Source organism: Ochotona princeps, chromosome 1 (genome assembly GCF_030435755.1).
Source record: "Ochotona princeps isolate mOchPri1 chromosome 1, mOchPri1.hap1, whole genome shotgun sequence".
Lineage (NCBI taxonomy): Eukaryota > Metazoa > Chordata > Mammalia > Lagomorpha > Ochotonidae > Ochotona > Ochotona princeps.
The window spans coordinates 111,802,240-112,213,143 of NC_080832.1; the positions used below are offsets into that span (position 1 = coordinate 111,802,240).

Genomic DNA, 410,904 nt, shown 5'->3' on the forward strand with positions numbered 1-410,904 from the left:
AGACAAGGGTTTAGCCACTAAACTGTCATGCAGAGCTCACAGGCCTATTTGTTTACAAATTACTTGCACATAACATCTGTCAGTCACAGACACAGCACCAAGTTAGTGGAAACTAGAACTTAAAAATACCTGCATTTTGACCTAAGAAAATTTGAACTCCATGCATAGTTCATTCATGAACTTTTTCCATCAACTCAACTCCCCTCCCACGGCCAACAACCTCTTTTCTCCCCTTGCTTCTGTGAAAGCAGAAGGCCCCTTCGTGCGACCCCAGGCTGACCCCGGCTTGAGGGGGGCGGCGGCAGCCCCTCAGGCGGCCAGGACGGGTGAGGCGGGGCAGCCAGCGTTGAGCCGGATTAGCTGCGGTGCTGGCCAGACCCACGGCCATAGCCGCGGTGCCCCAGGCGACGGCACGATGCCCCTGCAGGACGACGCCCTCCGGGAGGTGTGGGCCTCGGACAGGTGGGACCCCCACTCTCCAGCCTTCCTTCCCCGCCCCTCCTCCAGGAATAACCCAGGGCGCGGGGTTGGAAGGACGAGCGGGGAAAGAGACAGGTCACTTCTCCATTTTTAGTGGGCACGAGGAGGAAGGTCCCAGTCCTGAGGCTGAGCGGCGCCCCAAGCAGGTTTGTCACTCCCTCGGGAGAGGCAGAACAAGGTCCCCCCCGCTACGCCCCTCAATCCCTCAGGGCGCCGGGGAAGGGGAGGGATGCTGGGTGGGGGCGCACGCGCCGGGAGTCCGGGAATTGTGTGACTCGAGGTGTTTTTTGTTTGTTCCCGGTGGGTGGCGGGCATGGAGGAGGCGATGTTTACAGGCATGAGGCTCCGTGGAAGGAGTTGGGGCTCTGGGGCCAGGACAACCGAGGAATGGGAGTCCTGTTTGTGCAACGGAAGAGGGGGCTGTAGGCGCCCTCCGGATAATCTGCGGTTATTTCTGGCGGCTCAAGGGATTAGAGGGTGGCGGGCAGCCCTCGGAGCCCCCCTTCCTCCTTGACCGCCATCCTGCAGCGACCCGCAGCTGGGCACAAGTTGAAGAAGAGGAGCGAGGCTCCTAGATCCCCCGGCGCCCAGGGATCCAAGCCTCGGAGAGCTGGAGGTGGGCGGGGAGGGGGTAGGAACGCGAAGGAGGGAGGGGTAGGGGGGAGCACAGGGTATGGGACCCCCGGGGAGAACCCGAGCACTCCTGGGGAGCAGAGGGAGGAACCCAGCGAGCGCTGCATCCTGGGCTGTCTCTACCACCCCCACACCGGCCCTGGGGACCCCACCTGAACCCCTCCTCCATGCACGCCTCGACTCAGCGGGGCGGAGTGGGCATCCGCGGGAGAAACCCGCTCCCGACCCCGAGCAGCCCAGCGGGCCCCAGCGGAGCATCTACACTAAGTTCCTCCGAGACCCCGAGGCCAAGAAGCGGGACCCCCGGGAAACCTTCCTGGTAGCCCGCGCTCCAGGTGCCAAAGACGGTGAGAGGCTGAGAGCGGGCTGGCAAGCCACGCAGAGAGGCATTGGAGCCGGGGCAAAAGGAAGGACCAAGTTTAGGAACTTGGTGTAGTCGCTCGGCGCCTTCTCCATTTCACAGATGGGGAAGCTGAAGCATGGAAAGTTAGAGGCAGGCAGGAGAAGCCAAGTGGGTGCAGTGAGACGGGGCAGGTGGCAGATGGAGGGGTTCCTCCCCAATGTTCCAGCAAGGTGCCAGTACTCCCTTCTTGCCCCCCACCCAGGGCAGGCTCCTTCCCCAGGTACTCCCACTTAGCAGCAATCTGGAGGACCTGGGCTTCCTGAAAAGGAGGGTGGCCACCCAAACCCTGTCCTTTATTATGAAGGGTTTCTATCTACAGCAGAGGAGGAGCAGGAGGAAGAGGAGGAGGAGGAGGAAGAAGATAACGGGGATGCTGATGAGGAGGAACCTCCCAAGAGGACCAGGGAGAAGACTTCTGCGGCTCCCAAGGAGAGGAAAGCCAAGGCCCAGGGTAGCTGTGCTGGGTGTGGGGTGCACAGTGGGGAGCCACAGGCAGCCAGCACAGCCCCTGTCCTTGCGGGTGCACAGGCAGAGACCCCCTGAGGTAACCCAGGGCCAGGAGCAAGGGGATATCTTCATTCTGAAATATGGAGAGACAGAGACAAAGAGATGAGGCGACACCTTCCACCCACTGCCTCAGATGCCAGCAGCAACCCGGACTGGGCCAGGTCACAGCAGTAACCTAGACCTGCATCCGGGTTTCCCCTAGAGCTGGCAGGAAGCCAAGGACTTGGGCCACCATCTGACACCCCCCCCAAAGCCAGCTTAGCACCCCCAGGTACCCCCAGTCATTCTGCTTGGAGTTTACACGAGCCTCTGGGGAACCTGGGCCTGGGGTGGAGTACACAGTGCCATCTCCACAGCAGGTCCTTGTGTGGGAGACAGGAGGCCCGGCGTCCATTCATTCTCCTTCACCCATTGGGTAGCAGCTGGTTCAGCTCCTGGCTGGTCCAGAGCTTTGATCAGGCCTTAGGTGGTCCTGGGAATCAGAGGGTAAGCCACCATAGGTTCCTTCTTGGTCCCTCCCCGCCCCCTCTGCCCTGTCCAGGAGACCTGAAAAGCCCTGAGCTGGTGACCAAAAAGAAACCCCTTCGTGCTAAGAAGAAGGAAGCCTCAGCCGGGGAGGGGACGAGAATGAGAAAGGCCAAGAAGAAAGGTGAGCTGGACCTGAGGGAAGCAGGACCTTGGGGATGCGATGGGGACAGTGGCCTGTCACACCTACATCTGCAGGGTCCGGGGAGGCTGTCAAGGACCCCCCAGCCAGCCCGGCATCCATGAAGAAGAGCCCTGTGGCCTTGTTTCTGGTCGGCGAGAGTGGCTCCACCAACAGAGCTGGGAAGAAGCAAGGTGGGTGCTGGGGTGCCTGTAGGGGAACCCCCTCTCCGGGCTGCCTGGGTCTCACATAAGTAAGTAGATGTGTGACGCCCCCAGCGTGGGAGTAGGTGACCTGTAGGTGACCCCTCGTGGGCATGCAGAAGGACCACAGCCCTGGTTCTCCCTCCATGCCCAGATATGCCCAAGAGCCCAGAAGAGGAGAAGGAGGAAGACAGCGAGAACGAGGAGGCTGCAGCCGTGGCAACCAAAAACAGCAATCAGAAGGGTAGAGCCAAAGGGAAAGGCAAAAAGGTGAGGGCCGTGGGGCCAGGGCCTGTGTGCCCCGGGGGCTGGCGGAGGGGCCTGAGGTCCTGGGAGTGGGACTGTCCTCTGTGACAGGCTGTGAGGACAAACCACCAGCCTTGGGAGATTAGGGGAGGCGTTTGTGGGGTCACCAACTAGAGCTGGCCACCTCGGTAGGTGTCTGAGGACTCCCCTGTGTGGGTAACCACCAGACACAGCCACAGATGCCCCTGTCACCCCATGACACACACCCAGAGAGGTCCCTACCAATGCATGGAAAGTGGAGCATGCAGGCCAAGGCACAGGTGTACACACCTTTGGGCACGTTATGCTACTGTCCTGAGCTCCCCACTCAATGCCCCCCCCGCCAGCAACCAAGGGGTTCAGCTCTGATTGTCGGAACCCTCCAGGCTTTACCTGGAGCTCACTGGGCATCCCCTAAGTATCAGAAGAGGTTGTTGGATCTTGGAAACTGTGGGTCCTGCCCATAGGAGCAGGGGCGAGCAGGAGAAAGAGGCTACCACGGGGCAGGATCAGGGTCTCCACTCTGGGGGTTGGCTGGTCTGTACAGGAGCAGTACTGACTCACAGTAACTGAGTTCACCAGGTGCTAATGTATGTATAAACAGAAAGTCCAGTTGACAATCCCCCCACCCCAGGGAAGGGATGGAGGGGGTTGTAGCTGCAGGGCCGCCTGCAGACCCACAGGCCTTCAGCTGCCCAGCTGCTGCAGCTTTGGGATCAGTTCTAGCTTTCCTCAGGTCACATTCCAAGCATAGCTGTGTGTTTCCCAAGTTTCTTCTGGAGCAGCCTGGGCTGGAGAAGAGATGGTCCCGCCTGCCCCCAGGGCCAAGAGCCCGGCTGTCCACACCGGCCTCCCCTCTCTCACGCGCACCCCAGGGCTGCCCGTGGTTCATAAATAGCATCTGACTTTGAAAGGCCAGGCCCGGGCTGCAGGGCATGCTGGCCCCTGTGGGGAGAGCTGGGCTGAGAGCCCAAGGGGCGTTACCAGGGCAGCCAGTGGTGTTACTGAGCTGTCTGTATGAGCAAAAGGAAGAGTACTTATTCATTCATCTACTCGCTATGCCTGGCCACATAACAAAGCACCCTGAAGCTTAGGGTCTGCCCACAGCAAACAGTTCATCTCTGCACCTTTTTTTTTTTTTTTTTTTTTGAGATTTATTTTTATTTCAACAGCAGAGTTACCAGAGAGAGGGAGAAATAGAATCTTCCATCTGCTGGTTCACGCCCCAAACAGCCTCAACAGTCAGGGCTGAGCAGGATCGGATGTGGGATGCCAGCCCAGCATCACAGGCTACAGCTTACCCATCTCTGCTACCACCCCAGCCCCCATTTGGACCTCTGGGAGCAGCTGAGCAGGGTAGTTCTGGCTCAAGTTGTTCATGTGAGGTCAGCAAGGCTGCTGTGGTCATCTTGGGAATGACCGGAAATGGAGGGACTGTCACTGCCCCAGCTGCTGACTGCAGGCCTTGGTTGCTTCCCACCATTGGGCATGGCAGCCAGTGGCTTCGGGACCTGGGACACAGAGCCAGGCAGGAGCTGCGGCGCCCATTATGATGCAGCCTTGAAGTGCCAGGCCTGATACGGTATGAAAAGGGACCTCACCAGAGCCCACAGACTGGGACTGGGTGGAGAAACCTCCAGAAGCAGAAATGATCAGGGAGGCTGGCCCCCACAGTCCTTGGGTGCTTGCTGTATGCTAAGATTCAGAGTTAGGCCGGTTCTGTCGTATAGCTCGTTAAGCCTCTACCTGTGATGCTGATATCCCATACAGATGTTGGTTCCAGTCCCCATCAAGCTCCCTGTTAATGCTCCTGGGAAAGCAGGGATGAAGTAAGAAACCCTGAAGAAGCTCCTGTCTCCTGGCTTAAGGCTGGCCCAGCTCCTGTTATTGCAACTTTTGGGGGAATGAACCAGTGCTGTGGCATATCAGGCTAATCCTCTGCCTACAATGCCAGCATCCCCTATGGGCACTAGTTAATATCCTGGCTGCTCCACTTCCAGTCCAGTTCCCCCGGTGACGGCATAGGAAAGCAGTGAGGATGACTCAAGGCCTTGGGCCCCTGCACCCACATGGGAGACTTGGAAGGAGCTCTTGGCTCCTGGCTTCAGACTAGCCCAACTCTGGCTGTTGTTGCCATTTGAGGAGTAAACCAGAAGATGGAAGATCTCTCTCTTTCTCTCTCTCTGTTTCTGTATCTGAAACTCTACCTTTCAAATCAAAATAAAACTTAAACAAAATCAGAATCATAGACATAAGCAAAACTTTTGTGGGCTTGCTGTATGCTGGGAGCACAGTGGTGTCCCCAGAGAGGAAAGGCCTTGGCTCTGACACGCTGGACAGCACTAAGCCCAGCTCTGCCTTGTGCCACCTGTGTGAGCTTAGGCCAGCCACTTTACTCCTCTGGGCCTTAACTGCCTCTCTTGAACAGTGGGAAAAAATCGTATTGCCGGGCCTGGAAAAGAATGAAATTTGGAAAGTACTTAGAGCCATGGGCAACATCAGTAGAGTTTTCAGGAATGTTGGTGACAATCTGAAACTCAGGGAGGCCTGTCCCAGGCTGCCAGCCTTACCATACCTATCTCTGAGAGGAACAAAACTGAGTCACGGTGTGGTTAAGATGGAAATAGGACAGGTGGTGGCAGGACCAGATTTGGAACCCAGACTGGCTCCAGAGCTTGGGCCTTTGCCCGTGAGCTGAAGAACAGAACAAAGCTCGCATGAGCCCCAGAAGGGGCCTGCTGGGCTGCTGGGAGAGGTGGGGGGCAGAGGGGATCCCTGCACATAGAAGGTGGTGAGTGTTCCTGCCCTACCTGTGTCCCGGCACCACGACCTGCTGGGGCGGGGAAGCTAGTGCTCCAGGCTGACGCACCCCTTGCTCTACGCAGAAGGAGGAGAGGCCCGTGTCTCCCCCCGTGGAGGTGGACGACCCTCAGGAGTTTGTGCTACGCCCCGCACCCCAGGGCCGGACAGTGCGCTGCCGGCTGACCAGGGACAAGAAGGGCATGGATCGGGGCATGTACCCCTCCTACTTTCTGCACCTGGACACGGAGAAGAAGGTAGGCAGAGAGGCGGCTGGGGAAGTGCACCTGCTCCCCCAACAGCTGAAGGAGGCCACTCTACCCTTCACCCCATTTTCTCATGCTGTCTTTCTTACCTGCCTGCCCTTCTCTCCAGGTGTTCCTCTTGGCTGGCAGGAAACGGAAACGGAGCAAGACCGCCAACTACCTCATCTCCAGCGACCCCACCAATCTGTCTCGAGGAGGGGAGAATTTCATCGGGAAGCTGAGGTGGGGCCAGGCTAGGGGGGTAGAAGTGAGGGGTCAGCAAAAGGGCCAGCACCTCGGGGAGGCCCACGTGGCTGGCCCAGGAACCTCGCCTACAACTGGGCATAAGCTCCATCCATGAGGGAGGAGTTCACACCTGTCTGGTTCATGGTCGACTGCCTAGTGTCTGGCACACAGTAGGTCCTCAAGAAGCCCTCAGCACAGCTGTCATCCAGTCATCCTGGCAGAGGTGCAGGGGGGAGGTGCCCGAGCCACGTCCTTCTGTTATTCATGCAAGTGACAGCGCCTGCTTGTGTCAGGCAGAGTTCCAAGCCTGCAATAGCTGGAGCTGGGCCAGACTGAAACCTGGAGCCTGGAACTCCATCCTGGGTTCCCACATAGCTGCAGGGGCCTGAGCACTTGGGCCACCTTCCATTGCTTCCCAGGGTGCACATTAGCAGGGAGCTGGATCAGAAGTGGAGTACTGGACTCCAGCCAGCACTCGGATATGGCATGTAGGTGACCTAACTACTGTGGCATATCACCCACCCCAACTTGCAAATATGAATTCACTTAATCCTTTTACCACTCAAATGAGAGAAAAGTTGTTGTTGTACCCATTTAATAGATGGTGAAGTCAAGGCTCCATGAGTTTGGGTTACTCACTGAAAGTCACACAGCTACTAGGAGCCGGGACTGGGATTTGAATGCTGTCCCTTAGTGGGATGTTCACTGCTCGGGTCTCACCCTTGACACAGAAGCTCGCAGCCTGCTTGGCCCCTAGTCCCACTCCCCTTGCTTGCAGGTCAAACCTCCTGGGGAATCGCTTTACCGTCTTTGACAATGGGCGGAACCCGCAGCGTGGAGGCAGCAGTGCAGACGTAGCGAGCCTTCGGCAGGAGCTGGCAGCCGTCATCTACGTGAGACCTTATCCTGCTCCTCCTGGCCCCAGCTATGCTGTCCCCTGCCCGCCTGCACAGCAGCCCTCCCCCTAACACGCCTCTCCTTTCCAGGAAACTAACGTGCTGGGATTCCGTGGTCCCCGACGCATGACAGTGATCATTCCAGGCATGAGTATGGACAACGAGAGGGTCCCTATCCGGCCCCGAAACGTGAGCCCCACCCCTGAGGGTCCTGTGCCCTGTGTGGCCCACTGCAGGGAGGCAGGGGATGAGGGCTGCACTCCCCAAAGAGAGACAACAGTGCCCTCAACCCCTACATATACATGCACACATCCCTGCACACTTACCCTCTACATACTACACACACATACACACACCCCACCCAGCACATCCCTGTACCACAGTGCCTTCCGGCTCCTGGTGGAACAGCCTGAATTTTTGTCACTGAATTTGCTCAAATAGCTGCAATAGGATTTTTGGTTTTCACACGCTTGAATCAAGTCAACCATTCATACATTCATTGAACACACATGTACTGAGCATTAAGCATTACTTCCAGGCACCTGAAACCCATCAGTGGACACAACAAGACAGTCCCTGTGGGGGCTGGGGAGATGCAGAGCAGGCGAGAAGGGGTCCGTGCTCACAGTGGGTGTACGAGAAGGGAGATGGGGAAGATGCAATGGAATCTTGATGGAGAGGTAGTGAGCCTGCAGGGACCTGGCGGGGGGTGGGGGGTGGCGGGGATAGCCAATGCAAAGACAGAGGTTAGGCCGGTGGGCTTGAGGAGCAAGGTGTGGCTGCAGGGAGGCGAGGTCAGAAGGAAGCCAGGGGTAGATAGGGCCATCTGCCCAGCTATTTTTTTACTCCCTGAGAGATGGGAAACCACAATAGAATCTTGAGCAAGGGAATGGCATGAAGGATTTTTAAAGGCAAATGTTGTGTGTGTGTCAAGTGCAGAGGTAGACAGGGTGTGGCCACACTGTGCGTGGCTGTGGCCACACTGTGCGTGGCTGTGGTCATAGCCATGCACACCCCCTGTCATGTCACTCTGCTCCCAGACACGGCAGGTGGAGTGGGCCTGCGAGTTCTGAGAGGTAATGACTTTGCACGCCCTGTGCTCATAGGAGACTGATGTCACTTTACTCATTTAAAATGAAAAATAATACGCCTGTCAGCTGATCACACATCCTTCCCACTGGAAAGTCACACCGCCATCAGAGGCCAGGCTGACCTGGAAGGTTCGCCCTGCCTGTAGGTCCCTCATTTGCTCTTTCCATGCCTGGAAAAGCACACACAAGTCCTCTGAAACCAGCATCACCTGCCCAGCTGGGCGTGACAAAAAGCGCCCAATGCCATTTTGGGTTTTGCCATCAGCCAACGGCGACTTCCTATCACGCTCATTTATGATGCAAGGACTCTGCACCAGGGGCTGAGAGCAACACCATGGTCATCACAGTAATAGCAGGACCCGCTTGACATAACACTGCATGCGCCATGAACTTAGGGAAACCCCACAATGCCCCATGCGGAGAAACTGAGGCACAGCTGCATGGATAAAAATCTCCTTCTGTCCATGTCAGTGCAGTGGGAGAGGTGGGAAGATCCAGGCTCCCACAAGCGCAAAGCTGAGACATCCCAACCAGCTGTGGGACCCCGAAGTCCTGCGGGAGGTGACCATGAGAGACTTCATTCTCAGCCGTCAGTGAGAGTTGGGAACAGGACAGCCCCTACTTCCCACCTCCCCACAGACCCCTGAAGCTCTCCTTCAGGCACATTTTCACCATCGCTTACCTGCCCACCTACCCAAGATCAACCATGAGCGCCTTGGGGCTCCCAGGAGGCCTGGAGCATCCCCATGACAAGGGCCAGCCTGTGGCCACCCCCCAGGGTCTCCTGGGTGCCTATGGTGCCATGGGCTGAATAGACAAATGCTGAACACCAAGTATTATTCCAGCACCCACAGGATATACATAGACAGAGCAGAAATCTGCTATCTTTTAAAATTCCTTTAAAGGTGTATTTAGTTGGGGTGGGAGAGAGGAGCACGATGGCTCAACTGGTTAATTCTCCCTTCGTAAGCATTGGGATTCCATGTGGGTGCCAGTTCCTATCCCGCCTCATCCACTTCCCATCCAGCTCCCTGCTTATGACCTGGGAAAGCAGTGGAATATGGCCCAAAAGCTCCGAACCCTGCACCCAGGTGGGAGACCAAAGAAGCTCCTGGCTTCAGATTGGCTCAGCTCTGGCCATTGTGGCCACTTGGGGAGTGAACCAGCCAACAAAAAATCTTTCTATCTCTTCTTCTCTCTGTAAGTCTGAGTTTCCATAAAAATAAATAAATCTTAAAAGAGAAAGTGAGAAAGAGAGAGAGAGAATCTTCCACCAGGTGGTTTATTTCCCACGCATCCCATATGCCTGCATCACCTGGGTCTGGATCAGACTAAAGCTAGAACTCAAAACCCCACCCAGATCTCCCAAGTGGGTTGCATCCTCTACTGCCTTCCAGGTACAGTAACAGGGAGCCCAGTCGAAGGCAGAGTGGTTGGGACTGAAGTGTTGCTCTGACATGGGATGCTGGTGTCACAAGCAGCAGCTTACCCTGCTCCATCACAAGGCCTACCCCAAAGACCTGACCTCTTGAGGCTGGCATTGTAGAGGAGGGAACAGGTAGCAGAGTAACTGCTCAGCAAGGGGAACAGTGAGTGCCTGCAGTGGTCAAATGTCCCTTGCCTATTTTCCTCCCCTCCACCTTGGTGTCCTGCAGACCAAGCCCCCAGCTCACAGATGTGTGTGTTGCCAGCCTGCCACCCAGGTTCGTGCTTCATGGGTGTCCAGACCCAGGTTGCATACACCTGCCAGGGCCCAGGTGCACAGGTGCACAGGCCTGGTCTATAGGCAGTCCTGAGCCACCCCGGCTGCCTCTGACTGTCCTCTCCCTATCTCCCCGCCTCCGGATGGGGGGACCCCAGGCCAGTGATGGGCTGTTGGTGCGCTGGCAGAACAAGACGTTGGAGAGCCTCATTGAGCTACACAACAAGCCACCCGTGTGGAATGAAGACAGCGGCTCCTACACACTCAACTTCCAAGGCCGCGTCACGCAGGCCTCCGTCAAGAACTTCCAGATCGTCCATGCGGATGACCGTGAGCACCCAAGGGCCCAGCTTGGGCTGCTCCTCTGCCCCACCCCAGGACACCACCCCTAGCTCAGGCCTTCCCCAATGTTTCCACCATCCCCTCTTTCTCTTTCATGAACCTGACCCTAACCTCAAAGTCACTTTCTTCTTCTTTTTTAAAGATTTATTCAATTTTATTGGGAAGTCAGATTTACAGAGAGGAGAGACAGAAAGATGCCCCATCCACTGGCTCACTCACGAAGTGGCCATAATGGCCAGAGCTGAGCCGATGTAAAGTCAGGAGCTTCCTCCAGGTCTCCCACGTGAGTGCAGGATCCTAAGGCTTTGGACCATTCTCCACTGCCCCCCCAGGACACAAGCAGGGAGCCGAAAGGGAAGCGGAGCAGCCAGGACACGAACCAGTGCCCACATAAGATCCTGGCACATGCAAGGTGAAGACCTTAGCCACCAGGTTACCGTGCTGGGCCTAGGGTCAGTTTCTCCTCTCTGGCTGTGACACCGTTCCCAGGAGCCTCAGCTGTCCATCCCAAAGTGGGTGTCCTGGCACCCATGACACCTGCTTGCTGACTTGGCCAGACCATGGAGTGCATCCTGGAGCATTCTGGGTGAGATGGTGCTCAAGGGTAATAGAGACGGTACAGAGGTGACCTGTACTCTCAGCTCCTCCAGGCAGCTGGCCCTTGGAATATAACCTGCAGACACACAGTGCTTCGCAGCTGCCAGGCACTGTTCTCATTCAGTGTGTTAAACCTGTCCCACAAGTCTGTAGCGGATTACTATTACCATCCCTATTCTACAGCTTAAAAAACAAAACAAAACAAAACATGGAGGGCACAGAGAGACTGAGTAAACTGCTCAAAATCACACAGCTAATCAAAGGGAGAGCTGGGATTAAAATCCTGGTTGTCTGGCCTAGTGCTCAGGCTCTTAAAGCTACTCCTTGAAATGATTGTCAGGGGGCCTGGTGTGGTGGCCTAGCAGTTGAAGTCCTTACCTTGAATGCCTGGGATCCCATATGGGCGGCAGTTCTAATCCCGGCGGCCCCATTTCCCATCCAGCTCCCTGTTTGTGGCCTGGAAAAGCAGTCAAGGATGGCCCAAAGCCTTGGGACCCTGCACCCGTGTGGGAGACCCAGAAGAAGCTCCTGGCTCCATATAGGCACAGATCCAGCCATTGCGGCTACTTGGGGACAGAACAGATGGAAGATCTTCCTCTCTGTAGATCTGAGCTTACAATAAAAATAAAATAAACCTTAAAAAGAAAGATGATTATCAGGGCTAGTGCTATGGTGTTGTGCTATGGGTTAAGCTGCTTCCAGTCCGTGCCTGTTCCACTTCCCATCCAGTTCTCTGCTTAGCTCCTGGCTTTGACCTGGCCACTGGAGCCATTCGGGAATGAATGGTGGTGGAAAAGATACCTCTCCCCTCCTCTCTGTAACTCTGGATTTCAAATCTTTTTATTTATTATTTATTCATTTGAAAAGCAGAGTTACAGACAGACAGATCTCCCAGCCATTGGTTCACTCCCCATAAGGCTGCAGTGACCAGAGTTTGACTATTCTGAAACCAGGAGCCAGGAGTCTCTTCTGGATTTCCCACATGAGTGCAGGGACCTAAGCATTTGGACCATCCTCCATTGCTTTTCCCAAGCTACTAGTCAGGAGCTAGATCAGAAGCGGAGCAGCCGAAACTTGATATGGGATATCCATATGGAATACCAGCGTCATGGGAGGCAACTTTTTCCACCGTGCCACAATGCTGGTCACAAATAAACATAATTGTAGCAGAGAAGGGTTTTTTTTTTTTGAAAGAGTTGTTTATTTTTATTCGTAAGGTGGATATACAGAGAGGAGAAGAGACAGAGAGGAAGATCTTCTGTCCAATGATTCACTCCCCAAGTGGCCGCAACAGCTGGAGCTGAGCCAATCTGAAGCCAGGAGCCAGGAGCTCTTCCAGATCTCTCACGCGGGTGCAGGGTCCCAAGGCTTTGGGCCATCCTCAACTGTTTTTCCAGGCCACAAGCAGGGAGCTGGATGGGAAACAGGGCCGCCGGGATTAGAACCAGCGTCCATATGAGATCCCGGGCATGCAAGGCAAGGATTTTTAACTACTACGCTATCGTTCCGGGCCTCAGAGAGGGTTTTTTTAAAGATCTATTTATTTGAGCCTGACACGGTATCCTAGTGGCTAAATCTTCGTCTCACATGGGTTGGTATCCCATATGGGCACCGGTTCATGTTCCAGCTGCCCCACGTCCCATCCAGCTCCCTGCTTGTGGCCTGAGAAAGCAGTGGAGGACATCCCAAAGCCTTGGAACCCTGTACCTGCAAAGGAGACCCAGAGGAGGCGCATGGCTCCTTGCTCTGAACTGGCTCCGCTCCTCCTGCTGCAGCCACTTGGGGCATGAGCCAGTGGATGAAAGATCCTTCTGTCTCTCCTTCTCTCTGTAAATCTGACTTTCTAATAAAAAATAAATCTTAAAAAAAAAAAGATTTCTTTATTTCAGGATTGGCATTGTGGGTGCAGCAAGTAAGGCCATTGCCTGCCACGCCAGCATCCTATATGGTTACCAGTTCGTGTCTGGGCTGCAGCATTTCTGATGCAGCTCCCTGCTAGTGGCCTGAGAAAAAGCAGCAGAAGGTGCCCCAAGTCTTTGGGCCCCTGTTATGGATGTGGGAGACCTGGATGAAACTCCTAGCTTTAGCCCAGACCACTGCTGGCTGTTGCAATCATCTGGAGAGTGAACCAGGAAATGGAAGATCTCTCTGTCCTTCCACTCTCCTCAGAACTGATTTTCAAATAACAGCTTTTTTTTTTTTTTAAAAAAAAGATTAATCTGAAAGAAGATGAAGGAATGAGAGAGACCTTCCATGGCCCAAATACTACAAACACCTGAGCTGGGCCAGGCAGCCAAGAGTGAGAGAAGCTCTCCGGCTAGCCTCTGCTGCCCTGCCAGCTGCCTTGGCAGGGAGCTGGATCCAAACCTGAACTCCAGCATGGGAAAAGAGGAACCCCAAGCTGCAGCTTAACCCACTGCACCCATGGCAGGGAATCATTTGAGGGCTAACTCCATCTTTACCCAAATAAGGTCAAAGGACGACCCTGAAGGAGTTCGGGAAACAAGGTGTACAGAGAATGCAATTAAGCAAAAGCGTCCCTGTTGTAATCTAGGACAAGAGGGTCCCCACTAGGGTGAAGGGTTAGGTCTCTGGCTTCATACATAGCGTTGGGTCCATGCAATGCCATCCACACTTCCCCTGAGGAATGGGCCCCTGCTGTCCTCTGTCCTGGAGTCCAGGGTTTGGGGATGCCCTATGATCAGTAGTTTGGGGGTGTTATATGGTCAGCAGCTTGCCATGGGGGGTGCAGGGGAGAGGTGTGGAGTTTGGGACTTGGAACCTGGATCAGAGACAGGATAGGAGTGGACCACTTGCTGAAGTCAGGAAGGGGGCAGTGGGGAGAAGGGCTAGTAAGTTGTGTCCAAGATCTCCAGTGTGAAGAAAACTAGACAGGGTCCTAAAGTGCTTCATGCTTGAGGCATGGCCCTGGGCACGAGTTGTAAGATTTTGTCCCTGCCCTGGGGGCTTATAGTCTGAGGAGCTGTAAAGCTATAGATGGGGGTGCTGTGTAAGATAAGGGGGGGTGAGTACAGAGATGGTGGTTGAAGGTTAAGGCTCAAATGCAAGGTTAGAAGCTCTCCCCGCCCCCTAATACTGAGGGTGCTGCCTGCCAGGGTCGGCATATGAGGGGGGGGTCTCAGTCGCTCCCCATTTGACTTCCACAGCTGACTACATCGTGCTACAGTTCGGCCGCGTGGCGGAAGACGCCTTCACTCTCGACTACCGGTACCCACTGTGCGCCCTGCAGGCCTTCGCCATTGCTCTCTCCAGCTTCGACGGGAAGCTGGCCTGCGAGTGACCCCTGCCGCCCCGCGCGCCACCCCACCCCCCACTGGCCCGCCAGCCGCCAGCGAGAGCGAGGGATCCGGCTCAAGGGAAGTCCCATAGGGCCCCTCCAACTGCAGCCTCGATGGGAGACCCCCCTCCTCTGTTAGGGGGCTGAGCCCTCCCTGCCGCCTGGCGACCTCCGATCCTCGCCCCAGCCTGGCACAACCCCCGGCAGGAGGGACTCGGGCGGTCTCCCCGGACAGAGACGAAGAACATCTGGAGTGGCCACAGCACATCTGGCCGCAGAGTCCGCCTGCGCCGCGCCCCAGTCACTTCCTGTCGGGAGCAGTAGTCGGTGTTGTCTTAACCCGCCTCCCCCTCCGCACCCTTACTCCTGGACAACACGAGGCCGAGGAGTCGGGACCGGGTGGTGGGAGGGGAGCCTGGGTGACCGGGCTAGGGCAAGACGCCCGTGTCCCCCAATAAAGCCGTGCTCCCGGCTGAGAGCAATGAGGGGTTCCTGAGGGCGCGGGCGCGCCGAGATCCCGGGGCGGCTCCGCGCCACCTTCCCGCCCAGGCCCCGGGCGCGCCCGTCGCGGGTCCTACCGAGCCTTCGGCGGGCTCTCGGCGTCCGGCCGCGCCTGCTCCCCTGTCCCCCGCCCCTTCGCGGCTGGGGCCCCCAAGAAGCCGGGCTGAGAGGGAGGGCCCCGGAGGTCCGGGAAGAGAGAGAAAGACAGAAATTCGAGAAACAAGCCTCTCGGGGAGAACCAGACAAACCGGGTCCGGGCAGGCCGGGCGCAGCCGTCAAGGGCGGAGCCGGGCTTGGGAGCCCCGGGAGTTGGGGGGGGCGGGCGGGCGAGCGAGAGGGGGCGCTCCGCCTGGGCAGCTCGGGACGTGGCGGGGGGTTGGGGGCAGGCAAGCCCTGAGGCGGCCCGTGCACTAGGGTTCCGCCGGGGTGCTCGTGACGCGGCACCCACGGCCCCCGCACCGCAAGCAATCCGGCCCGCCAGGCGGGAGCTCCGCCCTGGACCCCGCCCCAGGCCGGAGCCCCGAGTGTCCGCACAGTGCTGCAGTGTGGTAGGGGCCCGGGGCGCCGAGGCTAGGCGGGGTCCATGGCTGTGTCGGGAGGCAAGGAGGGGGTGTCCCGGCCGGGCCCGGTCCGCCTGGAGCCCGGGGTCCGGCGGTCGCGGGAGTGGGCAGACCCCGAGCGGCTCCGCCTTCCCGGTCAAGGCCCGGCCCCCGCGCGCGCGCGCCCCGCCTCCTCTCCCGCAACCCCCACCCCCCGCCCCGGCTCCTCAACACAAACTTTCCGTCCCGCTCGCTCCCTCCTCCGCGCCCGGCGCCTCCCGCTCCAGCCCGGCTCATTCCGCACATTCCGGCCAGCCCCCTCCCCACGACCCCCCTTCCCCGGCCCCCCTCTCTCAGTCCCTCTCGGGCCCGGCGGAGCGGCCCGGCCGGAGCGCCCCCCCGAGCTCGGACCAGGTAAGCCCGGCGGACGCCGGCAGGAGGCCCTGTTCGCGAGAGGGAGTTGGTTGGTTGGTCTGGATGGGGGGCTCTCGAGAGGGGCTGGATCCCCGAGCTATTGTCCAGCCAGAACGCGAGCCCCAGATGTGGGTGCCGGGAAGTTTGGGAGGCAAAGGGGGAGACGAACTCTCAGGGAAGCCCCGCCTCCCCACCGTCCGTCTCCCCCTCCACCGCCTCACCCCACCCCTCCGCCCCGCGCCCGGGACGAGTGGATCGGGGGAGGTTAGGGAAGCCAGACGATCGTGTCCCCCCCCAGTGCCATGCCCCGGCGCCACCGTGCCGCGCCAGGGGTGCGGGCTGTGGGGGCACACGGCTGGCCGGGGCCTGCCAGCCGGGAGCTCGCATCCGGGGCGCCCAGTCCCGGTCTCCGCCGCCCTTTGGACTCCTGGAACCCGCCGGGCCCCAGCTCCACGCAGGCCTCGGGCCCGGCTGCCGGCGCCCAGGCCGGTGCCTGCGCGCTGTGTCCCGCTGCGGCGCTGGGTGGCTGGGAGGGTGCCTAAAAGTAAAGTTGCGTGCCCTGGGTGTGTGCCCCTCCGAGAGTCAGGAGCTTGGGTTTCCCCCTGCCTGTGCCGCTTGCCTCCGAGTGGGGGTTCCAGGGCACCTAGTTCCGGGAGAGGGCTGCTTTGGGGTTTTGGTCGCCCCACGACGTCCTCAGGGTCGCGATTGGACTTCAGCGAGTTAGAAGGAGGCTCAACTCCCAGGCCCGCTCCAGACCCCTCCATTGTCTGCCCTACCCTCTATTCCTGCCTGGGAGGGAGAATTGGGGACTGGGTTGCCTCTGTTTCCCAGCCAGGCCCCAAGGGCAGTGTCATGGAGACCCCACTCTGCCCCCTCTGCCGGGGAGGGGCCGAGGCAGGAACAGGTCTGGACGAAGCGGGGTGGGGGACAGGCAGCCTTTGGGGAGGGTGTTTCAGGGGCTGCTGCCTTGCTTCCGTGTCTCACCTTGCTCTCCAGGTAAAGGCAGAACCGTGTCAGGCCTGGACTTGCAGCCCAGGAGGCAGGGGCTGAGGGTGGGGGCTGGACACGGCGCAAAGGGGCTGGTGCCTGTAAGCAGGGCCTGCTGCGGCCGGCTCTGGGAACACATGTTCCACCTCGGTGCTAGGCCGGATGCTGGGGGCAGCCTGGGGCAAAGAGGGACAGTTCTGCTGTCCATGAGGTGGGGGTGGCGGGAAGGGAATTACATGTCTGTCCCTTCCAAACTCCTGCAGCCTCTTGCTCTAAGACGCCCCTCCCCTAGACCTACTCCCCCTACCAAAAAAAAAAAAAAAGAAGCAAGGTTGTAGTTTCCTATTCTTCTGGGTCCCTGCCCCGCTCTGCCAGGGAGGCAGCAGGTATCTCCTTCAGGAATAGGTTTTCTGGTCAGTGTGACTTCAGGATGGATGTCCCTCCTCAGGGAGGGGCCAGGATCCACAAGAAGTCTCCGGTTCCCGGCTTTCCTCCACTCAACCTAGGGAGGGCACCGTAATTAATGCTAATGAGTGCATTTGGGCTGGGGAATGGCTGAGTGGATTGGTCAGTGGTTGGTTGGCAGGAGGGAGCTGCATTTGTGTGTGTGTGTGTGTGTGTGTGTGTGTGTGTGTGTAGTCCTGTGCCTCCACCCCCTTGCCTTGGGGTTTGCAGACCCTGACGCTGGGACAGGGAGGGAGAACTCTGGAGCAGAGAAGGGCAGGGAATTAGGGTTGTGTTCCTATCTGGTCCTCTGACAAGCTGGGCCATCTTAGAGTCTCCCTGCTTAGAGTACATGACTTCTCAGGCCCCGGGTCTCTGAGTGCCTCCCAGAGATTCTATCTCTGAAGCCAGTGAGTTCTGGAGAGGTGAGTGGGTGGTGGATCCGGGGGTGACCCAGGGAAGGAGGCAGGCGTCACTGAAGACAGGCTAAAGCAGATGAATGTGGCGGAAGAGGCTGCCGAAGGCAGGTGTCAAAGGATGGGGAGGCCTGGGGCCGCTGGGGGAACATGGCTGTTCACGTGGCAAGAGGACCCAGGGGTGGCTCTTGTGCAGTGGCCACTTGGTCTGTGTCTCTGTCCTCCTGCCAGCCTCTCCTGGGACACCCCCACACCAGGGGCTCTGTGTGGTAGGTGAGTGGAGGTCCAAGCTGTCAGGCTCCCCAGCTCAGGGCTCTGGAAGGGAGGAGCAGAGGGGTCAGTGCTTGGCGAGCAAAGAGAAACGGGGAGCTGATGGTCCCAGGCCCCAGAGAGCCGGGAGCCCTCATGGCATGAGTGCTGCAGCTTCCTAGGAGGGAGCGGGAAGGTGCTCCTGTGACAGCAGAAAATAGTGGGTCCCTGGGGTGGCCTTGAGAAGCCCAGGCCTCCCAGGGGGCTTCTGGGCAACAGCAGCTTCCCCAGCCAGAGCTGGGGGAGGGGTTGTGGGTCACATGGTGCTCCCCCCGCCCTCGGCTTTGCCCGCCCCTCCTGCCAGCTGAGGTCGTTGTCCAGAGCTGCCTGCAGCCCACTCCCGGCAGGTGGTAGAGGAGAGCGGACTCTACCTCCCTCTGTAGCTGGGAAGGCATCCCCAGAGCCCGGGCCTTGGGGTTTCCTAGAGTGCTGATTGTTTCCTGTGCTCCCTGCCAGAGCCGAGAGGACAGGAAGCGATAGAGGCAAATGGGAGCGTGGGGGGGATCATGGAGCTGGGGGTGGAGGAAGGGTGTGGGGACACCAGGGAAGGCCAAGGATGGGGTGCTGCTAAGGAGGGGGTGCTGCTGAGACGGGGCGTGAGTCGCTGTGACACACAGCGCGTGCCACCAGCGTTGCGGTGTGCTGCTGCACACGTGTGTCTCCTGGTGACACAGGATGTGTCCGTTGGTATAAACAGTTCCACCGCTGTGTGCTGATGTATATGTGTGTGTGTGTGTGTGTGTGTGTGTGTGTGTGTGTATTTTGAGCCTGTGGTGTATGTGACCTGTGTGTGTAACGAGTTCATGACAGGTCCGTGTCTGTGACAAGTGAAATGACAAGATCCGCTCACCATGGCACGACATGCAGGCGGGCCGTGTCCCCGGACACAGGGACACGTGTGCAAATCACAGCAGCTGTGTGTTAGGAAGCCACCCGATGTGTGGGGCAGGCCCAAGACGGCTCCTTGGGTGGTCACTGTCTGAGCGTGGTGTGTGGGTACCAGACAGGGCAGCTGTGCCAGACAGGGCCTGGGCGCCAGTGCACGTGACGACATGGAATACTCTAGAAAAGGTAACCGTGAAGACTGGGAGAATGATTAATGCCACTGAATTGTGCCCGTAAAAATGGCTAACATGGTCCATCTTTGGAAAAAGAGCAGAGTGCAATTTCCAGATGTGGTTGTGAGGGTGTGACTGTGAGCCGGAGAGGAACGGCACCAGCCAACTGCCCTTTGTAGGGGCGCAGCCTCTTAGGGTGACAGCTCCTGGGGTTACCAGGGGCAAGGCGGGATGATTGAGATCTGGGAAACCTGCAGCTGACTCTCCCCCCACTTCCTTAGCCTGTTCTTCATTGGCTACCTGACACTCCCCCGCTCCCTGGAAGGAGGAGCAGGTGAGGGGTGTCCCAGGAGGAAATGAGGTGGAGGGTCTGGGAGCTGGGCCCCTTCTCTACATCAGACATGGGAACTCTGAGCAGGAAAGGAAGCCCTGAGGAGCCATCCTACCCCATGTGGTGGGAGAGGAGGGCCCCCTAGTCTTGATTCCCAAATTAGAAGCACATTAATAAACCGGGAAGGGTGGGAGGGGGAGGAGAAGGAGGAGACAGCCCCCACTCCCTCCTCCTGGCATCTGCAAATTGCTTCCTCCTGGAAGATTCAAGCCCCCACTGCAGGGAGCAGAGTCCTTCACAGCCTGGTGGGGTGTGGCCCACTTGGCACGGTCCCTCTGGGGTCCTCAGGCTGGAAGGGGGGATGGCAAACCCCCTCTCCTCCCCTCCCCTACCCCAGCCGCGTCCCAGGCAGAGCCCCAGCCACTTGTAGGGTGGGAGCCTCTGGCAGCTGGAGAACAGCTGGCCTGTGGTGGGGGCGGGGTGGGGTGGGGAGCCTTATTCTGCTGCCCTCCCATCCCCAGTCCCCCTGGTCTGGGGGGGAGGTTAGTGCGGCCTGACCTGGGCAAGCAGGGGCACTCAGCAGGGGTGGGGGGACTGCTGATTTGGCCAATCTTCTCTGAGTGAGGACATCAAGCACATTCAGGGAGAGCCCTTGGATACCGGAGTTCCCAGAGCTGCTGCCTGCTAGACCCAGGGCCTGGGCTTCCACGGGGAGGAGCCCACCCAGTCCCGGGCCCCCCAGCAGGGCAGCGCTCCTGTGGAGCCCAGCGCTCACACCGCCTGGCCCTCCTCCCCCACCTGAAGAGGCCTGGAGGCCTGGTGCAGGGTGATGGGGGTAGGGGTCCAGGCCTCAGCAGCTGCCCTGGCTCTGGCCTCCTCCCTGGAGCTGTCTGGCCAGTTCTTCCGGCAGATCTGGCCCCGGGGCTGGGGAGTGGGCAGCAGCATGCCCCTTATCTCCCGGAAGGCCCCAAAGCCTGCTCACCCGGCCTCCTAACCCCCATCCCATCCCTGCCCCCATCCTGAGGCACCTTGTGAGCCCCAAAGGGCCCAGCCAGGGGATGGGGAAAGCAGGTGGGGCTGGTCAGATGGAGGTGCAGGACGAGAGTCCACCAGGAGAGTGGGTTTGCAGGGGGTCAGGGGGCCTGGCTGTGAGGTATAGAGCAAGGGGCCTGGGGGACAGGGGGACAGGTGTGCTGACTCCTGCCTTAGCTATGCCCGCCGCCCCGCAAACCTTGCCACTCCCTCTGCCTGGGTCTCTCCTGGCCTCCGGCTTCCTGGCCACCCCTCCTTGGCTGGGGCCTGTCCTGTCTGAGTTTATTGGCCTTTCTCTTCTGTCCCTGTGGCCCTGCTCAGAGCTCTGGGGCTCTGGGTCTCATGAGGGCAGTCATTGTTCTCTTCCCCAGTCCAGCGTGGCATCCCAGACTGTCTGTGATCAGGGTCCCTCTATCCTGCTCTGCCTCTGCCTCTGGCCCTGGCACAGCCCACCTCCCCAGCCTCTGAGTGACTCTCCCACCAGCCTTGGCTCGGTGGTCTTGCTTTTCCACTTCACACACGCTCCCCTGCCGTCCCAGGCCAGCCTTCTTTCTCTCGGCCTGCTCTGTGGCCACTGGCTGCACCACTCCTTCCTCCCAGCTAGGTGAGGCTCAGAAATCTGGCCCTCTCAACCTGCCCGGCTGCCTTCCTGCCCCCTCCCCAAACCCTCCTGCCTGCTCACTGTGAGCCCCACACTTGTCAGGGAGCCCGTACCCACCCTACCTGGGGCTGCATCTAGCGAGGGTGGGGGCAACCTTGCCCTCATCCCCAGCAGAGCTGACCCTTCTTTTCTGCCCAGGCTGTGTGGAGGTTTCACACAGGGACCCTGGGCCTGCTATCTGCCTGCCTCTGCCCACCTGTGTGCCTTGCATGAGGGTGCAAACCACACACACACACACATTTGCACATGTGTACACCCATACACAGCTGTGGATTGGGGGTGCCACCTGCCTGCCACATCAGTGGGCACCACTGTTCTAGACAGTGGGTCTGGCGTGTGCCGAGGAGCCAGCAAGAGGCATGGTGGTCCCGCTGGTCTCCCTGACCTGACCCATGGGCCGCCCCCGCCTCCCCTCCCCCCCAGCAGCTGCCAGCGGTCCCAGCCAGGGGCCGCCCGCCCTGCCCCCCCTCTCCGTCCCAGCTCCCAAGTGCAGCAGCGTTCGCCATATTTGGCCACAGTGCTCCCGCGGGGGGCGGGGCGGGGCTGACATCACCCGGAGGGGGGTTGCTGCTACGGGGGAGGCAGGCAAGTTGTCATTCACAGTCCTGGGCTGCCAGGCCCCCCCAGGCGCTGGGCCCCAGCTGGAGGAGAGTGGTCTTAGCCCATCACAGCCCCTCTTTCTTTTCCTCCCCTTCTGACAGCCCCTTGGCAGTATCCCACGGGTACCTGGCGAGCCTTTATCCCCACAACATTGCCCAGTGCCCGAGTTCCCCGCCAGACTGAATACGGGCCATGGGAGAGACTCCGCAGGGGTCTCAGAGGGAGGGCCCTGGTGTGCTGTGGTGCAGGGGTCTGGACGCCCTACAGACCCTGTAGTTGCCCTCACAGCCAGGCCTTCATCCATCCCAGCTCCTTCCAACCCCCACCCCCACTTGCCTTGTCCCTCTTGGGTCACAGACTGAAGCCAAACTCCCTAGGTCCAGAATTCATCTCTAGTCCTGCACACTGTGTGTCCTTGGCAAGCTCTTTCCCCACTGTGTTTGTAAAGTGGAAATAGCGTTTGCCCATGGGGTTACCGCGAGGATAAAATGAGGTAGTACAGCAGAGGCTCTGAACCGGCCGTGGGGCAAGTATTAGTAGTGGGGATGCGAAATCTGACCCCACACCTGAGATTAGGCCCTCCTAGTACCCTTTCCTGTCCCTAAGGCCCTCCCAAGGAAGCTGGCATCCCCGAGGAAGGAACCTACCCCTACCCATCCAACAGGACTCCCTGCAGGTCTGACAGTCCCCGCCTGTCCACTCTGCACCTCTCCCACTAGTTTCAGGGTCTAGCCATCCCCCCGGGTCCTGATGGACACTGAGAATGGGGCTGGGGGTGTTGCTGTAGGGGGCGCTGGGGTGAGTGTGTTGGGGGCACAGGCTGAATGTGGATGTGGGCTGGATTAGTAACCCCTGCCTGGCCTGGCAGGGACAGGGAACTCAAGTTTACAGAGCCAGGCCCATCCACTGTGTGGACCAAGGTAGGGGTAGCCATTCGGGCGGTTTATAGGCTACTCCTACTGCTGTGGGGCCTGGAGGTGCTGGCACCAAAAGTGGGGTGGAGGAGCTGGTGGGTTGAGTGAGAAGCTATTGACCAGGCACTTTTTCTCAGCTGCTGCATCGCCAGCCAGCCAGCCAGCCAGCCAAGTCTCCCTTCTTGCAGGAACTCCTGAGTCCACTCTGCCCAGTCAGGGTTCTCCACAATGGCTTATCCAGGGGAAGGTGAAGCCACGCCTGGCTCTTGAGACTGGGGCAGTTTCCTACTGGGGACCCGGCAGCAGGAAGGAGGGGTTGAGCACTCCTGGGGGAGCCCCTACCATTGCTGCTGCTTCTTTTCTGGCTCCTCTGGGCGTCCCTCGATTTGCTCCCTGATGGCATGGAGAAGAACAAACCAGCATGAGATGCTAGGCTCTGTTATCCCTGCCATTGGTCACGTCTGGTCCTGTACCAGGCACTGTGGCTGCGGTCATTTAAATCTTAGCCCTCATGACCTCAAGGAGACAGACCCTTTCATTTTTTTTTTTAAAAGATTTATTCATTTTTATTGGAAAGCCGGATATACAGAGAGGAGGAGAGACAGAGAGGAAGATCTTCCGTCCGATGATTCACTCCCCAAGTGAGCCGCAACGGGCTGGTGCGCGCTGATCCGAAGCCAGGAACCTGGAACTTCCTCCAGGTCTCCCACGCGGGTGCAGGATCCCAAAGCTTTGGGCCATCTTCGACTGCTTTCCCAGGCCACAAGCAGGGAGCTGGATGGGAAGTGGAGCTGCCGGGATTAGAACCGGCGCCCATATGGGATCCCGGGGCTTCCAAGGCAAGGACTTTAGCCGCTAGGCCACGCCACCGGGCCCAGACCCTTTCATTTTTCAGAGAGCTGAAGAAACTTGTCCAAGGTCACACTGCTCTGAATAAACCACGCCCTATTTTCCCTCCATCTCAACCTGGAGCACCTGCCCCTGGGATGGGCATGGGGTGGGAGAATAACTAGAATCAGGGGGGACCCCCAGGCTCTTAACATCCTCTGTGTCACCCCTCATAGGCTCAGGCAGCCCAGTGGGCTCAGGCCCAGAGCCCGAAGCAACCAGCACAATAGCGTCCAACAGCTGGAACGCCAGCAGCAGCCCCGGCGAGGCCCGGGAGGATGGGCCCGAGGGCCTGGACAAGGGCCTGGACAACGATGCCGAGGGCGTGTGGAGCCCGGACATCGAGCAGAGCTTCCAGGAGGCCCTGGCCATCTACCCGCCCTGCGGCCGCCGCAAGATCATCCTGTCGGACGAGGGCAAGATGTATGGTGCGTGCGCGGGAGGCACGCGGGGGACACTGCACTGGCCTCCCCGCCCCTCCCCCTGCTCTCCAGCCCCTCACCCAACCGGTTTGGTGAAGACCTGGAGGCCCGCCAGCCCGCCACGGGGCGAGTCTGGGCGTGTGAGCCTGTATGTCCGGATCCTCCTCGTAAACAAGGCTGCCCCCCACCCCCATCCAGCGCAGCCTGCACCCCCACCCGTGCCCGCCTGCTCCTTCCCGTGCTGGCCTGAGTGACTCAGTGGGCCCAGGAAACTGGGTCAGTCAGTCCAGTCTGCTCCAAGCCTGGAAGAGGGTCCCTGCCCTGGGGGGAAGGAGGGGAGGGAGGATGACCGGGGCAAGGCTTAGCAGGTCACACAGTCACTCTCTGAGCAGGGTGCCCCTCAGAGGGTGGGCAGATTTGCACTTTGGACATGACTTGACCTTGAGGCTGGTTCCTGCTATCCTGCACCCCAGGTCTTCCCAGTAGTGCCAGGCTGATGGAGGCCCACCCTGCCAGCAGCCAGAACCTCAGCCGGTGTGGAGACCCCAGGGGCTGGCTCTTAGCATTAGAGCCCACTTGGGGTGGGGGATAGGGGCAGGCAGATGTTTAGGAGGGCAGGGGAAGCTGCCCCCCTCAACTGCTGTGCCAATGGCTGGGGCAGCCCCATGGGATATTTTTAGACAGGGTGGAGGGAGGGGGAGAGGGGCCCAGCGGGGCAGGGGCCGCAGGGGGGTCGGGGGAGGAGGAGTAACTGGGCTGGTTCTGTCACAGGAGAGGAATTTGGGGAATGTGGCTGTTCTGGGGAGACCATGGAGTTGGGGGACAAGGAGCCTGAATTGAGGGTAGAGGTGGACAGAAACCCAGCTACATGTTTGCATGCCCCAGCACCTGCAGAGCCAGGTCCTCAGGCACGGGTCAGCTGGACCTGTGCAGCAGACCGGAGCCCCTGGCCCCAGGCTCCCAGGGCGGCAGAGACACGTAATTGGTGACGGTGACATGGGGTGACAGGCAAGGTCATGGTGACACATCTTGACACAGACTGTCAGTGTAGGAGGCAAGCTGGAGGCCATCCACGCCTTTCTTCCAGGGTCTCCTTGCATAGCAGGAGCCCCGTCCATGTCTCTCATGGGTGTGCAGGGGGCAGGGAATGTTTTGCTGGTCCTTGGCGGCCCCAGTGTCCTGAGACCTGCAGCCCCAGTCTGTCTGCAGGGTGGCCTGTCAAGTGTCCTGCCCTTCTTTTCCCCTCTTCTGTGTACCCCTCGGTCCCTGACTCTCCTGCCGCTTTCTCCCACCCTGCTTGCAGGGTTTCCTGCAAGGAGGGGCGTGTCTCTAGCCCCAGTTCCTCCCTTTGCCCACTTTTTGTGTTTTTTTCTCTCCTCCCACAATCTAGGTCGAAATGAGCTGATCGCACGCTACATCAAACTGAGGACAGGGAAGACTCGGACGAGAAAGCAGGTAGGGAAACAGTTTGTGTTGAAGCCCCTCTGCCCTCACAGCCATTTCAGCCACCGTGCTGTCCCACTGCCCTCCTCAGAGCTGCCAGGGACCCAGATCCTCTGCCCAGGGAGCCTGGCCCAGGTGGTTTACTGGTTAACCAGCAAGATGGAGAACTAGTACAGAGGAGGGAGGCCTGGCTGAGCAGCAGGGCACAGTCCAGCAAGATACAAGAGTCTAAGCCAGGGAAGGCTGGGAAGGCTTCCCAGCGGAGGTGTCTTTAAGAAGTTGGGAGTCTGCCAGGCTGAGGGAAGGGAGCAGATCCACCTTTGAGGTCATTATCCTCATGTTGCACAGAAGGAAATCACGACCCAGGGAAGTTAGTTACCTCAAAGCTACTTGGCTGGCAGGTGGTGCCCCAGGACCCAACCCATGGGGCAGGAAAGAGCCAGGACTGCAGAGGTGAGTGGACGGGCTGAGGTGTGGAGGCCCTGCTGCAAGAGCCCTAGGGGACAAGTTGCCCTGCTCCGGGCAGCAGGAGCAGCAGGAGGGTGCCCCCCATCAGAAGGGTACTATACAGGGAGTGGAGGTGTTAGGCAGGGAACTAAGAGGGCCAGGTGAAGGTGAAAGTGAGCTGGGCACACTAGGCGATGACAGTTTGCCATCCTGGAAAGTGTGGTGATAGAAACCTAGAGGGGCACTGGTGGGTGGCAGGCAGGAGGAAGGCTGGGCGAGGGAACAGAGGTCAGTGCTGACCCTCCGCCCTCCCCACCTCTCTGTGTGACTGTGCACTGGGCAGGTGTGACCTGCTCACGCCCCTACCTCATGTCCCCTCCCTTGCCCAGCCTGGGCTTCGTCTTCAAGACCCCGTCTCCCCACCTCTGAGCTTCAGGCAGCAGGGAGAGAAACATCAGGGGGTGGCCCCACCAGGCCACCTGTCCCCTCGGGTCTGGTGGCCAGGAACAATGGTCCAGAGAGTGGTCCAGGAACACTGGTCCACGGGTTCCATGCCGTAAGAAACCCATGCCTAGTGTTTTTGTAATGCACATTTTTCATGAACTTCTTGGAAGATCCCACGTGAACTGCAGCCTAGCCTTGGTTCCATGGCCTTTTGGTGAGTCAATGAGACCAAGAGGCTGGCTAGGAACCGCTGCTGTGACTGCTGTTCCAGAGGCGAGCTCTCCCTGGTCACAGAGACTTGCTTGTCAAAGTAATCATTAAGCTTTGTCACTTTCAACTAAGGCCTGGGGCGAGGCCATCCTCTTCTTGTTTTCAGATTTATTTTTGTTTATTTGTGAGGCAGAATAGAGAAAGAGAGATATTCCATCCACTGGTTCATTTCCCAAATGACCACATGGCTGGGACTAGGCCAGGCTGAAGCCAGGAGTCAGAAACTCCATCCAGATCTCCTACGTGGGTGGCAGGAGCCCAAGCCCTTGGGCTGTCCACTGCTTTCCCAGGTACATGAGCAGGAAGCTGGATGAGAAGTGATGCAGAGGTTGGATCGGCTGCCAGCCAGCCACAGTGCCAGCCCTTCACTAGGCTCCTAATTCCACGTGCAGCATTGTGCAGGCATCCCAGACGACAAGGTTTTCCAGGCCGGCTGTCAGCAAGTTTAGAATGTGAAAAACCACTAATTTTGACTGTTTCGCTGGGATGGGGCTCTCCTAGCTGTTCTTTCCTCACATCCTGGATTTTATATTTAATACTCCTTCTATGTACTCTGTACTATGGCTGCGAGGAGTCACCATGTATTATACAGAGCAACTGACAGCATATGTTTGGTTTGGTTTTTAAAGACTGATCAATTAATTTGAAAGGCAGAATTAAAGAGAGAAAGAGAGAGAACTTTCATATTGGTTCACCCCAAATAGCCACAATGGCCAGAGCTGAACCTGGCCTGAACCTGGGAGCCAGGTCTCCCATGTGGGTGCAGGGTTCCAAGGACGTAGGCTATCTGCCACTGTTTTCTAGGTCATTAGCAGGGAACTGGATGGGAAGTGGAGCAGCTAGGACCCCAAAAGGTAACCATATAAGATGCTGGCAAGTAGGTAGTAGCTTTACCCACTATATCAAAGCACCAACTTCTGGGGTAGTTTTTATTTTACTTTTGCAAAGGAAGACAGTGTGAATTATTTCCAGACCCCTGCAGCACTTTGTAACAAGTACGTGTCTCCATACTGACAAAGCAGCTGGCAGATCCCTTGGGAGCTAAAACCCCGCCGACTTCAAGTGTCTGACACATGCTGCTGGCATGGCTGGGTGGTGAAGCCGCAGGGGGCTCTGAGCCAAGGCCACCTGGCTCCGAATCCGAGTTCTAGCACGGGCTGTGTAACATGCCTGCCTTGCCTTCCCTCACCATGCTTCAGTTCTGTCGCCTGTAAGTCAGGGATAGTGGATGTGTCCATACCATGTGCGTGATGTTGGCTATAAAGAGCATTTGAACCCATCTGTGTGACGTGGAGCACAGAGGCATGTGTGCTTAGAAGCCTCTGTGATGTCACTGTGTGATATCATCAGTCATTTTGCAGCACCTTCCTACACTCTAACCAAAGGGCCTCAGGGCTGCCCAGCCTCACACAACATTGGCTTCCAAGCTGTGATGGAGAAGAAAAAGAGAGTGTTCTTTGTGGGCTGTAGTCGAGAGGATCTGGGGATTCTGGAAACTGCTGGGGAAGCAGGGACCCATAAGGCTCTGAGATGTACTGGGCAGAGCCCCCACAGCAAGGGTCTGTGTGCCAGCCAGTGCCCCAAGCCAGGGGCATGCCCATATGGAGTGGGCTTAGTCCAGGTGTGCCAGGAGATGGTTGCAAGGAGAGTGCCTCTTGGGTCCAGATGTGTCCCTGTCCCTGTTATGTGCATCTGTAGAGAGGAGGGTCCACACGTGTGTCAGGGAGACGCCGTTTGCTACGCAGTAGCAGTAGGAACAGGCCTGCTTATCTAGGCCAGTGACTGTTGAATGGAACTTGGCCAGTGGCGCACAGAGGAGAGCTTGGCCAGCAGGCGCATGTTGCCCGTGACTGGCTGGTTAGAGTCCACATCCCTGAAGTTGCCAGTCAGAAGAGGTGGCCCTGTCTTCCCAAGGGGGCAGGAAGCGGGTGGAAAGACTCCTGTCCTTGGGCCAGGGCCAGCTCTGTGCCCGGGCATGCAGTTTGGCTGGCAGAGCTCAGGTCGGCTTTCAGCTCTTGGAGCGCCCTCCTGGCCAGGTGCTGTGCGCAGCAGAGGGCTGGGGTGCGCCGTTCCCGCAGCCCCCACGCGTGCCTCCTCACTGTCTGTGTTTTCCTCTTTGGCGGGGCGTGGGCCGGCCCCTAGGTGTCCAGCCACATACAGGTTCTAGCTCGGAAGAAGGTGCGCGAATACCAGGTTGGCATCAAGGTATGTTGGGCACGTGCCCGGGGCGTCCAGCCCCGCCTCGGGCCCTTCCCCACAGCACCTCTGCTGTTGTCTGCAGGCTGGGCCGCTCTGGGCCCCCACTCTGCCTCCTCTGCGACTGGAGCTCTTTCCTGGCCTCTCCTACCATTCTCTCTGCTCTCTCTCTCTCTCCTCTCTCTCTGCAGGTCTCTAGCCACCTGCAGGTTCTAGCCAGGCGGAAATCTCGAGAGATTCAGTCCAAGCTGAAGGTAGGGGGTGGGGAGGCTCCTGTCACCGGGTCCAGCCCCTCTCTGGCCCCAGGCCTGGGGCTGAGATGCCGTCAGAGGGACAGTGCAAGCAGCAGCAGGAACCAGGGGACTGCCAGCCTAGTAGTAGAAGGATGTCTGAGCGCCCCCCAAAGGCCCACCTCTGCTTGTCTACACTTTCTTTTTTCTTTTCCTCCTGAACGCTGCTTGCCAACTGCACGGGGACTTCTAGCAGGCAGGGCGAGGGGCTTCTGGGTGCTGGCCAGTGGGCTGTGAGCAGGTTGTGGGGCACATGATGTGACAAGCCCGTGTGTCTGTGTCTGCTGTGGCAGATGAGGATGTGACGGCCCTGACCTCTCGCCATATCCCTTGTTGGGGCATAGCGCCCGTTCCCCTACTCCCCAAGCATGGGACCGGAGGACAGAGGCGGCCCCCCCGAGCGCCCCAGGGTAGCCCACCATCCAGGGCAGCACCCCAGAGCAGGCAGCCCCTGGGGGCTGGTCCACAGCTGCCTCTAAGCTTGCTCAGGTTCCCTAGGTGGGCGTGCCTCGAGCCTGTGGGAGTGGTGGCAGGAGGCCGGAAGCCGTGTCCCCCGCCCCACTGACGAATCCTCCTCCCTCTCTTTTCACAGGCCATGAACCTGGTGAGTAGTACTTCCCGCCCCGGAGGGAGGGCGAGGAGAGGGCCTCTGTGTCACACAGGGTTGTGAAATCAGCTTTCACGGTTTGCAAGCACCTTTTTAATTTTATTGGTTTATTTTAAAACTTTAAGATTTATTTGAAAGGCAGAGTGACAGGAGAGGGAGGGTGAGACCTTCCATCTGCTGGTTTACTCCCCAAGTGCCTTCAGTAAGCCAGGGCTGGACCAGGCTGGAGCCAGGGGTCAGGCACTCTAGGCCCACCACAAGGGTGGCAGGAATCCAAGTTCTTTAGCCCTCGGCCTCGCCTCCCAGCAGGTTAGCAGGGAGCCAGCTGGATCTGAAGGGGGAAAGCAGGGACTCAAACCGGCACCCCAATATGGAATGCCAGCATCCCAAGGTGCAGCTCAACCTGTTGAGAATGCAGCCTGCACCTGCCCCTATATATAATATATGTAAATGAAAGGAACTCAGCAGTTCCCAGAGCTGTGTGCACTCCAGATCCCGAGGGGCTCACAGCACAGGTGTGGGCCCCGGGCCTCGGCTTCTCTGATGCCAGCTGAGCCATTAGATCCACCCTGACCCAGAACAAAGAGTGTGGGAGATCTGCTTAGGGTTAATCCTGTGCACACTGGGTTCTGCTGCGAGCGGGTAATGTCCAGTCTGGGGCCCCCGGAGCCCTGGCCTCATGTCACCCTTCTTCTCCAGGACCAGGTCTCCAAGGACAAAGCCCTCCAGAGCATGGCGTCCATGTCCTCTGCCCAGATTGTCTCCGCCAGTGTCCTGCAGAACAAGTTCAGCCCCCCCTCCCCTCTGCCCCAGGCCGTCTTCTCCACTTCCTCACGGGTACAGGGGCCTGACTGCAGCCATGGTGGTGGAGGCGTTGGGGTGGGAGGTCACTGTGGTGGGGGTGTGCCCTACGGCGTCCCTGCACACTGAGGGCCCTGGCTTGTCCCACCCTTGCAGTTCTGGAGCAGCCCCCCTCTCCTGGGACAGCAGCCTGGACCCTCTCAGGAGTAAGTATGGTGCTCATTCTTCCTCCCCTCCTCAGCCAGGTTCTGGCATCTGCTGAGCCAGGCTGATATTCTGAGGCAAAGCAGGGGAGAGCAGGGAGGAGGGGAGCCGGGAGGAGTGTGGGTGTCTCACTCAGTGCCTCAGGTAATGTTATAGGCAGGCCGGGATGCTGGGTTTTTCTTCAGTTCCAAGACGAGGCCCAGGCCCAGTGACCTGAAGGAGTGGGACGGGGGTGGTATACACATGCCATTTGCACATCACCTGTGAGACACAGCAGCCTTTTCTGGAGGTGGAACTGTGCAGGCAGCTGCTGGTATGGGGTGGGGGGACCGTGCACCACGGGTCCCGGATGATGGAGAAGGAGCGCCCTCTGACCTTGCTCTGCCCCTGTCTGCAGCATCAAGCCCTTTGCACAGCCAGCCTACCCCATCCAGCCACCCCTGCCGCCAACACTCAGCAGTAAGTGTCCTGGTCAGGGGAGAGGGGTAGTGGGCAGCTGTGTGTGTGTGTGTGTGTGTGTGTGTGTGTGTGAACAGGGGTGGGGGTAGGACTAGCCTGGAACCACCTCTAACCTTGCACCATGTGGCTTCCAGAACCCTGCATGGCGCACGCGCCACTATGGGTGTAGCACATTCATAGCTCTGTGAGTCAGAAATGGCCTTGCCGTAGGAAGTGCCCTGAAACCTTAACAGGCCTCTCTGAGTGGTGGGATTCTGGGAATCATTGTTTTCCTTTTTTGCTTCCTTCCTTTGTGTTCCTATTAATCTGTGTCACAGGTGGCTCAACAGGCCAATCTTCCCCCTCAAGCACTAGATTCCATATAAACACCAGTTCATATCCTAGCTGCTTCACTTCCCATCCAGCCCCCTGCTTGTGGCCTGGGAAAACAGTAGAGAATGGCCCAAAGCCTTGGGACCCTGCACCCGTGTGGGAGACCCGGAAGAAGCTCCTGCTTGGCTTCAGATCAGTTCAGCTGTGGCCACTGCAGCCACTTAGCAAGTGGACCAGTGAATGGAAGATCTCTCTCCTTCTCTCTGTAAATATGCCTTGCTGATAAATAAATCACATACATATATATTTTTAAGGTTTTTTTTTTTTTTAAACTGGAAAGGCAGATATACTGAGAGAAGGAGATACAGAAAGATCTTCCATCCACTGGTTCACTCGCCAGCTGGCCATAATAGTCAGAGCTGTCCTGATCCGGAGCCAGGAGCTTCTTCCAGGTCTCCCACGTGGGTGCAGGGTCCCAAGGCTTTGGGCCATCCTTGACTGATTTCCCAGGCCACAAGCAGGGAGCTGATTGGAAGTAGAGCAGCCGGGATACAAACTGCCATCCACATGGGATCCTGCTTGATGTAAGGTGAGGATTTAGCCACTAGACTACTGCGCTGGGCCCTAAATCATATATATTATATATGCTATATATATATGAAAGGCAGAACAACAGAGAGGTCTTCCATCCACTGATCACTTGCCAAATTCCAGTGACAGCCAGGCCTAGGCTAAGCTGAACAAGGAACGGTGTGGGTGGCAGGAATCTAAGTACTTGAGTCATCCTCTGCTGCTTCCCAGGCACATTAACAGGAAGCCAAATCAGAAGCACAGATAACTGGGGCTAGAACTGGCAACTCCTGTATGGGTTGTGAGTGTCCCAGCCAGCCACTTAACCTTCTGTACCACATTGTTCAACCTGGGAAAATGTCCTTGAAGATTACCATTGGGACCAGCGCTGGCAGTTGTGCAGGTTGTTCACTGTGCAAGCACAGCTGGAGGGGACTCAAAAGTGAACCCAAGTCCCTACACAATGTGCACTAGGGCTGGGATGGAGTAGGGCAGGACCAGAGCCTGCGCATATACACACCAGGCTCCATCTCCCTGCCAGGCTACGAGCCCCTGGCCCCACTGCCCCCAGCCGCTGCCTCTGTGCCCGTGTGGCAGGACCGCACCATCGCCTCCTCCCGGCTGCGGCTCCTCGAATACTCGGCCTTCATGGAGGTGCAGCAAGACCCTGACACGGTAACGTGTTTGGTGAGGGTGGGGGTGAGGCTTTGTGCCACTGCAGCTTAGGGCCACTGGGTGGGGGTCTGGCCTGCTCCCCTGACCCCATCTGGGTCCCCCTCCCCACAGTACAGCAAACACCTGTTTGTGCACATCGGCCAGACCAACCCCGCCTTCTCAGACCCGCCCCTGGAGGCCGTGGATGTGCGACAGATTTATGACAAGTTCCCCGAGAAGAAGGGAGGCCTGAAGGAGCTCTATGAAAAAGGGCCCCCCAATGCCTTCTTCCTCGTCAAATTCTGGGTAAGCCACCCACCACCAGCCCTTTCGCCAGGCCGCCTTCTCACAACAGCCCAGGCTGGGGACCTTGGGTAGGGTGTGCAGGTGCTGGGGTGGGGACCTCACAGGCCCTCCTCGCCCACAGGCCGACCTCAACAGCACCATCCAGGAAGGCCCTGGCGCCTTTTACGGGGTCAGCTCCCAGTACAGCTCTGCTGACAGCATGACCATCAGCGTCTCCACCAAGGTGTGCTCCTTCGGCAAGCAGGTGGTGGAGAAGGTGGAGGTGAGTGGGGGCCGCCAGGGTGATGTGGCAGGGCCAGGAGGAGTGGGCGAGTTCCAGGCTTAAAGGGCGGCTCCTCTGCGGCTGTCTGCAGACCGAGTACGCCAGACTGGAGAACGGGCGCTTCGTGTACCGCATCCACCGGTCGCCCATGTGCGAGTACATGATCAACTTCATCCACAAGCTCAAGCACCTGCCAGAGAAGTATATGATGAACAGCGTCCTGGAGAACTTCACCATCCTGCAGGTGCGGCAGGCGGGCAGCGGGGCTGGGGGCGGGTTTCCGGGAGAAACCAGACTGGAACACGGAGAGAACGAGGGTCTGGCCAGCCACTGCCCCCTAGCCCTGTTCCACCTGACTGTGACTCTTCCTGCCTGCCTTCCAGGTGGTCACAAGCCGGGACTCCCAGGAGACCCTGCTGGTCATTGCTTTTGTCTTCGAAGTCTCCACCAGCGAGCACGGGGCCCAGCACCACGTCTACAAGCTTGTTAAAGACTAGGGTTCCCTCAGGGCCCATCACAAGGATGCAGGACTGGCACCCCTGGGGGGTCCAGGATCGAGGATTCATCCATCCACCCATGGAGCCTCAGGCCCAGGATGCAGGCGACCTCCCCACCCAAGCCCAGCACACACACTCCCTGCCACTGTTCTGCGCTTTAAAGTGGAAGAGGAGGGAGGCTCTGCCATGGGCAGCAGGCCCACTCCCACACAGCTCTGCTCAACCTCAAATGACTACAGAGGGCTGGGGATGAAGGACCCCTTCTGGGCTCCTGCAGGATTGACTATTGGCCACCCTAGGAGTGTGCAGTGGGAAGGAGTGGCAAGGTGGGTTCAGGATGAGGGGGCCCCCCCTTTCCTGTCCCCCTCAGGGTGCTGTCCTCAGAACCTGCAGCAAGCTGGGCCCATTAAGGCCCCAGGGAGAGCGACAGAGCCCTGGCTTACACTACCTCCCTGTGGCAGGGTGTGGTGCCTCACCGAGGGCCTGGAGAGCACCTCTGTGTGGTAGAGGGGCTCCACAACAGCTCCTTGTTGGGTGCCCCCAAGAGCCACTGTGCAGGGACAGGCCCCAGCCTGTAGTGACATGCAAGCAGTTGATACCCTTCTCTGCCAGACTTGGGGTTGCTGAACCCTGGAAGGTCCTGCTCCCTCCTGGCCTTACCCACCAGTTTCCCAGCCCTTGCCACCAGCCACCTCTGGATATTTATCTCATATGAAGTACTGTGCCCCGCCCAACCTCCCTCAAGACCCTCACAGTTTGCATACCGCTCAGGCCACTTCCAAGCCCCACCTAGGTTTTGTAATGTATATTATATATATTTTTATGTATTTTTTAAGTCAGGCTGTGATGGGTTATGTCACAAATGCGACTCTAGGTTAGGGCACTGGTCCTGAAGACCCAGCTCCTGCTCCAAAAATTAAAGTTATTTCTCAATGGGTCAGTCACATGACCAGCTACGTGCCACATTTTTGGTTAGCTCGAGATGGGCATGAGACCCTCAGGTCCTGACGTCACTCCCACTGTGCTCACTTCTTGCCCAGGGAAACCCTGCAGACCTGGCCAGCTCCTACCCTCCTGCTGCTCAGTTTGAGCTCTGGGCCCCTCTACTACAAGACTGGTATAGGGCAAACTGCTGTGGCAGTCTGGGAAAGACCGACCTCTCCCTGTTAAGGGGCTGCAGCTGCCCTATCCTTTGCCATGCCAGCCCAACCAGCAGGTTGGTAGGATTAAATGCACTCCTCATTCACTGTGAAGGCCAAGCTTCAAGTTCTATTAATTTGGGGAGTCCTGGAGAACCACTCAGATGGCATGCCCAGCGCATCCCAGACCGAAATGCAAGGTCGGAGATAAGCAGTGCCCAGACAGCTCGAGTGTAAACACCACTGCACACCTACTGGGGAGGAGTGCAACCAGACTCTCCCTGAAGAGTCAGGTACGCTTGTAGAATAGTTACCCAATCCATTGCTTAGCTTAAACCCAGGCTACCGTCTAAAAACTAAAGTTGAGATGTGTCAACATTTAAAAAGCACAGCCAGGCACTTTCTGCGCACAGACTGACACCAGCCATCAATGTGAGGACCCCAGCCTCTCTGAGGCACTTTTGGACCCTGCTTGCCCACCCACTCCAGGGGCTGGTCACTCGCAGGCAGGTCAGACACACACAGGTTTATTGCACAGCCTAATACAGGCGCTGAGGCTTGCCCATGGTGCTCTTTATGTACAAGGCCCGCACATTCTGCCAGTTCTTCTTGAGCAACGACACCAGGAAGTTGACAGCCAGGTGGATGTTGTACACAAGCTCATCGTCGGTCATCTTCACATGGCCAACAGCCACAGCCAGACACAGCACCTGGGGAAGGCAGATGACCAGCTCGCACCATGGGCACCCCGGCCCTCCCTCAGGGACCAGGCTATCCAGAACTCATTTCCCAGTCAAACTGTAAGTGTGCACCTTACCTTCTTCATCTGGAACTTGATGGTGGACTTGACCTCGTCGACTTTGGCCACCATGTTCTCATTGTGTGTCAGCAAGGAGGGGAACTTGCCTGCTTTGTTGAGGCCCGGGCCCAGGATCCGAGGAATCTGTTTGATCAGGGACTCCGATGCCAGGAAGGCGTCATACTTCTTGGCTGGTGATGAGAAGCCCCTGGGTGCTCAGGTCTCATGCAGAGGCCAACTCCCTCCAGGCCTCACCGGGACCCACATTCTCGCCCCCCACCCAGCTCTGCCTGATGCTAAGCTCCCACCTCAGTGATCCTGACATCTGGCCCATACCCACGTGCAGTGCAATGGACACTGCAGTCCACATAGGATAGAGCCTGCATGCTCACATCCCTGGTCATCTCACAACCTAGGACACCAGGCCCTAGATGTCAAATGCCACACAGGTGAACCAACTCAGGAAGCACCTAACCCACAGCTCCCCAGCAGCTGGCCACGCAGCGTATCCACAGGAAAACCCCACAGTGCGAGGCCGAAATCCCTCCTCAAAGGCCAGTGGGTCCCTGCCTGGGAACTCCACCGCAGCACTCACCCAGCTTCTTGACGAGTTTCTTGTTTTTGTTGAGCTTCTTGAGCGCCTCGATGTCCATGTGGGGGATGTCCACAGCCTTGGCCTCATCGCAGTGCTGCTGGTCGCCCAGGACACACACCGAGAACTTGGGGCGCGGAGTGGACTTGAGCCTGTGGTTGCCAGGTTTGGGGGACACACACACACGCGTCAGGTGTCCTGCTGCCCCCCGTTGGCGCAGGCAGGTCAGGGAGGGTCTGGGAGTCTTACCCAGAGCGTCCAGTGTCACGAACAGCCAAGCCCGGCTTCCCAGGCTCGGCCGGCGGGCTCGGCCAAGGCCTCCCCACGCCTCCCCTCATGTTTTACGACCCAGGGTGGGGGTCCGTCCAGCCAGGCCCGCCCGGGGCACGTCTGGACTCCCCTGGCGCAGCAGCAGCCCGCGCGTGCCGGGCCTCGGCTCATGGGGGGCAGGGTGGGGTGCAAGCGGTGCCAACCTGACGGTGCCCGAGAAACGCTTGTCCTTCTGGGGGTCGTAGTTCTTGAGGCTGATCTGCAGCTCCACCGTCTCCAGGAACCTCGGGGAGGGAGGACAGGCGAGGTGAGCGGCCAGGGGAGCGCAGGCCCGCGGACGCCCGGCCCGCTCCGGCCCCGTCCCCCGCCGCGCCCACCGCCCCGCGCCGGCCCTGCCCGCCTTACTTGCGGCGCTTGCGCTGGTTCCCGTGCAGGACCTCCCGCACCGCCTCGTACAGGGTGTCGCGAGAAACTTTGCTGCTGTGAGGACACAAGTCGGAGCGCGCTCAGGACCCGGGGCGCCGCCACCCCAAACCCCCGGCTGACTCGGGCCCAGAGCGGCCTCACGGCAAAGGGCGGCTCGAGGACCCCGCTCGACTCCGCCCGGCCCCAACAGTGCACCGGGAGAAGCCAGATGGACGCGGATACAAACATACAGCTCTCCATACCTCATGACTGTTCGCCTCGCGATAACCGGAAGAGAAGGACTCCTGGCCGGCGCATGCGCTCAAGTAGCACTGCGGCTCTCGCGAGAAGTGCGTGTGACGCGACCGGCTGGTTGCCCGGGGCCGGGCGGGTCGTGCCGCCCGGCGCTGTAGTGCCGCCCGCGGCCAGCGGGGGCGCCGCCGGGCTCGCGCGAGGACCCCAAGGGACCTGCAGGTGTCCTAGCCGGGACGCGGCCAGTCTGGCACTAGGCAAGGGGCTGCGTCCGGGGCCTGGGCCTCAGGCGTGCCCCGCGCCGGCCACAGCACCCTGATGGCCGCCCACAGCGTGCATGCTTGCACCCCGATGTCTGCACACGTGTGTCCTCCGTACCAGCTGCTTGCTCTAGCAGGTACCCTCACCACCTGCAGGGCGGCAGAGCTGGGCAGCTGAAAAACGATGGGGCCGAGCCCTGTCACAGCCAGTAAAGCTCCCCTACTCCCGGCAACCTGCAGTACCGGCATCCCATATGGACACGGGTTTATGTCCTGGCTGCTCAGCTTCCTCTCAGATCCTTGTTCGTGGCCTGGGAAAGGGGCAGAGGACAGCCCAAGGCCATGGGACTCTGCACCCGCGTGGGAGACCTGGAAGAAGCTCCTGGCTCCTGATGGGTGCAGCTCCGGCCTTTACTGTCTTTCAATTCGATGCATTTTTTTTTTTCGCAAATGGGTACATATTTTTCAACTATATAGAAGATAAGCATAATCTCCCCTCTCCCCTGCCTAGCAGGCCCCCTTCCTCTCAGCCTCAAGTGCCCTTCAGGTCCCTCCCATGTCATGTGCCCAAACCCTCTCCAACTCCAGAATCTCCCAAATTTAAGTTCCCCCATTTCCACCCCACCCCTCACCGACTGTCATAACACACTGGATGAATTGCAGACAATTCGACAACTATCCCCTCCTCTGAGAAAGTTGCCCCTGTCGCTAAGCAGGGATTGGGGGTGCAATAAACACTGAGTTCATGGTAGGGCAGGCACAGCTTCTAATAGGACACTGAGGAATATCCTCCTTTTTCTTAAGTACCATTTGATAAATTATTCAAGTCATGTACAGAGCACAGGTCAGAGAAATGACACGTGGCCTCTCCAGCCTGGGTCGGCTTCAGGCACACCTAGGCCTGTGCGAGGGTTTCTGTCCCCGCAGCCTGAGAAGCAGTGAGGAGTGGGCAGGGCCAGCAGCCCTTGCACGGAGGGTTCATCCAGCTCCTTGGTGAGCAGGCCCTGGCCCTGCTCTCTCACTCCCCAGGAGCCTCAAGTGGGGAGGCAGCCGGTCCCTGGGATGGCCAGGCTCAGCCTTCATCCCGAGCAGAGGGGTGCCAGCAGTCACGTCCTCCGCGAGACGGCGAGGGTGCTCAGGGGGCCAGATGTCTCAGGGCAGCCTGCAGGGACTTCTTCAGGAAGGTGGTGTTGGATTCCAGGGCCGGGGCCAGGCGCATCTTCTGGGTCTCTGTGATCTGGGAAGAAGGAAGAGGCAGGTCAGAACTCCTGCCACACACACCCCTGCCCCTGATCTGTCCACCTGCTTGGGGGCAGAGGAAGCCAGGGTGCCAGGGCCAGGAGAGGGGGAAGAGGAGGCAACAGGTCACCTCACCTCCTCACCTCTCAGGGAGCCCACGCTGGCCATGGACCAGGAGTCCTCATGGCTAAGAGCTGACACCAGTCAGCAGGTGCTCGCGGCTCGCCCACCGCCCTCCCCACACACATAGCACACTCTCACATCACCTCGCAAACCGCCCATTCTACATGGCTGTGCTGCACTGAGCTGCCTCCTGACACAGATGGGACTCCTTTTGCATGCAGCTGTGCGCAAGTCCCTCCCCCACTGAAGGCCCGAGATGCACTATTGCTTTCTAAGGTCTGCAGAGTCCAGAACCCCTGTGCAACACATGCATGTTCCAGTGTCGATGTTTGTGGATGCAATGCATCATCTAGGTCTGTGACGTCACCATCCCCACTCCAAGAAAAAAGGGGCATGAATGGGGCAAGCATGGGTTTCACTGGCTACGAAGCCACTCCCTACATCAGGGTGGTGGGGTTCAATCTCAGCTCCACTTCCAACTCCAGCTGCCTGCTGATGTGCACCCGGGGGGGCAGCAGCTCACAGTTCAACTACTTGGGTCCCTGCAGCTTACAAGGGAGACCCAGGATGAGCTCCAAACTCCAGGCTTCGGCCCAATCCTGCCTCTAACTGTGGTGGATGTGTGAGGGAGGGAGAGTGAGCCAGCATGTGGAGGATCTCTGCCTGCTTCTGAAATAAATGTTGAAAGAAACGTTTAAAAGACATAAAGGGCAAAAAGCCTATATCCAAAAACACCTGCCTTCAAGGTCAAGTCCCAAACAAAACAGGAACCTACGACCTACAGAGCCCTCTGTAAATTGTTGCTAGCTCCAGCTGGGTAGCCCTGGGCAAGTGTTTTTTGTTTTGTTTTGTTTTAAGATTTAATTATTTTTATTGGAAAGCCAGATTTGTAGATAGAAGGAAAAACAGAAAGAAAGATCTTGTATCTGCTGGTTCACTCCTCAGGTGGTCGCAATGACTGGAACTGAGCCGACCTGATTGGAAGCCCAGAGCCAGGAGCTTCCTCTGGGTCTCTCATGTGGGTGCAGGGTCCCAAAGCCTTGGATCGACCACCCTCTGCTGCTGCATGGAAAGTGCAGCAGCTGGGACCAAGAAACTGGTGCCCACATGGGATGCCAGTGCTTACAGGTTAAGGATTAGCCAGTTGAACTACTGTGTCAGCCCCAGCAAGTAGCTTTAACATCTCTGAATCTCAACCTCCTAAGCCATGGAGAGAATAATAGTGTCTCTCCTGGGACTGACACACAGAACAAATGAGTAAGTCAGCATATGTGAGGGCCTCAACCCCGCTTGAGAGCCAGCAGGAGCCATGGAAGCATTAGTGGCAAGTGTTCAGGTAGTCCAACCTCTTCCCCTACCCCATCCACGCTTGCCATTTCAGACCCTGCCCCACCGACTACCCTCAGACCTCTCATGTCCACAGCTCTACTCCCTGCAGTGTCCCTGCCACCATCTCTGGCTCTTGGCTGCCACTGGCCCTTTCAAGTGTCAAGAAGCCATCCCAACTCCCACCCACAAAGAGGAGGACGCCTCTGTTTGCCAGGACACCCCCTGTGTACACCTCCCACTAGGCTTTTAGACACCACAGGTGTCTGCTCATCATCTGTGTCCATCTGAGTGGCCAGCACTGGGCGACAGGGTCACTCAAAGGGCAGTGGCCTGCTCTATGGTCTCTGTCACTATGGTCTCACACACAGCACATGGCTCAGAGAGGTGAACTCGGAAGCGAGCCCAGTCCCCAGGCCTGGGTTTGAACGTGTGGTTTTCCAGGTGAAGAACTAAGGGCTTTGTCCCCGACAGAAGTCCCCTCGTGGCCAGTCCAGGGCAGCCCCTGCCCCACTCACGCTGGCCTGGTACTTGGTCAGCACGGTCAGCACAAGCTTGGCGTAGGCCATGGAGGCAGTGGCCACCAGCCCCTCTTTACAGAGCTTCTCCATCAAGACATCGAACTTCTCGGGGGTCAGCTCCACCTGCAACATCGGAAGACGAGAAGGGCCTGAGTTCTTCATCCTGCCAGCCCCAGGACTAGATTCCCAACACACCACTTCCAAGCTAGGCCTCAGTTTCCAAATCTGTAAAGTGGAGCTCAGATAAAACTTGACCCTGCAGACTGGAGAAATGAGATAAATCAAATAAAACCTGACATGCAGGTCTGGCATGATATAGCTTAGCTATATCCTCTTCTTACATCCACCGGGATCCCATATGGCACTGGTTCATCTCCTGGTTACTCCACTTCCCATCCAGCTCCTTGCTTGTGGCCTGGGAAAACAGTTGAGGATGGCCCAAAGCCTTGGGACCCTGTACCCGTGTGGGAGACCTAGAAGAAGCTCCTGGCTCTTGGCTTCAGATCAGCTCAGCTCTGGCCAGTGTGGCTACTTGGGGAGTGAACCAGCAGACAGAAGGTCTTCCTCTCTTTCCTGTCTGTAAAATCCACAGGCAGTGAGGGGTGACGCTGGATGGCCCTGGCAGTGAGAGGTGACACTGGGTGGGTCCTGGCAGTGAGAGGTGGCACTGGGTGGGCCCTGGAGTCAGCTCTAAGCTACCGGCCTGGCAAATCCCGAGGACGCCCCACCACCATTGAGGTGCTCAGACACCCAGGAGCCCCTGGCCCTCCGTGGCCCCACCTGCTCACCTGTTGCTCTAAGAGTGACTGCAGCACCAAGAATGTCTCCTCCTTCCAGGGCAGATCCAAGATGTGCCTGCAGACCAAAGGCCGGGGAAGTGAAGCCTGAGCCTGGTGGGCGTCCACTACTCTGGCCCCCAACAGATGGGGTTTTTGGGGAGCCCACTGCTGCCCTGCAGCAGCAGTCCCCTACTGCTGGAGGCAAGTGGCCTCTGCTGCAGAGCCTGAGCGTGGCCTAGGAAGATGGCAACCTCAAGAAGCCCAGGGGCTGGCAAATAAGGATTTGATAATGAGAGGTACAAAGTCTCCTAAAGATGACCAGGAAGTGAGGTTGTGTTGTGAGGAGACCCAGGAGAGGAGCATGGGGGCAGGGGAGTCTTCCCTGGAGGAGCCTGTCCCAGTGTCACCTCGCTGGAAACGCCAGGGTGTCACAGTGCTGATGCTGGCTTCCTGGGTGGGCTTGGGTTTGAAGACTAAGAATCCAAAGCCCAGAGCAGGTGCTGGATAAGCAGGGGACAGTACGATTCAGGGGCTGTTCCCAGCTCATACGCCCCATGTTGTTTTCCACGTCTGTGTTCAATAGAATCATCCTGTTTCACGTATCTGTGTCTTTACCCAATTTCAACACTTAACACTAATTTAATATCAATTTTCCGGCACTGACTAGACGCCAAGAAGTGTGCATGCATTCCACATATTAGCACACTGAATCTCTAAAAGGATCCAAAAAGTGAGGCTCCTTTTCATTCCCTATGTGAGGACTGAGGCATGGGGAAAGACAGTGAGCTGTGTGAGCTCACTACACAGCTGGCAAGGCTGGGATGCGAAAGTGCATCTGTCCACTACCCCAGTCAAATGATGACAGCAAAAGTTGGGGTAAATGGAGGCTCTAAGGCTCATGTGTCAGCCAATGGACATTTCATGGGTTCCCTCATCCTTCAATCGGCGAGATTGGCAGCGTTTCAAAACTAGATAAACCATTTGGGCAGAACCCTCAGAGCATACACCACACTGGAACCTGGGCCCATATGGATGGCCGTTCCCCATCCCCGGGTACTGGGGCAATTGGGAGGCTGGGTGTGGTTTCTCCTCTTGTCTCTCCCCTTCCCCAGATACAGAAAGAAGAAATAGAAAAATTGAAAACAATGATCACACACACTTTTCCCTAACCCTTGATCCTTCCCACCCTGATCAACAATGTAAACATCATCAAAAGCAAAAGTTAAAAATTAAAACAGGAAAAAAAGTGCATCTGTCCAACTGCAGGGTGGTCAACAGCCGTGCCATTCACAGCCCCATAGCAGCGTCTACCAGCCCGCGCACGCCGCTGAGGCAGACAGCACTGGACCTGAAAGGTGCATGTACCAGGCCCCGTGCAGTGGCCTAGTGGCCAAAGTCCTCGCCTTGAAAGCCCCGGGATCCCATATGGGCGCCGGTTCTAATCCCGGCAGCTCCACTTCCCATCCAGCTCCCTGCTTGTGGCCTGGGAAGGCAGTCGAAGATGGCCCAAAGCCTTGGGACACTGCGCCCGCGTGGGAGACCTGGAAGAGGTTCCTGGTTCCCGGCATCGGATTGGCGCGCACCGGCCGTTGCGGCTCACTTGGGGAGTGAATCATCGGACGGAAGATCTTCCTCTCTGTCTCTCCTCCTCTGTGTATATCTGGCTGTAATAAAATGAATAAATCTTTAAAAAAAAAAAAAAGGTGCATGTACCGGCAACACCTGGACCACAGGTGGAATGCACAACCAGGAAACCGTGAGGGATGCACGGCTGTGCCAAAGCCTGGTGCCCAGCCCCAAACCCAGAATGTCGAATGAAAATGGAGGTTACGCTCGCACTCACTCCAGCATTAGCACCCGCGTGGCTGGCTCCAGGGACTTGTCCTTCGTGAGACAACACAGCAATTCTGTTTGAGGTAGACCTGGTGGATGGAGGAGGGCAGAGGGGAGAAGGCTGGAGGAAGAGACGGCAGGAGAAAATGGGGCAGGGGGACAGAATGGAGGGGCAGGACCAGGAAAGTCACGGGCATCTTCCCTCACTGAATTCCTCCCAGGGCCAACCCAGGGTGAAAGCTGCTAGGAGCAGAGAGGGAAGAGCCAGCAGACCAGGTACTGGGCCTAGAACTACCTGTGCCTGAGGCCTGGAGCATGGGGCCCAGGAGAGCTCTGCAGAAAGGGTAGGTGTACTTGGCACAGAAGGCAGTCAGGGCAGCTGTGAGCAGGCGGGAGGCCGAGGAGGTCAGGGCCAAGGTCTGCAGCCAACAGGCAAGAGAAAGGGCTCAGGGTTTCTCTGTAGGCCTCACCACTTGGACCCAGCCGGCGGGAGAGACACGTGCCACCCGCCCCTAGCTCCCGGGGGCGAAAAGCAGCTTGGTCAGCTTCCGAGAAAAGTCGGGCACCAGGTGGGCAGTGGTGCAGCAGGGTATCCTTTCTCTCCCACAGACCACCCAGACACCCCTTGCTTCCTGGCACTCCCTCCGGAGGGCCCAGACCCACCCCCCTCCCCAGGGTCCCTGACACACCGAGTGCCTGGCCTACCTACCCTCCCCAGAAAGAGGCTCCGGATCAGCACGGCTGCATTGCTGAGGCTAAGATCTGGTGACAGGGCCAGCAGCCAGGTGCAGAGCCGCAGGACGGCCGTGTCCGAGAGCTCGGGGAGCTGTAGCTGGGCACACAGCAGCTCCATCTGCAACAGCGGGAGGAAGGTGTGGGAGCACCGTGTCTGTCCCTGGCACACCGGGCAACAGAAAGGGGCCAGGCGAGGGTGCCCTACTGAGAGAGGGCAAAGGCTGAGCTAGCTGCCCTGGCAGAAGGGCCTGAGCCCAAAAGGAACCACCCTGAACCCCTGTCCCCAAATCTTCCATGAAGTCAGGAAACATCCATGGGAATAGGCAGGGAAGCATGGTGTTAAGTTCAGGCTGGCCTGCCCTCCTGGACTCACCTGGCAGGGGCTGCATTCGTGCAGCAGCTGTAGCTCCACTGGGGGGGCGTCTTCTAGCCCCTCCAACCCCTGGGGAGGAAAATCTCATGTCAGGGTGGGCAGAGCCTGGGTGGCAAGTCACTGGGGCCACCCCTTCTGTTAGTAAAGGCAGTGGTTGAGCTCCCGGAAGGTGACACGTGGCGAGAGACACATGCTGCATAAAGAAGTTGTGCCAACAGGGCCACCCCTGCGACAGCATTCTCATGGCATCAGACGCAGCCCAGGGGCTGGGTGAAGCTGAGTGTGGTCCACATGGGATGGTCATACCATGACGCCCTTGCCTGACGATAGCCCTCCAACCCTGCCTCTGCCCAGGCCAGTCCCTGCCTCACAGTGGCAGGTCTCTGCAGGCACAGCTGAGGCCTGGGCAGGAGCAGAAGGAAGCAAACAATGAGCAGGGCAGGGCCAGTCACCTTCCCAAGGGTCTTGAGCAGCTGTTGCAGCCTGGGAAGCTGGTCCTGTGGAGGAGAGCCCAGTCAATGCCAAGCCCCTATCCTAGCGTGATGCCCTAGGCCTGGCTCCCTTCCCTGCCACCCTCCGCCCTTCGGTGGGAGCCAGTGGGCAAAGACGACTCAAAAGAGCAAGACTGTGAAGCCTGTGTCTGAAAACGTGACCAAGAATCCCAAATAGGCAAGGCCGACTGGACGTGTCTCCTGTGCGCCCAACCGTTATGGGGAGGAGCGAGGCCTGGGGATGGCAGGGCAGGCAGGGGCCGGCATCATTTCCTCCACCCCTATAGGATGGGGCAGTGGGGCCAGTTCCAGAACCTCTCCCTCATCTGGATGTGGGTCTTAACGGCCCCTTTCCTCACCCCCTCCTTGTGTGTGGAGCAGCAACTGGATGCCCTCCACCCCTAGCACCTGCCTCGGCTCCACAGACCACTCAGCCCACTGGGAAACAGCTACCCCAGTTTTGAGGGGTCCCTCCGAGCCCAGTCTCCGTCCCCTCACCACCACCACCCAGGAGTACCTGGATAGCTTTGGGTAACTCTAAGCTCTCTGCAGGGCCCTGGGCGGCCTCCAGTCTCCGGCCAGCCTCATTGCTCTCAACACCCACGACATGGTCATCCTCAACGGACACCGTGGCTCCTTCATCTGCCAGGGATTCTGGTGATGTCCGTTCAGAACCTCCTTTCTCCTCCTCCTGAACCATCACCTCTTCCTCGTCTTCCCATTCTGAACAACGGAACCTTTTCGGGGTCCTCTCCCCATCAGCTGTGGAAGGCTCTCCCTCGGGTTCCTTCCTGCGTATCCCACGTGGCCTCTGGGAACCCGCGTCCTCTTCCACTTCTCCCTGCTCAGGGTCTGGTACCCGGGGCGACTTCAGCCCCCGGCCACCTTGCCCCAGCCGCCTGCACAGACCTCGGAGCTGTTGCTGGCATCTTTCAGACAGTGGGCAGGCTGCCTGGAGCGGGGGCCCGGCATCCCTCCGCAGCAGTTCCCCCAGGGCCCCGAGCCAGGCATCAGACTCCGAGCCCGAAGCTTGCCCAACTATCTTCAGCACCGAGAGAAGTCCGCTTTCAGGCAGCGCTGGTCTCATGGCCATCAGCAGGCACAGCAGGTTCCTCTGGCATAATTGGGGCAACCGCAGCAACAGTGGTTTCCTGGGGAGCAGTTGGAGAGTAAGCAGTGAGAAGCCAAGGGTGGGGATCACCAAGACTGGCAGGCAGCGCTGGCTGACTCTCCTGACGACAGCTTCAGTGTTAATCAAGAGGCCTGAGCATCCATTACCCACCCAGCCCTCACCTTGCTGACACGTTTCAGCTGCTCCTTTGCCACTTTCTGTGTATTGTCCTCAACTACACTAGTCATGGGAACGTGGTCAAGCAGCATTTCTGTTCGTGGGAGCAGCTGGTTCCCACCAGAGGTATTGGGGGAGGGAAAAAAAACCCCTCAAGGAACCAGCATTGTGGTACACAGCAAGCTGTGCTTCAGCCTGCAATGCTGGCATCCCATATGGGTGCCGGTTCATGTCCTGGCTGCTCCACTCTGGATCCAGCTCCCTGTTAACAGCCTGGGAAAGCAGCAGCAGATGGCCCAAGAACTCAGGCCCTGACACCTGTGTAGGAGAGCTAGAAGCTCTGGACTCTTGGCTTTGGCCTGGCCCAGTCAGTCCTGGCCACTGCAGCTGCTTGGGGAGTGAACCAGAGGATGGAAGATCCCTCCGTGTCTCTCTTTCTCCATTTGGAATTTTGCTCATGTGGGAGAGCTGATGAAGCTCCTGGCCTATGGGTCTGGCTACGTGGGGAGTGACCCAGTGGCTGAAAGATCTGTCTTTCCCTCTCTATAAGTGACTTTAAATAAGGAGCCAGTGCATGGCTCAACCAGCTAATCCTCTACCTACAGGCACCGACACTCCATATGGACACTGGTTCAGGTCCCAGCTGCTCCACTTCCCATCCAGCTCCCTTGCTTGTGACCTGGGAAAGCAACACAAGATGGTCCAAGTCCTTGGGACTCTGCACTCACAAGGGAGACCAGAGAGAAGCTCCTGGTTTTAGGTTGGTGCAGGTGCAACTCCATAGCCATTGCAGCCATTTGGGAAGTGAACTAGTGGGTGGAAGCTCTTTCTGTCTCTCCTCTCTGTAAATCTGCCTTCCCAATAAAAATAAATACATCTCAAAATAAGTAAGTAAATCATTTAAAAAAAATCAGTATTATCCAGAAAACTGGAAGTTAGATTCCATCCTGTTAAGGAAAGTGATCTTGCCTTAAAGCGATTATGTTTCAAAGGGGATTGGTTGGAGCCACCCTGCATAGCTGCTGATTCCACTGAACTGTCTGAACCATTTCTGTGCATTTTACCATGAACAAACGCTAACCTGTAGATGTGCCGCCTTTTTAGAGAAGGAAACACATGATCCATCGATCTGCCACCTCCAGAAACCCCGTGTTCCCTCCCGCGGCTGCTGGGTGTCCTTCATGCCCACTCCTGGCCCCTCCAGACCCCTCCTCACCCCCTTCAGGCCCCTCCTCACCCCTCCAGACCTCTCCTCACCCTCCTGGCCCCTCCTCACCCCTCCAGGCACCTCCTCGACCGTCCTCGTCCCCTCCAAGCCCTCCTATCCCCGCGGCTCTCAGAAGGCGCCACACTCCCCGCCTCCCGAGGCCGTGAGGCACTTACACTTCCAGGCGGCCGTCAGGCCCCTGCACCACCGGCTCTTCCCGGCACAGAGCCTCGAGAAAGCGGCCCCAGCAGAGGGGCTCCCGGCCGCGCCTGCCCAGCGCCCGCAGCACCCCGAGGCCGCGCCGCGCCCCCTCGGGCCCCGCCTGCAGCGCCTGCAGCAAAAGACGCTCGGGACCCTCCAGGTGCTCCCAGGGTGCCGACTCCGCGCCCTCAGCCCGAGGGGCCTCCATCCCGAAAACCTCTCTGCTTTGGGGGGCCTCAAGGACTCCCCATCTAGCTCCCTTCTTGTGATCTGGGAGAGCAGTAGTTTGGGGTGGTGCACGCCTCAGCGCCCGGTTCCCTCCTCAGCCCGCCACTGCCGGCTACCGGGAAAGGATGAGTGGCAGCAGGGGGGCGGGGCCTGAGCGGGAGGCGGGGCGCGAGGGTAGGCCGGAAAAGGCGGAGTCAAGGACCGTCCCGGCCAAAGGGTGAGGCGGGGCTAGGACGGAGGGCGTGTCGGGGGCGGGGCCAGGCAGCAGAGCTGGAAGTGGGCGGGGCTTCGTAGAGGCGGATTCCCGGTCTGATCCTAAGCGTGTTTCTCCCTCACTTCCTGAAGTACTAAACCCAATGGCTTTCACGGGTCATCACTGTATTTCAATTGTAGCTAACGCCCAGGTTGCCTGGAGATTGTAGGCTTTGTGATAAAACTTGACCACGATTTACCAGCCTGCTCAACTTTCTGCAGGCCAACATTTCGGTTTCCATTTCCTCAGAAATATTAGTAGATGTACTGATATCCCTGAGAATGGGGTTGTAGTGAAGCTCAATGACATTGACACGGTCAAAGCTATTTAATTAAAATGGAGGGGGAGGGTTCTGGGTTGTGGTGTAGTAGCTTAAGCCACTGCCTGCAATGCTGGCATCCCCATTGTTAGATTCGACGCTTGCCAACATGTTAGATTCGCCGACCACCAGGGAAAGAATAACTCAGCCAAATACATGAAAGGAATTTAGATGGCCTTTATTTCAGGGAAATAAAGGGGTTCCCTTCCCCATGCAGCAGAAAGACAGATGTGAAGGAGTGAGCTGCAGGGAAGAAGAGTGTGGAAGAGACGCGGGAGGGCTTTTTAAACTCTCCTTGACATGGAAGCCAAAACAGGGGTCGCCTCGGCCCTTATTGGTGGGGGATATGGGTCTGTGCCCCTCATTGGTGCAGCGATGGTCTCACCGCCTGAGGGGCCTGCCAGAATTCTGCCATCCGGGTCTGGTTGGAGGCACACTCCATCCTTCTCTGGTTACTGTGGTAGCCTTCACCCATATGGAAGCTGGTTCAGGTCCCTATTGCTCCATTTCCGGTCCAGCTCCCTGCTAATGGCGGGGGGTGGGGGACAGAAAAAAGATGGTCCAAGTGTTCAGGCCCTTGCCGCTTACGTAGGATGGAGGATGAAGCTGTTGACCCCTTGCTTCCCCTCTGAGCCATCTAGAGAGTGAACCAGCAGATAGAAGATTCTCTCTCGTTCTACAACTCTTGACTTCCCAAATAAATCTTTTTAAAAAGTTTTGAGAGAAAGGCCCAGCTTAGTAGCCTAGTGGCTAAGTCCTTGCCTTGCACCCGCCGGGATCCCGTATGGGTGCTAGCTCGTGTCCTGGCTGCTTCACTTCCCAACTAGCTCCCAGGGAAAACAGTGGAGGACGGCCAAAAGCTTTGGGACCCTGCGCCTGTGTGGGAGACCCAGAGGAGGCTCATGGCTCCTTGCTCTGGATTGGCTCAGCTCCTACAGTGGCAGCCACTTGGGGAATGAGCCAGTGGATGGAAGATCCCTTTGTCTCTCCATCTCTCTGCAAATCTGATTCCACTTCCCATCTAGCTCCCTGCTTGTGGTCTGGGAGAACAGTAGAGGACAGCCCAGAGCTTTTATTTTTTTTTATTTTTTTTTTAATTTTTTTTATGTCTATGATATATCAAGCTTTTTTTTTTAAATTATTTATTGTTTAACTTCAGTAATTACATTGTATTATGTGACACAATTACATAGATACTTGGGTTCTCCCCACCCCTCCCCAAACCCTCCCACCATGGTGGATTCCTCAGAGCTTTTATTTTTATTGCAAGGTCAGATATACAGAGAAAAGGAGACAGAGAGCAAGATCTTGCGTCTGCTGCTTCACTCTGCAAGCAGCCGCAATAGCCAATACTGAGCCAATCCAAAGTCAGGAGCCAGGAGCTTCTTCCGGATCTCCCACGCAGGTACAGGGTCCTAAGACTTTGGGCCATCCTCAACTGCTTTTCCAGGCCACAGGCAGGGAACTGGATGGAAAGCAGGGCTGCCGGGATTAGAACCAGTGCCCGTATGGGATTCTGGCACGTTCAAGGTGAGGACTTTAGCTACAAGGCTACTGCACCGGGTCCCCCAAATAAAATAAATCTTAAAAACCAAAAATGTTTTGAGAGAACACCCCCCTATCCAATGGTTCAACCCCTATACCTCCTGCAACGCCTGGGAACTCAAACTAGTGGGTGGCAGGAACCCAATTTCTTGGGCCAATTCCTACTGTCTCCCAGGGTCTGTCCTGGTAGTCAGATCAAGCCCACGTTACAGCGCCTCTAATGCAGGTACCAGAAGCTAACAGACCCTAGTTTCCCCCCAGGATCCCTGTCTCTCTTCCTCGCTGAAAAGTTTCCTTGCCCTGGTTTCGAGCTTAGAGAGCTCCAGCCAGCCCTGCAGGGTCCTTGGCCTCGGGGCACTCGAGGGCCGTTGTGCCCCACAGAGATGATGTTGTGCCGGTTTCTGAAATCCCCAGATAATCATCAAGTCTGAAGCCGGTGCTAAGGCATAAAAGTGGTTTATTCAAACTAACCTAGGTCTCCCAGCCACCTCCCCCAGCCCAGCATGGCCGGGCGGGGGAGGGGAGCCGCTGCAGGATCCGCAGCAAGTCCGCAAGCCCCAGAGAGCCCAAGCTCCCCAGTTTTTATACATTTCAGGCTATTAATTATACAGTCATGATCTAGCAGGCTTCTATTGGTGGGTTTGAAACTAGCAACTTTCTAAAAGTACAAATCGATGAGCTATAGGGCGGTGGATCTTATCAAACACCAGGTACCTCCTTCCTGAGGAGTGGTCTGCCTACGTGACCTGCCAGGTGTCCTGCTGGGTGTCAGGCCTAGAATCCACACAGCCCCCAGCCAAGCCATCAAGGCGAGATCACAAAGGGCAGAAAACTTCCAGGCTCTTCAATGACATCGTGTGATGTGGGTCTGGTCTTGAGGATTCTTCCAGGGACCCCAGGTCCTGAGTGAACTGGCCACCACCCAGCTAACGGAAGCCTACTTTGCCATCACCAAAAGATGCGGCATGGCTGACCAATCCCAGGCAGGCCAGGGACATGGTGGACCAATCAGCATCTTTGTACAAAAGGGGACCCTTAGCAGTCAAGGCCCTGGCAAGAACACTTCCTTACTGGGGGCCTCCCACCTGCCCCGGGTCCCCAGCTGGGTCTCTGCAGCAGGGCGCAGGGGTGGAGGACCCGTACTCCTGCTCCCCATTCAGCACCCCCCAAAGAAAAATCTATGGCTTAACACTCCTTCCCCCAGAGGGTACAAGCTGATATTGACTGTGGCAGAATTTTGCTGAGGCCAACAGGAGTCCTGAGCCCCAAAAAGTCCTGGTCAGGGCATAGTCCATGCAGAACACATCATCGCCTGACGGGCTCCCTCAGAATCCCAGCACCTGGGATGAGAGAGGGGAAGTAGTGAATGTCCATCAGCTTCAACCCCAGTCACCCCAGGAGCAGGGAAACCCAGGGCGCACATATAAGAGGGCAGTTTGGGGCTGATGTGATGGCATAGCATGCTAAGCCTCCACCTGCAGCAGCAGCATCCCATATAGGCTCCACTTCAAGTCCCGACTGCTCCACTTCTGATGTAGCTCCCTGCTAATGGCCTGGAAAAACCATGGAGGATGGCCCAAGTGGGAGACCCAGAAAAGGCTCCTGGCTTTGGACCAGCTCAGCTCCTGCTGTTGCGGCCAGCTGGGGAGTGAACCAGTGGATGAAATCTCTCTCTCTCTGTGTCTCTTCTTTTCACTGTGTAACTTTGACTTTCAAATTAAAAATATATATATTTAAGAAAAAAAGGCAGCTACAAGTGGCATAAAGGTGCTTCAGTCTCCCCACTCAGTGCTGACACAGGCATCATAACAGGGTCCACATTGATCACAGCATTTATTAGATGCCGTGACCAGTGGCCTCCTGTGTCCCTTATCCCTGCTGTGCTCCCCGCTCCTGGAGGTCAGCTGCATACTCGCGGGCCAGGTGGGGGGGAGGGCAAGGCCTGGGTCTTAGCAGGATGCTGGTGCCGGTAGATGCAATTGAAGAACCTAGATGTTTTCTGCTTTTATGATTCTGCCTTACTTGCTTGGCTGGGGGCTGTGTGAACTCCAGGCCTGACAGTCTACGTGACACCCAGCAGGACACCTGGCAGGTCACGTAGGCAGACCACTCCTCAGAAAGGAGGTACCTGGTGTTTGATAAGATTCACCGCCCTATAGCTCATCGATTTGTACTTTTCGAAAGTTGCTAGTTTCAAATCCACCAATAGAAGCCTGCTAAATCATGACTGTATAATTAATAGCCTAAAATGTATAAGAATGCTGGGCTGTTCAACTGGGGGGCTCTGGCTCTCTCTCTCTTTTTGCCCTCCCTGCGGATCCTGCAGCAGCCTGGGCTGCGGCTGCCCCTCCCCCGCCCGGCCCTGTTGGGCTGGGGGAGGTGGCTGGGAGACCTAGGCTAACCTGAATAAACCACCTTTATGCTTTACCACTGACTTCAGACTTGATGATTTTCTGGGGATATCAAAATCAGGCACACCACAATCACATTTGAGGGCAGGGGCTACCATCCACGTGAAGAACCAGCATTAGATTCAGCTAGGTGAGGCCAGAAGAGAAGGCCACCCCCCTTACAGATGTGTCACTCCAGAAACGAGCAGCGCTTGAGTTTGGGCAGGTTGTGCACAGTACAAGTGCACTGTATCTAGTGTAGAGGCTACATTGATCTCCACCACCCTCCAGCAGATGGCAGTAAAGTGCCTTAAGGAAACCCGTAGCTCACGCAGGTCCACCTGGACAGCCGTGACCCAAGCACCCTCCTTTCCTCCTTGTAACTCATTTGTAAAAATCTATCTTTCCAATTTTTTAATTGGAAAGTCAGATTTACAGAGAGAAGGAGAAACAGAGAGAAAGATCTTCCACCCACTGGTGATCTACTCCCAAAATAGGCACAATGGCCAGAGCTGAATCTGAAGCCAGGAGCCAGGAGCTTCTTCCAGGTCCCCCACGCATGTGCAGGGCCCTAAGGCTTTGGGCCGTCCTCTACCGCTTTCCCAGGCCACAAGCAGGGAGCTGGATGGGAAGTGGAGCAGCTGGGACATGAACCAGCACCTGAATAGTATCCTGGCATATGCAAGGCAAGGATTTTAGACACTAGGCTATCGTGCCAGACCCTATCTTTTCATTTCATTTGAAAGGCAGAAAGATATGACAAGAGAGAAACAGAATGCACACAACTGCCAGGATTTGTGCCAGGCCAAAGACAGACACCAGACATTTCATCCAGGCCGGCATGTAGGTGGCATGGACCCGATGCCTCCGAGGCTGCACCTTAGCAGGAAGCTGGAATTGCAGGTGGAGCCAGGACACAAACCCAGGGGCTCCAGCCTTGGATGCATGTGTCCCAGAAGGCGTCGTAAACACTGTACCACCAGGGAGGCGGGTAGTGGATCACCTGAAAATGTGGCTTCATAACCAAGTCAGAGCAATGCTCTCTGTTCTGAGGGATGGCCTCGTGGCTGGGTTGTGGCGGGCTAAAGAACTGGTGCAGTGGGGTCAGTGTGATGGCTCAATTGGCTAATCTTCAGCCCGCAAGCACAGGCATCCCATATGGGCACCAGTTCATGTCCCGGCTGTCCCACTTCCCTTCCAGCTCCCTGCTTGTGGCCTGGGAAAGCAGTTGAAGACAGCCCAAAGCCTTGGGACCCTGAACCCGTGTGGGAGACCTGGGAGAAGCTCTTGGTCCCTAACTTCGGATCAGATCAGCTCCAGCTGTTGCAGCCATATGGGGAATGTAGCAGAGGATGGAACATCTTTCTCTCTGCGTCTCCTCTGCGTAAATCTGCCTTTCCAATCAAAAGAATTTAAAAAGATAAAAGAATCTGCTGAAAGTTTCCCACTCCAAGGGCTGGACCCCAGACACTTTAGCTACAGGAGGGGTTGGTGAATAACTTGGGTCTGGCTTCTGTAAGATCATCTTTCTTCTTGGAGAATGAGCAGGAGGAAAGGGTGGCAAACACGTGAAACGTCTTTTTGAGGCGTCTCCGTTCCTGCAGGCAGCTGAGGCATTCCCACAACCGCCGTGGTCAATCGGGCTCCCACTGAACATCCAAGCCTGGCAATCCCTCTGGACACCCTCCCCTGCCACCCTTGAACCAAGCCTGGGACCAGGACCTCTTCTGTCCAGAGAGCCCGCAGAGCCCCACACTTGGCCCACCCTCACAAGACAGCGCCATCGGGATGGTGGAATAAGAAAAGGAATTTTGGTTCATTCCAGAGTTTTGATCTTCAACCCTCCCCGAGAGAGTAAAACCTTCGCAGCCCACCCCTCATCTTGAGGGGCTGCCTTTCGACCCCCTTCTCAGTAATCCTGTGTTTGCAAAGATCATCAAAGCGAATGGTGCTTACAGTACAGCCTCAGAAAGTGCATGGAAAATTGAGTTAAACAAAGTCGATATTGGAATAAAACAAGCAAACACATAAAAAAACAAACTCTATGTTAATGCCAAAAAACTGAAATCCATGTATCTGAGGAGTCTTCAGAAAGCTCATGGAACAGGCACCTTACAAAACAGCTCTGGAATCCAGGAACTGAGGGACCCCAGGTTGGAGCTAAAGTGGGCGAGGGGCTCCTCTCACTCCCCACCTCCGCCACCAGCCAGCCTCACCCACCTTGAATCTCCTGTGGGCCTCCTGGCTCAGCCAGGACTCGTGGGGGCTGATGCAACTGAACAAACAGCGCTGGGAACAGACTGCATAGTAAGGTGAGTGGCAGGTGGAGGAACAGTCACAAGGCCACCCAAGGTCATGTCGTTTCCTGCCTGCCAGCCCCTGAAACTGCTTTGCTGGCCTCCAGCCCGAAGGCCTCTGATTCTGCCGTCAGAACGCGGGCTGCCCTGGCGGGGGCACGGGTACAACTGAGCAGAATGCCAAGGACCTGCTCCACCGGGAGTTTGTGCCACCCACACTATGTCCATGCAGGCGCCACACATCACATCTTGGCTGTCTCTGCAGACAGGTGGGGTCAGGTACCCTCACTACCACCCTAAATGCTGTCTGGGGGCTACTGAGCCCTCCCCCGCACACCTCCCCCAAGCAGAAAGAGCTTTGCAGAGCTCCGTGCAGCGTGCCATCCTTTGCTCCCCAGCCCCATGCCCGGCTGCCTGCTGCACCTCAAGGTCCGGGCTTGGAAGTGGAACCTTGACCGGCTGGTCAAGGTCTATCCCCGGGTAGGACCCTTGGGAGAGGCTGTGACCTTTGCCAGCAGCCGTAGGGGAAATGGATCTGTTCATTCCGCTGTGGGGCATCCAAGGAGTGACTAAGGAGTGGAGGTTGCAGTCTTCCCTCAGGGAACTCAGATTCTAGTAGAACTATGAGTCGCTGGCATTTAGCTGGGAGCTGGATCCAAAGTGGAGCAATTGGGCCTCCAAATGGCTTTCATGTGGGGGAATGCAGGCACAACAGGGGGCAGTCTAATATGCTTTGCCACAACACCAGCCCCAAATAGATGATTTTTTATATACTTGTGTTGGGTTCAACAAACCACATTATTTTTTTTTAAAGATTTATTCATTTTGTTACAGCCAGATATACACAGAGGAGGAGAGACAGAGAAGAAGATCTTCTGTCCGATGATTCACTCCCCAAGTGAGCTGCAACAGGCCGGTGCGCGCCGATCCGAAGCCAGGAACCTGGAACCTCTTCCAGGTCTCCCACGCGGGCGCAGTGTCCCAATGCATTGGGCCGTCCTCGACTGCTTTCCCAGGCCACAAGCAGGGAGCTGGATGGGAAGTGGAGCTGCCGGGATTAGAACCGGCACCCATATGGGATCCCGGTGCGTTCAAGGCGAGGACTTTAGCCGCTAGGCCACGCCGCCGGGCCCGTACAAACCACATTATTAAAGTTAATTTCATCTGGCTGTAATAAAAATGAATAAATCTTTAAAAAAAAAAAAAGTTAATTTCAGGGGGCGGGTGCTGTGACACCACAGATGATGTAACTCTGGCGTCCTGGAACAGAGTGCTAATGGAGTCCTGGTTGCTCCACTGCTGATCCATCTCCCCACTAACGCACCTCGGAAAGCAGCAGCAGAGAGTCCGATACTTGGACCCACACCAACAATGTGGGAAACTTGGGTGGAATTTCTGGCTCTTGGCTTCTGCTTGGCTCAGCCCTGACCATCTTGGTCATATGGGGAGTGAGGCAGCAGATGGAAGATCTGTCTGTCCTCTCTGTAAATTTGCCTTTCCAATCAAAATAAATAAATCTTAAAACAACAATGAGAGCTTTATCTTGCTTATTTGAACGGCAAAGTGAATGAGAAAGAGGGAGAAAGAGGTCTTCCATCTACTGGTTCACTTCCCAAATGACCTCAAGTGGCGAAGGAGGGGGGGGTCAAGCTAAAGTCTGAAGTTCCATTTGGGTCCCCCATGTGGGTGCAGGACCTGAAGCCCCTGGGCCACTTTCTTCTGCTCTCCTGAGCAGACCAGCATGGAACTGGATCCCAAGTGAGCAGTTGGGATGCAGGTGCCGCCAGATGAAACTTTTTTTTAAGGGTCTAGCCCTGTACAGTCACACAGGCTTCCCAGATTCTGCAGCCAGTTCTGCCTGGCACCACTCTACTTCTTGCAGTGAGCACTTGGACAAGCCTTTAACCTTTCTGTGCCTCCAGTTTCCTTGTTTGTGAGGACAATGACAGTGCCTACCCCGTGGGGCTACATCACACTTAGATGAGGCATGACACGGGGAGGGCCTGGCGCACAGCAGGCCTGCAATTAACATGAGCTGGTGTGGTCATTGCTGTGCTCATCACTGTCTCTATCCAGTGGCTCTGAAGTGTCAGCGTGGGAGGTGGGGGCAGTGGGGCAGAGGTGACCCTGGCAGGTGCTTATCAGAGTCTGTTATGTGTCCAAGTCTGGGCAGGGCTCTCGGGCAGGTATGACGAACTCTGCTCTTGGCATGCCCTGCCCTGTTCACGTGGCATCCACATGGGAGCTAGCTGGGGCAGCAGGGTCAGGGAGGAGGCTGCATCCCAGTCCACGGCGAAGGTCTGCTGTGGAATGGTCATGCCCCTTCTCCGGCGGCAAGGCACTGGCAGAGAGGCAGACAGGGGAAGGAAAAGGCTGGTGATGAATGTCTGCTCTTGGTCTCAGTCTTCCTGCCAAAGATGCCGGTTGGTTCTCATGGGAACCACTGCCCAGTGGTTCTGCAGGACACCTGCCTATAGAGTTCACCCCTGGGTGAGGGAGCACAGTGCCTTAAACCAAGAAGCCAGGACTGTGCCAGGTCAACAGTGAACAAGGCACTCTTCTTGGGATGTTAAATTTCAGGAGATGTCAAAAAGCTAAGGAATGCAAGAGAAATAATATCGTGGGACAGTATTTCAAAGGACCAGAGCTCAGGCAGGGAAAAACAAAACAAAGCAAAACAAAACATGGCGTAGCCTCCCCCCGTGGCTTATGGCATCCTGTATGGGCACCAGTTCAAATCCTGGCTGTTACATTTGGAATCCAGTTCCCTGTTACTGGCCTAGGAAGGCACTGGAGGATGGCCCCTGCACCCATGTGGGAGACCCAGAAGAAGCGCCTGTTTTCAGATTAGCCTAGTTTCAGATGTTCGGCCATGTGGGGGAGTAAACTAGAGGATAGATCTCTTTCTGGCTCTCTTCTCTCTGTAACTCTGGCTTTCAAATAAAGAGAAAATCTTGGCAGAAAAAAAAAAAAAAAAAAAGGGATTCAACCCACATGATTGCCCCTGTGCAGCATGGGTCATAGCCAAGCAGGAGCAGCCAGGCAGGGATGGGCCGTGGCGATGCTCGGGGGTGACAGGCAGGGCACGGGGCCTCCCCCAGGTAGGGAAAGCTGCTGAGATGGTGTTCAACATGAGTACAATTAGAGTTCCTAATAATTGCTTAGAAGGACAATAATTGTTATTTTTAGTGCCATTGTTGAGGGATTGGATTGCCAAATAGCTATTTGTGACAACAGACCACCATGTTATTTGGGGGCATTTATTAGATGAAATTAAAAAGCGCGAATGACCCTGCAGCAGAACGTCAACCGTTCCTGTCCATCTGCGCATGTCCATCTGAGTGCATGCGTGGTCTCAAGATGAAACCTGGGGCCTGGGGGGATCTCAGCGAGGAAGTACTGTTTATCCAGGACACAGAACGGCAGCGGAAAAGGCAGGGCTCCCAGCTAGGCAGGAGAGCACCAAACAAAACTTTAAAAAAAAAATCTACTCTTTACATTTTTAAGTGATTTGTCTATTTTTATTGAAAAGCAGTTACACAGAGGAGAGACAGAAAGATCTTCTATCTGCAGGTTCACACCCCAGATGGCTGCAATGGTCAGAGCTGGGCTGATTTGAAGCCAGGAGCCAGGAGCCTCATTAGTGTCTCCCACGTGTGGGGGCATCCGCTACGTTCCCTGGCAGTTAGCAGGGAGCTGGATCAGAAGTGGAGCAGTTGGAACACCAACCGGCGCCCATATGGGATGTTGGTGCCAAAAGTGGAGGGTTAGTCTGATTTGCTACAATGTTGGCCCCTTCAAAAACCTTTTTGTTTTTTAAAAATTAAGTGTTAATGTGTGCAATATATTTCAGTTGCTTTGATCAATTAACACTAATAATTAAGTCTAGAAAAAACTGAATTTGTTTCTCGAATACTTTTGTTGCAGGAACACATACTATCATGGTCAATGAAAGACAAAGCCCGGTACAATAGCTTAGGGGCTAAATTCCTCTCCTTGAACGCGCCAGGATCCCATATGGGCGCCGGTTCTAATCCCGGCAGCCTCACTTCCCATCCAGCTCCCTGCTTGTGGCCTGGGAAAGCATTCGAAGATGGCCCAAAGCCTTGGGACCCTGAACCCATATGGAAGACCGGGAGGAAGTTCCTGGTTCCTGGCTTCGGATAAGCGCAGCACCAGCCTTGTGCTCACTTGGGGAGTGAATCATCGGACGGAAGATCTTCCTCTCTGTCTCTCCTCCTCTCTGTATATCTGCCTTTCCAATAAAAATAAATAAAATCTTTTTTAAAAAAACACAAAAATATTAGGACAAAATAGAAGAGAGAATTATGTAAAACAATAAGCATCTGTTCAGTTTTTGAAACATGGAATTAAAATATGAGGTTACTGTAGAGCAAGGAAATTTTGAAATCTGAATAGTTTTTAATTTTTCTTTTTTTTTTAGATTTTAAAGACAAGAATCACATTTTCGCATTTTAACACTTGGCTGGTTAAATTGGAATTTGATACAGTGAGTTTTTAAAAACAGGACAACGATTTGATAGTTGATATTAACCGAAATATAAGCAAGGTCAATAATTTTGAAGTAAATGGAATGAGGAGGATCCTCGCAGGTTATCGGCATGAGCAGCTGGAGCGCAGCCAGGCCGGGGTGTGCTGGGAGAGCAGCTCTGGGCTTTTCCTACTTTTATGATTTACTTATGGGGCCAGCGTCCATAGGGCCAGAGCACATAGAGCTGCCACCTGCAGTGCCAGCATCCCAACTACTGACTCAAGCTCTGGCTGTTCTACATCCAATCCAGCTCCCTGCTAATGTGCCTTGGAAAGAAGCAGAAGATGGCTTCAATCCTTGGGTCCCTGCATCGTGTGGGAGACCCACAAGGTGCTCCTGGCTCCAGACCAGCCCAGCTCAGGTAGTTTCTGCCATCTGGGCAGTGAACCAGTGAATGGATGATTTCTCTTTCCTCTCCTCTCAGTAATTCTGCCTTTTTTTTTTTTTTTAAGATTTACTTATTTTAATTGGAAAGACAGGTTCATAGAGAGGAGAGAAAGATTTTCCATCCACTGGTTCACTCTCCAAATGGTCGCAACGACTGGAGCTGAACCAGTCTGAAGCCAGAAGCCAGGAGCCAGGAGCCACAATCTTCTTCCAGGTCTCCAATGTGGGTGCAGGATCCCAAGATTTTGGGCTATCCTCAACTGCTTTTGCAAGCCATAAATATGGAGCTGGATGGACAGTGGAATAGCTGGGACATGAGCTAGCACTCATAAGGGATCCCACTGTCTGCAAGGAGAGGATTAGCAAATTGAGCCATTATTCTAGGCCCTGTAACTCTGTTTTTCAAACAAAAATAACATAACTCCTTAAAAAATAAACAGAGAGGGCCCAGTGTGGTAGCCTAATGGCTAAAGTTCTCGTCTTGCATCCACCAAGATCACTTATGGGTGCTGCTTTGTAACCTGGCTGCTCCACTTCCCATCCAGCTCCCTGCTTGTGGCCTGGGAAAGCAGTCAAGGACAGCCCAAAGCCTTGGGCCCCTGCACCCGCTTGGAAGACCTGGAAAAGCTCCTGGCTCCTGGCTTCAGACTGGCGCAGCTCCAGCTGTTGTGGCCAGTTGGGGAGTGAATCAAAGGGAAGTGTTCCATCTGCTGAATTACCCACCAAGGTGGCCGCAACAGCCAGGGCTGAGCCCAGAGCTTCCATCCTCCACAGCTTCCCCAGGCCATCAGCAGGGAGCCGGATTGCAAGTGCAGCAGCCGGGACATGAATCTGCACCTGCCACGGCACTGGCAGCTCTTCCTCCTGTGTTTTCTTAGAGGCAGTTTGCACAGTTGTTCCCTGGACATGTGGCTCTGGCAGGACCCATCAGAGTTGGGTTTCCAAGGTTGCCTTCATAATGTCCTTGTTGCTGTTGTCTCCACTCAAGTACCTCTCAGCATTCCCTGGCAACTTTCAGGAAATGTCAGATGCCTTCACTGGATCCTCAAAACAAATCTGAAAAGTCAAGAGTCATTTTTCCTGTTTTTAAGATCTGAGATTCCAACAGACCAACTGGCGTGAGACTCAGGCCAAGAGCCAGGCTCCTACCCAGGCGCCCTGGCCCAGACCTGCCTGTTTGGGTGGAGGCTGCAGGGATTGGGGGACCTGTGGGGTTGTGGGGTGGGGCTGGAGCAGCCAGAGGTCATGGGAAATCCAGGCAGCAGAGGGAATGGGGGAGGGAGAGTGGAGGGAGGCTGGCGAGGTGGGCCTCTGAGTGGGGAGACCGTGGGACCCAGGAGGGGCCAGGCGGGGCCTGCCTGATGAGTCCGCAGTGGGGCTTTACGTGCTCCTGGCCTTGAACCCTGCTCAGGAAGCAGCAGGAGGAAGCTGAGTAAACATCCTGATTTCTCCGCCTTGCTCTTATTACCTGGTGCACTTGCTCACTCCACCCAGGGACCCTGGCGCCACAGCCTGTCCTCCTTTCCCCAAGCTTGCCTTCTCTCTGCCAGCGCTCAGGAATGGCCATCCGGGCATTTATGGACTCCTGACCCAGGACAGCGAGCTGCCTGAGGTTCCTGGGCAGAGAAGGCTTTGTGGGGTGGAAGAAGCACAGCTCTAGACTGCAGAAAGGGTAGAGTCTCTCTAGAGCCTTCCCACATTGGGGTGGGGGCAAGGAAGCCTCTCCTCCCAGACACACCCTACATTCTTAGAGATGAGAGTTCCACAACCAGGCTGAACTCCCCAAGAATTGTTTTCCACCTTCTTGGAGACTCTGATGCAGACCTGCATGGTGGAAAGAAGTGAGGACTGGGGTCTATCCTAGCGGGGCACCCCAGCCCTGCCATCCCACCTGCTCAAGGAGTGGAGGGGGGCGCACAGGGAGGCGGGGCTCCCAGTTGGGCTCCAGAGGGAGGCAGGACCACTGGGACTTCCTGGGGTTCAACCCAGGCTCCAGGGACGTGGCAGACCCTAAAGGCAGATTTAGGCAGATTAAGGGGGTCTCAGGGGTCTGGGAAGAGAGGTGACGATTTAGGAAACGATCATGAAGGGACCTAGCACTGAGAACTTGAGAGACTGGGAGTTCTAGGCTGGACCTGTCACTTGTGCTTACTGCGAGGGGTAGGGGGTCTCACTGAGGGCCAGATGGGGGTCCTGTTGCCCATTGCAGAGCTGCGGGGACCTCACTTGAAGCTGGTGTGGCCTGGAGATGGCAGTGGGAGACAGGCTGGGAGATGGGGAGAGGGCACGGGGGTGAAGGAGGAGGGCACGCATCCCGGGATCCACTCCAAGCTGGCCATATGCTGGACAGAACCAGGAGGTGTTGGGGATGGAGAATAGTACCAGGCTGTGCTGCCTGGTCTGTGCTAATCCACGGAAGTGTTTTCTTGCTCTTCTGGTTGCAAGAAATTCCAAGCGTCACCATGCGGAGTGGCCAGGAGGGGGCGTGCCTGAGGCTCTGGGAATGAGGACTGTGCACCTTGGACAGCCCACAGTCCTGCCAATCAGAGCCTCCCTCCATGGTGGTGTAGCTGCCGTGTACATGCAGGGCAGGCAGGGCACATGGGCCTGGGCTGGATTCTAGTCATACCCATTTCCAACCCGCCCCCAGAGACCAATGAAAATGCTTGTGTAGCAGCACCCGACCGGGAGTGACCCTAAGTCACCCTCCCCGCAGGGTTCACCCATGGTGTCCCCAAGTGGATGCTACAGTCCTCCACAACCTAAAAACCTGTTGCTTTTCGCCGTTGACCTCCGGGGAAGCCGATTGTCTGATAGGGCTGCTTTGAGGATGAGATGAGGTCATGGCTGAAGCCTGCCTGGCACCGCGCCCGGCACGTAGCTGCGCGGGAGCGGCCAGCGGGGGAAGCACAATGGGCTGGGTGCCCGGACACCAGACAGGAGCTGGGACAGGATATTTCCAGGCTCTGGGCTCAGGAGAGGCATCTGGGGCTGGGGGTGCGGAGGCAGGAAGGGTGATCGTGACCTAGAAGAGCCTTCCAGCTCCAGTGGCTTCTGAGAGAAGTCTGTTCTCTCTCTTTACAGACTGCTCTGCCCCGCTTGTATTTTTTACACAACACGTGTATCTATTTTCCTGTTCTTGAACATTTTTGTTATTGTCAATTTTTGTTTTTGCTGTAAAGGGACTTCAAAAATGTGTGTGTAGGGGGGAGGTCTGTCATGGCGGTACAGTGTGTTAAATCATGACACAATGCTGGCATCACATACCAGTCGCTGGTTCATGTTCCTGGTTCTTCCACTTCCAATCCAGCTCCCTGTTGAGGGTCTGGGGGAGCAGTGGGGGATGGCATGAGTGTTTAGTCCTCTGTATTCATGTTGGTGAGCTGGATGGAGATCCAGGATCCTGGCTTCTGCCTGGCTTGATCTTGGCTATTACGGCCAATTGGGGCATGCACGTACAAATGCAAGATCTCTCTTTCTCTACAACTCTGTCAAATAAATAAATACATATATAAATAAAAATAATAAATAGTTTCTGGGAGATGAACTTAAAAGATAAACTTACTCGGTTCATTTTTTTTAAACCCAAGTACAATATTTTCATAATATGAATTTTTCCTGAACTTTTTGAAGACCACCCCCCCAATAATACACAGATATTTAGCATTTTAAAATAAGATGTATTTATTTTTATTGGAAAGGCAGATTTACAGAGTGGAGAAACACAGAGAAAGTTTTTTCATCTGCTAGTTCACTCCCCAACTGGCTGCAATAGCAGGAGCCAGGCAGATCTGAAACCAGCAGCCAGGAGCTTCCTCTGGGTCTTCCACATGAGTGCAGGGCCTCGAGGCTTTGGGCCATCTTCCACTGCTTTCCCAGGGTGCTGGGTGGGAAGTGGAGCAGCTGGGACATGAACTGGCACCCATTTGGGATGCTGGCACTTGTAGGAGCAGGATTAGCCAGCTGAGCCATCATGCTGGCTCCCATCCTAGTGTCTTAATCACTGTGCCAAATTTCTACCCTCTAGGAATTTCTTTAAAATAGTTTCCTGGAGCAGGTATGTGGTACAGAGGTTAAGTTGCTACTTGGAACACCCATATCCTGTAACACAATCCCCCACAAGTATCTAGTTTGAGACCTGGCTACTGCTTGTCTAGCCAGCTTCCTGCTAACGCACACTGTGTGAAACAACCAGTGACGTCTCCGATGACTGAGTTGCCGCTACCTGCTTTGGAAATCCAGGTGAACTTCCTGGCTCCCGGCCTCAGTCTGGCTATGAGGAATGAACTAGCAGATGAAGGCGGATTTCTCAATCCTTCCCTCCCTTTCTCTCTCAAGTGACTCTTTGAAACAAATAAATCTTTAAGACAATATTTACTTGAAAGAGTTACGGAGGGAGATTTTCCATCTGTTGATTCATCCCCCAGGTGGCTGCAATGGCTGCAGTTGCACTAGGCTGAAGCCAGGAGCTTCAGCTGGGTCTCTCATTTGGGCACTAGGAGCCCAAGCACTTGGACCATCTTCTGCTGCTTTTTCCAGGGCATTAGCAGGGAGTTGGATCAGAAGTGGAGCAGCCGAGGATGCTGGCATAATAGGCAGCAGTTTTACCTGCGAAGCCATAATGTTGTCCTTCATAAAAGAATATTTGTACAATCATCGTATCTCTCAAAGTCTTAACTTAGCCCAGGGTTAATATGAAAGCTCAAAGTCTGGTATGGGACTCAAGGCAACTTTTAGCTGTTAGCTTGTAAAAGTCCAAGTCACATACTTCCAAGACATGAAGGCAGGAGTGGTACAGGGTATATACTGCAAGGTAGAAAAGATTAACCAGACAACTATTAAAAAAAAAAAAGTGGGGCCAGAGTTGTGATACTGCGGGTTAAGCTGCCTGCTCATCATGCCAACATCCTATATGGTAGCAACATTTTGAGTCCCATTTGCTGTGCTTCTGATTTAGCCCCCCTGTTGATGTCTCTGGGATAACAGTGAAAGATGGCTGGTATGCTTGGGCCCCATCATCCACGAGGGTGATTAGGACGGAGTTCCTGGCTGCTGTCTTTGGGACTGGTCCAGCCTGACCCTCTGAAATGTGAAAACCTGTAACTGCAAAACCAATGTCACAGGGATGAAGTCAAGGCGACTGCCGGCAGGTGCTACACCTGGGCCTGTGTTAACCCCAGCCGTGGCCGGGATGGGTCGGGCTGATCACAGGGAGAGGGGTTCTGGCTTCAAAGAAACAATTCAGGCCTCCAGTGCCTCTGGGGCTGTGCTGAGCGGGTAGCTTGGAGGCCTTTCCACCACTGTCTTGCTGATGAGCTCAAGGCTGCCTTCTCTCTGCCCTGATCTTTTCACTATCTTGAGCTGCAGAGACAGCTCAGAGCATGCCTGTCAATTCATTCCCCAAATGCCAAGTCAGGAACCATTTTTAAGAGCTTTTACAGGGGCCAGCATTGTGCTTCAACAGACTAATTCTCCATCTGCATGTGCTAGTATCCCATATGGGCATTGCTTTGTGTCCTAGCTGCCCCACTTCCCATCCAGCTCCCTGCTTGTGGCTGGGAAAGCAGTAGAGGACAACCCAAAGCCTTGGGACCCTGCACTTCCATGGGAGACCTGGAAGAGGCTCCGGTTCCTGAGCAGTTCGGTTCTGGCCACTGTGGCCATTTGGGGAGTGAAACGGCAGATGGAAGATCTTTCAGTCTTCCCTTCTCTCTGTCAATCTGCCTGTCCATTAAAAATACTTAAAAAAAAAAAATCCAAAAAAATTTTTCATAAAGGCTGTGTGTGTGGGGGGGGGGGGGATCAGATAGCCTCCATCTGTTGGTTTACTCTGAAATGCCACCACAGCCTGGGCAGGGGCCAGGAGCCTGGCATTCCATCTGGGTCTTCCATGTGGGTGTCAGGGACCCAAATCCTGGAGCCATGAGCTGCTGCCTCCTGGGACGCACATTAGCAAGAACATGGCATTGGAAGGAGAGGAAAACCTTATTCTGCCCTCGAGTTTTTAGGAAGGCACTCTCCTACCACACTGTGTGCCACATGCTTTTCTCACCCCTTTTCTTGCCAGGCAGTGAATTTTTACAATCCTTCCATTCTGCTCTGTTTCGCTTCTGGTTCTTACCAATCACATCCTTGCTGGAGCTTCCTGCTTTGGTCCCTTGAGATTTCTTCCACCAAACACAGCTCATCTTCCCACAATTATCGGGCATGAATGGCCACAGAAAAGCCAGCTTCTTCCACAGTGTAACAAGGGTGCCTGGAATTCTTCTCCCAGGAGAATCCTCACACTGTGGGAGACCTCCTCACCAATGGCCTTACTGAGCGTGCTTCTGCCACATCCTGGTTGGCTGGTTGGTCTGGGCTTCCTCTAGCCTGCAGCCTCTCCAAACCCTCCAGGCCTTCTCGGGCAAGCCAGAGCCAAAGGCTTCTCACACCCACAGTTAGTTATGCTCATGGCCCTACTACTGGGTTTTTCCCTATAGTTTTCCTTTTTTTTTTTTTTTTTAATGTCATGGCTATAACTAACTCCATAAAAGATTTATCTAGCTCAAGTCCAAGACTAGACATCTCGTGAGCAGCTGGCAACAGTAGAGAGCCAGGGAGAAGTCAGGTTTTTTTGTTTGTTTGTTTGTTTGTTTGTTTAAGATTTATTTTTATTGCAAAGTCAGATATACAGAGAGGAGGACAGAGAGAGAGGAAGATCTTTCATCTGCTGACTCACTCCTGAAGTGACTGCAATGGATGGAGCTGAACCAATCCGAAGCCTGGAGCCAGGATCCTCTTCCAGGTCTCCCACATGGATGCAGGGTCCCAAGGCTTTGGGCCATCCTCAACTGCCTTCCCAGGCCACAAGCAGAGAGCTGGATGGGAATCAGGCCGCTGGGATTAGAACCGGCACCCATATGGGATCCTGGTGTGTTCAAGGACTTTAGCCGCACGGGGCTGGCCCAAAATCAGGGCTTTTGTAATGACACTCTCCAGAAACTCTGTTCTGAGGGCACCTCTCCCCAGCCTAAGCACTCCCAGCATGCCCACATCCTACGTGCCATGTGAATGGAATTGCTAGGTGACATTTCCACCCTCCTGGTGCCACTAACTTGTGACTTGAGGATTTAGACATCTGCATGAGTTCAGGGGTCGGGGCAGCAGGGTGCCTCATTTATAGGGCCCTGTACCCGCTCCCAGCCAGTGCCACAGAACCACACCCAGCCCTCCCCTCCACCCAAAGTTCTCTCTGATGAGCAGATTGTATCTTCTACTAGACAAAAAGGGACCTAGGAGGCACGGGAAGGACCAGTAGCACCCACTGCTGGAACTGACCCTCCCTAGCCAGCACCCCAGAGTCTCCTTTGCCCGCCCATGCTGTCCCCTCTGTGCCCTGGATATGGACGAGTGGGAAGGGGTCTAGCCAGCCCCCAGTAAGAAACATGCAAAGTGATATGATGTTATGTATAACATGTTATGTTTTGAATGTTATATGTTGTGTATAAACTAAAATTGAAGTATAGGTGAGGTGGTCACAGAAGGTGGCTGGGAACCCGCATTTACTTTTAACATATTGGTTACTCATTACTATGTCAATTAATTCCATAATGATGTAAATTTTTGCTGATGGTATGTTGGAGCTTTCAATTGACTGGGATGATACTCTGCTGGCTCTGTCATCAGACCAGAGAGGGTATACCTAAGAAGCCGTTGAACTTGACGGGACAATAAGATGCTGGACTCTATGTTTGGTATACGCTTGCAATGGGGAAATCTCAACTGAACTTGAATTGTGGTTATGCAACAAGGTGGAGGAATCCACCATGGTGGGAGGGTTTGGGGAGGGGTGGGGAGAACCCAAGTATCTATGTAACTGTGTCACATAATACAATGTAATTACTGAAGTTAAATAATAAATAATTAAAAAAAAAAAAAGAAACATGCAAAGAACTTGAGTCAGTTTCGAGTCAGTTCTTAAATATTTAATCCCATTTATTTAAAGTTTCGTCAGTCTGTGTACACTATTTATATTAAAAACACAGGAAGCCGGGGTTCCTAACAAAAATATACATTTCCATTTTGGAGACTTCAGACACTGAAAAGGGCTGTATCCTCAGCACCAGAGCTGGGCTGGCAGGGGTGGGCAAGCAGGGACGGGGGTGTGGTGGGCAAGGGGGTCAGGCACAGCAGCCCTGCCCCTCAACCCAAATCCCTGCTTGGCTGGGCACAAGGGAGAGTGAAGAAACCTGCCGGCGAAGAGCCAAACAGGAGCCGGGAGGCCTGGGTTCCAAGCCTACTCACCTACCTGTCCTTGCCGGGCCCTTGCCTGTGCAGGCTTGCTGGGCGCTCTGCCCTGAGGCTCAGACACCGCCCTCTGAGCTGGGCTTTGGCCCTTCTTCTCAGGTGAGTGCCCTTCCATCTGGGAGAAGGCTGGGCGGGGCCAGAGGAATGTGCCCTGGCCTGGCAAGGTTCCCTGGTCACCAGGGACTGGGCAGGGAGAGTTGCAAGTGACCAGAGGAGGTGGGGGAGAGCAGCATGGCCGGGGCCAGTGTATCCTGGGCGGCTCCAGCTGTGAGCAGGGGCTGGCTGGCTCAGCAGGGCGATCTTGCCCACCCAGCTCTGGGAACAGGTCACAGCTCTGCCTGTCCACCTGCAAGCCCTCCCTCTGGGCACCTACCTGCCAGAGGGAAGGGTAGAGGCTGGGTGTGGAACCTGGGGGTGCAGTGTTCAGTGCCGTGTTGTGCTGTGTGCAGGGAGTGGAACTCCATGGGGTGCATGGGAGGGGGGACGAGGGGAGAACAGGAGCTTCCACTGAGCTGGCCAGAGAAAGGGAGTGGTCACATGGGCTGCGGTCCTATGGGCAGCTGCCCACAGGCGTGTGGATGTGGCTGCTGACGGAGGACCTCCCCAAGCCCTCCCTGGGGGGGTCAGAGCTAGTGTGCTTTGCCTCCAAACCCCAATTTCCATCTCCTTCCTCTTCAAGGAAGAGGGGGCCCCATCTGGAGGGAACCCTGCTTCTGTGCAGGCTAGGGGTGCTCCCCAGCGGCCAGCGCGGGGGGGGGGGTGGGGACCATCAGCCACATTGGCCTGGAAGAATGGTGTGAAGAACGGAAGGGGGTGTGTGTGTGTGAGAGAGACTGGGGGTGCTGCTGGCGGGGGGGTGGGGGTGGGCAACCTTGGTCTATGGGGGGGTCAGTTTGGGGAGATACCTGGCTCAGCCCAGACCCCATGTTCTCCCACCCCTGCCACTGTCCTCTGCAGCAGGGACCTCCTGCATACTCTGGGTCACTGCAGTGGTGCGGTCAGGCCAGGTCATGGCTGGCTTCCCTGGGAAGTCAGATCCTATAGCTTAGTGTTTCTTTGGATGGCTCAAGGCTTTTGTCTGAAGACAGGAGTCAGTGAGGAGCCTAGGCCTATGGGGTCCTGGGAGGGGCAGAGCGCAGACCCCACTCCTCCTGCTTTTGGGGAAGGGTCCAGTTCTGTGCTGGTGAAATAATACAAATGGTCTTGGTGGGGGAAGAGAAAGAGGACAATATGGGGGTGGAGACGATGGGCGTCTGGGCGGGGTGAGGGTGGGAGAGAAGCCAGGAAGGAAGTGGGACCCTACAGAAAGGCATTTAAAAAAAAAAAAAAGAGCAGGAACATGAGCCAAGACAGAGGGAGTGAGGAAGAGAGAGACCACAGGGGTCGGGAGCAGAGCTAGGAGAGCTGGGGAAGCTGGGACATGGAGGTGAGAGCCGCGTGCTGGCGGCTGGACCACGGGGTGGGCGGCCCCGAGGGGCAGCCTCTCAGTACATGTCCTTGTAGATCTCCTGGAGCAGGGGGTGCAGCGAGGTCTCAGTCTCGGTCTTCTTAATGCGCTGCATCATCTGTGCGTGCTCGGTGACCAGCTGCCGCAAGTCCGCCATCTTTTGCAGCAGCTTGGGGAAGAGGTACTGGGCATCGGGGTGGTTGGCCTGCAGGTGGAACTCCAGGGCACGCAGGATGGTGTCCTGGATGGCTTCTACCTGCGGCACGTTCATGAGGCCTGGCCGGTCTGTGGGGACACGAGGTAATGGTGCGGGGTCTCAGAAGGACAGACAGAAGACTTCCATTACTGCAGCCTGAGGGATGGTGGGCTTCCTTGCTCGGGGCCAGACCCAACCCGTCCTGCTTGAGCCACTCCACTGGGCGTTCTAGACCCCATCCCCAGCATCCTTCCTTCGTGGCTTGCCTGTCGCCCTTCTTTCCTGTTAGCTAATACAGCATCGTGGTTCTGAAACTTGGTGCCTGCATTCAAGTTCTGTTCTAAGATTTCTAGTGGGGCCATGGATGGGTCACATGGCCCCTTTGGGCTTCAGCCTCCCACTGTGTGAGCTGGGGACAGTAGGAGCTTCTTCTGTATGGGTCTCTCGTGAGGACTGAAGGAGTTACTATGAGAAAGAACTGGCACGTGCAAACTCCTGGCTACTGTGAGCACACATACTATGGTTCATTACTGCGCTGGAATTCCAAAAATGCAGGCAACCTCCATGAACCCAGTGGCGTCTGATGGAGTTGCTCCTGTATGCAGCCCGTGCTGTGCTCAGCTCCAGGCTGCTCCGCTGTTGTGTGGGATCCCCCCACCCCAGGTCCACCTCTGACTCACCTCCGCACAGAATGATGGCAGCGATGAACAGGGCCAGGTCGCTGTCATCAAGTTCCAGGGCATTGAACTTGACAGCAAACTCAAACTTGGGCTCAATGATATCACTGAACGGCTTGCGGAGGCTGCGCAGGAACTCCCGGGTGACAAAACCACTGCCGTTGGCCACCAGCAGCCCGTCTTTGTTCACGATTGAGGCCAGCATGGCGAAGATGGCCTCGTGCACACCGTACTTCAGAAGGGTCACCTGGTCGTTGAGGAAGAGGTTGCTGAAGTTGGGGATGCTCTTGGCGAATTCCGTGAGCTCCCGCACCGTCTCCACTGTGGTGCACTGACAGCGGTAGAAGACGTGTACGCTGATCTCCTTGTAGGGTGGGAGGGCGTTCACCAGCTGCTTCCACACCAGGCCCTTCTCCGCCTGCCACAACGTCTCGATGTCGTGGATCACAAAGGGCTGAAAACCAGGCCCTGTTAAAGGCCAGGCCTTGGGCCACCCCCACACCCCCCTGCTGGAACCACAGAGCTAGAGGCGGGCAGAGACCGGAGGCAGCAGGTCCCGGAGCTCGTGGGTGCTGCCAGGACGGGCCCTGACACTCACCGCCGTGTGGCTGGCCTTGCCAGTGAGGATGCCGCGGGCCTTCTTTTTGGTCATGTTGAAGTTTTTTAGGTAGGCATTGTAGATGTGCTTAGAGAAGGCCTTCAGGTCTGCCACCTGCGGGCTGTGCTGGTGGCCCTCGACTGCTGTCAGTCCGGCCACCAGCTTCCTCTTCTCAGCTTCTGGCATCCGACCAAAGCGGATGGCTGTGTGGGAAGGAAGGAGTCACTGAGGAGCCCAGGCAGGGACCCACACCTCTCAGCTCCTGTTGCTGGGCAGGTGCATGGGACAGAGATGGAGACATCTTCCAGTCAGCCTGGTGGGAGGGGAAGCTCTGCCTGTCTCATCTGCAGGGCCTCACACATGGGGTCCCCACTCTCCGAGTGGCTGGGCTCTGTGGTGTGGCAGCTCCCTGGTACTGCACCTCTGGGCAGGACAAGAGAGCTAATACTCTCACACATGTACAGAGTAATGTGCATCCTCAGAGTGAACACTCACACACCAGTCACTGGTAATCCCACAGAACGCCAGCCTGGCTGTCAGAGAAGGTGGAAGGATTCAGCCAGCCCCGAGGCTCCTACCTAAGGAGCAGGCTAGAGTAGATGGAACAGGTGGAGGACTCACAGCCACTTCCCAACAGCGGCAGTGAGCTGCCCGAGGACATGGCTGAATAAGTAAGTGGCCTCCTCTGACCTTGGGGACCCCAGGACCCCCTGCCTGGCTTCAAACCGCTGCTGCATGTGGTCACTTACTGGCTCCTGTGGGGGCCGATGGCATCCTTGGCCATGACTTTTTGCACCAGCAGGTTATCCAAGACAGACAGGAGATTGCAGCATTGGGGTTCCCAACTCACTTGTGCTGGGGGTTCAGCTATTGGTTTCTCTCTAACACAAAGTGGCTAAGCCTCAGTAAAGGAGTTGTGAGAACTGGGCCCAGGCCTGTGGCCCATGGTGAAGGCTGGTGGCCTGGGGTGACAGGCGTTAGCCTATCTAATCGGCAGTGTCTTCAGTATTGCCTTATTAGGTCCCAGGCATGGGTCTCCATGCACTCGCTTTTCTGGGGGCTCCCTGAAGACTGGTGGCAGGGCATGTATGACACTGGCAACCCCCAGCTCTCACCGTTGTGCGACATGCCCAGTGCCAGGCACTTCTGGAAGCGGCAGTGCTGGCACTTGTTGCGGTTCTTCTTCTGGATCTTGCAGCTCCGATCACACTTCTCATACTCCAGCTTCATGCGGATCGTCCGGCGGAAGAAGCCCTGAGTGACCGAGGACAGTGAGGAGGCCCCGAGGAGGCCGACGATGCACAAGGCCCTGCTCTGCCCCACCCCCAAGAAGTCACGGGGAGGGCTTGGCAGCGTGGCCTAGTGGCTAAGGTCCTCGCCTTGATCCCATATGGCCGCTGGTTCTAATCCCGGCAGCTCCACTTCCTCTCTATCTTTCCTCCTCTCAGTATATCTGACTTTGTAATAAAAATAAAATAAATCTTTAAAAAAAAAAAAAAGAAGTCATGGGGAAACCACTTTGCACGGGAGAGGGAGAAACCAAGCAAATGACTTGAAAACTTATGGATGAAAGTATACCTATTTATTTTAAATGTCCAAAGAGGTCCTAAAGCTTTCTTATTAGGTAGCAGAAAGCTGCAACTTTTAGTTGGTGCTTTAATAAAACAATTTGTGAAATTTTGATGGGTGTTCACTGGATAAACAGATGCGGCATTTCCTTGTTCTCTAAGGGCCCTTGGAGCTTGAGACACAGGAGACCCTGGCCGACAAGCAGGATGGGCTCCGCACTCTAACCCTTTCTGTCCTGCCTGCCTTCTGGAGTCTGGCCTCCAGGGGGTGTCAGCGGCTCACAAGGCTCACAAGTGCCTGGGCTGGCAGCAGGTGCCCAGAGGGAAACCCTTCTTCTCTAGCAGACGAACGCACACATGCAGGAATCCTGCTGAGCCTGCAGTCTGTGTCAGGTCAACCCGGCCGCGTGCCCACTGCCCCTAAGGCAGGGCCACGCCCTCATCTGTACCTTGCAGCCCTCGCACGCGTGGACGCCGTAGTGGAAGCCTGACGCCTTGTCTCCGCACACCCGGCACTCCATGTTGAGGCTGCCGCATGAGGCACCATCACAGCCCATCTGCAGCTGGTCCAGCAGCACAGGTGGCGAGGAGCTCTGGGATAGGTCTGTGGGCACACAGGGAGTAGGGAGGCATCACACTCCACAGCCAGGCCTGGGGTGAGGGCCTGGAGCCGCTTGGAGCCACATGGTCTCTAGAGTCAACTTCCCTGACAACCCCCAGTCTTTTCACCAGTCCCCAGTTTCTCTGGGGAAGATGGGGCCAATACCTGCAAGCTGCTGACCCTGAGCACAACACATGGCAGCTCAATCAGAATCTTCCTGTCCTGAACTCGCCACCAGTGAGGAAGAGGTGTGGGGGAGACTGTGTTGTACCAGGATGTGGGAGTGTGTGCACGAGATGCGGGTGAGATGCCTGCATCTCACACTATGGTGCCCTGGTTTGATGCTCACCTTTGGCTTGTTTTTTGTTTGTTTGTTTTTGAAAAAGCTAGAGAGAGAAAGAGAGACAGAGAGAGATATCAATTCTCTGTCCACTGGCTCACTCTCCAGGAGGCTGCAATGGCTAGAATAGGGCCAGGATGGAGACAGGAGCTTCTTCTGGGTCTCCCAAATGGTTGGGCAAGTGTTGCAGAGGAGTCCCAGCTGGGGAGCGGCTGCAGAGGGATGGGAGGAAACAGGTGCAGGCAGCAAGGGGCCCAGAGTTCTTGTCCCAGGGCTGAACAGACTGTAGGCTTCTAAAGCCCAGGTCGGGAAGTGGGAGGCAGGAGTTCTGTGATGGTGGCAGGGCAATGGGGCAAGTGAACCCCTTGCCTATTTGAGAACAGCAGTCCACAAATACACTTGACACAGAAAGAGGCAGGAAAGGGGTAGCGCGTTTTGGTGGGGCTCGAGTGTGCTCGTCCTAACGGTGGGGTTTTCAGTTCCCTGCTTATGACCTGGGAAAGCAGTAGAGAATGGCTCAAGTTCTTGGGTCCCTGAACCCACACGGGAGACCTGGAGGAAGCTCCTGGCTCCTGGTTTTAGATGGGGCTCAGCTGTGGCTGAGTGAACTAGCAGATGAAAGATCTCTCTTTGTAAATCTACTTTTCAAATAATAAATCAATCTTAACAAAATGATGGCAGAACAATCTGCCCCGCCATGACCTCTGGCTCAGAGGTGGGGGCGCATGGCTGTCCTGATGAGTGGCAGGCTGGGGCTCCAAGACCACTGTTCACACCAGGAATCACGGCCTCAGCGCCTGGCGGCCTTGTCCTTGGAGATCATCTGCTGGCACACACAGCTGCTCTCCCTCAGCCCAATACAGTCCTCTCGCCACACCCCCACCTTCCCCTTTCCACCCCTCTGGAAAGGCACCTGCTCAACACACCGGTTCACTGGGTGAGCCAGTGAGGCTTTGGGCTCCACCCCTCAAGCCACACCCTGCCTATTCTGCCCACTTGCCCACACCTCCGAAAGGCCTATCTGTTGGGAGAAGAAAGAAAAGCCAGAATGTATCAGCCCCATTCCTGACTGAGTGCTAAGTGTGCATGCCATTTTGCCATCACCTTGGAAATCAGCAATTACCAACACTTGAAGGAAATTGAGGCTTGCTGATGTTAAGGACAGCTCTCTGCCCTTCAGGTCACCCAGCACGTGGGTGGGATGTGGGCTGAGTTCCGACAGAGGCTCTGTGTCTGTCCCTTCTCTGTGGTGCACCCACTGCATACCAGGCACACCACACCACTCATCTCACGGAACCTTCCCAACAGCCCTTGATGCAGCTCTTGCCTCCTCCTTTATAGGCGAGAAAACAGGCTCTTCTGAGTTGAGGGACTTGCTGACAGCCCTGTGATGGCTTTACATCAGCCCAGCTGGGCCTCGGCGCCCGGCCTGCCTGTGGCTCTGAAGGTCTATTTTCAGGCATGACTGACATCTCAATCAGCAGACTTTGAGGACAGCAGATGGCCTTCTACAACATGAGTGGCCCCGTTCAACAGTTGAAGGTCTTCTGGAAATAGACCGGGTCCTCTGGCCCCGCCCCTGGAAGAGAGCATCCTGATCCCACATGCCTTTTCCAGCCCTCTGTGTGTTTGCAGAATTTGGACTTGCCACCTCCACACCTGGGGGTCAATTTCTTCTTCTTTCTTTCCTTCCTTATTTATTTGAAAGACAGAGCAACAGAGATGGAGAGACAGAGACACAGAGAGGGAGATCTCCTGAGAGAGATCTTTCATCTGCTGATTCATTCTCCAAATGGCCGCAATAGCCAGCTCTGGACCAAGATGAAGCCAGGAGCCAGGAACTCCAGCCTGCTCACCCATACCTGTGGAAGAGGCCCAAATACTTGGTTATCATTGCCTGCCTTCCAAGGCACCTTGGCAGGAAGCTGAATCAGAAGCAGAGCAGCCAGGATTCAAACGCTACGGGTTTCTCAGGAGAACCCTGTCTGACCAGTGACAGAGCTAAAACTCTACCTAGAATCATGCAGCTCCTGGAGCTGAGCTCTAATCCCCACATCTTTGACACTCTCTCTCTCTCTCTCTCTCTCTCTCTCTCTCTCTCTCTCTCTCTCTCTCACACACACACACACACATATTACTACCAGTCAATAATGTTATCATGATAAACAACTGTGGAGGACACAGGGTCATATCCAAATGTTTGGACCCAAAGTAAATATTGGTCCCTTTACCCAGAGGGTCAAGTATCAGTTTCGCCATCTTTGATTACAAGTTCTGCAAATAGCCACTACTGACCTAACTCACGTGTTTATGTGTGGCTGAGAGCTCCCCTGTATATCTAGTCTCCATTGCTGGAGGGTCGCTGCTGTTACAGCAGTGAGGGCAGCCAAGATGGGCTGGCCAGTCTATTTCCTTTGCTGGAAGAGTCCACAGGCAAACAGGCCACTCTTCAGTTTCTGAACTCAGTGTAAATTCTGCAGGGATCTGGTGCAGGGGAGCCAAGCAACCTCCTCGCTTCTGCTGTTCTGTGAGTGTGGGTTCCTCAGCCTTGTCCACCATGGACCAGACAGTCCCTGGTTCCATGCTTGATCCAGCCTCGATACTCATCAGGCACTGGATGAGTAACAGGAGATGCTAAGATTGGGGGAGGGACCCTTGTCTTCCTCCTTGTGGGGTGGGACTCTGAGCAAGAGAGTTTCTGTAATCTCACCTTCCTTCTGGCTGAGTGCTAACTGTGATGCCTGCCCTGCCTTCCTCCTGAGGGAGACTGGGGGGCCAAGGAGAGGTGCTTGGCAGGCGTTGAGCTGGGGGTACTGAGGCACAACCAGTGCAGAGCCACAGAAAGGTCAGAGGTGAGCACACTCAGCAGCCTTCCTGCTGGTTTAAGACTTCTGAAAGGAGAAGAGACTCTGGAGGCCAAAGTCACAGACCCAGGGGACAGAAATCACAGGTGCTGAGACCTGAATGGGTCAGATGTCCTAGCTGGCCCTTGAGAGCCCCAGGACACAGCCTGAAGGGAATGAGACTCAGGGCTGAAGGCAGATGGCAGATGGCAGGCCCCTGGCACACAGTGGCAGACCTGGGCTCCTGGCCCGGTCCATCGGATCTTCAAAGCCCTTTTCTCCTGCCCCAACACAGGACAAGGCTCTGTCTCCAGGGCCTCTCCCTCTGCTAGCTCCCCAACTTAAAAGAAATAAAATGAAATGAAATAAAATATATTTGAACTTTTCGAGGAGAAGCAGAAGAAGTGTGTTCTGCATCATGAAAATAGTGCAGGATTGCTGAGAACATGTAAGGAGTGCAGGAATGGATGACCAATCCTTCTCTCGGGCCCCTGATTCCTGCACTTGGTCCTGTTGTATATATACTTCTGGGTCTTTGCTGGCATAGAATTTTCCAGCAATGGGATCCTCAATTTGTCAGGAAGTTGCTTCCCTGGGAGTATATATGAATCCATTTTATCCTTTAACATTAAAAAAAAAAAAAGAATTCAATCTGGGTCTATTTGTTTCATGTGGCATGTACCACACCAGGGTAAGTGGCCACCCATAACACGCCCAGTTGCTCCACTTCCCATCCAGCTCCCTGCTAAGGTGCCTGGGAAAGCAGTAGAAGACAGCCCAAGTGCTTGGGCCTTTGTACTCACTTGGGAGACAAATGAAGTTAGAGGCTCCTCCTAGCTTCAACCTGATCCAACCCTGGCCATTGTGCTTCTTTAGCGAAAGACTTTCTCTGTAACTTTATCTTTCAAAAATAAATAAGTAAATAAGTGAAATAAATCTTCAAAAACAAAACAAAACAAAACAAAAAGCAAAGAGCAAGCAGATTCTGGGCTTGAGCCTAGGCAATCTGAGGCAGGATGTAGGAGTCCCGAGCTGCAGCTGTGTCCTAACACCGCCGCCTTCTCCTTTTTAATGACCACAGGCTATTTACACGGCTGCGCTCCATGCACAGATGGTGCTTCCCAGCTCCCACGAGCAGCACTTCAGTGTCTGCAGCCACAGAGATTCCTGTGCGTGCTGAGCAAGTGTTTACACAGAACACATTCCTGCAGGCAGAACCACAATGACCTGTGCTCCCCTGTACCCCACGCCGTCCTTCCACCCTCAGCAGCCGCTGGAGGGCCACATCTCTCTCCTATGGCCAACACCCACCACGCGGCTGCTTTCCATTAACCTGACAGGCCAGGTGACACTTCTCTTGCAATGCCTTCTTTAATCATGAGGGAGACTGAAAAATGCCTGTGGTTTTCTGCTACTTGCCCTGCTGTAAAATTACCTGGCCTCTAAAATATATATAAATATATATATATATACTTTGGAGGCCAGGTTAAAAAACTTATTTATTTATTTATTTCTTAATTTATTTTATTGGAAAGGCAGATTTACACAGAGTAGAGACATAAAGATCTTCCATCTGTTGATTCACAAATGGTCACAATGGCCAGAGCTGAGCAAATCCAAAGTCAGGAGCCAGGAGCCTCTTCTGGGTCTTCCATGTGGGTGGGTACAGGTCTCAAAGCTTTGGGCCACAAGCAGGGAGCTGGATCAGAAGTGGAGCATCCAGGACATAAGCTGGCACACCCACATGGAATACTGTATTTGGAGGTGCAGGATTAGCCAGTTGAGCTATTGCACCAGACCCCCTGGACACTTTTAACTTCTGTTAGTTGGCTGGTCTTGTAGAACGATGGACCCTTTTATATACTAAGGCTGGAACACATGGTGATTGGATCAAGTGGCCTTTTCCTTCTTTAATTGCTGAACAGAGCAGGCTTTCTACCATGACTCTGTTCATTGATAAATGAAATCTATAAGACATTGTATCATTAAGTGGCACTACTCCCCACAGTCCCCTCAAGTGGTAAACCTCACCAGCACAGCTGCCCGAGGTGCCACTGCCACGCCTGCCTCTGCTCCCGGGCACTGCACTTTGGTCTGCAGTTGAATGGCAGTAGCACTGGGGTGTGGAGCAAAGCCCAGAATAGAACGTTACTCTGTGGGTCACTTCTGTCTGCCCAGGCCCAGGCCCAGGTGTGGGGACATGGTGGTGGGGCAGGTGGTGAGCTCACAAACCTGTGGCCTTTTACCCCCATTTCCCTCCTTCTTAAGGGCGTCCTTGTAACACCTCTGACTTGTTCTCAATCTCCAGTATCTTTCCTCTCTCTAGCCCTCTTTTCTTTTCTCAAATTCAGACAGACCGTAAACAGCTACTCCTGGCTAGCTGGCCATTGTTTCTTTCTTAACCAGGGGAGATTTCACCTGCCCCTTTTGCCTTCTGCAGACAACAGGAGATCCAGGGATCACCCCCAAGGGGCAGGCCTGCTCCTTGGCTTGAAATGGCTTTCACCTTTGAGCTCAGCAGTGAGCTTGGGGCACCTCCCCTGCAGCATATTCTCATGACCTTGAGACTCCTTGGAAGGAAGGGAGCGACGGTCCATTGGCCCAGCGGCTCTTAGGGGAGGAGGGCCTGGCACACAAAGGGAGCAGCTGGAGCCAGGGGCAAAGCAGTAGATATAACATGAGGATGATGAAGATGATGGCACAACAAGATTGGCTGTGTACACTGCTGCCCATCACAGTTACATGAAGGTGAATCAATGGAGAGATGATAGAAGTTGGAAACTGGCTGCACAGGAGTGCTAAGAATTGTAGTCACTCATCCTCATTGCTTAGCACTCCTGCCTAAACCCCTCACAGCTCCACCTTGGTGGAACTGTGCATTTCCACCAGTGACCACAGTCACAAGCACAGTCACCCTTCTGGTGCATGGTTGGTGAGGGTGGTCCCAGAAGCCCATGGTAGCAGTGGTGGGAATGACATCACCGATGATGGCAACACACATGCTGAGCACATGCTCATTTAATTCTCACAAAATCCCGGGTCTGCATCGCCTGCCATGCTTGGTACAACATGCCCAAGTCCCTGCAGCTGCAGACAGCAGAGCAGGCTGCCAGTTCAGGCTTCACCCCATAACCACTCTGTCCCACCATGCTCCACAGAATGCTACTTGCAGCAGGGCCTGTGTCCCCATGCTGCCTGGAGGCCCCTGCTAACCTCCACTCACCTGCATAGCTGCTGGAAGGAAGCACCTGCTCTGGTCCCCCACTGAGCTCTTGGGCTCCTTCTGTCTCTGCCACTTCCTCTTTCTCCTCCTTTTCCCGAACCTCAGGTGTCTCCTCTGGGGGCTGCTCCATGGCTGATCTCCCCTGGTCGCCACACCTGCAGGCCGGGTCATAGTTCTGGCATCATCTGGGTCTGAATGCAGATGGACCTCTACAGGGCAATTCCCGTCAGCCTGCACAAGGGAAGACAAGAGGGGGTTGAGCCAGAGTGCCAAGGGAGAGGCGGTATGTGTGTGCGCAAGTGTGTGAGCACACTAGCACACGTGTTACAAAGTGCTCAAGGGCTGCCACATGCTGTGTTCTGCCTTGCCCCTTCCTCGGTCTCGGTGCTACCCCATGGCCTCTACTCCTTGCACTGTGAGTCACTTGCCCTCTCAGCATTTTTGGTTCTTGTGGCGGGTTTGTAGGGTTTAGTGTGGTCTCCATTAACCAGAGAGGGTGAAATGACCACAATGCTGCCTTGCCCTGCCCGTGCCACTGCACCACTGCATTCTGCCCTCAGGAACTCCTGAGTCTCCAAGAGCCACAGTGACATGAGGGCTCTTCCCAACTCTGCAGCCTTGCCAAAGGTCCTGGGACGCCTCGCACCGTCCAGTTGCCAGCCCATGCCCACCAGCACTTGGGCCCAACAACCATTGCTCTCCTGAGCTAGCCAGCATTTTTTTCTTTTAAATTTCACTATTTTTTTAATTGGAAAGACAGATCAGATTTATGGAGAAGAGAGACAAGAGAACGATCTGCTGGTTCACTCCCCAAAAAGCCACAATGGCGGGAGCTGAGCTGAGCTCAAGCCAGGAGCTTCTTCTGGGTCTCCCACATGGGTGCAGGGTCCCAAAGCTTTGGGCCTTCCTCTATTGCCTTCCTAGGCCACAAGCAGGGAGCTGGATGGGAAATGGAGCAGCTGGGACATGAACTGGGGAGGATATGGGATCCTGGCATTTGCAAGGTGAGGATTTGGCCTCAGTTAGCTTTCTTTTTTATTTTTTATTTTTATTGCAAAGTCAGATATAAAGAGAGGAGGAGAGACAGAGAGGAAGATCTTCTATCCAGTGATTCACTCCCTAAGTGACCACAATGGCTGGTGCTGTGCCGATCTGAAGCCAGTCTCCCACACGGGTGCAGGGTCCCAAGGCTTTGGGCTGTCTTCGACTACTTTCCCACGCCACAAGCAGGGAGCTGGATGGGAAATGGAGCTGCTGGGATTAGAACTAGCACCCATATGGGATCCCGGCGTGTTCAAGGCGAGGACTTCAGCTTCTAGGCCACTGTGTTGAGCCCCTCAGCTAGCTTTCTTAAAGGGGGCAGGTTCCATCATCCTTCCCGTGCTTTGTTGTGGAAAGCAGACCTGCAGTCATGCTAGCCTGGCTCATATGGATGGCAGACCTGCAACTAGCATTCCCAGGCACAGCCAGCAGGTGACAGAATATGGCTCTGCCTGGGGTCTTTTCAAGGTGGACTCCTGAATGTTCTGATCACCCAGGAAGAAATAAAATATTGTCCACAAACATCACAGCCTAGGGTGGTACCATCACAAATCACTGTGTGAGACTCCTTCCAGGCAAACAATGGAGAGGACCCTGAAGTTGTGCAGAACTCGTGGAGGAAACAGAAGAAAAGATGTATTTTAGGGAAACTTAACATTTTTGATTTTACAGCTAGCGTTGTGGTATAGTGCGTTAGGCTGTCACTGAAGACACCAGCATCCCATAATAGAGTGCTGATTTAAGTACCAGTTACTCTGTTGGAGTTTCCTGCTAATGTACTAGGGGAAAGCAACACAAGATGGCCCCAGTAGCTGGGCTCCTGACACCCACGTAGGAGGCCTTACCTAATTGAGGCTCTTGGCTTTGGTCTGCCCTAGCCTTGGCTATTGCAGCCATTTGAGGACTGAAGCACATGGAGAATCTGCTTGTGTCACTATGCCTTTTAAATAAAATAAATAACCTTAAAAAAATATAAATGTTAGGGAGTGGCTAAATCCTTGCCTTGTGTGCGCTGGGATCCCATATGGGTGTTGGTTCACATTCCAGCTGCTTCACTTCCCATCCAGCTTCCTGCTTGTGGCCCAGGAAGGTAGTAGAGGATGGCCTAAACCCTTGGGACCCTCACCTGTGTGGGAGACCTGGAGGAAGCTCCTGGCTTTGGATCATCTCTGCTCCGGCCATTGAGGCTATTTTGGGAGTAAACCAGTGGACAGAAGATCTTTTCTTAAGAGATTTATTTATTTATTTATTTATTTTAAAGTCAGACATACAGAGAGGAGGCGAATCAGAGAGGAAGATCTTCCATCCGTTAATACACTCCCCAAGTGGCTGCAATGGCTATAGCTGCGCCGATCTGAAGCCAGGAGACTGGAGCTCTTTTGGGTCTCCCACATGGGTGCAGGGTCCAAGGTTTTGGGCTGTTCTTGGTTGCTTTCCTAGGTCACAAGCAGGGAGCTAGATGGGAAACAGGGCCACTGAGATTAGAACCGGTGCCAATATGGGATCCCAGCACATGCAAGGTGAGGACTTTAGCCGCTAGGCTATCATGCCGGGCCCCGGACAGAAGATATTTTTCTTTCTGCTTCTCCTTTCTGTGGATCTGCCTTTTACATTTTGGTTTACTCACTTGAAATGCTCCGCTTCTCTCTCTCACACACATACACACACATATACCTGCACATACATATATACCGCTTGTCCACTGGTTCACTTTCCAAATGCCCACAATAGCCAGAGCCCAGCCAGGCCAAGGCAGGAGCCTGGAACTCAATCTAAGTCTCCCATGTGTATGTTACGACTCAGGTACTTGAGCCATTACATAATGCTGCCCAGGGTATGCATTAGCAGGGAGCCAGAATAAGGAGTAGAGACAAGACTTGAACCCAAGCACTCTGATATGGGATGAAGGCATTCTAGGTGGTATCTTAACTGCCTCACTTTAGGCAGGTTCAAGGATCTGTGGAGCCCTTCTCTTGGATATCCTCACACACAGCTATCCAAACAGATCCCCCATCTATTTTTTCCCAAGCCCATCCTTCTTTCTCTGTTAATCACTACCTTGGGGGGCCAGTGTGCTGGCTCAACAGGCTAATCCTCTGCCTGGCAGCGCCACCATCCCATAGAGGTGCCAGTATGTGTCCTGGCTGTTCCAATTCCCATCCAGCTCCCTTTTTATGACCTGTGAAACCAGCAGACTATGGCCCAAGTCATCCTGGTTTGGAAGAAGCTTTAGGTTCCTGGTTCCGGGTTCCTGGCTTCGGCTGGACTCAGCTGTGGCCATTGTAGCCATTTGGGGAGTGTAGCAGTGGATGGAAGACCTCTCTCTCTGTAAATCTGCCTTTTCAGTTTTTTAAAAAATCACTACTTTAGTAGTGAGTCACACACTCATCCATCACTTATCAAAGTCTGAACATGAATGTCACCAGGATTCCTTCCCCTACATCAGGTCTGCCAACTTGGCTACACAGTGGAATCGCAGCAGAATTTTCAAAACTATGCACAAAGGACCCATCCCTAAATATTTCAGCAGTTTGGGAAACACTTGAACATTGGAATTTTTTACTGTTTTTAAATTCCCCTGGTGATTGTCATACGCAGCTAAGCTTGCATGCTCCACAGCAAAGCAACTTCCAACCAGTGATAAATCATTCCTTCTTGATGCCTCTTGGCTCCATGCTCTCCTGACACAAGGCCTTCTCTGGCGTGTGGATGTACACAATAAACTCCAGTTGGCTCCCTAAATGCCGTCGGGGAATTCAGTCCTAGGGTTTGGAAGCTGGAGAGCTGGGCGCTAGCAGTTCTGGGAGGAATTCCTGTTGCTGTGGCCACCACAGTTCACTAGGGGAGACAGCAACACACCAGGGGAGCAGAAAGCAAGAGGCATATGACAAGGAAGTGGCCAGAAGCACTGGGACAGCTGGGGCGTCACAACCAAAGGAAATGGAGGCACCAAACATTTCAAAGGCCACAGAGGTTCATGGTGACAAAGTGACCCATAGCCGCTGGACTTGGTGACCATGAGATCAACAATGACACTGGTAGATAGGCGTTGGTCATGTGGCTGAGCAGCAAACCTGGGCTCAGAAGGATAAGGACAGCCAGAAAGCTGGGAGAGTGAACGGAAATCAATCTGGGGACAAATGTGTCAGGGAAAGGAATGTACAAGAGGATACTAGCTTGAAAAAGCAGTGAAATCAGGAAACTTTATGAACAGAGGAGATTCAAGTAGGCTGTGGATTAAGGAGAGGTCAGCAGACAAAAGCTAATCTAAAGAGCATTAAGAGGAGGTGGGCCTTTGGTGTGGTGGTTAAGATTCTGCTAGGGATGTCTGTACCCTTTATCAGTTCCTGATTCCAGTCTGGGCTCCACTTGCAGTCCTGCTAGTGCATCCAGGTTAGCAGCAGGTGATGATGGCCTGAGCACTTGAGTCTCTGACACAAACACGGGAGACCAGCAATGAATCCAAACTCCTGGCTTCAACCTGGTTTAGCCTTGCCTGTTGAGGGCCTATGGGGAGCAAATGAGCAAGAGAAAATGAAGGAAAGATTGATTCAAGGGGTCAGGGCAGGATGAGAAAAGAAACGGTTCAACGACAAAGGGAGAATAAAACATAAACTAACTGATGTGGTGGTACTGTGGAGTGCTGAAGTTCATAAGGGACACTCTCAATCCCTAACTAACGAAGTAAGAGGAAGGCTCATCTACTGAAAGTAAACAATGGGGTTTGAGAACAGCAGAGTTGTATGCAAATATTTGGCACATGGTATAGATTAGCTGGGTGGGAATAAAAAGAATCCTAGTAAAGCTATAATAATTAAAACAATGTGGTACTGGTATAAGAACAAATAACCAACAAGATAAAACAGTGCATAAATGTACACAACTTCAATACATTGTCAAGACAGCACTTGAAATCCAAAAGATGAATTTTTAAATAAACGGTATAGGGGCAACTAACGAGTCACTTGAGAAAACCGAGGTGGATCCTTGCCTCATGTTATTATCACAACAAAATCCAAATGAATCAAAGGTTTCAAAATTAAAACAGAATATGTACACTACAAGAAATCATGTGACTATATATTATGGTGTTAAGGTAGGGAAGAGTTAAGCATAGAGCTAAGCCCATAAAATCTTTATGTTAGCAGATTATGAGTAAAGAGATTACTAAATTTGTTGACATAAAAATATAATCTCTTGTCTTCTGTCTGGAACCACCATCCTTCACTAATTTGCTAAAATGACAGACACAAAGAGAGGCCCTTGGAATTGTTCCTCTGGCCACATAAATGTCATTCTACAAGAAAGGGGACATTATAGACATCAAGGGAATGCCCCTCACATTACCATGGCAAAACTGAAAGAGACTACATCAGCCAGTGTGTTGCTGGCCTTGGTATAAACCCACAGGTTCAAGGCAAGAATCTTGCCAAGAGAATTAACGTGTGAATGGAGCATATTAAGCATTCTAAGAGCCGTGACGGCTTCCTGAAATGTGTGAAGGGAAATAACCAAAGAGGGAAACCACAGAAAAAGGGCCCTAGGCTTAAGTGCAACGTTAGTCGGCTCCACCTGGAGGACTCTATGGAAGGGCGTGGGCAGTTGGAGACCTATGGTCACTGCGTCTGAGACCTGAAGACCCCTGGCCTCTGCGAGAAACACATTTCCCTCTACATGGTGACAATAATTATAAGGGGTAAAAAGGAAAATAAACTGAGAAAAATATTTGTAATTCACATCAGACATGGTGCTAATTCCCCCTAAAAGAATTCATACAAAACAATAAGTACAAGATCAACAATCTAAGTTGAAAAGATAGCTCACAGAAAAGGTCTACATTCAGATTGTGAATGTACAAAACGATGTGTTAGATTACTCATAACAGGAAAAACGCAAACTGGAACAACACTGAGCTATCTTTTTTACAATCACATGAGAACAGATGCTGAGACGCTGTTGCCGAGCACGTGGGAGACGGTCTCACCCATCTCTGCTAGGAGGTATATCGGCAAGGCCTCCCATGAGGGGAGTGTGGCTCACCGTCTCAGCTGTATGGCACACACTCTGAGTGGGAACACTGCTGATTTATTGCATCCTGTGGCAATGAGGAGTCTTCAGAAAGTTCAGGAAAAATGCATATTATGAAAAAAAAAGACACAACAAACTGGATTTCAAAAATTTTTCTTCTGCAAGTATGCTTATATGCTTCCTTGCACAAAGTATCAGCACAAGAGTTCCATTACAGAGTTATTTCACTAGGAAGACACGGGGACTCATTAAATAACTGATGACACAGAAACATGAAATTCTATGCTGCAAGCAAGAACAAAGCGGTTTGAAGTAGTTGTGCAGACGGAGATGATGGGCGGTGAGGACACACTGCTGAGTGACGAGAAGGTTCGGTGGGAGGGAGGACCCAGCTAAGCTGCTACTCCACAGCTGTATTTCCTCCCCGGTGTAGGAGTCGGTTCCTGACCGCTATATAAGGAGCCTGGGACCTATCAGAACCTGCAGGAGTCATAATGGGGGAAAGAAATTTCACAGCACATTTTGTGCCTCTTAAATTCGAATCTATAGGGATGTTCCCTCTTCTAAAAACAATATGAACTGCAATAAGATAAGGCAAACGTATAAACAGTAATGTGGAAGATAAGATGGGATCATCAGGGGCTGGTGCTGTGGTGTAGAGGTAAAGCTGCCACCTGTAATGCTGGCATCCCATATATGGGCAACTACTTCACATCCTGGCTGTTCCACTTCCCACCCAGCTCCCTACTAACGGCCAGGAAAATGGTGGAGGAAGGCCACTACCAAGTGCTTGGGTCCCTACTATTCATGCGAGAGACCCAGAAGAAGCTCCTAGTTCCTGACCTTAGACCCGTCCAGCTCCATTTCAGACCAGTGCAGCTCTGGCAGTGCAGCTATCTGGGGAGTGAACCAATGGGTAGATCTCTCTGCTTCTCTCTCTGTAATTCTGCCTTCCAAATAATTTTTGTTTTTAAAGAGGGAGTAGTCAACATTCAATTGCTCAAGTCCTCTGTTTTTTTAGAAGTTGGTTAGAGATACTCGTTAATTTCAAATTAAAGTTCAGTCATATACACATAGAAGGAAAAAATAAAAAGTAACCACTAAGATCCTGAGGATAGACCGCGTAAGTTCCGAATCTTCCCACTGGAGTGAGAAAACAGACGAGATCACGTATGGTGCCAACCTTCAGACAGAGGCTCCCAGTCAGGAGGCGGCCATGGACACAGAACCAAGTGCAAGGTGGGGCCCAGACTCGGATCCGGGAACAGGAAGAGATCAGGAGTAGAAAAGTTGGACTGTTCCCAACAGCCTGTTAACAGTGTGGTACCGGTGTTCCTTATGTAAGATGTGAACAGCAAGGGAAGCTGGGCAAAGGGCATATGGACTCGGCAACTGTAGTTTCTCTAACTTTCAACACTGAACTCTTGATTAAATAAAGTTGGAGCTTAAAAATCTAGCTCTAATTAAATGGAAAGACACACTTTTTGTTTTGAATCTTGGCCCATCTATAAAAAATTAGCCTAATCTTTAAGTGTGTGGCAAAAAAAGGACATAAACTGTGCTCAATGTAGTAAGACAAAAGCTAATGTGGCATTCCTTGCCTGAGTTGTGGAGTCAAACAACAATGAACTCACTTGAATTGTGTTGTCACAGTCCTAAAGGTATTGGCCTGATCTGGCCTGGCTCTTAGAAGACTACAGTTCAAAGTCAATGCAAAGTGACTTACAAATGCTTCTTATGGTTTGTCTCTAAATGTGCGTTGGAATGTGACTGACTCAGTGCTGAGATACTAAACCAGAAATTTATATCCAAATAATAATGTTGCTTCTTTATATTCTTTTGAAGATTTTTCTTATTAAGTAAAAAACAAACAAAAAACAATGATTCCTCTGGAGTGCAGACAAGCGATACGAATAACAAATAAATCTCATAATGTCTCATAATGTCAATTTCACTTAAAAAAAAATCTAGTTCTAGGCTAGAGAATGTTGAAAATCAGGCAGCTGCTGTGGTCCCTGGGGGCCCATAGGGCAGCTGGCACCTCCCCCCTCCACCTTCAAGCCACCCTCGGCTGTCCCTCCCAAGTCACTTCACTCCCTTGCAGCTGGCGACAGGGATCTGCAACTCTGGTGAGCAGAAGTCACTTCCTCAAGGACCCATGTGTGACCACTCGGGTGAGTGTTAAACTGGGAAGTCACCTGACAGAGCCAGGGGAAACATTCAGGGCTGCCAGCCATTAGGGCAGCTCTCTGAAAGGGTGATGGTTGGGGGTCATTCCCACTTGTCTCCCCAGTTTCATTCTTTTCTTTGTTCCTCAGTGACCAGCCACAGGCCTGGCTAACCAGAGTGTCCAAGTTCTCCTGCAGCTGTGGTGCTCATGTGACATAATTCTGACCAACAATGTTATCAAAAGAAATCTGTTGAGAAGAGCTTCTGAAAAAGTGGCTGTTTCCTAAAAAATGAGACAAACTTCTGCCCTTTGCCCTTCCTGTTTGGGACAGGATGGTTGTGCCTGGAGACGCAGCAGCTCATTTTTTGAGCATGAAGAAGGCAGGTGAAGGGGTGAGAGAGGCAGGAAGGAGTCTGGCCGTTAGACCTTGTAGAGCCGCGACCCTGGCCCTGGAACACACACCTGTAGACCCCTTGTGAGGTGAGAGACATTCAGCTCCTGCTTCCTAAGGCCCTGACTGCCAGATATCTGCAGCATGCAACTGCCCACAGCCTAAATGGAAACAAGAGCGAGCAAACCTAAACGAGAGTGGGGCTGGTGGGGTGGGGTTTGGCAACAATGCTGGAAGGCAGCCATGGGTGGTCACCAAGAACACTGGTGACTGCTGGGGCATGAGGAAGTGTTACAAAACATTAGCTACTCTCCCTGTAACCAGCACCAGGAACAGCCATTCTCGACACTCCAGCTCATGTAGGGTCGGGAGAGACCCTCAACCAGGCCCATGGCTGCAGGCAGGGGGCACAGGAGAACAGTGGCACTGATTGATCAGGGGGGTGAGTGTGATGAAGATGATGAGTGTACATTCTGGAATGGAACCTGGGCAGCCTGGGTGTCAGTAGACACAAGGGGACACAGCCCACCAGGCTGTGGCGATGAGAGAGGGGGGGCATGAAGATTAGGGATCTCTCACAGAGCAGGTAACAACAGAAGAGAATCAGAGTTCCGCCTGGCTTTCACACAGCCTCACGCCCTCTGACCTCTGGGGTACCCTGAAGAGCGTGGGGGTCTGCCTCCTGCAGGGACAGGGAGGGCAGAGCTGACTGAGCTTCCACTGCTTGGCAGGCACAGCGAGGTGAGGGCACACAGGCTCTTATGTCTCACAGCCGCCCATAAGGCAAGCCCTCCGGATCCCCTGAAGAGTGACAAAAAGCCATGACTGACAGGGTCTCGCAGAGATCCACCAGAGATTGAGGCGACAGAAGACAGTGGTGGCTCAGCTGTGACAGGGCTCAGGCATGTGCACGAGGCTGTGCTGCTTTCTGGTCCCTGTGCCCCAACTCATGCTAGCAGGTTCTGTCACCAGAGCCAGGACAATCCTTCTGAGTCTTGGGGTACATAGGGTTGCCTCTGGGGGTCAGCTGTAGCAGCTCTGGCCTTTGGATTTGGGAGCAGGGTCTCTAGTTCCCAGGCTGACATTTCTTCCCAGCCCCAGAGTTGTCTCTTTCCGTGTTCCCTCTCCCATCCCTGCCACAAACTCCATTTTCTTCCTTTCTGTAGTTCTTGCACTACAAACAGCAGAGAGTGGCACTAGGGCAAAGTTGTACGTGAGCAGGAAACCCCAGGGTTTGCTCCCACTCCTAGTGTTGGCTGTCTGCCTTTTACCGCCCGTCCCAGCACTCCGCCAGCACTGCACCTGCTGCCCAGTAGCTGTGCCCCACTTCAGGAGCTGAAGCAGAACCTCAGATAAGACAAAGGGCCCTGCAGCCAAAAAAGGGGGGTGGCATGGGTCCAGCAAGGGAGCCCCTCAGCCAACAGTCTCTAGCAAAAGATTTCTGGCAGAGGAACTCCCCAGGCTACTCCCATTTTGGCAAGCATGGATATGTATACACACACACACACACAGCACTCCTGTTTCAATGCCCACTCTTTTAACCTCAAAAGGAAACAGTCCACTTGGGAGCTTAGCCATAGAGAGGGGCAGACTATCCATTTCCCACTAGGCTGGTAAACTCTGTGGGTAGAGGTAGGTAAGACTTAACCCAAATAACCTGGAGCCCTACACATACCTGGTTGGGCATGTGAGTAGCAACGACTCTTGGGGTCCAGGCCCTCTCTGCTAGGAGTGAGGGCTCCCTCTCAGGGCAGTTCCCGGAGCCCCACTGGCAGCTGGTATGGTCTATGACCACACACCTGTTTTCTCCCAGGGATGAGGGGAGAGTCAGTGTGAAGGGTGCTGAGGGGTCCCTCCAGGGTCTCCACCCACCACAAGGCTCACCTGGCAGGCCTTCTCCTTTCTCTAGGGCCTAACTTGGGTCACCATTTCCATGCCTGGTCCCGTGTATTGTTCATATGGTAGATGCTCACAACAGTCTTAAGAGTCAGAGACTATTATCATCTTTGTTCAGCACCGAGAGGGCAATGGACTGGCGCAAGGTCACCCAGCAAGTGAAGGAGAATTCTGAGTTTTGGCAGATTGGCCCAGGCTCTGCCACTGTGTGATGCACCTCACATGTAGCACTGGGCCAGAAGCTGGTGTGTCCCAGTTCCAGTGGAGGACCAGAGTGTCAAAGCTGTTCTCAGCCTCAATCTGAAGCCACTACCCTGAGTTTTGTGAATGGTTGCCAGCCCCAGCTGTTTCTATCAAGAACCACCCCCGTGCCTGCCTCAGCCCCATCAAAGCCCTTCTGGGTACTCCTACCAGCAAATGATCTTTGGGTGCCCCACCCTCTCACTTGGACTTCTCCAGACCCCAGGTTACCGTGTTACTCCTTGAACATAGACACTAACCCCAGCCTCAGCCTGGAACGCTCCCTCCCCCAGCTCAGATCCGTCTTCCTTTAAGAGTTACTTGCACCTCCTCTTTCAGAAAGCTCTCCTGGACTCACCCCATTCTGTTCCTTGTCACTGCCGAGTGCCTCCAGATGCAACTGCTGCTCTGAACGGCACTGACTGTTAACTGGCCAAGCTTCACCACGTCATCATTTCCAAGGACTGCCTTCTATCCGCTAAGGCAGGTCTCCAGCACCTGGCATAGTGCCCACCATTTAGTGGGCACTTAACACACACTTGTCGAATGAATAAATACACCCAAAACATTAACCCCGGTCACATGGTTTTCAGTTGTATCACTGGTCTGTTTTATTGTCACCAGCCCGTCTTATCAGTTTTCATGCAATGCTGTCATTGAGAGGCAACATTCTATGGAAGTCTATTCCACTTGTGTATCAGGCCTGGGTACAAACACTGGCTCTGACTCTCCCTCTCTGTGACTTGGAGAAAGAAGATCATAACCTTTCAAAGGTTCTTAGCCTCAACTGGGCTGTCATCACCTCATCCACGTGGCTGTGAGGGAGAGCCATGTAGTGTCTGCACTAGGTATGCGGTGAGGGCCCCACAAACAAGGACCACAGCTGCTGCCAGGATCCCCACGGCTGGCTCATCTTAAAGGGCTCTGATGTTTCAGTTCTCTAAATGTGTAATCTGCAGGGACCCTAGAGACCGCAGCAGACCACATTTCTCCACTTCTTACCATACTGTCAACTCTGAGAAGTCTGGCAAAGGGCATCCTACTCCGTTGGAGAGAAGAGCCAAGCCTCCCCACATTTCTTGCCCTGCCAAGCAGTTGACCTAGCCACTGTTCCCTCATTTTGCTGCTGCAGGAGGCAGCGGGGTCAGCAGCATCTAGATAAAGGGCAAGAGGATGCCCCATGACGCTGCCAAGAGCTTTTGGAATTAGTAGAGAGGGAGGCTATGGAAAAAGGGTTATGTGGATTTTCCCAACCTCTCCCGTCAATCATTAAACCAGGCACTGACCTAGTGCCCTGGTTTTCCAGGCCACCAACTCCTCGGTGTCTTCTGCTTCCCATTTGCCAATCCAGGTCACCCCACCACTCTTCAGGACACACGGAAGCCAGGCTGGATTCACCTCAGTGTGTTCCCTGAGGTCCACATTCAGCAGTAGCCTGGGATTGGTTCATTCAGGGACAGCTAGAACCAGAGAAAGGGTGCCAGGAGGCACCCCTGCATCCACAAGTCTACCAGTTATCCCAAGAGTTGCCCCTGAGTACTGGGAAGGCAGCGAACCAAGATAAAAGGAAGCTGCTACGTGGAGCCACAGAACATCCTGCTAAGGACACCAGAGAGGCTGGGGTCCCTCACCAGCTAGGGAAAGCTGCTGCAGCCAGGGGACCCCGGCCTGGTGGGTGGCCCATAGCCTGTGCCTGGGAGACTCTGCTCTCACATCAGTTCTCTGCTCTGATGGCCAGTGCGCCAGCTGAGAAGATACCAAAAAGGTATCTTTACAAGGCTTTACAAGCCAAGAGGAACTTGATGATGTGAAGACACACGTATACACATATATGCATACATGCACATGCCCAGAGAGATGTGGCCCAGCATGTTAATGGCACTTTACTCTGAGGGACAGAGTCGCGTGTGATTCTCTTTCTTAATGACATCTTCCTGGGTTCTCTCTGATGTGGGCTGCTTTTATGTTTAGGGAGCAAAGAGGAACAAAAAAACCCAAGTAACAGACAGCAAGATGCTGGTAAGGCCCCAGAGGCAAGTTGTGCAGCAGGGAAGGTTAAGTTGCCCCTTTGCAATGTGAGCATCTCACTGCTGGAGTGCTCCTTTGTTTCTGATCCTGCTCCCTGCTAACACTGTCAGGAAGGCAGTGACAGTGACTTGTGTGCTCCCCTGTCACCCACAGAGGAGACCACATGAAGCTCCTGGCTTCGGTCTTGCCTAGCCTTGGCTGTGATGCTGTTTGGGAAGTGACCAGTGGATCAAAGATCTGTCACTTCCTTTCTCTGCTGCTTTGCCTTCCAAATAGATGTAGATAAATCTTCCAAATTGTTCTTTAAAAAAGGAGTAGTTCTCCCCCACCTATGCCTACATGAAGCTGAGGACACGGCGCTATTCAGAAAGGGTTTCAAACTGAGGCCAGGCTGGTGCTGCCAGCAGGCAGAGGGACACAGCAGGGGACTTTTCCAGATGCCTTCTCCTCCCAAGACACCAGGGTCCATGGCATCTGACGATGCCACTGCCCCTATACTCTCCTGGCCCCTGCCAGCTGCTTTCATTCATTCACTCAACAAATATTAGCTAAGCACCTACCATGATGTGCCAGGCCACATTAGTCAGAGGTGATACAAATCAAACAGTAACTGTAAACAATGCCTGTGGCTCTGAAGGACAAAAGCCAGGCACAGGCACGGTGGGGGCACACTGGTGCTGGCAGCCATGGGGAGGGTTCCTGAAGATGTGGCCTTTGGCTGAGAGCAGGCTGGACAGAGCTTCAGGGTAATGGGGAACAGCTCACAGTGGGAGAACATAGGCAGTGGGGTAGGGGCAGAGAAAGGCTGTGCAGATGGCGGCTGGCCTGGCTGAGGCTGGAGGTCACTTGGGTTTGAGCAGGAAGGGAAGTGTGTCAGTGTTTGTCCCAGGAGCAGGGTGCCTAGGAAGGCCATGAGAGGAGGGGTGAGATCAGAGCTGCATCTTAATGTTTCGTTAAGTGTTTAGTTACTTTTTATTTATTTGAAAGAGAGAGAATATCAATCTTCTACCCACTAGTCGATTTCCCAGGGTTGGGCCAAGCTGAAGCCAGGAGCCCAGAATCCCATGTGGGTTTCCCATGTGTATGGCAGGGACCCAAGCACTTGAGCCATCATCCTCTGTCTCTCAGGATGTGTTAGCCAGAAGCTAGAGCAGAAGCAGAGCAGCCAAGACTTGCACTGGGACTTGGATTTGAGATGCAGGTGTCGTTAGTTGGACGCTTAACCTGCTGGGACACAACACTCACCCCACAGCTGTACCTCCAAAAGCTCCTTTCAGTTGTTTAGTTGTTGAGAAGGACTCACTGTAGATGACTCTAGCATTCCTGGCAGGGGAGCTGGCAGAGGGGACAGGGCCACCTCCTGGGGCCCTAGAAGGTCTGGGTATTCCCGGAATATCCGGGCAGAGGAGCAGAAGGACAGGGTTCTGATGCAGAGAAGTGGGCTTCTCCCAAGGCGCTACATGCGTCCTGACAGGAGAGGAATCCAAGGCTCCTTCCTGTGCCCAGAGCTGCTCTGGTCTTGTGATTTCTCTCTCTCTCTCTCTCTCTCTCTCTCTCTCTCTCTCTCTCTCTCTCTTTGTCACACACACACATACACACACACACACAGAGGGAGCAGACATGGCACTGGCAGCACTTGGCACAATATCAACCAACACACAGCTACATGTTAGGGCCAGGCAACTCCATCCCAGCCCCCAGACCTCTGACCCAGCTCTTATGACTAGCATGACCCACTGGGGGCCAGGGGTTCTGGGGTCACGAGAGGATGGACTAAACACCACCATTCAAACCCTTTTCTTTTCAAATGGTAAGTCTGGGACTGGGACAGCCCCTTTAAGCACATCAGCTCATTTAATCCACATGCTGGGCAACTGCAATGGTGTGCTTTATTTTACTATCACACGGACCTACTGAAGGCAGTTCCAGCTCCTCCTGGCCCCTTGGCCAGTGGTAGGGAGAAGGGCGGTGTCACCCAGTGGGTGGGCAGATTAAGGAGAGGGACAGGAACGCTGCCGCACCAGGAGAAAGGGGACCTACTGCAGAGGGACACCCGGGAGGGGCTCAGAGGGGCAGAGTGGCTTCCAGAGGAGGAAAAGCCCGCTGCTAACATGCAACAAGTCAGTGTTGTCCAGGATACAGCTGCTTTCCAAGTTCAAGGCGCACCTAAAATGATCAAGGTCTTTCACCCGTCCCCCCCTATACAAAATCGTATGGAGCTGTCCATTGCTGCGCTATCTGCTACACTCCAAAGTCAGAAATGACACAGCGCCCCAATAACTAACAAATAGGTAAGTAAATTAGGACACACCCATAAAATGGAGTATAAACTCAACAGAATATGCAATAACGTGGTTAAGTGAAAACAGTAGTAAGTCATTTTTATGAGTCCTAAGACTGAGAGGACGTCTCCCGGTATGAATACGGTAGCAGGTGACATTTTTGTGTCTCTGTACTCCTCAAATCGTCCGGAAGGAGCAGGTATCATTCTCCCCTTCCCTGATGCCTGTTTGGTGCAGTGCAGGCAGATGCTGCCTCCTCCATACCTTGTCTCCCCTCCAACCTCACTGGCTGTTCCTTCCCTAAGTGTTCTGCTGGTCTCAGGCAGTGCTGTCTTCCAGCCTCTAAGGGTCTTTCATTCTCTGTCTCCCCTTACTGGCTCTTGGCTTCCAACGCCTTCCCTATGCTGATGACCCCCAAATGTACTTCCCCACATCTCCACAAGGATGGCCAATGCTACCACAAACTAAACACCTCCCAACCTCCTCCCACCCATGTCCTTCCTCATTTCAGTGAAAACAAAACAAAAGCAAACCCAAACGCCCTCTACCTGGTCAAGATAAAATGTCAGTTAGCAAGTCCTTCTGGGGATTCTGTCTTTAACAGCATCCAGGACCTGATGGTCTCTAACACCTTTGCTGCTATAACCTTGGCCTGGGCTAGGATCACCCCCTCCTCACATAACTGGGATTACTGCAATGCCCTCTTAACCACCTCTCTGCTGCCACCTCACTCCTGACTTCCCCCTACACAGCAGATTCCATCCCTCCTAGGCTCCTATCCCTCCAAGGGCTTTATACCTTGGAACAAAGACCCTGCCTCCACCAGCCAATCAGGCCTTTCAGAGCTGAGGCCCCCATACCCCACCCAGCAGGCCGAGTGCACAGCCTCCTCACCAATCCTGAATACAGCAGGCAGACCTGTCCTGGGGTTTTGGCAGCTGCTCAAATTCTTCCTCAGCTCACTGCCTCATCTCCTTGGGCCTTTCCTTATAAGTGACCATAGAGGGGCTTCCCTGACCACCAGCCGAGCCCACAACTGGGAGACTCCAGCCCCAGGCCCTGCTTCAATTTGCTGCACAGCTCTTATGATTGTCTGTCATGCAAGGGGCTCATGTTTACCCATTTGCTTAGTGCTTGTCTCTTCCTAACAGACTGTAAACCCCAATGGGCGAGATTTTCATCTATCACACTCAACACTAATCCTCAAGTCTTAGAGAGCTGACAGGCAAATTATAGTTGTTCAATAAATATTTACTTGGATAAACGAATAATTTTCTTGTAATTGAAAGAAAAATGTCCCTTCACCACCCAGCTGGAAGCAGCCCTGTTGAGATCATTCCTCCACAGGCTTTAGTTTTTCAGGGATCTGACCCTGCCCTCCAGAACATTCCAGGGGGAGCTCATCAGATAGAAATGCTGTGACGAGGAAAGCCTGGAGTCCAGAGATGGCTGGCTGAGGGAGCCCAGCTGTGGTCTGACCAGGTTTTTTCTCCCACCTCCTGCGAATCCAGGCAATACTTTTCTGGAGTGTGGGTGGCTCCACTTCCTCCCCTCCCCATCTAGCCTCTAAAATCTCAGTGAACAGACCCCAAGAGCAGTGCTCTGTGGAGGGAGGCCTGTGTGAGTCACAGTGCTCGGCAGTGACCCAGGGTAGGGAGGGGAGGCAGGTCCCTGTAAGCCATACACTCCCGGGGAGAAATGTACACAGGGAGAGGTGGCTGGCGGCGGTGCCAAGTCCTGAGGAGGAAGAAATTGACTGTGCCAGGGGCCTTCAGGGAGAGGTCAAGGTCAAAGAGAGCTTGGCCACGTGGGATCATTTTGAACGTGAAGCAGCCAATATTCCTTAAGAATCCAGTCAAAACTAAATGAAGGAACGGGTTGACTTTTTAACTAAATACTGAGGTACAGGTATAGGGGGTATCCCAGGTAAAGAAAATGTGGACTCTTGGACCCAGGGAGGAGGGGGCAAGGAGATGAGGGTGCAGCCTACAGCCAGATGCACAGAAAACCTGCTGTGGCCGCTCTCCAGTGGAGCCAGCCCAGCTTCAGCTGGTGTCAGTGTGTCTTCATTATTTTAAGCTCCTTCAGTGATTCACTTGGTTTTCACCAGTGGTTTAGCAGACCTGGCAACTGGAAATGACAGGAACACGCTGTCATTAGTCTAAGCACCTGCCACTGTGCTCCAACAGACCAGACTAAAACTCACTGTGGAGTCGCTCCCACTAAAGCACCAAGTCACCAAACCGAAACCCAACTTCTCTGATCTTCTGAGGAGAGATAACACAAATTTTCCCAAACGGGTCCTTTCAGTAGGGACTGATGATGAGATCTCTGAGCTTTAACTTGCAGATCTGGCATTAGCCAATCAGTTATTTTTCTATTGTTCTGGCTCCCCGTCCCTGTCATACAAGGAAAGTACCTGTAAAATGATTGATCTTCTTTGTGTTCTGCTCCTACTTTTTTTTTTTTCAGTCTTTTCTTGCTAAGTCCAACCTCTTCCGGCCAGCCCATCAGAACACCTTTTCGATTTTGCCAAGTCAAGTATTAGCTCACAGATAAAGCCAGTTAAGATCCTGAAGTGAATGTTGGGGTTATAGTATTTTTCGGCTAGCAGCTACTTTTACCATGCCCACTTGACAGGCGCATGAGGATGAGTCCACAGGGGCTGTGAGTCCATCCACCATTGGGGCAGGAGCTCGGAATGCCTCCAATGCCTTCTGCCCTCCACCCTAACTCTTCTCATGCTGTGAAGTCCCATCAAACCCGACTGGAGTCTGCCTCTCACTGACTGCACTCCAGGCCTTGTTCCGCCTAGCCTCTGGTCACCCACCCTAGAGATACATTCTCCAGGTGAAACCTCCAGGCTCTGCAGTATGTGGCAACTGTTTGGCTTATCACACCCTCTAAAAGTGTGGTTCCTAAAACTCCCCACAGCCAAGGAGCAGCTGTTGTCCTGAAGTGTCAGGTGTGTCTGTGGTCAGTGAGCATCCTGGGGGACCAATCATTTTGCCTGACGCTCAAACCAGGCCTCTCTGGTGCAATGGCTCAATTCGGCTGATCCTCCACTTTTAAGAGCCAGCATCTCATATGGGAACTGGTTTGTATCCTGGTGGCTTTACTTCCAGTCCATCTCCCTGTTTGTGGCCTGGGAAAGCAATGGAAGTGACCCACATCCTTGGGACCCTGTACCCATCTGGGAGACCTGGAGGAAGCTCCTGGCTTTGGGTCAGCTCAGCTCTGGAAGTTGTGGCCTTTTGGGGAGTAAACCAGCAGATGGATGGTCTCTCTCACGCTCTGTTTCTCCTTCTCTCTATAAATCTGCCTTTCCAATACAATTAAATAAATAAATCTTCCATATTTATAAAAAACCAAACAGATCTCTTGGCCTGCCCTGTGCCTTTGAAGGACATGGTGCCTCTCACACTCTCCCTAGTGTGACCCGCTGTTTCTGATCTGTCAGTAGAGCCCTAGTGCTCTCCAAGCTCCCTGACTCTGTTCGCCAAAGCACAATCCCTCACTCCATGCAGTCGCTAAGTTCGAGCAGCATGACTTCCACCTGTTCTCCTGGGTCCATGAGGGGTGCTCCTCCAGATGCATGGCTCACGTAGCTCAACCAATCTGCTGTTCAATGCTTAGCCATCCCCCCTCTATCCAGACACGAGAAGAGAGCAAAAGCATTAGTGGGGGACAAGATGACAAGCACACCCCAAACCTGTCTTACCAGGGCTTACCACAGAAGGGCAAACGGGAGCAGCCTTACCACCTACTACCTTCTGACTTTCTGATATGCAATCTTCCAGTCTGTCAGATGGGACTATAATCCACCCACTGTCCTTAATGAGGCAGCCAGTCTCGGATGAGACATAAATGGGAAAGACATCAAGATCACATTACTCATACACCAAAATATTATGTCTTTGGAATGACTGTTACTATTTCTTTCACTGCCTATCTGATTTTTCTAAATTTCCTATAATGAACATATGCTGGGTTTAGTAAGTACTTTTTGGAAAATGCTTTTTATACAGGGCCCGGTGCTGTAGCCTAGTGGCTAAATCCTCTCTCTCTATCTGCAGAGATCCCATATGGGTGCCGGTTCACATTCTGAATGCTCTACTTCTCATCCAGCTCCCTGCTTGTGGCCTGGGAAAGCAGTAGAGGATGGCCCAAAGTCTTGGGATCCTGTACCTATGTGGGAGACATGGAAGAGGCTCCTGGCTTCAGATTAGCTCAGCTCCAGCCATTTCAGCCACTTAAGGAGTGAACCAGTAGAGGCAAGATCTTTCTCTCTGTATATATGCTTTTCCAATTAAAAAAATATATATTTTTTTTTTCTTTTTTTTTTTTTAAAGATTTTATTATTATTGGAAAGCCGGATATACAGAGAGGAGGAGAGACAGAGAGGAAGATCTTCCATCCGATGTTTCACTCCCCAAGTGAGCCGCAACGGGCCGGTACGCGCCGATCCAATGCCAGGAACCAGGAACCTCTTTCGGGTCTCCCACACGGGTGCAGGGTCCCAATGCATTGGGCTGTCCTCAACTGCTTTCCCAGGCCACAAGCAGGGAGCTGGATGGGAAGTGGAGCTGCCGGGATTAGAACCGGCGCCCATATGGGATCCCGGGGCGTTCAAGGCGAGGACTTTAGCCGCTAGGCCACGCCGCCGGGCCTATATATATATTTTTAAAAGCAAGATACAAATAATTTAGTGAACAGCAAGATGAAGCAACAAAAAAATAAAGCAGTCGGTCACCGGCAGTGATGTTCTTGCCTGTACATGCCATGATTTCTCTGCAGGCCCCGAGGGCAGCAGGTGGCACAGATGTGGTAAAACGGCAGCAGAGTTGGGACAAAACTGCATGTGGCCAGCTGCATATCTGCCACATGACCATCTTTTTAAAGATGACAGCATGGGGATGGACATGCTCTTTAAAGTATATGTATTATCTACAACAGCCAGAAACCAGGAACTCAATCCGAGTTTCTCAAGCGGGAGGCCAGGACACAAATGCTTGAACCAACAGGTACTGTCAGCAGGGTGGGGAGGGGGCATCTAAACTAACACTTAAATGTTGCATGGGATGCCTACTTCCACTTCAGATTGCCTGGTTCAACTCCCCACTCCTCTATTTCTTGCCTTTTTTTCCCTAATAAAGACGTCTGGGTCTTCTCTAAATGAAGCAGCATAGGTAACGAAGCAATGGTCTCCTGGCACTGAAGTGCAAGGACATCTTAACAATACTGGAGAAGGCTGAGGCTCCCAGGAGAGGAAGGGGGGAGCTAGCATGACAGGGCAATAAAGCAACAGGCTTCAAACCTCAAGGAGCTCAGGAGGTGCTTTTTAAACATCGAAGTACCCAGGGACTCAGGGTGTTGTTCCCTGCCCTTCCATGTGGTTCTGACAGCAGCTCTGGATTTTATGTCCGCCTGCTAGCCTATAAGCATGCTCAGTGCAAAAGCTTGTCAGGGACTGCAGCTCACGGCTCAGGTCTCCTCCCAGCAGGAAGGGTGACTTGGTAGTGACACTCAGGGAAGTCAGAGAGTGCTCAAGGCCTCACACGTCAGGTCATGCTAGGCTCCTAACCAGTCTGGATCCCAGTCCCACCTAGCAGGAGACACAAGGGGCCCCCTGAAAGAATCAAGGAAAGCACTGCCACCCGTTCAGCCAAGCGCTGCCCCCAGTGGTGATCAGGAGTATGTCCGTAACCATGGCTGCGCTCCCTGGCAGCCAAAGCCCTGGGGATTCTAAGAGGCAGGGCCTGAGGTGCAGGAGAAGAGTTCCCCCCAGAGAGCACAGCCTGCTCCTCCACAGGCCCCGTTCCTGGAGGTGTCAGGGCGCACTGTGCTTGAGAAGCAGCTGGAATTTGGACATGCTAAGTTTCCTGGTCTGTCAGTTTTAAGCGGCACACAATGTGGTCTTGGCCAAGAGCACTGTCTCTTGACAGTTGGAGCCTCTGTTTCCCCACCAACAGCTGCTCTGCAGGGTGGCCTCAGGAGCAGGCACTTACCAAATCCTTGGGGACTACATGCTCTGGGGACAGAAGCTCACTGAGAAGGTGGCAGGTTGAGAGGCCAGCAGGGGCCACCAGCACAGAAGGCCAGCAGAAGCAACTCTGGCATGCTCAGAGCCTCAGCCTCAGCCTCAGCCTCGAGAACCTTCACCCAATTCCTGGTGCGTCTGGGTAGTGTCTCCCCACCCACAGTGACCAGCTTGGCAAGCCTCAATACACCTTTCCCCTGTCTATGCTTCCTGTTTCCCTCCCCCAACCCAGGAAACTTTCTTCCTCTGTCAGGACTGCCTTGGGCTTCACGGGCCAAGGAGGAGATCCCAGGTACTGACCCTAACTTAGGCCTGGGCTGGGTCTGGAGCGAGCAGCCTGCAGGCACCTGTCTGGGCAGGCAGAGGCTGGAACAGCATCAGCAACATACCTTTGTAGCACAAGCATGAAAGCCCTGATTGTACAGGTGGCTGGGGAGAAACCGCCAGCCTGCCTACCGACAACCTTGCTACCAGCTTCCCGTGGGATAGTCTGCCACCGGCACACAGGAACCTGGGCCTGGGGGAGGCTGCACCTCTGCCTGCCCTCTTAGCCATCAGAGCCTGCAAGGGCTGCTGTTCCGTTTGGTTCTGTGCACCCGTACTTGGTGACTGGGGACCCCGTGTTGGAGTCTAGCCACCCCAAGGAAGGCAGTTGGCTAAAGAGCAGAGCAGCCGTGGGACAACTGTTTCACTTCCTGAGAGTCTATTTCCCTACTTGTACCATGTCACGCAGCTCAGCGAGAGGAAGTGAGTGGCTTCCAGTCAGGGGAGAGCCACCCGGGGAGCTGGCTCCCAAGCCCTGGTGCGCTGGCTCCCAAGCTTGTATGACCACACAGGATGTTTCTCAACAGTGGCTGCAGCTTGACAGAGAAATGGAGGTCTTGCTTTTGAAAGATGTTGATGGTGATTCCCCAAAGATGGTGAGGATTTCCTTTTGAAGTTATCTGCCTTAAAACAGAAGCAGGTTCCACAGATGCCCACTGAATGGGTGAGGAAAACCAGGAGGTCACCATCGGGTCTCCTGACGCAAGCACCAGGCGGCACGCAGCACCTACACGGGTTCCCACTGAAAGTGCTGACCCAACACTCACTAAAAGGAAACGTTCCCCCAGACCACACGGCCTGCGGGCAGCCGGGGACAGTGTCCAGCCAATATTGCAAAGAGTCAGCAACTGCAGAAGCTTGAAGTTCACTGCACTGCTAACTGAACTTTCCTCTAACATGAAATTTAATCCCAAGAACAACTTTCCAAGATAAATATTTATAGTAGTACCCTTAAATCAGTAAATAATTACTTGGCATTCATGCTATGTTAATGCTCTCTTCAACATTTTCAACTTATCAAACGGCTGTGTCAGGAAATGCACAATGTTGTCACAATATATTACTGGTCCTGGTCCATAATCATAAAAACATTTAATATTATATATTTTTAACAGAAAAACCTCTGAATTTTTTTATCACAAATCATTTACTTTATAGTTATGATCACTCCTTATTTTAAAAGTCATAATCAAAGAATTATGAAAGAGAATAATTTATGATTTTGGAAATTCCTAGGAATTTCTAGCCCTTACTTCCAGAGCCTGAGCGCTGGGAACTGTCAGGAATCTGACAGCACCAGAGTCTCTGCCGTGAGGATAAACTGCATGGAAGAAGAAATGGTTCATGGAGCCGACGAAGGCGCTACTGGGGCACAAGCTCTGACCTGGACCCACCAGGGCCGAGATGCCCACAGCAGTAAGACATGGTTGCTATGCAGACAACCATGAGATGGAGGCCCCAGGAAGGCTGCAGAGGAGGCAAGCTTCCCACGGGGAGCAGCAGGGCTGCCTCTGCTATCAGCGGGGCCATGAGGCTTGGGCATGCACTCCCGGGCGAGGCCAAGGAGACCAAGACCTGACAGCTGTGAACACAGAGCACAGCTGGGAATGGCAAGTTGTCTGCTCTGGCTGGGGCACTTGGTTCTCTGAAGGGCAGATAAAGGGCCAAGGCAAGGCTGACCTTGAATTCCTAGCCGCTAAGGAGGAGGGACTGAATTCCGAGGGGTGACCTAACAAGTGGAGGCCATTGTGGGCTTCTGGAGGGATAGAAAGTGAGTTTGAAATCTATCCTTTCACCCTTCAACACCTAGGTTCTCTTCACCCTGAACTTAGCACACCCTGCTTCCTCTTCCCTTTGTTACACCTGCGACACCTCATGCCTTCCTAGCTTTACTTAGGCCTATCTCATCCCTCAAACCTCACTTTAAGTAGCATTTTCTCAGGTAAAGTCCTCCTGTAGTGCACTGCTGAAGTCCCTGTATTTCCCTTCCCACACTTCTTAGTATCAGTTTACTTAACTTGCTTATTTTGGACACATGCTATTTATCTACTTGGAGCATCCAACCTGCATTACTCTACAGGATATGTGCATGGCCCTGGATGATCTGGGGGGCCAGTACCCCAGAGGTCTCCCCAGAGCCCCACCCTGGGAATCCCACCGCTGAGAGGCAGCTTCTTCCTCTGACCTCCGTCACCATTGTCACTGAGTTTTGACTGCTGTGCATCAGCGTCTCATGGCAAGACCAACAGCCCATATGAGCAGGTGCTGGGTGCTGCCTACTGCCCTCGGGGCCCTCACAGTGCTGGTGCTGAACGATCAGATCAGGGTGGTGGCAGAAAGATGGAGGGTCTGGACAGTGGTTTTCCTCTCTATACTCCTGCCCATGCCACTCTCCTGCCTAACTGCCCTCCCTTTTTCATTCATACCCGTTTTTTAAAAATTATAAGTAATTTTGTTTATTATATATATAAAACATGTTTATATATATATATTTTAAGAGACAAACAAAGATCCCCTTTGCTGGTTTACTCCCTAGATGGCCACAATAGTTAGCATTAGGCTAGGCTGAAGCCAGGAGCAGAGAACCCAATCCAGGACTCCCACAGTGGGTGGCAGGGACCCTGCTAGTTGAGCCGTTACCTGATGCCTGCTAAGATCTGTTATCAGCAGGCAGCTGGAGTCAGGAGCCAGAGGCAGGAACTGAACCCATGCACTTTGATATGGGGACACAGGCAGCTACACACCCCCCAGATGCAGATGTTGCCTGGCATGCTCTGATGGTTGTGCCCACCTTGAGCCCACTCCCCAAACTGTCTGATTTTCTCAGAGGCCTGACTCTATTTTTGTCTTCATCAAGTGAGCACCACCTCTCACTTCCTCATTATTCACACAGTATTGTGAACCACAAGACAGTTCTTCTGGTCTGTCTTCCTCACAAAACTCTTAAGGATCACACCAGAAAACAGCTGAGAAGGGATTTCGTAAGCCACAGCTCACTTAACCAGGCATTTTAATGTGTAGTTACAGGAGAGTCATTGGTGAGACTACACACACCCCATGTACGACAGGAAGGCTGGTATGAAGAGTGTGTCGGACCTGTGTGTGGTGATGTGAAAGGATTCCTGAGACACACTTTCAAATGAAGAAGTGAGGTGTCAAAGTGAGGGCAGGGACACGAAGGGGGCGAGGGACCTCTGCACAGGAGGGACTGCTTGCCTTCCCCCACAGCCCTGCGGGCAGGGCTGGATGTCCCAAGCACAGTCTAGGCCCACATGCTGCTTTCCTATTAACATTTTAACAAGGACAACAAATATGAGATGACAGGTTGATCTTGAGATGTCACTACAGTACTTTCCTATTGCCTGGAGCTTACTCTTGGAGGGATAAAGACAGTGAGCCAGTGGAGACCAGGACTCCAGACCTTGAAAGCAGGCAGAAGGCCTGTGGCAGGCAAAGCACAAGGCAAAGCGGAGAGACACAAACAGCTTGTGAGCTCACCCAGAGATTACAGGGGGGCCCTCATAAGAAACAGCACTGACAGCAGCCAAGAACTGGGAGCTCAGAGTCTGGGTCTGAAGTGGGACAAGGGATGCAAGGCCACCTGTGGGTCACTGCTGCTCACCACGTTGCTTGGCCTGGGAGGGGTCTGGATCATCCATCTCTTGACAAATACACGAACTGGGGAGCTGGGGGGTGGGTCTGGTGCTGTGGCATGGCACATTAAGTCACCGACTGCAGTGCCAGCATCCTACATACAGGGGCAATGGTTCTGGTCCAGTTTTTCCACTTCTGATCTGGCTCCCTGCTAATGTGCCTAAAAAAGCAGTGGAAGATGGCCTAAGTGCTTGGGCCCCCGACCCACGTGGGAGATGGAGAGGAAGATTCTGGCTCTAGCTTTGGCCTGGCCACTGCAGCCATTTATAGAGTGAACTAGTGGATGGAAGATCTCTCGCCATCTCTCCTTCTCTCTCTGTAACTGCTTTCAAACAGATAAATATTAACCAACAACAACAACAACAACAAAAAAAAAAAAAAAAAAAAAAAAGGAAAGAAGGCCCCTGAGCACATCATGTCTCTCATAAATAAAGAATAAAGGAGAGCCCTAGTTTCCACTCTTCCCCATCTCCAGTCTATACTCAGATGATCTAACTTACAAACCTGATCAAACCTACTGCTCCGGTTTAGAATTCTTCAAATTCTCCAGAATTATCAGAACACCACCCAAAATACTGATGGTACAAGGCTTATTTTGATTCAGGCTCTGCCTTTCCCTCTAGCCTTCTATCTCTCAACATTTCCCAGAGGCAGCCCAGGCCTCACCAAGCCCTATCGGCCTCATTTGGCCAGGTCCACTTTGCCCCGGAGGGAGTTTCTCTGTTAGAAGGGAAGCCTTCTGTGCTCAGTGGGGTTCAAGTGGGTGAGGTGGGCTTTTTTTCAGCTCCCTTGCTGTAAGATGGAGCCAACCCCCCTTGTCTATGAGGCTGGCAAGAGGGCATGCCACAACGAGATCTGTCACGAATGACATTCACCACTCCAATATTAATACTTTTAAAAGTATATTTTAAAATGAGTCTCTCCTCCTGCTTGAAACAGCTCCAAACAACCCTTGGGAAGCTCCCGTTCCCCTATTTCAGGATCCCACCGTGGCCCTGGGCAACCTCGCTTCAGGGTCACAGGGCCCTCGCCAAGCCCTGCAGGGCCCTCCTCCGCTTGCTCCTCCAGCACCTCCCTTGAGCCTCCCTTGCTCCTCCCTGCCCTGTTTTGTCTTCAGCCGGCTTCCCAGCTCATTGCTGAGAATCATACACTGATTTATCACACACAGTGGGCATATCCTCTGTGTCCTGGGCCTCTCTCCTGCTGACGTCCCTTACAAGAGGCCTCCAGACGTACCCCAAACACACTCAATAATCTTTGAGCCAGGCCAGGGCCACCCTGACCCCCACGTCAGCACATACTGTTTGTGTCTGCTGAGCAAATCACCACATGCTTCTTTCCTCTCCTGTGATTCCACTTGCCACTCTCCATGGCACACCATCCCTGGGTCACGGCAGCTGACCTCAGTGCCATTGGGTTCTCTCTTATCCTGATTTTACAGCTGGCCCGGTCCAGCTGTACCTGCCCCTTGACAATCTCTTACTTGTGTCTAGCCTCACCACTCTTGACAACCTGGACATGATCTTTCACACCCCTGCCAAAAAAAACCATCTCCTAATTGTGGCAACTGAGAGAGAGAAATTTCACTCTCTAAGAGCCAGCCCAGGTCAAAGTCAGGAGCCAGGAACTCCATTTAGGTCTCCCATGCGAGCGGCTGGGGCCCACTTGGGCCATCTTTCGCTGCTTTCCCAGGTACATTGCCAGAAAGCTAGATCAGAAGTGGAGTAGCCAGGGCTCAAACCAACACCTACATGCAGACAGTGGCATAACTGACTGTGCCACAGTGTCCCACCCCTGCCCAATTCTTAATCCCTGCAACAGCTTGTCAAGGCAAGACTTATCAGGATCAAAATTTGAGAGGCGACAGATAAGGACATGGAAGACAGGAGGGTAACTTTCCCAGGTCACGGTCCATGCTCTGTGAAATTCACTGTGTCAGAATACAACTTGTTTGTTCCTTTTGCTGTTTTTAATTTACTAGCAGCTGGTGTGGCCTGTATTCCCAGCATCTCATATAAGTGCTGGTTTAAAAACCAGCTGTTTCTCTTCTGAGCCGGCCCCCTGATAACGTGCCTGGTGAGGCAGTGAAAGCCCAAATACTTGGACCCCAGCCACCCACACAGGGCCTGGATGGAGTTCCTTGCTCCTGGCTTTGGTCTGGCCCAGCATGTGGCAACGGTGGCCATTTGGGGAGTGAATCAGCAGATGAAAGATCTCTCTCTCTGATGTTCTGCTGGTCAAATAAATGCAGAGAGAGAAAAACACAGAGAAAGAGCTTCTATTCACTGGCTCCGTCCCCAGGTCCCATGACAGCCCTAAGGGCTGAAGCCAGGAGGCAGGAGCTCAATTCAGATCTCCCACATGGTGACCTATGGATGACAGATAGAAGACTATCTTCTGCTGCTGCTTTTCCAAGGGCATTAGCAGGAAGCTGGATTGGAAGCAGAGCAATGAGTACTTGAACCAGCACTGCAAATGTGATGCTGTTATCAGACGTGGAGGCTTAACCTGCTATGCTACAAAGCTGGGCTTTGGGATACAATCTTGTTATAAATAATAATAGAGCCTGACAACACAATAAAATAGATTATAAAAAAAAAATAATAATAGAGCCTGGTTGTGGTGGCCTAGAGGCTAAAGTCCTCACCTTGCACACACCAGGATCCTATATGGGTGCTGGTTCTAATCCCAGCAGCCCTGTTTCCCATCCAGCTCCCTGCTTGTGGCCTGGGAGAGCAGTTGAGGACGGCCCAAAGTCTTGGGACCCTGTACCTGTGTGGGAGGCCTGGAGGAAGTTCCTAGCTCCTGGCTCCAGATAGGCACAGCACCGGCTGTTGAGCTCACTTGGGGAGTGAATCATTGGATGGAAGATCTTCCTCTCTGTCTCTCCTCCTCTCTGTATATCTGACTTTGTAATAAAAAAAAAAAAATAAATCTTTAAAAAAAAAAGGAAAAAAGAAGTGAACAGCTAGGACTTGAATCAACATCCATTTGAGATGTTAGCATCACAGGTAGCAGCTTAATCTATTATACCACAATGCTGGCCCCCAAGATGATGATGATAATGATGATTTTAAAGATTTGTTTATTTTTACTGCAAAGTCAGATATACAGAGAGGAGGAAAGACAGGAAGATGTTCCGTCTCTTGATTCACTCCCCAAGTAACCACAATGGCCAGAGCTGCGCTGATTCAAAGCCAGGAGCCTGGAGCCTCTTCCGGGTCTCCCATGTGGGTGCAGGGTCCCAAGGCTTTGGGCCATCCTCGACTGCTTTCTCAGGCCATTAGCAGGGAGCTGGATGGGAAGTGGAGCTGCCGGGATTAGAACTGGCGCCCATAAGGATCCCGGCCCGTTCAGGGCGAGGACTTAAGCCGCTAGGCCACGCCGCCGGGCCCTAAAGATTTACTTTTAATGGAAAGATAGATATACGGAGAAGAAAAGACAGTGAGAAAGATCTTCCGTCCACTGGTTCACTCCCCAAGTGGCTGCTATGGCCAGAGCCAAGACAATCCTAAGCCAGGAACCAGGACATTCTTCTGGGTCTCCCATGTGATGCAGAATCCAACACTTTGGGCCATTCTCTTCTGCTTTCCCAAGTCAAAAGTAGAGAGCTGGATGTGATGTGGAGTAGCCGGAATACAAACTGGTGCTCATGTGGCATTCCAGTGTATGCAAGAAGAGGATATAGCCACTAGGCTATCATGCTGGGCCCCTGACTGTCCACTTCTAATCCAGCTCCATGCTAATTTTCCTGGGAAAGCAGCAGAAGAAGGCCCAAGTGCCTGGGCCCCTGCCACTGATGTGAGAAACCTCACTGACTTCAGCCTGGCTTGGCCTGGTTGCTGTAGCCATCTGGGGAATGAACCAACAGACAGAAGATCCCTCAAGTGGTTTTGATAGTTCAACAGTTATGAATTGCTGCCAGTCTTGCCATTCCAAGCACGAATGAACCAACAGACAGAAGATCCCTGTCCCTCCAAGCTCCTGTAACTCTGCTTTTCAAATAAATAAAACATTCTTTTTTTCTTACAGTTTTTTTTAAGATTTGAAAGGCAGATTTTTTCCCCATTTTTTATTATATTCTTTACAATCTTTACATAGTTAATTAGGGCATAAAGGTTCAAGGGCTACAGGAAAGTGGGTAAGACTATCATTTCCACACATTTTTTTTTTCTATATCTGGGGTAAAGCGGAAGGTAAAGGGAGAAGCCCCACCCAGTCTCCCACTCATCCCAGGTCCCCGATGTGGGGCATGCTCCGAAGGTCCTGCTCAAGTGGTTTTGATAGTTCAACAGTTATGAATTGTTGCCAGTCTTGCCATTCCAAACACGAAGAAATCGCTGCAGAACACACTGGTTGACATAGTCCATCTTAGAGTCTCCGTTTGTGAAAGGCAGATTTTATAGAAAAAGGAACAGAGATACAGGAGGCTTGACTACAGTTGGAGCAGCTGGGACATTAACCAGTGCCCATATGCTGATGCCATAGGATGGAGGCACCAGTCTGCTGTGCCACTGTGCTGGCCCCACACAAAATATCTTAAAAAAAATACACTGTTTGGAGTGGCTCATATCCCACAGCAGAGGGCTTGGTCCAAGGACTAGCTCCTGTTTCTAATCCAGCTTCCTCTGATGCTCACCCTGGGACGCAGCAGATAATGACCACATACATGGATCCCTGTCACCCACTGGGAGACTTGAACGGTGCGGTGTTCCAGGCTTTGGCCAGGCTGACCCTGAGCTTTGGGGAGCTGAATGAGCAGCTAAGAAATCAATTTGTCTATCAGCTTTCCTGTTAAAAATTAAAATTCCTTTAAAAAATAATAAAATAATTCTTTGAACTCCAAGAAGGAATATCAATGTCTAATATGCAATACATTTTATGGTGACTAGAAGTTGTGCTTTTTATGCACCAAAAACTCCTGATTCACTGATATGGGTAAAACATTCAACTCATTTTGCATGAACTGGAGAAGCATTTTACTGCCGTTAGAGTTTCATTTTACAGTGAGTGCAGGTGCTGCCAGATGCTGCCAGGTGCCTGGGAGGAGCATCTCTCTCAGTGACGACCCCGCTGCCGGAGCAAAGCCTGCTGGCACAGCTGAGGTGTGTCCAGGAACAGGATGTTCCCTTGCTGCTGGCCTCCGCCTTACTGACCTAGAACTTGCCTCTTCAAACACGTGGCTCCCATCCCAAAGGTTCCCACTAAGCCGTTGTCTGTTTATGCTTCTCTCTCTCTCTTTTAAGATTTATTTATCTGAAAGGCAGAGTGACAGGGTGAGGAGCAGGGGGAGGGAACAGAAAAACGTAAATGTTCTATCTGCTGGTTCACTCACCCCAAATGGCCCTGTGGCTGGGCCAGGGTTGAAGCCAGGAGCCAGGAACTCGAATAATTGAGTCTGCTGCTTCCCAGGAGGATCAGCAGAGAGTAGCATGAGAGGTGAAGTAGCTGGAACCTGAACTGGTACTCAAACATGGGAGGCTAATATCCCAACTAGCAGATTAACCCCACACTGCACCACAGTGGCCGTCCCAGCCTTCCTCGAGGTTTTAGTGGCTGTTGCAGAGGCCAGAATAAGAGGAACAAACACAAAACCCAACAATCATAACAATTCAGAAAAAGAGGGCAAAGGACACAGCAGAACTAAACAGCAGAGGTCATTTGTGCGACCTGTTTTCTGGAACAGTCCAGATGGCCTCTATGGTCTCCACTGGTCCCCTCTTCCTCTTCCTCTTCTGTCCTCTCTGTCCTTGTTTACTACCTGTGCTCCATCTCTGGAAGGGTGGGCAACTAGACTGCTCCCCACGGCCAGTGGAAAGTAGGTGCTAAGTGAATGCTGAATAAAATGTGGTGGACCTTGCTTCTCACCCACTAGCAACTTCTCCCTCCTTTCAGTGACAAAATCCCAGTTCCATTTCCGTTGGCACTGTGCCTTGCTAAGACTTTTCGGTCTCCCTGGAAACTAAGGGCGGTCAAGGAGGGCAAGTGGAAGCTGTGCAGTAGGACCAGCAGAGGAGCTCCTTAGGAGGTAGCATGTGTCCTTCTTGCCTCCTCTTCCCCACTTCTTCCTGCTTTCCTCCTAGAAACCTGATGTGATGACAGGCACTCCAGCAGCCATCCTAGATTATCATGCAACCTTAGGAAGCCCTGCACAAGGTTAGCACAGGAGAGGGACTCTCCTTGGAGCGTCTCTCCTCAATTTCTGTTATATGACAAACAGTAAACTTCTCCTGGTTCAAGGTGTTGCTATTTCTGGTCTAGCTGTCAAATGTAATTTGTAACTGATTAATAAATGAGCCAATCACACACAGTTTTCCTATATTACTCATCACTGATCTGCAATTCACAAGGCCAATCACTACCTATAACCTCTGGTCCTTGTTAAGTTCCGGGAATTTTCCATTCACTCACTGTTCCTTGGGAGGGCAGGTGGGGGGCGGGTAGAGGAACAGATGGACAAAGAGAGGATGAGAAGATGGTAAGCGACAGAAGCAGCACGGGTTAGGAGGGAATGAGGACCAGGGAAGAGTGGGGCTGGGGGGATAGGTCCAGCGCTAGAACAAAGGAAAGGGGAGGACGGTGGTGGGGCGGGGACCATGGGGGACAGCAGTGCCAGGAGTACTGCGCCAGCTGGCTGCTGGTGGAGAGGACCATGGGCCAGGTGCTCTGTGCCTGTTCTGACCCACCTGGGCTACTACCAGGCCGTGTCCCAGCTGAGCTAACTGTGGCTCTGATAACTAACTTTCCCCAGTCACAGAAGGCGACGGAGACTCAAGACTTCCCTGAAATCTGCTTAAAAGAGAGGTTAGACAGCATCCTTTGTTTCTCCCTCCTTCCAGCCTAAGTGTGACAGCTGGAACCACAGCAACCAGACGAGGAGGCTAGCAGCACCCCCTCATTCCCCCACCCTCCAAAAAGAAAAACCAGCTGAGAAGCAAATCAGGAAGAGCGTGGCTGCTCCACAAGTTGCTTGGGATAGTAGACTGCCTCGCTCTCCTGGAAACCCTAGTAAGGAATCCACCTGTAACGGCTTCAGAAACCAGCTGGCTCCATTTTTCTTAAGTCTTCAGAGGTAGAGTCCAAGATTGACGTCCAGAGCCCCCAGTTCAACAATCACTTGGAGAAACACCCTCCTAGAAAAATCAAGTCGGGGCCAGCATTGTGGGGCTACACTGAGTTAAGCCACCACTTGGGACGCTGGTACTCCCCCTGGAGTGCCTGTTTAAGTCCTAGCTGCTTCTCTTCTGATCTCTTCTGTATCTGGCAGAGAGCAGACAATGACCCAAGTGTTTGGGTTCTGGGACACTCAGCTAGAGTTCCTGGATCCTTCAACCTGGTCCAGCCCCGGCCAGTACAGACAGCTGGGGAGTGAACCAGAGAATGGAAGATATGATCTCTCTCCCTCCCTTTCTCTGTTTCCCCTTTTCTTTTGGACACTCTGCTTTTTGAATAAATGTTAAAGATTTATTTATTTTTATTGTGAAGGCAGATACACAAAGAGGAGGAGAGACTGAGAGGAAGATCTTCCATTCGGTGGCTCACTCCCCAAGTGGCCGCAACGGCCTGGAGCTGAGCCAATCCAAAGTCAGGTGCCAGGAGCTGCTTCTGAGCCTCCCACGTCGGTGCAGGGTCCCAGGGTTTTGGGCTGTCCTTGACTACTTTCCCAGGCCACAAGCAGGGAGCTGGATGGGAAGCGGGGCTGCCAGGATTAGAACCAGCATTCCTATGGGATCCTGGCATGTTCAAGGTGAGGACTTTAGCCATTAGGCTATTGCACCAGGCCCTTTTCGAATAATAATAATAATAAAAAAAGTCATACCTGGAAAGGCAAGGAGACTTATTTGAGAGGGCGGAGGACAATCCTTGATACCTCAAAAGCAGCAATTGCTGGTGACTTGTGGGAGACTCAAGAGACCAAAGTTCATGTGCTATTATTAAGAGAATAATGAAAGAGACGTTCATAACCATCCATCCCGAGACAGCACATTGGCAGCAGAGCGGCGGGGGGGGGGGGGGGGAGGATGGGAGGGGCAGAGTTTCAATCTCTCAGAAGCAGATAAAAGGTGGTTGTAGCAATTCCAGAGCAGTCTATAATAGTGCTGCAAGTCATCCATGGAAAGCAAACCAACAGTCCAAACCCCAGGAAAAGAATGCTGCTTTTGAGCAAAAGCCTTAGGGTTATCAAAGGGGTGGATTTGTGCACAGCAATACCACGTGAAATTGCTGTCTCGCACTGTTGCTTGTGGTTTCCTGTGTACTAGAATTCTCCCCAACCTGACGGCAAGCTCTCTTCTGTAAGGGAAGGAAGGAACCGTGTCACTACTATAGCAGTACCTTTCTGAGCAGCAGCCAGCACAGTGCTGAACTGAGCGCCCAGAAGGGTATCACATGTGTTGGCCGAAGCACGCCCTTGCCTACCTACCAGAGTTCCAGCCACAGAGACAAGAGTCTCTCGATGAGGTCACCACTTCCCACTCTCAGGAGACTGCTGGCTGAAGGACACTCTCTGGGGCTCCTTCAAGGTTCAACTCCCTTTTCTTCCAAGTACCTCCTATCATCTAGCATCCCAGGGGTCCAGAGAATTCACAGTGATCTGCGCAGCTGCCCTTGGGGCATACCCAGCCCTGCCCTTTTTGGTTGCTTCAATCTCAGAGGGCAGAAAATGTACCTGGCTTGAATGCTGACAGCAGTGTTGGACATGGGTCCTGGTCATCAGGGCACTGATCTTGGAGGTTCCCCAGCTCCTGGAGCCACCTACTCTAAAGCCATGGCCCTTTTGGAAGCCTGGCCTTATCCTGAATTATTGTCGAAAAGATTCCTAGGGCCCACTAAGGATAATAATTAGTTTGGATTCCCTTCCTTCTGCTGGCAGGCAGAAAAGCTGAGGCTGGGGATGGAATGTGGGGTATGCATTCTCAAGGCCGGAAACCGCTTTAATTTGCAAGATTGAGAGGCTTTTTCTGGCTGCCAGCTTGCTTGAAGTCTCTGGCACTGGCAGCTAGACTCGGAATTGTTACCTTGTGTCCAAGCCACACTGATTCACACTTGCATCAGTCTAGCACGGAATCTTGCCAAAAAAGACAAAAAACAAAAACCAAAAAAAAACACCTCCCTGCTGTGTCTCTCTGCATGTGTGTCCTACAGCACTTTTAGCCTTGTCTCTATCCAACCAGAGTTCTAATACAATTCAACTCAACCCGTGACAAACGACAAGGAGCATGCCAGGAGTTCCCGGCACCAAGAGAAACGAGCACCTGCTCTCAAGGGGCTCCAGGTCTGCCAAGGAAAGGAGACAACATAAACAACAGTGGCTCACAGAGTGATAACGGCCAAAGAACCAAGGATGCTCTCTCCGGAGGGACCAAGGACAGAAGCCATGGGGAGATGGGCACTGAAGCGAAGGAGCAGGTATGAGCAAGGGCCCAGGGATCCGGGGGGTGTGGCCTGCTGGAGACAGACAGCCTAGAGGACGCTTTCTCTAGGCCAGATGCTGCCATTCTTCAGATGTGAAAACTGAGTTATACAGAAGGTGAAGTGTGCAACATACCCCAAATTATGAAAGAATGGGTTCCAAATCAACAGCTGGACTCTAAAACCTTAGATTTTATGTGTTATGGTATGTGGCATGCAAACAGATAAATTTCCTGAAGTGTAAAGTCGAAGCACCAAGTTTATGTACTAGAGATGGATGGGTTGTATCCTAAAGGGCTTTATCCATCATGCTAAGGATTTGAACTTGAACTTTCAGCGTAGAGTTAACTGAAATTAATGTGTAAGAGCTTCCCTTTTCCCACCAGTCACACAAAAGCACCAGATAAATGATATCCTTGGCCACACAGCCAGACCTGAAACAGAGAAATTCCCCATGTATCAGAAATGACAAGAAGAATTGAAACATGAATAGTGAGTGGAACTAACACCATAACAAAGTGTGGGCTTCCGTTCCCACATATGATGTGGTTTAATGCCTGACGGTGCCTTTGAGTCCCATTATCAAAACGAGAGCACCTCAAAGAGCTGCCCAGTATGCAAAAGCAATGAGAAGCTGGCCATATCGCCAAGGCTGTGTGCATGGAAGGGTAGGGGTAGGCGGTCCCTGTTTCTGAAATGACTAGGCTAATTCTACCTATGGATTCAGCGAATCTGAATTTACACTACCAGAGCAGTGAAGGTTGCCAAACTGAGAAACGAACATGAACCCTGAATTAGCGCCCCTGGCACACCTATGGCCCCCGAGATGCAAACGAATCACTGTGTGGGCACACTTATACAGTCCAAGACACAAGACTCAGCCAAGAAAAAGAATCTCTCCTGACGGGGCGCTCACAATCCATGCAAACCACACAAGGAAAGAAATCACAAGAGGGAGAATCAAGATGGCAGAATAGGGTAAAGACACGTTTAAACGGACAGGAAAACATTTAATCAGGATGAAGCAGAGAGGACATATTTCAGGAATTAGGAAAGGACAGAACAACAGCAGAGGGGTACCTGCAGACTGACAGACACAGGAAAGCAGCGGGCACAGTGGTGTGGTGTTGCAGTGGCTGATACTCCAGCACAGCAATCTGGACTCCACCAGCAGCCTCAACTCTACCAGCAACCAGGTGGGAAGGGACTTTTACTGGGAGCTTGGCAGGTGAACCCAAAGAACTGTCCGTCCTGCTGGTCCGTTTGATTTGACCAGGAGCAGAGACAGAGCAGCAGATCTCAGACAGGCAGTGCGAGAACAGGGTGGATTGCATAGCCCAGTCAGCCCCCTAGAGCTGAATTGGGTGCCATTTTGCGTAAGGGGGAAAGGGCAAGGGAAAGGACTGAGCATGCGCTGAGCTGGGAGTGAGCTCATTTCTGACTCAGTGAACTGCAACAACGTGGCATTCTACAGGTTTCACCCAAGACAGGTATAGGTAGCCCTCAGATCTGATGGCCAGCAGATCAAGAACTGTAGTGGTGGTAGTCAGGCGCCATTTTGTGCACTGTGGCAATAGTTTTGGGGCCGCAGGGGACAACAGTGAACTGCGCATGTGCTGAGCTCGGGAGAACTTGTTGAGCTCCATGATCCCGTGGGAAAATAATACCGACTGTGGCATCCTACTGGTCAAAATAGGTCCGTGTGGCACCCAGACCTAACATCAAACAGGTTCTGAAAAGATCACCGCCACCAACAACCTAGCTATACAGGACAACCTGGTGTCTCTCTAATCCTGGGACCTGCTCCAACCGGAAGTGGGAGAAAGGTTGCAGAGACAATGGTGCAGTCTCAGCACGGTATCACAGGAGGAGGGGCTGTGGAGACCATGGTGGAAATCTAACATAAGAACCCAGACGTGGAACTCGCTGGATGTTGTGGCACAAGTGGCTTCAAACAAAAACTTGTGTACCAACCGCAATAAGTAAAATCACATTGTAGACCTGTGGGTGACACAGCTTAGAAACCTGCCCCAAAGACAAGACTCTGCTAACCAGAAGTGCAATGATCAAGATCAAAAGAAGAGACAAAGGCACAATGAATATTACTGAAAACTCCCTTGCAAAGGAGCAAAACCCTATGCCAACCTCGGAGTTAACTGAGAAAGACATCAAGAACATGGGGCATACAGAATCCATAAGACTCATTTTAAAGATTCTGATCAACAATGAGAAGCTCATGCAAGTGTTCAAAGAATTTAAGAAAGCAATAAAGCAAATCAAGGCTGGTATATCAGAAATTAAGAACACAGTAGAGCAAATTAAAAGTACAGTGGAGAGTCTCCAAAGTAGAATGAAGCAAGCAGAAGAAAGAATATCAGCATTGGAAGGTATTTCCTGTCATCAGGGGGAAGCAAACAAAAAGCTGGAAGCAGAGCTGGATCAGGCCAAAGTATTCAAGAATTGAAAGACACTATCAAGAGGCCAAATATAAGAGTTATGGGAGTCCCAGAAAGTGCAGAAAGAGAAGTTGAGTTTGCAAATGTATTTAATGAAATAATAAAGGAAAATTTCCCTAATCTAGAAGAAGAATTGGGAAACAAGATCCAGGAGGGGCACAGAACTCTCAACAGGCTTGATCAAAAGCGCTCTTCACCACGACACATGATCATCAAGCTCTCTTCAATTGAACATAAGGAAAAGATCCTGAATTGTGCACGTGAAAAAAATCAATTGACATATAAAGGAATGACAATTAAACTCACAGGAGACCTCTCACAGGAAACTTTACAGGCAAGAAGAGAATGGAGTGACATAGTCCAGATTCTGAAAGAAAAAAATTGTCGGCCCAGCAAAGCTTTCTTTTGTCTTTGAAAATGAAATAAAATTCTTCCACAGTAAAGCAAAGCTAAAAGAATATGCCTCTTCCAAACCTGCCCTACAAATGATACTTCAAGATGTTCTCTTGGCAGAGAAAAGGAACAGCGCCCACCAAAACCAAAGGCAAATGGAAAGAACATCCCAGTAAAATGACAACAGAAGACTAAACTAATGAACAACCCATTCCTAAAATGACAGGACCAAAGTAACACCCATGTATATTAAACTCTGAATGTAAATGGCTTAAGCTCAATCAAACGTCATAGATTAGTAGACTGGATTAAAAAACAAAACCCATCTGTTTATTGTCTGGATGAGACACACTTCAACTAAGATCAGCGGAAACTATATCGCATGGGTTTTGTTGTTTTCTGTTGGTTTCATCTCTTCAAAACACTTTCTTCTGATTAAATCATTCAATGACTCATGGATCATGCAGTGGCATCATTTTCTTCAAGAAGGTTCTTGATTTTCATTTCTTCAGCTATACATTAGTCATTTAATAGCATGTTATTTAACTTCTTGGTGTTATTAATTTCTTTTTTCTCCCTGATGTTGATTTTGTTTTGTGGCTCTTCATTTAAGGGGATGTATAGTAGCTGTGTAATGGAGACTGTCAATACTAGTAACATGTCATTTAACTTCATGACATTGTAAATTTCTATTTTTCTTTCTATTGTTGATTTTATATCATGACTTTTCAGTTAAGGGGATGTATAGTAGCTGTGAAATAGAAACTAACATTCAGATGTGAGGATGCAGTGTGGTATGCATCTCTATTTCCAGACAAAGATGGACTTACAATGAAACTGTTTACTATATCTTGACAATAGGATTCTGGACTCTCTGCCATTGTCCATGCCCGCAATGACGGACATATGACTGCGTATGAAGAACTATATGTTAATAATGATAAAGAGGAACTGGGGGGGAGGGAACTGGGGAGGGGGATAAGGGAATATGGAACTGTATCATAAAATGATAGCAATAATAATAAAATGTTAAATAAAAAAAAAAGAAACCACAAGAGGGACCAACACCAGGTAGAGATACAGTATCCCTGGAATCTGAAGAAATAAGGCGACTTTACAGAAGCTATAGAGTAAGAAAACTAAGATCATTAAAGGGATACAGCTTCACAGCAGAACAGACACAGACCAGTGGGTGACCGAAGGGCCAACACATGTCCAGGAGGTATTCCAGAGGTCGGAGCAGAGAAATGAGAAAGAGTGAGAACAGCTGAGGAGTTTCCAGAATTTAATGAGAGCTAAGAGATGAACACTAGGTGAAGGACAAGAAACCTTCTGTAAATCTAAGCTCAACCAAATTATTCTAAAATAAAGTTTCTTGAGAACATATCTTCAAGCAGAAACAGAACATCAAATCCTGAGCAAGAAAACCAAAAACCAACCCACACTCACTTCTGAACAGTCCTGAACAGAGGAATACACACAGAGCTATGCTAACTGACCGTAATCAAGGCGAATACAGGTGTTTATTGCATTATTTTCACATTCTAAATTTGAGGTAAAAAGATGAGGGAAAAGATCAGAAGATACATATGAGAAAGATATAGAAAATAAAGATGAGGCTAAAGTCCTGGCCCTGATTGTGCCAGGATCCTGTATGAGCGCTGGTTTGTGTCCCAGCTGCTCCACTTCCCTTCCAGCTCCCTTACTGGGAAAGCAGTAAAGGATAGTCCAAAGCCTTAGGACCTTCCCACCCATGTGGGAGACCCAGAGGATTCTCCTTGCCCCTGGCTTTGAATCAGCTCAGCTCCTGCTGTTGTAGCCACTTGGGGAGTGAATCATTGGGCGGAAAAATCTTTCTCTCTGTCCTTCCTCTCTGTAAATCTGACTGCTTGATAAAAATAAATAAAAGTTTAAACTATATATGATAAGAGGCACTTCTTTTTATCTACTGAGTTTCATTTTCTTTGAAAAGTAGAAAGATACAGAGGGGAAGAGATCTTCTATCTACTGGCACACTCTTCAAATGGTAATGGGCTAAGGCTGGGAGCCAGGAATTCAATCCAGGTCTCCAAATGAGTGACAGGGACCAAGGTAGTTGAGCTATCACCTGCTGCCTACCAGGGACTGGAAGCAGAGAAGCCGGGACTCAAACCCAGGCATTTCAATATGTGATGCAGGCATTCCAATCTGACTTATCCAATGTGTCAAACACCTGTCCTTGTCTAGCATCTCTGAGCCCTGTTTCTGCTGTGTGATGTAACAGGTGGTGATAGCAGTGCTTCTGGCGACTGTAGCACCTTGGGGCTCCTGTACAGGGTGGGAAGGTTCTTTGGAGTAGGAACTTGGCGTCTGTGCAGCCATAGAAGAAGGAGCAGCAGAGGTCAGCAGCCAGAGAGGCTGACGGCTCCCTACCAGTAAGCTGACCACTCCCTCTGGTTGAACTCCAAGGTTCAAGGCAAGGAAGCAGTTACTCAGTGCCCAATCCTAACCTCATGGAACACACTGTGGAGTTAAGGATCATCATAACACAAGTAAAGTTATTACAAAGCCCTCAAGAGGATACCAAGAGCTATTCAAACAATGTAGAGTATGCCTGTGCAGGTCAGGACCACATGGAAGAAGAAAACATGGGCCATGTTCTTCCACCAGTCTCAAAAATTCCTGGGGGATTATGATCATCAAAGGTGTGTGCCCAACACCTTAGGAGTCGATGCACTTAGCACGCTCCATGGTGGCAGCTGATCATCTACAATAATGACCTGTAACAGTTTATTAAGTGCTTACAAATAGTCAGGCACGTACTTAGTGTTTTATAGGCAGGTTTTCATTGAAGTTTCCCAATTACAAGGTGTTGGTATGGTTTGAATGTTGTGTCCTCCCCAAAGTTCGGGTTGCTTAGTGGCAGGTGTTTAGTCTAGCAGTTAGGACACCTGCGTTCTACACACCAGAGTACTGAGTCTGATTCCTGGCATTAGCTGCTGATACTAGTTCCCTGTTAGTGCATATCTTGACAGGCAGCTCTGATGGATGACTCAGGTAACTGGGTTCCTGCCATCTAAGTGGGAGCCCTGAATTGACTTCCTAGCTCCTGGTTTCGGCCTCGGCTCAGCCCAGCCACCATAGGCATTTGTGAAATGAACTAGTAGATGGGAACTCTCTCAATTTCTCTCTTGCTCTCTCTTTCATACTGCCTCCCATCTTTATCCCTGCCTTGCAAATAAATACATCATTAAATCTCCTAAAAAAGAACAAACAGGAGTAGATGTTTGGCACAGCAGGTAGGACGCCACTTGTGATGCCCACCTTCCCCAGATGGCCTGGCTGGGGTTGAAGTTTCCCTGTCCCCAGCCAACTTCCCACTAATGTGCATCCTGGGAAGCAGATGCTGGCTGAAGTAGTTGGGTTCCTGTCACCCGAGCTGGAGATGCGGATGAACTTCTGGGCTCCTGGCTTTCATACAGTCCAGTCCTGGCTGTTATGGGCATTTGGGTAGTAAACCACATGACTGGACGTCTGTTTCCTTTCCTTTTCAATAAAATAAAATTAAATTTAGAAGGGGGATACTATGGCTTGGTGAGAGCTCCAGCAGGATGGCAGAGGAACAGGCTGCACTTGGGTGAGAGTTCCGAATCTCATCCGAGCTTGGAATCCTCCACCTATGGTGGAGTGACCCTTGGGTGGCCACGCCAGACATATAAGATCTCACCATGATCCATCAGGCCCTTTTCCACACTATGAAACTGAAGCTTATAAAGGTTATTAACTCTGTCAAAGGCCCTTGGTTAATGAGTGACAGAATCATGATTCAAATGGGACCCACCCCCAAGGATCACACACGGCCTTGCACGTCTCCTGACCTAGGTGTCAGACGGAGGATCAAGGGAGGACTCCACATAATCACTGTGCAAACTGGAAACGCTGTCCTGGCATGGAGACGACAGTGAGCACAGGCCCAGACACACCCGCAGAGCAGGGAGGAGCCCTGCGGGGGACCTTGTTCCTGATGAGGCCACGCTCCTGGGTTCTGAGGATTAGGATGTGGACAGACCACCCAACCCACCACGGGCAGTACAATCACAAAAGTGAGTGGGTGGGAGGGCCAACCTGTGCATGGCACAGACAGTAGCTAAGGTTGTCGGGACAGCTCATGGAAACTGCGAGAATGCTGCATTACGGAACACAAAGGAGACTGCAGGCAAGAAGGGAGCGGGTGCTCTGAGCACTCTGGAAAGTTGGGGGACACCGGGTCCTAGAATTCAGCAGGGGCTGGGACAGGAATCTGGGTATTTGGTGTCTGTAAGAGGAGATGGTCACAGTTATAGGAAGGGACACGCATTTTGAGGGAGAGAGGGAGGGAGGGAGGTAGGGAAACGACAGAAGCCTGGGGACCGGAAAGAGGACCCAGGGCAGCCAAGGCGGAGTCAGAGAGGAAGAGAAAAACAAATACATTTAACCACTTGGAGGCCAGGGGCCACTCTGCCTATTTCCAGGGTCTAGTGAGCAACTAGAGCTAGAGGAGGAGTTTGGTGAGCACTAAGGCAAGTGTTGGCATGACTCGGCACAGGCTGCAGCAAACTCCAACAGGGAACAGGACAGGGAAAACCACAAGAGCTGCAGGAGAGGCTGCCGGACCAGCTGCTGATAGAGAAGGGAGGCCAGGCTTCTCAGCGCCCCCACCACAAGGTGCACGGCTCAGCCTTTAACTCCCAAGGGAACGTGCCACAGCTTGATCTAGAGAGCAAACACACGTCACCACGTACGTCTGGAGAGAACGGCTGTGAAACCCACACATGCCGTGTGACCTGGGGAGACCTTTGCTACATCCCTGGCAGGCTCTCTGAGGGCTCCGTGTCATGGGCGTGGAGCAGGCTGCCCCAGACAGGAAGTGTGTGGAGAGGAGCAGGGACTACAGCCAATCGGTGACTCAGCCAGCGTCTACCAGCCATATGGGTGCCCACTGCCTCCTGAGGCCGACTAGGGCAGTTGCATCAGACTTCCTGGAAGCAGTTCTCCATTTCTATTTTTGAAGACACAGAGCTTCCAGACTGACATCTCTCCTGATGACTCCAAAAGGCATTTCAGTCAGCAGCAAGAACCAAAATCTTATACAAACTTTCCTGACCCACCTCGACTCCCTCCCCGACATGCCCACACCACCAGTGTGGCGAAGAGAACATGGTGCTCACAGCCTTTCTCAGGGCCACAGGAAATGATACATCATCAGTCAGGGGCCAGAAGGCTAAAGCTCCCAGACACCACCTACTGCCAAATAGTCAGGCTTTCCATGTCCCAAAGACAGAGCCTGAATGTTGAATCTTCCCAAACTCACGAGTTAACAGGCAGCATTACAACTCAAAAGCTCACAGGGCTTTTTTTTATAAATCAAAGGGAGTAGGGCACCAAGTACTCTTAACACTGGCAGAACCTTCTGGAATTCGGAAAAATTTATCAATATCCTTACATTGTTACCCATTCAAAAGTATATATTTACACACACTTTAGAAACAGAATAGTTGGGGCCAGCATGTGATGTGGTTAAGTCTCTGCCAGCGACACTGATATCCCATATGGGCAATGGTTTGAGTCCTGGCTGTTTCATTTCTGACCTAGCTCCTTACTGGTGCTCCTGAGAAGGCAGCAAAAGATGGCTAAGGTGCTTGGATTCCTGCACCCATGTGGGAGACCTGGAAAAAAAATCTCTCTGGGTTCTTGACTTTGGCTTGGCCAGCCCTGGCCACTGTGGCCATTTGGGGAGTGAACCAGCAGAGAGAGCTGTCTGTCTCTTCTTCTCTTTCTGTAATTCTGATTTTCAAATAAATAAATACTTTTTAAGAAAAAAAGATCCATTTATTTTTGTTGGAAAGCCAGATATACAGAGAGGAGATATAGAGAGGAAGATCTTCCGTCCAATAATTCGCTCCCCAAATGGCCGCAACAGCCAGAGTTGAGCCAATCCAAAGCCAGGAGCCAGGAGCTTCTTCTGGGTTTCCCATGTGGGTGTAGGGTCCCAAGGCCCTGGGCCGTCCTCAACTGCTTTTCCCGGCCATAAGCACAGAGCTGGAAGGGAAGTGGGGCCACAGGGACATGAACCCACGCCCATATGTGATTCCAGTGAGGTCAAAGCAAGGACTTCAGCCACTAGGCTACTGTGGCAGGCCCGATACTTTTTTTTTTAAGATTTATTTTATTTTTATTGAAAAAGCCAGATGTAAGAGAGGAAGATCTTATGTTCGATGATTCACTCCCCAAAAGAATGCAATGACCGGTGCTGTGCCGATCCGATGCCAGGAGTCAGGAACTTCCTTATAGGTCTCCCATACAGGTGCAGGGTCCCAAAGCTTTGGGCCGTCCTTGACTGCTTTTCCAAGCCACAAGCAGGGAGCTGGATGGGAGGCAGGGCTGCCGGGATTAGAACCGGCGACCATATGGGATCCCGGGGCATGCAAGGCAAGCACTTTAACCACTATGCTATTGCGCCAGGCCCGATACTTTTTTAAAAGAAAAAAGAGACCACTTTTCGGCCTTTTGGCTAAGATCAAGTAGAGAGAGAGAGAGAGAGGGAGGAACTGAATACTGACAAGCACCTGGAATGACACCAGACAATGGTGGAGATGACACTATCATGAGGCTGCTCTCAAACAGCTTCCTTCTAGGGACTAACCAACAAATGAACAGACAATACCAAGTGCGGGAAGCATTAAATACATCAGTAACAGCAAAAGATGAAATATAACTTAAACTCCACCAGTGGGAATGGCTGAACAAGATCAGATACATTCAGAATGCTGCTCTGCTGGTTCTGCTGTGGTGGTGCAGTGGGTTAAGTAGTGGTAGGGATGCCTGTATCCTGCACCAGAGGGCCTGAGGTTGAACCCACGTCCACCACCAGATCTGCTGAGTCCCTGACACACACATGGAAGACTCAGATGGAGTTTTTGGCTCCTGGCTTTGGCCCAGCCCAGCCGTGGCTGTTGAGGGCATTAGGGAACTTAAACCAGTAAATGGAATCTCTCTCCCTCTGTCTCTCTCTTTCTGGTGATTCTCTGAGAGCTCTAGGTAATTTTTGTTTTCTTCTTTTTTGTAAAGATTTATTTTTATTGGAAAGACAAATTTACAGAGAAGAGAGACACAGAGAAATAATCAATCCAGAGCCTCTTTTGGATCTCCTACGTGGGTACAGGGTTCCAAAGACTTGAACCATCCTCTGCTGTTTTCCTAGTTCATAAGCAGAGAGCTAGATGAGAAATGGGGCAGCCAGACATACACCGGCACTCATAGGGGATGCAGGTAGAGAATTAGTTCGCTAAGCCCCTGAGATGGCCCCTTATTTTCTTCCTTTTTTGGTTCTATACTCCCCAGGCATTCTAAAATGTAAGTTAGTTGAACTGATTAGAGAAACTATCCAGGAGCCACTATTGCAGTGCAGTGGTCCAGCTGCTGCCTACAACATCAGCAAGCCTTCTGAGCACCAGTTCATGTCCTGGCTGCTTCACTTCCAGTCTGGTGCCCTGCCAATGTGCCTGAGAAAGCGGCGGAAATTGGCCTAGTGCTTGGGCCCTGCAACCCATGTGGGAAACTGAATGCAGTTCTGAGCTGCTGGCTTTGGTTTGGCCTAAACAGGGTCACTGTGGCCATTAGGAGTGTGAGCTAGCAGAAGTGGTAATTCGTCTCCCTTACTCTCTATAATCTGCCCTCCGAACAAATATAATTCTTGTCTCTCTCTCTCATATGTAACTACCCACATTTTAAAAATATACATGCACTTGGGGCTGGCACTGTGGCGTAGTAGGTAAAGCTGCCACCTGCAACACCAATATCTCATATGAACACCAGTTCATGTCCCAGTTGCTCCACTTCTGATACAGTTACATGCCAATGGCTTGAAGAAGGCAGAAGGCCCCAAGTATTTGGGCTCCTGACACCAATACCAATGAAGCTCCTGGCTCCATATATTTTTTCCCCCAGATTTGTTTGAAAATCATATAGAGGGAGGGAAGGAAAGAGAGAGAGAAAGAGGGAGAGAGAAAAACCTTCCATCCACTGGTTCATTCCCCAGATGACTACAATGGCCAGCGCTGGGCCAAGCCAAAGGCCACAAGACAAGAGCTTCATCCAGGTCTCCTACGTAGGTGTCAGGGTACTCAACACTTCAAACCTATTATGCTTTTCTCACGCTGTGAGCAAGGAGCTGTATCAGCTGGGAGACAAACTGGCACCCACATGGGATGGCAGCATTACAAGTAGTGACTTTACACATTATGTCATAACACAAGCCCACAAGTGTACCTAAGACACAGGACCAGACAAATTCAGTTGTTGGGGTTTGCACTGTGGTATGGCAGGCTAAGTCATCACTTTGGCCTGGCTATGGCCTGGCTGTTGCAGCCATTTGGGGAATGCATAGTAAATGAAGGATTCCTCCTTTCCCTTTGAGTCCCATTGCTATGCTTACTTATGCAACTAGGGTTGTCATATTCTTCACACCAAAGGTACCAACCAGACAGAAAAGTAAAGGAATTTCACATTCCAGATAAATAAGACCAAGTGGGTTCTAGGGCAGTGGAGACATTTCCTCATGGAGGTCTCTACCCATGGACCTCTCTCTGTTTTGACTCCTTCGCATAATGCCAGCAGATAAATAGCATCTCCATAGCTTCCTGTTCAAAGACCTCTGATGGTGCCCACTCCCCTCTGACGAACCCCAGCTTCTCCACCAAGCATGCCACATTATCTACAATGATGGTTGCCCCTCACTCCCTGGGCCTCCTCTGCCCAACCCATCCTCACTCTAACTTGCTGCTGAGGTCAGCCTTCTAAAACATTGCTAATAACTCCTCCTGGTATTCATGTCCTTGTGGGATCCCTTCCTAACTCACAGAAACCACAAGATAATAAATGCTGATTGAAGCCACCAAGTCTGGGGTGACTTGTTTTGCAGCAATAGATAACTAATACTCTTGATTTCTCCAGTCACATCGAACTGCTGCTCCTTCACTCACACTTGCCCTTTCCACATCTCAACCTGCTCAAACCCTGCCCAGCCTGCAAGGTCCACTCAGATGTCCATGTGCACCATGAGACTTGTCTTTCTTATTTAGATTTTTTTCTTTACTTGAAAGGCAGAATGACAGCATAAGAAAGAGAAATATCTTCCATCAGCTAATACACTCTCCCAGTGCTCTCACAGGGTTGGGCCAGCAAGAAGCCAAGGACCAGAAACACCATTTGGGTTTCACGTGTAGCTAACAGGAACTCAAGTACTTGGATCAGCATTTGCTGCCTTCCAGGTGCATTAGTGCGAAACTGGAAAGGAAGCAGAGTGGTCAGGAACTGAGTCACTGGATGCAGAAGTCCCATGTGGCTCTGCGGGGCAAGATGGCCGCGCAGAGAGCGGCGGCGGAGGTGAGCGAGCACTAAGCCGCCGCGCCTCCCCGCCGGCGCTCCCTCGGGGGCCCCCCCGCGGGCCTGGTCAGCCAGTACCCCACGGCTTTCCGTGGGTCTCGGGGATTTGCGGGTAGCGCCCGCGCCCTGGCTGGCAGCCCTGCTCGTGGCCGCCCGGCCTTGGAACCTCCGGGAGCGAAGGCTGCGGCGTGCGCTCGGAGCGAGGCGCGAGGCCGGGCGGGCTGCTGGTGTTCCCACGGGGACGCCCCTGAGCGCTCCATGCCTGCGGGCGCGGGGACGCGTGGCCTCCCCCAGGCCCGCCGCCTGTGCTGGCTGCTCTGCGCCGTCACTTTCAAGTTCTGCCAAGCCGAGGCTTCTGTGTCCGAGGACAAGCTGTCAGTGAGCGCCTCCAATTTGCCGTGCTGGCTGGTGGAAGAGTTTGTGGTGGCCGAAGAGTGCAGCGCATGTTCTACCTTCCAGACTAAAACCATCCCTGAGTGTGGTTCCACGGGGCACGTGGAGAAGATCACGTGCAGTCCATCTGCAAGGAATGAGTTCAAAAGCTGCAGCTCCGCTGTGATGGAACAGCGCTTGTTCTGGAAGTTCGAAGGGGCCGTCTTGGGTGTGGCCTTGGTCTTTGCCTGCCTTGTCATCCTCCGTCAGCGACAGCTGGACAGAAAGGCTCTGGAGAAGGTGCGGAAGCAGATCGAGTCCATCTGACGACGCTGCATCTGCTCACACTCGGACTCAGACGAGGCGCAGCGGACTCATCTGTGCCCTCGGGTCTGGGGGGCCTTGTGGTGATGCCCCCACCCCCATTTTCCTTTTCTAGATCATTAATGGGCAGAATAAAAAGAGTGTAAAATAAACAAACAAAAAAAAAGTCCCATGTGGTGGCTGAACTGCGGCGCCACACCACCACCTGGCCTACTATGAGTCTGAAGAACTGATCCATTGGTCTCCTCTGGAAGCCTTCCCTTCCTTTTCAGTGTCTCTGTGACCACATCTATCTTCCCATAGACCTGTCAAGCAGCTTGTTTAACAGCATGTCAAACAACAAGGTTATTCAATTCACTGCAGCCAAAGACAGAGATCACACTCATCAACAAATAGGGGACACCTATACAACAAATGAGGTAAAAAAAAAAAAAAAAAAGAATGAGAAAGTTGTGAAAAGGAGAGAAGAAGAATGAGGTGTCTGGTATGCAGAGATAGCCAAGTTACAATAAGTAAAGGGCAGCCCTGTGGGTATGGTTGATAGCCATTTGCTTGAATTCTAACAAAGCAGTAATGGTGAACAAACCCATGTAGGTACATGCTCACAAGGGAAAGTGCTCACAAGGGCTGCCTCCAAGAGGGGATAACTGGGAGGTGAGAGGACAGGCAGGCAAGGAGATGAAATCCTGTCTGGATTTTGTAGCCATATGGGTACCATTTCAAGTCTCAGCTGCTCCACTCCTGATCTAGCTTCTTGTTAATGCATCTCAAAAAGCAGTGGAAGATGACCCGAGTACTTAGGCTCCTACATCCGTGCGCAAGAACTGGAACAAGCTTCTGGCTCTGGGCTTACGCTTGGCCAAGCACTGACTGTGTGTCCATTTGGGAAATGATCCTTTCTCTGCTAATTCTGCATTTTAAATAAATAAAAAATAAAACTAAAAAAAAAAAACTATTTACATTGGGAGATGACATGATGTTACGCACAAAATATCCTGCAGAAATCCACTAAAAACCATGAAAAATTATAAAAATCATGAATAAAACTGCATAAGATTAAAATATAAACACCAATTGCATTTGTACATAATATAAGATTAAAATATAAACACCAATTGCATTTGTACATTTGAACCAAGAAGCCCAAAAGTCCAAAGTGTGTTTAATAAAAGGTCTAGAGTCAGAGTACAGGGACACTGTGTGTGAAATGACAGAGTTAATCACTACAGCAAAAGGCTGGAAATAATATTCATCAGAGCCATTGAGGAAAAAAAATCACGCACTAAAAAAATTTTCTGGAGATCTCAAAAGATTCGCCTTCAGCAATTTAGGACCTGAAGAAGTCAGAGAAGGCAAACACCCAGTGACACGTTCCAACTCAAAGAGCACAGAAAACACTTCACATCTTTCAGAGAGGGGAAATTACTATCAAAGGATCTAGAATCTGACTGTGTTTTATTTATTTAACCATGGCACAGTGACCTCGAATTTCTAAGAATTCTATACCAACCAAGCTATCAACCCAGAGTGAGGGGGGCATGGGAACTCTTGCACAGTACTAGTGGGAATGTATAATCATGTCGCCACTACGGAAAATAGCACAGCACTTCCTCAAAAAAAAATTAAAACTAGAGCTATCATATGATCCAGTAATTCTACTTTTGGGCATATACTCAAAAGAACTGAAAGCAGGGATATGAACAGATTATTTGTAAACCCATATTGATATAAGCAGCAGCTTTAACGTTGAAACAATGTTAAACAATGTTTCAATGTTATCTACTGATGTGTGAAGGAATAAACAAAATGTGATATACACATACAAGACATATTATTCTTCCTTAAAAAGGAAATTTGGAGGGCCTGGAGCAGTGGCCTAGCGGCCTAAGTCCTCGCCTTGAGCACGCCGGGATCCCATATGGGCGCTGGTTCTAATGCTGGCAGCTCCACTTCCCATCCAGCTCCCTGCTTGTGGCCTGGAAAAGCAGTTGAGGACGGCCCTTGGGACCCTGCATCCACGTGGGAGACCTGGAGGAAGTTCCTGGATCCTGGATTTGGATGAGTTCAGCTCTGGCCATTGCAGTCACTTGGGGAGTGAATCATTGGACGGAAGATCTTCCTCTCTGTCTCTCCTCCTCTCTGTATATCTGACTTTGCAATAAAAATAAAAATTAAAAAAAAGGAAATGGGGGGGGCCCTAATTGTGGCACAGCAAGTTAAGATACCACTTGCAATGGCAGCATCTCATATCAGAGTACTGGTTAGAGTGACAGCTGCTCTGGTTCTTACATGGCTCCCTGTTAATGAAGCCGACAAGGCAGCAGAAGTTGGCTCAAGTGCCTGAGTGCCAGCTACTCACCTGGGAGACACAAATGGAGTTCCTGGCTCCTGGTTTTAGCCTGGCCCAACTCTGACTGCTGTGGTCATTTGGGAAGTTAACCAGAAGGTAGATGTACCTCTTTCTTCTCCCTCTCCCTTCGTGCCTCCTTTACCCTCTCTTTCTGATGCTTTACCTTCATGAACAGATACATTTTTAAAAAGGAAATTCTGACACACGCTACAACATGGATAAACCTGGAAACATCAAGTGAAATGAGTCAGTCACAAAAAGACGAGTACTGTAAAATTTCATCTGTATGCAGTGCTCAAAGGAATCAAGTCCGAGGGACAAACAATGGTGGCTGGCAGGGACTGGAGGAAGGGGGAATGGAAGGGATTATCTAGCAGGTGCAGTTTCATTTTGATAATTATGAGAAAGGTTCTGAAGATGGGAACCAGTGACACGTGGCTGCACAACACTGTGTAAATAATGCCACTGAAGTGGATTTCAATGAGTGGACATTTTGTCTGGTAGTTACATGCCGGTTAGGACATCTGTGTATTGTACTGGAATCCTTGGGTTTGATATCTGCCTCCAGTTTCTGACTCCAGGCTCAAATTAGGTTCTGGCCACTGATGCGGGAGACGTGGATTGAGCTCCAGGCTCCAGGCCTCAGCTCAGCTCTGGCCCATTCACTGCAGGTATTTGGAGAGTGAACCCGTGGATGGGAACTATGTTTATCTCTCCGTCTTCCAAATAAAACAATAAATAAAAAAATTCAAAGCCTAAAATGGCAAATTGTATATTATATACATATCTTTTTTTATATATATTATATATATCTTACTATGATTAAAACTAAACAGCCAATCAACTTTAAAAAGAAAAACGAATCATTAAGAAAATGAAGACATGATGCAGCCACTTTAGAAAACAGTTTGGGGTGAGTACACCAAGGGGTGAAGTCTCCGTGACTGGGCAGGTCTGAGGCCCACCTGCCGCCCTCTTTGGGTGGTGAATGGGATTGGGGAGGGGTGTGACCTTGGGCCTGGGGGTTTAACTTCCAGCAGCCTCCCGGCTGTGGGTGGGTCTCAGGACGGGGCGTCTCATGCCTGGATCCCAGACGCCAGCCATCACGTGCACATGGTGAGCTGTCCCTGGGCGGCCAGTGTGCCATTTGGTGCCACGCTCCACCTGCTGGCCGCCCGGCCTGGACCTCTGGAGTTTTGGTTCTTTGAATCGCTGCTTAGGTAGCTACAGGTTGAACCTACTGTGCTTCTGGGATGTGAATCAATCCTAAAGATTCCCAATGACAGTAACTCTTCCTTTGAAGAACTTGTAATCACTGAACAATGCTGAGCACCGAACACCAGTCCATGCAAAAGCTATGGCTCAGGGCTTGTCCAGCAGAATAATATCCTGTTACCTGACATGATGATGGATCAGGAGAAGGGTCACATTATGCAGGGCCATTACATTAACCAGCACTCGAGAACCATACCCAGGGGTAGATTCTGTGGAGGATTTGTGGGCCAAACCCTGCAGAAATTCTAGCCCCACTGGTTAGCTCAAGAGTTCGGGTGGTGATGGACTAAGCTAGGTGTGACCAAGGAGCCTGCCATCAATCACAGGTAAAGGAACCAACAACAGTCTGGACTGGTCAAGGCAGCAGAACGCAAATGTGCATCCTGAATAGGGTGTGGGGTGGGCCGGGCTGCAACGTTCACCAGCTCATACAAGGCCAAATGGAAGCCCAGACTTTGCCAGAACCTGGCCTAAACCCAATGGCATATGTGAGAACTGAGTCTGGGAGTGGATTAAGTGGAGGAACTTGGGAAACTCCTCTTGCAAGGCATAGCTCCCGCTGGTGAATATATGGTGCAGATCTGGGGGTCGAACAAGCTGGGCATAGTAGCTCCAACGGCTGGCCAATGTGTGAATTGGTAATGGAACAGGGTGGACGGGGCAGGACTGAGCAAATCTTAGTCCACAAGTGAAACTAGAGACCAGGATGGAGCACAGGTCATGCTGAGCTAGGCTCTTGCACCTACTGGTCTGTGGGAGCCAGGAACACTAAGCCATAGTGTCTAAGGCGGAGATCAGGACAGGTGAGGAGCTGAGCCAAGCTGAGTCAGAGCAACCACTGGCAGGCGCGTGATCTACGGCTGGGAACAGGCCCAGTTGGGGAGCTAAGGGGACAACCCTAGCTGGGTTGAGGTTCCCACCAAGGGGTGTGAGCGCTGGAATGGGGCCTGCGTTCTGATCAGGATACAGTTGTAGTCTCCCTTGGCACAAGTGTGGACTGGGATTGGATGCACTGAGCCGGGCCAGACTCCAAAACCGTCTGGTGTCCTGTAGGACCAGGGGAGATGTGGGATGGACTAGGCAAGGTCTCAACCCCTATAGAGCCATGTGTGAGCTGTATGTGGGTATGGACGAGCTGTGGCTGGGCTGAAACATCCAATAGCAAGGACCAGTTTGGGTTGAAGGCCAGTCAGGAAAAGCCTCTGTTCTTGCTAGGACAGGAGGTGAACTGAGTAGGGCTGGCTCATGAACCCCCTGGTATAAGCAAAATCTGGCATTGGGAGAGGTTCTGATGGAGGAGCCTGGGCAACTCCTCTGGCAGGACACAGACCCGACAGGTAAGTGCAAGAAACATGATAGGAAACAGTCCAGAACAGGCCATGGAAAGTTACCCACTGGCATACATTTGGCATGGGTCAGGAGCAGACCAGGCTGAATCAGTTCAAGTCATCCACTGGCAAATCCGAGCACCAGAACAGTATGGATCGAGCCAGGTTCGGTCGTAACAAAAACCAGTGCACAATATGGAATGCCAAGGTGAGGATGCCTATACCAGATGTGACCGCAGCGCCCAACCAGCACGCACGAGAACTAGCAATGGAGGGGGCGGAGCCGGCAGGAGAATAAGGGGTGGTTCCCCTACTGGACAGCTACTCCCACTGGAGAGCATGAGCTGGGATGGGGACAGACCAGACTAAGCAGGGCTACAACACCTGTGCGCCTCATGTGGACTAGATTAGGGGAAAGCCAGGCTGAGCTGATTATTCCTATTGGTGCAAACAAAATTAGAGTGGGCGAGGGTTGTTTGGGCTTAGCCACAGCATCAGCTGGCAGAAGCTGGCACTGGGGTCTAATTCTGTCAAGTCAAACCACAGAACTACCTGGAGAGTGCATAATCTGGGAGTGGGAGAGGCCTGGGAGGGAAATAGTGGGCTCCTCCCTCTTGGGTTACCACTCCCACAGGAGGGCATGAAAACTAGGACAGGGGCTGGGGTGGCTAGACAGTGAGGCACCCAACAGCATCTGTGTGGGTTGCATAGTGGAGCTGGTTAGATGGAACAAAGCTTCAATACCCATCGACATGTACAAGAACTGAATGGGGTGTGGGACGGACTGGACTACTGCTACACATACTGGCAAACCAGGGTAGGGGGTGGGCCTGGTGGGGGTTATTGTGGGTCGCTCCAAATAGGCTGCAGCTCCCACTAGTTTATGTGAGGGCCGAGTGTGTGCTGGGCAGAACCAGGCTGGACTGCAACACCCATTGGTTCCAGTGGAAGTTTGGGGCTGAAAACAGAACCGACCCAGCAGTTGCAACCACCAGCTGATCAGGGTGATGGACTGTGCCGGGCCCTGTACTTGCTAGTACATACAAGAATCTGGTCTGAGAACAACTCAAAGTTTCTTTGGAGATCTCCCCAATCGAAATGCTGGACTCAGAACCTTAACCAAGAAAAGACAGAAGACAGAACAGGTCAATCAACCATCTCAGCTATATGTTGGCAGCAAAATACTGGGCAAGCGCAGATTCTATGATGGACTATGTCAATCAGTGGATTCTTCAAAGACCTCATCGTGCTTGGAGTGGTGAGACTGGTAGCAATTCATAACCGGTGAACCATCAAAACCACTTAAGCAAGAACCTCGGAACATGCCCTACATCCAGGACCTGGGGTGGGTGGGAAACTGGGTGGGCCTTCTCCCTTAATATCCCCCTTTAAACATGAAGGAAACAATATGAAAATAATAGTCTTATGCACTTTCCTATAGCCCTTGAACCTTTTTACCCTAATTAACTATGTAAAGATTGTCAAAAATATAGTAAAAAAAGGAAAAAAATATATCAAAAATTAAAAATAAGAATGACCAAAAAAAAAAAAAGAAAAGAAAAGAAAACAGTTTGGTAGTTCCTCAGAATGTTCAATCGCGAGTTCTCATATGACCCAGCCACTTCACTGCACCTGTTCCCAAGAGAACTTCAAGGATATATCCACCCAAAAGCCTCTACACAAATGTACCTAGCAAGCAACTAGAAATTGATGAATGGATAAGCACAGTATGATCCACACATCCAACAGATTACTGAACCAAAAAAGGAACACAAAGAAATCTTGAAAACATTACGTTAAGTGAGAAAAGCCAGACAAAGAGCCACACACTACATGTTCACATTTACATGAAACCTCCAGGACAGGGAAAGCCATGGCAAGGACTGGATGAAGAAGGTTGGCCATGGGATTGCCTGCTAAAGGGTATGGGGTTTGTTTGGGGCCTTATGCAAATGTTCTCTAGGACAGGGGTGATAGCAATATGATACATGAGTATAATATAAATCACTGTGTATGACTTGTTTTTTAAACATTTGAGGGCAGTGGCGAGAGCATGTTGGGTTGCACATGGCGCAGGGAGCCATCATGGGGAAGGTGCTGGCTGTCTGGTTGCTGCCCGTGTCAGCGCCAGCACTGTGGGGCTGCCTTCACTGCCGGGCTTCCCTTGTGTGCTGGGGCCAGCCCAGGCCCAGGCGTTAAGCAGCTAGCCTGCCAGCGCCGACATGGGGGTCTGCCCAACCCCGACACTTTCGAGGAGTGCAAGGAGCTGTTTCCCATTCAGATGGAAGGGGTCAAGCTCACGGGTCCACAAGGGTTTGTAACCACTTCCAGGTCAACAACACAGTCACCCTCAGCACAATCGGGGAGTCTAACTACCACTCTGGGGTCAGGTACGTGGGGACGGAGGCATTCCCTGTGCTGGTGAGGGACATGGACAACAGTGGCAGCCTCAACACCCAGGTCATCCATCAGCTGGGCCCCAGGCTCAGGTCCAAGGTAGCCATCCAGACCCAGCAGTCGAAATTTGTGAACTGGGCCTGGTGGGGCATGGCCTAGCAGCTAAAGTCCTCGCCCTGAACACGCCAGGATCCCATATGGGCACCGGTTCTAATCCCGGCAGCTCTACTTCCCATCCAGCTCCCTGCTGTGGCCTGGGAAAGCAGTCAAGGACAGCCCAAAGCCTTGGGATCCTGCACCCTCATGGGAGACCTGGAGGAGGTTCCCGGCTCCTGGCTTCGGATCGGCGCAGCACTGGCCATTGCAGTCATTTGGGGAATGAATCATTGGACGGAAAATCTTCCTCTCTGTCTCTCCTCCTCTCTGTATGTCCGCCTTTCCAATGAAAATAAATAAATCTTTAAAAAAAAAAAAAAGAAATTTGTGAACTGGCAGGTAGACGGGGAATACCAGGGATCTGACTTCATCACAGCCATGACCTTGGATAACCTTGATATGTTGGTGGACTCAGGAATCCTCATGGCCAACTACCTGTAGAGCATCATGCTGAGCCTGGCCCTGGGCAAAGAACTGGTCTACCACCGGCAGCCTGGGGAAGAGGGCATCAGCATGTCCCCAGCTGGTAAATACACACTGAACTGGTTGGTGACGGTCACACTGGGCCAGGCAGGCAGGCACACAACATACTACTACAAAGCCAGCGAGCAGGTTCTGGTGGGTATGGAGTTTGAGGCCAGCACATGGCTGCAGGACACCAGTGTTTCCTTCAGGTACCAGCTGGATCTGTCCAAGGTCAATCTGCTCTTCCAAGGCTTCATAGACAACAACTGGCACGTGAGCACCACGCTGGAGAAGAAGCTTCTGCCGCTGCCCCTGACACTGGCCCTTGGTGCCTCCCTGAACTACTGCAAGAACAAGTTCCAATGGGGCTTTAGCCTCACCATTGGCTGAGGGCCCAGGACCCTGCTTCTGCCCCCTCCCTTCCCGCCCTCCTGGGGTCGGGGGCAGAGGCAAGGAGGGGGCCCATGACCCCAGGCCAGCAGCTGAAGAGGGGACTTTGTGACTGGGAGCTGTGTCAGGGGTCTGAGCATGGGGCAATGTGCCCAGTGGGCCTGGGGTCCCAGAGGGGATTCCGGAGGCGAGTGCTGGAGGAACAGGCGGCCTGGCCACCATCTGAGAGAGCAGCATGCTAGCTACCACAGTGTCCCTTGAAGATCCTGGCTGGGCCACCCCAGGAGGCAGCAAGAGGAGCTTTTCCCGTCCCTCATGAGTCCTCTCTGCCCATCCTCCTGGCTATCCCTCGGTATAAGTCATGTTTATAAATTATGGAAGAATCGGGACATTTTACAGAAAAACAAATCAAAAACCATACATGGGGAAAAAGATGTATTTGAGAAGCAGAACAGAAAACAGAGAGAGAGTGAGAGAGAGATAAAAAGAGAGCTCTTTCCAACCACTGATCCACTCCTCAAAGTGCTGCCAACAGTCAGGTTCGGGTCAGGCCAGGCTAAGGCCAAGGGCCAGGCACTTTATCCAGGTCTACCACATGGATGACAGGGGCCCAAGCACTTGGATCATCCTCTGTTGCTTTTCCAGACCACTGGCAGGGAACAGGATCGGGAGAGGAGCATCAGGGACTCAACCTGGAGCTCCAGTATAGGATGCCAACATCGCAATTGACAGCTTAATCCACTGTGCCACGATGCCAGTCCTCTGAAGTGCCCAGTTTAAAACGGTGGCTTTTATGTTACGTGAAGTACATCTCAACTTTCAAATGATACAAAATCACATAGACTATAAAACAGTTCACTTTCTGCCAGTGGCTCAGTGACGCAGAAGCTTGTCCCTGCCTATGTTCTCACAAGGCTGCCTGTTTGTCACCCGCCCTTCATCTCCCCCAGAGGACTTCCAGTCTTTGACCCTTGGGCGAGGCCTGGCCACTGCCTGCCTGGCCCTGCTTTTCCTGGCGGGTTCTACGCCACATACTCAGACCCATCTGAGAGCAGCTGGAGGCCGAGCCACCAGCCCCACCAGTCACCCCAGCTGAGCTGCCCAATGACCAGGGCTGCGGTTTACAGACCTGTGTCAACTGAGGGATACAGTTTCACACGGGAACTTAAATATAGCTCAGGAGTGGAGGATGGTAGAGGAGTGGTGCATGCTGTGAGGGAGCCTACAGGAAGTGATCCTCCCCACAGCTTAGGGGGTCTCTGCAAGGGCTCCTGAGTTCTGGGATCACCAGAGAACAGGCACGATCCAGGCAGGCCGGCCCCACAGGAACATCACCCGATGGGAATCAGCCTGCTTTTAGGCATTAATTCCTGGCCCAATCTGTGTGCTGGCTGAAGTGGACCAGAAAAACCTGACATGCCAGCTCTCACTCTGGAAGAGGCTCCCACGGGCCTTCTCCTGGCCTGCTGCTGCTAGGGACCCCTTTAAAGCTATAAGAAGTGAAGGAGAGGCCTGGCTTTGCTCCCCACAGAATACCCAAGCTTCAGTTGTCTCCCATGCTCCAAGCTGCTTTTCCGGGATGGAATCTGAGCTATGGATCTGAAGGTGCACAGGACAGCTTTCCAAGTGCACCCCACTGTGCTCTCAGGCCCTCACCCGCTACCCAGGGAGGCCCCAAGGAGCCAGGCAGCAGTGGTCACACAGGTGTCAGCAGGTACAATGGACGCACAAGCCAATGAGATAAAGGACATAGAACATCCCTGAGAGGACCCCAGAGAGAGCAGGCTCACAGAACATTCTAAAATAACTTTAAAAGCACCCCCATAGAAGGAACAAGGCCATTCGGTGGAAACTGAGTGTCAGCTCCACAGTCTACAGATGTTTCCCCAACTCCTATAATCCAGGCCCTGGGGCATCTGATTAACAGTGATATCCTTCACTGTTTGTTACTGGCAGGCTAAACAGCTGAAGGCAGCAAGCCCTCCTCTAACCCAGGCCCCACCCTCTCCTGAGCTCATCGCCAAAGGCCAGAGTCTCAGCAAAGTGCAGGAGGAGGAATGGGGCCAGGGGCTACTGACATTCCTCAGGCTGGCCAAATCACCACACCATTCCCCTCCCAAGGCCCAGGGAGGGACTGACCCTTCCATTACAAACAGTAGTCACTGGGACTTCTCCTGTAGGTTCTCAAAGCACATCATTGCACTAAGGTGAATACTCACTCAAACCAGCACTCAGATGCAAAGATGGAGGCAAGTCCTGAAAGTTGCAGCAGTACTGAGGGTCCACAGATTCACTAATACAGCAGTCAGCATTCAACAAATACCTCCCCGTGCCTCCAGCTCATTTAATCCAGGGAAGTGCAGGGATATCCCTAGAGTGATAAACTGGCTTGCTCAAGGCTATTGAGCTAGAAACTGGCAGGGCCAGAATTTAGTTCTACACAATCAAGCTCTCAGCCTAAAAAAGTTCTAATTCTGGGGCAGGCATCTGCCACAGGGGCTAAGACTCGCCTCGAGACACCCACAGGCCCATATCGGGATCCCTGGGATCCTGTCCTACCTCTGCTTCCAATACTAGCTTACTGTCCCTGTGTCTCAAGAGAGGCAGTGATGGATCCGGCACACGCACAGGAGACCTGGACTGAGACCTGGCTACTGCAGTCATTTAGGGAATGAACCAGCAAAAGGCAGGTCAATCTCTCCCCCTCTAAAACAAATATCACAAAACAACCACTCCCCTATCCCTCCATTCCTTCCTCCCTCCCTCCCTCGCACTCTCCCAAGCCCCTGCTTACTACCACTAAAAAGATAATGTGCTTACTGTCAGAGACCATGGTGAGTTGCAACCACAGAGTACCATATAGCCCTTCCTCCGCTCCAGGGGGAGTTGCATTCCCTCCCCAGAACCCAAAGACATGAGCAGCATGGCTGTCCCTTATTCCTGCTCCCGTACGCGCTGCCAGCTTCTGCCAACTGAAGCTCCAGGATCCTCTGGTGGTACAGTTAGCCGGACGAAGGGCCAGTAAGGAAGACAGGTGGGCACAGTCCCCAGGGACCAGCCAAGGTCATTGCTGAACCACCTCTGCCTACCTCTTCTGATTCCCAAAGCTACCCCTGCCCTCAGGCCAGGAAATGGAACAGAAGTAAGAGAGGCCCCTCTAAAAATACCCCAGGCATGGTCAGACACAAAGCTCCACAGGTACCAAGAGTCCTGACTGTTGCTCTGCTCTGCCCGTGAGTCCATGGATACACACCTGCACATGTTCACAAGCCCCTGGAAATTCCAAGCTAGGCTGCCATTGTCAGGAGGAGCAGTCACTGAAGTGAGAGGGACAGGGACTCAACAGGGTTTAAACTTTAGACCTGCCACCTGCTAACCTAGTGTGGTTGGTGGTGAGCTGAGTGGCCTCTGATTGTAGACCTCCTCTATAAAATGGCAATACCAAGGCCCACACCTAGCAGGCTAGAGGGAGGGGAGACAGGAACTGCTTCTGACTGTAGACCTGCTCTATCAGTGGCCTAAGGCCTGGCCTGAAGGAGCAGCAGAGCACAGCTAGTCTGCCAGATGTGCACATCTGGCAGGCTTCTCCTCCTCCTTTACCTTCACCAGGCTGAAAGCTGCTGATTAATCCCTTACAGCAGAGAATGTTCTCTCTCTCTCTCTCTCTCTCTCTTTTTTCCTCTTACAAATCCCTCCCTCCCTATATGCCTAGCTGCCATTTGGTTGGCCAGTTCCTGGCAGTTCTAGGAGCTACTTGCTGTCTGGGAGCAAAGCCAGGGAGCCATGAAGCATGACTATTCTCAGGGCCTCCTCTGCCCACTGGCCTGGAAGGAATGGCCCCAGAGGCCTGCCAAAGGGTGCTTCTGTCCAGTCACCAGCCAGACACTCAGCTGCTTTCTGCAGTCACTACCAGTCTGGCCAGCCTAGCAGGTGTGTTCCAAACTGAAACAACTGGATGCAGCCAGTCATCCCTTCCTTGGAGGCCCTGCTCCACTGTGATCAAAGACCTTAACTGGGCCTTAACTGCTTGCTTTCAACCACAGCTCTGCTACTTACTAGCACTTCTAACCAGTCAGAGCCCCAGTATTCTTGTCTGTCAATGCAATACAATTCCTACCTCCTGGGACCACAGTGTGGATTAAACAAAGCGATGGACTAACACAGAGCATGCAACACTGGGAGCCACTCTACGCAGATACTTGCTGGGTATCTGCTAGCTCTGTGACAGAAAGGGCAAAGCCCAGAATACAAGTGATAGCAGCATAATCACTGTGCAAGGCCACTCAGGCTGGCACCTGACTGTGGGAGATCACCCCTGGATCTCTGCCTGCTACCTGGTGGGTGTGACTCACAGTTTACTTGCCCATGACCTGAGGTGCAGTTTCCAGCCCTGCCTGTGGAACATGACCTCTGACATGACTGGAGGGTCTAGGGGAATAGACATGCCTCCTAGTGCATTACCGTGCCACTGTTGGGTAGGGGGACTGTTGGGAGATGCCCTCCAGCACTCCCCTTCCCTAGCCTTTATAAGCTTGTAACTTGTGCACAACAAAAGGAGATTCTCCCACCAGATCATCCCTGGTGGTTCTTGCCTCATTCCTCAGTGGCCTTGGGGCCTGCAGGCAAGAAAAACTCAAGACCTGACAAGTGCTTGATGAGCACCTCTGTGCGGAGCAGGTGAAGAAGCTCTCAAGGGCCAGTTCCTAGGGAGATGGTCTTTGACCATGTCTAATGAACTCCAGCAAGACCAAAGATGTGACTATGGGCTATAGGTCTCTATAAAAAGGAGAAAGCAAGGTGGGAGGAGTCAGACTTCAGTCCACAGAGCAAGCAACATAGAGTAGGAGCTTCAGGCATGCTGCAACCAGCTTCAGAAAGGTGCTCTCCTGGATTACATGCTCACAGTGGGAGTACTGTGGTATAGTATGTATGTACAGTATGGTAAGCCACTGCCACTGCCTGCACTGTCAGCATCCTACACAGTTCCAGAAGTTTCACTTCCATTCCAGCTCTTGGTTATTTTGCCTGGAAAAGCAGCAGAAGATGGTCCAAGTACTTGGACCTCTGCACCCACATGGGAGACCTGGAAGCAGCTCCTGGCTCCTGGACTCAGCCTGGCCCAGCCCTGGCTGTTGTAGCCATTTGAAGAGTGAACCTACAGATGGAAGAGCTCTCTCTTTTTCTCTTTTTTTCCTCTCTATCTCATTCTGTTTCTCCTTCATTCTCTGTAACTCTGCCTTTCAAATAAATATTTCTTAAAAAAAATAATAACTGCTTCTAGGCCTTTTGGCTAAGATCAAGTGTAAAAAAATAATGGTCCAGTGCCAGTGTTATGGCACAGACAGTTAAGCTGCCACATACAACACTGGCCTCATGAGCAGCAGGTTGAGACTCAGCTGCTTCACTTTTGAGTTAGCTGCCTGCTAATGTGCCTGGGAAGGCAGCAGCAGATGATCTAAGTACCTGGGCTCTTGCCACTGACATGGGAGACTTGGAAGTAGTTCCTGGCTCCCAGTTTCAGCTTTACCTGGCCATTTCTAGATAGTGAACCAACAAATGAAAGATCTCTCGCCCCCTCTGTAGCTGCCACCCAAGTAAACTTAAAAAAAAAAAAAAGGAAGGGAAGGAGAAAGGAAAAGAAAAAGAAAGGAAAGGAAAGAAGAGATGGTCTTGGCAGTGAGGAGAAGGCAAGGCTACCATAGGCTTGCAAAGGACAGAGACAGGTTTTGGGTTAGATGCAGACAGGCCTACAGGGTCAGGGAATGGGCCACAAAACATGGACAAGAAAGGAAAATACTAAGTCACGTGTTACACATCCACAGCAGTGTCAAGCGAAAAAAAAATCACAGGGATTACATACTGCAACAGAAATAAACAGGGTGCAAGAACTGATAATAACCAGAAACAAAAATGCTACAATGTTGATTATATGCATTCTGTACCGTGAAAGTTTACTTCCCTAGTAATTTGGGAGATAGAAATTATTAGCTAACTTGTTCATGAACAAAGATTGTTTTACTTATCAAGGACAAGACAGCCAGTTTTGATCCCACTATTTAAAGCAGGTGCTAGGCAGTTGCCCAGGAACATACAGCATCAGGGATATAGACACAGAGGGTTTAATTATCCGTTCCAAAGGAAACCGTAGGGTTTACCACGGACTACTGAGGTTTGAAAAAGGTTCAAGAATACTACAGCTGTATGATCTCTACCCAGGGATGGTGATTTTTCTTTTTATAATTTTTCAACTGATTTCATTTATTTGAAGGGCATAGAGATAGAAAGAAAAGCCCTCCATTTGCTGGTTTATCCATCAAATGCTTGCAACAGTTGGGGCTGGACAAGCTAAATCTCCCATGTGGGTGGGAAGGCTTTGATATCGCCTGCTGCCTTCCAGAAAGTGCATCAGTAGGAAGCTGGAGTAAGAGCAGATCCATCACTCAACCCCAGGCACTATGACATGGGGTGGTTCTCCTAACTGGAACCTTTAAGATTATGCCAATTATGATCATGCCAACCTACTTTTTTTCCTTTTAATTTTTACAAATGTATTTGTATGTGGGACCACCCAGAACTGTGGCATAGGAAGTAAGGCTGCTAGCTGCAACGCCAGTATCTCACATGGCTGCTGGTTCAGTCCAGGCTGCTTCACTTCTGATCTAGCTCACTGCTAGCGCACCTGGGAAAGCAGCAAAGGATGACCCAAGGGCTTGGGCCTCTGCATCCATGTGGGAGACTCATAAGAAGTTCCTGGCTCATGGCTATGGCCTGGCCCAGTCCCAATCACTGCAGCTATTTAGGGAGTGAACTGGTGGATGGAAGATTCTCTGTAATTCTGACTTTCAAATCTATCAACATATGGCTTATTTTATTTATTCAGAGACAGGAGGCTACCTGCCACTTCCGATGGCTTGGACTGACAATGTCTCCCTGTTGTGAGGTGGCAGATGAGGGACACAGAGAAGTCAAGAAGGCTGCTGAGGATGGGGGCAGGCAGCAGGAAGGGGCCAAACACCAAGGGCAGGAAAAGGTTTCCTGGATTTCAGGGCCAACTCGTCTCCCACTTCATGTCCCCACCCACCGCCTTTGTCCAGCCTCACTGGCCACCTCCTCACACACACACCAGCTGGCTCTACCTCAGGGCCTTCGTACTGCCACTCCCAGTCTTACAAGAGTTCAACCTAGGACTTTTCAGATTTACAAGCATTTGAAAGCAACACACACGGAGGAGACACAGGCCCCGGGGTGTTGGATTTGGTTTTGTTTGTGCATGATGATGCTGGGCACCAGTCATAAGCACACTCTGGAACAACTAACGTTTGACAGTGTGCTGTGTGGCTATGCCATGAGGTCTGCAGGTCAGAGGGACTATGAGCATTTTCTTGTTTTCTTTTTTTTTAACTAATCTTGGGCCCAGCACAATAGCTCCCAATTGGCTAATCCTCTCCTCACAAACGCCAGATCCTACATTGGCACCAGTTCATGTCCCGGCACCCCACTTCCCATCCTGCTCCCTGCTTGTGGCCTGGGAAATCAGTGGAGGATTGCCCAAAGCCTTGGGACCCTGCACTCATGTTGGAGACCAGGAAGAAACTCCTGGCTCTTGGCTTCAGACTGGCTCGGCTTCAGACTGGCTCGGCTCCAGCCGTTACAGCCATTTGGGGAGTGAACTAGCAGATGGAAGATCTTTCCAGTTACTAGAAAGGCAGATTTACAGAGAGGAAGAGAGACAGAAAGATCCTCCAGGACTCCCATGTGGGTGCAGGATCCCAGGAACTTGGCCCATTCCCCGCTGCTTTTCCAGGCTACAAGCAGGGAGCTAGACTGGAAATAAAGCAGTTCGGACACTAATTGGCATCCATAGGGGATGCCAGTGATACAAGTAGAAAATTAGCTTGCAGTGCCACCGTGCCAAACCCAACTATGGGCATTTTCAATCTTTGATGCTTTCAACTTGCAATGAGCTCATCAGGATAAAATGTCATCGTAGGGGCCCAGGGCATCTGTTTGCTTTTCTTGCACCCGCATGGGTCTTCTCACAGTGCTCAGCCTTCTCTTGCAGCTTACTACCTCCTTAGGGAGGCCTTCCTGGGCCCAAACCCATTTCCTGCCTATTTCACTACTTAGTATTCATTGATCATCATCCAATGTGCTGCTGACTTCATTCTGCCTCCACCCCCTCCCTCCTCCTCCCAGCCACCACTAGGGGAATTTTTTTTCTTTGTTTTGCCCTCCTCCCCTGTGCCTAGGAACAGTGCCCAGCATCTAGGAGGTACTCAATAAATACCTGCTGAAGCAATGAAAGGAAAGAGAGCAGAGAGGAAAACGGAATCTGACTGTAACTCACCCTGGCCTGGAAGAAATCCTTCATTGCTAACCTGATTAAATGTTGTGGGGCGGGGGTGGGCGGGGAGTGCGTAAGTGTGGATCAGCTAGCTTCTGAACCCTTCTTTTCTGCTCCCAGGAATTCCCTCAAGGGTTTCCCCCAAAGTGCATAATCTCTCAAAGATTAGACAATAGCTGAGGCTGGGTATATAGTCTCCAAGTTCCATGAAAGGAATGCCTTACAATAAGAGACATCAGTGGCAAGTACTGTGGCACCACAGGTTAAGTCTGACACTAGCAGCTCACAAGGGAGAGTCGTTCAAGTCTAAGTTGCTCTACTTTCAAACCAGCTTCCTGCTAACGCTCCAGAGAAGGCAGCAGACAATGGCCCAGGGACTTGGGTCCCTGCCACCCATGTGTGAAACCAGGACAGAGTTCCTGGCTCAGAATCAGTTTCAGCCTGGCTGAGAATCAGTTGTTGTGGCCACTTGGGGAATAAAATCAGCCAATAGATTTCCCCACGTCTCTCCTTCCCTCTATGTAACGCTACCTTTCAAATAAATAACGGGGGCTGGTGCCAGGAGGTAACAGGCTAACCGTTGACCTGTGGTGCAGGCATCCTATATATCTGTTCCACTTCTGATCCAGCTCTCTGATTATGGCTGGGAAAGTAGCAGAGGATGGCTCAAGACCTCAGGCCCCTGCACCTACCTGGGAGACCCACAGGAAGTTCCGGGTTCCTGCCTTCAGATTGGCTCAGCTCCAGCAACAATGGTTATTTTGGAAGCAAACCAGTGGATGGAAGATCTCTCTCTGTTTCTGCCTCTCTCTCTGTAACACTGCCTTTCAAATACAAACAAATCTTTCAAAAATAATAGATAAAACAGGAACAGGTTAAGTCACTACCTGTAGTCTCTATGAGTGCCAGTTCAGGCCTTGGTTGCTCCATTTTCTAATTCAGCTCTCTGACAAAGCACATGAGAAAACAGCAAAGGGTTGCACAAATACTTGGGACTCTCCCACCCATCAGGGCACTATAATGGAGTACCCAAATCTGGTTTGGCCTAGCACAGCCACAGCTGTCACAGCCATTTGGGGAGTTAGTCACTGGATGTAAAATATCTGTCTCACTGGCATGGCGGTAGCCTGGTGGTGAAGGCCTCACCTTGCAGTGCCAGGATCCCCTGTGGGTGCTGGTTCATGTCCCAGCGGCCCCACTTCCCATTTAGCCCCATGCTTGTGGCCTGGGAAAGCAGTAGCAGTGGCCCAAAGCCTTGTGACACTGCACCCATGTGGGAAACCCAGAGGAAGCTCCTAGCTCTTGATTTTGGATCAGCTCAGCTCTTGCTGTTGCAGCCACTTGGGGAGTGAATCAGCAAACAGGAGATCTTCCTCTTGGTCTCTGTTCCTCTCTGTATATCTGACTTTCCAATAAAAATGTCTCAAAAAAAAAAAAAAACTGTTACTCTCTTTAGGATAAATAAATCTGGAGGCAGGTAAGCCCAGTACTGTTTGCTGTTACACTATAACAAATCCTTACAAGCTTAGTTGCTTAAAGTAAAATATATTTACCCTGTTTTAGCTCTAGGAGCCAGAGATTGGAAATCAGCTTTGCAAGGCCAGAGTCAGCACACAAGCAAGGGCCACTCTTCCTCCCTAGACTAGAAGCACCTCTAGCAGGGCAACCCTTGCATTCTTTGGCCTCTGCTCCATCTTCAAAGCAGGTGGGACAGCCATGCTGCCTCCTTCTGCACCAAGTTGCTCTCTGTCTACCCCAAAAGAACACTTGTAACTACATTTAGGTACCACCAGAATAAGCAAATGATCTCCCAAGCAAAGACCCTTACTTAATCACTTGTACAGAGCACATTTTGTCAGCTAAGAACATTCTCAGGTTCCATGAGCTAGGTCACCACCAAGGCAGTAAACTCCAGGAGTCTGGAATAAGCACCGTTTAGCCCCCCTGGTCCACATGAGGTAAGCGTCTCACCCAGAGCCTCAGCAGTGTGCCCCAGGCCTGCGGATTGTTGAAGCTGCTTGTTACTTAAGCAGGTGATAAAGAATTCATTTTATGGAACCAAACACTCTGGCCTTTGAAGTGAAGGGTGGTTTTCCTCTTCTCCGGCCTGAACCTCAGAAATGCTGAAGAACATTCCAGAAAGTGTGCTGAGGGAGCAATAAAGAAGTGAACAAACTCTGGATCAGGGAAGCAGAAGCACTTTCTCTCACCAGTGCTGCCTGGGGACTCAGAGAGGAAGGCTGTTGTGATAAGAGTACCATGACCGCCCAGGATGCTGAACCTGGGCAGGGGCTGGCTAATGGTGACCTGCATACTGAGTGTGCCCCACCCGCCACTCACCTCTGGGAACCACAGCCTGAAAAAATGTAATCTCTGCAGGAGGGGACTTCACAGGTTGGATGCCCCTGTGCTGTGTAGGCATCGTACGGTTTCTTAGTTGGAATGCCTTACTGTTGTGAACACTTCGCTCCCCTCAAGGCCCTCAAAGGCCCAGTGAGGTCCCCGGGGAGGGTAAACCTCTACTGGAAGAACCCTAAGCTTATCTTCTAGTCTCCCTGGTATGATGCTCATCAGTATTCCTGACAGTCAGGACACATGGATGGCTGTGAGTCCTGGGCCACCTCCACCAATGTCTGCAGATATTCCTGGATTTTATCGTTGGGGGGTAGGGGAAGAAAAGGGGAACCTGCTACTGGCATCTAGCAGGCAGAAGCTAGGAAGCTGCAAAATACAATGCAAAAGGGCCCAGCGGCGTGGCCTAGCGGCTAAAGTCCTCGCCTTGAACGCACCGGGATCCCATATGGGCGCCGGTTCTAATCCCGGCAGCTCCACTTCCCATCCAGCTCCCTGCTTGTGGCCTGGGAAAGCAGTCGAGGATGGCCCAAAGCTTTGGGACCCTGCACCCGCGTGGGAGACCTGGAAGAGGTTCCTGGTTCCCGGCATTGGATCGGCGCGCACCGCCCCGTTGCGGCTCACTTGGGGAGTGAATCATCGGACAGAAGATCTTCCTCTCTGTCTCTCCTCTCTGTATATCTGACTTTGTAATAAAATAAAATAAATCTTAAAAAAAAATACAATGCAAAAGAAACACACACACACACACACACACGCCATCTCACCAAGGACACCTGCACTGTTGGACCAGCAGTCAGCACTAGAAGAAACCTACCTGGAGGCAGAGAAAGCCAAGCAGCAGCTGGGATCATAGAAACATTTTAGAAAATTAAGGGGACTGGAGAAAAACACACTTCACTGGCTTGTCTCGAAAGGAGAATGACATGCAGAGTTCCAGGTTCTGCGGGTCCAGGAGGTGGTCTGCTCAGTGAACAACGCCAGTCAGGACAGCAAGGTGGCTTGCCCTTCTGGTGCAGTGCTAGGCAAGCAACTCTGGGTCACACCTCTTGGAGGGGCAAGTGCCAATAAGGTTCCAAGGGTTATGGCAGATCCCCAACAAGCAGTGGAGACACAAGCATCCCGACCTGTTTTTCGATACCTCGGAGAATGAAGTGCTCCGAAAAGGAGCTGAGATACAAGGTGGCTCTCCTGTAACAGCCGGGAGCCTTCCCTTCTGTGTCCTGCTCCTTGAGATAACTATGTCCCTGGGAATGGCGGAGAACAAGGCAACTGTTTTTGGAGGGTTGCTGCTGTAACGCCAAGGCGGGGGACAAGCCAGGCAGTCTGCAGTGGGCTGCTCTGTACCTCCTGGAGCGCCGGAGCTGCTGAACACACACTTGGCCCCCTGCTCCCTCACCTAAACACTGCACAGTCTATTTGTACTCACTCCTTGCGTGGTCCTCCTGTTGATCTGAACTGGCCCTGAGACAAAAGGAATACCAGTAACAGGATGTCTCTCCCCAGGCTAGCTCGGGAGCAACCTTGCCATGTCTATCTAGATTAACAGTCCACTCACTGTCAGAGGACACTTCTTGGAACCCAGCTGTCCTCCTGAGAGAAGCTCAAGACATGCACAGGCCATAAGAGGAATCATTTAAGTCAAGTACCAGCCACACAAATGAGCCCACAGAGATGTCCAACTCAGCTGCCCCAGCTACCCTCTAACCCAAGCAAGAACCATCCGACCACACACAGTCAATCCACAGAGCCATGAAAAATAGCATTTGGTGGCAATTTCACTTAAGAATGTTGTAGGAGTTGGTGTTACAGCACAGCCAGTTAATGCCAGCATCCCAATGAGTACAGATTCAAGTCCTGGTTGCTCCACTTCTGATCCAGCTCCCTGCTAATGCACCTTGGAAAGCAGTACAAGATTGCCAACATGCTTGGACCCCCACAAGCACAAGAGAGAACTCAGTGGAGCTCCTGACTCCTATCCTCGGCCTGGCCCAGCCCCAGCCATGGCAGCTATTTGGGGAGTGATCAGAGGATGGAGGATCCCTCCCTCTCTCATTCCCCCACCCTGCTCCCCACAAATAAATCAATCTTAAAAATAAAATGTTAAATAGCCATAATAGTCTACAATGGTTATTAAACTACTTCTCCACCCCCCTTTTTTTTAAAGATTTATCATTTTATCTGTTTGAAGGACAGAGTTACAGAGAGTGAGACAGAGTGAGGTCTCCTATTTGCTGGCTTCTCAAAAGGCTGCAATAAACAGGGCTGGGCCAGACTTAAGCCAGGAACCGGGAGCTTCCTCAGGTCTCTTATGATGCCAGCAGGGGCACAGGCATTTTGGGCCATCCTCTGCTTCTTTCTCAGGTGCATTAGCAGGGAGCTGGATGGGAAATGGTCCAGCAGGGACTTGAACCAGCACCCATACAGGATGCCAGTGCCACAGGCAGTGGCTTTGCCCACAATGCCATGACACAAGCCCAATACTTCTTTCTTTCTCAAACACATACCTCTGTGGGGCAAGATTTTTTTCACATCTTTCATACAAAACAATAAAGCACAAAAGATTGAATACAGAAAGAACTAGAAGATTTTAGCTTTTTTGTTTTTATTAAACCAGATGTAAACAGGTAGAAATATAAAAACACATCTCTCCTTCAATAACTTTTTGTTTTTAAAAAGTTATTTTTACTATGATAATTTACAGTAACATGTAATGGGCTTATTTTTAGCATATGTGCTGCCAACCTAACCCTAACAGGCCATTCCCAGGGACACAGTTATCCCAAGCAGCAGAACACAGGCTTATTAAACATATTAATAAACTGTTATCATTTTGTTGTTGTTGTTAAAGATTTATTTATTTTACTTGAAAGGCAGCTCAGATTTTTTTTTTGAAGATTTTATTATTATTGGAAAGCCGGATATACAGAGAGGAGGAGAGACAGAGAGGAAGATCTTCCATCCGATGTTTCACTGCCCAAGTGAGCCGCAACGGGCCGGTGCGCGCCGATCCAATGCCGGGAACCAGGAACCTCTTCCAGGTCTCCCACACGGGTGCAGGGTCCCAATGCATTGGGCTGTCCTCAACTGCTTTCCCAGGCCACAAGCAGGGAGCTGGATGGGAAGTAGAGCTGCCGGGATTAGAACCGGCGCCCATATGGGATCCCGGTGCGTTCAAGGCGAGGACTTTAGCCGCTAGGCCACGCCGCTGGGCCCAAGGCAGCTCAGATTTACGGAGAGAAAGAGTGACAGAAAGAAAGATCTTCCATCTGCTGGTTCACACCCCAAATAGCTGTAATGGCCGAAGCTGAACTGATCTGAAGCCTGGAGCCAGGAGTTTCTTACGGGTCTCCCATGTGGGTGCAGGGTCCCAAGGCTTTGGGCCATCCTCTGCTGCTTTCCCAGGCCACAAGCAGGGAGCTGGATGGGAAGCGGAGCCGCCGGAATTAGAACTGGCACTCATATGGGATCCTGGCACTTGCAAGGTGAGGATTTACCATTGAATCATTGTGTTGGGCCCAACTGATTTCATTACTACACTGGCAAACAGAACCACTTAGGATTCTCAGTGACACTTAATAATGTAAAGGACTCTTGCGACCAGCAAATTTGAAAATCATTCAAACTTTCACAATATTCAAGCATAGAATTTTTACAGTATTTTTTTTATTTCATTTTATGACACAGTTTCATAGGCTCTGGGATTCCCCCAACCCCTCTCCATGCCCTCCCCTCATACACTATTTTTAAGTTGATTTCAAAATAAACCCTCTTTCCTTTCCATTTTTTTCTTTTTTTTTCAGGGATAGAGCCAGCCCTCAGTGGTGACCTATTCTAAACGCACAGCCTGCACAGCACCAGGCTTACTGAACCTGTTACCCTCTAACATTTAAAAAATATTCCCTTGACCCGGCGGTGTGGCCTAGTGGCTAAAGTCCTCGCCTTGAACACACCGGGATCCTTATGGGCGCCGGTTCTAGTCCTGGTAGCTCCACTTGCCATCTAGCTCCCTGCTTGTGGCCTGGGAAAGCAGTCAAGGACGGCCCAAAGCCTTGGGACTCTACACCCGTGTGAGAGACCTGGAAGAGGTTCCTGGCTCCTGGCTTCGGTTCGGCATAGCATCAGCCGTTGCGCTCACTTGGGGAGTGAATCATCGGATGGAAGATCTTCCTCTCTGTCTCTCCTCCTCTCTGTATATCTGCCTTTCCAATAAAAATAAATAAATCTTTAAAAAATATATTCTCTCTATATATACATCTTCTCCTGACACCCTCCCCCACTAGGTCCCCCATCCCTGGAGGGACAAGGCAACCAAGGACTCTGTCTATAACATCTGAAACTGCCCCTGACCCACAGAAGTGCCTCCAGTTAAGACTAAGTTGGGGACAACATTTTTTTTTTAATTTCTTTAAAAGACAGACAAAGATAGACAGATAAAACTGAATCCACTGGTTTACCCCCAGACACACACTAAGGCCAGGACTGGGCCAGGAGCTTCAATCCGGGTTTCTCGTGTGGATGGTGACTGTCCAACCAGGTAAGTCATTGCTGCCACCTGGGGGGGAGCCGGCAGGAGCAGGAAGGTGGAGTCAGGAGCCAGCTCAGGGCCACACCCAGGCGCTCCACAGAGGGAGGCAGTGGTGCTATTCATTCCGGGGACAGACGCCTGCCCCAATCACAGCTTGTTGAGATTAATATCGAAAAACACAATAAAGCTTCTGCCAGAGGAAACTGAAAAAGCAAACGAGCTCAAAGCTCTGGGATGAACTAACCAACTGACCCTGGACAAGCACAGCTGTAGCCGCGGTGGCCAGCTGCAGCGGAAGCAAACGACAAAGCAAATCAACTCGGCTCAGTGGCTCTCCCCTGCTCAGAGGGGAGCTTCCATCTCATCCCTTCTTGGGGAACTTTGGGGAGCCTCCCAAACCGCCCCTTCCTTCCTCCCTTGGTGGAGGTTTAAAGCCAATGGAGGGTCTGCCACTGACCTTCCCGCAAGATCCACAAACAGCCTGACCCCTGAAGACCAGAAGACTCAGGGGCTTGCCCTCCCATGTTTGGCAACAGGAAAACCTGCAGGGCCTTTCAAGGCAGAGAAAGGGAAGTGGAGCCCACAGAAGCTCCTAGAATCACTGAACCTCAGACAGGAGGCCCACGTGTTTCCCTTGGCCCCAAGCAGGGACCTGCCATAAACCAGCCTCCCAAATGGACAGCACAAGAAGCACAGAACTCCTGATCCCGGTGGTGCTCCCTCTGAAGGTATGATAAACTTTGCCACGCATCCTGAGAACACTGGAGCAGCAAAGGGAGCCGTGGCATCATTTACAGTCTGTGCAGAACCTACTACCCCAGCACAGATGGAGGGAACACTGCGTGTTACGCTCGGCTCTCGTCTAGGCCAGCACACCGTGGACCCAGGAACGCAGAGATTGGTTTAACAAAAACAAAAAATTAGGGGGCCAGTGTGGCACCAGCATCACATATGGGTGCCCATTTGTGACCTGGTTGCTCTACTTTCCACCTAACTCCCTGCTTGTGGCCTGGGAAAGCAATAAAGGGTAATAATGGTTCAAGTCCTTGTGACCCTGAACCCATGTGTGAGACCCAGAAGAGACTCCTGGCTCCTAGCTTCTGATTAGCTCAGCTCTGGCTGTTAACAGCCTTTTAGGGAGTGAACCAGTAGATGGAAGATCTTTGTCTCTGTCTCTCCTTCTCTCTGTAAAATCTGCCTTTCAGTTAAAAAAAAGTTCCTAAAAAAAATTATTATTTATTTGTTTGAAAGAGTTACAGAGGTAGATCTTTTATCTGCTGATTCACTCCCCAAATGGCTACCACAGCCAAGGCTGGGCCAGGCCAAAGCCAGGAGCCCAAAATTCCATCCACCATCCACTGCCTTCCCAGGAGCAGGGAGATGCTTAGAAGTAGAGCAGCCAGGACTTTAACACAAAGAGATCACATGAGATGCCGGCACAGCAAGTGGTGGCTTAACGCTCTGTAACACAACTCTGGCAGCCCTGAGACTGTGGGGTTTTTTATTTATCATCGTTTTCCAAGTGCCTGGCACCTTGCTGGCATCCATACTATCTGTACTCCCGTCTACGGCCATACCACCCTGAACGCGCCCAATCTCATCTATACTCCCAAGGAAAGAGAATGATGGAGATTAACTTTGTGGTCTGGCATCCTAGGCACTGATATGTACAGGAAATAACATTCGCTTATTCACTCAACAAACATTTATTCAATATTTCCTTTGTCTGGGAACAACAGGAAACAAAATAAGTCCCTGCCCTTATAGTTTATGTTTTAGTGTACGCAAAAGTGAAAAATCATGCTTCTAAGGGAAAAAAAAATGTTGTAGCATCTACAGATGTTCAATAACTGAGAAATACCGATCACGTGTGACAGGTGTCATTGGCTATGACAGGCAGCTGGGGTCATAGACGCAGCTTGAGTCAATATTAACATCCCCAATGTGGACCAGGCACCTGAGCGGTCAGAGGCCTCCATGGAGGAAGGAAACAGCATTACCTCTTTGGCACATCTATCTTCATCTGTTGGTGAGCAGAAGCCACTGTGTGAATACTATACACATACCCAAAACGCCAAGCCACACTGCAGGAGAGAGAGAGAAAAAAAAAAAAAGCCTCATTAGTTGAACAGCACCAGGGTCAAATGAGCGGCACTGGAGAGTTATCATTAAACACCAGGGCTCCAAGAGTGCTCCCTAGGCCATCTGGCTCCTCAGCTGTCCCTCTCACGTCTGCAGCTTAAAATGCTGTTCTTCTGAGCCTGAGTCAGCAAACCTCCCCAGCCCTGGAAGTTGCCTGCTCATTTCCAGGCAAGTAGACACTGGCTTCGCTGGCTTTACCAGGGTGGAGCAGAGGGAGCTGCTGCCCAACACTCCACCATGGGTGGCAGATCATGAATACAAGACGCCCTGAGTCATGCCTGATTCCTTGAGCAAAGCCCCGTGAAGACAAGGCGTGGAGTCACACCCCAGTCCCCAGCCTGCTGAGCTCTGAATGCCAGGAACCATCTGCCAAGGAAAGAAGCTCCACGTGTCCGAAACCTGGGGCAAGAGCCCACGCTCTTCCTGCCCTCCCCTGGCATCCTGGCATTTTGCTGCAAGTCGCACCTCCCCCTGGCTCCAGAGGCCGAGGGAAAAAAAAAAATGCTCAGGACGTCAAATCACCTCCAAGAAGCAGTCGTTGGGCAATCTGGGACAACATGGCACAGACAGGGCACTGTGCGCCAGGCTTCTGACATAATACAAGCAACAGCCAGATGAGACAAAGTCCAGAAGGAGGTAGGATGGAAGCAGAGGATGGGGCTGTGGAGCAGCTCCTGGCATTTCCAGACCCTACCAAAGGAGGAGCAGGGCACATAGCCCGGCCACCCAGCCTGCAAGGAGCACCCAAGGGTGCAGAGGGGAACATGGTGACACTGCAGCAGAAACCTGCGGAAGCGACAATTCTAATTCCTCCCAAGAGGAGCCATGCTGTCCTAGGACACGCCAGGGTGCCCAGCCCTGAGGACAGCTTACCCAACAGGCAGGACAGCCGCGCTGTGTCCACAGCAGGTGCCTCCCAGACCAGGCAACATTGGGTGCCCTCTCAGCCAGTGGGTGCTTCAGGCAGGGAGCTAAGGGAACACATGGGTGTGGAGCTGCAGGGCTGAATGGGCTGGGGCATATGGAAGCGAGCAGTGGTGGAGAGGTGAGGAGAAAAGCAGGCAACCTAAGGTGCAGTCAGTTTATCATGCAACTGAAAGGTCACGCTGCCTGCAGAGTGCTGTCAGGGCCTGTCTGGCCATGGGTTAGAGACACAGAGGCTAGGTGACCCGGGTCTGCAGACAGCAATCAACAGGAACCTGTGTCAGAGATCAGCTTGCCTGCCTGCTCAGCAGATCAGCAGGTGGCAGAGGGGACGAACTGCAAGAAGCCACTCGGCAGGGATGCTGACGCCCCAGGTAGACCAGGAGCTTGCCCCCTTCTCAAGCCCTCTCACGCTGCCTGCCCCGGCAGATGTTACTAACCAGGTAAGCAAAGAGCAAGCTGTCAGATACAGCTCTTGTTGGAAACCAGAGACTGAATTAAATGGCTGCCAAACTCCACCTCAAAATTGAAAAATAAAGGGGTGGGGGAGTCATGAAAACCTGGAGGAATGTTTTTCATAAGAACAGGGGATGCTCTATCCCAACTCCCCCCTCCCGACTCCCATACTCCTCATGAAGGCTGCAGAAGAGGGGGTCAGAGTCAGGAGAGGGGCACTTGGGCCATCCTGACCCTAATGTTTTCACTGGAAAGGGTCAGCACACATCAGGATTATAAAACTCCACTCTGGTCAAGTTGGTCCCGCTGGCTCTCTACCACAGCTCCTGAGGGCTGCTCATCCTGGCTCCAATTCTGGCTCCGAAAGAGGAGACCCAGAGCCAGGTGGCACTAAGGGCTTTCACATCCACTCATGAGAGTGGGTCATCCCTTCCAGAATCCTCCAAGATCTGATGGGGCCAGGAACAGAGGTTCCGTTAGCTCCTGACGAGATCTCTGTTAAGGAAAGCATCCAAGAAGGATTTTTCTCCCTGGGAAAAAGCATCCCACGAAGGGGGTGGGCTTGCTGGTCCCAGGGAAGATGGTCTGTGTGGCAAGAAGCAAGAGAACTCAAGTTCCCCGACAAGGTCTGACTCATGCAACCCCCACACAACCTGCCCAGGCACGTATCAAGCTGATATCTCACACTACGCATGGACAAAAGGATCAACCCCCGAGTACATCTCCCTTCTTGGGTCTACAGCAAATGAAGCTCCCAGACAGCTCAAGGAGGAAGAAGAGATTGCCAGAGACCCTGACCGGGGACCCACACCAGAGGCATTATTTCTAGACATCAAAGACAAGGTGAGCGTCAACCAGCGGCTGGTCCAAGCCACCGATAACGAAAGGGCCAGAAGCCTGCCAGCAACCTTAGTTCAAAACTCAAACAGGAAAAGGTCTCCTGGAATCTGGACAGAGGAAAAAGCTTGACGACCACAGGAATCCCCTGGCACTCCAGCTTCTGGAAGGACAGGAGTCGTGCTGGGGTCTCAAGAGGTTTTTGCAGGCATTCCACAACAACCCAGAAGCAGAAAGACCCAGAATCCTGTTTTCCTGGAAGGGGAAGGGAGTTGGATGAGGCCTCCGGCTACCCCTGGCGCACACCCAACTGTGCTCAGTCTCTCCCCAAGGGTTCCTGGAAGTCAACAGAACCATAAAGGGGAGGCCTTAAAGCAGCGATGAGAAAAAAAAAAAAAATGACCTGCAAATTGGACAGCATCTCTGATGCAACACCCCAGTGACAACACACACACACACACACAACTGGAATTTACCCCAGACAGGCAGCCCCTTCATTCACAGCCAGGCAGGGCAGGGCAGGTGAATGCCAAGGGGACCCACTCGGCCTGAGCTTCTACGGGAAGCCGGGACAAGGAATCAAGAAGGAAAAGGGAGGTGGATGACCAGGACACAGCGGGGACGACGGACTACGGGGACGTCAAGACAAGGAGGCCAAGGCAGGGTTCCAGGAGGGAGCCAGGGGCAGGCAACACCCCTGAGAAAGGGGACGGAGGTTCCGGAAATACTGTGTCAGGCAGCAAGGACAGCTGAGGGGACACGGGTGGGAAAGACGGTCAAGGGGGCCAGGACGGGGCGAGGTGGAGGGGATGAAGGCAGGAGAGCAGGATAACCAGGGAGGCAGCGGCTAAGCCCTCGGGGACCACCAGCAGACAACAGCACACTGGACCCGCAGACCCCACACAGGGATGAAAGGAGAGGACACAGTCAAAGGAAAGAGGACAGGAAAGGACCCCAGGCCGGAGACGGGGCCACCAGGCCCCCCAGGAGAGGGACAGAGGAGTCCGGTGGAAGGAGGCCGGGATTCGGGGCCACACGGCTATGGGGGAGGGCGAGAAGGGGTGCAAGAGCAGCGGGGCGCGCCCACCCGCCAGCCAGCAGGGCCACGGACGAGAGCCAGAGCACCGGGAACCCCCAAAAGGGGTGCATCACGCGCGGACCCCACTAGCGCCCCGGGACTCGGTTCCCCGCTCCCGGGCCTGGCGCCCCCGGTCCTGCCGTCCCCCTAACCCCATCCTCGGCTGTCCTGCCCGCTCCCTCCCACCGACTCCCCCGAGCCGGACTGACCCGTCCCGGGCGCCTCCCGCGCCAGTGCAGCCGTCCCGCAGGCTCCGCAGAATCCTCCGGCTCCTGCCAAAACTTTTCCCATTAATCCCCGAGCTCCGCGGCGACCGCGGCGTCACACGCTCCGAAGCCCCGCCCCCACTCCGGGAGACGTCAGCGCGCAGCTCGGCCCTCCGCCCCCATCCCCGCCGCCTGGCCCGCCCCCTTCCGCCCGGTCGCGGCCAATCACCGCGCCCGCTGGAGACTGCCCTGATGGCGCCACTCCGCCCACTGCACGCTGCCGGGCAAAGCAACGCCCCTCCTCCTCCTCCTCCTCGCCGACGGCGCCCTCTGGCGCAAGCAGCTGGGGCTGCGGAGGAATCTGACAACGCCAGGGAGCAAGTCCATCAAGTCCATCAAGTCCAGCGGGTATCTGAAAAGGCTGGAAGGGGAATTAAAGGTCATCTGGTACAAACTCCCCATCTTTCCGAGGAAGAAGTAGGCCCAGAAAAGGTACGTGACTAGCGGTGAGAAGCAACGCGGAGTCTAGGAGCTGGTCTCCAAACGCGACAGGAGTGCTCCGTCCAGGGCAAAAAAACCCTATACTTTTCGAAGTAAGAGATTTCTTCCTTTGGAAGGCTGCTGCAGTTGGAGACTTAGTAGGGTCCAGGACCTCCCATCCATCTTACCATGTGCTTTTCTAGTGCACTTGTCCTCCTAAATGGGGGACTACTTCTCTAATGTTATTGAAAATCTCGATTCTTTTTTTTTTAGGTTTATTTATTTTTATTGCAAAGTCAGATATACAGAGAGGAGAGACAGAGAGGAAGATCTTCCATCCGATGATTCAGTCCTCAAGTGAGCGCAATGGCTGGTGCTGCCCCGATCTGAAGCCGGGAACTTGGAACCTCTTCCGTGTCTCCCACGCGGGTGCAGGGTCCCAATGCATTGGACCGTCCTCGACTGCTTTCCCAGGCCACAAGCAGGGAGCTGGATGGGAAGTGGAGCTGCCGGGATTAGAACCGGCGCCCAAATGGGATCCCAGGGCATTCAAGGCGAGGACCTTAGCCGCTAGGCCACACCGCCAAGCCCCTGTTCTCGATTCTTAACTCAGGTCCTGCAGGGGATCTGCTACCACAACCCTCAGATACACGATTAAAAGGCATCATTCTGGCTTTGTCATCCAGGGACCAGCCAAACTTGACTCTCAGGTTACCTGTGACCCTCCGATCAACCTCACTGCTCCTCTCCCGGGCACTCCTTGTGCCACACCCTCACATGGCTGCAAGATGGAATTAGGAGAGCTCTCCCACCCACCCCTGCACTCACGCACCTTCTTTCTGACATGAATGTGTGTCACCTTTGCAATTTAGGTGCTGACCTTCTTGATCTCTTCAGGAGCAGTCCGAGCCCCTCCTAGGAATTTTCCTCTCCTGTATTTCTGCTGCTGAGTTCCTGCTGGGCCAGGCTCCTGATGCACCACTAATCTAGAGATGGAACTAAAGGCCCAGTTTTCGGCACAGTGGTCAAGACACAGCTTGAGCTGCCCACTTCCCATACGGGAGGGCCAGAGGTTGAGTCTGGTCTCAGCTTCCTGGGAATGCGCACTCAGGGCAGCAAGGGCGATGGCTGAAGCTACCCAGGTGGGAGACTTCCCTGGAGTTCTGGGCTTCTGATTTTGACTCCCCCCACCCCCCAGCGTTGGCGGTTGAGGGCCTTTGGAGAGTTGACTTTTGGTCTTTTTTAAATCTCTCTACCTTTCAAATAAAATTAAATAAGAATTTAAAGAGGGACGCTGCCGTTGTGTCATAGCATGCTAAGCCTCCAGCTACAATGACAGCATCCTATATAGCACCAGTTCAAGACTCAGGCTGCTCCATTTCCATTCCAGCTCCCTGCTCATGTGTCTGGGAAAGCACTGGACGGTGTCCCAAATCCACAGGCTCCTGTACTCAGGAGGGAGACCCACAAGAAGCTCCTGTCCCTGCTTCAGACTGGCCCAGCTCCTACTGCTGTGAGCCAGCAGATGAAGATCCTCCTCCTCCCTCTGTCGCTCTGCCTTTCAAAAAATAAAAAATAAATCTTAAAAAAAAAAAAAAAACTCAAAAATGAAACTCAAATTCAGTCCTTCCTGAGAACTGCCACACCTCTTCCCATACAGAACGTTACTGAGTTCAAAGACGTTGTGCTCTGGGCTCCCGGGGCACGTGGAGAATGGCAAACAGTTTATAAACTGAGCTCCAGATGTTCTTTAAAGTCCTTTCCGCATCCGCCCCTGAGGTTTTCTACCTGGCTCTCCACCCAGGAGGGCCTGGCCTTCACCCAGATGACCAGCTCTCTTCCCGCCACTTGCCTTGCCATTCTTTCTTCTCTTCCAACTACTCAACAGGAAACACAACTCGTCTGGTATTCCAGGGTAAAAGAGATATCTTAACTATAGTTCTTTGTTGCTTGGGTTCCTGCCAACACCCAGGCTCTGAAATTTTGTCATCTTGTGTCCAAAAGAGACTGGTTTGTGGCGCTAGCGTGGTGGTGGGGCTGCCATCTGTAATAGCAGCATCCCATATGGGCACCTGTTCAAGTCCCAGCTGCTCTGCTTCTGATTCAGCTCCCTGCTAATGGCCTGGGAAAAGCAGTGGAAGATGTCCCAAGTGCTTGGGTTCCTGTACCCATGAGGGAGACCTGGAAGAACCTCCTGGATCCTGGCCCGATTCTGGCCCAGCCCTGGCCATCAGAGACCATTTGGTGAGTTCACCAGCAGATACACGATTCTCTCTCTCACTGTTGCTCTCTGCAACTCTGTCATTCAAATAAATAAAACTTAAAAATGTAAAATAAATAATAAAATGGAAGTTAAGTTTATTTTGGTGCAGAAACAGTTGAAATACATGCATATGAAGGGGTCTTCAAAAACTTTGTGTGGGACCAGTATGGTGGTATAGCAAGCTAATCCTCTGTGGCAGCGCATCCCACTGGTTTGTGTTCCAGCTGTTCCACTTCTGATCCAGCTCTCTGCTTATGGCCTCGGAAAGCAGCAGAGGATGGCCCAGTCCTTGGGACCCTACACCCCGTGGGAAACACAGAAGAAATTCCTGTCTCCTGGTTTTAGATCAGCTCATCTCCAGCTGTTGCGGCCATCTGGGGAGTGAACCAGCAGATGGATAGAATCTTTCCCTCTGCCTCTCCTCTCTGTAAATCTGCCTTTCAGGCAAAAATCAATAAATGTTTATCTATAATACATAGTCTGAAAAACTATAAGAATTTCTCATCAAAATAAACTTGTATTTTAATTCTAATTTTCCATGAACTTTAAACATTTTTAATTTTATTTGAAAGTCACAGTTACAGAGAGAAAAGGAAAGACAGAGAGATATCTTGCATCCCCTGGCTCACTCCCCTCACGATCATAACGGTGAGGGCAGGGCCAGGCCAAAGCCAGGAACCAGGAGTTTCTTCCAGGTCTCCCACGTGGGTGGCAGGGATCCAAACACTTGGGCCATCTTCTGCTGCCTTTCCCAGGCCCTTAGCAGGCAGCAGGGTGTGAAACAGAGCAGCTGAGACTTGAACCAGCGCCCTTATGGGATACGTGTAGGATACTACGCCACAACACTGGCCCTTTCCTGTGAACGCTGAAGTACCTTCACATGTTTAGATGTTTAGATCTCGTAGTTCCACTTGGGTAGCCTGTCCTGAGGAAATAATATTAAATAGAGAAAAAAACTTCATGCACAAAAATACCCCTTACATTATTATTTGAAAAATAAAATCTGAAGAAAATTGAATTTCTAACAACAAAGAAATCTAGGTATGTTATACTGTATCCTGGCAGAATATTACACAGTCATTAAAGATACTAAAATGAGTTGGTAAGAAAGTGGGAAAATGTTATGAGGTGATATGAAGTGGGAAAAGATGGAATATGACAGTAGGAATAGAGTAAAATCACGGTCTGGAAAACCAAAAGTTAGCCGGGAAAATCCTAGAATAAAATGCAATGAAATGCTACCAGTCATTGTCTTTAGCTTGTGTGGGTCTGTGAATTATTGTCTCTCTGCGTTTGTTTCACCTCCATAATAAAAACATGGTTCATTTGATTTTAGGACCCCAAAAGGAAACTTTTCTTCATATTGAGCCAAAAAAAAAAGTGTACCCTCTGCTGTTATCACCCAGTAATCTCTCCTTGGAGGTAAACTGAGGCACATTGCGTTCTACACATGAGCCCTTCTGATGTTGGTCCCCTTCCCCTGTGCTGGCTCTATCAGGTGGTACCATCGCCTTATGAAGACGATGAGGCTGTCTCTCCCCACAGGCCTCAGAAAGCAGCTCCTCATGGGCATCCGTGCTGCCCCAGGCTGGCCCTGTGTTCCGTCAGAGCTTCTGAGTTCCTTTCCACTGTCAGCACTCCCGCTTCTGAGGAGACGAAGACATTGGGCGTTTCTTCCAGCCTCCCTTGCAGTGGGGGTGTCACCGCAAGATGAAGGCCTGGTGGGTCAGATGCATACGAAGCTGGGAACGTGAAGAACTGGCAGCCAGCATGAGGGGAGCGGCGGTGGGAGCTCCACCTCCTTCCCAGCACCTTGCCTCCCCTCCGTCCCACCCCCTGTGATACTCACATGGTAACCGCGGTGACAGCAGCATCTGGGTCCAGAGGTGGCAACCGGGGTGTCCTCCCCAGACCTGCTGTGTGGTCTGATTTGGAGTATTCTTCCTGATTTCCCAGCCTGCCTTCTGACTTCCTTCTGCTCTTGATCTTTCAAGGAGCTCCTCTGGATTCTTTCATTTTTTTAAATAATTACATATTTTTATCGGAAAGTCAGATATAACAGAGAGGAGGAGAGACAGAGAGAAAGATCTTCCATCCGATGATTCACTCCCCAAGTGAGTGCAACGGCTGGAGCTGAGCCAATCCAAAGCCAAGAGCCAGGAGCTTTTTCCAGGTCTCCCTTGCAGGTGCAGGGTCCCAAGGCTTTGGGCCATCCTCCACTGCTTTTCCAGGCCACAAGCAGTAAGCTGGATGGGAAGTGGGGCTGCTGGGATTAAAACGCCTATATGGGATCCTGGCCCGTGCAAGGTGAGGACTTTAGCTGCTAGGCTATCGCACTAGGCCCTAGATTCTACTAAAAGATTTATTTATTTTCTGCTTTAATAGGCCCATGATTGTTGCTTCAGTCATAAAACCAGATAAGAAGAGCTTCCCTGAATCTCCCTTTTCAGCAGATTTGCCCCCCAACTCCCCGGGCAGCCAGGTGGAAAAAGTTGGTCCTTGCCAAGTCTCTGCAATCCTTTCCAAACCAGCCAGGGAGCCCATTTCCCCAGCCGTGCCCTTGTGTCCAGCTGCTCTGTCCCTGGATGACTGTGGCATGAGAAGCTGCACCCAGGTTTGTCGCCCTGCCATGTCCATGGTATGAAGAGGGTGGGAACGTGACCCCAGTGTTTGGATGTGGAGTGTCTGAGAGGTGATGGGATTGGCTTGTTAGGGTGGAGCCACCTGGATGGCATTCTTGGGGCTTTGCAAAGACACCACGTATGCAGAGACAAACGAGGCGTTCCCTGCCTTCCTGCCTTGTGAGGATCTGTGCCAAGGTTGGCCTTGCCAGCAAGGACACCATCATCCAAGGCCAAACCAGTGGGAGCCCCCTTAGCCATGGGTTGGACTAAGAGCCTTCAGAACTGTGAGGTAAAATCAACTTCTCTTTATCAAGTGAAGTTGCCTCAGACAGTCCATAACAGTCATGAAGAGCTGCCGAGTACACTGGATCTGTGGACCTTCTCCATGGCCATTTCAGAGTCAGGCCGGGAGGTGGGAGCCTGCTTAGTCTCCTACAATCAGCCTCCCTCTCACTGCAGAGAGGTCACATTGAACAGGCACTTCCTGCACCAAGGTAGGCACCTGCCATTGAGTTGTATGACATCCCTGCCCTACAGCCCATGTCCCCATTCCTGTTCACATACCAGCTGCAGAGTAAGAGAAAGACTGATGGATGATTTGGGGACCACAAAGGCTGTGGTTCCCATTGGTCCCCAGAGTTTAGGGATATCTCTAAGGACTTCATAGGTAGGACACAACTTTCCTTTGTCCAGACTGTTGGAAAGGGCAAAAGAATTATTTTCTAATCTTGGAAACAAAATATTAGAAAATGCCTTCTTCAGAGCCAGCAAGTTTGTGGTTCAGCAAGTTAAGCCACTGCCTACAATGTGGGCAACCCGTGTGAGTGCTGGCTTGACACCTGGCTGCCCCACTTTCAATTCTGCTTGTAATCCCTGGGGGAAGCAGTGGAAAAGTATTTGGGGCCCACATGGGAGATCAGTTAGAGTTCCAAGCTCCTGACTTCAACTTGTCCCAGCCCTGGCTATTGCTACTATTTTGGGGAGTAAACCAGTAGATGGAAGCTCTCTCTCTCTCAGTAACTTTGTCTTTCATACAATAAAATAAATCAAAGTATCTTGGGCTTTATCCTGCCAGCATGCCCCAAGGCCACCAAGGGATGAAATGATAGTGTGTTTTGGCCACAAGAACCACCAGAGGGCCCAGTGTGGTGGTCTTGTGGTTAAAGTCCTCGCCTTGAATGCACCGGGGCACTGATTCTAATCCCGGCAGTCCTGCTTCCCATCCAACTCCCTGCTTGTGGCCTGGGAAAGCAGTCAAGGATGGCCCAAAATCTTGAGACTCTGCACACATGTGGGAGAACCGGAGGAAGTTTCTGGCTCCTGGCTTTAGATTGGTTCAGTTCCAGCTGTTGCAGTCACTTGGGGAGTAAATCATCAGATGGAAGATCTTTCTCTCTGTCTCTCCTCCTCTTTGTATATTTCACTTTGCAATTAAAATAAAATAATTGTTAAAAAAAAAAAAGAACCACCAGAACAATCTAGTGGGGGATCTCTGTTCGTTGTGCACAAATTACAAGCTTATAAAGGCTAAAAAAGGAAAGAACTGGGAGGTGTCTGCCAGCAGTCCCCCCACCCAAAATGACACTGTTGTTGACTAGAAGGTACGTCGATTCCAGTCATATCAGAGGCCACCTTCTGTATGCAAGGCTAAAAGCTATGTCTCAGGCCATGCCCACCAGGTAGCAGGCAGAGATCCAGGGGTGATCTCCCACAAAAAAAGAAAAGATACATCTTTTAACCCTTAGTAATATCTCCCAGAGCTGACAGCATCTCACGCTTATCCTAGAGTGGATCACAACCAGGCACTTGAAAGGATGATCTTCATTTAATTGTATCACACCTCAACTGTCAACTGTCTACGTCCCACAATAGGCAAGTCAAAAACCTGGAATGATCCCCATATACAGCTGAGGAAACTGAGGGTCCAGGGTTGACTTACCACCTAAAGTCAAGACTCTTCCTAGCTATTGAGCATCTCTACAATCAGGTCCCATGGGACTTTTTTATACATACATTCTTATAGTAGTCTTTAAGATAAGCTCCTCACCTTTCCTGAAGCAATATATAAAACCTATGCCATCTGGGCCTGGCACAATGGCTCGATTGGTTGGTTTTCTCCCTTCAAGTGCCAGGATCCTATATGGGTGGCTGCTACCCACATGGCTGGAGATCCTGAGTTAACTTCATACTAACAGAGACCCTAGAAGATAGCAATAGTTCAAATAGTTGGGTCCCTGTCATGCTTGTGGGAGACATGGATTGCATGTCAGCTTCCACAGTAGCCCGGCCCAGGCATTGTGAGCACTTGGATAGTGACTCAGTATCTATCTCCTTATTAAAAAAAAATTAGAGGAGGTTTAGATAAAAATGAAAAACACATAAATAGTTTTGCTCAGCAATCAGAAATTTTATATTGTATGCGCATCTCCATTCCACTTTCCTCTCAATCTCATCTCATTGTCACACACTTTTTAATGTCTGAGCCTTCTTGATCACCATCTATGCAATCATATACATTGCAATTATAAATTTTTCTCAGTTTCATGTAACTATAAAACTCTAGATGGGAAATTTTCTTCTGGTTTGAGTAATCATTAAAATTATTACTAATGTGGGACACTGGCATCACGGTACAGTTAAGCTATTTGTGTCAATGGCATCTTAGTGTCAGAATGACAGTTCAAGCCCTAACTCCCCCCACTTCTGATCCAGCTTCCTGCTAATGCACCTGGGAAAGCGGCAGATAATGGCCCAAGTGCTGGGCACCTGACACCCATGTGGGAGACCTGGATGAAGTTTTGGATTCTTGGCTTTAGCCTGGCCCAGACCTGGCTGTTGTGGCTGTTTGGAAAGTGAGCAAGCAGATGGAAAACCTTCTCCCTCCTTCTCTGATGCTCTATCTTTCAAATAAGTAAACATTTTTAAAAAAGATTTATTAATGAGCCCCATGTGGTAGCTCAGTGGCTAAAGCCTTACCTTACACACACTGGGATCCCATAAGGGTGCACATTCATGTTTCAACTGCTCTACTTCCCATCCAGCTCCCTGCTTGTGACCTGGGAAAGCAGTAGAGGATGGCCCAAAGTCTTGGGACCCTGTACTCATATGGGAGATGTGGAAGAAGCTCCTGACTCCTGGCTTTGGATTGGCTCAGCTCTGGCCGTTGCAGCCACTTGGGGGAGTAAACCTGCAGACAGAAGAACGTTTTCTCTGTATCTCTTTCTCTGTCATTCTACATTTTCAATAAAATAAATCCTAAAAAAATGGATGTACTTATTTTAAATAAACCAATTGATGGAAGTTTTCTTTTTCTCTCTGTATAAATTCTGCTTTTCAAATGAAAATAAATTTTAAAAATTCAAAATAAACATTTGTCAAATGAGTGGAGCAGAATTTGAGTCTTAAATATTTCATTACTTTTCTGCAATGTGACATTCAGCCACTCACATATATATTTATTGCTGACTTCTAAGAACAAGACTACTGAGTTAGGCACTAGGGCAAAGTTGAACACATGTCCCTGCCCTTAAGGGATGAAAATGTTTAGTTCTGGATAATGTTACAAGAAGTGAGGTGGAAAGTCAGGCAGCATGAGACCAGGTGGATGTGAAAGGGAACTGTGAGATCTACAAGGCGACGCTCAGAAGACCCTGCTAGGCAAGTTTGTCATGAACCTCGTCTGCCATATACAGGAGTGTGAACGTTAATGAACAAAGCTCCAGGATACCACGAAAGAATTGGAAATTAGAAACAGCCAAGGACACATCTACACTTGAGAAGTTCTAGCCAGGTAGTAAGCGGGAAAGGGGTAGGCGGAGACCGGTTATAATTGTTTAGTTGGGAGGTGACAAGAGGCAGAATAAGACAGCAGCCATGGGACAATGACCACTAAGTGGTGATTTTGAGAATAATCAGGAAAATAAAATAATTAGACATAGGGCAAGATGGAGGTATCAAAGATTAACGCTGAAGTAGCAGAGACAAAGGCTTAAGGTGTGGCACTAGGCATGGGATTGAGAAAAGAGGCACGGGTGTGAGTAGGAAGGTGGAGATGCTACTTGATCTGATGATTAGTTGTGAATGAGGCAGGTGAGCAAGGGGAAGTAAATCTTTTCAGATTCCCCCTGAACAGCAAGGTCCATGAGTCTGAAAGCAAGTTGAGCTTCAATTTGTTCATGTATACAATGACAACAGTGACAGGCAGCCTTTAGAGCTGTCATGAGAATTAAATACACAGGCCAAGTGTAGGACAGAGTCAATCAACGGCTGATACTAACACGGGTGCCAAGTACCTAATCTTCATACAATGATGATCTCCAATTTCCTCATGTGAAAACTTAGCACAGACACATGAATAAACTTTGCTAAAATCAATCACTTAGTGAGCAGCAGAGCTGGGTTCAACACCTGCACAATCTAGCTCAGAGCCTTCATTAAAAAAAAAAGTTCTGCTTATGTGTTTGTTTGAAAGGCAGAGTTACAGAGAGAAAGAGAGTTCCATCTGCTGGTTCATTTCCTAAATGTTTGCAGTAGCCCAGGCTGGGGCCAAGTTGGAACCAGGAATTCCACCTGAGTCGCCAATGTGGTTGCAGGGGCCCGAGCAGTTGCGCCATCTTCTGTTGCTTTCCCAGGCACATCACCAGGGAACTGGATTGGAAGCAGAGCACCCAGGACCAGAACTAGCGCTCTGATATGGGATGCTGGTATCTCAGGCAGAGGATTCACCCACAACGCCACAATGCCAATCCTCCAAGTCTTCATTTCTACCCATTCACTACACCTGGTTTTCTTTGGACTCTTAAGGAGAAAATATCAGGCAAGATAAATGGACTCAAGTCAGTAATTCATTCCCAGAGCAGTTTTTATTTGGAAACGTCCCTCCACACTTAGTGGTGGCCCAGGAGGGCATTTGTCCTCTGGCTTGCTTGTTCACTCTCTTTCCCAGCCCAGGTCCTCGGGTCCATGGGGCTACAAGCACAGGGCCAAATTCCCAAGTATCAATAGCCTGGATCACTTCTGTAGCCTAGGGCTTGGGGCTGGTGTGCAAGATGAGCTAGGCTCCAGCCGACATTGTCATAATGTTGGTTGGCAGGTCTAGGTCCCTGGGACCAAGACCCCAGCTCCGTCTCCTTCCCGGTATCGGTGTCACCCACAGGCCTGCTGTGGCCACGTCTTGGTGGGCAGGAGGACACTGGGACAAAGAAGGGACTGAGAGAAGCTAGTTTTCTGGAGTGGGATCCAGTTTGTGTTCTGTGGCAGCAGCAGCAGCAGTGGCGGTGGGGATGGGAGACTCCCCGCCCCCGTTGAGGGACTTCTGCTGCTCACTTCTGCTGGGGGAAGGTGTCCTGTGCCCTTGGGATCCCCAGCGGCTCAGGCGCTTTAGGGAGGAGTCACGACGGGCGAGCAGGGAGGGCTGGAAGCCCGTGAAGGAGCTGCTGGTGACGGGCCGCTTATCTGGCGGAGAGAAGGCAGGCGCATGAGGGCACTTGTGAGGGGCCTCAGTCCCCAGGGACGGGTGGACCTCCAGACCTTCTTAGCTGGGCCTGGAGATCTGCAGGTGCCCTGCTCCCCTACTTTCCCCCTCCCGACTCCAGAGGGCGCTCCAGAGCTAATCCCGTCTCACCTCCAGGTTCGATGGGATGCATGAGCCGGTTCATCTGGACATTCCAGTGTTTCACGTTCGTGCTGGCCTGGCGCAACTTTCTCTGGGCAGCCTGTGGGGCAAGGCCAGCCGGGATGGGGATGGGGGAGGAGTGGGTCAGAAGCACCATCCGCAGCAGGCATCTTGATCTTTTCAGGTTCACAGGTGCCCTTGGCCAGGGCTACTGGTAACTCCCCTCAGAACAACCCATGTTATGTTCACAAATATGTACGTGGACAGAGCCTGCCCACTTTCAGGGAACGTATGGACACGCTGTGCGGATGCATTGTCTTATCTAATTCACAAAGCAGAAATAAACAGCAAGCAAGTTCACCAGAGGTTTCTGTGACTCGCCCAGGAACCATGGCAGCACACCATCCTGTCCTCCTTCACAGCGCCACAGAGCGAAGCTGGGGTTGGGCAGTGGAGGCTGTGTGTGTGGGGTGGATATTGAGGGAGGAGCATTTCCTTTTATGGATGCCTTTCTGAGTTTGCTCTACAACGATTGTGTAAGTCAAAGCAAAATGCAGTAGTTAACGAGAACAAAACACCAAAACTTCACCTTAAAAAAAGAACTCCATTTTTATGGAGATTCAGGCTCCAAGGAGTCTGGGAGTTAAAATAGAGATAACAAAATTGAAGCTTGGGAGAGTAGCAGGTAAGAAAATAATTGCCCAGATTAATAACTGTGTTCACCACAAGCAGCAGCAACTATGTGCTAACTACCAAATGTCACCTTGTTGACCCCTGACTGCAATGTTCATACCAACTTCCCTCCCCAGAGCAGACACTTGAAACTCGGGGAGGTTAAGCAATTTGCTGGAGGTCCCACAGCCAGGGGAGAGGACCTGCTTGCCGGCCTGCAGGCTCAGCTCCGCACTCACCTCCACGTCCTCGTCAGCCCTCTGCCGGTTCTGCCGCACCTCCTCCAGCTGCTGCTGGGCCTGCTGCAGGGAGAGGCTCTGCAGCGCCATCTCCTGCTGCAGCTCCTGCTTCTCCTGCTGCGCGCGCTCGATGTAGCGCTCCTGCTCCTCCTTCAGCTGCATGAGCTCCTTCAGCTTCTCCTCCTCCTCCTCCAGCAGCCTGGGTGGATGGGTGGGGAGGTAGTCACGGGTGGTCAGCAGGCAGGGTGCTTAGGCAGGGGGGTGGTGGCTGGAAGTACCAGGTGGGAGTCCCTCAGGCCTACCTGGTCTGGGCGAGGCGCACCGCCTCCTCGTCCCGCCGGGCTTTCACCTCCAGCTGCAGGGCCTCCTGCAGTCTTTGCTGCATCTCCTCCAGCTCTCGGATGCGCTGCCTTTGGCGGGCAGCTTCCTCCTTCTTCAGCTCCATCTCAGCCTGCATGGAGGCCCGGGCCTGCAGGAGGATGGCAGAGAGCTTAGGCAGGTGGCCTCCAGCCCCTGGGGGTTCCCGGGTTCTCCGCACTGGGCAACCTGAGGGAGAGAGCCTAGGGAATTACTTTATGTGGGATTTCCTGATCTCACCCCCTTTCTCAGGGTTTCCTAGGTCAGCTAATGCCAGTGAATAGATGCCACGTGGGGGCAAAGGGGCCCAAGTCATTACCTTCTTAGCACTAGCTTTAATAATATGAATACACATTCTAGCTAAATGATGTATTACAATACTATGCTAAACTAATATTATAGGTACCTCCTCCCAAGCCCCCATCTTAATAATTATTATTATATATGCATATATAATTAGGGCTTGTGCTTGGGAGGTTACTGTAATTATTACCACTGAGATTTATTGAACATAAGTGTCTCCTCATTTAATCCGCCTTCCTCTATGAACAAAGCTGTGTTAGCACCAACATTTTACTGCTGGGTAAATAAAGCACAAAGACCTCAGGAATTGCCTGAGGTCGCTGAGCTCCTAAAAGAGCTCAGATTGAATCCTCGCATCTCTGACTCTGAACCCAGCTCTCCTCAGTGGTCCATGGAGCTGCCAGGGCACTGCTAGCGGGCCTTCACGTGCAACCTGCCTACCGCCACCCTATGGTCCCTCAACTGCTTTCACTGTGAGCACAGCTCAAGTCTAGTCCAACCCTGGGTCAAGCTAATCCGCAATCAGCCACTCTTTCTCTCCAAGCCCAGGGCTCCCAACAGACTCCACTTGATGCCCACCTGTTTACCGCCCCGCCCCACACATTCTCTATTGGCTCCTTCCCTACTTCCTTAGCCACAGGTCCCACTCCTCCAGACACCCAAATCCCTCTTTCTCACCCTCCCTTTCCAAACCCTAGGCTCCTCCCCGCCGGGGAGCGGGGTGGCCGGACCTGCTCCGCCTCCCGCAGTTGCCCTTCCAGCGTCAGCTGCAGCTCGCGGTGCTGGCTGCGGCGCCGCTCCTCCTCCTCCTGCAGCAGCCGCTCCGCCTGCCGCTGTGCCTCCTGCAGCAGCTCCAGTTCCTGCAGCTTCCGCTCCTTCTCCTCCTGCAGCTGCTGCAGACGCAACAGCTCCTCCTCCTTGGCCACCCGGCGTCGCTCCCGCTGCTCCCGCTGCTCCCGTCGCTTCTGCTTCAGGTCCTTGTGCAGCGACGTCTTTCCTTCGGCCTGCAGCCGGATCGCAGTCTGGATGGCTGCGGGGTGAGGGCAGGTCATCAGCTGGCACCCAGCCCCTCACCGTGCACCTGGGGCCTTGGGGAGTTGGCTGGGTCCAGGCTGCTCCTCCAGCACTCACCGGCCGTCCATTCCTGGCGCTGGCGTGTGTCCGAGGCACTCATCTCATACGTGCGGGTGGCTGTCTTCACGCAGAACATGCAACGCTTCCCGTCGCGGTCCGCGAGCACCTGGGCAAGAGGACAGGCTGGCTTCACTGAACGCCCTGGGGTGTCCCAGCTCAAGCCCTGGCCCACCCTGGCTTATCATCTCCCCTGGGGGGCTTGCCCCCCTCGACATAGATGGTTAGTTTAGGGAGTACTTCTGCCTCCCGGCCAGTGGCTCCTCTCCGTCCCTCTCTCCCCACTCCCCCACCCCGGGTCTGCAGTCTTGCTATCTATACAGCCTTGCTTGTTGAGAAAGCAGATGCCTTCATTCTATGGATATTTTGGTAACATTTGTTCTTCTTTGAGGTTTTCATATGGTGGAAGATACCCCAAGGTGGGGGAGGGGAATCTGCGTATTAGGTAAAAATTAGGCATCATTGCCTTTATTTATTTATTTATTTATTCATTCATTCATTCATTCATTCACCAAAATAAGCTTGTCTTTGAATTCTATCTTCATAGGGTTTTTGAAGTTCCCTCCTAATAGTTACCATGCATTGAGCTTCCTACGTCCTAGAATGGGTCCTAGTGTTTTCTAGCATTAGTATTCGCTCATCCTAGACCCCTGGTCCAGCCCACACACCTGATGGTGGTGAGGCTGTGCTGTCTGCTTGCACTCATGCTGTCTGCAGCACTACCTGGTTCCTGACATGACAATGATGACCAACCTACCATGGCTGTTCACAGTTGTGTGAAATGTGAGCGTTGGCCAGGCTGGGAGACATTCAGATCTCCCACAGCCTGCTGGGGAGAATATTCTCTGATGAAGCTGTTGAGGAAGTCTGGTAGTTCCCCAGAGAGCTGGGACCTCCCCTTGCCCAACCCCCAGGAGCCAGCGATTCCACATCGGGTGTGACTGATACATGCTACAACATCGATGAAGTCTGACAACCTGATGCTGTGTGAAAGACGCCAGACCCCAAAGGGTAAATGTTGTTTGAGTAGACTCACCTGAAATACCTGGAATTTGTAGACAAATTCTGAGAGAGTAGAGGTTAAGTAGGGGCTGGGGACCAGGGAATGAGGAGTTAATGGGTGCAGTGCTTCTGCTCTGAGGATGACACATGTGTAAACAGGCAGTGGGGATGTTTGCACAATAGCATGAATGTACGAATTGCCTTGAGACTGTACAGTTCAAGTGGCAAATTTTTCATATTCTATATATAAAACCGCTGTTTCAAATAGGATTGTTTTAAGCCTCTAAAATAATAATGAGCAGGGCCAAGGGAGTGGGGAGGCAAAGGAGAGGAGTTTGGAAGAAGATAAGGATAAAGGACAACGATCTTTGTAAAAGGATGTTTAGAAGGATTTGACATGCAGTGTGGACCTGAGCCATCTCCTCTTCAGCAGAGATCTCTGTCTTCAACACAAGTCACGTGATTCACTAGTGCTTTGGTAGTTGATTTGTGCTTTGGCCACCCCCTTTTTTTTTAAGTGTTTGGCATGGATAAGAATGGCCTTGGGGTCCCTGGCTGGATTTCACTGTTTCACCCTAGTTCTGCCCCCTTTCTTCACCCCCAGCTTCAATTCTCACCTCCACGCAGCAGTGTGCGTCCAAGGGGATGCTCCCCCTCTTCTCTTTGCACTCTTCAGTCCCAAAGTAGCAGAGGCAGCTGGGTTGCAACAGGAACCAGCGCTCGGCCCAGTTCCTTCTTAGGTGCCCTCGCTTCCACAGGTAGCCCTGCCAGCCAGTGTTGAGTCAGAGACTTTCTGGGGCCCCCATGGCCTCTTCACCCACAGCCCCACCACCCCAGTGGCTTTCCCCTGGGTCTGTGCTGGTCTCACCTGCTTCAGGACATCCTGGATGAGTTCCTGGTAGACTTCGTGGATGGCCATGCTTAGGGTGTCCCGACCCACACCCCGCAGGCAGCGGCCTGAGTTGAAGAGCTCCAGAAACTGCCAGACACTGAGCCCTCCTGTGGTCTGGGCCGCCTGGGCCTCCTGGGCCAGCAGTTCGTCCAGCTCCCCCAAGCCCACCTCCAGGCTCATGCTACTGAGCACCTTTTTCAGCAGGTACTCCACCTATAGGGGGAGAATGGAGGAAGAAGGCCTGGTGACCACAGCAGGCAGTGTGGACAGCGTTGCGCTGACATGCGGGAAGTATTCCTAGGGTCTGGACAGAGGGAACCAGGACAGGTGTGTGGCAGTGGGCCAGATGACCAACTCTCTGTGGGGAGCAGTCTGACAGATTTAGTAGGGAATCCAGGACCCCCACCCCCCAATTCTGGTATCCTCTCCCCCTCCCTGTCCACCTTTTCCTCCTTTCTGCCGCCTTAAGGACAAGGGTGAAGGCGGGAGCTTGCAGTGTGTGGGGGGGTAGACAGAGGCAGTACATCATAGGAAATATCAGGGGTGCACAAGGGCCCTGCTCTCCCATACCCTTGGTGGGCAGATGACAAGACCAAGGTCCTGTGGCTGAAGAGACTTGCTCTACATCCCCCCACAAGTTGGGAGCAGTTAGAGTTCCAACCCCAAGCTCTAGTCCCCGGACCTGGGGAATCCTTCCCCTTGTGAGAAAGCAAGAGGACTGGGGGTTGGGGTAAGCAAAGTCGGGACAGGAAGCCTGTTACAGAAGAACAGGAAGTGGTGGTTGGGGTACATCCTGCTGAAGCTCATTCTCTCTGCATGTTGCTGGCAAGAGCAAGTGGCCCTGCAGCCTCCGGGAGGCCACCTTGCCCTGACTGGCAGGGATCTGAAAAGGGTGGCCATCCCCTGGCTTTCTGGGACTTTAAGACAATCACCACAGGGAGGTGGGTGGGGGCCTGCTGGGTTTCCGATGGGGAATTTGTAGAGGGCACCAGATCCTGTCCCACCCCCATGAGGTGTTTTATCAGTGACTCTCAGCCTGCCCACAAGCAGAAGCAAAAAAAGGACATAAATTTCAGTGCAGTTGGACACGCCAGGACCTCTTGTCCACACAGAGGCCCCTCCCACAAACACCTGCTCTGAAGACCTAAGATCAGTTTGGCATCTGCCCAACCACTACGAGGACGAAAGGGTCAGGAGAAAGTCTGAACAGGCAGGGGAGGCAAGGCTGGAAGCATTTGTCCAGGTCTCTTCTCTTGGGATGCTACCTCTCACCCCAAGCCGAGTCTACCCTGGTTCTGCTGAAGAGAGACGGAGAAGGGACACAGGGAGCTGGGGCCAGACTTGGCTGCCCACCTGGAACAATCAGAGAGCTGCTCCTGTTCCAGGAAGGTCTCCTTCTTGTACAAAGCACCCCTTCCGGATGGCTTCTAGGAAGTGCCACCCCTGCCCTGCTGGATCTTGTGTATCTCATTTAAAACACCAGGTAATGATCCAGGCATGTGTGCCTCTGTGTCAACGGAAATTTTCAGGGTCTGGCGTGGTAGCCTAGTGACTAAAGTCCTCGCCTTGCATGTGCTGGGATCCCATATGGGTGCTTGTTCTAATCCTGGAGGCTCTACTTCCCATCCAGCTCCCTGCTTGTGGCCTGGGAAAGCAGTAGAGGACAGCCCAAAGCCTTGGGACCCTGCACCCGTGTGAGAGACCCGGATGAAGCTCCTGGCTCCTGGCTTTGGTTCAGCTCAGCTCTGGCTGTTGCGGCCGCTTGGGGAGTGAATCAGCGGACAGAAGATCTTCTTCTCTGTATCTCCTCCTCTCTTTATACCTGACTTTGCAATAAAAATAAATAAATCTTAAAATTTTTTCTTCAGGTTGCTTTGCTCCCATGAGGGCTAGCAGAACCCTGACTGAAGTGTGACTTCAGCTCTCCTAGAGGGCACAGTCACTCTGATTTGGTCAGTTCAATTATGTATGCATGTGCAGACACCTGGGTGGGATGAACAGGTGTCAGCATAGACAGGTTCCTTCATCATTTCTGAGACAGGACCCCTACAGACTCAGTCCCCAGGACTGCCATCCTCACCTCATCAGGAACCATGATCAGAGGGTACTTGTCCTCAGACAGGAAGTTGAACAGGCACCAGAGGCGGAAGGCATCCTGATTGGAGAGTATGCTGTTCCCGTTGCTGTCCACTTGGTAGTTCTTCTTGGCCGTCAGGGTCCAGCACAACTCATCAAAGTGCTCCTTGACGAAAGCTCCCTCCTCCACCTGCCACCAGATCCACATGTCAGCCAGCTGCCCTATCCTTGTTCTGTCACCCAACTAGACCCCAGCCCAGGCCACCTGGCCGAACCCAGAGTGCTGCTTTGAAGACTCTCTGGACCAATTAGCAGGTGATTAGCTGGTTCCAAATACCTCCCCAATATACCCAAACCCACCAAGTCCCTCAGCATAGGGAAAAAAGTGGGGGAAACACAAGGAGAATGGACAGCCAAACAGGACCTGGGAAGAAGCTGACAGGTGGGATGGTGGGGAGACAGGGGTGGGGTGCAGACAGGAACAGGGCATGGGCAGGATGGAGGCTAGCACAGGAATGAAGGACATCAAGCGTGAGTTGGGACAAGGAGGGGGCCGAGATGTAAAGAATAGGGTGGGAGAGTAGGGGAGGACAAAGTGGGCAGAAATGGAAATCTGTCGGAGGAAAAGTTGCAGTGGCAAGGTATCAGGGTGATGGTTGGCTCAAGGAAGACGGGAGAGGCTGGAGGTACCCCCAGCTGGCTCCTACCTTGTCCAGGATGTACTTGTTGAGGTAGGGCATGTAGCCCTGGCTGGACACAGGGCCGTCATCATCATCCCGGAAGTGTTCCTCCAGAGCCACGGGGTCATGGGGGATGTGCAGGACAGTGTACAGGTTGTGGGACAGCACCTGAGACAGAGCAGCCATTTGCCTTCCTGTATCACAAGCAAAGCCAGGCCAGAGGACAGATACTCCGACATCCCTGCCTGTCCTTACCCCCAGCCTGGCTGAAGTCTCTGCAACCCTGATCAGTTCAGTGAGTAAAATCCACACAATTGCCATGTGCCAAGCACAGACAAAAGCTATTCAGTTAGCCTCTATAACAAGTATTCATAGCTCATTTACACAGGATAAGCCACCAGAGGCCTTGAAATATTTCTTATCCAAGGTCACAGCTGGCAGAACTTGGATTTGCATCCAGGCAGCCACAGACTTAGCCATCCTATTAGGTCTGCAGACAAGGACACTGCCCAAAACTCCAGGATACTGCTATGGCGCAGCACGCTAAACCTCCATCCTATATGGGCATTGGTCCAGGTCCTGGGTGCTCCACTCCCGTGATCCAGCTCTCTGCTAATGTGCCTGGGTAAGCAGCAGAATTTGGCTTGAGTGTTTGGATGCCTCGACCCATGTGGGAGACCAAGATGAAACTCCAGGCTCCTGGCTTCAGCCTGATCCAACCCTGACCATTTCAGCCATTTGGGGTGTGAGCCAGCAGATGAAAGATCTTTCTCTGTATTATTATTATTATTATTATTATTATTATTATTCTTTTTTTGAGAGCTTGGGATTCACCTCCGCGAGCTTTCTAAGACTAAGAGCTCTCCATGCTGCTGGACTGTCTGCAGAAATGTAATTACCACCCCAGGACAGAAGTCCCAAACCCAGCTGTTTTCATCTGACTCAGTGTTTAGGCTACAGTGTGCCTACACCCAGGCATGTCCACTCTGGAAGAGCCCCTCTAAAAGATAGGAAAGAGCTTAAAGAAGGTTCAGGAACAATGGCCCATGGGAAGTGGAGGCCAGGGCTGAGATAGGATCATGGTCATGACCTTGTGCAGAAAAGAGCAGTCTGTTGAACAGATGCATGATATTAGAACAAAGGGGGTGAAGCTTTCAACAAGACCATGTGGTTCAAAAACATATACCTCAGGTGGCCTTGGAGTCATTCTGTGAGGGCAGCATGAATGATTAGGGATGTACTAGCCACTCCACGAGGGACTTTCAGTAATTCCCTTCTGGTCTCTGCCTTGATACACAGATGTTTCCATTTCTACTTTTCAGTTGAAGAGGCAGTGCTTTGGAGAATCTACCAGTAAATGGCAGAGCTGCCATTGGGAGCAGGTGCATCTGGCTCCAGAGGCTAGCTGGCTGGCTCCTGCTCATAGCAGCGGCTTAAGCCTCTCTCTCCCCAACTGGCCCATGAACCCTGGAGACAAGATCCATCTCCATGACACCTCTGTCCTCTTCTATCTCCCAGCCCGAATGCCATCCCTCAGTACTGGATGCCAGGGCTTCCAGTACCACCAGCAGTTCAACTGGCCCTGTCTCAGAGATGTGTGTGTGTGTGTGTGTGTGTGTACACAGCAGTGTTATCCAGGGTGCCTGGTTCTCCTTGGTCAAACAGGAAGGTGGGGAGCCTGGCCCTGGGGCCAGTGTTTCTGTTTTCCCTCTGGGTAGCCATCGCTGGAATTTGGCTATGTGAGTCAATAAGTACCCTTTTCCTTATGCCAACTGAGTCTGTGTTTCATTACTGGTATCCAGAAAAGTCTGGGCTCCTACTCTAAGGGGTTGCTACTGGCTCAATTCCTAGCTCCAATTGACTCAGCAGGATTCTAATGCCAGACATCCATTGCCACCGCTGAAGCGACAAGTGTTATCCCAAGAGCTTTATTTATTCCCATCTGCCTCCTAGCGTCTTCAAATTATGCACATCCTTTTCTCCCTGCAAACCTCTTCCAGATATCCTTAAGGAAAATCCACGCACTGCCCCAGCTGTGTGACTACACCCCAGAGTAAGGAGGGACCATGACCTTTACTACTGAGTTGTAGGATCTTGGATAAATCCCTTCACCTTTCTGAACTTCAGTTTTATTGTCAATAAAATGGGCTAAGAGCTGACGGGGGAATAGCTGGGAGGATGGTGTGAGATGACATGTTCGACCTGCTGGACTCGTGTGTACAGAGCAATGGTTAGTCTCTTCCCTGGATGGAGAAGAATGGTTTTAACCCAGCAAATCAACTCAGATGCCAGAGACAGAGGGTATAAGGCACTGAGGAGGTTGTGGGTGAGGACTGGGGGGATCTGATGTCCCACTGGCATGGTGTGAATTGGGGGTCTTTATGGAGAGTGAGCATTTACCAAAAATAAAATTGAATATGACCTTTGTTACAGCATCCAACCTACAGGTGCCCAAGGGAACAGTTACATGTCCAAAAACATTCACTGATATACTGCTTATAGTAAGAATTACAGGGTCTGGCACTGGGGTGCGGTGGATCAAACTGTTGCTTGCAATGTCGGTATCCTGTATCAAAGTACTGGTTCAAGTCCCGGCTGCTCTGCTTCTATTTCAGCTCCCTACCAATGTGCTTAGGAAAACAGTGGGTAATGACCCAAGGACTTGGCCCTTGACACCTATGTGCGAGATCTAGATGGAGTTTTATGCTCCTGTCTTCAACCTGGTCCAGCCCTAACAAATGCAGCCATTTGGGGGAGTGAATCAGAGGATGGAAGACCTTACTCTCATGTTTCTCCCTCTCTCTGTCATTTTGCCTTTCAAACAAATAACATATAATCTTAGGAAAAAAAATAGATGGGCCTGCTATAATAGACTGCCTTATGGGCACTAGGATCTTATATTGGTGCTGATTTGTGTCCTGGCTGCTCTGGTTACCGTCTGGCTCTTTGCTTATGGCCTGAGAGTGCAGTGGAAGATGGCCCAAAGCCCTGGGGCCCTGCACCTGTCTAGAAAACCCAGGGGAGGCTCCTGGCTTCAGAGCAGCTCAGTCCAGTCTTTGCTGCCACTTGGGGAGTAAGCCAGCAGATAGAGGATCTTTATCTTTGCCTCTCTTTCTCTCTGTAGGTCTTTCTTTCCAATAAAGATAAATACATCTTGGAAAAAAATAGAAAAGGAAGCAGGCTCTGTGGCACAGTAGGCAAAGCTTCCACCTGCGGTTCTGGTACCCCATAAGGGCACTGGTTTGAGTCTTGGCTGTTCCACTTCCAATCCAGCTCCCTGCTTATTGCCTGGGGAAATAGCAGACGATGGCCCAAGTTCTTGGATCCCTGAACCCATGTGGGAGACCCAGAGGAAGCTCCTGTCTCCTGGTTTTGGGTCAGCTCAGCTCCAGCCATTATGGTCATTGGTCATCTGGGGAGTGAACCATCAGATGGAAGTTCTCTCCTTCTCTCTGTAAATCTGCCTTCCCAATAAAGATAAATAAATCTTAAAAACAATAAAACAACATAGAATTGCAAACAACCCAAGGCTCCATCAATAGTGGGTGGGCAGGCCCAACTCAGTAGCCTAGTGGCTAAATGCCTCACCTTGCATCTGCAGGGATCCCATATGGATACCAATTTGTGTTCGCTGTTCCACTTCCCATTCAGCTCCGTTTGTGGCCTGGGAAGGCAGCAGAGGATGGCCCAAAGTCTTGGGACCCTGCACCCACATGGGAGACCCAGAAGAAGCTCCTGGTTCCTGACTGCAGATATGCGAAGCCCCAGCCATTGTGGCTGCTTGGGGAGTGAATCAGCAAACAGAGATTTCTCTCTGTCTCTCCTTTCTCTGTAAATCTGACTATCCGATAAAAATACATACATCTTTAAAAAAAAATAGTGGCTGGGCATACCATGACAAGTACCCTTATGTAAGGTTGGACTTCTGGCAATTGTGTACTCATCAGGTGACTTAATTCAGGACTGGCACTGTAGTGCAGCGGGTTAAGTTGCTGCCTCTAACACTGGCACCTCTTGGGTTCTGGTGTGAATTGTGTATGTTCCACTTCCCATCCAGTTCCCAACTAACATGCCTGGGAAGGAAGCAGAAGATGGTCCAAGTGTCTGGACCCCTGTATCCACCTGGGAACCTAAATGAAGCTACTGACTTCTGCTTTCAGCCTAGCCCATCCCTGGCCATTGCAGCCAGTTGGGGAGTGAACCAGCAGACAGAAGTTTTTTTCTTTCTCTCTTTTCCCCCTCCACTCTCCACCCCCACCCCATTCTCTCTGTAACACTTTCAAATAAAATCAATAAATATTTAAAAAAAATTCTCCCAAGACCTTAATTTTGTCTGTCAGGACGATAATCAGGCCTTCTTCAAAGGACATGTTGAGTCAAGAGCTTACTAGCAAAGTGCTCAGATGTGAACTACCTGTACTATTTATAATTGCATGTGTAAACAAGGAAAGGTAAGCATGCTCTATCCGCATGTGAAAAAAGCAAGAATGAATATAGAATGAATGTTTGTGACCTACATATGTGTGCAAAAATTAGCCTGAGGCATATGAAACTGACTAGTAGGTCTAAACGATCAAATATCAGAAATTCCATTTGGTTTAACCTACCCTGTTTATTTGTCCATAAAAAAGAATCCAGAAGACTCAGCAACTGTTCCCAGTGATTATCTCCCCACACTCTAGGGAGAGCCATAGAGCTCAGGGGATAACTGTGATCTTTTTTTTTTTTTTTTTTTAAAGATTTTATTGTAATTGGAAAGCCGGACATACAGAGAGGAGGAGAGACAGAGAGGAAGATCTTCCATCCGATGTTTCACTCCCCAAGTGGCCGCAACTGGCCGGTACGCGCCGATCCGATGCAGGGAACCAGGAACCTCTTCCAGGTCTCCCACGCGGGTGCAGGGTCCCAAAGCCTTGGGCCGTCCTCAACTGCCTTCCCAGGCCACAAGCCAGGAGCTGGATGGGAAGTGGAGCTGCCGGGACTAGAACCGGCGCCCATACGGGATCCCGGGGCGCGTTCAAGGCGAGGACTTTAGCCGCTAGGCCACGCCGCCGGGCCCATAACTGTGATCTTAACACCTTCCCTCCCTACTCTGAATTTTTTTGTTAAAGGTAGACAAGAGGGAGAGAGCTGCATCTATTTTCTGGGATTCACTCTCCCAAGTGCCTGCAACAGCTGGAGGGACTCAAATTGGATCCTAGATCTCCCTGGCAGGTGGCAGGAATCCAGCTACTTGACCCATCACCACGGCTTCAAGGGTCTGCTCTGTCGGGAAGCTAGAGTCAGTAGACAGGGCCAGAGGCTGAGCTCAGGTATTCTGATGTGGGATGCAGGCTTCCTAACCAGTATCTTTTTTATTAAAAAAAGGAAAGAAAAGAAAAGAAAAGAAACAAAATTACAGAGAGAAGGAGAGAGGTTTTTCCATCTGCTGGTTCATTCCCAAAATGGCTGCAATGGCTGGAGCTGAGCAGATCTGAAGCTAGGATCCCGGACTTTCCTCTAGCCCCCTACATGGGTACAGGATCCCAAGGCTTTGGACCATTTTCCACTGCCTTTCCAGGCCATAAGCAGGGAGCAGGATAAGAACTGGAGCAGCCAGCATACAAACAAACCCCCATTTGGGAAACTGGTGCTGTAAGCGGAAACTTAGCTTGCTATACCACCGTACTGATCCTGGTAATCAGCATCTTAATCACCAGGCCAAATACCCGCCTCTGCGGACCCGGCGCTAAAGTCCTCGCCTTGCATGTGCCGGGAACTTGTATGGGTTCCGGTTCTAATCTCGGTAGCACTGCTTCCCATCCAGCTGCCTGCTTGTGGCCTGGGACAGCAGTTGAGGACGGACCCTGCACCTGTGTGGGAGACTCAGAAGAGGCTCCAGGCTCCTGGTTTTAGATTGGCTCAGTTCTGGCCGTTGCGGCTGCTTGAGTAATGAATCAGTGGATGGAAGATCTTCCTCTCTGTCTCTCCTCTTCTCTATATATCTAACTTTCCAATAAAAATTAAAAAACAAAATCTTTTAAAAAACACCCACCTCTTAATTTTTAAACACAAAACATGGTCTACTTTTGTAACAAACATCATCACCTTTCACAATATATTTTTTTATAGTTTGACTTTTTAATAACCAGGAGTATATATTGCTTTCATGGAAAAAAAATTAATAAATAGAGATTTTTTAAAAAACGGCACCAAAGATGCCGTTTACTGCTAGTAATAATTTGTCCTGTGATGAAGTTGTTCTGTAAACACATTCCTTTGCTGTTCCCTGTTTGAGTGAGCAGTTCTGGGTGTTCGGTATTCCGTGAATGTGGAAGGACTCAAATCCAACCCTGGCTCTAGGAATCTGTGTAAGACCTCCCACCGGCAGGACGTGCCTCACTCCCCAAGTCTAACCGAAACCCTCCCGTGGTTTCCCTTCAACTTCAGAGTGAGAGCGCAGGCCCCTGCAGAGGCCTCTGGGCCCCTGTGACCTTGCCTGCTCACCCATGGCTCACAGCCCTCCAGGGCTTGGCTTCCCTGACACTCATCCTGCCCCAGGGCTTCAGCACGTACTGCCCCGCTAGCCTGGAACATTCCTCTCCAGGTCACTCTCCCATTTTTATTTAGATGTCACCTTTGGTGGAGAGCTTCCTGACCATATCAAATCAATCTACAACCCAATCCTCTATTAACCCCTACACTCATTTTCTCTTCCTCTTCTCTCTTTCTCTCTCATTTATTTGAAAGGCAGAATTATGGAGAGAGGGAGAGAGAGACAAAGATCTTCCATTGACAGGCTCACTCCTCAAATGGCACCAACAGCCAGAACAGAACTGATCTGAAGCCAGGAGCTTCTTATAGGTCTCCCATATGGGGACAGGGGCCCAAGCACTTGAGCCATCTTCAGCTGCTTCCCAAAGCCATAAGCAGGGGGCTGGATCAGAAATAGAGCAACCAGGACAGGAACCTTTTAGGCCACAGTACTGGCCCCAAACTCTTACACTTTTTATCCCTGCTTCTGCATTCTTTCTCTCAAGCTGTATCTTTGGTATATATGTGTTCTGTTTATCATCCAGGGGTACCACAGGCAGTGATAGGTGCGTGTTTCGCTCTCTGCTGTATCACTGAAAGAAAGGGATGCTCTGTACATATCTGTCAAATGAACTTGAATGCTTCATGGAAAGACAAACAGAAAGGACATAACAAAGAGAAAAACACCAAAGTCAGACAGACATGGGCTGAATCTCTCGGAACGCATGAGCCTCCTTAGGTCTCAGTTTTCTCTATCTGTATACAGATTCTGCAGGAGTCTGTGCAGCCGCTTTGGTTATGTGAGCCGTGCTGCTCCTGGCTCACCTGCCCATGCCCTGTTTTTCTCACCTGTACCCTTTAGGACTGGATTCTGGAGAGTCCAGGTCCCCTGTGAGCCATCAGGTGTGGGGGCCAGACCCAGGGCTAGGGGTCTCTGCCAGAGAAGCTAGGCAGACCTCAGCCAGTGGCGTTTCCTGTGCCTGGGTGTGGGTAGGGCAATGGGGTGGAGCCAGGGGGTCAGGCTAGAAAGGAAATGGCAGGGGTGGAGCGGTGAACAGGAGCTCACTTGCAGATCTCAATCAAGCCCCAGCCCGGGAGGCAAGGGCTCTCATGATTGTCTGCTCACGGGTGAGGAGATGAAGGCTGGGAGAGTTCAAGTGTCTTGCCCAAGATCTGCTGGCAAGGCCCTGCTTGGGTCTCTGAGCCACGCGGGCTATGGCTGAGCGTCAGTCACCTGGGGAGCTGCTGAAACTGAAATCTGCCTGACCCGCCCTGAGCTACTGACTCACAGTTTCCGGTGCCAACACTGCTCACCAGCTGTGGGTTGGGCTCCCACCTCGAGGCAGTCCCCCATTTGTGGGTGGGCAGCCTTTGACCTTTGAGAAACTCTGCATATTCACCTTTTCCTCTGGGGTGTGTGTGGGGCGGAGGGCTGGTGCCCTCTAAGAACTCCAGTGTGAGGGGGCTGGCGCGGTGGCACAGTGCGTTAAGGGCCAGTTGCAACTCAAATATTCCATATAAGAACACCACCAGGTTGTTCTGTTTCTGACCCAGCTCCCTGCTAATGCGCTTGGGAAGGCAGCAGAAGATGGTCCAAGAGCTTGGGTCCCTGCACCGAGTGGGGGATCTGGAGGAAATTCCTGATTCCTGGCTTTGACCTGGCTCATTCCTGGCCTTTGTAGCAATTTGGGAAGTGAATCTACAGATGGATGATCTCGTCTCTCCAGCTTAGCTTTGAAACATAAATCCTTAAAATTAAAAATATATATATATTTTAAATGCAAATGTACACAGAGACATATCTCCATCCGTCGGTTCGCTCCCCAAATAGGCACAAGAGCAGGAGCTGGGCCAGTTTGAAGCCAAGAATCTGGAGTTTCTAACAGTTTCACATGCGGGTGCAGGAACTCAACAGTTTGAGCCATTCTCCGTTGCTTTTCCAGGCACATTAGCAGGGAGCTGGGTCAGAAGTGGAGTAGCCAGGCCTTGAACTGCTCCCCCAGGATCAGGCACCTCAGGTAGCAGCATAACCTATTATACCATGGTGCTGGTCCTCTTCAAATCAATCTTTAAAAATAAAACAGGGACACGCATTGTGGTGTAGTGGGTTAGTCTGCTGTCTGCAATGATGGCATTTCCAGGAAGTGCTAGTTTGAGTTCTGGCTGCTCCACTTGTGATCCAGCTCCCTGCTAATGTGCCTGGGAAACCAGCAGAAGGCCACATGGTAATCTCTGCTTGTCATGGTGTAGACTAGGATGGAGTTCCAGGTTCTTGGTTTCAGCCTGGCCTAGCCCCTGCCATTACAGCCATTAGGGAGTGAACTAGCAGATGGAGGACCTCTCTCTCTCTCTTATTCCCCCTCTCTTTGTGTAACTCTGCCTTTCAAAGAAATGAAATAAATCTTTAAAAACAAAATGTGGGATAAATGTGTGGGAGTTGGTTTCAGGTATGTGCTGATAAGTGACCAAGAAGTGGTTCTGTTAGTTTCCAGTCTTCATGCTCTGGAACCCCCATCTGACAAAGGGGTAAATGCAGAGACAACGGGTGTTGAGAATCCAAAAACAGCAAGCAATGACTTTAGAAACAGTGAATAATTTTCTTCTGCTCAATGAACTCTGTGTGCATGTGTGTTTAAAGATGTTAATTATCTGAAAGGCAAATTCAGCACCATGGTGTAGTAGGCTAAGCTTCTACCTGTACTGCTGGCATCCTATCTGGGTGTTCTTTCATGTTCCAGCTGCTTCACTTCTGATACAGCTCGCTGCTTGTGGTCTGGAAAGCAACAGAGAAAGGCTCAAAGCCTTGGGCATCTGGACCCACATGGGAGAAACAGTAGAGGTTCCTGGCTCCTGCCTTTGGATTGGCTCAGCTTTGGCCATTGCAGCTACTTGGGGATTGCACCAGTAGATGGAAAACCTTTCTCTCTTTGTCTCTCCTCTCTGTAATTCTGCCTTTCCAATAAAAAGAAATAAGCCTTAACCAAAGGGGAAGAAAAACAAAGAGAAGCAACTTCATTTATTACTTCCGCTAACAAAATGAGGACTTTGGGCGGAGCACGATAGCCTAGCGGCTACAGTCCTTGCATAGAGCACACCTGTGGGTGCTGGTTTTAATCCCAGCGACCCTGCTTCCCATCCAGCTCACTGCTTGTGGCCTGGGATGGCTCAAAGCCTTGGGACCCTGCACCCACATGGAAGACCTGGAAGAGCTTCTGGTTCCTTGTTTCAGATTGGCGCAGCTCCAGCCATTGTGGCCTTTTGAGAAGTAAATCATCAGACAGAAGATCTTTCTTTCTGTCTCTCCTCCTCTCTGTATATAGTTGACTTTGCAATAAGAATAAATAAGTCTGGACCCGGCACAATAGAGTAATGGTAAAGGTCCTCGCCTTGAATGTGCCGGGATCCCATATGGGCGCCGGTTCTAATCCTGGCAGCTCCACTTCCCATCTGGCTCCCTGCTTGTGGTCTGGGAGAGCAGTCGAGGATGGACCAAAGCCTTGGGACCCTGCACCTATGTGGAAGACCCAGAAAGAAGTTTCTGGCTCCTGGCTTCGGATCGGCGCAGCACCAGCCGTTGTGGTCACTTGGGGAGTGAATTATCGGACAGAAGATCGTACTCTCTGTCTCTCCTCCTTTTTGTACATCTGCCTTTCCAATAAAATAAATAAATCTTAAAAAAAAGAATAAATAAATCTTTTTAAAAGTGAGGATTTTCAACCTAACTCGCCTTTCAAATAAAAATAAAAGAAACACGAAGTGACAGTGAAAGGAAAGACAGAGATCTTCCATCTACTAGTTCACTCTTCAAATGACTGCAAAAGCTGGGGCTGGGCCAGGCCAAATCCAGGAGCCTGGAACTCCCTCTGTGTCATGCGCGTAGATGGCATGGACACAAGTACTTGAACCATCTTCCACTGCATTCCCAGGCACATTAGCAGGGAGCTGGATTGGAAACAGCTTGAAGTCTGAATTGCAGCATGCCAGCATTACAGACAGTGACTTAACCTGCCACAGCGCCAGTCACAGACTAGGGTCTTTGCATGACCTTATCCTTTTAAAAGACACAAAGTGGGTCCTGTGGAGTGGCCTAGTGGCTAAAGTCCTCACCTTGAACGTGCCCGCCGGGATCCCATATGGGCACCAGTTCTAATGCCGGCAGCTCCACTTCCCATCCAGCTCCATGCTTGTGGCCTGGGAGAGCAGTCGAGGACGGCCCAAAGTCTTGGGACCCTGCACCCATGTGGGAGGCCTGGAGGAGGTTCCTGGATCCTGGCTTTGGATTGGCATAGCACCAGCTGTTGGAGTCACTTGGGGAGTGAATCATTGGACGGAAGATCTTTCTCTCTGTCTCTCCTCCTCTCTGTATATCTGACTTTCCAATAAAATTTTAAAAATAAATAAATAAAAAATAAAAGACAGAAACCCTTGTAAGAGTTACAAATACAGGGTCTGGTCTTAAGTAGTAGTTAAGCTGCACTTTGTGCTGTTGGCATTTCTTATGGGAGCCAGTTTGAATCCAGCACCCTGCTAATTTTCCTGAAAGCAGCAAAAGGGAGTTCAAGTGCTTGGACCTCTGCCACCCATATGGGAGATCTGGATGAAGTTCCTGGCTCCTGGCTTCAGTCTGGCACAGCTATGGCTGTAATGGCCATTTGGGGAGTGAACCAGCATGTGAAAGACCTCTTTGTCTCTTCCCCCATCACCCTCTGTAACTCTTCATTCCAAATAAACAAAATCTTACACAGTAGCTTTGGGTATAGTTTCATGGGTACCAAAGTACAACTATGGGGGAACTTCAAAAAAGTTTGTGGAAAATGTGTATCGTGAGAAAATTGTTTATGGATTTCAATTTTTTTGCATTAAAATAAATTTAGCTTTTAATTCCATTTTTCATGAATTGAGTAACCTCAAACTATCATGACGCATGGTACAAATTTTATTTTACTTTATTTTTAAAAAAGATTTTTATTTTATTTTTATTGGAAAGGCAGATACACAGAGAGGAGGAGAGACAGAGAGGAAGATCTTCCATCCAATCATTCACTCCCCAAGTGACGCCAGTGGCTGGTGCTGTGCCAATCCGAAGCCAGGAGCCAGGAACTTCCTCCAGGCCTCCCACGCAGATGCTGAGCCCCAAGGCTTTGGGCCGTCCTCTGCTGCTTTCCCAGGCCACAAGCATGGAGCTGGATGGGAAGCAGGGTCGCTGGGATTAGAACCGGCGCCCATATGGAATCCTGGCACATTCAAGGTGAGGACTTTAGCTGCTAGGCCACCACACCGGGCCCTATTTTATTTTATTTTTTAAAGATTTATTTATTTTTATTGAAAGGCATATTTACATAGAGAAGAAACAGAGAAAGATCTTCCACCTGCTGCTTCATTCTCCAAGTGACCAAAACAGCTTAACCTGAGCCAATCTGAAGCCAGAAGCCAGGAGCTTCCTCTGGATATCCCACATGGGTGCAGGGTCCCAAAGTGTTGTCCATCCTTTATTGCTTTTCTATGCCATAAGCAGTGAGCTGGATGGGAAATGGAGCAGAAGGGACATAAACTGGCATCCATCAGGGATCCCAGCAAGTGTAAGGCAAGGCCTTAGCTCTTAGGCTGTTGCACCCGGCCCCTAGAACTTTTATTTATTTATTTTTTTTAAAGAGCTATTTATTTTTATTGAAAAGTCAGATATACAGAGAGGAGGAGAGACAGAGAAGAAGATCTTCCATCCGATGATTCACTCCCCAAGAGAGTGCAACAGCAGGTGCTGCGCCAATCTGGAGCCAGGATTCAGGGACTTCCTCCAGGTCTCCCACATGGGTGCAGGGTCCCAAGACTTTGGGCCGTCCTCAATTGCTCTCCCAGGCCACAAGCATGGAGCTGGATGGGAAGTGACACTGCCGGGATTAGAACCAGCGCCCATATGCGATCCAGGCGTGCTCAATGTGAGGACTTTAGCCACTAGGCCATCGCGCCGGGCCTGAAATTTTATTTTTAAAAAAGATTTTCTTTAGGGGCCAGCACAGTGGTTCAAGTAGCTAATCCTTTATCTTGGAGCACCTGTAGCCTATATGGGTGTTGGTTCCAGTCCTGGCTACTCCACTTCTGATCTAGCTCCCTGATATGGACTGGGAAAGCAAGGGAGGATAGTCCAAGTCCTCAGATCCCTGCACCCACATGGGAGGCCCAGAAGAAGCTCCTGGTTCCTGGTTTTGGATCAGCTTTGCTCCAACCATGCAGCCATATTGGGCATGAACCTATTGGGTGGGATATCTCTGTCCGTTTGTAAATCTTCCTTTCAAATAAAAAACAAATAATAATAATAATAATAAAGAGTTCCTTCCTTCCTTCTAAAAGCCAGAGATCCAAGAACTCAATCTAGGTCTCCAACATGGGTGACAAGAACTGGTCATTGGGACAGCATTGTGGCATCAGGTTTAACAGGCATTTGCAACAATGGCAATCTGTACCAGGGTGCCAGCTTAAGTCCTGGTTGCTCCCACTTCTGATCCAGGTCCCTGCTAATGTGTCTGGGAAAGCAGCGGAGGATGACTGGAAGGGTTGGATATAGGTATCAATGCAAAGACCGGCCCAGGAGAGGGGAAGGGAGGGGGTGCTTTATTCAGATTTTAACCTATTTTAGTAGGCTGACTGGATGGCTGGTTCAACTCTCCTATTTTATAGATGGGAAACTGGACATGAAAGGCTGCGCAGGCTTTCGACACTAGCTAGTGGGCTCTGTCCTGGGGCTGTTTCTAACAGTCCTCCACTAAGAAGGCTGTCCCCTCTCTCCAGAGCTGGCAGAGCTGGAAGCTCAGGGAGTCTGAGTGGGAGATGCCTCCAGGCTCCAGGACTGCCTTGAGTGAGGCCCTGTTCCCCTCCCCTACCTCCCCACAGTGCCTGCCAGTCAAGGGTAAAGAGGAAATCTGCTCACTCTGGCCCAGCTGCCCCAGCGGGAGGCGAGGGTGGAGCTGTCAGGTGACCCTCCACACTCCCTGAGGGAGAAGGTGTGGCCTGAGGAAACCCATCATTGCCTAGGGTGCCTCCCATTGCAGTTCTGCCGGGACCAGGCTCTAAACCTCACTTTAGAGCTGGTTTCATGGATCTGACTCACTCTGGGCCCTTGGCTTCTGCGAAGTTCTAAGCCCTAGTCTTTCCCAGGCACTAGGGCCATTCCTATGATCTGGCTTCACTGTCTTCTCCCAGTTGATGAAGGATCTGGCTTCCTGCTGAAGTCCCCTTCCTCTCCCCTCCCAGGGCCAACATTCCCAATTTCTTCCTCCTCCCTTGGGCCTCATTGTGGCCTCTTTATCAGCAACTCAGGGGAGAGATGGCACTTGTCATGCGCAGATGCAGCTTGCCCTGCACTGGGACGGGTCTCCTGCCTGGTCCCCACTGCAGCCCTCAAGGCTGGGGCAATTTCAGTTAGCACAGGATGACCTCCCGCATCTTCTTGCTCATCCCTGAGGCTGCCAGCGAGGAGAGGTGGGGTGAGTCCTGCTGGTCCAGCTCTTCTCTGCTCTTTCCTCATCAGGCTGAGCACTTCCCTATTACATTCCGGCCTTTCCGGCAACTCCACCCCCCACCACCATCACTACTTTCTCCCATTTCAGTGTCTACCAGGAACAGCTGCTGGTGGGGGTGGGGGGAGGAACGATCTTCCTCCTGCCTTCTCTCCTATGATGCAGACCACATGGTCCTCAGAGTGGACAATTTATCTTTAGCCGCTAGGCCACGCTGCCAGGCCCATGGACAATTTATCTGAAGTGGGGAACTCTAGCATCCATCCAGGCACATGGCGGGCAGTAGGCTTAACCTGAGCTATGAAGTGATATGAAGTCAGTTGCACTGTGCAAGCTCTCCATGGAATCTTCCGGAGAAGTAACCTGGACAGGCAGAGAGAGACTGAGGGAGGATCTGTCCAGTTAGAATCCAAGACAGATGCTAAACCTGGGAGGCCTTACTGCTTACAGTACTACGAAAGGAAGAATCACCTGAGGGCTGCCCTTCCCTGTGTGAGGGGTTTCAGAAGCCACAGGTGATGGAGAGCAGCAAAATGCAACCTTGGAAACAACAGGCCATGAAGGGTGGGACTGTCCTAGCCATGTTGGAAGTGGGCATTTAACCAAGTGGTTAGAATGTCTGCCTCCTGTATTGGACCTGACTGGTTCGCCCCGATTCCAGTTTCCTGCCTAATGCAGACCCTGGAAGGCAACAGAGATAGCTCAAGTTCATTGGGAACATATGGATTAAGTTCCTGGCTCTCAGCTTCATCCCAGTTCAGCCCAGTCACTGTGGACATCTGATGATGGAAGCAGGGGAAAGTTTAAAAACAAAAACAAACAAACAAAAAAATATATATATTCTCTGAAATAAGTAATTACAAAGGGGGCCAGGTGTGGTAACCTAGTGGCTAAAGTCCTTTTTTTTGCACTGGGATCCCATATGAGTGCCAGTTCTTTCCCTGGCTGCTTCAGTTCCCATTCAGCTCCCTGCTTGTGACTTGGGTAAGCTTTAGAGGACGGCTCATACCCTTGCAGCCCTGTGTGGAAGACCTGGAGGAAGCTCCTGGCTTCTGGCTTTGGATCAGCTCAGCTCTGGCCCTTGTGGCCACTTGAGCAGTGAACCAGCAGATGGAAGATCTTTCTCTGTATCTCTCCCTCTCTCTATAAATCTGATTTTCCAATAAAAATGAATAAATATTAAAAAAATTTTTTAAATGTATTTGTACTAAAGGGGTGCGGTGGAGAGTGGAGGTGAACCAGAGTTTCTGCAGGGACAGACTGTGAATGATTTGTTTCCTTCCATGAGTCCTGAGGACGCAACTACACGATCTGCAATAGAAGATTTTAAGGGTGTGCCGGTTGGGATCTCAGGTGATCAAAGGTGGTAGTGGGAGTTTCTTCCTGGGAGAGTAGAAAATCACTTCTTAGAAGCTTTCAAAACTAGCTAAAGGGATAGCCTGTGGGTATGATCACTGTGGAACATTCAAGTTCAGGGAGGTGGGAATGTCTATTATTCTGCATCCATCTCTCAGGTTTCTAGGCACCTCCTACCTTACTAAGAGTGAAGCAGGGGGTTGGCACTGTGGCTTTCTGGGTTAATCCTCCACCTCCAAGTGCCAGGATCCCATGTGGATGCTGGTTCTTATCCCAGCTGCCCCACTTCCCATCTGGCTCCCTGCTTGTGGCCTGGAAAAGCAGCAGAGGATGGCCCAAAGCCTTGGGACTCTGCATTTGTGTGGGAGACCCAGAGGAGGTTTCTGGCTCCTGGCTTTGGATCAGCTCAGCTCCAGGTGTGGTAACCATTGGGGAGTGAACCAGCAGATGGAATATTTATCTGTCCTTCCTCCTCTCTGGAAATCTGCTTACCAATAAAAAAATAATAATAAATTTTTTTTTCTAAAGAGTGAAGCAGGTGGGCACCTGGTACAACCTTTAAGATACCTTTTGAGACACCTGCACCCTACACTGGAGTGCCTGGGTGCAAGTTCGGGCTCCTCTGCTTCTGACTTGGCTTTCTGCTGAGTGTGCACCCTAGGAGGCAGCAGGGGACGGCTCAAGCAGTTGGGTCCCTGCTGCCCATATGGCAGAGCTAGGTCAAGTGTGTTAATTCCTGACTTTGGTCTGGCCCAGCCCTGGTTGGCTGTGGGCATTTGGGAAGTGAACCAGCAGACAGGAGATTTCTCTCTGCCTCTGTGTCCTTCTGCTTTTCAAATAAGTACTTTTAAAAGAAGAAGTAAGAAGATGGAAGCTTTTCTGAGATGACATTCTCCCTTGGGAGAAGGGGGCAGGTGAGGGGGCTGGGGGTGGGGAGAGGCTAGGGCTTGCCTGATGTCTGGTATATAGCTTCAAGTGGGAAACTCAATGATTTACTCGCAGAGTGAATTAAATAAACCTCTATGACCTAGAGAGCTGAGGCCCACCCTGCTTCTTTCCCACAGCGTTTCCTGGTTCTGGCTACCGAGGACTTTTTTCTCTGTAGCACTAACCTGGGAGGGGTGGGCGGCACTAGTCTAGGACTAAAGGAAGAGGGAAAACAATTTAGGCTTCGGTAATTATCTAGCCTGAGTGATGGGTTTTAGGGACGATCAATGATGGGATCCAGCCAGGTTTTGGTTTATGTGCACACACACACACACACACACACACACACACACCGGCCTGAGGTCTCATGACCCATGTTAACAGTTTGCTCTGTGTGTGTGTGTGTGTGTGTGTGTGTGTGTGTGTACACACCGGGATGGTGAGCTGGGCAGCAGTCTACTGGGGTCCCCAGCCTTGTCCCCACTGGGAAGCAGAGCTCAGCAACCAGCCTGGGAGTGCGGCAGCATGCTGTGTCCCTCTCTCGGCTCTGGAGGAAGTTAACTGACAAGTACTAGCTCAGTGTCTTCTGACGCAGGAGGAAGCTGCAAGCAGCAGCAGGGTGCGTGCCCAAGCACGACTCCGGGGAGCTGTGTGTGCTCATCACTCCAAACCTGAGACGTGGCCTGGCTCATGGCCAGCAGAACCCCATGATGCCACCACCACCTCCACCAACCAGAGGGCAAAGGGAGGTGGGCAGGCGCTCTGTGGCACTTCACCAACCTCACCAGCCCCATGGTGGGTAGCAGCATCCACCCGGCCGGCTGGCCATGGTGGCCCGTTACTCGGCAGCAGTGCTCGGCCCCAGGGGCCAGGGCTAGGGGACAGCTGGGTGCCTCCGGGGCATCCCCGGGCGCACCCAGCTGGATGGCGGCGCACATCTGTTGGCCTCCCCCGGCCCCAGCGCTCCTCACCTTCAGCTGGGACTTGGAAACCTTGCCGCTCTTCTCCACGTCCAGCGCAGTGAAGGCGTACCAGATGGACTTCAGCAGCTCCTTGCGCAGGGCCATGGCTGAGGCGCCCGCCCGGCCCAGGGGCGGCTCTAACACTGAGATCCGGTTTCAGGAAATGCAAACGGCTGCCGAGACCGCAGAGGGGCCGTGGTGCGGAGCGAGAGCTCCACCTGCCTGCTTGCTCCGGCCTGCTGCTCAGTAGCCCCACTCCCTGCTGGCGGCCCAGGGACCAACTTCTTGATGGCTAGAGCCCTGGCTCAGCGTTGGGCTGGATCTCTGGGCTTGGGAGGTCCTTTCACAAGTCTCCTTAGCCCCGGAGCTCGCTGGAGCTGTCCTGGTTCCCCGAAGGTCGTCTGCTGAAGGACAAAGGAAGCCCATCCTGACTTGGGAGCCAGGCAGCCTGGGGTTCCGGTCTCAGATCCACACTTACCAGGTGGGAAGCCGTGGGCTGCTTCACTTGCAGAAACTCCCTCTTGGTAAGATGGGAAGGATCCCAGACTCACAAGGCCCTATGGGTGTCGGAACAGCTGGGAGGCACATCCTAGGCTCTGTACAAAGCACTTCTTCTAGAGCCACTTAACACCACTGTGGGGTGGGGCTCCACCCAAGAGGAAGAAAACAAAGGCAATGCCACGAGGCTGGGGGAGGAACACAGCCGGGCACCTCTCCAGGTCAGGCGGACTCGGCATTTCATTCGCTGGCTCCATCCCCTGGGCATCGGCCTTAAAAGGCATGCAGAGTCCTGCCCACTCTGGGCCCAGACGACATGCAGATTGTGAGGCACTTGTGGTTGAGCCTTGTGTGCGGGTCCGATCCCAGGGGTCCTGGCAGTAGGCAGCTAGACCTTCAGGTCCAGCACCCATAGGGTGGTAGTAACACTGAGGATAATGATCATGGGTGCCCCGGACACCTATTTGGGCCAATTCTGAGACACATGTCCCCCCTCCCACCCTAGTTTTCAGGGTGCTGGTGTAAGAGTAGCTGGAACTTCTCAGGTAACCCAGGAGGGGATGTCTGGGTCAGGGCGTTGAGGGTGCATTTCCAGGACGCAGGAAAGAGCTTGGGGTACAGTCATCATAGTGGGGAGAGAAAGAGATGTCTCTAATCCTTGTGAAGTCCCTGCTCAGCCAGGACCAAACCTAGAGTCTCTTTCCATCCCATGCCTTTCCCACATCCCTTCCTCTGGCTCCTCTGGCCTTACTACTTGCTTTGTAGTGGGTCTGACTGTGGCTTTGGAATCCACAGCACAGCCCTAAAAGCTGGGCTGGCACCCCAGAGTGGGCTAACAGAGCCAGGTTTTGGGCACCAGTAGCCTCACATTCTGCCCTTCTCCCACCAGAGCTCTGCCCTCTGGGAACAGTGGCACGAATGCGTCTGCAAGGTGCGACTCTGGGAAGCACAATTCCCCCAGCCCAATCACCCTGAGGACTAAGACGCAGTCTGGAGCCACCTGCTCAGCTGTGGGCAGGAAGTCACAGGGGCTCAGCAGGGTTTATTGCACAGCAGACCTTCCTCCCCACTGTGCCCCAGCAGACCAGCCGCTATGGAGGTGTGGAGGCTGAGTGGGGCTTGCGCCAGGGAAACAGGACCGACAGTCTCGCTTGACGGAGGAACCAGGTGGAAACTTGGGAACTTTTATTAAATACTCATTCACCAATTTGCTGCTGCCACCACCACCCACAGCAGGAGAAACAAATTATCAAAATGGAATTAAAAAAAATAAACCAAAACAAATGAAACCCAAGCGCCAGCCAGTCTATATATATACAGGACTGTTCTTCTGCCTCTCTGGGCTGGGGGCAGTTGAGGGTGGTGTGGGCTGGGCACCTTTTCTCCAGCCACAGGCCCCTGAGGAATTAATTCTGACTGTGGTGGCAGGGAGTCCCTGGTGCAGAGCGGCCAGGTATCTTGGGTTGGCCTCCAGCCTCTGGGGAGGTGGTTATTGCTGGGGGGGGGGGGGGGGGCGCTGAGCAGGGCTGGGCCAGGCCTGTTCTGTCCCAACTCAGCTAAAGAGCCAGCTGATCTCTCCCCTGCTGGGCCGGGATCAGTAAGGATAGAGGGCCAGCCCACCGCTGCCCACTCTCCACCTGAGAACAAAGGTGAACTGAAGGCAGGAAGTGGGTCCTCTGTAAGGGAAGGCTCCCCTCAGTGTCTGATGATGACCCACTCCCCATCTGAGACAGGCTCCATCCCCTTCAGGTAGGCTGTTTTCCTGCTGCCTTTTTGCCTCAGAAACCTATGTGCGGCCACCTCCCATGGGCTAGCCGCAGCCAGGACCCCTGGTGGCAGGCGTGCCTGTGCAGCGTGGCACCTCCTCTGATGAGGTGCGGTTCCCAGGCCTCGGGCTCAGCAGCCACTCTCCGACACTTCCGTCTCCAAAGTCACGGTCCCTTGCTGCATGGCAGCAGTGGCTACGCTGATGGCCTCCTCTAAGGTCTGCTGCTCTTCCAGCTGCCGAGAAGGAGGAAAAGAAGCAGGAGAATGAGACCTTGGCTGCTAGGTTCTAGTGTTAAGTTGTATGTGGTCTGTTTAGTTGAATCTCTTCCATCTACCCAGGCTGATCTGTCACACCCTGAGTGCTTACAAGAGGCCCCAGTAAACAGGAAGTTCACAGAAAAACATCTTAGGTTAGGCATGGCCAGGGAGTCATGATAGGGTCCGGGGATGTCCTGCTCACAGGACAACAACTGGCTGGCGAGGACCGCAGGATCCTCTACTTCTGTCTTTGTACTTCTTAGAATCTGGGGCCTGAACCACAGGTGGACTGGATTCAAGGCTGGAAAAAGACTCACAGTCTGCCTCGGCCAAGAAAGACTGACACGTGAGGATGTACACCAAATGGATTTGCCCTCCAGAAAGGGTTCTTCTTCAGCCACATGCCCTTGCCCATCTGATTCCAACCCCACTCCTTTCCTTCCCTTCTCTGGCGGTGGGATGCCTTCCTATACTACCCACCTGCACTGCAATGTGGGTGCCATTGGCTGTGGCCAATAGTGCCACCTGCTGATGATGAAGGGATGCTACACTTGAGTCCTCAGCTACCACAGCTCCAGAAGTGATGATTGTGACCTGAAACAGAGCAGGTGTTGTGGCATAACAGGTAAAACCACTATCTGACTCCAGCATCCCATATGGGCAGCAGTTCAACTCCTGGCTGTGCCACTTCTGGTCCAGCACAGGAAGATGGCCCCAAGTGTTTGGGCCCCTGCCCCTCATGTGAAAGACTTGGAGGAAGCTCCTGGCTTCAGTCTGGCTCAGCCTCAATTGTTATGACCACTTGGGGGAGTGAATCAACAGAAGGAGGATCTGTGTCTCTAACTCTTTAAAATAAATAAATAAATCTTTTTTTAAAAAAAAAAAACCCTGTAAACTAGAAAGAATATTTAAAAACAAAATGAGATCTTCCCACCCAGCTGTAGGATTCTCTCTTCCCTCCCACTCCAAATAATAAACTCCTTCAAGTAAGGTAGCCTGGATAGCTGGGAACAATCCAGAAGGGAGTTAAAACCATTATGGGTCAGACGAATCAGCTTGGAGATGAGAACTAAGGAAGTTGGAATTTTCCCACTTTACAGCCCAGCTTCATTTTGGGATTTTGAATCAAATAAGGCAAAGCTGTAAAAACAAAACCAACCCAGAGATAATTTAATGGCCTCATTTGAAAATAGACCCTGAAATCCATGGAAAAGTGGTTTGTCTGTGGTCCTAGCAAACTAGGGTTATACTGGGATCTGGAAACTATCTCTTGTCACTTCTCGGCCTTTGGCTAAGATCAAGTGTAGAAACTGTCTCCTGCCTTAAAGTGCCTCTGAAGATAAGGGCAGCTAAGGCCCAGTGGAGCACTGGGAGGAAGATCCTTCTCAGTGCAGAGTCTGAGCCTTCCTAAGAGGTGCAGTGGGGTTCACCTATATTTTCTTGCCCAGCCCACAGAAAGGAATGACAAGCAAATAGGAAACACCGAGCAAACCGCCTGGTCATACGGGCTGCGTCTGCGTGCCATCAGCGCTGACCATGGTGACCGTATGCGTGCCAGACGTGGCCAGGTCGTCGTCATGACTGGGGATGGCGAGGGTGGTGCTGCCGTGCTGGGTCACCATGCTGATGGCACTCCCCAGGGCCTGCAGGTCCTCTGGGGAGATGCTGACCTGCCGACAGATGGGAGCATGTGGGCTGGGAGTGCCAGTGGAGGATGTGTCTATTCTCCTAGATGAGGCTGGCTTATCAGTAAGCTAGCTTAGTGTTATGTCACAGAGGGCAAACAAACACAACAGACCCAAGGTTACCCAGAGAGGTTACACTAGTGGAATTCTACCGACCACTTCTATTTGTTTCTGGGCCCTGTTGTGTGCAATTCAATTCCTCCTCCTGACAGCTCCAGAAGGCACTGGTGTACTTGACAGAGTACTGCCTAGGGTCAAGCTATACCAGTAACTCTGGTGGGAACCAAGACCTCACCCCATGTTCTGGCCCCTCTTCCAACATGCCTGCCTAGAGAAGGGCATCTACAGGTTTCATTGGGAGGATCGAGGCCTATCAGCCTCTGAGTAAAGAGGGAAGCTACTAACTGCTCCAGAGTTGCACACTCTGAGCTGGAAGCAGCAGGAGGGGCTGTGCTATAAGCTTTGGCCTGTCATCCCTGGCCTTTTAAGGTTTATAAAGTCAAAACAGGAAAGGTAGAGCTGTTGGAACTCCAGAACTCCCCACAGAAAATGGGGGTACTCCATCCCTATCCCCTCAGGGCCTGTACCTGCTGGGTACCATCCTGAGTGATGAGAGCCACTTGGGCAGCCCCATCTTCCTCAGTCACCATGGCCACCTGGGTTGGGATGTCATCACCCTCTTCTTTCACCTCCGAAACATAGGTGATGCGGGGTCGTTTGGGTGGTGGGCTCTCTTCAGCTGCAGAGGCGGCTGGGAAGAGGACAACCCAAGTTGACACCTGTCAGGGGGTGCCACTGGGAAGGTGTGGCTTGTCCCCACTCTCACCCCTTGCCTGCTTCCCTTACCCTCCAGCTGCTGCTGTTCGTAGAGGGCCTGCTCGCTCTCCTCTGTGGCTTCCAGCTCGCCGTGCGCACTGCGCTTGTGCATGGCCAGGGTGGAGGTCTGCCGGTAGGTCTTGCCACAGGTGCTACAGGTGTAGGGCTTGCAATGCGTGTGCACCACATGGTGCTTATACAGGCTTGAGTACTCGGTGAAGCGCTTCCCGCAGCCTGGCACGGTGCAAACGTATGGCTTCTCCCCTGGGGACACTGGGCTGTGAGGGGGGTGGGAACTGGGGCTGGCAAAGGGAAAACTAAGGGGAAAGGGGCAGGGAACAGGGTTGGTGAAGGGAGGAGAGCCAGAGGGAAGGGGAGGAACTGGGCCTTAAGGCTCTGAATGAAGATGGAGGGGACAGGGCTGGGGGGAGGGGACAAGGCTGGGATGAGGGAGGGGCTCATGGGGTTTATCAGGGTGTGGTTGGGAGAGCTGAGTGTGAACAGAAGAGGCAGGAACCAGGAAGGATGCCTGCAGTGTCAGCGATGTTGGGAGACAGGGGCCACACATGGGCCAGCTGGGGGACATGACATTGGGGACAGGACATGTAGCAGTCACAGGGACGGTGGATGACATGGGGAGCTCAAAGTGACATTCCCCATCATTCCTGATCCTGGCTCCTTTTCAAGAACTCAGCTGGATGCAGAAAAGGAGGCACTGCTCACTGCAAGGAAATGTGGTTCTGGGGATCCCCAAGCCCACACTGGCCTGGAACGGTTGGCAGGGAAAGGCTTTAGGCTGGGAGGTGAGACTGCCTCCCATCAGTAGCCTGCAGCAGATGGGGCCAGGGGCCTTGGAGGGGTGGTCCTTGCACGCTGGCTGGCCCACCTGTATGGATGCGCACGTGATTCTTGTAGTTGGTGGCACTGGTGAAGCCACGGCCACAGTGGGGTTCAGGGCAGGTGTAGGGCCGCTCGCCCGTATGGGTGCGCACATGGACCTTGCGGATGTTGGATGTGGTAAAGGAGCGGCCGCAGCCCTCAAAAGGGCACCGGAATGGGCGTTCACCTGTGCAGATCAGGGCTGTGAGGGTGGCTCAGGAAGTGGGGGGCCCTGCCAGAGCATAGATGCAATGGCTCCGGGTCCAGGTGGGAAGGGCAAGTTGAGCTCCCTTTCAAAGGGAGTGCTGGGGTCAGGGCCCAGCCTACCGGTGTGGGTGCGGACATGCTTCTGCAGGTCTCCTGAGGTCTTGAAGGCCTTGCTGCACAGCTCCTCTGGGCACTTGTAAGGTTTCTCTCCAGTGTGGGTGCGAACGTGGCTCTTCAGCCCATAGCCTGTGAGCGTATGGTGGAGAGGAGTGAGGAAAGCGTCCCATTCTCCCTGGCTACCTCATCTGGAGGTTTCCATGTGGAGGTGTACCTCTGCTGGCTCAGCAAGCCCTGGTTTACTGCTAGCCCAATCCTGCCGGGGCATGTAAAAAATGCTGGACAAAGCCATTCTGCCCTCCTTCCCTCTCCAGGGGAAGCTGGAGCCATTTCAGAATGCAACCATGAGAAGGAATCTCACTACTTGGTCCTCGTTTTACAGAGGGTAAAACAAGGCCCAGGGAGACGCCATGGCCCGTCTCACACCACGTGGCTGGTCAGTGAGGATCCAGAGCCCAGGTGTCTCCAGCTAACCTCCCAGGCCACTTGAGCTGGTCAGGACCATGCTGCCTCCAATCCCTGTAACTGCTAAAGAGAGCAGTCTTGTGTTGAGTTCCCTTCAGGTAGGTCCCAAGGCTGACCCAGAACCCCCGGCCCTCAACTGTAAGCCATCTACCTTCAGTTTCCACCCTGGAAGCTTACCTGTGGCAAAAGCCTTTCCACAGCTGGGGAAGTCACACCTATATGGGCGGTCACCTGTATGAGCTCGCTCATGCACCTGTGAGGACAAGCAACCACACAATTCAGAGGGACCAGGACGTGGCCTAGGCTGATTCTCGCCCCTCCTACATGTCGACATGTGTAAATTTTGGTACATTCACCTCTCCCTTCAGCAGACAATGAGCAGCCTGAGGGTCAGGGACCAGTTCCAATCAGAGTTGGAGGGAAGACAGGTAAATCTGTACCGGCACCCCTACCTTTAAGTGATGTGCAGTGGTGTAGAGACGCCCACAGCCCTTGTAGCCGCAGCGGAACGCTCGGTCTCCGGTCTGCTGCCCTTTGCCATTATGGGGAGCCTGGCTGTCCTGCAGAACCTAAGGAACAAGTCTTGGAGTCCCTATATGTACCCTCCCCAATAAACGGTGGGGAGGAGTAGGACATAGGAGTTAGTTGGCAGCTTGAGACCCAGTAAACAGGGTGAAGCCTGACAGTGGCCTCCGGGGCTGAAGGACATATCCAAGTAAAGAACAGATGCAGTGGAGAAACGGGTGGCGTGAGGTGCCACCACCCATCTGTGATGCAGAGGGTGGCTGTTACAGGGGCTGTGGTAGCAAGGTATCTGCAAGACAACTAGGTAAGAGGGACAGGGGGTTGTCTGAATGCATACATTTGAGTTAGGCTAACAAAACCTCTCTTTTAATCCCAGCCACCTAGGAGGCCCTGGTGGTTGATACCTTCCACTTCCTTCTTTTGGGAAACTTGTGCTTAGAAGGAACATTAACCTCGCTGTGGGGATGAGGTCACCAGGTTTACCTAGTAGAAAATAAGGCCCAGAGAGAAGTGACCATGACCCAAAGCATTCCAGGAAGGGGACAGAAATCTCAAGGTCAGTTAACATCTTTTTAAAGAGAAATGGGACCTAGGGCCTTTTAATATGAATCCCAGTCTGAAGTTTACACACACACAAATACTGAGACAGACATCTCCCATCTCTTAGACTAAGAACCCTGCCCAGGATGGTCTGAGATGGCTGTCTCTTGCAGCGTCCCCAGGAGTCGAGATGATAGGGGAAGACTCGTCAGTTAGCAGGGCACTCTCTGGCCTAGCAGTTCGGATGCCACAGCTCTTATCAGAGTGTTCAAGCTCCTGACTTCAGCTTCCTGTGCATGTGCACCCTGGAAGGCTGTACTGATGACTTCAGGATTTAGGTCCTTGCCACCCATGTGGGAGACCTAGGTCAAGTTCCTGGCTCTTGGCTTCGGCCTGGCTGTTGTGACACATTTAAGGAGTGAACCAGCAAACAGAAATCTTTCTCAGTTTGTCTCCATCCCTGCCTTTCAAATAAAATGAAAATACAAGTAAGTAAATGAATAAAGCTAAAGTCTCTTCCCATCAGCAACTTGTCTCCCATCTGGTCTGTGAAAAACACCAAAGGGGTCTAAAGCGCCATGCTTCATTTGGAAAAGACAAGGATTTCCTCCTCCACACAGCTGTTCCACGCTTCAGGTGACAGCTTCAGGGTACTCTATCACATGCACGCCAAGGCCCTGCAGCCCAGTCTGGCCAGGGGGCACCGGACTCAGGAAGCTCAGAGAGGCCCATACTCCTGACTCCCCTATGCAGGACTGGAGTTCCAGGGGACAGCACTTAAGACTGGCCAACACAGAACAGCCAGGACCTTTCTGGCCTCATGTCCAAGGATGCCAGGTGCTGCATTTCATATGCCCTCACAAATGCCCACTGAGACTAATCTCCCAAGGGACCAAATGAGTCAAGGAGAAGAAAAAATACAAGGGCATCTGACTTTAGTGCACTGGGAAGCTGATAAATATCACAGACGAGAGCTTTCCCAAAGAGTGCAGAGGATGATGACAGTGAAGTCAAGTCCAACTTCCCACCACATGGATGTCACTTTCTGATAGGGCCTTCTCTCTGCAGACAGCAGAAATAAAGCTGAGTGTAAGTGGCTGTCAGCGGCCCTGGCTAGGCTGTGATGAACGTTCTGGAGGATGACATGTGAGTGCTGAGTTGGGGGGAGCCAGGATGAAGTGGCAGGGGTGTAGCCTAGGTTGTGTCCAAGACCAGGGCTGCCCTTGTCCTAGCAGGGGGCAGGTGCAAGGGATGGGCAGCGTCAGGCCGTGTGTGCTCACTTTACTGGCATACTGCTCCAGGGCTACCACTGTGTCTGCGCTGAAGCCCTCCTCGTCCTCTGCGGCCAGGTCCTCCAAGCCCACCTCTGTCTGCACAGCAAGGATGGTGCTGTTGGACGCCACAGCCACGGGGTGGTGGATGTAGGCGGTGGAACCGTCTTCCAGCTGGACGGCCTCCAGGGCGCTGGGGTCATAGCCCTCTGTGGGGAACACAAGGTTAGCCCCAAGGCTGCACACAGGGAAGAGATACAGAGGGACACTGGCTTTCAGTTCATAAGAGGTACAGATGCCAAGTGGGGCTTCAGTACCCAGTCTCTCTTGGCCCCTAACTTGCTGAGCTGCTCAAGCCCTCCCCCTGCAGCCACCTCTCTAAAGGAGAGGAGGAGCTCTCCTATGGATCATGGAGTGGGAACTCAAAAAGCTCCTTGAGGGCCTAACGGCAGACCATTATCATCTTGGCCTACATGACCACAGCAGTGTCCTGACCAGTTGTCCTTTCCCACTTCTAGTTTCTTCCAGGCAGCAGAGCAGACAGACACGGATGTGATGATGTCATCTAAGTGCCTTTCTACTACTTCCCACTCTTTCCTTTATCCTGACACTCAAGCATGAGTGCTATGGCCTTGCCATTCTCTCCTGGCTGCACCTTATGCCTCTATCCTCATGCCAGCACTCCAGCTCCCAGGAGTTCTCTGAATGTGTGAACTTCCCTGGCCCCCAGCTCCAGGCCTGCCTGCGCTGACCCTTCAGTCTGCAGAACTGAGCCCTCCCTGGCACTCTGCTTCCCCTAGCCAAGTCCACTTCCATTTCCTTAGATGCCTTCCCTGAGCCTCATCCCCTTTCGCAAAGGCCATGTCACAGGGCATGGCCATTCCACTTCTCTTTTCCTCACCAGACTCTGAAAACAGCCTGAATTAGTTCCCTCTTGTGTGCTCCACCCTGAGTTTACTGTGCCTGGCACACAGCAGTTACTCCAGCAGCCACCTACAGCAGGAATAAACTGCTCTTTTTCAGTCTCTTAGGAGCTTTATTCTTAAATATTAGGAAGGTCTTGAGGGTCCATTTAAAGCTCTAAGGGTCTTTAGTTGTGATGAAATCATATCTCATGCTGTTGAGGCTCATGGCTCAGTCATGTGCTGGCAAAAACTGGAACTCCTGTGGTCTACACCAGCAAAGGGAGGTGAGGCTGCTAATCCAGGTAAACACACATGTGCTTTGGAGACCACAGCTCCATCACCTACAGCCCCGTCATCTACAGCCCAGCCCCCGTGGCGTGCCGCTCCATGCCTCAGCCTCTGCCGCTTGTGCCTCCTTTCCCTGGCTGGCAGGCGTGAGAACCATGAGCCCACCTTTGGGTGTGCGGTGTATGTAGGCCATGCTGCCATCCTCCAGCTGCACAGGCTGCCCATCCTCAAAGGAGAGACATTCTGGAATGAGAACAATGCCTGCCTTTCTCTGGATCTCAGGGCTTGCAGACGGTCCCTTAGGGGCCTGCTGGATCTCTCTCCCAGGGCAGGGTTTCAGGATGGCCCTCACCTTTCTGTACCGTCACTTGATGGATGTAAGCTGTGGTCCCATCCTCGAGCTGGATCACCTGCCCTTCAAGCAGCTTCTCTCCTGTGGAGGTGGAAAGGGAGAGAACAGGGCCAGGCACAGAGGAGCTCTAAGAGCTGTCAGCTTGTTTGCAGCAGAGGCCTCTGTGAGTCTCAGAGCTTTGGGCTATAGGGTTAGGTCTGGGTAACATTCTCTGTGCTCCTTCACAGCCTGCCTCCTCAAGGCCCTGAGGGTGAAAACACTGCACCAAGTAGGAACCTTACATCTCCTAATAGATTTCCCTCTTGTCATTCCTAAGAGAAACAACCTGGGGCAGGTACTGTGGCGTACCAAGTTAACCCTCCTCCTTCCAGAGTGTGAGCATTCTATATGGATTCTGGTTTGAGTCCCAGCTACTCCTCTGCCAATCCAGCTCACTGTTTATTGCCTAGGAAAACAGCAGAAGATGGCCCAAGTCCTTGGACCTCTGAGCCCACATGATAGACCCAGAAGAAGCTCCTGGCTTTAGACCAGCCTAATGCCGGCTGTTGTGGCTATATGCAGAGTAAACTAGAGGATGAAACAGCACTCTATCTCTCCTTCTCCATAATTCTGCCTTTCAAACAAAAAGAAATATAATTTTTAAAGAGCTCATTCATTTATTATTGTTGCTAGCAAAGTGAGGATTCCAATCTAACAAGGAAATTGCTGAGATTGAAGCAAATGGAGAAAAAGGATGCCCTGAAAAACTTGAAAGGACTCAATGAGCCTCGATTAAGTGACAGCTTGAATTAACAAGATCAAAATGCACTTTCTCGTCCTTCCCAGAGGAGAACAGGCCAAGACCCAGAGCCTCTAAAAGGCAGAGTCCAGCACTGGGCTAATAGCGATGGGCTTGGGAAGCAGGCCACACCTTCTCTGAGTTCTAGCTCTACCTCATATTAACTGTGATCTGGGCTACCTCTTTGTGCCTCAGTTTCCTTTCCTTAAAACGGCGATCGTGGGCTGGCACTGTGGTACAGTAGGTTAAGCTACTGCTTGCAATGCTAACATCCTCTTTGAGCACCAATTCAAGCACCAGCCCAATCCAGCTCCCAGCTGATGTGCTTCGGAGAGCAGAATATGTTCATGTACCTGGACCCCTGCTACCCATGTGGGAGACCTGGTTAGAGCTCCTGGACGTTGGATCAGGTTTGGTCTAGCCCTGGTCATTGCAACCATTTGGGGAGTGAATTAGCAGATGGAAAAATCTTTTTTTCTGTCTCTCCCTCTGTCATTCTGCTTTTCAAATAAATAATCTTTAAAAATAAATAAAAACAGGGCTTAAAAATTGTTCCTTCCTCATAGAGCAACTGTGAGGGTTAAAATGAGTTAAGGAATACAAAACATCAGGAATGGTGTCACATACATGTTCAACCCTCAATAAACCTTGGTTTTTATCGTAAGTCCAATCTGCATTTTAAAGAAATGGAAAGTAAAGCTATGTGAGTGAGACTATTCTGCAGGTCTATGTCCACCTAGTTCTTGCTAAGCAATGTTTTCTCTGTTGACCACTGATACACTCATTTCAATTTTTTAACAAAGGACTGACTCACGTAAGACAGTGCAACAAGCAGTGCAAAAATTATCAAGATTCCAGATTTCCTTAGATTCCCCATTCATCTTTTTTTTTTTTTAATGGAAAGTCAGATATACAGAGAGGCGGAGAGACAGAGAGGAAGATCTTTCTTCCACTGACTCACTTCCCAAGTGGCCATACTGGCTGGAGCTGTGCCAATCTAAAGCCAGGAGCTTCTTCTGGGTCTCCCACGCGGGTACAGGGTCCTAAGGCTCTGGGCCATCCTCAACTGTTTTTCCAGGCCACAAGCAGGAAGCTGGATGGAAAGCGGGGCTGCTGGGATAAGAACCAGCACCCATATGGGATCCTGGCGTGTGCAAGGCGAGAACTTAAACTGCTAGGCTACCACGCTGAGCCCATCCCCATTTATCTTACAGGAAAATACTTGTGAAAGGTCTATACATTAGATTTGGGCAGTCCCTCCTGCACAGGTGTGCAAGTCAGAGGGAGAATGAAGGAAGGAAGGGAGGCTGAGTAATGTTTGTTCCTTTCTTTACAAGTTTCAGACTTAGGAACATGAACCGTGTGAGCTGGGAATAACGATCAAGCAGATGCTTCTGCTCCAGCTCCCTTCAGAGAACTCCACAGGCTCGTCCCCAGATACTTCTTAAGCAACAGATCTCCAACTCAGCCAAGGCAGGTGGGCGGAAAGGTAAGAAGTAGGCAAGACAGCTGAGATGGGGGAAGAGGACCTGCTGCCTGCCCTCTCATCAAGACAGCAATAGCGGAATCCAGTGCTGTAGCTTAGCTTGTCTTGCATGCACTGGGATCCCATATGAGTACTAGTTCATATCCCGGCTACTCCACTTCCCTTCCAGTTCCCTGCTTGTGGCCTGGGAAAGCAGTAGAGGACGGCCCAAAGCCTTGGGACCCTGCACCCATGTGGGAGACCAGGAGGAAGCTCCTGGCTTCTGGCTTCGCATCTGCTCAGCTCCAAATTGTGGCCACTTGGAGAGTGAACCAGCAGATGGAAAATCTGTCTTTCCTTCTCTCTGTAAATCTTTCCAATAAAAATAAATAAACCTTGGGCCCATTGCAGTAGACTACCAGCTAAAGTCTTCGTCTTGCACACACCAGTTTCCCACATGGGCACTGGTTTGTACCCAGTGGCCCCACTTCCCATGCAGCTTCCTGTTTGTGGCTTGGGAAAGCAGTGGAGGATGGTCCAAAGCCTTGGGACTCTGCACCTCTGTGGAAGAGCCAGAAGAAGCTCCTGGCTCCTGGCTTTTGATGGGCTCAGCTCTGTCCATTGTGGCCAAATGGGGAGTGAATCAGTAGATGATCTTCCTCTGTGTCTCTCTTCCTCTCTGTGTATCTGCCTTTCCAACAACAAAAAAAGTAAATCTTAAAAAAAAAAAAACTTGTCTTCAAAAAGAGAGAGCAAGCAACAGTCAACCCTCATTTTCTCACTTTGTCTATTACAGCAGGACCACCAGAACTGGGGACTCTGAATGCTCCAGTGGAGCTCCTGTCAGCACTGTGAGTTTTGCTTAAGGCAGGAACCAAATGTTGAGAAGGGTTGTTTGAGAAAAAATTTGTATTTGCATATTTATTTATTTGAAAGAGTTTACAAAGAGAGATGGAGAGACAGAGAGAGAAAGAGAGATCCTCCATCATTTGCAGGCTCATTCCCCTAATGGCCACAATAGTCAGGCTTGGGCCAGGCTGACACTGAGAGCTAGGAGCTTCTTCCTGAGCAGCCATTTGGGTGCTGGAGCCAAAGCACTTTGGCCATCTTCTGCTACCTTCTCAGGCAATTAGTAAGCAGCTGCATCAGAAGTGGAGCAGCTGGGACATGAACTGGTACCCACATGAATGCTGGAGCTGCAGGAGGCAACTTTATGATAGTCCCTGAGAAAAAAAAATTTAAAGATTTATTTTTATTGCAAAGACAGATATACAGAGAGGAGGAGAGACAGAGAGGAAGATCTTCCGTCCGATGATTCACTCCCCAAGTGAGCCGCAACGGCTGAAGCTGAGCTAATCCGAAGTCAGGAACCAGGATCTCTTCTGGCTTTCCCACAGAGGTGCAGGGTCCCAAGTCTTTGGGCCATCCTCGACTGCTTTCCAGGCCACAAGCAGGGAGCTGGATGGGAAGTAGGACTGCAGGGATTAGAATTGGCGCCCATATGGGATCCCAGGTATACAAGGTGAGGGCCTGAACTACTATGTTATCGCGCAGGGCCTGAGAAAAAAAAATTTAACCTGTAATTTTCTCTAACAATTGGACTACAATTGGAGAACAGCTGATGGATGAGGGCCTTGAACCCATTACAACAGGGTGATTATATGTTTCCACTGGCCTGGAACAGCCCCAGGCACATTCATTAATAGCATACTCTTCCACTTTGCAAAGCATGGGGTTTAAATGACATGTTTCATGCTCAACTTAATTAGAAAATAAATCTCGTAAAATGTTAGGGCTGCTTGCTGGCTAAGCAGGATGTTAGCTGCCTGTTGACAGAGACAAGCAGCTCTATCAGTGTCAGAGGCGGTCAGCACTGATATAGTGGGTAAGATGGCTGCTTGTGTTGCTGGCATCCTCTGTGGGCAAGAACCAGCTGCTCTACTTTTGATCCAGCTTATTGCTAATGCTCTTTGGAAATCAGTGGAGAATGGCCCACATACTTGTCCCCCCGCATCCATGTGGGAGATCAAGATCAACATTCTGCCTCCTGGCTTCAGCCTGGCCTAGCCCCAGCTATCGTAGCCATCTGAGGAGTAAACCAAGGCTGGAAGAGCTCTCTCTCTCTGTGTATCTCTCTCTATATATAACTCTACCTTTCAAATAAAGAAAAATGTATCTTAAAAAGGGCCAGAGGAGGGGCCCAGCACAGTAGCTTAGTGACTAAAGTCCTCACTTTGCATACGCTGGGATCTCAGCTGCTTCATTTCCCATCCAGCTCCCTGCTTGTGGCCTGGGAAAGCCGTAGAGGATGGGACAAAGCCTTAGGATCTTGCATCCGCATGGAAGACCTGGAAGAAGCTCCTGGCTCCCGGCTTTGGATTGGCTCAGCTCTGGCCATTGTGGCCACTTGTGGAGTGAACCAGCAGGCGGAAGATCTTTCTCTGTCTCTCCTCTCTCTGTAAATCTAACTTTCCAAAAAAAACAAATCTTAAAAAAAATGTGTCAGAGGAGTTCATTGGTCTGTCAGCTCATCAATGGGAAAACTGTGTGTGCACACACACGTGTGTGTATGCAAGCACATGCAACATCATGGAGGATGCAGAAAACAGAGCAGGCAGGAGTGACGAGAGAATGATACAAACGGAGAGGCAGCCCAGCTAAAGGCAGCTATGTAAGAAGTTGCCTTGGGCTCAGCAGCGTGGCCTAGTGACTAAGGTCCTCGCCTTGATCCCATATGGCCGCTGGTTCTAATCCCGGCAGCTCCACTTCCTCTCTATCTCTCCTCCTCTCAGTACATCTGACTTTGTAATAAAAATAAAATAAATCTTTAAAAAAAAAAAAAAAAAGAAGTTGCCTTGTACCTAGACAAATGTTACACTACTGGGAGAAAAGTGCCAACAGCTGGCTGGCATTCTGGGCCTGGCTCATGCCAACTCTTAACTGTACCAATGTGCCAGTAGAGTTGCCTAGTCGTTAACATTAAATCTGTAAGGCAGAGGTGAGCAGACTGCTGCCACCTACTTGCTGGGGTCCTTGGGCCAAGGTGGAGGCCACTGAGGGATTTTAATATGGGCAGTTGCCCACAGGCCTCTCCAGAGCCAGGGCTGGGGTCAGGCCAGGTACTGGGTCTAGAGTGTTATCATCTGTGGGCCTGGGCTAGGCTGCTATGCCTGCTGATGCATGAGAGCCAGGGCTGGGGGCGGGCTGGGTAGGGGGTGCCTAGAGGGCCTTCCTGGGCTAAGCTGAGGCATCCACTGGCATGCATGTGAGCTGGGGGTGGTGGTGGGCTAGGCCAGAAGCCTAAAGAGCTGGCATGTCTGGGTTCCCTGGGCCAGGCTGCAGCACTTGCTGTGGGGAGAAGCCCACCAATGGCTTTTGGTATCAGCAAGGAATACTTCCTTTCATCTTATGCTAGCCTTGACACATCAAGATCTCAGACCTCAGGGACCAGAATCTGTGGGTCTGTGTTCTGGCTCTGACACACAAGTTGCATGATTAGACCATCTATGTTGCTGATTCACATGCAAAGAAGTTAGAGTAATGACGACAATCTGGGGGACATAGCCATTGGCACTGAAGAGAAGTTCTCTGGCTCATGAGAGGAACCCATTAGATAAGATAGTAATAGTTTCAAACTTGCGATGGGTAAAACCTATGTCCCTAGCCAGCAAGAAGATTTGATGAACCTGCACCTTTCAGTAACCCCTAGAGAAACAGCTGAAAATCTCTGAGGGGGAAATGAAATGGAACAGGCGGGTAGCTCGCTTAGGGTCATGAGCTGAAAGCCATACTTCCCTGCTCTCTGTAAGCACCACCTGCCTAACGATCAATGACTCCTCTTCCAGGATGTACCTCCCCTTATCAAGGTTCTAGGACCATATCATGAAGCCACTCCTCTTCCAAAGATCGTACGATCTTCTAAATAAATCTTAAACAACAACAAAACCAGAAAAACACAGAAGCAGGGGAACAGACAGACCCCAACACAAGAAGGAATGATCAGTTGTGATCAGCTGTTTTTCATTCATTTATTCAACCATGAATTCTTCACGAAGGACTGAAGCATGGGAACTACAGGGGCCAAAGCAGGGGTTAAGCAGTCCTACCCAGGGTGCCTAACTTCTTCCACTCTAGCAGATTGTTCCAGAAGGACAAGATCTGTCTCGGCAAGACTTCACACAGAGGGCTTCAGGCTTCAAAAGTCTTCTAGAGTAGTTCTATTCTTAAGAGAATGAAACCTTGAGAACCGAGACACAGCAAACAGCTCGTGACAAGAAGCCTTTTCAGAAGGCACCCCTCCCCACAGTCACATGGGAGACAGATTCAGACTGCCTGTTTAGTTGCCATCAGGAAACAGGCAATTACAACTGAAATAAATAAATGACTCCTCTGTAAACTTAGGAATGGAGATTTATCTTGGAGGGGGATGTTTCAATTACAGCATGTTCATGAGGATAAGGATGTTCACTGAATCCAAAGAAAGGACAAGCAAAGAGCAGAAGGAATGTGGTTGGCCTAACGGTGGAGCCGTCAGTTAGGAAGCTCACTTCCTACAGTGGAGTGCCTAGGTTAGCAACTTGGTCTTGCTGGCACCGTGGCTCAACAGGCTAATCCTCTATCTGTAAGTAAGAGCATCCCAACCAAATGAGCACTGGTTTGTGTCCTTTGGGAAGGCAGCATTTTCTTAATTTTTTAATAAAGACATTTTATTGGAAAGTCAGACATACAGAGAGGAGGAAAGAGAGAGGAAGATCTTCCGTCGACTGACTCACTCCCCAAGTGGCCGCAACCACCGGCACTGAGTAGATCTGAAGCCAGGAGCTTCCTCCAGGTTTCCCATTCAGGTGCAGGGTCCCAAGGCTTTGGGCCATCCTCGACTGCTTTCCCAGGCCATAAGCAGGGATCTGCAAGGGAAGTGGGGCCACTGGACACGAACCGGCACCCATATGGGATCCTGGTGCGTGCAAGGTGAGGATTTTTAGCTGCTAGGCTATCGTGCCAGGCCCAGCATTTACTTAATCTTTATTGGAAAGGCAGATTTACAAAGAGAAGAAAAGACAGAGAGAAAGATCTTCTATTTGCTGATTCACTCCCCAGTGGCTGCAATGGCCAGAGCTGAGCTGATCTGAAGCCAGGAACCAGGAGCTTCCTCTGGGTCTCCTACATGAGTGCAGGATCCCAAAGCTTTGGACTATCCTCAGCTTCTTTACCAGGCCACAAGCAAGCAGCTGGATGGGAAGCAGAGCAGCTGGAACAAGAACTGGTGCCCATATGGGATGTGGCCTTTGTAGGTGAAAGATTAGTCAGCTGAGTCAATGTGCCAGCCCCCCAAATAAATACATTTTAAAAAAAGAAAGAAAAAGGAAAGAAAAGAAAAAAAGAAATTTGGCTCTGGTTCTTGATTCCAGCTTTGTGCTAATGAAAAATCTGAGCGGCAACAAGAGAGATGGCTCAAATGATGGGAGTGATGTCATCTACGTGGAAAACCTGCATTGGGTTCCTGGCTCGTGGCTTCGGTTTAGTCTAGTCTCAGCTGCTGCTGGGGAAATGAACCAGCATTTGGGAGTGTGCATCCTCTCCTATATATTTTTGTCTATATCTCAAATACACACTTTTTTTTTTATTAAAGAGAGGAATGAGGTAGTGTTTGCCCAGTGCTGTTCAGGGAAGTCATAGCTGACATGCCTGAAATGGCAGGGAAGAAAGCAGGAGTGTCCTGCTTGCGGGTCTTGCCCTCAACAGTCCTCTCCTGACTGCACATCTAGCACACTCTTAATCTCCTGAGAATGTGAATAGCATTATCAGACCAAATATGGTAAACTCAGGGAAATCTGAATTTCAGATAAATGACAAACTTCTTACTGTAGTTTGAGCATCTTTGTATCTGCAGATCTGAAATTCAAAGTTCCAAAATCCAAAACATACTCATCCTCAAAAGTTTCAGATTCTGAACTATTTCGGATATCAGATTTTGATTAGTTATAAAGGATTTTCAACTTGTAAGTCTATGTAAATATCCCAAACTTTCTCTCCAAAAAATTTCAAATTGGAAATACCTCCAGTTGTGAGCTTATTGAAAAAGGCTACTTGGGCCTGGCACAATAGCATAATGGTTAAGGTTCTCGCCTTGAATGTGCTGGGATCCCAAATAGGTGCTGGCTCTAGTCCCGGCAGCTCCACTTCCCATCCAGCTCCCTGCTTGTGGCCTGGCAAAGCAGTTGAGGATGGCCCAAGGCCTTGGGACCCTGCACCCATGTGGGGGACCTGGAAAGAAGTTCCTGGCTCCTGGCTTCGGATTAGCTAAGCTCCAGCCGTTGCGGCCACTTGGGGAGTGAATCATTGGATGGAAGATCTTCTTCTCTGTCTCCTCTTCCTCTCAGTACATCTGCCTTTCCAATAAAAATCAATCAATAAATCTTCAAAAAAAAAAAAAGAAAAAGGCTACTCAACCTGTATCCAGTATTATTGCTTTAGTGCTTTGTTTTTTGTTATTGTTTTTTAGTATTTAATACCATTTTAAATATTATTTTATTTATTTGAAAGACAGATTTTTATGTGTCTGCCTCATGCAATGTTTGGAACATAATCTATGGCACAAAAATATCTGCTGTTATTTGTAAATCCAAACTGACAGTGTGTCCTCTATTCCTGGCAAGTCCCGTATTAGAAATGAAGCTCATAGTAGAAAGGTGCTCGGGCGCCCCCTGGGAGCCCAGAAGAGCATCTTGTGCATAGCACATGCTTTGCAAATAGTCTGTGTGCTTCCACTTCTTGAAGTAAGATGATGACCTGCTTGTAGAAAAGCACTGAGAAACTGGACAGGAAATATGTGGAAAACAGGAAGTCACAACCACTGTGTTCATCCATTCCAGAAATATTTACGAACTGCTCACTACATGTCAGGAACTCTGCCCAGGCAAGGTCCTGGGTCCTCCAGCTGGGGCAGTCTGGCTTCCAGGGCTGTCTTTTCATCAAGTCCCACCTGAGACACTCACAAGGAGCAAGCCGCGGCAGTGGGCAGGGTGACAGCGAGATGTCTAGAAAGGGATGCCGTTTCCCAGAGGCTACGGGGCAAAGCTGGAGGCCGAGGGCTCTGGAGCACTCACCTTTGATGGCCTGCTGGATGTAGGCTGTCGTCCCATCACTGAGGGTCACCGTCTGCATCCCCAGGCTCTCCATGGCAAACTGCTGCTCGTGCGCTTAGACATGAAGTGGGCTTCTGGCCAGCACTGAGAGCCACAGTGGAGGTCAGAGCTTTTCTTCCGGGTCACAAATCTGAGAAAATGACAATGTCATGTTATGAGTTGTGCAGCGTTCTCTTGCAAGGTTGCACATGGATGGAGCTAATGAGACTGTGGAGAAGAAGAAAAGGAGACCAGTTCTTCAAAGTAGAGAAAATGATGTTGGTTTTTTGGAAAGGGTTCAAAATGTGAGTTCAAAGGTTGGGCGCAGACAGGAAGCATATCAGTCCAATTGCTGTAAAGGAAAAGCTGACTGATCAAAAGCCACTCTGAAAATGGTTCCCCCTGGGAAAGGCAGGCAGCCAACCCCAAACCACTGCTGGTTCTCTATGCCTGCTCCAATATCCCTCTGTGCTCAGACCCATCTGTCCAGTGGCCCTGCTGCCTATCCTCAGGGCACATCCCACAGCTGTCCCAAGTGGCAAGTGTCCCCAACAGAACTCACAGTGTCCCCTAAGCCCCAGAACTAGTCTCTTCTCCAGTACCCTATCCTGAGGTTGGCACCTCCTTCCACTCATAATTCAGGGGGGTCCTCCCGGAGTCCTTGTCTTCCTTCAGAGGCCTGGGTGTCCATTTTGGGCAAGCATCACATCACAACTATTCTAAGAGCCTCCTAACTTAGGTCTTCAGATAAGCCTTTGCCTGTTTTCAATCCATTTTGTACACATTGTCAGGGTGACTCTAAAAACAAACAGGACACATCTTAACACACCCACTTTCCCAATTACAGTTCTCCACTAGCTTCCTGCTACCCTGAGGATCTAGCTAACTGGAAGGCGTGGGTGCCGCCTCTTCCCAGCACTCACAGCCCTAGGCTCACCTGCTTCAGTACCTATCTCGATCATTTTCACCTTCACTGCCTACACAAGGTTCTGAGTCCTAGTCTGTTCTCTGGCTCCCAGTGGTGTCTGTGGTGGTGGTACTGTGGGCCCACCACAGATCCTTCCAGAAAGAATCAGTGGTGCATTTGTGTGAGGCAGGAGCTCTGCTCTGGCTGGCCCAGCTAGCAGAACTTCCTCTGCATCCCAGCTGTAGACCCCTCTCTGTCCACTCTACACTGTGACACCTGCAGGAGGCTTACCTGGCCTGCCTAGATGAGCACTGTGACCGGTTACCGGCTGACATCCTGCTGCCCACTGGGTTTTCACATCAGAGCACTGGAAAGGGATGTCTGTGCATCACCATGCAGCCTCTCCTGCTTGAAGCCAGGAGTGATCAGTTGGGTTTTGGTGGCCCCAAGGGTTGATCAAGATCAATTGTCTTAGCATAATTACAGCCTGTCTCTGACACACTGGTTGCAATGCTCCCCCCCCCACCCCCCGTGTGGTATCTCATTTAGATTTATTCATTCATTCCATGCATAAACTTTTAACGAACGAGCTAAACTCCAAGGAGGCAATATTACTGGTAGTCAACACCATTGCGGGGTAACCATGTGCTAGGCACAGTGCAGACATGAACTCACTCATTCTCACAACAATCCCATACTTGGTACTATTTTGTTTAAAGGTTTAAAGGTATTGAGTCCCAGTAAGTAACCTGTTTAAGGCTGCACTATAAATGGGAGAGGAAATATGAACCTAGGTCATAGGATCCAAAATGTTCTAAGTATTCCACTATGTTGCCAAATACACAAGTGCTTGAAGCTGGTTGTTCATGAGCCATGAAGCCACCCAAAATTATTTTTGTGGCATGTGAGTCTACACATTTTTCTGCAGGGAAGTCTGAGGTTATCATCAGAGTCTGACAAGGATAAGGCTAAAGCATCACTGCTCAAAGTGGAAATGCTAATATTTAATCCACTTTCTCAGATCCATTAGGATTCTCATTGAGACCCTAACCTTAGCCAGATTCCCAAAAGCCTCTACAAGGTCCTTATCTTATAAAAGCTCTGGTTCTGGCCTCTATTGGTCTGTTCCATGACTTTCAATTTTCACTTTTTTAAATAAAAGATATATTTATTTTTATTTGAAAAATTCACAGAGAAGGAGAGACAGAGACATCTTCGATTCACTAACCCATTCCCCAAATGACAGCAAGAGCCAGAGCTGGGCCGGTCTGAAGCCAGGAATCTGGAGCTTCTTCTGGGTCTCCCGTGTGGATGTAGGGGCCCAAGGACCTGGGCCATCCTCTGCTGCTTTACCAGGTGCATCAGCAGGGAGCTGGATCAGAATTGGAGCAGCTAGGACTTGAACCAGCAACCATGTGGGAGGCTGGCACAGCAAGTGAAAGCTTAGCCTACTATACCATAACATTGGCTCCAACTTTTGCTTTTTAAAAAGATTTATTTTAAAGGCAAAACTATAGAGGGAGGGAAACAGTGAGGAGGAGAGAGAAGGAGAGGGTGGAGAGAGAGGGAGGAGAGAGGAAGAGAGAGAGAGAGAGAGAGAGAGAGAGAGAGATTTTCCATTGCTGGTTCACTCTTCAAATGACTACAACAGCCAGGGCTGGGCCAGGCCAAAGTCAGGAGCTAGGAGTTTCATCTGTGTCTTCCATGTAGGTGCAGGGGCCCAAGCAGTTGAGCCTCCTTTGCTGCTCCCATGTTAGTAGAGAGCTAGATCAGGAGTTGAGTGGCCAGGATAGGAACCAGCACCCAGATGGCATGCCAGCATGGCAGGTAGAGGTTTAACTGGTTATGCCACAATGCCAGTACCAACATTAAATCCTTTAATCAGGAAGAAAGAGATCCTTCCAGTAACTTATTTTAGTGTAATAGCATTGTGTCAGAAATAAGGGCATACACGGCAGATTCAGTCTAAAACCGAAGCACATTACGGGGTTGAAAAGGTCTTGCAGGGTGGCCTCAAGTCTTTACAGCGGGGCCCTGCAGCTCCTGCGGCTTTGGGATTCTGAGGCAGTTAGCGGTGCGGTTAATAGCACAGGTTCCGGAGTGGGCATCTGGTACTGCAATGCTTGGGTTGAAGTCTCAGCTCTACTTCAGATTTCATCTTCTTGCTATTGTGCACCCTGGGTGATAACTCCAGTACTTGGATCCCTGTCACTCATGTGGAGGACCTCGATTAAGCTCTGGGCTCCTGGCCCAGCCCCAGCAGCTGCAGGCACGGGGGGTGGGGGATGAAAGAAGGTGAATCAGCAAGTGGAAGATCTCTGCCTCTGTCTACCTTTCAAATGAACAAATATATATACATATGGAAAGGAGCACAGGCACGGGCTCTGGATTCGGCCAGCCTGGGTTCCAATGCAGGTTCTCCCTTCTAGAAATCATGTAGATCTGGGCAAATTAATGAACCTTTCTGAGCTTCAGGTGCCACATCTCACCAATGGGGACAATAGTGGCACCTGTTTCACAGGTAGCTATAGGGGTGTGAAGTGTATGAAGCCACCTGTCAGCATGTAGCACTGCCATTCAAGGCGCTGACACACAGAAATACTAGCTTTACCCACGTGGGAGACCTGGAAGAAGTTCCTGGCTCCTGGCTTCGGATTGGCACAGCTCCGGCCATTGCTGTCACTGGGGGAGTTGTCGGGTGGAGAATCTTCCTCTCTGTCTCTCCTCTTCTTTGTATGTCTGACTTTGCAATAAAAATAAATAAGTCTCTAAAAAAAATACTGGCTTTGAGGAGGAGGGGAGGTGAAGGGAAGCTTAAGGCAATGCTTTTGAAGTAATGCGTATTTCTAGAATGTAGCAAGTGGTGACAACAGCTGCAGGTGTGCAACACTGGCTTCTAATCCTGATTGTCTCCTATGTCTGCCCTCTCACCCAGACGCCCCAGAGAGCTCTTTCACTGCTTAGAAGGACTTCACTGATACAGACATACCTCTTGTTATGTGTTGTCACTGCTGAAAGCGCTTTGCCTATATTAATTTAAAAATTTTTTATTTGAAAGGCAGACTGATGAAACGAGGGAGAAACCAAGGGAGTGATCTTTCACCACTGGTTCATCCCTCAAATGCCTGCAATAGCCAGGGCCAGGGCCAGGATGAACCCAGGAGCTCAAAACTCTATCCAGGTGGGTGGCAGGAACTCAAGTCCCAGAGCAACTACCTGCTGCTTTCCTGGGAATCTGAGTAGGCAGCTGGGTCGCAAACAGAGGAAGCTGGAACATGAACCAGCACTCTGATGGAGGATGTGAGCCTTCCAAGTGGGAGTATAACCCGCTATACTTCAATGCCTGTCCCTACATTAACTCTTCTGATCTTAAAAATAGTCCTACAAAGATACGGGTACATTATTTCCATTTTACAAGATGCAGTGACTAAAGCTTGGAAGTATAATCTGCCCAAGGCCACTAAGGGCTGACTAGGGAGTTCAAAGGCAGGCTAGCTGAAGCCAGATTCTGCACTTCTCAGTGTTTGGTACACTGCTTCCTTTGGCCAATCCACCGTGACCAGCACACACTGTCAGCACGGAAAACACTTGGACATGGGTTGTTTAGCTTCCATCTCAACCACTGAAACTTAAACCGAGCCTTTCTTAGCCTGCCTGCAATGGCAAGAGGGAAGGGTTGGTAGCCGCACTTAACAAAATAACCCTTCTTAGATTCAAAGAAAACAAACCTCTACCCCTTTACAAGTTCTCCTGTCCAGGCTAAATAATCCCAACTCATCCACTTTTCCTCCCTAAGCCCCATAACGCTAGCCTTTCAAGTGGCTCACTGTTGCTCTCTAACCTTGCCCGATTCCTGGGTGGACTCCCAGCAGAGCTGGACTGCGGTGGGTGAGGAGAGTGCCTCTGTGGTGCCAGGCATGTCCCAGGGCCCTGCCATTCTTCAGTCGGGATGTGAATCTCTGTGTAGTAGGAGGCCTCATAAGGCCTGTAAAACCATTTAGTCTGGCCCTGTGAAGGCAACTGCAGGTGGGACTGATTCAAATCTTGTATGGCCCATGAATGATGTTATAAATATATAGCCAAATGGCCCTTGGCAGGAAGAAAGATTCCCCACCCCTGCTTTAAGCGATGGTTTATTCTGAATCCTCCCGTACTGGCATCGCGCTAACAGGAGTGACATAGGCAGAGTGAGAGACTCTTCGTGGTGCTTCAGGATGGCTGTTACCTGGGGAGTTCCTGCTTGCACTTGACATTTCAAACCTCTGACTCTGGTGGGCCCTGAGGCAGGGCAATGTGGGTGGCTGGGGGTGGGGGTATGGCTGCTTTTCTCTTTGTCCTCCAAGAGCATATGGTTTACCAGCACTGTAATGACCTGAGCTGAGGACAGGGGAGACAGACTGAGAAAACAGAAGAGTGGTAACAGAAAGGCCAGGAATCGAAACGGAGCACTCTGTACCTTCTCGGGAACCAGCAGCAAGTCTTGTTCTACCAAATGCACATCTCAATGAACTTGGCGTCAGAAGACATCAGTGAGTTTCAGCTACTATGCTAATGTAAAACATGAATTAGAAATTACGAAGAAGAGGTGACATTTGGAAAAACGTCTTGGATACTTGGGACTTTCGGGTCACCTTGCACTGACACTGCCTTTCTAAAGCGAATGAGGGATGTGAAAGAAGGAAACCCAAGGGTAGCTATGGCATTTGTTTTTCTCCACTTTGTCATGGTTGAGGTCTAATCTGATCCACACCAGGCTGGGCTGGGCCAACCACAGGCACCTGCTTGCTACCATGACCAGCTTCTGCCAACCAGAACTCCCCAGAGGATGGGAACAAGGCTTTCTGTATGCTACCTCAGCCAGCCCAGAGGGCAACTGCATTGAGTAACCCAGAAAATGAAAAAAAAACAAAACATTTGCTTGGAAAGACAAGAATGATCAATCTTGACTAGGAAAAAAAATATGACTTAATTTTCACTCAGAAAATTCCTCATTTGCAAACATGGAAAACTTCTCATAGATGACAAAGACACATTAGGTTGGGTGGAGTGAAGGTTGATGGAGACCAGCGGCTGGCCAATTAGACCCAGATTTGGAAAAAAACTGCAGCAAAATGATTCAATATTTGTTATTATCCAAAAAAGACTTCGGCGCACACCAAAACTCCCCTAGCACAATGAGCTTATTTCTGTGGTTTCCTAAACACTGGAGAGAAAACAGGAAATCAGTAACAGAAAGCTGCATTAACGGAGTGAGCAACTCCAAACACCACCTAAACATCTCTGCAACAGACACACTGAAGTTAAATGCCTGATCACTTTAGCATGGTTCCTATTTGCCTACTGCAATTTTTACAGATTTGAATTAGTCACAAAAAGAGAGTCATCAAAGTAAATTATTTCCAATTCCAAAAGGCAATGAAAATACAGACCTTTTATTATTACAGACTGGAAAGCATTTAAACTAAAATAACTTCCCTCTCTGTCACTCTGCATTTCAAATGAATCACTAACTCCAGGGGCCAGGCACTGTGGTAAAGCACAGTAGGTTGCCATTTACCAGGCTCACGTGTCATGCTGAAGGGCAGGTCTGAATCTCAGCTCCTTTGCTTGTGATGTGGTTTCCTGTTGAAGTTTGACAGGAGGCAGTGCATGATGGTTTAAGTGCTTGGGCTCGTGTCACCCACATGGGAGACCCAGATGGAGTTTCAGGCTCCTGACTTGGGCCTGGCCCTGTCCTGCCTGTTGTGGCTATTTGGGCAGTGAGCCAATGGATGGAATATCTCTTTTCTCTCTGTTGTTCTCCCTTCCAAGTAGATGAATGTAAACAGTTTTTTAAGTCACAGAAAAAAAAATTTTTTTTAAAGATTTATTTATTTTTATTACAAAGTCATACAGAGGAGGAGAGACAGAGAGGAAGATCTTCCATCTGATGATTCACTCCCCAAGTGACCGCAATGGCCTGGTGCTGCACCGATCTGAAGCTGGGAACCAGGAGCCTCTTCTGGGTCTCCCACATGGTGCAGGGTCCCAAGGCTTTGGGCCGTCCTCAATTGCTTTCCCAGGTCACAAGCAGGGAACTGGATGGGAAGTGGGGCTGCCGGGATATGAACCAGCGCCCATATGGGATCCTGGCACGTTCAAGGTGAGGACTTTAGCCACTAGGCCATGCCGCTGGGCCCACAGAAAAAAAAAAAAATTTAACAACAACATCAAAACTACCAAATTTTCAGCCTTATTGTTAAGTGAACTTTAATATCCTAGTTTGTAAATATGTAACATGGCACTTGATGTTAGCCAAAGGCTGGAAAGCAATGCAACACGGCAACTACAGCTGGTTGTCAAGCCCACTTTTTGAAGTTTACATCAAGATAGAAATAAGCACATACGACAAAGCTGTACCCAGACTGGTTTCTGGAATTCAGCTTCAGGTCACTGGTGTGAGAAGGGCTGTTTGAAAATGAAACATTCCACTGGCAACAGGGAGGACTACGTTTAGCATATCTGCCTGGTATTCAAAAAGCCATCCTGGGACAAAAGGTTAGTCTTTACATTTTAATTTTGAAAAGATTAAAGTTCTGTTTCATCAGTTCATTAAAATGGAACAATATGCAGCTCCTCATTAGGAAGTGAATGTTGCTTTGGACCTTTGAAGCAGAAGGAAATTAAGTAGAACAATTTGATTAAGAAAATTTCAGGGGATGGCAATCAGACAAAGCTTCAGCCGGCAGTGCTGGCGTTCTATGTGGGTGCTGGCTCTTCTACTTCTAATCCAACCCCTTGATTACGTGCCTGGAAAAGCAGTGAAGATGACCCAAGTGCTTAGGCTGCTGCCACCCAATTCGGGGATATCCAGCTGGCATTCCAGACTCGGCCTTTGGCCTGGCTCATCTCTGAGTTGTAGCCTTTGGGGGGGTGGAGGTGAGGCAGTGGTTGCAAAGCCTGTTTCTCCCTCTGTCACACTACATTTCAAATAAATAAATATATATATATTTGTGTCAAGGTTTACTCTCATTAGTAGTTAAAGGACAGGAAAGAATAACAATGACAATTTACCTATTAAATCACCAAAAACCAAAGTAAAAATGTAAAATCCAATTGTCGGGCCTGATGCAATAGCGTAGTGGTTAAAATCCTTGCCTTGCATGCACCAGGATCCCATATGGTCGCCGGTTTTTATCCCAGTGGCCCCAATTCTCACCCAGCTCCCTGCTTGTGGCCTGGGAAAACAGTCAAGGATGGCCCAAAGCTTTGGGACCCTGCACCTGTGTGGGAGACCCTGAAGTAGCTCCTGGCTTTGGATTGGCTCAGCTCCAGCCGCTGCGGCCGCTTGGAAGTGAATCATCAGACGAAAGATCTTCCTCTCTGTATATCTGACTTTCCAATAACAATAAATAAATCTTTAAAACAAAAATCCAATTGTCAATGTTGGCAAGGCTGGGACACTGACACAGATTGTCATGATCCAACTTAACAGCTGGTAACAGATACATCACTAAAGATCCACAAATGACAAATAAGCACTTTGAGAACATGTTCTGGAGATGGCATTGCATGCTGTGGGTAAACCCCTGCTTGAGATGCCAGCTTCCCTTAATAGAGTGCCTGGACTCAAGTCCTACCTCTGCTTCCGATGCAACTTCCTGTCAATGACCAGGATGCGGCTCCAGGCTACTGGCTTTGGTCTGGCCCAGAACTGGCGAACGCATCTATCTGTGGAGTTAATCAGTAGACAGAAGCCAGCTGCTTTGTCTTTCTCCCCTTTTTCCCTCATCTGCCTTTCAAACAGAGGAAGAAATAAAAAAGCCAATAAACCTCTGAGATGAGATACCACTACACAGAATACAGAGAAATCCAGTACACAGATGACACCAAAGCCAGCAAGGGTATATACGTGATGGCAAGAACTCATGTTCATGGCTGATGGGGAGGCCAAGTGGTACAGCCACTCAGGAAGACAGCCTGACAGATCCTTACGAGGTTTAACATGCTTCCATCATAACATAACAGCAATAAGGTGCCTTGGTATTTATTCCAATGATTTGAAAAGTTAAAAAAAAACTGTGGAACAACCATACAACTGAATACTACTAAGTGATTTAAAAATAAATGCACTCTCAAGCCACAGAAAAACAAGGAGAAATCTTAAATGTATATTGCTGAGTGAAAAGAGCCAATCTGAAAAGGCTACATATATAGGATTTCAATTATATGGCACTCTGAACAGTCATCACATGCAATAAAAAGATAGGTGGCTGCCACAAGTTCAGGGTGAGGGAGGGAAGGATGAACAGGTACAGCACAGGGAACCTCGAGGACAATAAAACTCCTTGGTACAATACTGTAATGGTGGATACAAGACATCATGCACTTGGGAAGACCCACAAAACATCTAGGACAAAGTAAGGCCTAATGTGAACCATGGGCCTTAGTTAATAATCATGTGTACTGGTTGATTCCTTTCACAAATGCACCTCATCAATGCGAGATGTTACCAAAACAGGCAACTGGTGGGAAAAAGAGTATGTGACAACTTTCTTGTTCTTTTTTCTGTAAGCTTAAAGCCTTTTTATAAACACTTTATTGATGAATACTTTTTTAAAAATCCAACAACTAAAACTGGCATATGTGTATCGCTGACAGTACTGGAGGTTATCTCAGGTTCTTCTAGGAACAACCTATCAGTATTTTTTTAAAGATTTATTTATTTTTACTGAAAAGTAAGATATAGACAGGAGGAGAAACAGAGGAAGATCTTCTGTCCAATGATTCACTCCCCAAGCAGCTGCACTGGTTGGAGCTGAGCCAATCCAAAGCCAGGAGCCAGGAGCTTCTTCTGAGTCTCCCATGCAGGTACAGGGTCCTAAAGCTTTGGGCCATTCTTGACTGCTTTCCCAAGCCATAAGCAGGGAGCTGGATGGGAACTGGGGCTGCCAAGATTAGAACTGCCACCCTATGGGACCCCGACGTATGCAAGGTGAGGACTTTAGCCGCCAGGCTACCGTACCAAATGATTTAAGATTTCAGAACTGATAACCCTGTCTTCATAATTCACAAAATGCAAGAGCTACATGCAAAGTGAAGCTTGTTTAAAAATTTCAGACAATCATGACAACTATATGGGTTAATGAATGGGTGTGGTTAACAAACTAACGAATGATAACAGAAAAACAGACATGAGGTTGAGGATTCATCTAGTTCCAACTTGCAGAAACCTCAATTTCAAATGAGACTGTCAGACAGTGAACAACTATGCTAAAAGAGGTATAATTTTTAAAGTGTGAAATCCCTGAAATAAAAACACACCATCGCTGAGGGTTTCCTCTACTTTTAGGCTTTTCTTCTATTCTTTTCACAGCCTTCCTATTATTACCTTCACTTCAAGGCTGTACAAAGAAAAACATTTAACTTCTCCTGCTCCATTTCAAGTTGATGTAGATACTGAGGTGGGGGAACTTCTCTCTATATATATAGGTTTTCTTGCTTTTTCTTATAACCATGAGACAGAGTTATACTTTCAGATATCTACATCTATATCAAGATTTATTTACTTGTCTGAGAGGTAGAGTTACAGACAGGAGACAGAGAGAAAAGTACTCCATTTGCCGATTTACTCCCCAAATGACTACTATGGCAAGGGCTGGACTGAGCCGAAGCCAAGCACCAAGAGCTTCATCCAGGTCTTCCCTAGGAGTGCAGGGCTCCAAGTAGCTGGGCAATCATCTGCTGCCTTCCCAGGGGCATTAGCATGGAGCTGGACTGTAAATGGAGCCGCTGGGACTTGAACTGGCACCCACAGGGAATAGCAATGCTGCAGACAGTGGCTTAACCTGCAATATCACAATGCCGGCCCTTGATATGTTTTCAAATACTACATTCTTCAAACATGGGGAAAGGAGTTTAAACCTATTAGTTTTTGAAGATTTATTTGAAAGGCAAGAGTGACGGATCTTCCATCTACTGAGTTATCCCCAGATGGCGACAACAGTCAGGGCTGGGTCAGGCGGAAGCCAGGAAAGTAGCCTGGAACTCCATCCAGGTCTTCCCACATGGATGGTGGGATCCAACACCTGGGCTACCTTCCGCTGCCTTCCCAGGGGCATTAGTAGGGAGCTGGATGGGAACCAGAGGAGCCAGGATTTGAGACTGCACTCTAATGTGGGATGCCAACAACATAAGCAACATGTCTTACTATCTTGAGATTTACGTATTTGAAAGTCAGAGTTACAGATACATATGTTTGTGTGTGTATATATATATATATGTATGTGTATATATATATATATATATATATAGAGAGAGAGAGAGAGAGAGAGAGAGAGAGAGAGATCTCCCATCCATTAGCTCACTCTCCAGATGGCCACAAACGACAAAGTGAGAAGTTTCACCTGGGTCTCCCACATGGGGACAAGGGACCAAGCACTTGGGCCATCCTCTGTTGCCCTCTTAAGCATATTAGCAGGGAGACGGATCAGAAGTGGTGCACCCAGGTTGTGAAGCAGCATCCATATGGGATGCTGGCCTCAAGGTGGCACCTCTACCCTTTATGCCATAATGCCAGCCCCACAGAATCTTAAACTGCTGTGCTATAGCCCCAGATGGTCATCTTTGATATGGAGTATCTAGAGCCAACACATGGCTGCGACTCCAGACTCCGGCTGCTCATTGAGTGGACCCCAGAAAGTGTCAAGCATTGCCAAAGTAATCGAATTCCCCACTCTCAGCCCTGGCTGCTCTGAGAACCTGAGGGGGTGAACCAACACATGGAACTACTCTCTGTGTCTCTGTCTCTCAAATCAACAAGTAACTGACATAAATGCATTTTATTCTGGCACAGAATGTCACAGAGGGACCCTGTGATTCAGTATCCTATGCTAATCTTCAGGAAGTTTGCTACATTCACAAGTAAAGTGATTTTCATATTTTGGGGAAACACACACATTCCTACCATATTGGTTGGAATATACATGATGATAATCTCTACGGAGTATAGTTTTGGCAATGTTAGTCAAAACTGCAAACATATATACTTATGTGACCTGGCAATTTCATATCTATCTTCAGGGGAAACACGTGTGAAAAATAGCACATGTCCAAGTTTCACGGCAACCCTGCAAGTTAAAATAGTAAAAATTAACAGCAGCATGAATGCCTGTCAACATGAGACTTCCATAGATGGAGACAGAAATAAATGAAGCTCCTTAAATATTAACATGGAAAGAGCGCCAAAATATGCAGAAAAGAAACAAGGTAAAGGGGTCTAACACTGTGGTGTAGTGAGTAAAACTGCTGCCTATCATGCTGGCATCTCATATGGGTGCTGGCTAAAGTTCTGGTTGCTCTCCTCCTGATCCAGATCCCTTCTGATGTGCCCTGGAAAGCAGTGGAAGATGGATAGAGTGCCTGCACCCACATGCAAAATCTAGAAGCTTCTGGTGTCACACCAGCCCAGCTCCGGCCATTGTGGCCACGTGGGGAGTAAACCAGCGGATGAAGATCTCTTTCCCTTTTTCTCTCTGTAACTTTTTCAAGTAAATAAATAAATCCTTTTTTTAAAAAGCAAGATACGAAACAGTAACTTTGGTATGCTGCCACTGGCATAAAAAACTATGAAAGGGTAGTCAACAAGTTACTGCCCAAAGTTATTGAGTGACTAAGAACGGGAAACTTTCCAATGGCTATCTTTACTATTAAAAATAATAAAGAATTAACCCCTTTGAGACTGTATTGCCTATGTAAAATAAAATAGTTAACAAAAAACAAAGTCTTCAAAAACATGCTTTGCCCTGCCTTTGTTGGCTACAGGAACATCCACAATTCTCCACTCATGAGGCATGAATAGTCCATGTTCCAGATGTATAGCAAAACTGTGCCTGAACACTTAGCTTTACAAGTCATGGATGCCACTCTGAAACGGTCTAGGGAAAGCTGCTCAAGGTGCCCATGGGACAACAGTGAGTCACAACAGGGCCTTCAGCCACTCCCTCTGACACTGTGTCTTCAGTCTGGTTAGGAGTGTGGGTGGTCCAGGTAGGCGCTACTTTCTTCCTCACTGTTCCATGAGCCCTCAGACAGTAGCTGCTAGGCTGACAGGATGACCTCAGAAGGAACCCTTGTCTCGGAGACTCCAGCCACACCCCCAACATCAAATCTTAAGGGTTGCTGTACAATCTCAACGAGTCCCCAGTGCCTTTGTCCTTATCTCCAGTTGTTTCCAGTGTCCAGGGGTCTCCAGTGGTAGCACACACCTTAAAGTAGCAGGGTCTTTAGACAAACAAACCAGTTATGCAGTGAGACATGGTAGCAAGCCAACAAGTTGTATCAGGGCTTCTCAGAGATGGACGGTTCACTGAAGGACAGGCTCTGAACCCGGGGTTAAACCAGAGGTGTCAGAAGAGGGCTCCAACTCCCGGGCGGGGACAGTCCAACTTGCTTTCATACTCTGAATGACCTTTCTACTAGTACAGATCTTTCTGTTCCTAAACCGAAAGTGGGTCCTGTACTTCTACCAGGAAAACCACTGGTTACACAGGATTTGAGACCCTCACGCTTCTATACCTTGAATGGTAACTGCCAGAGCCAGAAGCATGTCTGTCAGTAGCTTTAGGACACAGCATCAGAAGCAGGTCAAGGCCATTAGCTAAAGTTAACAGCAGCAATGGTGCTTGAATTTATATTCCCCCACCCCCACCTCGCGCACCCACTGCAGTAAGAACAAAATTTCCTCATTCCATTAAGTGGCAGATACAGATTACGTACCTACTTTAAACTAATTTGGTGGATGACTGAACAATTAGGATGAGCTGTATCGTGTATTCTCTTGTTTATCTGGCCAAACAGATTTTCCTCACAAGTAGCTCCCTTCATCCTCAGATTGAGTTATCTATAGTACAAAAATCAAATGAAAAATTCCAGAAATGGACAATTTGTACTTCTAAATGGCTACTATTCTGTAGCATGATGAACTCTGTCCTGCTCTCCAGGAGGTGGGAGGCGAATCACCTGTGTCCAGTGTCTTCACGATGTATTTGATATTTGGCTGCTGGTTAAGGAATAGCCCTGGTGGTTATCAGACTGGATTGCCTTGTATTCAAGCAACCGTTCTATATAGTTCTTATTAATGGCCTAAAAGTACTACAGCACTGATACGTCAAAAAATCATAAAGTGCTTCCTTTAAATTAAAAGTGGAAAAATTGTACATGTCCAAGTGGAAGTTTTTAATAAAGATTAAACAAACAAACAAAACCTGCATGTTGAGATTGCTAAGGCTTGCAGTAAGAATGAATCTTAAACCCATCACATTGTAAAGGAAAAAGAAAGATGTGATAGATTTGCTGGCCATCCCAAACTGCAGAAGTCTGACCAGAGTGTAGTAAGTACTTAGCTAAATTGTAAACAGATTTATGCCTGTGATTGCAAAAACAGGAAAACATGCTGTATTTATAGGGTTTGGGGCATCCACAGGGGACACTGGAACATAGCCTCAAAGACAAGAGGTGGCTGTGTACAGACAGACATCTCAATGGCATAAAGTTAAACACAGGCAAAGGACAGTTTCCAAACACAGTTAAACGATTATGCTGCCACTGCATATGTTTTGCTTAGCACTTGATCCTTGCAGGGGAAAACAACATTCATTTTCTGTTATACTGATTCTAATTTAAGTTCCTAGGGAGCAAGCATTTTGGCTTAATTAGCACCTAACTGAAAAAAAAAAAAAGATGTGCCTTCAACTACCAAATAATTAATACCATTAGGTCTACATAGTTACCAGAGCGCCTCATTTAAAAAAAAATTATTCATTTTTTTGAAAGACAGTTACAGAAAGAGAGACAGAGACCTTCTGACCACTGGCTCACTCCCAAACAGCATTAATGGACAGAGCTGGGCCAGGCCAAAGGCAGGAGCTTTATCTGCGTCTCCCACGTGGGTGACAGGGGCCCAAATACTCGAGTTGCTTTCCCAGCAGTATCAGCGGGGATTTGGATACGAAGTGGTGCACCCAGGATATGAACATATGGGACGTCAATGTCACAGGCAGCTTAATCTACAACATCATCACATCGGCCACTTAAGCTTAAACTTGAATCCTGATCCATTTCCACTTGAGGTGAATTACAGCTCATTGAAACCTAAAAAAACCAGATTTGAAACCCTTCATTGATTACAGAACTATGGACTCCTTAAAAGAAGCTCCCAGCAAGGGGTAAGTGTGGAGTCAGGGACTGAAGAGGGACGAGGAACCAAGGTTCACACCCCATGCCTTCCCGGTTGTGGCACAACACTCTCTTCCTCAACTGGGCTCTCTCCCTCACCGGCAATACCATCTTACCTCACCTGACATCCTAGTTCACTGCCTCCTCTCACCCTCAGGTCAAGAACAGGCTGCCTGGCTCATGTTACACCAGACCGGCAGGCTCCTCCTCAATCCTTTGGCTTTCTCTGCACTGAGTAACCAGCAACTCCAGGAGTCTTTCCCTGGGGCCTCCCTCAGGGCTTAACTTCACATTCTCCATCCTCAGATCCTCTCGTGTGCAGCACAGGCCCCCAGCACACAGCAGGCACTTGCTGGGTAGTTCAGGAAGAAAGGAAGGAATGTCATCACCAACATCCCACGTATAGTTTAGCAGTTTCCCAAACGCCCTCAGTTACAGACACCTTATTTACTCTTTAGTCCTTAATCCACCAAGTCTCACAACCACAGGAGCTGAGCAGACAGCTTCCTTCTAGACTAAAGCAGTCATTTTACAGGCAGAGACAGAGGTCAGGCACTATGGGAAAAGTCCCAAAGGACCACACAGCAGCCCAGTGGCAAAGCAGAGCCTGATACCTAATCTGTTGGTGTTTTTCTAGTTCCTGACATTGTCTAAGGTCCAGCAGACTTGTACACATCCGATTGTTTAAATCCAACACAGTGACTTTTAACTCCTAAAATCACAACTCAAACTTGGCATGTTCAGAAGTGAATTCTTCCTCACTTCTTTACAAGTCTGCACCTTTTCTCCCCCACTTCAGTCAATGGCAATTTCATCCTTACTACACTCAGGCCAAAAATGTGGGAGCCATCTTCAACCCTTTTTTTTTTTTTTTTTTGCTGCTGTTGTTCTAGATTTCCAACAGACACAAAGGAGACCAAATAGCATAATGAACTTTTGAACCCATTTACTTGACTTCCAACATTTGCCCGGTTGGTTTCCGATCTCTGCTAGGTCCACTGATTTTCTCTAGCTGTTTTCTTGAGGACAGGTCTAAACAAGACAGACCTTGAACCTGCTACCACTTTATTCTAGCAACTGTGCTAACCCATCTCTCTAGCCCTCAGTCTTTACAGATATATGGTTTAAGAAGCACTTACACCCATTCGTCCCAACCAGGACAATGACCAACAGAGGAGTGTCAAAATCCCAGGCTGTCTAAATCAAGGGATTCGTTCATTATCATGCATGGGGAAGGCTTTGTAGAGAGGGCTCCTGGTCTCTATAAAATGAACATGAACGTGAACTGTTTTTCATCTGATGCAGGATTTTGGAGCAGGTTACTTGGATCTGGTAAGTATTCACTGATTGCCACTGATGATATGATTAAAACGGATGAGATATAAAGAAAAACCAGCTTCTGCTCTCGAGAACTCACAGGAATGAAACGGGGAGGGGGAGGAGATGAGGGGGAGGAAAGAGAACTCAACTAAAATCCAAGGCAGAGTATGTTCTGTGCCTTAAAAAATCTCCTTTTTCAAAGCTACCCACAGAATCAGTAGATCCTAGGCTGTATCTCCTCCTTTAGTTTCATCTTCTGCTATATTTATTGATGTATAACCAATAAGTAAATGATAGGACACCTGGGAATTTGGTGACCCACAGAAAACACTTCTGGGTGTGGATCCTTAATAGCACACTTTTTTTTTTTTAACTACTCATTGGTTTAGTCTTTAAAGGGGCGGGGAGGGGGCGGCTGGAAAGTCCTCACTGGGTCTGCTAAGCAATGGGGCTAATGCAACAGGAGCTGACAAAGCACTCTACTCTGAAGGCATGAACAACAAGCAGTTTCAGAAACAGGCCAGGATAGTGGGAGTGTATCCAGGAGATATGGCTAGATCACTTCTCATTGCTACCTAAAGGATTGCAATCTTGATAATCTATAATTAGAAGCCACCAGAAGTGTTCAGAGTGCAGTTCTTCAGACAAACCAAGGGCCAATGAGATTTGGCGGACATGGTGTGTGTGAAGGAAGGAGGGTTGAGAGTAGCAAGGCAGATGATGGGGCCGTGGCATCAGATGTACAGGAGAGTGGAGTGAGAGGGGCAGAGTTGGCAAGGGAGGGAGATGCACATGATGATCAATGTGATCAATGCGTTATCAAGATTGTGGGGGGGAGGGCTGGTTAGGGAGGCAGGAGGGAGAAGGCATCATGAGAACGACAGGGAGGGGAAGGTCTGACTATTTTAACTGCAGTTTGAAACAGTGGGCACTGATGAATCTGAGGGAAGATGCCATGAGATGGACAGCTCTTACCTCCCAGGCTACTGGGCAGGGGTGTGAAGAGGAAGGACCTTAGAACGTGAGGGTGCCTGGGTCATGAGCAATGTTTTTGTCTTGGGACAGAAGGGGCTTCCCATCACGAGGTCACCTGATGAAGGTCTCATCACGTGAAGGTTTCAGGTGACAGGATGTGGCTAAGGAAGGTCGGAGGGAGGAGGGGACAGAACACCGACAATGAAAACAGGAATGGATCACAGGAAGACAGACTACTGGGCTGCAGGCGTCAGAGTGTAGGAACACATGTGTTCCTGGAGGTAACGGGACCAGAGGATCGGGGAGAGGGTCCGTGAGGTAGGAGACACGGCAGGGTGGCGGCATCATGGGAGGCAGGCTGGGAATGCCAATGACTCACACAGGAGAAAGTTATCTGAGCAAAACATCAAGAGAGGCAATAAGGTTGGTCAGGCTCAGGACAAGCCTACCCAAATATAGCACTTTGAGAAAATGACAACAAGCAGGAAGGTGATTCTCATCTCTTCCACCCTTTCCCCTGAAGCAGCCCCTAACCAGCAAGCCTTAAGGCTGGGGAGAGGTGTCTAAGACACAGGTCACAGAGACGCTGAACAGGCTCCGCTAGGTTGCCCCCAGTTTATAACCCTAAGACCACACCCTGTTATCCTCCACAAACAGCCATTCTTCAAATCTAGCATAAAACCACACAGGTTTCAGATTCTTTGGGCCTTCCCAAAAGAAGGGTCACACGTGATAGAATATTCTGTAAATCTGGTTTTCTCTTTTTTATCTGTGTTTTGTTATAGGGAGCCCAGCCACAAGCCTTTATTTTCCCTCTCCTATAAGGAGGAAGAGTCTGAGGGATCAAGAGTCATGAATAAAAGGATGAGAAAGTCCCGAAGGCACGGGCCAAAGGGTAATGGAAACTGGAGGTCATGAGATGAGGTGATGTTCTGATTAGGAAACACTAAAAAACGAGGCTGAGATTGACAATATTGGGGAGATTAGAGGTTGGGAAAGGCAATGGAGTTAAGTGGGTGTTTTGAAGCTGTGGGTTCAAATTCCAACTGTGATATACCGCTATCTTGACTTCCAGGCTCATTTACTTAAACTCTCATACCAGTCCCTGAGAAAAAATAATGTGGTAAATATAATAGTAACTTCCTCTTGGGCTGAGAGGTAAACTTAACATATATATGAAAAGTTTGGAATACAGTAGGTGCTCACTAGATCAATCATCATTAAGGAATTGTTGGGGTAAAGAAACAGAAAAGTAGTGGGCCATAGCAGAGTTAAGACTAGGATGTGGATGTCAAGAGGCTGGGCAAGAGAACCTAAGGCACTGTTGACTTCCCAGCACCCGGGACAGGGTAAGTCAAGACCCTGGGGGAATTTCTCTTTATCGAAACTGCTGTTGCAGCTTCAAGTCCTGCAGCTGAAGGGCTGGGGTCAGCCTGGAACCCAGACTTCTTATCACATAATGCTCCCAGCTGAACCATTTTCCAACTCTGCCTTACAGAGGTGTCAACTGACAGGGCGTGGTTGAGGGAAATGGCCTATCAAGAGCACAGGAGGTCACAGGAAAAACATCCACGAAGCCAACTCAGGTAAATTCTCTGTAGAGGAAGCTTCCAGGGAAGCGTTCAAAGCCGATCTACAACATTACCTGGACTGAGAACAGCAGGATTTCACAGCTGGAAGGGAACTCTTGGGATTGCCTAACCCAAACTCATCACAAAGTTAATGAGGAACTGGGACTGTGTGTGTGTGGAAGGGACTTTTTTAGGTTCCCAAAGCACAAGAGTAGCAGAGCTGGGACTTGAACCCCGGGAAGAATCACTCAACCCAGACGTCTCCGATACGTTCTCAGTATTCATCTTCATAGCTTCCTCAGCACTACTGGGTAGCTTGTTAAGTCACGTGCTGATTGACACTGGAGGGCTGAGGACACACAGAAGATGCCAGCAAGAATGACTTCAGGATGAGGGAGACCGGGAAATGAGGACCATGGGGTTATATGGGGCAAAGATACTTAGGGTAACCCCAAAGATAAATGGGCAGGAAACTATCCCAGCTGTTCTAAGGGACATCACCAAGTTTTTGAGAGTGTTTTGGGGGAGAGGGGGGTCACTGAGGAGGAGTGTGTGAATCACTGGATTACACCTGAGGGTCACTGGGTTGATGGATCCCAGAAGTATTGAGCGAATTTCCGGGTGGGCGGTCAGTGAGTGAGATTTAAGGTCCTGGGGTCAATGGGTGGCCAGGTGGGGGACACAGCAGGTGGAGGCTGGCGCAGCCGCGGGGTGGGGTTTGGTAGTCCTGGGGGAGGAGTCGCAAGGCAGAATGGAGGGGCAGGGACCCTGGGTGGGGGAGGGGTCAGGCCACCGTCCAGCGGCCCAGTTGCCCAGCTGGGGCCGGAGGAGGGTGGGCAAGACGGTCTCGGGACCTTCCCAGGGCCCTGCGCCCGCCCGGCCTCCCGCCTCGGGCACGGCGGACCCCCTTTTCCCGCAGCCACCAACCTGACAGCCCCCGAGGGCGACTCCGCCGACAGACCGCCATGCACCGGGCCCCGCCACCAGCGCCGGCCCCGCAACCCGCCTGCGCCATAGCCCGCCCGCCCGCGCGCAGCTTGCCTCGCGCGGTATCCAGGTTCCAGGGCCGCCGCACTTTTTCCTCTCCTCTCGGCGCGCCTCTATCGGGCCCCGGAACCCGTCTAGAAAGTAACAGGGCACGCTCCACCCCGCGCCGCTCCCCCCACCCTCACCCCCGTGGCCGCGGCGGATGTCCACTTATCCTGGTTCCGGGGCCCCTGGAGCCCCGGCCACCCGGCTCTGCACCGGACCCCTCGGAGTCCCGTCCCGCCCCCGGAGGGCTGACGCACGGCCCTCGAGGCCGGCGTCATGACGTCACCACGCCCGGGTCAAGGCCTGTGGGCGCGGCTCGGGCCCGGCCCGTCGCTATGGCAATGCGGAGTCGCTACGTGTCCCTGCCACACGGGGCCTGCGGCGGCGGCGAGGTCCGCTCCCCGCGCTCCTGGAGCGCTCCCCGCCGCGCGTCTGCGCTTCAGCAGCAGGGCAGGTTGTGAGGGACGCGGTCCCCGTCGGTGCCACGGTCCGCGCCAGGGCTGCCGACGCTCCTCCGGGCTCTGAGCTGTGACTCCAGGCTTCCTTCCTCCTGACGGCGCGCCCTCGGCACCCACTGCACCCCACCGTGCACCTTGCTACTGGTCTTGGAGCCCTGAAGGAAGCAATTGCAGGTATTCTTGCAGAGCTACTTCTTGGAAAAGACGATGAGGAGCCTCGCCTCATGGAGCGCACCCTGACTCCTCTGGGGTCTGTCTCTCGTCACCCTCACCCCCCCACCCTGTCAGTCCCCTCTCGTTTCTGGTCCCCCATCCAGTTACTCCCCGGTGTAGGCTGACTGGGGTGACCAGGTCCCAACGCTTTTACTCTATTCCCCTACTCTCTCATGCCACCCCCTACCAACACGGAGCAGCCGCGACTTCGGGGACATAAGGAACCTGAGGGAAAATGAAAAGGGATTTTTTTTTTTTAAATTGTTAAATGAAGAAAGTTAGACGAAGAACCAGTAACAACCGTTTCTTAGAGGAATGGGTGCCTGGAGGGATGAGGTGAGAAACTCCCCTCTCCCCGCCCCCCCCCCGCACCCCCCATCCTTTCAAACTACTAACGGTGCTTTTGCATTCTTGGCTCGCCACAATTTGATTCTTACAAAACCTTGCACATCCCCTTGGGTCCGGCGTTTCCAGAAAGGGGACTGGGACCCGAGTTCCCAGGCTGTCAGTTTCGGGGACAGTGACCCTTGTTGGCCCATTTATGGGTCATTCCGTTTTATATATCTTTGCATAGAAACCCCTGAGCCTGACCACTGTGGTGCTCTCCTGTTCTTTTGTAGGGGTTTGTCAAGTTAGATGTTGAGAACATAAGTAACCCGTCTTGTAGCATGACTCGTTGGTTAGACGTGAGGTAAGGTGACATTTTGGCTCATAGCAGCCCCTCAGGTTGTGTAAATACATTCTCTGCACAGGGACTGAAAGGAAGACGTTTCTCAGGATGTGCCCTTTGTTATGTGAGTGTACATTAGGGACTAGAACAATAGATACATATGAGTTGGTCCCCTCCAATCTTACCCCAAACTATCTTTTGTCATAGTTTAAAAAAGAAAAAAAAAAAAATACTTAAATTTCCTGCAAATCCGAATCCCTAATCTGTTGGATGATCACCTTTTGCATTAAACATTCAGTAAAAATTCTAGAGAAAACATTGTCTGTGTAAAATAATTCTTTTTTTAAAAAAAGTTATTAAAAAAATTATTTGGGGGCCTGCCGCGGTAGCTCAGCAACTAAAGTCCTCTCCTTGCATGTGCTGAGATCCCATATGGGTGCCAATTTGTGTCCTGGCTACTCCACTTCCTATCCAGCTCCCTGCTTGTAGCCTGGGAAAGCAGCAGAGGATGGTCCAAAGCCTTGGGACTCTGCACGTGCATGGGAGACTTGAAAGAGACTCCTGGCTCCTGGCTTCGGATCTGCTCAGCTCCAGCCGTTGCGGCCACTTGGGGAGTGAATCATTGGATGGAAGATCTTCCTCTTTGTCTCTCCTCCTCTCTGTATATCTGACTTTCCAATAAAATAAAATAAATCTTTAAAAAATATCACTGGGAAATAAATCAGTTTCTTACAAAATAGGTTACTAAAAATTAGTCAAGAATAAGATTATGTAGTTCTAATATTATCATAATAGATGCTAAAACAAGATGGCGCTATTTCTTACGTATTTTGAATAATATGTCACCTAATCTATGATTTTGAGGAGAAGGCATGTTATCACTATGGTAAATGTGTGTACCTACTTGCACACCAAACTCTGATCTTTAACTTTAGGGAACAATTAGAATCATCTCTAGACTTCAAAAATAACTCCAATAATTTTGTTTGGTTCTAAACTTTTTGGGTTCAATGGCTAACAAATAATTTTATTTGTAGATTAAATGCATGGAAGATGATAAATAACTTTTTAAAAGACTTATTTGTTTTTATTGGAAAGACTTACAGAGAGGAGAGATTGAGAGAAAGGTCTTCCATCTGTTGATTCACTCCCCAAGTGTCTTTAACAGCCAGAGCTGAGCTGATCTGAACCCAGGAGCTTCCACTTGGTCTCCCATGTGGGTGCACGGTCCTAAGGCCTTGGGCTGTTTTCCCAGGCCACAAGCAGGGAGCTGGATGGGAAGTGGAGCAGCTGGAACATGAATCAGTGCCCAGATGGGATCCTAACACGTTCAAGGCACGGACTTTCACCACTAGGCTATCACGCTGGGCCCGGTAAACAATTTTTACGTTGAAATAAGAGGACTGATTGATAGTAATATTGTATGTGAAAGAAGAATACAAGCCCTCCCTCCCATTCCCTAGATTTTTTTCACCCGTGGCCCATAGCTCAGATGCGAGAAAGACTGGTGAAAAGGGGTGCAGACTATGCAGCCCTGAATGTGCTGCCAGCTCTCAGGTTGGCTTTAGGAAACATTGCACAGGGAAGATGAAGATCTGGAAATTTACCTCCTTGAAACTCCCCTCAGGTTGATTTCATTATGAGGGTGGATCCCTCGCAAAATTTTCGTATCCTTCTGAAAGAATTCCTCAGACATTCTTCATCTATCCTCACTTCAGAGAAAACAGACAGCCTGTCCTCCTCCAGTGGCTATGACTGTTCATTGTTCTAGAACACCAGTGCAGGTGTCTGAGGCAGTAAAGAGGAAGACAAACTTGATGTTCTGAAACTAGAGGAGGGTCAAGAAGGGTAATCAGATGCTATAAAAAAAAAAAAAGGTGCTAGCAGGCTTCAAAAGTAAGAGATAAGGAAATGGGAATGCTGATTGCTCCATTTGAGCAGCCAATGATAGGGCTCATCAAGTGCATTATGGTTTTTTTAAAGATTAATTTATTTTTATTATAAAGTCAGATACACAGAGAGGAGGAGAGACAGAGAGGAAGATCTGTCTGATGATTCACACCCCAAGTGACCGCAATGGCCAGTGCTGCACCAATCCGATGCTCCAAAGCCAGGAACCTCCTCCAGATCTCCCGTGCAGGTGCAGGGTCCCAAAACTTTGCACCATCCTCAACTGCTTTCCCAGGCCACAAGCAGGGAGCTGGATGGGAAGTGGAGCTGCTGGGGTTAGAACCGGCGCCCATAAGGGATCCCAGCAAATTCAAGGCAAGGCCTTTAGCCTCTAGGCCACCGTGCTGGGCCTGCATTATATGTTAATAAAAATTTTAAATAATAATCAGAAAGATTTCTAAAAAGATGGTTAAGAGTCCAAAAGAGAATGGATTCCAGTTTAGGGTGCTCAATGGTTTTATCAGTATCCGTAAAGATAGTCACATGTTTTGTCACATACAGTTAAATTCACAGGAAGTTAATGTGCTCAACACAAGTCCAGTCAACCACCAAGTGAACTGGATTCTCTCTTGTGTTAGGAAATTTGTGTGGGATACTCAGTTATAATTAGAAAGTTACATGAGGTGTTGTGGGGCTTGAGCATGGTTATTGTTGTTAAGCTATAATAGCAGATGCTTACCACCTGGGATATAAAAGGAAACTCGGCAAGTGTGGGATGAATGTGTTTCTCTTCGGTATAGAGGTTAAAGGAAAGTTCAAAATTCTGGTGAGCCAACACAATGTATTTTTTGGCCAGGTAGATTTTTTTTCCTCTTGTTCCTCAAGTCATATTCCTAAATAACCCAATCAATAGATATATAATCCTTTATCATGCATTTATTAAATCTGAGCCAAAGAATAATAATTATTCATTTATGAAAGAGATTGGTGATTACATGCCAAGGCTGAGTTAACTGTATTTCAGAGTTTTGGTGGCCACAAGTGTACTGTATGAAAAGATCAACATCAGATGATCCTTAGTGCTGGGACTGTGCTAGAACTGCAACCTTTTTAAAGATATATTTATTTGAAAGGCAGAATTACAGAGGTGGAGAGATGGAGATTTTCCCATCTGCTGGTTCACTCCCTAAATGGTTGCAACAGCTGGAGCTCGGCTGGTCTGAAGCCAGGAGCTTCTTCCATGTCTCCCACACAGGTGAGGGACCCAAGAACTTGGGCCACTTCTGCACGCTCACAGGTAGCAGGATTGAACTGTAGCAGGTGGGACTTGAACCTGTGCCTATATAGGATGCTGGTGCCGTGCACTGGGACATTTTAACTAGGGAGGTATACAAGTTGCCTGTGACCTGGGCCAGTTCTTTTTTTGGACTGTACTGTGGCGAGGAGGAACAATTCTCTAGACTTCCCATCAGCAGATAATTCTTGATCCTGCTTTTAAAGATAAGAGATAAGCCTTTCCAAATCCTTGAATCATTAGGAAAAAAATGGATTGGCAAAAAATGGAGGTGAAACTAACCAGATACCACGTCTCCTCCAGGGTTTTTCCAGCTGTAAGATAAACTGCTGAGATAGAAGAAGAGATACCAGGCCGAGGAGTTTCATTTAGTATTTTAATAATAATAATAATAATAAAAAGACAATACAAAACCCAAACATTTCTTTTTACAAGTTCAGATACATACTTTTCCCCAAGTGCAAAATACTCTATGAAGCTGCATCATTTGCTGTTTATCATTGATTGTGTAGGAGGTGTTTACTATATTGGCAGAAGTAGAAGGCAGATATATAAATACAAGATTTTGAAATTTCTTCTGCATTAAGAAAAAAAAAGTGCCTCCCACATCATGATGATTATTCTCTGAAACATCAGCTCAACTTACACAGAAGAATAAAGGTTTCAGTTTATCCAAACTGCTACAGTCTGTGTTCTTTAGATAAGCTGATAACAACTGGGGAGTTCTAGTCCCTCTAATCATATCTCTTCTTAATTCCTAGTTCAAATAATGGCCCAACGAACAGGGCAGGCTACCTTTGAGACAGGTCACATTTAAAGATACGCTTATGTTGTTTGCTTCACTTTGCTTTTACCATGCTTACAACAGAAACTAGGCAAGCTAACATCTTCTGCCTTAAGGTCAGTCACGGTTTGCCTCTGTCCTCCGTTTGAAGCTGTCTTATTGAAAGTAGCAAGTCCAAAAGTCTGAGTGCTCCACAACATCTCCTGACATTTTGAGATAGGACCTCCTTCCTGCTCCATTCTACCATGTGTAAAAGGGTTTCACAAGAGCCAAAGATGAGGACTGTGTTACTGAACTGTGAATCACAGATCCGAGTCTCTTCCGTCTCAAAGGGACCACCTCCTGGGCGCCACCAGGGCAGTCACTGCTCCAAGTCAAGCCTGTGGGGATTTCTACACTTGGGCTGGGCAGTTTACATCCAGGCTCCGATCCATTTTTCTTTCTTTCTTTCTTTTTTTCTTTGTTTTCCCTCTGAGAGTTCTTAGGTTAAGGAAACAGGCCTAGCCTAATCATATAGAGAAAGGGGGACAGCAAAGTAAAGAGGAACAGCCATGGTGTTGAGGAGATGAGTGTCTTCCTGGCAAGCATCACTTGGCGCTTGGAGCCTTCATGAGAACAGCTTCCCATTCCCTGACGCACATTGGAGCAGGTTTTGTATTGAGATGAATAACTCCTAGTACCTTGGCCCTACCAACACCCCATCCTGCAGAGACGCCTCTGGGTGAGTTCATAAATGTTGCTATTTCTACCATCTTCCTCTTTCGCTCCATTAGTTCAAAACAAAACAAAATAACAACAACAACAAAAACCAATAGCTCCTTGCTGTCTGCTCTGTGAAGGCCTTGAGAGTCCCTGAGTGTCCACTCCTCATTCAGTCTACCTCACCCCTCATTTGATGCCCCAGGGCGTCTTCCTCCGCAGGTTTCAGCAGTAGCTTTGCTTGGGTCCTTAACTTGGAAAACCTAGATCAGACTTGGTGGGCAACAGGAGGCTTGTAGCTGCCCACCAAGAAGCCTAGTGGTCTGTACTTTCCCAGACTGTGCAGCTCCTCTGGAATAAATGACTGGAGGGAAGTATATGTATGTGTATGTATGGCATCCCAGGAAAGGAAGGGATCAAGCCAGACCCTGATAGTATACACTGAGAAGCAGTTTGGGCTTTCCACGAGGGTTACAACATGGCAGGGGTAAAGGAATCAGAAAATAATCCTGACTTCCAGTGGAGAATTAGGATGGCCAAAGGCAATTAAAGAAGCTTTCATGGCCCTGCTTGGTGAAGTTGTTTTGGGTCCTTCCAGTGGCCCTCTGACACAGAGCAAGTCAGACAGCCAGAAACTCCAAGGGCCACAGGACTGGCTAGCGGGTGTCAGGGGATCCAACCGTGTCATTGTTACTCCCAGCTAAAGCAGTTTTGGTGGGCATGAGGCTCCTTTAACTAGTTGAGTCTTCCAGGGGAGCAGTAACAGGGCAGTCACCTGGAGATGGACCTGAGGAGTCTAATGGCAGCCTCTGACGAGGACTAAAGCTTTGGGGAAGCCAGAAGGAACAAATGGAAAACAATTTTACAAACAGCAGCTGGACTAAGGATAGCATGTGAGGTCTGGTCTTGGGGCATAGACTCAATTCTTCTTCCTTTTGCAAAAACAGTAGTCGAGGAAGCTAGGCTTGAAGTCAGCTCTGAGAAGGAAGTGGCCAGGGTCAGGCCAGTACCTGGGGCCTTGGCCAGCTTTCTGCCTGGGTAACTGTCCTGTCCTTGCCTCCCACAGCCTCGTCTCTGCTTCAGGAATGGAGTCAACCCATCCCTGGATGGTGGGTCCTGGTCCTCTTCCACATGCAGAAAAACAGGATGAAGGCAAGGCAGGAAAGAGGTGAGGGTATTCCCCATCTGAGACAGAGAATCAATGACCCATTCCATTGGCCTCACCAACCAAAAGGTCCATGCTGAATCCTTGGAAAGGCAGAGCAATGGCAGCATTAGTTGAGCAAACACAGGGTCCTCTCCTACGGTTCCAGCAGGTGGCCAGAACCCCCAACCTACACATCAGATAGCTTGGAGTTCTAGCCCTGTGTTCCCCTAGCCGAGGGCCCTGGAAGTCTGGGTGGCCACTAGCGGAATATGGACAGACAGATGCTCCAGCACTCAAGGTTCATGAGATTCAAAACTAGTGTTCTTCCACTCCATACAGTTCTTCACTCCTGGGCAGCTATAAATAGGGTTGTTCTAATTGAAAGGAAGAAACAAAACAAAAACACCAGAAACAAAACAAAACAAAAACAACTCCTCCCTCTAGACAACATAGACTCAAAATGATTGCACTTATTCGATGTGGACAGGATGAGCAGGAGGCTTGCCAGGTGTGAGTACACACTCCTCCGGCAGCCCACAACCCGAGGCCAGAGGTAGGCGGCTCCAGGCTGGCTGCAGAGCAGTGTCAGGGTGTGTGTGGGGATACTCTTTGGGGGAGTCCACAAGCCACCTGGGCTACAAGGGGAATAAGATAACTGTGAGGCAAGGCCCAGCTGGTTTCAGGTCAACAGCCATCACGCCTACTACATTTAGCAAAGAGAGAAGGCCTCCCTCAGGGAGCACGTGGCTGGGGCAGAGGGAATAGCTGGGGCACGGAAGAGCAGAAAAGGGATTCATGTTTAAGACTGGCTTCCAGTTGTTCTGTAGTCTAGTCCTTCAAATAATCCATTTCCTTTTCTCTCTATTTCTGTTTTCTAACCGCCCCCCTCCCCGTCCCGGCCTGTGGTATCTGTCCTGCAGAGCTGTTACAGTTTTTCTCTTGGGGAGCCACAGTAGTGCATTCAAGCATGGTGATGCCTACTGTGCTTCCTCATTTGGCTGGTGTCCATGAGCCCAGCCATAGGGGCCACTGGATAATCCTTATGGATTAGACCTTAGCCAGAGACATGGGGAGGGGAAAGAAAAGAAGGGAGCTGCATGGTCAAGAAAGCCAGCCATGTCGGTGGTCCAGGGCACACCCTGTACCCCGGAGGACTGCTATTAGCATTAAGCTTGTTAAGTCGAAGACTTCTTTGGCACGACCCTAGGTTGTTAGAGTAACCCTAGGGTGCACAATCCGAGGACATTCTGGCTCCCAACTAGCAAGGCACAACCCTGTAATGGCGGACACCCCTGCTTTTCCCTCCTTATAGCCCGCTGGGCTCACAGTCTTCATGGGCCCCTAGCAAGCTGCTGGACCCAGGGTTGGTGACCTGTACTGTTCCTTCCCCCTGCTGGGGAATAAAGCCAGCACTGAATAGCTTTTCCAAGGAGTGTGTAGGAAAAAACGAGAACAGCAAGTAAGGAATGAGAGAGAAAGGAAAGGAAGAAGAGTGCCTGGTCTGTGTAGGGATTGTGTGTGTGTGTATGTGTGTGTGTGTGTGTGTGTGTTTTCCTCCAAAGAGAAGAGAGGACAGGATTCCGTGTGTGGAGTGGGAGCTTCCAGCTCTTGAGGGCTGAGGAGTCTGGGGGCTTCAAAACCTGGGTCTCTGGATTTAGGGGCACTATTTGTAAGGCCTGAGGAAGCTGGAGACTTTGGAGCGGAGCAGCTTGATGAAGGATTTTGGCAGCATCTCCTTGTGTTTCTCTGTATACTTGAAGTAGTTCTGGGGGTGGGCCAGCACCTCAAAGAAGGCCTTGATGAGCTTCTTGTCCTGCAGAGGGATGGCAGGCAGCACCCTCAGCCTCGGCGGCCGTGTTGGGCAAGAGGGACACAGGCCACTGTGGGCAGCCCCTCTTGCTATCTAACGGGCACCTCACACTGAAAGTCCCGAGTGAACTCTGCATCCCCTTCCCCATCATCGGCTCCTTCTCTAGCATTCCACAGTCCTGTCATTGTAGCCCCACCTTGCTGCACAGACCACCCACCCCCACCTCTGAAGCCACCCTTGACCCCTCTCTCTCTCTCAACTCTACCTTTAAACAGCAGTCAGATCCTGAGCACTTCTGACCATCTGTGCAGCTTCCATCTCGCTCCAGGCCACTACCATCTCTCCCTTAGGCTACTGGATGGCCTCCCAACTGGTCACCCGGTGTCCTCTCAGACACTGTTCTCCCCACAGGCAGCAAGTGGGGCTTTCAGACACGTCTCTGGTCCCTTGCCTGGCCCCTCTTACTGTGTTCTCCCCATCCCACCCTCCTGGATCCTCCCCTACTCCGCACCCAGCACCCTGCCTCAGTCTGCCGAGCCGCACTGGCTTCTGGGAAGTTCTTGGACACAGCAGACGCTTCTCTCACGCAGCGATGCTCCTTGTACCGTTTACTGAGTAACTGACAGCTCGTGCAGGTCTCCTCCCGTCTGAGGCCTTTCCTGACTGTCCTGCCTTTGGGAGCGTCATGATGTGTGGAAAGTCTGTCGGGTGCTAGGACTGTCACTAGAACTCAGATCTCCTGGTCCCTGGGCTGGTGGCCTTTCTACTGCATCCATGGATTTCTAGAATGACAGGTGGCAGGCACTTCTAGCCCATCACCATACTTGAATCAGAATGGCTGTACTACTCCATGCATTAGAGTTTCATGGTACATTTGATTTGAAATAAAGGTATGGTTGAAATTGTCTTCTTTGAAGCCTACAAGTTCTAGGAGGTTGTTTTTGTCATGGCTTTTATTTTGATGATAATACAGACACTGCTAGTGAAGATAGAACCTTTTTTTTTTCCCCAGTCATGACTTACAAAGGACAATTGTATATTTAGGACTGTGAGTATACATTCTTAAGTAGAATTAGGCTCCACAGACCCACAGTGTCCAGTCCATTCTTTAATAGAGGAAATATTTCTTTTGCTTAAAGACATCTACCCAAGAGTGGTTCCGGAGAGAGCTTCTCCATGGGGGCTTGGGAAGGCAGGAGGGGAGGAAGAGACTGGGGCTCAGACATCTTTCTAGACTTCGTTTTCCACCCCGTATCTCTTAGCGGAAGCGGTAAGGGAGCATTTCGTCTAATCTTCCCTTCCCCACATTTCCGCAAAGGTATGCTATTTCCTGAGTGCTGCTGCAGTCGGATAGATGGGTTGGGCTCAGATCCCAGCTTCCCCACCCCTGGACAGAGTACTGAACTCTGTGTGCCTCAGTATTCCCCTGTCGTAAGCCAGGAGCAGTGAAGGCATCTCCCTCACTGGGCACACTGCCTGCCCACGTTAGGTGCTGTCATTACTGATGCTAATATTCACTTGCCTTTAAAATCTCCTGGTGGTTTTCAGAAGCATAGAGCCGGCCATCTCGCACAATGTCTTCTACCAGCTGCTCATAGTCCTCTGGAAAGACCCAGGTGTGTGGGGGTGGGGTGGGGGTGACCAGAGGAGGAGGCAGCATTGAGACAGGCAGGGACTTGCTCCCAAGAGCCAAGAACCCGCCCTTTCGCACCCGCCTCCCTGGCTCTGCTGCCCTCTGCTCACCATCATAGGTCACATAGGGGATCTGGAAGCCACGAGCGCTGTTGGCCTCGCTTGTCTTAAAGTTGATCCAGAGCTTCCTGGAGCGGGCCGTGAAGGCGATGGGGCGCTCATAGGTCTGGCACGTCTCATAAGTGGTAATGGAGGATGGGGAAGCTGGCAAAGCAAGCAGTCAGTGGGACAGTGGGACAGTCAGTGGGACAGCAGTGGAGGCTCTCCACACCCTCCTGGGCGGGAGGGCTGTGGAACAGGGCGGGAAAGGACTCACTGACAGAGGCTCCACACACACACCCCCCCACCCATCCTCTCCCATGGCCCCTGCTCCACAGCTCCTCCCTCTCATGGTCTGCAACATTTGGCCATCGAAATGAATGGAGTGGCAAAAATGCTAGGCTTAGGAAAGTTACACACCTACTAGGGTCACTGGAGTACTAGCCCCAGTGCTGGCCTGAACCACTCGCCACCACCATTCTCCATTCTCCTCCGTCACCTTCTCTCTTCCTGGGGGGCTTTCAACGGGTCCCTGACTTCAACGTCCCGATTCTCCCCTGTCCCTCCCACCCAGTTTTGGACTGCCCTCCCCTAGCCCAGTTCTGCAGCCACCCACAGTTCTTTCTCATGACGAGGACGTCCCCACACTCGTCCTCGGATGGCAGGAAGATCTCAGGTACCACGATAAGGATCTTGCGCTTGGGTGGGGGGTTGATGTTCCAGATGCACTCCACGCCGGCTGGGTAGTTGCCCGGGTAGTTTGGGGACTCGATATAGCCGGTGAACTCACCTAGCTCCCCACCACACTGACGATCTGCGACCAGCAGCCGTCGGGGCGGGGCGGGGGTTGCAGAACAAGAAAGAGAGGTCAGCAGGGGCAGTGGGGCTGAAGAGTTCTCAAGTGGAGGGCAGGCACCTGCAGACCGCCTCCATGCCACTTCATCCCCCCCCACCCCGCCCCTGGGCTGGGTTCTCCTTCCTGCCTTCCCTGCTCTTTGCTAACTCTTCTCCTCACTCCCCTTCCTCCCCACCCTCCCCGTTAGCTGTCCCCAGCCTCACAGCTGCCTTTGAGACTGCATAGGTTGGGGAGAGGCAGAGGGTGGGACTTTCTCCTCATACCTGCTCCCTGTTGCTTTACCGCTGCCTCCCATTTGTCCTCCCGGCTCCCCCAACACACCCTCCCTGGCCTCTCTGTCCCGCTCCCCCCTTTCCACAGTCTGGCCTGGCACATACTTTTGCACTGAGTCACACTGGTAGAGCCATCAAAGTCAGTGCTCGTGTTTCCCGGGCAGCGGGTGCAGAAGTTCTGACGGAAGTCAGGCTGATAGGAGCCCATGGCGCAGCGGATGCAGCGGTGGATGCTGGTGTTGTAGTAGTGCCCCGGGGAGCACTGGACTGCAGGCAAGGGGGGGACGAGGCAGGAGTCAGGTTGGCAAGCAGAGTTTCTCTTGGGGGTCCCTACCTTTTCCCAGTCATGTCAGAACTTAAATTCAAAGTGGAAAAACAGACTTAACAGAGTGGCTGGCTGCAGTGCCAATCCTTGTCTTCCAGGCGCTGAGCATCATGCCATCTTAAACAGAAACTCCTATGGGGAACATAGGGTACTGTGCCCACATTTCATCAAGGCAGAATTAATGGACCTCCAGGCAGACTTTGGTTCTTGATTCTCAGGCCTGGGACTAGTTGGGGAAACCAGGATGGGTCAACCAGACAACTGCTGGGCCCTTCTCAGTTTGGAGATAATGGTGGGACAACATGGCCAGGTCTATCCTCGGGGTCCAAGGAGATGGTTTTTTTTCTTTTTTTTTTTTTTTTTGGTAGGGGAGCAGCCAGGGTGGAGTGAATAGCCCCCTCACCTTTCGTATCACAGTCCTGGAAGGACATGGCCCCCTCATGCTTGGTGGTGAGTCCCCCGCCACACGGGAAACACAGGGTCCGTCCCGCTTCGGGCTGGTAGGTGCCACGTGGGCATGGCTGGCAGGGCTTAAACCCATCTGTAGAGTGTTGGCCAGGTGGACACTGACCTGCAATGAACCAAGGGTCCAACTCTGATGGGGGTGGTCCTGAGTTACACACACACACACACACACACACACACCCGCCATGGGGTCACCCAGTTCCAGGGGACAGAGGCATACAAACAGGATGTTCACGAGGAGAGTGGCCTGAGGCCTGGGCCTGCCATTCCGGAGATCCCGTGCCCATGGCGTCACAATGCCCACCCTACCCCAATTTGTATTGTTTGTTCCCCTGGCACCTGCACATGTGGTGACGTTGGTGGCTCCGAGAGGCCCTTGGGCATCACTTCCAGGGCAAAGGTCGCAGGAGAGCTGCCCTTCTCTCTCCTGGAAGGTGCCCGCTGGGCATGGCACACACTGCTCCGTCTGGCCGTGGTAATAGGTTCCCTGCGGGCAGCTGACTGAGGGAGAGTCGGCCGTGCTAGCCACCCACCCCCTCTTTCCCCCACCACCCAGCTTCTTACCACCCAGGCCAGGGAACAAATGGAATCCCACTTGGCAAGTTGGGGTGTGGGGGGTTGGGGCACAAAGCTGTGTGCCAGAGAGTTGCTGGCTCCAGTGGGTAGCTCTAGATTTCACCCTGGGAAGGGAGGGTGGTGGATAAGAGGGTCATGGCTGCCCCACGAGAGGTGCAACTGAGGCCATTAAGAGGTCCCAAGCTGGGCCTTACCCGTGCCCTCCCAGCCCCCGTCAAGCTCCCTTACCACACTTGGTCCCAGAACGGTGCTGCCCAGGCCTGCAGGCCTCCACGGGCTCTGCTCGTTCCCCAGGTGCTGGGCCCGGCTTGTGGGCCAGTTCATAATCGAGGCCCGCCAGGCGCAGCAGGAAGCGGTCCTGGTTGATGGACTTTCTGAGCATCTTCAAAGACCCTTTCAGTCGCCGTTCCATCCGCTGCCGGAGGCAGGGCAGCCCACAGGCAGCTGGTGGTGGGTGGTGGTAAGAGTCAGGGAACGGAGAGAGAGAGTGATGTGAGCGGAGGGCAGGGAAGTGAAGCTGGAAGCTCGGAGGGGCCAGGTAAGAGGGACCCAGCTTTTGGGAGTGGCATCAGGCAGAGTCTGCCCCTAATAGATAGGCTGCGTCCCTTTCTTCTGCTGCTGAGACCTCAGGCCCCCCAGGTGTCTTCCCCTCCTAAGGCTTCCCCAGGTGTCTTCCCCTCCTAAGGCTCCCCCAGCAGTACCCCACTCCTACCTGTGGTTTCTTCAGCTCTGATCTCTGCCTCTAGTTCCAGGGTGAGCCGGGTGACCTCCTTGCCCGGAGGGGTCCGGGCTCGGCGACCCTTGCCCTTCCGAGAGGAGGAGTCACACTTGAGGTGGATGAAGGTAACTTGGCAGTCGGAGCAGGGGGCACCACCTGAAAGAGGCGTTGTCAGCCCCAAAAGCATCTCAGGGGACAGAGAGAGTTCTCCCCGCTCCCCCTCCCTCCCAGCTCTCACGTCACTCCCTAACCCAGGCAGATCACGCCAGGTCCCTGACTGCAAGTATCTCGCAGTGCCCTTTTTAGCCTGGGACCCTACTGAGCTGACAGAGGAGATCCTGGGAAGCACCTTGAGCCCCACACCCCTAACTACTTTGACCTTGCTGGTCTGCAGGGTTAAGCAATGGAGCCAAGGGGTGGGGAGGGTTTGGTGGCCCCTTGGCTATTAGAGTGGGGTTCCTGGTCCAGACCTGGCCCTGGCATTTTGCCAGCCTCCTCCGTCTTGCCCTTGTTGCGCAGGTGCAGGCGGCATTTGGCGTCCTTGATCTTGAAGGAGGCACGCTGTTTAACTGACAGCACTGCAGTCTCTAAGAGGGATGGCAGAAGCTCAGCACAGGCTGGGGATCCCGTGAGGAAGAAGCTGGGCAGTAAAAGCCAGAGACAGAGAGGCTCGGCCAGGAGAGCGACATGACAAGAACCAAGGGGAGCAGAGGGAGCCAGACAGCAGGGCTGGGGAATTACAGAGCAAACATGGGATGCAGGCAGACAGTGAGGCTGGGGGTGGGGTGGAGGACACGCACGAAGAGGAGCATCCAGGGGCCCATTCAAGAGAACTGGGTGGCACCAAAGCCTCACCATGACAGTGGTTGGAGCTGGTGCTGTTCCCGGTGTGGCCAGCTCGTGCCGGAGCAGCCCTGGGGCTGGGAGTGCCGCAGCTTACGGTGAAGCCGTTCTCAGACTCTGGGAGAAGAGACCCATCACTGCTCTGACCTGCTTGCCTAATCTCCTCTCCCCGCCTTCACCCCAGCAGCTGGGTGAAGGAACCCTAAGGGAGCTACCAGAATAGCCAGTCTTTCTGTCCTTCTCCTCCTTCCCCCCTAAGTCCTCCAGTCCCCTCTCCCCATGTACCTGGCAAAAACCGGGCCCGGGAGGGGCAGGTCAGGGCACAGGTGTCCTTCTTGCCAGAGCGGTTGCAGCTGAGCATGGCTTTTGATGCCCCGGGATTGCCCTGACACTTCACTGGCTCTAGGAAGGGGAAGAGAGGCCTGAGGAGAGGGTGCCTTCCTCCCCTTCCATCTCCCTCAATTGGCTCATTTGCAGAAAGAGAATCAGATACACCAAGAACTCATGTTGTATCCATGGAGTTGGATGAAGGAATTAAACTTGCAATGGCTACTTTTCCCCAGCCCCTTACTCCCCTCTGAAACTGCAGTGCCGGATTCGGCCAGCAGAGGGCACTGCCCACCTGTGCAGTCCTTGCCGTTCCAGTGCAGTCGGCCGTGGCCTGCAGGGCAGGTACACTGGTAGCTGCCAGGTGTGTTGATACAGCCAAAGCGGCAACCTCCTCGGTTGATGCTGCATTCATCCACGTCTAGAGGGAAGGAAGACAGAGACACACATGGTGGGAGCACAGCGGGAGCCGGGGATGAGCAGTGAGCAAAGCACCCTGAGTTACAAACTGTGGAGATTCACTGTACAACATTGTGCCTATACTTTATCATACCTTAGTGTACGCTGTAAAATTGGTCAAGAGGGCAGATCTCATGTTTAATATAATTAACAACAACAAGCTTTAAAAACAACCACTGGCCTCATCCCCTCATCTCCGTCCCCAAAGGAACAGGTTGATCAGCCTCTGAAAGCCTTCCATACCTCCCCACCAGACGGGCTGTCATTTGGGAGTTGAGGATGGGTGGGACCTGGGAACAGAAATTCTGGAGGCAGGGTGCTATTCCCTGTGCTCCTATCACCCGGGTGGCCTTCAGAAACTGTCCTGAGCCTTTGCATTTCATCCCAGCAACTGTAGACCCGGCACACACACACGCAGGGTGAGGCTTGCTGGCTTACCCCCACAGTGAGTGACCCCATACAGCAGGTAGCCACGATGGCAGAGACACTGGAAGCTTCCCGGCGTGTTGACACAGATGTGGTCGCAGGTCCGATCGAAGGAACACTCGTCTATATCTACAAGAACAAGGATTCGAGCCACTGAGTCTGTGTTAGGGGCATGTGTCCTTGCTCAGGTGAAGAGCTCTCTGCCTGCCTCCCTGCTCCCCTTGAATCGGAAGAGCCCTAGGGTCAGCGGTTGAGCAACACGTTCACTCCACTTGGAGTCCTTGAAGTCAGTAACTGCAGGATGTGCTGCCTGTGGATCTAGGCTACTACATGCGGTTTAGATAGACCGTGAGCTGCCAAGGATGGGAACTGGCCAAGCCATGTGTGCTCCAGCGTGGAGCTGGCCCTTGCCAAGAGGAAGCGGCACCGTTTGCTAATTCACAGCACGACGCTGTCCAGAGAGTTCTCTACACTGTTGATTGACTTTCTCAGACTCCAGCCCTCTGTCCTCCTCGATGGTGTCCAGACCCAGGCCCACTTACCCTGGCAGTTTCTCTCATTGATGAGGAGCTTATACCCCTTCTTGCAGCTGCATTCAAAGCTGCCCACCGTGTTGCGGCAAATGTGGTCACAGCCTCCATTGTTTAGGCGGCACTCATCAATGTCTGGGGAAGCGAGACAAGCAAAATGAATGAGAGTATGGAAGGCTGGAAAGAAACAAGAGGAGATACAACGCAGTGCCCTGCTCCCACTCCCCCCCAACACAGGGAAAACCAAGGAGGGTTCGCTCCTGGTGACTCCTCTCTCACTGTCCTGAATCTGTTTGCTGAGACAGATGGGGACCAGAATCAGGCCCTAAGGGAATGGTCTGGACCACGAAGCAGGTGGACATATGACCTGCAGGCTGTCCGTGCCCTGCACTCTCCAGCTGGTGGTCATTCCTAAAGAAGCCCTTCCCTGTGCCTTGCCCTGCCTGTACAGGCAGGACAAGAGCCCTGAGCCGGGCACAGGAGAGGTCGGGAGTCCAAAGGGACTCGCTGGGGACAGGGCAGCCCTTCAGGGAGGAGCTGGGAAAGAGGCCAGACAAGGGAGGACCTTGAGGAGAACCAGCGAGGCTGGGTAGCTGATGGGGGAGGGCTGGGGGCCGGCAGGGGCCTGGGCGGGGGAGAGGTCTGGAGAGGCTCAGACCTGAGGCAGCTTTCAGCACTGGTAGGGGAAGGGGAAGGAGTGGGGGGCGGGTGAGCAGCTTCCTTCCTGAGGTCAAGTTCCCTGAGCTGGTGGCAGACAGGACCCAGGCTCCTCACCCCTGCTAGGAGAAGGGGGCAGGAAGGGCAGCCTTCCACTTCACTCTCAGCGTACCTGTCAACAGTCCTTCCCAGCAGGAAGCCTCTAGCTCCCCGGGGGGCGGGGTGGGGGGTGGGAGTGCCGAGGGGGTTGCTGACCTGCCACCCTAGCCCTCCCCTACTCCCTTCCCCTGGCAGCTGCCAGGCCAAAACACACAAAGAAGGAGCCCAGTCCTCCTCCCCAGTCCTCGCCCCTTGTGGCCAGGGGACACAGACCTGATGAATCAGTATTTTCAGTGTGGCGAGACCCCTCCCTCTTGCCTCCTCCCTCTTCCCCCCTCCCAGGCCTAATTAAAGGAGTTGGGGGGAAGTAGAATGGGGCACTGTGGGAGATGATACCATAATAACAGCCAACACCGTGTTTACCATTCGCCACACTCTGTTCCGAGTGCTTCCTGCACACTGACTCATCTAATCCTCACCATAACATACCTGGGAGGCGAGCACTGTGGGGAAACTGAGGCACGGAAACCACTCCAGCAACTCATGCAGGATCGCAAACATCAGTGCTCCTCCCCAGCCCCGCCCCTCTGAGCCCTGGCTCTGGTCCCTCAGCCACCTGGGAAGGGCTGTGGAATGAGGGCCACGAAGGTACTAAGCCACGCCTGTGACCTCTGGCACAGTCAGGGCTCAGAAGGCCTTTCAGAACCAGGGATACACGTGAATGGCATGTTTGTTAGGGACCCGTAGGGGAGTGGGGATGGGAACAGGGTAGGGGCAGGGGCCACCGAGGAGCTGGCTGGATTTTGGTGCCCCTGGAACTGCGATGGGCAAGGTAGAACAGAAACAACTCTCAGCCAAGTCCTGGGTTCTTTACAGAAAGGGTGGCGAGGAGCTGTCCCATGACAGGTGCCATGCTAGCTTGGGGCCCAGCCTTAGGAAGGCCCCTCCGTGCTTGGCGCCTCTCCAAGCATCCCCCGCCCCCCACTTTCTTACCTTTGCAAGTTTTCCTGTCTGGCTGTAGCATGAAGCCCACCGGGCAGCTGCAGTGGACCCCGGTCGCCGCATCGTGGCACTTACTGTCGCAGCCCCCGTTGTTGACAGCACAGGTCTCTGTTCAGGAGGGAGGTGGAGGATGGTAACCAGGTGACCAGCCTCCAGGAATTCCCCAACTGTTGGCTGGAGGCCTGGCTGGAGAGTCGTGGAGACCACAGGAGCCTAAGGGAAGGCCCTGCTACCACCCTGAGCTTCAGGAGGAGCACGAAGCGGCTCCCAGCCCCCTTCCTCCCACCACTCCCAGCCCCCATCCCTCACAAATGCAGCCAAGCAGTCCACATCCCTGCCCCCTGCTTGATTGAAACAAGGTGGACAGCAGTGAGGCAGGTACAAGCCAGAGCTGTCAGGCAGGAATGTGCCGACGGGTGGAGGGGTGAGGGAGCAGGGAGGGGTGGGAGCGAAGCGAGGGGGGTTTCTAGCCACCAGGGAACAAGAAGGACCAGCTAGGAATTGCCTCTTCTTGCCGGGCTCCTCGTGGGAGTAGGCACTGTGGGTGAGGTGGGAGGAGAGTGCCCGCAGAGGGACGCTTTCCGTCATTTCCCTTCTCCCCTGCCCAGCTGTCTTAGGACTGACCCCAGTTCCAGACTGACAGCACACATCAGGGTCACCTCCCTCCAGCTCCTCCCAAACCTTCCTCCCCGATTGGGGGGGAGGGGACGGATAAGTTGGCTGTGTTGTTTGACTTTCTCAATGGGGGAGATATGTAGGTGAGGGTATGGGAGTAAAAGGAAAGAAAAATGCAGAGGAGAAAGGGAAAGGTGTGGAAGGCAAAGTGCTCTCCCTCTTGGCTGCTAAGTTTTCCAAGAGATCAGAGCAGAGGCAGCACAGCTGTATCCTCTCTGAATTCAGAGCAGAAACAACAACAACAACAACATTCTAGAGGGCAGCTCGGGAGAGTCTGGGGAGTACAAGACCCTGACACTGCAGATTGTATGGGGCAGGGTTTGGGGGCAGCCAGAACACGCCCACAGGAGAGAGAGAGGCCCCCATAGTGATTCTCAGAAATGGATATTGAATGGGAAAAGCACTGGACAATACTGTCAATTTCTGGAATTTTGTCACCGTCAAAATCAGTATTGATTCCCAGCCATGCCCGGGTTCCTCAAATGCCCAGGTTTGGGAAGAGCCACAGTGGGATCTCCTTGGTGTCATTCCCACCATAGTCTTCCCCCAAATCCCCCCAAGATCTTGAAGGGAACCTTGAGTTCAGGCTCTATTTCTGACTCCAACCCCCCATCCCCTCTACTACCACCACCAAGAATACTGTTAACACAAGAAGAGATTAAGTCCTGGACTCAAAGGGGAACAGAGATCTTGGGCCAGGTCTGGTTACCTCAGAAAGATCTAGGCCTGGCAGCAGCAGAGCTGGCATGCTGTCACCCCCAGCTGGCGCAGGGAATAGCATGGATGCCTGCCCCTGCAGGACAGCATATTCCAAAGCAGGGCAGGACAGGGCACAGCCCCACCCCTCGCTCTCCAGGCTGCGCAATTAGAACCGCAAGTTCACTGTGTGCTGGACACTTAGTAGTCGCGCCGCACACTCTGTTGGAATCGTCATGCAACCTGAAGGGAGCTCTGTCATTCTCCTCTTTCAGAATAATTGGAGACTCACAGAGGAAAGTAGCTTGCTTGCCTGAGGTCTTTCACGGCTGAGCCAGGATTCAGACTCAACTGTGCCCTAATTCAAATGCCGCCCGTGCTCTTAGAATGGTGAGGGATGCTGGCACCGTCAACTAACGTGGGGAAGAGCCCGAGGAAGGCCTCCCAAGGAAGGGATGGCACCTGACAAGATTGCACTCCTGTCTCAGTTGCACTGTGGGCGTCGACGGTATGGTGGAGCCGGCTGGGTCTTTTTGAACTGAATAAAAAGGGAGTGGGTAGAGAGGGGCAGGGGGCTGGGAGGGGGTTGCTGTTAGAAAGTAGGTGTGGGAAGGAAGGGGCAGGAGAGAAAGGGAGCGAAGGGGACAGAGGGAGACAAGGTCCACACGAAGACTCCCAGGCCAGCTCTTTGGGATTAGGTTTCCTGTCACCCAGTGGGCCCAGTGCCCAGGCTGCCAGGAGAGCCCTGCTGCCAGGCTGGTGGGCATGCGGTTAGTGGGAGCCCCAGCAGGTTAGCCCTTCCCCTAGCAAGCCAGTGAGAGTAAGCGGAGAGAGCAGACATATTTACCATTAGAAACGGCCTGAGTGGGGATGTGCTGCTCTAGCCTCCTTTCCCCTGTTTGACATTGTAAAAAAGGCTGTTTAGATGCCAGGCGGGAGCCACTGTGGCCCACTGGGTCCCAGACCCCTCCCCACCCCTCCCCTGCCCTGTAAGCCCACACCATTAAATGTCCCTCAGCACCCCCCCCCAAGGAGCCCTGGGGCCCTTTAACAGAGTCATTGCTCTCAACCTCATCACGCCTGGCCTCCTCCCAGCAGCCCGCCAAGGGACTGAGAAACTGACTCTCAGAGAGGGGCCATCATGGGCCCGATACCACACAGCAAGCTAGGAGGCAACCTCAGGTCTCATGAACAGCTCCATCCCGAATCCCACATTCATTCTTTCGGCTAAACTGCACTCTCCATCTCCCCCATCAACTCCAGAGGCAATGATGACTCGCCAGGTCTGGTGAGAAAAGAGAGCTCTGGGGCCAGGTGAGGTAGGCCCTGCTGGAGAAGAGGAGGAGAAACTGCAAAAAACACAGCTTCCCTTGCCCTCCTCCGCTCCAGGCAGCCGGAGCCCAGCTGGTGGACTGAATCTTGGTCTAGGGAAGAACTCAAGCAGAATGGGGGTGGCTCTCAAAGGCAGCTGCGTCGGGGTCTGTGTGAACAGAAGGGCACCACAGTGGGGTCAGGCCCTCATGTCCATGGGCCCTGTGCACTGTCCTCATTCATGTATTTTTTTTTCCCCTGGGGTGGGGAGTGTTGTCATTTATGGTTTCTTTGGGGGAAGTCCGGGGTGGGGGGCAGGGGGAAAGGGTATGGCAGGATAGAAAACCAGATGAATTAGATGCTCAAGGACCAATGAAAGGAGCTGAAAGAAAGCAGCCTGGAGAAGGCAAGGGGGTCTAGACACGCCCTGAGGTCTCTGGAGGCTGAATTTGAAATGTCAGCAGGTGGGACTTTCGTTGAAGAAGCACCTGGGAACTGGTTGAATCTCCAGCAGATGCCTGGAGGGGCCCCCTAGGAGAGTCTCATCTGCTCCCCTGGTCCCGGGTCTGTAGTGAGGGGTTTGGGCAGGCCTCTGGTGGCGGAAGAAAGGAGGGTCTGGTCCGCCTGTCTTTGCTATCCATGACCTCACCCACACAGACTGGTCACACATTTCCCAGCCCTGACGGATATGTCTGCCCTTAAACACCCAGGCCCAGATCAAACCTGCCTCCTGCCATTCCCTGGCAAAACTCTTCCTTTTCATTGCCCACCACTCCACGGGGGTCACCTTGGCTTGTTACCTTGTTAGCACTAATGACTGAAAGACTTGGGGAACAAGGGGTTTCAGAAATGAAGGGTTCCTGAAGTCATGTGAGATGAGGCCTAGGAAGAGGGGTTCAGGTACTGAGAGGGCCCCAAAGCAGCGTCGGGGCGGGGAGGGGAGAGGGATGGAAACCTGGAGTCAGGGAAGAAGTGAGAAGGTGACAAATGGAGCTGAGAGGGTATAGCACTGAGATCTGAAAGGGGGAAGAAATGGGCAAAGTGAGGGGGCTTTGCAGGTGAGGGAGGGGGCAGGGTGAGAGCCACAGAGGATGCCCGGAGTCAGGAAACCCCTCTCTGTGTTCAGGCCTGGCTGCTCCAGGAACAAACACTGGACTGCCGGCCTCAGTCCCGAGGGGGGCAATGGCCTGGGACAGCTCCGTCTTGGCACACTGGTTGGCAAGGAAGCTGTATTCTGCCAGTGCTCCACCGCCTACCCTGTATAACCTCCACTGACCAGCACCTTGGCTTGTTAGCTTTAGTGTGGCCGCACTGTATCCTGGGGGTAAAAAGAGGACAGCAAAGTTCTCGGTGCAGGTAACGCATCCAGTGAGTTAGGGAGAGGGTCAGGTGAGCCCCAAGATGTCCCTCACTGGACCTGTCAGTGTCCGGGTCTTTTAATTCCCTCACCCATTCACAAGATGATCTATTCCTGGGCCTCTGTGCTCCCATACTCCCCCTGGTTCCCAAGGGTCCCCCCATCCACCACCACATGGGCAGATGGAGTTCTTCCCGGCCTCACCCACCAATGCACGTCTTCCCGTCCGTATGGAGCACAAACTTGACGTGGCAGCCACACCGGGGACCCTGCTCTGTGTCATCGCATGTGTGCTGGCAGCCACCGTTGCCATAGTTGCACGTCACTGCGCAGAGCGGACAGGAGGCCCGTCAGTGCTCCCCAGTGTAGAGACTGGTGCTCCTCCCATCCCCACTTTTCCTCCCAGCCCTGTCTTGTTGCTGCTGAAGCCCCACCCCTCCTCTCTGTCCCCTTCCTCGCTCCCCCTCCCAGCCATGCCAGTGAGCTCACATTTGCAATCCCGTTGATTCTTGGTGAGCTCGAAGCCTGGACGGCATTCACAGGCAATACCCCCCTTGGGGGTTTCGCGGCAGATGTGGGCACAGCCATGATTCTTGTTCATGCAGTTCATTCCTTCTAAAAAGGAAAAAAGAGGGAGTGGCCTGTCTCCCTCAGAGTGGTGGTGGGGGGGTGGGGGTAGAAGAAGAGGTGGAAGGGGAATCAGGGGCCTAGGAAATTGGGAGAATTTCTGAGGTTACAACGCCGGGAGGGAATGAACTCTTCCCCCTCCTTCCATGTGACAGGACTCCTGTCTTGACCACAGAGCTGGGTGCTGTCCAGCAGAGCCGAGAGCCAGCCTGAATGACATAACAGGCACAGACAGCCATACCAGAAAAATGTACATGATTGCACTGTCCTTCAGATACCCAGACTTGGGGTGTAGCAGTTGTTGGACACCGGGCAGTGAAAGACCCAGGCCAGAAGATGTGCTCTCCTCCCACAGTCAAATTGGGAAGGAGAGAAATAGCAATCAGGTATGTGATGGGAGTAGGGTCTGACTGGTATCATCTCTCTGTGATTTTATTCCACAAGCATGTACTATGCTCCTACTGTGTACACAGCAGTGTTAAGCGCTGGGGAATCCAAAGATGAATCAAATACAGTCCCTGCCCTCAGAGTCGGGGAGCATGGGGGAGTCACAGAGGATACAGACCACACTTCCTGCCTGACACCCAATCCAGTACAGGAAGGAAAGCATTGTGAGATCCAGCCCTCTTAGACAAGCTGTGGCTTGGAAAGGCTCAGACACCTGCAGTTTGAAACAACAGCTTGTACATTCCTTCGTAACCTCATTCCCCAAACTGACCCCAGCCCCACCATCAGTTTTCCAGGTTTTAACTCTATTTCAGAGTATCTGTCCAGGGAGCAATGATGATGTGACTGAGTTGAGACACAAGAAGACGTTCATGGAATTGAGAAAGGAGCTGAGACTTTAGGGGGATGTTGAGGGGAAGGTGGGAACAGAAGCCTGGGGTGGATGGGGAACAGGTACAGGGGACTGCCCAGGTCATGGGCTGACCTTCTGGCCGCTGGATGCAGGTATGCTGGTTGTCGCTGAGGAAGAAGCCTTCCCGGCAGTGGCACTCATAGCTGCCCATCATGTTGACGCAGCTCTGCTGGCAGCCGCCATTCCCCTCAGCACACTCGTCCACGTCTGTGCAGGACAGGAGATGTGTGGGGCCATGGTGTAGGATGTGTCCTGGGACTCAGCATCCAGAGCTGAGGACAGTCTTAAGGAATCCAGCCCCCTACCTCAGCCCAGACACTTCTCCCCCTGACCCTCACCTTCCCTCCAAAAACGACACACCCGGGGCACTAAGTGAGCAAGGAAGTTGAACTTGGCTCACGGAGGTAAAGACTTGCCTCTCTTTCCTTCATCTGTGGAGGCTGGGTCCTCCCAGGCCACAGATCATTAACGGATGAGAGCAACAGTGATGAGGACGAAGGTGGGGGGCAGACTGGTCAGGGAGATGTGACTCAGGGAGCTGCTGGTTGTGACAAGCAGCCAGGGGATCAAGGAACCTGGAAGTGGATCTCCATTCCACAAGAGTCTATGGCTGCAGTGTTGAGATTGGAGGGGGCATGCTGGGGGAAGGCAATGGGACCTTAATTTCTTGTGGGGCAGGGACCATTTCTATGGACAGGCCACTGCCCTGTCCTTCCCCCCACCTCCCCCATGCCTGGGCTTGCTGCCATATTCCCCAGTCTTTCTCCTATTTTGGTTTAACAAAACACAGTCTGGCAGCTTGGCGGGGAAGGATGGAGGGGGGAACAGAACTGCCAGGCCACACCCTCAACATGAGGGGGGAGAGTAGGCTCTCACCCCAAAATCATTATCCCCAGATCCCAGAGCCAAGCGTCAATGCTTGACTCCATCTCTGTGCCAGCTACTGACCTCCCAAGTCCATAGCCCTGCTTGGTTTGCCTTGGCCCACAAGGCGTCAGGGAGTTTGGCTGCCAAATGGAGCAGCTAGAATCTGGCTTCCCCAGGGCCTCATCAGCCTCTTTCCTCCAGTCCTTTCTGCAGAGACCCTGAAATCTTCTCTTTCCCTTTTGGCCAAGAACAGGGAGACCTGGATCCAACTGGCTCTTACCTGTGAGGCGCAGCTGTTTAGAAAAGCTAAGGAGGTATACTTTTCTCTGCTTTGTTCCTGTGTCTGCTCCATCTCTTGCTAATACCCTGGGTTTCCCCAGTACCATCCTCCTGCTTTCGCTGCGTTCCTCATTCCATCCTTCTATTTGTGCCCTTCAGTTCTAACCAGTTTTTTTTTTTTTTCTTCCCTCCATTTCTCGGTGCGGACGCAGAAACCCAGCTGGTTGGTAATGGCGATGCTTCCCTGAATTTGCAGCCTCACCCTCCTCTGAGACAATGGTCTTCCCACGTGTTGAGCGCCTACTCTGTGCTGGGGATTGGACAGGGCTCTTTAAGCAAGTTTTCTGAGTGGCTTATTACTACTACCTTCTCAGAGATGAGGAAGCTGAGATTTTCAGAGATGAGCTGATTTGCTCAGGGCCCCACTACTAGTTAGTAAGCAGCAGGAGCGGTGTCTGTCCAGAGGCCAAGTCATCTTCGCACTGTGCTTCCTCCACTGTGACCGAGCTCACTGTTCTCATCTCCTGGCCTTCAGCCTGGGAGCACTCCCTAGCAGCATCAACTCTGATGTTTTCTTCATCCTTAGAGCCCAGTCCCAAAGGGGAGACTGACCTTGCCGCCTTAGGGAATGCATCTCTTTGAAGTTACTTTGCCCCTGCGTGCCTGAGAGATGGGAAATGCTATCCCACCCCACCTCCAATTCTCTTCTTCATCGCTTACCCAAACAGTTGTGTCCGTCGTGTGCCAGGTGGAATCCATCATAGCAGGTGCATCGGTAATTACCAGGGATGTTGACACAGTCATGCACACAGCCTGCATTGTCCTCTCGCTCACACTCATCCACATCTGTGGACAAAGAGAAGCTGGGACAGCTGAGCCCACCTCTGTGCCCTGCACTGTCCAACCCAGGGCTCAGGCTTGTAGTCATTATTATTATTTAATATAGCCTTTCTTGTGTGTGTGTGTGTGTGTGTTCACATGGTTACATCATAGCCTATAAACCATTTTACATTCTGTGAATTTCCATCTAAGCCTTCCAAGTCATAAACATTTTCTCACATCTCCATCCAGTCTTTCTAATTACTATTGTATATGCTGAGAGAATATTCCATTGTGCTGTACATATTATAACTTGCTAATCCTCTTTTCTCTATTGTTAGGCATTTAGGTTTCTTTCATTTAATTTAATATCAAAAATAATGCATTTGAGAGCATCTTTACCCAAATATTATTCTGTTCCTTTCAATTTCTTTTGAATAAGTTCACAAGAATAAAAGTCCTGGGTCTAGAGGTGTAAAATACCTTTTAAGTATCCTTAAATTAAATGAAAAGATTCCTTAAATTCAATTAGCTCCTCAGGAGCTCCTCATCCACAGATTCAACCAACCACAATCCCAAATATTCAGAGAAAAAAATTGCAGCTGTACTGGATTTCTTGCCACTATTTTCTGGCATTTAGTTTGTATTAGGTGTTTTGGGTAATCTAGAGATGAAGTAAAGCATACAGAAGAATGTAAATGTGTTGTGTGCAAATATCACACAGGTTTAGCTAAGAGATTTGGACATCTGTGAAGTCTATTACCCTTTGAGTGGAGGCGTGGGTGACCTGGCACCAATCCCTTGTAGATGCTGAGGGACAAGAGTATTTTCCAGTCTGTGCCATTAAGAGTTAATGAGTCTGTCTTGCCTACTACTGAAACCTCCTCAGCACTTAAGTTCATAAATTTAAAATAGTATCTAGAGGCTACTTTAATTGGCATTGCTTTAATTATGAGGGGAAGATGTGTTTGTTTACAGTAGGAATTCCCCTGAGGTACATTTTCTGTTCTCAGGATGAGGATGTAAACCACCCTAGGTCCCATGACTGGGATGCTCCCAACCCAGCTGGGTGGAGGGGCTGTGAACTAGCCCAAGCAGAGAGCCTCAGCCAACCTGTAGGGCCGCTTTGTGCACATTAGGAAACAGTACCTCTGGGTACCCTCAGGCCTCGGCGTCGTGGGCAGTGTAACCAGCTGAGGTCTCTGACACTGGTGTCCTCTCTCTCTCCCATGGGCCCCTCTTGCGTGGGCACCCTCCCAGCCTCACCTTTGCAGTGTTTGCCATCCCCCGTGTAGCCGGACTTGCAGATGCACTTGTATGAGCGTGGGGTGTTTTGACAGATGGCATCGATGTGGCAGTTGTCAGTCCCCTCCACACACTCATCCACATCTGTCAGGGGCAGAGCAGGGTGGGGGAAACATGTGAGACTTTCTGTTGGGGGGCTCCCCTCTTCTCTTAAACGGAGGCAGGCGCCTCTCCAGAGACCGATGCCTTTCTGCACAGACTCTGTAATCTCAGGAATTTAGAAGGGGCCTCCTCCCCCGAAAGCCATCCTCTGAAAAGCTTAATCCACAATGATAGCTAACTTCTCCTTGATTTAAAAACAAACAAACAAACAAACAACAACAAAAACCACTTTAACTGAGTAATATACTTAACCTGATTAGAAATAATCAACCTAGTGTGAATTGGTTTACCACCTTTCTTGACGAGCAGGCTTGGAGGAAGGGAAAGGCACTGGAAAGGTGGCCTGTGGATGAAGATAGCAAAGGAGGCATGTTAAGTAGCAGCCTCTAAGAGAGATGGGATTTGAAGCCAAGATAGCCTGAATTCCAGGTGTCATCTGTGGGCTGCAGAACTGTCAGTTTGTTAAAAATACATGCTGTCAGCCCTTATCCTAGGCCTGTTGAATCCAGATCCTTCAGGTGCTTGCTATGTATTTACTAAATCAATGCATAAATCTGTAACTTCTCTAAAGGCACCCTGGAGCTCTGGCTTGAAACCTGTCCTCTGTTTTCATACTTTTTGGTGGGCAGGGGGTAGGAGGGCAGGTCTAAAGTTTTCTGTGCTGAGAACTGAATTATAGAAGAGTGCCACTCAAAGGCTTTGCCCCAAACCTTCCAGGTTTCGATTCAGCTCTGCATTTGACTGTTTGCACCACTCCCCAGACCCATTGCTGACAGCTACACTTTCTTCCTCATTCAGACCCTGCAGCCAGGGTGCACACCCGTCCTTCTCTCACCATGGGAAGGCCTCCCAAAGTGAAAGAATGGAGAAGTGGGGAATGGAAGACTAGTTCCTAAGTGAGGCCATGAGGGACTTCATAGATGGTTAAGAGGCTGTGTGGAGAATCAGCTGATCCAATTGATGGAAAGAAAATGGTACAAAGAAATGTAATATTGTGGTACAATCATAAGCACAAATTCCAGATTCAGTTCTACAACTCTCTTTGGAGGCCGTCTTTATGTTCTGTCTCCTCCCCTTTAAAATGGGCCCAGTACAGGAGTCTAGTGGCTAGAGTCCTCACCTTGCATGTGCTGGGATCCCATATGGGTGCCGGTTCGTATCCTAGCTTCTCCACTTCCCATTCACCTCCCTTCTTGTGGCCTGGGAAAGCAGTCGAGGACAGCCCAAAGCCTTTGAGACCCTGTACTTATGTGGGGGACCCAGAAGAATCTCCTGGCTCCTGGCTTTGGATCAGCTCAGCTCTGGTCGCTGCAGCCACTTGCAGAGTGAACCAGTACATGGAAAATCTTCCTCTCTGTCTCTCCGCTGTAAAATTTAACTTTCTAATAAAAATAAATAAATCTTTAAAAAAATTTAGATGGGGGTGGTTGGGAGCTGGCACCATGGCATAATCAGCTAATCCTCTGGCTGTGGCAATAGCATTCCCATATGCATGTTGCTCCACTTCCAATCCTGTTCCCTGATTATGGCCTGGGAAAGCAGGAAAAAGTGGCTCAATTCCTTGGGCTCCTGCACCCACATGGGAGACCATGTGGAAAGAAGCTCTTGGCTCCTGGCTTTGGATCAGCACAGCTCTGGCCATTGCAGCCATTTGGGGAGTCAATCATGAAATCGTTATATGGGGAGTGAATTGGCAGATGGAACATTCTCTCTCTCTCTCTTTCTGTAACTCGGCCTTTCAAATAAATAAATCTTAAAAAAAAAAAAAAAAAAAAAAAAAGAATAGGCCTGGCACGGTAGCCTAGCGGCTAGAGTCCTCACCTTGCACGCACTGGGATCCCATATGGGTACCAGTTCTAATCCCAGTGGCTCCATTTCCCATCCAGCTCCCTGCTTGTGACCTGGGAAAGCAGTTGAGGATGGCCCAAAGCCTTGGGACCCTGCACCCGTGTGGGAGACCCAGAAGAAGCTCCGGGCTCCTGGCTTCGGATCGGCTCAGCTCTGGCTGTTGTGGCCACTTAGGGAGTGAATCAACGGCTGGAAGATCTTCCTTTCTGTCTCTCTTCCTCTCTGTATATCTGACTTTTCAAAAAAAAATAAATACATAAATCTTTAAAAAGTAATAATAAAATAAAATGAGGGTGGTAATATCTCCTCACGAGAGGCTGCAAATAATTTGAGATAATTTGTGTAATGTACCTAATGAAGTGTCTGGTAACAGGAGGTTCCCAGTGTAGAAAGCTTGACACAACAGGTATGAAATCAAAGATGCTCTAGGGTGGTGATAATATGGTAGCCACCAGCCACACAAAGCTACTTACTCTAGACTTCAGTTCCCTTGTTGTATTACCAGTCATAGGCCAAATGCTCAATAGGCACATGTGACTTAGTGGTTCCTACCACAGTGGACAGCACGACATGGACAATTCCAACATCACAGAGAGATTTACCGGAGAGCACAGGGTTTTGAAGAAGGGATGCCCCTAGTCCTGGAGTGGAGTTATGACAATGCGTAGAAGCCCTTCTCTGGGGCCATCTTGGAGGTGTGTACCTCTCTGTGAAACAGGCTGCCTGGGCTCCTGGGCTTCCCAATGCCTCCATTCAGTGGTCAGCACTGATACAGATCGCTGCAAACCCAGGTATCCTGGCAGAGCCCATGGGAGCAGTGGCCAGGCTTTCCCTGGCCTTTCCCATCTCCCTGCTCGATCTTTATCCACCTCCAGCAAAAAGACTCCTCTCAAGAGGACATTCTCTCCCCCACTCCACCCTCCACACCTTCTACAATACCTGCCTGGTATACTCCCTTCCACACTGGAGATGCATTCCTCTCTTCTCTTTCATACTGCTTGACTTTCTAAATCTTTGCAAAAGCTCTTTCTGGTAAACCTCATCTCTAGTGAATTTGTGTTGCTCAGGGACTCAGTTTGCTTGAGACAGAGAGATCTTCCATGTGCTGGTTTGCTCTTCAAATGCCTGCAGCCTTTCAAAGCTGGGCCAGACCCAGCCCAGCAGCCCAACACTCCTTCTGAGTCTCCCACATGGTGGCAAAGACCCAAGTGCTTGGGTTATCTTTTATTACCTTCCAGGGTGCACGGTTCCCTGCTAAGTCTTTAAAACCAGGTCATGTATCATGTTCTACTCTCCTTCCTTGCTGAAGAAGAAACCCTTCAACTACCTGGTTGGAGTTTTGTTTGTTTGTTTGTTTGTTTGTTTTAGAAATAAAAACATTCAGAATCACATACAGGTTGCCTTTAAGTTCAGTTTACTACATAGTGAGCATTTGGGGGTTATAGTTTCCATTACATGTTGAATGGAGATTACAATATTGCAAGAAAAGAAGAATCTTAAATTAACCGGGTACTTTTTAGCACACTGAATTGAAATATACACATGGAAGCTTCAGACTTGTGGGAAATGGCCTTCACATACCATACAGACACTCCTCAAGGCTACCCCATCACCCACATGTGCTACCTGAAACACTAAGCTATATCACAGAGAATAGTTCCCCTATCATACAGCAGAACTGATAGGTCATCAAGCTGATACACATAGATTAAGCCAAGGAGTGGACAGTATTTTTGAAGTTGTATTGTCATTAAAGGGTATAGCATTTCTGGACATGTGGTGGCACAGGAGGCACTGGAGGGAGACACATCCCTGAAGGTAGCAGCTAACAGCTGCCCTCCACAGTTCTTTGCGAAGGCTCTGGACATCCCACCGCAGGTACTGACTGGAACAAAAGTTGAAGTTAGGGAGAGTGGTGGCTGCAGAGACAGGACAGAGCAACAGAGACCTCGAAGTCTCCCCATCTCCTGGCTCAAAGATGCAGGTCTATAACGGCAGCAGCTTTCCCCTGTACCACATGACATTCCAGTGCCTGGTGGAACACTCCTGAGAAACTTCTCAATGGAGGGAGGGAGAGGGAAGTAGACTGGCAGAGATGAATTAGAGGGTAGACCAGAAAGGACGGATCATTAGAATCCTGAAAGCCCTAAGATTACCTACCGAGGATGGGGAAGTACACCCCAAAAGAGAAGCAGCAAGAACCCACCCCCACCCCTACCCCCTACAAGGAAACATTTGCCCTCCTTCACAGTTTGTGACTAGGTCAAGCCCAGAGATAACAGAAGGAGATAAGCCAGGCTGTGGACTGTGGACAGACTGTCCATGCCTCAGGCAGGGCCACCCTACCTTTACTTTAGCACAGTAATTGCCATTCACAGCGGTCAAGGGCACATTTGGTGGGCCGGAGCAAAAGGTCAGACACAGCCTGCCTGGAGTCCCAAGGCACTCACCCACCTGTGATCCCTGTCTGTGCCTGCCAGGCTGGCCCAGGATATTTGGTGTTCTCTGCCTCACTCCACCCTTCCTCTCCCATCACTGACAGTCCCATTTAGGTATCACTGGGAGGAAGCTACCTGTGACTGCTCCAGCACCTGACTGCCCTGTAATGTCTCTCACACATTGCCTTGATTCACTGCTGAAGCTTTGGTTTATATGTATTACCTACTGAAGCTTTATGTTCTATGAGGCCATGGCTTTGGAATCTTTAAAACTCAGGCAGCAGCTGAAACAGACTTGATATTCATTCAGCCATTCAGCAAATAGTTATTGAGCAGCTACAACATGGGAAGTACTGTGCTAAGTGCTGGGGATTCAAGAGTCAAGCAAGGCAGACTAATACTACATTCAAGGCAGTTAGTACCTACGTGGTGAACAGTGGATAGTGGGAGGGTGAACGAAGGAGTGGATGGTGGGAACATCCTTTCCTCTGTGTTAGCTCATGGGGAAAGTTGATTTCTTTGCTCCCCTGTGATCCCATCAGTTTTGGGTGGAGGAAAGTCCCAGGAATTTTAATCTTTAAAGAAACTCAAAGAAGTCTAAACCTTTTTAAAAAAAAAAAAAACCCAACCAAACAAACAACAACAACAACAAAAACATAATTTGGCGAGTGCTGTGGACGGAACAGATTGGGGCAAACAGATCCTAGGATCTCAGGATATTCAGATGCTGCCTGGGGGCACTACAGGCATCTCTTTCAGACACCTCTTGCTAGCACCTGGTGACAGGACACCAGAGGTCCCCCGACCCCAGACCAGCATTTCCTTGTGGTTCCTAATTGGGTTACTCATTCATTCTTTTTTTTTTCTGAAGATTTTAAAAAAGTGTTTTATTGCAAAGTCAGATATACAGAAAGGAAGATCTTCCATCCGTTGACTCATTCCTCAAGCAGCCACAATGGCCAGAGCTGTGTCGATTTGAAGCCAGGAGCCAGGAGCCTCTTCCAGATCTCCCATGTGGGTACAGGGTCCCAAGGCTTTGGGCCATCCTCTACTGCTTTCCCAGGCCACAAGCAGGGAGCTGGATGGGAAGCAGGGCTGCCAGGATTAGAACTGGTGTCCGTATGGGATCCTGATGCATTCAAGCCGAGACTTTAGCTGCTAGGCTACCGTGCCGGGCCTCAGGTTCCTAATTCTTAATGCCCATGTCTAAGTAACATCTGAAACACAGCCAACCAGGCTTTAGCTATGACATCCTAACCCACAGCATATACACGCACACTCACACATGCACATATCTGCTCTAACTAGACCAGAGCACAGCCTGGATCCCTGCTACAGGTGTCCCAGGCTGTCACCCCAGTTTGGGGCTGGCTGTGGCTCTGTGACCCCAGCCAGGACCAGGGTGCATCTTCAGCCTGGACAAAGCATAATTGGAGGATGGGAGGTGGATGAGAGAGACCCTAGGCAGAATCTGGGAAAATGACCACTTCTCGACCCCAAAGAGAAAAGAATTTTTTTTTCTTTTTTCTTTTTGCTAAAGAGTACCCTTCCCTTCTCCCACAATCTTGGCCTTTCCAACTGAGCAGCCGGGAAAGCAGTGGTGAGTGGCAATGTGCTGGTCCTGAGACCCTACCACCTGTTGAGTTTCTCCTTGAAGTCCTACCTTGTCCCCAATGCATCTCCTTGCTCATTTTGATTTTCTCCTTTTTGGTGTGGATAGGACTAACAGCCTTGAGCAGATGACAGGGAAAAGCTAATGAGCTGGGGGGAGAATAACACTGAATAGAGGGTGAAGGATGGGAGGCAGGTGGGCTGAAACAGATTCTGGTTTCATGATTAGGAATTTCTTCAATTTGTTGAAAAAATAACAGCACTGTCAGCTGTGTGTAATTCCACTAAGCCTGCGGAGTTGGTTTCCCATATAGATGATCTCAGTTCGTCCTCTAATGGTTCTGTCTCTTGCAAAGCAGATGAGGAAACTGAAAGCGTGTAAGGGCATCTTGGGGAAAGAATAAATGGTGTGAAGCTGGGACCCCAGGCTTTCGGAGTCCCCATGCAGCACTCTGTCAGCACCCACTGTCTTCTAGAGGTACTAAGGGATCAATTCAGTACTGACCAGGCCATAGTCACCGGTCAGTTCTGTGCTGAGTGTGAGGCAAGCACCTGGTGCCTTAACCATGGAGTGGCCTGGCCCCAAAACGTGGAGACAGGCCAATACCCTGAGGCTTTGGGCATGGGGTACTGGCAGCAGCTGAGACAAAGCTGAGGGGTCGCAGGGAGGGTGAGAACAAGAGTAGCTATAGGAAGTGGTGGGCAGCGCAGCAGTGGGCAGGTGTTGCCCCGCCTTGGATTCACTACACTGAGGCCAAGCAGCTGGTTAGAAACAAAAACAAACCCGAGGGATACAGGTTCCTGCTGTTAACAGCCTCAGACTGCCAGAGGAAAACTCCAAATAAATATAATTAGAAACCTGTAAAAATGTCCTCTTGGTAAACCTGCTCCCCAGGGTCTCCCCTTTAAGCACTCCCTGGCTCTGCTTCTCCAAGTCCTCCCCGGCCATGCCCACGGAGCCTGATAACTCACCTTCACCTAGGACCCTCGGACCTGTCTCCTTGTCTCCTTCTCTCAGATCTTTCTGCCCAGTCCAGCAGTTCCTGACCAGGTTTTTCCTCAGCTCACAACTGTCCATGATCAGACCTTCAGAGGCCCCTGGCATAGGCTCTGAAAACCTAACCCCACAGCTCTCTAGGGTCACAGGGACAGAGGCAGCCAGAGGCAAGAACAAGGGCCACTGCACCCCACTGCGGCTGGCTGGGGGGAGTGTCATCATCCCACCTGCATGGCTGAATCACAGTGTCCACTCGTGACTACCAAGTGATCTGAGGAGCACAGAAGTCTACACCAGGGCAGGACACAGAAGGCTGTTCTTGGAGCTGGAGACACCTGGTGTAGGGTCAAGGTCTCAGAGTCCAACCCCAACGTGGGCATTTCAGTTGTGTGTCCCGACTTTGTTGGAGATCTCTCTCTCTCTCTCTCTCTCTCTCTCCCTCCCTCCCAGGACTATGTTAAGGAGCAAACACCACCATCAAGGACAGACCCATCAGGTGCTTGGGGTCCTAACTAGGAGAGTGACCAAGGCTCAGGCAGGTGGAAATGGAACAGGGCCCAGGAAGAAGGGGCCCAGACATCGAGGTGAGCAGCCTGGAGAGGCTTCGGTTGCAGTCTAGCCTGGCCACAGTGGCTTCTGCCTTCAGCAGGTAGGATTTTTGGTGAGATGTGCAGAATCTGGGCACAGCAAAAGAACCCTCCTGATGTTTTTTTTTTTTTACAAGTGAGGAAGACAGTTTCAATGTTTCCCTCCAAGACCCCAGTCCTAATTAGGCTCTGTATTTACCTAAATGCACTGGCACAAGCCCCCACTTCCCTGTGCCAGTGTGGGGCAGTGTGGGGCAGTGTGGGCAGGGCAGGAGAAGAGTGGACAGTCTGGTGACAGGAGCCCATGCTCCCTGTTCACCTAGGTGGATAGTTCCCTTCTTCCCCCACCAGACATTCCTGGGTTGGCTGTTGGCTTCATTTCTTTCCCTAAGGCTCAGCAGTCATCCTAACTTGAGACTCCTGAATAAACTGTCCCCACGTGTGGGCCTCTTGCGGGCGCTGCCAGCCTCAGAGCAGCTCCGATGCTGTTTCCAGCCTGGACAGGGACTCTTTCTTAGAAGTGGTCATGTGCTAGGAGTACGAGAGGTCCAAGGAGGCCCACACCGTCACGTGCAGGGCACCAGAGCTGGGGGGGCAGGCACCAGGATGGGGGTGGGTTCAGGCAGCAAGCTCTTCCACCTCCATAAGTCTCCAGAGGCTCTGAAGCCATTTGTTCCCTTCCCCAACCCCCTGCTGAAGACTCTGCACCAAGCCATTCCACTTCTTCAGTTTTCCAACAAAAACAAACTCCCCCCAATTGCCCCCCATTTCCCTTTCCCTCTGACTGGGAGCAAGTCCCGGGCACACACCCCACCTTCCCAGCCACACGTGCACACAGGCTCACATGCACACTCGGGGCGGAAAACACACCTCCGCTCACTCCCTAACTCAATACGGGACTGGCCCCTTTCACAACAGGTCTCAGCCACACGCAGCTCACATCGCCAACTGGTTCTCGTGCTCTCAGATTGCCCTGGGGTTGCAGATGAGTTTCTTCTGTCTCTGCCTCAGCGGCTTCTAGCCCTTCTCTCACTCCACCCTGAAAACAGGGAACCGTTTCTGTGCTCGCCTCGCCCCAGGCTCCCCCCTCTCCCCCAACCCTCCAAAAACATCACCAGGAGGAGAAGTCAAAGGGATTCCTAGGAATTTGTAACAGTCCAGCCCCGATTCTCCACCTTTCTGGAAAAATGGGAGGAGGGGGGAGGTTTGGAGGGAATGATGAAAGGTCAGGCTCCTAAAGCAGGGCAGGGGTGGGGGGCTGTCCGTCCTCTCCCGCCTATGTGGCCTGGATGGGACACAGGCAGTAGACGGCTGCCCACTGACACGGATTATGGTTTTCATTTCATATTTTGGAGGGAGGGGCTAGGAGGAACAGTCCCCTCACTGTAAGAGCCGGCCACAGGAGCCAAGGGGGAGCGGGAGGAAAGGAAACAGGCACATTAAAGAGGAAGAGAGGGGTGGGTGGGAGGAAAAGAAAGAGACACATACGCCCCGACAGAGACCAGAGAGACGTGCACCAAGACAGAGAGACACTGTTTGCTGCCAGTGGAACCGCTCAGTCCCGGGGATGGCGTTACTTGGAAACTAAATACACGACTTTATCAGAATGCTGTCCTCCTCTCCAAGAAAAAACTAAAGGGCCCGGCGGGCTACTCTCAGAGCCCACCTGGGGGACAAGGTTCCCTGGAGGCTGGGACACCTTTTCAATCCACTGTAACCTGAGCCCGATTTGAGGATTAGGTCTTTTTAACCATTGTTGCCCACCCCACCTCCCCCATAAAAGCAAACGAAATTAATACTTTCAAGTTACCAATTATCTGGGTTATCCAGTCTGTCTACTTTAAAACACACAGACAAGCACTTGAAAAACACAACCATGTACTCTTCTGCTCACTCTCTCCCAGCCACTCATCCACACAAACTTCTCACAGGCAAGAAAACATCAGCACCCAGCCCTAGCCACCAAGTGGCAGTGGACTCAGATGCTCAACTAGTGTCCCCTGTGGGTGAGCATGGTGAGCCACGCACACACACACACACACACACACACTCCCTCTCCTCCACACTTAGGGCTCAATCTCTGGCGTGCACCCCTCCAGTCCACTTGACTTCAGATTTCCTGTTGTGTGTGATGACTTAGTGAAAAGGGACAGGGAGCCACGTAACCCCAGAGGCACAGTAACTCCCCGAACTCCCCGCAAGAGTTACTGCCATGGGTAGTTGTAGTTTTCAAAGACCTGCTACAACTTTAAGACCATGGAGCATTAAAAAGCGTGTTCCAGCACCAGGGAGACAAGGGGACCTCCGCAGTGCCCACAGCACTCCAAGGGTCAGCACCTGACGTTCCTGCAGCATCCGCCTGTCAGTTTGGGATCCAAACACAGTCTTATAATCCAGCAAACCTGCTGTTAGGCAACCTCTGGCAGATGGGGTTTACAGATTTCCTGAACAGCGAGGTCAGCAAGAGGCTTCCGTCGTAAGTAAGCCGAGCCTGACTCACAAATGAAAAGGAAGGAAGGAAGATGCCGTGCTAACCGTAGTCCAGTCAGTCTGAGCAAGTGTGGCCCGTGAACGTGATAAGCAGGGGACAGAACTACCAGTTGTCGAGTTCCTGGAGGTAAGGGGCCTTCCAGGGTAGACAGCATTTCGCCCAGCACCCTCTCTCCCACCGCCCCCAAGCAGGGCTGTCTACTGGAAGAAGCTTGGAAGGGTTCTGATCTCCTGTCCCTCAAGGTACAACTCTTAGACTTGATGGCACCTGTCCCTTTTAGGGGTTCTCCGTCTACTGGAACCCCCTTGCTTCTCCCTTTGCCCCCTGCACCCCTCCTGAGGCTCCCCAGGCCACTAGACGCTGGCTCCGACTTGAAAGAGGCTCTTATCTTGTCTCTAGATGACTGCATGAAATCTGTTCCTTCCTTCAGACTAAACTCCCTGGCTAATTCTATGTTATGAGTTAAGTCAGCACGCACTACAAAAGCCAGCTTTGTTTATGAAAACACAAGCAAATCCACAGCGGAGGAGAGGGGCTGCTCCCAGGCTGGGGGCAGCAGTTAGGGTGTGGGGGGGTTGTCTGCAACTAGGACTGGAGTTGGGGTTGGGTGGGCAGGGTGTGGGGGTGGGTCTTCCCCTTGACAGCCAAGGGTCTCTCCACTTTCCGTGGTGTTGAAAGAACAGGTTGGAGGGGGAAGAGGGTGAGATGGAAGAAGAGGTGGTGTTTTTGTGGGAGGATGGCAGCCCCTTGCTTTTAACAGAGGGGGAGCGCACCCAGGACCGCCTACAAACCAAGCACCCAGACTCTTGGTCGCACCGACCCGACTGCCAGACATCCGGGGTTCCCCAACTCCCAAGTTCAACTTTCCTCCCAGCCTAGACACCTCCTCTGGCCCCAGCTCTTGCTGGCTTCAAGAGCCCTTGGGACAATAGGCAGAATCTTATCCTCCTGGGCAAAACTTGGCCAGAAACAGTTTTTCTTTTTTGTCCATATAAATCTCTTGTCAGTGAGGACACCCTGGGGGCGGGGGAAGGGGAGTAGCAAGAGGTCAAGGGGGAGGGGAGGCTGTCCCAAGAGCAGTGCGCAGCACACCAGCCCGGTTTCTGCCAGGCAGCACAGCCTTGGGACTGGCCAGGCGAGATGGGGAGGGGTGAGGGGGTCAGAGACCAGGGCGGGAGAAGGCCTTTAGGTCTCTAATTCCTTGAGGGATCTGCCAGAGCTCCCCAGTCTGGAATTTTACTTTTGTTATTTTAATGCAGTTCTGACCTGGATTTAAATGGAATTGGAAACCCCGGGCCTTAATAAATAAATATTATGATAAGAAATGAAAGCCATGCAAGACCAAGGAGCTCTTTCCCCACCCCCTGCCCCCCATCAAAGAGGCAGAAACGCAATTCTCTTGAGAGCTTCCAGTCACAGAATTTTTCTTCTCTCCCGCAGCCCCTACCATCGTGTGACAGAGGAGTTGGTTTTTTCCTATTTTTATTGAACACTTCTCTACCGATAACATAGCACTTTTGGAATCTCTCTTTGGCGTGCGGGTTGGGAATGGGGAAAAGAAATACATGATGTGGCCAAAGTTTTCATTCCCTTGGTCCCTCCAGGCCATAAACTTCTTAGCCTCTGGGGGACAAGGAGTCTTTGGAAGATGCTGGGGGTGGCGATGACGTCTGGCAGAACTGCGAGGCGCGCGGTCACGTCTGCTCATTTCTCCCACCCCGCCACCGCCCCGCTACCCCCCACCCTCCCTCACCGCAAACTTCTCATCCCTGCCGCGCTTTGCTCCTCCAGCGTTACGCCCTGGCGCAGCGCGCAGGGGTCAGGCATCCAGCCGGAGTCCGAGTCCTCAGCGCCGGCCCCTGACAGCAGCTCACGTCCTAGCACCTGCCCTGCCCCTCGGAGATTGCGTCCAGACCCTTGGGCCCAGCAAGTAGGGACAGCCCCGTGGCCGCACGCCCCTCTTTCCTTACCTTGCGCAACTTTGCTGTGCTGGGCGGCGCGGACGTGGACCAGTAGGACTAGCAGGCAGAGCCCGGGCAGGAGCCCCGAGCCCATGGCTTGAACTGCGGGCGGCCGGTCGGCCGGGGCCGCGCAGCCGAGGGGGAGGGCGGAAGCCGCCTGGGTACCCCCGCGAAGCGAAGAGGAGGATGGGAGGGGCGCCCCGCCGGGGTCGGGGGGCTGCAGGCGCAGAGCGCAGACCGTGGAGCCCCGGGCTGGAGGTTCCGATGCTGCTGTCTCCTCCTGGCCGACGTCGGGGAGAGTGAGGCGGGGAGCACGATAAGGCGAGGGGCGCCCGGCGCGGATGCCGGCGGGGAACCCCCGCCCTCTCTCAGCCCAGCTCTGCCCGCGGCGGCGGCGGGGCTGCCCGGTACAATCCCACCCAATTCTCAGCTTCGCCGGGAGAGAGCTGCCGCCGGAGAGCGCGCCGAGCCGGAGCGAGGGACCTGAGAAAGGGGAGGGGAAAGGCAGCGCCAGAAACACGCCCTTTCTGCCTCTCTTTCTTCCTCGCTCTCTTTCTCCGTCTCTCAGGCTCCGTCTCTTTTTCTTCGCCTTTCTCCTCCTCCTCCTCTTTCTCCTCCTCTCCTCGCTCCTTTTCGTTTTCTTTCTCCTCCCCCTCCTCCTCCTCCTGCTGCTCCGCCACCACCTCCTTTTCCGTGCCTTTTTTTCTTTCAAATGGGGCCTCGGCCCGGCGGCCGCTCCCCCTGCGCGCCCGGGCGCGGCGGCCCCCTCCCCAGGCTGCCGGGCCGCTGCCTGCAGGAATTTACAATCCAGCGCTGGGGGAGCGGGCCCGGTCTCCATGGAGACGGCTTCCCCGGGAGCAGGGAGGTCAGGCGCAGACCGCGCACAATCAATGGATCAATGCAAGCCCCGCTAGGCTCCAGACCAAACAGCACCGGGCTCCAGTTCGTCCTGTCTCCCAGTCGAAACAAGTAGAGGAGCCAGGGCGCACCCCTGCGCTCGCACGCGACCAGAACCGAGAGGCACGGGTTTGCACGCACACCTCCGTCGGGAGACAAAGAGGGCGCTAGGTGTCCGGGTGACTGGGCGAGACTTGGACGCACGGGCACTCGGGACGCCGTGAAACGCGAGGGCCCTTAAAACGCACAGAGCAGCGGAGTAGTGGCCTCCCGGCTGCTACCCCTGCCATGCCCCCGCCTCCCCCCCAGCCCCAATCCCCACTCCTGTGAAGTCTGCGTTTACTTTGAAAACTCAGAAAGTAGCCTTCTCCGTGCTGTAGAACTGCAGATGCCTTGTAGTTAAGATCTTGGAGGTACGCCCACTGGGGCTACTCTGCCCTTACTGACATGGGCTCACAGGCAGGCCTTCTCGTGTTCAGCGTGGGCTGCTGCTGACCCAACAGGGCTACGCCTGTGTGTGCAAGACACAAAGACAGGCAGGCACACTCCTCTGAACTTGCCCTCGCAGCTTCCAGGAGTGTTACTGACAACCGTCTCAGCCCCCAACTTTAGAGAGGAAAAAATGGTGCCCACCCAGCAGCAACCCACTTCTGCTCCCCACCCCCACCTCTACCCAAACCACGGGTGTCTTTGCCTTGCACTGTGGGGAGAGCAGGCAGTCGTCCTGAGAGAGGTGAGGACTTCTGGGAGTGGGAGCTGCAGTCAGACCATGCCCAGAGCAGTGTTGTGGAACAACGGGACCTTCAAGCCACCCCAACCTCCACCCCCACCCCCTGACCAGCCTAGCCAGGCCCTCAGGAGTCCCAGGAGGAAAGGGCAATGGCCAAGACCTCCTTGAAGAGGAGTGGATTCTCAGACCCCCTGACACTGTCCATTCACATCCACTGGGTGGGGGATGGGCCTTTCCCCCAGCCTCCTCTCCACTCCTGGGCTCCCCAGGGACTCTGGCATTGGGTTTCTGGTCCAGACTCTGTCCTGGGAGGGAAGCACGGATCATTGGGTCTCTGCTTCCTCATTTAGCAAACAACAAGGTGGATTCCCCACTGTGGAGCAGAGGGAGCGCAGCACCCTTAGGAAGCCCAGGGAGCAGGTGTGGGCCTCCTCGACCCCCTGCACAACCACTCCGCTGTGGGAGAGGTGACTGTGGGGCCGCAGCACCAAGATCCAGGGAGCGTGGAGGCCCCAGGAGGGTGGGTAAGACAGTCTCTGGGGTCCTTTCCAGTGCTAAGACGACCCCCTCACTCCTTCATTCCACTGGCGAAGCCCTTCCCTCACAGCCGCTTTGCCTGCTGCCACCAATTACACTGAGGGTTGGAGGACAAGTGCAAACTTGCCATCCTCTTTTCCCAAACAAGAAAGTGGCTTAAGGAAAAAGAGAAAGAGGGCTGGAGGTTGCCAGACAGTGCCTATGATCTACATGGGGGCACAGGGAGAGAGCTGAGTGAGAAGCACCCCTCAACCGCTCCCGCCCCAGTGGGGACGGGAGCCTGTGCCCTTCCTGGCTGTGCTGTCCTTCTGTCTTCTTTAGACACTAATGTGAACTGCTCTGGGAGGGAAGGAGTTCTGACCCATCCTCTAACTCACGGTCTAGGTAGGCTGCTTTGGGGGTTTCTGGGACCTTCACTCCAGTTCAGTGTGACTTCCTGGTCCTCCGAGTGTGGACATTAGCCAGTACACTTGAATATCTTTAGCTCTAGCTTGCTTTGTCATCAGCTTTCTAGTTCTCCTCTGATCTTTCCTTGGCTCCTGCCCTGTCTGCTTTCAACCCTCCCCCAGCCTTTAGAGGCATCCATAGGAGTAGAAGCAGGACTTGTATCATAGAGGCATGGGAGGGGGGCACTGTAAACTGGGGTGCTGTTCGCACTGCCCTCTCCCCATCCATTTCTGTAGAACTCCCAGTGGAATAGTCACTCAGGCAGATGACAAGTGAGGAATAATGAGAAGGCCCTGCAGATGGCGCCGTCCCATGGTCAGCAGGGGCAGGATGGCCCGGGTTCCCTGGGACTCCCATCTTCACCTCTGGCGGCTCTATGTTGCCATAGGGCTTCACTTTGTGCTCCATGGGTGCTCGTGACATTTCATTTCGTTCTATTCTACTTGTGGTACACGGGGAATAATCCCCTTTTGGTGACATGACTTGGTTCCATGTCAGAGTGCCAGGTCAATTACTGGCACTTCCACTTCCGATCCAGCTTTCTTGCTAACGTGTGAGGGGAGGCTATAGCAAGATGATGGCTCTGCTAGTACAGCTCTGACTTCCGTAGGCATTTAGGGCATGAACCAGTAGTCAGAATCAATCCTTCTCTGTGTCTCTCTGTCTGTCTCTCTCTCTGTCTGTCTCCCTGTTCAGATCCTTCTGAGGGATGCCCTGCCGGGGGCCTGATCACATTCCAGGGCCTCCCTGCTTTGCCCAAGCTCCTCCCACGAGCCTTTGCTTCCCCATATGTTAAGTGCGGTGACCCTGTCTTGACAGGCTGTCTGCTTTAAAGGAGAGAGCAATGAAGTGGAACTAGACTGCCTCAGGTCAATGTTGGGCCTTCCCATTTCCCACACATCTACCTGTTCTTGGTGAGCTATTTCTCCTTTCCAAGTCTCAGTTTCCTTATCTGCAAACTGGGTATGGTTATAAAAATCACAAAGGTGAGACACATGCCAGCGTCTAATTGCATGAGCTGTTGAGTTAAGCTGCAGTTAAAATACCGGCTATCAGCTTGGTTTCTTTTTTTTTTTTTTTTAAAGATTTTATTATTATTGGAAAGCCAGATATACAGAGAGGAGGAGAGACAGAGAGGAAGATCTTCCATCCAATGTTTCACTCCCCAAGTGAGCCGCAACGGGCCGGTGCGCGCTGATCCGATGCCGGGAACCAGGAACCTCTTCCAGGTCTCCCACGCGGGTGCAGGGTCCCAATGCATTGGGCCGTCCTCGACTGCTTTCCCAGGCCACAAGCAGGGAGCTGGATGGGAAGTGGAGCTGCCGGGATTAGAACCGGCGCCCATATGGGATCCCGGGGCGTTCAAGGCAAGGACTTTAGCCGCTAGGCCACGCCGCCGGGCCCAGCTTGGTTTCTTTCTACATGTGTGGGTTTGTGTTTTTTTTTTTTTTTAAAAGATTTATTTATTTATTTAAAAGTCAGAGAGAGAGAGAGAGAGAGAGAGAGAGAGAGAAAGAGATGTTCCCAGGCCCCAAGTGGCTGCAAAATGGTCAGGGCTGAGTCAGGTGGGAGTCAGGAGCCAGGAGCTTTATCCTGCCCTTCCGCATGGTGGCAGGGGCTTGAGACTTGGAGCCTCTTCTGCTAGTTTTCCTAAGCCATTAGCAGGGAGCTGGATTGAAAGCAGAGCAGCCAGGACACAAATCAGAAATGGTATCTCAGGTAATGGCTTTTTCCACTTCACCACAGTGCTGGCCCTTACCTGTGTGACTTCTGGCCAGTTACTCAAAACTTAGTAAGTTTCATTTTCTTGTCTGTCACAGGGTGTAAGAACCCTGTAGGGTTAGGAGATAACGTATGGAAAACATCTGTCATATAATAGGCATTCAGTATATGGAAGTTGCTGTACATTCTATGTTTTCTCAGAAGGCAAAAACAAAAAACAAAACAAACAACAACAAACCAAAACCACTACAATGTGTAACTGTCAAATAGGAGCACCTGGAGCAACAGCCCCAGCCATGTCCAGGCTGTGATGCTGCTGGGTGCCAGCACAGCCAAATGTGTTCACTTCTCACCACCCCCAGCAAGCTCCTGTCCATCACACATTCCCACCAAGAATGTTCCAAAAATTCCATGCATACCAGCACACTGCCCTCCTCAGCAGCACTTTCATGTTATGAAGAGTTAGAAGGAAAGTCACCTGCTAGGTTACTAGTTCTGGATTCTCTTCTCCACTTTTTGCACCTTCCCCTCACTGTAAGAAGATGCCACAGACCCTCAGAGACACAAAGCATGGTGGCCACCATTTACCAAGTACTTTCTTATGTGCCAGGGACTACACCTGGCACTCCACCACAGACCTACCAGGTAGGAATGGTTCTTCCCATATTATTGATGGGAAAGCTGAGAAGTCCTTCCAGTCCTACTTTTGTTTTCCTCATGATTTCAGCAGCCATCAATCCTTTCATCCAGTGGCAAGCCTGCTAATTGTCTCTTACCACCCCTACCCTGTCCTGTATCCTCCTAGGGGGTTCCAAATAAACAGACCCTGCGGTCTTGGAGCCAGCATCCCACATGGGCACTGGTTCATATTCTGGCTGCTCAGCTTCCTGTCCAGCTATCTGCTAATGGCTTGGAAAGGTAGCAGAAGATGGCCCAAGGGTGCTTGGGTTTCTGCACCCAAATGGGAGACCCAGAGGAAGCTTGTGGCTCCTAGCTCTGGTCTGGCCAGCTCTGGCCTGGCCAGCCCTGGCCATTATAGGTATCTGGAGAATAAATCAATGGTTGGAAAATATCTCTCTGTCTCTGTCTCTCCCTTTCTCCCTGGAACTCTGACTTTCAAAACAAACAGATTAATCTTGTAAAAAGTATGATCCTCACCAGAGGTTTCAGGATGCCAGTGTCTGGGTATAGATCCCTTAGCATCGCCAGGCATATCCCCTCAAAGACCAGGAGTGCTAGCAGGTGAGCCGCAAATGCAAAACAGCATGTCGGAATGCAGGGTGTCAGAATGACATGGAAGGGCCCAGATGTAAAATGCCTTGGACAGGTTGGTAGATCACAGAACAGGAGACATCCAAAGGGGGCCTCCTGGACAAGGAGGATGGGTCTCAGCTGAATCTTAGTGACTGAAATAGAGGCCTGTGGGTAAGAGGAAAGAATTAGCAAAATGGCACACAAGAAAAAGGAGGGAGAGAAGGAGAGGAAGGAGCTCTCCCCAACCTGCTGAGCAGGGTGACCCTGGCAGGTTCTCGTCCCACACTCCTTCAGGATGGCCCAGAGGCACAGCATTGCAAGTAATGCTCTCTCCAATTTGGCTCCAGCCCTGGGATTCTAGCAGTGACTTGCTCCAGGGGCCTAGATCTTGCCATCAGAGAGAGGTCCAGCCATGGGTATGAGGAGGAAGCAACCCAAGCTGTCTACTCCTGCTCCGGCCTCTCCTCCGTGCACTTTGGCTATCACCGGAGCTCCCTGGATCTAGGTGTCTTCCCACTCTCTCTACCCTGCTCACTCCCCACCCATGAGTCCCTTTGACACCTATTCCCTCTCCATCTGCTCCCCAGCTGCTTCCATGAAGATAACAAACATTTTCAGCCTTCCAGTCAGCATCCACATCCACGGGTGCTTCCAGACCCCTGCACATCACAAGGCAAGTCTCCGACCTGCCTGAGCCTGCACTCTGTCCCCTCTTGCACGCCAACCCCCAGACTGTTTAGCTCACTCATCAGTGCCCTCAACTCCTGTCTTGTTCAACTTTCCGTCTGCTTCTTCCTTCCCCCTCCACTCTGGGGAGAAGGACCCTTCTTCCCAGCCAAGCATCCCATTGCCTCCTGTGCCCACAGGAAGCTCACTCTGTCAGTCATCCTCTCCCTAGCCTGATACTCTCACCTTGGCTCCTCCTCTCTGCTCTCTTCCTCTTTTAATGAAACAGCAGCATCCCGGAACAGTATCAGCAAGCTTTTCCAGACCGTGACGCCTCTTGTCCTGCCAGGCCCCCAAACCTGTGGGAGGAGTGCACCTGCTATCCATCTTCATGTCAGTGCTTCGCTTTCACCCCTTGTCCTGGTACAATCTGGCCCGGCCCCCTCGACACCTTGCATATCTCCATGTCCGGGGCTGGGGCTGCCTGCCAGTGTGCCAGTCCTTAACTAACCTGGTCTCTCTGTGTCCTCCAGAACTACTCAATATTTTTCTTCCCCTTCTTGGAGCCCTTTTTTTTCTTGGCTCTCCTGATGGCTGTTTTAACTCCACGAGCCCTTTAACTACTGAAGTATTTGGCCTTCTAGCCCTGGTATCTTTTCTTTTTTCTTTTCTTCTTTCTTTCTTTCTTTCCTTTAGATTTATTTTTTGAAAAAGTTACAGAGAGGGAGGGAAGGAGGTGGAAGACAGAGAGAGAGATAGAGAGAGAAAGAAAGAAAGAAAGAAAGAAAGAGATCTTTCATACACTGGTTCACTCCTCAAATGGCTACAATGATTGGGAGTTGAGCCAATCTAAAGTAAAGAATCAAGAGCTTCTTCCAGAACCCCCACGTGGGTGCAGGGGTCCGTACTCTTGAGCCATCCTCTGCTGCTTTACCAAGCACATTATCAGGGAGCTGGATTGGAAATGCAGCAGCCAGGACTTGAACTGGCATCTATATGGGATGCTGGTGTCACAGGCAGCAGCTTAACCCGTTACACCACAGCACTGGCTCTGGAGATATTTTTGCTTCTCACACTTTGTGACCTCTCTAGGGGCTCTTACCAGGGAAAAACAAGGGAAGTGGAAAGATTAATTAGCTTTATGGCCCAATTGCCCTAAGTTTAAATCCAGTGGGTGGAATGTCAGTGGGTGGGTGACCTTGGGTAAGTTTCTCCACATCTCCCAAGCTTCACTTTTCTTGTCTGCAAAAAAGAGAGCTAAAATTCCAACCTTGGGGTGGTTGGAGTGTGATGAACAATAACTTGACGTTAAGTCCAGCATCACTTAGGTGGTCAGCACACAGTGTGACCACCAATATGCTGATGACTTTCAAAATCTGTATCTCTAATCCCATCTCTCTTCTAGCTCTAATTCTGTGCGTCCAATGTGCAAATCTCAATCTCTTGCTCCCCTACCCTCTTTTTATCTAGTTCCACCTATGTTCAGGTGCTTCCAATGACGGTTTTCAAAACCTCAAGTTAAACCTATTCCCAATGTCCCCAATGTAACACTTGTCTTACACACACACACACCCCTGTTCTCTTCCTGTAATCTCCATCTTTTGAAAACAGTGTTTATTTATTTTCATCTACTTGAAAGGCAGAGCAACAAAGACAGAGAGATCTTCTACCAACTGTTTTAGGCCCCAAATGCCTGTAACAATCAGGGCTGGGCCACACAGAAGCCAGGAGCCGGGGACTCCACCCAGGTCTTCCACGTAGGTGGTAGGAGCCCAACCCTTGTGAACATCATCTCCACCTTGATGTTAATAGTGCCATAATCCACACAGTGGCCCCAGCTGGGTTCCTGAGTCCTTTAGGTCACCAGACCCTGAGGCTGAAACTTGTGGAACCTCCCTCAGATCAACCCCTCTTCTCTATCCTCATTGCTGCAGCCCTAACAGCAGACACGTGTCTCCCAGGGACTAAGCTCTAACTCCTTGGTCTGAAGCATGTGACCCTCTTTGCCAGCCCTGGGTCTTCCTCTCCAACAACTTTTCAAGTTTTTCTTCTGACGTCAGCATCACTGTACTTGAACTGTGTCATGCCTGGCACACAACATGTGCTTGTCAGCTGGAAAAGCAACCAGCACATTTTAAGATCCAACATAAATGATAGTTTGTGAAGGTGTTTTACTGCCCTGGCAGATTCAAAGCTCCGTGGTTCTTGAAACCTACCTCAAATGATGCCCCTGTGTATGTATACTGTGATGGTCTAGTGTGCCTTCCAGTAGCCAAACCTCTATTTACAAGAGGGAGAGACATTGCCTATCCTCTGGTTCACTCTCTAAGCAACCAGCACAGCCAGGCTTTGGTTAAGCCCAGAACCAGGAGCTGGTACCTCAATCCAGGTCTTCCACACGGGAGGCAGGGATCCAACTGCTTGAGCCAGCACTTGCCGCCTCCTGAGATTTACACAGTCAGGAAGCTGGAATTGTGAGCCAGAGCTGAGTATCATGTGCAGGCGTATTACCTGGAGTCTCAGCCACTAGGCCAGGTGGCTGCCTCTATTGAGCCCTGGAGGACAAGCAGCACCTGAGCCACCACAGTATCCCCAGCCCCAAGCGGAATCCAGGGATACAGCTGAACCCAGCAAATGTTGTGTGGCTGGAAGACTAAAGCAAAGGGGAGCACATGGTTACCCTAGGAGTGGAACATTTCCTATCCTTGTCTTCCTAACTCCCAGGATGCTGCTTCCAGTTGCCTAAAGGATGAATGGCAACCAAGGGAATTGAACGGGAGGGCAATCTGGAAGCCAAGGGCCACGGAGACACCTCGCACTGAAGCAAGATCATGGAGACGCAGAGACCCTGGTGGGGATGCTGGCCACAGACAGAGCCGGAACCTTCCAAGTCAGAGTCTGGGAGCTCCCCTACAGGTCTGGAGATACGGATGAAGGCAGCCTGGACTAAAGCAGCTAGAGGCAAAGACTGGGCAAAAAGGAACCTGTGGGGTTGTGGGCATTTGCCTCGTCTGGATTCTGGGGAGGCAGACCCAGCAGGCAGAATGCTGTTGACTGGGGCGGCCCTTCAAAGTCCATGGCTGGAGAGTCACGCCTTTGAGGCAAACTTGCCGTTCTTCATCCCCCAGTGCAACTGTGCCCATGAAAGAAGGGGACAGGACCAAGCTTCCACCAGTGAAAGCATCAATTATCAGTTGAAGCCTTAACCCACATGGTGTTTAAAAAAGCTTTTTTAAAAGTTTGTTTTTTTTCTTTTTGAAAAGAAAAGAGAGATTATTTACTGTCTGCTGGTTCACGTCCCAGGTGGCTATAATAGCTGGAAAATGGGACCAGGCCAAAGTGAGGGGCCAAGGACCTTATCGAGGTTTTCCAAAGGGTGGCAGGGGCCCAAGCACTTGTGCTGTCATTGGCTGCGTTCCAGCTGCATTCATGGGGAGCCTGAATGGAATCTGAGCAGCTGGAACTCAAACCAGCACGCCAGTGTGAGATGTGGGCTTCCCAAGAGGCAGCCTGACCTGCCCTGTCACAGTGGCTGCCCCACATGTGTTTCACACGTGATGGGGGAGCGAGGAACACTCATGTTGAACTTCCCAATTTTGCTGAGCAGATGTGGCTTCTCTCCCCCAGCTCTGAGTTCTTCCCCAGACCCCCCACTGCATTCCCTTCCCAAAGGGAAAGGTGAAGAGGCAGGGGAGGAGCCCTGCCTCCACCAGTCCCAGTGCTATTGGGATCCAGAGTGAAAAGGGGTGGAGACACTAGGGCAAAGTTCAAGGTATTCATGAACCAGCTCCCAGTAGACCAGAAAGTGCATTACTTAAAAACAAAGCTCAACCACTCAATAGCTTCAATTATGTTTTCAAGAAGGGCTTCCATTGGCCGGAAGCTTCTAGAAGAAACTAAATCCGGCAGCATGGAAAGGGGGTTGTAGGAGTATTTGCCAGCTGTGCGCTGGTGCTGAGCATCAATATCCTCACAAAACTTTGCCTCCATGGTTTGGCAAGAGCCACTCCGTTCTCCATGCCAGCTCCCATCCTCTGAGTTCACTAAGGGGCACCAAAGACAGGCTGAGACTTCTTGGTGCCCTGCTCTTGTTCTGCAAAACCCAGGGCCCTGACCCCGACTTCACGACCTCAACTCATCCCTCCCCCAGCCCACGGGCTACTGAGGAGGAGAGTAAGTTGTTCTAGGGTTGGTCTGCTTCAGCCCTGCCTCCTGGTCCAGCGTTGTTGGGGTGGATTGAACAATTCAGTCACTTCTCTGGGTAGACCTGGAATGTAATGCCTCCCTTGACCAGTAGGTGCCGCCATCTAACATACCATCCTTGCAGAACCGCCTCCCCCCCAACACACACCCCAAGTCCTGAGATCAATCCTCTTTAAGATCCTGCTCCAAGGAACCCCAGGGCCTCAAACAGATTCCCAAATATATTTTTTTATAGAAATGAGTATCACCCCCACGGGAGAAGTTAAGCTGTGGGATTAATTGTATGAACGCTTCTTTATAAAATTCAAAGTTGAGTGTTGGACAGTTATTGCATGTTTACTGTGTGTCTAAGGCTTTAAAAGATTGTGAGGATTCCAGGATACCATCTTTCCTCCAGCCGGGTTGACAAATTGGGCATGATGGAGATTAGCATCAGGGTAATCAAAACTGAAGACAAAACATGGTGAATGTCCTAGTAACAGAGGCACCAACATCAAATTCTCATGAGGGCACCAACTGGAGGATCAATTCCTGCTGGAAGCATGGGCTCAGTGGAGAAGAGGGAGTAAAGCTCTTCTCAAAGAGTACAAAGGGATTCCCCAATGGGGTGGAGAGTGCAAGGGCTGTCCAGGTGAGGCAGGCAGGCGAGCCAGGAGTTGACGGGGAGAACATCTTCAGGGAGCATGGTTCAATCAGAGGCAAATATTGCAGGGGAGTGGGGAGGATGATCTGGGACAGGTGGGATGGGGTCTGTTTCCCGTCAGGTGCATGGGCTTAGCAACCCTAGCAACTTGAAAGCAACCTAAGCAATGTATCCAGCTCAAAGCCTCCTTGGGTTTGGCTTTATGCACTGCTGCAGGATTTCTTTGATGCGTTGATTTATAGTAAGTTTATTTTGTTGTGGGCCCAGGGAGAGAATGCAGAAAGAAGAGGACACCAGAAAGAAGTGAACAGAGGAGGAAAAAGCGGGGCAGTGGGAGACAGCAAGGCACAGAGTGAGGCAGCGAGGCAGGCCCTGCTCTGGCAGAGGGCTCCAGGCAGGGGCCAAGCTCGAGGAGTTGCTGGGGCTTTTCCAGCCAGCGGCCTCTGGCTCCCAGCCCTAACCGACCACAGAAGGACAATGCAGGGCGGGTTTGTTAGGTGATGTGTTTTCTGCTGGTCTTGTTTGTTTGTTTTCTGTTTTCTGGCAGTGGACATGTCTAGCCAGAGGAGAAGGAGGGGGAAAGACAGAGGTATAGCCAGCAATGACAATGGTACCCTGGCTGGGCTCTAGGCCCATGCGGTCCCTCCACTGAGGCGGCAGGGCGGGTGGTGGAGGGGAGGGAGGGTTGGGGACATTGCAACTGGACTCTGCTTTGCCCTGAGGGAGGGACCTCTGCGTGGGTGCCTTGGAGCCAGGTGGCCTGTCCAGGCCTGGAGATGATTTGCCATGTGTTTTGTCCCTGTCTTTCCCTGACTCTGGCACGAAAGAATTAGTCCTCGAGGTCTGGGCTCCTTGCCTGTGTAGTCAGGATGTCGTGCTGGGCTGGGGAGCCCTAGGGGTGGCAAGAGCGAGCAGCGGCTTCCAGTTGGGCTGGCAGAGGATGGGGGGAAACCGGGGGAAGTCCACGCTAGCCTGGCTGCTCTTTGACGGTGAGCCTGACTTTGCCACTGCTGCCCTGTGGCAGCCTCTGGAAGCCAACCTAAACGAGCACTATTAAAGTTAATGAAACACAATGATTCCTCCCTTTGCTCAGTTACAACTCTTTATGAGGTTGCTCCCTTTCACAGAAGATATTCATTTGGGCAGTCAGGGCTTGGCCTCTTTGTCCCTCTAATTTTTATTGGCTCATTAACAAGATCAGATGCTCTGAGCTGACCAGGAATATCTGGTATCCAGGCCCGAGCAAGCGTCGTTGGGTGGAGTGTCAGTAACATAATGGTTAAAGTCTTCACCTTGCAACCTTTGGGATCCTGTGTCCTGGTGGCCCCGCTTCCCATCCAGCTCCCTGACTGTATCCTGGAAAAGCAGTCAAGGACAGCCCAAGGCCTTAGGACCCTGTACCCACTTGGGAGACCTAGAAGAAGCTCCTGGCTCCTGGCTTCGGTTCAGCTCAACTTTGGCTGTTGCAGCCACTCAGGGAGTGAATCAGGCTCCAAATGTGCCTCCCAATAGCCGCGGTGGCCTTTCCTCCCTTGGTTGTTTCCCACCTCCTAGCCCTGTTTTGTAAGAAGGTGCAACAGACAGGGAAGTCAGAAGTTGGGCGATGCTTTTCCAGTTCCTTTAGAAGGTGTCCTTAACACAGCTTCCCCTAGGAAGAGCTTCAGTTCCTGTAGGTCAAGGGCTTCGCTCCCCATTATAACAGAAATATATGGAAAACTGATGGCATTTGTTGGCGTGAATCAGTTTACATTCCTTCAGTTTTTTTTTTTAAATTATTATTTGAAAGGTGGCAGAGGACGGCTCCCATCTTCCAGTTTATTCTCAATGCCTGCAACAGCCTGGGCTTAGGATTGGAGCTGGGAGAGGGGAAGGCATTCCAGGTCTCCCCGTGAGAGTGGTAATTATCCAAGCCATCAGTGCTGCCTCACCTGGTCTGCACTGGCAGGAAGCTGGATTGGGAGCCGGACTCAGACACCCCAAAGTGAGACCTGGGTATCCTGATGGATGGCTTTTATATTTACTTTTAAAGATACTGCTTCTTTTCCCCCCTCAAAGACCTGCTTCTGTCACATAAGCTTCAAGAAGATTTCTTAAGCTGTATGCTAGCTTTTGTCCTCAGCATTCATTTTCCAGAGAGAGGAATATTCTGTAGCTTCCTTCAAAATTTCATCCACACGCCCCTACCCAAAAGGTCAAAAATCGAGCACAGGGGCCAGAACCTCCCACTGTCACCTGCCTGGCTAACCCTGCTCTGCAAGAGGCCCCTCCTCCTCCTTGGAGTCTCTCCTCCACAGGCTTCCCATGGTTGCCACAGCTCAGTTGTGTTTCTCCTTAAGCTTACAGTCAGCCTCAAGTTGGGGGAGGGCAAAGGAGAGCCCTTTAACTCCAGGATGATTTGCATGCCAAGGCTGGAAATGATGGGTTTACGTGCTGCTGTAAATACCCGTAAACCACTGTAAGTGCAGGGTATCACGTGCCTTCAGTGCCCCGGAGCCTCGGCAGCCCCAGACAGGCCCCATATGCAGGAGTCAGGGAGGAGGAGAGTAGCTGTCCCAAAGGGGCTGAAGTGTCTGCACACTTGGAGCAAACCGGTCTCTGTAACCCCTCAGCCTCCTCCTCAGAGCAGGTGGCCTCCTCACAGTGACACCTCACAAGGCTCCTCCCCGGCTCAGCCAGGCACACTGTGCCTTTGGGCTATGACACTGTGTGCAGAAGGCCCTGGGGAGAACAAGGCTAGGGTGCTTGTGGAAGATGAGTTGGGCTTGTGCCCTGGATCAAGAAAAATAGGCCTGAGATCTGGGGAGAGAGCCTTGGGTGGGGCCGAGGCAGTCACTGCATGAAGTTTGGGTGACTTTGCAGATAATCTCCCTATGCCACTTGTGGGGTCCCGTATGTCCCTCCGGTGACAGGCCAAGTTATCTCAGAGCCTCAGCACGTACGTGGTTGCTGTCTGTGGGTGTTGGTTCTGTGCGCTGGAAGCATCTCTGGCCTCTCCCAGCACCTCCCTCCCCAGACATTGTCAGCTGTCTCCTGAAGAAGGGAAGCCACATTGTACTCCTTCCAGCTCTGTTGCAGATGTTTTCCATGATAATCTGTCAGATCATGTGACTTTCCTGGTTAATGCTACTGTGTTATCCCATTGCTTCTGAATAGGGGCCCTGATTTCCCTTCCCCCAACCCTGACATGGCCTTTGAGACCTACCCCCTCCATGTGGTAGCCCTGTTTTGTATCCTCTGCTCTCATTCACTGTCACCCTCGGGCCACACTGGCTGACTTGACATCCTGGACAGACAAACAGCCCAGGAAGGCAGGGTGGAAGACAGCGATGGGGGCAGATGTGGATGAGGTCTGCTCTGGAGGCCTGAATTTCCTTGAAATTTACCCAGGAGCCTTGTCATAGGAACTTATGACAGCTTGCCAATATTAGATTTAGTAAATGATTGACCCTTTTATTTTTCATGTTGTGCTTGCCAGAATGGAAACTCCGTGAGAGCAGGGAACCTTGTCTGGCTTGCTCACTCTTCGATCACATCCTCTCCTGCTCTGCCTGCACCACGGTAAGGAGTCCCTCTGCCGTTGATCTAGGCAGCAAGTGAATATGGGTGACTGGAAATTGCAGGGAGGAGAGGGATTCTCCCAGAAGGTCAAGGGAAGGTTTCCTGGGCACATGAAGTGTGGGTAGGAAGGACAGCAGAGCAGGTTTAGGGGATATCAGAAGCAAAGGCCCAAAAAGAAACCATCGTGGCCAGAATGTACCGTGACAATCTCAAGAAACTTAGCCTGGGGTGGAAGGACAGAGCTGGCATGAATGTGGTTTTCAGCCTAAGTGGATTCAGATTGTGAAGTACTTGAATCCATGGAATATTGAGAAGTAGGGTGGGAAATTGGGTGAGTTGGAGACTTGGAGGGTTTTGATTGCAGAGCCTGAAGTTTGCCTTGACTTAATCACCTCTGATGCTTTAGGGTTGTATGAATTCTGACCTAGCCAGAGAACCCTAGAACCCACACAGAAGAGGCCTGATGTTTGCTTCCACCTTCCTTCGCTGTTTTTCCTCTCAAGATTAATTTAATTGAGGGCCCAGCACTAAAGTCCTCGCCTTGAATGCGACAGGATCCCATATGGGCGCTGGTTCTAGTCCCGGCAGCTCCACTCCCCATCCAGCTCCCTGCTTGTTACCTGGAAAGCAGTTGAGGATGGCCAAAAGCCTGGGGACCCTGCACCCATGTGGGAGATCCAGAGGAAGTTCCTGGCTCCAGGCTTCGGATCAGTGCAGCACCGGTCGTTGTGGTCACTTGGGGAGTGAATCATCGGACGGAACATCTTCCTCTCTATCTCTCCTCCTCTCTGTATATTTGACTTTGAAAAAAAAAGATTTATTTCTTTGAAAGGCAGGGTTAAAGAGAGAGGGAGAGAGCTTCCATCCACTGGTTGACTCCCCAAATGGCCACAACGGCTAGGCCAGACCAAAGTCAGGACTGAGGAACTCCATCTGTGTTTCCCATGTGGGAGGCAGGACCCAAGGACTCTGGTCATTTTCTGTTCCCTCCCTAAGCACATTAAAAGGGAACTAGGTAGAAAGTGGAACAACCAGGACTTGAACCAGTGTTCATGTGGGATGCTAGCATTGTAAGTGTCATAACCGACTGTTCCACCACAATAGCGTCTCTCATTCCCCTTCTTAGTAACAAAACAACAACAAGAACAAGAATAAACCCCTATTTTAAGATTTATTTAATTTTTATTGGAAAGTCAGATATACAGAGAGGAGAGACAGAGATGAAGATCTTCCATCCATTGATTCATCTCCCAAGTGGCCACAATGGCCAGAGTTGAGCTGATCCAAAGCCAGGAGCTTCTTCTGGGTCTCTCACGAGGGTGCAGGGTCCCCAGGCTTTGGGTTGTCCTTGAATTGACTGCTTTCCCAGGTCACAAGCAGGGAGCTGGATAGGAAACAAGGCTGCTGTGATTAGAACCGGTGCCCAGCGCATACAAGAGGAGGGTTTTAGACACTAGGTTATCATGCCGGGCCCAACAATGAACCTCTTTTCAAAAACATATTTGAGTGATACAGCTAGAAAGAGCTCTCACTTACTGGTTTACTACCTAAGTTGTTGCAACAGCTGGTGCTGGGCCAGGGCTGATGCCAAGAGCTTGAAACTGAACACAATCTCCCACATGAGTGACAGAAACCCAACTATTTGAACCCATCCATTGTCCTTTCCTAGGGTCTGTATTAACAGGAAGCTGGACTCAGGAACAGGGCCAGGGCTTGAACCCACATGTTTGGATATGTATGGGACAGGCATCTTTACCAGAGTCTTAACTGCTAGGCCAAATGCCTGTCCCTTCCCTCTCTCTCTTGCTGTGTGGCCTTGCTCAAGGCGATGGGCTGCAATGGACCTCTGTGTTCCTTTGGAAAACAGAGCTAACAATACCTGCCCCGTTCACAGGAGAAATGAGGTCATGTTTGCGCAGCATTGCGAGGCTCACTGGAGACAATGAGTATATTCTTCCTAACAGTAACAATAATAATCATTACTGCAAATCCAACCAGTAAATACAGCTCCTACAAGCTGGAGCTGGGCCCCTCAGTAGATAGCAATTGAAGCTTTTTTTTTTTAATCTCGATATGGGGGGTATTTTCTGGCTCCATTTGATCTCTGGATTTTCTGGCTCCATTTGATCTCTGGGGTTTGTGGAGTTGTTATCGATAGGGGAGGGAGAGAGGCCTGCAGCAGTCTTTGATTTCAATTAGAGTTGTACTTATTGTATCCCTAGCTCTTTTTTTTTTTTTTTCCTTTTGGTGAATCTTAGAAATTTCTCATACTCCTTCCATTGCAAGAGGAAAGGGTTCCTGAGACTGCTATTATCCACAGCCAGCCAGTGTCCCATCTACTCACAAATATACTGATCTGGCTACTAAAGAAACTGGCTGGGTTTTTAGGCACTGGCCACAAGCTATCCTGTAAAGCGAGCACCTGAGCCTTTTCCCTCGCCATTCCACTTAGCAGGCTGTTGGTTCGTAAGCTCTTCCCAGAGTCTGTGGATTCTTAGATACTTTTTGTGTAGTCGGGATGTGTTTGTGTGAACCTGGAAATGTGCCTGCAGGAAGCAGAGTAATACTTTATACGAAGGCATTGTTGAAGTTCGGGTCAAGCTGTCAGAACAGGTCTCCTGTACCAATCAATACACAGAACAACTATTGAAACAAATAAAAGAATAAGCCAAATATGTCATGAGAAAACAAGAGCGATGCATCAGCATCAGATTCCACATGTTGGATTCCTGGAAGACAGTATCTAACTACAAGGGAAAAATACTGGAGGAAACCACAGGTCAAATGGGTGAAAGGAGGAGACTACTGTAAGAGGAAGAGTGGTTTGGGGGGCTCCAAGCCCAAGACAGTAGACTCAAGAAACCCAGAGGAGATTCCGGGGGTGTCCCTGAACACCTGTGTTCAGTCAGCAATGGTGGATTTGCTTCAGTGTGCAGGGGCTAAAGAGGTGGGCAATAATCAAAGTAGCATGTGACACTGAGCAAGGTCTCATCCAGGAGGAAAGCTTCCAGAAGCTCTGCAATTTCTCTACCACTCTTAATATCCAGAGACAGAGCAGGACTTGTGACACACTGGATGTCCACATCTCAGAGTGCCTGAGATCAAGAGCCATCTCCACCTCTGCTTCTGATCTAGTTTCCTGCTAATGGGCCTAGGAAGCAACAGATGATGGCTCAAATCCTGGGTCCTGCCACTCATAGGAGAGAACTGGGTAGAGTTCCTGGCTTTTTGCTTCAGCCTGACCTAACTGTGTACATTTGAGAGTGTGAAGGTGGGGCGGGTGGGGATGGGGCGAATGCGGAAGACTTTTCTGTCTTTGTCTCTCTTGCTCTGCCCTTCAAATTAAAAAAAAAAAAAAAAAAGCAAAACAAGAGGCAGGCTACAGTGAACAGAAAGCTAGCAAATAAAGATGAGCAAAACACTGCAGATCACCAAAAATTAAACAAAACAAAACAAAACAAAAACACACCATAGGGAGACGTGCTAAACCAAAACTGTCCAACAGAAATTTCTGTGATGGTGGAAATGTTCTATATTTAAGCTGTTAAGTATGAAGCCACATACCACATGTGACTATTGAGCACTTGAAATATGGCTGTTCCAATACAGGAATTGAATTTTAGTTTAATTGAATTAGTTTACATTTAAGTAGCAAGCTGCTATTGTATTAGCTTGTGCATCTGTAAAGCTAACATATGGAAGAGTTCACGCCCAAAGAACTAAAAATATTTTATTATCTTTATAATATATTTTATAGAACAAATACCAACAAGACCTAGTTTAGCTGGAGTGTGGTTCTTATCTTTAAGAGATGTAAAACAGGGGGTGGATATTGCAGCACAGTGGTTAAAGCCCACATGCCATATCAAAGTGCTTGGCTACAGTCCCTGTTACCTGGCTTTCCATCTAGCTTCCTGCTTATCCACCTGGGAAGCTACCAATGGCTCTCCCATATTTGGGTTCCTGCCACCGCCATGCAATTCCTGCCTCCTGGCTTTAGTCTAGCCCAGCCCTGAATATCATGGGTATCTGAGAGGAATGAACTAGTAGATTAAAGATCTTTTTCTTTGTCACCTTACCTTTCAAATAAATAAATATTTAAAAGATATTTAAAAGTGCATATCAAAAAGGAGATCCAAAGTAAATCTGTTAAATTCCATCAGAGATCTTAGAAATTTAAAAGTGGTTATTGAAATTTGATGATCTGAGATGGATGTGATGATTAAGTTTAGGAAGGATGAGCTGAGGAATTGTCTTTAAACATAGTAGAAAACAGGGCCCGGTGCAGTGGCCTAGCAGCTAAAGTGGTGAATGTGCCGGAATCCCATATGGACGTAAATTCTAATCCCGGCAGCCCTACTTCTCATCCAGTTCCCTGCTTGTGACCTGGGAAAGCAGTCAAGGACGGCCCAAAGCCTTGGGACCCTGCACCTGCATGGGAGATCCAGAAGAAACTCCTGGCTCCTGCTTTGGATCGGCTCAGCTCTGACCATTGCGGCCGCTTGGGGAGTGAACCATTGAGTGAAAGATCTTCATCTCTGTCTTTCCTCCATTCTGTATATCTGCCTTTCCAATAAAAATAAATAAATTAAAAAAAAAAACAGTAGAAAACAATGAATAAGCCCTGAGGGTGGAAGTGTAGTACAGTGGGTTCAAGCATTGCTTGCAATGTTGACTGGCTCCCTGTTAATGAACCTGGGAAGGCTGTGGAAAAAGGCCCAAGCACTTGGGTCTCTGCTATTCATGTGGAAGACTGGGTAGTTCTGGCTTCAGTCAGGCACAGTTCTGACTGCTTTGGTCATTTGGGGAGTGAACCAGCAGATGAACCTCTTTTGTTTCTGCTTTACTCCCTTTCTATTTTTATCTCCCCCTCCCTGCTACTCTTTCAAATACATAAATCTTTGAAAAGTAAAAAAGAAAAGGTGAAGACTCTGAAAGAAAAAATTAACAGCTGACTATGGGACAGGTATTACAGTAGAAGGAACCTTCAGAACAGAAGAGAGGAAATAAAGAAGTAGCCAAAGAGAATTCCCTAATGTTGAAGGAAGAAATTAATCATGAGACTAGACATCCCATGGAGAAAATCCCACATGATGGTAAAATTTCTGAACAGAGATGGGGGAGGAAGGAACCTAGACTGTTCCAAAGAGGGAAGAACAGATCACCAGGAAGAGAATATTAAACTGGTGTTGGACAGGATGTGAAAAGACAACAGCACATTGCCTCCAAAATTCTAAAGGAAGTGAAATATTCAAGTAGGAGGAAAAAATTAAAAGATGCTTTTACAAGGAGAAAGTTAACTAGCCTCATATTCTTTCGAGGATTCCTAGAGGAGGTGTATCAGTTAAAAGGAAAACAGTGACTCGAAGATATGAGATGCTGAAACTATGGCAGACAGAGAAACTAGTAAAATTTGTATTGCAGCTTAAACAGTTGAGTTATAATGTAAACATTTTATAAACAACAATTTGGAGCCATTATCTACTCAGATGATCTCAGCTTTGGAAGTCAAAGTGAGGAGGAGGGGGGAGTTAAGGCAGAGAAAGTTCCTGATTGGCTCTAGATGTTAGTAAGTTAAGGGATATAGGATTGAGATTTAAGAGTAACCAACAGTAAATGGGAAATCAACTTCCATATTAATAGTGTGAGCTAAGAACAGGAGAATCAAGATGGCAGAATAGGGTAAAGACACGTTTAAACGGACAGGAAAACATTTAATCAGGATGAAGCAGAGAGGACATATTTCAGGAATTAGGAAAGGACAGAACAACAGCAGAGGGGTACCTGCAGACTGACAGACACAGGAAAGCAGCGGAAACAACACTGTGATGTTGCAGTGACTGATACTCCGGCGACATTCGGCTAATGATGATCTGAACTCCATCAGCAGCCGGAACTCCACCAGCAACCAGGTGGGAAGGGACTTTCACTGGGAGCTTGGGAGGTGAACCCAGACAAAGAACTGTCTGTCCTACTGGTCCGTTTGATTTGACCAGGAGCAGAGACAGAACAGCAGATCCCAGATGGACACTGCGAGAACAGGGTGGATTGCATAGCCCAGTTAGCCCCCTAGAGCTGAATTGGGTGCCATTTTGCATAAGGAGGCAAAGGCAAGGGAAGGGACTGAGCATACTCTGAGCTGGGAGTGAGCTCATTTTTGACTCGGTGAACTGCATCAATGTGGCATTCTACAGGTTCCACCCAAAGACAAGTCTGGGTAGCCCTCAGCCCTGATGGCCAGCAGATCAAGAACTCTAGTAGTAGTATGTCAGGTGCCATTTTTGTACACTGTGGCAAAAGCTTTAGGACTGCAGGGGACAACACTGAACTGTGCATGTGCTCAGCACGTGAGAACTCACTGAGTTCCATGGATTGCACTGGTCCTGCGGGAAAATAATACCGACTGTGGCATTGTACGGGTCAAAATAGGTCTGTGTGGCACTCAGACCTAACATCCAACAGGTTCTAGCAAGATCAGCACCACCAACAACCTAATTATATAGGACAACCGGTGTCTCTCTAATCCTGGGACCTGCTCCAACCGGAAGTGGGAGAAAGGTTGCAGAGACAACCAGCGCAGCCTCAGCATGGCATCACAGGAGGTGGAGAGTGGTGAGCCAAGACCTGGGGCTGTGGAGACCATGGTGGAAATCTAATATAAGAACCCAGACCTGGAACTCACTGAAGGTTGTGGCACAAGTGGCTGCAAGCAAAAAGTCGTGTACCAACTGCAATAAGTAAAATCGCATTGTAGACCTGTGGGTGACAAGCTTAGAAACCTGCCCCAAGGAGAAGACTCTGCTAACCAGAAGTACAATGACCAAGAGCAAAAGAAGAGACAAAGGCACAATGAATATTACTGAAAACTCCCCTGCAAAGGAGCAAAACCCTATGCCAACCTCAGAGTTCACTGAGGAAGACATCGAGGAAATGGGGAACACAGAATCCATAAGACTCATTTTAATGATTCTGATCAAAAAATGAGAAGCTCATGCAAGTGTTCAAAGAATTTAAGGAAGCAACAAAGCAAATCAAGGCTGATACATCAGAAATTAAGAACACAGTAGAGCAAATTAAAAGTACAGTGGAGAGTCTCCAAAGTAGAATGAAGCAAGCAGAAGAAAGAATCTCAGCATTGGAAGGTATTTCCTGTCATCAGGGGGAAGCAAACAAAAAGCTGGAAGCAGAGCTGGATCAGGCCAAAGAAAGTATTCAAGAATTGAAAGACACTATTAAGAGGCCAAATATAAGAGTTATGGGAGTCCCAGAAGGTGCAGAAAGAGAAGTTAAGTTTGCAAATGTATTTAATGAGATAATAAAGGAAAATTTCCCTAATCTAGAGAAAGAATTGGGAAACAAGATCCAGGAGGGGCACAGAACTCCCAATAGGCTTGATCAAAAGCAATCTTCACCACGACATATGATCATCAAGCTCTCTTCAATTGAACATAAGGAAAAGATCCTGAAATGTGCACGTGAAAAAAATCAATTGACATATAAAGGAATGACAATTAAACTCACAGGAGACCTCTCACAGGAAACTCTACAGGCAAGAAGAGAATGGAATGACATAGTCCAGATTCTAAAAGAAAAAAATTGTCAGCCTAGGATAACATATCCAGCAAAGTTTTCTTTTGTCTTTGAAAATGAAATAAAATTCTTCCACAGTCAAGAAAAGTTAAAAGAATTTGCCTCTTCCAAACCTGCCCTACAAATGATACTTCAAGATGTTCTCTCTCTTTTTTTTAAAGATTTATTCATTTTATTACAGCCAGATATACACAGAGGAGGAGAGACAGAGAGGAAAATCTTCCGTCCGATGATTCACTCCCCAAGTGAGCCGCAATGGGCCGGTGCGCGCCAATCTGATGATGGGAACCTGGAACCTCTTCTGGGTCTCCCACGCGGGTGCAGGGGCCCAGTGCGTTGGGCCATGCTCAACTGCTTTCCCAGGCCACAAGCAGGGAGCTGGATGGGAAGTGGAGCTGCCGGGATGAGAACCGGCGCCCATATGGGATCCTGGTGCGTTCAAGGCGAGGACTTAGGCTGCTAGGCCACGCTGCTGGGCCCTCAAGATGTTCTCTTGACAGAGAAGAGGAATAGCACCAAACAAAACCAAAGGCAAATGGGAAGAACATCCCAGTAAAATGACAACAGAAGACTAAACCAATGAACAACCCATTCCTAAAATGACAGGACCAAAGTAACACCCATACATGTTAAACTCTGAATGTAAATGGTTTAAGCTCAATCAAACGTCATAGATTAATAGACTGGATTAAAAAACAAATCCCATCTGTTTATTGTCTGGATGAGACACACTTCACCAACAAAGATCAGTGGAAACTATATCACACGGCTTTTGTTGTTTTCTGTTGGTTTCATCTCTTCAAAACACTTTCTTCTGATTAAATCATTCAATGACTCATAGATCATGCAGTGGCATCATTTTCTTCAAGAAGGTTCTTGATTTTCATTTCTTCAGCTACAAGTTAGTCATTTAGTAGCATGTTATTTAACTTCTTGGTGTTATTAATTTCTTTTTTCTCCCTGATGTTGATTTTGTTTTGTGGCTCTTCATTTAAGGGGATGTATAGTAGCTGTGTAATGGAGACTGCCGTATCTAGTAACATGTCATTTAACTTCAGGGTGTTGTTAATTTTTATTTTTCTTTCTATTGTTGATTTTGTATCATGACTTTTCATTTAAGGAGATGTACAGTAGCTGTGAAATGGAGACTAACATATCTAGATATGAAGATGCAGTGTACTATGTATTTCTACTTCCAGACAAAGATGGACTTAAAATGAAACTGTTTACTATATCGTGACAATAGGATGTTGGAATCTCTGCCATTGTCCATGCCCGCAATGATGGACATATGACTGTGTATGAAGAACTATATTTTAGTAATGATATAGAGGAACTAGGTGTGGGGGGGAGAGGTTTGGGGAGGGGATAAGGTAATATGGAATTGTATTATAAAATGATAATAATAATAAAATGTAAAAAAAATAGTGTGAGCTAAGAATAGAAGGGAGGCAAGTAAAGAGAACTTAATCTAGCAAAAAGCAGGAAGAGAAGGGCAGGCATTTGGGTCACATGTCACCCGGGACACCATATTGCTTGGGTTCAAGCCCCAATTTGGGTTCCCAGTTCCAACTTCTTGGTATGGTAGACTCGGAGGCAGAAGCCCAAGGCAAAGTAGTTGGGTCCTCAGCACTCATGGCCTAGGGCTTGCCAGGGTCTCTGACACCTGGCTTTGGCCTGCCCCAGCCCCAGATGTGGGCATTTGGAGAATGAATAAGAGGACTAATGATTTGTGTGATAAATGTGTGTATTTTTCTCAGCCTTTCATATGAAATAGATGATTTAAAAATATTTAAAAAGCAGACAAAGAAAATGATGAAGAGGAAGCATAAGATGAAATGACAGGCTAACTCTGAAAGTACCATTAATAACTCACAAGAAAAGAGAAAATTCCCCAATTAAATAGCTTTATGCTGTGTACACAGATGTACTGAAGTTAAATAACAAGAACATCTTGAACATGAACAGATGAGAAAATAACCAAGCAAATGATAACAAAAATAAAGCAAGTCTAAAAGGAATCCAAGGGTACAAAACATTTGAAAAAAAAAAAAAAGATGACGTGGGAGAGGAGAATGAGGAGAAAGAGGAAGAAAAAATTGTTACATATTGGTAAATATTACAATATTCTAAATATATATAAGTTAGGTGCATAACCATCCATCTTTAGTATGAAGAAAGCAAACTCAGAAAGGAAGGCAAGGGACCTGGATGCAGAGTATTAAACCACTTTGTGATGCTCGCATCCCATATCAGAGTGTTGGTTGGAGTCCTGGATGCTCCGTTTCCTATCTAGCATTCCTGCTGATGCGTCTGAAAAGCAGTGGGTGATGAACCAAACAGTTGGGCCCCTGCCACCCATGTAGGCAATGGAGTTTGTGGCTCCTGCCTTTGGGGAATAAATCAGTAGATGAGAGATCTCTGTCTGACTCCTGCTCTGCCTTTCAAACAAATATAAATCTTTAAAAGAAAAAAGGAAGAAACCTAGGAGAAATGAGCAGCTCTCTGGCCACGGAGGAAAGCTTTATCAGGTCTATCTCAGAAATGAACAGGCCAAGGAGACCAAAGTGCACAGACATAGAAGATGTGGATGACATAATTAACAAGTCCTAACATATGTGATTTAAAAATTGGAAATGTATATTTTCCACACACATACACACATGATTATCACTCACAAAAAGAAATTCCCAATCAATTTTCAAAAAAGATATTCTATTTGGAGGGACTAACCTCAAAATTGTGGAGTAGGCTTGGCATTGTGCATTCTCCTGGAAATGGAAACTCACTCCAGGGGATTCCTAGGGGCTCAAAGCCTGACTCAGCTTTGGCTCCTCTATGCCACAGTCTCGCCTGTGCCTGTGAGTACACATCTCATGCCTGGATGCCACCTTTGTGGTCCCATGGGCCAGACAGGCAACACACTGTGAACCTCTGCTTCCAGGGCTGAAGTCTAAGACAGCTCCTCTGCTTAGTTTCCAAAGCTCTCTTAGCCTGAGCCCAGCCCGCCTTGCCTTTCTTACTTCTCTTTGTCTCCCAACATGTGAACACCACAGACTCTTGGTACACGCACCACCTCTTGGATACTCCCAGGTTGGCAGCAGGCTCTCATGCCTCAAGACATGATGCGTACCCCATTACTTAGCTCATGACTTGTTACTCATCCACCAGGGTTAGTCTCACTGCCTCAGCCTGATTGTACTTCTCAGAGAACCATGAACCCATGTGGCCCAACTTAGGTGCTCAGGGAGGAAGTTTTGCTAGAACAGAGTCATGTGCACTTATCTTCCATGGCTATTTTCCCTTTAGCAGAGTAGGTATAGGCAGAGCCTGTGACCTGCAAAGCCTAAACTGTATTGTGCAGGGAATTTTCTTCCTCTTCTTCTTGTCACCAAGCTGAGGGCTGAAGGGGAGCACCTCTCACCTGCATGGAAACTGAGAGAATGCTTTTTGTGGCTGTAGAAGGCCCTTGTGGGAAGAGAGGAGATTGTGTTAGCAGATGATTGCCACCTAGCAAAAGTAATGATAGACGTGATTTTTTTATAAAAAGATTTATTTCTTTTTATTGGAAAGTCAGATATATAGACGGAGGAGAGAATCTTCTGCTGATTAACTCCCAGTGGCCCCAACGACCAGAGCTGAGCTGATTCGAAGCCAGAAGCCTGGAGCTTCTTTCAGGTCTCCCACGCAGGTACAGGGTCCCAAGGCTTTGGGCTGTCCTAGACTGCTTTCCCAGACCACAAGCAGAGAGCTGGATGGGAAGCAGGGCCACCAGGATACAAACTGGCACCCATATGGTATCCTGGTGTATGCAAGGTGAGAACTTTAGGCACTAGGCTACCACACCGAGCCCAGCAGAACTGATTTCTAAAGGCAGGATTTGAAACCAAGCTTAGATGAGTTTGACTTCCAGCTCAACCACTATCTGGCAGGATGACTTTGGTTGGATTTCTTGCCCTTCCTCAACCTTAGTTTTATTCTCTATAAATGGTAGATAAAACAAACAAACAAACAAACAAACAAACAACCTACCTCTGGGGAAGTTCACAGTCAAGCAAGATGATACACAGAAAATATTTAAGATATAGAAAATCTCATAAATGGTCATTCTTTTTTGTCCCCCAAATATTTATTTTTACTTGAAAGAGTTTCAGAGATAGAGATAGAGAGAGAGAGATTTTCTATCTGCTGGCTCACTCCTCAAATGACCACAATGGCCAGAGTTGAGCCCATCTAAAGGCAGGAGTCAGAGCTTCTTCTGCTTCTCCCATGTGGGTGCTGGGGCCCAAGTCTTTGGGCCATTTTCCACTGTTTTCCCAGGCCACAAGCAGGGAGCTGGTTGGGAAGTGGTGCAGCTGGGACATGAACTGGTGCCCAGGTAGGATACTAGTATTGGAGGTGGAGGAATAGCTTATTATACCACCTTACTACACCAGCCTCAATGGTTTTTCTTTAAAAAAAAATGCACAATCAGTAATTGCAAAAACATGGAAGCAACCAAAATGCCCATCAACAGAGGATTGGATAAGAAAGCTATGGTTCATCTACTCCTTGGAATACTACTCAGCTATTAAAAAAAACAAAATGCAGTTCTTTGTGGCCAAATGGGCCAAACTGGAAACCATAATGCTAAGGGAAATGAGCCAATCCCAAAAGGTTAAATACCACATGTTTGCCTTAATTTAAGATGATATGATGTTATGTATAACATGTTATGTTTTGAATGTTATATGTTGTGTATAAACTAAAATTGAAGTATAGGTGAGGTGGTCACAGAAGGTGGCTGGGAACTCGCATTTATCTTTAACATATTGGTTACTCATTACTATGTCAATTAATTCCATAATGATGTAAATTTTTGCTGATGGTATGTTGGAGCTTTCAATTGACTGGGATGATACTCTGCTGGCTCTGTCTTCAGACCAGAGAGGGTATACCTAAGAAGCCGTTGAACTTGACTGGACAATAAGATGCTGGACTCTATGTTTGGTATACGCTTGCAATGGGGGAATCTCAACTGAACTTGAGCTGTGGTTATGCAACAAGGTGGAGGAATCCACCATGGTGGGAGGGTTTGGGGAGGGGTGGGGAGAACCCAAGTACCTATGTAACTGTGTCACATAATACAATGTAATTAATGAAGTTAAATAATAAATAATTAAAAAAAATTGCTTGAAAAAGAGAGAGAGAGATCTTCCACCTAGAGGTTTACTTGTCAAGTGACTTTGACAGCCAGGGCTGTGGCCAGACCAAAGTCAGGAATCAGGAATCCATTCTTGTTCTTTCTGTGTGACTGAGCCATCATCTGCTACCTCCCAGAATGCATATCAGCAGGAAGCTGTATCAGAAGCAGAACAACTGGGACTTGAACAAGAGGTCTAGGCGTCCTAACTGCTGCACAGAACACCCACCCTTGGTCCCTTGGTCATTCTTTTAAACTGAATACTGGATTTGTTCCAGGGTTGATTTTCAGTGGTTACAGAGGCCCTCAAGAAGTACCTACAAGCTGTAAGATTTTTTGTTTGAGTGGTCCTCCACAGACATGACCACCGCTCCACTTCTTTTTCCAACAGCCACTTCCATAGTCTCTCAGACTCTGCACTAGTTTTTGTCCTGCCTCAACTGTTCTGGAGTCCTGGCCTCCCTCTTGCATGTCAGGATCACTGTGTGGGGTTTCTTGTGAATCAGACATTTTCCACCTAAGGATCTGTTTCCATAGGTTGTCCAGTGAATGTTGGAGTGTTGGTCACTCAGTCTGATATGAGCTGACAGGAATAGGCTGAGCAGGCCTAGCCAGCTCTTCACTGAGTGAGCACATAAATCCCACCCACCCTGGTCACTCAAGGATGGCCTCCCCTGTTCCAGCCACCCCTACCCTAGATTGCTTGGCTGCTTGGTATCCCAGGAATGGAAATTGCTGCCACCCGAGGGGCATTCCTTTAAGACGATTCTTATCTTCATGAGCTCTCCTGTTAAAATGCAGGTAATTCCTGGAAGGAGGTCACCTGTGTCTAGATTCTTCTATTGAGTCATAGCCTCAATTCCCCAGGTTGCTAAAGCTTCAGATAAGATTGAATATATGAAAAGAATTTCAACACTGTAAAGAGGAATGATGTAAGCAAAAAATTATTCTTACAATTACAGATGTTAACAGTTGTCTGATCCATTCATTTATTGCAAATGGCTTTTGAAATAGGCCCAAAGGAGTGAATCAATATTAATCGAATCCCAGACTACAAACTAAGTCATAATATGGATTTAAAGTGCCAGAGATAGGAACTTCCCCTCTCAACACACCCTGCAGTGGCTACAAACATAGCCACTAGCTAAATTCTAAGCCAGAAATGTTTTCTTTTTTTTCCTGAAATACTAATTTATTTGAGAGACAGGGAGAAAGCTCCCATCATATCATTATCTAACATGCCTGCAGCAACTGAGGCTGGACCGGAGCAGAAGCTGGGTACATGGGACTCTGTCCAGGTCTTGGCCATGAGTTGCAGGGACCCAACTACTTGAACCATCACTGCTGCCTCCCAGAGTCCGTATTAGCAAGAAGCCAGAGTCTGGAGCCAAAGGACCAAAATGGAACCCAAGCATTTCCTTGTGGGATGCAGACGACTTCAATGGCAACTGCTAGGTTAAGTGCCCACCCCTAGACTAGTTATGACTGCTGGAGTCTTGGCTTGAAGCCTGTGGATGTGACTGACTTGTGGATGCCCAGGGACATAGAACCAGGTAGAGTGTTTTGGTCTGTCACCTGCTGTAACAGGACAACACAGATGAGGTCATTAATGAAGAGCAGAATTCTCACAGTTATTGTAGTTCTTGGAGGTGCGGGGCAGGTTCTAACATCTTGCCCGGGGTGGAAAGTCATGCCCCAGATGGAGAGAAAAGTGGTCTTTCTACGTGGACCCTCTCCAATGCTAACCACCCACCATGCCTTATGATAAGGCCTAAGTAACTCCTCCACAGGGGCACCTCCTAATCACCTAATCCCCTCCTAATACAGCCATCATGGAGTTTTGGAGGGCACATTCAAACATGGGCAGTCCATTGTAAAAACCTTTCATTGTACACAGGAGGAAATAGAGACCTAGAGGGAAACAGCCACAGCAAGGGCTGCCAAAATGGAAAAGGAAACATGGGATAGAGTAGTTGGGGGAGCAGAGCCCAGGAGGGGCTAGAAGGCAGCCTGAAGCCAGGGCTATGTTAGGGGAACCAGCGCCTTGAGCACTGGAGCCTCTTTGTTGGGGGAGTGCCCCGAGCACAGGCAGGCAGAAGGGGCAGTTGATGGGTCCTCCCTGGCAGGCCGCTCCCCCTTCCTTGCCCAGTGGAGCCACTGCTTTCCTGGGGCTCCCTGCTCAAGGAGGCCTCCTCCCATCCCCAGCCTCTGGGCCCATGCAGAGAAAGTCCAAAACAATGTTTCTAAACTGAAAACATTTCTGTCTTTCTCCATGGAACAATGGCCATTAACAGGCATGGAACTGGAGCAGAAATGGAACGTGAACCCCCGGGGGCCTAGGAGCTTGGAGGGTCTTGGAGGAGGGTGGGCAGGGAAGGGGGGTGACAGAAGGCATCGTCCCCTGCCATCATGCCTGTACCTCCTGCCCCCGTGAGACCCTCCAGGAGCAGGCATTAGACCTTCCCACTGGGAGCCCCACACTCTCAGGGGGCTCTCCAGGACACCCACCCCACACCAAGACCAGGAGCTGCAGCAAGTCCCCACCAGCACCCCAAAGAGGCCATCCTCTTTTGAGAAGCTCCTCCTACTACAAGCCTCCCTGGAAGGAGTGAGCATGGCCCATGGGCTACCCGGAGGCCAGTGACTGACCCCCTGGCTCTCTCCCCATGGGAACCCCCAGCCCTGGCTCCTTCTGGAGGTAGCCAAGACAGCTAGCCCCCACAGCCCTGTCAAGAGCGGGAGATGACGCATTTTCCGGCAGCCACAAGCCACTTTTGACGGGTCCGCCCCATTTGGGAGCAACTGAAGCCTCATCCCACCCAGCCCAGCTTTTGTCTGCACCACATATTTGTCTTGTTTGGAAGATTTTTGTGGGTTTTCCCTGTCTTTCTCCAGTGCTGTCTTCCCCCAGGGGCTGGGGGCTGTGGTGGAGCTGAGGGATGGGGGTGGGAGGCACTCTGGGGCCCCAAGGCCTTGGCATTGCAGCTCATTTGGAGTAGGGGGAGAAGTCCCCAGTGGGCACCCCAGGCCACACACTGGACCTCACCTCTTCTCTCTGGGTGTGTGCCCCTCTGGTCCCTCGCAGAGCCTGTTGCCCCTCTCCATCTTCTCCTGTCAGCCTCCTCAGCTCTTGCTCCAACATCCCTTCGCACTGCTCTGTCCTCTGTTCCTCCACTGACATGGCACCTGGTCATTCCCTATCTGTTGGCCTTGGCCCACACTTCTCCCCTGCCTAGGAGAATTGTCCCCTGTCTCTCCATGTGTCTGAATTCTGCAGCAGCTCTCAGGCTTGTTCACAGCTCGCCTCCTCTTTGAAGCCCTTTAGACCACCCTAGTCAGGACCCCCTGCTCCTTAATCCCCTAGGAGTATGTGTTTGCTACCGCTTCTGCAATTCCAAATACTCCCTAGGGTCCATATCGTCTGCCCAGCAAGATGGAAGGCAGAGGCTGTGTCTTGTATCTTTTCATTCCTCTTCCATCGCTCCCTTTACAAAGTGCTTGATCAATCAACAGTGGTTGATCTGGGGTCTCTTGGCCTCGATTTCCAACATATTAGGAGAATCTCGATGTTGCAAGGGACCTATAGACTTGAATTTCTGCAAAGGATGCCTGGCTCCAGCTCCCAGCTCTCTAGCAGTAAGTAGGGCTCTGACTGCTTCCCGAGGCAATCCTTTCCTTCTGAGAGCTCTGACACAGGAAAGTTCACCTCAGTGGGTCCCATGGGCTTGGGCAGCTGGAGGAGTAAGAGTGACCAGGCAGGCCCCAGCTTTGTGAAGATTCTTGGCATGCTTGGGTCTTGCAGGCAGCCAGCATGTGCCCTCTGACCACCACCAGACCATCAGCTTGGCCCACAGGGTGGCCAAGGAAGGGCCTAGGAGGAATTGGGCGAGCAGCTACGGCTGCTCCTACAAAAGTGGAAATGAAGCCAAAAAAGACAGCCAGGAAGGACAGCTCCTCGGACCAGAAAAAGGGAAAAGAGGAGCAAAAGGGAAACGGGCTGGGGTGGCTGCCTAGGAGACTAAAGATTTGTCTGCGAAAAAACAGAGAAGCAAAAGGAGGCACCCAGAAACCAAGTCTGGGTAGCAGCAAACATCTTCACAGCAGCTCCCTTCTCCTACACCCCAGAATGTGCAAGAGTGCAGTGTTTTGTAAAGGAAAGTTTTTCAGTAGCTCTAGAAACATTTTTTTTTTTTTTTAAAAAAACAGGAGACAATCCCACTTCATCCCATTTTGAAAGTGTAAATGATTTTTTTAAAAGATGTGAAATCACATGTTGCTTATTTTGGCTTTTTGGTACAGCCAGAAAACAGAGGGGTGTGGAGTTCTGGGAGGCTTTGTATGCTCTCAGCATTCCTTAGGTGGAGAGCGGTTTTTGTATCCTGCAACACAATGCACACTGAATGGCAGTCTGGAGTTGCAATTGTGCATTTAATGTGTCCTGAACATTTTCAATGACTTTCACTCTGGTGTTGACATTGAGTAGAATTGTACCCTACGGAAAGCCACTTCCCCGCTGTTCTATCAGAATGGGGCTTACTCCCTGGCATCTCTGGTTCTAGTAGTCCAGGATTTCTAAAAATTTAGTGAAAGTGTGCTGTGCAAGATTGACATTTTGGGTATGTAGTATGTGTAATATTGCATAGTGAATTTATGTATGGTATGTAGTACATATGATGTTGCATTGTGAATTGTATGTATGTATGGGTATGTAGTATGTATGATATTGCGCTGTGAATTGTAGGAATTTATGCAATAGTTGATCAAGACTCAAAGGTACTGTTATATCCTCTTCAGGAGTTGTCTCCAAATTTAGAGCTGTAAACTTGCTAGGACAACTATTTTTTTAAATATTTGTTTTTATTATACTATTTATGTATCTGAGGTGAAGGGGGATATTGAGGGAGAATCCCCACCCAGTCTCCCACCCGCCCAAAGTCCCGGATGTGGGGCATGCTCTGAGATACTTGCTCCAGTGGTCTTAATAGTCCTCCAGTTATGGATCGCTGCCAGTCACATCACTCCCAGCTCGATTAGGTCATTGAAGAATCCACTGATTGTCACAGTCCATCACAGAGTCTTCATTTGCCCAGTATTTCGCTGCCCAACGTTTAGCTGAGGTGGTTGATTGACCTGTTCCGTCCTCCGTCCTCTGCTAGCCAGGGCTCTGAGTCCAGCAGTTCGATTGCGGAGATCACCAAAGAAACTTTGAGGTATTCCCAGATCAGATTCCCGCATGTTCCAGCAAGCACCGGGCCCGGCACAGTCCATCGCCACAATCAGTTGGTGGTTGCAATCGCTGGGCTGGCTCCGCTCTCAGTCCCGACTTGCATTGGAACCAAGGGTATTGCAGTCCAGCCTGGTTCTGCCCAGCACGCGCTCGACTCTTTCATCAACCAGTGGGGGCTGCAGCCCAGTCGGGGCGACCCACAATAACCCCACCAGGCCCGCCCCCCACCCTGGCCTGCCAGTATGCATAGCAGACTAGTCCAGTCTGTCCTGCTTCCCATTTGGCTCCAGTACCTGTCAATGGGCATTGAAGCTTAGTTCCCTCCAACCAACTCAACTATCCAGCCCTCACGGATGTTGCTGAGTGCCTCTCCTTCTAGCCACCCCAGCCCCCGTCCTAGTTTTCATGCCCTCCTGTGGGAGTAGTGACCCAAGAAGGAGAACCCCACCACTTCCCTCTTGGGTCTCTCTCAGCCCCGGTTTATGATCCCTTTGGGTGGTTCTGTGATTTGACTTGACAGAATTAGCCCCCAGTGCCAACTTCTGCCAGCTGTCTACGGTTAAGCCCAAACAACCTTCACCCACTCCAATTTATGCTAGAACCGGAAGGAATAATCAGCCCAACTTGGCTTTTGCCTGATCTAGTCCACATGCGGCGCTCAGGTGTTGCAGCCCTGCCCAGTCTGGTCTGTCCCCATCCCAGCCCACATTATCCAGTGAGAGTAGCTGTCCGGCGAGGGGACCAGCCCCTCCAACCCCCGCTGGCTCTGCCCTCTCCCTTCCTGGTTCTCACACGTGTTGGTTGGGTGCTGCATTCAAATCCAGTACAGGCAATCTCACCCTGGCATTCCATATCATGCACTAGTTTTTGTCGCGACCAAACCTGGCCCGACCCACACTCTCCTCTGGTGTTCGGGTTTGCCGGTGGATGACATGAATTGATTCAGCCTGGTCTGCCCCTGACCCATGCTAAATGTATGCCAGTGGGAAACTTTCCATGGCCCATTCTGAGCTGTTTCCTATCATACTTCTTGCACTTATTTTGCGCATACCAGGGGGTCCATGAGCCAGCCCTTCTCAGTTCACCTTCTGTCCTAGCAGGAACAGTGGCTTTTCATGGCTGGCTTTCACCCCACTCTGGTTCCCATTGCTGGATGTCTCAGCCCAGCCATGGCTCTAGGACAACTATTTTTTAAGGTTAATTTATTTTCACTTGAAAGGCAGATTTTACAGAGCAAGAAGGAGAAAACAGAGAAATCTTCCATCTACAGGTTCACTCCCCAAAGGACTGCAACAGCTAGAGCTGAGCTGATCTGAAGCCGGGTACCACAAGCTGCTTCTGGGTTTCCCCTGTGAGTGCAGGGACCCAAGGACTTTGGACCATCCTCTATTGCTTTCCCAGGTCATAAGCAGGGAGCTGGATGGGAAGTGGAGCAGCTGGGACAAGAACCAATGCCCATAAACCAAAGCTGGTGCCACCGAACACAGGATTAGTGTGCTGTGCCACTGAGCTGGCCCTGAAATAACTGAGAAAGAAAGACAATCAGTGGCTTTTTGATTTTCATTAGATCAATTAAGAATTGATTGAAATGTCTGGATACCAATAAAGCCTTAATTTTTGAGAGAGAAGAGTTCACCTTTATGTTGAGCTAAAACCTTCACCTCTTTTTTTTTTTAAGATATATTTATTTTTATTGGAAAGGCAGATATACAGAGAAGGAGAGACAGAGAGGAAGATCTTCCATCCAATGGTTCACTACCCAAGCAGCCGCAATGGCTAGAGCTGAGCCAATCCAAAGCCAGGAGCCTGTTCTGGGTCTCCCATGTGGGCTTCCCTCTACTGCTTTCCCAGGCCACAAGCAGGGAGCTGAATGGGAAGTGGAGCACACCGGGATTAGAACCGGTTCCCTTATAGGATCTTGGTGTGTTCGAAGCGAGGACCTTAACCACTACGCTATCGTGCTGGGCCCAAACCTTCGCCTCTTGACTACCTCCCACCCTCCTCCCTGCTAGGCCATAGGAACCTCTTACAGACCCCTCCCATCCTTTATATGTTGGCAGCTGGGATCCTGCACCTCTACAGTCCTCCAGCCCTACCCAGCGGTGCCCCAAGGTACCCCAGAGCTGTGGACTTCAGGTGTCCTGTGTCTGCTCCCATGCCAGGTCTCTGGCCCAAACTTCTGCATCTCTTTCCTGTTTTCAGCTTCGTGCTAATGCAGGTCCTGGAAAGCTGTAGGTGATAGCTCAAGTGGCTAAGACCCTAGCACCTGACTTCAGCATCTGGGGAATGAGCTGGAGGGTGGGAGATCTCTCTGTTTGTCTCCTACTGTTTCTGTCCCTCACCAATAAACACATTTAAAAAAGGAAAAAGGTTAAGGGCCCAGTGCAGTAGTCTAGTGGCTAACTCCTTGCCATAGGGGTACCGGTTTGTGTTCCAACTGCTCCACTCTCCATCCAGTTCCCTGCTTGCGGCCTAGGAAAGCAGTGGAGGATGGCTCAAGGCCTTGGGACACTGCACCCATGTGGGAGACCTGGAAGAAGCTCCTTGCTCTTGGCTTTGGATCAGCTCAGCTCTGGCCGTTGTGACCACTTGGGGAGTGACTCAGCAGACAGATCTTTCTATGTCTCCTTCTCTCTCTAAATCAGCCTTTCCAATTTAAAAAAAAATTAAAAAGGAAAAAAACATAAGGGAAGTTTAGGACCCCCACATGGTCCCAGCAGCTGCTTTGTCTGTTTTCCATTTGCCCAGGATTGTCCTTCCCTCCCACATGGTGGAATCGGAGAACTAATTCTGTGTGTTCATGTCAGACTGACTCTCCACATACCTCAAAGGCTGACTCTCTTAGGTCACTTACGTGACTTTCAATAGGGTTCATCTCCAGAGGGAATACCAAACATTTTAAGCCAGAGGGGTGACTCATGGTGGCAACTCAGGACGGCGAAGTATTTTGGGACAAGTGAGTCTTATGGTGCTTAACCTACACCAGGCAGGTCAGCTTCTAGCCCCAAGTGTATCTGCATCAGGACTGGGTATTTCCCAAGGGGTTGCCCCCTCCAGACCCCAGTTCTCCTAACCTTGCCAGTAGTTGAGACTTTACATTTTTCTGTCTTGCGTCCATGGTTTGTGGCAAATGAAAGATTCTTTGAAGGAAGTGGCAGGGCTCTTTGAAGTGTTCTAATTGAGGAGCTTGGTTATCTTTTTTTTTTTAATTTATTTATTTTTATTATATTTTTGACAGTCTTTACATAGTTAATTACAGTAAAAAGGTTCAGGAGCTATAGGGAAGTGGGTAAGACTATTATGTCCATATTGTTTCCTTCTTGTATCTGAGGTAAAGGGGGATATCGAGGGAGAAGCTCCACCCAGTTTCCCACCCACCCCAAGTCCCTGATGGGGCATGCTCTGAGATACTTGCTCAAGTGGTTTTATAGGTTCATCAGTTATGAATCGCTGCCAGTTTCGCCACTCCCAGCATGATGAGGTCATTGAAGAATCCACTGGTTGACATAGTCCATCACAGAGTCTTCATTTGCCCAGTATTTCGCTGCCAACATATAGCTGAGGTGGTTGTTTTTCTTGTTTTTCTTCTGTCTTTTCTTGGCTAGGGTTCTGAGTCCAGCAGTTCGATTGGGGGGATCTCCAAAGAAACTTTGAGGTATTCCCAGACCAGATTCTTGTGTGTTCCAGCAAGCACAGGGCCCAGCACAGGAGGCACTCAGTTATCTTGATTGTGGTGGTATTGACACACGTGGATGAATTTATTGAAGCTCATCAGGACTATTGGCTTCAAATGGTTGCATCTAGTTGCATGTGAATTATTCTGTGATGAAGTGTGTGTGTGTTTTAAGTTTTCATATCCCCTATAATCTAAAGTCACATTTGGCTGATATCTGCATTTCACATGCATTTGTGAATGACTGGTTTACTGAGTTAAGCTATACCTGGAGATATAGCTTAGAGCCATCTTAGGTTGGGCACCTAATGCTGGCTTGACATGGCTCTTCAAACAGCTGGACCGATATAGGTTCATAGTCTCGCCCTTTCTTTCCTTTCTTTCCTTTCTTTTCTTTCTTTTCTTTCTTTCTTTCTTTCTTTCTTTCTTTCTTTCTTTCTTTCTTTCTTTCTTTCTTTCTTTCCTTCCTTCCTTCCTTCCTTCCTTCCTTCCTTCCTTCCTTCCTTCCTTTCTTCCTCCTTCTTTCTTTCCTTCTTTCTTTCCTTTTTAGATTTATTTTATTTTTATTTGAAAGGCAGAATTAAAGAAAGACAAGGGCAGGTAGAGAGGTTTTCCATCTGCTAGTTCACTCTCCCAAATAGTTGCAACAGGGCCCCAAGCTCTTGGGGCCATCTTCTGCTGCTTTTCCAGACCATAAGGCCATAAACAGGGAGTTGGATTAGAAATGGAGCAGCTGGGATTCAAACTAGCATCCACATGGGATGCCAGCACCACAGGTAGAGGTTGAGCTTGCTGTGCCACCATGCCAACCCCATAGAGCTTCCCTCTCTAATCTGTCTTCTACCTGATCCTATACAATGGCTTACACCCAAATCCCAGGAGTTGCACACATGTATCTTGCAAGGTTGCTTTCATACAATTATCACCACCACTGGTGCTGCTGTGATACTGCTTCATGCCCAGTTTTGCCAACCACTCACCTTCAGAACTGAGAGCTTCTTGCTAACCTCCTGAGTGTTGAGGTACTATTACTCAAGGTTGATTCACCAGCCTGTGTTGTGCTGAGGTTCTCGGGCACCCTGTTCAAGAAGTGATGCGGTCGTGGTGCTGCCTTGATTTTGCCACCTCCCTCCCTTGGGCCAAGGTCCTAAACACACTGCTTGAGTGGAAGCTTGAGGTATCAGGGCCCCAGGATGCTGGGCCCTGCTCTTCTACACAAACTTCTTAGTTTATCCTGAGCTTTGGAGTGTGTCCGTGAAAGAGAAGGTAATGGATAGCGGAGTGGGGTGATTGTCACCTGCTTCTCTATTTCCTGTCCTATGCGAATGGTTCTGGAGTAAGCACATCTGTCTTGTCTCCCCCACCACCAGCCTGTCATGGAGGATGGAGACTAAATTCTATCCATCACTTCCTAGTAGTGAGACTGGTACATGGATGGTGTTTGGGAAACACTTACAGGTTGAATGAATGAATCTGATTTTATTAGAACCACAAGGAGAGGTAGGTATTTAGCACAGCAGTTAAGACACTGCTTGGGATGCCAATATCCTATGAGGGAGTATGTGGGTTCAAGTCCCAGCCCTGTTGCAGATTCTAGCTTCCTGCTAATGCACACTCAGGTAAGGAGCAGGTTTGTTTACCATTTGGGAGACCTGCATTGAATTCTTGTCTCTTGGTTTCAGCTTGGTCCAGTCCTGGCTATAAGTGGGCATTTAGAGAATAAACCATTGGACAGGAGAGCTCCTCTGCATGTCTCTTATTTTAAACAGATAAATAGATAAAGAAAACAACCCCTCCCCCAAACCTTAAGGAAGGTGTCCATACTCATCAAACAGAACCAAGTGGGGCTGAGGGTGTGGCATCAGCAAAGGACTTACATGAAGCTAGTGGATTGCTATTTGGTGCAGCCCTGTTGGAGAGCCATTTGGCAATAGGTAGAAGGTGCTGTCCAAGGCTTTACTCTAAAGAATGTTCACGATCAGTGTTGTCTATAGTGACAAAGAACTGGAAGCCACCCCTATGGACCCATATTGCATTCAGTCCAAAGCCAATCACAGAGTCCCTCATGGTGCTGGATGGGTCTCAGAAACCTTCAGTAGCTCAGAAAAGAAGGCAGCAGATGCAGAACAATGCTATGCATGGTAGATATACAGTAAAACACAAAGAAGCACAGGGAGTGATACAAATGCATGAGCAATAGTTCCTTAGCAGACAGAGCAGAGAGATTTGACTGAGTCAGGTACACTGGGGGCAGTGCTCTTTCCTGGTTGGGTAGTGTGGGTACCTGGTATCTGTGATGTAATTCTTTAACAAAAAAATCTATTGTTTGGGCCCAGTGTGGTGGCCCAGTGGCTAAAGTGCTTGCCTTGAATGCGTTGGAATCCCATATGTATGCTGGTTTATATCCCGGTGGCCCCACTCTCCATCCAGCTCCCTGCTTGTGGCCTAGGAAAGCAGTCGAGGATGAGCAAAGCCTTGGGACCCTGCATCTGCATGGGAGACCCAGAAGAAGCTCCTGGCTCCTGGCTTTGGATTGGTTCAGATCTGGCTGTTGTAGCCACTTGGGTAGTAAATCAACGGACAGAAGAACTTCCTCTCTGTATCTCCTCCTTTCTGCATATCTGATTTTCCAATAAAAATGATCTTTAAAAATCTATTTTAAAAAAGATTTATTCTTATTGGAAAGACTGAGTTAAAGAAAGAGAAGGAGAAACAGAGAAATCTTCCATCCACTGGTTCTCTCTCCAAATAGTCACAACATTTGAAGCTGAGCTGATCTGAAGCCTTAGGAACCTATAGCCTCTCCGGGGTCTCCCACACTGGTGCAGTGTCCCGAGGCTTTGGGCCATCCTATGCTGCTTTCCCAGACCACAAGCAGGGAGTTGGATGGGAAGTGGAGCAGCCAGGACATGAACTGGAGCCCATGTGCAATGTGGTATTTGGAGGTGGAGGATTAGCTAGTTGAGCCAACGTGCTGGCCCTGTGATGTAATCCTTTATTGTGTGGCCATCATTACCATTGTTCAACAAGGCCTTGAGTGTCCTTCCCCTCCCACGTGCATCATGAGAGCATACTGCTCAGTTTCCTCTGGTTGGGAAGTGAGCCCATCTGGTGACCAGTTCTGTTTCGTGAGCTGTAAACTAGAGCATGAAGTCATGTGTTTGAGTCTTTGGTCCCATATCTGAGCACCAGGGTTCAAGTCCCACCTCCAACTCCCAATTCCAGCTTCCAGCCAATACAGAGTCTGGGAAATAGTGGTGATGGCTCACGTCATTGTGGATTCCTGCCACCTACATGGAAGACCTGGATTTAGTTCCTGGCTTCGGCTCAAACTTGTCCTGGCCAAGCAGGCATTGAAGGAGTGAAGCAGAAGATGAAAGCTTGCTCTGTTTGTCTGTCTCTCTCTACCCCTGAAAAAACAATTGCATTTTTGAGACCATTCAGATTTCTCTCTTGCTACATTTCAGGTGGCAGCTGCCCAGCTTCCTAGCTTGGTCCCTGAGTACCAAGAACATATAGCAGGATGAGCAAGTAGCAGGAAAGAAATGTGTTAAGTCATCAAGCTGTTGGCGTTGCTTGTTTCTGCCATACATTCTAGACTATTCTGACCCATGTATTCCTTTCAGCGCAGCTAAAATATTTCAGTTTAGCATCTGGTGAAGAAACATGCCCATGCCTTTCTGAAAACTTCTAAGCAATGATAAGGGGAGGGGCCTGGAAGAGCTGAAGGGCCTGCAAAGCTTTACCTCCATGCCTATTTCCTTAAAAAAAAAAGTCATGGTAAGAGCCCATTTCTTAGCTTCCTTTGCCCCTTGGGTAGTAATATCAGGAATGAATTCAGGAAGGACTTCTGGTTGGGTGTCCCTGGCATTTGATGATGTCTCACTTAGGAGCTGGCTGAGCGGCCCTGTGCGCTCCCCTGGCCAGGCCTCAGCCGCAGAAAGCCCAGCAATCCCCAGGCATTAGACACCTGTGGGGCAGACTTGGTTTTGGCACATGCCTTAGACTTCTAAGTCTTCCACCTCCCTTAAGCTACAGCAACACCAGTCAGAGCAGATAGACAAGATCAGAGCAGACAGGATGTGAGGAAGTTCTCGCCTTAGGTGTCTGGCAAAAATGAGCACCTGGGAACCTAGAAGCATGGAGCTGCCACACAACTCTGTCACACAGCTGGGAATTGTGGAATGGTGGTGGGGTGGGGGTAGGGGGTAGGGAAGTTGATACTTCAAAGGCCAGCTTCCTGCCTTCTGGCTTCCAGGAGACATATTCCTGGATTACCTGGCCTGCAGGGGAGAGGAGGAGGAGCTGCAGGTAATACAGGGATTTCTATGGTACTTTTCTCCCTAAAGGTTCAAAAGATTTCCCCTTCTCTGATCTCCTGGGTACCCACATCCCTCCCTCCCCCCAAAAAAGGAAAGGCACATCTTAATCCAAATGAGGAAAAAGGGTGTCCAGAGAGGGCAAGCAACTGGTCTAATGTCACACAACAGGATGGGGATGTGATTTCGGTGAGACAAGAAAGGGCTATTACCTCCAAACCCCAACTGCCGCACCCTACGCACCCTCTACCCCTTGCTGTGGTACTGGCTGGACCCTAGTGCGTGGGCCGCAGCCCAGACTCTCAGTGGCCCCGGAGAAGACTAACCTGGGCTCTGAGTGTCCCCTCAGTCTCTCCTGGGGCCTGAGCTGAGAGGAGGAGGAGGCGGAACTGGGAGAGGCCAAGGTTGGCCGCCCTCCCGCAGAGTGGTGACGACAGGCTGGCCACAAGCCCCAAAGGCCCACCACGGCGAGGTCAGGCCAAGGAGGCTGCCAGCTCACCGGAGCTGAAGAGGGTCCAGATAACGCAACTGGGGTAGCCTCTGTGGGTGGAAATGACATTTCTGAGCTTAAAATAGCTCCATCTCCGGAGCCCCGGAGCCTCAGAGCCTCAGCGCAGCTATTAATTCCCGGGCTCCCGGGGGGCTGCGTGCCCATCACGCTGTTTGCACAAGTTGTGTCAGATCTCAGGCAGCTTTCCTGCCGCCCTCTCGCCCAACCTCCCCTCAGTTGTCCTGCGCGACTTCAACAAGGAGGTAGTTTATTTCTGGTAGTGGGCCTGGGATTGGAGCTGACCGCAAACATATTTTGTCCCCTCCCCTTACAAGTGACATGGCTGAAGTCAACAGCAAACTCTTGAGGGTTTTCTTTGTAACCTGCTGTCTCCGCCGTGAAAGGTGATGTGTATGCACACAGATGGCAAAAAGAGAAGCCTTCTCTATGCATCCAGGTATCTGTCAAGTTGATGATTAGGCCATCAATTAGTCCCCCAGTTAGGCATTTGAGGGCTTTACTGTGGGCCAGGCACTGGGTGGCACTGGGCACACAGGGCACACAAAGATGGTGCCAACTGATAAGATAGTGGCTACCACCCTCTGGCCTGCTGTTGAGCAACGTCTCCTGTTCCAGAAGGGTAGCTGGCAATAGTTCCACCCACCTCCTGGACCCTGCTCACCTGCACCAAGTGCCCTTGGCCTTGTTCCCTGCTGAGACTGCTCTAGAAGAAAAGAGAGATGGATTCAAGAAGGCACCTAAAGAAGAAATGGGCTGCCTGGAGCAAACAAGGATGAAGGAGAACTGGATGACTGTTGCACAGTATCCAGCCTGTGGGTAGGGAGAGAGGCAAAGCCCCTGGGAGGGAATAGGGACTGTGTGTGCCTGGCAGTCATGGTGGCTTGGACGCACAAGGGTCTCTTGTCTCCTGCCAACGCTGGCAGCTCCAGGGTGAGAGCAGCAGTCGTATAGTCACCGAGGCCCTGCTGTACTTCGGCTCTGTCATCCTCAACTTCTCCTGATGACCCAAAGCAGCTCCTGGAGTTCCCGCTTGTCACCCTTGACCTCCAGGAAGAGAGAAAAGAAGGATTGAAAAGGCAAAGTGGCATGTAGGTCCTGCTCACTTTTGAAGGAACTCCTCTTAGAAATCACCCACTGGGCCCAGCGCGGTGGCCTAGCAGCTAAAGTCCTCATCTTGCATGTGCCAGGATCCCATATGGGTGCCGGTTTGTGTCCCGGTGGCCCAAATTCCCATCCAGCTCCCTGCCTGTGGCCTTGGGACAGCAGTTGAGGATGGCCCAAAGCCTTGGGACCCTGCACCCATGTGGGAGACCTGGAAGAAGCTCCTGGAAGCTCCTGGCTTCAGATCGGCTCAGCTCTGGCCTGATGCGGCTACTTGGGGAGTGAATCAGCAGATGGAAGATCTTCCTCTCTGTCTCTTCTCCTCTCTGTATATCTGACTTCCCAGTAAAATAAATAAATCTTAAAAAAAAATAGAAGTCACCTGCTATCTATTTGCTTCTTGCGTATCCTGTCGTCTTATCGTGGGCCAAAACTTAGTTACCAGATTACACCAGGCTGCAAGGGAGAATGTGGAAATGCAGTTCAGGGTTTGGCTGCTAATGGATAAGAGAAGGACTGAGAAAAGGCAGCTCCCCCTCCTCAAGGCTCCTGACTGGATAGAATTAGAAGGGAAGGAAAGGGTCTGTGTGAGGGTCCAAGCAGAATTTGCACTGTGGATGAGCCATTCTATTTGAAATGGGAGTGGGACCCACATGGAGCACGGGTGAATATAATAGACTATACAGTCAACGGCAGAGAAACGAGAGCTAATACCAGGACTCTGCTCCTGAGCCTGGAGGGAGGTAGTGCAAGAGCAGTTTGCAGTTTGCAAGAGAGAAAATTGACAGATCATCCTTTGTGATCACTCAGGATGGATTCATCTGGCCTTGTCCCATCTCCCATGTCAGCCTGTTGGGTCCCTGCAGAGGAGCAGACATGGCAGCTCCTACCCTAGGGAGCTCCCAAGGGCACCTGATAGACCAGAAAGCTCGGTTCTGCTCTACTTACCCCAATGGGCCCTGCCTGCACCTTGCTCTCATCTAGACCGAGCTTAGGAAATCTGGAAGCTGAGGAATGAAGGGCTGATCTGTGCAGAGGCAGCTGGGCTGTGGTAGAGTTTTCCTTTTGCTGTGCTCCTTCCAGCGGGTTGTTTATCAGGGGTTCTCTCTCATGGACAAGTTGGCCCTGCCATCAGCACAAAGTCCTGTCTGGGGACACCTTTGAAGGTTATGACTGGTGTGTTGTGGGACTAGGTAGAAGCCAGGCTTGGCACCAGAAAGCTCCTCCCAACAAAGAGTGAGCTGACCCCAAATGCAAATGATGTTAAAAGCACAAACATCAGCCTCTGCTAATTTGATCACTAGACCTGCAGCACATCGCAATAATCCCAGTTTCACCCAGAGCCACACGGTGTGGACCGGTGTGGACCGATATGTTAGAGGGCACTGGGCAGACTAGCAGTCATCTCCCAGTGCTGCCGCTGTACCACCTGTTGGCTGGCAGGTGCAGTGAAGGAATGGTTACTCTCATTCATTGCTGGCAGGGGCACAAAGGGTGAGCCTAGGAACACTTCAACGCACCAAGCCCAACTTGTAGGCCCACGTGGATGTAGGATAGATGCTTTTAATCACATCTTTGCTTCTAGTCACAATGAAACTCAAGGGAAGCCTGGTGGAAAGTGTGCAGTAGGAGAGTTCATGTGAAAGTAGCCAGCACCAAGGCTGCCCAGCAGCTTGGCTGGTGGAGCTGCCACCAAGGGCACAGGGATGGTTTATGGTGGTGGTGGCCATTTTATGGTACATGGGCCTGGCACGGTGACCTAGCAGCTAAAGTCCTCGCCTTGAATGTGCCAGGATCCCATATGGGCACTGGTTCTAATCCCCGCAGCTCCACTTCCCATCCAGCTCCCTGCTTGTGGCCTGGGAAAGTAGTCGAGGATGGCCCAAGGCCTTGGGACCCTGCATCCGTGTGGGAGACCAGGAAAAAGTTCCTGGATCCTGGCTTCAGATCGGCACAGCACCAGTCATTGTGGTCCCTTGGGGAGTGAATCATTGGACAGAAGATCTTCCTCTCTCCTCCTCTCTGTATATCTGACTTTGTGATAAAAATTTAAAAAAATAATAAATCTTAAAAAAAAGACCATCCAAAATTCAGCCGACTATAACACAGAAAGCTATACATAGTATGTCAATAATGACTTTGTTGCAAAGATTGCCTTTCCAATTCCTAGGAGCTTCAAAACATGCAGAAAAAAACGTCCGGTCAGATTCCCCTTAGGCACACAGGCACGCATGAGGCAGTCTCAGCTATTATTGGGACGGGCCTTGGGGAAAATGTGGAGGCTAGGGATGGCCGCATTGCAAGAAACAGAGTGGGCTCCAATGGAGACTGGTGCGTCTGCAGGACACCTCGCCAGAAGTGATTCCTGAGTGAGTTTCCTGCGCCTGCGCACCCTGGGTGCTGAGTCATGGCCAGGCCGGCGCCTGCGGGCAAGCTGCAGCTGCACCTCCCTGGGCGCCAAAGCCATCACCTCGAGGAAAGCAGACGGCTGGCGCCTGCCCAGAGCAGCAGAGTGGGGCTTTTCCTGCGGGAGGCAGTGGCTACTGAAAGGCTCATTGTCAACCCCCCCACCTCCGTAAAGGCCTGCAGCATGACAGCGAGGCAGCGGTTGGGGTGGGAGACCCCGGCTGGGCGCCTAGGGTTGTGCCTCCTATCTTTGCGCCTGTCACATTCACCTGGGCTCTATGCTCAAGGTTTCCACAGGGCTCCCAGGTCACCACTGCTTGCATGCAACCTTGGGGAATTGGCAGTACGGTTTGGCCTCTCTAGAGAGTCTCAGGTCAGCCCTGTCCAGGTTAGAGGCCCCCTTTCTGGGGGCCTGGCACCAGCAAGGTCCTCTGGAAACATTTGCATGGTATATAGCAAAGATTTACAAGGGCACACAACCTTTCCCAGGGATGTGCGTGGGAGCCCCACCTCTGCAGCTGCGTGCTATCTACCTCTGGAGCCTAATGCATTATACTGGCTCCTGCCAGCCACTGCCTGTCCAGCACACAGCCTGCCCCGGCAGGGTGCAGGAGGGGGTGTCAGCCCTTCATGACACACATGTGCGACCCTCTTCCCAGGGCAAAACCACACAGGACCCAGTGCCAGTGGGTATATCTTTCTCCAACCCTGGCTGTTGATAGGGCAGAGCTTGAAAGAGGGCACTTCTGGCCCAGCAGTTTCTGTGTGTCCCTCACCTGGTAAAATGGTCTCTGATACCTTGGGATTTCTACCAAGAAAGCCACGTGGAAGCATGGCACGAACCCTGGGCCTCTCAAGTTTGTGGCAGGAGGACAGGCAGAGGTGTGACAGACCTTGTAGCTTTAGAGGAAGAAAACACAAGTGCCAAGATTAAGCACTGGGAAACCTCTCTCCTCTCCATGGTCCTGGGCCATTCGCCAGGAGGCAGGAAAATGCTTCCAGAAAGCCCCACATCCATGACGATCACAGGAGAACCAGGTCATAAACCAGAGGCTTATAACTCCCCCCCATGGCTGGAGCTACAAGAGCTGGGCAGTGTGGCCAGGGAAAGGCAGGGGACTTGGAGTCGACCCTGCCTCTATGCTGTGCCTCCGTTTCCTCATGTGTCACCTGGGGGTAATAATCTCATCCCCACAACGTTGGGCCAAGGCCTGAATAGTTCATTGAGCGGTGTCATATAGTGGATCTCAGTCAAGGGCTGCGATGGCTCAGATACCTTCACACAGTGGTTCCTGTGACCCTGCTCATAGCAGTCAGCAGGTAGAAACCTCCCAAACGCCCCTCAGCAGGTGCGGCATCCCTTGCCATGGAATATTATTCAGCCAGGAAAAAGGAACAGCATTCTCATCCAATCTACAATCCAAGGTGAACCCAGAAAAACATGTTATCAAATAGCAGAAATAGTACATGGAGATGGGCGAGGGGTAGGCTAGAGGTCATCAAGAGTGGGGAAAAAAAAGATTTATTTGTTTATTTTTTGTTGGAAAGTCAGATATACAGAGAGGAGAAGAGACAGAGAAGAAGATCTTTTGTCCAATGATTCACTCCCCAAATAGTCACATTGGGCCAAAGTTGAGCAGATACACAGAGAGGAGGAGAGACAGAGATCTTCCATCCACTGATTAACTCCCCAGGTGGCCACAGCGGCCAGTGCTGCTTTGATCTGAAGCCAGGAGTCAGGAGCTTCTGGTTCTCCCATGTGGGTGCAGGATCCCAAGGCTTTGGGCTGTCCTTGACTGTTTTCCCAGGCCACAAGCAGGGAGCTGGATGGGATTAGAACCAGTTCCCATATGGGATCCTGGAGCATTCAAGGCAAGGACTTTAACTGCTATGCTATTGTGCCAGGCCCTAAACCATTTTTTTAAATATATTTTTAAATTTTTATTTGGAAGGCAGATTTTTACAGAGCACAGAGATGAGAAGGTCTCCCATCCACTGGTTCATTCCCTAAATGGTTGCAGTGACCAGAGCTGAGCTAATCTGAAGCCAGGAGCCAGGAGCCAGGAGCCTCTTTTGGTTTTCCCACATAAGTGCAGGGTCCCAAGCACTTGGACCATCCTCTGCTGCTTTGAAAGAACACAAGCAGAAAGCTGGATTGGAAGTACAGCAGCCAATCACTTCCTGGCCTTTTGGCTCAGATCAAGGGTGAAGGTAGAGCAGCCAGGACACAAACTAACGCTCATACATGATACTGGAACCATAAGGGTGGAGGATGAGCGTGCAACACCAGCACGCCAGCCCCAAGAAAGTGCACATTTTAGCCAGCACTTTTGTGAAAGCTCCCAAGTGGAAACAGTCTTCTACTAGGACATCAGAATACCGTCTGGGACACAACGTAGTGCTGAAAACTGATGAACAGCTACACACAATCGTCAGAGTGAATGTCACAAGCTTCAAGCTGAGTGGAAGAAACAGGACACAAAAGGAGGACATTCTGTACCATTTCTTCCACACGAAGATCCAAAAGGACAAAGCCCACATGTGTTGCTAGCAGTTTGGACAAGGGCTACCCTTGGCCAGGGGCTGTTTGAAAGGCACAGTAGAAGGGGTTGGCAGTCGTGGCTCTGCTGCCTAATCCAGATATGTTCCTTGGATGCTTTTACTCTGGAAAGTTCTCTGGGCTGTTTTGTCCTGATGGATGTTCTTTTATATATAGTTGTATGTGTATATACATACTTCAGCCTGCTTCAGCAAGATGTTTCTGCTTTTTCCTTTTCCAGTTCTGGCTCCCCGGTCCTGAGCAAAGGGAACCGTGAGCTGGAAGGTTCAAGCCATAGAAGGCTGATTTATACGCATTTCACCTGGTGCCAAGCCAGAGGGGCTACAAAACAAGACTCATAATTCTCTGCTCGACTTTCCGACCGCCCCCTCCCCCAGGCCTCAGCGAGCTGTAACCAATTAGTCTTTGAACTCTAAATGGCAGACTTTGTACAGCTTCCATGGGGCGGGCAAGGGGGCAGGGCGTGAGGGGGAGTGGGGTGCACTCACACCAGAAGATGCCCTCATCCGCAGGCTCATGCCCCCAACTCCTCACTGCCCCACCCCACCACTACCACACAAGAATTCCACCATGGCCCTGGGCCTGCATCAGGTGGCCCCTTGGTAGTGGACCCCCAGGGCTGTCACCGACCCCCGTCAGAGAAGGGCTACCCTTGGCAGTCCCTTAGAGTGCAGGAACCAAGGATGTAAGGCCTCCCGGACATCAGGAGCCCACATGCCCAGGCATCTTACTGGAGGATGCTGTGAACAGAGTGGATCCAAACCCCTCACATGGCCTGGGCTGACCTGAGGTGGCTCCATGACTCTGAAGGCCAACCAGCCCTGCGGTTTGGTTTTCGGGGAAGGGGGATCGTTTTATTTTTTGCTTGGTGACAAACTGCTAAATAATAGATCTGGCTGGGCTGGGCTTTGGTTGCTTCCCCCACCACTTGACCAACGTGTTGGCTGATTGACTCAATCAGCAGGTTATTTTGGCCCTGTGGGGACCCAGGGATTGGTTTTGTGCTTCCCAGAGGCCTTTCCCTGGCTCCTGGGTGTTTGGGCCTCCCCTAGTGCGTTGTTTGTTTACTTGCCTGCCTGGGGCCTGAGGACTGAAGTAGGCAGGTGAGGCGTTTGCAGACTCTTTTTGTTGTTGTTGTTGTTGTTTTGGTTTTTTTTTTGGCAGAAGCCAGGCACATGGCACTGGGGAAGCAGACCCCTGCTCAGGCAGAGCTGCAGCCGAAGCAGCATAGCAGTGGCCATAGCTCCTTCCTCTTCTTTGTTTCCAAAAATGCTGCCCTCAGTCTCCCTCTTGACTCTTCGTCTTTCTTCCCGCAGCAGCCAGCCTTCCAGTCAGCCAGCTGCTTTCAGAAGGATGCCTGAAGGTTTGCAAAGCTGTTTCATGACCTCACGACACTGGACACTCAGCAACTGGGGCTTACCCAAGGTCACAGACTCCTCAAGGTAATGGTGTCTTTGCCATCCTGGTCCTGACCTTGCTTTTGCAGGCCAGACTAGGGGCTGCCCATTTACCATCCCAAATCCAGACAACCTAGGGAGTTCCCAGCTTCACTTGGAGCCCTGGATATGCAGGCAGAAACTCTGGACAAACTTCTTAAAGGGGTAGCAAGGAGGGGTCCTTTATAATATCCCTCAGTTCCTGGAATTCAGATGTCATAGCTGGAGCTGGCAGAGCTCTCTTGCACAGTGAAGTGGCTTTGAGCATAGAAGCTGCTGGGAGGCAGTACAGCAGAAATAGAGATGACTGGGGAGATACCATAGAGGCCCAGACTACTTTGACGTGAGAAAGAACTTCTAGTTGAAGCCACTGCTGTATTGTTTTCTGTTGTTTGCAGTTGAGTCTCTCCAAAGTCAGGGATCTCATTTCTGGGGTACACAGCCTCCTCCCTTCATTCTCACTCACCTGACATGCACAGCTGCTCCTAGCCCCCCATTTCCTTAGTTACACCTGATGGGCCTGGGTTGAAATGGCCCTCCCAGGAAGCTATCTTTCTGTGCCCCCTTGAACCTGCTGAGAGTTCTAGATAAGAAAAGCTGACACACAGCATGCTTGTTTTCTCTCTTTCTCTTAAAAAATGTATTTATTTTACTTGAAGGCCAGGGTTACAGAGAGAAGAGGGAGGGAGGGAGGGAGGGAGGGAGAGAGGGAGGAAGGGAGAGAGAGAAACAGAGAGAGAGAGACAGAGACAGAGAAACAGAGAGAATGATCTTTCATCCACTGGTTCACTTCCTAAATGGCCACAATGGCAGGAGCTGGGTTGGTCTGAAGCCAGGAGCCAGGAGCTTTTTCCAGTTCTCTCACGTGGGTGCAGGGACCCAAGTACTTGAGGGATTCTCAACTGTTTTCCTAGGCCATCAGCATGGAGCTGCATGGTAGGTGGAGCAGCTGGGACTTGAACTGGAACCCATATGGGATGCTGGCACCAGCATGCCAGCACCATGGCATGCTTTCTTCTATAGCCAAGCAAGCCTTGATGGGAAGAATGCACGAGAACTCCAAGTACTCAGTAGATGCATAGATCAGACTCGTCTTAGTAAACATACAATCAGACCTCCACACACTCCCAGAGGGTGGGACAGAGAATATATCACCTGGGGCCTCTACCTACCCACCCGCTTCATTTTCCAAAGCACAGCAGGCAGTGGTAGGCTTCATTTTGTTGTTCTTCATATTACATGACTTTGTAAAAGAATTTGAGCACACACCACTTACAGAGACACATTTATTGACTTAGGAATCCAGGCACATTCCTGTCTGTCTAGATGTGTGGGACTATAAGTAACTGATAGCTTGGCAGTGATGGACAGATCTCCAATGACTGGACTGGTTGCTAAAAAGCAAGTCAGGAGGTAGGCGTACTGAGATTCATCAACTCAAAGATATGATTAAGGGCTAGGCTTTTTCTAATTTTTTCTTTATTTCCATATTTTAAAAGTAAAAAGCAGGGTGGACTCCAATATGGACACATGTTTGAGTCCTGGCTACTTCGCTCCTGAACTAGCTCCCTGCTAATGTGTCTAGGGAAGCAGTAGAGGATGGCCTAAGGCCTTGAGCTCCTGCACCTGCATGAGAGACCTAGAAGTTGTTCCAGGTTCCTGGCTTCAGACAAGCTCAGCTTCAGCCGTTGCAGCTATATGGAAAGTGAACCAGCAGATGGAGGACTTTTTTTCCTCTCTCTTTGTCTTTCCTTCTCTCTACTTGTATGAATCTGCCTTTCATATAAAAATAAATCTTTTTAAAAAGTGAAAGGCAGGGAGATGGAGACAGACCAAGATCTTCTACCTGCTGGTTCACTCCCTCAAATGCCTGCTAAAACCAGAGCTGGGCAGGACCAAAGCGAGGAGCCTGTAACCCTAGCTGGGTGTCCCATGCAGGTGGTGAAGCTCCACATAATCAATCCCTCATTGACTACATCCAGGGTATATTTTAGCAGGAAATGGAGCCAACACTGGAACTCAGTCACTCTACGATGGGTGGTCTTCCCAAGTGGTGGTGTTGCCACTCTGCCAAATGTCTACCCCTCGCAGCTTTCTGAAGCTCCTACAGTCTTAGTGAGGTGACTTCTGTCCTCAAGTTTGTCCCTTCAAAGTTGCATGTGAATATCTTATCTGCCTTTCAACAGGGACATGGAGACAGGGATGGTTCCAGCCACCCATGCAGTGGAACCTGATCCTGTCTGTCTGTCTTTCTTTTTAACTATCATTATTATTTTTAAGATTCATATATTTGAAGGGAAGAATGATAGGGAGAAAGGGGGAGACAGATATGTTAGGAAGTTGGATGGAAATTCAGAGTAGATGGGCCTGAAACCAGGCACTGTGCTATATGATGATATGACCCCAAGCAGCAGCTTAGCCAACTGTGCTGTAACACCTGTCCCTAGCTCTCTTCCAAGAGCAAAACATCTTCCAGCATCCTGAGATCAGCACACAGTCCCTGCAGGTGAGTGCAAGAACTAAGGCTGGGAGGAGCCCAGACCAGGCCAGGTCACTGTTCATAATACCCACTGGCAGATCTAAAATTCAGGACACCAGGACTGGGGCAGTGGTGGCTAGAGAGAATGGCACCTGCCAGCATGTGTGTGGGCTGGATAGTGGTGCTGTTTGGGTTGAACTAGGCTTCAATGCCCATTGACATGTATGAGAGCTGAATGGGATGTGGAACAGACTGGAAAAGTCTGCTGTACTTACTGGCAAGCATGGGAACCAGGGCAGAGGGTGGGCCTGGTGGGGGTTATTGTGGGTCGCTCTGACTAGGCTGTTCCAGCTAGCTCCCACTGGTTTGTGTGAGGACCGAGTGTGTAGTGGGCAGGATCAGGCTGGAGTGCAGCACTGGCTCATTTGGAAGACAGGGCTGAAAACAGAACTGACCCAGCAATTGCAACCACCAGCATATGCATAAGCTGATTGGCGTGATGGACTGTGCTGGGCCCCTGTACTGGCATGCACACACAAGAATCAGGTCTAGAATCACCTCAGATGAAGTTTCTTGGGGGATCCCTCCAACTGAACTGCCGGACTCAGAACCCCAACCATGAAGAGAAGTGCAGGTTCCATGGTCTGACCATGGAGTGCAAGTGTCAACGGAGCAATGGACAGCATATCCAGGTGCACATGGAGGATATGGCAGTCCATTGGAACCTGCAGAGGACACCTGGTGCCATAACAAAGGATGGAGGACAGAACAAATCAGTCAACTACCCCAGCCATGTGTTGGTAGTGAAAATCTGAGCAAGTGGAGACTCTACAGTGAAATATGTCAGCCAGTGGATTCTGGAGAGATTTCATCATGCTTGGAATGGCGAGATTGGCAGTAATTCATAACTGTTGAACTATCAAAACCACTTGAGCAGGACCCTCGCTGCATGCCTCACGTCGGGGACCTGGAATGGGTGGAAGGCTAGGTGGGGCTTCTCCCTTTATCTCTCCCCTTATTCCAGATACAGAAAAAAAAAATAATGTGAAAACAATGGTCTTACCCACTTTCCTGTAGCCCTTAACCCTTTGTGCTCTAATCAACTATGTAAAGATTATTTTTAAAAAAATTACAAAGAGAGAGAGAGAACACCTCTGGGGAAAAAAAAATAAAAGAACCAGGACAGGCCAGGTTGAGCCACAATACCAGCCAGTTCACATTAGGGCCAGGACTTGGGGCAGTCCAGGCTGGGCTGGGCTAGGCTGCAGTCCCCACCAGCATGAGTTGAACCTTGAATCAGACCAGGCCAGGCCAGTCCTCAGAACCCACTAGCCAATGTCAAGGTGAGACAGCCCATTCCAGACTGGGCTGCAGCACCCACCAGCACACATAAGACCCAGGGAGAATGGTTTGAGCCCAGTAGAAAGGAAGCAAGGACTCCATTGCTGGGCCACTGTTCCCACTGGTGAACATGAGAACTGGGATTGGAGGCAGACCAGGCTTGGCAGGGCTACAATACCCATTGGCCTGCATGTGAGTTGGATTCGAGGGAGAGCCAGGCTGGGCTAAGCGACCATATCCACTGGGGCATGCATGAACCAGAGTAAGTGCAGACTGGTCAGGTTTTGCTTCAGCATCTGCTGGCAAGTACTGGGAATGGGGACAAGTCTTATCAAGGTAGAGCACAGAATCACCTGGAAAGTGCAAAGATCCTGGGCTAGGAGTGGACCTGGTAGGGAAACTGTGAACACCTCTCTGATGGGTTGCAACTCCCACTGGTGAGTGTGAGAACCAAGGCTGGGGGTGGACTTTGCTGGACAGGCAGTAGCACCCACCATGATAAGTGTGGGCTGGATAGTGGGGTCAATTGTGCCGAGCTGTGCTGCAGCATCCATTGGTGTGTACAAAAGCAAAATGGGATGCAAGACAGAATGGACCAGTTTGCTGCACATACCATCATGCGCAGGAACCAGGGTTGAGGGTGGGCCTGGTGGTGGTTACTGGGGACCACTCCGATTGAGCTGCAGTTCCCACTGGGTTGCATGAGAGTTGAGTGTGTGGTGGGCAGGGTAGGGCTGAGCTGCAGCACCAATTAGTTTGCATAAGAGATGGGGCTGTAGATAGAACTGACCCAGCAACTGCAATCACCAGTGTGTGTGTAGGCTGATATGGGTGATGGACTGAACCAGACTCTACTGGTTAGCACACACTAGAGTCAAGTCTGGGGTTACCTCAGATGAGATTTCTGTGGAAAACCCCTCCTCCCCCCAAATGAACTGCTGGACTCAGAATCCAACCATGGCATCGTGGAGTGCTTGTGTCAGAACTGGGTCTCAGTGACTTAGACAGAGCAGTGGACGGCATGCTCAGATGCACATGGAGGATTGGCAGTCCATTGGGCCTGCAGATGACATCTAGTACCATAGCAGAGGAAGGAGAGCAGAACAAATTGTAAAACTCTCCCAGCCAAGCATTGACAGCAAGTATCTGGGTTAATGGGGAATCTAAGGTGGACTATGTCAGCCAATGGACCTTGGAAGGATTTCCTTATTCTTGGAGTAATGGAATCAAAGCATTTCAAAACCATTGAAACCAGTCAAGCAAAACTTTTGGAATGTGCTTCACATCAGGGACCCTGGGATGATATTGGGTGGCTGTCCTCCGTTTCTGGGTACTCATGAGGTTAGGATGCTGGATGTGGCTTTTTCCTTTCACCCTCTCTTCCCCTGGATACAGGAAAAAGAAAAAAGAAAATTGGAAATAATGATCTCATCCACTTTTCCCTGTTCCTTAATCCTTCCCACCCTAATCAGTGCTCTACCTGGGCATGCATCCTTCTCAAATATGTAAACATCATTCAAAAAAACAGAATCCTATGGTGAGTGTGCCCTAATTCACGTGGCTTTACTGACTGCAGAGAAGTCTAAGGAAGCCTCAGCAGCAAGAGTAGATTGGGGTGGGCACAGCACTGTAGAGTCTGCAGAACACATGGTTACACTGTAAATGCATTGGGTACGTAATAAGGAGCCAGCATGGTGGTGCAATAGGCTAATCCTCTGCCTGCAGTAGCAGCATTCCATATGGGTGCCAGTTCAAGACCTGGCTGCTTCACTTCCAATTCAGTTCTCTGCATATGGCCTGGCTAGGTAGTTGAGGATAGCCCAAGTCATGGGATACCCTTTTTAGATCAGGTCAATTCTGGCTGTTGGAGCCATTTGGGGAGTGAAGCCAGAGATAGAAGATCTCTTTCTCTCTAACTCTTTCAAGTTAAATAAATAAATCTTTTTTTAAGTGGGGATTTTCATGGGTGGAACCAGAGGACAAGGTGCTAAGTGACATAAGCCAGACACAGTCAGACAAATACCATATGTTCTCACTGAGCTATAGATGCTGAAGAAGTTGACGTGATGAGATTAGTAGTGTAGTGGTTACCAGAGGCCAGGAAGGGAAAGGGGTAGAAGAGGATAACAGGTGCCAAAATGCAGCTAATAAGGCAGAAAGCAAGTTCTGGTGTTCTGGGCACAGTCAGGTGACAATAGTCTACAATAACTCATTGCATATTTCATAAAGAACTAGAAGGGAGGGAGTTGAAACTTGCAAGCCCAAAGAAACAACAAATCTTTGGGGAGGCAGAAATATGCAAGTCCCTGATGTGATCATTATGCACTGTACGTCTATTTCAAAGTATCAGGCTGTATCACCATAAACATGTACAACAAACAAGGACTTAGAAGCCAGCAGTGTAACATGGTTGGCTAAGCTTTCTCCTGTAACACTGGCATCCCATGTGGGCACTGGTTTGAGTCCTGCCTGCTCCACTTCGATTTCAACTCCCTGTTGATGGCCTGGGAAAGCAGTGGAGGATGGTCCAAGTTCTTGGTGCCCCAATAATGCTTATAGGAGATCCGGAGGAGGCTCCTGACTCCTGGCTTCTGAAGGACTCAGCTTTGGTCATTGTGGCCATTTGGGGAGTAAATCGGTGGATGAAAGATCCTTTTCTGTCTCTTTCTCTGTAACTCTGCCTTTCAAATAAAATTAATTAAATCTTTGCTTTAGATTTTGAATTTTATGATACATTTCCATAGGGTGAAAAACCCTTCCCCCGCCACATTCCCACCCCTGACTAATTTTCCCCATATTATTACAATAGCATAGTCCTTCATAAGCAGTCGTAAGTCCATCAGTCTGTTATGTAAGTGTGCCCCGACATTGCTGGTACAGACAATGTCAGACAGTCCAGCACCCATTGTCTAGATATGTCCAACAGTTTTATTGATAATCCATCTTTGAATTAAATTTTTAAAAAATGCTTATTTATTTTTATTGAAAAATCAGACAGAAAGGAAGATCTTCCGTCTGCCGATTCACTCCCCAAATGGCTGCAATGACCAGAGCTGAGCCAATCCAAAGCCAGGAGCCAGGAGCTTCTTCTGAGTCTCCCACACGGGTGCAGGGCTCCAAGTCCTTGGGCTGTACTCTGTTTTCCCAGGCCATAAGCAGGGAGCTGGATGGGGAGTGGGGAAGCTGGGATACAGATCAGAGCCCATATGGGATCCCAGCACAGACAAGATGAGACCATTAGCCGGTAGGCTACTGCACGGGGCCCAGATTAATTAAATCTTTAAAAACTAACAAACAAAAAACAGGGTCTTAAAACAATGAGATAAAAGCAACTGGATTGTGTGGATGAAGTGATAACATCAGGTTAAGCTGCCACCTGTGTCAACCAGCATGCTTTATTAGAGCACCAGTTTGAGTTCTGGCTACTCTGCTTCCAATCCAGCTTCCTGCTGATGCACCTGGGAAGACAGCAAAGCTGGCCCCAGTGTGGGAGACCTAGATGGAGTTCCAAGCTTCTGGCTTTAGCCTGGCCAATCCTCCTAGCCATTATGGCCATTTGGAGAGTGAATCAGTAGACAGAAGAGTTCTCTCTCTCTCTCTCTCTCTCTCTCTCTCTCTCTCTTTCAAACTCTGCCTTTGAAATAAGTAACACATATCTTCAAAAAAAAAAAAAAAAAACAGATACAGCTGTTCTAACCCTCCTTCCTATGCAGCTCCCTGTGTATATAAAATCTCCCCTCTGGAGATCAGTGGGGCAGCATGTGGGTGTGACTTCTGCAGCTGGAAGGACCTGCCCTCCCTCAAAGCAGCTGTGGTTAGATCCCTTCATACTATGCTCCTCCTTTGCCTCATTGGTACAATGGGACTAGGAGGGGAAACCACCTGACTAGGATTTTGCAGATTCCTCAGGTCGGCTCAGCACCCTGCGAGGAATCGTAAGTGTTCACAAATAGGTCTGCCTTGCTGCTATCAGCTTTCCACTTAGGCGGCAGGAGAGGGCCTGGGGTGGAGTGGAGTTAAAGGTACTTCAGGGACCACTAGAGTTGTGCCCATCATTGAAGTCTTTGGAGAGAAGGAGATGGGTTACATTTCCCTAGCAGGAAAGGGCACGTGCCAGGACTCTGACCAGGAGCCCTGCCAGGACTGTCCTGGCCATGCCACCATCTACTGCAAACTCCGGGCCTCAGGTCCCTCAGCTGTGACACAGGAGGCCTCTGCTTGTCCCCTCACCTTTGAACGTCCCCACTGCTAGACCCAAGCTGGGTGATATCTCCCCTCCTGACCTCTGCCTGTTCCCCTCTGCTCCTTACCCTGTCCCCCACGTCGCCTGGACTTGGTTTCTCAGATGCTGCCCTGGTGACTGCCCTTTCTTCCCTCTGACCTGCTCCCGGACTTTCCTCCCTGGGTGACACTGCCTTTCTACCCACAGTGCCTTCTGCCCCAGAAGCCCATGAGTTTCTGTGGTCTCTCTAGACAGGAGGCAGTGTATATTGAGCTTGGCTTTGAGGTTTCTGACCCCAAACGCATCCGGGCCCCTCTCAGGACCAGTTTTGGTCCTCAGGGCTTCACAGTTGGACTCTTGTAACTCCAGAACACAGGTGCCACCCTGGTCTTTGCTGTCATCATGCTGCCCATCAGTGAGGAGAGCAGGGCTGGGGAAGGCTGGGCACCTTGCTCTGGGTCCTACAGTGGGGTAGGGGCAGAGCTAGCTCCAAGGACCTGCTCAAAAGCCTGGTGCTGGACACAGTCCCCACCCGGCTCTCAGCCTGATCTCTTTCTTAAAGATTTATTTATTTTCATTGAAAGGCAGATTTACAGAGAGGAGAGACAAAAATATCTTCCATCTGCTGGCCAAATGCCTGTAACGGCCAGAGCTGAGTCAATCTAAAGCCAGGAGCCAGGACCCTTCTCTAGGTCTCCCACGAGGATGCAGGGTCCCAAAGTCTTGGGCCATCCTCAACTATTTTCCCAGGTCACAAGCAAGGAGCTGGATGGGTAGTGGAGCAAACAGGACAGGAACTGGCGCTCATATGGGATCTTGGTGCTTAGAGCAGAGGATTAGCCAGTTAAGCCATTGCAGGGGCCCCAGTCTCTTGTCTTTTTAGTGGTACACCCTTGGGCAAAATGTGAAATCATCTTCCAGTATGTGACAGTTCACTTGGAAGGCTTCAGCCTGTGTCCACAAGGACCAGGGACATCACCCTCCATGACCCCAGCACTGTTACCCACTCAGGAAGGTGAACACCGAGCCCTTACCCTCCTCTGAGTCACTGCGGATTTCCCGATGTCCCGAACAAGCCCAGGAGTGTCTTTTATAGCTCTTTTAAAATAGTACAGAGGCTAGTACAGAACCACGCATTGTATTTCATGGTAATGTTTAAATACCATTTTTTTGAGATGGAATTCATGTACCATAAAATCCATTCATAAAGGATATGGTACAAGCCAGCAACTGTTGGTAAATGTGCAAAGCTACCCACCAGCCATGACCACTGTCTAGTTCCAGAATACTGTGTTCTTCCTCAAAACACCCTGCACCAATCCCACATCCCTCCTTATGTCTCTGTCTCCCCCGTCATCTACTTTGTGTCTTTTGCCTATTCTAGAAGTTTCTCTGTGTGTGGAATCTCACAACACAGGGCCTTCTGTGTTCAGTCCCAGTGACTTGGCAGAATGTTTCCCAAATTTCATCTGTGAAGTAACATGGATCAGAACTTTGCTCCTTTTTATGGCTGAATAATATTCCCAAATTTCCCTGTCCTGTTCTACAGCCTAAAGAATATGGTTATGCCACTTTTGTTTATCCAAACATCTATTGATGGATTTTGACTGTTTCTTTCATTTACCTTTTTTTAAAAAAATACAACATTTATTTATTTTGAAAGTCAGAGTTACAGAGGGAGGGGGAAAAATAGATCTTTTATTCACTAGTTCACTCCCCCAGGTAGTCACTATGGCCAGCACTGGACCAGGCTAAAGCCAGGAGCCAGAAGCTTCTTACAGGTTTCCTGCATGAGTGCAGGGACCTAAGTGCTTGGGCCATCTTCCATTGCTTTTCCAAGGCCATTAGTGGAGTAGCTGGGACTTGAACCCAGCACTCTTGACATGGGATCTGGTTGTCCCAGATGGTGACTTAATTACTATGTCCAACACCTGCCCCTGCTCCATGTTTCATGGCCTCCCAAAGGGCTTTTCTGCTGAGCTGAGCTATGGTACACTGTGTCACTCAGCTGGATCACCAGCAGGTGGACTGGCCCAGTGTGGGCCAGCGCTCGGCCAGGTCTCCAACAAAGCGGTGCTGTGCTCATTCCCACTGCCCTTGTGGCCTCGGGGGGCCCAGAACCTCAAAGTTATTTCAGGCTGCTCCGTGGTAGACCTGGCCTGGGAAAATCTGGACACAACTGCCTTCCTTAGAGGCGTGAAGGTCATTCCCTGGGCTTGGCTCCTTCAGTCTGGGAGCCCAAACTCTTGTTTCTGATCCCTACCGTGCCCACCCCCTTCCCAGGCAGTCACCCCTAGCAGCAAGTGGGAGGGAATCCAGAAGACGCATCCCTGGGCTGGGCTTCCTGTTGACCAAGGCTGGCTTGTGGCATTGGGTGTGGGCCGACTCCAAAGAGCATCTCTAAAATTGGGCCCTTTCTGGCTCAATGGTCTCAGAGCACACGTGCCCTTGAGTCATGGCTGTTTCCTTCACACCAGGGAAAACAATGTTGCTTCCTTGGCTGGCTTACTTCTGTGCAGCCCCCAGGGTGGGGCAGTTGGGAGTGGGGGTGGTCCCCACAGTTGGCGGAAGTCTGGCTTCTCTTCCCCAACTCCAGAACTTCAGCTTTCCTGGTAAAACCTGCAGGGCAGTGCACCCTGGCTGCTTGTTTGTTTGCCAGAGCAGAGGATGGCAGGAGTTTTGAGGGACTTTCTGGTTGGCTATGTGCCTGAGAACAAACCGCTGGGCCACTCTGGGCTCCTTCCCCTTTCCTTGCTCCACCTGGCCCTATCTCTGTATCTCAGTAGCTGTATGGCAAGTTACTTAATTTCTCCAACCTTAGTGGAACATTTTAGATGCTCAGTAAATCTAAGGTCAGTAAGCTGCCAGTAGGTTTTTGTTTGTTGTTTGTTTGTTTTTATTGGAAATAGAGAGAGCAGATAGAGAAAGACCTTTCTTACTCTGGTTCACTCCACAAGTGGCTGCAATGCCTGGAGCTGAGCCAATCCAAAGCCAGGAGCCCAGAGCCAGGAGCTTCCTCTGGGTCATCCACATGGGTGCAGGGGCCCTAGGTCTTGGGCCATCCTCTACTACTTTCCCAGGCCATAAGCAGGAAGCTGGATGGGAAGTGGAGTAGCCGGGACATGACCCAGCACCCATATGGGATCCCAGCAGATGCAAGGCAAGGATTTAGTCACTAAGGTATTGTGCTAGGCCTAGTAGGAGTGATTCTTACAAGCACTTCCAAAATCTTTACTCTGTTGGCTAGTTTCTCATGCAGGGTTTTAAGACAGGTTGTTTAGTTTGGATGTTTTCCTCTCTGGAAATAAATGCTCTTATCTTTCACACTTTTTTTGCCCAGTTCAGATTTCATTTCCTTGGAAAATGGAACTAATCAGAAACGGGTTTCCAAGGTCTCAAGCTAATTCTTCTAGAAGGTGGAACATAGCAGTGCCCAGGTGAGGACACCACCCATGGAGTCCTCCGTGAGGCCTGTGGGTTCTGGCTTCCCTTGTGGCTCTGGGTGGGCCACCCAAGGGGTAAGAATTTGGGACTGCAATCCTGCATGTCTCATGCAGTAATTCTTGATAGTCCGTGAAACTCTGTTGACTTAAAGCTTTGATCCCTGCTGGAAGGAGATAGCCCTGGAAAAAGATAGCACCTTAATCCTCTTCAGTCATAGTAGCCGTTGCCCTTGGCAGCATATGGGCCTGCAATGGGAACTGTTGGTTGTCCTTTTCATCAATTCTCTCCTTTGTTTTATAAAATGACCCCAGTCAAGCTGCTCAACTTGGCACCATTTTTTCTTGCTTGTGGGAATCTGTCCTGTGTGTGTGTCATAGAATGTTTAGCCTCTATCTGTAACCAACTACCCATCTAGCTGGAACCCAAAAATGTCCCCCAGCAGCTGGTGTTAGCAGCAGGTTAATAAGCCACCACACATGTGGCATGACTGTAACAGAGTGCAGGTTTGAGCCCCAGATGCTTTGCTTCAGATCCAGCTGGGAAGGCAGCAGAAGATTGCCAAGTACTTGAACCCTTGACATGCGTAGAGGAAGATTTGCTGGAGTTCCAGGATCTGGCTTCAGCCTGGCTCAGCCGTGGCTGTTGTGGCCATTTGAAGAACGACCCAGTGGATGCAAGATCTCTTTCTCTCCCTCTCTATCCTGCTTCTGTCCCTCACCAACAGAGTGACTTTTGGCTAATCATTTCTTCTCTCTGGGTCCTTGTGCATTCATCTGTAAATGAATGGGCTGGGAGCTACACCAAGCACTGGCATCCTGACACCTTGAGATCCAAGGGCAGTAGAAGGGATGGCCGGCCAGATGGGAAAGCTGCATCTGACTCCGGCTCCCGTATGGATGGTTTCGCTGAAGGGACCCCTCCCCACCCCAGCTGTGGAGCCTACTTTATCACACAATGTTCTGGCTCCCTTGGATTACACTGCACTTTAAAAAGCAGCACAAAAGCTCTGGTGTGACCGTCACCCATGCAATGTCATCAACCCGGCCTGACCGCCTCACTGGGCAGCTGGGCAGGTTTTGATGCACCTGCAGGCAGGGTTGGGGCAAGGCAAAGAGGGATGAGCCATGGCATCAACGTGGTCAAGCCTCTGTGGTTCTCACAGGGTTGTCATCTTCCTGGGTCCTCCAAGAATGAGGCCCACACAGCAGTGAGGAGCCAGGAAGAATATGGGCAGGCTCTGTGAGCACAAAGTGGAGATGGGGGACGGAGGAGAGCAAAAGCACCAAATGGGGATGAGGACAGGGTAGGGCATAAGACGGGGCAGCTGTGTCTGGGCGTGAGCTGGTGGTGAAATTCAGCTAGACCCTCATAGCTGCCTTTAAAGAGCGAGCTAGGAGGAAGCTGAAGAAGCCTGAGAATGCTAATCGTTCTCCCAAGCACTTACTTGTGCCAGACGCTGGACTCTAAGACAACCACATGGGTGACCTCACCTGATCCTCAAAATACCCAGCGAAAGAAGCCCTGATCACACTCTCTCTCCAAGCTTCCAGTGAGCAAACCAAAGCTTGGAGTGGTGAAATGACTTGCCCAAAGCCATACCATGAACAGGTGAAAGCAGGCTTTGCTTTGATCTATTTACCTGCCGGTTCCCAAACAGTCTCTCACGGGGAACCATGCGAAGAGCAGCGGCTGCAAGTCTTTGACAATTGTAGGGGTGTGGGGTGGGGAGACGGGATCAGACCCTGCATCAAGCCATTGGAAGGCACTGAGAAGGTGACAGGAAGAAGACCCTAGCAGCTGGTCATCAGAAGACAGCAGGCCACTACAGGAGTGGTGGAATGTTTGACCCTGGGTGTGTTTGTGGGTCCTTCCCTGGTAGGCAGGCCAGGATTCAAGTAGGTGCTTGAAGGAAGGACCCTGCTGCTCACCCTGAGAGTTAAGCAGAAGCACTAAGGCACAGGGTCCAGCAGACACCCCTTGGGCTAGTCTCTAGCAGATATCACCATGGTGTCACGTGATGTCCCAAGATGCCTCAAGCCGGACTGTGAATGAGCAAAGCTTGAAAGAATGTCTGTCTCTGAGTCAGTCAGAGGACCTGGTCTTTGCCTTCAGCCTGCAATTTTATGGGGGTGAGCATTGGGCCTGAACTGTAGTTAAGACGTTGGTCAGTATGCCCCCATTCCACATCAAGAGTTGCCTGGGTTCAATTCCAAGGTCTGGAACATGCCTCCAGCTTGGAGCAGACCAACGCAGACCCTGAGAGGCAGCAGTGATGCCTCAAGTGGTTGGGTCTCTGCCACCTGTGTGGGTGATCTGGAATGAATCCCTGGCTCTCGCCACTAGCTTGGCCAGAGTGCGTGTTATGAGAGGGAACCAGCTGAAGGGAAGAGTCTCTTTCTATTCTTGCTCTCTTTTATTCAAATAAGCATGTTGTATTTATGCATGCACATGTGCATTTGTATTACATGCTCATGGGCAAGTCGTTTGACCTCTCTGGATCTATGTTTCCCCAGTAATACAAATGAGCTTGGATTTGGTCGATTCTGTGGTACCATGAATACATGACGCAGAGGAACATGCAGCAAATCCCAACGATGGCTCACAGGCAACTGCTGAGGAAACTGAAGTCCTGGAAAGATGGCTGAGGGCCACCTACAGGGAGCCATCTGAGGAAAGGGGTTCCTTTAGTGGACTGGGCTGGAGTTAGAGTTAGAGCTCTGAAACTGGGCCAGTAGCCCACATGTGAAAAGTAGTTCCTGCATTATTATCATGGAGGAGCTATTGGAAACATGTTCAGCTGACAAACACGAGTGGGTTGTGGGTGAGCACGTGTGTGCCAAATGCTGATGCTGTGGGGGCACTCCTTCCCAGAAGCAAGCCCCAAGAAGCTCCAAGTGAAGGGTTGGCATGGTGATGGGGAACAGACCCAGAGCCCCCAAAAGGCTGCCTGGGCTTCTAGTTCACATCCCCCAAACCCTGTTTGCTATTGTGAAATTGGAAAGACTTTACCTAGCTCTGGGTTTTTATTTTTTGTTTTATTTGAAAGGCACAGAGTCACAGATTCCTATCTTCCATTTGCTGACTTATTCCTACAAATGTCCCCAATAGCTAGGGTTGGGCCAGGTTGGATATGGGATCCAGGAACACTATCTGAGTCTCCTACATGGGTAGCAGGGAATCCAGGACTTGAGCCACAACCTTCTGCCTTCCAGAGTGTACATCAGCAGGAAGCTGGAATGGGAGGAGAGCTGGGACTTGAACCAAGCTCCTCCACAGGCGGACATGAGTGTCCCAAGTAGCAACTTAATAGCTGTGTCACATGCTCGCCTAAACTTGGTCCTAAGTTTGCCACTCACTAGCTGGGTGAATGTGGGCAATTCATTAGATTGTCTCTATTACCACCCAAAGACAGATTTTACAGAGACAAGGGAGACAGAAAGATAATTCTTTCATTCACTGCTTTACTCTCCAAATGGCTGCAACAGCCAGAGCTGGGCTGGTCAGAAGTCAGGAGCTTGTTCCAGGTCTCCCAAGTGGGTACAAGGGGCCAAGCCATTCTCTGCTGTTTTCCCAGACTCATTAGCAGAGAGCTGAATCAGAAGTGGAGCTGCCAGGATATGAACCGGTATCCATAAGGGATGCCAGCGCTAGTAGGCAGAGGATTAGCGTGATATGCCGTTTCGCCAGCAGCAGGAAAGGCTACTATTTAATTATGTGGAGACAACAGTGTACACTGCTGCTTCAAATCCCTGAGCCTGTTTCTGTGTTGGCCCATGCAGCACTCCCCATGACAGCACTGAGGGGTGCTCAGGGGAAGAAAGCTCTTGGTGGCTCCTCCCCTGCTCTGTCTACTCTCTCTCCTCTCACCCTGTTTGTTTCTGAGAAGGCCTCAGGAATGGGGCGAACTGAGGTCCCAGAGAAGTTGTGCTAGGGCCTCCTTCACATCCACATGTTCTTTCCTGGAGGGCTTGTGCCCAAAGCCAGCAAGGATCAGGGCCTCTCTTTGGGGATCTGTTTGCCTTTTCATAAACACAGACACAGAATTTTTCTTGGCCAGGCCCATCCACTCACAGTTCACAGATTGTACCTTGAAGCATTCACTCCCAGGTGATTTGAATCCAGGATCAACCAGGAAGTTTGTTTTTCAAGACCTTAGTCAACATGTGGGTGTGGAGACGCCAACCAATTTCAATGTAGAGCTTTCACATTAGTCAGACTTTTCAAAACAACATCCCATTTAACCCAAATTCCGTTTCCCTTTCCATAGCCAGTGGCAGTCGCTGCAGATATTTCTGTACTGACCAGGGGCTTCCCCAGCCCACGTTGCCACTGGTGCTTCTGTCAGTTACCCAGACTGTGACATCACAGTGCTGGGCTGAAAAAAAAAAAAAAAAAAAGAGAGAGAGAAGAAAAGTAAAAAAGGAATCATCCCTCCCATCCCTCCTGGGAATCAGTTTCCCTTGCTGGCTTCTCACATGACTGGAAGGTTTGATGATGTGGGCCAGAGGCTTAGTGTGTTTGGATCCCCTGGCTTGTTGATCAGCTGGCAGAGCGACAAGGCAGCCCACCTTTTCCAAGTTCATGCCCCCTTAAGCCAGGGAGCTTCTGCGTTTCAACGTACAAACCCTGTAGCGCAGACTGCATTTTTGAGTGCCCCAGGGTTTGGCATGAAGTCCTTTTTTCAGAGTCTCCTGAATCCCTCATGGAGTCACCCTACACAGGCCCAGGCTTACCCCAAAACCTGCACACCAAGAGCTGGCTGCCTCCCCCAGCTCCAGGCCCCAGTCTGTACTTACTCTGGTCCCTTCCCTCCTGGCTTTTCCATGTCCAGGGTCTTTCCTGCTTTGCTCTTCTGAGGGGACACCTCTTTGCCTGCTGGGCAAACCAGACAGCATCCCAGAGTGGCTCGAGCTACTTCTTTGCTATGCGCTTATGATATGCCCCAAGCTCTGTTAAGTGCAGCATGCAGCATTTCAGCTGGTGAGCAAGGATCTAACTCGTGAGTGTGTGAACTTGACCACTGCATAAACTCCAAGCAATCTCTCAGGTTCTCAGATTTGTCACCTGTAGCATGGGGTAACAGAGGTTAGCGTCTACCTCCACGGAACGTGTGTGGAAGTGCAGGAAGACAAAAGTGCTTGCAACACAGAGCTGCTGCAGTCATTTTTTGGTGGCAGATTCTCACCACAACTCAGTAGGATGGGACTCTGACTGTCTCTACTGGCCAAGAAACAGAGATTCAGAGAGGGTCAGGATGCTAGAATTATAGGCATGAGGCATGACTCGGGGAGCCTGGGGCCTGTTCTCTGTGACACCTGCATCTGGGTTAGATTCCATGGCAGTTCCTTTTGCATCTTTCTTCTAAAGAACCAGAGTGTCAGGCCCTGCACCCACCAAGAGGAAACACAACTGGGAATGGGATGGCAGCCAGGGAGTCGGTGGGGAGCTCCACCCAATTTCGGTCCAGCCCATACAGGCAGGCTCTGAACTAGGCACAGTTAATCTCCAGCCATCCCCACTGGTTTCACCTGGCTCATTAAAGCCAGACACATTATGAGTTTACTTAGCATCTGTAGAGAGCGTCTTTCATCTTCAAAGGCTTCCCGAAGCACCAACCAATTAATCCTTACAACACCCTCATCTCAGAGACAAATATTTATCCTCATTTCATACCCAGGCGAGCAAAGGAGCGGAAAGAACAGACAGAGCGCAAGGAGGAAGAAGAGAGGCTGGTGTAGGAAAACGGAGGATGCTGGAGCCCCAGTCCCTCTGGCTACTGGGTCCATCTGCGTTGGGTGCGTTTGGTTGGGGGAGGAATTCTTCCTGTAATACTCATCCTGCCCCCTCTTTTTTTTTTTATCCTAAATGGAAGCAGAACCTTTTGCCAGTTCAGAAGAATTGGATTTCTTTCATAGTAACCTGCAGGAAATACATTAAAAACACATTCTATCAGTTACAAATCTTAATGTCACCAGCCAAGGATGAGGGTATTAATGCTGGGCCCCGAAATACATATAGTCAGCAACTCTGGGGCAAGGGCAGGGACGATTTATGGAGTGTGAGGTCTGGCCGTCTGGAGCAGGCAGGCTGAGCTCAGCGGGGAAATTGTAACAGGGCTGTTTTCAGATGGGGCAGCAGCAAGGGGGAGGCTACGGAGGGCAGCCTTGGTTCAACCATTGTTTCTCCATATATGCTACTTTTTTTTTTCAATGCTCTAAAAGCCAGGTTTTGATCTATAAAGAAAGGACTGCTTGCATTAATGCAAGTGCCTGTCAAGGACCATTTGAAAGACTCCATCTCTCAAGAGTGATCCTTCCAGCTCCCAACTCCAAGTCAATCCTGCTTATCTTCTCCATCTAGAAGGTTCCAACAAAGGCGCCCCTGGCCATGGCCCCCAGCTGATGGTGGGATATGGACTGGGAGGCCAGAACACACACACTCCAAGGCACCATGATTCCACTTTCCTCTTTCTACAGCTACCTTAACACTGTAACACAAAACACAGGTACAGGAAATCACACTCAGAACATGTGAGGCTCAGTCAAACGCTGTAGGGCCCACGATGAATCTTTTAAATGGCCTTCATTTTTGGACCTGAGTGATTACGCTGCCAAACTTGAACCAATCACAGCCTTGCAACAGTAAAGTTCCATGTTCCCGGGGCATGGCACTTCTAGCATGGCCGCTTTTGCGTGGGAGGCAGCATCCATGGGTGCCCACAGCTGCTTGGCCATGTGCTGGATTCTCACAAAGGAAAGAGCATTTGGGGTCTCAGGAGCACTAGGGAGCTGAACCCCATGAGCAGAGGGGTCACCAACATGTGCTCATGCTGTATGGCCTGCCACTTCCCTCCCCCAGCTTGCCCTCTAGGCTGTGCACAAGATCAGACCTCTCTTTGTAGCTGTTTGTCCTGGAAGAAGAAGTGGGGAAAGCCATTCAATCATACCCCATCCCTTTACAAGTGAGAAAACTGAGGTCCTTGAAAAGTGCTACATCTGGGAATGAGAACTAGGGTCCTGGGGTGCTGCTGTTGCAGCACACTGCCCCCTCTTTCTACCTAATGCCTATGGTGCTCAACGGTTACCACTTGGCAACTGTTTGCTGGCATCTTCCAACCACCCTTAAAGGGAACATCGTCCCAGTCTTTTGGGACACAAGATTTTTAGCACTGAAATCGCGACATTATTAGGCCAACAGGGACAAAGTCAGTTGTTCTCCTGGGCCGTGTCCATGCAGCTGTTGGCCAAATTTTGACTGACTGCTGGGCATGCAGCATGTGTGTACAGGAGGGGAGATCAGAGATCCTTACGGAAGGGGTTTCTCATGTGTGAATGACTTGGCTTGGAGAACAGTTATGCAAATAGCTGGGCTATGCTTAAAGCCCTCAATGTGAGTTAGCACAGCTGACACTTTAAGGCCACTTTATAATCCTAGTGCATTTTCACATCCCAAATCTTAAGGATTTGGGCCCCCAAGGCCAGAGTGCCTGGTGAAAAATGACTTTTATGGACGGGGAAACTGAGGCATGGCATAGGCGTGTGTAGGTTGGCCAGTGTGTTCAGCTGTGAGGGACAGCGCTTGGAGGCTGACCCAGTGTTCTGGACTTCAGCCAGTGCAGTCCTCCCTCCACCCACCATTTCTCTGTTTTCTCTGGTCAGAAGCTTGAGCTATTGGGCAGATCTCCAGGTGTGTCTTTATTTAATTGTTGGGAAGCAGAAGGCCAGAGGTTGGGGCTTTCTAGATTCAGTTCCAGGGACGTTGGTTGGACACCAGAAGAACTCTCTCACTGGGGACTCTAAAAGAAAAGAACCAACCGTGGTTGATGAGGCAAGGGTATTCGTCTACTCTTGTTCTACCCCACCCACCCTCTGCAATCTGAAAGCTGTACTCCTTCCAAGAGAGCCTTCAGGCTTCCCTCCCTCCCTCCCTGCCGTTCCGTGAGGCCCCAGGCCTGGTCACTGCATGTGAGCAGCCTCCACCCTGCGCTTCTGAAATGAGAGCCGGGCAGTGAAATGCCTCAGTGAGCTCTGCTCTGCTTTCAGTGCCTTTCTTCTCTCTTGGGCTTAACTGCTTTTTCTGGCCTCAGGGAAACTCCTTGTAAGTTCATAAAACTTAGGACATCAAAGGGCTCCTCAGCCATTACCCAATTAAAACCTCACAGCCCTCCTGCAGCAGGTAAGTATTATTAACCCCACTTTACAGATGGGGAAACTGAGGTTAAGTGGCTTGCCCCCCAGCTACTGAGGAAATGATCTTCTCAGCTGGCACTCCAACTTGGAGGTTTGTTTGGATCACTCACGGGTGTTTTATTTTGTCTTCCTTGCCAAAATCTGCTCTTCCCACCACCCCACCTCTCGCACCTTTCCCCAGCCCCCAAGTCCCCTGGCCCTTGCAGTTTTCTCTTGCCCTAATTAAGAAACAGATTCCTCACAAGTGGTACCTGGGATGAAGAATTTCCCAGAAGCGGGTTCACCAGAAAGCGGTAGCTTCTACCTTTAAGGGCAAGAGGTGCCATAAACGGGTGCCATGCAGTCACTTCAGGACAATTTGGCCCTTTCAAAAATTCATGTTCGGGAAGATATAGATCCATCCACCACAATGGCCTCTCCTGGCGCCAGCTTCAATTCGCTCATTTTCAGGCCCCTAATCCCCCTGCCCTGACTCCCCTGTGTGTGCACAGCCAAGGATCCTGGGGATGGGGACCTTGCACACTGGCGGCAGGAGATAAAAGGCAAAGACCTTTCTTTTGCACCAGCCACCTCTTCTCTTCTCCAAATAGCATCAAATCCTTAATCCCTGTTTATCTTTTGTGGGAGCAGGAAACTGCACTTTCCAACAATGAGGAGACACACAGGGACGGGGGCTGTGGGGAGTTGGGGATTGCCCAGCCCAAAACTCATGATGTCTTTACAGCTCTGGTCCAACCAAGATGATTGGGGTATCTTGGCCCCAGTCGCAGAGACAGACAGCTAGTGGCGCTGGGACGTATATCTGTCTAGGCCTGCTGGGGGATGGGTTTGTTCTGTTGCGGAAAGGTACCCAAGAGCCACAACGGAGGATTTCAAAGACTTGGGTGAGTGTTTTCCAAAGGGAAATTTCAGTGCCGTCCCAACCGCGTAAGTCCCCTGTGCAGGTCCAATTATACCTCCACAAAGGCAGGATGCCGTGTTTACATAAATAATTACCAGATTTGGGGGAGCCAGACGTGTTGTGGCACACACAGGAGGCAAGCCCATAAATTGCATTTGGGGAATTAAAGGTCAGATTGATTTTATCTCTGTAATCCAACCAGATTCCGGCAAGCTAAAGGAACATCCGGTTGACTGAGCCTCTGGAGACGAGGGCCCCAGAAACCAGGGAGCAGGAGGATGTTAATGTCCCTTCCCTGCACCCCTTCCCTGCATCCCCCATCCTCCCACCATCTCATCCTTCCTGCTTCACCCTACTGCAGTTTGCAGACTGGCTCTGAAAGCAGGGTGGGAGAAAAAGAGCTGTCTCAACTTGCCCTCTGCCCAAGCTGCAAGGGAGGGGACCGGGGGAGAGGTAGAGGCATCTCCCTTCCTATTCTCCTTTTCCCTCCTGGACCACACAAGATCTCGATGTCTCCCTCTGGCTCTCTCTCAATAATAGCAAGCGACAGGAAACAAGCAAAGGTGTGAGTAACAGAACAGGGCCTCTGCTGGAGATGTGTGCAGGCCCAGTTGCCATGCTAGCAGCCATTCAGCAGAGCAGCTGTGACAGCCCCAATGTGCGGCTATGGAAGGTGCAAGGTGAGGTCGAGGGCTCAGGCCCTGCTAGCTCCCCAGGACAAAGGGCCTTTGCGTCTTTATCTGGTACAAAGGACAGTATCAGTCCCAAGCGGGGTTGGCATGAATGGCAATCATTCAGGGCCCTGACACACAGTGGACACTTCATAGATGCAGGCTGTCATTATTATGGCTGTATCAGGTACATAGAGGTCTGCCTTCTGAAGGTGTTCATGAGTCGCTTGAGACAGACTCCAAGGGTCTGACAAGGTGGTCTGTTGGGTAGGTACCAGGTAAGACAGAAAGAACAGTCCTCAAAAGGCAGACGGGAGAGTGAGATGGCTGTGGTGGGAGATGCCTTCGTGGAGGCAGGAAGACTTAAGCTGGATTCGAAAGGTGTAAAGTTTTTGGCGGAATCCCAGGGAGATTTTTTTTTTTAAAGATTTTATTATTATTGGAAAGCCGGATATACAGAGAGGAGAGACAGAGAGGAAGATCTTCCGTCCAATGATTCACTCCCCAAGTGAGCCGCAACGGGCCGGTACACGCCAATCCGATGCCGGGAACCTGGAACCTCTTCCAGGTCTCCCACGCGGGTGCAGGGTCCCAAGGCTTTGGGCCGTCCTCAACTGCTTTCCCAGGCCACAGGCAGGGAGCTGGATGGAAGTGGAGCTGCCGGGATGAGAACCGGCGCCCATATGGGATCCCGGGACTTTCAAGGCGAGGATTTTAGCCGCTAGGCCCCCCAGGGAGATTTAAGACAGGGTCTAGGACCCCAGGAACCCACAAGGATGAAGCCACAAGTTGGAATGTTATGTCAGATTGCTGATTGCAAGAACAGAAGCCAGATCCCTTCCATGAAGATTTCCAAAGGCAAACATTGGCATCTGCCATCGAGAAAGAAAGTCCCATCTGTGTTGACTTTGACAAAACAATGTCACACAGCAAGGCCAACTGGGCACCCTGTGGCGGGGGCACCCGAAGAGCCACGAGTCTGCTACTTTAGGGTCTCCGTGTGTAACAAGGGGAGACAGGTGTGCTGTCCGCAGACATCACTGAAACTTTGAAGCTAGATTCTTGCTGGAGTGAAGAATAGTCTACCCGAAAAGGGTTCTTGAGGTTCAACATTCTTTAAATACGCACTGGGAGTTTACTGTGTGCGAGGCATTCAGAGAGTCTGGCGCGGTAACCATAACCAGAATTTCTGCTGCAGATGTGTCGATCCCACATTTGTCATTTTGTCATTTGTAAGAAAACAATTCAAAATAATGACTAAAGGCAGGTCCACATGAAGCCAGTCTTTCAAAAATCTTTTCTGTATAGTGTCATCAGAAGCTTTAAAATCTGGATCCATGCTACTTCACAAACAAATATGGTCTTCATTTGAGTATGAATTATAATAATTTGTCATCAAACTTTAAAAAAATTAACCCAATCATCTACTATTGAATTTCTAAAGCAGAGTTTTGTTCCAATATCACTACTTGCAAATACGAATTAATTCAAGAAGTAGTAAATAAACCAACCACGTGCCCAGCACTACACTACTTTCTTTACAGGATAATTTTTTTAAAAGATTTATTTATTAGAAGGGCAGAGTACATAAACAGAGGGAAAGACAGAGAAAAATCTTCCACCTACTGGTTCATTCCTCAAATGTCTACAAATGTCAGAACTGTGCCAGTCTAAAATAAGGAGCCAGGAGCCAGGAGCTCTCTCCAGGTCTCCCATGTGGGTTCAGGGGCTCAAGGACTTACGCTGCCTTCTGCTGCTTTCCCAGCTCATTAGCAGGGACATGGATCAAAGTGGAGCAGTTTAGGATTAAACTGGCGCCTATTTGGGCTACCAACCCTGCATGTGGAGGGTTAGTCTACTCTATCATGGCACAGGCCCCATGAAGGTTCTTATCTGATACGGGTAGCGGAAAACTGATAAGATACATATCATTAACCCTGAAGCAACCACTAAAATAACAAAACAGAAAATTCTAACCGCTAAGCTAACAGGGGAGATAAAAATCATGTGAGAGAGGCAGAAATGGAGGGGGGGAAAAAGGAACAAATTTAAAACAAAGAGCAAGAGGAGATACTTAATCTGTCAATAATATAAAGTGTATTGTAGGATTGTATCTACATGGGATTTCTAGAGTACCTCAACTCATAGGCACAACTCATATTGCCAGGGCCTAGGAGAGGGAAAGGAGGCAGTTGCTGCTGAATTGTTATAGAATTTCACTTTGGCTGGGGTGAGTGCTGTGGTGTAGACAGTAAAGCGTGCCTTTACTCTATGTGGCATCCCAGGTAGGCACCAGCTCATGTCCTGGCTGCTTCACTTCTGATCCAGCTCCCTGCTCATGCACCTGGGAAAGCAGCAGAAGCCTATTCAAGTCCCTGGGCCCCTGCACCCATGTAGGAGATTCAGAACAAACTCCAGACTCCTGGCTTTGGACCAGCTCAGCTCCAGCCACTGAAGCCATTTGGAAAGTGACCCAGTAGATGGAAGATATCTCTCCCCCAGCCTCTCTCTCTCTCTCTGTAACTTTACCTCCAAAATAAATAAATCCTCTTTTAAAAAAGATTTATGCTCTTTTATTTGAAAGGCAGAATTACAGAGAGGAGAGACAGAGAGAAACAGAATCTTTTGTCTGGTGGTTCAGTTGCTAAGTGGCTAATCACTAAATCACTAAGTGTCTGTAGCAGGGCCAGTCTGAAGCTAGGAGCCAGGAAATTCTTCCAGGTCTCTCATATGGGTATAAGCACCAGGGAACTTGGGCTATCTTTAATTGTTTTCTGGAGACATACCAGGGAACTGGATTGGAAGTGGGACAGCCAGGACTTGAACCGGTGCCTATATGGGATGCTGGCACCACAGGTGGAGGCTTAATTTACTATGATATAGTGCTGCCCCCCAAAATGAAAAGCTCTTAAAAACAGAATTTCTAAAGATTTATTTATTTTATTGAAATGGCAGATTTACACAGAGTAGGAAAGATAGAAAGATCTTCCATTCACTGGTTCACTTGCCAAATGACTGTAATGGCTAGAGCTGAACCAATCCAAAGCCAGGTGACAGGAGCTTCCTCTGGGTCCTCCGACATGAGTGCAGGGTCCCAGGGCTTTCAGCTGTCTTCCACTACATTCCCAGACCATAAGCAGGGAGCTGAATAGGATAGTGCAGCCTGGACACTAACCGGAGCCCATAGGGGATTCTGGCACTTGCAGGTAGGGGATTAGCCAATTGAGCCATTGCATCAGCCCCAGAATTTCAATTTTGCAAGGAGAAAAAGTTCTAGAGGTTTGATGAATAGCAATGTGAATAGACTTAACACTACTGAACTGTGTTCTTAAAAATGGTTACGATGGTAAATTTAATCTTGTATATTTTACCACAGTTTTGAAAAAAGCAATCCCCTACATATTTCGTCGAAGTGAAACACAATAGTAAACAACCTGTTACTCTAATTAAGAGATAGAGATGGTCAGATTGGACAAGCTGTACCGCATTAACATTAGTCTGAAAACGGAATGACACTGTTAGACAAAGTATATTTCAGAACAGAAAATACCACTATATATAAAGAAGATTCATTTCAATGGATCAATGATAAGGGAGTTAGTTCATCAAAACTTTAAAACTATGTACCTATGAACAGAGCTTCAAAATACAAAGCAAAAAAAATATAGAACTATAAAGACAAATAGAAGAATCAGGATTAAAGTTGGAAATTTCAGTATTCTCTCTTAGTAACTTTCATACGGGTAGGTAGAAAATAAGTGATGGGGGCTAGTGCCATGGCTCAACACACTAATCCTCTACCCTGTGGCACCAGCATCCCATATAGGCTGTGTTCAAGTCCCAGCTGCTCCACTTCTTCTTTTTTTTTATGATGCAGTATCATATTTATATTTTAATAGAAATACTTTTATATAAGCTTACTGTTTTAGGACATATTTATATTTAAATTGGGCCATACCGATTTTTTAAATTATTCATTATTTTTAATTCATTAATTACATTGTATTATGTGACACAGTTTCATAGGTACTTGGGTTCTCCCCACCCCTCCCCAAACCCTCCCACCATGGTGGATTCCTCCACCTCATTGCATAACCACAGCTCAAGTTCAGTTGAGATTCCCCCATTGCAAGCGTATACCAAACATAGGGTCCAGCATCTTATTGTCCAGTCAAGTTCAACAGCTTCTTAGGTATACCCTTTCTGGTCTGATGACAGAGCCAGCAGCAGCTGCTCCACTTCTGATCCCAATGTGCCTAGGACAGAAGAGAAGGACAACCCAAGTGCTGGGACCCTGCACCTGCATGGGAGGCCAAGAGGAAGCTTCTTGCTCCTGCCTTTGGACTGGCCCAGTTCTGGCCAAGGTGGATACTTGGGGAATGAACCAGTGGATCTTTCTGTCTCTCATTCTCTCTGTAATTCTGAATTTCAAATAAGATAAATAATTAAAAAAAAAAAAGAGGGCCCAGCATAGTAGCCTAGTAGCTAAAGTCCTCGCCTTGCATGCAGCAGGATCCCATATGGGTGCCAGTTCGTGTTCTGGCTGCTTTACTTCAAATTCAGTTCCCTGCTTGTGGCCTGGGAAAGCAGTACAGGATGGCCTAAAGTTTTGGGATCCTGCACCTTCATGGGAAACCTGGAAGAAGCTCCTGGCTCCTGGCTTCAGATCAGCTCAGCTCCAATCTGAAGCTAGGAGCCAGAATCTTCTTCCGGGTCTCCCATGTGGGTGCAGGATCCCAAAGCTTTGGGCCATTCTCGACTTTCCAAGGCCACAAGTAGGGAGCTGGATGGGAAGTGGGGCTGCTGGGATACAAACCGGTGCCAATATGGGATCTTGGAGCTTACAAGGCAGAGGATTAGCCAATTGAGCCATCACGCCGGGCCCAACTTGACATGTCTATAGAACGCACCATCCAACGGCAGTAATATGCACATTCCAGTTAAATACACAAGTAACATTCACCCAGAGAGCCCGTATTTGGACCATAAAAATGACTCAATAATTTAAAAAAATTAATGTCATAAAAGTTAAAAATCAGGTCTAACTCCTTGCATGTGCTGGGATCCTATGTGGGCACTGGTTCATGTCCTGGATACTCTACTTCCCATCCCACTCCCTGCTTGTGGCCTGGGGAAAAAATTGAGGGTAACCCAAGTGCCTGGACCCTGCACCCACATGGGGGATCCCAAAGAAGCTCCTGACTCCTGGTTTCAGATCGGCTCAGCTCCGACCAATGTGGCTGCTTGGGGAGTGGGCCCACAGATAGAGGGCCCACTCCATCCATGTATTTCCTTCTCTCTGCAAATATGCCTTTCCAATAAAAAATAAAGTCTTAATTTAAAAAAATAGTTTAAAATCTTGCTGTACAGGTTTGGCCTAGCAATGAAGACCTTTCTTGGGATGCTTCCAACCCAAATTGGACTGTCCAGGTTCAAATCTTTGCCTTGCTTCTGTTCCAAGCTTCCTGCTAATGTATACCCTGAGAAGGAGTAGATAGTGGTTCAAGTGGCTTCTAGCCCCTGTGAATGCACATGCTGGGAGGTGATAACTAGAGTACTTGAACCCCTGGATCCACGCAGGAGACCTGGATTAAATTCTCATCTCCTGGCTTCAGCTTGGCCCAGCCCTGGCTGTTGCAGGTATTTGGGGAGTGAACCAGTATGGAAAAGTTCTGTGTCTCTCTGCCTTTCAAATATAAATATCTAAACAGTAGAAGTCAATAGTAGAGATATTCTTGAAAAGAAACTCACATATTTTGGCACTAGATAACACTTCTACATAATTTATTGGCCAATGAGAAAATACAAAAATGAAACTAGAATACATTTTGAGTGAATTGAAAGCATAGCACAGGAAAGTTAGTGGGTTCCATTGATAACCTCAGCTTCTACCTTCCAGAACTAGAAAAAGAAGGGCATATGAAACTCAGAGTAAGCAGAAAAAAGGAAATAATAGAGATCAGAACAGATATGAACGAAATAAAATACTGAAAAACCATGGGTAAAATCAATGCAGTTGTATTAGCTTCTTGTTACATTAACTGAAATATCAGACAGGGTCAACATAGAAGGGGAAAAAAGCTTGCCTTGACTGACAGTTGAGGTTCCAGTGCAAGGCTGAGCAGACCCCTCATCCTGGAGCGTGGAATAGTGGAGGAGATGTGGCGGACCAATCACATGGAAGGCCACAAAGCTGACACAGGGAGCACCCTCTTCCAATACACTCAGTGTGGTGTCTCCTTAATAAAAGTTTCAAGGCTTCATCACAGGCTTCCCCACCACCCACCCCCAAGCAGGTGAACCTAACCCAGTTCCTACCCAAAGGCCTCACCAACAGGCATCACACTGGGATCAAGCTTCCACCCCTTAGCTTAAAGGTAGCACTTTGAGGCTCAAACATCTGCATGAATTTGGGGAGCCATGTTGTATTCAGTCCATAAAAGGAAGTGAAAGGGCCTGGCATGATAACATAGCAGTTGAAGTCCTCGCCTTGAATGCGCCTGGGATCCCATATGGGTGCCGGTTCTAATCCCGGCAGCTCCACTTCCCTTCCAACTCCCTGCTTGTGGCCTGGGAAAGCAGTCGAGGACAGCCCAAAGCTTTGGGACCCTGCACCCGTGTAGGAGACCCGGAAGAAGCTCCGGGATCCTGGCTTCAGATTGGCTCAGCTCCAGCCATTGCAGCCGTTTGGGGAGTGAATCATGGGACAAAGATCTTCCTCTCTGTCTCTCCCGCTCTCTGTATCTCACTTGCCAATAAAAATAAATGAAATCTTTTTTTTTAAAGCTTTACACTTTTTCTTAAATATTTATTTATTTTTATTACAAAGTCAGATATACAGAGAGGAGAGACAGAGAGGAAATGAAGTCTTAAAAAAAAAAGAAGTGAAAAACTAGCTCTTGAGATCAATCATATCAGTAAGCCATTAGCCACAGGGATGAGAAAAAAAAGAAATAATCAGTATCACAAATGAGAGACATGAATCCACTAGAGATTGTACAGGTAATGAAAGTATATCATAAGGGACTATCATGAACAGCTTTGCCAATGCCAATTTAAAGAAAGATAGGGGTTTGGGCAGTGTTGTGGTTCAGAAACACCAGTATCCAGCAGAGACTGATTTGAGTCCCAGCTGCTCCACTTCTGATCCACTTCCCTGTTGATATACCTGGACAACCAGTGGAAGATGGTCCAAGTACTCAGGCCTCTGTACCCATGTAGGAGACCTGGATGGAGTTCCTGGTTCCTGGCTTCAGCTTGATATAGCCTGTGCCAGTGAGGCCATTTGGGGAGTGAACCAGTAGGTAGGAGATCTCTCTCTCTCTCATTACAAATCTGCCTTTCAAAAAATAAATATATCTGAAAAGAAAAGGAAAGAGAGGAAATTATGCAGTTGGAGGTGGCTGTGCATGGCACAGATTTTGAGGGTAGTGAATTGCCCTCTGGATACCGTCATGATGAATGCCTACTGCTGTATAGTTGTCCAAGCAACACCAAGAATGAGCCGTAATGTAAGCTGCGGACTTTGTGTGACCATGCTGTGTCAGTGTTGGTTCACTGGTGGTAACAACTGTACCCTAGCAGTGGAGGATGTTGATGATGAAGAAGGCTAGAAGATGGTATAAGATCTTCATATCTTCCTTCCCGTTTTGCCATGAACCTAATGTTGACCTATTAAAAATAGTCTGTTAAAAAATAAGAAAAAGATTTGCCTAGACATTTTACCCAAGATGCTCGGCATTACTGGTCATCAGGGAAACAACGAAAAACTACTGCACACTTACTGGGTCAGCAGGGTGGAGTGCTATTCCAATAGGACTGGTGTGCTTATAAGAAGAGGAGGAGACACCAGGGATGTGTGTGTGTACACCAAGAGCAGGCTATCTGAGGACACAGCAAGGAGGTAGCCACGTGTAAGTCCAAGAAAGAGGCCTCAGGACAGACCAAACCTGCCACACTTTGATCCTGGACATTCAGTCTCCTGAACCATGAATGCATTTCTGTTGCATGAGCCACCCAGTCTGTGGTGTTTTGTGGCGGTCCTAGCTGACTCACCTACCTAAAGATGGTATAATTCCATTTATAGGAAGTTTTAGAATGGGTAAAACGAATCCATGGTTCAATGGTTGCCCAGTGGACACATGGAATTCTCCATGTGGTGCATGTTTGACTGTGGTGCCGTTTCACATGGGTGTTCATCCTGCAAGTCTTATCAAACCGTGCACTGAAGTTTGGCCCCCATCAAATTTAAGAGAAAGAAAATATTTATACAAAGCATAGTCAGGAGCTGTGGAAAATGTGATGTAAGAGAGCCAAGGAGTTTGCTAATGCTTCCCAGCTTTTCTTCTGCTATTCTGAATTTTTCTCTTTTTTTTCTTTTTATAAATTTTATTTTTTTATAATGATTACATGGTTGATCAGAGTAGGAAGGATTGAGGTTTAGGGAAAATTGGGTGAACTCATTGCTTCCAAATTTGTTATTTCTTCTTGTTGTTTCTGGGAGAAGAGGAGAGACAAAGGAGGAAACCACTCATGACTTTCCACAAATCCCAGTACCCAGGGATGAGGAACCGCCACCTCATCTCAACCCAGAATCTCAATGTGTACATATTCCGAGGGTTCTGTCCAAGTGGTTTGGATAGTTCTGGAATGCTGTGGATTTCACTGATCCAAGGATGATGCCACCTCCCAATGTCCATTGGCTCTAAGAATTATTTATTTATTTATTTAGATTTATTTTATTGGAAAGGCAGATCAGATTTTATGAAGAAGAGAGATGAAGAGAAAGATCTTCCATCCACTAGTTCACTCCCTGAGTGGCCACATGGCCAGAGTTGAGGTGAACTGAAGCCAAGAGCCAGGAGCTTCCTCTGGGTCTCCCATGAAGGTACAGGGTCCCAAGGCTTTGGGCCATCCTCTAACTGCTTTCCCAGGCCACAAGCAGGGAGTTGGAAGGGGAGTGGAGCAGCCAGGACATGAACCAGTGCCCATATGGAATCCTGGTACTTGTAAGGTGAGGGTTTAGCCATTGAGCCATCCCAATTCGCACTGGGCCCAAATATTTATCTTTCTATTTGAAAGGCAGACTTGCAGAGAAAAGAAGAGACAGACCTTCCATCTGCTGGTCTATTCCCCCAAAAGCCACAGATGCTGGAGTGGAGCTGTTTAAAGCCAAGAGCTTCCTTCTGTTATCCCACATGTGTACAAGGGCCCACGGTCTCGAGCCATCCTCCACTGCTTTCCCAGACCATAATCAGAGAGCTATAGAGGAAGCAGTCCACTCTAGAGGAAGTAGTCCACTCCAGGATTAGATCTGCCACCCACATGGTGTGCTGGCACTACAAGGTGGAGGATTAGCTAACTGAGCCATCAAACCAACCCCTGTTCCGAATTTCTAAGCAGAGCTATCCCCAGCAAAGCAAGCTGTGAGTGAGCCTCAGTCTTTGTCTAAAGAGAGCTCTCCCCATATAAAAAGTCCTGGGGTTGTCACCATGTGTTTTGTACAATTTGTTAATCAAACAGTAAACATTAACTACCTATTAGAAAAGCAATATTTCGGGCCCGGCGGCGTGGCCTAGCAGCCTAAGTCCTCACCTTGAACGCACCCCGGGATCCCATATGGGCGCCGGTTCTCATCCCGGCAGCTCCACTTCCATCCAGCTCCCTGCTTGTGGCCTGGGAAAGCAGTTGAGGACGGCCCAAAGCCTTGGGACCCTGCACCCGCGTGGGAGACCCGGAAGAGGTTCCTGGTTCCCGGCTTCGGATTGGCGTGTACCGGCCCGTTGCGGCTCACTTGGGGAGTGAATCATCGGACGGAAGATCTTCCTCTCTGTCTCTCCTCCTCTCTGTATATCTGACTTTGTAATAAAATAAATAAATCTTTAAAAAAAAAAAAGAAAAGCAATATTTCATACTTAATGACATTTTTGAGCCTTCCTTACCAAGTCTCCATTTTTTTTTTATCAACTAACGTCAAAGATGTATTTTGCCTGAAGTCAATTCCCTGAGTGTCTTGTTTTGCAACTTGGGCTGGGGGAGGGGGCAGATAGCCCCAAAGTCTCTCAGATGCTTGCCTCACAGAGATCCTCTGCCCTAATTCTGGCACAAATACCATGGCTTCCTAGCATGGCAACTCCTATTTCTTTTCTCACTGCAGAGCAGAAGAGAAGCCTGTTTAGATGACTTAAGAAATACTCTATCTTCTGCGTATTAGGTTAACTTGACCCTAGGAGGTGGTGGCCAGCTGTGTTTAATTATGAGTACGGGCTAACGATACACAAGTGGGGACACATGGCTCATGCCTTCATGGTGTTTCCACTCTGGCTGAGGCTACACATCCCAAAGCCAGCCGGCTTATGAGACCACAAGGAGTACATCAGCTCCACTGCTGGGGAATCTGGGGCAGGGTGCTGGGCCACAGAGGTTCCTGTCCTTTTTCCCTGATGGAACAGTCCAGAAGCAAGAGGGATTTCCTGAAGGGAGTATGAGGCAGTGGAACACTGAAAGGCAGAAGATGCAGCTCACCTCTCCTCATGCCTCCTTGCTTGGACTTGGGTCAGGTGCTTTTATCTGAATCAATCACCCTAAAGGAGATGGTCCTCTAAACCAATCAGGCTTCTGCATGGAAGGGGGTGTGGCAGGAGACAAATGGAAGAGTGCCTCAGGGACCAAAAATTAGAGATCTTTTTTTGTTCTAGCTGGCCTAAATGAACTGGAAGGTGCCCTGAATGGACTGAAACATTGATTCAAGACAGTTGATAACCCCTTTAGCAGGTTCCTGAACCACCGACCTCAAATACGGGCATCAGCTACAGGTGACACCAAACAGAATCTCAAGGGGTTCTACCCTGGACAGCATAGTCGCTTCTGGCTTCAGAAACACACAGCTTGGTCTTGAGTTTCTTGCTCTCAGACTTAGCAGCTGAGTCACCCCCTGAAACTCAAGGAACCTATTTCCTCTCCTGTAAAATGGGCACAAAAATCACACACTCTTTCAGGTAGGATTTGTGCAAGGACTAACTCAGACCACGTGTGCGAAGCCCCTTTAGCACTACTTGTGCCTACCACAAGGTAAGTGCTGAAGACACAAAGGGTATCACTGCCCGACCCCACACAGAGGCTCCCTGCTTTTAAGGTGATTTCCCTCGACTGCCCCATGATGGATGGTCTCTTTGAGCCATGGAGACCAGGTGCTACAGTGGTCCTACCCCTTACCCCCACCTAGTAGGTGCACAGTCCTGGGGTTGGGGAAGAGAAACTTGGGGATCCATGAAGAGGAAAGTTCTTGAAATAACTCCAGATCAGATTTTTTGGGAAGTCCCATCTCCTGCTGTTACCCAGAGTTGTGTGAGAGTGAGGGGGCTAGGGGAGGCAGGCTCCCCTGACAAGTTTCCAAGCATAGTGAAGCCCAAACAAGCTGAAGAGTATATGTGATTCTGTGAGTGCCTCCCAGAGACGTACCTTCTGCAGGGGCTGTGGAAGACTTCAGGCAGGGGTTTTCAAGGTGCAAGTCCACAGTGTGAAATCTGGGTGCCCAAGGGAGCCCTTCCCTGTCTCTTCTCGCATTTCCATCTCAGCCCTGACAGATCTCAGGTGTGCAATGTGCAGCTGATGGGTGCTGGGACTGGGGGTTGGGAACACTGGTAGGCTCCAGGCCCCCAGAACAGCCTTCCAGCTCCTGTGCTCCGTCTTCCTCAGACTATTGAAATCAGAAAATTCTTGCCATTCCTGAGCTGGGAACAGAGACTCAGACCCAGTGACCTCCTTTTGTTCCTGCTGGGGGCTGCTGCCCCTTGGCAAGTTTAAACCTTGAAATGAGCTCTGGATTCATTGAGGAGGAGGAGGAGGAGGCGGCAGCAGCGGCTGTTGGTGGCTGCGGTGGGAGGAGAGGGCGGGTGGGGAGACAGCATGGGGAAGAATCCATAAGGTGAAAGAGGAATGACCGTGGCTTCCCTTATTCTCCCACCAAGCCGTGGGAAGACAAAAAAGCTCCCAGAAAAAAAACTGTGGGCTGAGTCTGTTTTGTTCTTAGAGGCAGAAAAAGGGGTTACCAGGCACAGGAGGGTGCTGGGGAAAGAGAAGGGCTGTTTAGTGGGTGCAGGGTTTTTGTTGGGGGCAATGAAAAAGTTTCGGGTATAGATATGGTGATGGTTACTCAACACTGAATTTATTTAATAGCACTTTGACAAATGAGAAAAGTGATAAATATGCTGTTTCACCACAATAGTAATAGTAATAATAATAATAATAATAAAAATAATAATAAAACCTTCCAAGAATGCCTCCAGCCCTCCCTCCCTCCCCCCCCCCCCCCCCCCCAGTTCTCTGCATCGCTTTTGAGATGGACTTCAAATAGACTGGCCCTCAAATCTATGTGGCTGACTTTGTCAGGAGATCATTATATTTTGCTTTAGGCTACTTGTTTCAGAGAATTACAGATGGCACCCGTGATTGAAGATGATTTATTAGTGTCTGAGATGCCTTCAACCCTCCCCAGTCCTGTCTGTTTAAGAAAAATCTGTCTTTACCAAAGTCAGAGAAGAAAAAAAAAAAATCAAAGCACATGGGCAGGCCACCACGTAAAAATGGGCCCTGGTAGAGGGAATCTCCTGTGTGAAATCTCAGATTGGGAAAACAAATTGGTGACCGATGATTTGCCTCACAAAAGACTGTGTCGCTTAACAAAGGAGCTTACTCAAAAGTTTCTTTAAGAAGAGAGCCCCCTGGTGCATTTAATGATATTATTGGATTAAAAAAAAATGTCACCCAGACCGGACCATCCGAGGACACACGCTGTAAAGATGTGAGTGCATTGTATTGTGTTGTAAGCGCCGGGATAAAGGAGCCAAGCTTCTTTGACAAATGGACCGTTGTTTTGGCCCACAGGAACACAAGGATGGAGCAAGATGAGTTTTCTTGGCCTTGAATCCTGACGGCTTTCTGGAAGGGCTGGCTTTGGGAGTTCCTGTGATTTATTTAAGACCGGCTCAGCCCCAGAGGCCTGTGATGTGTCCTTTTGAGAAGGGGCCTATGCCAAACTCAGGGTCAAAGTTCCCGCTGTGCTCCTGCTGACCCTGTCACCTGCCTTCATCGTAAAGATTCAGACATGAGCTCCGCTCTGCTCTGTGATGGCAGAAAAACGGATCTGTTGCCAGAAAGCGGATTCTCTGTGATGAACAATGACCCTTATTTATGTCTACATAGGTGCATTCTGGGGCCCATAAAGGTTTAATTGTCCCTCTAACGAGTGTTTTTTTTTTTTTAAACCCACAAAGAGGCTGCCAGCTTTCCCCAGAGTTTAAAGCCAACTGAATGTGGTTCTGTGGAAACTGCTTTAAGTGTGTAACTCGCGCCGTGTCCTGGGGCACAAGGCACGATTGTTTTTGGGGACTCAAAAGATGCAGCTCTTAGGAGGACTTTGAAAGTCAGTTTTTTTGTGGCTTTCAGCTGCTGCTGACCCTGGATTGCTCTGCAGATGGAAAGAGAGAGAGAGAAAGAAACCCCTTCACCCAGGAGCCAGCTGCATGAATTCCTCCCGTGGTGCCACTGCCCCCTGCTGCCACCTTCCAGCACAGGGGGAGCCTAGTGGCCCCCAGCCCTAACCATCCTTCCTTTACTCTCTGGATGATTCTCTTGGCTGCTTTAAAAGGCTCTTCCAGGAATCTAAGGACAGAGGGAGAGCAGCACGTCCAAATATCTGTGAAACCAAAAGAGAAATGCAGGTCCTGGTAGAGACAGAGTCCACCAAGACACTTCACCTGGCTGCCTTGGGCGTGCCAGGGGAGCAGGGGCCTGTTCTCCATCACTTCTCTAATGCCCACCGCTGTCATCCCTGTTCATCTCACACATTCCACAGTTAGTGATCAGGGACGAATGCAACGCCTGCCTTCGGTCCTCGCTGTGACAAAGCTGAGGGTCCCCTGAGAAGGTTGGGTTGTTGGATGAAGGTTAGTTATGTAAGCAAGCACATGGTTGCAAGCTGCAGTGAGGGCTAGGAGGAAAAGGTGCAAGGTTTAGAGAGGAGCTCCTGGAGAACCTGGAAGATTCTCTGAGGAGGTTAGGCCTGGTAAGCTAGGTATGAAGGATGAGCGCAGGGCTGAAGCAGATGAAAGGTAATCACTAGAGCAAGGTGGAAGGTACAGTATGAGCAGAGGCCCCGAGGTAGGAGGGCACAGAGCCTGCTAAAGGCTACTAGTAGAGAGAGAAAGCTGCCTGAAGAGGTAGCCGTGAATACCTGCTGCCAGAATCCAGAACCTTCCCTGTCCTCTGCTTTAAACCTCCTTTCCTTAGAGATTGCCGTGACTTCTCCACCCATTGTACTTCATTCTATCAAGCCCACCTCTGGGCTGCCGCCTGATGACCTCAACCCTTCTACTCATCCTTGGGTTCTGTGAAGGAAATCCGTTTGTCAAAAGACAAAAGCAAATAGTTGTGACATGCAGTGCGTGCCATGCGGAGGGGTTATCATGAAGTCAGTTCCCAGTTTACATGACTGCAAATGGTTCCATTTAGATGTCCCACCCAGCATGGATGGCGTTCTCTACCACTTCAGTTGACTGTTTATCTTTCAGTGTGCTCGACTATACTTACAGCCTTGGCCTCTATTTAACTTCAGTCTTTACTTTTTCCATTCCATGGTCTATCATTTACATTTTTTTTCCTTCAGGAAATGTAAATGCCTATTTACAGTATTAGCTTTTACTCTGGCATGGCCCCATATGTTCTGGAACAGAGTACAATGTGGGTTCTCATCCTGAATTTTCCATAAACTGGTGGTGACCTTAGCCTGGTCATTCAACCTCACAGGGCCCAAGATGCTGCTTTTGTAAAGCAGGGTGTGTTGCGTTGCGTTTCCCCTCCTTTCGTTTTGTTTTGTTGGAGCCAGCAGCCACACATGCAGGGTTCTTGGTACAGCCCATGACTCTGGACCTCCTCCGGCCACACAGGAGTGTTTGGCTTATATCTTGGTCTTCATCCCCTCTCCCCATGCCCCCCACGTGCCCTCTGCCCTTCCCCCGTCTGGCTAAATGCCTCTGTGGGTAGGACTTATTTTGGGAATTATTAGTGCGATAGTGGACATAGAACAGTATTTAACAAATGAGAATACATCATGCTAACTTGGGTGAAAGCTACCACGTACAAGGGGCAGGCACAGTAGTACAGCACGTTAAACATCGTATGGGACACATGTAGCCTATAATGGGCTGCCTAGATTTGAGTCCCAAATACTCTGTCTCTGATTCACCTCCCTACTGATGCATCCTGGGAAAATAGCAGATGATGGCTCAAGTGATTGGGCCCCTCTATTCATGTTGGAGACCCAGCTGGAATTCTGGGCTCCTGGCTTCAACCTGGCTGATGCAGGCATCTGGGAAGTGAACCAATAGATGGAAAATCTTCTCTTTCTCTCTCTTACCCTGCCTTTCAAATAAATGAACATATATATATATATGTGTGTGTGTGTATATATATATATAATGTTTGGGTGCATCAGCAAGTGCAGAGTCAGGTCCAGTCTACTACCTGCACCAACCAACACACCCTACTGGTAGATACAGCTGCTTGGCCAATTCTGCCCCAGCCCTATATCTCATACAAATAAATCAATCAGTCTAACAACAACAAAGCAGATGAACAGAGAGGAGAGACAGAGAAAGATCTTCTGTCCACTGATTCACTCCCCCAAATGACTACAGTGGCTGAGTCTGAGTCAATCCAGAAGCCAGGAGCCAGGAGCTTCTTCAGGATTTCCCACTTGGGTGCAGGATCCCAAGGCTTTGGGCTATTCTACATTGCTTTCCAAGCCACAATCAGGGAGCTGGGATACAAACTGGCTCCCATGTGGGATATCAGTGCCTGCAAGGGGAGGATTAGCCAATTGAACGATCACACCAGGCCCTAATCTGTTTAATAAAAATTTTTAAATCTCTAAACGAACATGCATCTGTTATGAAGAGAGGAGAAAAGTCATATGACAGTGCTTGTGTGCACGCGTGCGCGCACACACACACACACACACTGGAAGCTCTGGGTGGACAGCTTTGGGCATGTGTCCATGTGAGAGGAATCAGACTTTATTTCTGCTCTGGAGTTACTTAACTCCTTGCCTTACAGCCTCTCTGTTGTAGGTGCACCTTGATAGAATAAACATGGGAAATTTCCGGGGGAGCCATATGAAGAAAACCCAATCTTACCCCATTAGGGAGAATTCAAGTTGGGTCCAGAGGTTAAGCGAGAGCCAGTGCTGAGCAAAAAACCGAATGAATTGCAGATTCTTACTTGAGACGTGTTAAAGGCTGGGCCTGCCTTGACCCAAAGGTCTGAGAGAGCTCTCCAACTCATTCTCTGACCCCGAAGGGCACTTGTGGCTTGTAGCTTGGGCCATCTGTGCCATTAGCTCCGTTTTCTACTTGTGTATATGTGGCGCGGCTGCAGCTGGGCAGGTGGTGTGCATTAAGAAAAGACTCATGATGCAGACAAGACCCTGCTGACCTGGGATTCCTCCCTGAAATCTCTCTGGCTCACCTATCAAGCCGTGCAGCCTGAGGGCTTCCCCGGGCTACTGAACAAATAGGACTGTGGGCTCAGCATATGGATTTGCAATGTAAAAGTTCTGTGTAAATCATTAAACACAAACAGTTATTAACCAAGACCCCCAAGGGAAGGAGAGTTTATCTTTCACATCATCTTTCTACTCCCACTCCCACCCTCCCCAACCTCCAACTTTTGCCTGGTTGGTTCTGATAACTATTCCTGATAAGGATCATGAAACACTGGACCCCGGGGTGACCCTGGGAAAGCTCTACTTTGCTTTTTCTCTGCTACCTCCCTCTTGGTCTCCCCTTCTGGTTTCAGTTAACCCACCCACCCCAACCCCCTGCCCCTACAGTCCCAAGTGCTCCTGTGCTGCTATTTCTTCCGCTCTGACTCTCCAGAGACTTTAGATATGAAGAGGACATTGTAAAAGACAATTTCATGCAATGAATAAACTGCTAGACAGCTGAGGCATTAGGAGGAAGAGACTCGGTGATGCCATTTTGCACCCATGTTGGGATGGGGGAAAGGGAACAGCCTGCTGTTATTCTCCCCTCAACACACACATGACCAAAATAATATATAAATAAATAAGTGCTGCAACAGAATTCTGGATTTGTTTTTCTTTTTGAAGAGAAATTAAGAGCCCAGTCTAAACACTCCCCTGTGTAATAATGGAGCATCATGTTTCATTGAACTCTTGACTAAAGTCACCACGCAATTTCCTCCCAGCCCAAGTGGGTAGAAGGTAAAGAGGCAGCCTGCCTCACAGTTCACATCCCGGGGCAGACACCAGCAGAAGGGAAGAAACAATAGCTGTAGTACCCATTGCTGTGACAGACTCTGGAGAAGAAAGTGAGTGTTCTAGACCATTCCTTCCCACAATCCCCAGGCCTCAGGAGAAGGTGGGCTTTTGAAAGCAGAAATGTTCTTGGGCCTATTTCATAACATCTCCCCTTCAAACCTAACAAGTTGTGCAAGCAGCAGCTACACTCTAACAAGTCAGGCCAGAGTTCACAAGGAGAGCTTGGTGCAGGCAGATTTTCTTATAGGTAATTACTTTTATCTTGGGTTTCCCTTTTTTTGTTTGTTTCTTAAAGGAGGTTTAAGGCTAAGAAATAGGGTAATGTGGGAGGAGGGGGGAAGAAGGGAATGTGTAGTGGAAATTTCCACTTTTCCCAGACTCGCAGAAGTGGGGGGTGGGGTGGGGGTAGGGGATCACATTTCTCAACAGGATGGCTCGGAATTAAGCAAGCCCAGTGAGTGGAGCAGGAAGGCGAGTCCCTGCACACAGAAGGGCCAAAGTCCTGAGGGGACAGGACCATGAAACGGGACAAATGCCTTCCCGTGCACCTTTCAGTGTGTGAAAGATGAGCTAAAAAACACACAACAAAAAACCCCACTCTCCTGGGTGTGGTTTTTTTTTTTGGAGGGGGGAGCTCAACAGCCAGTCCTAACTAGTTTCATGTGGCCCCTGTTGAGCGGCAGCAGAAGGCTGCAGTGAGCGGCACCTGAGAGGCTTCGTGGGCTGAGGGGCCGTGGCACGTGGCCTGCCCCGTTGCCCGGGAGACCGAGGGCGGATTGTTTCCACATCCGGGACTGAACCAAAACGCTCCGGCGTCGCGGACTGGGGGGTGCGCCGCGGCTTCGCCTCGTGGTTGCCGCGCTTCTCTCTCCTGCTTGCCCCCCTGCCGGACGGTGGTACAACCCAGGCCGCGAGGCCTCCCCAGGCTTGACGCCGTGGAGCGCGGAGTGGGCGGGCAGAGGCCGGGGGAGAAGGTGAGTGGGGACAGCGAGGAGGTCACCGGCCCGTGGAGGACGGGGCCTGCACCCCTGGCCCTCAGCCCCCAGCCCCCTCCTCAGGCTGCTTTTTCCGTGGGACCCCTGAGAGACCTTGAAACTGCTGTCCCCTCCCGGTGGGGTGCGGTGGCGGTTGGGCAGCCCCCTTCCCGCAAGCCAAGAACGCGCCATTTCTCCTCAGCCCGGGTACCATCAGCAACATGCCGGACGTCCAGCAGAATGTGCCCCCGAAGGACCAAGGTGTGGCAGAGAGCGGGCCCGGTGCGCCGCCGGAAGTGTCGGGACCGACCCAGGAGGACCAGAGCGGCCCCAAGGACCCCTCTCCCTGTAGGTCCTGTGCCCCTCGCCGCGGGGGCTCGCAGCCCGGGGTGGAAGGAGCCCACGGCCCCCTTCAGGTCGCCCCTTGTCTCCTTGGACACAGTCCTTCCCTCCAAGGCCTAGGCCTGAGGCCGAGTCAGTTCCCAGCTATCTTGGTAATCTTGTTGTATTCTTGAATATCCAGGTGGAAAACGGATAGCTACCGGATTTTTAATTTTAGTTTTTTTTTTTTTTTTTTAAGAGTTAGAATCTTCCACCCTTTGGATCACTGCTTAAGTGCCTGGCCAGAACTGGGCCGGTCCCAAGCCAGGACCCAGAAGCTTCTTGTAGGGCTCCCATCTGGATGCAGGGAACTCCAACACTTAGACCCAGGATTAACAGGGAAATGGATCGGAGATGGAGTAGCCGAGATCCAGCTGGGGCTCCTGTGGGGTGCTGGGTGGATTTTCAAGAACTTCAGTTGTGTTTTCTCGATGGAGTCCTTCGGTCCTGGGCTGAGCCCCAAGTTGTCAGGCGGGAGGGTTGGTGTGCCCCGTGGGCACAAGGTCTCTAACGTCCCATGGTGGTAGGCCAACAATTCTACTTAATTTCTCGTAAACTAATCTCTAGGACATTTACCCAGTTATCCTGAAGGGCTGTTATTCAGGGTTTAAAGTTTGGAATGCAAACCTTTAAGCGGAGGCCCGGTGTTTAGTGAGCTGTTTCTCTTGTGGCCACACGGAGTCGCTGTTGGTTAACAGAAGGGCCCGCAAAGCGCGTTTTTTTTGCGGCACCTGCCGCAGGTGGCAGCCTAAGGAAGGGTCTAAATAGTGTAAGTTGTTAAGGTGGCTGTTTATGTGAATCCAGAGGTCACTGAACTCGTTAAAAAAAAAAAAAAAAAAGCTTATTTTACAAAATGAATTTGAAGTTTAGTATACTAGTTTGACTTGTTTAGCAATTCTTTTTTATCTTAAATTCTTGGGATGTGGGTTTTAAAAACCAATTTTAATTACATTTAATCTCTAACTTCTCTTTGAGCTCATCTTCCTGATCCTGCAGTTTAGAGCCATTCTGAAGTTGCTTAGGAGTGTATTACTTTTGAATAATACAACAGTCTTCTGAAGCAAGCAGTGAACCTCGGTGTACTTGGAAAGTGTATAAAATATCCCAGAGTTTCTCAACAAGCTGATGTGGTGCAGCTGCCTCGGAACACTTTGTCTTGGTTGTCAGGGGAACCTCGAGTCCTCCACCGCCCTTCCAGAGCAGGGGCGGTACCTTTTCATGTGTGCCTAAACAGGGGCTCAGAAAAGTTTTTTTTTTTTTAAGATTTATTTATTTTTATTGGAACGGCAGATATACAGAGAGGAGGAGAGACAGGAAGATCTTCCATCCGATGGTTCACTCCCGAAGCAGCCGCAATGTTTGGAGCTGAGCCAATTGGGAGCCAGAAGCTTCCTCCGGGTCTCCCATGTGGGTGCAGGGAGGGGCCTGGGAAAGCAGTTGAGGACATCCCAAGGCCTTGGGACCCTGCACCCGTGTGGGAGACTTGGAGGAAACTCCTGGCTTCAGATGAGTCTCAGCTGTTGCAGCCACTGTGAGATTCAACCAGCAGATGGAAGATCTTTGTCTCTCCTTCTCTGTAAATACATGTTTTCAATTAAAATAAATCTTTAAAAAAAAAAAATGGAACTAAGATAAGTTTATTTTGGTGCAAATCTTTTTGGTTCATTCCTCAAGTGTCTGCAATGGCTAGAGCTAAGCTGATGTAAAGTCAGGAGCTGCTTCTGGGTCTGTTGGGCCGTCCTCTACTGCTTTCCAGGACACAAGCAGGGAGCTGGATTGGAAGTGCAGCACCTGGGACACGAACCAACTCCCTTAAGGGATCCCGGCTAATGCAAGGCAAGAATTTAGCCACTAGACTATTACACCACGCCCTGAAAGTGGACTTTTGGAGAGAGACAAGAGTGCACCCATCTCCCTGTTCATTGCCAGAGGCTGGTGGTGGCTGGAACTCAGGCCAAATTTCCCTTGTGGATGACAGAAAATTGCCAGGGTGCTGCCCCAGCAGGAAGCTGGAAGCAGGCATGAATTCTGACATGGGGCTTGGGCACCTCAGCCAGCAACTTTGTTGCCAGGCCACAGGCTTGCACTGCAAAGATAGTTGGGTTTTTTTTGTTTGTTTATTTAAAGGCAGGGTGACAGAAAGGATGAGGCAGGTCTTCCACCAGCTGCTCCACTGCCCTAGTGACCAAACCAGCTGAGGCCAGGCCAGAGCCAGAAGCTGGTAACTTTGTGTCTCCCAGGTGGGTGCAGGGCCCAAGCGTTTGAACTTTGTGCTGCTCTGCCAAGTGCCCAAGCAGCTGGGGTTCAAAGCTCTGCTCTGACATGGCATATGGCTTGCAGGCTGTGGCTTAAGCCACTGTGTTGCAACTCCAACCCCAAAAAGTAGACCCTTCTTAGAGCAAGGTTTAAATCACAAAATTTTGCTGGTTTAATTGTGATTTTGTGTTTTATGAGAGAAACTTGTAAATGAGTTTCCCTTTCTGGTTTTTTATGAGTTAACTTCTTTGCCATCCTGTCCCTCCAAGGTAGATTGTTGAGTTTGTAGCAAGGTCACGGGGCATGGAGTTCAGAAAGCAAGTGGCTGCAGGTGGCTGAGTGAGCCTGTGTAAAGTCAGTTAGTCTAAATTTGGAGCCTGCCAACTTGAGTGACTCTTTGGGTAAAATAGACATGGCACTAAACTTGTATGGACCCCACAGCTGTCCACCATTAAGTTGTTTTCTGTTGCAGGTCCGACAGAGACAGATAATGCAGTTTCCAAGCTGAGCAACAAAATGGAGAAGAAATGTGATTTGCATGTGGATGAGAAGACTGCGCCTCCCAGCAGGTACACCCCTCTTCTGGCTCCTTTTGAAGCTCCTGGGATAGCCACTTAGCCTTAATGACTCCTGGCCAGACTTGAAACATTGAAAACATTTTTTGCCTCTGTGTTTGAGAGGGAGGTTGATTTCTTGTAGTGCTTCACTTCGCAGACAGTGGCCAGCCCAGGGCAAAGCCAGGAGCCAGAGCCCTCCCGTGGCTGGCGCGAAGCCAGGCACTTGAGCCGTTGCTGCTGCCTCCCTGGGTCCGCAGGAAGCTGGAGTCAGAGGCCAGAGCTGGGAATGGAACCCAGGCCTCCCCATGTGGGAGATAAGACAGCTTGACTGCTAGGACATAAACACTCACTCTACCTGAAGGAATTTTATTTGGTTACTTACAGAGTATCAGAACACATTGATTGATTTGAAAACCAAAACTGAGGTGGAAAGCCAGATATAAAAATGAATTTAAATTCTATTTATAATTCTTGCCATGAGAAAATAAAAGTATTTTGCCTCTTACATTAAATTGTTTTTTTAAAGGAAAATATTTATGTACTTTTTTTTTTGGAAATGTGGATTGATGAGGTGGAGGGAGTGGCCGAGATAGAGAAATCCTGTATTCACTGGTTCACTCCCCAAATGCCTGAAATTGTTGGGGTTGGGGCAGACCAGATCCAAGAGCCAAGATTTCCATCTGGATTTCCTACATGGATGGCAGGGATGCAAGTATTTGAGCCATTTTTCCCAGTTTTTTTCCTGGTGTACTTTCAGGGGGCTGGATTGGAAGTGGGGCAGCCGGGACTTGAATCAGTTCCCTACATGGGATGATGGCACCATAGGCAGAGACTTCACTTTCTGTGCCACTGCACCAGCCCTGTGTATGTTTTTTAATTGGGTTGCTGAGTTCAGGGAGAAGCCTACAAATAGGGTCTACGAAGCATTTATAGTTCTTGGGGGGCGGGGGGTCCTCATACTTGCACAGGTGAAAGGTTGGAAGGTAGAGTGCTCAGGTATTTAGAAGTTAATCCCGTTTTCACACCTTGACTCGCAAGCCTTCCCCACAACCAAGGTAAAAGCCTGAGAGGGAGTGTCGCACTGCTGGGCTGCGCGTTGCTGTTGCAGAGAACCTGCTCCTGAAAGGGCAGGTCCAGGTGTTCCCGGTTCTGTGAGCAGGACCTGCTGCAGGAGGACGGCCTGTATTTTGGTGGTGAGTGCTCCAACAGCCTCTTAAGTGTTCGAGCCGTTTCCCCCATCAAGTTGTGGCTTTGGCTCTGACATCTTGGCCAGTTATTTTTTTCTGGCACTGGATTGCCGTTTACTGCCACTTTTGGCCTGACCGGGTCAGATGTCTGAGGCTTTTCTCCCCAAAGCACACAAGGGAACGAAGAAGGTCAGAGACAGCTGGCATTAGCTCTCCACGTTAACAGCCACTCCTGACAGCTGCTGACTTGGAGGGTTGCAGTTTTCCTAGTGACATGCCAGCTGCCAGGCACCACTGGGGCCCACCACCAAGATACACAAAAGGGACACACGAAAGGGCCAAGGTCCAGACCAGAGAGCCTCCTCCTAAATTGAGACAGAGACCCCAGAAAAGGGATTCATGGCACCTTTCCTGCATCCCTTTAAGGGGTCTCCTTCAGGTCCCTTGTTGGGTAACCAGAAGTCTGATGTACCCTCCTGAAAAGTTGTGCTGCACCGACCACCACAGAGAGGTTGGGCTTTAAGGGGATCCTGTTGGGGTAAAAGAAAAATGGGCAGAAGACGGAGGGTTCAGGAGCGGGGAGGAGGCCAGGGCTTGGAGGAACCAATTTGGGGAGATTTTCTGTTTTCCAAAGAGAAGGAGCAGTTCAGGAAATAAGGGTTCCAGTAAGTGGAAGCATTGCCACTAGCGAGCGGGTCCTGTAGCAAGAAGAGAGGACTTAAACAGTTATAGCCTGGAGGCAGCGTTGCTTTGCATGGCTTTTGGTCACAGGATGCTTTCGTAAGAATGTCTTAAAGCTTGGTACAGTCGTGTGTCTAATGTCCTTGTTTTAGCAGTGTCTGTAAACATGCGAGGCTGATGGGGAGTTTCTGTGAGCGGCCAGGGTAGTGGGTGAACTCTGGGTGCCTCCTAGGATCATGCTTTGTTTTTGCAAAGATTCACATTGTAAGATGAGAGTTCCTGGTTTTAGATCTATACTAATGAACTGCAGTCTGAATGACAATGGGGCAGATGAGTCTATCAAACTTATCTTTCATTTGCCCTTTTATATCAAAGAATATAGATTGATATAGATGGAAATATTGCTGTTCCAGATTTAGAGCTGCTTGAAGTATTTTGACTGGTTTCTTTGTGTTTCATGATATGGCTTCATTTGAGTATAGGGCAGAAGGCAGAAAGCAAACACCTTACCATACTTTAATTATAAATTTTTCTATTATTATTACTACTATTTTATGATACAGTTCCATTGGCTGTGAGATTTCCCTATCCACCTCTGCAAATTCTCAAGTCCCCTCCCCCCCACAGTGATTTCCCCTATATTATTACAATAGTATAGTTCTTCATAGACAGTCATAAGTCCATCATTGTGGGCACGGACAATGGCAAAAGAGTCCAGCATCCTATTGTCAAGATATGTTTAATAGTTTCACTGGGAGTCTATCTTTGGAAGTAGAGATACATACTGTATTGTATCCTCACATCTGAGTATGATCATCTCCATTACAGAGTTATTATACATACACTTAAATGAAAAGCCATAAAACAAAAGCCAACAAAAGGAATAAAGTTAAAAAGTTTACAGCACCCTGAGGTTAAATAACATGCTAAATTAATGACTAATGCGTTGCTGAAGAAATGAAAAAGAGCCTTCTTGAAGAAAATGATGGTACTGTACGGCCTAGGAGTCAGTGAGGAATTTAATATGAGGAATAAAACTGTTCTGAAGAAATAAATTAAAAACATCAAAATCCATTAGAGTTTCCTCTGATCTTTGGTGAGATGTGTCTCCTGTAGGCAATAAATAGATGGGTTTTGTTTTTTAGTCTAGTCTACTAATCTGTGGTAAATGACTGATGAGTTTAAGCCATTTACATTTAGGGTTAATATAAATAGGTGGTAATTTGGTCCTGTCATTTTAACATTGGTTGTTCATTGACTTAGTCTTCTGTTGTTATTTTACTAGGATGTTCTTCACATTTGCCTTTGGTTTTGTTGAGTGCTATTCCTTTTTCTCTGTCAAGAGAACATCTTTAAATATCATTTGTAGGACCGGATTAGAAGAGGCATATTCTTTGAGCCTTTCTTTATGGTGAAAGAATTTTATTTCATTTTCAAAGACAAAGGAAAGCTTGGCTCAGTATGTTATTCTGGGCCAACAGTTTTCTCCTCTTAGAATCTGGAATGTGTCGCTCCATTCTCTTCTGGCCTGTAGAGTTTCCTGTAAGAGGTTTCCTATGAATTTAATTGCCTTTCCTCTAAATGTCAGTTGATTTTTTTTTCATTTAGAAAAAAATCACTGATTTTTCATCATTGAAAAATTTCATTGATTTTAAGGATCCTTTCTTTATTATATTCAATTGAAGAGAGCTTGATTATCACGTGTTGTGGTGAAGATTGCTTTTGGTTAACCCTATTGGGAATTCTGTGCCCCTCCTGCATGGATGTTTTTTCCCAATTCTTTATCCAGATTAGGGAAGTTTTCCTTTGTTATTTCATTAAATCCATTTTTAAAATATTTATTTTTATTGGAAAGACATACAGAGAGGAAGATCCTCCATCCGCTTATTCACTGCCCAAGTGGCTACAATGGCTGGAGCTGTGCTGGTCCAAAGCCAGGAACCAGGAGTATCTTCCAGGTCCCCCACATGGTTGCAGGGTCCCAATTCTTTGAGCCATCCTTAACTGCTTTCCCAGGCCACAAGCAGGAAGCTGGATGGGAAGTGGAGCTGCCAGGACACAAACCGGCACCCATATGGGATCCTGGGGTATGAAAGTTGAAGACTTTAGCCACTAGGCTACCGCCCCTGGCCCCTATTTCACTAAGTGCATTTTAAACCCAGCTTTTCTTCACCTTCTGGAACTTCCGTAACTCTTATATTTGGCCTTTTTATAGTGTCTCTTAATTCTTGAGTACTTTTTTTAGCTTGACCCAGCTCTGCTACCAGCTTTTTGATTGTTTCCCTGTTGTAACTTGAAATATCTTCCAGTTCTGAGATTCTTCCTTCTGCCTCTTTCATTCTGTTATTGAGACTTTTCACTGAATTTTTAATTTGCTCTGTTGCATCCTTCATTCTAATATTTCGGCTTAATTTTGTTTCAGTGTTGCCATTTTTAATGTGACATACTCCTTAAATTCCTTCAACTCCTGTATGTGTTTCTCATTGTTGATAAAAAGCTTTATGCTGAGTTTTCTGAATTCTGTATCCCCCATTTTCTCAGTGTATTCCTCAGTTAATAGGTGAAGGCTTTTGTTCCTTTGCAGGGGAGCCTTCAGTGATATTCGCTGTGCCCATGTCTCTTCTTTTGCTCTTGGTCATTGTACTTCTAATTATCAGATTCTTCTTGTGGCAAGTTTTTTTTTAATATTCATTTATTCATTAATTACATTGTATTACATGACACAATTTCATAGGTACTGGGATTCCCCCCCCCTTCACCCTAAACCCTTCCCCCATCATGAATTCCTTCACCTTGATGCATAACCACAGCTCAAGTTCCGTTGAGATTCCCTAATTAAAAGCTCACTCCTTGTGGCAAGTTTTAAGTTCTGTCACCCACAGGTCTACAATTTGATTTTACTTATTGCTTTTGGTACCTGGTTCTTTGTTTGCAGCCACTTGTGCCACTTCCTCCAGTGAGTTTCAGATCTGGGCTGTTATATTAGGCTTCCACCACAGTCTACATAGCCCCAGCTCCTGGTTCACCAATCTTTACCTCCTGTGATACCATGCTGAGGTTGCGCTATTGTCCGTACGTATCTCACGCTTGTAGTTTGAGCAGTTCCTGTGATTAGGGAGACACCAGGTGTCCTATATAGCTAGGTTGTTGGTGGTGCTGATATTGCCGAAACCCGTTGGCTGTTAGATCTGGGGGCCACATGGACCTATTTTGACCCATACAATGCCAGAGTCGGTATTATTTTTGATGTGGGATTGGTACAATGCACTGAACTCAGTGTGTTCACTCCCAGTTCAGTGCATGCGCACCTCACTGTTTTCCCTGCAGTCTTAAAGTTTTTCCACACTGTACAAAATGGTGCCTGATGTGCCACTCGTGGAGTTGTGGATCTGCTGGCTGTTAGGTCTGGGGACTACCTGGACCTATTTTGAGTAGAACCTGTAGGATGCCATGTTGGTGCAATTCCCTGAGCTAGAAATACATTTGTTCTCAGCTTAGTGCATGCACAGTCCTGTCCCAAAGCCTTTGTCTCCCTACACAAGATGGTTCCCAATTCTGCTCTAGAGGGTGATCAGGGCTTTGAAATCCACTCTGTTCCCACACCACCTGTTTGGGATCTGTTGCTCTGTCTCTGCTCCTGGTCACATCAAATAGACTAGCAGGACAGGCAGTTCTTTGGGTTTACCTTCTGAGTTAACCTTCCTACCTGGCTGCTGGAGTTCAGGTCACTGCTTGCTGAATGCTGCTGGGGTATCTGGTCACGGCAACACCACACTGTTGTGTCCACTACTTTCCCATGTCCGTAGTCTCCAGGTGCTGCTCTGCCCTCAGCCTTTCCTCTCCTATTTCCTGGAATGTGCCCTCTCTGCTTCACCCTGGCTAATGTTCTCCATCTGTTTAATCATGTTCTTACCTTAATCCATCATCTTGATCCTCTCCCCTTGTGTGTTTCTTAATTTGCATTTGCATAGCTACCAATGAGACAGTTGTTTAAAATGAGAGCTCTCCAAGAGCAAGCCATGCCGGTGCTAGTTGGTCCGTGCATTTTCTCCTAGTCTGAATGTGGAAAGGGAGAAAGGTGAAGACCAGCTAAGGAGGTACTACAGGCAGAGAAGTGGGGAAGCTGTCTTTGAGGAAAATTCATCCCTATCTGTGCTTTTTTGTCAAGTTGTGCCACAGTTCTGTATGCAGACTAAAATGCTCGGGCCAGGACTGTAAGGAAGATAAAGCTTTCCCTCTGAAGGTTTGATAGTTGGGCCTACTGAGATACTGGCATTGGGCCAATTAATGGAAGAGAGAATATGTGGACTTTATAATGTATAAGTAAATAGGAGTCAGAATAGGAAAGCTTGAGGGATAGATGACTAAAGCTACTGTGTTGGGGGAGGGGGAAGTAGGTGATTTTAGGGGATGTTATATAGGCTGTTTCATTGGACAGGTATATGCTTATAAGGGAGAAAAATGGTTTTGAAGAAACAGTAACCTGGCACAGAGTTTGGGCCCTGAGTGCAGAGTGAATGGTAGGCTTCCTTTCTGTGATTGGCTTTTCCTTGCAGTGGACGCAGTATGCAGGAGGGGGGTTCGTAACAGCTGGGCATCCTGTGAAGCACCTGGTCTTCAGGCAGATAGGGGAGCTTCCTGTGTCTGCTGCTCCCCAGGTACGCTCAGTCCCAACAAGCTTGTAAGTCATGACCCTGCAGTTGATCGGAACCTCAGAGGACTTTCAGCATGATCATGACCAGAACTGCACTTTAGAAATCCATTTTAGAATTGTTTGATAGTGGTGCGGGGAGCAGCTCAGAAGGGCATGAGGCCAGAGGCTTGGGACTGGTTATTGGTAAGAATAACCACGGGCAGGGGTACATTCCAGAGGCATCCAGCAGTATGATTAGTGGAACTTGGTGATGAACAGGATGAGGAGAAGGTAGTTAAGAATTCCAGTGCATGCTTGATCACTAGACAGGTTAGCTGTTTCTGAGATGATTGAGATTCGTGTATTAAGAGAGGAACTTGGGGTTTTTGTTTTCTTTTTCTTTGTTTGCATCTATATACATACTATTTTTGCAAGGAACATCCATTATTGCTCTCTTTTTGGGAGGGGGGATGTTCAGCAAGATCAGTACCTATTTGGCAGTGACTAGATATAGTTTTAGAATTTTCAAATGTTCTCGGTAATCTGTGTAGGTCAAAGATTGCTTAAACACACGAAAATTGATTCCTGTAATTTCACTTTTTAAAATTAGGCTTTATTTTTTCTTTTTAAAGATTTAATTATTTTATTGGAAACTCAGCTTTGCAGAGAGGAGAGATAGAAAGGTCTTCTGTCCACTGGTTCACTCTCCAAGTGGCCACAGCAGCCGGAGCTGTGCTAATCTGGAGCCAGGAGCTTCTGGGTCTCTCACATGGGTGCAGGGTCCCAAGGCTTTGGGCTGTCCTTGATTGCTTTCCCAGGCCACAAGCAGGGAGCTGGAAGGGAATGGGAGCAGCCAGGATACGAAATGGTGCTCATGTGGAATCCCAGCACATGCCAGGCAAGGACTTTAGCCACTAGGCTACTATGCTGGGCCCTGCTTTATTTCTTTAAAGAGTAAACTTGAATTTTATACAAAAATGATCAGGAAGTACAAACAAAAGTTCCTGCATGGTCACCTACTTTCTTACATAGTTTCCCTGATTTAAAATTTTTACTTTATTTGCTGTTTTTAGAAAACAAACAAAAAAGATGTGTTTATTTGAAAGGCAGAGTTAAGAGTCCAGGAGGGGAGAGAACGAGAGTAGAGCCAGGTTGAGATCAAGAGCTTCCATCTGCTGGTTCACTCCTGAACTGACCACAGTGACCGGGAGTGGGCCACCCAGAAGACCAGAGCCAGGAACTCCAGCCTGATCTCCTACTTGCATAGCGGGGACTCAGGTATTTGGGTAATTTTCTACTGCTTTCCCAGACATATTAGCAGGGAGCTGATAGAAGCAGAGCAGGTGGGACTTGACCCAGCATTCATATGGGGATGCCAGTGGCTTAACCCACTGTTCCACAGAGCTGTTGTAGGTGTGTCATTTTCATCTGTTTGAAAGGCAGAGCAGCGCACATACACTCATTTAGAGGAAGCTTGAAGGAAAGGGGAAGGGAGGGAGAGAGAAAGAAAAACAACGGGTTTTCTATCTGCTGGTTTACTGCTTCGATGCCCTCAACATTCAAGACTGTCCAGGTCTCAGCTGGGAGCCTGGCACTCCATCCAGGTCTCCCACATGGATAGCAAGGGCCCAAGCACTTAGGCCATGCTCCACTGCCTTCCAGGCTTGATTAGCAGGAAGCTGGACTGGAAACAGGTGCTGGGCTTGAAGCTGGCCTTCAGAGCAGGATGTGCGTGTCTCAGCTGGACCTCCATGCCACAACACCTGTGGCATCTCTGCTGTGACTTAATTCTTGTAGGAGTATAATACATGTGTTATAATTATGCAATATATTTTCAAAATGATTTTGTTATTAAGAGGCAGACAGAGAAAGCTATTGTGTCCACTCCCCAAATGTCCACAACAGTTGGGATTGAACTTGATTGAAGCCAGGGTCTAGCAGCTCAATCCAAGTCCCTCACACAGATGGCAGGCACCCAGCTGCTTGAGCCATTGCCACTGCTTCCCAGGGTCTATGGGGAAAGGTTGGGGTCCAGAGCTGAAGGCAGGGGTCCAACTAAAGCACCCTAGTATGAGGTGTGGACGCCTCAGCTGGCATCATAGCTGATAGGCCAAACACCTGCCCTGAGGACCCAGTGTTAATACTTTTTTTTTTGTCATTAACCCAAGTCTGTGATTTACGTTGGGGTTCCACCTTCTGTATTGTGCATTCTGTGGACTTTGAAAAATGTCTAACACCCGTGTCCACTGTCCATTGTTGTGTTGTACCAAGAGCCCCCACTGTCCTAATCCTCTGTGCTCCACCTGTTCGTTCTCCCGTTTAAGCCCCTGGCATCCCCTCATCCCGTCACTGCCACCAAGGTTTGCCTTTTCCAGAAAGCCATGTTGTTAGAATCGCACAGCGCACGGTCTTTTCAGGCTGACTTCTTTTCCGCAGCGCTGTGTGCTTCAAGCGCCTGCACGCTTTTCATGGTTTCATAGCTTGTTTCTTCCATTATTTTTTATTTTACTGAGTTCCCATTTCTTTTTGTTACTGGATAATATTTCATTGTTTGGATCTACCAATTAGTTTATCCATCCACTGTCTGAGAGACATTTGGGTGCTTCCAAGTTTTGGCAGCTAGAAGTAAAGCTTCTATAAACTGATGCACAGATTTTGGGGTTTTCATAAGGCTTTCATAACTCCTTTAGGTGAATACCAAGGAGCAAGATTGCTGATTATATGAGGAAAGTATTTTTAGATTTGCAGTTTTGCATTCTCACCAGCAGTGAACGGGTGTTCTTACTGCCTCAAATCCTTGCTAATGTTTTTTGGTCAGTTTTCTGATTTTGACTGTTCTAATAGGTGAATAGAATGTGCTTACTCTTATCTGTGTATCTCCTTTGGTGAAGTGATTTTTTTTTTTGAAAGATTTTATTTATTGCAAAGTCAGATATACAGAGAGGAGGAGAGACAGAGAGGAAGATCTTCTGTCCGATGTTTCACTCCCCAAGTGAGCGCAACGGCCAGTGCGCGCCAATCCAAAGCCAGGAACCAGGAACCTCTTCCGGGTCTCCCACGCGGGTGCAGGGTCCCAGTGCATTGGGCTGTCCTCGACTGATGATTCACTCCTCAAGTGACCGCAGCAGCTGGAGCTGAGCCAATCTGAAGCTAGGAGTATCTTCCAGGTCTCCCATGTGGGTGCAGGGTCCCAAGGCCTTGGACTGTCCTCGACTACTTTTCTAGGTCACAAGCAGGGAGCTGGATGGGAAGCGGGGCTGCCGGGATTAGAACCAGCGCCCATATGGGATCCCAGCACATTCAAGGTGAGGACTTTAGCTGCTAGGCCACGCCACCGGGCCCAAAGTTGATTTAATTTTATTGTTTAATCTTTGGAGATTCCCCCCATGTATTTTGAATACATGTAAGGATACTTCGAAATGCTCTTGGAAAACTAGAATTGAAAAAATTTATTTTGGTGAAAAAGATCTTGAAGTCCTTACAGAAGAGCTGGTATTGTGGAGCAGCAAGTTAAGCTGTTCCTTGTGGAGTCGGTTGGTTAAAGTCCTGTGTTCCATGCTTCCAACCGGCATCCTGCTAATGTGCCTTGGGGAGGCAGTGGCTGATGAGCCCAGTACTGGAGCTCTTGCCAGTCATGTAGAACACCAGGATGGAGGTTCTGGCTGTAGCCCGGCCAAGCTTTAGCTTCCTGTGGCCCAATAGGGAAGGAACCAGTGGATGGAGAATATCTCTCTCCCTCACTGTGTGTCCTTCTGTCTTTTAAAAGAAATCTGTGCTTGGTATTTTCATAATACACATTTCCCACAGTTTTTTTTAAACAGTCTTGTCTGTTAGACGTGTGTTTTTCACTGCTTTGTAGTCTGTGCCTTATTTTTTCAGTAGTGTCTTTTCAACAAAGCAGAAGTTTTTAAGTCTAGTTTACCTGATTTTTTTTTCTTTCATGGAGCATGTTTTTTGATAGTGTATCTAAAAAAGTTATTACCTAACCCCACATGTGGGGTATTTAGGTTTTTCTCCTGGGCTATCTTCTTGGAGTTTCATAGTTGGGTGTTTTACTTTTAGATCTGTGATCCATTTTAAAATACTTATTTGACCAAGAAACAGCTCTCAATCTGCTGTCTCACTCCCTGAGTGTCTGCTAGCCCCCAGCTGAGCTAAGGCTGGGAGCCAGGAACTCCACTGGGTGGCAGGCAGCTCATCTCGGAGCCCTCACCACTGCCTCCGATGGTGAGCGCCAGCAAGAGGCTGCGGTGAGGAGCTGGGTTTGGGTCTGGAACTCAAGTCTTCTGAAAGGTGATGTGGGCTTCTAACTGATACTGCTAGCCAAATGTCCATCTCCCAGGATCTGTTCTGAGTTTAATTTTGTGAAGCATGTAAGATCTGTGTTTAGGTTCACTTTTTTGCATGTGAATATACATTTGTTGAGAAATACTTAAAAAAATTTATGTATGTATTTGAGAGGCAGAGAGTGAGGGAGAGACAGAGATGTAAGGAGGCCTCCCAGCTACTGGTTCCCTCTTCAGATGTTTGCAGTGGTCAGGGCTGAGCCAGGAGGCTAAACCTCCATCTAGGACCCAGAGCCATCACCTGCTGCCTGCCAGAGTGCACAGTTGCAGGGAGCTGGGGCTTGGGGAGGAGCCAGGCCTTGAACACAGGAGCTTTGAGGTGAAAGGAGGGTGTCCCAAGAAGTACCTCAGTGGCAGTGGCCAATGTTGGCTGCCTCACGGCTCTCCTGACTCAGTCGAATTGCCTTTGCTCCTTGTGTCTTCAAGCAAGCACAATAAGACGGGAACCCATGTTGGAGCATAAAGGGTCAGGCTACTGTCAGAGATGCTCACATCCCATATGAGGATTCCAGCTTGAGCCCCAGCCACTCTGCTCCTGAGCTAACTCCCTGAAGTGCCCCGGGAAAGCAGCAGGGAGTAGTCCAGCCTCTGAGCCCCTTTCACCATAGGGGAGGCTGAAGGCAGAAGCCTGGAACCATGCCCTGTTCTCCCAGCCCTGGCCTTTGTGCTCCTCTGGGGAGTGACCCAGCAAATGGAAGGAAAATACTTCTCTGCCTCTTCCCTCCTCCTCTGTCACTCTGCCTTTTGCATAAATAAAAAGCCGAAGCTGGTCTTTCTGGCGCCTGTGACTGGGTTTGAAGGCAGTGCCACTGGAAGTGGGGATGCAAGATAAGTAGGTTAGGATGGAGTTGCTAGTGAATTCAGCATTAGACCAGCTGACTAGAAAATACCTATCTTCTAGATTTTAGGAGTATTTTCTTATACAACACCCCCCCCCACATATATATATATATAAAGGAAAGTGAGGCACACACCTCAGCTAGAAGCACAGAAGTGCTGAGACACAGCCTCAGCTTCTTCCATTAGATTTTTCCTGCTGCACAGAGTTGATCGCTCTAGAATGGCAAGGCTCCCTTCTGAGGGGGTTTTCCCTCTTGAAAGTGAAGTCTAACCCCAGCTGACTGAAGTCTTCTGCAGTTCAGACATTGTGTCTCATCTTTCGCTCTCAGCATAATGGTTTCTTACTACATAGAATGCTCTTTGGGGCTTGGGAGATTAACACCCTATTGCCGGTGTTTAGGTGGAGAGAATAATTTGCTCATTTCACCCTCTTGCAGTTTGGAAGGCAAGGTCAAGGAGACCATGCGTAATGCCTTCTGGGACCATCTGAAGGAACAACTGTCAGCCTCTCCTCCTGATTTCAGTTGTGCTGTTGAACTTCTAGAAGAAATCAAAGAGGTGAGTAACCTACCTTCCATTTGTAGGAGTGGAATTCCTAGACACCCTCGGCTCATTGAAGTGTCTGCAGTTAACAGATCCTAACAGGGTTCAGTCAGAATCTACCCAATAGAAAGAAATCAGAGTAATGTGGATGAAAAAAGAAATGTGAATGACGTAGCTGCATTTCCATAGAGTAGAAAAGAATGGTGAATTCAAAGTTGACAGGCAAGAAGTTAATAAATGGCATGGTCTACCCCTTGGACTATCAGCTGCCATAGGTGCCAAATGTGTCGTAAATACATTTGAATTTATAAAAGAACTCTACTTCCACCTAAAATATAGATATCTAACTATCTTAGATATTCTCACCCTTCCCCAGAATGAGGAGATACACAGTCAAATGCTGCTGGCTGCTCAGAATTGAGTCACAGATCAACGGTATTTTGTTACCTGGAGGCACTAAGTCATAAAATTAACTTCTAAAATCTGTTTACGAGATAATTGGAAGAAGGGGAAAAGCACAGAATGGTTAGCATATACAGATAATGTATCTGTAACAGACAAAAGGTTTTAGTTCTTGTTTCTGTGTTGATCACAAAGCCATAGTTGATATCTCTGACCTTCTCTGTTCATTCCACTTTTATGTTTGTAGCTGGAGCCTCCACTGGCCATGGTGGAGTTGCCCAAACATTGTTTTGTTTTCCTTAAATTTCATCATTGGGGTTTGGAGTACTTGGGAGCACCCAGAAAGTCTCATGAGCTCAGGGCACACAGTCCTGCAGGCCCCACTATGTAGCAACAATCCAATCCTTCCTTGGTACTTAGGATCTATTGCTCCAGTCAGGAGAGTAATTCATTTTTAAAAAATTAAAGACTCATCTGTTCATTTGAAATAATATTCTTTCATTTAAAAGAGTAAGAGAAAAATCCTCACCTGGTGCTTTACTCCTGAAGTGGCCACGACAGCCAGGGCTGAGCCTGGCCGAAGCTAGGACGTTTTTCCCAGGTCTCCCACATGGATGGTTGGGGCCCAGACACTAAGAGCTCATACTCTCTTGCTTTTCCTAGGTTGTTATCAGGGAGCTGAATTGAAAGTGGAGCAGCCAGAGTACTAATTGCATCTATATGGAGCACAAGCAGTGGTTTTACCCATTTTACCACACAATGCTGTCCTCCCCGTCTCCCTGATTTTTAGTTTTATATCCATTCTACTTGTCAGGTAGAGACAGATAATCCATCTGTTGGTTCACTCCCTAAGCACCTGCAGCATCTGGGGCTGGATTGGGCAGAAGCCATGAGCTTAGAACTCAATCTGGATCCGTACTTGGGTGGCAGGGCTCCAACTACTCCAGTTGTCACCTAATGCCAGGATACATATTAGCAGGAAGCTGGGTTGGAAGCAAGAAATGTGGCTTTTCAGCTGGCATTTTAAAAATAGATTGATTGGGCCCGGTGGCGTGGCCTAGCGGCTAAAGTCCTCGCCTTGAACGCCCCGGGATCCCATATGGGCGCCGGTTCTAATCCCGGCAGCTCCACTTCCCATCCAGCTCCCTGCTTGTGGCCTGGGAAAGCAGTCGAGGACGGCCCAATGCATTGGGACCCTGCACCCGCATGGGAGACCTGGAGGAGGTTCCAGGTTCCCGGCATCGGATCGGCGCGCATCGGCCCGTTGCGGCTCACTTGGGGAGTGAATCATCGGACGGAAGATCTTCCTCTCTGTCTCTCCTCCTCTGTGTATATCTGGCTGTAATAAAAAATGAATAAATCTTTAAAAAAAAAAATAGATTGATTTTTTTACTTGGAAAGTCAGAATTAGGGCTTCCATCCGTTGCTTCACTCCCCAGATTTGCTCTACAGCCAGAGCTGGGCTGGTCCAAAGCTGGGAGCCAGGAGCTTCTTCTAGGTATCCCAGATGGGCACAGGAGCCCAAGGTCTTTGGTTGTCTTCTAGTGCTTTCCCAGACCACAAGCAGGGAGCTGGATGGGAAGTTGAACAGCCGGGATATGAACCATTATCCATATAGGATGCTGGTGCCACAGAGAATTAGTTTGCTATGCCATTGTGCCAGCCCCCTCAGCTGGCATCTTAACTGTTTGCACCAAATACTTGTCCCAACAACTTTTTTCCACCTTGTTTTCGGTGGTTTTAGGAGCCTAAAACAGAGCCAGCATTGTAGTACAGCAAGTAAAGTTTTTGCCTGCAGTGTTGGCATCCCTTGTGTGCTGGTTTGATTCCTGGCTACTCCACTTCCAATTCGGCTCTTTGCTAATGCACCTGGGAAAGCAGCAAACGATACCTCATGAACATCTTTTTTTTTTAATTGAATATATATTTTAATATATATATATGTTTTATTAATTACATTGCATTATGTGATACAGTTTGATAGGCTCTGGGAATCCCACCACCCCTCCCCGTACCTTCCCCCCCGATGGTGGATATTCATATATTTTCATATATATGTATATATGAAGCAAGGGCTGCAGAGTTAGGCAGGTCTGAATTTTTTTTATGTGTGAAAAGAATCTTTATTTTTTAAGCAGTATGAATCTGTTAAAAAGAAAAATTATGCATTTTATACCAGCTACAGTATATTTTCAAGTCCTTGAATTTCTTATTGCTATCATTTTATGATACAGCTCCATATCCCCTTACCGCCTCCCCAGATCCCTCCCCCCCACCTAGTTCCTCTATATCGTTACTAAAATATAGTTCTTTGTACTCAGTCATATGTCCATCATTGCGGGCATGGACAATGGCAGAGAGTCCAGAATCCTATTGTCAAGATATAGTAAATAGTTTCATTGTAAGTCCATCTTTGTCTGGAAGCAGAAAGGCATACCACACTGCATCCTCACATCTGGATGTTAGTCTCCATTTCACAGCTACTGTACATCCCCTTAAATGAAAAGTCATGAAGTTAAATGACATGTTACTAGATATGACAGTCTCCATTACACAGCTACTATACATCCCCTTAAATGAAAAGCCACAAAACAAAATCAACAATAGAAAGAAAAATAGAAATTTACAATGCCCTGAAGTTAAATGACATGTTACTAGATATGACAGTCTCCATTACACAGCTACTATACATCCCCTTAAATGAAGAGCCACAAAACAAATTCAACATCAGGGAGAAAAAAGAAATTAACACCACCAAGAAGTTAAATAACATGCTATTAAATGACTAACATGTAGCTGAAGAAATGAAAATCAAGAACCTTCTTGAAAGAAATGATGCCACTGCATGATCTGAGTCATTGAATGATTTAATCAGAAGAAAGTGTTTTGAAGAGATGAAACTATCAGAAAACAACAAAAGCCGTGTGATATAGTTTCCACTGATCTTTGTTGGTGAAGTGTGTCTCATCCAGACAATAAACAGATGGGATTTGTTTTTTAATCCAGTCTATTAATCTATGACGTTTGATTGAGCTTAAACCATTTACATTCAGAGTTTAACATGTATGGGTGTTACTTTGGTCCTGTCATTTTAGGAATGGGTTGTTCATTGGTTTAGTCTTCTGTTGTCATTTTAGTGGGATGTTCTTCCCATTTGCCTTTGATTTTGGTAGGTTTTCTTCTCTACCAAGAGAACATCTTGAAGTATCATTTGCAGGGCAGATTTGGAAGAGGCAAATTCTTTCAGCTTTTCTTGACTGTAGAAGAATTTTATTTCATTTTCAAAGACAAAAGAAAGCTTTGCTGGATATGTTATTCTAGGCAGACAATTTTTTTCTTTCAGAATCTGGAATATGTCACTCCATTCTCTTCTTGCCTGTAGAGTTTCCTGTGAGAGGTCTCCTGTGAGTTTAATTGTCATTCCTTTATATGTCGATTGATTTTTTTCATGTGCACATTTCAGGATCTTTTCCTTATGTTCAATTGAAGAGAGCTTGATGATCATGTGTCTTGGTGAAGATCTCTTTTGGTCAATCCTATTGGGAATTCTGTGCCCCTCCTGGATCTTGTTTCCCAATTCTTTTTCTAGATTAGGGAAACTTTCCTTTATTATTTCATTAAATACATTTGCAAACTCAGCTTCTCTTTGTGTACCTTCTGGGACTCCCATAACTCTTTTTTTTTTTTAAAGATTTATTCATTTTATTACAGCCAGATATACACAGAGGAGGAGAGACAGAGAGGAAGATCTTCCGTCCGATGATTCACTCCCCAAGTGAGCCGCAACGGGCCGATGCGCGCCGATCCAAAGCCGGGAACCAGGAACCTTTTCTGGGTCTCCCACGCGGGTACAGGGTCCCAATGCATTGGGCCGTCCTCAACTACTTTCCCAGGCCACAAGCAGGACTCCCATAACTCTTATATTTGGCCTCTTAATAGTGTCTTTCAATTCTTGAATACTTTCTTTGGCCTGATCCAGCTGTGCTTCCAGCTTTTTGTTTGCTTCCCCCTGATGACAGGAAATATCTTCCAGTTCTGAGATTCTTTCTTCTGTTTGCTTCATTCTATTTTGGAGACTCTCCACTGTACTTTTAATTTGCTCTACTGTGTTCTTAATTTCTGATATACCAGCCTTGATTTGCTTTGTTGCTTCCTTAAATTCTTTGAACTCTTGCATGAGCTTCTCATTTTTGATCAGAATCGTTAAAATGAGTCTTATGGATTCTGTGTTCCCCATTTTCTCGATGTCTTCCTCAATGAACTCTGAGGTTGGCATAGGGTTTTGCTCCTTTGCAGGGGAGTTTTCAGTAATATTCATTGTGCCTTTGTCTCTTCTTTTGCTCTTGATCATTGTACTTCTGGTTAGCAGAGTCTTCTCCTTGGGACAGGTTTCTAAGCTGTGTCACCCACAGGTCTACAGTTTGATTTTACTTATTGCAGATGGTACCCGGTTCTTTAGTTGCAGCCACTTGTGCCACAACCTTCAGTGAGTTCCAGGTCTGGGTTCTTATTATCAGATTTCCACCATGGTCTCCACAGCCCCAGCTCTTGGCTCATCACTCTCCACCTCCTGTGATGCCATGCTGAGGCTGCGCTGGTTGTCTCTGCAACCTTTCTCCCACTTCCGGTTGGAGCAGGTCCCAGGATTGGAGAGACACCAGGTGTTCTATATAATTTAGGTTGTTGGTGGTGCTGATCTTGCTAGAACCTGTTGGATGTTAGGTCTGGGTGCCACACGGACCTATTTTGACCCGTACAATGCCATAGTTGGTATTTTCCTGCGGGACCAGTGCAAACCACTGACCTCAGTGAGTTCTCACGTGCTGAGCACATGCACAGTTCAGTGTTGTCCCCTGCAGTCCCAAAGCTATTGCCACAGTGCGCAAAATGGCGCTTGATGTACCACCACTACAGTTCTTCACTTGCTGGCCGTCAAATCCGAGGGCTACCCAGACTTGTCTTGGATGGAACCTGTAGAATGCCACATTGCTGCAGTTCACTGAGTCAGAAATGAACTCACTCCCAGCTCAGTGCATGCTCAGTCCTTTCCCTTGCCGTTTTCCCCTTACACAAAGTGGTGCCCTTACAGCTCTAGTGGGCTGACTGGGCTGTGAAATCCACTCTGTTCTCACAGTGCCTGTCTTGAGATTTGCTGCTCTGTCTCTGCTCCTGGTCAAATCAAATGGACCAGCAGGATGGACAGATCTTTGGGTTCACCTCCCGAGCTCCCGGTGAAAGTCCCTTCCCACCTGGTTGCTGGTGGAGTTCAGATTGCTGTGCTGGCGTATCAGTCACTGCAACACCATACTGCTGTGCCTGCTGCTTTCCTGTGTCTGTCAGTCTCCAGGTACCCCTCTGCTGTTGTTCTGTCCTTTCCTATTTCCTGAAATATGTCCTCTCTGCTTCATCCTGATTAAATGTTTTAACGTGTCCTTACCCTAGTCTGCCATCTTGATTCTCCAGCTCATGAACATCTTTCAACCAGAAGTTACTGTCTGCCCTTACTCTCATTCTCTGTCCTTGTTTGTGTGTATGTATATGTGGCCTTTCAACTAAAAATAAAATTTTAAAAGGAGCTGCTAATAGCCAGGTGGCAGTTGTGTCTTCTAATTCATTGGAACCTGTGTCAGTGTATTCCCTAGAATCGGCAGGGCTTACCATTGACAGGATGGGAAATGAAAGGTCTTCAGATGGGTTGTTAGATGCATTGGTGGGAGCAGTCAGTTCTGCCTCTGCCTCTTGATTCCTGAACCCACATGGTCTGACTGGGGGCTTAGTGCATAGAACAGTGTGACTCAAAGCAGGCATTAAGACAGAATCCAATCCTTTCCAGTGTTCTTATTCAGCTAATGATGTATTGAGTCTTCAGTAAGCCTTTCTGCTTTCAGGTTAGGCCAGTTGATACTCAGTAAGGAGTATTTTCTTAGACTTATTCATTCCCTGGGTGTGACCCACTGCTGTATCTGGTTTTGAAGTGAGTTCCTTCATCAGTGGTAATGCTGGGGGCATGCCAGGACCCAGGACAAAGGATTCTGAGTACACAGATGGTCATGCAGACAGGAAGACTGATTTGTGTTGAGAAAATGTGAGTTTTGGGGAGAGTGGAGCTCTCCCTCCCCACAATAGAAGTGTCCAGAAAACCCTTCAGGCAGTAGCCTATGGCCGCTGCTTCTGGGAAGTAGCCATTTGAGGGCTTAGCTTTGTGAGGGTTGGTTTGGTTTTGAGGATTTTTTTTTTTTTTTTTTACTGTGGTAAAACATACATAACAGGGATTTTTTTTCCCCTCTTTTTTTTTGACTTTTTTTATTAATTATTATGCATTATGTGACAGTTTCATAGGCTCTGGGAATCCCCCCACCCCTCCCCACGCCCCTCCCCCCTGGTGGATTCCTCCACCTTGGTGCAGTATTACAGTTCAAATTCAATCAAGATTCTTTCCTTGCAAACATATACCAAACATAGAGTCCAGCTACTTATTGTCCAGATGGGTTGAACAGTTTCTTGGGGAGACCATTTCTGGTCCAAAGTTAAGAGCTGGTAGAATATCATCCCAGTCAATTAAGAGTCCCAATATAACATTAACAGCAATTTGTAACATTATGGAATTGACATGGTTTTGCGTAACCAGTATGTTAAAAAAAAAACAAAAAACAAGTTCTTAACCACAACCTATGATTTGCTCATTGACATTTCAATTTTAGTTTGTATACAGGACCGGCTGCTATATACCTTAAAATGGCTATAAGGTACCATTCAGCTGTCTCGTGTCTATTTCATTTTAGTATTTAACCATTTGTTGTGTTGAAGTGTAATTTTACTGATCTTGGCAGATTTTAGGATAATCTAGACTGGCTTGTAACTCTAACAAGACATTTGTCAACAATTAAGGTGCAGAACATTTTTTTTGAGGGGGGTGTGCAGGAAAGTCCTCAACACCACAGTGAAGAGTGACTAATCTTCGTGTAACAGGGATTTTTTTTAACTTTTTTTTTTTTTTTTTTTTAGAGAGGCATTTGTTTTTATTGGGAAGTCAGATTTACAGAGTGAAGGAGAGACAAAGATCTTCCATGTGCTGGTTCACTTCCTAAGTAGCCACAGTGGTCAGTGCTGCGCCAATCTGAAGCCAGGAGCTTGTTTGGGTCCCAAGGTTTTGGGGCATCCTCCACTGCTTTCCCAGGCCACAGGCAGGGAGCTGGATGGGAAGTGGACCAGTCAGAACATGAACTGGCGCTCATATGGGATTCCGGGTGTGCAAGGTGAGAACTTTAGCCACTAGGCTACTGTGCCGGGCCTGCAATTTTCTATGTATACAGTTCAGCAGTGTTAAGTATTTTTATTGATTTTTCAAATTTTTATTTTAAATTTTGGATTTTATGGTACATTTCTGTATAGTCTGGGATTCCTCCCTCCCCAATTCCCACCCTTTGACTGATTTTTCCCCATATTATCACAGCAGTACATTCCTTCATAAGGAATTGCAATTCCATCAGTATGCTACTTAATGTGTGCCCCGACATTGCTGGTACAGACGATGTCAGACAGTCCATCATCCCATTGTCTAGATATGTTCAACACTTTCATTGGGAGTCCATCTTTTGTTTGGAAGTAGGGATGCATGTTGCATTGTGTCTTCACATCTGGATATGGTAGTTTCCTTTACTCCATCGCTATGCAATCCAATTTGCATGATGGTTTCCTTATATTAGAACATATGGTATTTCTCTTTCTTGGATTGACTTACTTCACTGAGCATAATGGTCTGTAGTTGGGACCATCTAGTTGCAAATGATGTAACTTCATTCTTTTTAATGACTGAATAATATTCCATGGAGTGGATGTACCACAGTTTCTTTAGCCACTCCACTCCTCTTTGGATGGGCATCTGGATTGTTTCCATGTCTTTGCTATTGTAGATTGTGCTGCTATAAATATAGGATTACAGATCCCCTTCTCAAGTTTAGTTTTGATTTCTTTTGAATTTATTCCTAGGAGCAGGATAGCTGGGTCATATGGCAGGTTTATTTGCAGTTCTCTAAATACTCTCCATATTGATGTCCACAGTGGTTGTACTAGCCTGCACTCCCACCAGCAGTGAAGGAGGATGCCTTTCTCCCCACATCCATGCCAGCAGGTGGTGTTAGTTGAGTTCTGAATGTAGGCCAACATTGCTGGAATTAGGTGGTACCTCAACGTGGTTTTCATTTATATCTGCCTGATGGCTAGGGAGCCTGAGCATCTTTTCATATATCTGTTAGCCATTTGAATCTGTTCTTTCGAAAAATGTTTGTTCCTTTCCTTTGCCCATTTTTTAACGGGGTTGTTTTTTTTTTTTTCTTTCTTTTTGTTTGTTTTTATTGTCCCTGGGTTTCTGAAGCTCTTTGTAAATCTTGATATTAGTCCCCTATCACTGATGTAGTATGCAAAAATTTTCTCCCATTCTGTTGGTTATTTCTTTACTTTGTTAATCATTTCCTTTGCAGTTCAGAAGCATTTTGGCTTGACGTAGTCCCATTTGTTTATCTTTGATTGCCTGTGCTTTTGGCGTCTTTTGTAAAAAGACTTTCTCCATTCCTAGTTCTTGGAGATGCTTCCTATGTTTTCCTTTAATAGTTGGATGGTTCCTGGGTGTAGATTTAGGTCCTTGAACCATTTAGAGCTGATTTTTGTATAATGTGATAGGTGTGGGTCTTCTTTATTCTGCAAACTGCTATCCAGTTGTTCCAACAGCATTTGTTGAGTAGACCAGGCTTTTTCCCTCGATTGTTTTCAGTTTTCTCGTTAGTTTTGTTTTCAGTTTTCTTGTCCATTTTCTTGTCTATACATGTGTGGGCTCCCTTCTGCTGTTTCTGTTTTGTTCCATTGATCTTATTCTCCGTTTCTTTACCATTACCAGACTGTTTTGATGACCACTGTTCTGTAGTATGTCTTGAAGCTTGGAATTGTGATTCCTTTAGCTTGATTTTTATCCTTTACTATAGCTTTGGCTATTCGTAGTCTTTTGTGTTTCCAGATGAACTTTTGTGTCTTCTTTTCTGTTGCTGAGTAGAATGTTGTTGGGATTTTGTTTGGAATTGCATTGAATCTGTATATTACTTTTGGTAATATGGACATTTTAATGATGTTGATCCTGCCTGCCGGAGTCCAGCTCCAGCCGAGTTCGGAGCTCGGGAAGGGTGCGTGGAGTTGGCGATAAAGAAGGACACAGACACTGACAATTGGTGCGTCCTCACAACAGCCCAAGAAAAAGCTGTCCTTTTTATTTACTCAGACACCTCACAAGCTTCTGCACAGGCAACTAATTGTTCTATTTTTACTTCAAAACTAAGGGGGCATGTACAGACATTTGGTCACTCCGTCTGCACTTCAAGGCTAAGCAGGTGTCCCAAAAGATAATTCTGCAAAATGCTGTATTCAGATTCTTCAAAGGAAGCCATTATTCATTCTTCAACAGTAGCCATGGAGCAGCAGCCAGGAGTCCAAGGCAAAGGCACATGCGATTATCTGCTAATTAGTAGTACATTCCCACCACATTTCTACTTCTACAATTTACCCATCATTTAATGGGAAAATAGGTTACAAGGAAAAAAACCTAAAATCCAAAACAGAAATTTCAAATATAAAATTCCCCTACAATTACAGACTCTACAACCCCATAAACAATGAGACAATAATCAAAAGTATTTTTCTTTCATAAAAGCATCCTTAATTCCTCTAGTTAAAAAAAATTATAAAAGTGGCTAAAACAGTTACATTTTCTATGCTCCAAAAAATTGCAAAGACAGGCTAGGCTTTGAGATAACAATAACTATATTTTTTGCCATAGCAGTTTCAGCTCTCACTCCCATCACTTGTATTAATATTTAGGATATTTTCAAGCCCCTTCCCAGAAAGAGTGCTACATGTCTAGACCAAATTCTGAGGCAATGGTTAAGTACCCAGTAAGGTGTCCAAAAATGGCATGGGCTTAATTGTGTTCCTGTGTGTAATTGTCAAAGGCCCACTCACCAAGACATTATCAGTGACATTAACTCTCAAGCTCACATCGGTTGCAAAAACCGTCTCACAGGGGCAAACAACGCCTCAATAGATTACAGAATTCTTAGTGGGGTGCTTGAGTGTCCATGCAACCAGGGGGTGAAACAGTGTCAAGGTGGTCAGAGAGACTTCCGCCGGGCCTTGCCACACAGGGGAGCTGTTCTCTTCACACCTTCGTGTCATCCACACCTACTGCACGGACTCCAGCACCTGCCAATCCAGGAACATGGTAATTTTCTCCATTTTTTAAGGTCGTCGTGTTTTCTTTTTTAATGTTTTATAGTTTTCATCATAGTGGTCTTTAACATATTTAGTTAGCTTAATTCCTAGGTATGTAAGATTCCTCTCCACTATTTTAAAAGGGACTTTACTTACAATTACTTTCTCAGCCATGGAATTATTCGTGTGCACTGGTGCCATCGATTTTTGTTCATTAATTTTGTGTCCTGCTACCCTGCCGAAATCTCCAGTAGTGTCTTGACTGAGTTTTTTTGGTTCTCCTATGCAGAGTCGTGTCATCTGCAAATAGAGATAATTTCATTTCCTCTCTTCCAATTTGGATTCCTTTAATTCCTTTTTCTTGCATAATAGCTCTGGCAAGGATTTCCAATATTATATTGAAAAGTAGTGGTGACAGTGGACATCCCTGTCTGGTACCAGATTTTGGTGGAAAGGCTTCCAATCTTTCCCCATTTAGAAAGATGCTGGCATTGGGTTTTTTTGTAAATTGCTTTGATTGTGTTGTAGAATATTCCTTCTATGCCTGTCTTGCTTAGAGTTTTCAGTATAAAGTGGTATTGGATTTTATCAGTGCCTTTTCTGCATGTATTGAGATGGTCATATGGTTTTTATTTTTCATTTTATTGATGTGATGTATCACATTTATTGATTAGTGAATGTTGCAAATTCCTGCATGCCTGGGATGAATCCCACCTGGTCTGGGTGGATGATCTGCCTGATGTGTTGTTGGATCCTGTTGGCTAGTATTTTGTTGAGGATCTTTGCGTCTGTGTTCATCAAGGATATTGGTCTGTAGTTGGCTGGCTTTGGTATTAAGGTGATATTGGCTTCATAGAAAGAGTTTGGAAGAATTGCCTCTCTTTCTATTGTTTAGAAAAGCTTGTGGAGGATTGGGGTAAGTTTCTTTTGAAATGTTTGATAGAATTCAGCAGTGAAGCCATCTGGTCTAGGACTTTTCTCAGTTGGGAGAGCCTTAATTACTGATTCAATCTCATTGCATGTTATAGGTCTGTTTAGATTGTTAATTGCTTCTTGATTCAATTTTGGTGGATTGTATGTGTCTAAAAATCTATCCATCTCTTCTAGGTCTTCTGATTTGTTTGTATATAGTTGCTTGTAATAGTTCCTAATAATTCTCTGTATGTCTGAGGTATCTGTTGTTACATTTCCTTTCTTGTCTCTGATGCTGTTGATGCATATTTTCTCCCTCCTTTTTTTTGATTAGTTGGGTGAGTGGGGAGTCTATTTTGTTGATTTTCTCAAAGAACCAGCTCTTTGATTCATTGATCTTATGTACCGTTCTCTTGGTTTCTATTTGGTTTATTTCCTCCCTTATTTTGATTATTTCTTTTTTTCCTAGTAATCTTGGGACTGTTTTGCTGTTGTTTTTCTAGTTCTTTCAACTGTAAGATTAGTTCATTTACTTGATGCTTTTCTATTTTCTTAACATAAGCATTGATTGTGCTGAACTTTCCTCTTAACATTGCCTTGATTGCGTCCCATAAGTTTTGATATGTTGTGTTGGTGCCTTAATTTGTTTCAAGCAATTTTTAAATTTTCCCTTTGATTTCCTCTCTAATCCATTACTCATACAGTAACATATTATTCAGTCTCCATGTGTTTGCATGTCTTCCTGGGTATTTTGACTTCTTGGTCTCTAACTTGACTCCATGATGGTCTGAGGGTATGCATGGTATAATTTCAATTCTTTAAAATTTGCTGAGGCTTGTTTTGTGTCCTATAACATGGTCAGTTCTGGAGAAGGTTCCATGTACTGATGAAAAAAAGTGTATTCTCTGTAGGATGAAAGGTTCGGTAGATATCGACTAAGTCCATTTGTTCTAGAGTTTGGGTAAGTTCTATTGTTTCTTTGCTGAATTTGTCTTTTCAATCTGTCCACTGATGTTAATGGAGTATTAAGGTCAGCCACTATGATTGTATTGAAATTTGTCCCTGTAAAAACTTCTCCCTTAAAATATTTCTCCCTTTAAATCCATTAATGTTTGTTTCACACAGCTAGATGCCTTTGCATTTGGCACATATACATTTATTGTGGTGATCTCTTCTTGCTGAATGGATCCCTTGATCATTATATAGTGTCCATCTTCATCTCATTTAATGTTTTTCACATCAAAGTCTGTATCATCTGATAAAAGAATGACTACCCCAGAACATTTTTCCTTACCATTTGTTTGGAATATCTTTTTCCATCCTTTCACTTTCAGTTTCCTCTGATCTTTGTTAGTGAGATGTGTCTCCTGTAAGCAGCAGATAGATGGGTTTTGCTTTTATGATCCATTTCTCTAATCTATGGCATTTGATTGATGAGTTTAAGGCATTTACATTCAATGGAATGTATGGAAATTTGGTCCTGTCATTTTAGCAAGGGGTTATTTTTTGATTGAGTCTTCTGTTAGTGGGATGTTCTCCACATTTGTCTTTGGTTTTATATCTGCTATTCCTTTTCTCTTTTACAAGAACACCTTTATTATTTGTATGGCAAGTTTGGAGGAGGCTTATTCTTAGAGTCTTTCTTTATTATGGAAGAATTTTATTTCATTTTCAAAGACAAAGGAGAGCTTTGTATAATATGTTATTCTGGGCTGAAAATTTTTCCCTTTTAGAGCCTGAAATATGTCACTCCAATCTTTCGTGGCCTGTAGTGTTTCCTTTGAGAGGTCAGCTGTAAGTTTGATTGGGGTTCCTCTATAGGTCACTTGATTTTTCTCATGTGCATATTTAAGGATTTATCCTTATGTTCAACTGAAGAGAGCTTGATTATCATGTGTTGTGGTGCGGTTTGATTTTGGTTAACTCTGTTGGGAGTGCTGTGACCCTCCTGTATATTGTTTTCCAAATCTTTCCCCAGATTAGGGAAGTTTTTGTTTGTTATTTCATTAAATACACCTTTAATCCCAGTTTCTCTTTGTGTACCTTCTGGAACTCCCATAATTCTTATGTTATGCCTTTTAATCATAACTTTTAATTTTTGGATACTTCTTTTTAGCTTGGCCTACCTCTGCTTCCAGCCTTTTGTTTCCCCCTGGTGACAGGAAATATCTTCCAATTCTGATATTCTTTCTTCTGCTTCATTCATTCTATTTTTGAGACTCTCCACTGTACCTTTAAGTTACTCCACTGTGTTAACTTATTTCAGCTTTCATTTGATTAATTTCCTGTGTGACATATTCATTAAAGTCTTTGAACTCCTGTATTATGTTCTTCTCACTGTTGGTCAGAAGATTTTTAATGAGTTCATTTTCTCAGTATCTTCCTCAGTTAACTCTGGTGGAGGGTGGTAGAGGCTTTTGCTCCTTTACCAGAAAGTCTTTGGTAACATTTATTGTGTCTCTTAGCTTTTGACATTACAATCATTTTTAGCGGATTTTTCTCCTCAGTGCAGATGTCAAAGATGTATTACCTACAGGTCTACAAGTCAGTTTTTTTGTTTAATCAGTGTCCTGGGTTAAGAAGACGCCAACTGTCCCATATAACTGATTTGTGGGCAGCGCTCATCTTCTCTAGACACACAAGATGGCACCTAGTGGGGCTCTGCTGGAGAGCTGGGGCTGTTGACCTTTGGATCCAGGGACTACACAGAATTTGCAGGATGTGAAGCTGGTGCTGTGGAATCAGCCAGGTGTGACTAGCTGGAAACACGCCCACTCCGGCAGCATTTGATCCCTGTGCTGTGAGCTCCAATCCATCACCAGTCTACCCATAGAGTCCACCACTTCCTCTCCATTTATTGCTGGGCCAAACTATTCAGCAGGATTGGCCAGTCCCACCCTAGCTTTTACCTCCTGAGCTCCCTGTGCCCCCACCTGGCTTCTGCAAGAGCCATCTGTGGCTGCTGCTGGATCCTTGGTTGTCATTGGAGTCTAGGTAGATGCTCACCGGCAGCTGGTGGATTTTCTGTTCCCTGTAACACCACTCTGCCATTGTTGCCTCTTCACTGTGTCCAAGGGGGCTCCAGATACCTCCCTGTTGACTGCCTGAACCCTCTCTTTTTCTGTAATCTCTCTGTGCTTTACCCTGTCTAATGCTTTTCCATTGTCTGGAACATGTCTGCACCCTATGCTGCCATCTTCCTCTGCTCGGTGTTAAGTATTCATAGTGTTGTGCAACTGTGCATCACCACTGTTTCCAAACTTGATCATGATCACTTTCTAAACAGACACTTTGTACCAATTAGGAACTAATTCCTCTCCCCACCCCTTGGTGGCTGATAACCTTCACTGTTGCTCATACCTCCTAGAAGTGAAAGCCCATAGTATTTGTTCTTTTGCATCAGCCTGCCTTTGATCTGCCTGGTTTCAGAGTTTGTATTGTAGTAGGCCATGGAATCAGATGTCATCTTATGGCTGAATGGGTTTCCATTGCCAAGGATGTGATCAGCATTTTGTTTATCTCTTCATTCACTTGTTGAACACTTCTGCTGTTTCTGCCCTCTGGTTGTAAATAATGCTGCTGTAAGCATTGATGTTCATGTATCTGAGGTAAAAGTGGATGGTATGGCAATTATTTAACTTTTTGAGGAACTGCCAAAGTCTTTTTTTTAAATTACATTACATTATGTGACACAGTTTTATAGGTACTGGGATTCCCCCCACCCCTCTCCAAACCCTCCCCCTATGGTAGATTCCTCCACCTTGTTGCATTACCACGGTTCGGGTTCACATGAGATTCTTTCATTGCACGCATATACTAATCATAGAGTCCAGCATCTTATTGTCCAGATAAGTTCAATGGCTTCTTGGGGAGACCATCTCTGGTCTGAAGGTAGAGCCAGCAGAGTATCATCCTGATCAATTAAAAGCCCCAGCATAACCTCAGCAACAATTTATAACGTTATGGAATTAATTGACATAGTATTGAGTAACCAATATGTTAAAAAAAATGCAAGTTCTTTACCACATCCTGTTACTTGTTCATTGACATTTCAATTTTAGTTTGGGTTCTGTACACCTTAAAAATGGCTATAGATTACTATTCAGTTGTCTCGTGTCTATTTTCAGTGTAGTATTTAGCATTTTATAGCGTTGAAGCATAATTTTGCTGAACCAGGCTTTTTTTCAGGAAGTCTAGACCGACTTGTAACGCTAACAAGACATACGTCAACAGTTAGGTGCAGAACAGTTTTAGGAGGGGTATGCAGAGAAATCTTCAATATTCCAGTGAGGAGTACTAATCTTTGTGTCCCACCTAGTAAGGTATAAGTGAATCCACGCTGTTTCCTGTCTGATTCTAAACTTTCCTTGTTGTTCTCTGTCTATTCTAGATTTTTTGTTTGTTTGGTTGGTTATTTGTTTGTTTTGAGGGGTTTCTGGAACAATCCTGATGGTCATTGCCAGAGAGGGTGGGGACGCAAAGTTGGAACCAAGTGAGGACCAGAGAGAGCTCCCCCTCCCTAGTCCTGAAGGAAGTTCACTGTTCCTCTGTTTCTGCGGACTGCTCAGGACTCTTGGCTGTTATTCTGATGCTCTTGGATCCTGTGAGGGAGGATTTGGACTTCTTTCATCCCATGTGGTAGACTCAAGTGGGAGTAGATGACTTCAGAGTTCTTGGCCTCTGAGGGCACTCCAGTTCCCCGTGGTCTCCTTGGTAGCTGGGATGTAGTCCTTGGTGCTGGTACTGATAGACATTGGTGAGGATCCGGGAGTCTTCAGGGTTGGGATACAAGCCGCCTCTTGTCCCCCTGCTCCGCTCTGGGGTCCCCCCCTGCTCTTTGCATATGACCTCCTGTTAAGAGGTTGTCAGGATTGCTCTTGAATCCCCCTATATCTTTGTAGTTTAACTATTGTCTAATTCTGATTCAAGTCTGTTTATGAAAAAATATGGAACACTTCATGAATTTGCGTGTCATCCTTGTGCAGGGGCCATGCTAATCTTCTCTGTATTGTTCCAATTTTAGTATATGTGCTGCCGAAGTGAGCACTAAAAATCTTTTTATAATAGCCATATTGTAAGTGTGAAGAGATCTTGTGGTTTCAACTTGCATTTCCTAAATTTGTTAATTTATATTCATGTACAGCCATTAGTCATGCTTATTGACTGTCTTCTGTGAAGAAATGTTTACACAAGTCCTTTTCTCACTTTAAAATGGGGTTGTCTTGTTGGTTACTATTGGCAGATATGGTTGGCAAGTATTTTTCCCCATATTTCAGATAGTTACTTTTCTCAGTGCTGTTGGCACAGAAGTTTTAATTTTGATGATGTCCAATTAGTTTAATATTAGCTGCTTCTGCTTTTGGTGTTATGCCTTGCCAAAACCAAAACTGGGTGTTTACTTCCGTGTGTGTGTGTTTTTTCAAGAGTGAATGATTTATCTAGAAAGAGTAGGAGAAGAGAGAGAGATACAGAAATGAAGGAGAGAGAGAGGAGAGGGGGAGAGCGAGCTTCTTCCCACTGGTTTTATTCCCTAGATGGCCACAATAGCCAGTGCTGGGCCAGGAGCCATCTGGGTCTCCTGTGAGTGGCAAGGGCATCTTATGCTGATTTCTCTAAGCCAGTAGCAGGGGACTGGCTCAGAAGGGGAGCTACCATGACACAAACCTGTACCAGATGGGATGCTGGCTTCTCAGACGGTTACTTTATGTGCTGTGTCACAGTGGTCATCCCTCCTGTGTGTTCATTTGAGAACTTTTTAGTTTGATCTCTTATGTTGAGCTCTTTGAACTATTTTGAATTAATTTGTTTTTAGATTTAATTTTTATTGGGAAAGCAGATATACAGAGAAGGAGATCTAAAGAGAAAGGTCTTCATCTGCTGCTTCACTCCCCTAGTGGCCACAGTGGCCAGAGCTGAACCCATCTAAATCCAGGTGTCAGAGCTTCTTCTGGGTCTCCCATGTGGGTGCAGGGTCCTAAGACTTTGGGCCATTCTCTACTGCTTTCCCAGGCCACAAGTAGGGAACTGGATGGGAAGTAGGGAGCAGCTGGGACAGAAATTGGCACCCATATGAATCCTGGCAGATACAGGGCGAAGATTTAGCACTAAATTATTGTGCCAGGCCCTATTTTGAATTTATTTTTAATTATGATGTAAGGTTAAAGTGTCTCTCTTGTATGTGAATATTGAGTTTCCTGATGAAAAGAATGTTCTTCGGCACTGAATTACCTAGGAGTGTCATTAAAAATCACTTGACCATATATCCAGGTTTTGTTTCTGAGCTCTCTGGTTCTGTTGGTGTGTGTAACTGTCCTGACACCAGTGCGTGCTTGGTTGTTCATATGCCATTTTTATTTAAAGATCGGTGGCAGCTGTGCCTGTTGGTCTTACAGCTCATTCCTGACGGGATGCCCGGGCCACCTGGTTGCTTGATGTCCCATGGTAAGGTGTTGCTTTCTGCTGTCGCGCACAGCAAGCCAGAAGCTATTTCTCAAAAGTAAATGATTATCCGCAGAGAGGGCCTAAGTTTGCTCCCAAATCCTGCAAGTGTGTGTTTGGATTCTCCTTCCTGTACAGCACCCTCCCTTGCCATGGTACCTCCAGCAGTCGCTGGATCTGCTGGGTCATAAGGCATGCGGGGTGGAGTGGCTGGTACTGCAGGCTGGACCTGCTGTAGAGCGTACGCCTGCCTTAGCACCTGGTTGAAGCTGGCGATCTCATGAGGGATCCTAAATGAGTGCAATAACAACTCAGATGCTGTTTGTGTTGTCTCCTACATCTAAAGGGGCCAGTGTTGTGGTGTTTTTCTCATGGTAACCAATTCAGTGTCTGGTAACTTGTCTGTCATCTTGAAGGGGGAATAGCTTAAGTTCCAGAACTCTGAAGCTCTGGAAACCTCATCAAGACCACAGACTCCTGGATATTGGGGAAGGGGGAGAAATTCGGCACACCCGGAGGGTCTTGGCAACTTCTGTAGCAACTTCCATAGCAACTTCCATGGTCTACTTATTGAATCCACTATGGCCTCCTGAGTTCAGGTGTTATTTCTGGTGCCAGTTTTTTTAAATTTGTCAGGATCTGGTCAAGGGACAGCAACAGTACAGTGTCATGAACCAAGAGAAACTTCCACAAAGCAGCAGCTTGCTGAGGGGGCACATCAAAGCCAGGAAAGAAGGGCTCCTCTTCTCGCAGTGCTTCCTGAGGACCTGCTACTGCCAGGCAGCAGCGGTGATGCTGCAGGGCCGATCTGAAGCCGAGAGGCTGTGGGTTGGTCATTGACTTAGCTTACAGTTAACGTGTGGAGCAGCTCATTGTAATTGCTTGAACATTAAGCTGAACAGTTGGGATCTTGTTATGACAATACTTTGTTGAGGGGAGGGGACACATAAGACCCCTCCTTCAGGGGTAAGACCCAGGACCTGGCTCTGCATAGGGACCCACCAAAGCCATTCATTCAATTACAGACATATTCATTGAGCTCCATCTCCTACCCCTGCTGTATTCTATGTGTTGCAGAGGCAAGGAGGGAAATAAGATTATCTCAGTCCACCAACAAATTACATTTCTGGGGTTAATAGGCTGTTTGAGGTGACTTGTAAAAGTTCCTTTGTTTATTTCATGCTTGTCTTTTGAGGTAAAATAATCTCAAATTTTAAATTTTAAAATTAAAATCTTAATTTTAATCTTAATTTAAAAATTAAGAGTACCTCATCATTGTGGGACAATGTGTATTTTGTTTGCTGGGTCCTGCATTTCTTCTTCTTATACTCATTGGATTTTATTAACCTCATTGTGCCTAGAAAGTGATATATTATTACTGTCATTGGTTGCTTAGAACCTTGAATTACCATTGGTATCTAAACAAAGATAAAAATCTATAGGAAATTTAGGGATCCAGCTTCTTTTCTTAAAATATATTTTTAATTTTAATCGATACGTGATAATTGCACCTATTTATGGGGTATAGTGTGCCACCCATGTTTACTGTGGGCAATGTTCGGATTGGGGGAATTGCATATCTGACACCTCAGACAGTTAGCATTTCTTTGTGTTGGTCATCCGACTCCTGATTCTTAACAGACACAGGCCTGGAGTGTCACCAGTGGCAGCCATTCCTTTGCACTAATGGGATAATAGGTTTCAGTCCAGAGGGACAGAAGGAGGGGAGAATAAAAGCAAAATTTGGTGAAGCAGGTTCTGCAGGGGGAGCAGGGCACTGAGAAAGCTCGTTGCACCCTTTCTGCGTGGCTTGAGGCCTTGATCTCTGAAGTATGAGGAGTGCTGACCTATGATGGGGCCAGGATGATTGGCATTTGCGATTGATAGCTGGAGTTGGAAACCTTTGAATGCTTTACACATATAGCTGTCTACTAGACTTTTCTGGTTTGTCTGAATTCCTGTTTTATCAGGATGCTTTAACTACTGGTCAGATTGGGAAGTGGGTGGCTATAGTGGGTCCCAGTGGAGAGCCAGGTGCTAGGTCTCACTCCTGGAGGTCTCTGGTCCCTCCCCAGAGATCAAGTCTAATTGTTTGCCTGACAGAATGTCTTTAGGTAAAGGGGCACTTGAGATAGTTTTAAGGGACTCTGAAACAATGTAAATCTTTTTTAACTTTGTGTTCTGGGCAGATCTTGCTCTCACTGCTCTTACCACGCCAGAACCGCCTAAGAAGTGAGATCGAAGAAGCCCTGGACGTGGACTGCCTCAAGAAGCAAGCTGAACATGGGGACCTGGATGTCCCTGATCTGTCCAAGTACATTCTCAACACGATGACTTTGCTGTGTGCACCAGTTCGAGATGAAGAAGTGCAGAAACTGGAGAACATTACAGACCCCGTCCAGTTACTGAGGTGTCTGACACTGGATTAAGGCTGTGGGCTCTACTGCTCTTCCTTACGAGCAAAGACCTTGTCTCCTCTCTGGCCTAGTGGCTTTTCTTTGATGAAGATGGGCTTGTGCAGACTTGCGGTTACTCTTATATTGATTGGGCTCCTTTACCTCATGCTGCCATGAATGCCCAATTCTTTCCTTCAGGAAATCAAAACATCAGGCCCGTCGCGATAGTGTAGTGGTTAAGGTCCTTGCCTTGCATGCCCAGGCTCCCATATGGACGCCAGTTCTAATGCTGGCGGCCCTGCTTCCTGTCCAGCTCCCTGCTTGTGGCCTGGGAAATCAGTGGAGGATGGCCCAGAGCCTTGGGACCCTGCACCCGTGTGGGAGACCTGGAGGAGGGTCCTGGCTCCTGGCTTCAGATTGGCTCAGCTCCGGCCATTGCGGCTGCTTAGGGAGTGAATCATTGAATGGAAGATCTTCCTCTCTGTCTCTCCCCTCTGTATATCTGACTTTCCAATAAAAATAAATCTTTAAAAAAAGAAGAAACCGAAACATTTGTTTCCCAGGTTTTGTTTTAAACTGTGAAAAAAAAAAAACATTTACTCATCTATATTATTTAATAAAAAGTCAGTTATAGAGGAGGAGAGAAACCTTCCATCTATTGTCTCGCTGCTCAGATGGGCACAGCAGCAAAGCCAGGAGCTTTATCCAGGTCTCCCATGTGGTGACAGGGGCCTGAGACCTCCACTGCTTCTCCAGGCCCCTTAGTAGGGAGTGGGATTGGAAGTGGAGCAGCTGGAGCATGAACTGGCACCCATAAGGGACACCACACAGGGAGGCCCCACACAACAAACACACCTCCAGGCTAGCCCCAGATCACATACCATGAAGGAGCAGGGATGACGTTGTTCCATTTCACACCTGTAGCAGCCAGAAAGTTAATAATAGTTTTCCCAATGAATCAAATGCAGTATCACCTGTAATCCCATTCCCCAAGAGAATTGTTGGCATAGTGGGTGTCGTTCTGCTGACTGCTCTTTTTAAGAGATGGCAGAATGACAGTGGTTAAAGCTCTTAGACAGAAGGGCTTTGAGGTGCAGACACTCTGTCCCCACTTCCGCCACTAAGTCACTCTGGGCCTTGGGTCCTGGGCCACAGGCCAGGTGTTATTTTGTAAATGTTGGAGAAGGACAGAGTGGTGAAGGCCTGTGCTCTGGGAGACAGTGATTTAATGCCTCCTCATGTGGGAGTTCCCTACAAGCAGTCCCAGTGTTTCCAGTCCTGATATGTTTTCCCCGGCTGCAGAGGAATCTTCCAGGTTCTGAGTCTGATGAAGATGGACATGGTGAACTATACAATCCAGAGCCTCCAGCCCCAGCTCCAGGAACATTCCATCCAGTACGAACGGGCCAAATTCCAGGAGCAGCTCAATAACCAGCCCAGTATGTGCATCACTGGAGGGCCGGCAGTGGGGGTGGGGTGGGTATGGGGTGATGCATGCCTGGGTTTCCGGTGCTGTTCTAGATGGTTCTGACTCACTTTACGATCAGTTTCTTCCTTAAGTAAGGGGAAGGAGAAGTAACATTTATCCAAGAGTGACCTGCCCCTGCCCACACACACACACAGTTTATTGATGTACTGCCCAGGAAGTATACTGGGTCTTGAAGCCACAGCGATGTCAGGCTGAAGGCACTCATGCTCTGCCTCGCCTGTCTAGACCTCCTGGATCACACCACCAAATGGCTGACCCAGGCAGTAGCCGACCTCACCACGCCTCCCCCGTCTGGCCCGGACACTCCCGACTCCTCCAGCATGGCCGGCACCTCCTCGAATGAGTCCCTCAACAGCGTGGAGCCGCTCAGCCCAGGCATGGTGCTGTCCCAGGGCTTCCTTAACCTGCTCCTCTGGGACCCTGAAAACGAGGAGTTCCCTGAGGTAACAGAACAGGGGCATTGCCTTGGGGTGTCTTCTGAGGCCTCCCATCAGGGCTCTTCTCTCTTGCAAGCCTGCTCTTGTTTCCTGCCCAGACACTGCTGACTGACAGAATGCGGCTGCAGGAGCTTGAGTCCCAGTTGCACCAGCTAACCGTCCTGGCCTCGGTCCTGCTGGTGGCCAGTAGTTTCTCCGGCAGTGTCTTGTTTGGCTCCCCTCAGTTTGTGGATAAACTAAAACGCATCACCAAATCCCTGATGCAGGAATTTAACTCCAGGTAAGCAGCTTAGATGTTTTAATTTTTTACAAAAAGATTTATTTGGGTCCTGCATGGTAGCCTAGTGGCTAAAGTCCTCACCTGCATGAGCCCGGATCCTATATCGGTGCTGGTTCTAATCCTGGCAGCCATGCTTCCCACCCAACTCCCTGCTTGTGACCTGGGAAAGCAGTTGAGGACAGCCCAAAGCCTTGGGACCTGCACTCGTGTGGGAGACCTGGAAGAGGCTCCTGGCTTCAGATTGGCGCAGCTCTGGCTGTTGCAGCTGCTTGGGGAGTGAATCAGCGGACACTGTCTTTTCTCCTCTCTGAATGTCCGACTTTCCAGTAAAAGATACGTAAAATAGAAAATTAAAAAGATTTATGTATTTTTATTGGAAAAGCAGATTTACAGAGAGAAGGAGAAACAGAAAGATCTTCCATTTGCTGGTTCACTTCCTAAGTGGCCGCAATGGCCAGAGCTGAGCCTGTCTGAAGCCAAGAGCCAGGAGCTGCTTTTGGGGTGTCTCCCACGTGGGTGCAGGGTCCCAAGGCTTTGGGCCATCTTCTGCTTCTTTCCTAGGCCACAAGCAGGGAGCTGGAAGGGAAGGTGGAGTAGCCAGGACATAAACTGGTACCCTTATGGGATGCCAACTGTTGAAAGTGGAGGATTAGTCAGTTGAGCCATCGTGCCAGTCCCTAACTGTTTAATTTTTAAAGTAGATGATGGTCTGTATGTTTAGGACCTGCACGTTTTGTGAATCCTTATTTACTCTCCACCGTAAACCTCAGGCTGGCCCCTGGGAGAGTATCGGATTTCTTCTATAAGAGGTGTTGTGGCTTGTGACAAGGAAAAATAAAACTTAATTCCAACAAAGTAGTATGGAGGATGGTTTACTCCAGCAGGGTCATTGTCTTGATTAGTGATGACCAAGTCAGCAACCCTGACTGACCGTGTTCTGAGTAAAAATCATCACACTGAAGGAAAAAGCCCCAGGAGGCCAGGTTTGTAACTGGAATCAATGAAGTCGGACAAATGACCGAGGAAAAATATACGTATGTTTATATAAGAGTAAAGTAAATGGGACTAAAGAATGCTGAGTGGATTCAAGGGTGTAACTAAATCCTTTCCCTGAGTTGATATTGTGGTTTATCTGTTTTTTTTTTTTTTTAATCTAGTTTTCTAAGAAGTAGGACCATTGTACCATATGTGCAGGATAGCCCATGTCTGTAGGGTAACAGTAGACATTATACCTGCTCACTGGTCACAGTGGTGCCGGTGGCTGGGCATGGCTCGCTCTCAGGTGGGCCCAGGTTCTGGTATGGCACTTCTGGGCCCTGGACCTATAGCATGGCCACCAAATAGGTGCCAACATTCTGTCTTTTGGCCTAGACCTGAGGAGGCTATGGAGACTGTGAGTGAACAGGTGTCCCAGGAAATCCATCAAAGCCTCAAGACCATGGGCCTTGCTGCTCTGAGCAGCGACAGCACGTCGTCCTTGGTAGGACAACTCCGGAACATCGCTGAGAAGGAGAACTGTGTCCGCAGTGTCATTGGTGAGCTTGTCCCTAGGGTGGTGAGAACACTGGAGGAAGAGATGCCAGCCTTTGAAAATCAATGGCATGGCTACAGGGCAGGTCATGGTGTCAGCCTTTAGTGTTTTCCAAGTTCTGGTTGAAAGCATTTTCCTTTTGTAGGCTGATTTCTGTGATTCGAAGGAAGATCTGTACCCAACAATCCATGACTTCTCAGTGTGGGCGATTGTTGAACCCACCTGGTTAAGTCGCTCTGTGAATGCTGATCAGGATATTTGACAACCCTCTCCCACAGCCTGGCAACAAGAAACTGATGCTGAATTAGGCTGAAAAATGTGATAATAGGGGCTGCCTCAGAACCTTGCTGAAATGGAGGGCATCAACTTGGCCAGTTTCCGGCCTCAGCCACCTGAAGGGACATTCTAAGCTCCTGTTACGTTGGATACTTGCTGGGATCTAAGGGATGGCTACTTGAGCAGTTCTTAGGATTGTCAGAAATTTACTAACCCACTAGTTTGTATTCTGGCTTTGACCTTAGAGTGAGGGAGCAGCCCCTTCCCAAACAAAGCCCATTTCCTTACCTGTAGGCGATGTAGACAGCTTGGCAAATGTCTCCGTTAACTTACAATATGGGTGAGTGGGAGTGCAAGTGCAGCTTACTCTGCCCCAGACTTGTCCCATCCTTTCTCACTGTATTTTTCATACTCACAGACCAGCGGATCCATTTGTTTCTCAAATGCTGTTTGGTTCTTGGTGTGCAGCGATCTCTGTTGGACCTTCCGGGAGGCCTTAGTGTGATTGAGACGGAGCTGGCAGAACTCGGCCAAAAGTTTGTCAACCTGACACATCACAATCAGCGGGTGTTTGGCCCCTACTACACGGAGATCCTACAGTCCCTTGTGGCCCCAGCCCAAGCGCTGGAAACAAAAGTGGAGTCTCTGTGAGAGCACCGGCCTAGGGACCCAGCGCCTTGGGTCCAGAAGAGGGCCGCTCATCTTCCTGGGATGATGTCACTGGCCAGCAGAGCAGCCAAGCCCCTTCCTGCCCTCTCAGCCAGTCCGCTAGGGCTTTAGGGATCAAGATACAAATACCAACTGGCCCAAACTGTTTACCAATAAACTTCCAAACTGCAAGAAAACCTCGTTTCCCAGTGCAATGGCTGAAGCTGGGACCTGGGTCCGCAGTCCCCAGCTCCCTGAGAAGCCAGCAGGCCCAGCTTAACTTTGTCTCACTGGGTGTACCCAACCCATCGGGGAGAGGGGCAAAGCCGAAAGCCCCAGGTGCTAGTAGTATTTTCTCTGGGAGTGTAAAACATTTCTCTGAGAACTCACTGGAATTATCCCAAATGTAAGTATAAAAGCTGCTCTGAGAAGCCTTTGTCATCCAGCTCAGCAGAGGACATGTTTGAGGGAGGTTAGAAAGCTTATTTCCGGAAAAAACTACCCCTGGAGGTTTCCAAAATGTTGCAGAAAGAAGTCAAGGAGAAGTTAAAGAAGTCAAGGAGATGTCCTCTCCCCACCCTTCCCAGCCTGGGTGGCTTTGTCTGGAACGGCAGGCACTGAGGTGGATAGGAGTGGTCACATCCTCCTGAGGCTGGGCGTCCAAACTCATCCAGGGTCAGGAGAGGTCTCTCAGGTGCCTGGGCAGAGGTGGTTGTGAGCTCTCCTTGGGAGCACAGATGAGGCCTGGGCCTGTCTCCTGAGGCTGTGAGGTCTAAACTGTGGCCTGCAGCCCCGCTGCAGCATACCAGTCCCTTTGGACTGTGGCTGAAGTGAGACGTGTTCACTTTTTCCTAATGGACAAGACAAAAAGGACACTTGACTGTTCTCCAGGCAAGACTTCTCCCCATTGCGACTGCTGGAAGGATTCGAATGTTCTCTGAAGAGCTGCAGAAGGGATTTGAGTACCCCGAGGCTCTGGCTTCTTGCTGCTTGTGCTCTCAAAGGAAGGATTGTAGGTAAGTGATTATAGGTCAGTGATCTCAGGGATTCCAGAGGGGAAGGCTGCCTGATTGACGGGTGGGAACACACTGGGCCTCACCCAGCTTGCACTTCATAATGGAAATGTGGAACTATCATCAGTTTAGTAGAAATGTTGAATTGATTTTCTTGTGCTGCCACTAGAGGAGACAGGGTTCCATTCAACACCACCGGATGATTTAAGGGAATGGAAAATGTGTATGTATATTTACATATACTAAATTATTACTCTAAATTAAACTTTGCCAGTGGTAATGCTTAATACATCCACATGACAGTTGCACAGCTGCAACAGCTGTCTCGTTCGTCACTTCCTGTTTTCATCCCTTGCCTCACTGGATTTCATGACTCTGGGTATTTCATATAAAAGGAATCATAACCTGTCATTTGTAACTTTAACTGTTTTCAAGATTCATTGGTGTTGTAGCAGGTGTTGGTACCTCTTTTTTATGGCTTATATTCCAGTGTATGGATGTGTTGCTTATCTATCAGTTAACAGACATTTGGATTGTTTTTATCTTTTTGCTTCTTAGTATGAAAATTTGTGGGCAAGTTTTTATTTGAACACTTGTTTTCAGTGCTTTTTGTGAATATATACTCATTTTTAAGAATAGAATTGCTGAGTCAAGTGGTAAACCTGTTTAAGAAACTACTATTTATTTGGATGTGGTATAAAGAAAGGACCAAACTTTCTCTTTTTCTTTTTTTGTTCTTTTTTTTTTTAAAAAAAATTATTTGTTTGAAAAGTAGAGTGGCAGAGAAGAGAGACAGGCTTTTCATCTGCTGGCCAACTTCCCGAATGCCGCCATCAGCCGGGGGGGGGCTGAGCTGAAGCAGGAGCTGAAGCTCAGCCTCCCTGGGGATGGTGGGAGCCCAGACCTCTGTCTTCAGCCACCACTTCCCAGCACGGTCGGCAGGAAGCAAAGTTGCAAGCAGAGTAGTCACACTCAAAACTGGCCACTTCGTTTACCTTACTGTAACAATGAGAAATTTTATTTAAATTAGACATTTTTAGAAAATAGTTTTCATGAAAAATTTATAGATTTTTATAGGATTTATGTTTTATTAAAATGTTATTGTAAATTAAAACTTTTATTAAAATCTTATAAAAATTTCATATAAATTATATAAATTGCATAGAAATTCCATATAAATTTTACAGAAATTGTAAAAGTCATAAAATGTTATATAAATTTTATAGGAATATAATTTTTAGTAAATTTTATATAAATTATGAAAGTTATAAAATTTTGGAATGCAGTTACCCCAAAGGCTGCTTACCCTTTGTTGCCACAACACCAGCCCTTCAGTTTGTCAAATAGACTGCTTTTCCTATTGAATGGTTTGGGTATTCTTGTCAGAAATTGTACAAGTCAGTGATTATCTTTTCTTTTTTTTTTTTTTTTTTTTTTTACATTTTTGTATCTTAGTCTTTTGGCCTCTATGTGTGTCCTTTATTCCAAGGAACCCACTGGTTCTGATTGCCATGATCCTTGTAGTAAGTTTTGGAATTGGAAGTATGAACCCTCCAACTTTTTTTTCCCCCAAGATCTTCCATTTCCATCTTCCATTTCCATGGGCATTACATTGCATTACCTTTGCAGTCACGGGATAAATCCCACATGAGGTATATTTTGCTTCTGTTTTGTAAAGATTGATTTATTTACTTGAAAGGCAGAGAGAGAGTGATCATCCATCCACTGGTTCACTCCCTGAAAGGCCACCAGGGGAGGCAGGTCTCGCACATGGGAATTGAGTGGTTGGATTGTCTGCTGTGGGCTTTTCCAGGCATATGAACAGTGAGCTGGCCTGGCAGTGGAGCAGCAGGTGTGCACCTGGAAGAAGCTGGAGGCAGGAGCTGGGGACTTCCGACCCAGGTGCCGCCCAGTGTGGAGCTAGGCTAAATATCTGCCCCTTTTTATTTTCTCAGCAATTACCTTGAGGATTACAGTCATCCATTTATAGAAATTGAGTGTGAGCTGATACTTAGTTTTAAGGGCCTGGCACGATGACTCAATTAGCTTTCCTCCACCTGCAAATACTGGGAACCCATAAGGATGCTGGTTCGTGCCCTAGACGCACCACTTCCATTCAGCTTCTTGCTTAAGACCTGGGAAAGCAGCAGAGGATGGCCCAACACCTTGAGACCCTGTGCCCGTGTGGGAGATCTCTGGAGGAAGCTTCTGGCTCCTGACTTCAGATTGGCTCATCTCCAGTAATTGTGGCTACCTGGGGAGGGAGCCAGTGGATGGAAGATCTTTGTCTCTCCTTTTCTCTGTAAATCTGCCTTCCCAATAAATAAATAAATAAATAGATAGATAGATTAAAAAAAACCTTTTCTATGCATCGCCATTCTTCCACTTTGTCACAAATTCCTGACTATTGTATGTCCGCTGTTATAGATGTACAATTTTTCTTTTATGCAGTTGTCTTTTAAGATATAAAGAGGATTTATAAATCAAAAAACCATACAACAATCTTGGGTTTACCTTTACGAGTGTAGCTAACTTTAACCACTGTTCATCTGTTCTGTGGCTTTGCCTCCTGACTTTGATCTGCATTTCTTACAGGCCAGCGCTATGCACAACACCCTCTCAGCTCTTCTTGAGCCAGAAATGCGCTCTCTAGTATTTTGAAGGGTAGTTTTTCTGGTTGACAGTTCTTGTCTTTCAGAACCTCATGCAGGTCATTCTGCTGCTCCTGGCTTCCCTGTGGTTTATTTTTTCCAATTATTGTTTATTGGAAAGGCAGATTTACAAAGGGAAGGAGAGAGAGATCTTTTGTCTGCTGGTGTACTCCCCAAGTGGCCGCAATGGCTGGAGCTGAACTGATCCAAAGCTAAGGAGCTTCTGGGTCTCCCACACAGGTGTAAGGTCCCAAGGCTTTGGGCCATTCTCGACTGCTTTCCAAGGCCAGAAGCAAGGAGCTGGATGGGAAGCGGGGCAACTGAAACACAAACTGGCACTCAAGTGGGATCCCGGTGGTTGCAAGGTGAGGATTTAGCCAGGCCCCTTCCCATGGTTTCTTATAAGAAATTGATCATTGGTCTTGTTGTGGACCTCTCAGCATTTGATGGGTCATGTCTACCTTGCTACTTTCAAGACCCTGTCTTTATCTTTTAGTATCTGTTCACAGTGCATTTGGTGGTGGTTCTCTTAGCGTTTATATAAGTGGGAGTTTGTTCAGCTTCTTGAACATGAACATCATTCATCGATCATGGAGCATTTTCAGCCATGATTCCTTCAGGTGCTCTGTGCCGTGTGCTCCTCTGCTCCTGGCATCCCAAAATGTGTATGTTGGCACACTTGGTAACACCCACTCCCAGGTTCTTTAGGCTCTCTTAGTCTTTCTTTACTTCTCAAACTGGATAATTTTAGGTTTACTGATTCTTTACTCTCCCCCCACCCCCAGATCCCCTTTTGATCTCAAGTGAATTTTCACTTTAACCATTTCACTTTTCAGCTCTGTACTGTTTGGTCCTCTATATAACTCCTCACTGATATTCTCCTTTTAGGAAATACTTATTTATTTGAAAGGAAGAATGACAAAACAATTTACTTTCCAAATGTTCACAACCGTCAGGGTTGGGCCAGGCCAAAGGTAGGGGCTCAGAACCCCACTAAGGTCTCCTACAATGGTGATGGGGCCCAGGCATTTTGGGCCACCTCCTGCTGCTTTCCAGGTGCATTAGCAGGGAGCGGGTCTGCAAGCCTGGGAATGACCTCGTGCTGTGCCATGGAATGCTGACATCACAGTTGGCACAATGTGCAGATGTCATTCCCTGCTTATTTGGTCATGGTTTTCTTCTCCTTATCTGCAGAGAGCCCCTTCCCAGGCCCAGTGCATGGCTGGAACTCTGCTGTTACTGAGCACTATGGGAACATTTTTTTCTTATATCCTTACGTCAAAAACTTGCTATATAGCCTTCTGGCTGGACCTGCCATCTTCAGTAATTCACCAAGATGATGAACACAAAAAGAGGAGAGGCCCTTATTACATGTTCTCCAGGTCTTTTAGGAAACTCCTCTGGTCACATACATGTGCATTTATAAGAAAGGTGACATTGTAGGCGTCAGGGAATGGGTACCATTCAAAAAGGAATGCCCCATAAATGTTACAATGCTGGAAGAGTTATGAACATTAAGAAATGTTACAATACTGCAGTGTTACCCAGCATGCTGTTGGCATTGTTGTAAACAAACAAGGGCAAGATTCCTGCCAAGAGCGGCGTGGCCTAGCGGCCTAAGTCCTTGCCTTGAACGCACCGGAATCCCATATGGGCACTGGTTCTAATCCCGGCAGCTCCACTTCCCATCCAGCTCCCTGCCTGTGGCCTGGGAAGGCAGTCGAGGACGGCCCAATGCATTGGGACCCTGCAGCCGTGAGGGAGACCTGGAAGAGGTTCCTGGTTCCCGGCATCGGATCGGCACACACCGGCCCGTTGCGGCTCACTTGGGGAGTGAATCATCGGACGGCAGATCTTCCTCTCTCTCTCTCCTCCTCTCTCTGTATATCTGACTTTGTAATAAAAATCTTTAAAAAAAAAAAGATTCTTGCCAAGAGAATAAATGTGCATATTGAGTATATTAAACACTCCCAGAGCCTAGACTGCTTCCTGAAATCAGTGAAGGAAAACAATCAAAAAAAGAAGGAAGCCAGAGAAAGGTACCTGGGTTCAACCAAAGCCCAGCCTGACCCACCCAGAGCAGCCCACTCTATCAGAACCACTCCCCAGGAATTCATGGCAGAAGGAGTGAAAGAAAAAAGAGCTCTGAACCTAAAAGGAAGTATAAACTAGACACAGAGAAAATGGAAAAATTAGAATAATGTGCTATAATAATGTTATTTAAAACTTATAAACTTGCTGTGGAGACCAGAAATCCATTTCATCAGAGTCAGGGTGCTGGCAGGACCAGACACCGTCCCAGGCCCTAGATACTCTGCTCCATGCCTGTGGCTGCTGGCCTGCTCATCTTTTCTATCTTTCCCTTTGGGTCAAGTCTCCTCTGCCTCTTTAAGGAATCTCAGGTTTGGATTCAGGACCCACCGAGATAGTCCACAGTATTGTGATCCTGAGATCCTTGGTTACACATAAAAAGATTTCCTTCTATTTATTTGTTTTTTAACAGAAGGAAAAACAGCAAACATTCCATCTGCTGTCTCACTCTCTAGTGGTTGCAGTGGCCAGAGTAGGGCTGGTCGAAAGGCGGGGTTCAGCAGCTGCTTCTGGGTCTTTCATGTGGGTGCAAGGGCCCAAGCACTTGGGCCATCTTCAGTGCTTTCCCAGGTATATTAGCAGGGAGCTGGGTGGGAAGTGGCACAGCTGGGGCTCAAACTGATCAAACCTGTTGTCACCTTGCTTTAAATAAAGCAAATTTGCTGCTGTTAACACCACAGTTTGTGGTGTTTTCTCAAGGCACCCCTAGAATGCTAATAGCAGCATTCACAGGTGTCAGGGTCAGGATGACCCTTACTCAGGCCGTTCCTAGGGAAACATGCCGCCTGCTGGAGGCTGCCCTGCCCCGTTGTTCCATCTTTCTCTTCCAGCAGTCCGTGTGAATAAGCTGGGATCCTCTGCCCAGCTCTGGAGCCTTTGTGGAGCACACCTTCGGAGTGTCTGCTGCCAGGGAAGTGTCACATTAACAGGTTCTATAGTTAGGAGGTGAGCATCTTTGCGGAGTTGTTCATCACACACTATTTCCATTTTGTATATTTTTATTTTTTTGCCAGGAGCCTCCTCTGGGTCTCCCACATGGGTGCAGGGTCCCAAGGTGTTGGGCCATCCTCGGCTGCTTTCTCAGGCCACAAGCAGGGATTTGGATGGGAAGTGGGGCCACCGGGATATGAGCTGGCGCCCATAAGGGATCCCAGCACATGAAAGGTGAGGACTCAGACTGGTACTTGGATATGAGATGCTGGTGTCACAAGTGGTCATTTAATCTGCAACACATAGGGAGGCTTTTCTGACTTGGTTGAAAAGTCATTGTCAATGGAAACTTGGATGTTTCCATGTTGTGTTCTGAGACTCTGGATCTTGACAAACTACTGTTTCAGATGGTGTTGGTTGGCATTGCTCTAGGAAGGGAAAGGGAGATGGCAGCTCATGGCAAGGTGGGGGAGCGGTCCTGGCTCTTCCCGTCCTCTCCCAGCACCCAACAGGGCTCCCTGCCTCGGGAGCGGCTCAGGATTCGGGCTTCTGTGTTCCCTCTGATGATGACTTGAGAATGGCCTTGCTGTCTGCCACGGAGCAGTATCTGACTGGCAGGCCACCTCTGACGACACCCAGCTGGAATGCTGGGGTGCAGTCACAGCTGGTGATTGGGAGGTGCAGCCTCCATACTTTGCCTCAGCTGGCATGGGCCAGTTTGGGGCCACCATTTTGCCTTTGGTGTCTAGTTGGAGTTGGGCTGCTGTTGGTTGGTAAGAGTCCGTTGTCTTGCTAAGCTGCCCCTTTCCTGCTCCTGTGGCTAAAGAGAGCAGGTGTTTGTTCAGGCTTTCGTGCATGTGTTTCTGCCAGAGGTTCTGGTTGTGCCCGTGGGAAGCAGGAAGATGGGCACAGCCCACTTGACCAGCCTGAATAAGAAGTTGTGGTGCAGGTTGCCCTTTCTTAATGGTGCATTTTCTGTAGAGATGCTTGGTTTTAATGTACTTGAATAAGTTGATCTTTGGGATTGTTTTTAAAACCTATTTTATTTGAAAGGCAATTTTTAAAAATTGTATTTTTATTGAAAAGTCAGATATACAGAGGAGAGGAGAAACAGAGGAAGATCTTCAGTACATTGGTTCACTCCCCAAGTGGCTGCAATGGCCGAAGCTGAGCTGATCTGAAGCCAGGAGCTGCTTCCAGGTCTCCCACATGCGTGCAAGGTCCCAAGGTTTTTGTTTTCCCAGGCCACAAGCAGGGGGCTGGGATTAGAACCAGTGCCTATATGGGATCCCAGAGTGTTCAAGGCGAGGACTTTAGCTGTTAGGCTACCGCGCCAGGCCCAGGGTTTTTTCTTTTATTTTTGATAATGTTTACATAGTTGATCAAGGTGGGAAGGGTCGAGGACCAGGAGAAAGTGGGTGAGACCATTGTTTCCAAATTTTCTTTTTCTTCCTGTATCTGGGGGCAAGGGGTAGATAAAGGGAGAAGCCACACCAGCCTCTCAACTGCCTGAATACCTAAAGATGGGGAACTGCTACTTGCTGTCATTCGCGGGTCCCTGATGTGGAGCTTGCTCTGAGGGTGCTGCTCAAATGGTTTCGATAGTTCTGACATGCTGTTGATCTTGCAGATCCAAGGATGAGGAAATCCTTCCATGATCCATTGGCTGACATAGTCCACGTTATAGTCTCCATTTGCCCGATATTTGCTGTCAGTGCTTGGCTGGGAAAGTTGTCCAATTTGTTCTGCCCTCCTTCCTCTGCCGTGGTACCAGATGTCCTCTGCAGGCCCCAACAGACTGCAATATCCTCCATGTGTATCCGGGCATGCAGTCCACTGCATAGGCTTCAGCAATTGAGGAGGCCCAGTTCTGACACCACCTCACTGGAATACTGGGGCGGTGGTCCCATAGTCTAGCTTGACAGGGCTTGCCCCCACTCCCAGCACTTGCCAGCTGGTGCTGTGGCAAAACCCTTACTTTGGCTCATGCATGTACCAGTGGATATGGTATGGTTGGTTAGCCTAGCCTGGCTCTCCCCGCTAACCCAGTTCATGAGCAGGCCAACGGGTGTTGTAGCCCTGCCAGGCCTGCCCGGCCCCCAATCCCAGTTCCTCATACTCACCAACAGGAGCAGTGGCCTAGTCGGGAAGCCCATGCTGCCCCCTACCAAGCTCACACCCCTCCCCCTGGGTCTCATGTGTGCTTCCTTTTTAGTGGGAGATTTTGCAAACTCAGGAGTGAATGTGGTGTGTTCTGGGAAGCTATAGCAAGAGCAGGGACCCCCTGGGCCGGGCAGGGCAGGGTTGGAGCCTGTTTTTCTGCAGGGCTGACACGATGGCTGCTGGCAGAGTTGGGAGCCCAACCTAACATGGCCTGTCACACCACAGCATTGGCTGGTGGGTACTGTAGCCTAGTTCCAGCTCATGCTGGTAGGTGCTGCAGCCTAGCTCAACCTGGACTGCCCCCAGTCCCGGCCCTATTTATGAACTGGCTGGTATTGCAACCTGACCTAGCCTGTCCTGCACCCTTTCCTGGTTTTCAGATCTGCCAGTGGGTGCTATGAACTGGCCCAGTCTGGCCCACCCCCAGACTTGACTCACATCTATACTGGTGGATTCTGTAACATGGCCTGGTCTGGGCTGCTCCTCGCCTTGGTTCTTGTGGTTATGAAAGGCAGATTTTTACAGAAGAGAGGTCATCTCTGCTGGCTCACTCCCCAGATGGTTGCAACCACTGGGGCTGGGCTGGACCAAAGCCAGAAGTCAGGAGCTTCCAGGTCTCCCACACAGGTACAGGGTCCCAAGGCTTTGGGGCGTCCTCTGCTTTCTCATGCCACTGGCAAGGAATTGGAAATGGGGCAGCCAGGCCACTGTGTTTTGTAAGCCCAAGGGGTCCATGGCTCTTAGAAGGTGCTCCAGCTGACAGCTGTCTCCTAGTGGCCTGGACTACAAGGTAGCTGGGGGAGACTTACAAGGACCCACTCACTGCAGAGTTAACTCCAAGACAGCTGAAAAGGCAGCACTTCTGCCGCCTGCTCAGGTCCCCAGCATGTAGACTCTGGCAAGTGGGGCATGGTAGAGACAGCTGGATGCACCCCCCCCCTCGCGTCTGAGTGACCACAGGTGCTGCTGCACTGGCTCTGAGAAGCAGGCCTGGGGCCTGCTGTGAACTGGCCCCGTCCTGGCTGCAGTGTGGCCCTGCAGGGACAGCAGCAGCACAGTGATGTGTTCCCACCAGCTGGGTCCCTTCTGCCCAGAAGGGCCGCAGTGAGCGAGAGTGGCTTGAGAACAGGCCTGTCCTTGGAAGAGGCGGCCGCCCCCTCCCACCCACCTACCCAGTGGGCCCTGGGCTGCAGCTGAAGCCCACAGTGGCCTTCCACACCCCATGTGAGCATGGGCACAGGGGCTTGGCCCTCTATACTGTCCGCTGGCTACAGGAAAATCTGCTTCCTTGTCTAAGCTTGCTTGCTTCCAAGAAAAATCAGATGTCGGACTGGACTAGTCACCCCCACACCCCTGCTTAGTGGAAGATTTTGCAAACTCAGGTGTGAACATGGTGTGTTCTGGGAAGCTATAGCAGGTGCAGGAGTAGCGAGCCCAGGGCCCCTGGGCAGGGCAGGATTGGAGCCTGTTTTTCTGCGGGGGCTGACACAATGGCTGCTGGCAGAGTTGGGAGCCCAGGTGCCCCATCAGGGAAGGGGCTGCTGTGACCATGTGTACCTTTTCCAGATTCTCTCCTCTGCCCACCAGTCCAGGTGCCACAGTCCTCTGAGGCTTACAAGCCAGCAGGTTGCTGTGCAGGCCTAAAATGTAACCCCAGCCAAGTGAAGTTCTGAAGGGATACACATTTTCCACAGCACGCAGTCCCCAATGCTGCCTGGCACACAGCTGAGCCCAGAGTCAGGCCCTTACCTGGTCCTCACAGCACACAGCCCAGCCGGCCACTGGGAGAGCAGGGTTCCTAGTATGCCTCAAGCCGGGTGCTCACATTGTGCCAAAAAACCACTGTGGTGCTCCCCGAGCCAGGGACCCCAAGAACGAGGCTGGTTTTCTGTTGTTCCTGATTTATTCATTCCATCTGTTCTAAGTTGTACAATTAGGAAAATAACAAAACCAAAGCTGGAAGCCCAGGAACATTTACACTGTCTCGTGTAGTGAGGTCAGTCTATGTTGCCACACAGATTGGTTATGTTTGGTACCACAAGATGTTGATAATTCAGACAAAATCAGACTAACAATTATGTACAGTAAAGCAAGAGGGGGAGTCATTCAAGTATCAAAATACAGAGACAAAGATTAAATAACATTTTATTACATTTCAGTCCCACTGGCACTCCATCAGCGATGATGCTTGTGACCTGCACCCTTGCAGGCCTGGGCATCTCAGCCGGCTGCCCGAGGTCTACCCGCTGCAGCCTGGCCTGCTACTGGCTCAGCCCAGCTGCCCAAGGAGCCCCTGCTGTGACACCAGAGGTGGACTGTGACAGGTGCAGAGCAAGCGGAAGAGGACGGGGCAGCCAGGCCAGGGCTGGTGCCAACCCCAGCTGAAGTCTCCCCCTTGGGGTGGGGGCTCCTTCACAGTTCAGAAACATGGGGACCAACAGGGCTGCTGTGGTGGCTTGCACTTAAGTTAGTGCACACCCAGGGGCGTCTCTCCTTGAAGCCTATCCTGGGAGAGGAAGAAAAGGGCTGGGGTTGGGGGCACAAGAGGGGTCTCTGGTCACTTCCTGGCATTCTTTTGAGTATTCAGAAATAAGCCAATCTCAAAACCAGTGCAGGGGAGCCAGCTGAGTAAGCACACCCTGACTAAACAAGGAGGATAGCAGCTTCAGGGGGCAGATGCCAGGCTCTAACCAGGCAGCCCAAGGCGCTCAGCGTAGTGTCCTCACAGTTGGCTTTCAGGGTCTCCTACCCACTGGGGTGAAGCCGGCTCAGATGGAACTGGGCCT

The 410,904-nt window shown here is 50.3% G+C and overlaps 10 protein-coding genes, 1 non-coding gene and 1 pseudogene across 30 annotated transcripts; 5 read left to right on the top strand and 7 right to left on the bottom strand.

The window, feature by feature from the left end:
* Positions 1-373: 373 nt before the first annotated feature.
* On the top strand, positions 374-14,849 carry TULP1 (TUB like protein 1). Its single transcript, XM_058669775.1, has 14 exons — positions 374-462; positions 575-626; positions 1,009-1,111; positions 1,299-1,460; positions 1,836-1,967; positions 2,565-2,672; positions 2,747-2,863; positions 3,027-3,142; positions 6,043-6,213; positions 6,332-6,444; positions 7,226-7,340; positions 7,434-7,532; positions 10,295-10,466; positions 14,243-14,849. Exons 1-14 carry the CDS (start codon positions 416-418, stop codon positions 14,374-14,376), a joined length of 1,641 nt encoding a protein of 546 aa, XP_058525758.1. The 5' UTR covers positions 374-415; the 3' UTR covers positions 14,377-14,849.
* Positions 14,850-15,438: 589 nt separating this feature from the next.
* TEAD3 (TEA domain transcription factor 3) lies at positions 15,439-34,160 on the top strand. Of its 3 annotated transcripts, XM_058664150.1 has the most exons (14): positions 15,439-15,827; positions 23,644-23,895; positions 25,280-25,344; positions 28,636-28,698; positions 28,881-28,943; positions 29,572-29,583; positions 30,286-30,423; positions 30,544-30,593; positions 30,989-31,050; positions 32,474-32,607; positions 32,719-32,892; positions 33,014-33,154; positions 33,246-33,398; positions 33,538-34,160. In XM_058664150.1, exons 1-14 carry the CDS (start codon positions 15,458-15,460, stop codon positions 33,649-33,651), a joined length of 1,791 nt encoding a protein of 596 aa, XP_058520133.1. In that variant the 5' UTR covers positions 15,439-15,457; the 3' UTR covers positions 33,652-34,160. The 3 variants fall into 3 exon arrangements, with proteins under 3 accessions (XP_058520133.1, XP_058520134.1, XP_058520135.1); XM_058664151.1 differs by lacking the exon at positions 28,881-28,943; XM_058664152.1 differs by lacking the exons at positions 28,881-28,943; positions 29,572-29,583.
* Positions 34,161-35,301: 1,141 nt separating this feature from the next.
* RPL10A (ribosomal protein L10a) lies at positions 35,302-37,008 on the bottom strand. Its single transcript, XM_004590306.3, has 5 exons — positions 36,857-37,008; positions 36,655-36,735; positions 36,185-36,333; positions 35,608-35,780; positions 35,302-35,500 (listed from the first exon to the last, which is right to left on the bottom strand). The coding sequence occupies exons 3-5, from the start codon at positions 36,240-36,242 to the stop codon at positions 35,330-35,332; spliced, it is 402 nt and encodes a 133-aa protein (XP_004590363.2). The 5' UTR covers positions 36,243-36,333; positions 36,655-36,735; positions 36,857-37,008; the 3' UTR covers positions 35,302-35,329.
* A 1,121-nt stretch (positions 37,009-38,129) lies between these two features.
* Positions 38,130-47,692, bottom strand: FANCE (FA complementation group E). The gene is made up of 10 exons (XM_004590469.2): positions 47,460-47,692; positions 45,306-45,939; positions 44,750-44,794; positions 44,298-44,366; positions 43,899-44,042; positions 43,485-43,608; positions 43,200-43,278; positions 41,366-41,432; positions 40,575-40,700; positions 38,130-38,605 (listed from the first exon to the last, which is right to left on the bottom strand). Exons 1-10 carry the CDS (start codon positions 47,690-47,692, stop codon positions 38,504-38,506), a joined length of 1,623 nt encoding a protein of 540 aa, XP_004590526.2. The 3' UTR covers positions 38,130-38,503.
* Positions 47,693-68,664: 20,972 nt separating this feature from the next.
* On the bottom strand, positions 68,665-156,058 carry PPARD (peroxisome proliferator activated receptor delta). Of its 5 annotated transcripts, XM_058664154.1 has the most exons (9): positions 155,921-156,058; positions 152,275-152,358; positions 101,445-101,534; positions 79,238-79,468; positions 72,680-72,834; positions 71,778-71,916; positions 70,663-70,865; positions 70,068-70,518; positions 68,667-69,476 (listed from the first exon to the last, which is right to left on the bottom strand). In XM_058664154.1, exons 4-9 carry the CDS (start codon positions 79,365-79,367, stop codon positions 69,229-69,231), a joined length of 1,326 nt encoding a protein of 441 aa, XP_058520137.1. In that variant the 5' UTR covers positions 79,368-79,468; positions 101,445-101,534; positions 152,275-152,358; positions 155,921-156,058; the 3' UTR covers positions 68,667-69,228. The 5 variants fall into 5 exon arrangements, with proteins under 5 accessions (XP_058520141.1, XP_058520138.1, XP_058520140.1 ...); XM_058664155.1 differs by lacking the exon at positions 101,445-101,534 and having other exon boundaries at positions 68,666-69,476; positions 70,068-70,311; XM_058664153.1 differs by lacking the exon at positions 101,445-101,534 and having other exon boundaries at positions 68,944-69,476.
* LOC131480271 (protein JTB-like) lies at positions 125,988-126,831 on the top strand. The gene has a single exon (XM_058664159.1). The coding sequence runs from the start codon at positions 126,252-126,254 to the stop codon at positions 126,690-126,692; it is 441 nt and encodes a 146-aa protein (XP_058520142.1). The 5' UTR covers positions 125,988-126,251; the 3' UTR covers positions 126,693-126,831.
* Positions 133,710-135,050, top strand: LOC101519539 (mitochondrial import receptor subunit TOM40 homolog; annotated as a pseudogene).
* Positions 156,059-166,113: 10,055 nt separating the features above from the next.
* On the bottom strand, positions 166,114-192,323 carry DEF6 (DEF6 guanine nucleotide exchange factor). The gene is made up of 11 exons (XM_004590302.2): positions 191,532-192,323; positions 174,278-174,418; positions 173,575-173,760; positions 171,471-171,707; positions 171,220-171,366; positions 169,601-169,709; positions 169,201-169,499; positions 168,112-168,278; positions 167,810-168,008; positions 166,908-166,998; positions 166,114-166,738 (listed from the first exon to the last, which is right to left on the bottom strand). Exons 1-11 carry the CDS (start codon positions 191,625-191,627, stop codon positions 166,503-166,505), a joined length of 1,908 nt encoding a protein of 635 aa, XP_004590359.1. The 5' UTR covers positions 191,628-192,323; the 3' UTR covers positions 166,114-166,502.
* Positions 192,324-193,185: 862 nt separating this feature from the next.
* On the bottom strand, positions 193,186-231,711 carry ZNF76 (zinc finger protein 76). 9 transcript variants are annotated; one of them, XM_058664180.1, is made up of 14 exons: positions 231,377-231,711; positions 211,445-211,613; positions 202,096-202,176; positions 201,909-201,986; positions 200,560-200,759; positions 198,667-198,783; positions 198,392-198,467; positions 197,753-197,878; positions 197,433-197,612; positions 196,577-196,810; positions 196,318-196,481; positions 195,581-195,715; positions 194,526-194,639; positions 193,186-194,009 (listed from the first exon to the last, which is right to left on the bottom strand). In XM_058664180.1, exons 2-14 carry the CDS (start codon positions 211,515-211,517, stop codon positions 193,917-193,919), a joined length of 1,671 nt encoding a protein of 556 aa, XP_058520163.1. In that variant the 5' UTR covers positions 211,518-211,613; positions 231,377-231,711; the 3' UTR covers positions 193,186-193,916. The 9 variants fall into 9 exon arrangements, with proteins under 9 accessions (XP_058520163.1, XP_058520157.1, XP_058520160.1 ...); XM_058664174.1 differs by having other exon boundaries at positions 195,551-195,715; positions 231,377-231,710; XM_058664177.1 differs by having other exon boundaries at positions 193,186-194,021; positions 231,377-231,709.
* Positions 231,712-231,870: 159 nt separating this feature from the next.
* Positions 231,871-399,395, top strand: TCP11 (t-complex 11). Of its 5 annotated transcripts, none has more exons than XM_058664205.1 (10): positions 231,871-231,874; positions 358,984-359,131; positions 361,893-361,989; positions 374,102-374,222; positions 394,403-394,623; positions 395,912-396,048; positions 396,324-396,541; positions 396,634-396,815; positions 398,187-398,350; positions 399,041-399,395. In XM_058664205.1, the coding sequence occupies exons 2-10, from the start codon at positions 359,005-359,007 to the stop codon at positions 399,271-399,273; spliced, it is 1,500 nt and encodes a 499-aa protein (XP_058520188.1). In that variant the 5' UTR covers positions 231,871-231,874; positions 358,984-359,004; the 3' UTR covers positions 399,274-399,395. The 5 variants fall into 5 exon arrangements, with proteins under 5 accessions (XP_058520188.1, XP_036349817.2, XP_058520189.1 ...); XM_036493924.2 differs by lacking the exon at positions 231,871-231,874 and adding an exon at positions 358,774-358,780; XM_058664206.1 differs by lacking the exon at positions 231,871-231,874 and adding an exon at positions 358,774-358,780 and having other exon boundaries at positions 399,091-399,261.
* On the bottom strand, positions 240,173-271,126 carry SCUBE3 (signal peptide, CUB domain and EGF like domain containing 3). 2 transcript variants are annotated; one of them, XM_004590298.3, is made up of 22 exons: positions 270,572-271,126; positions 258,489-258,611; positions 257,124-257,249; positions 255,330-255,464; positions 254,261-254,386; positions 253,980-254,096; positions 249,724-249,840; positions 247,987-248,109; positions 247,457-247,573; positions 246,855-246,980; positions 246,518-246,634; positions 246,245-246,349; positions 245,860-245,976; positions 245,384-245,545; positions 244,900-245,115; positions 244,435-244,596; positions 244,034-244,201; positions 243,411-243,572; positions 242,794-242,991; positions 242,190-242,342; positions 241,969-242,048; positions 240,173-240,449 (listed from the first exon to the last, which is right to left on the bottom strand). In XM_004590298.3, exons 1-22 carry the CDS (start codon positions 270,654-270,656, stop codon positions 240,300-240,302), a joined length of 2,985 nt encoding a protein of 994 aa, XP_004590355.2. In that variant the 5' UTR covers positions 270,657-271,126; the 3' UTR covers positions 240,173-240,299. The 2 variants fall into 2 exon arrangements, with proteins under 2 accessions (XP_004590355.2, XP_058520143.1); XM_058664160.1 differs by lacking the exons at positions 240,173-240,449; positions 241,969-242,048; positions 242,190-242,342 and adding an exon at positions 251,951-251,998 and having other exon boundaries at positions 242,539-242,991.
* On the bottom strand, positions 390,716-390,822 carry LOC118758344 (U6 spliceosomal RNA). Its single transcript, XR_004995642.2, has one exon. It is a non-coding gene; the product is annotated as a U6 spliceosomal RNA (small nuclear RNA).
* Positions 399,396-410,904: the final 11,509 nt, after the last annotated feature.

Coding starts and splice junctions, on each gene's coding strand:
- TULP1 (XM_058669775.1), top strand. CDS start 416: ATGCCCCTGCAGGACGACGCCCTCCGGGAGGTGTGGGCCTCGGACAG. Junction 2,864..3,026: donor CAGAGCTGGGAAGAAGCAAG/GTGGGTGCTGGG, acceptor CTCCATGCCCAG/ATATGCCCAAGAGCCCAGAA. Junction 6,214..6,331: donor ACCTGGACACGGAGAAGAAG/GTAGGCAGAGAG, acceptor CCTTCTCTCCAG/GTGTTCCTCTTGGCTGGCAG.
- TEAD3 (XM_058664150.1), top strand. CDS start 15,458: ATGGCTGTGTCGGGAGGCAAGGAGGGGGTGTCCCGGCCGGGCCCGGTC. Junction 25,345..28,635: donor AGACTCGGACGAGAAAGCAG/GTAGGGAAACAG, acceptor GCCGGCCCCTAG/GTGTCCAGCCACATACAGGT. Junction 28,699..28,880: donor AATACCAGGTTGGCATCAAG/GTATGTTGGGCA, acceptor CTCTCTCTGCAG/GTCTCTAGCCACCTGCAGGT.
- RPL10A (XM_004590306.3), bottom strand. CDS start 36,242: ATGGACATCGAGGCGCTCAAGAAGCTCAACAAAAACAAGAAACTCGTC. Junction 35,781..36,184: donor GAAACTCGTCAAGAAGCTGG/GTGAGTGCTGCG, acceptor TCTCATCACCAG/CCAAGAAGTATGACGCCTTC. Junction 35,501..35,607: donor TCAAGTTCCAGATGAAGAAG/GTAAGGTGCACA, acceptor TGCCTTCCCCAG/GTGCTGTGTCTGGCTGTGGC.
- FANCE (XM_004590469.2), bottom strand. CDS start 47,692: ATGGAGGCCCCTCGGGCTGAGGGCGCGGAGTCGGCACCCTGGGAGCAC. Junction 45,940..47,459: donor CCTGACGGCCGCCTGGAAGT/GTAAGTGCCTCA, acceptor ACTGCTCCCCAG/GAAACCACTGTTGCTGCGGT. Junction 44,367..44,749: donor TGCTCAAGACCCTTGGGAAG/GTGACTGGCCCT, acceptor TTTCCTCCCCAG/GGGTTGGAGGGGCTAGAAGA.
- PPARD (XM_058664154.1), bottom strand. CDS start 79,367: ATGGAGCAGCCCCCAGAGGAGACACCTGAGGTTCGGGAAAAGGAGGAG. Junction 72,835..79,237: donor TCCTTCCAGCAGCTATGCAG/GTGAGTGGAGGT, acceptor GTGTGCCCACAG/ACCTATCCCAGAGCTCCTCG. Junction 71,917..72,679: donor ACGCGTGCGAGGGCTGCAAG/GTACAGATGAGG, acceptor TCGGTCACTCAG/GGCTTCTTCCGCCGGACGAT.
- LOC131480271 (XM_058664159.1), top strand. CDS start 126,252: ATGCCTGCGGGCGCGGGGACGCGTGGCCTCCCCCAGGCCCGCCGCCTG.
- DEF6 (XM_004590302.2), bottom strand. CDS start 191,627: ATGGCCCTGCGCAAGGAGCTGCTGAAGTCCATCTGGTACGCCTTCACT. Junction 168,279..169,200: donor AACTGCGGGAGGCGGAGCAG/GTCCGGCCACCC, acceptor ATCCTCCTGCAG/GCCCGGGCCTCCATGCAGGC. Junction 168,009..168,111: donor GTGCGCCTCGCCCAGACCAG/GTAGGCCTGAGG, acceptor CCATCCACCCAG/GCTGCTGGAGGAGGAGGAGG.
- ZNF76 (XM_036493884.2), bottom strand. CDS start 211,517: ATGGAGAGCCTGGGGATGCAGACGGTGACCCTCAGTGATGGGACGACA. Junction 200,760..201,908: donor CATACACCGCACACCCAAAG/GTGGGCTCATGG, acceptor TGTTCCCCACAG/AGGGCTATGACCCCAGCGCC. Junction 196,482..196,576: donor CGAACAGCAGCAGCTGGAGG/GTAAGGGAAGCA, acceptor TCCTCTTCCCAG/CCGCCTCTGCAGCTGAAGAG.
- SCUBE3 (XM_004590298.3), bottom strand. CDS start 270,656: ATGGGCTCGGGGCTCCTGCCCGGGCTCTGCCTGCTAGTCCTACTGGTC. Junction 245,116..245,383: donor CAGAGCTGAAGAAACCACAG/GTAGGAGTGGGG, acceptor ACCCACCACCAG/CTGCCTGTGGGCTGCCCTGC. Junction 242,343..242,793: donor CCTCGTCATGAGAAAGAACT/GTGGGTGGCTGC, acceptor TTGCTTTGCCAG/CTTCCCCATCCTCCATTACC.
- TCP11 (XM_058664205.1), top strand. CDS start 359,005: ATGCCGGACGTCCAGCAGAATGTGCCCCCGAAGGACCAAGGTGTGGCA. Junction 361,990..374,101: donor AAGACTGCGCCTCCCAGCAG/GTACACCCCTCT, acceptor ACCCTCTTGCAG/TTTGGAAGGCAAGGTCAAGG. Junction 398,351..399,040: donor CTGTGTCCGCAGTGTCATTG/GTGAGCTTGTCC, acceptor TCATACTCACAG/ACCAGCGGATCCATTTGTTT.